This window comes from Dermacentor silvarum, chromosome 1 (assembly GCF_013339745.2).
Source record: "Dermacentor silvarum isolate Dsil-2018 chromosome 1, BIME_Dsil_1.4, whole genome shotgun sequence".
Classification (NCBI taxonomy): domain Eukaryota; kingdom Metazoa; phylum Arthropoda; class Arachnida; order Ixodida; family Ixodidae; genus Dermacentor; species Dermacentor silvarum.
The window spans coordinates 125,876,157-126,452,872 of record NC_051154.1 but is presented as its reverse complement, the minus strand read 5'-3'; the positions used below and the strand labels follow the sequence as shown (position 1 = coordinate 126,452,872).

Genomic DNA, 576,716 nt, shown 5'->3' with positions numbered 1-576,716 from the left:
CTTAACCCTTTATCTTTATTTCATACGTATGCCCACCACACTAACAAATACTCCCTACGCCTAGACACTTCATCGCACACGTCACACAGATTGCACAATCATCTCAGCTTCAAGCGCATTTACGGTAAAACTGAAGCATTCAACTCGTCTGCAATTCCACGCGCGATTCGTCTCGGGAACAGCCTCCCCGATAACATAGCTGCGGAAACCGACCGTGATAAACTCAGGCATTACCCGCCGCGGTGGCTCGGTCAGCTAAGTCGTTGCGCTGCTGAGCACGAGATCACGGGATCGCATTCCGGCCGCGGCAGCCGCATTTCGATGGAGGCGAAATGCAAAAACGCCCGTGTGCTTGCGTTGTAGTGCACGTTAACGAACCCCACGGGGTCAAAATTAATCCGGAGCCCTCCACTACGGCGTGCCTCATAATCACAACTGGTTTTGGCATGTCAAAGAAAGAAGAACTCAGGCGCTCACTCAACTCGCTTATCCCTTGTTAATCATACTCACTGTTTGGTTTTCTTTCCCTACTTTTTCCTAGCACTGTTGTACATTTGTTTACAAACTTATCTAGTTATCTTTAGCGTTCTAATACACAGCTGCATGTCATTAATATGTTTCTGTAATTTTTAAGCTGTGCACCTGACTGGTGTTGTTTTTTCGACCTTGATGTCGGGAATTCGCCACTTTTTATTTGTGTATTTCGTTCTATTCTCCCCTTACTCAATGCCCCTTGTAGGGGCCTTGTATTTAACAAATAAATAATAAATAAATAAATTTGTATGCGGAACGATGAAGGAGGAGAAAAGAAAGGGATTTTAACCATAAATGGGACTGGTTGGCTACCCTACGCTGGGGGACGGAAATGGAAGAATAGAAGGATGAGTGAGAAAGAGGAGAGGGAAAGAGACGGTGAAATCAGCCACGCGTGCGGACGGCACCACTAAGTTAACTCTTTCCCTACCATGGGGAAAATAGGTGTTTTTTGTATGTCCCGGCATATGTTTTTTTCTGAAGGAAATACTGCACTCAATATTTAATGTAATACATAAACAGAAAGCGAAATGAATGCAAATTTTACGAATAAAAGTTTTGTTAACGCGATATGTGTCATAAAAAAGATATAAATTGTTAAAATAAAGATTGTGCGGTAAAATTGAAGAAAGTTTACAAAGACACGCTTGGTATCTACTAAGAAAAAAATGTTCCGAACATTATGAGATATACAAAATGTATTGCCGTCTATTAGGCACTATCTCCGAAAAAATCGCAATTTGTTATTTAACAGGTATTCCGCTACAAAAAGTTAACTCCAAGCGCTACAGTTGACTGCGGCCGCCGATGTTTCGGGCTGGTTTGCGTCGTCGTCCCTTTCAGACACAAAGTCGGACGAAACGTCAGCGTCGTCAGCGTCCTCTGACTCGCTACTATCCGATGTAGCGATAAGACCAGCCGCAGAGGCAGCGCAATCGCGATGCCTGCGATCTCCCGAAGCGCGTGCGCCGTTTCCGGAGCCGGACATTTTTGCGTTCTGCTTTGACGATCGCGAAACTTCGGAGCGTGTTTAAAAAACCACCAGGCGGGAAAAAAGTGAACTGCTTACAAAACAAAAATATAGTTTCTCCTCTTTCACGTCCGATGGTGAAGTGTGTACTTGAGGGGCGCGGAAGGTCTCGAAAGCGGCGTTTCAAACCATCGATGCAGCGGTAACGATGCCCAATGGGCGCGGTACGAAAAGAGTTAAAGGGCCTGAAAAAGGAAAGACAGTAAAACAAAAGCGAGCAATTCGGTATATTGCACTGTCATTCATTGAATCATAATTTATGTTTGACGACGTGGCTCTATGTTTTATTCTGGCAAGACGCAGAAGCGAGTGCCGTCCATGTCGTTCAAATGAAATAGATGTCTTCAAAGTAGCTCCTTCGAAACCACGCAATGTGAGTACAATGTTGACCACTTTGGGCTGCTCATGCGTCTACTTTTCTAACAGCGTCCCCCCTCGCCACCTTTGAACATAAAACAAGTTCATCACTCCTGATTCGATTGACAAACTTCACAGATGGCAGAAGGTTGAGAGTAACTGATCTTTAGAACGAATCAAAAGGCTTGCTTGCAGTATTGGCTTCGCTCGTAGACTTCTTTGTTTGGCGACTGCTTCGCTTACTCAACTACGTCGAGTTTCGTTGGCGGAGCATACTGCTGTAACATCCATTGCCTTTTTGTTCATTTAGCTGTTATTTCAAACTACGAAATAGAATTATATTTGTCTGCTTATATTGAGTGAACTCAGTTGAAAAGGTAGGAGAAATAAAACACACACACACACACACACACGCACACACACACACACACCAGATAACGAAAGTACGGGCGAGTGCTGCAATTCGGGAACAAAAGCAAGAACAGAAGGTAGCCTTCGAGCTTGTATTCGCAGAATGTCTACAGAGGCTCAAAGGAAACAATCAAGCCCACGAACGACTAACTTGCATTAGAGCAGTTTGCGCAAGCAATTCTTTATTCTTTGTCTAATTAAGAAGATGCCATGCATAATGAAGAAAGAAACACTGAAGCTGATAGCCGGGCCGGCGCGGAACGTTTGCACATGTTTACGGTAAAGGGAAATGCATCGGCAAAACAAGGAACGAGATTACTGCCAGAGCCGAACGACAACCAGATTAAGGGAGGAATTAAGGTCGGCTAGAAGGGCCTGAGTTTCCACAAGCCGAACCAATGTCAGGATTGCCTGAAAAGGGGGCTTCTGGAAGGCTTTGTGCACGTTGCTTATTTGCGTGGTTTGCTTTCTGTGGTTGGTCGGGTCCGTCTGGATATTTTTTTTCTATTTGCTTGCAACCTGGGGGTAACAGGAAAGGGAGAAAGCGGCCGAAAGCCGTTTCGCGCAACCTATATGGTTAAAACCAGAAAGGAAATCTGCCGACGGCGCCGCCGTTATCGATGCGTATATCGTCAGTCGGTAAGCTTCCTCTTGGGGACATGAGCTCGATCCTCATCGGTGAACAAGTACTCGCGTATTTTCTTATTTGACAATAGAACAGATTTTCACGAAAACACAGAGCATGACACATTACATGCTAACATTAAATAGAACACGCAGGGAAATGTGATAGTGATAACATGTGCATGCTTTACCTTTCGATCTACTCAAGTAAACTCTTTAACAAATTTAGCAATCGGTAACATGTCATCAAAATAAACAATCCAAGAGAGATTGAGTATCTTGTCTGGCCCCAGCCACGCTTTGCTTGTGCATTACAGCGGTAAGATAGTGAACTCGTCGCGCTGGAACGCTCTCCACAGCATCGGGGTCCACTCTGGTCATAAAGCCCCATCTAAACTGAATAACAACCGGTAGGAATATGACATGGGACACGAAAACGGTTTTGTGAGCCGGGCCGCAAAAGCATATTCTGTGGTGCGTACTGCGTGCACCAGGTATCGCATATAGGTGAGGTTTCGTTTGCCGTGTTTTGTTTTTTGTCACTGATTTCGATGTAAGTGATGAGTCTAAGCTGAGGCCCTTTCGAGAACCAGTAGAAGCCAAGCACTTTCAGGCCAAGAGAAAAAAAAAAAGGGGGGGGGGGGTAGGGCATAAGAAAGGAAATGAGGTCAACCGCAACGGATCCCAGAATTAACTACGTTTAAGTGGGAGAGGAGAAAAAAAGGTATGTACACGGAGATAGAACGTGTCGCAGGTAATTTTTTAATGAAAAAAAAACACCGTTATTATTAAAGATCTGCTATATATGGCAGCAGTATTCCTTCTCAGCTTAAATTGCTCAAGAGGTGGACCTTACTTGCTCGACAAATCGCAATGTACTTTTGGCTAACCACACTATAATTACCTTTTTAATTATCACCTTAACGCCGATCTTCCAATTTCGAAATTGGAGGCGAATAGGAGTCAGATTATTTAGCAGAAATGCTGTGTTTAGCATGATTTCAAACATATGTCCCCAACATTTGTGGCAAAACTCATAGATATTTCAGTTAACACTTTTAAGAACGGCCATTTTACACAGCACTTACATAAGTGTTCACTGGAAGATCATTTCATTTCATCACAGAATTTGAGGTTATGTTTCTCGACACCTGTGCAGAAATACTGATGCACTACATAGAACATTAATTTCATAATTCCGTGCGCTTACACACAAGGGTGTAGCCTAGACCACTGCACGGGCTTGGGCTTACCCGAAAGCCCGGGCCCGGCCCGGCCCACGGGCCGGGCCGGGTAGAACAGTTTTTTCACGGGCTCTAGCCGGGCTCGGGCACGGCGTGTGCTTTTTGACCCGGGCCCGGACCGGGCTCGAGTTTTTTGACGCGGGCGCGGGCCAGGCTCGGGCTTTCTGGTGGTGTGCATGTAACGTGCAGCGAGTTATTCTCGGGCGTCTCAATTCTGAAAAACATTATTTTTCGGTCTCGGGCCGGGTTCGGGCCGGTTTCGAGTCGGGCTCGGGCCGGGCTCGGGCCTAAGGTAAAGGGGTGGTGGGCCGGGCCGGGCGGGTAACGTAGATTATTTCGGGTCTCGCCATAAACGTTTTGATCGGGCTCGGGCGGGCCGCCCAACGTAAAAACAGGCCCGGGCCGGGCCTGGGCTGAAAAAATCGGCGCGTGCAGTGCTCTAGTGTAGCCAACGAAAAAAAAAAAAGGGGGGGGGGGGGCGTATAGGACATAGTCTTCTCACCCCAAAAATTGCTATGGCTGAAATGGAACGATGTGCGACGCCGCCAACTTACCCCCCCCCCCCCCCCCCTCTACTTCCCGGTGGTCAAATGCGTGCCCCCTCGCGACAAAGAAAAAACGAAAAGATTGCTGGCTACGCCATCTGCTTAGACAATGCTAACACCTTAAACTGCTTCGAACTAAGAACATGAAAAGCAGAAGGGATAATTAACGACAGCTGCAACCAAAATCAGTTTCAAGAAGAAGTGCTTGCATAGTGGTGCTGGTTTATACGTCACAAATGGTGTTCATATTGTTCAGCGCGACCCTAAAGACATTAACCAGGATCACAACTTCGAGATGCAACTGATCATGTCTTTGCAATGGATGTAGGCGCATTAAACACCGAACGTTACGTATCATAGTTCTCAGTATACATACACCCGTACTTGAAATTCTACCTCCGTCGCCAGACTAACAGCGTCTCGGTATACAGTGTGTGACTGAAGCCACCGAGAAGCTTAGCATCCACTGATTCACACAGTGCGTGGGATTCACATGATTTTTGTGATCTATATTAACGACATTCCAGACACTGTAATGTCCCAAGTTAGTTTTTTGGTTAACGAGTGTATTATATATACAGAGAAATCACGGATCCGTCCGACTCTCATGCCTTATAATGCGATATTGGTAATATCGTGAGTTTTTTTTAACATGCTGTTAGCTCATGAAACTATACCTTATTTAATGTAAAGCAATGCGAATAACACGGCGAACTAATAACTCAAATGCGCACACTTACAATCCTGACTGTTTTCCTTTGGCATTTGTTAACTAGGAACACATGTAAAGTTTAGTATATTACTTAACCTGTCCTATATTGCAACAATATTGCAATTATAAAAGTGTTAAAGGCACATTTTTTTTTCTCCGTGTTAAGTGTCCCTCTCACACATCTTGTTAAGACTTCTTTTGCATAAAGCTCTTGTTTGCACCAAAATGAAATGTGCCTCTTCCGTGATTCTTTCTCGCCAACACTAGCATAGATGCAGAATCGTTCCATGCGATTTATACTTTGCAACTATTTACATTTAGCCATTGCATGACTAGTGAAAAATATGAATAAACGCCAACGCTTAATCCGCGAGCTCGTTCGATACGGTAATCCTCCCTTGTACATTTTCGTGACATACATTACACCAAGGACAGTTTATAAAAAGTTCGTTCGGCAACCCTGGCACACACGTCCTCACCCAAAGATCACCAACTAAAAATCAGAATTCCCTACTTAGGGAACCATTAGTGCTTCTCCTCATTTGTGACTATAACAAGCAGTGAATGACACCAGCTGTCAACTACCACCGTTTTCATTCCCAAACGCCTTTGAGCATTGAAGGCATTGAAATTAATAAAGAAAGAAATTAATAAAATAATTATTTAATTGTGCACTAATTATTCCTTTTGTGTAACATTTGCTTATGTAATCCAAACATGACAGAGGTTCACAGGACGATGAAGACTTGAAATGATCAACTGTGACCGAACAACAGACGTCTTGAGAGCCAACGTTTCATCAAAAGGGACTTACTTGCCTTCGTCAGGGGCAACAGTATACGCCAGATTGACAATGCCTGCTTACAAGTGAAGATTCTTTTCGCGTTGTGTCAGACCAACTTCTTGAAACAACCGAAAGAATCCCTCCGCTCTTTCCTGGCTATCGCGGATACCTTCCTCACAACCGCTTGAATAATTTTGCGATTTACTTCCACCACCATACTCCACGCTCACCCTTACTCCTCGCCAATCTGAGGGGGGGGGGGGGGGGGCGAGTTATGCAAAGGCTGCCAAGGAAATCAGTTGTTGGACTGACGAAGATAAGACCTCTGTCAAGACGCTGGCTACAGACACATCTCTTGTTCGATCACTGGTAATGATTTGCTTATGTATTCATTTCTTTTATTGCCGTAGCAATTAAACGGACGCTCGAGTTGTATTCGTGCCTCCGTTGTCATGCTGTCCTCCTGATGGTACATGCCGAGGGTTAGAGAGTCTCCAGAGACGCGGAGTGCGTATGGCTGCAAATACGATGACGCACAGTGAACGCACCGTCAATGCCATGTTCAGTCGCCTCGGCGGTGGAGCAAGGCCAGGGTTCTGCTTTCTGCTGCTGGAATGAGCATTGCGCGCACGCACACTGTAAGCACACTAGTGTTCCTCTCACACGCACACGCGCACGCACACGCACACGCCCACGCACGCGGACACACACACACACGGGCACAGACACACACACACGCGGACACACACACACGCGCGCGCGCGGACACACACACACAGGCGCGCGGACAACCACACACGCACGAAGACACACACACACGCGCGCGCGCGCGCAGACACACACACACACGCAGGCACGCGCGCGCGCGCGGACACACATACACACACACAAACGCGGACACGCGGACACACATACACACACACAAACGCGGACACGCGGACACACACACACGCACACACGCGGACCCACGGACACACTCACACATACATCGTACAGTCATCATCAATATGACAGGGAACACCTATTTTTTTCAAACGCCTGTGGGGGCTAAACACACATTCCCTACATAAAAGTGTTCAGTGATACTAAAAGTTCATCAGGAAAGCTTATTGTTAAGTATCAAGTTCCTAGATTTGAAGCCCTGCATAATGAGTAATCGTAGTTTAAAAAAAAAAAAATTCGCTGTGCCCTTTCAAATTGATGACGATGGTACGTACGCCCGTGCACACGAAAATAAAGACTTTTCTGAAGTGCTTCAGTTCGTATGATCTAAGTTATAGTCACGGTGCAGCTATTTAATCAGCCTTCTCATTTCATCATAACATGACATGATAACGGAAAAAATATACGCAAGCAAAGAACTCCTGCCCGAGATCTTGTTTTAGATATTCTGCATTTTTCAGCTAAGATACCTCAATGCCGCCTGGCTGAGTGTGTATCGATTGTCTCTTCTTTTTTCACTTTTTTTTCCTGCCTCTCTCTTGCTTTTTATAATCCATGTTCGTGCTTGCTAAGATGCAGACTCGATATCCAACGCGGCAAGCATCGTTTTCCTCTCTTCATACCAGGCTGCTTGGAACACCAGCCCCATTTTTTTTTCTCTCTCTCATTTTCGTTGCGTTTCATGTCCGTCTTTCTTGCGTTGTTTCTTTTGATACCACCAGGGCCCGTCAGCAGCGCCACTGTTGGCGATTAGAAACGCATTGTAGAACCATTTGCAATTTTCCGTAACGCCTTCGCTCGCTGTTACTCCCCGCGTTATTTTTTACTTGCATGTGGGTACACTTGCCGAAAGATGCAAATTTCTTTGCGACGTGTTTCGCGACCATCTTCCGGTAATCGGTGAAGCGGAGCTCAGCAGCGAGTGCGAGATAAAATAATGAGGCTCGACGCATCCGTTTTTTAAAGGAAATTGCGTTCCGCGTAGGTGCCTGCGCCGAGCGAAGAATGTACGGGGACAGTGGGATTCCGAGGAGCGCGACACGAACGATAGGTTGTTCTCTCGCTCTCTTTTTTATTGATTTTTTTTTTTATTTCCTGGCATTACACCCACTCCTTTCTGTTCAGACAGTGAGAAATACGCGGCCGAAGGGGCAAAGGAAAAGAGAAGCAGCTTACCCAGAGCTGGAGGGCCGTGGAGGGCACTTCCTCGCAGAGTGACGCTGTGCCGAGGTAGTTGATGGCCGTGCATTTGTTGCAGGAGCTATGAGTTGTTAATTGCGCCAGGTAGGGTTTTAATCGTGTGGACCTGAGCCCCGGCCAAGTGTGTACGCATATTGCGCAGCAACGACGTGTAGTTTCTCGTGAACACGCATTCGCTGCACTACAAACAGCAAAGTACATCCCCTCTTTATACAGGGTGAATAAACGGACAGTATTTTTTTTTAATTAGGCGCTGAGACGTACGTGAACACCACTTCTACAGTAGGGTTATGTGGCGAGGGCGACACAAAGTGAGATGATAATTATCGCTGTTAGCAGTACAATTAACAAAAATTGAATAATTAACTTTTGACTGGCTGCAGTAACCAGGCACGTTTGCATTGAAAAGTTAGAGGCAGCCGTGTTTCTACAGAGTTGCACTTGGTAGAATTTTTCAAGCGTATCCGTAATTTCAGATATCGAAATCCAAAGTTTAATTGCCGTTGGCATGATTACGTATCCAAGACAGTGACGACCGGCGCAAAGCTCCTCCTTTATCTCGGTATAACAGAAGCTGCCATCGTTACAGGCTGCGCGGTTCCGTGTTTTGATAGCGGTTCTGACTTCTGCGCTTTGCGATTACGAAAGCCGAGAGTGAAAGGGGTGCAGTTATCACTTTTGCCTGTCTCCTCCCCGTTGTCAGACTAAACGCTGTACGCAAAACGGGCGTCACATAAGGGAGGAGCTTTGCGCCGGTCGCCACTGTCTTGCATGCGTAATCATGCGAACGGAAATTAAACTTCGCAGTTCGATATCTCAAAGCATGGCTACCCTAGAAGAATTCTGCCGAGTGGAACTCTGTAGAAGCACGACTGCTTCTAACTTTTCAATACAAGCGTGCCTGCTTACTGCAATCAGTCAAAAGTTAATAATTATTTTTTATTAATTGCACTGCTAACAGCAATAATTACAATCTCACTTTGTGTTCCCCTCGCCTCATAATCCTACTGTAGATGTGGTCTTCACGTACGTCTCAGCGCCTAATTAAAAAAAACTATGAACCTAATTTTGATCACCCTGTTAGTGGGGGAACGCTCCACTGTGGCGTGCAATTGTGCTGTAGAGCTAAATAACAAAAAAAAAGAAGTCAGTGATTCGAAACAGATTGCGCCTGCTGCTTGTGAGCATACGCCACCATGCGGACAGGTCTCGTCTGCCTTTTCATCCCTTCGGGCTATACCGGTGTGTCAGTTTCCTACCCTGCACGCCAAGGGCACATTCGATATAGCCTGGCAGTCAAATGAAGCCGCGGTTATTTATCATCGCGCGTAATTAATCATTCACCGCTGCGACGGTCATCTTTGCCGGGTAAGAATAAGCGTCAGTGGCGGAGGCTTTCCCGTTCGGCAGCCCTTTTCCAACCAGCAGTACCTCCGGTGGAGTGCCCAAACGCACACCACGTAACACCGTTCATGCACTCTAGACAGCCTTGTTGCACTCTAAACAGCCTTGAGGAAATCTGCATTCTATTGTGTCCAGGATTCAAGGGCGGAATTCACTAAGCGAACTTACGAACAAATTTTGGCGTAAGAAAAATCTTACGAAAAAAGCGTATTCACAAAGCTAAACCTGTTCGAAGATCAGCAAGCTTGCGATGCCCGCCGCTGCAAAGACGAGCGCTGTAGTCGAAAAAATTGGATCTATGTAAGGGTAGCACAGGTGGGAACTTCAGTACTTCCGCCAATAGTAAGCGTAAGTCGATTCACAAAACTAAAACGGCCGTCGCAGATGACGACTTAAGAAGAAATTTCTACGATAGGGGTGTAGAAGTCTTACGAAAATCATTATGTCCATCTGCGCCGCTCGAACTGACGCAGGTAAGCGTTGGAACGCGCTCTAGCGGCTGATTGGCCAGAGGCCACAACTGATAGCCGATGATTGCGCGTGATTATATCTTTGTGGCGCGCTCTGATTTGTCATCTCAAAGTGCATTGAGCTGTTTCAGTACATAATTGACTTGAGCGTGCTCTGCTGCGCAAGGCAGTAACATTAATGCTGCGCGGCGAAGTTTTGCCTAATGTCTGATAGGCTGTGTTTCTGTATGCGCGCAGTAGCGTGAATTTTCATACTCGTCACTCTATTGGGTGTTAGCAAACATAAGTGCAGTGTCCGTCCCTTACAACCGTCAAATCTGTAATTGATGTGTTTGGGGCACAATTCTATCGTAATTTTTTTTTCTAGTTTCAGCTTTCTCTTGCTCATAGGGCTGCGGATGATTATTTTTTCGAACGCTTTGAGGCTATAAGTCTCCATGCGAGATGAAACAATAAAAAAAAACGCCTTAATTATCAAAAGTTGTTGCCGCTGCACAATTCGCTGGCTTCTGTGATGTTAGCCTCAGCCTTCTATTATATAGCTCACAGGTTTAATTCAGCTCAAAGTTGAAGCGACGTAGTGTCTGTGCCCACGGTGTGGCTCATTATGTGGTCTGTGGTGTGAACCAACGTATGCGTACGACGGATTGCGATCCTATGATGTGACGCGGGATATCAATACGATGGAAAAAAAAAGAAATGGCGTATAAAATCACGTACGACCATTGTGATGCGGTGAAATACATCTCACGAACGAAGCGAATTGTCGCATGCGTCATGCACGCACGCATGGGCTGGCGAGGGAGCTGATATTGAGCCTATGCGTGACATAAGAACCGCACCGGCAACCATGTGCCGCGCGATCACATACCGTCCCGGTGAACTTACGGGTGTATAGTGCCCCTTGCCTTGAGGCCATACGGACTATATATTATGGAGCTTGTTTAATTACCGTAATTCGTATCGAAATAAAGACATTTAGTAGCTTTGTAATAGGGCGGTGGTGGTAGTATACAGGCGGGGTGATCCTGGCATACCTGGCCGGCAATTGCTCCTACTGAGCGTTTCTTTCAACGCCAAATATGTTACCATGTGTCCATCAGTCCTGCCTCTCACAGAAATGTGAGCAGAATGCGTAACACTTTCACTGCAATTCTTTTGACGGTGGTGCGATGAATGGCCGAGTGCGGTTGAGCTTGCCAGCGCTGTAGCAGACGCCCAGAAAGGGAAACTGTCGAATAGGGGTGTGCAGTGATTTGTCCTAAGAATATAGCCTCGACTACAGATGCATGTTGTGCGATCATGCCATCAGCTGACCGCACTTATTTCATTTCTTGTCGTTTAGTCCGAGCTCTGTTTCCTCCTCGCTCTCATACGACATCGTAAGTTAAATGCGCTGCCACTTCGGTTGCACCCTTACCTCAGCGTAAGAACTTTTTCGCAAAGAAATTGCGTACGAACAGCGCAGCTTAGTGAATTCCGCCCCAGATTTTTTTTTGTTATTATTAGCGTGTTAGCATTCATTGGGTACTTCACGCCCTTTCCGGGGGCTATCGATTCATTTATCTATGTTTGTATGTTTGTATCTAACCGTCCCCCCCCCCCCCCCCTACCTAGGTCACCGTGTAATCGGTAGTGGAATGGGTAGCGCATGGGGCTGCTGTGCGGAAGTAACAGAGCTCGCAACCATCGATCAGACCAACTTGGGCCACTGCGTATGTGGCAATGTGTACATAGGTGCCGCTCTTTGACGAACCTCTTTCACGCCGACATAGATCACTGTAGAATGGGACAGGGTATGTACCGCTGTTCGAAGAAACTCTTTGACGCCGACTTGGAGTACTAGGTATGTGTCACTGGATCTGTGGAGGTCACCAATGAACCTCTTCGATGCCAACTTAATTGGGTCACTGGGTATGCGGCAGTAGTTGTGTGCTGCTCTTCAATGAATGCGTTCGATACCAACTAAGGTAACTAGGTATGTGCCACTGGGAATGTGCCACTCTACAATGCCAAATAAAAAGATCCCTTAAGCTTCTCCGATGCTGAGCATAATCGAACTCCCATCTCAAGTGTTCCTCAAAGACAGCAACGCGACGCATTAGCAGGCTGCGCCACTGGGTGTATGCCGCTCTTCAATGAACCTCTCGCCAAATTGGGTCACTGATTATGCGCCACTGCGTGGGCTGCAAGCGCGGGCACAACTTCCAGCGTTCGCAGGCACCGGCGCGCCACGCTTCTCGCCTCGGAGGCCACGGGCGGACTTCTCGTCAGTACCACTAGATGTCGCAGCTTGTCAAGGAAGAAGCGCGACAGAGGTGCCCGGTGGCCGCATGACGGGTTTCTCAGCGTCCGCACGCATCGGCGCGCCGTGCATTTCGAAGGTCACGCGCAGGTTTCGCGGCCACGGCGCTAGATGGCGCCGAGTGTTCCTGGGAATGCGTAAAGAGGAGTCCCTCTACAGTACACACCTCATACTTCTTTCGACGGTGGCAGTACATCATGTCGCTATATTAATTCAATGTTAACGCATTACCATCGACAGAGATCGTGAGGTGGGTTCTGCCGCAATTTGTAATATTTTCCTAGTTCAACTCGGTCAATAGGTGGTAAAGAAAAACTGGTGTGGCATTTTGATCTTCGGATTCGGCGTATCTTATGTTCAGTCGCCGGGTGTTACTCACTTTCGTTGCACCACTATAAAGGGTAATCACGGTAGACCTTAAGTTTCAAAGATGCGAGCCAGAGAGACTTGGAGAACGCGTTTATAATGCGTTCATCAATCTCTCTGCCTGATGTATCGGACCTATTTGCAACATGGCACCAGCGTGACGGCCAGCGGGCAGGTCGAATCAAATTCAAATATCCGCTTGTAGGCATTCCGGTGCCTGTGCTTTCCTCGCTAGTTCATTTCAATTAATTTCATTTATTTACTCTTATGGCCGAATCATTACAGAGGAGAGAGGGGGTTAGGAAGTACATAAATATAAAATACAGCAAAGTGTGCGTTACACAGGTCACTAACAAACGAAAAAACATTACATAATATAATTAAAACAGCAGTCTTGAAGGCATTAACATCGGTTATGGTTGCGATGGACGCTGGGTGGTGGCTAAAGTGTGTGCTTGTTTTTAGAATGAAGGAATTATATTGAATCGTGGTGCGACTCTGGAGGGAGCACATCAACTGATGGTCACCGCGAAATGACATGTACGTTGGAAGCAATAAAAGACAATCAGGTAGGCTTGGGCTAAAGTGATACAGTTTATGAAAAAGACACAGGCGTGTAGCGCGGTGAAAGGTTAGACAAGTTAAGATTTACTTTCATTTTGCAAACGATAGCAGTGCGAAAATAGTTACATAAGGTGAAGCAAGCCATGTGATTTCGAATGGCTTCCAGGTTAAGACTGCGCGTGTTCATATGCGGGTCCCAGATGGATGATGCTTGCATTAGTTTAGATCATACAGGGGCACTATAACGTAAAGCTATTCCCCAAAACTGTTTTTCTTCCAATCTCCTGACGTCAAATTTACATTACGACCAACGCAAGCATCGGGAGGTGACCCGCAGCGTTGCCTGAATTAAAAACCCAATCGAACACTCTCCTCGTTTATAGGAGGTCACCTTTGTTCGCTTTCAAAACGAATAACGTTGCTTGCACTGAGAGGTGTTTGTTATCTAATTGGCTGACAAGAGGCGAGGAGCACGCTCTAGTGGAGAGGGTTTCGATGGGGCCGAGCCAGCACAGTGAAAATAGATAACCGCATGAAGAGGATGGTGCCGGCTTCTCCGATTGGTCCGCTTCGCCTTACTTAGCTTACGGTGGCTGGTCGAAAATCGTGGTGGCGGGCAACGGAAGGATAAGAATGCCGCTAAAACGGATACTCAGCAAGGAAGAGTTGGCAAAGCGATGTCGTATACGTGCCGAAAGGCCTCGATTAAGTTTTACTGCCACGCAAAAAAGGTTTATCATGCGCAAATAAATACATGCTCACCGACAGGTGCGAGTAGCGAGGGCCTGAGCGATCGGCGGGCAGCCATCTTCTATTCCTTTCGGAACGAGGCAGTCTCTGGCTATTTAGAAAAATTTTCAGTTTTTCCGGTATATTAAGGCATTGTTTTCGCGTACACGTCACTCTGACGCGGTGAGTTTTCGCGATTTTGTGAGGTCGCGTGACAGACCGGCGAAGTGGGCGCAGCCCAAAAAACATTGGACCAATAGCAGAGGGCTAATGGTGAAAAGGCGTCGAATCAGGAATAATTATTTTTCTGATGTGCGGTTTAATCATGCATAATCAGTGTGCACACGTTATATCAGATGGGAAGCTATCGCGGTTTTATTGACGTCGCGTGACAGACAGGTGAAGTTGGGAGTGGCCAGAAAATGTTTTGACCAATCGTGGTGGGCTGATTGCAAAATTGCAATAGAAAAGTTTGGAATAGCTTTACGTTATAGCGCCCCAGTTTTGTTTAAGAGTGCTTTGTATAAGAGTAGCAGCAAAGTGATAATATTTCCGCAATGAGTGTATTGTTGCGGTTTTTGGTATTTGGTATTATCTCATTTACTGCAGTTGGTGTCAGTGTCAAAAGATTTTGGACACAATTGCCGCAGGCCCATACTTCCGGCACATGAGCTGTATTGCAGTTCGAGGCCAGATGAGCTACGGAAGCGAGACAAAACACAACCTCATCGGGGCAGCGGGACCACGCCCGTAAAACGGGACGTGTCCCGCCTAAATCGGGACGTCCGGTCACTGCGGCCGAAACCCTCGCCAGCTGCGCGTGCGAATGAACAGGGTCATCAGCTCACAGGGGAACACCTTATTAGTATTCAAGCGATCATACCTGCTTCAATTTGGAATGAGAGCCGGCGGAATAATCTTTCATTAATAGATACCCACGTTAGGCGTCATATCGGCCACTTTTTTCCTACAGAACCGAGGAGACGTTGAACTTACATTGTACTGAATACTAATGACGTACTACTCAAACTGTTGTTGGTCCTGTGTTATTTCGGAGAAACGAAACGCGAAGATAACTTCTAATGTAAAAAATGCGAGAAAAGTTCTGGTTAGATTTTATTAAAGCTACCACTTTGTTTCAGCTATGTGGTGCATCGAACGTCAAACTTGTAATCTTTCATGTCCCCCGCATCGAGCTAACAGCTTTAGTTTTTACCGGTCTTATTTGAGTTCTGCCATTCGGTTTTCATTTTTCCGCGAGAGCACTCCTGCTGTAAATTGTGCTAGCAGAAAGGTTTTTTTTTTTACTTTTTTGTTTCTCGCTCGTTCGCATTTAAATTTATGCCGCAGGGGCGCCCTCACTCACTTTACCCTCTTTCACTCTCTTTGGAGCTACGTAGATGCGATCTTCCACATAATATTGAAGCCGTGATCTCCGCGGCATAGAAACTGGGCCGAATACACAAAGCGTTTTGTTCGTAAGGGTTCTTTGCCATTGGTTGGCCGCCTTCGCTAATAATATGTCGAGCATCAGGATTGGCTCACATTTTCTCTTACGAAGAAGTCTAGCGTGAGAGCGTTTTGTGAATACGGGCCGCCCTATGGTGCTATGCAGGTTGCCTCGAGTTTCTCGCTCGCCTGAGTTTGTGCGACGGCAGTCAGTGAACAAAGATAGCGCGGAATGCGCGAAAGCAGCAGACAATAAAATGTCGAGATAAAGCCATGTATGCCAACAAGAGCGCAACCTGCGCATACCGCTTCCTCGTTGCAAACAGCGAAGACTGGGCAATGTTACGCGCCGGTGCCAGTAATTGTTATCAACTCAATATCGCAATACCACGGCTGTCACACTATCTATCTACACACTCGGCACAAGACGCTTGCCACGCCTTTTTGGTTCACGTCACGGGCATGTGTCCTCTTTCGGACTTACCTCTCTTCCCGCCGTTGAATGCGAATAGTGAATATGTGGCACATTCTCACGCCAACCCTTTCCTTTTTTCAAACACGTTGAAAGTTTTTCCCTATAACTTACTTGCACTGGTGATGCACTGGGTGTTCCGATAAACCAATTAAGGAAGGCACCGACGGCCACTCATGAGTTAACGCCCAAGTGATGATAACCCAAGAGTGAATCTAGATAAACCAATGAAATTGCAGGCCTGCCGAGGGTTGAATTTTATATGCGTTGATACGATTAGCTCATTCATCTGAGGGCGTCGCCTGAGCTCGCGGAAATCACGAACTTTACTTAACTTCGGCCTTCCTACATAGCACCCCTGGTGCAGATTCCGTGCCATAACAGTCTCAAAACGTTCAGAATGCAAGTGCTAGAGGCATTCTGAACCACCCCATGGGCATGGTGAATAAACTTATTCCGCAAATAGTGCACGGAGCTGGAAACATCTCAGCCAAATTCAGTACTCACACGCGACGCGTGGAGCTCACAGGCGGGACGTAAAGTATACTACGATTGTTTTCGAACTGAAGGGTTCGCCTCGCCGGTTGCGGATCTGCCAGCTTGCTGTCCCCTGCCGTCAGCTTGCAGCAACTAAGTTCGTATGCTATTGTAGTTTCCAAGAATATGCCACGGGTAATTGGTCCAGGGAATTTAATTTTAGCGAAGGTGTCTGGCCAGTAATAATCAGGGGCCAGATTCACAAAGCTTTTCTTTCCTAAGTTCGCTTTGCCATTGGCTAGGCGCCTTCGCTAATGATATGTCGGGCATCTGGATTGGCTAAAATTCTTTTTACGAAAAATCCTAGCGTAAGAAATTTTTTTGAATTCGGGCCCAGCTTGCATACAAATTAGGTGGACTGAAATCAGGCCCCAGAGGTGTAACAGTGTATAACGACCCAGTTCCAGTTTCAGACAGGCCTGGCTGTGTCTCCGCTTGAGGTCCAATGACGAGCTGCTGACAGGGATTTAAGCCGTAGTACACGGCAAAGCTGTTGCTAACATCGAAGCATACACACAGAGCTAACCCTCGTGTTCCTTGTCCCTCCAGGCCACTCATTCACTCTCCCCCACTTTTTCTTCCTATTTCTGTCGTCTTTCGAAAGCCGAGTCATTCTCCACAGACTGACAACGACCAGACATGATAATGTGTTTTTGACTGAATTTACAAAGCATTTGTAAGCTATAATACAAAAGACCCACATGAAGATGGTTGCTTGAATCGATCAGCAGTGGTCTAACAAGAGAAGCCTCAGCCGAGAGCGAACGCTGTGACAAGTGGACTAGTCTCCGTCAGGGCCACAGCTGCTTTCGTTGCAAGGGTTTATATATCTTCTGTTGTTCTAGCGCGTAGCGCTTAAACGTTTCTTGGTTTCGGCCTGAGTCTTCCTGTGTTCGCTCGTGGTAGATCGTGAGCTACAGCGGTTCGAAAGAACAATTCCCGGTCAATCATGGCAGCTAACTTAACATTAGCGAAATCGGGGGGTAAGTGGTGCTCAGCTCTTGCCAAATGAACATTTTCCAAATTTGGCCCCTCTTTTTATTACACTAGACTCAGCCTACTAACACACAGGTATCTGGAAGTAGAATAAAGTCCCCCAGAAGCAGTAGTATGGTGACGAGATATTTAGTATTATTTGTTTTATTTACTGAGCCGATATAGGCGACCTTCATGGGAGGATACTGGTGTGATTTGATTACATGAATTCCACTGACTCCCTTACAGCTGCACCATGTCCTGGGACTGAGCTGACTGCGGGATTGGCTCATGCACCTTACAAAAGAGATGTTGTTTCAGAACCGAATACACACAGAAAGAAACTGTAAACAGTTAAAACGCATTCTAAAGCATCATAAAAATTCAGGAGCCATTCCACTCTGTGAAGGTGGATAAGCAGCCAAGCTGTAACACATCACACAGGGTTATACAAGGGTACGTGTATTGATTTTTATCATTTGGTAATCGTAGTGATGATACTGATCGGATCGGTTACAACCTTCGACAGATTCTTGGCCAAAGCTAAATCTATACACGACCGTTGTTGAATAGTTGAGTGACTTGGATTGGTGTGACACTTCAAACCAAACTCTTCTAGCACAATATGAGTTAACCATTTCTTGTCTGGTTTTGAAATGCCCACATTGAAGTCTCCGACGATGGTCATAGGCGTAGTGTCATCACGGCTAACCCATGCAGAGTGCGTGGTCATGAACTTCTCGATATCACACTTGGGTGTGCCTGGAGATATACACACAGTGGATATCACAATACCGTTTTTCGTTTGTACGGCACAGACATCCCGACAGTCGGTGGCATTGTCCTCTTGCGAGTCAAGGGTGTTTGGTATGTACATATACATAGGAGTGCATTTTGTCCTTTGCGTATATAGCAACTCCTCCTGCTCGTGAGGCCATGTGCTGTTCACAAACGATTCCCGTATACCCATCGACTTGAAACAATGCACCTTAATTTATTTATTTGATGTATTATTATTATTATTATTATTATTATTATTATTATTATTATTATTATTATTATTATTATTATTATTATTATTATTATTATTATTATTATTATTATTATTATTATTATTATTGCTTGAAGCCTACTTCACCTCCTTCGTGGGTCGGCCCAGTATTTCACTATCCCTGGGATCGACCCATGCTCACCTTTTTTATTGTTGATGCACAAACACGAAAAATACATGCAAATCTCTAGTTTTCTACTTCTTTTATTAGTATTTATTATTATAATTATCAGAGGTGGAGTGCTTGAAGCCTGCTTCACCTCCGCTGTTGGTCGGCCCGGTATTGCACTATCTCGGGACATCGCGGCCTAGGGTGCAGATTTCGGCGGCGAGGAGGAGCAAACCCTTCGAGTTGCCTTTTCTGGGAATTTTCCGTAGCTCATCTGGCCTTGAAAGGGTGGGGTATGCAATTGCAAGGACAGGGCTTGCAGTAAACAGGGAAATTTGGACGCTAACCAATGCAATGAATTTTGCGGTCATTGACATCAACCGACAAGTGCACCGAGCAGGCGGCGAAGGCACTTTTGTGCGTGATGAGATACATTTTATCGATAATGTAGCAACACCGGTTGGACGACGATTCGCAGCCTGGGCAGTAGATTTTTTAGGCAGGCTCCAGGTAATCAGGGAAGAAGATTAAGTATTGAATGTAGTGACACATCAGCAAGCAGTAGAATTAGACCACAAGGAGCTAGTTAAGAAAAGACGCACAAAGGATGAGTATAGAGACGGTAAAATTTGTTACATAAACATGCAGGGTGGTCTCAAGGAGAAAAAAATGGCTGGAAATTGAAATGCAGCTGAATGACGAAGCTATTATCGCGTACGCCTTGAGTGAAACCAATACGGCTGCAGGAGCCGATGAAATCCCAATACAGCTAATCAAAAACCTCGGTCCAAAGGAGCAAGGCACTGCTGACTAATGCCATAGAGCAAATGATTAGAACGAAGTAAATTCCAGTTGGATGGCGTGAAAGCAAGATGAAGCTCATGTAGAAAGGTGCAAGTTATAAAGGTTAAGATGAGCTCGTACAGGCCAGTTACAGTAACGTCGGTGATATAGAGATTGGTAATGCAAGCCATAAAAGTACAACTATCGAAGTGGGTGGAAAAAAACGATGTACTTGGAGAGCTACAGAATGGTTTCAGACCAGGCATGGCATGGCATGGCAAGAACTTTATTTTGGTCCAGAGAAACTAGGGCCCGAGGGCAAAAGCCCCCAGGCTAAGTCGATGGCTCCGCCCACGAAGGCACCGGTAGGCCAAAGTATTTCCCGATGTCGTGAGCTCTCCGGACGGCCAGGAGTTGATCATGGAGGACTTCGCTGCGTCCTCCATGATCATATGCGTCGACTCCAGTCCTCCTCACTGTTGAGGTCCGAAGCCCTTTGGTTGGGGCACAGCCAGAACATATGATCAAATAGACACGGAGAGAGTGTGTCCACAATTTTTACATTCCGCGGGAAACTCCTGGTCAATTTTGTTAAGCATAAAAGGTGTAGGATAAGATTTAGTTTGAACCATTCTTAATGTGGCTGCCTGAGCTTGGTTCAGCTTCTGATGGGGGAGAGGAAAAAACCTCCTGCCGTCCCTATAGTGTGAGGTGATTTCGTGAAAAGTACTAAGTGGGTCTTTGTAGGAGCAGCAGTCATCCTGGAGCAGTTCCTGATCTGTACTTAGAGAAAAACATGTGTGCGCTAACTCAGGGCACACAGATTTCAGTTACTCAGAATAGATCTTTGATGGATAGCATTTCTAGATATTAAAATAGCCTACGATAACATAGACATGGAATTGTTATGCACGCTTAAACAAGCTTGCACCCTTTGAGGCTTATATATATATATATATATATATATATATATATATATATATAATTTGCCATAGAACGAAACACCAAAGAATGCCAAATACCATCTGCTGGCGCTTTTTGGCCATTATTGGCCTTTGCGCCATTAAACCCCATACATCATCATCTTGTCCCACAACAATAATCGTCATCTACCTTGCATGTGTTTGTTTTCTGTAAAACTCGGCGCTCGCTACTTTCCTCTCGATAATGTTATGTCACGCTGATAACGCCCATGCCATTCGTGACCTGGAAGTACCGGGCGCGCAGGAAATCCGGGCAAGATAGATGACAATTATCGTTGTGGGACAAGATAAACCCAAAGGATACAATTTTTTTAAGAGTGTGGGGTATTCTTAAGCACGAAGGCATAGAAGATGATTTCGTGGAGCTGCTGAGGGAGATATATAGAGACAACCCAGTACAAATTGTGTGAGAAGGCCGATAATGTACCGGAGTTGTGGAAATTCACCAAGGACTCAAGCAAGGATCTCCTCTGTCTCTATTGTTGTTCACGCTTTATGTGAAGAGCATAGAAAGACGACTGGAAAACAGTGAATTGGGGTTTGATTTATCTGCCCTGCGTACTGTACAAATGGTGCAACAAAAGGTCCCCGGACAGATGTATGCGGATGACATAGTGCTGACACTTGCGAATATGTGTGGCAACGCAGCGACAAATCTAGGCCTTAAGAGAAATCGGGAACTATGATGTTTAATGAGGAGACAAATAATTACACGGTGTCAATTCAACACCAAGTGATACCCGTAGTCAAGCAATATAAATACCTCGGCCTATACATAAACGAAGGAAAGACTTACTCAAGCACCCACCAAGATAAGCTGAAAATAAAGGGAAATTGGAATGGCCGCAATAATGAAACATAGAGCACTTTGGGGTCACAATAAATATGAGTTGGTGGACGGAATATGGAAGTGTTAAGGTGTCAGCGTGACGCTCGCAAATGCCATTCTGTGCTTGAAATCGGATATTTTGTCGGGGTTCGAAGTTAACCACTGATCGGCAGGCCGGTTGGCTTTGGGAGCCTACGGTAAACCCACAAATGAGGCAGTGCAGGGTGACATGGGTTGGGCCTCTTTTGGAGTCAGAGAGGCATAGAGCAAAATTAGTTTTGAAGAAAGGCTCAGGAATATGGATGCAAATAAAAGGGTGACTAAAGTGAACAAGTGTGGACATAGCGTGGACACAGAATGCTACCCTGAAAAGCGTGGACACAGAATAGAGAAAGAGGTCAAGAAAGTTGGCAACCATGTACAAGGTAATTAAATGTGTAAATTGACAACCAGGAGTCATCAGAAAGAAAGTCAGAGAAACAGAGACAGCTAATTGGATGCAAAGAATGGAAACAAAGAAGACCATGGAGATTTACAAGAAAGGAAAAAACGTTACATTTTCTACGATTAGACACAAGTCAACAAAGTGCCTACAATAGAGATTCAGGGGTCTGTAACAAATCAAACTTTATACGCTGAAAGAAATGAACTGAATAAAAGATGTACACCAAAGTATAACATTCAGCACAAAAGCGTCCCAAAAGCACCACAAACATCGCCAAGCATAGTTAAACGAGTTTTTAACGTGAAAACAGCATAAGCATTTCAGCCGTAATGAAGCTCTAAAGCTAAAAAAGTGTGTTACAAACTAAGACAGAAAACATACCAAGTGGCAACACATCGATACAATACCACTTTAGTTTAAGAAAATAATATTGAGGCTTTTAGAGCAATTTTCTGAAGAGATGCCTTATTGCATGGGCTTAACAATTTTCCGGTATGCGCTCTTCATCAAGCTCTCATAGAATAATGTCTTGCCATTCGGTAGCTTCAAAAAGTCTCTTGGTTTCTTGGCCATTGTCACACGAAAAATATTAAGAAGTTCGTGCTACGGAAAATAAAGAAGTGATCCGTCATTCGTCCTTTTGCCTTTAATTGCTAAAATCATGTACTGACTATGATCTCGAAAACTACTTTCGGGAACCTGCTTTTTGAATAACGGTGATTCACATTCAACGTAACTGGGTTTCTTTCAGTGTTTCCTTGGGAGTCTAGGTAATTTTTATTTGGTCCCGTTCATAGTTTGGTCCCGTTATTTGGTCTCGCTCAAGCCTTAGTTATCATTTGAAAGTAGAAGATGAAGCTTAAACCATAATCTTTATGAGCTGAGCCCAATGAAAGTGCCGTGAGAAATATTGCAAGTACGACAGAAAGCAGCGACGACTGACATCGCGATCGATGTCGCAATAAAAACTCGGCAACTACTGCAGTGAAAGACTATACGCTCGAGGCATATCTAAATGTGCTGATTGATTTTGTGCCTTTCACGTACTGAGAAACAATGTCAAGCTTACAGTACTGCGTAATTGTGTGTTAAAATTTCAAGAATGTGTACGAAAACGCAGTTTATTCACTTTTATTTAAAATGGTTGATTAACGAACTCTTCAAAATACATTTCCGCTCATTTCATCGCCTGTAAATAGTGTTCTTTTTTATTTATTTCATGCGGCGAGAGCGTTGTGGGAACGTAAACGCGCTCTCACGTATGTTTTAAACTATTATTTATTCTGTTCACTATAATTTGACACAATCTTGCTTTCACAGCCCACGCCGAACTAACTTCGTAATCTTAAAAGCAGGTAAAATACTTCACAGTTCTCCGGCAGAAAAATGTTCTGCGGTTCTTTTTGAGGCTTCTGCTTTCCAATGGTGAGCCTGAACCTAACTTTATACTTAAAATGTGGAAAATCCAAATAAAAGGAAAAAGGGTGCATCAAATAAATATTATATCTAGTGAGAGAGACACAATTTATTGGCTTTAAAGGCCCCACTCTGGCACGGCAGATAAGTTAGGGAAGGGCAGAAGTTAGGGCAGAGGCCTATAGTGGACATCCAGGCCGAGGAACTGAATGTGGGCCAGAAGGGTCTGCATGTTGTGGCATACAGTGCTGGCTTTCAAGAGTATATTAGACACTACTACGCGTCTTTAACATTTTGGTCTCTCCCCTATAAGTTTGTTGTATTTGACAAGGCTCTTGTTTACGTCGCTGCTTCCGGTGTTGCCTTTTTTGAATGCCAAGGCCAATGCGCGCAAAACGTTTCTTGCGTAAAAGCATTCAATTATGGACCACTGTTCAGGCACCTGTCACTCCCGACGACAATCGACTTGACAACGAAAAGGGGGCCACGACGATGGTCTACTGCTGGTGGCACATACGAACGAGGCGCCGAATCCGGGAGGCTTCAAGTGCGTAAGTTCTTTTTTGTCATAGGCCGGCCGCACTCGCTTACAATTTGTATACGAACAATTTTGGCGTAAGAATTTTTTTTACGCCCCGAGAAGCTTTGTGATTAACGGCCCAGGCACACACAAAAGTGTGCTTACACTAAAATTGTTCGTATAGACGGTTTCATCCAGCGCCACCGTGCTCTGGCAACGCTGCGCGCCGGCATCCGGTGCCCTTAGGAAACTTCCGGTAGCCGTTCCTTTTGCTCGTTTTTGCTGGTATTTGTTCGCTCGCGCGCTCGTCCTGCGCATATTTTGTGTTATTTTTCGGGTATATCGATATAAGTGCGACTTGTGGCATTTAGTGTGTTGCGTGACGGCGAGTAGCTCTTGGAGCATCGACTGTTTTCATTACGTTTACTGGTCAACGGTGTTTTTAAAGTTTGCTCTACTCACTTCATCCAAGGTACGTTACTACGTGGAGTAGCCGGACTGCTATAATTCTGAATAATAAAAGGGCCACTGCGCGATTGTTCTGGCCGTATGTCGTGTAACTCACGCGAAAGCAGCTCGACTCTCGTCCCGAGCTTGCCCGCTCGTCCAGTTTCTTGCCTCGGCGGGGATCGCCATGCTACGAATGTGAGTTTAAATTATTGTTTAGCGGGTGCCATGCTGCCGCTGTTTCATTTTAATGCTTTTCGTATCTGGGGCACAAGTGCACTTCTGCAGCTTTACTACCTAAGTACATGTGCGCATTGGTTTATCATGTTTAACGTTCCAAAGCGACTCCGGCTATGACGGACGCCGCAGTGGAGGGCTCCGGATAATTTCGACCACCTGTGGTTCTTTAACGTGCACTGACATCGCACAGTACGCGGACCTCTAGCATTTCGCCTCGATCTAAATGCGATAGCCGGGGCCCAAACGGCGTCTTTCGGGTCAGCAACCGGGCGCCGTAACCGCTGAGCCATCGTGGCGGCATGTGAGCATTCGTATCGGTATCGCAGAGCAAAATCGCAGAAAAGCTAGCGATTTCCGTGCATGCATGTAGGAACTTTCGGCCACATTCTAAAAGCATTTACGAATTAACGGAGGCCAATTATGTATTGCAATCTCGTGCCCAACACTACAGGTTTCATTTTGTTAGAAGTGTGGTAAGTTCGTGAGCATTTAAGTTAGTCCCATTTCAGTCGACCTAGGCTTCTTGCACTAAATGACTTTTGAGAATGCACAGTTATTTGTGAATGCATATTGAAAAGCAGAAACAAGCCATATGACGCAGAAAACATGTGCATGTACACATGCACAAGTTACCACTTCATCATCCATCTTGCAGCAATAAAAGTGCCATTGCGAAATGCAAAAACGCCCGTGAGCTTGTGTTGTAGGGCACGTTAAAGATCCCCAGGTGGACAAAATTTATCCGGAACCCTCCACTACGGCGAGCCTCATAATCAGAACTGGTTTTGGCACGTACGTAAAACCCCAGAAAGAAGAAAAAAGTGCCATTAAAGTTTTTCTAGTTTTCGGCCGTCCCATTACCTACCTTGAAGACAGCAGTCTGCGTTCATTGCATGTCCTCACTAAGCTGCTCCGCTTGTTGCTCCGTGGTCGTAACTGAGGGAAGGTGTTTGGAGCCCGGCGAAAACGAAAATCGCACGAAATCATCGTCCAGCGAATTTATTATTTATTTTATTTACATATACTGCCATCTTGCATAGCAAGATATTGCAGGAGTGAGTGCACATGTATGTTAATCAATTGAGGAATACATTTTGGTGGCAAAAAATAAAACAAACAATATAAAAAATCAAATATCAGGAAGAGCTAGTTAATTAATGAACATAATTAGGAAATAAGTCGGCAAGTTCATCACTCGATAACTCACGCAAGGACCCGTCAAGGCCATTCCAAATCGCAATTGTATGTGGAAAAAAGCAAAATTTAAAACAATCAATCGATGGATTCAAAGGAACAATGTTAAGACGATGGCTTCTTCTGGTGGGCCGAGAAGAAGGGTTTGTGAAAACAATAGGTGCATTGACGTAAGTTTTCCCATGAGCAATTTTATGTAGCAGAACAACACGGTCACAAGTACGTCTATGGGCCAGAGGGTTTAGTAGCAGCTTAGTAGCATGTGATGTCGGTGAGAAATGGCGGTCATAACGATTAAATATAAATCTTATGGCTTTTTTCTGAATAAACTCAAGCATGTCTATATCTTTGGAATGATGTGGTGACCACACTACCGACGCGTACTCAAATAGAGGCCTTATTAGTGATTTGTATGCCGTTAATTTACATTCTTTAGTTGCATCTCGTAAGTTTCTTTTAAGAAAACCTAATTTTTTCAGCGCCTTGTTGGTTATGCATTTTATGTGAGCATGCCATTTCAGATCAGGGGAGTGAGTAACACCAAGGTATTTCAACGTGTGGACGCTTGCAAGCTTGTGCGCTTCATTAAAATATGTAAATCGTAATGGTTGTTTTTTATTTGAAAAAGTCATTGAAACGGTTTTATTAAAATTAAGTGACATTTGCCATGTTCTGCTCCATTCGCAAAAACGGGCGAAGACTTCATTCAGCTCTAACTGATCATGATTACTGGTTATAGTAGAATAAAGGACGCAGTCATCAACATATAGTCTTATTTTGACAGAAGTACCCGTAATTACTTCAACGACATCATTTACATAGACAATAAACAGCAAAGAACCCAAGACAGACCCCTGTGGTACACCGGATGTAACATTGACACGAGATGAGTGAACATGGTTAAATGCAACAAACTGGGTTCTTGTACTTAGGTAGTCCTGTATCCAACCTAGTAGTTTATCATCATGAATTATTGCCTTGAGTTTATTGAGAAGTTTTTTATGACACACTGTATCAAAAGCTTTACTGTAATCAATGAAAATGGCATCAAGCTGTCCTCTGAGGTTGAGCGTGGTTGCAATATCATGGGAGAATTCTAGAAGTTGAGTTACCGTCGAGAATCTCGAACGGAAGCCATGTTGAGCATGCGAGATAACATTATGCTCGGATAAGTACTCAATGATATATTTATGAATAATGTGTTCCAATAGTTTGCAAGATGTTGATATTAAAGAAATAGGTCTGTAGTTCGACATTTACTGCTTATTACCGTCTTTGTGAATGGGAACAACCTTAGCACATTTCCAGAGTATTGGAACAGTAGATGATTCTACAGACTTTGAAAAAATTAGGGATAAATACCGCGAGCTCCATTCAGAATATCGCCGTAAAAACATATCTGGTATATTGTCTGGCCCAGTACTTTTCATAGTATCGATCTTGAGTATAAGGTTATGTACACCAGCTGAAGTGATTAGCATACTAGGAAAAGGTGATGCCGAAGGAATAGTGCAAAACGTGGGGGTGCGTCCATCATCACAGGTGATCACTGATTTCAAGTAATTATTAAAGGCTTCAGTGATGCTAAGATTATCTGAGCATGGTTGGTTGGCAATAATGAGTGAAGGGCAGCTCTCTGCCTCCAAACATCAGCTTTTGGCGATATCGATCTTTTGCTTCGGTGCAAAGCGCCTTAAAGTAGTCGCTCGTCATCTCGACAATATTCACAATGTAGAATCAGCTCATCACAGATTCCACCAAGCAGTGCAAACATCGACATGCCGGCCTCACGTCGCGCATGGCTTCAAACAACATAGCCGGAAGTGCGTCTAGCTCTCCTGCCGGAAGTTCCGATGGGGCAACCAATCAGCGGCAAGCGAGGTTTGTTTGTCAACACTGAAACCGTCTATACTTGCAGTTGTCAGTTAATCGCGATGTCGAACCTGCTATTAGGGAAAGCAGACGGCCAAGGGAAACTATTGAACGAACGAAAAGGTCTGTGATTTCAGCCCAAGAGCCAAAAGTCACCAATATTTTATTTGTAAGGGCTCATTGCTATCGACTAACTGTCTTCACTAATAATATATCAAGTACCAGAATTGACCGAAATTTTCCATTGCAAACAATGCTAGCCTAAGGCGTCTTTTGTCAATGTGGGCGCAGACTTTTTAGCAATTTCATCCCAGGCCTTGCATGTTGCTCGGGTAGGTTTCCAACTTGGCGGCGCGCTGCTGACCTCCCGAAGGCGGCGCAGCTACGTTTATGAAGTCTCTATACCGTTCAAAATGCTCGGAAACGATACTCGGTTGTTCGTGTACCTTTAGAGAATAAGAGTAAAGTGTTTTTATCCTGCCACCTCTTTCTACAAACAGCAGGTATGGCCATTGTTGGTGCCTGTGTGGCCGTCAAAAATCAGCAAGACCTGTGTGCATTCTATATGCATCGTAATGTGCATCTCAAGGCAAAAAGTATGAACTGGAAAGCGTTGTTATTAGGCCCGGCTAAAAATGTTGGATAGAAGTGTGCTACAGAAACTTTCTCTGTCAAAAATATAACAGTTGCCTGCGCGTATACTACTACACTTGCGCGCTTTCCGCTTTGTTAAGGACGCTCTGCAATACCTCTCTGCAAGACGTTCCGCGGCTATACCTTAGTCATTCCAGCCTAGCTGACTATATGATCAACATATCGAGACCCTCGAGCACCTTCTCTGTGCATGCCCAGCGCTGGCACAGGACCGCTCAAGGGTCATCACTGCCTACAGACAACAGTGTCTACCTGCTGCGACAACCAGCGACCTCCTGTTCCCGTCGCCTCCCCACCTCCGAGCTCTCCACAGCCTTTTGGAGTTTGTGGAACTGAACGGAATCTCCGCCCATCGCTAAGCGCTCGTCCCTAGCAGGCCATCGCCTCCATCACCAGCCTCCTCCATGATCGGATGAGACTCTTGCTGCTGCTTCTTCTCTTCCCTTCCTTTCAACATCTTTATCTGCTTTTTCCCCTTCCCCTGACGCTGCGCCGTGCTCCCTATTGGGCAGCAGAAATAAGCGTCACTTTCTTCTTCAATAAAATCACTACAACTACTACTACTATGATCAACATATCGAAGCATTGCACCTTCTATGGCAGTTTCTTGAGGGCACGATGATGCTTGACGTGTGTATCACATGAAGCGCACGAAAAGTGACAGATTTTGCCACGCAACGGTGACTACTTGCACACGCTTAATATTAGTTGGTGGTGGTTGCAGCTTCGCAGGCACTTTGAAAATCTTCTACAAGCGATCCACGCAGCTTTATAGATAAGTCATTTACCAGATTACTACGGAGTGAAAAACAAGGGGAAAATGACCTTGACAGGCGCATTACATTGACCTGAAATTTTCTTGTTTTATTTCTCTCCCTTTTTTTTCTCTCCTCTTCAAGGAGGCGTCTGTGATGCCCCAATCAGGAACAAACTGCTAGCCTACTTCTATTCCTCTCTTTGTGGTGTGTATATTTGCAGGATATCAAGGGAATTCAATTCCTCAACACCTTTCCCCAAATTGTGCACAAGTAGTCTTTCTCAACTTGAATGGGCGTCGGTGGTCTGGAATAGTATACTTCTAAATCCAACAGTGACACCCCTCCCATAGAACGGGGCCAAAAAAAGTTTCTAAGCATATACCATCACTGCTTGCTTAACAGCAGCACTGGTCCAAGAATTGTTGGATTATCATCACTGCCGTCACTTCGTTGCCGACGCAATCGCGCCGACTTTATTTCTCTATATTCAAACTCCTTCACGGTATTCTGACCGACCCCGAACTCCTCAGCTGTATCGTGTTTCGCCTCCCGCGTAAGATCACCAGGGAGAATAGACCTTTCAATGTTCCTGCCTGGCATAGCTAACCTACAACTGTCCACAGTATACAGTCTTTATAAAGCTTATTTCGTTGATCTCGATACTTTTCGCAAGTCACTGTCTCTTTTTCAAGCTTTCCATTGTTTTTTCATAGTTAGGTTTACACATTGTTCAAGTTCTTTTCTCCTCCTTTATTCATTGATATTACCTTGCATTTCGTTGCAGGCAAATTCTTCGTTTATAATTGTCCTGTCGTAATTAATGTGTTTATTTTCTCGTATTGTGCTGTTTCTCTCACTTTTTGTTCAAATGTTGCCTTCTTTTTTACTCTACGCGTGTGCAAGCACTCAGACCTCAGTGTTGTTTCTGGAAAAGTTAAATGATTGATTGATTGAATATTATTATCACTATATTATTATTATTATTATTATTATTATTATATTATTATTATTATTATTATTATTATTATTATTATTATTATTATTATTATTATTATTATTATTATTATTATTCTCAGGGGAGACATAATTATGGTATTGCGCGCCCACTAATACATAGCATAAGTTCCACAATTTCGAAAGTTCACCGCCTGCTCTGGTCCTACGCCGTTAAGTCTCGTATTTTTATACATATGTTTACCAAGGCATGCACACACGTGAGGTGTTCATACAGTACCATCAGAGCATGGCTATCATTGTTAATTCAATAGATTCCTTGCTGTTTAGATTTTTTTGCCCTGCAACACCACAACACACTTTCATATATACAAACACTGCTTCCATCTGCACAGCCATGGTTTAAATAGCATAATTTGCACTTTTCCTACATTACGTGGTTCCTAGGATAATCGAGCAATGTAACGTTATTTGATCTGTACTTATGTGCTGCCGCAGCATATGGGCACTTGAAAAACGCCCACCATGCAATCTAGTTTTTGAATTGCTAAGCACCAGCTTCTCTTTCCCTCCGTGCCGGTTTACCGAGCTAGCAGGTACGTCACGCCATTTCTCGTATTAGTGATGTGGAACGCCATAAACGGGCTGGCATTGTTACTCTCTGCCGCCTTAGTGGCGCGCTCTTTTGACCACCTGAAGAGGGCGCAGCTTACAAAACAGCGTTCCCTCGCGGTGCCTTCTTCCGTCGCTTAAGTGTGCTCTTGCTTTTTCGGACTGCCGACATTCCGGGATCCGTCTCGTTACGTTATACAACTAGCGAATAGCGAAGGGGGCCCTAATATGTGAGTTCCAGTAGTTGCGCGCGCACACAGCAGTAAAAGGTTAGGCAACTGCAATGTGCACGGGGTTACAACTTTCTTGCGGATTCGCCGGACCCAGCACGCCCTCTCTAAATGAAACTAGTCGTTGAAATTGTAGAAGCTGAAGGAGGCCTCAGCTGTTCATGCTGCTGAAAGGGTGTTAGCTGACCGCCATCCGTAGCAACTTTGGCACATCACAGTTACCGATCGCGCCATGGCTGCAGCTGCCGCACGCCAGCCAGTCAGAAGCTCCTATAGAGAAGTCGTAGCTGGCGTATTACATCAATTTTCCTGCTTACAATGCTGTCACTAGGCAGCCGCTTCAGTAGTTTCCTGAAGTCCGGTAAATTCAAGTTAGAAAGTCAAATTTCAGTACCTGATGTGGACAGACTCTTGAGTCAGTCGTGCAAATTCATTGACAACCATTGGAAAACGCCACACCATTTCAATATATTGCGAAAGAAAAAATATAGCTTCGCTTCTACACAAGAAAAACATACGCTGCACTACCCTAAACTTCACCCGATAGAGCGCATACATTTTTCGCTTGGTCCTATATATTGTTTGCTCAAAATTCCGCTGAGCATTAGAAGCTGAATATAATGGCATCCCTATTCAGCATCTCCAGAGGAACCGTAAACCCTTTTTAATGCGGAGGAGGCTAGTTGTTTGTGAGGGAGTAACCGCTGATGAGCCTTTCGTCCTCGTATGTTCTGTCCGTCTTACCCTTTCGACGTCCTACCGGCGCTTGCCCTCAAAGGACGATCTCTTCAATGTCGTACCGATATTGCGTACATCTGTTGAGGCATGATGCGAAAGCCTTTCCTCTGTGCAGCTGATTTCGAATGCTGGAAGGCCCTATGCTACCGTAAAAAGGTTCTTTTTATCAAGGCCCGTAATCGGAGCCGCCGGAGTGCTCATTTCGTCATGGTAATTCGTGCGTTTCCTGCGTTTTCGGCGCGCCTGCAGTCTCCATTTGTAAGCGGGACCAGCTTGGTTGAATGCGCCTTCAAATGATTGTCTACGTCCCATTTCTCGCGACATACTAAGCGTACGCTCCATAAGGACGCGGCCGGCGAGCGGCGCAGCGTCTTTCGTGCGCGCCCTGTTAAGATTGACGCATGAAAGCTGCTGGCACGTCGACAGTACGGATCGCCGCCATTTGGGGTTCCGCCCCGATGAAAAGCGCGGGCACCGATCGGAAATCTTCCTTTCCTCCACGAGCGGCACAGGCCCAACTGCGTCGCGCTGAGGATTATTTCGGGGGTATCCGGCCGATACAAATTTATAGAGGACGCCACTGCCGAGCGCCTCTTCGCTTCAGCCACCGTTCCCGGTTTCCGTTTTTTCTTCTTTTTTTTTCTCTCTCTCTACCGATTGTGCCTCAATCGCGCCAATATAAAGAAACTCACCCAGCGCCGTGACGCCGCCAGGACAGAGAAAAAGGTTTCTTATCAAGGCTGGCAGCCGCCGGCTCTTGTGCGCCGGAAGAGCCATGCGTCTCCATTTGGCGCTGGGCCGGCCCGGCGGAATTTTCTTTCCGCTCTGACCGCAGTGCCGAGGCCCCTGGGAAGCCCGGCAAGTCTTCAGATCTCCCAGCTTCGAGCGGCTGTGCTGCAAATTGATACGTTGGCCACCTCGCTCCAGTTCTGCTCCGGTTCTGTTTCAGCGAGGTTCTTTGCCCTCCGGTTCTTGGACCGTCACATGTAAAAAAGTGCGAAGTATTGGTTACATAACACTGCCTTCGGCCGCACTTACTCTCGGAGACAGGGCTTTAAGAAGCGACAGCGTGACCTTAAAACAATAGACAACATTGAAACGCTTCTCTACGTTTGTGTATGTGAGTGCGTAAAAAAATTCTCGATATGGCGACGTCCGGCTCTTTTGAGAATCTCGGAGAGGCTTGCCTGGCGCGCCGCCTAGCATGCTACTCTACTCCAGATGAGTATGATGAGAAATAAAAGTATATGTGCAGTGGAAGACAGGTGCACAACCTACACAACACCACAACACTCAACAGACTAAAGTGTCTCATTGAAACAAGTGTCTCTGATGAAGTTTAAATGTGCTTTCGGCGTTCGTTGCGTGAAATGCATAGGCAGCGTTAGTTCATGGGCCAAGGACGTTTCTTATCTCGAGGAATGACAGTCTTTGATGAATGTTTGGTGTCGACACTAAGGCTGTTCTTTTTAGTGTAAATAACCTGCAAGTGCAGATTAAGTCGGCTATGTCTTCTCACACGTTGCAGGTAGGGCACAGTAGCGACCTTATACGTTTGATTTTAAAAAGGAAGTATCTAGTACTTGCGGCGTTTAGCCCAATGCCCTCCATAACCCCCCCCCCCCCCCCTCTCACACCCTCCCATCATCCGGCGAGTTATCCTTACCAAGCTACTCACTAGCAGTTTGACATTTTTATATGTTCGGGCAGGAACAGCACTGATCGGGATACATAAATGTGCGGCTGTCTTGGCGCTAATTTAGCGAACCGCAGAGTTGGCCTACGTTGTTTTTATAAGCCTACGCCTATACAGTGGGCTCTCTGTCAGCAGCGAAGACTAATTCATTGCTGTCTTGCTCAGTGTTAATGCAGCGTCAGTTTTAGAAATCAAAGAGGAATGTGTATGAACTATCTTTTTCTTGATATGGCTGTGTCTATAGACGCTGTAGCTATTTAAAGGTGTCAGTGATGCGATGTTGCTCGTATACTCCGTCCTAGCTTTTCCGCTTCCACCCACAATGTCTCTTGTACACGTGTTTGACCTGCACGGCTTTTTCTTTCAAGTTCGGCTAGTTTTGCAACCAAAGTTGTTCGTTGCTTCGCTTGCTAGTGTCATTCTCTCGTTCGCATTGCTGTCTGATCCTGCTCTTTCACATCGGCAATCACAAACAAGAAACAACAGATTTCACATATTTGTTCGTTTAAGAGATCGTATTTTTTTTCAATGGAAAATAAATAAGAAATGTCACTTTAAGAATAAATAAACACAAAGACTATAACCCTATTACTAGCTCGCACTGGAAGGCGTGTTCGCTCGTAATTAGCGCAGAGAGGTATCAAGGGGAGCTGTAAAAAGACAGGGAGATTTCATGGCTTTGGAGGGAAGGCTTTAAAAGCAGGCATCTGCTCTTCCAAAACAATGAACGGCGCTGTTGCTTTTGGTGTGGATGTTGGCGATTGGTTGCGACACCATGGGAAGCTTGACCACTAATTAGTCAGCTATCCCGAAACCGTAGCTAACAAACAAGGCTTTAATTCAAACATATAAACAAGAAGGAACAGGCATTCCTACAGAAAAATGCGATAATAATGCAAAAAAAGATAGAATTAAGAAGGAAAGCGACAACGAAAAAAGATCCCACACGGATGCGTGTTAGCGATTGTGAACGTGTTGAGTCCTTCCGTTATTTCCTTCTTGTCTCTTTAATTTATCTAATAAGGCAAGCAGAAGAAGTCGAAAAGTTTAACGACGACACATGAAAGAACGGGATGGCTAGCTACTGCTTTAAACCGTAAATGCTTAAAACTCCTATGGTTCTCGCGGTTTGCATAGAAACCTATTACACAAGCAGCATCGATAGCCACTTGCTCCGAGCAGGGGGAGAAGGTTAATAAATCACTGTCCTATACAGCTGCAAAACACGGAAGCGTTTCTCGGCGTAAAATAAGGGTGCACTGTCTTGAGTAGTGCAATCAATATTTGCACTACTCAAATGCACATAATAATTGTTGTTAAAACGTAGTGAAATATGCAACTTGACATTTGAGATGTGCACGGCAAGAAAGGTTAAGCTGCTTTGTGATGCTGGTGTTAGATACGCAGAAGACATTATCTCATTTAAGACGTTGGCTGACATAGTAGGACGGGAATGTTTTCACCTCGGCTACAGTAGACTCTGTGTAACTCCCAAGGGCGCGTTTAATATGTGCTAGCATTTCGCCATACGCACTGTCTATACATATTACAGTAATTATTCGCATTGTGGATTGATACCTCAATGAACCGCAAGTAATTAATTTTATGATTTCTTGGACATGTTTTTGAGCAAACTTTGTCATTCGCGGTGCTGCGATTTAAATTAATTTCGGGTGTAACTTAGTACACTTATGGAACCATGTACTATATTTACTGAAAATCTCAACCAGGGCAATAATCAACGCTTCCCAGTATACGTGCCGTGAACTTTACAAATGCTGGCCGCCAGCAAGGCCATCAAGTCGCTGACCGCAGTGCCGGTCAGCGACGGTATGCCGTGGGCAAGTGGTCACTTCAATTGTAGTCGACGTCAACGAACCTTGTTGCGCAACCAGAACGCGAAATAAATAAATATATATATATATATATATATATATATATATATATATATATATATATAACGCATTCGATGCTGCGTCCTTGCAAAAATCTGGTTGGCCATATCACTGAGAAGAAAGAAGTCGCTTTTTTGCAAGCAATTAGAGAAGCAGCTACAATAACAATCGTTCAACTACCCCAACCTAGCCAGCTTTAGATGTCGATTCAGATTAACAGTCAAAGCCTGCGGAGCAAGCGTCCCACACAGAGTGACATCCTGAAAGCAGCCAACATGAACGGCAACTCGAGGCTATGTACATGTGCGTGTAATAATGATACGCGTGCATTAACGTACGTGTAGAATTACGTGGATGTACGTACGAGTGGATTAAAGTAAACGACCAATTCTGCATGATTTCGACATACGCAGTCAACAAATTTGATTGTATGGGGTGAAATAAAAGCAATGTCATTTTCAACTGCGGAATGTACTCTACCGACTCATGAAGCGGTATCGGCGTTTGCGATCCTATAGCGCGATAGTCGAAAGATAAGGCGCACTGCGGACTAGGAAGTTGCTGTCAATGAGAAGCATTGTTCACGTATATACAAGATACCGGAAATCTGAGAGAGAGGCAACGACGTTTAATGACAGTAAAGTTGTTCTGCATTTCATTGCATTACAGTAGCCCTGTGCTGTTTTTTTTTTTTCTGCAAACTGAGAGGAGGTGCCACACAAGTTGGCATTGCGCCATTTGCGGGAAGAGGCGACACGAATGCCGGAAGGCTTGACACGGTCTTAACCATCGGGGTAGAAAAGGCAGGGAAAGCGTATACGGATAGCCTCGGTAAGAAACTGGAAATATTACAGCTCAAATGTTCGGAGTTTTGCGGACTGGGACTCTCATTCAACCGCTTCCAGATCGGTTTCCGTAAGACCGCGGAAACGTCGGACGTGGTAGTATCAGCGGTCACAGGCAAGAGCTGAGGCTGTTGATCGGGTTGGTTAGGCGCAAACTCCTTCATGTTGTGTACGCAGATAGGGAGGTAGGCTGACTATAAGTTGCACTTGTCAAAGGCTACTGGCACCTTAGCATGTTTCCCGGACGGGGCTTCGCTGTACTCGGGTAAGTCAATTTTAAACCTCTTATCCGTGTTATTTTTCTATTTATGCCCGTCAATCACCGTCTTTCCGCTCCATACTGAGCACTGGCTGAATGTAGATTGAGGCACCGAGGGTTTGCACTTGGGACACCGAGGGTTTGCATTTTTGTAGCTGCTCGATAGCCACTGTCGTCCATGGACAATGGAGGGCAAGGCTTCAGGCGCCAGATATATGTGTCCGAAGCGGTAAAATATGATGCACATGGCATGTGGATTAAATGTAGTCATAGAGGCGATAGGGCATGTAAGCTCGTATAATATGCCTTAAGGCTTACTGGGGTCGAACAAGGAACGTCTCTGAAGCCAAAGTTTAGACAAGGGGACATGTATTTGTCAGGCGAAGACAACTCCTTTTGTAGGAACGTTGACTTCTGCGACATTCCTTGCTCTACCGCTGTTAATCACTTCGAGCCTTCATCTTTCTGCGAACCTATCTCATGTTTTGGATGCATTAGGGTAGTTTCCATGGCGAATATTACGCGTCCGCTTTGTGACTCCCCCAAATGGCTTACGGATTTAACTGACGCTCTCCTAAGTAGTGCAGGCAAATTTTATTGAGAAAGCTCCCAAGGACGCAGTTGGTGACCCCCACTCTGTTGTTACTATAGGGGGACGATCGTAAGCTTCAAATAGTACTATTAACCAAATGCTGGAGACTGTCGAGAGATGTTTCAAAGAGTCAGAGGTGCGTGTGTTCGCAACGAGAACATTCAGCCGGCAGTCTTATCGAGCAGAAAAAAAAAAAACAGAGAAGTTTACGGCTTCGTTGAATGAGCGCTTTGAAAGAAATTTTATCTGATATGCAACCAAGTTTTCCGTGTGCACAGCACGTTCAAAGGCAATGTGGCCTCCGTCAAGTTTGACTTCTTCGTTGGCTGTGTTGCTTTTCTCTGCCTGAGCCCGAATGACTGCGGCAACCAATGCCGGTGCCTTTCTTTTATTTTTTACATTTCTTTTAAATTGTTCAGCAAGTTTTCTTTGTAATATTTTCCGTCTGTAAGCGAAAAGTGAATAGAAAAAACGCAATGCACACTGTGAAGAACTCCAATTTTTGCACAGGGTCGATGCTGGCGACGGTCAAATTTATCTGGAAGAGCGCGAATAACTTCACCTCGTTTTGCGCAAGTCACCCTCCCTTGGATATTGAAGTATGCATTCGCAGTTTCGCACATGGCGCGCAAGGACTTATATAGAACGGAAACCTCTTGGGGCAAGAGCTTCTCGACTTTTGTCTATAAGAGACAGAACACAAAAATTCCGAAGTTGATTCCTTTTCACTTCTCAATTGTTTTTTTATTCCTTTTCTATCGTAAAAATACATGTCCAAATTTAGAGTTTAATGCTCTATGTTCTTTATTTTCCCCTTTATGTACTTCGCACGTGCCCCAACGCAGGCGCCTTGGTGCTCGCATGTATTCGAGCGCTTTTAGGGTAGCGGAAAATGATGGCTGGAGGTGTTTCGAGCTCACGCTTAGGATATTCTCGGAGTGTTACGCCTGACTTCGCAAAGAACAACTTCACGGTACACGGAAGTTCTGCAAGTGCAATTAAATATCCCGAGCGTGACAAAGACTATCGCTGCACGATTCTTCATTTTGTATGACCTGCCATAATATTGAAGAGACAGCGTTTTAAGACTTGCAAAATGAACACACGTATTTAAAGGCGACAGCAGCCTGCGCGAGCTTAGCAGTGTCAATAGTCAGGGCGCACTTTGCATCAATTATTGTGTGAGTCACTTCAATGCTTAATGTAGAGTTGCGGTACGCAACTATATAGTTCTATAGAAAAGCAGAAAAAGCGATATGTCACCGTGGTCTGAATAAATTATGTCAGTGCACTTAACAAGCGCACTTGTATCATTTACGATGTCGCTCAATATGACGATGGCCCGAGGAGAGCATCCTTTTCTTTCGCGCCCCGCCGAGAAATGTGCGTTGTTTTCTTCAAGTTCGGCGATTTCATATGCTAAAAAAGAATTATATTCTTTTGTACACTTTTCGTACACTTGCAGCCATCGAATATTCGCACTCGTTGTTTCTACAGATCCTTTCGTACTCCAACACAAGATTCCGTGTAGGGCAGGGTTCAGAATAAAGTCTGCTCTAAAGTGTAGCACCTACGTGGGGGCGTGCCGTACACCATAAAACAGGTTATAAAGGGATTATGCATGACGACGCCGACAGTATGGATGGTCTAAGAGCTGTGCCTTGCATTCAGGCCGGGTAGAGGTGAAGGAATCCAAGAACGAGGCTGTGACGGCGGAACCAGAATGTTACAACCGATGACGTCGCTGGATGCAGAATGCTTTGAATCTCCATTCAGCAATACGACATATCTTCTCTGATAAGTGCGATTGATTATCGCATCTGATCGTGATGCTCCCGATGGACATTTTCAGTCGTCTGACAGTTTAATTGAGGCAGCGAGATCAATAAGTTCAGTGCTGCGATACCAGCAAAAACAACATTGCGTATTCCCATCCATTTATTTTATTCGCACGCACCGTCTTCTGAGCACAAGCTTTGAGATGATGGTGAACCTGTGCCATCGAAGCATTGGTGACCGCTTTGTATTTTTAGAATATTTGCTGCTTTATGTATGTAGACGACATTTGCACTTGGATGTCTGGGCAAATGCTTCAAGTTATTAGAGCAGTCTTGCACATCTGTTTGAAATAAATAAATTATCTGTTACAAGAAAAGGTCACAAGCTTGTCTGCTATTTCTAAGACATATCTCTAGGACAAATTTCAATACATATTCGTGTAGATGGTCATCCACTCGATGTATAGTCAAAAACCGTCTCTCATTCGGCATTCCTATTATTGGGCGCGCAGTCTAAACTGAGGAATCAAGCGATTTAATTAATTTAAATAGCGAACTTGCGAACACCCTTGCACAAGCTACGTGCTGGCCTCACGCGGCGAACGAACCGTTCAAAAAGCCGCTGCATGAGCTCCAACTTGGAGAAAACAAACATGCGTGTCTGAATTGGCGTACAACATAGTCCTCTAAGTTACTGGCGTTTGCCTGCGCCACCTTTACCTTCTAAACTAGCAAAAATAATAACACTTCACTTGACGCCGACAAAACATAAGAAAGATGTGTGTTTGAGCAGCACCGTTTCGATGAATTTACGAGGCAATGTTTCCCACCACAATGGTGGGAGCGCGAGGTGTCATGAAACAGTCTTATTGGACGCATTAGAAAGAAAAGTGTATAGGGTTGACCGCGTCCTCCAATATTTGGCTTCAGTGCAATGCAAAGGTCTAGCCATAGCTTGCACTGGCTAACGTTCCTGTCTTTATCTTTCCTTTTTCTCCTTCTCTACGGATAACCCGTTGAAGCGTAAAGTCACTTTAGCGAGGTCATATCTCGAATATACACTGCCCATGGACTGTCACACTAGAGGAGGAGCTTCCTGATCGCATGCAATGTGTGTCCGTGCTTGCTAGCAAGTTTCTAATACAATGTTAGGCGTGCTAACTAGTGCGGGAATGCCGCGCGTTGCTCTGATGGGGAGAGGGAGATATTGGGACACTTTATCAGAATATATACTCAGCATAAACGGTATCGAGTTAGGGTGTGTTGACATTCACAAATAGCTGAAATATACATTAGCAACTGGTCGGATACAAATTTGTCGTTCCAGCCCACCAGCACTGGGACAAAACGCAGTTTTGACATACACATTCAGAAATACCAATTATTGTTAACATAGAGGGAATTAAGAAAAAGTGCGATGGTTCACGAGTGGTTTCCACAAAAATTATAATGTGTCGACTGTAGCTCAAGCTGAATGCAAGAAGCAAGTGTACACCTATGGCTTGCGCACACAACAGTTCAGATCGTGCTTTTGTTATTGAAGCACTGAGAGGTAGTGCTCGTTCGGGGTATGTTTTTCTACTGCCTCAACATAGTCTACCATATTTTGAAAGCAATTAGGCTTATTCCAACAACTCATAATGACTGGGTAGTTCCACCAGATACACAGGTTGCAGTTGCGCCGCTCTGTAACGTCTTGATGAAAAGTGCCCCCAATAAAATCATCCTGAAAATACCGAGCTTGCGCGCGCTGCTGGTTTTGCACGTGTCCACGGAATCGCATTTGGTTTAGTGTTCAGTGATGCTGGCCTCTTTGGAAATGATTGAGCAGAGGTACTAGCGTACACCCGCCGGGATGGCTCAGTCAGCTAAGGCGTTGCGCTGCTGAGCACGAGGTCGCGGGATCGAGTCCCGGCCGCGGCGGCCGCATTTCGATGGAGGCGAAATGCAAAAACACCTGTGTGCTTGCGTTGTAGTGCACGTTAAAGAACCCCAGGTGGTCAAAATTAACCCGGAGCCCTCCACTACGGCGTGCCTCATAATCAGAACTGGTTTTGGCACGTAAAACCCAAGAAAGAAGAAAGAAGGTACTAGCGTAACTTCATGCGAGCATGGGGAATAATACGCTACTCCGATAATCATCCACGGTGTTAAATAACACAACGATAAATATCTGCGAAAACTTGCTCAGCACGGCATGTTTCGTACGGTAAATGCGTACTTGCCAAGAACTGTAAAAACATTCTATCATTAGATGACCTTATTCTTTGTCTAGTTTGTGTTTGCTAAAAGCCATATTTACGGCTAGAGGGACAAACATAGAATCAACATCAGGTTTTCATTCATGTTTCTTGCTTCTGCATTCGTCTTTGAATGGGTAAGTATCTCCTTTGGCTTCTCTAAACTTTTTTTTTTGCTTTGGCGTACCGTACGCTCATTTTTTTTATTGATGCTGCAATCCCGGTATCAGGATTATAGCTGGGTGGGAAAAAGAATTCAGCAGTTTCACAAAACTGGCAAAATGTAAACAAAAGAAATAAGGGGGCAGTTTGAAGCTCTGCAGCCAGCATCAGGAATACAACATTCAGCATCAGGAATACAACATTTGAACAAGATATCAAGCAGTAAAAATAAAATACACAATAGAACAGTAAAGTGATGAAATGCAGTAACACACATGTAGGTAATATTAAGTTGAGCTAATAACGTCAATGATGGTTGCAACACTTCATTGTTAGTGAAATGTTGTGTCATGGACTTGTTTTCATAAAGTACCCTGCAAACCCTGCCATGATAGGAAATTGGGGGCATCAGAGTTCCATTCAACCACTCCATGTATCTCTCCTTGAGCTTTAAAATTTAAAGCACAGAAAGCGTCACTCTGCAGAGTGACGCTTTCCCTGACGTAAGCACCGTGTTAGCTGACTGAGCCATCCCGGCGGGTATAACCACCGTGTTCGATCAATCGATGAACCAATTGAGCTGAGCCGTGGCGACGAAGGAATGCGCCGCGCTCACCGCACTCACGTTTGCTTTGATCTCCGGCTTAACAACGTCCGTCGCCAACTTTTAGCCTCACGAGCAGGTATAAACCCTCAAATGTGCGTCTTGGCCGTATCGGCGCTATGTATGCCAATTTTGGAATGCCTCTTTGGTCGTTTAAATCAAGACGCGCCATTTGAACGAATTGAAAGCGAGGTCATTGAACCTAATAAAACCCCTCGGGCGTTCTAATTATTACCGTTTTTCCTTCGCAAACAGCTATTCACTTCGAAAATAATGTGTCAATAGTTGGAGACTTTACACAGACTGCATATTTAACCTTCAGACGCAATTTCGGACAAGCTTACGGATAAAAAAAAAAAAGAAGCGGTGTGTCTCCTACATCATATGCAGCTAGGCGTGTAATCTATTTCCTAAGAGCATTACTGGTTCTTTGTTATCGTGTTTATTTATTTGCGAAAGAAAGACGCTCTACTAAAGAAACAATGCTTGTTACTGCTCGCTACGGCGCTGGAACAAGGTGCTGCTTGTTGACGTCCCTGATGTCCGGCCTGTAACGCGCGTTTGAAGCGGTGGGCGAAGACGTAGTTTCTGTGTTATTGCATAGCGCTCTTTCTGCGCCGTACAGGCAGAAGGTATGCTGAAAATTTAGTTGGCTGAACAACTGTCTATTGTAACTTAGACCAATACTTGGTCATAGTCTTAAAAGAAGAGTCCTTATTGAAGTGAAAGACATTCTTTTTAATTGTGCTGACGTACATTTAAAAATAATTGGCAAGTGTATACAAGTAGTTACTTGGGTTTGATATTTTCCTTAATTGTGTAATTTGAATGCGACAGCAGTTAAGAGCTCGAAACTGAGTTTGCTATGTCGGTTTCATTACTCCGATCGTCTTCAGGCCACTTCCTCAGCCTGTGCAATGGGCCAAGTGAAATCAGGCTTCACTGCCATGGGTAACCGAACTTCAGCAATGAAGAATTCACAGGCGGATGCACGAACCACTGCACGATCGCCTAGCTTTTGCCTTCGCGATTCACGAGGGGCTTCGCGCCTCATGCACAAAGACTCTGACAGTTGTGGCGTCTGTGAATGTACTTCATCGGCCACAGCAAGGGGGGGCGGGGCAATATATAGCTGAAGAAGCAGACGTGTGTGCATCAAACAGAAGTTTTTCTTGAGGGAACTTAATGTCAATATCAACAAGGTGGTGGTGTTTGCTGGGACAGCCTGCTGCTGTCGCCGTGAATAAGTTTGAGGCTGGAGGAATGGCTTAAGTCCTCTGACTTTCTTTTTCTTTTTTCCTCAATGGTTTAGCTTTTCACCGTGCAATGCGTGTGTTTCGTCACTATTACAATATTTTGCTCACATACACATTTTCCCATAACTCAAGTAGAGTAATCGGAAGCATTCTGCCTAGAACCTCTACACCAGGACTCCCGTGATATGGCTAATATCAGGCAAGTGATACAGCTAACATTAGCCATATAACTTGAGTTGTGAGTAAATCCATACTTTTTTTTTATTGTGCGTCGGCGTTAGTTTTCCGAGTCATTCGCTCTTGAAGTACCATGGAAGACTGCGATGGCGTCACACTGCACTATTGTCAAAAGCAGTAACAACCACCTTAACTTCTATGCCCGTAGTCAGGCTGCAAAAAGCAGCTTTTTGCTCGGCGCCCCCTCTTTGTGTTCAAACTGTACCACAAAGCGAAATAAACTTGTATTGTATTGTATTGTATAGCTCCCTCAGGTTCTATTTCATATTTTACCTCCACATACTGCCGTATGGGGAAGTAAAATAAGTATGCGAAATGCTTGTTTATTGAAACACCATCAGCGTGCACGTTTATTTCGCATCATCCCCTGCATAATGTCTCCTATGCAACCACGCGTCAGAATTTTAGCGCAGTGTTATGTAGGAAGCCCTTTAAATAGCAGGTGTACGCTTCTTTCGGGATGGCTACAGCTCGCAGGAGGCTCGGCAAGTGATTCGACTACAGGTTGACGTCTCTTTATTTGATTGGTTATGAAGATAGAGGAACATGGCAGGCCTTGCTGGAGGCACTTGTAACCCCTAATTGTCACCCACTGTTTTTCTGCTTTGTTCGTGATGACGCCAACATTTTTGCCGTCGACGCAGCGATGTACATCATGGTGAAAGGCTCTTACGTTTGTGTTTGCTTAGTGGTCGAAGTAGTAGTAGTAGTAGTAGTAGTAGTAGTAGTAGTAGTAGTAGTAGTAGTAGTAATTGTTGTTGTTTTGTTTGTTCGTAATGTGCAAGGTCGCTCTGACGTCTCTCAAATACTGCGAACGCCTCCAGTTTAGTACGTAGCATATGCATCGTTGGCGCAGCTCTGGGAGGCGGCGTCACACACGCCTTTCGCAGCGACCTAAGTTGAACAACAACTGTTATGTTGTTGTTCTGGGTAGCTATCAAGTAGGATCGTTGTCTGCATCCATGCAGCGTGGCATGCGTTCAGCTGCCATTGCCATAGATGATTCCATGTTTTGTTTTATTCTGCCGTTTCGTGAACAGAAATTATGTTAAGGCACAATGTATTTAACTTTTGTTCCTTCGTATGAAAATTAACTTTGGAGGGATCGTAGTTTTCTTCTAAAATCGCCCGCAATGAGTTGAAGAATCGTGTCATCTTTAGTATGGGCTGAATTTTACGGTGCGATATAAAGCGTTTAAATAAGTTAAATAAATAAATACTACATTTACTTTTTATGGTACACTTAAGGTATTTCGCGTAGCAAGTGCACCTCTCACTGCACGATATCCGCTTTAGGGTAAACATAGTGAAATATACAGACATTTTTTGAAATCGAAATGGAAATGTATGTTTATGACTTGTAATCCTGTTTTAGCATATTACATATTTGCACCTCCAAATTTGTTTTCTTGATCATCCAATTAACATTAGGGTACTTTTTAAAGCCAGCCTTTCTATTACCATGCTTGTTAGATAAATTGGAGGTTCTTTAAAACTTATGCAATGTTATGCATTTTGCACAACGTATTTTAAGAGAGAGAGAGCTCCTGGAAACTTCTGCCTATAACTTGGCAGGTTGTGCTTCATATACATGGCCTTCAAAGTTATCTGTCACATTAATAAAAAGGCTATGCTAGCTGACACGTTCAGTCTTGCACCGGCGATTTATGTGCTTTAACGGACACAATTTTTTCGAGCGTATAGAGTCAGCAAGTACATAATTAACAGACAGTTATTAATTAACTTTGTAAATCTCACGATTATCGTATAGATTTCTATTATAAACTTAAGTGAACTTTTTAACGGTGCGAAAACAAACACCACAGAGAAAAAACACGCACCAAAGCACAAGCCCCTCAGTTTTTCTGTTTCGCGTCTGTTTTCACGTCATTAAAAGAATGTATAGTGAACCGCACCTACTTTCCCAGGAACAGCTCCTTTTGGAGACAACCGTATTCGAATACCATTTCATTTTGATAATTCTTGCAATACGCCTCGAAAGAGTGCTGGACACGCAGTATGTCTCGAAGGGGTAGAACGCACTAAGAAGTACCGGAATGCGCCGTTCTCACACTTTAGACAAGGGTGTTGAAGCTGTGTGTAATTCCTTAGATTATGGAGATACAATGAGAAGATGCGTGAAGCATATCAGCAGGGAGGCGATGGTGATCAACTTTCGTGGTTTATAGGAGACGAAGCCGGAAGCGCAGTGCCGTTCCGACCACTGCAGAAGCGCAAACTGGAAGAGAATCAGAAAAGAATCGTTGTATTATGAGAAAGTAATGTTACAATATAGTGCTTACGCCATAAAACTGTTCGCAAGAGCAGTTACTACCCAATCGAGATATTTCCGAATACAACCGGCCGATTTAAAGCAGCACTTACGTACGAAAGCAATGCAAGTCCGGCCCCTAATGTTCTTTTCAAATTGTTTTTTCGACAGAAAAAAATACAAATTTTGGTTGTTACAACCGTCTTTCGTAAGAGAAAGAGAGAGTACTTAGTAAATGCATTGGCGGTCAGAAGAAACCCCGAGCGTCTACCGAAGAGAATACAAAAAAGGAGAAAACGCAAGATTAGCGCCGGCGTATTCGTCATGACGAGCGCAAGAAAAGTCATGTTTTTAAGCGACGCTTTATAGGCTCACAAGTGGTGGGGGTGGTGGTGGCGGCGGCGGCGGTGTCACGCTGAAAAGTGGGCCGATCCTGACGATAGTGCAGAAAGGGTCCAAGCTCAATGGCACATACCAGGGACAAAAAAGAAAGAGAGAGCGAGAGAGAGAGAGAGAAAGACGAAGAGAAAGAGAGACTGAGAAAGAGAGAGAGAAATATAGAAAATCACCACGAAGGTCAGACAAAGAAAGAAAGAAAGAAAGAGAAAGGAAGAAATAGAGAGAGAAAGATAGCGAGAGAGAAAGATAAAGAGAAAAAGAAAGAGAGAAAAAGACAATACAAGTTCTTGGGTATTATTATAGACAGACGGCTATCATGCAAACTATTGGTCAAACTATTGTTCATACAAACTATTGGCAGCAAATTTGGTTGCGCAGTAACAGCCACCGACCTGGACGTTGTTCATCGGGTTCCTACCAAAACGGAACATAAAAACATCGTCGCCCGCTTCTGCTCGAGAACAAAGAAAGCTGAATTCGTGGCAAAAGCATGGAAAGCAAGACTTTGCCTCGGTGATATCGGCTTTGCAACAACAAAGCAGAAAGCTGTCTTTGTAAATGAACATCTAACACTTCAAAACAAGGCTCTGTTTTCCAAAGCTTTGTGTCTGAAGAAAACGAAAAACTGGAGATTTCTGTGGACAGACAACTGTCAAATCAAGGCTCGGAAAACAACTGAAAGTCGTGTCTTTCGCATCGCAACTGAATCCGATCTTTCAGTGATAACTTAACTCTAATCAACCCTTGCCCCGTGCCTGTCGTCTAGTCAAATCTCACAATTTCATCCTATTTCACAGCTAACCAGTTAAATAATCTTCTTTCAAATCATCGGCGATCTGTCCTGCATTTGAATGCGCGCAGTCTGCGCAAACACTTCGATGAATTTTCTGTTCTCCTATCTACATTCACCTTCCCATTTTCAGTCATCGGTACATCTGAAACATGGTTGAGCGACCACGATAAACACCTTTTTTGTTTTCGTAATTTTGTTGCTGAATACTCCAATTGTCCGTTCAGCAACCATGGCGGCGCAGCACTGTTTATCTATCATGATACTTCATACAAAAGAAGGAGCGATCTTGTGCTTAACGTAATCAATTGTGAAGATGTTTGGATTGAACTAAAAAATGACTTCCTTAACATAGACAACAAGAACCTAATAATTGGTTGCATATATCGTTCACCCTCTTCATCAGCAATAGATTTCTGTGCTGCTCTTGATAATGTTATGGGAATCCTAGCAAATGAAAACAAAAATGTAATTATTATAGGCGACATCAACATAAACCTCGCTGACAGCACGTCTAGTAACGCTTTACATTATTCTGATTGTTTTAACAGCTTTGGTTATGAATGTTTAATTAAGATATAGGCACGATGTGCGAACCACCCCATAGGTACATTAATTAACCATGCACTATCAAATTTGGCATATCCACCAGATGAAGGTATTCTAATGACCGACATAACTGATCACTATCCTATATTTTTAAATTTTCACTCTACTCATGGCTCCGAAAAAATTTCGTACTCAAAATTTATACTAGACAAACACTCATTCATTGAAGCCGTGTCGAATCTTGACTGGTCCCCCATCTTATCTACAAAGGATCCACAAAGACCATTTTCACTCTTTATCTCTATGCTTAAATCTTGTTTTGACCATCATTCCCATCAAGTTAAAGGCAAAAAGAAATTTGCGTCACCTCCGAATCCATGGATAACGGATAAGCTTCTAGCTTTAATGCGCAAAAAGGATAATCTTTACAAGAAAACCATTTAACAACAACTTCCATATTCGGTACAATAAGTTTTCTAACCAGCTTTCTGCCACATTGAAAAAAGCTAAAAAAACATGGTACGAAAGGAAAATTATGGAAGGCGGTGAAAACATAAGAAAGAAATGGGAAATAGTGAACACCTTTTTAAATAGGACAAAAAATCGCGAAACAATAACAGAAATTACTCATCAAGGCATGGTGTTCAAAACCGCCAAAGAAATAGCTGATGCGTTCGCTGATTTCTTTTTCAGCAGTGAACTACAGAAACCTGTGCATGTCAATCCCGTGCCCCGCCGCGTGCCCCAGTCTTTCTTTTTATTTCCAACCACATCCCAGGAAATTCAAAACGTTATAAACAACATGAAGATAACCGGTGCTGGCATGGACAAATTACACCCATATCATATAAAATTAATTGCACCCTTAATATCTTGCATCCTTGTGGACCTAATCAAGATCATGTTTAAATCAGGCAGCTTCCCCCAGGAACTTAAACAAGGCAGGATCACTCCAATTTTAAGAAAGGTGACAGATCTTTAATCTCCAATTATCGCCCTATCTGTGTACTACCTTTCTTCAGCAAAGTAATTGAAAAGCTTATCGAAAAACGCTTAACAAATTACCTTAACAAATTCAACATTCTCTCACCATTCCAATACGGCTTTCGCACGGGTTACTCGACTGATCTTGTTCTCGTTGCGTTAACCGATGCACTAAAGCTCGCTATCGATAAGGGTAACTACGCAGCTTCTGTATTTGTGGACTTGACGAAAGCATTCGAGAAAATAAATCATCGTATCTTATTTCATAAGCTTGAATCATTAGGAATTACCGGCCCAGCATTACTATTACTGCAAAATTACTTAACAGACAGAATGCAGGCAGTAACTATTTCAGGTGTTCATTCTAAAACCATGCTCACTAACACTGGCGTGCCCCAGGGTTTTATACTGGGTCCACTCTTATTTTTATTATATGCCAATGATCTGCCAAACTGTCTTTCCTCTTCGAAATGTACACTTTATGCAGACGATACTACTATCATCAACTCAAATAAATGTCTTTCAACTCTAATATCCAACCTTAATGACGATTTATACAGCCTGCTGGAGTGGTGCCATACTAACCAGCTACAGATAAACCCGTCAAAAACAAAATTTGTTTTATTCACTTCCCACCAACGAACACTTCATTTCATTCCTCCTATTTTTCTTGGTGCCAGTCTTATCCCTGGAAGTTGTTCCTGTAATTATCTTGGTGTAGAAATTGACAGAAATCTCAAGTTTATTGAACACATATCTAATATAAAACATAAGATTACCTACGGGATTAGGGTGCTTCTAAAACAGGACACATATTTAACTATCAAATATTACTATCCTTATACTTTTCATTTATTCATTCACATATTAACTACTGCGTTACTTCGTGGGGAAACACATACGTAACCAATTTAAGCTCATCGCAAATACTACAAAATCAGGCTATTAGGATGATCACATTTAGCCCCTTTGACCATAACGCCGCATATCTTTTGCGAACTAACCGCATTCTCTCAGTCGCAAAATTAGTTAAATATAACCTCGGCACCTTTTTGTTCCAACAGATCAATTACTCACGATGCGATAGTCTGATACCACAATCTTCTCTAATGAATACCAATATAACCAGGTTTGCAATAAACAGGAACTTCATTTTGCCCAAGATACATACTAATTAGGGCAAACAAAGCGTCCATTTTTCATCCGTCGCATTCTGGAACACACTACCATTAGATATAAAACACTTAAAATTCATGAATTCAAGAAACAACTAAAAAATACATTTCATCCAATACTGATGATTAGTTCATACTCATAGCCATTCTTTAAATGTGCCTTCATTTAATTTTCATAGTAGTGCAATTTGATTCATGTTTGATGTCCTTGTCATGCACATGTATTTGAGTTTGACAATAATATTATGTACGCCCAGTCATTTATAGTCTATACTCTTAGTGTTCGACAAATTATACTACAGTGCTTTTATATATATATGCCTCCTATCTTTGAACGTTTAATTCTTTAACTAACCTATTTATGCTAAAATCTGTAAGTAGTTCTTGTTCACGATGTGTTACAACTCCTGTAATCTGTACCTTATTATGTTCAAATTGCAAATAATATGTTTTAATTTTATTATGTTTAAATTATTCACGATGTGTCACAACTGCTGTAACCTGTACTTTTTTATGTTCAAATTGTAAAGGAGGTCCCATTGCAGTCTCTGACTTCAGGACCTCCTTCTGTATACTAACAGCCTGTAATCTTTTTACTCACTTTCAATAAAACCGATTCTGATTCTGATGGGCTCCCCAAATAAAAGCATTATAGGAGAAAGTCAACTCCCTAATCAACATTCTTCGTCGATTTGTTGGAGTGAGATGGGGTAGTTCAACCTCTTCTTTATTACGCATTCATTCGGCGATCATTGGACAAATATAGCATACTCTGCCCCTGTACTACATGGAATATCCCGTAATTTAGAGGAAACAATTCAAAGATTAATGGCCAGAAGCCTTCGCATATGTCTTGGCGTTCCCCGTGCATCTGCCAGTGCTTTTGTAATTGCTGAGTCCCGCCAACCAACTTTTCATGCACTAAGATTTACGGAAACTTGTCGTTACCTTTTTCGTTTGGCAACACAACACGCTAATCATCCACTATGCCAAGAACTTCAAGGTAGAACCGCTGCACGCATACGTGATGAAATACGGCGCTGCAAAAACTTACTACCTGCTTACGAATACGGGCCTGCATGCGCAATTCATCCCCCATGACGACTTGCAATTCCAGAAATAGTTACTTCAATTCCTGGAGTAGGTCGTAAATGTTCTATGCCCGTAGTTGCGATAAAGCAATTAACTTTATCACATCTTTACACTAACTACGTAGATCGCATTCACGTATATACCGATGGATCATGCCGGAAACAAAGCTCTACATCAGCGTTTTATATACCTGCATACCAAGAGAAAAGATCTTATCTGCTTTGCCAATTTACGACGTCCACAACAGCAGAACTTTACGCAATACGTTCTGCTTTACGTTACATATGTCAGCAATCAGGACCTCTTCCTTGGGTAGTTCTGATTGATTCGCAAGCCTCATTGCTGAGCTTAAATGAAATTAGCTTAAGAAACACAAACAGCACATTTACATACGAAATTCCGAAGACATACGCCATAGCGAAAGATCTACAACACGACATAGCTTTCTAGTGGATTCCAAGTCACTGAAATCATAGAAAATCTAACAGCTGGTCACATGGCGCGTGCAGCGCATCAAAAGAATGAATTATCGCTAGTTCCTCTAGCAACCAGTAATGCACGTTGTTTATTGAAAAAAATTATGTGGTAAATTGTCCAAGGAAACTTGGTTCATAAATGATGCGCAGAACTCTCAATTATATAATATTGATCCTGGAATAGAATTCAATATTCGGTTGAAAAATAACCGATCGGTTGAAACAACAGTACATAGGCTACGGCTAGGCACTGCCTATACTAAAAGCTTCCTGTAAAGGATAAGAAAAACTAATAGTGCTACTTTCTCATATGAAGAGGCTGAAGACGACATAGAACACCTTCTACACTGTAAAAAAACATGATGCTCCCCGTAAAAAGCTTTCAGAAAAACTACATGGCTCAGATAGACGACCGCTATCCAAAGAAAAAATTTTGGGTCCATGGCCGACAGTAAAACTACAAAACATCGCTGCGCGCGCCTTAGTACGATTTCTGGAGGAATCAAAAATATCACAAGAATACTAAGTCAGATATTAGTTATTGCTGGCATTGTTATTATTAACAGGCAATGTTGATTAGATGTTTATTGTGTCTTCGTGTTCATGTAGCATTTGTGTCTGCGTACAAGACTGTTGTATTTAGAACGCAGCATTCAAGAGGAACCTAATTCGCAAGTGCCCAACATCTTCTTTGTGAACATCTTGGTTTTGTGAACATTTATGCTTTGTGAACTCATGTGTTGTGTGTGAACACTTCCGTTTTGTGAGTTTTATGTTATGTGAACTCTACTGTTGCGCGAACATTTATTTATATTGCAGATAAGACTTAGCACGTGAATGTTCGTACATGTGGTTATTAGACCAGTTTTGTGATTTTTGACAATATTCCGAGGACAACGATCATGTAAGAGAAGGGGAGTAGCCGGCGCCACATATAGGCACCAACCTCTCCTTCCATACATTTAATAAAAAAAGAGAGAAAAAGAAAGAGAGAGAAAGAAAGAAAGGAAATCACCACGAAGGACAGATACACACACGACAAGCTTCGCTTACCCCCATTTTCTCGGCAGGGGAAGAGCTGGTGATTTTTATCGCTTTTTTTTAAGACACTCCTGGTGTTTTTTTAAGATGAGCACTGGTTTAAAGCCTGCCTACGTTGTGAATGCCCGTGAAGGCGAGAAGCCTATATCTTTTTTTCTTCACAGCGGACTGTTGTGCAACTTCTCGAATTAGGAAGAGAACATACATAAATAATAGACACCTACAGATGCCTGTAGAAATAAGAGACAGGTCACCAAAGAAGAATAATATACCGATATATATACGTCTGTGTCACGTACGGATTCTTTTTGTTTCCCCTGAACAGTTACACCATATGCACAACACGTCGGCTTCTGTGAACTGTAAGGCTTTTCTTTCATGTAGTCTCGTTAGAGCCATTTGACGTCAAGTGCACCGAGACAAGTTAGTTCGGGAGTTTCGATTGCGTAATATAGGTCTGTCATCAAGCACCCAGCACTCGAAAGGCGATTATGCCGGGGCGTGCTGCCAAAGGTAAAAATGTAAAGAAAGCAGGAATTGTCGCGGTCGGTCACAGGCTCACACGAAAGGGACGCGAAGACCGAACGAGGAAAGCCGCGGAGGGAAAAGTCAGCGAGCTGTAAAACAGTGCACGAAGTATTGCCGAGATTGCTCAAGCTGTCCCCGCCGCACAAAAGGCGGCTCGGAGCGTGCGGTGCCATGGCGTCGGCGAAGGAAAAGACAGATACATAGGAAGAGGGGAAAGAACATTTCCACGGATTCAACCTTTTTCCGCAATCGTGTCTCGGGACACTCGGGTCTAAACTGGAAAAGGCTTTCAACTCGACACCATCTCCAAAGGGAAAGCAGGACAGCGCGCTTCGAGAGTCTCGTGAGGCGCACGCCGCTCACCGCCGCGACCTTGTCGCCGAATGCTGCTCCGTGCGGTTCGATGCGCCCCTGGGTCCTCGTCCCGTGCTCGGTCACAACCAGGCGTCAATCCCCCAGTGTTCCCTCCGGCGGGCTTTCTGCTTGCGCCCCTTCGCTTTCCCCCTGCACCTCCTCTGTCCCTTTACACCGCGCAGCATCCCATAGCGCCTTTTCTTAGCCACCCGCACTTGTCTCTTCTAGCGCAATTTTTTCAAGCGTCGTTTGTTACAAAGTTTGCACCGCCCAGGCGGCGGCGGCAGGCCAGAAAAGAGAAAACGCCGGCGCGCTCTCGCGCCTTTGTGCGTCCCAGCCGCGTCGCTTGTCTCCTGCGACTCCTGCGAGACAAGCGCTTTCCGTTTCCTCTTGGCACGGAGCGCGGCTTCCTCGCCCTTCGCCAGAATGTTTGGCGTTCGTCTGGAAGAGACACTTGCCTTTTGTGAAGACACTTCCCTAAAAGACAAGCAGAGGACAGAAGAGCTGCGGCGCGCGGTCGTGATCAGGCTAAGCCTGCTGCCAGTGCCTCGGCTTGCAAGTCGCCGCGCTATTTCCTACCCGTTTCCCCCCTTAGACGCGGTGGATCTTGCAAAGAATGTGTGCTAGCGGCGAGAACAAATAAGGGAAGGAGTGAAATAATGAGGTGCGTTCGAGGAAGTGAAAGCAAGGTTATTTACCGGTGTGCTTCTCTTACTTTGTCTTTGAAGTACAGAATATTTTTTTTAATGAGCTGGCCCCTCCCTATCTCGTTCGTTTGGTCCCCTAATGTTGACGCTGTCATTACTCCGCGCAATCATTTCACATCGTTTGGAAGAGACTATCAAGAGTGCAGTACAAGATACTATGCGCACTCTGACATGCTCTTCGAAGCTAACGGAATTTGATATAGAATTAGAACGACTTCGAGCAATTCGTCGACGTGCTGAACGAAGGTACCGCCGCACGCATGCAATGGATGATTTACGGACCGCCAGACGCATCCAAAAGAAGATCCAGCGCCGGTTAGCTAAGCTGGAATCACAACGCTGGGCTGCGTTCTGTGAGTCTCTAGACCCTCACAAGCCTTTATCGCAATTGTGGAGGACGGTACGAGGTCTCCGGACACTGCCCGTGCAGCGGTTTCCATTCAAGGCCCTAGCCCTTTCACAACAGCGACCGGATATTGACGTGGCAGAAGAGTTCTGCGCCAGATTATCCGGCCAACTCACTTCTCCCAACAATTTTCCGCCTTTGAGTAGCTCTCCACCACCGCGAGATCAACGCATGGATCTACCTTTTTCAATCCATGAACTTAAGGCAGCACTAGCTTTGTGTGGACGCACATCGGCTCCAGGACCTGACGGCATTTCTTACAGAGCCCTACGTCATCTGGGTGAGCGCGCAAGCATTGTTCTCCTAGAGCTCTACAATGAATCTTGGCGAGATGGCACGCTCCCGATAAGCTGGAAAACCAGTCGCCTGGTTCCACTACTGAAGCCTGGCAAATCGCCTTTGGAGCTCTCATCGTATCGCCCGATCGCTTTGGCTAGTTGTGTGGGCAAAGTAATGGAGAGAATGATCCTAGGACGCCTGGAGTGGTACCTAGAGTACCACAACATTTACCCAGAGGCTATGACGGGCTTTCGCCGTGGTCGATCATCAATAGATAACGTCGTCGACCTAGTCACCTACGTTCAGCACGAAAAATGCCGAAAGCGTCTTTGCGCTTCCTTGTTTCTTGACGTGAAAGGGGCATATGACAACATTACACATGAAGCCATACTTACTGCTCTCGAAGAGGTAGGTGTGGGCGACCGGATGTTTCAATGGATACGCGACTACCTCTCCATGCGATCCTTTTTCGTGAACACTGAGGACGGCCACACCTCTCTACATTACAGCTACCGCGGCGTCCCCCAGGGCGGTGTCCTCAACCCTGTGCTGTTTAATCTGACTCTCCTGTCTCTCATTGAGCACCTGCCAAGCACAGTTCAGCTATCAATGTATGCGGATGACATCTGCGTTTGGACGTCTGCCGTAACACGCCTACAACTGCGTGCGAGGATCCAGAAAGCCGCATCTCAGACTGCTATTTACCTCCGGAATCGAGGTCTGGAAATATCGTCTGAGAAATGCGCACTTGTGGCATTTACACGGAAGCCCATGGCAGACTACAGCGTATTGATAAATGGCCAAAGAATACCCTACATTCGATCTTACAAGTTTCTAGGCGTTATAATTGACAGAGACATGTCATGGAGCCATCATGTTTCATACATGAAGAAGCGGTTAACAGGCATATGTCACCTGTTTAAGTTCTTCACTGGAAAGACATGGGGAATGTCCACAAGTGCTATGCTGCAACTATACAATGTGCTGTTTCTTGGCTTCCTGCGGTACAGCTTGCCAGCCTTAACTAACGTCAACAAAACGAGTCTGCGCACCATACAAAGTGTTCAAGCACAAGCGCTCCGCATTTGCCTAGGCCTGCCTCGGAGTGCATCCACAGTGGCGACTATAGCAATTGCTGGAGACCACCTCGCCAAGACTCACATTGAGGTTGAAGCATTAAGGACACATATACGACATCTTGCCCGGACTCCCCACCACCACCTGGCATCTCTGCCAGCGGACAGACAACGTACCTCTTTCTGCCAAACAATAGCCACGCATGGTGAATCATTACCAACTTGCTTCACTCCTGCCGCAAGACCTTCGATTCCTCCGTGGTGCCTTACACAGCCAAATATCAACCTGAGAATACCTGGCATCCACAAAAAAGCAGAGCTGTCATCACCAGCCCTTAAACAGCTCGCCTTATTTCTGTTGTACGAGAAGTACCAAGACTCTGCCCATATATACACCGATGGCTCCGTCCTGCCGAACAGCTCTACCGCGGCAGTGGTGATACCAACGATGGGCACAACTATTAAATTCAAGACGTCTCACGTCACAACATCGACGGCAGCAGAGCTCGCAGCACTTTGTGCCGCGCTGCAATTCATTAGTGATCAAGTGACACACAAATGGACAATTTTCTCCGACTCAAAGGCGGCTCTGCAATCTCTACTATCACCTTTACGCCGCGGTCCACACGAGCAGCTGGTCTTTGAGATTGCCGAGGCAATACACAATCTGACTGAGATAGGGCAAGAAATAACTTTTCAGTGGCTTCCAAGTCACTGTGGAATTATCGGCAATGAACGGGCCGATCAAGCTGCCCGCACAGCTCATAAAGAAGATCACAAACGACCCATTCCACTTTCTAGGACTGACGCTGCACGGAAACTCCGCGTGATCGCCCGCCAACGCACAAGGTCACAATGGAATGAATCGCACCTCATGCATGCTCGCTTATACTCTCTGGACCCAACCCTAAGCCTTCGAGTACCATCAAGGCTTCGCCGAGGAGACGCAACACTTTTGTGCAGATTATGGTTGGGCGTTGCGTTTACCAACGCCTATGCGTTCCGCATAGGAATGGCCGACAGCGAAGCCTGTGACCACTGCGGCAATGAAGAATCAATTGTACATATTTTGTGCGACTGCCCGCAGTACAGTGCGCAAAGACATTTTCTTACCAACACGTTCAACCAATTGGACGACCGGCCTCTGTCGGAAGAAAAAATTCTCCACCACAGACTGGACCCAACGTCACAGAAGAAGGTCGTGCAGGCGCTTCTGCGCTTCTTACGAGCCACCGGCCTATCTGACCGACTGTGATTAGAACGCTCTTCCGGTGCAACGAAAATATCGCACACCTTCTTTGTGAGTGCCCTCGTTTTAACCCGCAGAGAGCAGCTCTCTCAGCCACGATAGGTCAACTGGACAAACGCTTAATAACGCAAATCAACATCCTTGTAAACTGGCCTACACGAAAAACAGCGCGAGCCACCTTGAAGGCACTGCTGCGTTATTTAAAAGACATCGAACTCAGTGACAAATTGTGACTGTACACTGTGTGACGTAGGATGGGACGTTGACACTATTCAACACTAGAACACCTTCGCAGACTGACAATGCCCACAGAAACAGTTCAGTTGTGTGTGTGTGTGATTTTTTTCTTTCCTTTTTTTCCCCTTTTTTTGTACTTATTTTTTCTCTCTCTCTCCTGTCGAATCCCTTTACCCCTCCCCCGGTACAGGGTAGCCAACCGGAGATAATGTCTGGTTAACCTCCCTGTCTTTCCTTCACCTTTTTTTTTTTCTCTCTCTCTCTACTCCGCGCAATAATAAATGGCGACAGAGGGAAGATACCACCAGCTGAGCCCACAGCCCGTCAGAGCAGACGCACTTGCAAGAATACATTGCACCTTATGTTCTGCGCGACAAGTCGGTTACGCGCTATCCAGTGCTTTCTATACCCACTGTACTGTCTGTCTGATGATGTGTGCAGCTTGGCAACTGCAGGCTTCATTATTGCATTTTCTATTACGCAAGCCTATGTGCCGTAAGGTTATATACGTTGGTTCCTGTGGGAGTTTTATATGGCGATGGGGGCTGAAGGAATTACACTGGCGTATTCTTGCGTATATTTGTTTCTTCACTGCCCCACCATAAGTAACCATACGAAGCTATATAAGAGTAATCGCGGACAACAAAAAACGTGAGCGGACCACCGCTCTGGCCACTGACCAAGCACGCAAAGCGTGAAAAGGCATTAGCATCGGAAAGGCATAGTGGAAATAACTCGTTCTTTATTGAAATGTAAAATTGATTGTAACTAAGGGTTTACATTTCTATAAGCTTCATCTGTCTAATAAAGGCAAATGAAAATTGAAGAAAAGGCATTTTATCGCCTATGAGAGCCGGAGCCACATCCACATGACGCTTGCCATGCTCGACTAGTAGAACTATGGTGACGGTTCTCCTTCCGAGCACTTTCTAGGCTATTTGCGTACTTATCTTTTCTTCCACTTTCATTTCCTTATTCGTTTATTAATGATATAAAGTTTATCGCAAACATAACTACCAGCAATTGTCAATTCTACATATAAAGATACCAAAGATTTTACATATGCTGCCCTGTATGAAATATCTGTTACTTTCCTATTGTCATTACTACAAATGGAGCCCATCGGTTCCCCCCCCCTCCCCCTCAGTAATGTCACTCATCGCCATAAGCAACTTTCAGAAACCGCACGCGTCGTTGGCTATAAATGTATCAGAACTCACTATGCGGTGAACGAATTGACATATCAAGGCTGGTATTTTGTAGTGATGCGTTATGCTTTATTCTATACTAGTCTTGTCATCCACCGCTCACGGCCGGTTCATCCCGTTAATAACGTGAGCGGACCGCCGCTCTGGCCACTGACCAAGCACGCAAAGCGTGAAAAGGCATTAGCATCAGAAAGGCATCGCTACAAAATACCGGCCCATGTAGGCAGTGTAAAATGTTTTGCACTTTCGAAAGCTGAAGAGCTTTCTTGGCGAAATAATGCAATGATTCTCTTTTATTTTTATTCCTTTAGCGCTTCCTCGTTGGTCCGTGCCGCGCCCCTCCGTCAGAACATCCGAGGTTGGATCGGTGGATGATACGAATAGAATTGAGTCAACAAACGCGATTTTTACAATATAGCAGCCTTGACGCAAAAAAAACAACAACCTACTCATGAAATCCTATGGACAGCTTAAGTTAATTCTGTGCGTAAACTTCGTTTGAACTCTACCAATGTGACATGCGCTGAGACTTAATTCTGCGCGGTAGTAGTGTCATACCATCTTGTCGCTTATGCAGTACTGCGAAGCTGGCAGCATTTTTTAATAGGAAATTATTGGAAGGGCTAGAGAAAATAACACGAATAGAACGCTTAAATGTGTTCTACTTTGTAGCCCGGATCTTGTGTTCTTTTCGGTCGTGCCACAAATATTTCAGTGTTGATGGCAAGGTCTGCAGTTCATCGACTAAGAAACCATTGCACGGACTTTTAGTAAACCAGTAATTAACGAGGACACGCCTGTTTACGGTGCGGCATACGCCCGAAAGGCCTTTAACAACTGTCAAGCTGCATAGCTTTTGCCATCAAAAGCAGCATTCGGAAAGGAACCAAGTGCACCTAGACGGCCGGTATTAAAGCGAATAGCTTTCTTCGGCTCTTTCGTCCGTTTTCGCGGTGGGCGATGGTCGAACTTTGTCCGCAGAGAGCGCGTGCTCTTGCTCAACCGAATGCGTAACCGAGTTGCGTAACGCGTTCGTCGCCGAACGCCAACTAGCTTTTACAGCGTAAGCTGTTACGGGGTCATTCCAATAGCCATTTCGGTTCTCGACGGTGTCCGCCGCTGCCACCTCCGCCGACGGTGTCCAGTGACCGTAACCGCTAACGCCGGAAATGCGAAAAAAAGTACCCGGTTCCCGCCGGGATCGAAGACGGGCCCGCTGCGCGGGAGTAAGATACTCTACCACTCAGCCACGCAAGCGCTTGCTATCAGGTCGCGGAAAAATGCCCTATAAACGCGCCCTAGGCAGGCACGCCGGCGCAGACGACGAGATGCGATTCAGACGAGGCGCGGAATCAACGCGATCCCGAGCCTCCGCCAGTATGGTGGCGCCATCTAGTTAAAGCGCCTTCAAATGTAGAGCTACGTGCGCGGCTACAACCAGACATCATCGGGCTCAGCAGACTGCTGTGCAGAGAGCATTACAAGCCACAGCTCGCCGTCGACGCCGGGCAGACAGTTCAGACCGTTCTCGTCAAAACGAGGCGAAGAGACTTTACCGCGAAGACGCTGTTGTACGTGGTGCCGAAATTGGAGCTACTCTAGAGCTGCTCCACCAGCTTACGCTGTGACTGTGCTGCGTGTGCCACGCAGGCGTGTTACTTTTTTTGTTTTTTTTTTTTAGGCACGCGTGCTTTCGGGCGAGAGATTTGTGGCGTCTGAAGGTTTAGATGTTTCGGTTGGAGGTGGTGATCTGTGTAGCCTTTCTCCGCCACCTGAGCTGACGGTTGCGAGACTCGTTCGTTGCCAAAGTCCACTGCGCGTCTCTTGTCTAGATGCGCCGTTTTGTCTTGCCGGCTCACCACAGATTTACTTATAGACTGACTCCCAGAGAGCGTGGGATCTGCATTATGTTAAAGCGAGTGGTCGGAAGAGTATCTGGCCTCCATGGAGTAAAAGATCGGGGAAGGAAGCGCAGGCACGCAACTGGTTATCGCGCCATCGTCGTCACACCGTCGTGACTCCTTTGTCACCATGCCGGCTTGGTCGTGCTGTCATTGTCGTTGCGTCATCTCCGTCGTCGTCATTCCAACGTCGCGCCGTCTTCGTCATCACACCTGTCATGAAATTTATGCCAAAGCATGTCGACGATTATTTGTGTCGCCATCATCAAACACTTTATAGACGTAAGCAGTATACATCGGAAGTATTGCTAGTGTGTAGAGTTCATTTCTGTGGTCCGCGTAAGCTATTCGCTTACATTGACAAAAAGCTGCGTTGATTCCTGCAACAGTTTTTTGGATAATGTTTATGTATACATTTTGCAAAAAGAAAGAAAAGCAAGGGTTTCAGAGCACGTATTCATTAAGTGTTTGATTCGAAAGAAGGGAAAGAGGACCTACCTGTAAGAACAGGTTAGGGCCAGGTGAAATAGCAAAAATAATATGAACGAATGCAGTCAACTAGTCACGAACAGTTCTTACGAATGAAAAGCGAGTTTCCTTGTTATGCAGATGCATATTATATATGACCATTTTCTACAGTATGAGAGTGTCATTTACACGGTGGAGCGAAGTTCGTTAAACCAGTGTTGCACGCGACGCGACTGAGTGGCTTCGGCTTGTTGAAAACGAACAAAAGAACTCGACATCAAGCTTTTTTTTTTCTTTTATAGTCAATAATCCGTTTGGGTGCTGTCTCAAACCGGTTCCCGGTTCAGAGTTTATGCGTTAGTTCAATAGGTGAAAATTCTGCATATTCATTTGTATTTTTCAGAAATAAGTCGTTCTTTAAATAAAGAATGAAAAAGCGCACTTCCGCTGGCGCGAAAAAAAAATCTCCAACGACACTGCATTAGTTTTATTCTTCAAACTGTCGTAGTCTTTTCCCCTATGCTCGGACCTACCTGCGCTTGACGTCGTACGTGGAGTACACTCACATGTTTAAACAAGTGCCGGAAATTAAATTGCCAAAGAGCTATGAAAACGAAATAAAAGGAAGCCTTATGATAATCTCACGGCTACTGCGCCGCATAAGAAAAGAAGTTGTGCGATATACATCGGTATGGCAAGGTATAATGTCGGAAAAAGAAAATGGAGGAAAATTCTCAGATATCTTTGCCGAGTTATTATATCCATTTTCCAAAGGGAGTTCATCTCGGTCCACGCAATCAAGGAACCCGTGTGCCTCCTCCTACGTCTTCTTTCTTGGGCATTACGTGCCAAAACCAGTTCTGATTATGAAGCATGCCGTAGAGGAGGGCTCCGGATTAATTTTGACCACCTGGGGTTCTTGAACGTGCACTACAATACAAGCACACGGGTGTTTTTGCATTTCGCCTCCATCGAAATGCGGCCGCCGCGGCCGCGATTTCATCCTGCGATCTCGTGCTCAGCAGCGCAACGGCTCAAACTCGTTACTGAATAAACCGAAGCCCGAATAAAAAAAAAGCTCCTGCCTTGCAGTGACCTGAGAGCGAGTGAAACTCACAACCGTGTTGTCACTGAGGTATCATAAAGGGCAGAGGACGCAAACTGAACAAAACACAAGGTGTTCAAGGCGGCGACCAGAAAAGCTGCAAATGGAACATGGATACAAATTAGAATGAAGTACTGGCACATTATTTACGATTTCTTTTCTAATTAACTAGCCAGCTTTTCCTCCTCACTCACCCTCCTCTAATCAGTTTCATTGCCTAATGGCTGTGAGGGGTATTTTTTAACCAGTGGGCGCACGCTCACCTTGGCCGGGATAATGCTAAGCCTCTTTTTCCACACTTTCCCTTATCGGGTTTCGTAAACTGTCTATTCAGGAGCCAGATAAGAGGAGAACAACACTTGCTACAAGTACTGCACGTCTTGAGCAAGGAAAAGCATTGAACTGCCCTAAAGCGATTTTTATAAAACGTCAACATTTCTTTTTTTTTCATCGAGTCTTCAACGAACACATTATGAGCACCAAACAAAAGCAAGTCTGAGAGATCTAGCATGAAGAAGCTACATGAAGGAAAAGAACGCTGTTCTCTATCACCGAGAGGAAAGCCAACCACTGGAGGTCAACTCTGTAGTGTCATAAGGTATTACTGCTGCGTTTTTACCACCCTCGAAAGTGGTTTTGTGTGACTCCAGTGTAGCCCTTCAGAGTTTGCAGTCCGCTTTACGACGCAGGACTCATGAGCAATTGGTACGAGAGATAAGTTTTCCATCAAGCTCTCGCTAATGGACATGATCTCTGCGGGTCTCTACCGGGTCTCTGCGGTATTGTCGGCAACGACCTTGCTGATGATGCTGCCCGGTCAGCCCATCTTGGAAACCACATAATTTTCATACGTTATCCAGAACAGACCAGCCATTGATTTTCGAACCAAGACGCAAACTTCTTGGAACACTCCGAGTATTTCGAATGATTTCGTCCTTAGACTGGACCCTTCGTGGACATCATTGCACGTTTAATTCAAGCAATGATGGAGCTTTACTGTGCCGACTCTGTTTAGTGGTGGCTTTTACGAAAGCTTACTCATTTAATATTGCAATGGCAGACAAACCCAACTAAGACCCTTGCGACTCTTAAGAGACTAACGAAAACGTATTGTGTTTTGTCATATATAGTTATAACATCGAACGCGACCTTCTTTGGACTGCATTAAACAGCCTGGATTGTAGATAATTATCTGATACTTATATCCTTGGACCGTGGCTAGATAGTGTAGAAGTTCTAATGTCGTGAGGGGTGGCTCTCTCCGCGGACCATATGATATGCGTTCGGATGAGCCGGCTATAGATGGCCCTGCGATACATTGGTGCGCGAGCAAGTTCGTCGCGCGGACAAGTAAACCTAGTAAATATGTGTTGCGGTGTGTGTTTGCCACGTCTTTACGAGTTAATCCTGGTGGTTTATTGCGCGAAAAAAGATTCTGTGACATCTGCTGTGCCGCGCATCATATTTTAGCGATCACATGCACAAAAAAGGAAAAAAGTGCTGGACATGCTTTATGTCACTCTCTAAACGTCGACAGAAAAGCTGTCATTGTTCCTGCCACCATCCGATCATTGTCACTGCTAGTGCCTTCCTCCCTCCATACCCGCCGTGGTTGCTCTGTGGCTATGGTGTTGGGCTGCTGTACGTGCACGAGGTCGCGGCATCGGATCCCGGCCACGGCGGCCGCATTTCGATGGGGGCGAATTGTGAAAACACCCGTGTACTTAGATTTAGGTGCACTTTAAAGAACCCCAGGTAGTCGAAAGTATTCTGGAGTTCCCCATTACGGCGTTCCTCATACTCAGGTCATGGTTTTGGCACGTTGAAACCCACAATTTAATTCTACATTTTTTTCCTCCCTCCATCTCTTTTCTTTCGTTTCATCTCTTAACGCCCTTTGCCCTGCTTAGGGTAGCAAATCGGCCGCGAGTCTGGCTCACCTCCACAGCCTTCCCCTCTCCTTCCTTGTCCTCCTGCTCTTACGCTCCAACACTGAATTACACTACACACAACACCAAAAAGGTAACCTGGCAGTAGTTACACCGCTACGATATTTCCTATAACGCCTTCCTGTAAAAACCTTCCTATAGCGTTGATGCCTTCTCCAGGTTACATATACAGTACCTCGGAGCGAGCATAGGAACGCACAATAGCATGAATCTCCAGGGGAGGCATAGCAGAGATAACACTAAGTAATGGTAAGTTACGTTTTGGATTCCAAACCATGTCCGAACCAGCCAACAATTCTACATGAAAAGGCAAAGCACAGAGCACGAACAAAACAAATGACCCATACAGTGTACCCGCAGGTGCCTTTTGATGGTTAGCCACCTTGATTTGTATTCGTATAAATTATATAAACCCTTTTAATTACATGCACTTTCAAGCATATGTTGGCGCTAGCAGCTGAAGTTGGCTAATAACTTAGTGTTAAGAATTATCGCAAGTATACTGAAAAAACGATTCAAGTAAGTTTCGGAGCACAGAAAACATACCTCTAAGCATAAAGCAGTGCACAAAAGTGTGCCAGCCCAATTCATTGCTAAGCATTGCTTCTCAAAGCTAAATTCCGCCTTTGAATTGTATAACTGAGCAGTGCAAATATCTCCTACGAGACCACGAAAGAGGGAAATTAGCAACGCAATCAGCACTACCAGAGTGTCACATAGTTTTCTGAGATGCGTGTTTTTGGACGGCAATCGGTTATAATTTATATGTTGCAGATATCTTGTTTTTGGTATGTTGTAAATAGCACCCTTTGTACACACAGCACAGCAATGTTTATGGGCAACATATTCGCAGTTTAGGGTTTCTGCAGCAGCATCTTATGAACTTCTAGGTTGGTACACTTTAAAATACGATGGTTTCACAAAGGTGCACATTTCGGGATTTTTTTATGTAACCACGGCGGTCTTTACCTTAAATAATGGCAAAAGCGGTGTGGGCTTGGATATTTTGGATATATTTTCTTACGTTTGAACATAGCATCAACGTTAATAAAACCTCTAGAAGCAAAGTGCACTCAATTTTACCCCCAGGTGTCGTATCACATAGCAAACCAGTTCTGCAGAAATTCGCAAGGTGGAAGACGTTTCATGAAAGGAAAAATTCCCATCCACCCGACTAAAATATAACGTAACACTAGGCGGCGCCTATAATTTGCTGCGGAATATTTCACTGCGATCGATGTGAACTTCATGTCTCAGGAAAACATTTTAAGTACCAAAATTTGAAAGAATATAGTCATTACTTAAAATAAAGACCGCCGGTTACCTATAAACACTGAAATCAAAATTATATAAAAGTTACTATGTTCATGGTGTAGCTCTGGCATCTGGATTAGTAGAAATGCATCCACTTCATTACTAAAGTACAGGACTGCTCCTGTCAGCAGCTCGAATGTTGCTAGAATATTGCATGCAGTCATGACGTATCTGAAGATGCACGTTGTTCTTAAGTTGTAACTGCAATGTGGCTGTGTTTCGTAAGACAACAAAAAAATATTAACAGCGAGAGATACCATTAAATTGATGCTTTATTTTTATTCGATGTTTCATTAGACATCGTGGTGGGTTCCCAGTTGCGCCAACTTTATAAAAAAACCGGGATAGACCATAATTAAGGATGCTTTTGGCCTTCGGTAAAGTTTTGAGCACTTTCAGAACACGGTCTTTCCTGGCTCCTTTCCTGCGACATTAATTAAAAAGTTCCGGCAGGTAATTTAGGCCGCTCTTCTTGCTGTCAGCTCCTGGGAATATCTTATACGTTGTTTGCTACTACAATTTACTTTCCCAATGAAAACCAAGGTTTCATTTTATCCATCGTCGTTAGGTAGTTCTCTCTCTTCGACTTAGCTTTCCTCTTGCAGCAGAGCAATTTGCTGACTGTCTGACACATATTTTCAGTAAGGCCTGAGGTACACAGTACATTAATGCGTGGCGAAAATAGGCGAAGAATGGGGTCGCAAGTCGAACATGTCTTCCTAATTCGCGCGCTCTCTTACGTCGGCTTACCAATTGTACTGTGGCGTTCTGGACTGCTATTTACTTGAACAGTAAATAGGAATATATTGCACTGGAGAGCTATGACTTGGGCCCTCCCGATTATTAACTTTAATCTGATCCGACTGCCTCAGTGTGAGCAGGGAGAATTGATCACGGTCACGTGTATGTGCGGATTCAGTACAGATAGAACAATGCTGCGAGGGGTCTGAGTGTGTGCTCCTCCACTCTAAGGACATTCCTACTTATCATGTGCAGGATCGACTTTGATGCATTTTTGATTTTGCATAGCCGCCTGACCCTGTTGCAGATTGATTGTTTTGGCACGTTAAATCTCGTAATTTGACTTCATTTTTTGTTTAAAATAGGGGAATATCGAGACTACGGATCCGTACTCCTGCTTCAGGCGATAAGCACGTGAACTTGAAGATTAGTTTGAAAAAGGTGTTTTCCCATCTGCGTGTAACATGAATTGGTAGCAGAAATTTTTAGCCCAGCAACACGAGCTAAGTGCCGAGAACGCCCAATATTTTCTGCAGGCTGCATCGCTGTGTGATGAGATCTTTGTTTAGTAGAACATATCACCACATCATCAGTGTAAGCAAGAAAATTGATGTGTGGGAGGTCTTGCAGAGTCGATGCTTGAGGAATAAATGCCAGGTTTAAAAGTAACAAAAGCAAGAACCAACCCTAATGGGGGTGCCCAAATGCCGAAGGTAGATGACTTAAGAAAGACATGTACAGTGCGGGTGGCAGCCAGAAGGAAGCCAAGAAATTTTATGTTTGGGATGGTGGTTTTATGCTGGATGTCGTCGTAAGCTTTATCAACATCGTTTTCAATGACAGTGCCCACAAGGCCGCTGTATGAGAAACATGCAGAACTTAGCTAGCATAGACGGGCTGCCTGCTGTGCCCTGGAGACGTATTCTCGGACTATCACATTCCGCGATACTATCGTCCTCGCATGACGCAGTGCTCAACCAGCCAATCGGCGTGGGCCTGATGGCCGAGGCGATAGTAGCGCCGAAAGCGATCGTCCTAGAATACATCCCCTGATGTCTGCGCAGGATGATACTTTTCATGTCCTAGCCACCAGGAAATGCGAGTAGTTAGCATTCTCTAGAATATCTTGTATATATATTTATGGAGTCAAAGACATGGGGCACACATCGTGGAGTTCATTAGCAGGCTTGCCGGGTTTCAGAATAGCTACAACTCTGAAGGGTTCCCACTCAACTGGAAGAATACCCTCTGCCCAGATTTCATCGAAGGTGTCAGCGACCGAATCAATAGCGTCATCACTTAATCAAACAAGCTTTTGAGCATTTCATATCATGACCAGGCGTACAGTGCACCCTCTTCGTGGCCTCAAATGCTACCAGCGATTCCCAGATTTACATATGCCTAAAGGATCCAGATGATAATACGCGTATGTATGTGGGACAGGCAAAGAATGAGCATAATAGGGGAAAACGTTGGGGGCTGCTTTCCTATGGTGTCTGATCGAGAGCTAATGTTATGTATGCTTGCATCCTTTGTAGGTTGCAATCCCCTCGTTTCATGGCTTTAAACGCGCACAAGAAGGCCATATTACTAGATCTAACATAAGCACACCATCCCGCCCAAGAGATTTGAGACAACTGCTTTTTGTGTCTTCACACGCGGACTGGAATTCGGTTAAACATGCCCGAGCGTTTAACTCCTTTGGTTTGCAAAAGGCGCAATGTCGCTATGCGACACAGCAGCCTCAAAAATGAATAGCTGAATGTCCGGAGTGGACTGAAGTTCTTTAACCATTGCGGTTAAAGTACAGTTGTTTTTCGTTTGACCAACCTTTAATGTTGCTCAGCAGCTTACTTAACAGAATAGCTAGCGCTTTGAATGGCGGAAATCACTTCTCCGATATCAACACATTAATAAAAGTATTAACGATGGGCAGATGGCTTAAGCAACTATGAAAGTTTTTGAAATGACCTTCGTCAGTTTATTATGCATGCAGGCTGAACTATGTGCTGAAACACCAGTAACCAAGAATGTTTTATTCCTTAGCCCGTGGAGAGGGAGTGACGAAGCTTTATGGTGGGGATGGTGATGACGTTACTGCAGGTGTGGTTAGCCTGGCTGACCTGGCCAGCAACTGCTCCGCCTGAGCGTCTCCTTCCGCGTCAAATATGTTGCTATGAGTCAATCAGTCCATTATATCGCAGAAATGTGACAAGAATGTGCGACGCTTCCTTGTATCATTAAATCATGGAAAGCCTCTCTTATTCTGCAGCCAAGTGACAGCGACCTCAGCGCATGAACTAATCATGATATAGCTTCTACAGAACACGTGCGCAAAACGTGCTGGTGAACCATTCTCATTCTCTGGCCAGATCGATGGCATGTCAGGCACGGCAGCGCGCAATTTATGCAACCAGTAGTGTTTCAGCCCATCTTTATTCTCTAGCGCTACCTTTTACCTTTCCAATAGCGTCCTTAACAGCTACCAGTAGCATTTTGGATGCGAAAAGTTAGTACATGCTTCTTTGTCATTGCACTGAGATTCTGCAAGTAACTTGCCTTGATGCGCAACCGGAAACTACTGGGACCAGTAATGATAACAATAAACTGTAACGCTAGATGGTAGCGCTATCGGAACCGCAACGGTAGAGGATTCTAAAGGGTGTCAGCCTCGGGTGCGTTTGGGCGCGGCCCTCCTATAGTGAAACTGGCCAAGTATTCACAAAACTTATAAGCCTCACCTCACTGGCCACACGCTACTATAGCGATGAGCTTGATAACGACATGGTCACCTCCGAGATAGGCAATAACGGACGGCACACACGTAAGGGACGTATTATGAATACAAGCGCTCACGCAGCAAAGACAACGTCACGGCTAGTATAGCAGCACGATTCTTCTCGTTCAGTCGTGTTCTATTCTTATAGTCATCCGCGCCAACTGCCCTATTTTGGTGAGCATGTCAAGGCTATGCACCGCTGCCCCAAATAACGAGGGGCGACGAGTAGTTTGGAAAATAACTGGGGTAGAACAAGGCTCCTAATGGTCGTATTCGGTGTTCCGCCATTATACAAGCGTTTTGGAAGCGGACTTACTATAAGGCAAAAATAAAATTCAGGGGCATGATTTCTGGAGGGCAATTCCTCCTTTCTACAGTACCAACCACAGACAAAGGAGGCAGCATGGACTATAGTGGATGGAAACGAACAAATAAATGTAACAAATATTTTATCCCGTACTCTACTCGCATAATCAGAGGCCCGCGTGTTCTTGCTCAGAGATCAGCATACGTATACGTATTTTGCTCCTTTTGTACGTAGCTCCCTTCGAAACTAAATCAGGTTTCAAGAATACTACATAGGAAACAACTGAATATTCAGTTGTACTTACCTCAGCATTATTCGCTACATGTAGCAGCAATGCGTAATGTTGCACGTTGACAATAGTCCCCGAATGTACTCAGCCCTCCTAGCTATAGCAAAATGGTTACCTTTCCTCTCTTTAAACCACAAACAAGCATTTCAAACAGTACTCAACTTAGAGACTTAAGAGATGTGTGGTACTCTGACAAGGTTTCTGGAGGCTGTTCTTATGCGTTTTCCTTAACGCTTACTCGCGGACTTGAAAATTAAGGACATGTTATCATTGAGCAAGAGGCTAGTCCCAGAGACCAGTCTTCTGCTTAAGAAAACAAGAGTCTCAAGAAAAGCCGAAATGAAAAATGTGGCGTTCTTTGGAACTGTCAGCGTGAATGAGTGGCTATTCGCTCCTGCTCTGCTCATCGAGGCGGAACATTGCCATTCATGAGGAATGATTGGCCAATCACACAGCGGTTCTTTCACGGCGAAAGTCCTGTGCAGATTGCTTCCTTAACTGCACGAGATCAGTATAGTGACTTTTATTTGCTGTCTGTACTGAGAAACTTACTCCCAAAAGGACAGGACGATGACTCGAATTTAGTCTATCAAAGTGTCGGCGCATATTCAATAGTCTCGATCACGTGCTTTAATAAATGTGGCTCGAGGAAGATGCCATCCATCTCCATCAGCTTATCAGCCCTTAGTGTCAAGAAATTCTTAAACAGTTGTGTTCTAAGCCTCTTTGAAAAAAATACAGAAGAAATGCACTGCTAGGTTTATTTTTTTTTTTTTCTAGCCACAGATTTTGCCATATATTGCGGTTTCCCTACTGCCGGATACGTTTATTCTTCTTCGCTGCTGCCTTCGTTTGCTTTCTTGGACTTTTGCTTATCTTTTCCTCTACCTTTCCCACCCGTCTTGCTGCCGGATTTTTCGCCAGCAATTTTGCGACTCTTGACGTCTTGGTCGTCATCATCTCCGCGCTTCCTGGCCAAGTACCCGTGCTCTTCATGGTCGGCCCTTTCTGCAACAACAATAAATTCACGCTGTTGGAGCACAGTTACCAAGTTCTGGAACGCGCTAATGGCGTACTCATAGATAATTAACATGCTGTTTATTCCATTCACTGTCCCTAGCATTAGAAGTAGAAATGCGTTGAAAAAGAAAAGCAGTGCTGTATGAATAATCAAAAGTAAGCTAACGTACTCGTCACTGTGGTATTGCTAGTAAGCGACAATGGTTTTTACTGGCAATTTTCCTTTATGTATTGAAGAAACTTTTGCGTTGTATAAATACAATCTGTAGCTCCCAGGCAATGCGGGCTCCTCGCTTAACTTATATGCTATTGAAACGAATCAAAAGTGCCTCAGCGAAAAGCTGAATGTAATTTGATAGTATTAACGTGGCTTTTCAAGCCTGTTGAATTGAATAACGCATCGGTTAAATTTATGTGCTCATTTAATTGCCCAGGAAGCTCACGCTGCGCTTCTTTGTATGATAAATCCGATGCCACATTATTCTTTCTCCGTAATTTGCTATATAGAAATAGCTGATGCCTCAGATGACACCTATCTTCATTATATTAAAATTTTTGAGACATATTCAGAAGCAGGCGAGCTGAACAACAAAGCGAAACACAATGTCGAATCACTCAAACAAAAGTGACTTTGATGACGCGTTGCTTCTACACTGTTTTCTCGCCTTCTTTTACCAGTCTATGCGAGAAATATTTCAATTCAATTAAAGCGTGGAAAGTGTATGACCTATTCGAGTTTATTTCAACGTAGTCAAATAACTTGCAAGGGCTCACCACAAACGCAAGTCGAGAGAGCAACGAAATATGTCCAGACGTTTAACTCGATATGTGATGCCATCCTCGCGACACCCTCTGCCGACTGACTCACCTTCGGCGTGGCAGGAAGCCAGCGCTGCAAGAACCAAGAGACCGAGAAGGATGGTGGTTGCTGCCTTCATTGTTGATCGCGACGTTCCCGCTCGACCGGCGTCACCAGCTTATATCCGCGGCTCGGGGCTGACCGCGACATCCGCGTGTCGTCGTGAATCTTGTATTCATACCGCCTTCCGGCACAGCTGCACTTTCAAAGTGTGAACGCGTCACATGGCGCGACGTTCTGAAGGTGCCATACTTTTCTGACGCTGCACCGCACTCGGGGTGGTCAGCGGGAGTAAAGAGTTGTGGCTCTATACGACCGAGAAAACAGATGCCATCGTTTGCTTTCATTCGGCATTCGACGAAAACGAAAAAAAAAAACTTTTTGTTGCTTGTATTCTCGAGTAAAGCTTCATGCATCTTGGTGTTAAAGCCGGAAGACACGCCAGTGGAGTCGTGTGACGTTGACAGTCGCAGAACTACAAGCTTCTATATTTGATGCAGCCGAAGAAAAAAAAAGAAGTAAATATAGTTATTGTTACATTTATTGTGATACTTCACAAGCTTGCGGTCGCAAACACCCGCAGTTTAGGCTGTCTTTCAAGCGTTCTATGAATAAAACTATACGTATGATCTTGTTGCTTACGCAGTAAACTTAGTCCATCGTTTTTTAGTGCAAGATTTGTATTATTGAAAGTAGTACTTTATAAAGATCGTGCTCTGACAATCGATGTGTCTTTTCATCTCACAGGCGTATAAGGTGATGCCACTATTTTCATAATTATTCGTACAACATTTAATAAATAGGAACCACAGATACTCAGTTGAGATATTCTGTTCGTTCAACGCACTGTCAAAATTTCCAAAAAACGAAAACGCTTAAGTGAACCTTAAGAGAGGTCTTGTAATGTTGCCATTACTTACGCTGTGCATCCCTTGCCATTGGTAATAAAAAGGGGCGTTGTAACATAAAGCTATTCCAAACTGCTTGTATTCAATTTCTGTAATCAGCCCTACACGACTGGTGAAGTATTTCTCGGGCCACACCCACATCGCCTGTCTGTCATGCAACATCGCGAAAACCGTGAAAACTCCCCATCTGACATGACGTGTACACTCTCAATGTGCAATACTAGACCGAACAAAAGAAAAATAATTTAAGATTCTGCGTTTTTTTCTCCATTAGACCACCACTATAGGTCAATTTTATTCCGGCTTCGCCGCTTCTCCTGTCTGTCAGGCGTCGTAACAAAACCGCAAAACCTGACCCCGTCAACTTGACGTGTAAGCAATAAAGATGTGTTAATAAGCCACACAAAACTGATTTTCTTTCTGGACAGCCGGATACTGCCCCGTTTTGAAAGGAATAGAAGACAGCTGCCCCGCCGATCAATTTGGCACTGGCTACTCGGAGCTGCCGAGGAGAATGGATTTATTTGCGTATAATATCTTTTTCCGTAGGAGTATAACCTTGTCGAGTCCTTTGGGCCACATATACGGCATTGCTTTGTCGGCTTATCTTCGCTGAGGACCCGCTTTAGCGGCATTTTATCCTTCCGTTGCACGCCACCATTATTTTCGACTGGCCACCGAAAGCGAAGCAAGGAGAAGCGGACCAATCGCTGACGCCGGCACGACCCTCCCCATCCAGTTATCTACTTCCACTGCGCTAGCTCGGTCCCACCGAAATCCTCTCCACTTCTGTGTGCCCCGCGCCACTTGTCAGCCCATGCCGGCCGTGCCATAACAAAGCATCCAAATGATTAACCTCTGTGATGATGCGACTCCTACATCAAGGCCGGTACTAAATAAGCTCTTCGCACGATAGAGAGGATCATAAGAAGGCACGCGGTCCAATCGCGATTGTGAACCTTTTTTTTTAAATTTTCGCCAAAGCGACCGGCCAATTTCAATATAGGCCCGACAGTGACAGATCTTGTATTCACAAACCAATTTTTGTCTCGTGGAGTGGTTCGGAATAAGAGACGTGAGTCAATCATGATAGTGCATTAACAAGGGCAGCCCACCAATTACAAACGGTTTTTACAAACGAAGGCGCGTATTCACATAAGGCTCAAACGCTACAATTGTTAGAAAGATCAAATTCCAGCCAATCCTGATGCTGGGCACATACTTGGCGAACGCGGCCGGCCAATGGCAAAGAGCAATCACGAACGAAAAGCTTTCGAATTCGTCTTGAGAAGCCCCTGCCCTTTTACCTGAGGTTGCCTGTGGCAGATAGCACAATTCTAGTTCATGACCTGATCTACTCGAAGAGGCGGACATTACTTGCACATACTTGTTCAAAAAGTGGAAATGCATAATCCACTAATCAACAAAAAAATCACTAATTATTCCAGTTCCAGTTACTTAACAAAAAGTCGTTTTATAAATTGAAGCAAAAAAAGTAACTGGAGCGCCAATGCATTTCTCCACAAAGTTCGGGAATTAATATCTCGGAACTGGTGTCATCCTCAGAATTCGTTCCAAGTGCATCCGCATTGCAAACTCATGGCTAGAATTTCTAAATTGCAATATGGGCCATAAAGCAATTAGTTAGAAACTTAATTAGCAAACTCTTGTTAATTATCCCATTATGCGTTTCAATTATTTCTTTTTTTTTTGCAAGTAATGTCCGCCTCTTCGAGTAGACCAGCTCACGAACTAGAATTGAGCTATCTGCCGCCCGCAACCTTTAAACATTTTTTAAAGTGTTCGCTAAAACACCCGGTATGCTGAGCTGAGTTGATGTTTTTATACTAAATTTAGTTTTACTGTTTGTGGCCTATCTTTACTTTATTGTAGACGCTGTCGTGCCACCTAGTAAATACCTATACAAGTGTCGCAGCGTCGATGGGTAATTGGGTTAAATCGTGGTTACTACTCCATATTTCTTTTAGTATTCACGGACTTCCTGCAACTAACTGTATGGCAAACCATGCTAGAGCTCGCCAATTCACGCATCAGTTGACGCTCTTAGTGAGTATAACAAACGAATAAATCGGACAATATCGACAAACAAAAAACAAAACATCACTGAGCAAGCGCGGATCTAACGAAGAAGTCTTATGAACCAACGTAGAAAATAGTTTATTTCAGAAAGTTGAGCGCATGAACACTATGCTTGTGCTTTGAAAGTTTGCCGATGTTGAGAACGATGTTGAGAACAACACCTTCCTTTTGATGCCTAATGCTAGCCTCAATGCAGAAATAGTTATGAAAGAGAGCTCAGGATCGATTTCGCAGTGCTCCGAGTTTGACGCACACTTTCCGCCTCTGTGTAAGATAAGGTGGGCAGTTTAACACCCGATGAGATATGCGCTCATCACGTGCATATCGCGCGCCCTACAATTAAGGAAATAATAACTTCTTCGAAATAATACAGAGTTGGAGCCGGTGAAACACAGTTGATATGTCTTCCACAATGTTGACCTTTAAAAATAATTAAAAAATAAAAAGTACAGCCCAGAGCATGGTGCCTGAGCAAATGAAAGAACACGTGCGACACTTTGCACAGCATGATATAACGACCTTTGCAAAAGTGCGCGGACAGTCGACGTCGCGTTGTGTACGCACGAGACATCATTACCTAAAGAGCAGAGGACGCAAAGCAGACTTAACAAAACACAAGGTGTTCAGACGGTAATGTGAACTACAACCTTTCAAAAGTGGCTAAAAAAAGGACCATGCAGACAGAGGCTCTGTGCCATCGCATTTTGCTGGATGGATACGCAGAATCCTGTGAAATGCAAACGAGGTGGAAAAATAAGAATTAAATTTAATATCAGTAAAACGTGTCAGGTTAGAGAGTTACTCGAAAACGAATTCTGCGCGCGCAACCAAAAGTTTGAACAGCCGGCGCGGCGGCTAGCTGCGGACACAAAGCATCCCAGCGGCACGCCACGCGATGGCTCGATGCGCACGGTGGAAAACCACAGCGCGGGAAGAGCAGCGGCGCGCGGCCGGCTGGGCGACGCGACAAATATCCAATATCCCGCGAGACGAGGATGAATCGATGGTGGCGCCCTCTGAACAACGTTCCTCCTGGGTCGCTGCAGATCAACTGAGCCGGAATAGGCGACACCAGATAGACCAATAGATCAGCGCACGTAGCTGGCAGCCGTCACTCGCGCCTGCGACGCAGCGCGCGCTGCGGGATGAAATGGCCGAGCAAGCGCCGGGCGATGCTTAAGGCGTTCGTTCGGCTCTCTCCGAGAACGAGAGATTCTCTTTTCCAGGCCATCTTTCAGGAGGGTATGCCGTACATGTGCAAGCGTCAAAAGAAAAAAAAACGAAAGGAAACATAGCTGTACCATGTCTTATCGCCGCAAGGCCATTTGGGTACGGCATTTTTTTTCCAGGGCTTGCTTGTTACGGGACGAAATATGCGCTGCGCTCGTCTATTTTTGGGTTTGCTTTCAACGTGGGAAGATACGTGCAAGTCGTTTGATGACTTTTATTGGTGCCCCTCGCAAGCTGTGTCTAAGAAACATTCCTGCTCCGATTATGAACAGCAAGAAGTGGTCGAGGTTTCCCTCACAACCACGTCTGCATGATAGCGACAGTATATTATACGCATATAGCGCATCGCGCATTCATGTAAACGGAGATGATGAGCGAGGAGGACGCATCGCCTCAGTGCGGAAGCCAAAGGTAGCTTGAATGGATTTCAGTCGCCTTCAGAGAATTCACGTAAACGGCTGGCGCATCGCATCAAGAGGGAGAGAGGAAAAGCTTCATGCCTGGAGTTGGCTCTCCTCGAGTTACGGGCGAGGTGCGCTCGCTAAAAACTGTCACGGGCTCGTCGCGGACGCCGTCGTGCACAAGTTTATGCGCTACGTCTAAGCGCTCAAGCTACACATTATCATGATGCGTTAGGAAATGGGATGCACTAGCGACGCATTCATGTATTCGTGGTCGTAGACCTATTTGAGTAAAAGCAGGAGAAGCCTGCTCACATGCGCGGTACTTCAGTAAAGTTGGTATAACCTATCTTCTGCATGAGCATCGCGTACGCGCAGCAGACCACGTGAGAAAGAGCGAGCGAATTTTGACCGCAGCAGGCCCCATGCCACGCGTGTGGCGGTTTGCCGGAAAGCGTTTATGCGCCTACAAGATTCATAAGTAGGGAAGGTGCCAACGCGCGTGGCATAATAAGCCTGGGCAGCATGCTCCGGTTTAAAGGCACTAAAGACCAGGGCCCGAATTCACAAAACCTTCTTACGCTAAAATTGTTCGTAAGAAAAAGTTTCAGACAATCCTGATGCTGGACATATCATTACCGAAGGCGGTTGGCCAATGGCAGAGAGTAATTACGAAAAAAAAAAAGCCTTTGTGAATTCGGGCCTAGAATTTTCGTAAGAAATAATTTTAGCCAATCCGGATGCCAGACATATCATTAGCGAAGGCGGACAGCCAATGACACTGCGAACTTACGAAAGAAAAGCTTTGTGAATCTGGCCCCAGAGAACCAAATGGGGTTCTTTAGTTGTATGTAATAAAATTCAGAGGATCTTTTATGTTATCTTATGATCTCCCAAGTGCCGATGCATTAAAGACGGACACATGACGTACACACCCCCTTTAATTCGCTTAGTCATCCTTCTTAATTCGCTTACTCATCTTATTAATTTGCTTAGTCATCCTCCTTAATTAGCTTAGTGTATTTCGCTTAGTCATCCCTCTTACTTCGCTTACTCATCTTATTAATTTGCTTAGTCATCCCCCTTAATTAGCTTAGTGTATTTCGCTTAGTCATCCCTCTTAATTCCAAAGATCGATGGTTCGACTCCCACCGTGGGTTTGAGTGCCTTAATTAATTTTATTTTAATTAACTAATTAACCCACCAAATAATTAACCCACCAAAGGTCGAGGGATCGTAGCCTTCTTGTACTTTTCGAGTCGCCGACGCATTTTCACTCAAGGTCGACTGACCAATGAGACATGTAAGGCTTTCGCCTTAATAACTTCTGCACGTTTCCGTCCCAAACCGTGTAATATGCCAAGCTCTCGAATAATTTAGATCACCTGACGTTCTCTGAAGTGCTTGCGCAGAAACCTCAGTTCGCAGGTATTTTGCGTTGTGCGCCCAGCAGAACCAAGCTGCTGCAGGGATATCGAAACTGCTTTCGTTGTGTGCAAGTATATGTCAAGCCCAACCTAGAACACATCCCCAAAGGTATACGTAAGAATGATGGCGTCTTTATTGCTCTTACGTCAGGGTGACTCCCGCGGCAAAGTGACTAGGAGGGATTTCTTTTAGCCACTTAGTGTACGAAAACTTGTGTTACACCGGCACTTAAAGGCACTTTTTGGTGGATGTCCTCTGACAAAATGTTTACCGGGATAAAAGCGACAGAAGTGTTCGCAGTGATTGTGCGTTGAATGGTGTCCATTGTCGCAGCTTCCTACATCTCGTAATCTTACCCAACTTTGGCTACCAATGAAGTCGGTGAAAGAAAGGCCAGCCTTTGTCAGTGCACGGCGTGGCTTTTAGGGTTTCTTTTCTTTATTTTTTTTTCCTTCGTGCGCTAAACCATTACTTCAGATTCTGTCACAACAGGGTCACGCCATCGGTTTTATCCTTTCTTGTTTGAAACTATTCTGAAACGGAATATATGACCCCGCGAGTCACGACGTATTTAGTCCTGAAGTAATAAAACGACAACCAGAAAATATGCAGAGGCGCCTTCACGAACAAAGCGAAGGCGAGAGTAAACACTGCAAGTGTCGGTAAGTCACAGTGCTTGCTTCTCTTTTAAAAAGAAAGCTGTCGTATGCGCATCTGTTATAGCTGCTTGCAACAAAACAAAATACCAGCATGTAAACGAACAGTAAACTACTTCTGTTAATTCAGATTTGGGAAACTTTCATAAGTTAGTATAGAAGTGACAAATGAACACACTAGGTTGATATTTATTCAAATGCTAGACTTGGATGGTGTACGAATTCTTGCGCGTAATACGGACACATCACAGACATCCATATTCCTCCATCGAAAACGCAGCCCACTCAGCCTCATGCGCTGAAGCGCAATGTTACAGGCGTCAGAGGGAGCGCGCGCTCCTCATTTTGTGCGCTCACTGCAGCGCGTGTCACCGCTATATTAGGAAAGCATTACTGCCACCTGATGTACACTCTCCGCTTAATTGTTCACTAAAATGTTGAAACCTGTTTAGAACATGTCGGCACTGCATCGATGCAGACGTTTTGCATGTGAACGATGAAATACGCACTTATTTATCGAGAGGCCTAAGTCCAGGGTGTCTCTATATTGCATCGTCTTGGACGTCGTCCTTCGCGACTTAGCAGATGTAGCACCACCTTCAGTTCTGTTGCGCTGGAAGCGTGTCGTAAGACGCTGATCAAACATTGCACTCGAGTGTATTGGATTTACAATCCGGTGACACCACACACCATGACCACTAATGGGTGTTTCTGATCACGGCAAACGGTCTCACAGGATGTATGTGTTTTACTGCTGCTATAAAAGGGAAATGCCACAGCCTTTTCTCCTGGTCACAAAAGTGTTAGATCGCTCACGGCCACGCAGTACATCGCGTGAAAGTACGGTGTAGTCGACACGTCGTACACCCTACGACTGCTTTGTATTCGTTTCGCCAATAAGCCAGGAAACGTGCTTTGCTTTTCCTTTCAATAAAGTTTGATTACAATGGCTCTGGCCTCCGATGATGGACTGCTATCCCTCCAGTCGCACATGTGCCGGCGAAAGATTGCGAAGGTTTGAAATGCAGGAGAATTGGCGAACATATATGTTGCAATGCCCTTCAGTGGCGAAGGCAATATTGTCAGGAAAAAAAAACGCAGCGAACTATACATTGTGTCCAAGTGCACTTGAAGCCTATTTTAACGAAAGAACCAGAAGAAGCACGCTAAAAGGAAAAATTGCGCCTGTATAGACTAGAAATGTCAAAACACTCGTAAACCAGACCCTAGGCAGCAGAAGATGACCCCGAAGTATAAATATTGCTACGTAACAGAAAGAGAAAGAGGTATGTATAATGCATGGCAACTAAAAACTCATAAAGACAAAGCAGAAAAAAGAAAGAACAAAGCAAGATGGATGCAGAAGTAGTCTTATGTTGAAAGGCTGTAGTGTCTATTCTGATCACTGAAAACCACACTTAACATCTTGGATTTTGCAAGAAAATGGCCACCTTTCTCACAACAGTAACGTTTCCTGATTGTTTGATGAAACAATGTTTTCTTTTTATGAAATTGTAAAAACGTGCCCAATACAAGTTCCTACAATATTACCAATCTACTGGAAAAAATCTAAGCATGGAGAATCACAAGCTTAGATAGGTCATTACAACCGAGTTGGGCAGGCAAACCACTAGATGCCACCCTAGCAGCGACACGAGAGAACTCACCTGTAATTGGAAATCCTCCCTAGAGTAAATCATGTGGCCGCAGTGGTGTGCGAATATGAGACCAAATCAAATACGAATACAATAGTGTCGGAATCGAATCGAATTACGAGTACTTTTAGAATAATTTGTGAATAGTGTATAGACTTCTCACCATTAATATCAAACCATTTTATATCCTGGTATTCAAAACATTAGAACGTTTCTCGTATTGTACTGAACATTAAAATACATGCTGTAATAAGAGCACAAACGGAGCATTAGTAACAATTAACTAAGCAGTTCGCAAATTAAGCACTCTTCGGAGCATACGCAGCCTGACATTATCTTTTAAAGTTTAGAAAGGCCGCCTTGTTGGCCAATTAATACCTGTGTATACCTTCGCGACCAAACCAAAAATGTGTGCCGTTTGCGGTAATCGTATACTGAAAAGAGAAACGCCTTTAGTCTAGTTCGAATGTCCGCGGCAGATGGTGCCGCTATTATACCAGGTGTTAAAAATTAAGCTTTATGGTTTTCGTAAAATTAGGTACTGGGAGGCACGCGAAGACCACTCGTGCAAATAAGTTATGCGGCCAGGGGGACACAAAGTTACATGATAATTATCACTGTCAGCAGCCGAATTAACTAAAGTGGTACAATTAATTACCTTTTTATTGACTGCAGTAAGTGTGTATGTTTGTATTCAAAAGTAAGAGGCAGTCGTGTTTCTACACAGTTTTACTTGGACGAATTCTTCAAGCATGTCTGTGCTCCGAGAAATCCGACTCCAAATTTTAATTTCCGTTCACATGATGTGACGCGGCTGTTGCGTGCGGCGTTTAGTCTGACAACAGGGCGGCGACATAGGCAAAGAGAACTGTTCCCCTTCCCCTCTCGGGTGGCGAAGTCAAGATATGACAGAGCGGTGTGCCGTAAGCAGTACGCATGATCCTGTTAAACGCTATAAACAGGAGATAATTTTTCGGCACATTTTTGTATTACTTGAGGTCGCACCGGGACATCATCTTGTGAACGCCTGGAAGTGGAGTGCTTCTGGAATAGCGGCGCCTCCGTATGGAAGGATAACCAGGATATCCACGTGGAGTCCCTTCGTGCTAATATGGCTGCTTATGGCGGGACGAGGTATTCTACCGAATAAAAAATAGACGTGGTTCTTGCAATGACTGAGATGAATGGCAACGCTTCTTTGGAAATTCGGCTGTACGCGGCTCGCCACCCGCACCGTCCCCTTCCAACTAGGCCTACCTTGATAAACGTGTTTCGGCGTTTTCGCACAACAGGGTCAGTCCATCGTCCGAGACAGACCAGGAAGACAATCGTCGATGAAGACTGAAATTGACGTTGTCGCGTGCGTATCGTCGATGCTAGAACTCAGCATCTCACAGATTGCCGATCAGTGCAGTCGAAGCGTTGGAACAGTCGCAAATGTGCTAAGCATAAGTTCCATCCCTATCATGTTTACCTTCACCAGGACCTAAGTGAGGCGGACTTTGAAAGGCGGGTTGACTTCTGCAATTGGGGCCTGAACAAAATTGATTAAGAAAATGCCGTCTTACACAAAATAATTCGGACAGGTGAAGCTCGGTTTTGCAGCAATGACACTGAATATTCACAACGCGCATTATTGGTCACGAGAAAATCCACACTGGCTGCTGCAGCACAAGCATCAAGTTCGCTGGAGTGTGAATGTGTGGTGTGGCACACTCAAGGACAGGATCATTGGACGTTACTTTTTTTGAGGACTTGTCTCCAATTTTTCCCTGAATTACCTGCGCCAACTGTGGTTCCAGCAGGACGGAGCACCACCACATTTCTCCACCACGGCATAGACCTGGCTGGACACACGTTTTCCACGACAGTGGATCGGGCGTGCAGGAGCGATGTTTTGGCAGCCGAGATCCTCTGACCTTTCTCCGCTCGACTTTTCTTTCTTTGGGGCTACCTTAAAGACGGAGTTTATGCAACGGAGCCCAGGGACGTCAATGATATGAAGCATAAGATAATATCTGTCTGTGCGAGCATCCTTCCAGAAGTACTGCGCAGAGTTATCGAGTCGATGCGAGAGCAGTTTATGCTTTGCGTTGCTGAGGCATCTTGAACAATTTTTAGGGCATTGACATCTTGATGGGTGAAGTGTTTTCATGATATTTGTGCATGACCACACCAAACTTAAAGCAGCAGTACAAAATATTCGTTAGCATAGCTAAAACTGTTTCTGCTGTTGATGGTGCAGTTGTTGCTCTCGATTTCAATAAAACTTACGGTACTTGGAAATCAGCAGTCGCTTTATTTGCGTAGCCCAGGCAAGGACCGTGCCGGCTCGTCTAGTCACTATTACGCACGCGCACTGCCCTCCGGCTTCTCCGCTCGCGCCATTATCTCGGCATGGCAGCTGCCGGCATCGTTACAGGCTGCGCGGTCGCGTGTTACAAAAGCGGTTCCGGGTTCTTCGATTTTTTTATTTCGTCAGCCGAGAGGGGAAGGGGTACAGTTATCTTTGTCAACGCCTTCACCCCGTTGTCAGACTTAAAGCCACACGAAACAGCCGCGTTACATCAGGGAGGAGCTTTGCGTCGATCCTAACTCTCTTGCATGCGTAATCATCCAAACCACAATTAAAATTTGGAGCCGGATATCTCGGAGAACAGACACGCTAGAAGAATTCTTCCAACTGATACTGTGTAGAAACGCGACTGCCTGTAACTTTTCAATATAAACATACCCACTTACTGCAGTCAACAATAAGTTAATTGGGCTGATGACAGCGATAATTATCATCTCACTTTGGGCCCCCCTGGCCACATAACTTGTTTGCACAGGTGGTCTTCGCGTGCCTCCCACTGCCAATAATTTTAAGAAAACCATAAAGCTTAATTTTGAACACCCTGTATAAAAATGCTGAAATAAGCGTACTCATCATGGAGGAAGGAAAAAACTAGGAGGGAGCGTGACGTGAAAATCTTGAAGCCTAGTCATAAAAACTTTAGAAGAATGGGATGATGGGAAATAGGCGCTCGCGTGATAGGCAAGCGGTAGATTTGCTCGACTCGCTTTGGTCGCGTGTGCTGCGGGGGTTTCGGAATATGCGCACATAGTAGGCGTGGCAAACGCACGCCGAGGTTAGTGAAGGAATTGAAGTGTGTGAAGCAGTCGAGTCTGGGTTATGTCAGTCAGGTAACGCACCGAACCACCACGCGGCTCACCGCTTATAAGCAGCAGACAGGTGTCAAGGCTGTAGCAAACGAAGGCGTCGGGTAACAGGCAGTGGGCCCAACAACCCGGGAGGCCCACCTTTAGGACGACTGGTTGCGTTTCGGCGCGGTTTCAGGGAAAGGAGGAAACATTTCGCCCTGCAAATGTGTGAAGGCAACCAAGCCAGCCTTCCGATGGCGATTCATCGCGTTTGGAGGTATCATCTGGGAAACAATGATGTCCTTCGCCCCAGCAAACATGTTCAGGCGATCAAGCGAGCGTCCAGGGCCCGCAGTGACTTCTTTCCCGTGTGAAAAAAAAATTGTCCCATCTTGTTCCCAACAATGGACTGGCGAGCCGGGACCCCGACCATATTTAAGGACGCGTGCCGGCCCATTGTTAAGGCAGACCGTCCCAGTCGACGCCGTGTTTCTGCTCAATGCCTTCTACGTCTCAACACACCGGCAAGAACTCAATAGGCGCGTCTCAACACCGCAACGACGTCGCACTACACAATCTTAAAAAATTGTGCACGTAAATCTCAGGGAAAGGCGACGACCTCGTCGTTTAGAGTGCACGCTAATGCCATTTATTTCTTTCACAACAAAAGACGCACAGCAGAACCTTTTACTAAGCAAACACGCGACAAATAACTATCTCGCGAAATGTCTCGTCTCATTCTATATGGGTTCAAGATAGCGGACGAAAAATTAGCATTAAAATACGCACCACAGTTTAAGGTACACAACAGCTGATTTGACGAAACAATAGACCACATTCGGGCATACTCTGTACACGTTTTGAGTTGAGAGCGCTGACTAACTGCGGTGGTAAGCGCAAGTGATGCTTTGAAAATTATGTCGTCATGGGTCTGGCTCCCCAGCCTTCCTCCACATTTCAAGGCAAAGTACTTGAATCGAAGTACGCCCGCGGTAGCAGAAACCGACTCGTTTTACTTCCTACGTGCCTCCATACTTTGACGGCAGGCGCCACTAATCGATACCACGTACCAAACAATCACGAATGGTCCGGCAACCATGTGGGCTTATTCCTACCCAAACGGCACCGTGCACAAGGCCCCAGAGAGCGGGAGGAGCGGCTTTAGAGAAGATTGGCTTGCAGAGGCTAACGGAATCACGCGATGCTCCCTCCTAGCTTTTTTTCCCTTCCTCCAGGTTATTCACATTTAACCCAATAAGAGAACTCAGGTGCTCCCTCTCTAAATAGTACCCAACAATATCTATTGCCGAATAGCTCTCCAAACCACATTTTATTGCGAGTGATCGTGTTAGCCGGGAAAGCCTGGCTGTCTGAGCGCCGCAGCGGGCTGTCCATTGTTATGTCCACTGGGAATGGGTGATGCTTCAAGTTCACATTTGTTCGTTTGCGTTCGACGACGCAATTCATTGGAAAAAAATATTCGATAATGATCCGATTTTCGGATAGTACCTATTCGATTCGTTACTCGAAGATTGCGAATATTTCTACACCTTGGGTGCTTCCCAAGAAAGATTCAGAAGCGACGATACTCAGCAGCGGCTGACTTGCACGGCCTTCCCGTGTCTTCTCTGCGATTAACCCACAGCCTGCCAAAAGTTTCAACGCCACAGCAGGTGTGATCATACATGCCACCGGGTTTGGATCACTCCATAACCCCGCCAGACGAGAATGGTCAGAGTGCTGCACTCTCCTGAACTCGGAGCACCAAGAGGGCTAATACAATCACCCCTGTCAGCAGGCCACTGGCACATCTTTTTGATTAAGTGGCTTTCAGTGTTTCGAGATAGACGGTGCCTGAGCTACACCCAACAATGACCATCACTACATCAGAATGCCTTAAAAGCAGAAGTGATCTAAGGAGAAAGAATCAAAATTACTCCCTCGAATGAAACGACCAATTTACACTGATACAAATCACAACACCAAGAGCAAGACGAATAAGGCAAGAGTGTTATTTATTTATTTTATTTCATTTATTTAGGAAATACTGCGGTCATTAAAGACGAGGCAGGTGGGAAGGGGAACAGATAATTATGCACACATCAGAAGCAATAATTAACTATGCAAGAATATACAATGGGCGATCAATACAAAAAGATGAAAGGGAATGGACAGTAAATTAACGAAAGCCAATGTCTAGCACACACACACAAATATATATATAACTTCAATTAAACAGCCACATTCAATAATTACAATCTGACCAATTATGCCTTCAATTTGTACAAAAAGGAGTAAGATATTTTGAAAGCAGCACAATAAATAGTGTACGCAGTACACCAAAGCTTGGGCTCAGTCAATGTTCATAACGAGCAAAGCTTTCTCGAAGTCACTAGCACAAACGACACCTGATGGCAAATTGTTCCACTGAACAATTGTTCGAGGAAAAAAAGAATATTTGAATATCTTTGTCCGAGCAGTGTATGGGAGCAGGTTATGTACATGACGATGCCTGGATGCGCGTCGTAAGAACGGCGGTATGTAGGTCGATCTGCGCAGGTATATTTACCTTCTTATTATAAACGGAATGCAAAAATTTCAGGTGCGCGATTTTGCGGCGATATTCAAGCACAGGGATGTTATTTTCTTTCGTTAACTTGATAGGAGAATCTGTTGATCGAAACTTTGAATAAATAAAACGTACAGCGCGTCTTTGAACCAACTCAATTTTAAGTATATTTTTGTAGAAAGGGTCCCGAACCACTGATGCATATTCTAGCTTTGGTAAAATGTGCATTTTATATGCGAGCATTTTCAATTCGGGAAGCGCGTTTTTCAACTTGTGTCTCCGAAAACCAAGTTTTCGTGAAGCTGATGCGCAGGCGTTTGTTACATGCGTGGACCATAAAAGCGTGTTAGTAATGGTTACTCCCAGGTATTTATATTCATTTACTCCATGTACTGGTGTTCCCTGAACGCAGTAAGTAAACGTGAATGGTGTTTTTTTTTTTTCGTCACATGTTGAAGGGCCGTTTTATCACGCTTTAATACCATTGATGACCAGATGCACCATTCACTAACTTTTGTTACGGCGAAATCCAAGTCAACCTGGTCTTGTTGACAGGTTACTTTCTTATATAGAACGCAGTCATAAGCGAACAATCGGAAATTAATATGTGACTCAACCATATCTACCAAGTCGTTGATATATTACGAAAAGTATCGGCCCTAGTACACTTCCTTGCGGAACCCCCGAAGATACTGGTAATACGCGTACGTTAGAAGCGTGTCCCCTCACATCAATGAACTGAGCACGATTTGAAAGCATCTATCCAATTTATGATGAAAGATGGAAGATTAAGGTTTTGGAGCTTCAGGACAAGTTTTACATGAGGGACACGATCAAATGCCTTGCTAAAGTCCAAAAAAATAAATGTACCTGACTAGACGAATCAAGTGTCAGTGCGATGTCGTGGACTGTTGTTACTAGCTGCGTGCACGTTGATAACTGTTTTCGAAAGTCATGTTGAGCTGAAGACAACAGATTATTACTTCCAAGGAAATCGGCAATAAAATTAATTTTTCTAAATGAGAAGCTTTATTTCCCAGATAGCGCCAAAATTTTTCCGGATTACTCTAAGTAACTTGGCAAAGGTTGTTGAAAAATATTTATTTTGAGATGCAGATAATGCGCAAGAAAGTTGAACTTGAAGTTGTTCAATAAGGTCGGGGTTTCTGCTTAGTCTCTTTTTTTGGCTCTCTTTACCCTTCGTTTAAAGTGTAGAATGTCGCGGATAATCCAAGCGTTTGTTCGCCTCGTTTTAATACAGCTATCAGGAACGAAGGTATATAAACAGTGCTGTACAGTGCTCTTAAAAGAAATCCACAAAGAAACGGCATCAGTTTGGGGTAGCTGGTCGAATAGCAGCCGCAATACATCAAGAATGGATTCATCATCAGCGTTTGCCATGTCCTTCACCGTTTTCGAAACTCTTCTTGGCTGTTGCGTACTATCAACAAGTTTATAAGTCACTAGTATCAACTTTTGGGCTGATACACCCTCTTAAATAGCCACATCGCAAGGAGAAATATCTCTGCTGAGAAATACAAGATCTAATATCGAGCCATGATTTGCAATTACCCGCGTGTTCTCAAGTACAACTTGCTCCAATTTGCAGGAAAGCATAATGTGAAGCAGACTTTTTCGACCACTTAATGGAAGGTAGGTTAAAGTCACCAGCCATTATGATGTGACGACACTTTAATGACGACATGTAATCATAGAGTAGTGATAGGAACTAGGGAGGGGAAGACGGTGGCCGATAGACTGCGCATAAGACAAACATATGGCCCCGACCAGTTAAAAAAAAAGACTTTCATGGTCGCCTATCTGCGCGAGTACGCTGACGACAAAACTATCTTTGAGTACTATCGCACACCCCTTAACCTTGACTGGTGCGATCGCGTCGAAAGATTTGATATGGAGGGGGGATTACATTCGCATCACTGATGTCACCATGTAGCCACGTTTCAGAAACTACGGTTAGGTGGCAATCGTAGTGTTAAAAGAAACTGTTCAAGCTGTTCAGTCTTATTCACTAAGCTGCGGGCGTTAAAACATAGCAATCTGAGTCCTTTGGACTACTACGCACGTTCAGTCAGTGACTATGACGTGGTTTACGAGCTGCTCGGAAAAGGACGCGCTCATTACTAGTGTCATCCAATACGTAGAGGCTGCCATCAATGCTTAGTTTTTCGTTAACAAGGAAAACACGTTTTGCTTGAGATTTATCGGCCTGAGCAGATTCCCATAGAAGGTGCCTTTTACACAGGGTATACTGGCTGTAATCATTCTGCAAATATATGTTCGTGCCTTTGAGCTTTCTAGCACTGCGCCCGACCACTTCTTTTCTAGGAAATCTTGGAAGTAAACGATCACTGGCCTGTTGCCTGACTTTTGCCCAAAACGGCGAATTCTTGCTATGGTTTGGTTTGGGTTCTGTGAAAAAAGCTCATCCACGATTGCGCGCTGAAGCGATTTTTCATTTTCTCCTTGTTCCTCTTTAATGTCATAAATAATGACGTTGCATCGTCGGCTCGGGCTTACCCGAAAGCCCGGGCTCAGTCTCCGATGATTGTGTCCGCGTGTAGAAAAAAAAGTGGTCGCAGTTTCACCTGAAAGGCGAAGCATCAATTGCGATAGCAAATTTGTAGAGAGCTATACGGAGTAATAATAATAGCTTGATCAGCTGTATAAACGTGGACATGCAGCAGCACCGGCAACACGCAGAACTAATGTCGACGCTGTCGGCGTTTTGCCAGCGTTCAGACAAAATGCGTGCGGCGTTGCTGACTGTTGCCGGAGCCTCTGATATAAATAGGCACTGGGGTGCCGCAGCTAAACGTCACCCTCCCTTTCCTACCCCGGCCTTTCGCGCGTTGGAAGAAGGCGCGTTTGCTCTACATATATGGTGATTGTAAAGGAGGAAAGAAACGCCTACTTCTGCAGCCCTTAAGGAAGCACGGCGCAGAACGCGCGTTTGTTCTCCGCCGTGGGTTCACTCCCCGTGAAAGAGCGCGTCCCTCGCGCCCTTTCACTCGCACATATAGCGTTCGGCGGCGCGCGGCGACGATGATTTCATCTCCATTGACGTCATACGGAACCTCACGGCAACGGCGACGGCAGAAATCTGCTTTGGAGTGTCCATATAATTGAAAAAAACTCATTGGCCGTAAGCTGTATGTGCGAGTGAAAGCGCGTGAGGGACGCGCGCGAACTCACGGCGGAGAGCAAACACGACTTCGTCCATCGCGTGAAAGGCTGTGGGGGGACGGGAGGGAGGGAGGGGGTGCGACGTTTAGCTGGGACACCAAATGCGTATCTTGTAACCGGGCGCAAGGGAAACTGGCGACTCAATCACCCACGCGAAAGGAGGAAAGCGGGAAGGCAGAGCGGGAGGGAGGGAGTGCGGCTTTTGCTCTGCGAGCAATTAACTGCGTACTTGTACTTTGCGCGGCGAAGGGCGGTCGCGCGTACCATATCTTGAAAGCGATCTGTAACACGGCTCCTACCTTTGTATGCGCTGCGCTTTCGCCGCTCAGTTTCCGTTGAAGTGATAGACCGCATGAACCTTCTCTCGCTGCTACTGGCGCGCTTGCTAACGCCAGCGTTTTAACAGTGGTTGTGTGCGGTCACACAAACAACGCGCAGAACTGTTATTGACGGCGGCGGTGGCGTTTTGCCCGCGTTCGCACCGAACGCGCGCGGCGTTGGTGCCGTGTCTATGAAGAAAGTGCCAACCTTTGTCGTACACCCTATGGCGGTGTACCATAGCGACCATGGTCCCTGTGGTCACTAAATAAATGAAGACCACCGGATTATATATTTCTCATTTTGTAATAGTTCAAATAACCAATTACACCATCACATCTCAATAATAATAATTATAAATACATAATTACCACGATAGCACAGCTTCACTGGTCTTCCATCTCCACCCCTGTGGAAGGGCTGACAGTTTTTTTTCTCGGATTTCTACCAGCACTTGGTAAACTTCTATCCATTTGGCATTAAAGGATGACACAGTTCGCTCCGTAGATGAAAGACTTTTTCGAATGTCTGCTAGTTCTGTTAAGATTGTGGCTTGTCCAGATAGAAGTGATGCAAACATTTCCTCAACAGAAGGACCGGGGTTTAGTTCGATATCACCGCAAACAAGCAGTTTACAGATACAAAAACACTCTTACGCTATTAATAGACACGTCCGTGGGCACGGCACAACTAACAAAGTCTGGCCATCACTCTTAAATGATGAAAAACTAACCTGTGTTATGCACCGGAAACGTTTGATGAGCGACATGATGCCTCCGGCCTCGCCGTACCCACTGGTGAAGAAGCGTTGCCACAGGTCTTTTATAGCCGGAATCGATGACGTTGTGCCTTACTTCTGTTCACGGGATGACACCGCTTTCGCAGTGAGACTACAGCAAAGCTCCCAGTCGGATGCTGACAAGGTACAGGGTAAGAAGACTGGATCAGATTCGGTGTCACCCATGCAGTGATTTCGACACGTGCTCGCGGGACATGATCCAACGTTTGGGTGACAGCGCAAACAGACGACCACAAGAAGGGAGACACTGACACACAGGCGCTGACTAACAACTGGTTTTTATTGTGAAGGTTAGCACACCTTATATATGCCAGAGTGAAGCAAGGGAAAGGGGAAAACATAACAAGGGTGACATCGTGCCAACAACGCAAGCGCATTACAGCCAACCAAGCGCAACAAGACGCAAACAATTATTTTTCTTTCTAATCTGAACCCCCGATAGCCGCATCCAGAAGATAAAATTCCGCGCAAAAGAGAGCAAGGGAAAAGTTGCTGAAGCACTTGCTACCGAACTTCCTGATGTGGTAGGCTTCCAAACTGATGCGCGCTGTCTTGTCACTACTCTTTCCTAAAATCGTCGTCTCCTTTAACCGGGCCACACAATCAGTGCACTTACTAACGTGCGCAACTATATGAGGAAAGAGTAGTGACAAGACACCGCGCATCAGTTTGGAAGCCTACCACATCAGGAAGTTCGGTAGCAAGTGCTTCAGCAACCCTTCCCTTGCTCTCTTTGACGCGGAATTTTATCTTCTGGATGCGGCTATCGGGGGTTCAGATTAGAAAGAAAATAATTGTTTGCGTCTTGTTGCGCTTGGTTGGCTGTATTGCGCTTGCGTTGTTGGCACGATGTCACCCTTGTTATGTTTTCCCCTTTCCCTTGCTTCACTCTGGCATATATAAGGTGTGCTAACCTTCACAATAAAAACCAGTTGTTAGTCAGCGCCTGTGTGTCCGTGTCTCCCTTCTTGTGGTCGTCTGTTTGCGCTGTCACCCAAACTTTCAAGGTGTACCAACTCGCCCAAAAAGAAGTATTGATGCTCCAATGGCGGGGGCAGCCAGCAGCACCTGTGTTATGAACAGAAAACGTATGGTGAGCGACGTGATGCCGCCGGCATCGCCGTGCCACTATATTCACATCTATCAGTCCCAAGTACTTCGCTCAGATCTTTTACTGAAAAGAAAAAGCTAAGATGAGAACCTGAATCTAGCATTTACTTTTTGTCCAGACCTTTCTTTTTCTTCTACATGGTCCTTTAAAAGCAACGGCTTCTTAGCGAGCCCTCCCGGAATTTGCTCACCATGGCTGCTGGCACGCGCCTCGTGTCTCGAAGCACGTGTGCGCGAAATCACGTTGGCGCGAGAGCATGTGCACGTGCGACAGTTTCCATTAGGACAGGGACGCCGGAATGAAACGGGAAAAATAATAGTCAACCTTACCGTTGTCTTTCGCGTCACACTTGTCTTCACATACAACTGTCCTTATCATTTTTCACTCGACCAACGTCATCTTTGTCCTCGTGAAATCGCTGCGTCAACGTCCCGCAGTGCGTATTCGCATGAACAGCTGTTGTCAGTGAACGGTGTAGCGCATTAACGTAACATTTCACCACTTTAAGGTTGTGTTTGGTACGGTTCATAAACGTAAAAAGTTTATAGTATTGCAAGTTGTACAGATTACAATAAATACATTTGTACGAAAGCTTTGCTTCGCCCAGATTAAAACATGTGCGTGGGATCTGCATACTTTTTAAGGCGAAAGCGTTATAAAGACGAGGCAACCTAAAGTTTGCCCGCGCAGCACCACCGCCAATACTCCCCTGGCGGAAGGATGGAAGTGCCGAAGGTCGCCGCTGGGCCAGCGCGCGCCCGTGTTCTCTACGGCTCGAGCAATCGTGCACGTTCTTTTCGCAACGGCGAGCGCGACCTCATCAACCAGGAAAGGTGGCACGCGATACTGCTGTGTTGTTGATTGTCACAAGAGTCTCGAAAGGTCGAAAGCCGCCCGTGAAGTCCTACGGAATTCCGGGAAAGTGGTACGAGAAGGACAGACGACAAGCGTGGATAACTACGGTGCGCTGAGTCAAGTAAGTGACGTACTTTCGCATTCGCGTGCAATATCATGGCTGCTCGATAGAAACGCAATAGTATTGTGCCGTATTTAGCGCATGGCCGTTTGTTTAGACGTGTCGGGTAGTTGAACCGTACAGTGACATCCGCCGTGTTAGCTTAGCGGTAAATGCATATGTGTAGCGCCGCTAAGCTCGACGACGCAAGCTCGATTCCCGGCCACGGCGGCCGCATTTCGATGGGGGTGAAATGCAATAATACAGTTCTTGCCATGTACAGCGGTGAGCACTGTTAGGGTGAACACGCGAGCGCGTGGCCGACGGCACTATCAGCGCCTCGTAACAGCCATCGTTGGAAACATTGCACATGCGCAGCATGTGCTTTGCGAAACACTCTTTCCACCGCGCGCATCACGTCATCGATACGCTTGTTCGTCGTCTGCTAGCCGCATTTTTGTTCGCTGAGCTGATACCTTCTGCATTTCAAGGTCCATCTGGATTGAAGATTGGCGCGTGAAGGAAAAAAGTGAGTGTAAGAGGGATAATTATTAAACTTTTTATTCAAGAAAATTGCACTTTTGCAATTCAAGTTAAACAAGACCATGAGAACAAATATAAAAACATGAGCAAATCTAATAGCGAGTCATGTGACCACTTACAGCAACGACTGCAGCTATTCTGGACGGTAACGAGTCGTAAAGTGATCGAACATATTCCCGATCGGCTTTCAGCCTTTCCCACTCGTTGCTGACTTGCGCCCACAACTGGTCCGAAGTCGCGGAATAAAGGGGCTTCCTTGCCAAAGAAGCTTTCAGACGGCCCCACACGTTTTCTATCACATTCAGGTCCGCTCCTTTCGGAGGCCATTCCAGTAGCTGCATGTGCTGCTCCGCCTGGAACTCCTTGACAGCCCGCGCCGTGTGTATCGGTGACCGGTCCTGTTGGAACAGGTAATCACCGTCTGGGAATAAACTGCTCGCATATGGCAACAGCACATTGTTCAAATGTTGCAGTATTGTTCCAACGATAAGTGTCCACGTATACGTTGCAGGGGCCCTAAACCATATCTTGAAACAGCACCCCACACGTTCACACTCGATCTCCCACTGGCAGAAACACCTTGCACGTTGTCCGGGTCGTTCCCGCGTGGCATTGTGACGTTAACTAAAACAATTGCTTTTCAAAGCAGGAAGTTTGCCTCACCGTGTGCCTGGTAGTCTCCAAACACGCAATCTTTGGTCTTGTCGCGTCGAAAACGTCGACTCATCCGAAAAGATGACGCGACCCCACTCTTCTGATGTCCATGCTTCGTGCAGCTCAGCGAACTGCCGTCGTGCGTCCTTGTTTGCCGCCGTTAGTAGTGGCTTCTGCGCTGCGACGCGACTGCGAAGGTCCGCAGTACGCAGGCGACGTCGAACAGTGGTGTCCGAAACGTCCAAATCCAAGTCCTCGCGTATTGCTGGGGCTGGCAAGAAAGGGTTACGAACAGCAGCTGCAACTATGAGGGCGTCTTCATCGTCTGTGGTAGCTTTAGGGCGGGGCGCGCGGGGTGCATCCTGAATGCGACCTTCATACTTGTAGGCTTGAATTATCCTGTTCACAGTCTTCAGGGGCCTATTAACTAAAGCGCCAATATACCGCTGGGGAAAGATCGACAATTGAGCGCCGTTCATCATCGGGAACCCTAGCCATAATACGATCTGGCGACAGAATGAACGGCTGCGAAAGATGTTTGGTTGTTTTATATACGGCGTTGCATGCACAACAACTTTGAAGGGAACGAATAGACACGCCCCCATAGATATACAAGTTTCTTTGTCTTGTTCTATTCAAGCACAGATGTTTAAAGAAATCTTAAAATGCAGGATGCATGGGCTTAGAAAACAAAAATGCGGCTAGCAGACGACGAACAAGTGCATTCATGACGTCATGCGCGCGGTGGAACAATTATTTCGCGGAAGGCGTGATGCGCATGCGCAATGTTTCCAGTGATGACCGTAACGGGGCGCTGACAGTGCCGTCGGCCACGCGCTCGCGTGTTCACCCTAACAGTGCTCACCGCTGTACCTTGATTTTTGTGCACGTTAAAGAACCCCCGGTGATCAAATTTATTCCTGAGACCCTCCATTACAGTGTGCCTCATAAGGATTCGTGCTTTTGGCAATGTAAAACCCGCGAATTTAATTGATTGTGCTGTTCGTTCACTCGCGATCGGCAAAGAGGAGTTCAAGATAATTATATCCTTTTTCCAAACGCTGCAACTTAAATTCCTGGTTGTGCAGGCAACAAAAGGGGCTGCACGTTACTTGTCTTTTGTGTGGTGGCAATCCGTATTTAATGCAAGCTGCGGTCATCGCATGCGCCAGTAAGTGGCAGATCACAAAGCAGCTGCCCAAGACGCGCGAGTTATGTTTGTTGCTTAGCCATGTTTTCTAAGTTCACAATATCCAAGCATGTTTTAATGTAATGGCCACCTTGCACATTCTTGCTGCTTCAGTCTTCCTGCCAAGAATCTTCGTTTCGTGTAGTAGCCGGCCATCGGTGTGAGCTTACTTTAGCTGCGGCGGGGCCATTCGCCCGACGAGAAACTAGATTTGCTTTGATGAGGCATGTATCGCTAGTTCTTGCGCTCGTGCTGCTGGTCCCAAGGTAATCGCTGGTTACCGTGATCTGGGTTCATTTCGCGGAGCAGTTTGTACGAGTTATTTCTCGTGACCAGTGAAAAGATACCTTGCTCAATAATGCAATGAGTTGCCATGACTAACATCTTCAATAAATGAGGCATGATATACATTAAATATTTATACAGCATGATATAAGGCATTATGCACATATGTAGTAATTGCATTGTTAACTAATTTTATTGGCCCATTGGTGCCTAATGCATGTGTTCTCTCTGTTCCGACTGTGTTCTGTTCCGACGGTCTTGAAACCGCACTGCAGTCTTTGCATCGCTGTTCAGCAAGCAGGCGATCTGCCGCTGTTGAAAACGGAGCGCTGTGAGCACGAGCAGCGAAGGAAAGCGCTGGCGAAACAATGTAAACCAAGCGGAGACTGCACCACGGAGCGACCGCGCGCTTGAAATTTCCACATTGGGGGCGCTGTCAGGAGGCGCAGCAGCGCCTTCAGGCGATCGTTTTCTCGTCTGTATGTCTCATTAGTGCGTCGACCTTGAGCGAGAACGCGTCGGCGACACGAACGGTACAAAAAGGCTACGAAGCCTCGACCTTTGGTGTGAGTCAATCCACGACCATTTGTGCGAGTCAAAGCCATGACCTTCGGTGTTAATTAAGGCGAAGTTAATTCAGGCACAGTTAACTAAGATATAGTTAAAGCACTCCATCCCACGACCTTTGTTGGGACTAGAAACCACGACCTTTGGTAAGAGTTGAACCCTCGGCCTTCGGTTGGAGTCGAATCCACCACCTCTGGCGGTAATTAAGGCGAATTGAGGCACCGGTAATTAAGATAGAGTTAAGGCGCTTTAACCGACGACCTTTGGTCGGAGCCGAACCCTCGCCCTTTGGTGGAAGCCGAACCTAAGACTTTTGGTGGAAGTGGAACCCACCAGCTTTGGTGATAACTAAGGCGCGGTTAATTAAGGCGAGGGTAATTAAGACAGAGTTAATTAGGCACTCAAACCCACGACCATTGGTGGGCGCCGAACCCATGATCTTTGGTGTTAATGAAGGCGAAGGTAATTAAAGCGCCGTTAACTATAAAATAGTTAATTAAGACACTGATACCCACGAGCTTGGGTGGGAGTCGAACCCTCGACCTTTGGAATTACGCGGGATGACGAAGCGAAGTACACTAAGCGTATTAAGGGGGATGACTCAGTGAATTATGAGGATGAGTAAGCGAATTAAGAGGGATGACTAAGCGAATTAAGGGAGATGTGTACGTCATGCGTCCGTATTTAATGCATCAGCAGTTGGGCTTTCGCCTTCAAGTCGTCTTACGGATAACATAAGAGACACTGTGAATTTTTTTCTCCTTCTTTGTTAGTTTTCTAACCACTCGTTTCTTGATTTACTTGTTCTTCCTCAGTTTCACATTATTCCTCCTTTTCTTTTTTCTTGGTTCATTTTATTTAGCAATCTTTATATTCTACACCATTATTAAACCTCAGAATTCTTATGCTTCGCTAAATAAACGCCCCCGATCTCAGCTCGCTTTTTTGAGGCGGCCGGACTGGCTAGTAATTTACCTTTGCTTATACTTTTACACATGAATAGGCTTTTTTTTTCTGCTAAGGCATTTTTTATCAATGGAGGCCGTTTCATTTTCATTCCCCAATTTGGTGAAGCCTGTAATCTTTAGTAAAGCTTGCAGCGGTTGGTTGATTGTTTGTTTTTATCTTTTCGTTTTTCTAATAGCCCCACTTTGTCATATGTGGTGTAATTACAACTAACAGACAAAATGATATGCAAGATGAAGACCGGGGAGAGCTGGAGACAAGTACTGAATCAAAACTGAGCCAATGTGATTGCCGACATAGTTTCTATGCTGTGTAGATTTCGCCACGAGATAGTAATTGTTGATGTTGAGTTCTTTTCAACATAGCTCTGGAGCGTTTATCTACTTTGTTACGCACGCACGATCACTCAGAAAAGAAGGTGGTGCTAACGTGATAGGATTGGCTAGTTGGTTATTCATATTCAGGCGGGAACAGCACTAAGCACACGAACAAAGGTAAAGACACATAGAAAACGACACGTTGCGCTGACGGACGACTGTTGTTAGCGCAACGTGTTGTTTCTTTCTGCCTTTAGCTTTGTCCGTGTGCTTTGCGCTGTTCCCGCCTGAACAAGATACTGCTCGAGAGCTTGCATAGTCGCAGCTTTTCAACGAACGCAGCTTTTCGACGGACCATGTGCCCGGTGAGAGAGATAGAGAATACGAAGAGAAAAGGTTATGTAGGTTAACTGGAAGAGTACCTGATTGACTACTCTGCACATGGAAAGGAGAAAATAGAAAGAACAGAGAGAGAAACAGTTTCCTAGAATCACGCGTCCAAAAGAAAACGTCATGAGGTTAATAGTGATTACACAGGCAAATCGATCCTTAAAAACGCAATAGTGTTTTTACAGCCTTGTGCATCGATGAATGGCGAGGTATGAATTCCGGAATGTTATCTGCAGACAAAGGCAAGCCAACCAATTGTGGTAATGCGATCAATGACTCTATCTTGGTGCATCAAACTGAAGACAGCCACACAATTCGATGATAGACGGTCTTGACGGAACTGAAGACAACGTGCGCTGAACGGTCAGCTATCCTCATGATGACAGAGTAGGCCCTTGTAATTGCAATTTGTAATGCAAGGATAGTTGGCTTGCATCGCGCGAGTTTGGCTAGAAGACGGCGCTGCAGCGAGCAATTCAGTGTGTGCACTCTGGTGCGTGTTCAACTTGGTCGGTTCCATTCTTACCATAATAAAACGTGAGCAAGCGGACGTAGTCGTCTAGCAGTGTCCATCCTTGCAAGTGGGAGAGTAATATAGCGACTTTCTTCATGTTATGTTAGAGCAGCCTGATCTGCGCAATCATTGACAACTATGTCTCAGTGGGCAGTAAACCACCGAAATATAATTTGGTGAACTCTTTGTTTTGGCGCCTCGATCATGAGCTCAATTATTTCAGCTAACAACCGATCTTGTCACCCACTTCGAAGAATGGACTTTTGATATTGTATATGGCTGGCTGTTGAGTAACGAAATTGCCCATTGTCTCTAACGTTCTTCATCAAGAAACCAAAGGGCTCCACGGGGGGCTGCGAGTTCCGTAGTCGTAACGTGTGAATTTTATCTAGTTTTACAACTAATTTGTATAGAATTTTACAAATGCCTTTTGCCAAATTTTTGCTTGTCAGCGGTCATTTCGGTATAATCACAGCACCGGCTGACAGGGGGGAAGTACCAGACGGGTTGGTACGAACACTTTCAAGTTTTTTTAAAGGTTGCCGGTTTTAGTACAATTAGCACAATATTAGTTCATGTGCTGGTCTACTCGAAGAGGCGCACATTACTTGCATAAAAAATTTAAATGCATAATTTAATAATAAAAAACTCACTAATTACGTTTTAACTAATTACGTTATGGCCCATATGGTAATTTACAAATTCTAGCCATGGAGTTCGCAAGGCGAATCCACTTGAAACGTATTCTGAGGATGGCACCAGTTTCTAGATATTAATTACCGATCTTTGCTGAGAAATGCATTGGCGTTCCAGTTACTTTCTTAAGAAAACGTCGTTTTATGCATTGAAGCACAAAAGTAACTATTCCCTGGTTTGAGCGACCGCACTTTCATTAATTTTTTTTATAACGACCTCAGTCACACAGAGATTAAGTGCCCCTAAAACAACACAAGAGAGCAAAGAGAGGAAATGCAGGGAGGCCAACCAGATGAACGTCCGGTTTGCTAACCTACCCTAAAACAAAAATTACTAGAGTACTTCAAGGCGAAAGCCCTAGCGCCGCTAACGGAATGACACAACCCCTTTTTTGCCGAGTCATCTTCACTCCGAACCCATATTTGCCAATGTTAATTTTGCACGTCATCCTTATTTCACTGAATTTGGACCGTGATTCAGAACTTATATTTGCTGAGTCATCGTCACTCTGAACTCATATTATGCAGTAATTTTTGCAAGTCATCATGTTTTTTTTTTTTGCAAGTCACCCTTCCTATGATTAACCAAACTCGAACCGTGACTTTTTTTTTGCCGAGTCACTCTCACTTGGACCCTCAAATCTCGCATATACGTTTTGCAAGTCACTCTCCCACTCCATAATCCCTTGATTCACTCTTAATTCGCTCTGATTTACTCTTCATTGTCTTAGATCACTCTATCTCATCATTACCTTTCGTTTGACTCCTATCACCCAACTAAACCCTTTTAATTCACCATCAATTCACTCTTAATTCAACTCTCTGTATACCCATTTTTCTCATTATCATTACCATCATAACCATATTTACACCCATTACTATCATCAATTCTCGGTTCTTGGCCAATTTTTGGGTTTTTCGGATAATTTTTCCGCTTTGTCATGCAAATTATTATAATGATTTTAATAACTATCATGACCATTTGTCAATATTTATATTCATCGTGTAATTACCTATCGATTGATATATAATGTTATGGTGTTTGTAATGATCTTATTCAGTTATCAATTTTTTGTACATATTTTTTACCGATCCTTTGTCCGAGTTTTGGTTCCACTTTTTTAAGGTCTCCTCAAAAGGAGACAGATAGGGCTTTTTCCTTAATACGCGATTACACTAAAGCAGATTATACTTCCATTAATAGAAAACTTGAATTGATTTTAGAGGACTGTATGCCTGGTTTCTTTGATCGTACTGTTGAAGATAAATGGAAGGTTTTCAGAAACAAATTGGGTATCACTGATTTATAAACATTTACCTACACGTATAATTTCTGAAAAGAAGCGCTCGCCTTGGTTTACCACAACATTAAAAGGCTGCTAAACAAGAACAAAAGACAATTTCTCCTAGCAAAACATGCTAACAAGGCCGCACGTTGGCGCATCTATAGTGATAGCCTTAAAACTTATCGCGCCGCTATCAGAGAGGCCAGACCTTTCTTTATTGATACATTCCCGTCCTTCTTGACCACTAACCCATCAAAATTTTGGAATAACGTTAAGCCCAGAAAAAGAACGCAATATCATTTACGAATTTCGATGACGAAGCTGTACGCAGAGAAGATTGTTGCAATGTATTAAATGAAGTGTTCGCGAAGTCATTTTCAGAGTGCTCTACTGTAGTGCCACCACCACTTCACCATAGCGATGTTTTCCTATGGATCCTGTAATCATTGATTTTTCAGGCATTGCCAAGTTAATTCGCAGATTGAAATTGTCATCCAGCTGCGGTATTGATAACATCAACTCAAAGATTCTCAAAAATACTGAAGCGTACTCCTATATCTTTCTCTCTCTACAATCTCTACAGTGCTCTGAAATTTCAGATGATTGCAACGTGGGAAATGTGGCTCCTGTTTTTAAATCCGGTAACCCCCAGTCACCTCTCAATTACAGACCTATTTCTTTAACGAGCACTCCCTGTGAATTTCTGTAACACGTCATCTATTCTCATCTTGTGTCATTCTTATTATACAACTCTTCTTTCAGCGAATCTCAGCATGGCTTTCGTAAGTACTATTCCTGTGATACTCGGCTTTTATCGTTTACCATTTACATAGCATCAGTTTTAGACAACGGCTCAGTTATTGACTGTGTCTTTCTTGACTTTGCCAAAGCTATGGATAAGGTAAACCACCAGTAACTTCTTTACAGAATGAGCATTCTAAATATTGACCCTAATATCTTAAAATGGATTGAGGTGTTTTTGGACGAACCGCGCACAGTACGTAACCACCGACGACTGTGACTCGACTTCTTGCGAAGTAACATCTGGCGTGCCGTAGGGGTCCGTTTTGGGCCTTTTGCTTTTCCTAATATACAGGGTGTTTCAGCGAACACTTTCAAAATTTTTTAAGGTTGTCTGTGGCAGATAGTCCAATTCTAGTTAAGGAGCTGGTCTACTCGAAACGGCGGACATTATACTTGCGCAAAAAAATGAAATGCATAAAGGATTAATTCATAAGAATTCACTAATTAAGTTTTTAACTAATTACCTGATGGCCCATATTCTAATATACAAATTGTAGCAGTGGAGTTCACAAGGCAGATCCACTTGGAATGAATTCCCGGGATGACACCACTTTCGAGATATTAATTCCCGAACTTTGGAAAGAAATGCATTGGCGTTGCAGTTAGTTTCTAACAAAACGTCGCTTTATGCATTGAAGCACAAAATTACTGGAACGCCAATGCATTTCACTGAAAAGTGCGGGAATTAATGTCCCGAAACTGGTGTCATCCCGAGGAATTCGTTCCAAGTCGATCCGTCTTGCGAGCTCCACAGCTACAATTGGTAGATTACAATATGGGCCATCAAGTAATTAGTTCATAACTTAATAAGTGACTTTATTAGTCAATTATGCATTTCAAATGTTCGCGCAGGTAATGTCCGCCGCTTCGAGTAGACCGGCTCATTAACTAGAATTGGGCTATATGCCCCAGGTAAACTGAAACACCCTGTATATAAACGAACTTCCTGGCACAGTTACTTCTATATAAGGTTATTTGCTGACGACTGTGTTCTTCTTTCTGGGGTTTTACGTGCCAAAACCACTTCTGATTATGAGCCACGCCGTAGTGTAGGGCTCCGGATTAATTTTAACCACCTGGGGTTCTTTAACGTGCACTACAACGCAAACACACAGGCGTGTTTGCATTTCGCCTACATCGAAATGCGGCCGCCGCGGCCGGGATTCGATCCCGCGACCTTGTGCTCAGCAGCGCAACGCCTTAGCTGACTGAGCCACCCCGGCGGGTGCTGACGACTGTGTTGTTTACTGGGAAATAACAAACGAATATGACCACTCTGTCATCCAGTCTGACTTGGACCATAATTCTAACTGGTGTAGTAAATGCTTTATGACATCTCAATACTATAAATGTAACAGCATGACATTCTCTCGCCGTTCTAATCCAGCTGAATTCCTTGCTTATGAAATCGATGGCACATTACTAGAGCACGTAACCTCTTATATGTATCTTCGGGTGCACATGCTAACCGTGCACTAGGATATCTACGCCACAATTTTGCTGAAGCACCGAGCCATTTAGGATTATTACTATATCAAACGCTAATTAGATCTGAACCCAAGTATGCATCTGCTATCTGGGATCCAGGCTTGCGTAACCTTGCAGATGCAATATAGTGTATGTTCAGAATAGCTCAGCTCGCTTTATCTTATCAAACTTCTCCCGTACTACCAGGGAAAAACACGGGGAATGCGGAAGATGGAAATTCAAGAAAATGAGCAACACGAGAAGAGGGTAAGAGCAGGAGCAGCAGGCTCCTGCGCTCACCCGGTTCTCGTGTTGCTCCGTTACTGCCAGTGTTTCACTGATGAAATCTAATCTTGGCCGTCCGAAATTGCTCTTAAGAAGAAATATTTCACGTCTTTGTCTGCTTCATCATGGTCTTTTCTTGAACCAGTCACTGAAACGCACACTTTTATCACAACCATCGTATTTTACAGCCCGCACTGATCACCAGTATAAGGTCGCCATTCCTTTTTTGCCATACTAAGCTGTTTCATGACTCATTTAAACCAAAGACTAGCTCAGAATAGAACCACCTTCCTAGTGCCATTGCCAGCATTGAATATCTAGTCATTCAAGGCCGCAGTTGACCACTTCTCAGAATAACCTGCGCAGCTGTTTGTTAATTTAATAATTTTTGTATTTTACATGTACAATAATGTTACTTATGGCATTTTCATTCATGGCCTTTGGTTAGAATAACCTACTGTGTTAAATATTGTTTTTATTGCGATAGCAATTATATGGACACTTCAACCGGAATTCTGCCGTCGGCGTCGCCGTCGCCGCGCGCCGTATGCCTGAGCGGAAGCGTGCGGGGACGCGCGCTATCACGGAGAGCGAACGCACTCAATCTCCCACGCGCAAGCAAGGAAGCGGGAAGCCAGCGGTGGGGGGGGGGGGGGGGGGGGGGGCATTTCGACTCTGCCAACAACCGCGCTCGTCGCTCGCCCGCACCGTCTCTTATCTCCACTCGGCTCTGACCTTTGTATGCGCTGTGCATTCGCCGCTCAGTTTCCGTTGAGGCGATAGACCGCAAGTACCTTCGCCCGCTGCGCGTATGCGCTTCCTGCCAGCGTTTTGACAGTCGTTGTCTGCAGTCACTCAGTGTGATCTATTTATGTTTGTTTGTGCGCGCTCACACCACGCTTGTTCATTCAGTTAGTAATAGTCGGGCCACATTTTCCAACGCACGCTACACATGCAATGCTGCCCGGATCGGCAGTGCAGCGCTACAGGTGTGTCCCTTCGCACGCGCTGCCCACGGGAAGCGCTTCTCATCAAGGCCACCGTTTCACCCGCGCCTTCTCGTGGTCATCGAGTCTCTCTTCATGTCGGTCTACTTGCGCCGCAGCACGCCTGCTTACTTACTAAGCTCATGTTTACTACAATTCATATTGCTACCAAAGCCGCTCACCTTACTCGTATGACATTGCTGTGTTGCTATCGTATTCATTGCTTCACCCTTAGGGCGAAACTGTGACATTTTTTTCTCATGTATAACAACATCGTTGTTTACATTAATGCGACTGTATAAACAGAATATACCCACCCCCTATGTAATATACCTTCGGCCCTGAGGGTATGCAATAAATAAATACATAAATAACAACTCACTTCGGTGAACGTCGAGTCGTTTTTACTTTAATGTCTGTTAATTTAGTCATTGAACAAATACACTCAACAAAAGCCACCCGCATTTTAATAAAGCACCTCTTGAGCCGTGAGTTCGAAGGCGGCTCGGACATCGGTGCGATGAACAGCGCGAAGTTCACAGTACCGTTTCTGCAACTTCAAAACCCTGAGCATGCCTCTAGGTTTACCATTGGAGGATTCAGACAAGCATTTTTTTTTTTTGACCGAATGAAATCAGTTGTTCACGCCCTTTCTTGAAATCCGACCTATCATACAAGAATTACTATTTTTGGTCTGAGATCCCACTTTATCATCTAAATCTTCCTGCGTTTTGTGCCTTCTTCCTTGTCTGCACTATGATTCATAGTGTATTACGAACCATAAGAACTATGGCCACTGAGCGCAAATCGGCATAAAGATAAGGGGTGGAAGGGTAACGTTATGGTCCGTAATACAGTATGAACCGACTAGCCCAAACAAGTATTACTGATTGAAAGCAGCTGGTCAGAAATTGAGGCCTTTACATACATCTGTATCTTCCTTGGACGTAATCTCCCTTATGTATGTTTCGCGCTAGTGTAGGAAACGGTTTTACAGGTGCAATTTCGTTTACACTATGATATATCGTTCTAGGGGAGAATACAAAATTTCACTCGCGCAAAACTGATACCTTCCCGCATTTTACTTCCTTTTTTTGTAGGGCTTAATAACAAGAGCATATATAAATGCTGCGTGGCTATACTGGATGTACGCATTGCCACACGGAGAAATGCTCACAACAACACACCGAACTGAAATGTGTCCTGTCGTACGCGTGCTTACCCTCTGCCAAAAGGAGATCAGCAGCCACTGTGAGGAAGGGGAAAAAAACCGAATAGCAATTAGTGAGGCAAAAGCAGTGCTAACTGTGGCCGAGGATACTGAGGCTCCTGCAAAGAAGGAAATGAATTCGGGAGGCACGCACTGCAGCTTCCACTGAGTCGATCGCGCGCAAACAATAAAAACGCCTCCCGGAAGAGAGAAACAGGGTCGCTCTCGTGGATGAGAATTCAATAAGAGGTGTCCTGAGACTCCTTTTGGAAAATCCGCTCTCAATCGCGGGCCCCTTTCGCTCTCTCCCTATCTCGCTCTTGCTCCTATTTTCTTTTTTTTTCCTTTTCCGTGATCCTTCTTTCTCTAGCCGTATTCCAGACGGTGGCAGACGGTGCGTGATACCGTTATCGCTTGCGTAGGGAGGCAGCAGTCACGTTCTCCAGGTAATGCCGTCGCCATTGCGGCAGATAAGCCTTCCGGTCCGAAGGGGATTACGTTCGCAGAAGGTGGACAAAAGTAAAGCGCACCGTGGAAAGAGCTGCCTCGCACAAGAATAAATGGAGTTTTTATCGCTTCGGGCAGAGACGGCCTGGCCGCCTCGCTGGCACTCCGGCGGAGATTCAGGCCCTGGCATTTGCCGCCTCGGACTGGCAGAGCCTCTGCCGCCTCTCAAGGAGCAGAGACGCCCGCGTGGCGTCGGTGGCTATGCGCTGTTTGCTTTCTACACGCCGCACACAACAAAAGGCTGCCACCACCATGTTGACCGCGAGGACCCGAGAGAAAACATTGTTAGATTTCCGGCCCCGATCAATCGCAGAAAGGACATTGGCCTCCACTTTTTTTATGGGCGCATCGCTTGAAACAAGCTTCGCGTGGCCTTTAGAAGCAGTGTAAGACCTGGATGAAGACTCACATCTGCAGGCTTCCCCGGTTATACAGGGCGCGTCGCAGTGGAGCCTCTGAGAAATCGGTGCCCGGCCCGCGGATTCCTCTTTCACTGCTTGTGCTGTTTTTTTTTTTCTTCAAGAAATTGAGGAGCAATTTTGTCTTACGAATTCCATCTTCTTATACCTGCAGCCAACTCACTGTATGTTTCCCCGCTGCCCAAGGAGTTTCAGTGAATGGCAAGTAGGCTGATCCCATATGTGTTGTTGCACCGGATTCTTAGTCGGGAATGCTGCAAATTCTGTTCGTCGTAGCCCTTCGTATATTGAAAATCTATAATACCAGATAAATTATGTTTTTACACAGGCAAACACTTTATGGACATCGCCTGTTAAACATTCTTTTATCTATTGCTCTGAAGTTGCTAAACGAAGCCATTTCATGCCGTTTATTCCTCTCCGTAATTAGTTGCTGGGCATTTCAATTTAGTTACGCGTGCGTTGTTTTTTTCTGCCACCTGATCGCTTTGACAGAATTATCGCTGTAGTCACGATATTGTTCTCGAGCATTACGTAATTGCTGTGTTCGAAACTTTGTCATCGCTGTTGCCAATTGAGTAGCAATTGAGCCGTGTCTAATCAGATTGCACCCACGATGCCAATAGAGTTACATAATCTGGAATATATGTGAACATTGCTGATAGCTGTTATATCTACAATGATGCATGTACAAATACTGGACGGACTTGAGCACTGCGATTAGATTCAACAACCACTTAATGCGCGTGCCGCATCGTAGTCAATAAAGTGTTGCTATGCTTTCTGGCCACAATTGCACCTATTATAGTTTTGATTGTTCATTCAATCATGTTGTAGCATTTCTGCTCCTTCAGCTTCATTATGCAATGACATCTCTTCTCTAGGAATTATTCAGCACTACTCTATGAGGGCCACTGCAAAATCGACTAGTACTAAGTTAGCTAAGCAGAAAAACAGTTTCTGACGAAGCACGGACCCCAACCCGAAATAATACATTAACAGGAAGACTACAGCCAAGTCAACCGCCATTGTGAAAGCTCAAGCATTCCTTGCAACGATCGTGTTGCAGCGACTAGAGAGAAGCCACCAATCCTCCGGAGATCTTCGTCGTATGAGCCTGAAAGCAGTATGGAGCTATTCAAAAGAGTCACGTCTAATAGTCTGAAATGCGATGAACTGCACAATGTCTATTTCTTCATGGAAGGGCGATCTGACATGGTTCGGGAACCGAGAGTCAACACTTTACAAGGCGTCCCAGCTATCACGCAGCACGATTTAAAAAACTCGAGAAGTAAATGTGTTTTTCTGAGTGTGAAAGAAGCCCGCGATACACGCAGAACTGCCGCGTGACTGGGCGATCGAGGCACTTTGCGTGTATTCGCAGGCAGCTTTCACGCTCGGAAAACACTTTTATGTAGCACGTATTGAGCAACGGAAAACTGCATCGGGAGTGTTTCATTTTGCTCTACAATTTTCTAATTGGCACTTTCATATTTAGGACAGTACTTTTCGAGTTAGGTAATTAAATACAACTACCTAATTAAATCGCAGTAAGGAAAAAAAAAATACTGGCGGCTACTCCACTGTAACTGGAAACAATACACACTAGGTTTGCTTCGCGTAACGCCGTCCCTCTATTTTTAAATCGTGCTGCGTGATAGCAGGGACACCCTGTATAACGGTATGATACCTGGTTTGCAGCTGCGTCCTCGAGACCTCCACGAACCTCGTTTGAAGAAACATAGCCGAAGTGTTCCTGATACGAGAGTGCAGCAACAAATTATGTACATCGCCGTCTTTATGCGAAAAATGACCTGTCTTTTTCTGAACGCAGAGCCCACAATGACGGAAAATAAAGTTCATTTCTTTATGCGGGTGTATAAGGCAAGAAACTGTTCGCGGCGGATTGATGTGGAACCCACCTAAGACCATGGAAGGATTTCTACGAGAGGCTAAAGCAATAAAGAAGACGAAATGCTAACCGCCCAATATAAACTGCACCCTCTCGTGAGACAAGACGTTGAAAGCCCTGCAACCCGCACTGCCGCTGCCTCAGCCGGCGGTGATGACTTACGCCACTACTACCGTCGTCATCTCCTTCTCGTCACCAGCGCCTTGATCCCCTAACGCCAAAATACCGGCGCCAGCCGGTGCATTCTACCCGACCGTCACCCTGCGTAGTTTTTCCAAAAAAAAAACAAAAAAACGTGGATGTTTAGAGCACTTCTAACCATCGACCACTTTGCTATGAGAGCGAGGAAGCGGACCACGTCTACCGCTGGTGCCCATACCGTAAGATAGAATTCGCTGGCAACACGGCCCTGTAAGGCAAACGACTGCCTAGCAGGAACGACGAAGCCAGTCAGATACCCTTCGTTTCGACGGTGGCCCTACACCGGCCCTGCCCGTGGCTGGTCCGTTAGCCTTAACGGAAAACTAGACAACAACCGATGGAGATTGCTGCCTTGGTTGTTCTTCGCCATCACGATTATTATGTAAGGACAAGTCGGAAAGTCGCAGTACAGACTAAGACCCGACCAAGAACCAACGCAGCTTTACGACCACATTGCGTCGTGACGTTACGGCAGTGGAGGAGCGCGAGCTATCTCTTGTCTCCCGCCAATAACCAACTGCAACTCGCGATCAAGAGTCACCAACCCCCAAATCGTTCGTCGCCAGTCAGAAGGTTACCGCTTTTGTAGAGACAGGAGCTAACTACTGCGTCGTCAGCGGACTCTTAGTGGCCAAGCTGAAGAAATGAAAGGCTGGATGGCATAGCCCTCAAATCCGGACAGCTGGTGCATCAAAGTTGCGATTCATCATGATACTTACCCTCCGACCTTCCTAATCCTGCTAAGATTAGTAGCTTGGCTAGGTTAAAATCGGTTCCTCCTATCCCCTACAAATTTACCTTTTGTAACAAGATATCGTGTTTGATGGAATCAAACACCTTTCTGAAGTCTAGAAATATTCCTATTGTATACAGCTTGTATTCAATGTTACTTATTATTCTTTCTTTAATGTGTAGCAGCGGCCGTTTTGGTAGACTGGTGTTTTCGGAAACCAAACTGTTTTTCTGTTATAAGATTATTTCGTGCGCAGAAATTCTAAAATTCTGTCATAATAACCTGCTCTATAACTTTTGAAAAAATTGGCAGAACTGAAATCGGTTCTTTAATTGTTTCATGTCGTTCTGTCTCCCCCCTTTAAAAATTACGATACTCATTCAATTTTAATTCTTCGGGAAATGCCCAGTACACAATATAAATTGCATATGTGAGACATGTGTTACTAATATGCATCGCCGCAGGTTTTATTGGCTCTGCCTTATTCCATCCACATCACATCCTGTGCAATTCTTTAATTTCAGGAATAAGATACTTATTTCAGCTTCAACTGTAGATACAAGAAATAGTGACCTACTCATACTACCCGAAATATATGACCTCTAATTTGGGCTATCTGAACCGAAGGCATCTGACGCACCGCATTTAAGTAATGCTGATTAAACTTATTCGCCAGTGAAGTCCCTGGGAATGATACGCCTTTATCAATGACCTCAAAAACCGAACTTTGTTCATTGTGCGGAAGCAGATTATTTAATGCTTTCCATATTTTTTATCATTAAAAATATCAGTAAACTTATTCTTATTAGTACCCCGCAGGGGCGTCTGCGTCAGCAGGCGTTTGGTGAGTTGCGCCACCACGTACCCCAGCACACGAGGGTTGGACCCTCCGCGTCTAGCAGTGCGCGGCTGAGCCGTGTCCGGGGAAAAGGGGATCCTGGGGGTTGAGCCGATGCCGAGTGCTTGGACCTTTATGGCCCCTCGGCAGAGGCAACACACCTCTTTGGGCCTCTGCTTCACGTAGACGGCACCCCCGGACTGACCCACCCGGGGGAAATCGGTAGTTGCCTTTTCCTGTCTCTCTCTCCAATCTTCGTCTTTCCTCATTTCAATCTCTCCTGTCTTCTTCTCTCTTCCATTTTCTTCCAACATTCCTGGCAGCAAGGGTTAACCTTGTGTGTCATAACCACCCTTGTTATACGTATTTGGTTATAGCGGGAACGTACAGCTGGCGTTTGTGGGGCTTGTGTCTACAGCTCCTACAGCGTCCCCTCGTTGGGCTCCATGGTGGGTGGCTGGCGTTCCTGCCGAAAGATCATTATTTTTCATGGCTTTTTCTTTCCCCGCGTTACCCGATCGCCCCCCTTAAGCGTGGGCGCACCGAAGACTATTCAACTTTTTTGGCCGCCAAACTGAAAACTTCCCTCGGTTCCACGTTGTCCACTGTGAAAAACCCGAAAAGGACGGTGAGAATGATCTCACCTTTCCTAGTTACAAAATGTCTAACGGAAACATTTGGCGCAGGCTACAAAGCATCAAAGATGGCTAGCGGCGATCTCCTATTGGAACTCCGCGATAAGAACCAACATGACAAGCTCCATAACCTAGCCTCATTTGGGGACATCCCACTGACAATACCCCGCACCGCACGATGAACACCACCCGTAGAGTGGTCTCCGATGACGACCTGATGCATCTGGAAGAAACTGAACTATTAGAAGGCTGGAGCGAGCAAAACGTAATCAATGTGAAGAGAATCATGCTACGGCGCGATGGAAAAGAGATGAAAACAAAGCATCTAATACTTACATTTGGTTCAAGTGTGCTTCCTGAAACTATTGAGGCGGGGTACGTGAAACTCCGGGTAAGACCATATGTTCCGAACCCTCTGCGATGTTTTAAGTGCCAGCGATTCGGCCACAGTTCGCAGAACTGCCGAGGTCGACAAACGTGTGCGAAATGTAGTGCCAATGAACACCTCGCTGAATCATGTGAAAACGCCCTCCACTGTGTGAACTGTGACGGGGACCACGCCGCGTACTCGCGGTCGTGCCCATCATGGAAAAAAGAAAAGAAATTGTCGCAATCAAAGTAAAAGAAAACATCTCATTCAAGGAGGCACGAAGGCGGGTATTGTCCCTGCCCAAGAACACTTTTGCCGAAGTGGTGCGTCAGGGGGCAGCGCCACAACGGCTTCCGGCGGCTGTCCGGCCCCACACGCAGTGAGCCGCCAGCGACGCCATCCGCCCCCTCGGCGGCTGCAGCTAGCGCTGCTCCCGCCAACTCACAAGAAGGGGCCATCGACCTCTGGGCTGGTGGCCTCCAGGGTCCCATCTCTTGAGGCGAGACCCTCAAGGCGAACACACCGCTCGCAAGAGCGGATGCCCAGCGCCTCAGGAGAGGCGATGGACACAACGTCCAGCCAAGCGGCGCATCCAGCGCCTATGGAGCGGCGGGGGTCTCTCGACCGCTCCAAAAAAGAGAAACTGCGCATTACGGGGCCTGAGAAGGGCTCTGTAATCTAAGGTATTGCACACCTAAGCACACAGCACAAATCTTATTTCAATATGGGGACGCAAATAATTCAATGGAACGTCAGGGGTCTACTTCACAATCTTGATGACGTTAAAGAACTCATTCGTAAATACAGTCCCAGGGTGCTGTGTGTTCAGGAAACACACCTCAAACATACGCAAACAAATTTTCTTCCACAATATTCTATTTTCAGTAAAGATCGTGATGATGCAGTCGTGTCATCCGGCGGTACGGCTATTATAGTCGATAGAGGTGTTGCCTGTCGAGAGCTAAAACTTCGTACGCCTCTAGAGGCAGTTGCTGTGCAAGCGGTGTTGTTTAACAAGCTAATTACAATCAGCCTCTGTATACATTCCTCCTAACTGTCAACTTCACAAAACCGAATTTCAAAATTACATAGATGAACTTCCTGAGCCATACATTGTTGCCGGAGACCTAAATGCGCATAACACTCTATGGGGAGACTCCCGTTGCGATGGACGAGGGCGCTTAATAGAAAACTTCCTCTATTCATCTGGTGCATGCTTGCTCAACAAGAAGGAGCCGACGTACTATAGCGTTGCACACAAACACCTACTCCTCAATTGACTTAAGTATAGTATCCAGTACTCTCCTGCCGTACCTCGAATGGCGCGTTATTAGAATCCTTATGGAAGTGACCACTTTCCGATAGTTCTAAATTATACAACACAGGATGAATGCGCCCAATATCTTTCTCGATGGAAGGGTTGACTCTGCCAACTGGGAACTATTCAAACAACTTGCACGTTTAGGACAGGGACATTTCTGGTATCAATATCGACAATGATGTGGCTTACTTAACAAGTTTTATAATAAACGCTGCCACAAATGCATCCAACAAACAAATGGACTGTCTAGTAAACGCCGCATTCCGTGGTGGAATGCCAATTGTCAAAAGGCAAGGAAAAAAACTAAACAAAGCTTGGGGGCTGCTAGGTTACTGCCCAACAGCCTAAAATCTCATTAATTTTAAACAAGCAAAGTCGCAGGACAGAAGAACACGTCGACGAGCTAAGAGAGATAGTTGGGAGAAGTATATATCCAGCATTAATTCGTACACTGATGAGAGAAAGGTCTGGAACCGAGTAAATAAACTAAAAGGCCGACAATCTCACCCTCTACCCCTAGTAAATACCCAAGGTGACAGCCTGGAAAATCAGGCAGACTTTCTAGGTGAGCACTTTGAACAAATCTCGAGTGCCTCAAACTACACACGCACTTTCCTGCGATTCAAAGAGCACGCAGAGCGACAACACCTTGAACGCAAATGCGGAAGAAATGAAGCATACAATCGCCCATTCAGTTTAGCTGAACTTCACGCATCTTTGAATTGTTGCAACAACTCGGCGCCAGGCAGTGATCGCATTATCTATGAAATGATCAAACACTTACACTCAGAAACACTAAATACACTTCTATCTCTTTTCAATGCTATATGGGCAGCTGGATACATGCCATCTGCTTGGAAAGAAGCTATTGTTATCCCCATACTTAAACAAGGCAAGGATCCCTCTCTAGCCAGTAGTTACAGACCAATAGCTCTAACAAGCTGTCTGTGCAGGCTCTTTGAAAAAATGATAAACAGACGCCTAATCTGTTTCCTGGAAATCACAAAATTCTAGACCCCTTCCAGTGTGGTTTCCGAGAAGGTAGATCGACAACAGACCACCTCGTTCGCATCGAGGCCAACATCAGGGATGCCTTTATACATAAACAATTCCTTCTTTCAGTATTTCTTGACCTAGAGAAGGCATACGATACGACATGGCGTTTTGGTATCCTTCGGGACCTTTCTTCAATGGGTGTCCGTGGCAACATGTTGAACACAATCGAAAGCTATCTCTCTGACCGCACGTTTCGTGTAAGAGTGGGCAACAGTTTGTCGAGAACATTCACCCAAGAGACCGGTGTGCCACAGGGAGGCGTGCTTAGTTGCACGCTGTTTGTCGTAAAAATGAATTCACTTCACACAGTCATTCCACGCACCATGTTTACTCTGTATACGTCGACGATGTGCAGATAGGTTTTAAATCCTGCAATCTTGCTATCTGCGAACGCCAGGTCCAGCTTGGCTTAAACAAGTTATGTAGATGGGCGGATGAAAATGGGTTTAAAGTGAACCCGCAGAAAGTACTTGCATGCTTTCTCCAAGAAGAGAGGCGCAACGCCAACCCCTAGTATTTTTATTAATGGAGATGAACTCACTGTCAGCAGTGAACATAAATTCTTAGGAATCATCTTGGATTCGAAACTAACGTTTATACCCCACATCAAATACCTCAGGACGAAATGCATGAAAACAATGAACCTCCTTAAGCTTCTGTCCCACACCACATGGGGGTAGCGACAGGAAGTGCCTATTGGACCTGTACAAAAGTCTTGTACGTACACGTTTAGACTATGGTGCCGTTGTGTACCACTCTGCCGCACCGTGCGCGTTGAAGATGCTAGATCCGATCCATCATTTAGGTATCCGCCTGGCCACAGGTGCTTTCAGGACAAGTCCTATACAAAGCCTATACGCAGAATCAAACGAGTGGTCACTTACCTTGCAGAGGTCATACTCTAGCTTTGCATATTTTCTGAAGGTACACGCAAACCCTGAACATCCGTGTTACGCTACCATAAATGATATGACTTGCACCACACTGTTCCGTAACCGACCCACAGCAAAGGAGCCCTTCTCAGTGCGTGTGAGGAAGCTCAGTGATGAAATGGGTGTCCCACTTTTAGAACCTCGTCTAAAAGCCCCAGCAAAGCTCTTACCACCGTGGCAGTGGCAGCTCATTAAATGTGATACATCGTTTGTTCATGTTACAAAGCATGCTCCAGAGGCACACATCCGAATGCACTTCCTCGAACTGCAGCTAAAGTACTCATGCCCAGAATTTTATACTGACGCATCGAAGTCCCATGCTGGCGTGTCTTATGCAGCCGTTGGTCCGTCTTTCTCAGAATCTGACGTCTTGCACCCGGAAACAAGCATCTTTTCCGCGGAGGCTTACGCAGTACTGTCGGCTGTTAAATGCATCAGGAAAACCAATCTACCCAATGCCATCATATTCACTGACTCCTTGAGTGTAGTAAGTCCTTAATGTCACTCCGCAAACACAATAACCCTGTACTCAACGAGCTTTACTCACTTCTGTGCACTGCGTACTTATCTAACCAGCTTATTGTGATCTGCTGGGTGCCAGGCCACAGAGGCATCGAAGGGAACATGCTGGCAGACCAGATGGCCACATCTCTTACAGCGAAAGCTAGCAACACTTTCATATCTGTACCTGTGACAGACTTGAAGCCTTTTCTCCGCAAAAAAATTAGGACATACTGGCAGCAAATGTGGGACACTGAAACGTCGAATAAGCTGCATTTAATTAAACCTCAGTTGGGTAATTGGCGACCAACAACAAAAATACGGCGAACTGAAGTAATTCTTTGTCGACTTAGGATAGGCCATACCTACGGGACCCACTCTTACTTGCTGTCTGGTGCTGAACCTCCCATCTGCGCTAAATGTGGAGAGACGCTGACCGTCCTACATGTCCTGATAGAGTGCCGCGAATCAGAAGCTGAAAGAAAAAGCACTTTCCTCTAGCTTACAAAGCGAACGTTCCTCTTCATCCAGCAATGTTCCTTCATGTGGACTCATTTTTCAACAGCAAATCGCTTTTAAACTATTTACATGATGTTGATTCACTACAAGTTCTACGCCCGATAAATTCGTAGCATGACCTCTCAACAGAGGCTACTGCTGCGATACTACCATTTGTATGGCACGTGCCTCCAAAGCCTTGCACACAAGGTTCTTGATGAGGCAGCAGTGCCACTGGCACTTACAAATTTTAGAAAATCATCCTCTTAAAGCATGTTTTACGTCTCACAGGACACTTTAAAGCCATTGCCATAATTTTAATACATTTATGTTTTACGCACTGTACAGCGACTCTGCTTTTAGGCCCATATACAGCCGTGTTCAATCCTTTCCACTTCACTGTTCAATTAAATATTCATAATCATTTGCATGGCGCTCTTTGGCCAGACCTGGCCCTTGCGCCACTAAACATCACATATCATCATCATTATTCTTATAGTAGCTCTCACGTGCCAACTTGATATCGCGGCTTAGCTTATTCCTGACCTTTTTGAATTCTGTGAACTATTCTGGTGGCCTTGTCTTTATAAAAGTAGTTAAAGGCCTATCTCGTTCCTTAATTTGTTTTAGAAGCGCGGTATCAACCCACGCTTTTCTGCATTTCTTGCTGCTTTTGTTTGTTTCTCTATGAGGAAATGCCTTGTAATAAAAGGTCTTTGATCTTGCTAAAAAAACGTGTTATAGATCTGTGTTATAGCGGATGGCCGAAGCATGCGGCACGATCATGCGAGTTCTTATTGTGGTGTTAGCCAGTGCTTTTCTTTTTCCGATAGAAGAGGGTGAAACCATTTTTTTTTTTTTTTTTTGTCTTGTTCGTCCCGTCCTCTACGACGCACTCGCCCGTTTTACGGAAATTGTGTCCTTACAAGTAGCCGTCGTAGTTTTTTTATGGGGTATCCTTTGGATATCACTGCTTTTCAGGGCCAAAAGGCAATTCCGAAGCACGAAACATATAAGTGTAATGCTAGTTTACTAACCGCAGTGATCGCTGTGTTGAGCAACGGCATCGGCGTCACGCAGGAGGCTAACGTATACATAATATAGTGATTTCAGGTTTACTAGACTTGAAATGCGCTAGAACGATGACGGTGGCTGACGCAAATTTTTCATAACGATCGGTGCTTAGATGTTTCGGGGTTGCATTAGGTTGGGTGTAAGCGAGCACGCTTACATATGGGGCAGAAACTTGGAGGCTAATAAAGAAGCTCGAGAACAAGTTAAGGACCGTACAAAGAGCGATGGAAAGAAAAAATGTTCAGTCGAACGTTAAGAGACCGGAATAGAGCGGTGTGGATAAGAGAGCAAACGGGGATAGCCGATATTCTAATTGGCATGAAGAAAAAAGTTGGAGCTGGGCAGGCCATGTAATGCGTGGGATGGATAACCGGTGGACCATTAGAGTTACAGAATGGGTGGCAAGGGCGGTCGAGGACGGCAGAAAACTAGGGGAGGGCGGTGGGTGAAGTTAAAAAATTTGCAGGCACAAGTTGGAATCAGCTAGCGCAAGACAGGGGTAATTGGAGATCGCAGGGAGAGGCCTTCGTCCTGCAGTGAAAATTATAGGCTGAAGATGATGATGAAGCGATCACGTTTATGTTTTATTTCTTACGCCGAGTGATCAGACAGATTTTCCAATTGACGCTGGCAATTCAGAGACGCCGTTGTTCCATTGAATTAAAGCCGATACAGCCAAAATAGTTCACACCACGCACACACACCGCGGTTGATGACCCGATGTGGTTGCTTAATGGCTACGGTGTTGGGCTGCCAAGCACGAGGTCGCGGTATTGAATCCCGGCAACGGCGGCCACATTTTGATGGGGGTGAAATGCGAAAACAGATCGTGTACTTAGATTTAGGTGCATGTTAAAGAAGTCCAGGTGGTCTAAAATATTCCGGAGCCCCCCCCCCTACGGCGTGCCTCATAATCAGATCGTGGTTTTCGCACTAAAAACCCGATAATTTCTTGTAACCGTGGTTTATGATGCTCATCGCATGTTTGCGCAAACAAGAGAAATTTCCGCATACTTTAGTTACCCCTGAACCGAACGGCTACAGAGCGGTGCTTCGACGACGTCGTATGAACTGACATCACCTAAGTTTTACGGTGATGACATCACCGAAGCCAGAGAGGAGGAAAGGCTCTGCCGAGGCCTTTCTTCCTCGCTCGATGCAAAGGTTTATAGGGACGACCGAGTACAAATCGTATGGGAAGGCGGAAATGCAATGAATATTTAGAAATTCACCGAGGACTGAAGCAAGGGTGTCCGTTGTTTCCATTGTTGTTGAAGCTTTATGTTAAGGGCTTCTTATTATTTGTCTTGAAAACATATACAATAGAAAGGAAAGGAAAAGCGACGAGCAGGCTGGCAACTGAAGGGCTGAGAAGGCTCAAAAACCTAATTACCTGCAAATCAGTGAGTTACGTTTTGATCTATCTTACATACGTAATGGGGAAACGGTGCAACAGAAGGTCCCTGGACTGATGTATGCGGACAATATTGTGGTACTAGCGGGCAATGGAATGCACTTGCAGAGACTTGCGAATATTAGTGGCAATACAGCGGTGAATCTAATCCTTAAATTTAGGACAGACAATTCGGAAATTATTATCTTTAAAGAAGGGGCCAGCAATGAGGCGGTATCAATTCACCAGGCAGTCATCATCATCGTCAGCCTATTTTTATGTCCACTGCAGGGCGAAGGGCTCTCCCAGCGATCTACAGGTACCCCTGTCTAGTGCTAGCTGATTCCAGCTTGCCTCTCAAAATTTCCTAATGTGATCCCCCACATAATTTTCTGCGGTCATCGAATGCGCTTGCCTTTCCTTAGCACCCATTCTGCAACGCACGCCGCAATTACCGCAACTTAGCAGAAACTACGGTTCATTTCTGCACGAGATGTCCTGGTGCTGACGGACTCAAAGTCTGCGTTACAAAGATTACATCGTGGCCTACCTCGAGAGAGGTTACAAGGCAATCTTTGGCACTGATTAAGAACCTAAGGAGCAAGGACTTTAATGTAAAATTTCAATGGATGCCATCCCTCGTAGAAATTGAAGGAAATGAAAAAGCTGATGCTCTTGCGTGCCTATAGCGCTGATATGTGCCCCAAAAGTGAAAGCGCCAAACATTTTTCAGAACCCTAAGGATGCAATGCGCTTTCGCTTTAAAGCGATCCACACGACTTCACACGAAGCCTGTGTGATTCATGGACTTACTCGCGAAGCGACGCTGTTTTACCGCGTCAGAACCGACTCCACGTACACCCTGGCTTGGTTATCCAAGACAGGTCGTTCCGCTTCCCCGCTCTGTGCCTTCTGTGGTGACATTGACGACATCGAACATTTCATTTGTCTATGCCCGCAGTTTGACACAGAAAGAAAAGCAATGGTCGAGAGCCTGCAAACGAGTGGTATTATGCACAGGACCATTGAAAACGTCGTTTTCCCCGGAGGGCCCGCGGCAACCAGGAAGAGAGCGCAACCACTGCTGATTGCCTTCCTGCGAGACACGGGGCTCATCGACACCTGGTGACACACCTTTGATCTCAACTCATAGGAGGATCAGGCGGAACAATTGCCGACTATGTATGCCAGGCAAACCCCGCCTGCTTATTCCGTATAGCTCTCTACTAATTTGGGAGGAAGAGGAAGTCACCAGTGGGAGCGGACGCCTCTCGCATCGGCTCCATCGATTTATGAGTGTTTCCGCAGGTTTTTTTAATTCTACACCCGAAAGCGGCACATCATCGGAAAGAGCAAGTCACCGTGAACCCAGGGACACCAACTTTTTGGGTGAGCGTGAACTTTACGAGTTTTTGCGGCACGAAAATCACACGAGTCCCGTGTGAGCGCCGCCAGGCCTAACGATGGTTGGGCCTGGCGCATCCTTCGATGGACTCGGGAATTGAACGAATTATCACCGAGATGGAGACAGACGAGAAAGGAACTGGGGAAACCCGGACAACGGACCCGACGGCGCAAAACGCGTTTCCACGGGAGAAGACGCTGAAGGGGTTGCGGACGGTTGGATCGAATGTTACCCACAGAAGAAGGCATCGCATGAACGCCAATGAGATGGCGGGAAAGGAGGACAACCGCTCGCGAAGCCCGATGCGCCGAGGCGGCCGAAGCATAGTGAACAAAGTTCTACGAGGAAGTAGGATGCCCAGACTACCCAGGGTTCGACTGAAAGACGGGCTGAATATAAGGAACACGTGCGGAATGAGTCTCAACGAGGCGATACGCAAAGAAGCGGTAGTGGGCGACGACGAGATGATCACGATCTGTCCCAATCCCACGCAAAACATCCTGGTGATAAGCACACCGGACGAAACAACAGCGACGAAAATCACTAAGATCAAGGCTTTGACGATCAACGGAAAGAGGCACGAGACCAACGCGTACGTTTCGGCGCCCGAGTAAATGGTGAAAGGGATTATCCGCAACATTCCCCTGAAGTACACCCAAGACCAGCTCACGCATGCGTTGGTGAACTCGAGAAACCCCTCTTTAACGTACGCCAAGCGGCTCGGCAGTACGACCACCGTGATATTGTTGTACGAAGGAAACAGAGTCCCCACATGGGCTTACTTCAATAGCATCATGATAAGAGTATCCCTGTATCGGAAACAGATTGACTTTTGCAAGGAGTGCGGCAAGCTCGGCCATCGACCCGACGCGTGCCCAAGACCGGAGATCAAACTATGGCCGACCTGCGGATCGAAGAACCCAAGCAGCGAGCACGAGTGCACGCCCAAGTGCCGGTTCTGCGGCGAGGCGCACCCCACGGCCGACCGAATGTGCAAGGCAAAATACAAGTTGCCGCACATAGTGAAGCAGAGAAGCTGGCGGGCGAGAAGCAGAGCAGAAAGGGAACGCACATTGGAAGAAGGAAAGACGACCCCTCAGCGGACCATATATCACCATCGGGATACAGTATGGCGGAGGGAAAAGGCCAAAGTCGCTCGAGATCCAGATCCCTCTCGCCGATAAGAAGACGGAGCCGAAGTCATAACAGACGTAAGAGCAGAAGTCGAAGCCGGAGCCGGAGTGGAAGCGGCAACCGGAACCGCAACCGCCCCTGCCAGACGGCGTGCGGCCCGCACACGGCGAGACACAGACAGGGCCGCGCAAAGTCACCTGGTCCGACATAGTCGCGGGGAGAAATGGATACTGTGTAGAGAGCACCCCCGCCACTGGCAGTACGATGATGATGATGATGATGATGATTTATTGGCATCCCCTTTGAAACGGGGCGGCGACAAATAGTCACCTAGCCTGCTTGATTTAATCAGGTATACTATACATGTTCTTTATCTTGCATTTTTGTATACCTATCATTATTTTTCTTTTTCAAAAATTTACCTTGTACCGCTGCCTATGATTTTAAGAGATCAGGTCGCATCCATCTTTTCCCTACTTTTTTTCCACCAGTACTCTAATCGTCTCTTGCTGATCTCTACGGCTGATCTGTTTATGTTTCCTTCCACTTTAAACCCAAGCGCTTCTGGGAGTTGCACGTTACCTACGGTTCTCGCTGGGTGGATCCCGTCGCATTCCATTAGGATGTGCTGAGTGGTCTCTGGATCTTTACTGCAGCATACACATGTCTCATCTAATTCCGAATATTTGTTCCGGTATGTTTTCGTCCTTAGGCAACCGGCTCGAGCCTCAAATAGCAAGGCACTACCCTTTGTGTTATCGTACAGATTTTCCCTTCTAATTTCTTTCTTCTCATTCTTGTAAATCTCCATTGTCCTTTTCGTTTCCATTCTTTGCATCCAATTCACGGTCTCTATTTCTCTCACTTTCTTTCTGATGACCCCTGGTTGTCTATTTACAGTTTCGATTATCCTGTACTTGGTTGCCAACTTCCTTGACCTCTTCCTCCATTCTGTGTCCACGCTTTTCATGTAGAGATACTTGTGCACTTTAGCCACCCATTTATTTTCATCCATGTTCCTGAGCCTTTCTTCAAAACTAATTTTGCTTTGTGCTTCTCTGACTTCAAAAGAGGCCCAACCCATGTCTCCATGCACTGCCTCATTTGTCGTATTACCGTGTGCTCCCAAAGCCAACCGGCCTACTGATCTTTGGTTAACTTCCAAACCCGCCAATATATCCGATTTTTAAGCATATAATGGCATTTGCGAATGTTAGCGCTGGCACCATTACTCCTTTCCAGATTCCACGCACCACCTCATACTTATTGTGGCCCCACAGTGCTCTGTGTTTCATTAATGCTGCATTCCGCTTCCCCTTTATTTTCAGATTATCTTGGTGGTTGCTTGAGTAATTCTTTCCTTCGTTTATGTGTACGAGAGGAGCCCCCGACCGCCTCCTGGCGGCGAGGATGGAGAAAATGGAACGAGAGAACAAGGAACTTCGAGAAGAGCTGGGCAGGGCCAGAAAGCAGAACGAACAATCAGCGAGGCAAATCGACGAGCTACAGCAGACGCTGAACGAAATCTTGAAGAACATGAGAGGATCCTCTCATGAGTGGATCTCCTCCTCCACCTCCCGCGAGGCCGCCGAGCGAGGCAATGTGACCGCGACAGAAGGCGAAGTAGGGGAGATGGACACCTGTTGCGGCGAAGAAGCGCCGGCGACGGCGGGCTCCAAGCGCAAGGGCACGATCGATGCGCCACCTACGGAAGACACTGTACACTCTAAAAACAGTTGCACCCTTTGGGGTGCATTTTTGCCACACAACAATAATCGTCATCTGTCTTGCTTGCGTTTTCTATCTTGAAAACTCTGCACTTGCTACTTTCCTGTCGAGAACGCTGTGTCACGCTGATAACGCTCTTGTCGTTCGTGACCGAGAAGTGCCGGGCGCACAGCGTTAAAGAAAGGAAAGCCACGCAAGTCGGATGACGATTATTGTTCTGTGGCAAAAATACACCCCAAAGGGTGCAACTGTTTTTAGAGTGGTGGACAACGCACACGCACCGAAGAGACCCAGGTCAGGAGCCAGAAAGATAGACGCGATCGAAGAGATGGTGAACAAACTGACGGACAAGACGGAGCTAATGTGTGACATGCTCCTGACAAGGCTGAACGAATCTGACGCGGGACGGAACGCGCAGTACGCAGCGGTCAACACCCAACTCGCGGCCATGAATAAGCGAATCGAAGATCTGGAACGTGGGACGATGCAGCTGCAGCAACAGCAACATCACCACCACCTGCCCGGAAGGGCCGGGGTACCGTCACCACAAGCGGTAAATGTACCGGCCATCCTCACCAGCGACAACAACGCCAACACCACCCGCACCGGGGAAGGAGAGATGCACGGACAGTTGTGTCCCCCCAACACCTCTGCATAACAATCATGGCTGTGTCCCGCAAGTCCGACAACAGACGCATAGTCTGGCACTGGAACTGCAGGGGCTTCAAAAACAAAAAAGCAACAATGGTGCAATACATGAAAACGCTTTCGAATAAGAAACTTCATGTCGTGATTGCCTTGCAAGAACCTTTCGACCGGCCCCAGCTCCCGGGCTATGTTACGTGTTGTACCCCTACGAATGCATGGGGAGGGACGTTAGGGTATGCACCCTGGTTAAGCGTGGGACGGCCTTCATCGAACACGAACTCGTGCTCCACGAAGAGTCGGATATAGACCACGTCCTAATCGAAGTCGTGCCGAGTAGTGGAAGAAAGAAGACCGGCCTCTTCGTGCTCAACGTGTATATAGCTCCCCCTCGCAAAGAAACCGCACTCACACTTTTGACGCCCTCCTTCGCGAAGCGATGTCCAAGGCCGCCTCCAATCCCTTGCTGATATGTGGAGACTTCAACGCGCCGCACACGCAATGGGGATACGGAGCTGACTCGCCGAAAGGGAAGAGGCTAGCCGGACTGATGGACGAGCTCGGCCTGACTGTACTCAACGAACCGGCTTCGCACACCAGGATCGGACAGGGAGTGTGCCGCGACACATCCCCCGACCTCTCCGTCTGGTCGGGCGCGGACGTGGTCACTTGGTCGAACTTTTTGGAGGACCTGGGGAGTGACCACAGAATCCTGTGTGTGACCGTGGGAGAGAATGAAAGCGAGGAGGACGTCTGCCGAAAGGCAAGAATCGTGGACTGGGATAGATTCCGGAAAAATACAGAAGGAGACAAGGAGGGCCCGATTGAAGGCATCAGCGAATGGTGCAGAGAACTACTCGCGGACGTAGCGAAAGCCACCGATGAGATCGAATGGACGGACTGGCGACAAGAATCCCCAAAGAAGGAAGAGACAGATCCCGCGGAGCTGTGGACGACGACGCTCCCCAACCGTCCAGAGTGGACAACCGGCTAGCACATCTCCTTGCCGCCAAGAAATCCATGCAACGGAGAGCGAGTAAGCAAAAACTCAACAGGAAGATACGCAAGAAGATCACCGAAATCAACCGGGAGATCGAGACGCATTGCGGCCGCCTGTGCGAGCAAGAATGGCAGGAGCTGTGTGACACGATGAATGGCAACATGAGCGCGGGACGCACCTGGAAGATTCTCAGGCACCTGCTCGACCCGGGAAGCACCAGAACGGCGACCCGTACAGAGATGGCCAAGCTGCGACACAAGTACAAGGACGACCCGGAAGCCTTCGCGGAGGAGATCGTGCAGACGCACCTCGCTCGACCGGAAGGGAAGAGTCACCCCGAGTACCGCGGGGCTCCCAACGAGGAGCTGGACGCTGACTTGAAGACACCTTGAAGACACGGGACTCGTCTTCTCACCCGAAAAGTCAGAGATCCTACTCCACAGACCGCGCAAGAAAGTACGCCTGCCGCAGGGCGTGCTCGACGCCCGTCGTTTGGGCGTACACGTCACGACGAGGGAGGGGACCCGAATACCGACGGTGTCCAAGTTGCAAGTGCTCGGCCTGTGGCTGGAAGAGAACGGTGCCAACCGCGAGCTGGTTGCCCGACTGCAAAAGAAAGTAGCCGCTGCCACGCACCTCGTGCGGCGGGTCGCGAACAAGAGGAAAGGAATGAAGGAACACAACGTGACGAGGCTGATACAGGCGTACGCGCTGAGCCATATATCGCACGTCGCCGCGTATGCCGACTGGAACAGGAGCGAAACCGACAAGCTGAACGTGTCAATCCGCGGGGCGTTCAAGACCGCCCTGGAGGTACCCCAGTACACGCCGCCCAAGGCTCCTCGAGCTGGGCATACACAACACGCTCGAGGAGGTCACCGAGGCGCAGAGAATAGCGCAGCTGGAGAGGCTGTCGGGCACCAAAACGGGAAGACGAATCCTCGACCTGCTCGGGATTCGATATCATGAGGCGCGGGGACTGAAGGAAACACTGCTACCGGAAGTCAGGGACGCCATACAGACGAAAAACATGCCGAAGAACATGCACCCGGCGCATGACGTGCAAAGACGTAAACGAAGGGCGGTAGCAATCCTCGAGGAGCACGGAAGACGAGAAGGCGTCCTCTTCGTCGATGCAGCCAGGTACCCGCGGCCCGCCGGTAACGTTGATGGCGACGAGGGACGACGACCACTATCGGCACTACAACGAAATGTGCGAAACGAACCGGACATGCCAACACCACCATCACTACTACTACTACGACAAAAACGGCAGCAGCAACAGCAGCAACAGCAGCAACATCAACGACACGGTCGGCCGACGGCGGCGGAGCCCGCCTTCTCCATGGCGGTCGTAGATACAAAGGGAAGGATCCGAGTCACGGCATCAGCGAGGCTGCCGTCGGCCGAAGCATCGGAGGAGATGGTCATAGCCCTCGCGGTACTCCACGGAGGTACGGAGGATAGCCTGATCATAAGCGACTCCAAATCAGCGATCCGGAACTACACCAAAGGTTGGGTGTCCGCGGATGTGGCGCGCATGCTCAACGCCAGAGCCGGGGACTTCGTGTCCGGCACGATTACGAACAAGTCCCTCAAATGATTCCCCGCGCACGTCGGGGAGCTTGGTACTAAAGAAGAACAACAGCCGCGACAACAACAATACTAACGGCCGAAAACCACCGGCATCCCGCCCAGCCACAACGAGCGTGCCCATCTCGTCGCGAGGCAACTTACCCGCCTCGACGCGATCACCCAGAGGGCAGCCGGCGTTTGTTGTGCGGGATCCCAGCGGAGGAATTACCAACACAACCCAAATCGCGGCGGACGGAGCTGGGGGCCACGGGGACGCCGACCGCGATATCGAGGAGTTTCCGGCCTCGTACCGAGAGGTTCTTGAGCACTACAGGAAAGAACGCATGACATATCCACAAACCCACAGGCGGCTGGACAGGTCCCAGGCAGTCGACCTGAGGCGGTTGCAGACGGGCCCTTTCACCAACCCCTGCCACCTGCACCGCCTGTAGCCCGCGCTGCATCCGTCGCCCGGCTGCCCGTGGTACGAGGACGAACGGGCTGATATGGCCCATATACTTTGGGAATGTCAACGCCCTGATGAAGAAGGGCCAAGAGGAAGAGGGAAGATAAGAGCAGGACCCTCTGAAGCGGGGCGCCTTGCTGAGAGATGGCAAGCCGCCCTCCTTAGCGAGGCACCCGAGGACCAGGAGTGGGGCCGTCCAGCGGGCCAGGGCCATTGCCGAGGATCTCGAAAGATTTTTCTCCGGCGATGGACCCCTGGCAGCCTAGCCCCGGGCACCAACAGCCATAACCGCTGGACAAATAAAGTTTATTCCTATCCTATCTACTAATTTGCTATCGCAATTGATGCTTCGCCTTTCGGGTGAAACTGCGACAACTTTTTTTTTTTGTCGTGCCATCACCTTTATTCAAGCTTCTTCATCCGGTTGTCATCATACCGTCGTCGTCACGCCGTCGTCGTCTTACAGTCGTCATTGCATTGTCCTCATGTCGTTGTCGTCACGTTGCCGTCGTTATGCCGGCGTCATAATTTAAATAACTACATCTCACTCTCGTTATGCCATCGTCGTTATGTGCCTTTGCCGTTCTACCGAAATCATTCCTTCTTCGTCATTCCGTCGTCATTGGGTTGGCGTCATACAGTCCTCGTCATTCATTCTTGCTCATGGGCCAGCGAGTGCCATAGCAAAGTGGGACGATATCTGAGTATGTGGCATGTAGCCGAAGCAACGAAAGCCTCATAATTACCACTACACGTGTTAAATGTGCCTTCGGGAATATGATCTGTTGCTACATTGCTCGATTGGTGTTCGCTTCACCGTCGACAGTCATCGTGAGATGAGTTTTGCCGCAATTTTTGTTTCTCTTAATGTCGGCCAGAATATCGGCTATCCTCGATTGCTCTCTGATCCACACCACTCTTTTCCAGTCTGCCTAACAGATATGCCTAACATTTTTCGCTCCATCGCTGTTTGTGCGGACCTTGTTCTCGAGCTTCTTTGTTAACCTCCAAGTTTCTGCCCTATATTTTAGCGCCGGTAGAATGCAATGATTGTACACTTTTCTTTTAAATTACAGTGGCAAGCTCCCAAACGGCATTTTGGCAAAGCCTGACGTATGTTCTTCTACCTATTTTTATTCTTCAGTAAATTTCCTTCTCGTGATCAGGGTCCCCTGTGAGCAGTTGACCTAGATAAACTTACTCCTGAATAGACTCTAGAAGCTAACTGGCAATCTCGAATTCTTGTTCCCTTGAAACGCTAATGAACATTACCTTTGTCTTCCGCATATTAATCTCAAACCGTACTTTCACACCTTCTCGATTAAAGTCCTCAATGATTTGTGGCTATTTTTCAATTCTTTGACGTCTCCCTTCTTATGGTATGTTGGCATTCTTCCAGCTCTACGGTACACTTGAAGTCATGAGGCATTGCGTATAAACGGTAGCAAGTTTCTCAAGCCTAATATCTCCTTCATCTTTGATTAAATCGACTGTCATTCAATCTTCTCCTGCCGGGACATATTTTGCAAGGCCTTTCTAACTTTATCGCTAGTTATAGAACGAACTTTGTTGATTGTATTTGTTGATCACTACTTCCGATTAAGGTTGCGTGGCTGCTTTGAGTCTGTACAAGTTAGTATAGAATTTAGGTACTGTTTCTACTATATCATCGACAATTCCTGATGAGATACTGCATACATCTTTCAGGTCTTTCACTCCATACATCTTGGCCTGTCCCCATTTTTTAGTGCTTCCTCAATCTTTCCGACGTTATAATTTCGAATATCGCTTACTTTCTTCTTGTTTATCAGCTTTGACAGTTCAGCGAATTCTATCTGATCTCTTCAGTTAGATACTTTCATGCTTTGTCGTTTCTTTATAAGGTGCTTTTTTACTTGGGGGTCATACCCATTGTCAAGAAATATTAATACCTGGGTGTATACATAAGCGAAGTATACTCAAGCATTCACCAAGGTAAGCTGAATGTGAAAGGGAACTGTAATGCAGCAATAATGAAAAAGACAGCATCTTGGGGCTAAAATAGGATGTTTTAGATGGGGACGAAATGCAAAAATGCTCGTGTACCGTGCGTTGGGTACACGTTAAAGTGCACCAGGTTCTCAAAATTAATCCCCCACTACGACATGGGGGATAGTCGGGTCTTGGTATTTGCACGTAAAACCCCAGAATTTATGAATGCGATAGCAATTCTATGGACACTCCACGCGCATCGGCGTCAACGTGATGTTCCGTATAAAATATAAGGACGATAACATCGTCGCCGCGAGCCGTATGCGGTAGGTGCGAGTGAAGGTGTGCGAGGGTGAGCCGACGATGGTGGTTAAACCTCGCGCGCAAGCGAGGAAACAGGGAAGGAAGCGTGCCGTCTTACGCCGCGCGCAAGGCAACGGGGGAGCTGAGGGAGTGGTTTCTACTCGGGCGAAAGCTATTCATGGCGCGGCGGCGCGGGGCCGCCCGGGCCTTGAAGGCGATCTGCGATGAGTACAGAGTCTATGTGCACCGAGGGCTAATAGCTTCGTGCGTGCTCTGTTCTCGCCGCTTAGTTCGCGTTGAAGCGAGAGGCAGCACGAAGGTCAATTCGCTCGCTGCTGTGCCGCGCTTTTTCACTCGAGCGTTTTGACAACGAGTCTGCGCGGTCGTCGCTTGACATGTGTTAGTGTTAACTTGTGCGCGCGTGACACCATTCTTGTTAATTTAGTTCGTAAGCGAATGTTTACAAGATTATGCGGCCGATATAAAACTACTATCCTTACTGCTTATAGCTGTCTACTAATTTGCTATCGCAATCGATGCTTAGCCATTCGGGTGAAACCGCGACTTTTATTGCGATAGCAATTATATGGACGCTTCAACCGGATTTCTGCCGTCGCCGTGAGGTTCCCTATAGATAAAATCTTCGCCGCGCGCCGTATGCCCGAGCGGAAGCGTGCGGGGACGCGCGCTATCACGGAGAGCGAACGCACTCATCTCCCACGCGCAAGCAAGGAAGCAAGCAGGAAGCCAGCGCCGGAGGGAGGGGGGGGGGGCGCACTTCTACTCCGCCAACAACCGCGCTCGTCGCTCGTCCGCACCGTCTGTTATCTCCACACGGCTCTGACCTTTATGCGCCGTGCATTCGCCGCTCAGTTTCCGTTGAAGCGATAGACCGCACGTACCTTCGCCCGCTGCGGCTTATGCTTGCTGCCAGCGTTTTGACAGTCGTTGTCTGCAGTCATTCAGTGTGATCTATTCGTGTTTGTTTGTGCGCGCTCACACCACGCTTGTTTATTCAGTTAGTAATAGTCGGGCCACATTTTACAACGCACGCTACACATGCAATGCTGCCCGGATCGGCAGTGCAGCGCTACAGGTGTGTCCCTTCGCACGCGCTGCCCACGGGAAGCGCTTCTCATCAACACCACTGTTTCACACGCGCCTTCTCGTGGTCATCGAGTCTCTCTTCATGTCGGTCTACTTACGCCGCAGCACACCTGCTTACGTAATCAGCTCATGTTTACTACAATTCATATTGCTACCAAAGCCGCTCACCTTACTTCGTATGACATTGCTGCGTTGCTATCGCATTCATTGCTTCGCCCTTAGGGCGAAACTGTGACATTTTTTTTATCATCAAATTCGTCTTGGACAAAAAGGCTTCGGAAGGTACACGTCTTTGCCCCGCAAGCGGCAGTCTTCCAATTGGCGCCGCTTGCTCTTGGCGGCCTGTTCAGCGGCCGTTCGCTTGGTGTGCCGCTGTCCTTCGGTCGCACGTCGCTTCTCTGCTTGCTCGCGCTCCACGGCTGCACGTATCTCGTCCTCCCGTCTCTCCGCCTCCTTCCTCGCAACTTTAGTACGCATCGCATACCTCTGTAGTCTCTGCAGAGCGTTTGCATTCTTACGCCCTTCCTCCGCTTGATACTTTCTGGCTCATTGTTGTATCTGCAAGTAGAGGCCTATGCGCACCATAAACTGGCGCATCGCATCGCATCACATCAACTTTCAAGCGCATCGCATCCATGTAAACGGGGCGAATGCGCCAGGAAAGCGCGTCACATTAATGCGCCAGACAGGGGCGAATTGAGACGAGTAAGTCGACTTTCGGAGGGCACGTAAACGCGATCGCATCGCATTAGGAATTGTGGGAAGGGAATTTGCTGCGGATCTGCTGCACTCTTCGAGCTGCGGGACAGCAATATCAGTCAGAAAATGGCAGCCCCGATGGGGACGCCGGATCCCGCCGCGATGTGCTCGTCGCGAGTGCAGTTTTCTGCGGAGGAAACGATAGCGTTTCTAGCAATCATTAGTGAAATGAGAATAGGAGAGCTGCTGGACTCTCGGCATCAACGCAACCAAGTCCATTTTGTCCGTGTGGAAGAAGAAATGCGCCGCCTAGGCGCATTTCTGACAATAGCGTCGGACGCACTGGAAAATTTTGAAGGGGAAGTACAACAAAGTATTGTGTATCTGTTTATTCCTTCTTTACCCAGTTTGTTGAGCTCACAGACCACGTTGCCTGCTTAGTAGCCGTGCTTCAGATATCGTTTTTTTTTTGTGTATACTACAGGAAAGAGAGTTGCAGAAGCTGAGTGGTGTGGCGCTGTCAAAGTGGCGCTGGTACAGTGAAATGAATGCTATCCTTTCCCACCGTCCTATGGTTGAAGCCCAGGAATACGGCATCAATAGCGACGCAATCAGCGAAGCGCAGAACAGCCAAACACCAGGTAAGAAATTATTTCAAAAACTGCTAGGCTGTTACACATTCCACAACGACAGTGGCGGCAGTGGCTGCACTGACAGTGCACTGGCGCTCTCGTTTGGTTAGCGCTTGCGCCCGCACGACGGCCAAACGACTTCGAGTAATATTGTAGTATGCGAAGACACTGCAACATCTTGGCGCGACGCAGTATCTGCCGCAGTGGTGTTGCAGGCGTCGCACGTCGATGGTGAACGAGTCCAGAGTAACTGAAAAGCCTCCGGTGTGCAGAAAACGCGCCAATCGTGGTCCTATCTAAATACATGTAAAAGGAGAATTCGTTTTTCTCGCTAACCACTGCACCAAATTTCACGACGTTTGTTACATTTAAAAGAAAAACGTAAAATATAGTAACTGTTGGCTTCGAATTTTAAATTTAGGTCGTCAATTTTTTATTAAAATTGACGACCTAAAGAGTCCACCCTCCCTGTGTTTTCGCGGCTAATATCGCGTTGATGCGAGCGCCGGTACGAAGCTCCATTCGCTCGCTGCTGCTGCCGCACTGACTAACTCCAGCGTTTTGACAGCGAGTTTCCGCGGTCATCGAGTGAGATGCGTTCATGTTTGTTTGTGCAAGCGTGACACCATGGTTGGTAATTTAGTTAGCGTGCCTATGTTTACAAGTTTATACGGTCAATAAAGCTAATATCCCTATCCTTATTTTGTATAGCTGTCCACTAATTTGCTATCGCAATCGATGCTTCACCTTTCGGGTGAAATTGCGGCTTCCTTGAGGAGGTCGATGAGCGGGCGGGTGGTGTCGGCAAAGTTCTTGATGAAGCGACAGAAATAGGAGTATAGCCCAAGAAAGCTACTGGCATATGCAGTGGATGACGGTACGGGAAAAGTTGGACGGCGCGAATCTTGTCAGGGTAGGGTTGAACTCCTGTGGCACTCCTGTGGCCGAGAACAGTAATCTGGCCACGTCAAAACTGGCACTTGGACGAGTTGAGTCGCAGGCCGGCAACTCGGAAAACAGCAAGTGGCCGACAGACGCGTAAGGTGACTCGCAAATGTGAGCGGAAAAACTATCACATCGTTTTAACAACCTAGACAAGTGGACCATTTATAGCCGCGAATTAGAGAGTTCATCATACCCTCGAAGGTTGCCGGGGCATTACAAAGGCCCAATGGCATAACCTTGAATTTATAAATTCCATCTGGTGCTACGCAAGTGGTCTTCTCACGGTGCATGTCATCTACAGAGATCTGTCAATACCCAGAGCGAAGGTCATCTTCGTGGTTGTCCAACCAAACCCTCGCTGTGCCTTGCAAGTAGAACATTAGCTTGACCAACATCATGGTTTCATCCCATCTGTTGTGGGTACTCACACGCTAATACATGGCGATCCAATCTGCCACGTTGACGAAATCGGTGCCGAAGAACGTTCCTTGATCTTTCGAATAGGCCAGGGCAATGGTTGGGGTTGCCGCCGCTGGCGCAGGCCCCACCTCCTCCATCACGATGTTAATATGCCAAGGCGACGGCCGCTCTGGAGCTCCGTGGTCTCTTGAGGTTACCCAGCACCTCCACCAAAGTGCTACGGGACAGAATTAGTGAAGTGTAGGTGTACTTACAAGTATATACAAGTTGCAGCAACACTGCGTACACAAGATGGCTGCTTGAACCAGCCGCACGCTCTTCTCGCCAAATCGTAGTCTTTGTCCGTAACAATATGCTATATGAGCAGATACTAACAATCGCATTCTCCGCTCCGTAACAACATGTAGTAAAACCTAAGTAAATAAAGCAGGCTAGGTGACTTTGTCCCGGCGCCTTTCATAGGAAATGCTAATAAAGATAATCATCATCATAGATAAGGTGCCTCGTGGCGCGCACGGCAGGAGGGAGGCCACGTGCATATTTGGTGGTAAACATGCGTCTGAGTGTGCATGCGCGCTATCATCTCTCAGCGCGCGTGGAGGCAAAAGCGACACGCCGGCCTCACTGATCTCTAATCAGTGGCAGGCCTTAACGAATCTTTGACGGGGCGCGGTATCTTAGAATGTGTGAAGGGGTAATTTACACTCCAGCGTAGCGCGGACGTGTGCCACGCACGGCGCCGTTCCGCTACACCGGCGAAAAACCAGATGTAAAACACCTGTGTACTTAGATTTAAGTGCATGTTAAAGAACGCAAGGTGGTCCAAATTATTCCGGAGTCCCCCACTACGGCCTGCCTCATACTCAGATCTTGGTTTTGGCACGTTAAACCCCATATTTAAAATTATATAGTGCTCATACAGGCTAGCGTCTCGCACAGTCAACAACACTGGCGACGTTGGCGCACTTTGGCGAGGCCGGCCCAGCAATAGAGCATGTGGTATTTCACGCCGAAGTCGTTCGACCGCTAGACCCGAGTGCATCGCGCAATACCTTGGCTGGCCGGCAGCATGCTGACCTACAGTTAATGTAGAGAGCATACTGAATTCGTGCCTTCGCTAAACAAGAAAACTCGCAGTTTCACCTAAAAGGCGAAGCTCCGATTGCGATAGCAAATTAGTACACAGCACTACGAAGTAAGTACAGTAGTTTTATTGGCCGTATAAGCTTGTAAACATTAGCTTACTAATTAAATTAATAAGCGTGGTGTCACGCGCCCACAGGTAAACATGAATATATCTCACAAGATGTCAGAACGCTCAAACTCGGTGTCAGAACGCTGGAGTGAGGAAGAGCGGCAGCAGCAGCGAGCGAATTGACCTTCGTGCTGCCTCTCGGTTCAAAGCGAACTAAGCCTCAAAAGCACAGCGCATACAAACCTACCAGCACTCAGCGCACTTTGTCCACATCGCAGATTGCTTTGAAGATAAGGCCCGCGTGGCCTCGCACTTTGTCCATATCGCATAGCGGCCGGAGTAGAATGCCCCCTTTCTCCCACCCTCCCCTCCCCCCGATGCCTCACGCATGAAGAAGGACGGCGCGCTTCCTCCCCGCTTTCCTCCCTTTCGCGCGCGCGAGTTCGGCCGCGATCGTCGGCTGACCCAGTCTCGCAAGCTTTCACTCACACGTATACAGCATACGGCACGCGGCGACGATGTTATCGTGCTTGAACATCACAACGACGGCAGGAATTTGCCAGGAGTGTCTACATAATTGCTATGGCAAGAAAAAGCGCTTGTTCGCCGCGCAATCTCTGTGGCAGCCGCTGGTGGCCGTACTGCTTCGGACTACGTTCAACGCGCCGAACTATACAGGGGGCAAATTTTCGGTGATTCTATCGTCGCCGGCGTGACGTATCTGACTTCGCCGGTCGTTGCCTGGCACGCTGCAAACGGCAAACCATAAATTTTCCCTAAGGCATTCGTAACAACATGCCGCCGCGTCGCAAGACGACTGTCGACGCTGCAGAGAGGAAACGCAAGCAGCGAGGCTGAGCGCATGCGACGGGCCAGTGAGAGTGCCGACGCGCGTTAGGCACGCGCCAGCAGAGCACAGAAGACGGCCGAAACTTGTGAGGTGCGTCTCGCTCAAAATCGTTATTGGTATCGGGACCGCCAGGCGCCGCAGTACGTCGAGCAGCATTTGGGCGAGGTTGGTCCAAGCGGAAGAAAGTCGCCCAACACAGATGCGTGGCTACCACGATTTCTGATAAATACAACGAACGTCTCTTAAGTACGTTGCAGGATGGCGAAGGAGACCCGATGGGCATCATCGCAATTGCGCGTGACATACGATACGGTCAAGATAAGAATTAGGTGAATAATAAACATGAAAAAGAGACAGAATAGACAGAATAATCAACATGTAAGTGCTAACTTGGTTGGCACTTCCCTTTTTAAAATTCGTATGACCGATTTGCAGTATTTATTTATTTATTTATTTATTTATTTATTTATTTATTTATTATTTATTTATTTATTTATTTACATTGTATATCTTTGGTATACAATGTTAGCTAAGCAGTTCTTGAAAATTTCCTTGTCATCTATGGTGGCAATGTGCACAGTAAGGCGATTCCACTCTTCGGATGTTCGTGGTAAGAATTTCTGAAAGGAAGCATTATTTTTTCAGGATGGAATTCGACCCGTGTGACGATGGTCTAGCCGAGATGACGCATGGCGAGGGAAACGAATGATAATGAAAAATGTGATGAAAAAGACGCATACGGAGAACCTTACGGCAGTGTGTCAATAACGCTAGGTCAATGCTAGATTTCATGCTTCCTAATTTCCAGTTTTGTCATACTTAGATAAAATAAAACAAGTGGAATTGTTCTGAATTATTTCTAATGAATATTTTAAGGTATTATGGCACTGATCTCAAACAAATGCGGCGTATTGCAGTTTTGAACGGATTTAGTTTTACGGAAGAGTTTTAGTTTAAAGGGTGCGTGTGAAAAATTCCTTCGGTACCCCAGAGCTTTGTTAGCATTGTTAGTTACACAGTTACTGTGAACTGTTCAGGTGAAATCAGTAGTAATATGAACGCCTAGGTATTTATAAGAGTGAATTATTTCCAAGCGTGTGTCATTAAGATGATACGTTTGCAACTCACAAGCGGATCAAGTTGCGAACATAGACTTACATTTATTAATGTTTATTTCCATGTATAAAGTTTTGCACCAATTAGAAATAGCTTTAAAATCAGATTGAAGGCACGTTCTGTCGCTAGTGTGGCCTATTTCGCGAAGGATTACACAGTCGTCAGCAAATAAGTGCATATCAGATGACAAACAATTTGGTAAATTGTTACTATAGATTAAATAAAGTAAAGGGCCAAGTGCTGTACCTTGTGGCACGCCGGAATTGAGGGGAATTTTTGAGGAGTTGACATTGTTAGCGGGAACTAATCGGGAGTGATTTAGCAAGAGACATTCGAACCAGGCGAGAAGTTTGCGGTATATGTTAAATAAACGTAATTTATGCAGTAATCATTGATGACTCATCTTTTCGAAAGCTTTCAAAATATCTAGGAAGATAGAATCAGCTAAGGAACCACGATGAATGATTATGTTTAGTTCGTTCGTGAATAATATTAGCTGTGTTTCACAGGAATAGGTTTTGTAGAAGCCGTGCTGTGAATGTCTGAAAAATGAATTGTATTCGAGAAACCTGACCAGATTTAAAAACAAAATATGTGCAAGGAGTTTGCATGGAATCCTGGTGAATGAAATGGACCGGTAATTGACGGGTGAATGCTTTTGACCTGATTTATGTAGTGGAATCACCTTCCCTATCCTCCAATCGTCAGCTAGAGAGCTGTTTTCAGGGAACTGCTGGAAGATCTTCGTCAGTATTAATGAGGAATAACACCCGGTGCTTTTTTTTAAAACTTGGCAATGATTAAATTACAAACAGTATTAAATATACATCGTGCACCTGTATACACTATATCGTCGCTGTGTACATTGTGCCCTTGTGAAAATAAATTTAGTTTAAAGTTCAGCGCCCATGTGTATTGCCTGTTGTCTAACTTGCCGTTCTTCTTTTTCGCTCTGTAAGAAGTTCACCATACTCTCTTTGTTTTTCATTTTGACGCACAAGGAAAAAAATCTGAGGATGTCAAGTTTCTTGAAGCCCATACTCGTGACAATAATTGCTCTGTTTTCGCGCTATATTAGCTCACACGACTGAAGGGATCTTGGCAGCGTTCAAGCAACTCCTTAAGGTTATAGAGAATGTTCCCTTTTATAGAGAGAGATGACGATCGGGACAGCGGGCAAATTTTCACCGAGATGACTGCTGGATATTCTTATTGTGATCGCGATTACCTTTGTGCACACCCCTGTGATTGGTCAGCAATACATGCGCGGAGGTTCGCCACATTACGCGTGACGTAAACAGTAACTTGTTGGTGCCATAAACTTACTTGAACACTGCAGTCCTGACAACTTGTAGGCTTTTGGTAAGCTCTGAATCTGACATGTAAAGATTCGCCGCCATCAGTTGAGTGAAAAACTTCTTTCCGCAATGTTTCACGGTCACAAAGATGTTGTTTGACTCACCTTTCACTTCGTCGGCCACAATCTGCTCCCGAGCATGTCTGAGTGGCAAATCAAAGCATCGCTATCGATGCTTTGATCTATCGCGTAACCTATCGCGAATCTATCGCGTAAAGCCCTGTGCAGGTTTTATGTTCTACAAGCATGCAACGATACACAGATTTTTTTTTTTTTTACTTAAGCAGAAAAATATTTTTTTCGAAAAATCAGCAATGGCAACTACAGCGGTGTCAGCTGGGGCACTAGCTATCAGCGTTGCACTTGTTGCATAATGTCTTGATGAACTCAAACATAGGTGTCACAGATATTGGATGCACCGCCATCCACTGCTCGTCGGCTATACCCGAACGATGCTACGATGCCACCACAGCTTTCACTTTGGCTGCCAGCTAAATTCTGGGAATCATGTTCACTGCAATTACCAAGACAACCACAATGCAGTCGCTCGCAGGTAGATTTACCTTTGAGTGCAAGCACTATCGGTGGAACTAGTGCAACCGCTAACGCTCTATTGTCTTCGCATCCAAAATTAGATCTCCTGACACTGTTCTTCCTCGGCAAGAAGGCGCACAGATTCGTTCAGGGCCACTTATCGCGCTGCTTAGGATGTTTTTCCTTGTTTTTCATTTAAATCAAAGCTTTCTCCCGCTGTTCGCGTGCTGAGGACGCCGTGAAAACACGAGCAGAGGGTGCCGCGAATAGACAACTAGACATGATGTAATGCAGGTATCACTGCTAAGCAAGTTACCTAGTCGCTTTACGTCTACCTGTCAACAGTGTCATTCGTATTACACACCTTATACAGGTGCACCAGGGAGCATCAGTTGTCAGACGAGAACTTAGGCTTAATAAAGCTTATATATTCTGCTCGAACTATGCCTGCGAGTGTACGCCGCATTGTCCAATAAGAAATAATTACATGTTAGTAAAGAGCCATACGCGGTGCCGGCGTGTTAAGGCATTGATGGTTTCGTAACAAGTGCGTTTTAATGTCATTGCTGCCAAATTTTATAACAAGACATGTTACCATCACGCAGATTTCATTTACACCAGAGACAGAATTGTAAAACAGCAATAATTCCTACATAGAGTTAATCCACATTGAGCCACCAGTTTCACATAATTACACAAATCTGGCACAATATTCAGGAACCAGAGTGTTGACGCGGGCTTGCTAGTACATACCGGAGTCTAAGAAACGTGAAAGGGTGGGACAAGCAAGAACACATAAGAGAAAGCGCTGGCCCGCAACTAACGTTTATTGCGTGCTGCACACGGTATATAAATCCTCAGGATGAAGAGAAGGGGAAGAGAATCTGGACAACTTCATTACATCTGATTTCCTATTAAATGCCACAGCCCAGCCACGCAAGCAGACAACCATCTAAAAATTTTATTTCTTTGTCAAAAATAATAATTGAAGGCGTGCTTAAGCATGCTGCGCCTTCTTTCTTTTTGTATCTTGTATAAGTCATAGATTTCGCGTGTTCACTGATTTGCAAACTTTCATAGATTGGTTGTATCACTGAGATCTGTTGAGGCACCCACATTCTTTGTAGTGCAGAGCGGGGTTGCAGCCTGCTACACCCGAAAGACTTCGGGTGTTCCCGCAGCCTGTCGTGTCCAATTTGTAAGACCGGCTGCATGACAGAGGGATGTCATAGGAAACTTTGGTGGTACAGGCGGCGTACTTTGTGACGTGCTCCTTAAGGCACAGGGAGGGTTTTGACTCGTCCGAATTTACGGGTCTGCGCATTGCGCTCAACTTATTTGACGCGGAGAAAACCACGCGCTGACCGGCGCAGTCCGCCTTCCTCTTTAGCCTTTGGGACACGTTGTGCGCATATGTAAGAATGACCATGGGCTTCTTTTCCACTTTACTGATGCGCTTCCTCTTGCTATCTCTCAGAAATGCTTCCGTGACGCTGCCAAGGAGAGGCTCGGGAAATCTTTCTAGCAGTCTCTCGACTTCTGTGTCGAAGCTGTGTTGCATCTGATGCGGGCACGAAGGACCAAGGAATTTCGAAGGGCTACGATCGCCTTGCTTATCTTAACGACCTTCTAATGGGCCGACGAAAATGGCAGTAGACTTTTCTTTGACCGCGGGGTGTAATTCCAACAGGTGTGCCGCTGCTCAAACCTTAACACAAGGTCTAGGAAGCGGAGCTCCCCGTTGACAGGGACCTCTATTGTGAGCTGGTGTCCTGAAAGTGTTGAGCTGAAGACCTTATAAATGGTCTTCATTCTTTCTTCCACTGGTGTGTCACAGCAAGTGGAGAGTACCAGGAAATTGTCCACGTAACGGAAGACCTTTAGGCTTAATTCCAACGTCGTTCAAATTAGTGGCGAACTTCCTGTCGAGGCCCGCCGAGAATAAATCACTCAGCACAGGCGTGAGGCTTGACCCGATGCACACCCCTTTTTTCTGCGCGTACAGCCGGTCTCTGATGGCGACGAGAGTGGAATGGAGGTAGAACGGTACCATGTCCAGGAATGTGTCAACGTTTACCCTGCAGGCATTTTGGGACTTGACGTTGACGGGAATGTCAATGTTCTCCCTTACGGTCTTATTGAGCTCATTGTGGGGGAGCGAGTATAATATACTCCTTTATGTCTAGCAGAACTCTTTCAAGCTTTGCGGCTTCGCGTCTTCCAGAGAAAGAGATCATCTAACTCAAGGATCCCGAGAAGATGCAGGCTTGAATCACAGGAAGATGCAGGCTTGAAGTGATAAGCAGTAGTTGAAGAATCCCAAAAAACTCCTGCAGGTACTCCCCTAAGGAAAGTTGCTAGCTGCCATTCCCGGAAATAATTATAGGGAGGGGCAGTCTTCCTTGCACGTCTTAGCTATGAAGAACGGCTTCAACGCCACACCTTGTCTGTTCTTCACTTTGGAAGTTAGACCGGACAATTTTGCCTCTTCGAAAAACCTCCTAGCTTCCTTTTTGTTCCCGGCGCTCGACGCTTTCTGGGTGACGCGAAAGCTATCCTGCATAGCCTTTTTGATTTTCCAAGTAAGTCTCCGCTGAGGGGACCACAAATCCTGCCGCCTTGTCGACTTTACGAGCTTTGACCCATTGGCTCGAGTGCCTCAGCAGCTTTTATAGTCTTGATATGGCGGTTAGTGAAATTTTGCGTCAACCGCAAAGCGTCCACGTTTTCCAGGATGCACTTGTCGGATTCCTGTCCTCCGGCAATCGAAAGCTGCTTTCCTTGCTAGTCCGAACAATTCAGCATAGTGAATCTTCGTGTAGACGGCATACTTCGGTCCCTGCTTGAGGACGTCAAGTGCCTCTAACGGAACGACAGGATTTCCAATGGCGGTGATTTCGATGGAGGCGAAATGCAAAAACGTCTGTGTGCATGCGTTGTATTGCACGTTAAAGAACCTCTAGTGGTAAAAATTATTCCGGAGTCCTCCACTGCGGCATGCCTCATAATCAGAACTGGTTTCTGCACGTAAAACCCCAGAAAGAAGAATGGCGGTGATAGACTGTTGCGAATACTGGGGGCGCGCCTCCTTGAGTAGTTCCCGTAATACCTTCTGCCGAATAAACTCGGTGACCTGCTCAGCTGCCTTCTGCTCCAGCGCAAAGCGGCGGTAGGGGTGCTCCGGAAGACTCACACTTGCGCCAGGCGAAGAATTCCTCCAGCAGCCGGTTCAGTCTCTATGCTTCAGATTCGAGGATATACATTGGGCAAACCGGCCGCGAAATTAACGACAGGCTGCTTTAAGAATTGGAGCAGGCAGCAACCGTGAACTGCTCTGCAAAGTGTGAAAATGCTCTCCAGACCTGAGTGACACAACCTTTCTAAGAAAGTATGTAAACCAGAAAACACGCAAAATGATATAGCAAAACGGTGCATTGTTTTTGATAAAGAGGTAGAATTTTTAGATGGTTGTCCACGTGCATGGCTGGACTGCAGCATTTGATATGAAATCGCATGTGACGACGTTGTCCAGATTTCGTTCGCCATCTTTCCTCCGTGTGCACGTGTCTAAATTCCGTGCGGAGCACACAATAAGTGCTAGCTGTAGGTCAGCGTTTTGTCGTTTATCTTCTTGCTCGTCCTGTTTTTTCGCGCTGCTTCGATTCCGATATTCACAAATGTTCTGCGAAAGTGGCGCACCCGGCTCGCCATTGTCATGGCGATTGTCTCGTAATGATGAGGATTGCTAACATGAGTTGTGGGCTCCCGCACGCCGCCCAATGAAAAAAAAAATGGGCCCGGGACAGCTTGTCACCTGAACTATGATGTTCTGTTCGAGATTCCTGGTCGGTTTATATGTACTAGCAACGCTCAGCCAGCGGGGCCCGAGCATTGCTTATTCCACTTATTCTTCGCACCTTTGTGATCCCTCCATACGTTCCTCTCACGTATGCTGCAAGTGTTTCTGCAGATGAGCACTTTGTGGCGACTTCACGCTTGCCGTTTCCCCATTATTGTTCACAAAAATGCTTGCACCGTATAACCTCATGGTACTTTATGCCTCATAGACAGGCTTACCCTTATGCGAACCAAATATATAAACGTCATTACGTGCAAGAAATTAACTAAAAATAATTACGTCCGAAACATAAAGGTCGAATAATTTGGGACATATTCGACCTCAGGCACTCCAAAGCAACCTGAAAGTTAACTTTTTCTTATTCATAGCGATTTCCTCCTTCGGTCGACGACGGCATAAACGATGAATACGCTGTAGCGCATGAGCTGCGAATGTCGCCTGCGACCTCCTCGCCCCCTGTTGGTCGATTGATAGAAATTGCTCAGCCAAAACTGCCGAAATTTTTTCAGTTACTTTCCAGCGCTTTATGTGAGCATTCTCGTCTTGGTGGCTTGGGGCTTGTTTCGATCGCCTTTTTGCTGACGGTCATAGCGACGCGATCTGTCATTTCATGTCCAGCCGGGAATTATTGAAGTCTATTCTTTTACTATTCTTTTTATGGGTGCTACGCATGTGTCTCTACACGTTCTCTACATAGTAGAGACACGCGACAAAGAGGTGCGTCAAAGCTGATTAAGCGAAGAAAATGAGAACGAGAAGACCACTGAATATTTTTCAGAAGTATTTTTTTTCATTGTTTAGCCTCATTTGAATACGTAATTATCCCTGCATACCTCGATTCATCCAAGACGTCGCACTTTAGTTATAGGAAATTTAGGCGCATGATGAGCGCATTTTGTTTTTCTTCTTATTAGACATTTTTTTTTCTTTTCTTTCCTTTTTTTCAACTTCTGCTCGAGTTTGATTCATCGAGGTTCGACTGTGTAAACGTTTTATTTGCAGCTCTTCATTTGTGGTAATAAACACCATGAGCCTTTTTGTTTTCATAAAACCATTTATTAGGAAAATAAACAACCAACTCTTGCTGCTGCCACGCTGCCGCTGTAATAAGATAAGAACATGAGTGTTTGGGTAAACGATTTAGTTTCTAGTTTGTTTGTTCATATTTTACATAGGACATAGGAGATTTCATGCAAGGACGGAGTCGCAGTTTTTCTCACGTATATAAAAAAGAACAAGAAAAAGTGGCAGGAAGAACAGTATAACAGTCTCTTTCTTTTATGGCAAATTTAGCTGCACTCTTTCTTTACCGACCTAAAGCGATGAATATAATCAAGAAAACTGGTAACAAGCACATAATTCCGGCAACGCAGAGCAGCACACGTGCGGTTTCCCTAACAAGGGAATAAACAAATGCGGTGTTAAGCTGGTTCTGTTAAGACCCTGAACAACATAGACTGTGCTTGACAGTTTCCGTCTCCACACGCGTTTAACACACATTCCCTGCTCACAACAGTTAGCACAACAGCAAAGAGGCAAACATAAACGCGAGCCTCGAAGCATGCTCAAGAAATTTTCACTCAGCCGCAAAGCAAGAACAAAAAGGCGCTACGTGTTGGAAAGTGCCCTGTTGTTGTATGGTTGCCGCCTGGGAAAGATTGGTGACACACAAATAGAGCGACAGCGGTTGAATGGCGGGGAGGGAGATGGGCGACAGAAGTAGGCGGGGTGTGAAGTACCGCTGCAGTTAAACGTTCGTTCCGTGGGTGGTCACGGAACAATTACACAGTGAAGCCAAGTTGAGTAGGCTAATACTCAATTGTGGCGATTAACAAATAACACGTATGAGAGACCGTCGATACCTTTTTTTTTTTTTTTTCATGCTTTAAGCTCAATATTCGGTAAAAAAGATCAGTACAACCGGCGAACACTTCGAAGCGGCGCATTAACCGGCACCGATGCGCATTCGCGGCCCATTCCTAGTTTTAGTAACAATATGCGCTGCTCTCTCCCCTTACCCCTTCCCCACTGCAGGGTAGCAAACTGGATATCTATGTTCCGGTTAACCTCCCTGCCTTTCACGTATCATTTATCCTTCTCTCTCTCTCTCTCTCTTATGCGCTGCGTTCGCGCAAACGTCTGAGAGTCTTCGAGATGGGTAAGCATTGTGGAAAGGCCGTAGCAGCTCGACAAACAGACGAATTGAGGCAAGACTTAGCTAGGGCCAAGTCGCATTGGGCGCTCATTGCCGTAAGAAAAGCAAAGTGACAGGACGAAACAATAAGGACATGATCATGTTTTTTTTTTTATTCTGTATACTGTCTATCCGTGGCCCCGTTTTTAGCAGTGCTGCCATTCGTGCGAATATTCCGCTACGCGAGTACTTAACACCCGCTAGAATCTGTCAGGCAAATTTTGCGAATGCGCTGTTAATCCGCGTAGAAAATTTCCAGTGATAGCTAAAAAATATATATCTAAGCTTTTATTTGGAACGAGTATCCATTATTAAATTAGCGCCACCGAAGATGCCCTGCTGCATATACAGAAGTGCGCACCTTTACGCTCCAGTATTCGACGGCGTCGACGCCAAAGTGATCGCTAAATGCTTTACCCCAATTACACCAAATAATCCATGCTTCGCCAAAATAAACTTTCCTAAAAGAGCTGTATATGGCTGCGCTTCTCATCGGTTATTGTCGTATTACCAAAAGCAGGCATCGCACAAGCCAGTCTTTGTTTCTTGTGTTTTCTTTTTTTTTTCGTGAAAGCCTTCTGCTGAAACAGCATTAAGAATCCTCTTAGGCGCTAAGAATTAACCTCCAGGCAAACATTTGCTTAGAAACTAAAATATACGGCGAAAGCAAATTTTTGCCGCTAAACACACCTAAAATCCGTTAGGTTTCGCAGTTAACCCGGTATAATGGTGACACTCGAAATCCGTACGCCAGCTGGTCTAGACGACTCTCGAGTGCCGGTGCTTCTCCTCCAGAAGCGCTGTTGCTGATGAAGAAACGGTCATAGACGGTGGTGTGAAAACGCTACACCGCCACTGCACGCTCTCAAACAATGCCTTTCCGTCTGGATTATCGCCATTTAATAAAACAGCTCTGATCGCAAATAAGATACTGACATATTGAATGCCGACAATGAATGCCATAATGTGGATAGATCCCTTTCAGCGTCCACCCAATGGAAAAAAATGAGAACGCAGACACGGGCCCTAAAATCTCCTTAAGGAATCATAAATCAGTGATCAGGCAGAAATGTCGCAATTTCGCACGAAACGCGAAGCATTAATAGCGATAGCATCCTATTAGACAACACGAAGTAAGGTTCGTATTTTTGTTAGCCGTATAAATTGCACTAAACATTCCCGTACTAATTAAAGTACTAAGCATGCTGTCAAGCACGCACAGGCAAATATGAAGAGATCTCACTCGATGACCGGGAACATTCGGTGTCACAACGCTGCCGTAATGAAAAACGGCGGCAGCGGGGAGCAAAAGCTTTGCGTCGCCTATGCCTGCCCAAGCGCTCAGCCGCGGGGACATCAATGCGCAGCCATGGCAGGGCTAGAGGAAGAGACGCGTGCTCTCCTCCCCTAGTGCGCTTGATCACGTGACCTCCAACAATAGGCGCACGGGAATACGGTGTGCATCAAGCCACCATCCTTACGCAACATCAAGATGACGACGAGTGCTAAAATTTGTTTGAGGCGTGCACATTATTGCTATCACAATAAAACAAAAATGTCATGTCAGTTACTAGGAACGGGTAGGCTGCCTGCTGTGTTAGCTTGTGGTATGGGCAAGATTAGTCACACACAAATAGACCCTCGTCAGCATACTATCTGCACATAATCATTGCTTGATGAATAGATAATAAACCGAAACTGACAGTGCCCTATCCCTTTCAGTGCCCATTGATTGACTAACGCAGAAATGAATGCTGTGAAATAACGCAGCTGGTACTCGCGCTATTTTCACGTCGCATAGGCTCCGAGTGCATTGACAGAATGCCCACCGTTGCAGTGACATATGGTGGCATACTTTACGCCTCACAATACACAATCAGACTTGAGTGCAACTGTGGTGAGTGGTTCATTTTTTCCAGTCACCGTAACAACATTAAAATAACATGTTACTAAAAACGGAACGAGTCTACGAAAGCATGGCCTAAAAACATTCTTACTGCACCAAGGCCAGCAGCGTTCTTTCACTCACATGGAGAGAGGTTTGGACAGCGCAGCAACCAGATTATCACCCTGCAAGCACTTTCGGCCAAATGACGCTGGCTGAGCCATTAAAAACTGCTACGCCATGAGTTATAGTAACACCGACATGGTTATACGAACCTTCTACGATAGGATAACGATGAAAACCTGAGATAAAACAAATACAAAACAATATAGGCAAACTTTCCCTAATACGCGACTTCTCCCACCAGTGTTCAGTATTAACGGCTCACTCCGCGCACTGTCCGCATAAAAGTACAGACACGAAAAAATGAGGAACTCCCACACTTGCCGAAGACATTAACTTCAGTCCTCGCGCGCAAGTGAGTGCGCGCATGAGACGACAATGCACCATAGTCGTGAGCCCATCGAGGTAATCTTCCCGGTGGGCGCGCGTGGCCTCTTACGATGATGCATTGCGGTGATGATACGCCGAGAACACTTCGCTGTCCCCATGTAGGGTAGTTGCGAGTGTGTCACACACATTTGCGTCCACACCGCGATTTAAACGCCGGCACACTGCCTGCCCGCGATTGGCCATTGCACTCCTTTCTCAAATGTCTGGCGAAAGCGTTTTCTCCCGGCTCATTCGGCTCAAACGGAGCTCCAGCCTCTATCTGCCTGCTAACGTCCGTAGTTGGTCGGATCGTGCTCACGTTTTACTGCAACGATTAAACAGAATACGAGAGCTACAATGACGACATTCACGAATAATTGTTAGGAGGATGTGGGTAGAGAGGGATTGAGGACTATTTCTGATGGCCGCTTCGCGCCAGGCAGCTGACATAGTTGTAATGTCCGCACACTGTCCCGCACCTTAGTACGTCTTTCATCCTCCTTCACATCACTTCACTAATGAAGCGCTCGGGCGCTCCTCAAGTCGAGGCAGTGTGTGTTTTGATTCCGTGACACACATATTTACACTATTTACATAATGTCTGTATTGAACACAGGCAAACTTTTCAATGATGAATGGCCGTTGGAAGTAATTAGGGCAGCCGTAACTCACTCGGTACAATCACAAATGAGAACGTGTGTGTGTATGAAGTAAGTGGCTCGGGGCTGTTGGAGAAACAAGGTTGGTGTGCACAAACGTGAGCGCTTCGCACGCACGCAGAGGAGACCGCGTGTGTCACGCGGTGCGCGAGCTCGGAATGTCGTCGAGTCTTGTCTGGGACGGCGAGCTCCGCTCGCGAGAGCACGCTGCAACACCGCCCTGCCACGAGGACTTGGACCGCATTGGTGCAGCAGTGCTTTGTTGAGCAAGCGCGACTCATGGGTCGACTTCTTTGGCGGCCATGTCGACCCCTAGCACACGTCTAGCGTGGGGCACAAGGCACGGCCGTCCGCTCTAGGACTTAAGCTTTCCGTGGGGCCTCCCCTTTTAAAGGCTGCAAAGAAAAAGCGAGTGAAATAAAATCAGTGGAGCAGTGCACGGTCATGTTCCTTGGATTGGAGTGAAATTATTGCTTGGGCACAGGTTGGAATAGTGAAATTTCTTATTGGAATCGATTACGAATATTCGAGAAAAAGGAGCTGCGAATATGCAATCGTACATTGAATATTTTCTAAATGCTTAACAAAGTGAAAAGTAAAGAGTTTGTGTGGAGGTCTCTGGACACACACACACACACACACACACACACACACACACACACACACACACACACACACACACACACACACACACACACACACACACACACACACACACACACACACACACACACACACACACACACACACACCACACACACACACACACACACACACACACACACACACACACACACACACACACACACACACACACACACACACACACACACACACACACACACACACACACACACACCACACACACACACACACACACACACACACACACACACACACACACACACACACACACACACACACACACACACACACACACACACCACACACACACACACACACACACACACACACACACACACACACACACACACACACACACACACACACACACACACACACACACACACACACACACACACACACACACACACACACACACACACACACACACACACACACACACACACACACCACACACACACACACACACACACACACACACACACACAACACACACACACACACACACACACACACACACACACACACACACACACACACACACACACACACACACACACACACACACACACACACACACACACACACACACACACACACACACACACACCCACACACACACACACACACACACACACACACACACACACACACACACACACACACACACACACACACACACACACACACACACACACACACACACACACACACACACACACACACACACACACACACACACACACACACACACACACTACACACACACTACACACACACACACACACACACACACACACACACACACACACACACACTAAAGAAATAAAAAGAGGTTTATTCCATTATATGACGCCTGCATTCACTGCCTTTCGCATATGAATGTCCGTCAACTGAGCAGCTTTTAAATGAGAAACAGCTGCTTTCAGTTACATGGTGCACCACGACAATGATAGTAATGAGTCAAAGGAGCAGCGGGTCACCAGGTGCTCGCAGGATACTGCGTTTGTTGAAGGAGATAAAGTAATACTATAAGGCACCACACATTGTATTAAAAGCATGAAAACATGGTGAGAATGGACGCATAATAAATTGCTTTGCCTAAAACGAGGTTACAAATTCACAGATAGGCCGGCTAAAAGAGGAATTCTAAATGAACAACCGGAATTATTGAGCTTAAGTTATCTGCCCCGGCGGGTTCGCTCAGGAACTGACGCCTCTACGCAACAACCACGGCTCTCCTGCAGCGCAGTCGTTCGGGACAGTCCTCACTTCCATCGATCTCTTTCATTCGCGACTACAATAGGCGTTGTTACGCCTCATAATTGAACGGAAGCCAATACTGCACAATCACGAATGGCCAATTCAGCAACTAAATACAAATCTAACAGCCAAGACTATTCTATTCGTATTCGAAATGTTGAATGTTCGCACACTGCTACTTGGATACATTGCTCCATCATTGCGTGTATGCATGCGCGTGCGTGTATGTTTAGTTTCGGTGCGTTTTCCGCAATCTATCAATAAAAAGAAAGCTTGCGACCGAACAACAGAACCACAGGTGTGTTCAATTCTTAAAAAAGAAGGAAATATACAACTAAAACGTGTTCACTTTCCAACGAACATGCTAACGTTATATCTCGGGATTTTTATTAAACCATTATTCCTTTCACGGAACGCAAAACTCGATGTAATCTGCTTCTCTCAACGAAAATTTCCAGCTGTACTCACACGTCATCGCCGTTACAAAGGCTTCTTCGGGAAATATACCAGGCTCACTTCTAAGCTCCACTCCTTGTGAAAGCTGGATCCAGTGGCTAGAGTACAGGAAGGCAAAAAAAACAAGGAAGGCAAAGGTTTAGAAAAAAAAACGCGAAACTTTATCACGAGAAGTGACTGACAGTACCAAGCGTTTCCGCCGGATATTTTGAAATTGAAATCTGGCGCGACACGAAGAGTGTCTTCTAATTATTTGACCGAATCTTATACAGAGCCTTAAAAGTATGGCCATACATGCACGCACTGAGAGTGGTAAACTTTAAAGAGTATTGCAAAGGCAGCTGTGTAGACTATGTTGGTGATGCAATAATTATTGGGCTAGGTGGACACGATATGCATATGGGAATTCATCTCACGTTACAGTCAACCAATGGTCGATAACCAACGTTCGAGTTACGATTTTTATAACTTGTGTAACAGCGAAGCAAACCTATTTTGTGGAAATCCCCGAGCAAGAACTCCATTCTAAATACAATGTGGCCCTCGCTCACTTCATTACGCAGACCGAAGTGAACAACGGCACCACAAAATACGCCCGTCTGCTTTAATCGATGCGGGAGACCTGCGCTGTTTCTTCTAGGTGGCCTCATGGCAAGACAAGTTCTACATTAGCGCGACCGCTACAGCGTCATGATCTACTTACACAATGCATGCGCAGAAGCTCGCTATATGCTCTCGAGACATGAAAACCATACAGTTTCATACAATAACTACGAGATGGAACCGGTGGCTCTAGTGTCTACTGGACCTGCAAGGAAGGCCGTTCAGGCAGCATATGAATGATGGTGAGTACTCTGATTTGCCTGAACTTCGTCCTTCTTGCTTCCAACGGCTTCGTGACTGATAATTTTCAAAAAGTACTGCGTCATGAGTAATTAAATAAACAGTAATAAAAGTGCCCGACAACAGGATTCGAACACAGGACGTCTAGCACACAAGCCTGCTATTGAAACCATTACGTCATGTACGCATGAACCAGCGGAACTACTGCAATTAGCAGCGATTATGTGTGTTCACGGAGACATATTGGCTTCTGCATTTTGAATTGAATTGGAATTTTACGTGCCAAAACCACGATTTCATTATGGGGCACGCCGTAGTGGGGCACCCCGGATTAATTTTTGGGATCTTTCACGTGCCCCCAATGCGCGGGACACGGGCGTTCTTGCATTTCGCGCCCATCAAAATGCGGCCGCCGCGGCCGGGATTTGATCCCGCGACCTTGTGCTTAGCAGCGCACTGCCGTAGCCGCTAAGCCACCGCGGCGGTTGGCTTCTGCATCTTTAAAGTATAGATTGCGTTAAAATTTGGACCAATAAATGAAGATAAAGCGTAATAAAGGCAGCCACAAGCACGTCTGAAGACACAAGCATGAAGATGAGCGAAATCCATGAACTAACTATATTTCCCATGGTGGTTGAACGATCGCAGCAGCACAGTTGCCTTTAGTAATTATTTGAGGAAACTGTGTGCTAAAAACAGCACAGGCACATTTTTACTGACTGACAAATTCAAAAAGTGAAACTATTTTCCTTTCTAAAATGTAATTTTCAGATGCCGGAAGCAACATATACATGTACATGTAGACAAAGTAGTCATCTTCTGATGATTTGTATAAACTGCTCTCTTTTTTTTCATAAGCACGGAGATGAAGATGCACCATCGTTTGGAGAATTGCCATATTTGACGCTTCATCCGAACTCCTCTTGCCATTTCGGGATATTCGAAATGCCATTCCTGACTGATTTGCGTCATCTGTGACGACACAATGGCCTATGCCAAATAATGTCAATTTTCTCAAAACCTAGTGGCAAGAATATATTCAAATCATTTCCCCACATTTCCGCATGCATCTGTCATCATATCGGCGTTGAATATGCTACGTAATTTCTTCCCAGTTAACTTTAGAAAGATGCATTGCAATATGCCATATAATGTACAAGGCGCCTCAAAGGGGCATGAGCGTTTGTGCTCAACCAGTCGGCAGCGCGCAACTGTCAACGCGAAAAAAACATTAAGTAATTAAACGCAAAACTAAATAAACACTCACTGCTTCTCTTGCGTAACAGGTTTCTCCTCCGCTGCTGAAAAAAAGAAGCAATAATAAGCATACGTCAGAAGAAAAAAATCCAGCACTTGAAACAAAGTACACACAAAGCGAAGGAAAAGTCTCCACCCTTACATCTGGGCTCAGCCGGCTTCCTTCGGTATCTCAGTGCAATGACCACAATGAAAGGCAGTAGGACAAACACCAGACCAGTGGCCACTAGCAGGAGCAGCAGTAGGTTCGTGCTGATCGCCCATCGTTTTCCTGCGCAGAAACGCGTGATATGCGGTGATAGCATGCTACACACCACAGTGCAATATTGGTGATTCCACTTTGTGCTTCTTTACCGGCGAAAGTATAGTATGCCTACCCTCCCAGCTCAAAGCTGCGCTGAACAGAGCCGGTGTAAAGTAATAATTTGTTGACTTGACATGGCGAAAATGAGCGTAGCATTAAAATAAGTAATATAAATAGGCGATTAAAGGACAAAAAAAGGCACCTTAGTTGGTTCCAAATCTACAACTCATATAGAACTGAAAACTTTACAGAAATACTTTTAACGCATAAGTTGGGGATTAAAATTTTTAGGCAATACATATGCGATGTTTGTAGCTTGTTAATTACAAAAAAAAAGCACCGCCATTCTTGTCCAACATAGCTCGAAGGTAAACATTCCGTGAATAGGGCACCAGTCTTTGCACTGCTAAAAGAAATAGAAAAACTAAAACAGAGAGAGAGTTAAAGAACTAGTGCGTTAACTCGCGCGCAAAGTTTTTTAAACAAAAAAGAAGTTTCCTAATTTTAGTTGTCTTCTATGCGAAAGCGACCAGTGTTTTAAATCGAGCTACATCTGCCTACGTTCTTTTCACAGCGGAATGCTGAAAGGCCCTCAACTTTCTCCCTTGTCGTGGCGCCCACCATTCTGCGTGCAAGCGCTTCGCTAATCTTTTCCACCTTACAAACTCTCGAGACGAAGTAACACTGGAGCCGTTGTACAGAACAAACGCTTTCGTCTCTTCGACCTAAAGGGCACGGCAGCGCAAGTTATTCTTGCCTTTCCTCGGATTAAACAAGGCCACCACGAGAAATTTCACGATGCAGCGCTTCTGTGCAAGCATGTCCACCCGAATTAGCGCTGAGCACTTGCCCCGCAGCGCAGCTCGAGGATCTGTCGCAGCGTTGGGTCCGCTCTCCCCCTTTGCCGTGGCACGGTTCAGGACAAACGCGCTCAGCCTGCGACGGCTGCCCGAGTTCGCGCACGCAGCAAAGCACCCTTATGTCGAGCCGCGAACACGTGGTTCTCGGAAAAAGACGACTCGTGGCGGTTTGTGGTGGCCGCCGACTACTATAAAATGCAAATCACGTGCGCAATGAGCGCTGTTGTCTCAGCAATGCGTCAGCATGCTACAGCAAGGACAGGGGCATGGTGCGTTCTGCTTTGCAAATTTAGGGAACAAGATGGCTGTACCGGTAAAGAAAAAAAAATAGCAAATTAAACTTTCTCCCACACCAACTAGTACGTTCCGGAACTCAAAGCACGTTCCAAGTTTGTGTGTGTATTTCAGTACGCCAGATATCAAGTGGCTTGACGCAGAAATTGTGAGCAATTCCTTGTAATTTTCTTGCAGCACGCTTATTATATAACTATGAAAATGCTAATAGATTTATCATATAATCCGACAAGGAGACACTTTGTTCAGTCCTGGCGTGTGCAAGAAATAACTGGCAAAAGAAACAGATCACTGAGTGTTTAACCCAGCATTTTCTATGCAGCAGCTTCATGTACATTAACACACGATCTGTCATGGTTCAGGGAACGAAAACTATGATTCATCGCAGAGTGAAAAAATTTAAGCCAGATCCACGCTTGCGAAATCTGATGAAACAGCGTAGCTCTGCAAGCGTGGATGTATGGCGCAGTGGGTACGACGTTCGCCTTCAGACCGTCAGTACCTGGGTTCAAATCCCGCCTCTCTATCTGTGTTTCTTTCTCTTTCTTTCTCTCACTCTCTCACTGTCATTTTCTCTTGCTCTCGTCCATAGCAAGTTGTGTTGCAATCGTCGGTACACCGCAATCATATAGTTCCAATGAATGCATGTTCTGCAAGCGTGGGTGTATAGCCTAGTGGTTATGACACTCGCTTTTAGACCGTGGGTATCCGGGCTCGAATCCCACCTCGCAAAGATATTGTTTTCTTTATTTCTCTCGCTCTCTGTCTGTCTCTCTTTCTTTCTCTCTCTGCACCTCCTCTCCTCATTTCACACTCTCTCCACTTCGCTCGAAACTGCGGACGCCATCGCTCCGTAGGGATCAACCTCGACCTTAAACAGCTCCGCTGTTAAAATGCTCTGTTTGCGTTTCTCTCTGTCCTCATCCCCGAAAAAGGAACCATGTTCATTTCATAAACGTCTCAAATGATCTATGTGAAGGAATAAGTCAGATATTGCTGGGGCGGCTCGTGCTAAACGTTACAACCAAACTATCTCCAGATTTGGCACGGCTAAAAAGAGACGCAAGTTCCTTAAAGGAGTGCCTATCCGTCATCAGTGCCTTTTACACAACTTGACATGGTGGTAGTGCCTCATGCAGGTCCGCGGGTGCAGCACGGTTCCCGAGAAGTTTCTCAAGGGGTCAAATAGATTTGTTGAGTACAACACACCAAAAGTGTGCCCTAAAGTTTGCACGACCGGCTTTGTCCGCTATCACGACTAGCCGATGCCTCTTCTTACAAAGCACTGTAGCGTACAAAGTGCTTGTGAACACAGACCCTGGGGCCGTATTTTGTAACGATTATTATCATTCTCAATTCCATTCGCGTTTAGTCAATGACTAGCACGAAGCCATGCCCTGGCTACTTCCTCAGTCGGGTGCATCGCGGGATGAATAAACTATTAATAGAAGAAATAGAAAAAAAAACGTTTCTTAAGCCCCCCCCCCCCCCCCCCCCTTCCTCCATTTACCTCTCTCCGAGTATCCCTGGGCCGCGTTGGCTAGCACAGTGGCGCTGAGTTTTAGCGACGCCGAGCGCTCGTTGCCCCCGATGGCGTAAACGAGTAGCGTGCACTGGCTTCCCACGGGTAGGGCGTCCACCCAGAAGGATGGGGACATCGAGCTCAGGTTCGCCACCAGCCGACGTCCACGTTCGCGCACTTCCAGCTGGTAGAGCACGCCCGGCTGGTGTGGCGCCGGCGCGGCGCACTCGACGCGCAGCGAGCCCGCCACCTGGCGCACCACGCTGCAGTTCTGCGGAGCGCGGGGCGGACCTGCACGCCAGAGAGTCCTGTCGGCGAATGCTGCAGCTCTATTGCACGCAACAGCGCGAGATGAAGTTGGCGCTGTAACCAAACCTGCCGATTTAAAGCACTTTGCAATTACTGCTGCTTCTAATATTATGCTATATTCTTCACGGTGAAATTCGTGGTTAACGTTTATTTCTTTTTCAGTTTGGTTCGCTCTTTAAACTGTTTCTTCACTACGGTTTTTATTTCATACTGATAAGGACATTGCTGTTAGCCCCTAAGATCACTGAAAATTTTATCTGGCTTGTGAAAGCATTTATTATTATTATTTCTTGTTTTACTAATTTCGTATTCGGTGGAGAAAAAGTCCCACGCTTGCTGCTGTTTCGGCTACTAAACCGATTTAACTAGTCCGCTATGCGCGATGACTTCGGATTAGGCCAAGCAATGACCCTATACAGTCCTATGCAAACATTATCGCCTTTAATAAGCACTTTAACCATGGCAAGGTATTCACGCTTAATTCATTTCGAGGATGGCATTGCCTGAAATATTATCCAGCAGGACGTTTCAATGGAGCGACAGCCATAATGGACAATGCGCTCGAGAAATATGCGACGCACGTGCGATTGTAGCCTAATGGTTAGAGCATTAGGCTGCTATGCTCAGAACTATGCTACTTGAATATAACGCGTATCGGAAGTGCGCAATGGCTTCACACGCACCCGCTTCCACTCCCCCAGCTTGGTAATGCTCAGTCAGAGTGGTATTCCCTAAAATGTTCGATCGATGATTACGGCTGCGGAGAACTGCCGTAGCCAATAAATGCAGTCCCCAAGGAGCGTGCGCCTTACCAGATGGCAAGATCTCGGAGAGGCAAGGCTCTGCGGCAGGGCCCACAGCGTTGCGCGCCCAGCAGCTGATGATGCCGTAGTCTGATTCATTCTCGGGCGCGTACAGCAGCAGGCTGCTGGCCAGGCCATCGGCACCAGAGGAGGACGCCCAGGCCAGTTCGCGGCGCGGCCCCGATGACGCGTTCAGCGACCATTGGAACGTCACGTTGGTCGGCTCGGCACGTACCGAGCACTGGATGCGCACCTCGTCGTTCTTAGCCGCCCGATGCACACTGCGCTGCTTCGAAGCACATACGGGCGCATCTGCCGGAATGAAAGGAAGACAAAGCGCGCGTTAACAGAGGCTCCTCGTGGAATGACGTCACAAGTTACGGTATGCCTAAAATATAACGACGTACACGTGTTTATGTGCTTCATTTGGCCATCTTGTAGCTCGCTGTTACGAAACGTGCTTCTAAAAAAAGAACACGGCCTTTCTGGTGCTCTCGCGGCCACTCTAATGGAAAGGCAGTAGTACTTAGTACGCGGCATGAAACGTCAAACATGCGCAGTTTTCAGTGCTAGAACCTCTTGCGACACATCTCGAAGGCTCCTTTTGTTCGTGTCTATATACACATATTTACAGTTGTTCTTTACAATTAACATTGTAACATTAATTTAAAGTAACACAAACATATCAGTTGTGTACGGTACGTGCGAAAGGCATCGAAGTTGATCGACGTGGAGGGTTAGAGCAAACAGTCAATGGTGATTACACGCTAGCGTGCTGCGTGTGCGCTGACAGTGTTTTTACAGCTAATCTACTAAGAGTACTTGAACCATTCATAAGCGTGCAGAGAAAAGCGATCGCAGAAAGTATGTGCACAGGAAGCGTCCGCACCTTGTGTCATGAAGGCAGAAAGTCTGGTCTCAACGAAACTTCGCGCGAATTCGCAGGGCATTGTGTGCTATACGGACGTGAAATTTTCATAAATTGTAGGTTCATTCACGTCGTAAAATATTTCATTTTGTTTATATTGCCGTAATAACAATATGGAGGATTATATGGACGTCACACCACGGCCCTCGATTCTCCAGCAACTCGGCTTGTCGCGGTCGCCGCGCGGCCACCGCTCCTGACGTTGGTAAAGTCCCTTTAGCCGTTGGGCGTTCGCCGCGCCCTCTGTGTGACGTCACACCACGGGGCTCGATTCTCTGGCAACTCGCCTCGTCGCGGTCGCCGCGCGGCCACCGCTCAGGCCGTTGGGCACTACGCAGTGAGGAAGTAGTTTGAACCTGGTTCTTCATTGGAACTTTGATGAGTCTAACTATGCCATTGACGACGTCGCCACAACAGCCCAATACTTTACGGTTCATAGAAGCGTATTCATTGGTGTGAAAAAGTCACAGGCCTGCGCGGCACACGCAGCACAGTCACAGCGTAAGCTGGTTGAGCGGCGCAAGAGTAGCTCCAATTTCGGCACCACGCACAACAAGATCTTCGCGGCAAAGTGTCTTCGCCTCGATTTTGACGAGAACGATCTGAACTGTCCCCTCGGCATCGGCATCGACGGCGAGCTGCGGCTTGTAATGCTCTCTGCACAGCAGTCTGCTGAGCCCGATGATGCCTAGTTGTAGCCGCACACGTACCTCTACAATTCGCTTCTTTGTTTTCACGCATATAAATTAAGCTAAAAATTATGGGGTTTTACGTGCCAAAACCACGATCTGATTATGGGGCACGCCGTAGTGGGGGACTCCTGAAATTTGGACCACCTTGCGATGAGACGCCATAACGTGCACCGAAGAGGTACCCAGAAAACGTGGCGCACATCTAACATCGAGATAGCGTTGATTGCGCGCCTCGTCTTAATCGCATCTCGTCGCACGCGGCGTTGCAGGCACGTTAACTAGATGGCGCCACCATACTGGCAGAGGCTCGGGTCGTCTGCACCTGCGCGCCTGCCTAGGCAGGAGACCAGAAACGGCTATTGGAATGAGCCCATAACAGCTTAAGTTGTAAAAATACAGTTTTACCCGTTGGTTGACCCCAACGTCTCTCCTTTCCTATAGTCTAGTCAGAAACCACTAAAATTAATAACATGTCTAACTACAAGCGAAGCCTAAGCGCAGCCGGGGGTCTGTAGCTATCGCTACTCGACTAGGTTTAACCAGAGCTAAACCACAGCCAATTTTATGTAATGCATTGCTTAGGCCTGGTCTGAACACTTCACATGGACAGCGGCCTCTTCAGGCAAAAACTAGGCCTCTGACATTTCGCGGTTTGGGAAGTAACGAGAAGTGAAGGGAAGTTTGTGCTGAGTAATAGCATTGGATAGAACGCTCGGGGCAGTCGTTCTTCGCTGAACAATTTTGTTATCACGTATATAAAATAAGCTAAAAAATTGTGGGGTTTAACGTGGCAAAACCACGATCTGATTATAAGGCACGCCGTAGTGGGGGGACTCCGGAAATTTGGACCACCTGGGGTTCTTTAACGTGCACCTAAATCTAAGTACACGGGTGTTTTTCGCATTTCGCCGCCATCGAAATGCGGCCGCCGTGGGCGGGATTCGATCCCGAGACCTCGTGCTCAGCAGCCCAACATCATAGCCACTGAGCAACCACGGCGGGTGTATAAAATGAGCTTACAGGCTAAAATGTCAAGATAGCTTTCTTTCCAAACGCGGCGCTGGTGTACAAAAGTTACATGCCTTTCCTAATAAGCCGCCACTTTTCAGCGAATATTAGGGTGACGCACAGCTTGCTTTGTAGGTTTAGAGAAAACCGTGATGCTCATATAGGCTTTCCGAGCAAGAAGAATAAAGCAGCTTAATAGTAACAGGAAAAGATAAACAGAAAGAAAGGAGAGAAAATATTGGATGGAGACCTGAGCCTTGTTTTAATTCATTTGGACTCGTCGGTTACGCTCCATGGCCTTGGCATGATTTATGCAAACTAAAGACGAAGACATGGCGATTTTTTTTTTTTGCGGGCGTGTTCAGTAAACCACTTACCAACTTGCCGGTATTGTAAGTGCGGGGCGAGCACGCAAGCCGTCCTAATAAGACGGGGTTTGCAAATACATTGATAAATATTCGAATAAAATTGAACCAGAAAATAGACTTCGAATACCAAATGCAATACAGATTTTTATTTATTTGTATAAGCAGGAAAGATGCTGAAGCAAATGATAAAAGAGAGATAAATGAGATGCAAATGGCAGGATGGTTAACCGGAAGGTAGATATTCAGTTTGCTACCCTGCACTGGGGAAGGGGTAAGGGGAGACAGAAAGATAAGAAAAAATGCACACACGTAGAAAGAGAGGGAGATGAAACACACACACACGCACAGCAAAGGATAAAAATCTCTAATTCATGTCCTCGTATACACGAAGTGCTCTTTCGTCGTACACTTATCTGTATAAGAGAAACGAGTAAAAGGAAATCATATATTACATTAATGAAGCAAATGAAAATATCTTGACTTATTGCACGTGCTCTCGGCAGAATGCATGCTAAAAAGCAATCGAAAGTATACGTTTTTGTTATCGGCAAAAAGAAACAATGTTTATAACTACAACGATATCGTTCTGTTTAATGATGCAAACATGAGGTCGAACCAGGAACGAAATCATCGCGTGACTCGGGAAAGTAAATGTGGTCGCAGGCCTAGAATGCAGCACCATTAGCTATGCCATCGTCCAGAAAAATCTCTAAGAAGTGCTCATTGTGCTCCCTAACCGTTCAATCGAATAACAGACTGCTGGAATAGCGAAGCATTTGTGGCAACGTTGACTTAAACCGGGCAAGTACGCTCCAATCATTGCTGTACCACCTATACTACGATATGATCAAATATTCGAAGAGCTCGAGTGCTGAATTCTCGAATCGGACACTAGAATTTGAAGCAAATTTATTCAATTCGTGTTAGTTATCGAGCATGTTCCGTGCTCCCGTTGCTGCTGACAAATCGTTTGTCTGCTCTTCGATTATCTTAATAAGTACGCCAGAGCCATCAGCTTCATCACGACCTTCAATTCCAACGTGAGGTGGAACCGGCTGGAATTTCACGTTAAAACCTCCACTCCTGAGGTATTTCATCAGCGCCAGAGATTGTGTCGTAAACTTGTCACGAGGCAGGCCCCGATATAGTCGTTGTAGCACTGACTTTGAGCCCGGGAGCATCACGACATCTTGTACAGAATAAATCCTCAGTATTCGCAGAGCAGCGCCCGCACTTTGAAGAAGAAAAGTCACTTCCCGGTCTGCAGCAGAGGCGTCTTCGATACGCGGACTTTCAAGACGTAGTGTTCCCGAAAAAGCCTGGTGTAAGAAGGAAAAACAGTTCTGCGCCTGCTGATTGGCTTCCACCGAGACGCTGAGTTGATGAACATTTGGCGAAACGACCGTGCTAATAGTGTATTAAGTGCTCAGGTGGAGCAATTGCTGGCCAAGCACACCAGGCTAATCCTACATGTTTCAAGATCACCACCTATCTTAAAAGTACAAACGACACAAACGATGGTCGTTTTGAAAACTATAAGAGCTTAGCAAGCGCTTATTTTGCAAACATGATACATCTACTCGCAACCCATTTTTAATAAATATACAATGAGGGGCAGTGGTGCTGAAATATCAACACTGCTTTCATTTAGGTACCAAGCTGCACAAGTGGCTCTAACTAAACTTTTTCTCATCAATTCTGGAAAGGTGAATAAAAGTGCATACGAAGCATTCAATCCAGCAGCAGTTGTTATGGCTCCTCTGGGCTGTCGATGTGACCCCCCGTCCGTACGCCGAACCAAAAAGTATCACGATGTCATATAAGAGCTCGATTGTAGCAATATAATAAATATAAAATGTTTAGCAAAAGAAGACATGCTTCATTCAGGTAATCATTGCCGTCCTCAATCTAGCTAACACTGTTTGGGATGGTACTTAAGGTTTCTTTTTTTTTTCTCGCTTATTTTTTTTTTCAGCATCAAAAAGCAAACATGAGAACAAATAGGCAGAATAAATAACACGAAATCAGCAGGCCGGAGGCTCCATTTTCTTCCCGCTTCTCTCTCCCCTCCTGCGACACGATTCTCTGCTAATTCCGTCCAAACAATAATGACGCTTTTATATGCCGATTTCGAACTTTCGCGCTCACGTTTTCGGCCTAACGAAATAGTGTGTCTGCGTTACAAAAATGACACGTTTATACTATAGCCCGTAGTATCAAGACTAATACTTGGGCTAGTTGGTTTAAATGCATATTAGAACGGAAGCGCGAACCACATGCGCACACAAGGAAGGACCACGAGTGCCATGTTTCGGAGTCCTTCTCTGTGTGCGTGTGTACTTCGCCCTGCCGTTCTAATAAGCCTTTAGCATCAATTTCGGCATAACAGTACGTATTACAAGTCATCAGTATACGGGGTGATCATATTTAAGTTTACGCGAAATTTTAAAGATCACCTGTGGCAGATAGCGTAATTCTTGTCCTTGAGCTGAACCATTGAGAAAGGCGTACATTACCATCAGGAGAAATCAAAGCACGTATTCAACAAATTCACAACAATTAATTAATTAACTTCTTAATTAATTACTTTACAGCACATATTGCAATTTACGAATTGTAGCCGGTGAGCTTGCAAGACGTATCTACTTGTAATGAATCTCCAGGATGACACCAGTTTTGAGATGTCATTTCCCAAAGTGTGGGGCGAAATAGGTGGGCGTTCAGTTACTTTAGTGCTTGAATGCATAAAAAAGCGCTTTGTTAAAAAAGTAAGTGAACAACAGTGCATTTTTACGGCGAGATTGATGGCGCATATCTCGAAACTGGTGTCATTCTGAAAATTCTTCCAAGTGGATACGCCTTGCAAAATCACCGGTTATAATTCGTAAATTGCAATATGTACCGTAAACTGATTATTTAAGAAGTTAATTTGTATTTTTAAGCTGAATATTTGTTTCGGTATCTCGTAGAAGTAATTTCCGCCTCTGAATAATTCACCTCAAGGACTAGAATTATTTTATCTGTAACAGGCGTTTTCTTTTCTTTTTTTCTTCTTTTTCGAAATCTTGGAGGAGGAACAGGAGGAGGAGGAAAGAAAGAGAAGGCAGGGATGTTAACCAGAAATGCGTCTGGTTTTCGGAAAATCTAAAAATGATCACCCGTACATTGACGGCGCTCATGGCTGTCAGTGCAGTCTTTCTTACTTCGGCAGAATGGTCCCTTCATTTTGTCTAGCACAAACACTCGCCTATTTTCTGGTCATCATCCTCGCAGAAGTTTTCTCTACTCCACGTTTTCATCGGCAGATTACTCATCGCCTCCCACATCCTCATCATGGAGGAATCTTCACGCTTACCTGACAGTCGCCGTACATTTGTAAAAGCGGTATAGCTTGTCCGAACAAACATATAATGGCCTTCGGTAAGTTTGAGCGCGGCTCGCGGGGTGAAGGTTCTGGGCTCGGGGTACCGTCACCAAACTACGGTGCAATAATATCCACAGGAGTTACCAGCACCCTTTCAATAGAGCCCAAACAGGCTTACAACCTCCCCAACAGCAGCGTGGTGGCAGAGTAGATGAATATCACGAACTGAAAAAAAAAGTCGCACGCCAGCGCTGCACACGCAGCACAGTCAGCGTAAGCTCAAGAGTAGCTCTAATTTCGGCACCACGCACAACAAGGTCTTCGCGGCAAAATCTCTTCGCCTCGTTTTGACGAGAGCGATCTCAACTGTCCGCCCGGCGTCCATGACGAGCTGCGGTTTGTAATGCTCTCTGCACAGCAGTGCGCTGAGCCCGATCAAGCCTGGCTGTAGCCACGCACGTAGCTCTACAATTCGCTTCTTCATCTGCGATTTGTACCTTGCGAGGAGACGCCATAACGTGTACCGAAGAGGTATCCAGAATACATGGCACACATCTCACATCCCTTGACCTGTGGCATGGTACGTTGTTGTTGTTGTTGAAGATGATATTCATGATTGTTTATTGGAATCTTCAAAACGGGCTGCTGACAAATAGTCACCTAGCCTACTTGAGTGAACCAGGTCCAGTTACATACAGCATGCAATTTCTATACGCAACTTACATGTCGAGCACGCTGCGTTTGCCGGCACCTTAACTAGATGGCGCCACCATACTGGCGGAGCCTCGGGCAGCTCGGGATCGCGTTGATTGCACGCCTCGTTTGAATAGCATCTCGTCGTCTGCGCCGGCGCACGCTGCGTTTGCAGGAGCCTTACCTAGATGGCCACACCGTACTGGCGGAGGCTCGCGTCGTCTACGCCTGCGCGCCTGCCTAATGCGCGTTTATAGGGCATTTTTCCGCTGCCTGATAGCAAGTGCTTGCGTGGCTCACTGGTAAAGTATCCGACTCCCGCGCAGTGGGCTTTTCACATTTCGGGTGATAGCGGTTATGGTCACCAGCGGCGGCGGCGGAGGACACCATCGCGAACCGAAACGGCTTTGGAATGAGCCCATAACAGCTTACACTGTAAAATTGGTGGCGAATATCACGCACATGGCATCAGATATTCCAACGGATGCGCGCACCAAGACCCGTGATATTGTTCGGTTTATAGCCAGTTTTTGAATCGGACGCATATGGGTTCAATATTGGCTAATCTATTTCGGTTTATTATTTCCTTGCTTATTTTTTTACTGACTTACCTACTGCGATATTTATGTCGCCATGGTAGCCCTTTTGCTTATTGACCCTTTTCACGCAACAGTTTGCTCTATAGGAACAAGATGGCGCTTTCGGCGGCACGCCATACGTTGCCTCAGTGAATGCGCACGAATACGAAACCATTACTGCGTGTGCCCTGCTACTGTGCGATCAGCTGTCGGAAATACAACTGGGTGTACGCTAATGAACTGTGCCCAATTCATCCTGCAAAATGTGTAACGATAAAGGGAAGACGTGTGCGGTCATTAGCTGCAAAAATAGTGATTCGCATATAAAGAATTCGAATATAAGGGATATATAAGGAACGGAATCAACCTGTGTCGCCGCTGCTACATAAGGACTGCCTCTGTTGTCGGCCCTTCGCGATGCACGGCTTTCCTCGTGGATAAAAAAAGATAATTCGTGCGCTGTATAGCTAACCTCCAAAGAAAGGATTTCAACTCCGTCCGGAACGTGAGTACCGCTAGTTACAAAAGGAAGTAGTAATGCCATTTACTGGCATAGTGAGTTTCTCGCACGTTATCTACACACATCCACCTCTACTCGCACGCAAACTTACGCCCGACCTATCACCAACGTATCCATAATAAGTGAATGGGCGCTCACTTGAATCAACGTGCCGAAGCTTAAGTGACGGTGAACACACCGACAAGACACGAATGTTGGAAGCTGAATGTTTTGTGACGGTCCACAGAGTAAGCGAGGGATTAGCGATAATACGTCTTTGCTACAAGCTACCACAAAGTACAGAACATTTGCATTCCCAGCTTTGTGCGCAGCAAGAACAAATCTATCGCACCAGAGCACACCCGGGAGCGATTAGGGTGGAAATAAACAATCAGAAAGTGGCCGCACCGAGGAACCGATGAAGTTTACTGAGTCAGAAACACAAGTGGTTGCTTCAAAATGTTTGCCAAATAAAAAAAGAAAAGCACATTGATCCTGATTTACTTCATAAGCGGAAAGTTTGGACAGCTTGGAATACATTTCTAGGCCCGCTTTTAGTACAAGTACCGTATAGGCGGCTCGCGCCGTTTGCACAAGGCGTAATGAGCTCTGAAAGCACGTAAGTAGTACATGTCCTCTAAAGCTGCGGCCGAAGTTTTGTGTCGTTCACACAGTCACCGTCTGCAATATCCGTCGAAAAGGAGGTCTGCTGCGCCGCACCGACGTCACGCGCTTGCATTGCAAACATGGCGGCAACGGAGGCAGCTGAGTCAAGCAATGGACGCGTCACCGCGTGATCAAACATGGCAGCGCCAACAGGAGCGCCGGGAAAAGGATCAATAAGCAAATGTAAATATTTCCATTGCACGGCAGTGTTTCTCGAACAAAGGGGAGTGGGAGTTAATCAAGCGGGCTTCTCCTGATATAGCCTATTACTGAGGAGAGGCTAAATTCGACGAGAGATTTTTAACGTGTTACGCAGGCATGCAAGCATGAATGGGTAGCCTTTGAGGGGTTTTTAGGAGGTGGCGTGTACAAGTATGGTGTGAACACTGCTGCTTGCAGGGAAAATAATGAAAGCCTGAGTATGCCACCTGGGTGCACCGGCAGGCGCCGCGTTAAGTCACTTGCTTGGGAATGAAACAAAGTAATAAATATACAACCAAAGCTACTAGCTGAGCTGCTGTGGGTGTTTCATTTCAACAGAAGAGTAACACTGATGAAAGCGGGGATAAAGACCAAAGGGCATGAAAGCCGAAGACTGATTGCAGCGAAACAAGGAGCTGTGTGAGACGTTGGCAACACCGCTGTCAAATTTATTTGCGTCATTTTCAGGCTCAGCGTGCCTGGTGTATCGGTGAGATACAAATATTTGCTGATCTGCAAGCGAAATATACTGCTTTATCCAAGCCCAGTTTTGTTTAGCAACTCTTTTAACACGTTCCGAAATTCATAGCATTTGTAATACAGTTCAAACCGGTGTGTGACATATGCATGACGCAGATACATCTTTGTAGGCTAAAACACGCGCGACATTTCTAAATGCGACAAACATTAAACATTGTGAATATTTCGACCATATAGTTATTAAATATTACATATAGTAGATATAGTGCCCTTTTGCATTGGTATAGCTGAGCTATAAGGAGAGGGGAACATAAGCTTTGCGCCAAATTACAGTGACTGATTAGCTAATTTGCAAAGATTACGAGAGAGAGAAATAACTTTATTTTGTCCAAAATGTAGTTAGAGAAGGGGGTAATGACTAGAAGCCTCCCCCCTTTAGACGGCGGCCGGCAGCCTCTGGGCCGCGGTGGCGTCTTCAGCCATGTGGACTAGTCTTGCTTGAACATCCGGGTCCGAGCTGAGCAGCACGGTCTCCCACTGCTCCTCATCTCTTATTATTAATGTTGACGACTCGCAGGCAAACAGTAACCAAAGGCTTGCAATTGATAGGATAGTGCGGAAGCGCAAAGAGAAGAGAGGTTCAGAGACGGCCCTCATCAAGGAGCTGACTAATCGATATCTTCCGATGGGCCCATCGGGTCATCGGGACTATCGCAGCTACCGGGGGAAGAGGTGGGGGAGCTGGACGGCCCCTTCACAGAGGCTGAGATCAGGAAGGTATTAGTAACCTTAAGGGCCGCTCGGCCTCGGGGCCGGATGGTATTTGCAACCGCCTTCTTCGCAACCTGGATGATAAGTCCATCACGAAGTTGACGGAAGAAATGAACAGGATATGGGAATCGGGCGCGGTTCCTGAGTCCTGAAAGACTGCTTCGGTGGTCCTCATTCCTAAGCCAGGGAAACCTCTAGCCCCGGAAAACTTGCGCCCGATCTCGCTCACCTCTTGCGCGGGTAAGGTTGCAGAACACGCTATTCACAATAGGATTTCAAATTATATTGAGGGCCGGGAACTATTTTCCCACAATATGGTAGTCTTCAGACCCGCACTCGCCACACAAGATGTGATGCTTCTCATAAAACGCCAAATCATCGACCGCAGGACTAGGTACATTAGGGGAATACTACTAGTACAGAGAAGCTTATGCAGCTGGGCATGCATAATACCGCCTCGGAGGCGATAGAGGCCCAAAGAACACCACAAATTGTCAGGCTATCTACATCCAAAGCCAGCAGACGTTTACTAGAGGAAGTCAACTTAGCTCCAAGCTTAATTAACGACCATCAGGAATCACTCTCGGAAACAATACGGCCGTTATTCACTGTAAGTCCTTTTCCTAGGAATGTTCACCCACAATATAACACTGGGCGACGCAAGGCTTGCGCTCGGGCTATTCTAAAGACAGCCGCAGATAGCCCAAGCTTGGCAGCATTCGTAGATGCAGCCCAATATGGGCAGACCAGCGACTTTGTTTCGGCAGTAGTTGATACGAACGGTACACTTATCAACGCGGATTCTGTCCGTCAAATCTCCATCAATGTAGCAGAACAGATAGCCATAGCTTTGGCAATGAGGGACCCTGCACGTCCCGATATATGCACAGACTCTCGTGCGGCCATACGTGCCTTTGCATCGGATTGCCATAGCTTTGGCAATGAGGGACCCTGCGCGTCCCGATATATGCACAGACTCTCGTGCGGCCATACGTGCCTTTGCATCGGATTCGGTCTCTCGAGAGGCTGCGGCCATCCTCAGAAATAGGGTGGTTACTGGTTTTCACACCATTACGTGGTTTCCGGCCCACATGGGTCCGAATGTTCTTATAAATCTCCCAAACCCCAATGAGCCTGCTCATAACCATGCGCGAGATCTTACCCGCCGCGGTGGTATGGAAGGTTTTGGGGGGCCGGACGAAATTAAGCACAGCGGCCCATTACTTACTTTCCACGAAATAGTTTCTCACTACCAGTTAGAGCGGAGGAGTTTTCCACTACCGCATCCTAAGCTTCACAGGTCTCAATCGTCGACTTTTAGAATGCTCCAAACGGGGCCCTTTCCTTCGAGGGACTTTCTAAGTCGCATCGCCACAAATATAGAACCACACTGTACAGATTGTGGTGTGCATTTCGGTACATTGGCTCACATGCTCTGGCAATGCCCTGCGTTACGTAACGCACCGTTAAACAAAGAAGCGGACTGGGACGATGCCCTTAAAAGCCTCGTACTCTCAGTTCAACTCCAGGCTGTCCAGAGGGCCTGCGAAAGGGCGGATGATGATGATGATGATGATGATGATGATGATGATGATGATGATGATTTATTGGCATCCCCTTTGAAACGGGGCGGCGACAAATAGTCACCTGGCCTGCTTGATTTAATCAGGTATACTATACATGTTCTTTATCTCGCATTATTCATTATTCTCTATACTCTCATTATATATTCATCATTCTCATCATTATATTCATTATTCATTATACTCTCATTATTCTTTTTCTTTTTCACAAATTTACCTTGTACCGCTACCTATTATTTTAAGAGATCAGGTCGTATTCATCTTTTCCCTGCTGTTTTTCCACCAGTACTCTAATCGTCTCTTGCTTATCTCGACGGCTGATCTGTTGATGTTTCCTTCCACTTTAAACCCAAGCGCTTCTGGGAGGTGCACGTTACCTAAGGCTCTCGCTGGGTGGATCCCGTCGCATTCCATTAGGATGTGCTGAGTGGTCTCTGGATCTTTACTGCAGCATACACATGTCTCATCTAGTTCCAAATATTTGCTCCGGTATGTTTTGGTCCTTAGACAACCGGCTCGAGCCTCAAATAGCAAGGCACTGCCCTTTGTGTTGTCGTACAGATTTTCCCTTCTAATGTCTATCTTCTCATTCTTGTAAATCTCCATTGTCCTTTTGGTTTCCATTCTTTGCATCCAATTCAGGGTATCTATTTCTCTGTCTTTCTGTTGTCTATTTACAGTTTCGATTATCCTGTACTTGGTTGCCAACTTCCCTGACTTCTTCCCCCATTCTGTGTCCACGCTTTTCATGTAGAGATACTTGTGCACTTTAGCCGCCCATTTATTTTCATCCATGTTCCTGAGCCTTTCTTCAAAACTAATTTTGCTCTGTGCTTCTCTGACATCAAAAGAGGCCCAACCCATGTCACCCTGCAGTGCCTCATTTGTGGTATTACCATGGGCTCCCAAAGCCAACCGGCCTACTGATCTTTGGTTAACTTTCAAACCCGACAAGATATCCGATTTTAAGCATAGAATGGCATTTGCGAATGTTAGCGCTGGCACCATTACACCTTTCCAGATTCCACGCACTACCTCATACTTATTGTGGCCCCACAGTGCTCTGTGTTTTGTTATTGCGGCATTCCGCTTCCCCTTTATTTTCAGATTATCTTGGTGGTTGCTTGAGTAATTCTTTCCTTCGTTTATGTGTACGCCGAGGTACTTATATTGCTTCACTATGGTTATTACTTGCTGTTGAATTGACAGCACGAGGTTACTCGTCTCTTCATGTCTCTTCATTAAAGATCATAATTCCTGATTTCTCTGTGCTAAACTTAAGACCTAGATTTGTAGCTTCATTCCCACAGATATTCGCAAGTATCTGTAAATCTTTTATATTGTCCGCTAGTAGCACAATGTCGTCTGCGTACATCAGTCCACTGACCTTCTGTTGAACCATTTGTCCATTACGCATGTAGGATAAATCAAGTCGTATTTCTATACCCTTGACGTAAAGCGTGAACAACAATGGTGACAGAGGGCATCCTTGCTTCAATCCTTGGTGAATCCCCGCCATTTCATTTCCTTTTCGACCTTCCCATACCACTTGTACTTGGTTGTCTCTATATATCTCCCTCAGCAGCTCCATGAAATCGTCATCTATGCCTTCGTATTGAAGAATATCCCACAACAATTCCCTGTCTACGTTGTCATAAGCTCCTTTAATATCTAGAAATGCTATCCATAAAGGTCTTTTCTTAGCTACTGAAATATCTATGCACTGAGTTAGTACAAACATATTATCCTCTAAGCGTCTGCCTGGCCTGAACCCATTCTGTAGTTCCCCCAATACATCGTTTTTCTCCACCCACTTCGACAGTTCTAATATTATGGCTTGCATTGCCATTCTATATATCACCGACGTTACTGTAACTGGCCTGTACGAGCTCGTCTTATCCTTATCTCCTTTGTCTTTGTAGATGAGATTCATCTTGCTTTCGCACCATCCAACGGAAATTTTCTTTGTTCTAATCACTTGCTCTATGTCATTAGTCAGCAGTGCCTTGCTTTTTGGACCGAGGTTTTTGATTAGCTGTATTGGGATTTCATCGGGTCCTGCTGCCGTGTTGTTAGGGACATTTTCTGCTGCCTTTTTCCAATAAAAGCTTTCTATGCTAAATTTTGATCTATCTGGCCTCTCTGCTGTTGCTGGATCTGTTGTCTGAACTACGCTTTTTCTCGGGCCGAAGTTATCCTTAATAACGTCTGTGATGTACCACAGCGCATCGTCTCCTTCGTAGATGTTATCGTCTTCATCACTTATAGCCGTTTGCGAGTTTTTAGTTGGAGCTCCGAGTGCATTTATGTGGTTCCAGAATCTTTTTGGGGCGCCTTTGTCTCTTTTGTGAATGTTATGCACCCAACGTTCACTTTCACGGTCTTCAGGATCACGGTCTTCCTGCCCCTACGGGGACGCGGCCAGCGACTACTACGGACTTCCCACAGGGCGTCCCCACGTAGTTCCTCAGGACCAAATAAAGTTCATGTCTGTCTGTCTTGTCGTGTTTCTGACCTGTTATTGTTATTATATTGTTTCTTTGGGCATGCCCTGTCTGCTCTGTTGTTACAATGCTTACATATGTCTGTGTATACGCCTGGGTGATAGTGACTGAAAGCAGTGGGGTTGGGGAATGTGTTGGTTTGTATTAGCCGCCAAGCCACCAATTGCCACTTGTTTAACGAGCAATGTGGCTCGCCTGTAATGATCTATGATGTCCCTACAGGATTGAGAACGATCTTTTTTAAATACTGGGTACTAATACTTCTGTTTATATGGCACGCGTAAACCATGTAATTCTCTCTAATTTATTTGGCAAGATTATTCCAGTGGAATGACCCTGCAAGGTACGCAAGGTTTAACATTTCAATGACACTGCGGGGCGTGATTGGCGATTTGTCAGGCCACATAATAGAACTTTCATTGCTCCAGAAACCCATTGATTGAGAGGCACAGTGCTCCCCACTCTGGTCTGCCTCTGAGTTTCTGGCCTATAAAGGATTCCCGCCACAGGGTCTGTCGTCAATTATTGACACTCGTGGAGCTGGCTCCGGAAGGGTTGACAAAAACCAAGCCGGTAAAATGTTACACTTCCTTTCACTTGATTCCATTGCTGTCTTAGCATCCACCACTCAGCACCGGCCAATGCTGGTGGTAAAGTATGCGGAGCACAGCTCGTACCACTCACGAAGTGCGAAAAAAGGAAAAGAATTGAAATAGAAGCATTACTATATCCCGACCCTGTAAGCCGAAGTGCGACATTTTAATGGACACTGACTAATACGAATTACGAGAGCGATTGTTTTTTGAATCGAGGGCTTTTGGACCAAGTACATTTGACAAAAAAAGATTATATGTTTCAGCATAGCGGAGGAACAAAATCACAGCGCGGAAAAAAAAAGAGCTCTCACACAGAGAAGGGAGACGAACACAAGCGCTACTTACAATTTTTTTTCTGCCCCAATAAACTTTTTAAGCCGTGCCTTCGCATTTGCTGTGAAAGTAGACGAAGTTGCTGCACAAGGCATGAGAAGCCCTTCGTCAACTCTTCCATAGATGTGGTTTATGCCATACCTATATCTTGTTGTAGAATGTATATCGGCCAGACCAAACGTTGGTAGAACGACCACTTACGGGAGAACAAGCGCAAGAAGTAAGCAAAAAAATGTTGCATCATTGCGATAGCAAATTATTGGACAGCTATAAGATCTAAGGATAGTAATTTTATCGGCCGTATAGACTTGTAAACCTGATGTCATGCGTGTACAGGCAAACATGAACATATCCCATTCGATGACAGCGGACGCTCGCTTTCAAAACGCTGGCGCGAGGAAGAGCTGCAGTACTAGCGAGCGAAGTGGCCTTCGTGCTGCCTCTCGTTTCAAAGCACACTAAGCGGCGAGAACACAGCGCACTCGAAGCCATCAGCCCTCGGCGCGTCTAGACTCCGTAACCACCGCAGATTGTTTTCAACAAGTCCAGTGCAAGTAGTCCTTCTTAAGTTACAGCGTGTTTGGCATTTATAAACGCACAGTCGTTATCAAAAATTTACGGTGTGCGGGATCTCTGAAAAAGCTCAATCGGCTTGCAGTTTTGTGCCTGCAGCTAGTTAAACACCATTCTGGTTACATATACTACCGCAGGTTGCAAATGTTAATTTCATACTTTGTAGCGTAAGTTCCACGTCCCACAAAATTTTGGCATCGTTATCGCGTCCGCTTCAGCGCTTATACGGTGATCAAGTGTTTTTTGTAGCAACACGTGTCATAGGTACTTCGCAGCTCCATTTAAGGTGTCTGCGCTGTCATAAACCTGTTTTTCCAGACCCCCACTCACTGCATTCTCTGTTTTGCATACAACAAACAATGCAGATTCCACGCACAGTGGGAATCAACGCTATGCGGAGAATTTTGTGTGTAGCTGGTTATCTAGCCTCGTTTCCGGTTGCACAGTATTACTAGATGTCGCTATCTCTCCGTGTAAGTTTTGTGTCCATATCCAAATTCCCTCTAGTGAGTGCGGTTCAGTATATAACGCCCCAATGAAAGGCACCAAAGTGGATAATGTTTTTTTTAGGCACTCAGGCGGCCCCTAACATAGATAAGCAGCACAAGTATATGAAAACAATCAGCACTACCATAGGTCAGCAGGCTGCTTTCTCTCCCACTACCAGGACATGATCAGCGCTACCTTCAAAAATTCAAATCAAGCAACATAAATATGTAGAAGGACATGGCCGGACTATAATTTCAGGATCTATGATCTATTTCATACTGATGAGCTTATTGAGTGCAACATTCTACTTACTATAAATAAAAATATACAAAGCTTTATTCATCCATTAGATTATCTCTCGACACCGCAAAAACCATACACATTTTGCACAAAATGCGGGCCGCTAAATTTGCAGTGTGAATCTCGCCACGCGGATAAAAACGCATGTAATCCCCTCCTGGAATGCCCTCATCATAACACTACAGGCAAACCTGCACTCTGACAGCTTCGAAAAAATTATCTGAGGAACAGTGGCATTCCTCCGTTCTGGTAATTGCACGCGAGAGAGAGAGAGAGAGAGATGAGTGTGTGTGTGTGTGTGTGTGTGTGTGTGTGTGTGTGTGTGTGTGTGTGTGTGTGTGTGTGTGTGTGTGTGTGTGTGTGTGTGTGTGTGTGTGTGTGTGTGTGTGTGTGTGTGTGTGTGTGTGTGTGTGTGTGTGTGTGTGTTGTGTGTGTGTGTGTGTTGTGTGTTATGTGTGTTGTGTGTGTGTGTGTGTGTGTGTTATGTGTTTGCACACCATATGTCAATGCGTTTGTATTTATTACCAACTTTTCGTTTAAGCTCATGTTAAGGCGAGTTATCGCACAAAAACTAGGACAAAATAACGCACATATGACGCAACAAACGAGCGCACATCGCATTCCTGGTTGATTAAAGAGTTTGGTTGCAATGCTGTTGTGTTGCTTTCGCTCATAATTTATGTTGTGTGCGCTAACTGCCACACATACTTTTAATGCGTGAGCATTCTTAAGATACTTCACGCACTTTATATATATATATATATATATTTAGATATATATCTATATATCTATGTTTGTAAGTTTGTATCTAATCATGCATTTCCCACCTACCTGGGTCACTTAGTAGTTCGTAGTGGAGCACTGCACGGGCCGATTTTTTCAGCCCGAGCCCGGCCCGGGCCCGTTTTTACGTTGGGCGGCCCGCCCGAGCCCGATCAAAACTTTTATGGTGAGACCCGGGCCCGGCCCGGGCCCGGAAATAATCTACGTTACCCGCCCGGCCCGGCCCGCCGCCCTTTTACCTTAGGCCCGAGCCCGGCCCGAGCCCGGCTCGAAACTGGCCCGAACCCGGCCCGAGACCGAAAAATACATGTTTTTCAGAGTTTAGAGGCCCGAGAATAACTCGCTGCACGTTCCATGCACACCACCAGAAAGCCCGAGCCCGGCCCGGGCCCGCGTCAAAAAACCCGAGCCCGGCCCGGGCCCGGGTCAAAAAGCACACGCCGTGCCCGAGCCCGGCCCGAGCCCGTGAAAAAACTGCTCTACCCGGCCCGGCCCGGCCCACGGGCCGGGCCGGGCCCGGGCTTTCGGGTAAGCCCGAGCCCGTGCAGTGCTCTAGTTCGTAGTCAAATGGGTAGCACATCAGGCTGTTGTGCTGAGGTAGCAGGGTTCGAAACCAACAGTTAGACCAACTTGGGTCACTGAGTATGTGCCAATGTGTACGGACGTGCCGCTCTTCAACAAACCACTTTCACGTCGCTGTAGACGCGGGACTGGGTAGGTACCGCTGTTGGAAAAAACTCTTTGACGCCGAATTGGTGCACTGGGTATATGTGCCATTCATGCTGTGTTGGTCTTCAATTAACCTCTTTGATGCCAACTTGGGTCACTCAGTGTGTGCCAGTACATCTGTGGCGCTCTTCAATGAACGTATTTGACGCCAAGTTGGGTAACTAGGTATGTGCCACTCTACAATGACAAAAACATTCCTTACATTTCTCCGATGCTGAGCGGAATCGAAACCACGTAAGATGCAGGACTGTGTAGGTACCACTGTTCGAAGAAACACTCCGACACCGACTTAGAGCACTGGATATTTGCCATTCGGCCTGTGCTGGTCTTCGATTTGATGCAAACTTGGCTAACTAAGTATGGGCCAGTAGGTGTGTGCCACCGCTCTTCAATGAACGTTTTTTGACGCCAACTTGGGCAACTAGGTATCTGCTACTGGGAATGTGCCGCTATAGAATGACGAAACAGATACCTTACATTTCTCCGATGCTGAACGGAATTGAACTGACGTCACAAGGGTTCATCAAGGTCAGCAACTCGACCCGTTAGCAGGCTGCGCCACAAATACAGTGGGTGTGGGCCACTTTTCAATGAACGTCTTTTACGCCAACACTTTACCGGGCTGCGCCACGAATGTACTAGGTTTATTCCGCTCCTCAGTGAACCTCTCGCCAAATTGGGTCACTGAGTATGTGCCGCTGGGTGTGCGGCAAGACAGGGAAGAAGTCTCAGCGTTCGCACGCACCCGCACGTCATTCATTTCGGAGGCCACGCGCAGGCTTTGCGGCGGCGGCGCTAGAGGGCGCGGATAGTTCTGAGGGAAGAGCGAAAGAGAAGTCCCGCTGCAGTACATGCCTCATACATGTAACTCGTATCGACGGTGGCATTATTTTGTGTTGCTCTATTGATTCAGTACTGACGCATTACCGTCGACAGTCATCGTGAGATGGCTTCTGCCACAATTCTTTTTTTTCTTCTCAAGTTATGCGCATAAGCGTACGAAATTGTACAGCACTACATGATGACGAGATCAGGAGCACTTGGCGCCGTGTGCGTGCGTAAACGTCTTCGTTTTATCATGTCCATAAACAGAAAATACCATTCCAATAGCCGCATATTATGATATGACCAGAATAAACGTCGCGTGTTATTTACTAAAGACGTACTTTAACTGCCGCTTTAGAACTACGCCGACAGTTTAATCAACATAACGGCATGCCGTTAAGGCGAGCAATCTTGAGGCGTTTGAAGCAGCGATTGCGCCACATTAAATGGCATCATGGAAACACCCGCACGCTTAACGTATTACGGCACAAAAACGGTAACTCAAGCTCTTGCGTCAACCTCAAGCAAAGGTCCAACCTTATTTAAGCCTTCGTACGTATTATGTAGCTGTAATGTTTTCTTTAAAAACGCACATAACATTAGACTTGCAGAATTTACGCAAGGCAATTTACTGTCAGTTTGTTACGTTCTTCCATTCTTAGATAACCCACTACCATTACGTGTTATCAACCACCAACGTTTTACTTGAAGGAGCAGGCTGCATGCACATGTCCTCTTATTTTGTTGATAATAACCTCTGTCGCATGAAAAGCTTCCATTATAGTAACGCTGACTTATGACCATAGTAATACTTTCTGCGAAGCGTACATTTACTATAGCAAGAAGGTGACCCCCGGCGTTTAATTGCGAACGTTTCGGAACAAGACACATAAGATGCTGTTGTAATAGCGTCTTAAATAGCCGGAACGGGCCATAATTTTTTTCCGGAGTTGTCTCGAGGATGACAAATCAATTTTCTTTCGCAGATTACTAAGTATGCTAAAACAGCATAGGCAGGTTGAAGAAACGGGTAGGTATGTCTTTTGTTCCCGACTTGTTTTGTTTTGGAGAAAAAATGGCGTCCCATTTTGATCAAGCTTTCAGCTTACAGGAAAAAGCGATTTCAGTTTCACATTTTTCCCCCTTACTAAACTGCAGAGCACTCGAAAATGATCTTCAGTTCTTGTCTTGCATTATCATGTAACTGCGTGCGCTCGTGTATGCTGTTGCAAGCTTCATGCACATTCATTTTGCTGACCGCACTCGCCCGAGGAATATGCATGGCTTGTTCAGTTATTGTCCTAGGGAGTAGACTGCTGTGCCTTTTTTCCTGAATCCTTTATTCACGGCACCTCCTGTAGCTTCGTTCACACAAAGTTTTTTTTCAGAAGCGAAGTAAATCAGCCGCTTATAACAGACCAAATTTGTTCTGCCCTACGGTATTTGAAGTCTAACGAGTATCCCGCGGTAATTAATTATCGGGAGACAACTTGCCAATTCGCTTCCTTTATGAAGGACACTTTTGAAATGCTTATTATTTGGTAATTTTCTTTTTTTTCCTAACAGTTACGTGCTTCCAAGAATATCTTTTTCGAAACGAATTGGAGGTGATTCCGAAAAATGACAAGTGAACTGTAAAAGCAGTCTGCAGTCTAAGAATCAAGCCAGTGTTGGCAGCTCCTCCCACAAGAATTACTTCATTTTAATTCGTTCTCACATTTTCCGATAGTAGTAGAGCTATGCTTACTCTTCTTGGGCCACAAGCACAGAGTGAACGTATACTCTACCGCGAAACACGCCAGTTCGCGAAAATGGAGCTAAATATACAACAGGCGATTACTCCCAGAAAATAGGTGTCATTAGCACGCTCCCTCTTTCTGGTGAGTGGGACTGCAAAATTTGCTGTTTTTTTTTTGTCATTATTCTTTCTTTAACGTGTTATTGTGAAACACGGGCATCGTTTGCAGAAAAACGAGATCGACTTTCGCTTTTCAAAATGAAGATTAAAAGATTTCTTTTAAACAAGAAGCTTTATTAATCGCCAAATACTCGAATTTTGCCACCACGAATACAATCGCGAGTAAAATGCTGGCTCGTACGTAAGAAACTTAAGTATGCTAATTAGATATGTATATTCTGTCAGCGACCAGTTATGGTCAGGTTAAAGCAGAATAACCGTTTCTCACCCAATTTTTTCTGAAAAATATATAGAAATTTTCAACCTAAGTGCACTAAATGTTTAAACGATGAATCTTAACTTTAAAAATATATATATTACAGATATTGCTTATCTCCTATTAAACCGCAAAAGAAAGAACAAAAGTTGTGAGGAAACACAGCTTCACCACGACAGATATTTTAATTTGTTGTCTGAACACATAGTAATAACAAGAATTCAAAGCCATCAATAAAAACAACCGAGCGGCCGCACACTAAGAGGTGCAATTCGAAAGAATCGATGAGCGTAGGTCCCGCACGCAAAGCATGAAAAGACCCGAGGGCCTGTGACGCCAACGAGAAGGACTTGTATTTGCAACAGTGGTAGAAACAGCTTTGACATTCACCCGCTCCGGTTTCACGCGTAAAATCCTTGGGTAAAGGCGATCTTGTAACACGTCAGAATGCTAACTGAAGAGCATTAGGCTAGACTTTTTTTTTCCGAAAGGAAGGTGGTCGTCTGCAAGACTAATGACAGTTTTGTAACGGCGCAGCGTCAGCCATACAACGCTTGCGGTGTCTTATTTAAATGAACCTGCATAGCATTTAGACGCTTGTGTTCGAAAACTGACATATTGCACACATATCGCTCTTCTAATCCAATCCATAATGCTTCTTCGCCGCTTACCAGCGCTTCCTTACAAGAAACGCGTACGGTGTATAAGTGAAATGCACTCCTCCTCCTCGTCGCGGCTGCTCATGAGCTATAAAATACGTGCCTCAACCCCACCGCACTGCTTTCAAAGATTTACATTAAAGGAATGGCAGCGTTTGAGCAGAGAACGACGCAGCCTTCTTTGTAACCGAAAAATGCGCACGCCGTGAATGGCAGCACCCGGACTCACGCTGGACCCTGAGGAAGACCCTGTTGGACTCGGAGGCACCCTCGGAGTTGGCGGCCACGCACGAGTAGTGGCCCGTGTTCGAACTCTGGACGCCCCGCAGTGCCAGCGACTGGTTGCTCACGATGAAGTTTGAGATGCGCGAGGCGAGCTCGTGGCCCTCGAATCGCCACGAGACTTCGATGAGCCGCGGGTTGGCGTCCACCTCGCACTCGAAGTAGACGTCGGTGCCCTGCACGATGCTGGACCGGTTCACACGGTTGCCCCAGGCCAAGCTCACCCGGGGCTTGTCTGCGGGCACGCCATGAAAGAGAAAAGAGGCCGGAGAAAGAACAAATAATTGGCGATGGTATTTCGGCGGTACATGACACTGACCATCAGTGACAAAGATTAGGGAGAATGCAAAATGCTGGATGCTTCCGTAGGAGAGCTTGATGCTGGCGCTCACGTCAGACGCACACGCTTTATATTCCTGTATGCATACCTCCGTTTTTGCCTGTAGCCGCGCGTACTGTCGGCAGATCTCCCCACTTTTCACTAAGAACCTCCCTTTGTGTATTTGTTTGCCCGTTTCTTCCCGCCATTTCACCCCAGCGCCGAGTAGCAGGCCAGAGGCAAGCAAAACACTTCGTTTATCTGCTTCCAAAGTTTTATTTCATATTCCCTACACTATTTTCCGTGCATGATGCTAATATTTACGCTTTCTTTCTTACTTTTTTAAAGGAAGCGGCAGTTAAACAGAGCGCGGTTGAACGTCTCGCATTCCCGGTTATATGTTCATTAGTTAGTCGCAAACGAGGCATTGATATTTTTTTTTACAATAGTGATGGCCGGAGCCGCGAGATGCTTTCGGCTAGGTTAGATACGTTGTCTTAGCTATAGTTAGCAACGGTCAAAATGGAGGTGGAGGAGAAGGCACCTGCATGCATCGAACTCGACTCATAATTTTTTCTTTCAGCGAGGTCTATTCTATACGTGCGAGCACGAGACCCGCGCCGGAGAAGACTGTTATTTTCACCAGCCTCGCGAATTATTTCTTCTTATAGCGTGTACTAATGCAAGCTGCCGTGCACGTCCCTTTCCGGCGCGGTGCGTATCATGGTTGAGAAGTTTGCTATCTATGCGCGGATTTGTGTCGTCGCCTACGGCTCAGGTTTTACACCCCGTGAGCCCGCACTGATAGAAACGTGAAACCCTAACCGCGTTCGGCACGACACATGGGATTAGCGCGCTGCGAGAGTGGACTCGTGCAGCGACTAATTTATTCTTACATTTCTTGAAGCATCACTGATACAAATATGAGAAAAGTACGCTTTCAGATATAATGCCACCCTTGAATAGCAATTTTCTTCAAGAAATGGCATTTCTAATTACTTTTTTCAGTATAACCCCATGCACTTCTCTAACTATTACGCCTGTAACGCAGAAGTGCCGGTTAGCTCGTCGCATCTCCAGCGTATGCTATACACCGAAGAAGAAGTGCCGGTCAGTCAGGCGCATTACCAGCGCTTTACGCACGGGGCCGGTTCTGACTGTTCGCAGGGTTCTGGCTGACACACCGAGTTCGACCTCTCACTCCCTGCGTACCCTGTCAATAAACACCTCGACATTTGGTGGAGAGTGCTGAATACGACTCCATCAACGCTGGAACTTCGGAGCCGAACCCTTCAACCATCTCGGCCCATGCCAGACGATCCCGCCCAGCCTTCTCGAACCATGCCTGACACCGGAACTTCTTCGGTGTCTCGCATACGCTGGAGATGCGCCGGGCACACCTACAATTACCCTTCTACCCTGTGCCATTCGAAAGTTAGAGAATACACTGTCGGCCTTCGCTGTGCTGTGTGAAACCAAAAGTATGACGTTTTGGTTTTGCGTTTTTATAAATGTGATCGGTTTACATTTGTTATATGCCAATTCACTACTATTTTTTGCTTATATCAACAGTGTATTTTAAAGAGCACAATACGTACTTTGATATAGATTGGCTCTAAATTACAAGGGGCACCACGGCAAGCCGATGCGTTTGTTTACGTATATTCTGCCGGTTACCAACACTCGTTCAGCAACGCCATGCCTTTCTCTCTATGCTTTGTGTTTCAGCTCTTCGCAAGTAAAATCATGTTTCTGCGACCAACAGCCCCATGCCATTCTTTAGGACGGAAAAGTGGGCGAAATTCTGGTTTTCCGGCCACACACTTAAGGCAAGTGATGACATGAGCACGTGGACATGAAATTCTCCGCTAGTGTCACAATGCCTGAAAATATGAAGTACGACGAGACAACGAAAAATTTGAAGGACACTTTTTTTTTAAATTATGGGGTTTTACGTGCCAAAACCAGTTCTGATTATGAGGCACGTCGTAGTGAGGGACTCCGGAAATTTGGACCACCTGGGGTTCTTTAACGTGCACCTAAATCTAAGTACACGGGTGTTTTCGCATTTCGCCCCCATCGAAATGCGGCCGCCGTGGCCGGGATTCGATCCCGCGACCTCGTGCTCAGCAGCCCAACACCATAGCCACTGAGCAACCACGGCGGATCATTGAAGGACACTTTGTAAATTCCAAAGTGTGTACAGCGAAAGCCTGTAGCCATTCGAGTGGCTATGCCATGTCTTTGTTTTTTTTTTTTTTTTTTTTTGCAAGACACTACCAGTAGAATGGGCATAGGCTGTCGCCGAACAAACTTTGGAATTTACAAAGTGTCCTTCAAATTTTTTTGACAAGGATTGACAAAGTATGGTTTGAAGTAAACGATGGACTGTTTATTCATGAATTCTTTGTGTCTTTGCTTTGATGCCCCATGAATTCCTTATGCTTGGCTGGGTCGACGTCTACGATCCGACTAATTCCGATTAACTCGATCCGACTAACTCGACTGCTGCAACGAGACGTCTGACGAAGGAGCGTTGCCGAGCGCCGCTGTGCCATCACGTGATTGCTGAGAGTGTAAGGGGGAGAGGCCGCAGCTGTGGCGGCGCAACTGTTGCTATGCGCCACTGTGCCATCACGTGATTGCTGAGAGAGCGTGAGGGGGAGAGGCCACAGCTTGCACCGTTCCAGGGCACGGATGGACGGACGGTCGGATGCCGCGTGTATGAGCCATTAAAGGCTTTCGCCTTAAAAGTTCAAGGAGGGCCTTCTTGCTATAATGGAGCATTTTAACTCTCTAGCATTTTGCTTTCGTGTGTATATTGCAACTTATATTCTTCGTTTTCTTTCTCAAAATGTAAATTTGTTCTTTTTACTATTACTCCAGCATTGATAAAGTTCCACTCAACCAAATTTTCCTCTTGAAGATTTCCAGGCTGATTTCGTACATCATTCAATGAAGTAGAATTATTAAAATTCACTATTTTTTATATGACTTGTTATCTCAAAACGTAGCCTTGTAAAAAGCCAGCTTTTGTATGCGTGTTCTGTCTTTCAGGATAATTTCCTACACACTGATAAGTGTTTTGTAACAGACTGGTATACTTCATATTGCTTTGGCATCGCTTTATAGGTCTACCACTTTTCTGTGCAATGAACTGGAAGAAAAAGTGTTTTATTCGATACTTTTGCTTGTAGGTTATTTCTGTTGGCGGGCGAGGTAAACTTACATCAAGTTCTAAAAATTTTTTTTTAATTCACAGCTTTAGGCATCTGTATATCATTAAATTTGTCTTCCTAACAAGGTACACAAGTAACCAGCATTGTATTCCCTAAAATACCTTTTTTCTGAAAAGTAACATTATACTTTAAATAAAGAGGTAATGAACGACAATCGCAGTAAACTTCCTCGCGGTCAATAAGGTATAAAACTATCAACCAACTGCCTGAGTGTTATTGATCCCTGACTCGCAGCAGTTCACGCGAGAGCCAATGGAGTCGCGAACTGCCTCATCTCGGCGGTGTTTTATGAATAACGCAGAAGTCTGAACCCCGGAGAAATGGTGCGTTAGTAGCCTATACAACGTCGCGCACATTGACAAATTCACTTTAGTACCTCCTTAGATAATTTAGTGGGGGAGAGAACTAGGTGAAGGAGAGAAAAAGCGGGGACAGGAAAGGATGGGAGGTCAACCAGACGAGCTCCCGGTTCCCTACCTTAACGGGAGGTATGAAAAAAAAATAAACGGAATAAAAAGAAGAAAAGAGAGTTGAAGAGTGTAAACAATATAGGCGTATATGCCACTTGCATATACAAGGGGACGCACCGCAGGGCTACCAGAGTCACTCAGGCCGTTGCTCTTTAAAAAGTGCAGAAGCGCACGAATGGCATATTGCGCCAGCGACATACGTGGCTACGGCCCAAGAGTTTTCGTTTCAGGAAATGCGCCGGATACCAGCCGATTTAACGCACTCTGGAGACAGCGGCGCTGGACTCGGTGGTTTTCTCACATCCAAAAGAGTCGCGCGTTGATCACGGCTGGATAAGTCTTTGTGACTTGCAGTCGGGGCTGCACAGCGGTGTACTACGCTAAGCTTTTTATTTTGTGAAGTGCAGATTGTCCAGTACATGTTAGGGATGCGTTTTTACAGCTTAAGCTGTTATGGGCTCATGTGTGCGTGTCGCTCTCTCGTGTCCCTGTCTTTTTTTGCACTGTGTTTTTTCCAATGAATTACCAACACGCCCAAGCTTCCACGCTAAATCGGCTCATTCCAATAGCCGTTTCGGGTCTCGATGATGCCGCCGCCGCCGGCCGCGTAACCGTTATCGCCGGAAACGCGAAAAAAATACCCAATTCCAGCCGGGATCGAGCCCGCGCCCGCTGCGTGGGAGCCGGATACTCTACCACTGAGCCACGCAAGCGCTTGCTATCGGGGCGCGGAAAATACCCATATATAAGGCAAGCACGCAGGGGGAGACGACTCGAGCCTCCGCCAGTATGGTGGCGCCATCTAGGTAAGATGCCAGCAAACGCAGCGGCCGCAGGCGCAGACGACGATATGCGATTTAGACAAGGCGCGCAATCAACGCGCGCCCGAGCTGCCGAGCCTTCGCCAGTATGGTGGCGCCATCTAGTTAAGGTGCGTGCAAAGGCGGCGCGCCCGACATGTAAGTTGTAGTTCTAAGGCTTGTTCGGGCTCAGCAGACTGCTGTGCAGATAGCATTACAAGCCGCAGCTCGCTGTCGACGCCGGGCGGACAGTTCAGATCGTTCTCGTCAAAACGAGGCGAACAGACTGCCGCGAAGACCCTGTTGTGCGTGGTGCCCAAATTGGAGCTACTCTTGAGCCGCTCTACCAGCTTACGCTGTGACTGTGCTGCGTGTGCCGTGCAGGCGTGTGACTTTTTTGAGTTTCCATGTGTCCGCTTTAGTACGTATCACCTTCAAGTCTTCAAAAAGGATAACCGTGGGGCTTGTTTTAAATGCTAAGCATTTCTAGGCGAAAATTTGCCGCTTTGACAGTATCTATCTATCTATCTATCTATCTATCTATCTATCTATCTAGCTAGCTAGCTAGCTAGCTAGCTAGCTAGTTAAGTGCCTACGTCTTGGTGCTCTCATGGTTGTTTCGTTAACTTGGTTTGTACCATGGTATAGTGTGACAATAGTGTATGACGAGCATAAATGATAGGTCATGACATGAGTGTCATGACATGCGTGTCATGTAGGTCATGAAACAGCCGCCTACATCTTGATGCTCTCATGGTCGTTTCGTTAACCTGGTAGGTACCAAAATTGGCATAGTACGACAAGAGTGTATGACGAGCATAAATTATAGTTCATGACATGAATGTCATGACATGCGTGTCATGTAGGTCATGAAACAGCCGCCTAAAATGACAATGACCCAGCGAAAAAAGATTAACACTCAAAAACCACAGGACTAGGTTCGGACGTGGGCACTAAGTGAAAGAAATAACAATAAAGGATGATGGTCAAAGTCATGAGCAGGAGTCAACAAAAATGACAGTATCTCAGCGAAAAAAAGATTAACACTCAAGAATAAATGGAATTGGTTTGGATCTAATACTCTGGGAAGGAAACACTAAAGGGTGATGGTCGAAGTCATAGTCTAGAGCATGACTAAGGCTTTCGCCTTAAGGGGCGCTATAACGTAAACTGATTCCAAACTGTTTTGATTGCAATTTCTGCAATCAGCCTCCACGATTGGTCAAAACATTTTCGGGGCCACTCCCTGCTTCACCTGTCTGTCACGCGACCTCACGAAAACCGCGATAGCTCCCCATCGGATATAACGTGTACACGCTAATTATGCATGATTAAACCGCACAAAAGAAAAAAAATAATCATTCCTGATTCGACGCGATTTCACCATTAGCCATCTGCTATTGGTTCAATGTTTTCTGGCTACGCCTACTTCGCCTGTCTGTCACGCGACCTCACAAAACCGTGAAAGCTCACCACGTCAATGTGACGTGTACGCGAAAAAATGCATTAATATGCCGAACAAAACTGAAAATGTTTCTGCATAGCAACAGGCTGCCCCGTTCCGAAAGGAATAGAAGATGGCTGCCCGCCGATCGCTCAGGCCCTCGCTACTCGCACCTGCCGGTGAGCATGTATTTATTTGCGCATGATAAACCTTTTTTGCGTGGCAGTAAAACGTTATCGAGCCGTTTCAGCATACATACGACATCGCTCTACCAACTCTTCCTTGCTGAGGATCCGTTTTAGCGGCTTTCTTATCCTTCCGTTGCACGCCGCCGCGATTTTCGACCAGCCACGGCAAGCTAAGTAAGGCGAAGCGGACCAATCGGAGAAGCCGGCACCACCCTCTTCATGCGGTTATCTATTTTCACTGTGCTGGCTCGGCCCCATCGAAACCCTCTCCACTAGAGCGTGCTCCTCAACTCTTGTCAGCCAATTAGATAAGAAAAACCGCTGAGTTTAGACAATGTTATTAATATGCTTTGAAAGCGAACAAAGGTGACCTCCTCTAAACGAGGAGAGCGTTTGATTGGGTTGTTCAGACAACGCTGCGGGTCACCGCCAGATGCTTGCGTCGGTGGTTACGTAAATTTGGCGTCAGGAGTTTGGAATCAAAACCGTTTGGAATCATTTTCAGTTAGAGCGCCCAAGGTCTCCTACGCGTAGCTACAGAGACTTTTGAGGACTCATGACAGGAATGTCATGACATGGGTGTGATGTAGGTCATGAAACAGCCGCCTACGTCGTGGTGCTCTCATGGTCCTTTCGTTAACTTAGCACGCTCTCCGCACACAGCTTTGCATAAAATCGATTCCCACAGGAGGGGGGGGGGGGGGGGGGGGGGGGATCTGCCGGCTTTTTTGTTAGACACAACCAAATGAATAGTTTGCAAAGTTTTACAAAGAAGTGCATGCATAATTAGTACTACACTGGGAGTCCCAAAGTTAGAAACTGTTAGGGGGACTCCCATACATGAACAAAATGAAAAAAAAAAACGAGATATAGATCAAGCATTGGTTACGGTGATTTTACAAACAATTTGAAAATTTAAAGCGAAGGAAAGCTTAGGGGGAAGTAATTGTAGTTTTGATTGTACAAATAATACGTAGAATTAATAAGGAAAAGGGAAACAAAAGTGGAAGAAAAGGTTACTTGTCACCGATGGGAATCACACCCACATCTCCCGCCTTAAGTGTGCACTTGTGGATTTCTACGGGCTAGATACCATAAGGCGAATCCAGTACTTGTGAAATTGGTAGTTAGCGTTATCGGTACCTATAGTTATTTTCAATTAGACGACTGTTATTTGTAGTTTCCGTTTTTTAGTAAGCTTTTACTTTGGTTTAGAAAACAAAACAAAACAAACAAAAAATGTGTAGCCGACAGCTCAACAGCCAGAGAAAAATACAGATATAAATTAGGGCAAACATAAGCATCTAGCAACGGGAGCCACTCAGGAACGGATGGAAGGTGCTAAAAACGCTGCGGACTTCAACAGTCTCTTGCCTGTTGGCGAAGACTTCCCTGAGCCTACACAATTAAGTAGTTTTTTATTCACGATTGCGCCACTCAGTCCGCCGCTGTACAACCCACCTCGTTCACCAAGATGTCTCAGAGTACCTGTCGATCGCGAGGTTCTTCCACAAAGAAATGCAGCCCAGCAACATACACAAATCATGAAGCACACCATCCTCGCGCAACTTTAACCCTTGTCAAATTTAGCAGGGTTACATGCCTCACGCATTTTGATGGGGGCGAAATGCAAAAACGCTCCTGTACCGTGCACTAGGCGCACGATAGAGAAGCCCAGGTGGTCAAAATTATTCCGGAGTCCCCCACTCACTATTATCATATCGTAGTTCTAGCACGTAAAACCCCAGAATTCTTTTTCATGACATGAAAGCGGTAACAGTACCTCAGACGCGATTGCTTGTCCGATCTTCTTGTTTTCAGCTCTAAATTTCCGTGAAGTGATTTGTGTTGCTTTCTTTAATACACGTTCACGCAAAGCAGCAGTGCAAAGGAAATTAATGGGCTGAGAATGACTGTTTCACAATCTCTTGATAACAGCTTGTTCCGTGCACACATTAGGGCGCTAAGGTAGCACATGTGGCACAATTTTATGAAAGAGGTGGTAGAAAAAAGCACTTCAAGCATGTGTGCATGAAAGTAAACAGCATCACCAGAAATAAAGAAACTCAAATTTGGTGTTTTTTTTTAAAGTAAGATGAACGTATTGATGTCAGGTTATTTACAGCCGGCACAGACTTTATTCTATATCAGGTGGTGCGGAATAATGTGAGCCAACCAAGGTTATGTTGCGTGCGTTTTTCCAGCTTCATTCTATTTCAAATCTGAAAACAAGGAGCAAAAGCCCCTTCTGTAACGAGCAGAAAGTACCTGCAATTTCAAGGTGAAGAAAAAGCCACACAGCTCACTAGGTTGCTCAGTGTAGAAATAAAAGATTAAGATAAACAAGGTGTCAAAGAATAATGTTAAAGGCAGAAATCAAACGAGATGCACCGAATGTGGTGCTGCATTGAAAAATTAAAAAAGATCCTGCCCTCTTTTTTTCCCTTTTCTTTTTCGCTCTCCTGAGTATAGATAGGCGAGGTGAAAGGTATTCCAGGAGTTGATCCCCAGACGACAGCTAATGCAGAGCTAGAACAGCGGTATTATTTACGCATATTGTTGGTGTAGTTGCATAGGCGTAACCTTGTCGAATTCGTTTGTGCGTCTGTATGAGTGCATACCATAATTCTCACCCAGCTCCGGCAGTAGCATACCAGGCCATCAGCCAGGCAAACAACTCCAGAATTTCATTAAGGATAGCATTTTGCTTTCTCGTGTCGAACTTATGGAGTCGATGCATTGCGTGTAAATCAATGTAGTTCATTTCCGCTCTTAGTACCGTCGCTGAGGGTCTATCAGAAGGAGGCTGATGCACGCCCTCTAAGCACGCAGCTTGGTAGAGCACAATTCTGAACAACTGGTTTAGCGGGTGCGGCGAGGCGGCTGCGACTGAGGGTACACCTAACGCCTTCCTGGAGCACAAATCCCAGTACGTCAGGGTAGAGAGAATGCGTCTGTGCCCGCATGTGTCAGCGGTCTAACAGATAGAGCATCGTGCTCCTGCGCTGGGATCCCAGGTTCGGACGACGTAGTCTTTTATTATTATTGAGGCTGTGACTGAGGCTACCTGGGAGTCCTACGAAAAAAAAAAACAACAAAGTGACTCCACACTGGTTGACATCGAAGAAAGACAAGTTTTTCCGGGAAGCACTATATAGTGTACCATGTCGTTTGTTGTTTCATGTTTTTCCATGTTTGTAATTCGGGAGGGAAGAGAGGCTCCCTCAAAAGACCTTGTCTTTCTTCCTTCGATGCCAACCGCTGTTGAGTCTCCTTAACTTCCCCTAGGCCACCTTACTCTGCTTTAGTACCACGTTACTCTTGCATCAACCATTTAATTAACCGTTAGTTTTCCTTCCCTTTTTTTTTCTTTTTGGACACTGTCTTCTTTCGGGATCGGACCACATTTTTCTTTGAGTAACGCGTCACTTCCGGTTCCGGTTTTAGGCGCGCACAGTATGAACAAGCGCATCTGAATTTGATTTCGGTCATTGTTCGCTTATTACACGTTATTACTGCTCCGTGCATAGCTATACACTAACTTGGCAGATATTTTTTTCTAAGCTTTATTTTGACGAGGAAACCGCGCATATGACGAGGACTAAGAAAGATAGACAACATATGCGCTCTGTTCTCGATCTTTAGACCTCGTCTTACGCGCTGTTCCCCCTATCAAACGGGACGCCAACTAGCCCAACGTCGATCCCTTTTGCAGTTCATTTTGACGCCTTTCTTGTGGTCCTAAGGGCACTATAAGGCCTAAACTTGTCTAATTTACTAGGCGAAAGTGGTTAGATACTAAAATCCCACGAACCCCAAATCAATATGAACTCGCCAGAGAAGACCTTGTCTTCAAGAAACTCGGGGAGTGAGCCGTATTATGATTCACATTAAAAGGCTGGCTTACAGCCACCCCCCTTTATGACGTCAAACATCTTGATTTAATCAACACCACTCTGAACGACAGCCTTCCTTTCATGTTTTTGGCAAATGCAATGTCGCGTACGCATTCAACTGTTTTATTATATGCTACCTGCGAAATATACTACAAACAAATAAATAACAAACTGCGTTCTCATTTTACAACCCTACTGGTACCAATGGGTTCTGTAGTGCCTTGTGGTTTCTCGTGATCTTTTGACTACAGCAAGATGCCCAAATGCATAGTTCAAAATATTCGCGGGTTAGTGCCGCTGACTTTGTAGGTTCCAAGCAGCACCTTCCCAAAAGTCCCAGCAGTGCTCGTTTTCTTGTGATTTCAATTTTGTTCGTACTCTACGTGGTGTAAATGCGCTAGTAAAACTTCAAACACATTACAGCTCTAATTAATGCCACCCACCAGATTGTGAAGGCAGCTTTGACTTAATAATTTCTGCTGTCCTTCAACTGCGCACATTTAGCGTGTGACGAGACTCTGGTCTCTTTACGTGTCTGAAGACAAGTTAAACCACTTTTAACAGAGACTCCAGGCTATCAGAAAGTGAAAAATGACAGACTCAGACTCTTTAAAACATTGAGTAGTTTACTACGGTAATCAGTTAGCTTAACGAGTCATTCTCGCTAGCTCCGATTTTCCAATGCTCCAGCAGGGGCTTCACCTTCCCTGTAGCGATTGCGGAAAACGTTTTCTGTCGAGTGTCCACTCTCAGGTAGCTGCTGTACAAGCCCTTAGTATTCAGCCGGCTTTATATTACTCCATCTTTGACATTTAATTACGCCCATCAAGGTGGATCTATGTCCGAAGAAAATACAAATACAAATCTTAAGATCTTCTGAACCACCATTTATGACCACTAAAAGCTGGCGAAATGAGTGTGACGTTCACGGGGTGATGTTACATTGCGTACGTCTTGCAGAAAAATAACCTAGGCCCATATTCACACAAACCTCTTACGATAGAATTGCCGCTAAAAGAAATTCCAGCCAACCCTGGTGCTGGGCACAGTATCAGCGAAGGTAGCGGGCCAATAACAAAAAGCGCTTAATAACAAAAAGCTTTTTGAATTCGGACCCAGGGATACGCGTATACACAAAAAAAATGTTCTTACGCTTAAATTATTTGCAAAAGCCGATGCCACCCTCTCATGATGTTCGACATTACATTAATAAATGTGTGCGAATATATTCTAAACTTTCGTATAACCAATCGAATGTTGTCCTATTCGATTCGGTCTCGCAATCGAATAATCACTATTCACAAATACAAATAGTTTTCGAATAGTTTCGTAATAGTTCAGGATCGTCAGGAGTACTCAATCAAACATATTATTGGCACGAAAGCATGATAAATTTCATCCCCGCTGCCATAATAGGCATAAAACATGACAAGTTGCGCAGCGACGCAGGTCACGTCGCTCAGGGAGCCAGACTGCACCGGCTTAACCGCTATCGTTCCTACTTAGAGAGAAATCTTGGGTATGCGAGCAAACCACATGCTGTTCCTAATGCTCAATTTGAGTTTTAATAAGCAAGGCTTCATAACGTGCAATTTAATGACAGAAACCTGCTAAAGTCAGCAATACCAGCATTTGAACATTGGTTTACAATAATGGTGAAAACCACTGTTCATAATTCGAAAAACATTCGAAACGTATTCGATTTCATTCGATTCCCTTCTGGCGCATTTTAATTCGTATTTAATTAAATCTCAAAAATTCGCACAGCACTAAATATTAGCGAAGGCACCCGGGAATATTACGGACAGCATTTACGAACGAAAAGATTTGTTAATTCGTCTCCGGGTTTCCTAGAACTTATCGTTGGTCCTCGTACTTAGGGCAAGTGTTTTTGTACGAGAAATGGTTGCTTAATTGACGAAATCGGGTTTTCCTCAGTCTCGAATATTCTTCCACTGTAGTTCGCTATGCACACGAGGACATTTATGGCTCCTTGTTAACATCAAAAGTTTGGCGGGAAATGCTTCCACGGAAACGTGTTTCTTACACTGAACAAATAGACGATACGCGCATAACGGTCGTCTTTGCCGCTTTCCAGTACCAACGGAGTAAATATATGCGGACAAATTGAGGATCTCCCACTGCAAAATTTATTCACAGCGCTTACTTTTCTTCGTATTGATATAAGTCCTGGTGAGACAGCGATCGAATTGGTGGCAGCGCTTCAACTGTTGTATTTTTGCCAGTTTATATGTTAAACGGCTGTTTTTTTTTTTCTGAATACAATGTTCGCTTTGCATCGGGTAACTCAGACAATAACAACACAAGGGGGAAAATAAAACGCCACAATCTGAATAACCTTTGTATTGAAGCCAAAGTGGGCTTCAAGTCAAGGCGAAAATTATGCGCATGAGGCAAAGAAAACAATAGGCGGTTGGGTGCGAAAAGGAATAACTATTTGTTCAAGCGGATTCGCTGGAAATTCGGTTTCCTTCAGCAAACTTCTTCCTGCGTTATTGTGAAAATAAATGGTATCTATAACAGATGATCGCAACCAATATTATTATTGCCACTCCGTTTCAGACACGGCAAAGACGCATGGAAGCAGTTGAATAATGATATCAGTTTTTTTATGAGCTGTGGCCCATTTTTCTTTCTAAGCACTGTACAACGAAAATCGATATACCAATCATACAGTATAACCAGGGAAGGCTGTTTTTTTTAAATTATTTTTGAACATTTTGTAGATTTATTTACGAAGTCCCACGCTACTGCACGGAAAGTCCATCTATGAAGCGCACTGATGAAATATACATGAAGCAATAGCACAGCCGGCGTAGATACCTGCCGCCGGAAGATAGAATAAGGCATTTGGAGTAGCTCACGGTGAAATGCGCTTCGTGGGGCACTCAGTGGTGCGTATAAGAGGCGAGAAATTTCTCGCGAACTTTACCAGTTCATTATGACAAGCTTACCAGCACGGTTAGCAATGGTAGCTACCATTTCGTAGTGAGTCAGGAAAATCACAGAAAGTAAAGTGGTTTTGTGCGCCCGCAGGGTGTAGTAAGAATACGAAAATAATCGGATGGGAATGCAGCACAGCTGATCGTGGATACAAGAAACAATTAAGTGCTCGAGGAGGTATAGAATGGATATAAGAAGATTAAGTAGGTGCTTCCTTTCCGGCATTAAAATGCAACAGTTTTAGTAATATGAAACAGTCGCACTAGATGTCATGCCTCTGCGAGTACCGGAGGTTCCGAGACTACGGTGTGCTGTTCCTGAATACAAGCTTACACATTCATTTCGTGGCATCCGTGGCCACGTTCCTCGGAAAGCAAAAAACATGTGGGCCCGTATTCACAAAATCTTGCGTTACAACTGTTCACAAGAGAATTTTTCAGCCAATCATGATACTCGACATTATTTTAGTGAAGGCGAACAGCAAATTGAAAAGAGCACTTACAAACAAAAAAATTCACGCAGAAACGCCTCAGGGTGTTCTCTAAGTATGCGTAAGCATTGTGCCGCTTGCTCATCGCCACGCAGTCCGGTTTCACTATCAATAGAGAGTTTTAGAATAGGGGCCCCAAATGTTTGGGGCCCCAAAGAGCTTCGCGGGTGTTAGCGTTGGGGCATGCAAGAGTGAAGAGTTTTAGAATAGGTGTCAAAGAAAAACTATTATAAATATTAAAATAAACTATGCCATTTTATGATAGGAAGAGTAATTTTGACTTCCGTAGTTTTGTGTTTAATTACAATTGAGAGGTTATTCTATTAGCAGCAAGCGATTTGTTGCGCCTAATTTTGAGTAACCAACTTGACGTGCCTTCACCAGCCAAGCTAATCCATGTTAGGCCTACGAGCCATGAAATCGAGAATCGAATTCAGAATCAGCGGCGTCTAATGAATCAATCTTCATTACACGCGTTAGTTGAGAGAAAGCGATAACCGCAGTCACTTCTCCTACCTTACGAACTTCACGCGTTACCACGAATCAAGCCGAGTTTGGTACTCGGAGAGCCATCGCTTCGATGGGTGCCGCCATGTTTGTTGACGCAAAGCTTTTTGGGCTGCTTTTGGGGCTCCCGCTAAATCGGTGAAATAGCGTGCCCAGCGCAAAACCCAAACCCAGTTAGCGCCTCACGCATGCGCAGTGGTGTCGACGCTATTTCTTTGGGGCCCCAAAACGTTTGGGGCCCCTATTCTAAGACTCTGTAATGTTATAAAACTTGATCCGACCAGTATGAACCCTTTACACCCTTATCGGTCTAGATCCGAGCTTTATCAACCCTTACCAGTCGGTATCAACCTTATAGCAATCGATCCGATCGTTATCAACCTTTATCTGTCCTTAACAGCTTTACCTGACATATTTAAACTCTAATCTAATCTTATCGGTCCTTATCAACCTTCTCGGTCTTGATCCGACTCTTATACACTCTTATCGGCACTTATTAATCTTATCAAAATTGATCCGACCATTATAAAGCCTTATCGCTCTTTAGAACTTTATCCATACGCGTCGAATCATTATCAACCGTGATGAGACCCATACACCCCTTATCACTCCCTATCACCCTTATCAGCTCATTGACTGCTTATCTGTCTGTGTTGCGTGACTTGAAGCGCATAAGCCCTCAGAGGTCGGTGGCATTCTGCTCGGTGAAGGAAATCCCCAACGGAAGGCGCATTCCGCGACCAACGAAGCGCATCGGGGAGGGGAACGTTTTTGGAATTAAATTTTCGCAAAATCGGAATTTTCCTGATGTCTGCAATGCTCCAAGTCGGCTCTACATGTGGTCGTAGAGATGGCTTTTATTCCACCATCACGAAATCTTTAAACAATGCCTTCATAGAAACTGTTCCCCTTTAAAATTTGTTTTGTACCGCCGGTACAACACATTCAGATGGTTCAGATGTATTAACCTTCTGCAAGCGTGGTGCGAGCGTGGGCGTAACCCAGTAGGGCCGGTATTTTTGTAGCGATGCGTTATGCTTGATTCTATACAAGTCTTATCATCCACCGCTCATGGCCGGCTGATCCCGTTGATAACGTGAGCGGACCATCGCTCTGACCACTGACGAAGCTCTAAAAGCGCGAAAATACATTAGCATCGGAAAGGCATCGCTACAAAATACCGGCATAGTTAGACACTTGGCTTCTGAGCGTGGGATCGAAGGTTCGAAACTCACCACCGCCAACGTGTTTTCTTTCAAATTTATTTTAATTTAACAGCGGAGCTGTTTAAGCCGGCCGTTATTCGGTTAGTCGTCCACAAAAAATGTGGGCCGATCCTGGCGGTAGTGCAGAACGGGTCCAAGTGCAATGGCACATACGCCTGTGAATTAGCGAAGCTCACCCTGGCTAAGTCTAGCTAAGCATGGCTAGGACTACTTAAGCTTAGTCAGTCATCGATAGCGAATCGATAGCCAATCAACAGCTAATCGATAATCGATCAATAGTCAATAAATTTCGGAAAATGCTGGGGATGACTTGATAGTGCTTAGCCTAGCCCGAATACGTAGCCAATACCGTGTGATAGCCAATCGATAGCCAATCAATACCTAATCAATACTCGATCAATAATTAATAAATTCCCGAAAATGCTGGGGATGACTTGGTAGTGCTTAGCCTATAGCCCAAAAGCCCGGACTAGCTAGGTGCCCACCAGCTCCGCTGTCTCTTTAGCATTGCGCCTCCAGTGCAAGCTACGCTAGCTTTTTTTTTTCTTTAATAAATTAATTTCTCTATGGCTATTCGTCTTACGTGACAGACGGAAGGATGGATGGGTTTCCTCGTTGGGCAGGCATGAAATGCTTACACTATTAAGCTTTTCTGAATTCGGTCCCCGTTTGCTAAGACATCGCAGTGTGGCCGCTAGTTTGCGTTATTCGACATAGTTCCTAGACAGAACCTTAGGACGCGAATTATACAATAAAGAAGCTAACGAGACGCGTTCAGGCGTGCCACGCAAAGCAACATCGGACCAGACCAGTCGGTTAGAACACGCACCGAACTTATATGAATATACTGTTGACATCGTGAACGACGGTAAAAATACGGGCCTTTGATACGCACTTTAGCGTTATATATTCCTGCGGGAGTACTTTCTGTTGTTTGGGAACAGAACAAGGCGTTATCGTTTCATGTACAGGGTCAGCAGAGCAGGCATGCTTTGGCATAGGGCCAGCCTATCAGGGCATTGCATCCTAACCGTGAGCGCCGGCGGCAAATGCCACTCTCGGTTTCCACTTTTCGGCTTGCTTGTACTGTCTTCCATGCTGTGGCAAAATGAGCAGTACATATGCACATACGCGAATCTAGATGTGCGCACTCCCTTTGGCAGCCTCCCGACTGTAAAACAGCAAGACGAATTTTATTCCGGCTCACCACCTTCTTCTGCCTGGCCATTAAACTTCTTTAGTTTTTATGTCTCTTAGTCTACTTGTTGTTGTTTTTAAACATAACTTTGTAGGCTTTTCCTTTGTCTCGACATCTCAGCAAAGTACTCTCTGATTATCAGCGACTGTAAAGGAACGAGCACTCTCAAGGCTTGGAGCGCGAAACAAAACGGTGTGTCTCAGCTTCGGTGCCGCCTGTACTGCAGCGCTCGCTAGTTACCGTCTTTCGGAGCCCGTTTCGCTGGCGACGGCGAGCGATGCCGGGACTGGGCCCGCATCAGCCTTAACGACTGCCATAGCTGTCGTGTTTCCAGCACAGCAAGGTAGCGCAAAAAAAAAACAGAAATAGACATTCGTCCTCGGGGCGCTAGCTTCAATATTCATTCCGGGTTCGACAAAGAATGTGTTTCAATGAAGCAAAGGGGTTTCTAGCTCAAAGAAGCCACCGCAGCAGGATTGAGTGCTGAAATCGGAATGCAGGCGAAAGCGGTTAATTTGGCGCCGACTCCGGTCGATAGGGCCAAGTGTGCTGGGGGAGTGGCGAAGCCATTAGAATGGAATCTGCCCTGGGGTCTCTTCGGGTGCGGCTCGTTTGGTTGCCTTTATTTATTTCTACGCCGTGTTTTTTTCCCGTCCCTACCGTTTGTAGCACCATTCGTTGCCGTCGTTTATGGTGAAACCACACCAGGCAATAACAAAAAGAGAAAGCTCTCGCACCTCACAGATAGTGAGGGCTGAAGCTCTGCAACACGAAAAGCTCGAATGAACAACGTCGCGATGGAAACTGGCTGCTTTCTCTTGCGCATAGTCTGCCCGCATGTGCAATCCCTTAAGGTATGATCAGAATTTAGCGAAAAATAAGCAAGGATTTCTAACAATATAAAGGGTATCTCATTCCCCGGCGTCTGTACTGTACACTAGCTTGAAAGACTGCTTTATGCTCTAATAGCACAGCGGGAATCAGGGTTGGAGCGTAATTCTGACGACGTCGCAACACCCGGTACCGGCGCTTCTATTTTACGCTCCCCGATGACTGCAATTACGGCCAAAATATATTGGGCATTTCATGCCTTTACATGTTTGCCTTTATACTGACTTCCTGTCGTTTATAGCAATAAAAAATTGGCAGTCTGCGCCCTGTTCTATCTTTCTTTTCGCCCTTCTTCTTACATCTTGCACAGTACGTTACTTTTTCAATATCGTACATCACTACACATTAAGACGCCAACCTCTGGGTAACGCGTTTCAACCGTGACAACATCATATGTTACTTGTGTGCCGCTATACGGACACACCGAAGGCAGGCGATGCCATGCCAAGACTACGGAGTAAAATACGTTCAACCTGTTTACCATTTAATTTAATACGCCATAATATAGGCCATTCCACGGACAGCGAGGACGGCGACAACGCCCTTGCTTGCGTTCATGCAGAAAGATGCATAAGTACATTGAACTCCCGTGTATTCGATTGTACTGATAACGGCCAATCTCGAAGCGAGTACGAGAACAACCACTCTATCGCCGCCCTTCCGCAGCCTTCCGCAGCCCGAGCCGTCGTGAACGAGCGGCTCAGGCTGGATCGAGTTACGAAACCCAGACCCGCATTCCGACTATGCACGCTCTGGCGCCATACAATGGAATCTCGTGTGCTTCTCCGACCGCACTGTGCTGTCGTCATGTTGCTGTTGCCGTCACTGGGACATAATGGCGCAATGAATCCAATTTCTTCACTTCGATCATTTCGGGCGCTCTCGACGAGCGAATCTAACCGTCAATAGAAGTAGTCCTGAAACTAATGAAATCTAGTCTGGTCGGTAAGTATCGTTATAAAACAGCACGGCGCTGACAAAGATGAAAACAAGGAGAAAAAGTACCGATAACTTGAACTTGATAATTTTTCGCCTTTGTCGGTGTCTCTTCCCTTTCATCAAACCTTATAAACTTTCACAACTATTTTGGTGACACTAAGAGAAAATCAGCACACAATGTCGCCGCCTTTACCCTCTGCGTTCGACTGTTGTATGGCAGGCACCCACACACACGAGCTCACCCATACAGACGCACATACACATACAGAAACGTATCTTACTGCTTCATAGCCTTCATAGCCTTCATAGCACATGTGTATAAGAGACATATAACCAAGCCGATAGAACTGTATGTGTCTTATAGACTTTTGTGCGCCTTGCGTCACTTACTTGGGCAGTGTTGTAGTTGTCCTTACGTTATCACCAGAGTCGATTTATTGGTGCTGTGGACGATAATAACTAAATTTGATGTGATGCAAACAGAGAAATGTGCACTTTTTAGGCAATCGTATGGTGGCTTGCGTAGCATGCAACTCCCGATGAAAGTGATCAGACATGAAGTCTATGCAACAACCCTCTACGGCAACGCTACATATGAGAGCATCCACTATTTCATATGTAGCATACTTGGAAAGCACACATCCTGCCACTTAAAATATATGCTGGATGTAAAACATCGTGAACAAGAAGGAAAAAGTGAACTCGCTACATGATGACACACTGATACAAATACCCAGACAGTTGCCTCCCAACTCGTTCTGCTAAAACACAATTAACACATTAATCAAACTTGCAGCACACGTCCAATCAGAAGCGTTTCAATAATTTTGCGTCAAATTTTGAATATCATTATTTTCATCACCTTGTCATGTACTATATTGACGTGCACAATTGTGCACACAGAGCTCGAAGGCTTTATAATTCACGGGAATTACTCCAAGAATTTCCTACCGTTTTCCAGCAGTGGAACTTCAAGTGTAGTTGTCCTTGTGGAACTCATCATGCGGTATGTCGTTGCACACAGGGCTGCTGGTGCAGTGTGCAGTTAATTTTGAAACCCCTACACAGTTGCGAACGTGGGCTGCCAAAAAAAGTGTCATAAATGTTGCTATACTTTATCTTGTTCCCTCTAATTGTGGCCTACGTGATGGATTAGTTCTGATATCTTTTGTGCATGTGTGTCTGTGTGGAAGGGGGGGGGGGGGGCGTAAATTAAAGACGAACCTAAGTGCGCATTTAGACTCCTGTTGTGTAGACGGGACGTGTCATATAGCTCTTTTTTTCGCATTTCTTTTTTTTTCAGCAAACGGCCTCCCCCATGCACACCTTGCGTAATTCAGCAGCGAAACAGCCACTGGGCGGAGCGGACGTTACTTTAAGGCTTTTTAATTTTCTTTTGCAGTATGGCTGTTTTTATTATAGAAGTCTGCATGCATCGTTCGCTTGTCGAGGATGCACGCAAGGTGAGTGAGAACTGTGGTTTCTTGAGCACGGTTTCCTAACTTACATAGGCGCATTCAAAGAAGGTGTCAATTTTGTGGTTCACGAAAGAGAAATCATTTATACCGTCGCATTCATATGAATACACAGTTTTTGTTCCTTGTCGATATTGCTCAGCAGCATTTTTGGGTGTGCCATGCCAGCGCACCGTTCCGATGCAATCACAGAGAAAAATACTGTAACAATGACGCCTAAAGGTCACATATGCCGTTGTAATGTGCAATCGATACCCACTGCCAGTTCGGAATGAACGCCAATAACAGGGGTTTTGAAATATTTTTATTAATTCTATTCAATAACTTTAGCTCTGATAAAATTACAACCTTTATATAGTTTGCGATGCTTAGTTGCATTATCAAAAGATGCGATGCTAGCTCGAGGTCCTACCGCTCGGGGACGTAGCGCTGGCCAGATCTTGCTCACTAGTCAGACACAGCACCATAAAGTGAAGAATTATTCTCACGTGGCTCCGCGTCCCCAGCTTCCTCCTTACTCTGCCGTCTAATCTCGCATTACACATCTCTCGCAGATGTTTAGTCACTGGCATTCATCACTAAGTTCTGAGCCTCTATCAACAGCAATAAATTAAATAGCTTGTTTTTTTGTTGTATATATGACAAAAAAGGAGATATCGCAGCACGAATGCGGCGCCAGGTACTCCTTGTCTCGTGGATGTGTAGGGTCCTTGAGCATGTGCTCTTATCCACTGTTACACATATCTATGATGCTCTTGTACACGTAGCATGTATAGATATGACGTACTCTACGTACTGCTGCTTTTCGTTTCCTTTTTTTTTTTTAGTTCGAATGCTTTTTTTTTTTAAACACAGAAGGCGCGCGTTGCAATCGTGAAATTGAAGCCCAGCCCTAATGAAATCGTGTCTTAGCGGGATTATAAGGCTAGCACTACTTTCGAGATACCCGTCCTTAATATTTGCTATGAAATACGTTGAGATTCTAGTTAAATTTCCCAAAAGCACCCCGCAAGCAGTTCGTGATGACCATAGGTGGAGCGCATTTTTAAACAGATTTTGAGGAATAATATCTCGAAAGTAGTGGTAGCCTTGGGTCTTCTGCTAAACGGATATTATGTCACTACTGCTCGACTTCAATTTCGCAAAGGGAAACTTGCGCACTAAATCGAATAATAGTTATTCGTTGAATATTTATAGTTAGCTAACCGAACGTAGCTGTTTTCTTGTGCAAGTAATGTCCACCTCACCCGGTATAGTCCCCTCGAAAAGGCCAAGTTGCGGTATTTGCGGCATGCGCTTTTTATATCGGTTAATCCTAAAAATAATACCCTGTCCATTGCTGCATATACGCTGAAGTATATTAAAGTATATTGATCATACTGTCTAGATACGATACCGTATATAAATACGTAAGAATAAAATGACTTATGAAGCGATACAGAGCCACTAAGTGCTGTTTTAAGGTCTAGTATTGTTAATTTCGTCTTTCTTGGGAGCCCGGATTATCATTTACCTTTTACAGCAAATTAGTCGGTGCGACACATTCTTACTCCCAAAGAACCACGACTATTGTTAAGCTTTGATAAACGTTTCATGCAAATTTAACTCACATATATTATAATAAAATTAATGAGATCGTGAACAAACGGCCACCTATGTTTATGTCTTTTTTACGCATAAATATTAGTTTTACTAAAACTTGAAATAACGATTAGCGAGGTTATTGTGGTTGTCGAACATTTAATTTGTTCTTCTCTTTCTCTTGCAATAGTTTCCTTGGTGTGTCTATAGAAAGCCTTTATTTAACGGATGAATGTATATTGTAGTAAAAGAACTCTCTCCTTCGAACGTCGGCTGAGGGGAAGAAGTTAAAGGATCAATTTACTACAGTCGTTTGGGTAATTCAGTAAAACAAGGAGGCATTTTACTTTTTCCACTACTTGAGAGCTTCCGCGAAGATGCTCCAAACATACTAGCAAAGTACTCGTACTAGGCACGTCGGCCAGAAGGTTACATTACAACGCTATAAAGTTTCAGAATGTAACAAAAAATTGTTGTTTTAGCGTCAACTGTTCTGTTCATTCGGCCTCTTCAATTATTGCGTACTGAAAATACTGCATGGTATTATCTGTTCGACAACGTGTTTTCTGATTCCTCGTTTTACATTAGTTTTCAGGGCCGCACTTGAACTCGTCTTTAGTAGTTTGCTTGGACTCCCTGTCAGTGGCTCAATGCAGAGCAGTTTTTGCGAACAAAGGCACTGGCAGAATAACGTACGCAGACACGCGTTTACCACAAAAGCACTGTAAGAGCAAATGGTGAACATACTTGGAACTTCATAATCGCACCTTGCTCAGGCACCATTCTTGCTCACTGTTATCACAAATAGCTACGTCTTCCAGTTCTATTCGGTGGCACCATGTGCAAGGCACCAGGGCTAATGATCATGTAATTAAAGAAAAATCACTAAGCTGTTGGCAGGAAGACAGTAAGCAGTTGCTTACTGGCATTGCCGAACAGCTAGCAAAAATGTTTGCTCAATTAACCAATGGCTAGCCATGAATGCGTTATTTTCTTAAAAAGCCGACCTTGTTGGACGCCATTTTAGCATAGCTTAACCTGTAGCTTGGTGGAAGTTCTGAAGACCAAACGCGTCTTTAGAGGTAGCGCTAGCAAGTATACTCGCATTCGTTACCAAGGGACCATTGTATTCGTTATGTATGCTCATATTTTCTACTGGATATAACGATTCTCCCGTGCTGCCCCGTGGTAACAAAGAAATGCTACTCACAGTGCACCTGTAGCACCCAGCTGTCGGCCACTTGGTCGTGTCCGGGCATCCTGGGGTTGGTGGCGACGCACCTGAGCTGGCGGCCGTTGTCCCGGGCCCTGGGCACGAAGCCAAGCAGCGAGGTGGTCACGTTGCCGCCTGCCGACAGCCGTGTTTGAGCGAGCGACGCATTCAGGCGCACGCCATCCAGCCACCAGGAAACGAGCGCCGGTGGCAGGGAGCCTTCGGCCTCGCACTCCACCTCGGCACGGAACTCGGCTGACAAGAAATCTTGCTTGCCCCGGATGACCGCGCGCGCGGGCTTCACTGTACGTCGTAGAAAACATAGGGCGAGAGGAAGGGCAGGGGGGGGGGGGGGGGAGATAAAAAGGTCAATTGCGTCCTAGAAGAAAGCGCCACAGAACACAAGAAAATTGCATATTCTTGACAATTCGCCGCATGGTTGTGGTAGAATATCAGTCGAAACATTTATACGTTTTAATGGCCTTTACCCCAACTGTTCCGTGCGAACGGGGGCAGGCAGTGCTGGAAGGTATTTGTCAAGTGATAGAGTAAAAAAGCTAGTCCGGGCATCGCTCAAGCTCTGTAGCTCCTGAATATACGGCTGCTTAATTAATTCGTATATTCACCAAAACCAGGCAATGAAAGTAAAGTCCGACCGGCGGGAAAGTTGCTAAATCAGCTGAAATATACAAGAATAGCAGCTTTGAACGTATACCAAAAGATCACGCCCGTGATTCTTTAACGTACATCGGATCCGCGGCCACGAACGTTCGCTTGGCCGGACGGCAACGGAATTCCAAAGCACGGAATTGCTCTAGAACTGCCGCCTTGCCACAGAGGCCATTTCTGCGTCGGAGAGCACCCTTCACTTCAATGTGCACTTGCGAGATACAGAATTACCCGCCCCTCTTTGATTACGCAACAGATCGATATATCGATGGTGGACACAATGCGCGCTGGCATGACGGCGAATGAGAGAATACAAAACACGCACACAAAAGGAGAGATTTCGGCGAGGCTATTTTTCTTCCAGGTTATTTCTCGCCTGGCGAGTGACCATTGTTTTCTCTCCTCCTTCTCCGGCTCCTTCTGTCCCGCCAGCGACAGAGCTCTCAGCTCAGATCCCGCGCTAAAAGCAGCGAGAACAAAGTAAAGTTCGGCGCGCGCGAGAACTGCTTTCAAAGCAATATTCGTAGCCGGGCACTTAAGACGTCGGCCGAAGAGAGCTCAACACGACATCCATCCGGCTTCCTGAGCCATCAGCGACGGCCTCCAAGCAGGACGTGACGCGGAAGCCTGCCTGCTTTGCTAGCCGCCGCCGAATTGAGCGGCGCACAACGGTGTGCCCTGCAGGGCCTGCGACCGCACAGCCGCTAGCGCGCGCCCTGCAAACGGCCCGCACAACCGGGGGAAGCCGACTGCTTAGCGCACCGGGCGACTGCTAGGCAGCGCCAAAACGACGCGACAGGCGGCCAGCGGTGTCGCATTGCAGTGGGAAATATAGGTTTCGCTGATTACGGTTCCCACGTCCCGCCGTCAGCTTATTCCCGCCATGGTTCCTTTCTTATGCCTCCTAGCACCTTTCCTCTCGATGTTACTCGAGCATACTTTCTTTTTTCTCCGACACGACGTCTCTCTTGCTGCCTTCCTTAGCGCGTGCTGCCAGCAACAGCCGGGTTGCCTTCGTTTCACACCTTTCATCTTATCTTTATTTTTCTGGAGGGGAGGGGAGGGGGTTGAGAGGCCGCGAGGAAAGAGAGGATTTGAGCATGTTTGTCCCTGGCAGGCGGCGCACGTGGCAGGCAACATATTCGCGCCGACTGGGAGATGTAAATGAGAACCTACAGCTCGCTTTCGGGAGGGGGCACGTTCTTCGCTCTTTATCTCTCCTCCGCGCACTCTCGTGGCACCGTTCGCTGGAGGTCCCTTATTCTCGAACGTGGTGAACTCCCACGGCGTGGCTCAACTACAAAGTTGAAGAAACGACCTGGCAGAAACCAAGCCGCGTCGCGACTCCCCTCCTCGGCGGCAATCAGCGTCTGGAAAAGCTGTCGACGCGCGCTGGCACGGCGCGTTGGAAAAAAGTGAATATCCGTTATGCGCGGGAAAGGCTCGTTACCACGTCTGGATATACGACAGTGCGCGCTGCACGCCAGTGCTGCTCGTTTCTCAGCCTTGCGTACCAGCGCGCACGGCGATACGTGACGGGAAAGGCAAAGGCCACGCGTGGAGTCGCAATCATAAATTCGACTCCAGCAGCAGCGCACCAGTGCGGCATTGGGCAAGGGCCACGGTTTTAGCGCCAGCCGAGGAGGGGCTCGGGCGCGCCCTCGGCAGGGAAGGGCCGGCGCTGAGAACGACGCGCAAGCACCTCTCAAGCTGCGTCGCCGCGTGGTGCCGAGTGTGGGCGTGCGTGACCCGCGCGTTCGACAGGCTCGGCCAATTTCAGCTGCACGACTGCTTCCCCGCACATACGCCATGGCCGAACGTTCGAGCGCTCCTGCCAGAGTAAATTTCCCAGGGCGAAGGGATCGACTGACTCGGCGCTAACCGCCCGATACCCTGCACCCTTTACATATGAGATGGCTCATCGATGAAAATTATCGCGGCTACTTCCCACATTAATGCTCGCCGCTTGTTGTTGCTGAGGTTACCATTGACATTTTTCTGACCGCGTCTGAGACGTTTAGCGCCTCGACATGGCTGGTCCACGTAGCTAGCGCCTAACATTATTATACAACGTCCGCGTTACACGGAAAAAAGTACTCAATATTTTTTTTCTGCCTAAATTACGGTACAAGTGTTTTTACTAAGTATAAATTATTTATATAGAACGGGTATTATTAGTGAATAACAGTTAGAGAGAAGAAGAGTGAAATGGAAGAAAAGGCAGGGAGTAAAATTATACGGACGTCTGGTTTCCTACCCTACGCAGGAGATGGACATAGAGATTACGGTAGGCCATTAAGGTCTATCGATATTCTACAGATGCACGCATCGCTTTCTGAGCTTGCAACGCATGTAGCCACGGTCCAAGTAGCTTTGTCACCGAGAATGCCATTGAATCCAGGTGATCTAATTTCGTTCAAGGTAAAAGGCAGTGGTCGCCATAGCGAGGACAGATGCAGATGAAATATTCCATAGACTCCGCACAGCCACAACTGTAGCGTGAAGGTGTGCCAACCATTCGACTGAGTAACACGCAAGCCTTTGTGAACCCCGTGGATTCTAGACTAAGGTAACATTTATACCCAGTAAAGATAGCGCATTCTTCACCAGAATGATTAGCGATTTGTGAAAGTGATCATTGTTTTTTCATGTGTTTAAGCATTATTTAACCATTTGTGAAATCGCTTTTCATGTGTTCTCTTGTGAAATATCTCTATAGTTGAGCCCACTCCACAGCTGTACTGCCTCCACAATGAACGGTGTTCTGAAACTTAAAACAAATATATATATATATATATATATATATATATATATATATATATATAATGGTGGCTGTATTTTTTGATACCATAATAAAAGTAAGTGAGATCAAAACACAATACGGCGCGTTGTGCGCTGCAAATTGCGTAGAGAGAGACAGGAAGAAATCAACAATAGGAAAGGCAGGGAGCAAATCCAGACGAGCGTTCAGTTTGCCACTTTGAAATAGCGGGTAAGAGAAAGGGAGAATATACAGATGGCGATAGTGACACTGCGTGCACGCCAGAGCATCTCAGGACGAGCACTTCAAGAGCAAACCAGTGGGCGAATAGCTTTTTTCCCCAGCGACATATGTGACCACAGTCCCCGTATTTTAAACTCAGAAAATGTTACGGAGTCCAGCCAGTTTGGAGATAGATGCATTGGACGTCGTACCAAGGACAACTACAAAACAGGTGATCGATGTTTTAATGGCCTTTACAAAAATCACACGTGATTACCTGATACCTTTGAAAGGTTATCTGTCCGCAGAATGCTCGCCACTACACGTACAGTTCTCTGCGATTTAAGCGCGATACTTGGACCGCATGTTGGGTATCTGCTCATGAACCAAATGCAATCACCATGCATCACAAACGCTCTCGCTCTCATCGTACACCACAATGCATAAGCTCGGCGTTCCAGCGCCCACCAGCGATGCAACAAGCGCCGCCAGCGGCCTCCGTGTATCGCGTTTGATTCGTTCAACCTTTGATCTTTAGGGTGCTTCAGTCAGGTCACTAAATATTTCATGACAGCGTAACTTTCATGACGGATGTCTCAAATGTTTTTTTTTTCAGATTTTCTCTTTCTTTTCCCTTGCCATCTAGTATAAGTATAATTTTAAATGTACTGTTATTTCTCATTGTCTAGCATCTGTTTCATCTTCTTATGCGCTAGATTTCTGTGTTTATTGAAAATTTAAATTCAGTAGCAAGTGGCAGGTTTCCAGCGTCTCCATCTGATCTTCCAGTCAACTCTAACCTTCTTTTAAGCGAAGCTGTTCATAGCTAGGCTTTCGTGCATTTTTGCTGTGCGTGTGCAAAACACTGGGCCGATCCTGGTGATAGTGCAGAAAGGGCCCAAGCGCAATGGCACATACCCCTGTGGACTCCGGGTGGTGGGCTCCGGGAACTGTAACGCGCCCTTGAACTACCCTTGTCACACATGGGACCCAAAGAGGTCCCAGGAACAAAGGTAACAACAGGTCGTATACGATCGGTTCTTAGCCCAAAAGGCCGACCCACGTCTGCCACGTCTACGTTCGCACCGCCCTCTCCTTGTCGGCGTTCCAACCGCTTGCGTACCTAGTTTCCTGCCGCTCTCCCGGGGCGGCGGCACCATCGCGTATATATATATATATATATATATATATATATATATATATGACAAGGTGCCGTTCTCCATTTTGAATTTCACTTCTCTTCTCTCGTCGTAATGGGGAGGCTGCGTGTAGTGCGCACTCTTGGCGACGATTGCATTCTCGTCTCTGTGCCTACGAAGAGCGACGTCCCGCGTGCGCTTGGTGTTTTGTGCACGATCTTCATCGGTGGTGTTTGCCACCCGCCGGCCATCTCTGTTCCTGCCGTCGCTTTGCGTAGGCGCGTTGCTCTTCGGGAGTCCGGACTGTCCGTGCATATGATGGAATTAATATAATAATAACAGAGGTGATACGAGAATGTGTGTGCGTACCTTTGTTCATGATGACCACCGATCGAGACAATAAATGTGTTCATACCTTTGTTCAGAATTCTGTGTCACCTCTGTGTCGTGTGCTAAACAGCTTCGCTGGTCATCCACCTTCACAGTGTTGAATGGATCATGATTTTTTTCTGCCCTGCCACATTAAAATTAAACATTTCTGACTTGCCACATTAATCTGCATTCACCGACAGTAGTCTTGGCCAAATATACCGAGAACTGCACTGGCGTGACCTCGAAGACATGATTCGTGAAAATTTATTTCTCTCGCAACTTTTCCTAGTTGTTCGCGACCGCCCTTAATGACAGCTTCACAGCAAACTGTAGTGCGATTCATCTGTGCCAACAGCGAGCTCGTTGCAGCATTTTACTTCCCACGCGCGGCCCAATTGTGCGCCCATAACGGGACCCGCGGACGAGCTGTTGTTTGGCGGAGAGCATTAAATCAGTCAAAGACGTCGCAGTTATTGAGTCAGCCGTGCATACGGCGCGTCTGTCCACACGTGTCCGGCGCACGTTGGGTGCGTGATCGTTCTTGTCCTGGACAGCGCGGCGTGGCCAGTCGCCCCGCCCGACCGTAATCGCGTTACGAGGCAAACAGGAAGCGTCCCCTTGGAGCGCTGCCAGCAATTACCCTGTTGACGGGCAATGCGCGCGCGCGCGGCGCTCAATGCAACACGCCCACGGAGTACTTTGTCTCTTTCCTAGGGACGGCAGAAAACGAAAATGGCTCGCCCAGGGCGCGATTCTGCAAACGGAGGGCGCCACTATTTATGTCCTCGCAGACGCGAAGAAACTCGCTCGAAACTTTAGGCGCTCGTAAATCACACCGTGCGAGCAGCAAAGAAGATAATTTGACGCGTCGGAGAGAACAAGAAGAAGACGAGCCCGGCGCCTCTTCTCGCGCCTTGAGTATTTCCAGTCGTCGCCGTACAATGACTGCGCAACGACGCCGCCGCGATGCTTTCACCCTTCCACCCTGACAATGGGGCTGACACGGACGACGACGACGGGCGTCCCCGTGCCGCGGTTAGTGTTTGTTCGCTGACCTCATTGGAGGCTGCAGCTGACGATGCCTCCTTCCATCCCGTTTGCCCCTTCTCCTAATATTATTCAGAGGAGACCGTAAAGCATTCTTTGTGTTGCTGTCTTTTCCGCCTTATTCGTACCAAGTACCATGAAACTCTTTAAGATGAAGGGGTGTTTTTTCGACGGACGCGCGGCCGTAAAAGATGCTTGCACGCTTAACCTTGTTTGGTGACCGTGTCGAACCTTGATGTACCATTTTCGCTGTCCTGTACTTCAAGACGTGCCAATAACGAGCATAGCCAGCCCAAGTTGCAGCGTTTCGTGCTTTATTCGAGGGTGCCAGACAGTGGGAATAATAGTAAGCATGTATTTTCTGCCCGTGCTATCTCCTCCAACCACGTTTCCTAGTGTGCAATGTGATTTATATGGTGTAACACCAGCAAGCCGATTTTTTTTTATTTGTACAACGGCTAAAGAAGGAAATGAAGTGATCATTCTAACCACCTTATCTCTCGCTCTATATTTGCATAATGCAAGGAGATTTTCCTCACGCTCCAGTGCAGTGCCGCTAGCCTTTCATTTAATTTTCACCTAATGTTTCTTTATTTTCGGTATTGTTCGAGATTTTTTTTCTTTTAGTGTGGAACGCATTTATTTAAACTGTTATATCTAGGCCACTGTTGTTTTTGATGAGAGGCTGCGTGTCTAGGAGGCCATAATCACTAAGAAAATTTACAGCAAAAGTTTTGTTATCAATTAATAAGCTAAAAAACTTTTTAATTACTGACTTTAGTGCGAATGTTATAATTGTGGAATTGAAACTAAGGTGTATTGAGGTCATGTCTGCTTAGAAGAAATCCGAAGACTAGCACCAATATGTGCCCTAAAGTTAGTCATTAAAGTTAAGTATCATATCTTAGTGAACTAGCGAAGTTCTTGTTGAAAGTTTTGTTGCTAATGTCCACCAAAAAAGGCAGGGGCCTAGATATGACAGTTTTTCTTTTTTGTGTATGTTTTCCGCATAAAAAGAAACACCTGCTATATATAGATATATGTGTGTGTGTGTCAAGAAAAGCAGAACGACATCATAACAGCGTCTTTGCCTGCTGCACTGAATATATCTACAGGTTTCGGAAACATTAGTCTCTGCTTACGCTCGTCGAAAAAATAACCCAGTTGTTGGATCACTATTCTCTGCGTTGCTTTTTCTGACGTTCTTGTGACTAACATAAACCGACAGTCAGAACAAACCAAGAGGCGAATGAGCATCCAAGCTAACCAACGAATCAACATATATATATAAAGGTACCTGAATGAGGTACTTATTTAATAGACGTCACAGAACGGGTTATACCTCCGTCTAACGTATTAAGCAATTGTTGGCTTCAAGGTAGAGTGGTTGTATAAATCAGAATCAAAGCAATCTTCTGAGCACAAAATGCCTTTCGCGTTTAAAGTGCACTCTAGCTCCGTTACGTTTATGTTCCTCAAAACAGGTACTACAGTCTATGTAAAGCCTATTTGAACATAAAGACTAAAGCCTATTTAACTTCTAATGTTGGTTGCATATGAACGCTCAGACATAAATTTTATTTTATTTTATTTTAATTAAGGACTTAAAGGGACACTAAAGAGAAACAGGAAGTTCAGCTGGAATAAAAGAGGGACATTCAGGAATGCATGCAGTTTTTGTTGGGCGCAAAATTATGAGTTATTAGCGGAGAAATTCGTAAACAAAGACCAAATATCTCTTCCTCAATTTCTCTCACCCCATATTCGGCGCTGAAGCAGTGTCGTCACAGATTTCATTGCTGTCAGCGAATCAGAGGGCGACATGTTACGTCACCGCTTGCGTAAACGGCCGAGGCGCTCGCTCCATCATAGGCTGCATGGCCGCTGCGTTTGCGTTCGCTGCGACTTTTGCTAAGGTGTTCTGTGGCCGCGATGGATACCGTTGCTGACGCTGAACCTTGCAACGAAGAGCTCTCCAGGGAAGCACGGCTGCATTTGAGCGACTTCAGTGAAACAGAGTGCGAAATGATCCACCGTGCTCACGCGGTAGGTGTTTCCGCGTACGATGGCGGTGAGCCGCTGGCCGCGCCGACGGAAAGCGAAGCCTCGTTTTCGTCGACGCCAGGCGACAATGTTCCCGATAGAACAAGCGTAGAAAGTTCCGATAGAACAAGCCTACTCGGTATGGTTCTTTCCTATTTTTATTAATGACATTCAGCGCTCACCGAGCCGCCAGTTTGCTGCTGCAGGGGCATCAGTGGGGGATTTAATGAAGGCGACATTGATGGGACAGTTGCTCGAGAAAGGACTGGCCTCTGGGGCACGCCAAGATATTTTCCGAAAGCAGGATTATATACATATTCCGAGGGCGAGAAATGCAGAGAACGCACCATCGGTTTCTCTGGCTCTTTTGCCGTTTCATCATCGGCAGAGCACTGGGCCATTGCGAACGCCGGGGCTCATCGCGCGGCAGCACATGATAGGACACAGTCGGGTCAACACTGCCGCTGCCCCTGAACAAGCGCCTTGCGCCGTTGATACAGCCCTCAACACTACACACACGAGGTATTTTCTGGCTGTTTCCCGCGAAGTCAACGTTTTTCGAGCCACGCAACACGCAACCAAACACTGCAACACTACTGTAGAGCGGAACAGGCGCGCGCGGTGATGCATGGAGCAAAAACGAAACTACGGAACTATCACGACCGCATGTAAGGCCACACCATTTTTTCTTATTCCTTATTTAATTTTGCGCTAAACTTGTACGTCCTCGCTTGAAATGGCTTAAAAAGTTGGCAAATGCTGTTTATGTACGTTTAAGGTGTATTTCATTTTGCGTTTTATTAACAACGATAAATGGCTTTTGACCAATCGCGGCCAGGCTGCGTTTGCGATCTCCGACGTCACGAACGTGTAGTGCGGGAAATTCGAAGGGGCGTCAGCACCTATCCTTCAGTTTTTCTCCATTTTCTCGCTTATTAAACCTCTGTTCGCAGTAAGAATGGTATGTCTGTGATCGTGATAGGATAATCTACCATTAAAGCTGAACTTCCGGTTTCTCTTTAGTGTCCCTTTAAAGGTCCTTAAACGTAATAAAATGTTTATTTATTTATTAATTTTTATATAGCTTTTTTGTATGTGTGTGTGGCGTCGAAGTTACATGTCTGCAAAAATAGTTCAGCTATGCTTCAATAATCGGCTGGCGTACTGGCATTCTGTGCAACTGCGGGACGTGCACTGTGGGAAGAACCAGCGTATCAAACAACGAAACATCCGCGATTGCTGCGCCACAATGGGCGACCGCTTGCCATTGAAGCTCTAGAAATGTAGTCACACGCGGGCAATTTCTTACGCATCGGAAAGAAAGAAATAAAAGAACACTGCCTTCAACGCTGCTGCACGTTTATATGTTTCAAATGTTGTGGGTGCGCTCAGTCTCCTCTATGCACACAGAAATTAACTGAAAAAGAACTGGACACTCGCGTTAGCACCCGCTTGCTACCTTCATCTCAAGTAAGGGAACAGATGAGCCCTAGCGGTATATTGTGATTCCCTCATAAGCAAAGCAAGCTAACTGCTCGAAAAGCTTTCGCGGATTCCACCATATGCCTGCGGAATGATGTTTTATCTGGGAAGCAGAAAAATATATGGACATTTATTGTGCAAGCAGCGTTCTGAACGACGAATCATTGTGGCCACACTGTAAACTGTATTTCCAAAATGGTAGTGTATTTACAGTGAGGAACTTAAGTGGGCAGTGACTTTCTTATGTAAAAACATGATGTTTTCGTTTGGAGCTAATGTTTACTTTAGTGACTTGCTGCGTCATTGATATCCTAGCGTATTCTTTAATGTCGCTTTGGCTTTTCCTCACACAAATAATGTAAGCGGCAAAGCACCCTTTACAGGCATACACCATGAGCAGTTTTCCGCGTTACATTTTTGGCAGTTTTCCAATCGCTCGATTATTTTCAAAGCAAATAGCTTGCTTTGGCTCTTTCTGCCATTTTTGTGACTTGTCGGTAGTGATAGGACGAGGGTCAATGGTCGGACTCGGCAAGAAAAACTGCGTTCGTTCGTCTTCTATTGCTCTCTCGTTCGCTTACTATCTCGCTCACACTCTCTCTCTCGCCCTTCGTTCGTTCGTGCTATTCTGGCTATTCGCTTACATTGACAATAATCATCGATGGTTTCTGCGCAATTTTTTGGGCAGAAATGGTCACTGTAATTTTATTATTCTCTTGGAAACAAATTAACTATAACCAGGTGCATGTCCTTCGCCTCCCTGCCTGGACGGAATGGCAACAGGTCCTAAAACACTGTCACTTGGCTGTCATACCGCCTTTAGGAAGGTCAACGGTCTTCCCCCACTGGCCGACTTTCTGGCGGCATTCGGTCCTTGCTCGCGTGCGCTCTTGGTGCGCGCGCGCAAGACCAGGCCTTAGGAGACCACATCCAGGCGTCGGAATGTGCGTACGCGTTCCTCTCTGCCGGATTCGGCCCCTTTGTTCGCCGCTGGCCGATGGTTGCTTCGACTCGTCGGGGTACCGGCCTCGGCGAGCGCGCGCACTCTTCCGTCGTCTCGATGTCCTGAGGCAGCGCCTTCCAATCGTGCCCCCCGTCTATTCCTCTGTTCGTTTCTCTTTCTATTTTTCACTGCTGTGGGAGGTTCGCGATGGCAGGCGCTGGCCGTATGATAGGCGGCCGCTGTATTGACTGGGTTTTTTGTTTTTTGTGTTCTCTGTCATGGTGCGTCGTTAGGTAGCGGTCACTGGCAATCATGTGGCCATGCCGTATAGCAATTAGATCCCGATTCCATCGTATTGTTAAACTTGTGTTGTAATAAATGACAGCATGACAATAATAAATGTCACGCTATCCTCCCGGGAAAGCTTCACCAAGGGTCTTCTTTGCTGCGTGCGCGCGCTCTCCTTCCCCAAACTGGTCCCGGCTGGTCGCGCGCACGCAACGGTGCGTCGGCACACGAAGCGGCCGTTGCAAGCGCGGACGCGGCGCCCTGTATGCACTCAGGCTCGTAGTGCTCGAACCCACGGCGGTCGTTCGGCTGCGCGCGATCCTAGAGCGTGCGCACCGACAGCGGTGTATGAGTGACCACAAGTGCCACGCCGCAGCCTGGCGAATGCGCATGTTCAGACAGGCGGACCCGGGCACTCAGTATTTGGTTCCCTCCGCCAGATATTGCGGACGATTTAAACCGGCGCTGCTATAGCTCGATAGCGGACGCCACTTCGAATGTTAATGCCAGAAAATTTCATACGAATTATAGCTTGCCTTGGTTTGTGGTCCTACCTGGCCCTAGCGGGAGCGCCTTCTCCGCGAGGCCCAGCAATATATGAAGCGCTGCGCTTCATAGAGAACCCAAGCGCGAGCATCGCAGCATTGAGTAACCGTAATCGTGTGTGCCAGGTTTTCGTATGCAACAACACCATCCTTCCCCTCAGCGTGCACATCGAGCGAGTTTTCATTATCGCTGTCTGGTGTTTTCACAAAAAAAGAACTAGGAAAATTTTACCAACAAAAATTTTGAAAGGCTTTTTTTCCAGAATTCGTTCCAAATAACTTTTAAAAGTGGATTCGCCTTGCGAACTATCCTGCTACAATTCGTAAAATGAAATATGTGCCGTATAGTAGTCAATTAAAAAGTTAATTAGCGTAATTACGCTAATTATTCAATGAAACCTTTTGATTTCTTGAAGCAGTAACGGCCTCCTCACCGACTAATTTGACTCAAGGGTTAGAATTGTGCTATCTGCTACAGGAAACTTTTAAAGATGTCGTGCAGCTAGAAAAAAAAAAAAGCACCTGGTATAGTCACTGTGTTTGTGCAGTGTTAATAAAGGTTGGGAGGAAAATAACGCAAAAATATTCGATTACTTTTTAGCAATTGCTCAATAACTTTCATGTAATTCATTACAGTCGTGTAAAAATGTAACTAATTACAGTGAGCAATAAACTTGCTGACTGTAATCAGTAACATTTTTAATGAAGTGATTGTAATTGTAATCGGTTACATTTTTTTCTAAACGTGTGCAAGTCTGGTAGTTTCATAAATTTTGTGCCGAGTAGCCAGTGTTCATATCTGTAGGTCTAACCTGTCCCGTCTTTCATTGAAGAATTTAGTCTATCTCCAGCTACATAGAAACGGTAGAACAAAATGATTAGAGTAGTAAGAGAGAAATGCGCTACAGCAATTACCGTGGTAGTTAAAAAGCAGTAAAATCGTGTTCGGTAACATAAGCTCAAGTGACGGACCCCAGTGTACTCTATAAACTTCCGAAAACCAAGATATTTCCAAGTTGCGAAATGTCAATTACGTCCCATTGTGACTCGATCATCTTTAAATTTTCTTCTCTTGCCTGAAATCACTCATATGTGGTTATTAGGACTATAACCAAGTCGTTCATAAGGTACAGTGCTTAAACAAGTCGTAAAATTATAATGGCATATAAATTAAGGCTTCACTGCGGCCCCCAGAACCTAAGGTAAGCTGCCAGAAATTACTCCAAGTTGAAGTGATGAAAAAAATATCGTATCGCAACGCTGTAATTACGGAGCGAAATGACATGGAATGTCTAAAAGAACTGGCATAAAAGCTTTTCAAGCAGACGGAAGTAACGTTTTACCTTTCGCAAAACCATATCAGCTTGAACAACCACATTGCGTGGTCTATGAGGGGCGTCCTTTTTTTAAAGCAATAGCTTTCTTTGGCTCATCCCCCAACTTTGCGGTTTGCCAGTTTCTGGGCGTTCGTGCTCAATTTGGTGCATTAGATGTCACTAGTTGTTTCTATAAATAAATAGAACAAATAAATAAATAATAGTGTCCGCTGGTGGGTTTCGAACCCTGGACCCCCAGGGCCAGAAGTTTGATGCTCTAGCCATTAGACAACGCACACACGCTTGGTAAAGAGGGCAAAAAATTCACGAGGAAACTCTAGAGTTGTCTAAGTATGCGGGAGCACCGTGCCACTTGCTCATCTCTACGCAGTCCGGTGTCATTATTAATCTTTAAAACTTGATCCGACCAGTATAAACACTTATCAACTCTTATTGGTTGTTATTTACCTTATCGAACCGCTAGTGTCGCCACGCGCGGACGCGTAATCATGCGGATATTTTCATATTTGACGCATTTTCTTTATGACGCGGAAAAAATTATTACGCGAGCCATATGGCACACTGACAACAACTGAGTCGGGTGTTTTAAAACACTGTTACTTATATATCAAAATTGTCACCCGCAATTCAATAATTTAAAAATTCGTTAACTAATCTCATCCAATAATAGATAGTACAATTATGAAAAAAAAGATCCTCCCGGTGCGGTACGTCACTGCTGACAGAATACCATTAGTTGCGTCTTCCTACATTATATATTTTATTTTTAAGAGCTTGGCTAACGTTAGCTGGGGACACCTGTATATGATTCGTGATCCCGCTTATAGAGGCGTTTGCAGACAGCCCGAAAAAAGCGGCATTCTTCTCTCCACTTATTAGGCACAGGATTTTTATATTTTTGGTGCGCGCGATCTTTATAATTTAGGGCAGGTAAAGTTCAGATGAGAGCCAGTAGGGATACTTAGACCGTTTAGGTCTGTACTGGGCAATATATTTGCGCATACTGCTCAAAACAAGCTCCTAAACAGACCTACTTGGTCAGAAAATTGGTTTTGTGTGTGAGCAATGACCAATCTGTGGTTGACAAGAAATCATATAAACCAACCTAATCACCATGCTTGAAAGCAAAGTGAGATTATTCATTATTGTAAGTGGAGGAGCTGTGCCTCAGGGCTGACGCAGGGGCAGTTATCTTATGTGATGGGTGAAACTTGTCGGGACGCACAAGGGGAGGTGTCAGAACGGGAGACATCTACAACTTGAGCATTCGAGAGGCACAGGTCTACGACACTGGCACAGGAATTGGCGATCAAGTTACGTTGCTGAAGCGAACAAAAGGACCGAAGTCCAACAACGGGGTGCATTTGTTCTCTACATGTAATGATTGTAATGAGAATATCTAAGCGTGCACGTTCCAATTGATTCCAGGTGTATTAAAATCACCAAGAAGGATTACTCTGTGCATGCTATGGGAAGATAAGACACTTTCAATAGAAGGAATGACCTCATCAAACAAGATAGGGGAAATATTCGGCGGTACATAGAAATTTCCGATTAACAATTCTTCACGGCGCGCTAGGCTGACTTCAAGCCAAATCGTCTCCTGTACACATTCTATGTCGTTGCGCCGAACACTTCTTAGTGAACTGTGAACAGCAATCAGTACACCACCACCTTTTTGTTTAGATCCACTGAAGTCGCGGTCACTGCGGAAGACGCTCTAATGTGGTAGAAAAAATCAGAAGAGAAAATTTCATTGCAGAGCCAAGTTTCGGAAATAACAAAAATTGGAAAAGAAGTCGAACTGACATTGGAGAAAAATTCACGTGCTTTGATGCGAAGTCCACGAGAAGATGTCCAAATTACACACCACTTTGATCTTTGAGGGTTATCTCGGAAGCATGAAGCATGCCGTCCTGTAGCACCCACGGAACGACTTAAGCAGGCATCCTATTGGCCACATTGACGGGTCGTTCAGGCGTTTAAATGCTTCATCATCGACGGCTACATGAAAAGAAGAATACGACTGATATTTTGTTCTTTGTCGCCGGCAGGAGAGCGGATTCAAGGCCTTTAAGTGCTTCGTCAGGTCGGAAGAGTTTGTTTCTATGCTCAAGTTAGGTACAAAAATAGCCTTTGGTCGTTACTGCCGTTGAGCTGTCGATAATGCAGAAGCCTTCAGGGCTCCAACCGAGGCAGCACTCTTGCTTTTTTTTTTTTTTTTTTTAGTCTCGGGGGCTTTTCCAGTGGAGGAAGAGAAAGCAGATGGAGAAACTTCAGCCCGTTCTTCAACTGTGCGTTGGAGTGCATCAAATCTCGTTGAGGCAGAAGTAGAAGAAGTAGAAGACCTTCCGGGGTCGACAAGTGTCTTCCCAGGCATGGCAGTTGAACGTCGCGTCAGCTCGTCGCGCACGCAATGATCCGCTCGATGGGAGGCGACGACTTGGGTCTGTTGCTCCACGCCACGGGAAGGGTCCTTGCGAAGGCATTCGTTCTCCTCCCGCAGTTGGTGAAATTTATTCGCTCAGAAACGAGATAACCTCTAGAACGTCGAGGAGGAGGCGGCGGAGACCAGCCATGTCGCCGCCGAGTTCACCCAGTTGGGCACAAGAGGAGAAGGGAGAACTGATTTGGGAACTGGAAAGCTGCGGGTAACACGCCGCCGGGTCGTCATTAGGCTTAACACCCTGCAGCGTTAAGACACACAGAACGCAGCAGGGTCACAACGCACTTCGAATTCTCCAGTTCGTCGTCCGGACAGGTTACACTTCGCATGTACGTGTTTTTCACACTTTTCACAACGAAAGCACAGCCGTTTTCCGAAAAAAGGGCACGAGCAGAGCAAGCATGTGTGCTGCTTACTACTGGGTGCCTTGCTGCGTGATTAATAATAATAATAATAATAATAATAATAATAATAATAATAATAATAATAATAATAATAATAATAATAATAATAATAGGTAATAATAGTAATAGGTAATAATAGTAATAATATTAGGAATAAAACGGTTCTTTATTTGAGCATCATAAGAGAACACCCTTGAGCAAAAGTGTACGAATCACATGCTCGACGAAAAAACAGAATTTATGCTTAATTCAGACGTACAGAGTTTACGCGTGCATTCGAAAGTTCGCAATGCCAAGTTTAGACGTCCTCAGTTTAGACTGGAGTCCGCAGTCATAAGCGCAGATGAAAATGAGGATTTATCGTGGTATTCCTGGTCCGTATACTTTTCATCAGGGCAGTACATGTCTTATTCCGGTTCCTAGTACGACGTGGTCACTCTCAGGCGCGTGCGCCTCAAGGTATCTGTGTAACAGTGTAGTCCCACGGTAAACACCCAGGGCTGTGGCTATAAGGACCCACATGTGGCGTGCTCGGCGACTTACGCGATTCCGGCAAGTCATATATCATTTGAAGATTGTGTCAATAATTATTCCTCTTATGGAAAAGATAAGAGCATGTTTTCAGCATTTAAAACACGAGTAAGTGTTTAAAAAACTAGGAATTGTTTTACTGTCAAATAGAAGTTCATATGACCTGAAAACCATAACAAAAGTCCGCTGCCCACGAAGAAAGTTTTCCGGTAACCACCACAGAAGCCTCAAAACTTAGCCGAAAAACCCCGATATTGTTATCGTTGGCTTCTGGGAAGCGATGCCAATGCAAGGTAAGTACATCATCAAACTACATGGCATCGTTCTCGAGCCAAGTGAACATCCTTATCGAAGTAGGTAACACAGAACTTGTGAAAATCTCGATTTTAAAAGCATTTTATATGTAGCAATGCGTAGCTTAGCTCAATACTTGCTTAACCAGCACCAATTAAATTTTTGCGCCGTTATAAATTACTTGCTTAATTTCATTTTACGCTCCAACGTCACACTACGTTTACAGCGTATACTCACTGGAATTTGCCTTCTGGGAATTCGTGGTTGGCGGCTCCAGAGGCGTTAGTACGCGCTCTGCGTTTCACGGGAATTGTGCATTGCAGGTGGCATGCGTGTGACACGGAGCACCGCACATATGATCTCACCTCAATTTCGCCCCCGAGCGGCGCCTTCGAATATAAGAGCGCACAGGCTTTCTTTGAATTTTCAGCTGTTCTCGCGGCGTACGTCGGTGTAAAACTTTGCAAACACCATTGTGGTTGCGTGATCTACGCACCGTGATTTTTCTTTTACAGTGCCCTCACTTGGTGAAGATCCCTTTGGGCTATGTTCAAGAACATAAATTAACAACTTTCCCGATAATATGCTCAACGATGAGAATAAATTTACGGACCGCAAATTTCCTGCGCAAAACTAGCTGAAGACGCGCCGCGGTAGCTCAGTGGCTGATGGCGTTGCGCTGCTGAGCTCGAGGTCACGGGTTCGGTCCCGGCCGCGTTTCGGTGGAGGCGAAATGCGAAAACGCTTGTGTACTATATTATATTTAGGTGCACTTTAAATAACATGGCCAAAATTAATACGGAGTTCGCCACTAAGGCATGCCTCGTAATCAGATGGGGAACTTGGCGCGTAAAACCCCAGAATTTTATTTTCTTTAACTAGCTGAAATCCTCTCCTCCTCCTCCCCTTTAAGTATCCGTCGCACGGGCGAACGAGAATGTTCGGCAAGCTGGTATTGTTCGTTTAATGTAGCCAACACCTAGAGGATAAATGTAGTGAAGGAGCTCGCTATGCTATGGAACCCTTGCCTGCATTTCTGCTGAATCCGTTCTCTCGCCATATTCAAGCCAGTTCTACGCCTACTCCTTTCCTACGCGCAACAAGACCTCAGAAACTCTGCAGTATTCAAGCTCTAATTCGAGGTATTGTCGAGCTCGCGGCCTTTACCGCCAATTGTGTCCTCAATTTATTGCCGTGTCCGTACGCAAATATGGTTCACAATATCCTCCCGATCAACAAAACGACAGAAGGTGCGTAGTACGAGCGACCTGCCACAGCCCGTTTTCGTTCTGTCGTCACGGATGAGCTAGGCAACGCATCCGCCTTGAAAAACGAGTCTCGTGCCTTGAACCGACCAACTGGCAGTGTGGCGAATGAAAATAAAATCAAGCTTTAGGGCCAAGTGCATGCCCAGATTATTGCACATGCGCTCAGTCTCACTCCATTAACCCCGCTGGCACTTTCGGAGCAGCTGCTAAGCTCGTTTCTGCGGCTCATCAGGCTACGGTGGCTTTTAGATTTTGTTTTTTTTTTTCATTTCATTCAGACGCGAAAGGCGCGTGTTTACCCAGTTTCAATTAATCTGAATTAACTTTAACTGCCTCAGCCTCACGCGGAACTGAGTGCCCAAGTGTCCTCAAGGACTGTAACGCGGTTTTTTACGTGTAATCTCCTGCTAAAGTGTAATAACGTAGAAACATTCCTGATAAAATTTTGTAAGTTAAAACAATTTCTCCCATCTGGAAGGTTTCTTGTGTCTTGGTGGCAGCAGGAACCAATGGTTGTGAACTTTCCCCTCGAGCGAAACAAATACCTTCTTGGCCCTCTTAAAGAAAATGGGACAACAGGGTATACCTACCATTATCTTGAAAGTGGCCTGAATTAGTTCTAGTACTAAAGCCTGACAAAGATCGGTCACATCTCACCTCCCGTCGACATGTCTCCCTAACTTCTAGCAAAGGTAATACAAAAGTTCACCTGAGCGAGGATAACATAGTGGCTTGAACAGCGCACGGCTTTTCCATCGTTCATGGCTGGCTTCCTCCAGCGGCTCATTGCTAGCCAATATCAGCGCCCTAACCACATATAAAACCAGCATGCCTTTGTATTTACTACTTTGGTCTATCTTGACGCATCCAAGGCATACGAACGTGTGCTCCAGGGTTTCTTCATTCTTTGCCTACTGGACATTGGAGTGACAGGCCCCCTTCTGCGCTTTCTACACGCATTCCTAAGCGACATGACAAGGCAAGTGCAAATAGGGACGACATTCAATTGCACAAAAAGCGTTTCGCGTGGCGTGCCACAAGGAAGTGTCCTGCTCCCATTATTATTTAATGTCGCCATCAATGGTCTACCCGAAGCGGTGAATACAGTGTCTAAGTCTGTCTACGTGTCGATATACGCCGAAAATATTTGCATCTCGTTCCGCGGTAGCCGACAGAAACATCTAGCAATAATAACTCGAGGGCCGTCTTGGCAATACAGGCTTACCTTGAAACAGTTGGCTCGGAGTATCAGTGGACAAAGCGCGTATTACTTTTTTTTCTTGAACTGAGCTAAAGTACAGCGAATTTGACACTCATCCTTGAAAACTCACCAATCAAGCCGGCGAGACAAGTGCGTTTTCTTGGTATTACACTCGACTACACAAATTGCAATGAAGACGCGGCGCGGATGCCATCGTTTTGTCACATGTCACGTCGCAGTAAACACAGTAAACACCGCAATCACCCCATAGGGTTCTAACTTTTTGAAGCGCGGCAGAATGACCGGTCATAGAAGGCACATGAGACCATACACAGCGCCAGCTTTCAACAGATGTTAGAACCACTTATGCGTAGTCGGCATATGTGTTGATGAAGTGTGCGTATTCAGTGTATGCATGCATTAGGTGCTTATGTGCGGTCGGCGGCAGGTGGCGTCGATAATGCCACAACAGTAACGCTATGCTGAAATACTCTACCACATTCAAGTCTTCACCGATGGTTCTTAGAAGCGCAACGCCATAGCCACTTTGCCACCACGGCGGGTGTTAATTTTTTTTTCATTTCTGGAAACGGTTATGAGCTCCTCATAACCGAGAAACACCAGCTTTAAGTCTTCCATTGGCACCAATCGCATGGCTCTTTTGTTTAAAAGAGTTAATTACGCTACTTTGCATAATTATTTGTTTAATTACTACATCGTATCATTTTCAAATGTGTGCCTTAGTGGTAGAGGTAATCCGTAGAAAATAATTTAATTATTTCAGTTCCCCTAATGTACTCCGTATTCTGGGCCTCACTTTCCAGAAGGACGGTGCTGGTCTCGCCACCAAGCGACAGTTACCCAAGTCGCGCACTTGGTGCGAAGAGTAACTAACAAAAAGCACGGCCTGAAAAAGCAGGACACAATCAGATTAATACAAGCCCTGATAATCAGCAGAGTCACTTACGGCACCCCGTACCTGGGTCTCAAGAACAGCGAGAGAGACAAATTGAACACTCTAATACGAAAGACCTACAAGCTGGCACTGGGGCTTCCACCGACAACATCGACGGAGAAGCTACTCAGCCTGGGCATTCACAATACTTGGGAGGAACTAGCAGAGGCCCACAAGACGAGCCAGATAGAGCGACTCAAGCTCACCAGCACGGGCAGGGACACCCTAATAAGACTGGGCTACACAGTCGAATATGAGTCCAGAAAACACTGGGTTCCTCTACCCCTGAGGGAGAAGATCACGGTGGCCAGCATCTCGAGAAGCATGCACCCTGAATACAACAGAGAAAGGAGGCGAGCGAGAGTGGAAGCTCTACGTAAGGCCTACGAAGGACCAAAACAAGGAGAAGTCAGATACACCGACGCGGCAAAGTACAAGAACAGAGCGGCCCACGCTATCAGGGTGATCAACGGCCAAGGACAAGAGGTAGCAGCGGCCTCGGTAAGCAGTCTAGACATCGACTGTGCGGAAGAAACGGCGATAGCCCTGGCAGCCACTACGGGCAAGCGAGAGGAAGATCACATCACAGTCATCACGGACTCACAAACAGCATGCAGAAATTACCAAAAGGGCCGCATTTCCAAACACGCCCTGAGAATCCTCAAAAAACTAGACAATTTTCAAGAACTGTACATTGTCTGGGCCCCGGGACACGAGTCCCTGGCGGGTAATGTAGCGGCTAACGCTGCTGCACGAGATCACATTCTCCGGGCTATCCCACCGGGTTCACGAGCACCGGCAGACCAACATGATAGCGTCCCGAAAAGATACGCCGATATCCTGACTCATTACAGACTGGGCAGGAGGATCTGATCTACCCACCCCCGCACCCCAAGCTAACAAGAGAAGAGGCAGTGATCTTCCGCAAACTACAGACCGGCACATTCCCGCACGGCACCCTGCTACACGCCATGTATCCTACGAGCTATACTCACAAATGCGCCTTCTGCTCTACGCCCAATACCCTCTACCACATGGTATGGGAATGTCAACAAAACCCATCGACAACACCCATCACCGGACCAACCGTCGAGCAGTGGGAGGCCCAGCTGACAAGCCCGAGCCCTGAAGACCAGCATCGCCTGGTGAGCAGGGCCAAGCTATCGGCTCAGGCCCACGGCATCCTGGACTAGAGACGCCGCCCACCTCGGACGATTTTAGCGTCTGCTCATTTTTAAAATAAAGTTTATTCCTCCTCCTCCTCCTCCCCTAATGTAGGGAATTTAGAAGGCATTGGGTGAGCAACCGATATGAGTGCAGGCAGGCACTCCAGCGGGTGTAGCTTGGATTTTTGCAAGTCATCTGCTTGCAGCAGCCGTTGCGCCGCCTAAAGCAGCTACGCGGTTTAGGATTACACCTGGACTTCCAATGGCTTCTCCCGGACATCGGGGTTCCCAGAAAAGAAGCTACTGACAGTCTCCCAAGTCAACCATTGACGTACAGGCGAAATTACCAGCAGATACTCAGTATCTCTTGAAAACAGTTATCGATTGTTAGCCGCTTTCGCTCTTTGTTGTCTCTACCGTACCATCCGTGTCGGAACAACGTACTTAGCGGATCAGAAGCCTCCCCACTGCACCATATTCACACGCTGTCACCGCGCACTACAGTGTGCCGACACAAGATAGAAGTGCCTACACCACCACTGTGTTCGTTCTGTCACGTGAATAATGGTGACGAGAAGCATTAATTTTCAGACTGCCCAGAGTTTATTGAACAGCTAAATGCTCTCTTTGGTGATTTGAAACGTACAGTGGGCCATATAGGCCATAGCCTTGACACGGGGGCCCTAGATTTTCAGGATAGAGGTGTTTCGTCACCAATAGAAGTTTCTTAGTGACAGCTTTTCTGAGTGGCAACATTGTTCAGTGAGTGTTGACGTTTAGCTGTTCTTGATAATGTCACCAATTTATTGATGTAGTAAGATTTCTCAATGGGAGCTAGGTAGACTTGGTGGAGCAGAAGAATTCTTCCCTTGCTTCGTCTAAACGCCTTTTTTATCACTCTTTGCACCGTTAGCTCTACGTGACATGCTCAGTCCTCATTTAACTCGGTGGCTGTTTAAACTCACATATGTTGAACGGGGACACCCGGAAAGAGAAACACCAGCGTGTCATTGCAAGAGTAGATTCACATGTAAGTGACACGATCTTTCTCCGAAATATCTGCAAAATATCTCAATGTCTGCGTTGTGCACGCTACATAGCCCCCGCACAAACTGCAGCAAAGTGCGTAATATTCGCCATTGCTCAGTAGATAGCGCGTCTGGCTCACAACCGTAAAATTCTGCAGTGGCACGAATTTGTTACTTAAGGGAAGCAATGGACAAAGTTTTGTTCTTCACCGCATGTTGACGGTGACGCTGAGAGTGAGGAGACGGCGAGTATGAGGAAATCGCAAGAGACCACAGCGCATGCCGCGATGTAATAGTACGGATGGAAGGAAGGTTGAGCGGATAAAGCGAACAAGGTTTCTTGCTTTCAAATGTTCTTGTATTTAAAGGAGTAGCGTTTGTGTGCAACCATTAATCGAAACTGCATCAGGATTAAAATAAATGACCTTCAGACAAACTACTTCGCTATCATTCGCTCAAAATGGCAAACTTAAATTTCTTTAGTGCCTGCGCCTCGGCTGTTCCTTTACAGTAAGAGCGTGTTAAAGAATAATCAACCTAGAGACAATCTATAAGAACGTGCCTTTCAACCAAAACCACCGGGTACTTCTTTTTTCTATTATTACTTTTTTTCTTTATAGTTCTCTGAATCAAACGTATAGAAACGTGAATACCGCGAACACCTCTTGCTAACGTTTCGAGTATCATAAATAAATAATTCGTTCATTGAAAAAAGCAACACGAAAAAAAGGACAGGCGCTGCGTTGCCCTTACTTGCACCGTTCTGTGAGGCCCAAACAATTTTGGATTTCTTCTTAAAAATTATATTGTCGGGTTTAACGCACCGAAACTGTACATTGGATTATTAGGGACGCCGTAGCAGAGGACAACGAATTAATTTTGACCTCCTTGGGTCGCACGGTGCTTGCGTTTCGACCCCCTCGGATAGCAGCCACCGCTGCCGGGAACCGAACCCGTCACCCCGTTCTCAGCAATGCGAAGCCATAGCCACTGAACCACCGTGGCGAGCTTTGTTTTCCTTCATGAACAACGACGCTGTTGGTAGTGAACTATACTTCCGTTCTAATTGAATGAATGAATGATAACTTTATTTATAATCCGGCGAGTTATTCGGGGATTTGGCCGAATACCCCTGCCTAGGTGTCGGCCAGGAGCCCTTGAGCTCCTGAGTTCCGTTCTAGATTTTTTTTTTTTTTTTTTTTTTTTTTGCGCTGAGAGAGTGCTGTGCAGCAACATTCATGACTTAGTTTTCCCGCGGGTTGGAGGTCAAACTACCTAAGTTGTCTTCAGAAAAATGCTAGTTGTTGTGGGCTCGGTACGTGAGAAGGTAGGCTTGTCATTGACGCTAAGCTAGGAAGCCAGCCAGACTTTCAGAACCATGCTAAATCGCCGCCGCGGGTACAAGCCCGAGCCACTTACGGTTCATAGCAAGCGTCACCGAGGTAGAGACGGGTGCGGTGAGGTTCGAGTTCGCTGCCTCGCAGGTGAACACGGCGCCCAGGTGCTCGCGGCGGAGGGTGCGCACGTGCAGTGTCACCTTGCGGCCGTCCTGCTCCTTCTGGTGGTAGACGCGGTGTAGGTGCACCGAGCCCTGGTGCCACGTCACCCGGGGTTCCGGCTTGCCTGGTAGCAAGGTGAGAAAAAGAACGCCTTCACCATGGAAAAGATATAACAAATTTAAAATAAAACATCACGTATTCTGAGAAGGTGTACAGGCGCGTGCACCCTCACGAGGTGTTATTGCGCGTAACGAGATCTGTGGAACAGGCTCTTCGCACTGGTCACGTGCAGGACGCCGTGGAGAGCGTGGTGCCAGGTATTGGCACAACGCCATTTAAGCGACGGCAGTAGAGAAACGGAGAAAAAAAAAGAAAAGTAGGCAGCTTGAACAAACTAGCTTCTAAGTTCGCTATTCCACGTTGATTCAAAAAAAAAAAAAAAGAAACTGATGTACGAACGAAGAGAGAGAGAAGGGAGCGAGACTTGATAGACAAATATGTGCGCAATGATTGTACGGCGCACTCATATGCGCATGTACGGCCATTCGCAGCCAAGCTTCCTAGAAACACGGTAATCGGAACACAAGAAGCGAAGACAATCTGCATCGACGTGCGCCCTCGCAAGTGCATGTGCGACTTCTGCGACGTGCCACTCAATTCTACTCTGCTTACCGATATCAGCGAGTAATTCATTTTGTTCCTGGATCAAAGTGGTGATTTGGGCGAGTTGGTTGTGCATTGCGAAATGGTTTTTGCACTAGAATGAGCAAAGAAAGTTTTTCTTTTTTTTCTTCCAGCCATAAGCTTGAGTGACCTATTTCATTTTACATCATCTCGCCTTGCGTCATTGACTCGGATTGCTATATATGAGTCGCTGTGATTGCCGGGATGAGCCTCTCGGCTTGGCAGATGACAAGAACAGCAGAATGTAAAACCAAATGAACCGTTATAATACGGCCCCTGGGGCAGTATTAGTATGTAACACTTCTTTTCATTGTCCATTCTGCTTGCCCTTCGTCATTGTCTGGCAGAATACCACGCCTACGTAAACGCCGACATTGGCCGCTCATGCATGGCAATGAAGGACAAGAAAAGAATAGAATCGGTAGAAAAAGAATCCTTACATAATACGGCAGCTGCTTTTTGCTTTCCGATAACCTCTGTGAGCATCTGCATATCCTCTGTTGCTAAGCGCGTTCTTGACGGGTGTGCTCCGGAGTCCATTTGTGCCATCTGCCGGAGCCAGCTGGTCCCGCGATAGAGCACTTTGCTCCTTACCCGCTCGGGGAGTGTCGCAGCTCTGTACAGCGTCGATTTCGAGCACCAGCGACCTGAATATCTGAAAATGCGCGTTCCCAAGACGAGCAATTCAAGCGACGGCTTGGATCGAAGCTCACGGATGTCACGGATCCGTGAGATCCGTAGAAGCTCAGGGATCTCTGCACACGTGCGCGTGGGGAATCTGTAATTATGGCTGTCGTCACAATCTTTTCAAGGTGCCCTTCTAAAGACCTTGTTTGCCAGATGCAAATGTAAAGGTTTTCAAAACGTACAGCAAGCTCAGACGTGCCAAGTACCATTACTGTAAAAAATCTATCTCCGTCTGCAATAGACACTACAAGTATCTTAAATTGTGCATTCGAGACAAACCGAGTCAGTGCGGAACGCAAATATACAGCAAAAGTCCACTTCCACTAGACTAAAAGAAAGAAAATTGAAACATGCAAATCGCGCCTTCTATTTGCAATTAAACAGAAAGAGTGCCGCGATGATGAACAAGTGGAATTTCCCATCGCTCGTGAAAGAAAAACAGAAGTTCCAGGGCTACGCTTGAGTCGTTCGCACGAGGAAGCACCGCAAGACAACACCGCTTAGACCTGAAGTATAGCCGACTGTTGTAGTAGTTTTTTTTTTTTTTTTCGGGACAGCGACGAGACTTATTGCGGCGTGCTTTGGCGCGTGCGAACTGAGCAACGACACCCGCAGCGACGCGAGTTCGTGATTGTCGAGATGCACAAAGCGTAGAAGGCACGCCTTGCACGAATGCTCTGCGCGAAGAGAACGAGGGATGTCTCCACAGAAGCGTCGGCGCACTCGCTGCTAAAACACGGCGGCTCGAGAAACGCCCGACTGTGCGAGGTGTCTTTCGGATGCGCGGTTCAACTAGCCAAACAAGCCAAGACACGAGTATGCCCTTCGCGGAAAACTATACCTCAACGACAACGGTGCGCTTTCGTCGAGTGCCAAACAACCACTCTGCGTCAACAAGACGTTCTCCTTTCATTTCTTCTTTCTTTCTTTCCCTTCTAAAGCGTGGGTGTTTTGACTACGCGACAACTAGCAAAGCAACGCTTCCAGCTCCCGCGCGCTTGTGTATAGAGTTCCGCTCAGCTCGGCTATGCGCGTTACATAATTGTTGTTGTCGTCGTTGCGGCCTCAGCACATATTTAGAATTTTCTTCTGCTTTCGTCGCAAGAGCAGCGCAGCGGCCGTCAATCTATTCTGTTGCGCGAGGAGAATGTGCTATCTTGATCACACTTAGCGGGAATACGGAAACACGCGACCGCGTATTCATCAGAGCGCGGCCACGCGTTCCCATTGTGTCCGTCAACTGTGATCAAGGTAGTACGCCAGCGGTTCTCAGTGACGGTTAAAGCTATACCTGACTAGAAGGCCACTTTTTCATCGTGCTGGACGTCTTCAGATCACTTAGAAGCTAAACAAATTGCACGCTTCTCATAATGAAGGACGAATGACTTGTCCGCGTCACCTAAAAGTAACTGGGAAATTGAGACTTGTAAGACACAACCCCCCCCCCCCTCAAAAAAAAAAAAGGACATCAAAAACCTTGCTTTCTTTCTTTCTGTTTTTTCTTAATAATTCTTCGAGTGACGGCCGAGAAAACTTGGCCCGTGGATTTTCCTACCTATACTAACTACGAGGCAATATATTATAACGTGTAATTGGAGGTCTAACGTATAATGTGTCGTAACGCGCCTCTTAATCTGCTAGAACATATAATGGCCTGTAGAAGTATATTCCTTCCGCCATAGCCCTGGCTCAGAGGAGACTTACGCTCATGTTCTTGTTAGAGGTGTCGGGGATAGCGCGCTCCTCCTGCATCTAACTATACAGGGTGTTTCAGCGAACACTTTCAAAATTTATTTAAGGTTGCCTGTAGCAGATAGCCCAATTATAATTAATGTGGTCGTCTACTCGAAGAGGCGGACATTACTTGTACAAGAAATTGAAATGCGTAATCGACCAATTTTTTGACCACATGCGTTTCTTCACCATGCACCTAAATCGAAGTGCACGAGCCTTCTTGCATTTCAGCACCATCGAAATGTGGCCGTCGCGGCCGGGATCGAACCCGCGACGTCGAGCTTAGTAGCGCAATGCCATGGCGACTGAGCTACCGCGGCGGGTATGGTTAGTTTTACTCATGGGTGAAACCCTTCATTAATGTGGCCCCATCACAGGCACTGAATCCACAAATCAGATGACTCTTGAACAATGAATACTCCATGAACGCCTGGGCCGCTACTCACAAAAAGCACTCACACTAGAATTGCGTGTAAAGTTCAAGCCAATCATGATGCTTGACATATTGTTAGCGAACGTGCTCGGCCCATGGCAAGGAACAGTTACGAATGGAAAGCTTTATGAATACGGCCTCTGGACTGCATATGCAGCTAAAATGGACAGCTTACGCTCCTATTCCTTTTTTTTTCTCACTCTCTTCGATCCCGATCATTGTGGTTGTTCATAACACCGTGGTCGCCTTCTTAGACAGCAACGCGTCGGTGATGCGCTTAATTCATATTGTGTTCTGTTTTTCCAGAAACTAGATTTATAGATGCAATATACCTTTAATATTACTGCAATAGTACAGTGCATTCTGTATGGACAGTAAGCGGAAACTTAATAGGAAAAGAATATATATATATATATTTGCGAGAGGTATACAGTCAATTGCTAAAGCGCCCAGATTGCATTAAGCTGACTCGCTCCTCAAGACCACACACTCCAAAGGCAGCCGTGGCTATTGTTTCTAACAGTTTCGGAAGCCAGAGCGATAGCCCGCGCTTGCTCGTCGGTTTCCTCATCAGGGCTGCCAGGCGGGCCTTGCAAGTTCTGCGCCCTCCGCTCGTCCGGTGCGACAGCCGTAAGCGTAGCCTTCCGCAGTGGGCGCCAGAGGGAAGGGTCCCGCCGCGGAGCGCGTCGCGGCCGCGGCTGGAGCGAAGCGCGGGGCGGCCGCCCAGCCGAGCGTGAAGCGCGCGTTTCCGAGTGAAGGGGCCCAGACCCGAAAAACGGCGCGCATCCGATGCGGCGCGCGCTAAATCGGTGATGGCGGCAAAGAGTGATCTAGCGGAAATGCTCTTCCGGGACAGCGTGTGCGAGCCGCTGACTCCTCAGAACATTTTTGGCGGGCCAATCAGAACGTCCGATATGAGACGACGAACGCGACGCGATAGTTTTGCTACCATTTTTATCGGTCATCTATCGGGAGCCACGGTTAACTTGCTCGCTTTAATCTCCCGTGACACGGCGGGTAAAGACAACGAGAACTGGAATGGAAACGGACGAAGAGGAAACGGACGCTATGGGATCTAGGCACCATGCAGTATATCGCTGCGCCCCCATGTACAAGTCACGCGCAGCTGAACGTGACAAGAAGGGGCATGTTATGACCATGAAACACTGTAATCACTGCCCCAGCGCGTGCTCATTTATAGCTTCTCGTTTTACCTTTCCAGTTAGGCACACGTGCACGTCAGTGGAAGCGGAAGTCAACAGAGGTGCAAGAGTTTACTGTTATAGCGAAAGTCTGTTTCCCCAAGTTCAAAAGTACGCTTACTACAAGGTTTGCCAAAGGAAAATAAAAGATCTGATTATAGTTATTGTAACCAACATCACCAAAGGGTTCTCTCATGACCACACTTTTAACCTCTTGTGTGTGTGCTTCTTTTTTCTTTAGCTTTTTTTTTTTCAAAACTCTATTCGTCGTCTTTTGGATCATATACATGTTAAGATTTGTTTTTCTTCACAAAATGCGAAGTAACCTGTTTAGCGAGGTGCACTGGTACAGTTTCAGTAACATAACTGTGTTGATCACGTCCGAGGAAAGGAACTGCTACCAGAGTTACAGTTGCTCAGGCAAGTTCTCAAAGCACCGAAGTCAACAAAGATGTCACCTGCATGTCAAACTTGGCGTGCGGCCCATAATTGAGAGGTGCACTTCCTATTAGAGCACCGCACGGGCCGATTTTTGCGGCCCGGGCCCGGCCCGGGCCCGTTTTCACATTGGGCGGCCCGCCCGAGCCGGGCGGGCCGTCTTTTATGGTGAGACCCGGGCCCGGCCCGGGCCCGGAAATAATCTACGTTACCCGCCTGGCCCGGCCCGCCACCCCTTTACCTTAAGCCCGAGCCCGGCCCGAGCCCAACTCAAAACCGGCCCGAACCCGGCCCGAGACCGAAAAATACATGTTTTTCAGAGTTGAGAAGCGCGAGAATAACTCGCAGAAAGCCCGAGCCCGGCCCGGGCCCGCGTCAAAAAACCCGAGCCTGGCCTGGGCCCGGGTCAAAAAGCACACGCCGTGCCCGAGCCCGGCCCGAGCCCGTGAAAAAACGCCTCTACCCGGCCCGGCCCGGGCTTTCGGGTAAGCCCGAGCCCGTGCAGTGCTCTACTTCCTATAAGCAGGCAGCGCACCTCTCAATATTAGGCCGCGCGTCCATCTTGCATGGCAGCTTAAGCTGACTGCCAGGAAGTTCGACTTTTTCGTGGCTGCGTTTTTCTTTTTTTCTTTTTTTTTAACTTTTACCCGTCCAATGCAAAACATAAAGTGGGTGACACGTATGGAGCTCCCTTATGAAGGCGTAAACCTATCGGCTTGTAGTTTATGCAGTTGTTACAACTATAACATCATGCCCATTTAATGTCTTCAGTCTTGCAGCAATGTACAAGGCACTCATCTCGGAAAGCAACTGCCCAGGCATCAGTGATATGCGCTTTAACCTTCGTCATACAGATTGTAGCCTACGTAATTCAGGCGACCGGAAGTTCCCTGCATTGCAGTATTATTGTGCGTTTGAACGTGTTTACCGTATACTGAAATGCTATAGCGTTAAAATGCCGCAAATAGACCAGCTGAGACACATCTGCCAGCTTTATGACATAGTAGTACGCGCCGCGGAGCCGGAGGTAACAGGTTCGATACCGGCCGCTGGGACCTCACTTCGATGAAGCCTAATGGCAAAAACGTTTCTGTACTTGGGTTTAGGTTCACGTTAACCCCCCCCCCCCCCCACCCCACACACACACACAATACAAGGGGCCTCGTAATCTCACCGTGGTTTTGACACGTAATACCACAGAATTTTTTTTTATTATTATTACATTGCGGTTGTTAAGTGTTGGTTGTTAGGTGTTAGAGGGTGTTATGACAACAAGTTGTTAAGTGCGCTGATGGCGTAATTCTACTTGCAACTCTACGCGTCGTTAAAAGATAGCGACCGCATCTGAAACTAACGTGTTGAAGGCGTCTCACCTCCGTTGACGAGACAGTTGAGGATCAGCAGAGTTCCTTCGTTGTAAGGACCCACGGTGCCGTTCAGCGCGTTCATTTTTTCGTCCAAAATTATGGGCTGGCTAGGTGGCACTGCATGGCATAATAAAAAAGTAAAGGAACAGGGGATCAAATAGAACTTAACAGCACGCGGAGGCAACATACTACTAGACACAATAAGTAAAATTGGAGGTCCTCATTTCAATGAAGGCAAATAGACATGAAAGACTTCGAAAACACCAAGACAGAGTAACGAAATTGTTAAGTTGCTACTATCTTGCTGGTAATAGCTGATACGGTAAATGTATAACGTAATTCGGCGCATCAGCTGTAGGGCGCAAAGGAGCCTAGAAAGTGGGTCAATGTTATGAGGATGACCAGCGAACACGTGAGCGCCGCTTCCATATCACTCTCACCTGAGCAAGTGCAGATTCTAGGCTCAAATGCAACGGCAACTGCGCAGTAAATGTGCAAAAAAAAAAAAAACGTGAGCAGTTCCGCAAAGGCTGGACGTCTCGCTTTACGTTAAAGGGGCCCTGAACCACCCTTCGGGCTTGGTGAAATAACGTAGTCAGTGGGTAGCATACGCTGTTGTGAACATCTCCGCCAAGTTCTGCTGTCGTACGCGGTCCGTAGAACTCGCCAGCGGAACGCGAAGTCACCTTTCTCTCAAATGCTCTCGTTTCAAAAGACCCTATGATCCTCGCTCTTTTCTGTGTGCTTTATTTCGTAATGTGCTTTATTTCGTAATAAAGCACACTCCAATACACGGCTGCTATTAGTCGCTGCGGTCGGCTACACCGTGGCCGCCGCGAGGTGCCGCCACGAGTCCAGTGGCTAAGCGCACTGCGGTTCGCTGACGACAACCGCGTTTGGCTTACGTTTAGCGCTTCGTAGGCATCAAAAACGGAATTCCAAAACGAAATTTGAACTGCGCGCCACGGTGGCGTTTCCGAGGCGGAGTGTTGTGGCCCCGCCCCACTCCGCCGTAGCCTTCGCAGTGCATGGCATTGAAGGAGGAAGGGGAGCACAACAGAGGCCATGTTTTAATGCCAATAACTCCGCTTCTGCTGAACGCATTGAAGTACTGTTTCCGGCAAAGTGATTCAGAAATAGCCTATTTTCACTTCAAATGTATTTATCCACTTCGATAAAAAGTGGTTCAGGGTCAGGTTTAAGCGAATCAGCTGGACGTGGCGACGTGATTGCCCTGATCCTTTTCTTTTGTAGGCTAGTTGTTGCGTACCGATCTCGTTTCATTTCTCTTGCCCCTTCCGTACACAAACGATCTTCCCATGGGCGTTGTTTTACGCGCTGTTCTACTTGCCCAACATTACAGATTTCCTGGTACTCTTTATAGCACAGACCACAGGCTCCCAAGCAACGACATCACTCTGCGCGTTCACTTTACACAGTTTTTATCAGTCAAAGCCATTCGGCCATTTTGGGAGAGGTACTAACACCATTAATAACCGTTTCTGTCACGACAACGCTTTCGCCATACGCGAACTACCCACCAACGCCTCGAGGCCGCGTCACTCGCTGCGCCGATGCAAGGCCAGCAATAAAACGATAGGCGTAGCGTGGGAAGCATAGCGCACGCGATCGATAAGTTTGTAGTCCCGCACCCCTACGTCCTCCCGGACCCTCAACATCGGAACAGAGCGATGTTTGGCTCGCGAAGGGACAACATGGTCTCACACCTCTCGATAGATTGCTGCATTAACTACGAGTTCTGTGCGAGGCAACGACACCTCCTCGGACGCGACTGCATCGCTGTGATCATCGTTCGAAGTGTTTAGCTGCGCCACCACTGTCTATGCTATAGAGCATGTTTAGTCAGCATGGGTGTAAACGTTTCATTTGCTATTGCTTGCCACCTTCTTGTCACTTAAGCTGAGAACTGTGTTGTCTGCCACCGAGGTCCATGTCTCCACACAGAATAGATAGGTAGAAAGTAAGGTAATGCAGCTGAAAGAAGGTAGAAAGGCTGAGCGCAGCGCAGACGATTCAGAAGCTGGCGGGACCTATACAGTGTGTCTCAGCGAACACTTTCAAAATTGCCTGTGGCAGATAGCACAATTCCAGTTCTTGAGCTTGTCTACTCAAAGAGGCGAACATCACTTGCACAATAAACTGAAATGCGTAATCGACCAATTACCAAAACTTCTGTAATTAAGTTTTTAAGTAATTACCTTATGGCACATATTGCAATTTACAACTTCTAGCGGGTTACGCCGATGATAATATATCTACGAGATATGCGCCGTCAAACTTGCGGTAAAAATGTACCGTCGTTCCGCTTACTTTCTTAACAAAACGTTGTTTTAGGCATCGAAGCAAAAAAAAATAACTGGAACGCCAACGCATTTCTCCTCAAAGTTCGGCAATTAATAGCTCGAAACTGGTGCCATGCTGAGAATTAGTTGCAAGCGAATCCACCTTGCGGACTCCACGGCTAGAATTTGTAATTGCAATATGTGCCATAAGGCAATTTGCTTAAAAGTAAATTAGTGAGATTTTGTTGATTAGTAGATTATGCATATCAATTTTTTTTCTGCAAGTAATGCCCGCCTCTTTAAGTAGGATAATCGAAATCCGGGCCAGTTGGTACAACTCATGGACTAGAATTGTGCTATCTGCTACAGGCAATTTTTTTTTTTACATTCTTGAAAGTGCTCGCTGTAGCAACCGGTATGTTCGGTAACCGCAGAGCGAGCCGTTCTTATTGTGCTGAAATGCAGCAGTGCAACCACAGAGGTAACTATTTGCATACTCTCGCTCATTCGACAATGACCTTTCATGTTCACCTCCTAAGTTGCACTATTTTGCGAAAGGAATCGAGAATCTGGGCGTAGGGAGTAAATGACCTGCAATAACGTAATGACTTGCAAGAGACTTCCATAAATGTTTTTTTTTTCTTCTGTTGTGTTTTATCGTAATGTATGTGCCACTGGAAAGATGGGGTTAGTATTTCACTATTTTATTGTTAATTCATAACATGCGGGTTCAAATAAGCAATCAGGTTTCGCATATATTTCAAGCTGAGTACCATAACTACAATCCACTTGACAAAATTATCAACAGTGTGAATGATATAAGGAGCCTACGACGGCGCCATAAAAACGTGTTTGATAAGTTTTTTTTCCATGATGTAGCCTGCTTTTTTGGACATAGCAGCTGGGAAAGAAATTGCGGCAGAGCCCATCTCAAGATGATTGTCGATGGTAATGCGATTAGCATTGCAGCAATGTAGCGACACACCGTCTTTGTGAACTTACGTTTATTTAACATCTGTAGTGCTCATCGTAAGAGTCCTGTTGCTGCGGCTACAATATGAGACACACTCCGGTATCGTCCACTTTGTTGACAAGGTCGCTCATGAGCATTGCGGCATGACGGCGACTGTATGGCGCCTCCCGACGCAGTCACGACGACGGAATGACGAACAAGGAATGACTTCAAAAGAACTACAAAGGTGTGGCGACGGCATGGCAACAATGAGATGATGATTCTTAAATGATGACGATGGTATATATCGACGACGGCGTGACGACAATGGCATCACGACAATATGTTATAACGACGGTTATTTGACGATGACGGCTTGGTGAGTTGGAAGACGAAGTTAGAATGACGAGAATGGATAGATAGGCTCCCTATCGCATTAAAGGCAGATTACTCACGACATCATCATACAGAATTCAAATGCCGTCTGCCGCTTGATTTAGGGTAAAATTAGATAACCGTGCAAGCTTCCCACTGCACAAAAGCCGCAAAATCCGCGCCATTGCTACAACTCGCGAGAGAGGCGCCCTTCCAATATACCGAACATCGTTTCTGTCCTGTCGAGGACGCACGCAGGGCTGAGCACCGAATTTCGCCTGAATGAAGTTGCGGTACTGCCACACAATTAAAAGTGAACAACGAAGGACTAACAGCGTTGAGTTGTGCGTGTTACAGTGGTTTGTGAAATCCAGTTCCTCGACTCTGCAGATTGCGTTGAACGAGCACTCGCTCCGACCACTTGAGCGTGAAAAGCGCGCGCATGCCCCACTGCAGAAAGAAGAGCACTTACGTACTGGCCCTTCGTAGCTAGCGTGCAGTACAATGAATCTGCGGCAGCGCCATCGTTTGTGCCCTGGGAACACTCACCTGCTGCGCGAACGCTATTGTAACTCATATGTGGTTAGCCTGGACTTTATCATAAGAGGCTGTCATAAGAGTTGTAGTTTCATAGCATCACGTGTGAAGGAAAACAGAGAGAGATATATATATTTTGGGGGCAATGAGGGGACGTCGCTCTTTCGTTCAAAGACAAGTTCCCCACTTTCGAGTCGCGCACGGAAGCACTCACGTCGGAGCGTCAGACAAAGAAAGAAAGGGCACACCGACCGATGATTTCGAGTTCCACCTCGTAGCTCTTGCGGGCCCCGTACTTGAACTCGACGTTGCACACGTAGAGGCCGTGGTCCTCGTAGCGCAGCGCTGATATGGACAGCAGCGCGGGCCTGCGCACGGCCGAGAAGTGGGCGCGACCCCGCAGCGAGTCGGCGACCGAATGGCGCGCCTGCACCAGTCCTCCCGTACCGCGGTGGCCCGGTAGCGCGTCCAGCGTGTACAGCGGCGCTTGCGGGCTGCTGGCTCGATGCCACCAGGCGCGCACCGCGGGCTCCGACCGGGGTCCCAGGTCGCACGGAAGCTCGGCACTCGCAGTCGGCGACAGCAGCACGTTCACTGCGCGAGAAACACACCATGAGGCGTCAGTCGTGTGGCGCTTTTAAAATTGGGACTATCACGAAACACAGCACGGTATAAAGTGGGGCCCGATATTACAGGCAACACATGCAGTTTTCAGCAGTATATAACTGATATTGCTTGTGCATTAGATTCAACTATGTACGCACCAACGTTTACAGCAGATGTGATTCGTCATAAAGGAAAAGTACTTAAGTACTTAGTGTGTGTAGCGGCAAGTTAATTACAAACATAAGGTGCTAAGTAATACGCATGTTCCTGTGCTAGGCAACCATTGCCTGTACCGTACCACACGTACACGGATACAGAACTGAGATGCGAAAGGCGGGGTGTTTAACTGGGAGATTCTGCCCGCATTTCGCAGACAGAAGTGATAAGGGAAAGGCAGGGGAGTGTGAACCAGGCTTAGACCGGTTGACTACCCGGAGCTGGGGAAGGGGGAAACAGAAGGACAGAAGTTCACAGTATACACGGACACACGCAATGAAGCATTCATCGTTCAGATACTGACAAGCAATATATATATATATATATATATATATATATATATATAGGGTGTCTGACGTAACGTTACTTATAGAGGGTGTCACGATCATGCTAGGTGTCCCAACTATCATGCACCAAGATTTAACCAGGTGGAAAATGCCACGTCGCGAGACCGAACCATGCAAGGTGATGTAGTTTGCCATTGCTTGGAGATACTCGGACTATTTTTTTGCATTCTGCAATTACATAATTAGTCTTAATTATTTAATTACCTTCTCGAAAGTTATAATTAGGTGAAGAGGGTCAATGAGAAAATTGTAGAGCAACATGAAAAACTCCCGATAAAGCTTTCTGATGTTCAATACGTGCTTCATAGACGTGTTTTTCCAAGCATGAAAGAGGCCCGCGAAGACACGCGAAATTGCCGAGCGACTGGCCGCTCGATGCACTTAGCGTGTATTCGCGGGCTTCTTTCACGCTCCGAAAAGCCCTTTGACGACGCACGGAGCTACAGAAAGCTGTATCGAGAGTTTTTTCATGTTGACCTACAATTCTCTCATTAACATTTGTCATCTAATTTCAATGTTTGAGAAGTTAATTAACTAATTAGGACTAATTGTGTAATTAGACGGAATGCAAAAAATATTCTGAGCGAAAGCAAACAGCATTACCTTTGTTCGCTCTTGCTACGGGGCATTTGCATATTTTTAAAGTTGCAGGTGCAGAGCGTTTGCACCACCACCACGCATCCGGCATTTACAGGCCGCCAGCATGCTCCTGCCGGGAGAAATTTCCCTTTGCAGTTTCCGCGTTCCGAAAACGTTTGTTGGAAGGTGTTGCCATTGTCCAACAAAGGGCAGTGTAATTTTGAAGAAATGCGTCGTAACGGTTACAAGCACGTTCCGCGGCCAAAAAACGGCTTTCCAACAAATGCCGCAATGGCACCCGGAAATCCCTCAAGTAACGCGACAAGCCATGCGCATCGAATGGCACAAAGTCGCCGTGTGACGAGACGATTTGTCTGAGCAGTTATTGAAATATTGCGGAACCTCCTGCACAAAAGGAAAATGTTCTCTCTGTCTGGGCGCTCCCAAAGTGAAAGAAATGGGCGTTGCAAACGGGGAACGAACGCCTTCTCTATTTTTCCGATGGTGCCAAATTGAACTTCCTACCGCACCCGCTTCCTGAAACCAAAAAAAAAGCAAGAAAGAAAGGAAGAAACCCAATAGAACGAAAGTATGCTCGTGCGTGCCGGTGAGATAAACGCAGCTATTGAAGGCAGATCGAGCTCCAAGCCTAGAAAAATGGCTCAATTCTAGCGGGTAAGATGAGTTTTACCGCTTCGAGCGTTGGCTACCGCTTGGCTGCGCGGAGAGTGAGAGGGGCTCAGCCCTGCCGTTATATCGGCACCACAGCTCGCCGTGCATGCACAGGACTTCACACGCTTTGCACTGGAAGGCTGGACCACGAAGAACGGCGATGTTTCGTAACCTCCGAAAGTTCTGACGCTATTGCTGGCGAGTATTGCGTCTTCCACGAGTTATGCGCGGCATACATGCATGCGTGCATACCGACGTGCAAGTACGTTATGCCATCTGCATGTACGGCGTCTTTCTTTCGAAGTTCTCCGGAATTCTTAAAAATCGCCTGTCCCCGATAACATAGTTCTAGACCTTGAGCTGGATCATTCAGGGAGGCGGACGCTATTTGCCCTAGACATCGAAACGTATATTCAAAAATCTTTTTTTAATCGACAGTTGACTTCTTAATTAATTACTTTACGGAACATCTTGCAATTTACGAATTGTAGCCGGTGAGTTTGCAAGGCGTATCCATTTGGGATCTGTTTCCAAAGTGATAACAGCTTGAAGATCATCATCATCAGTCTTTATGTCCACTGCAGGACGAAAGAATCTCCCTGCGATCTGCAATTACCCCTGTTTTGAGCTAGCTGATTCCAACTTGCACCTGCAACTTCACCACCCCACCTAGTTTTCTGCCGTCCTCGACTGCGCTTCCCTTCTCTTGGTATCCATTCTGTAACTCTAATGCCACCGGTTATCCATCCTACGCATTACATGCATGGCCTGCCCAGCTCCATTTTAACAGCGGAGCTGTTTAAGCTCTTGGTTAGGCCGCGTAGTGCGAACAAAAAACTGCGCCTGGCGATGACGTCACCGCGCCTTGCCTAGAAACCACATCGCGGAGCGGCGTGTGCTTCGCCTACTCTCCTTCCAGCCATGCCCCGGAAAGTGTGGAGGCGCAGCTTGGCCGTGACGTCACCGGGGAGGTAAATCTCGGAGCCGCCGCGACAGCGGCAGAACTCTCGTCGACTCTGTGCCGTGCACATGTTGCCTTGCCATGGGACGTTAAGGAGAGGGAAGGGGTGCGTGCGCGCGGGGCGCGCTTTGCTCTGGAGAGAGAACGAGAAAATGAGAGCGAAAGAGATAGAGGGAAAGAAATTGTAGCAGCACCAACAAGGCAACGTGCAGAGCTGCTGCCGACACCGTCTGCGTTTCCCCGCGTTCGCGCCGAACGCGCGCGGTGTCCGCGGCTTCTGCAGCCGCTGCCTCTGGCAGCGGCTGCAGAAGCCGCCAACTTAGCAGAGCCTAGCACAACCTAGTAATAAGCTGGGCAATCATAGTAACATCTTAGCAAAACTGAGCAAAACCGAGCAACAACTTAGTCAACCCTAGCAACAACTTTTACAGATATGTAAAAGCTGGAAGAAGCTAGGTGAACACTAGCTCCACTGTTGACTCCAGCCTTGCACTACTATAGTGCAAGCTGTTTAAATTTTTTTTCTCTTAATGTCAATTAGAATATCAGCTATTCCCCTTTGCTCTCTGATCCACGCCGCTCTCTTCCTGTCTCTTAAAGGGACAAATAACCCCTCAGAACATGGTCCGTTGCATCGCTCTTTGTGCGGTCCTGAACTTGTTCTCGAGCTTCTTGGTTAACCTCCAAGTTTCTGCCCTATTTGCTAGCACCGGTAGAATGCGATGATTGTACACTTTTCTTTTCACGACAGTGGTAAGCTCCCAGTCAGGATTTGGCGATGCCTGCCATGTGCACTCCAACCCAATTTTATTCGTCTGTAAATATCCTTCTCATGATCAGGGTCCCCTGTGAGTAATTGACCTAGATAAATGTACTCCTTTACAGATTCTAGAGGCTGACTGGCGATCTTGAAGTCTTGTTCCCTCGCCAGGCTATTGAACATTATCTTTGTCTTCTGCATATTCATCTCCAACCCCACTCTTACACTTTCTCGGTTAAGGTTCTCAATCATTTGTTGTAATTGGTCCCCATTGCTGCTACATATATAGGACAATGTCCTTTGCAAACCGGAGTTTGATGAGATATTTGCCGTTGATCCTATGCGCCATCAAACTTGCCGTAAACATGCACTGTTGTTCCACTTACTTTTCTTAACAAAAAGCTCTTTTATGCACGGAAGCACAAAAGTAACTGGAACGCCAATGTATTTTGTCCCAGTATTTGGAAAATCATATCTCGAAACTGGTGTCATCCTGGAGATTCATTTCAAGTGGATACGTCAATTCACATATTGCAATATGTGCCCGTAAAGTAATTAATTAGGAAGTAAATTAGTGAATTGTTGTTAATTAGGTGAACCTGTGCTTCGATTTCTCCTGCTAGTGATTTCCGTCTGTTCAAAAAATCGTGCCTGTTATATACCTGCTTCTGCCTCGCACTGTGAATGCCATATTCAGCGTCGCTTGCTTTAAATGTCAACTTCCCATTTTTCATTCGTCAAACAAGCCTCCATGCCTTTTGTTACTATGGTTACCAATGTCCTAATACAAAGTATAATGCCTTATTTATTTATTTATTTATTTATTTATTTATTGCGCGAATAAGTTATCATTAGCTGATAAAATATGATTTTGGGGGGAAGCAGACAAACGGTTAATCGCTAAACGCTACACCGTGCGCACCGCGGATACCTGTTATGTGGCAAACGATTTCAAAAGGTAAAAGGATAAGACCGATTGATTCACGAGGTTCTACGTCCCAAAGCTACACAAAGTCGCCAATTAGAGACGCCAGTGATTTCCGAACTTGGGTGACCATATAGAAACGGCATGCACTCCAACACTAAAATGGTGGCATTAGCATGCATACAAGATGCGTGATCTTCTCGTAGAGGCCACTGGTTCCGCAGGAAACGCGGTGAGAAATTTTTGTGAGAAAAAAAAAAGATAGAACGTGAAATATCGTGGCGGTTTGGTCGGGAGTGAAGCTGAGCACGAGATGGAAAACCAGGGATTCACGCGAGAGATCGCGAAGTCAAACCCACCTATGACTCTGCCATTGAGGTTTCGCCGCGCATAGAACGCTGCAGCGCGGTCAACTGCCGGAACGTCTGCCTTCACGCAGCAAGCAGCGGCCGGTTTAGGGGTTTTTCAGGAAGGAGCGCGCGTGAAGGCGCCAGTCTTTAAATGTGGCAGCTGCGCAGCGCGATCCCAGAGAAATGCGCTTACAGCTTGATATTGTAATTCGCTTGTCTCCCCGCACCACAATCCACTTCTGAATAACTCTGGGAGAGGGTAAGTCTTCGGAAGGACTCTTCCCTGAATCTGGAAGGTGACGAAAAGTGTCAAGTCAACCTCTGGTTAGTGTCCTGTTTCTCACTCGTTTATTTGCATCTCTGCGTGCTTTCCTCATTGCTGTCCTATTCGCGGCGCAGAACATGAAAGTGAATTCTCAGATTCAGTCTATTAATTTGTTTTACTTTCCTCTCTTGAATAAAGCCGCAGAAAGAGGCAGTAGACTGGTTTCCACCTTCAGGGCGAAATGAAATAGCGAGCCTGATATAGAACTTTTTTTTTGGTAACGCAAGGATAAGCAGTATATGGTAAAGCACCGAACTAGTGCAACCAATGTTGCAAGTATTTGTCCCCTTGAAACATTTGCTGGGAAACTGTGCGCCTCGGGTTCCACATAGATGCTGTCCGTGTGCTCTAACGTGCGGTGCGAAAAGCTCCGAAGAGAGGAATCACCTCGGGTGACGCAGAGTACTTTCCCTCCGCAGACAGCAATTATCCGACCGCTGGCTACAACCATTCACGGGGGTTAAGAATGCAATAGGCGCACGATACTGGGGCATTACCAGCGTGGAGACAAAAGCGTAGTGCCAAATATGGCATCGCAAGCGCTGCAGAATAAGTGTGATTGCACAACCAGAAAAAAAAAAGAATGAATACTTGTTTCCCCTCCTGCGCCCTAATAGCGTCCTAGAAATCGTTTCATAATAATGAATCTGGCTGCAGGGAACAGCGTGATAGGAAAAGAGTCCGACTCCATTGGGGATTTAATGTCCATACAATATGTATGCATTCAGAGTCTGGAAGAGTTAGCATTTGCATTGTGCCACGCTGGTGATTTCGGCGAAATTTATGTTCTCTGTGTACTTGTCACAAAAGAGGTCTCTTAAAGCCACTTAATTCTAAGATCAAAAGCGGAACACAGTCAAAAACCTCTACATAGCAACAAGGAATATTTTCATTATTCAAGAAGGCATAAAAATAAAACAAAGTAGTCTTTTTCTTTATTTCTCTTCTCTCTATCTGTGTGTGTGCGTGTGGGCGTGCTCGTGCGTGTGTGCGTGCGCGCGTGTCTCAGTTTCAACAATTCCTTAATTTTCAGGATATAACAATGCACTTTTTTTGGCCAAGCACCACGAACCGAAGTTTTAACTCTCTATTGACAATGAGTCATGACCGCACCTCAGGGGAAAATGAACGCACTGCGCGCCCACACCACACCAAACTAATCGATCGTGTGACACCTATAAACAACATCACCAAACAACAGCAGCGACAGTCTGCGCTGTAGAGCTATGCGTATGGTGTACTGGGGCGGATAATCAGCTCAAAAAAAAAAACTATTACAGCGCCCATGCACCCCGTACAGATGGTAAACCAGCGAAGCTGAAATGTGAGGCCCTGTTGTTTATCACTAGGATAATCCCGACCGTTCATTTAAGTCTATCTCAATTATTGCTTACTTCTTTGTCTGGCTCGGCCGCACAAGCCACTGCATCGGCCCGACATTGCTGCTTGCGCTCCGCATCGCGGGCCCGATCTTCTGCCGAGGCGTTGGCGCGACGCCGACGAGATCTATCCCGCTCCTGCTCTCGGCGGCTCATACCCATATATGCAACGCGTCTATGAGCCGCACGTGATTCCTTTCTTTCTTTCTTTCTTTCTTTCTTTCCTTCCTGTCCCTGGCTCATACCCACATATCCAATGCGGGTATACGTCACACATGCTTTTATTATCGTTAATCGTGACGTAACTGACGAGCATGTGATGTTATTGATGTCATGATTTATCAGTAATGTTAGTCATACATCCGTACCCTTCCATGCCAATTTTGGTATATACCAAGTGAACGAGACGCGAGTTTTTGTTAGGTCTATTTCCGCCGGAGGGTTTCTGTGGTCCGACCACGAGTGTTTTCGATTAGCATATACAGCTTCGCTGTAAAAACCATGCGCGTTTTTGTTTTGTTTTTGTGCTAGTGTTCACGTGTGCTGAATTGTTCTGTGTTTTTTTTTTCTAAATATGTGTGTGTCTTTAAGCAAATCTATATTTTATCCTTATAAGTCAACTGGTGTAGCCGGGAACGTATAGTGCTTGCGACCTCTCCATTTCGACACCACTCACCTTACTAACGTGAAACAGTGCCTCGCATGACCACCCCATCTGCGTCTAGTCGAAAGAGTCATGGGGTGTTTTTTTTTTTTTTTTTTTTTTGCGCGGTATAAACGCTTGCAACAGCCTGGCCATGTCTCGGTACAACCTTGAGGCACCTCAAGCTACCCGCAGCGAGCAAAGAACAAGCAAAGCTCGCTCAGCGACCGCCTCATGCATGAAGCAATAGCCCATGAGGGAGGGATCGACACAATCTCTGTTGTGGTCATTTTCTGTCATTATAATTTTACTTAGAATCTATTTTTGTCCCTACATCCGTCGTGCCAAGTGGCGTATGCTTGCGATAACGGCTGCGTGGAGACGTGCGAGCAAGTTCAAATGTTAAACGTGATGAATAAAAAATGAAGCAGAACCCACGTACTGTAAGAAAAGACGTTATGCGAAACGTTTTGCTGGTAGCTGGCTATACCCAATATCGTTTGGGATTACGCAAGGCGCTACCAGGTGGATCAACGTGTTTGTGTAAGACGAGCAGCTACACGTATGTGTCTGACGCGAGCGTGTGCCTGATGACAGCAGTATGATGACAGTGACGACGATTGTGTGACGGCGACCACATGATTTCTACTCCGGCAGTTCAACGTGAGCTTACGGCATGATGAGCGAGAGAAACACAGATTATGATGTCATCAGCGACTACGTTTATGCAATCGTACGTACCTATGGCTATGTCATGTGGTCTATGTGAAAACGACGATGGCATTTGAACTCCACCGATGAAGCGTTAAAACCGGTTCGACCTGCGCTGATCATCAAGGCGGTACAATGTCGCACAGTTTCTACGTAACGTTAGCGTTAGCTGCAACCAACAAAACACTGGGAAGTGTGGGTCGATCCCGAGGACGGTGCGGTCTAGCATAGTGTCTCTAACGTGAGCTGTCACGAGAAAAGAACACGAGAAATAGGCACGTGGCGCAAGCGCCATACACCTCGAAGAGTCGACTTTAGCACGAGAGGAATATGAGTGCGATTATGGCCTAGGAATTAGATTATTAGGCAGCTGTGCTTGAAGTCAGATGTTCGATTGCACTGTCGGTCCCGAATTTCTTTTTATTCAGAGGTCGCCCGACACGAGGCGAAACAGGAGATACCTACCTACGTATGCCGGAAATTGTCTGGAATGAGGCAAAGAGTGCTTCGAATTGTTAAACAAAGGCACGGTTAATAAATGTATGTCTTGGGCACCCTGCCTTCCGCCATATCTATAGGGAGTCGCCCGCAATGGCGTCTCACTAGCCTACTGCTGCTTAGCATGAAGTAATGAGTTTGATTCCGGGACGCAGCGGCGCCATAGACAGAGAACAGACAGAGACATAGAATAAAGGGAAAGGCAGGGAGGGTTAATGAGATGGCAATATCCGGTGTGCTACCCTGCACTGGAGGAGAAAGCGGCCCCATACGCGCACTTGCAGAGGTATCAGGGTAGACTTGAAAGTCACCACTACACGCTGAATTTGAACAGCTTCGCGAGCAGCAGTTCTCTTATGTCGAGGAAGTTTGTGGATGAGAACCAGCGTGCGTCCCAGGCTCAGGCAACGTAACATCGCGCAGCAAACTACATACATACATACATACATACATACATACATACATACATACATACATACATACATACATACATACATACATACATACATACATACATACATACATACATACATACATACATACATACATACATCATCATAATCATCCCAATAATTATAATAATAATCATAACAAAATACAAAACATATCCCATCACCCAACATAAGAAATATTGATAATCGCATTAACGTTGCCAATCATCTCCAAAGGATAGATGTGCCGCCCGTTTTGTATTACTCTCGCACCTGCATTTGGAGCAAGCGTATTTGGACGGACGGACGGACGGACGGATGGATGGATGGATGGATGGATGGATGGATGGATGGATGGATGGATGGATGGATGGATGGATGGATGGATGGATGGATGGATGGATGGATGGATGGATGGACGGATGGATGGATGGACGGACGGATGGAAGGACGGACGGACGGATGGATGGATGGACGGAAGGACGGACGGACGGACGGACGGACGGATGGATGGATGGATGGATGGATGGATGGATGGATGGATGGATGGATGGATGGATGGATGGATGGATGGATGGATGGATGGATGGATGGATGGATGGATGGATGGATGGATGGATGGATGGATGGATGGATGGATGGATGGATGGATGGATGGATGGACAGACGGGCGGACGGACGGGCGGACGGACGGATGGATGGATGGATATTTGCTATGAGAGTCTCCTTTGAAACGGTGTGGTGGGTTGCGCCACCAAGCTCTTGTTCTTATGTTGCCTAATGTACTAACTATATTTTTGACGTAATAGTTCAGCGGAAATCCGCTAGGTGGAGATAAGTAATTAAAGGGAAACTGAGACATCCACCCAAATTCGAGTCACGGACCAGGACGAATTTTTCTTCAACTGCGAGGCTTTCTTTCGAGGAACCCGGTTGGGTTTCCATTGTAGCAAATTGCTACATTTGGGTGGATGTCTCAGTTTCCCTTTAATTACTTATCTCCACCTAGCGGATTTCCGCTGAACTATTACGTCATACACTTGTCTTTTCTTCGAGTTGTCGACAAATTCGACTTCGCCCTGCCATCTGCTAGCCGCCTGGTTAGCTCAGATGGTAGAGCGGCTGCCCCGGAAAGGCGGTGGTCCCGGGTTCGAGTTACGGACCAGGACGAATTTTTCTTCAACTGCGAGGCTTTCTTTCGAGGAACCCGATTGGGTTTCCATTGTAGCAAATTGCTACATTTGGGTGGATGTCTCAGTTTCCCTTTAATTACCTATATTTTTGTAGAAACACGCAAACACAAAGAATTCCCAGCATCAAACTTTTTGAACCATTACTGGGAACTCTGTTTTGTACGCCTCCGTTGTTTGTGGTCTCCATACTGTTCTCGACCCGTATCGCCATCTATCGGCGCGGCTTGTGAACGGATGTACTACGGGTTTATGACAAGGCAGTTGACGACAAAGCGTGGACCTTCGTGTGCACTGACTTTTATTTTGCTGTGCAATGAGCTTTTGGAAATTGCTCCAAACTTCTAGATTTTCCTGAAATAGGCTTTTTTGTGCACCTTTACAATCTTTGAAAATTTTACATCTCTATGCCGTAGGCACCCTGGGAGCTGACTGGGACACGAACAAATCTAGTTCCCGTCTGCATAATTTTACATGCACTTCAAGTGCCTTGCCTAAGCTACAAAAGATGCAAGACGCTGCGCGTTGTTGTTTCACATTTTATAGTCAAGTTGCTGCTACAGTAGGTACTTCGTTCATGCAAGAACTTCGAAAAGATAACGCTGGTCTTTCTCATAGTTCGAATGTGCGCAATGGCGAGCTAAAAGTAAAGCTACTGCTGAATATGTAGTATGCATATATACTGTCCATGGAACCGGAAGGCATCATTTATCCGATTGTATGTGCATACGCTCTCGGCTGCACGCAGGTGCTTGAGGGCTAGCTGCCCCATATGATGCGGAACGTGCATTGTGTAGCTGTCAGACCAGCTCAGCTATATTGGCGGCTTGACTTGCGCCAACTGACAGATCTCGGCCCACACCACGGTCAACATCGAGGTGCGCATGTTTATCTACTACGGTCCGCAAAAGGTTTTGGAATATGCAGCTATGCAAAAGCCAAATTTCATCGCAGCATCGGTGAACAGCGCCAAATTGAGGCAGACATTGTGAATGTCGCCAAAACACCTACATATCACAAGCCTCTATATCTGGCTGGTTGAATCGTTACAAAAGAAAACAAATAAAGTTTCTTTCTTTTTTTTAGCAGTAAAGAAGTTCCGGGAACACCTGTACATTTTACACCGCATGGTCGCATCAAGGTATGCCTCCATGCTTCGTTCAACACCGTACCAGTTGTCCCGGTTCTCGCTAAACTGAGTTGTTTTATCAAAGTGGGCCGCAATATTTTCACTTTTCCTTTAATCTGTATATACAATATAGATTGCTGCAGCTAGTGGCAAATACCTGCACTGATTCAACTGTTTGGATTTCATTGAGTTTCTGAAAGTTGTAAGCGGCTTTCAAAGCATGACAGACCCCTCTCAATGGAACTTCGCAAGTAGCGTGGCATCACGCGGACCATGTGCAAAGCAAAGTGTGAGACATGCGGAAAGAGGTCGGGTGCCAAACTGTTCCCTCGCGCCATGGCTGCCACGTTATCTGCCGCGGCGAATTTTCCCGAGTACGTCATGTCTCAGCAAGAAGCTTCAAGCTCGATTCATATCGGTCGGGAAACTTGGAACGAAAAACGGTCGCAAAACCTATTGCGATAGACATCAGGAGTGGAGCACGGTTGAAGCGCGACTGGGTGCAGTGAGGGGGGGGTTGCAATCCATGAAACAGAAAAATCAAACGCGGAAAGAAAGTTCGAAAGTGGTAAATTGAGATATTTCCATACAATAATTCATTTTTTAAGTACATTTAGCGTTCTAAAAACGGAAACGTACGCTCTTTTATTACACCGCTTGTTCTTGGTGACCTCTTCAGACTAGTGCTTTTTCGACAATAAATAGCGGACCTGTGCAAGCCTATGTGCAGCGAGGGGCGCAAAATTATAACGGTTCGGTTTACTTCGCCGCTTGCGTCACTAAATGGGCCGCTCCCAAGCCGGAGCTGGAAGAAGGGGAAGACGCAGCCAGTAGACGAGAGGGTGCCGCCTCTGAAGCGTGCGTCATCATTTTACGCGCCAGTCGAAGAACAGGCTTGCTCAATAAATACAAAATATAAGTGCAATCTTCTCTTGTAAGTTAAATTTTAAGGTATAAACGTGCTGTGCCAAGCGTTTACGCAATGCTTGAAGTAATTATTATTGTCATCCCTTTTCATTCTCAGCCTGCAGGTAGAGTAGCAAGCGTAAATGAGTTGGCGGAGCGCATCGCCATGTCGTCTGCTACCAGAAGCTTGCACGATGCACGTACCAGGAATGCACTACCAGCACTTCTAAAGTAGCGAGTGCAAGAGAACCGGGAACTGGCTCCTAGGACCACCTGTACTAACGTTCCGTATCAATTTATTGTTTTTTTTTTCGTTTTTTTTTACGCCCTTCATCATCAGCTTAGACATGACTCGCACGCCGCCGCGCTGCCGTTACCACTGCGATCTGCCTCTCTGCACGTCGTGTGATAAAGACAATGCAACATGACATTTACTATCCCAATATACGGATCCTGCATTGCCTGCGCGAAGTGAAATCGAAGAGCGCGGTGCTCACGGCGCGCTCTGTACTCGGAAATTAAGAACGAAAGTGCGGCACTACCAAACAAGAGCAAAAAGGGGAGTCAAATGAAATATCTCTACACTCTTCGTCTTCTATGTACAGGGCTACAAAGGCGCTGCTGCGCTTTTTGAAGTGCACAAGCCTGCATGACCGCCTGTGACGAAACTTAGCGATGAACGCTTGACTGTAAATGTGCAAGGTGTGAACTGTGAACTTCTCTCTTCCTTCTCCTCTTTCAATCCCTTCTCCCCCTTCCCCAGTGCAGGGTAGCCTACCGGGCTCAGCCTGCTTAACCTCCCTGCCTTTCCTATATGACTTTTCTCTCTCTCTCTCTCTACACTCTTCCCGTCCTGACTCTGCAGTCTTATCAGCCGAACAAAGGAAGCGCTGGAGATGCCCAGGTTGAACCATTATGGCTGCTGAATGGTGAACTGCGTGCTATGGACGCTGGCCATAGCACGGGGAATTCGATCTCGTCATGCAAATGTCTCGTTGACATTGGCTTTGGCGGCCGGGGTCTCAGGAAAGCTGACCCACCCGGCCCTTCTACCGGCCAACGCAGTAATTGCGAGTGCAACTTCGTGGACAGTGTCAGCAACAAAGGTCTAGGCCATTCCAATGAATGGTTCGCTTCCGACAGACCTCTGGAAGCTGCAGGCCGGTGGCGAGGAACCACAGCGCGCAATTATTTCCTCTCCGTGCAATGGCCACTGGCACGCTTGCACCCGAGTCTCCTCCAGTTCGTAGCGTAGCCAGCAAGATGTCTGCTAATAAAGCCGACAGTGACGGTGCAAATAGTTTTTCATCATGTCTTCAAACGGGCATCGCACCTCCCGCCGTCGTCGACAGCGAAAGAGCAACGCCAAGCAGACGACAAGAGCAAGTCACAGCCTCCGAAGCATCATCGCATGCGACGCTCGCAGGTCTCCGGGACAGCGCGGCGGGCGCGCGCGGCCAGGGTAGCAAGCCAACAGCCAAGCCACAGCAACCGAACCCAAAGCCATAGAGTTTTTCACTATATTACCTAGAGGGAAATCTGGCTCCAACGTCTATGGGAGTTTTCTAACGAGCGCTTTGCCGTCATGGGAATTAAGGTATGTGGGTGTGCGAGGCTCGTGTTGGTTGGTGTTGTACGAGGCTTCGTCTAAAACGTGCATATGGCTACGCAGATAATGCATTATTAAAATAAACTTAAGAGGAAGCTTTAGCACGGGTTCAACTCCAACGCGGCCTATTCAAATACATGTAAAACACAGAAACGTTTTTCTAAGATAACCCCTGGACCACTTTTAATTAAATGTGTTGAATTTGAGAGAGAAAGTTTAATTCTACTGACCGCTGGAAGCGGAATTTTCACTTATGGCCTAAAGTTTGTTAAAACGTTTATAAAAAATTCGAAAGTTCGAAAAACAAATTGACGCACGAAGTTTACAAATTTATAGCTCTGCATCAGGAACAGATATCGCGGTTCTGTAAACAGCAACCATTAGGTCATTCAAAACGGACAAATTCGATATGTCAATGTATATCTTATGCGAATTTATTACGTTGTGTACAAGGGTTCTGCAAAAGCTGTATTTCCATATTAATTTTTTTTTTACACTCATGTGCTACATACCATTTCTGTCCGCTTTAGATGTACTATTAGATGCAATGCACAGAATTGTACTATCATTTTTCATTGCTGAGTTAGAGTTGTCAACTTGATAGTTTCGTTTTCTGAAAATTTCCGATTTTGCCAATTTCTAATAAAAAAATTGCCAACCTAAACCAAAATTTCGAAAACAACAGTCACTAGAATTCAAGTTTTTTTCTTTTAAATGCAACAAACCTCGTCAAATTCCGCGCAGTATTTGCAGAGAAAAACGAACTCTCCTTTTAGATTTATTTAAATAGAAGCACCCGAGCTAAAGCTTCTTCTTAAGCAAGGTGTGATACCGGGCTAGTTCCTACGAAATATTGAAATGACCAGGGCAAAAACAGACACGGAACACAACAAGTGGCGACGAGGACTAGCTCTGACTTTCAGCTAGCGTTTATTAAAACGAAGCATGAATATATAACCTCGCGCACTTGATCACAACTACATATACTATCACAAGATGCAACTGTATAAGTAAACATTCTATAGCGTTGACGGATTAAGAATTTCCTTACTTATAGTCATCTGCACGTGGGGAGCCGGCTGAGGCTTTGTGGATTTTTCTTGAAGATTTGTAGTAGTCTTGATATAACTTGCACAAATTTATATATTATATAACTAACTATGTATTATATATATATAACTATATCGCTACAATATATATATATATATATATATATATATATATATATTGTAAGGAAGATGAACGATGACGCAGAGTCAGCAGCATCGGCAGCATCAAGCGCGCAGCAGAAGCTCGAGCGAGAGGACTGTGCTCGGTGCATCCTACGACCCGCTGTCGCTACGAACCCCAATAAATCCCCTTTATAAGTGGTGGAGGTGCTGGGTAACGTTCCACTCTACCATCCTGGAACTTCGTTCGCGGACGCTACCCTCTGCCATGCCGGACGCCGACCAGCAGACTCTTCCATCGCCACCCGTCCCTTGCGCTGGCACCGTTCGCCAGCGGGAACCTCCCATCTTCAGCGGAACCGACGACAACGACGTTGAAGAGTGGCTGTCATCTTATGAACGGGTGAGCGTTCACAACAAATGGAATGACTCGGACAAGCTGGCTTACGTATCCTTCTATCTTGCGGGCGTCGCCAGTCTCTGGTTCAGGAATCATGAGAGGGATATCCGAACGTGGTCGGCGTTCAAGACGTCGATTACCGCAGTATTTGACCGACCCGCCGTCAGGATACTCCGAGCCGAGCAGCGTTTGCGTACACGCGCACAGGACACGGGTGAGACGTTCACCAGCTATATAGAAGACGTCCTCGATTTGTGCAGGCGCGTGAACGCTGCCATGACGGAAGCGGAAAAGATTAAGCACGTCATGAAGGGCATCGATGATGACGCGTTCCAGATGCTTCTGGCCAAGGACCCGCGCACTGTTGGCGACGTTATCAGCTTGTGCCAGAGCTATGATGAATTGCGAAAGCAGCGAGCTCTGACAAGGCGACATCCCACACCTAATGCGGCGTCACTCTGCAGCCTGACCACCGGCCCCGAACAAGCCTCCTTGATAGCCCAAATCAAAGATTTCGTCCGCGAAGAAGTCGCACGACATCTGTCTCTGGTGTCCATCACTCCGGAGTCTGCCAGCACTTTGCCGTCTCCTCTCCGTAATGTGATCCATGAAGAGGTCACGAAAGCGCTGCCAGCTGTTCACCAGCAGGATGCCGTGGCTACACCGTTAACTTATGCTGCGGTTGCTGCAATGGCCCCTCGCAGTGCGCCCGTACCACGTTTCCAGCAGCCTGTGCACCGCCCTCCTCCTCCCGCTCCCTGGGCCAGCACTGCCGTCGCTAACCCGTGGCGTACGCCGGACAATCGCCCTATATGCTTTGCATGTAGGTATCCCGGTCACGTCGCAAGGTTCTGCCGCCGCCGATCGCAGGCGTTCGATGACGATCGACGAGCGTCCTATGTGCCGCCCGATCCAAATGTGCCTTACGGACCCTTCGATCCATCACCACCTCGCTCCCAGACTGATCGCCGTCCTCGCTTCGAACGCTTCCGGTCACCCTCCCCACGTCGCTGATCGCTTTCCCCTATGCGTCAGCGACCCCTCTCTAACGAAGAGGGAAACTAGACGACGCAGTTCCTGAGGCAAGAACTGCGCAAGTGTCGACATGCCGAAGTCCTCTTCCTTTACCTGCCAATGTCACTGATGTGTTTGTCGAAGATGTCGCTACAGTCGCCCTCGTCGATACCGGTGCCGCTATTTCAGTTATGGATGCCAGGTTTTGCCGCTTGCTTGGTAAAGTGACGACGTCTCTGTCTGGATTGTCGCTTCGAACGGCAAGTGCTCAACCCATTCGCCCTACCGCTGCTTGTACAGCCCGTGTAACCATACAGGACGTTTTATACACGATTGAGTTCATAGTTCTTTCATCGTGCTCCCACGCCGTTATTCTAGGATGGGATTTTCTCTCATGCCACAATGCCATCATAAATTGCACTCGGGCTGAGATTGAACTTTCCCACCTTGGTGACCTGGCCTCGGTCGATGCTCATCCTGCCGCTAAACTTCTCGTGCAAGAATACACCTGTATTCCCCCGTGCTCTTCAGCATTCGTACCGGTCTCGTGTAGTGCTATATCCGACGGGACGGTCTTATTCATGCCCTCTCATCACTTTGTTACCCGAAAAGCGCTTCCTTTGCCCTTTGCAGCTCTTGACCTCACCGCCGGTGTCAGCACGATGCCCATTTACAATCATCTTTCGTCGCCGCTATCACTGCTCCGCCGCGAATGCCTTGGTTACGTCGAGTCGGTTGATTCAACCCGAATTGTCTCCGTCCTCGACGAAATGCCTTCTACTGCCGTTCATGCACTGAGTGCCCTCTCCGTAGCCGACTCAGCATGGACAGATGTGTTCAGCCCATTCATCGCCGACGATCTGACACATTCGCAACGATCTCAACTTCTCGCACTCCTTCAGCACTTCCACCGTTCTTTCGACGTTGCGCAAACATCTCTTGGCCGTGCATCGACAGTCGAGCATCACATCGACACTGGCTCTCACTCACCGCTGCGACAAAGACCATATCGCGTGTCTGCTACGGAACGTCGCGTCATTGCAGAACAGGTCGATGACATGCTTCGTCGGGGCGTCATTCAACCTTCACAGAGCCCATGGGCCTCTCCCGTGGTACTCGTCACGAAGAAAGACGGTTCCATCCGCTTCTGTGTTGATTTTCGACGGTTGAACAAGATGACACTGAAGGACGTCTACCCATTACCACGCATCGATGATGCTATGGACTGTTTGCAGGGAGCCGAGTTCTTTTCTTCGCTGGATTTGCGGTCAGTCGCTACGAACCCCAATAAATCCCCTTTATAATATATATATATATATATATATATATATATTATCCGAGAGCCAGTGGGGCTATAGTAGTCCAGGTGCAACCATATTAGAAAGGCCCTCACCAGAACCCTTAGTGAGGTTAGAAGAACTGGTGAGGCTTATACAGTGCTGACTAACGGTCACGTCCTCTTCTACAGAGGTCGTGGCCTCTGTAGATTATAGATTATTTCTAATCTATAAGGACATAGCGGACAACATTGACGAATTCTACAGCCATAATGAGCGGGTAGTAGTCGTCGTAACAAAGCTGAATAGGAGGTATAGAATAAAGGTAGTACAAGATTACGCCCCAACCTCCAGTCACGATGATGAAGACATAGAAAATTTAATTAGGATGAGAAAGGTGCAAATCAGTATACTGTATTCATTGGCGACTTCAATGCAAAAGTGGTGAACAAGCAAGCTGGTGAACAAGCAATTGGCAACTACAGCATTGATTCTAGGAACACTAGAGGAGAGAAGTTGCTACAATTCGCGAAACGGTATAGGGTCCTAATGATGAATACCTTCTTCAGGAAGCGTAGCAGCAGAAAGTGGACCACGAAAAACTATAATGGAGAAACAAGAAATTAAATAGATTTCATACTCTCTGCTGATCCCAGCATAGTGCAGGATGTAGAAGTGTTAGGTAAGATAAAGTCCGGTGACCATAGGTTAGTGAGGTCTAGGATTTCTCTCGATTTGAAGAGAGCAAGAGTAAAATTAGTCAAGAAGAAACAGGCCAACCTAGACGCAGTAAGGGCAAAAGCAAACCAATTCAGGCTGATGCTCGCAAACAAAGATGCAGTTTTACAACAGGAAGATGAAGATAACTTCGAGGTAATGAATGAAACCGTAACTAGGCTGATCTCAGAAGCAGCAATTGAAGTGGGAGGTAAGGCACAAAGGCAACCAATAGGTAAGCTCTCCCAAGTAATAAAGGACCTAATAAAGAAACCACAAAGCATAAAAGTGTCAAACTCAAGAGATCAGATAGACTTCGCTGAATTGTCAAAATTGATCAACAACAAGAAAGTAAGGGATATTCGAAATTATGACGTGGGAAAGATTTAGGAAGCCGTAAAATATGGACGCAGCATTAAATCAGTGAGAAAAAAAACTTGGCATAGGACAAGGCAAGATGTATGCACTGAAAGATAAGCAGGGTAATATCATCAGCAATTTCGATGGCATAGTAAGCCAAAAGCAGCGGAAGAATTCTATACTGACCTGTACGGTTACCAGAGCAGCCAAGCTACTTTCATTCGAAATCGTGATGAACAGGATACAGAGGCTCCTTCTATAACTAGCGATGAAGATAGAAGGGCCTTGCAAGGCATGATCCGTGGAGAAGCGGCTGGAGAAGATGGAATAACGGTCGATTTAATCAAAGTTGGGGGAGATAACATGCTTGAAATGCTTGCGGACCTTTATACGCAATGCCTCACGACTTCAAGTGTACCAGAAAGCTGGAAGAACGCCAACATTATACTCATCCATAAGAAGGGAGACGTTAAAGAATTGAAGAATTATAGACCCATAATCTTGCTTTCAGTATTGTATGAAATATTCACCGAGATAATTTCCAACAGAGTCAGGGCAACACTTGACTTCAGCCAACCAAGAGAACAGGCTCGCTTCAGGAAGGGATATTCTACAATAGATCACATCCCTGTCATCAATCAGGTAATCGAGAAATCTGCGGAGTAGAATAAACCCCTCTATATGGCTTTCATATAATATGAAAAGGCATTTGACTCAGTAGAGAAAGCAGCAATCATAGAGGCATTGCGTAATGAAGGAGTACAGGAGGCATACGTGATCATCTTGACAAATATCTACAAAGATTCCACAGCTACATCGATTCTTCACAAGAAAAGTAGAAAGTTATGCCTATCAAGAAAAGAGTCAGGCAAGGAGACACCACCACTCCCATGCTATTCACTGCATGCTTAGAAGTGGTATTCAAGCTCTTAAACTGGGAAGGCTTAGGAGTGAGGATCAACGGCGAATATCTCAGCAACCTTCGGTTTGCAGATGACATTCTCCTGTTTAGCAACAATAGGGACGAATTACAACAAAGATTGAGGACTTTAACCGAGAAAGTTTAAGAGTGGCGTTGAAGATTAATATGATTAATATGCAGAAGAAAAATATAATGTTCAATAGCCTGGCAAGGGAACAAGAATTCAGGATCACCAGTGAGCCTCTAGAGTCTGTAAAGGAGTACATTTATCTAGGTCAATTACTCACAGGGGACCCTGATCATGAGAAGGAAATTTAAAGAAAAATAAAATTGGGTAGGAGTGCATACGGCAGACATAGCCAAATCCTGACTGGGACCTTACCACTGTCGTTGAAAAGAAAAATGTACAATCATTGCATTCTACCGGTGCTAATATATGGGGTAGACACTTGGAGGTTACCAAAGAAGCTCGAAACAAGTCAAGGACCGCATAAAGAGCGATGGAACGAAAAATGTTCGGCCTAACGTTAAGAGACAGGAATAGAGCGGTGTGGATCAGAGAGCAAACGGGCATAGCCGGTATTCTAATTAACATTAAGAGACAAAATGCAGCTGGGCATGCCATGTAGTGCGTAGGATAGATAACCGGGGGGCCATTAGAGGTACATAATGTGTACCAAGAGAAGGGAAGCGCAGTTGAGGACGGCAGAAAACTAGGCCTGGTGATGAAGTTAAGAAATTTGCAGGCGCAAGTTGGAATCAGCTAGCTCAAGACAGGGGTAATTGAAGATCACAGGGAGAAGCATTCGTCCTGCAGTGGACATAAATATAGGCTGATGATGATATATGTGGTTGTGACCACGTGCACGAGGTTATATATTCATGCTTCTTTGCAATAAACCCCAGTTGGAAGTCAGCACTAGTCCTTGTCGCCTCGTTTTGTGTTCCATGTCTGATCATATCAGGCAACTTAAAATCGTCATCAAAGGTTTTCATTCACCCATATTACATCTTTCAATGAAATTTACTCACCTACAATGTAGAACCAAGCGAAGAAAAGCAAGAACAGACAATAAACTGTTCCAAAGTGAGAACGGACCTTGTCGCCTGTCCTCCAACTTTATAGGCCTGCAGATACTTTTACTTAACTCGCCACTCAAGCGGGCATGTCACGTGTTTTTCATCCTGTTTCGCGGGCTTTCTTTAAGATGCATAAAATTATTACGTAACAAGCATGAATTTAGAAGCTGCTAATTTAGATGTTTCCTAGAACGTTCTACAACTTTCTCATTCGAAGCTTAGCGCTAAAGATAATACCTGCGAAGTTGGCTAATCAATCTGGACTAATTATGCGATTAAGCAGAATACAAAAAATACCGGGATTAGCTCCATACAACAGCCAACAAAATGCGTTTCGTCGCCTCTTCCTAGAGTGCTTCGGCATATCTTTAACCTTGGCTAAAGATAGCTGGGACACCCTGTATATTTACGTTTTTTTTTTGTTAATGTTTTTTTATTAACATAGTCTGACAGATGGCGTAATTGTCACCCTTGATCTGTATTACTCGTAGCACCGGACATTACTCGCATGCGAAATTGAAATGCTAATAAAATGATTAACGAAAAGTCACTAACGTACTTTTGAAATAATTGCTTTACGGCGCATATTGCAATTTACCAATGGTATACACCTGAGTTTGCAAGGCTTATCTATATTTGGTATTTGGAATGAATTCCAAGGATTCCGCGGGTGTCGAGATATGCGCCGCGAAACTTGTAGTAAAAATGCACTATACTGTTCGGCTTACTTTTTTTTTAAAATAAACCACCGTTTTATTCATGGAAGCTCAAAAGTGAGCGGAACGCCCGTATTTCGTCGCAGACTTTGGTAATGAGTATCTCCAAACTGCTGTCATCCTGCAAACTCGTTCCAAGTGGGTACGCCTAGCGCATTCACCGGCTGCAATTCGTAAATAGCACATACACTGTTGAGTAATTAGTTAAAAAATTTATTACATTTTTGTTGATTTGTTGATTATGCATTTCGGTTTCTCGTACAAGTAATGTCCGCCTCTGAATAATTCAGCCCAGTGACTAGAATTTCGCTTTCTGCCACAGGCGATTTTTAAAATTCTGTATGGTCTAGAAGAAAACGAAAAAGAAAACACCAAGCATGTGTATTCTTTAAGCTGCCGTAGGATGTTTTCTTTTCTTTTTTTTAATTTTTCAGGTTCACACGCAAGCGCATTTATTCGTAACAACTTAATAAATGCATGCCATGTGGGCAGTTTTTCCGCTTTAATACATTTCTCCCCTATAGTGCGCCCGGCAAAACTCAGAGACGCCCCGAAGACGCAAAAGCATTTCCTTATTTCCTCGGCACAACCTCATGCACCAACTGCGCCGCTGCGGCAGGCGCAGCTCCGCTCTCGCTACTGCATTCAGTCCGAGGAGTTTGCAAGAAATCACGTTGATGCAAAATGTTGCACCGGCGCTTGCGCATGAGCGCCGTAATTTTAAAGGTAAGCACGCCGCCAGTGATGCTCGCGCGCGCGCTTCTGACGGCGGCAATCCACGTGGCCTGCACGCCATTCCTGCGGGCGCACTTCAAGAGGGGCTCCCACGCCGATGCACAGACGTACATACATGCAAAGCTCGCGCTGGCTGGCACTTGGAGAGGAACGAAAAGAAAAACAACCTTCCCCACGTCGAGGTGGAGCAGTCGAGGCCAGGATGTCAGCAGAAGCGAATAAAATATGTATTAGCAACGCGGCATAGCTGGAACCACAGCGAGAAAACCGAGAGCCGGAGACCGCATGCGGCCTTAAACCGCCCTTTCCCAGCCCACCTCTTCGCCCTTTCCTTCGGAGCTGCAGCCACCCCCTCTGGCGTGCCTTTAAACGTGCAGCCAATTTTCTGGATAGAGGAGCGCTGCTCCTGGCTGCACCCGCCGCGAACTGACGCTGTTGTAGAAGCCCATTGACGCGATAGTGCAGTAGATGAAATGAAAAACAAGGACGAGAAAGGACAAGCGGCCAGCGAGGGAGGAGGTCGCGCAGTCTAGGTGGCAGCCACGGAACCGAGAGCGATAACCGGCGGCCGTTCTCTCATTCTCTGCAAGCGCGCGTGGCTGCCACGCTCTTTTGCAACGGAGGCGTGCGCCCGTGGAGCAGAGTAGAACTGTGGCGGCTCTAAATAAACAACTTTCGCGGGTATTCCCGTAAAAGAGCGGCCGCCTCGTAAAAATGGCGCGCCATATCGCGCGGCGCTCTTGTTGTTCATTTTTCTCGCGGCCAAGGCGGCGCTTCCAGAGCCGTCGCTCTCTTGCGTTCCTCTCCTTCCTGCTCGCACCGGAGCGACGCGTTGTTTTGGGGGCACCAAAGAAGAGCTTCGTTTTGTGGACCGTGTACGTAAACGTGGAGGGCGAGCGGTGAGAGTTCTCTCCTTACCGAGGTGAACTAGCTTTCCACTGATACCCTCGCCACCCGCATCACTTCCTTTTCTTCCCGCTTCTTTTTCTTTTGTGCTTTGCTCGCTTTACACCCCCCACCCCCCACCCCTCAAGCATACCCCCTTCCACTTCCCCTGTCTGTACCTCTTCCCTGCAGCGCTACCATGTTTCTGAATGAAACGGAAGTGCAGGTCTACGCGCTGCGCGCGCACCGAGCGAAAGAGAAATGAGAAAATGATGGCAAAAGGAAAACGAGCGAACATTGTTTGAGCGATTATTCGTCGGGCTGTGCAAGTTTTTGATGCGAGCCTGGCGGCGCGTGCGCGGCTTTATGCGAGCGAAAGCGCGCGGTTTTGATGTGAATAGCCTCCATGCCCCGGATGCAAATCCTGTTAAGAGTGCGCGCATACCGATAGTGCGGTGCCGACGCTCCCGCCGCACTATCAGAAGCATCGCGCCCAGCGGGAAGCGAAGCTATTACCGAGTTCATTCTTGTATACGTACGCGAACCTGCAACCTGCCCTCCGCTCTTTGCCCGTGATTCTCTCTCCGCTAGCGCGTGCGCGCTATTCCTGCTGCTGGCAGACAGGAGAGGTTTGCGTTCCCCGTTGCTTCTTCCTCTTACCATAGCCTGTGTCTCTTTTTTTTTTCGTTGTTTTCTTGCGGTACAAACTTTCACTGTGGAAAACGATGAATTACTTTTCTTTCGTGACCCAAAAGAAAAAGAAGTAAAAAACACCCTTCAACATGCACGTGTACGTACAAAATAAGCTTTCAATGCTGTTCTTCGTTGAGGACTGCCAGAAATGCAACAAGCGAAATTTCTTTGTATATAGTTACGGTTTCGAGAAGCATGCCACGCTTGTGATTTTAGCTGTAAATACTCTCCTGAGACTGCGGCTGATACCGGAGAGGGTTTTTTTTTTTTTGTGACGACTGCCGGATTGTTCTTAGATGGTATTGTTGTGCTGTATGCATTAGATGCGTCTAAATACATTCATTGTATTCAGCACTACCATAATCGTGTTTGCAAGGAAAGAAGTAATTTGTGAAATACATATAACCTGTTACTGTTTTTTTTTTTTTTGTCTCCCTAAAAATGAAAACCTGTCCTTGAAGCATCTAAGCAGTAAGCTACCCTATCCGGTACCTGGTCTCGATCAGACGTTCTCAAACATCGTACAGGCGGTTGCAGCAAACGTCCAGCTATTCCAAGTGCTGCGATTTGCTCAGTTGAAGTTGCTTCCCTGCTACGCAGAATTGAAAAATAAAACATTTCATACTAGTAAAGAAGCTGCACCTTACTGCACCTGTCCTACACGTCACATTATAGTGAGATAGCAATGAACTCTGCCTCACGTACAGTGTTGGAGGTACTACGAGGATGACAGCAAGCACGTGGTTCGCAACAGCCTTCGACGTATAGCCCAGGGCCGTCTTGCAAACCAATACGCGAATTATCAGAATTGCTATGGTAACTAAAAGCAAGATGCTTACAAAACTGAACAATGCGAGACCCACTGTGTCCGTCGCCTGTCACTGGCTCTCGTTCCGCGGTCAAGCTTTTCACTAAATATAAAAAACCCCGAATAAACAAATTATTTTGGTTCGGTATTAATAATACAATCTCCGAGTACTGTGATCTCTAAAGCATAAGTTGTTAACCTGAGCGTATCAACAGGGAATGGTTTCTTCTTATTCCTCAATCTCCATCGAGAAACGGTCGACAGCGATAAGTCATAGCGCATTGGTCGTTTCGCCCTGCATATGCTGACGAATAAAATGAAACAAGGCACGTATTATGTAACGTTCAATTTTATTTTCAGTTATATCACTGGTCGCGCCGAATGGTTGATCCGGGCGATAACAGCGGCGTGGTGGCATCCAAGCCAGTGACGAAGGGTAAAATCAGCGGGAAATGAAGGGGATCGTTAAACAGAGGAAAATGACCGCGTAATGCTAAGTAGACTTGCGATGGTCGTTTGTATCACACTGGTCTAACCTCGCAAGTAAATTCCAAAGTTATTACAACAAGGTTTTGCGAGATATGACATGTTGGCAGCTCACAAAAGAGCTTCCTCGACAACTCGGTTGAGCGCTCGGCTGGGAAACGATAAGTGCCAGGGTTCGGCTTCGGGCTCCACCCATTTGTGCAATTTTTTTTTTTTTTTTTACATTGCTACCTGGCGGACGATGCCGGTCAGTGTCACGTGCGACTGCACGAGATCGGCGAGAGCGTACATAAACCCTGACAGTCCCGCCTTCATGGAATGTCGTGCTTAATTGACGCAGATAGGCAGCGAACACGGCGTACACTTGCGAGCAAGGCTAGGAGCGCCACATTACTGAGATTTCCCGCATAGTTTCCCGACCTGCGAATCAAATGTAGTGAATTGGAAAGACTATGATGACGTGCATGGCTGCGCTCAGCTCTTAGATAATAAATGGTAGTGCATGTTCAACATAAGCTAATACAAAATACTGCATTCGAAAAAGTACCGTTTGCTTTAACAAACGAGGCAATGTTAGCTCTTTGCGAGAAGACGCCGTAAGTTATTCATGGTTCCAGATGCACCGCTTAAAAATAATCAAACGATGACACGTCTCTAAAGCCTCCGGTGTCGTCGCACGTGTATTCGATGCTCGCACTGCGGTAGCCGCAAAATTTTAATGTGCAAATGTTGTTAATTTATAAAATGCTAATGCCGTCTTAACTACAATAATCTTGCATGCAAGAAGAGCTACGAGACATTCAAAGACCTTCGTCCCCACCCCTGGGCAAACTCCCCTTGTAGTGATCATGCACTGAAGTGCATTCTGGCCTGTTGGAAGGCAGAATCGTTGGCGCACACCCACGCGCACACCCACACAATTGCTTTTTCAAGAAACATGCTTGCTTAACAGAGAACCTGAGTTTGCGAGCCTCTCGTGGAAAAATTATTCATTTAAACTAAAGCGTTTTCGGTGTCTATCGTACGAAAATCACCCAGCGCACTTAGGCTTCTAGCAGATAAACGTACCAACAGCTACTGTAAATAGCCGAGGAAGCATTTGCTAACGATTCGATGGCAAAGTGACTTATTACGTAGTTTCGTGAGGTGCGTCTGTGTGTGGTGTCGAACTGCGCTTCCCGAGACAGACGTTGAACTCGAAAAATATGCAGCCGTAAAGCCAGATAACCACGTTATTCCACGGGAAAAAACTAAATTGCGTAGACGATGCGACAAGCTCTGCTTTTGACGTCTGCCTGAAAAGCACATGAATTTCCTTTTACAACGTTGGTGCATTAGCGGGAGCTAGTATAACAGGCATGCCACTTGCTACGCAATGTTTTTGATGCTTTTCTCTCTTTTGTCACTCAAAGGCATTTAAAAGTTGAATATAGTATGCCGCTGCAACACAAACAAGTTCGCGGCAGCCCTAAACACAAACGCGGGCACATGCACTCGCACAGGCGTGGACGAATACACAGGCACGTCCCACACACACACACACTCAAACACGCACGCACGCGCGCGTCCGCGCGCACGGAAATCATATGCGCGGTCGCAAACGTTTGTCAAGGACAAAAACCAAGGTGAGAGAAAATCGCTATTCGGGAAAAACTTTAAGGTGCTCTCGTAATCTGCTATGCATGCCAATGAGAGAAAAAAAAACGGCAAAATGGTCTCCAGTAACACCTCAATAGCTGGCCCAGTCAAAAGAGCAAAAGGCTAGCGTGTAAAAAATACAGACATGTTGCATGATTGACAGTTCCTTCCTCCAGAATAGCTTCAGGCGCTGTCAAGACATTATCATGTATTAGCATTGCAGCAGCAAAAGGAAGCATAAGAAAGGGGGGGGGGGGGGGGGGGGGGGGAGCGGAACAGGAAGAAGCAGTGTAAAAAGAAGGACGGTGTTTGGCCCCCTCTTTGTTTATTCCAATTATATAAACGCTTTTGGGAGTTAACCAGATTCGTTTAGTGTACCATAGCGTCTCTAAATAGAAATAAACTTCGGCCGTGCAGAAAGAGCTGAGCAGTGCCGTATTGTGTTGCACAAACCCTAAAGCATGGCTCTCCTTTAGCCTGACAAAACGAATGCAGCCCCGAAAGTACCGCGGATCATCATTGAATTAGAAGAGCAAGAAAAAAATTGTACACCACTGCATTTCTTCTGAACACACACACACAAAGAAAAAAAACGAGCAAGTTTACACTCGGTCGTGCAAAGCTTAGGCACAGCGAAACTGTCGAAATGGGGTGCCGTGAGTTCAACGGTGGACATTTATGAAATATACGTGCGTGGAGCGCAGTCACAAAGTCCATGTCAACAACAACAGCATATGTCAGAAAATAATATATTTTAGGTCTAAATAGCACTAGGCCAACAAGAATTTTTGAGAGCTCCTCATACACAAGTTCAAAGCGGATAATTCAAAATGAAATACAATATAAACAAAAGACGGTTCATTCTGTGCGACGCGATTTGTTCACAATAAAAGTGCGCGTTAAAGTCGAGTTCGAGATGAGGCACATACGGAACGTCGCATTGTTGCTACTACCGATCAGGCCCGCTGCCGCGTAGTAGCAACATGTCATTCACTATACTAAATACACGTGTCTCCTAAAGACACAATGAAGCGTGACAAAATGTCCCCGTACGTAGAATTTGCCGAAAGGACCTTTTGTGTAGCCGTGAAGACGCCCCTTACGTCCTAATAAAAATGAACGAATAAAAAAGCAAAACACATAACAATGTGCACGTTTTGCTTACACTGCAAACGACCGCTTCTTTTGAGCACGCGATTACATTTAAGGCTCTTTTGTTTTTACTCAGCTATACATTTTTGTTTCTTCGCGTTGTGCACAAAAGCGTCACTGCATAATTTAGCTCTCGGTCTCTTCGTCAGGGGCAAATGCGAACAGCGTGAATTAAGTTCCAGTTTTGCTCTGCGCCGCCTAGTTCCGCCATAAAACCCCAAACTCATAATTGGCCTCGAGCACAATAGGCGAACTCGTGTGCTTAATTTGCAAGGTGAGTATAGGAACTAACGCACGGCGGCAAAAGCAAAAACTGCGAAACCAGCACAGAAAAGGAATTTATTCATTAGGCCTGTCGCTAATGGCTGGGGACAGGTAGTGCGCTTAGCTGCCGCTTTTTATTCTTTGAATCATTCCTTCCCTTTCCCCGTGCGCAGTACACATTTCTTGAGCTTTACTACCCTGCACCTTGCCTTTCAGAGCGCAAAACGCCAGTCAGCCAGTCAATACTTTTGCGCCCCTAATTACTGTTCTTGCCGTTATCCCTTCTTTTCCATTTCGTTCTTTTTTTTTCCCTCTCTCTCTCTCTCTGTCCTTGTCACCATTGTATTGCGCAGAACAAAGCGAATAAAAGCCAGCATACCATTTACTTACCTTTTATTTCTCGTCGACTAATACGAACTACTGCTGCATGGTCTGCATGCAAACATGAAGCTACTCCGGCAAAGCTTGGACGTACGGAGTTCCGTGAATGTTGCGCCGCATTTCGTTCTCTATCATCATCTTCCCTTTAGCGTGAGGCGCTACATCTTGCCACCCCCAGCCCCACCCGTTGCTATTTTTGTAGTTCCTGTTGTTTTCTTTCTCTCTTTTTTTTTAGTTTTCCCTCTACCTCGGTTTTTTTTTTTTTTTCTCTTCGGTATAAGTGGCCTTCGCATACCAGCACCACAGCCCATTTGAGGTAATAAAGCTTCATTTAGTAAAGGAAAAGTGATAACTGATACACTAAAGCAATTTCCTCGAGGGAAAAAGAAGGGGAAAAAACGAAGAGAGAGAGCCCGAAACGAAATAAATCTCCGGAAAACGAAGAAGAATGGCCGCCTAGAAACACGGGGGAAAAGCGTTCTCCCGCGCAAAGACTCGCCTCGTCATTTGCATAATTCGCGACCTATCCAAAGTGGAAGAATAAACCACCCACGGGCATCGATCGGACTGGCAGCGCTGTCTTGGTGACTCGGTTGCTTTTCCCGGCTTCTCCCGACCACGCTGAGTGGCCCATCAATATCTCAGCATCACGGGCGCCGGGCCGGTTTCGGGATGCGGCCGCGGAAGGGGGTCATGGGGGAGGGGGGGGGGGGGGTCGGGCATTGGTTGGACGGTGTGTTCCAGGGGAGCAAGAGAGAGAGGCGTTGTTGCCGCCCAAAATGGCAGCGCCGCCACAGACGTTGAACCCGCAACCGGTAGTGTCCGATGCTCTCATTGCGAGTGGGAACGCATCCGAAAACAAGCTTTCTCTGAGTCCATGTCCGGATAGCGGAAGGAAGCGCGTTTCGCGATCCTGGGACGTTGGTTCGTGTGCTGTCCCTTTTTATTTGTTTCCCCTGGGTCATTCTACGCCAACTGTCCCAACCGTGGCGCTCCAGTAATATCCATTTGTCTCAAAAAATGACAAGAAAGTTTGACGTATATAAGCATTAGTTGCGCAGCATTTTGCCAATTTATTATGAGCGGCAAAAAAAAAGCTTTTGGGGCACGTGAGGACCGTTTGAATTTCACGAAACGGTGGAAAACCAGGTGCGAAACAAAATCTGCCCCAAAATTCGACTACGTCGAGCTTTATTTCAAAATTTGCATTTTTGCGTTTCTGAATATTGTGTTTTTATTATAAGACAGTTTCACAAATTCCTTTTATGTTGTTGTTTTTTTCACCACTTAGCATCGAGGTAAACAAAATCTACAAATTATAGCATTTCTGCGAAATTTTTCGCAAATAACGATCACGGGAGGAAACCTGGCAATATTATCATTGAACTGTCCCTAAAACGTACTACTTTCTCAAATTTTATTTTCGTCGACGTGCTGCGCACAGGCTCTACAATAAAAGCCTGACTTTGGCAAAAATGCTACTTAGGCCTATGTTTAGACATAGGCTAAGTAGCATTAGCTTAGGCCAATGTCGATCTACCTCAAGTAAGCATAACTTCATCGTGGAAATTATTACGAACTTCTGGTGATCAAGGCTTTTATTCCTCTCCGCAGACAGCACCATCTGCCCCCCCCCCCCCCCCCCCCGGTTTGCATTTCCCGCCAATGTGCCATGAGGTGAAGTCGAAGCGCGAACCAAAATATTGCAATGGTGAGACTCCCAGACTCAAAAACAATTTTTACGCGGTGGTTACGCAACTTATTTTGATTAGAATTTCCGTGGAGAAAGTAGTTATGCTTCTGAAATTATATCCCCTTTTCTGCGTATTTTTTCAAGGACCACCTTAGTGTGTTACCGGCATAGGTCGGCAGTGTGGGAGAATACTCACTCACCATAAGTTTTTCCAGGCTCCGCACTCACTCACGTTCACACTCACCTCCACTCACACACACAGCATTCACTCGCACTCGCACTCATCTCCACTCACACTCACTGGCACTCACTCGCACTCACTCGCACTCACATGCACTCACACTCACTGGCACTCACTCGCACTCGCTTGCACTCTCACTCACTGACACTCACTCGCACTCGCACTCACATGCACTCACACTCACTGGCACTCACTCGCACTCGCTTGCACTCTCACTCACTGACACTCACTCGCACTCGCACTCACATGCATTCACACTCACTGGCACTCACTCGCACTCGCTTGCACTCTCACTCACTGACACTCACTCGCACTCGCACTCACCTGCACTCACACTCACTGGCACTCACTCGCACTCGCTTGCACTCTCACTCACTCACACTCACTCGCACTCGCACTCACCTGCACTCACACTCACTGGCACTCACTCGCACTCGCTTGCACTCTCACTCACTCACACTCACTCGCACTCGCACTCACCTGCACTCACACTCACTGGCACTCACTCGCACTCGCTTGCACTCTCACTCACTGACACTCACTCGCACTCGCACTCACCTGCACTCACACTCACTGGCACTCACTCGCACTCGCTTGCACTCTCACTCACTGACACTCACTCGCACTCGCACTCACATGCACTCACACTCACTGGCACTCACTCGCACTCGCTTGCACTCTCACTCACTGACACTCACTCGCACTCGCACTCACCTGCACTCACACTCACTGGCACTCACTCGCACTCGCTTGCACTCTCACTCACTGACACTCACTCGCACTCGCACTCACCTGCACTCACACTCACTGGCACTCACTCGCACTCGCTTGCACTCTCACTCACTGACACTCACTCGCACTCGCACTCACCTGCACTCACACTCACTGGCACTCACTCGCACTCGCTTGCACTCACCTCCACTCACACTCACTGGCACTCACTCGCACTCACCTGCACTCACACTCAGTGGCACTCACTCGCACTCACCTGCACTCACACTCACTGGCACTCACTCACACTCGCTAGCACTCGAACTCACTGGCACTCGCTCGCACTCGCACTCACCTGCACTCACACTCACTGGCACTCACTCGCACTCGCTTGCACTCTCACTCACTGACACTCACTCGCACTCGCACTCACCTCTACTCACACTCACTGGCACTCACTCGCACTCACCTCCACTCACACTCACAGCATTTACTCGCACTCGCCCTCACCTTCACTCACAATCACTGGCACTCACTCGCACTCGCACTCACCTGCACTCACAATCACTGGCACTCACTCTCACTCGCTTGCACTCTCACTCACTGACACTCACTCGCACTCGCACTCACCTGCACTCACACTCACTGGCACTCACTCGCACTCGCTTGCACTCTCACTCACTGACACTCACTCGCACTCGCACTCACCTCTACTCACACTCACTGGCACTCACTCGCACTCACCTCCACTCACACTCACAGCATTTACTCGCACTCGCCCTCACCTTCACTCACAATCACTGGCACTCACTCGCACTCGCACTCACCTGCACTCACAATCACTGGCACTCACTCGCACTCGCACTCACCTGCACTCACACTCACTGGCACTCACTCGCACTCGCTTGCACTCTCACTCACTGGCACTCACTCGCACTCGCACTCACCTGCACTCACACTCACTGGCACTCACTCGCACTCGCTTGCACTCTCACTCACTGACACTCACTCGCACTCGCACTCACCTGCACTCACAATCACTGGCACTCACTCGCACTCGCACTCACCTGCACTCACACTCACTGGCGCTCACTCGCACTCGCTTGCACTCTCACTCACTGACACTCACTCGCACTCGCACTCACCTGCACTCACAATCACTGGCACTCACTCACCCGCACTCGCACTCACCTCCACTCACACTCAGTGGCACTCACTCGCACTCACCTGCACTCACACTCACTGGCACTCACTCACACTCGCTAGCACTCGAACTCACTGGCACTCGCTCGCACTCGCACTCACCTCTACTCACACTCACTGGCACTCACTCGCACTCACCTCCACTCACACTCACAGCATTTACTCGCACTCGCCCTCACCTTCACTCACAATCACTGGCACTCACTCGCACTCGCACTCACCTGCACTCACAATCACTGGCACTCACTTGCACTCGCACTCACATGCACTCATGTGCACACTCACTGGCACTCACTCGCACTCGCACTCACCTCCACTCACACTCACTGGCACTCACCCGCACTCGCACTCACCTCCACTCACACTCACTCGCACTCACTCGCACTCGCACTCACCTGCACTCACACTCACTCGCACTCACTTCCACTCATATTCACTGGCACTCACTCGCACTCACCCCTTTGAAATGAGTGCGAGTGTGAGTGAGGGCACTCATGAGTCGCTGTGCCGATCTATACCGCTCACAATTCGTGTATATGCATAACGAAGCTTCCAATTTAGCACCTGGTGCATCGGGAGTGCGCCAAGGCAGTGTTTTGGACCCAGTTTTATTTTTATATACATAAAAGATTTGCCTTCCCGATTACATGGTAACATCCGTCTATTCGCTGACTGTTGTATTTCGTACCGCGAAATTAATCACAGTGATAGTCACCATATACAAAGTTCTGCCTTTTCTTGGTGTGAGGAGTGCAGATGACTCTAAATGCCCAAAAATCTGTAACGCTAACAGTAAGAAAGAAACATAGATCTGAGTTTACTTACATTATTAATGACACACCTCTCACTTGTGCATTTCAGCGTAAATATTTAGGTGTCACTTTAATATACCCTCTCCGATGGGAAAGCCATGTTCACAAAATAACCTCAAGTGGAAATCAATGTACATGCTGAGCACTAAAGCGACTCTTCTTTCTGAGAAGACACCTTCGTCTGGTGCCCCCAGATAAAATTTGCTGGCCTACAAAATGCTTGTTCGAACAGTGCTGGAGCACACCAATATTGTTTGGTTTCCGTACACAAAAGAACTCATTGCAAGAATGGAAGGGGTGCAGAGGAAGGCAATAAGGTTCTGTTTTAATAAATACAAGTTAGCGGATTCATTGGCTGATTTATTAAAGAGAGTTGGTTTATTAACACTGCAAAGTAGAGCAAAACTAGCACGACTAAAGTTTTCGTTTCAATTTATTCATGGTGACATAAACATTGACGTCAGCCCCAACCCTTCTCTGTCCATCTCTCTGTCATTGACATTAGACGTGTGCATGCTTGCCGCCCATGCTCGCTAAGCTCCCCTTCGGTCGGATTGAGCCAAGGGAGCGGGAAATAGAGGGAGAGATTGACTGTCCGTATACTTAGTCAACCACTTAACGCCGAAACAAACACAAAAGAGAGAACAAAGCGGTATCTATCATTGCATCTTCGCTTTTTCTCCATGTATGCGAGCGTGCGTGTCTGTTACTCTGTGCTAACTTGGCTAGTCCCTCTTCCGCTCTGCCTGTTTATATAACGAGCATGTACGTATACCTTTAAGAGGGAAGCAGGAAGAAAATGAGAAGCCATTCCACCCTCTGAAAGCGGATGAACAGCGAAGGTGTAGCAAATCACACGGTATTAAGCGTCTTCACTCAGTGGAAGTCATGGCAAAATTTGCCGGTCGTGATTTGGATATGTCTGCCATCAGCGCTCCAGCCCATACATATTCCCTGGCGTATTAAAGAAAATGTCGCAGTTTCGCCCGAAAGGCGAAGCTTCAATTGCGATAGCAAATTAGTAAAGAGCTATACGAAGCAAGGATAGTAGTTTAATGGGGCTGTATTAACTTGTAAACATTCGCCTACTAACTAAATATAAAAGCATGGTGTCACGCGTGCACAGGTAAACATGAACGCATCTCGCTCAATGACCGCGGAAACTCGCTGTCAGAACGCTGGAGTAAGGAGGCGCAGCTATAGCCGCGAGCGAATTGACCTTCATGCCGCCTCTCGCTTCAAAGCGAACTAAACGTCGAAAACACAGCGCATACGAAGTTACCGGCTCTAGTTGAACATTGTTCACGTCGCAAATCGCTTTGAAGAGGAGGGCCGCGTGGGCGCGCACTTTTTCCACGTCGCAGATCGCTTTCGAGATACGACACCCACGCGGCCGCCGCCGGAGCAAGACGACACCCCCGTGCCTGACGCGCGACCGAAGCAGCGCGCTTCCTCCCCGCCTTTTCCCTCGCGCGCGCGAGATTGAGCAGCAAGTGTGAGCTGACCCTCGCAAGCTTTCACTCGCACACGCAGCGTACCGCCGGCACGCGGCGACGATTTTACCGTATTCGGACTTAATACGAAACCTCATAACGACGTCCACGATCACGGCAGAAGTTCGCTTGTCGCAATATAATATATCCGCTCATTTCATTATACATTGTCTCACTCATGCCTGAACCTTGGATTATTACGATCTTAGTTAGTGGTTTCTATTTTGGCGTGCACAATCTGCTAGCGCGATAAGTCATCACCGCGAGTGAGCTTGTACACACAACGTGCCTCCATTTTTCCGCAAGCAAGGTGAACCAATATCACCTCTGCTTATCGTTCAAGCACTCAACCTCGTTCACACTCACTTCCACTCACAAGCACTCACTCATGTTCACACTCACCTGCGCTCACACTCACGTTCACACTCACCTCTATACACCCAGAAGCACTCACCACGTTCACACTCACAGCACTCAGTCACGTTCACACTGAGCTCCACTCACACAGCGCTCAGTCTAGTTCACACTCATCTCCACTCACACTCACAGGCACTCACCACGTTCACACTCACAGCACTCAGTCACGTTCACACTGAGCTCCACTCACACAGCGCTCAGTCTAGTTCACACTCATCTCCACTCACACTCACAGGCACTCACCACGTTCACACTCACTTCCACTCACACTCATTGGCTCTCACCTCCACTCACACTCACTGGCGCTCACCACCACTCACGCTCACTGGCACTCACTCACACTCACTGGCACTCATCTCCACTCACTCACACTCACTGGCAGTCACCTCCACTCACTCACACTCACTGGCACTCACCTCCACTCACTCACACTCACTGGCACTCACCTCCACACATTCACACTCACCTGCACTCACGCTCACTGGCACTCACTCACACTCACTGGCACTCATCTCCACTCACTCACACTCACTGGCACTCACCTCCACTCACTCACACTCACTGGCACTCACCTCCACTCACTCACACTCACTGGCACTCACCTCCACTCACTCACACTCACCTGCACTCACGCTCACTGGCACTCACTCACACTCACTGGCACTCATCTCCACTCACTCACACTCACTGGCACTCACCTCCACTCACTCACACTCACTGGCACTCACCTCCACTCACTCACACTCACTGGCACTCACCTCCACTCACTCACACTCACACTCACCTGCACTCACGCTCACTGGCACTCACTCACACTCACTGGCACTCATCTCCACTCACTCACACTCACTGGCACTCACCTCCACTCACTCACACTCACTGGCACTCACCTCCACTCACTCACACTCACTCGCACTCGCACTCACTTCCACTCGCACTCACTGGCACTCATCTCCACTCACTCACACTCACTGGCACTCACCTCCACTCACTCACACTCACCTGCACTCACCTGCACTCACGCTCACTGGCACTCACTCACACTCACTGGCACTCATCTCCACTCACTCACACTCACTGGCACTCATCTCCACTCACTCACACTCACTGGCACTCATCTCCACTCACTCACACTCACTGGCACTCACCTCCACTCACTCACACTCACTGTCACTCACCTCCACTCACACTCACCTGCACTCACGCTCACTGGCACTCACTCACACTCACTGGCACTCATCTCCACTCACTCACACTCACTGGCACTCACCTCCACTCACTCACACTCACTGGCACTCACCTCCACTCACTCACACTCACTGGCACTCACCTCCACTCACTCACACTCACCTGCACTCACGCTCACTGGCACTCACTCACACTCACTGGCACTCATCTCCACTCACTCACACTCACTGGCACTCACCTCCACTCACTCACACTCACTGGCACTCACCTCCACTCACTCACACTCACTCGCACTCGCACTCACTTCCACTCGCACTCACTGGCACTCACTCGCACTCGCACTGACCTCCACTAACACTCACACTCACAGGCACTCACTCACTCTCGCACTCACCTGCACTCACAATCACTTGCACTCACTCACACTTGCACTCATCTGCACTCACACTCACTGGCACTCACTCACACTCGCACTCACGCCTTTGAAATGAGTGCGAGTGAGTGTGAGTGAGTGCACTCATGAGTGAGTGCGCCGACCTATGGTTACCGAGGTCTAAACGTAGGTCAAAATAGTATTTATGCCAAATTGGGGCTTTTATTTTAGATCCTGTGCCCAGCACAGAGGGGGAAATGAAGTTTAAAAAGATAGCACGTTATAGGGACGATTCTATGAAAATAACTCCAGGTATTCTTCTGTAACCATTTTTTGTGTGAAATTTCCCAAAATGGCTATGGTTTGCGCATTTCTACTTCGGTGTTAAGGGCTAAACATAGAAGTACTGGGTTAAACTGTTTTCTAATGAAATAAAAATGCTTAGACAACGCAAGAACGCAAATTTAGAAAGAATGCTCAAGATTCTCGATTTTTGGCAGATTTTTGCTTCGTACCTGGTTTTCCACCATTTCGTGAAATTCAAACGGTCCTCATGTGCCCCAAAAGTTTTTTTTTTCGCTCATAATATATTGGCAAAATACTGTGCAATTAATGTTCATATACGTGGAACATTTTTGTGATTTTTGTGGAGAAACGGATATTCTAGAGCCAATCTGGAACATACGCTATGGGAATGTCGAGGCATAAAAAGCAATAATGGGGATGCAGCCTCTCGCGATCGCCTCCGCGTGCGCTGGGAGACTTGTGTTGCTCAGCTCTGCCGTTGAAGATCAACTTTGGGCTATCCAGCGGGCCGAGGAAGCCGCCAGGGCTCTAGAGCTCCTGGCCGTCACCTAGGCGGGACCATTTGCCCGTCTCACAAACTGGCAGGGCCTTTATATAAAGTTCATTGACTGACTGAAACGAATATTGGTCGAGCGCCACGGTTAGGACAGTTGGCGTGGAATGACCCTCCTACCTTTCTTTCACTCTCTAAAAATATGATAAATAATTTATCCCCTCAAAAGCAATGGCAGCTTTATGAATAAACAATATTGGGGGTTCCTTCGGCTTCCTGCGATGGTTATCGGCTTGAACCCTTAACGAGGAGTCCTTTTTTTTTTCTCTCTTATCTTTCTTTTCTTCTGTTTTTTTTTTCTTTTTTTGCGCGCCACTATTCCCTGCGCGTTCATTTTGCATGGGTCTCCAGCTATTGTGTTTCCAGAAAATGCCTCGCGCAGTCTTTCTTAATCGATTAGGTGCTTAAACGCACAAGAAGAAGTCGAGGTGAAAAAACTAACAGACACGATGATGACGTAGTGGCGAGTAAACAACTTTAATTTTGTGCGGTAATAATAACAGCAAGACGTTTAAAACATATACTATAAATACTTTATATACAACTTTATATAATAATAAACCCAGTAATACGTTTTCGCGTTATTTTTCCAGATATAATCGCACTTTACGTTATCCCACAGGTGATAGGAATACATAGGATATCTAACTAGCATTTTGGAGACTGCGTTTGAGAAGTAGTACATGGAAAGCAGATACCTAAATGAAGTGAACAACGAAGCTTTTTCGAGTTTTTTATTAAATTTTCTCCGTATTTTTTTTTTCATTCTCGTACGGATACTTTTTATGTAGGTGAACACAAGCAGAGAAGGCGACACGAAGTGCCTCTTTCTAGCCTTCATTTCGTGAAGGTTCTGGTAGATGATGCTGAACGCAATCTCTAAAAAAGAAAAAATAACAATAGAAATCTGAACAATAAAATAAGAGAACAAATAAATGTGCTGCCCATAAGATCAATTAAGAAATGAGCACACACCTGCTCGCTGCACAGCCACGCGTTAAAGATGCAGCAATGTGTTTTGCCAGGAACTTGTTTCCGGCATTGTGAGGTCACTAAATCGTTCCGCACACCGGTGGGTTAGCGAGGGTGTGAGAAGACGAAGGTGGACGAGAAGGAAGCAGTCGCCTGCCTGGTTTTCTCACTTCTCACGACAATGAATATTTTGCGAGCGTACTAAAAAATCGGGGACATTATACTTGACTTCCGACACAGCTTTCTGTTGTTCAATACGTGCTACATAAAAGTGTTTCTATAAGCACGAAAGAAGCTCGCAAATACACGCGAAGTGCCTCGAGCGGCCAGTCGCGCGGCGATATATCGTGTTTTCGCGAAAGTGGAGGCACACCAATTGGGATGCATTCGGACAGAAACGCGACGCGCGAACCGAAACACCTGCCTCGCTCGAATAATGGGCGCGGGAGCTGAAGGAGGATGTGCAAAGCGCCTCGAAGGACTTCGAAACGGACCAACCTACGGAAGCCATGGACGATAGATTGGCACACCTTATCGAAGCGAAAGCGGCCCTGCTGCGGAGGTGGAAAACGGAGAGACTCAACAGATGCCTCAGGAAGAAAATCTCCGACCTTAGCAAAAGCATAGAATAACACTGTGCTGTTATATCCAACCAACAATGGGACGAAGGCTGCGCTAAGGCGGACGGCACCATGACCTCGAGAAAGACGTGGAACCTCTTCAAGAGCATCCTCAATAAAGCTCAAACCAGGAACGCTAAGTCCAAAGAATCGGACAAGATCATCAAGAAAGAACTCGAGAGTACCACGGAGAAGGAAATCATGGACAAATTGGCACGCAAATACATGCCTCAGCCGTGTCGCACTCGGGGGTGGGCGGCCGCAACCCTGTGCATGGGCGCGGAAACTCACCACCTGGACGAACCCATCACCGTCGAAGAGGTGAGATCCGTTCTTTACAACCTGAACGGAAGGTCACCCCTGGGCCAGATCACATCACGAACAAGTCGCTCCGCAACCTGGACGACAGCTCGATACGCTTTCTGACGGACCTCTTCAACAAAGTCTGGGACACGGGCGTAGTGCCGCAGGATTGGAAAGCGGCCACCACGGTCCTAATCCCCAAGCCTAACAAGCCGGCCAGAATTGAGAACCTGCGGCCTATCTCGCTCATGTCCTGCCTCGGCAAAGCGATGGAACACGTCGTGCAAAACAGGATCTCCCGATATCTGGAAGACGGCGGAGCCCTGCCGCACACTCTGATTGGGTTCAGACCGGGACTCTCCACGCAGGATTCCATGGCACTCATTAAGCACCAAATAATCGATGACCAGATCGGGAACGCCAAGGCCATCCTGGGACTGGACCTAGAAAAGGCCTTCGACAACTTGTCCCACAAAATCATCGCCGACACGATATCCCGACACGACCTCGGATGCAAGTTCCACGCCTACGTAAAATCGTTTCCTCACGACAGGACAGCCACCTTACGCCTGTCCGACCTGGCTTCGGACGAGCTCAAACTTGGCGACAGAGGCACCCCGCAGGGTTCGGTCATCTCTCCCATGGTATTCAACTTGGCCATGGCGGGGTTGGCCGACAGACTCAATCAGATTCACGGCATCGAACACACCATTTATGCCGACGATATAACCCTGTGGGCCACCCAAGGCACGCTTGGCATAATTCAGGACAGATTACAGGAAGCAGTCTACGCGGTGGAGGAGTAGCTGATCCTCACTGGCCTCAGCTGCTCGCCGGCCAAGTCGGAGCTCCTTATCCGACGCCCTGCTCATAAGCGTAGGAGACCTTACTCCACTAACGTCGACTTCAATCAGGACATCACGGTTCGAGCCAGCACGGGCACCGCCATTCCAAACGTCAGCCACATCCGAATCCTGGGACTAACGATCGAAGACAAACCTAGCAATGCCATCACCGTACAAAAACTGGTCGGCAAAACGAACAATGCCATGGGTTCGATCCGACGAATAGCCAACAGACACAAGGCCTTAAGGGAACACAATCTAACCAAACTCGTCCAAGCTTTCGTCACCTGTCCCTTTGCGTACGTGGCAGCCATGCTCAGTTGGACTAGAACAGAAAAAGAGAAGCTGAACGTACAACTGCGTAAAGTCACTAAACAGTCCCTTGGTATCCCGAACAGCATCAGCAACGACAAGCTCGCTGCGCTCGGCATGCACAACACCATCGAAAAAAATTGCAGAGGCACAGCGCAACACACAGCTCGTCAGTCTATCGGGCACACCAGCCCGCCGGGCTATCCTGGCCAACTTGAGCCACGAGCCGACCCTTGTCAAGCAGGACCACGTGGACATCCCTAGGGACGTTCGCAACAAGATCACGATCAGACTCATCCCCAGAAACGCACGTTCAGAGAACAACAAGGAAAGACGACTAGCCACGGGAAAGTTCCTTCTCTCGCAAGCCCATAGGTCTCCGGACTGCTCCGCCTTCGTAGATGCGGCAGCGTACACCGGGAACAAAGCCTTTGTTACGACGGTGGTAAGCGGCTACGGCAACACCGTCAATTCGGCTTCCACCACCACCCGAAGATCGGAAGCGGCAGAACAGGTCGCGAACGCACTGGCCCTCGCGGACAACAACCTCACCCACGTCTACAGTGACTGGATTACAGCGGTCAGGGCCTTTCAAAGGGGTACGGTCTGCACCCAAGGTCACAAGGTCCTCACAAGCATGCCTATTAACCATCACGTCGTCTACTGGTTTCCAGCCCATCCAGGACAGGAGGTGGAAATACTGCTAAATCTCAATGAGGTTGCGCACGGGGCAGCGCGAGCCCTTACACACCACGCGCCCCTGAGCGACCCACGCGAGAATCGCAACGCCCCCTCCACATACCACGAAATCACTAAACACTACCGACTTCTGCGGCGCTCAAACAGCACACCACACCGCAGCCTCAATCGGGCCCAAGCGGTTACTCTGCGCATGTTACAGATACATACCCAACACAAAACAGACTTCACCACTATCTACCTGAGCTTTACGATAAGTCTTACTGCGATAGCTGTTATTCACCTTTAAACGTCTTCCACCTTCTCTGGCCGTGCTCGTGAGCTCACCCCGACATTGAGGAAGAAAAGAATAACTTCGATCAAGCCATCAGGAGCGACCAACTCGCTCCTCAACTCTGGGCAGTCCAGCGAGTCCACGATGCTGCCGCCGAGCTTCGGCTCCCAGTCCCGTCGTGGGAGAAGCCCACTTCGTAGGGGTCGACGATCCCCTACGACTCGCAGGACCTTTCAATAAAGTTGATTTCAGTCATTCTCATGGTTGGAAAATGTGCCATGAGCAACAGAAAGCTGTATCGGGAGCTGCATCGAGAATTGGGAATGAGGAACTTAATTAGTGAATTGTTGTTAATGTGTCCAATATGCGTTTAGATTTCTTGTGCTAATAATGTCCGCCTCTTCGAATAATACAGCTCAAGGACAAAAATTGTGCTATCTGCCACTAGCAATTTTCATAAATTCCGCAAAACTTAAAATCGATCAACCCAGTATAAGCGTACCGTTTATACTGGGCCTAGAATTACCTGCAGCGCAAAGAGTGCAGTGGTAAGCAACATCTTCCTTTTTCTCCCCTGGATGGCGAGTGTAAAGAAGAGGGTGAGGAGGTGACCTGACGACCACGATGGTTTGACGATGGCGACTATGGCGGCCGTGGGGATCGGTGAAACAAAGAGGACAGATCCAGCAAACCCGCTTTCGAGCTTTCAACTGCTGTCGCAGTTAAAGCCTTATGCCATAGCTCAGGATCGAAGCCGCCAACTCACGTTCTCCTTATCGGCGAGTTTCATCTCCGGTCGTCGAAATAGCTCAGCCGGCCCGAACAAGCGCATCAACTCACGAGCAGACATAATTCCGCGTCTGATGTCGGAAATGTGTTTTAAAAAAAGAGTGATTGGAAAGAACGAGAATGAGCGCTGTTGCGACGGGTTGTAAGATGAGTCTGAACTATGTAAAACCTCTGGAACATTCGGATCGCCCACCGTAGTTTATTCGCAAATTGCTTTCCTCTGCGCAAAAACGCATAGAAATTCAGACGGTTTCCACAGGCTCCCCCGCTTGTAACTCGGCCTGCAATTCGGAACAGGTTTTCGTCCGCAGAAAGAAAAAAATGGTGCCGTTCATGCATCGTGCACAGCTAGGCGCGTAAAACCTATTTCGTTGGGACATTTCTGTTCGTTCGCTTTGTCTCCAGGTATTTGCGGAAAGAGACGCGCTCTTAAGCAACTGCGACTGCTAGAGCAGCTAGTTTTCTGATGCCCATAAAATTGAACCTTCAATCATTGGCAGACGAGAATAAGACATTGAGAGAACTACAGAATGGTGGCAAAATAGGCAGGCGCATAGATGGGCCGATCTCCAATATAATTACACATTCCAGATAAATAACTAGATAAGAGAATAGATCAAAAATTGGAGGACGCTTAAGCTCCGCCTTTAAGAGTGGAACGCGGTAGCGTTATCGGGCCCCGTTCGCATCGCATTTTTCTTTCAGGGGAAGCGCTTCACTGCAACACAACACGTGGGAAAGCCAGCTTACGAAGACCAAGGTTACACCAATTCCCTTAATGTCGGCTTCACCTTTAAACAGAAATGCATTGCTGGGAAGACGTTTTGCAGGGGCAATATAAGTGGTCTAGCTTATATTAAAATGTTAAGGCCCTAGCATCTTTCTTGATTATTTTATTATTTATTTGCTATTGCCCCAACGAGCGCGCTTGTCTTGGCAAAACCCATTAGGCAGGCGAAGTCCCAATTTGACCTGCCGAGGATGCGAGCGCCATCTGGATATCATTTTCGCAAGTAAACTACCCGAGCGTGCCGCTGTAGGTCTGGTAGAAATGCAGGAAAAGGGGTTTGTGTTTTAGTTTCCTCGTAACATAATTATGTTTTCTCGTACATTCAAATTACAATTCGATGCCGAATGCTAAACAATCCGACGCCGAATCCGACGCCGAATGATAAAGTCGTACTTTACCATTTTTCTGACGGATTTCACTGCGAGAATTTTAATTTTTGTTTACCAAAAACCTTGCACCACCTGGAGGGCCTGCGCGGTCCGGGTGGTTGGGGATCATTTTCTCCGCCACGGACGCCGACATCCACGCCGACGCCGACGCCAGATTTTCTGCGACACGGGGCCCTTAGAGCTATCGCGTTAATATATTTCGCCTTTCTGGATACTAGTGGGGCAGGCAAGTGGCCAACCAACAGGCCACTTGCCACTATGTTTTCAGGTAGCATACGGTTTCTTGAACAGTTTCCTGCTCCTCAGATTACGAACTACGTCAAGTTTTTGGTTTAAATGATTTTTGACATCCGCGACGATTGCTGCGAGTGGCGCTTGCTAAGACCCCCAGGGGAAGCTTTAATATACGTATACGAACACTTAAGAAAGTTGACAGAGGGACATTGGCCGCAGTAACTAAATTGCGTCGGGATCGCCGAGGTGCCGTCAATTGGCGATTGAAATGGTGGACCGGCAGCCTGATCCACATGATGACGTTGTATCGATAATCATAGCTCATGAGTCACGTGATATGCGCATCCGGGAACAACCATAGCAAAGCCTTCAAGAGGCAGCGAAAGAAAACATTAACGGGGAGGCGGCTCCGGGTCATTGCGGCAAGCGCACGTGCGGGAGGCAAGGTTAATGAGAAGGTTAATCCAACAGCGCTCCGTGACGATTGGGCAACTTTTTTATGTGGAGTTGTCTTTGGTTTTTAATATCGCGCAGGTTTGTGGCAGATTGTAAAGTTAATTTATTAAGCAGCACTTTGTTCAGGCCAACGGCTTCCACTGCTGCTTCTTCCTGGTAAAGGCTACCTCAGACCCAGCAAAGAAGCCAAATCTCTTCGATTGGCAGAATGACGCACGCGTCATGTGGATGTAGTGGGTTCAGCTCCCATTGGCTGCACGTTGCATTTCATTCCATTTTCATTTCACGTTTAATTTATTAAAAATTTCAAGATTATCGCAAACGTAATGGTCATTCATAATAATTTGACACGTTAGTATTGCTACACGCGTGTGGTATTTGGTTGTTTGAACGAGGCGCGCGGGCGCCTAGACGAAGAAGACGAACTGCTCTGGGCTCTCAAGCTATCGGCTGATCTGGCCAGCGCTGCAGCTATCATTTGTAAATATACTTGTAAATAGTCTCCTGTACTTAGTCCTTCGTTCGCGTAACATTTTGGTGGAGCGTGCCGTTCCCCGTCCTCGCCACGGAGCTCCGCAGCGGCCGCACCGTCCAGCTTTCCGCCATGGCTCCCGGTGACACCTCGTCTGCTGCTGCTACTGCAACTCCAACCACAACGTACGTCACGGTAGCCACTCCCCGCGATCCTGGCATATTCTCCGGCCAAGATAATGTCGACGTTGATGACTGGCTACGCATGTATGAGCTTGTTAGCCGCAACAACCACTGGGACCCTACCATAATGCTAGCTAATGTCCTCTTCTATTTGGGCGGAACACCTCGTGTCTGGTTCCGGACACACGAGGAGGAGATCTCTAGCTGGGACGCTTTCAAGGAGAAGCTCCGCGACCTCTTTGGAAATCCGACCGGTCGGCAGCAGGCTGCAAGGAAAGAGCTTGCTACTCGAGTTCAGTCTTCCACTGAATCGTATGTCTCGTACATACAAGACGTGCTAGCTCTTTGCCGGAAAGTCGACGAGAACATGGTCGAAGTTGACAAGGTTGGCCACATTCTCAAAGGGATCGCGGTCGATGCGTTCAACTTGTTGATCTTCAACAATGTGTCTACCATCGACGTCATTGTCAAGGAATGCCGCCGCTTTGAGCTCGCCAAAAGCCGCCGCGTCATTCCACAATTCTCCCTCCTCCCTAACACAGCTGCGACGTCGTCCTGCGTCGCCCTTACCGCTTCGTCCCCCTCCAATGAGACCGTCACGCGTATTGTTCGCCGTGAGATCGAGGCTGCCAGTCCTGCCACGTTCCATCCGCGCCCACTAGACCCCAGCATTGACCAACCAGCCCCAGCGATCTCCCTCATTCAGGAGGTTGTGCGGCAAGAGTTTGCCAACCTCGGTTTTCCTGCTGCCTGCTCCATCTCCCGACCTGACGCCCGACTGGTGCCGACAGCTGCGCCTCGCAGCGATCTGTATTCCAGATACCGCAACCCTACAGAATGGAGAACTCCGGACGACAAGCCCATTTGCTTTCCTTGCCACCGCATTGGCCACGTCGCTCGCCACTGCCGCACCTCCTGGTCATCGCCATATTCGAGCTACTTGTCGCCGTCTCCTCGCCCATATGCCGACCCTCGCCGCTACTCGCCTCGCCGTATGCCTTCGAGCTCTCACGTATCCGTCGATGACAGTCGTCCCACTCGCTCGCCGTCACCTCAGCGCCGTCGGTCCCCGTCGCCCCAGCCGCGCCGCTATTCGTCGCCGACCCATTATGGACCCTCCCGGACGGAAAACTAGGCCATGCAGCTCTTGGAGGTAGTGCTGCATCACGTTCGTCCTGTCCAAATCCTCCGTTGACGCTCCTCACGAACACGAACCTAATTGAAGTAGATGTAGATGGTGTCCCGTTGACGGCATTGATTGATACTGGAGCCCAAGTGTCTATAATGAGCGCTAACCTATGCCGTCGCCTCAAAAAAGTTCTTACGCCCGCCGTCACTCAAGCCGTACGCGTCGCCAATGGCGCCACTGTTGCCGTCTGTGGTATGTGCACTGCTCGCGTAGGAATTGCTGGCCGCCAAGTTCCCGTCCTGTTCTCCGTGCTGACCAGTTGCCCTCATGACCTAAACTTCGGGCTCGACTTTCTGACGACGCATTCTGCCCTCATCGACTGTTCCACCGGTACGCTGTGCCTCGAGCTTCCTCTTGTTTCCGACGTTCGCCCCGAACAACCGCACACCCTATGCACTACAGCGTTTGTTCGGTTACCTCCAAAAGCCCTAACCTTCGTCGAATTGGCCTCAATGGCAACCGTGCCTGATGGCGACTATGTCGTCGCCCCTATTCGTGATGTCCTCCTGGCGCGCGACATCTCTGTGCCACACTGCGTCGTTACCCTTGCCGCTAATCGAATGTGTCTCCCCGTTGTCAATTTTGGCTTGACGAAGCAAGTGTTACCTGAAGGCATGGCGGTGGCCACGCTCCGGTCAGTGACAGACGACCACGTCACTGCTTTTGCAGCCGACGCGTCTCCAGATCCTCCTGATTACCCGGAGGATGCCTTGAACCTCGACGGCCCATTACGTCCCATGGTCGCTCCGGACCTCGCGCCTAGCCAAGCAGCCGCCCTGTATCGCCTTTTGCTCTCCTATCGCGACATATTTGACACTGACAATCACCCACTTGGTCAGACGTCCCTTGTTAAGCATCGCATAAACACTGGTGATGCTGTTCCCATTCATCGCCGACCGTATCGCGTGTCCACGGCAGACCGGCAAGTTATTCAGCAGGAAGTCAACAAGATGCTCGCCAAAGGCATTGTTGAGCCCTCGTCGAGCCCTTGGGCGTCGCCGGTGGTGCTCGTCAAAAAGAAAGATGGCACGTGGCGTTTCTGTGTTGATTACCGCCACCTAAACCGAATCACTAAGAAGGACGTTTACCCGTTACCACGAATTGACGACGCTCTTGATTGTCTTCACGGTGCCAAATACTTTTCGTCCATTGACCTTCGATCTGGTTATTGGCAGATTTCCGTCGATGAGCAAGACCAAGAAAAGACCGCTTTCGTCACTCCAGATGGCCTCTACCAATTTAAGGTTATGCCGTTTGGTTTATGCAATGCACCGCCACGTTCGAACGGATGATGTACTCTCTGCTTGAAGGTTTCAAATGGTCAACTTGCCTTTGTTACCTCGACGACGTCCTTGTGTTTTCTCCTACGTTTGAGACGCACCTTGAGCGCGTCGCAGCTATACTTGACGTCTTCCGCAAGGCTGGGCTCCAATTAAAGTCATGGAAGTGCCACTTCGGGCGCCGACAGATTACAGTGCTCGGCCATCTCGTCGATGCTTCCGGAGTACAACCCGACCCGGAGAAGGTTCGAGCAGTAACAGCTTTTCCTGTACCTCAGTCTGTCAAAGACGTCCGGAGTTTTGTGGGGCTCTGCTCTTATTTCAGACGGTTTGTGAAAGATTTCGCAGCAATCGCTCGACCACTCACTGAACTTCTGAAGAAAGACGTGCCTTTTACGTGGGGTTCCCCTCAGGCTGCCGCATTTTCACGCCTTATCACGATTCTGACCAATCCACCGATCTTGGCCCACTTTGCACCCGTCCGCACCTACAGAGGTCCGAACCGATGCCAGTGGTTATGGGATCGGCGCAGTCTTAGCGCAACGACAACACGGACACGACCGCGTTATAGCCTACGCTAGCCGGCTCCTGACAACTGCAGAGCGCAACTATTCGAATACCGAGCGCAAATGTCTTGCTCTCGTCTGGGCTGTTTCAAAGTTCCGCCCATATTTATATGGCAAGCCCTTCTCAGTAATCACAGACCATCATGCGCTGTGTTGGCTTTCGTCGCTCAAGGATCCTACTGGCCGGCTCGGTCGTTGGGCTCTCCGCCTACAAGAATATCCCTACACAGTGACGTACAAGTCGGGACGCCAACACCAGGACGCAGATTGCCTCTCTCGCTACCCAGTCCAAGACCCGACCTCTACGTCTGATACTGACACCGACGCCTGCGTTCTCTCTGTTTTTCCACTGGTCCATGTCGCCGACGAGCAGCGCCGTGACCCGTCCTTGCGTGTCATCATTGACCGCCTGGAATCGTCACTTGCCGACAGCTCCCTTCGCTTATTCACACTTCAAGATGGCGTACTCTACCGCCACAACGTTCACCCCGACGGCCCAGCATTACTCCTTGTGATCCCTATACACCTTCGCTCGGCTGTTCTCCACGAGCTTCACGACCTCCCCACTGCCGGTCACCTCGGTGTGTCACGTACCTACGACCGGATCCGCCGACGCTTCTTTTGGCCAGGGCTTGCTCGCTCCGTTCGAAGATACGTAGCTGCGTGTGAGAAATGCCAGCGACGCAAGACACCTTCGACGCTCCCTGCTGGGTACCTTCAACCAATTGACGTTCCCGCGGAACCATTCTTTCGGGTTGGTTTAGATTTACTTGGTCCTTTTCCTCTTTCTACCTCTGGGAACAGGTGGATCGCTGTGGCCACAGATTACGCCACGCGCTACGCCATCACCCGAGCGCTCCCTACAAGCTGTGCCACAGATGTTGCCGATTTTCTTCTACGCGACGTGATTTTATTACATGGAGCTCCGCGACAACTTCTCACAGACCGTGGCCGGACATTCCTGTCGAAAGTTATCGCGGACATCCTGCAGTCCTGTGCCACGAGGCACAAGCTATCCACGTCATACCATCCGCAAACGAATGGCCTCACGGAGCGTCTTAATCGCACTCTCACAGACATGCTCGCGAAGTATGTGTCTTCCGACCACACTGACTGGGACCTCGCTCTACCGTTTGTCACCTTTGCGTATAATTCCTCGCGCCACGACACAGCCGGTTATTCGCCATTTTTCCTTCTGTTCGGCCGAGAACCAGCACTGCCCCTCGACACAAGCCTCCCCGTTCACGCAGCACCCACCAGTGAATATGCACTTGACGCCGTCGCCCGCGCTGCCCACGCAAGGGAAATTGCCCGTGGCCGCCTTCTGCACTCCCAAGAGAGTCAACGGCGTTTGTACGACCAGCGACACCGCGACGTGCACTTCCCGCCTGGTTCTTTGGTGCTCCTATGGTCTCCGTCGCGTCAGGTCGGCCTGTCAGAAAAACTTCTGTCTCGTTACACAGGCCCCTACCGAGTGATTCGTGCCGTGACTCCCGTCACCTACGAGATCGCCCCTGACGCCCCATCTGCTTCCCAGTCCAGTGATATCGTGCACGTTACACGACTGAAGCAGTATCACCCTCCCAGTGATGACATTTAGACGCTCCGGGACGTCGCTTCTGCCGCCGGGGGATTATGCTACACGCGTGTGGTATTTGGTTGTTTGAACGAGGCGCGCGGGCGCCTAGATGAAGAAGACGAACTGCTCTGGGCTCTCAAGCTATCGGCTGATCTGGCCAGCGTTGCAGCTATCATTTGTAAATATACTTGTAAATAGTCTCCTGTACTTAGTCCTTCGTTCGCATAACAGTATTATTAAAGAACAGCAAATTCCCCCGTGCTTTCCTCAGCTACATTGTCTGTTGGCTTCGTCTATTATGGCGCCACAATCAGTATACGAGGTAGTGCGAAGCGCCTCAAAAGGGGCATTGTTTAAAAAGTTATACTTGTTGGAAACTCGGTTGGTTTGTTAGTCGGAACTACAACGAAACTAGAGATTTATCAAAGGGCTGTGAGAATATTACCTTTAGGTGAACATGGAGAAACAGGAAATAAAGCAGCAGAGGTTGACATGGAGACATGGGCTGAGCGCCTTTTGAAGATCCAAAGCAAAAACCTGCTCCCACAAACAAGTGGCGTACATAAAGAACGCAGACGAAAGGGGAAGTGGCGTACTTGTGCGTAAATCGAAAAAAAAAATACAGGAAACGTTGACTCACAGTGGAGAAAACGGAGATATAAAAATGAGTAACATCTTGGTGAGGGCTGGCTAGTTGGTTCATGTTTAGAACTAAGCTGAAACAGCGCGACTACACAAGAACACACACAGTCCTTGTTTAGTATATAGCGCTGTTTCAGCTTAGTTCTCAAAACAGAGACAAAGGATGCATAGAAAGGCCAATGGGACAATCGTCCACTAGTCTATCAGAACAAAAGGTTCTAGGCCAGTGCTTCAAAACTCCGGCACAGGGCTTTATTCGCGCTCGCCCAGGTTCTTGCGGTCAACAAACCTTCATGATAAGAGCGCCGCACGCTACCGGTCTATAGTGTACGCGCTTAGTTCTAAAGGAAAATGAGATGCGAATGGTAGGGCGGCTAGCTGGTAGGCAAAAATAACCAGGAAGGTAACCTTTCTTACACTAGCGCCATATACGGCGACTGCGGAAAACGCATTAAACGTAAATTCACAAATGCAGAAACCACTGTACTAGATTTGCGCGCGAGAGAAAAAGCCAACTACGGAACTATATTACACTGAACAGCATAGATTGAAATAAAAAAGCAAGAGTGTTATGATAACTCTACGCTGCTCTACACTATCTGAAGCCAGATCAGGGTGCTTGAGAGGGCATATTGATAGGAGGAAGTTTGCCGACTATTAGGGCAGAAACCATTGAGTATATCTTGTTGGAATGTCGCAGCATCCTCCGAAAAGTACGTAAGGACGAAGTTACTCTGGCGAAGGCCTTGGGCTTTGAAGGTGTAGTATGTAAAGGGTGCATGAACCTATGGTGGAGTGGATGGCTTACGAAAAAAAAATATAAGCGAAGCATAGGATAAAAAAGATCAAGAAAAAAAAACGTTACCTTTTAGAGTAGTAAAGAACTTTAGTGTTCGGTCATTACTTAGCACGGGCCTTAAGGGCCGAGCAGCAGGAAGCTAAGTATAGCCAGCTTTGTGGTAGCAGCCGCCATCAGATTCGAAAGGGGGGCCTCCAAAAATACGTCCGCCTGTCATCACTCTAGACTTGATTTCATTTCATAATACAGAAGCTAAACATCGTATTTCATAGAAGTTTCTATGACCTACTGGATAGCTAAGAACTTGTGAAATCAAACCTTTGTGCGTGCGCTATCGCGCACTATAAAATGAAATGAACGAGAGATAGAGGAAGACGAACTGCCATTATACGAGACGACAGTTTTATCAAGCGCAAGATCAATATCTGCCCAGCTACGCCCAGCATGTGTAGCGAAGAAAGCGGCAGCAATTTTGCGAAATGTCCCACACGAACGGCCTGGTTGTCGCAGTCTATTTTGTGCTTATTTGTTGATAAATATTTAGAAGTCCAAAGAACATTCTAGATTCCCTCTGGCAAGTCAGTATTGAGTATTCTGACGAAACAACTCACGCAATCAAAGTAGTTTTCCGCCGCTCATGATGGTTGCAACAGGAAAGTATATACGTATCTGAGGTAGCACTATAGAGCACGCGTGTTCTCGCACATATCTTCAAATTAAAATCTTGTGGAACCAAACCATAAACAATCATTATTTTTTGCTCATTTTAGGCGTCTGCGGCTGTCCCAATTCAATCTTCACATAACCTTTGTTTTAATGCGTGCTTCAAGTCGGAAAAGCAAATTTTTGGCTTCCTTTGCGAGTTGTCAGTCCCCCCTCTCTCTCTCTCTCTCTCTCTCTCTTGAAAAAATTTGTTTCATTATTTTGTATTACATTAGTGGGCATCTGGCATGATTGAACATCTGTAGGCTTCAAACAAAGACCGCATGGCAGTCGTACTTTTTTTATCTTCAATAAATGAAAATAAATAAATATATATATGCGAGAATTTTCATTCAGTGTGGCGCGAAAATTCCTCTGGCTCATATGATCGCCACGTAGAGGATACAGTTCGTGCACAAACATGGCACGTTCCTGCATAGTGTATTGAAAGGTTCCAATGCAGCATTCACGGCGTCCTGCAATGAACACATCCAAGATTACTGAAAGCCTGATGGCCTGCGCCGTGCATGGTTGCAGACTGGTGGGCCACTTGTCCCATTAGAAATCAAGCAAACTAAGGAGTACAATAAGCGTCGCCTCTGTCATTCATTCGCTCACATTTGAATCGTACGCTTCGTTTCATTCAATGTTTCCAAGTGCTGGTAATGGACACAAATACTCAAGTGCAAAGGAAAGAGGTGGTAGACTTAAGCTTCCAGAATGTCTCCTGTTAGGTCCCGCATTGACAGTGAACAGTGATGACCAGAAGGTGGAGTTGCAAAATGCGTAATATACGTGCACAGTATACAGCTACAAATATAAAACAAAAATCCGAGCACGTCAAAGAAAAGTTTCGGAAGTTTGGGCTTTACAATCGTCCAACTATCCAGAAGGCAACTACTGCATCATCTGATATTTGTTGCTGGTTTATTGAAAGGATAGACGTGAGTAACGGCGCAGCCCATGTGCTGCTCTCGTTGCGCTATGAAAAATAGCGTCTCGAGCAATCCAGTTGCCAACGCACGAAATTGTGAACGCCAGGTCCGCTCAGTTCACAGTCGTGTTCGCTGCGGGCATTGCGAACGTTTCCAACAAAGACTGCCAAAATACTAAAGTGGTTAAGACCTGGAATTACGCATGCAGTTACATATGCGTATGTTAAATATTTTGTTTGTTTCATGTATTATGCAAAAAAACACAGTGCTTGTCTCTGTGACACAAAGAATGTTTGAGTCATGTTCATGCAGTGTAAATATACAATTTCCTATCACATAGTCGTAACCGCCAAGTGCGTATCAGCACTCGGGCGTTATTTGCGTGTCGATGTAACAACTGTACTCCTTCCTTATTCAGGAACGCCTCCCACCGAGTGTGCGAAGTTGCAGTCATTGATTTGAACCTTCCTTTCGCATTTCTCCTTCTTTTTTTTCTTTCTTATTTTTTCCACTTAAGGCAGAGATATGGCCCCGAAATCAATGCACGCATCATTGATTCGTACTATGCCCTATACTGTCTCGACAGCGTACACCGCATACGTCGGCAGTCCAACATTTTCCAAGTTGTACGCAACAGCGCTACCTATATGCCAGCGCCACCACTGCGCCTTCAGGTTGAATGCATCGCATAAGTCCCATAGTCGCCGCCCCTCTACTCCAACATCTTTCGATGAAATCCTAGAGCCGTCGGCTCTCATCACCGGCTACTCCCAGTTTGGTGTATATACTGTAATTACTGTACTTTGTAGCGCAGTCATTTTATTGCGAGAGCAATTATATGAACACTTCAACCGGATTTCTGCAGTCGCCGTCGCCGTGAGGTTCCGTATAGATAAAATGTTCGCCGCGCGCCGTATGCCCGAGCGGAAGCGTGCGAGGAGGCGCGCTATCACGGAGAGCGAACGCACCCAATCTCCCACGCGCAAGCAAGGAAGCGGGAAGCCAGCGCCGGAGGGAGCGGTGGGGGGGGGGGGGGGGGGGGCGCACTTCTACTCGGCCAACAACCGCGCTCGTCGCTCGCCCGCACCGTCTCTTATCTCCACACGGCTCTGACCTTTATGCGCCGTGCATTCGCCGCTCAGTTTCCGTCGACGCGATAGACCGCACGTACCTTCGCCGCTGCGGCGTATGCGCTTGCTGCCAGCGTTTTGACAGTCGTCTGCAGTCATTCAGTGTGATCTATTCATGTTTGTTTGTGCGTGCTCACACCACGCTTGTTCATTCAGTTAGTAATAGTCGGGCCACATTTTCCAACGCACGCTACACATGCAATGCTGCCCGGATCGGCAGTGCAGCGCTACAGGTGTGTCCCTTCGCACGCGCTGCCCACGGGAAGCGCTTCTCATCAGCACCACCGTTTCACACGCGCCTTCTCGTGGTCATCGAGTCTCTCTTCATGTCGGTCTACTTACGCCGCAGCACACCTGCTTACTTAATCAGCTCATGTTTACTACAATTCATATTGCTACCAAAGCCGCTCACCTTACTTCGTATGACATTGCTGTGTTGCTATCGCATTCATTGCTTCGCCCTTAGGGCGAAACAGTGACATTTTTTACTGCTCCTGTTACTGTGTCGACGGCTGGGAATGTCTACATGTGCGCAGTCTCTATCTCTCTCTTTATTTGCTTCTTATCACTCTACCTCCCCTGTCCCCCAGTGTAGGGTAGCGAACAAAATTTTCGGTTCTGCTTGGCATCCCCGCCTTTCACGTTTCTTTCGTCTATCTCTATCACCCCTGTAAAACACTTCTACAGTACTCAATCTGTCTCATTTTCCCGCTCCTTGCAGCCAGTGTATCTCCTGCTGGCCACTGTAGGCTTTAGGTATCAGCCTTCATGCTAGAGAGTTACGCTGCGGCCAACAGACGCCCTCGAATTCCTTCTTTTCCAGTTCCTCCGTCAATCAATACTGATAATAACAGTAGAGTGAGGATTGCTTTGCATCGCCTCTGTAAGAAAATTCTATTTGCATCTGTAGTGACCTAAACGAGGACCATGACTTCAACAACAGTACCTAGGAGAAAACAAGCTGCGAAATTTTCAGAGACAGGGACAGCACTTTCAGAGAGAGGGACGGACGCAGCGACAGGCCGTTTCGCTGCGATTGATTTTGTGGCTCTTAATTCGCGTACTTACAATCTCCTGGCCCAATAACTGAGTTATCGAAAAACACGCATATACATTACAGAGATCATCTTTGAGATATTTAAATAATGATTCTGACTTGATGCGATCAGCGTTATCTTTTATTTATTTGTTTGTTCGTTTGTGTTTGTTTGCTTGTTTGCTTGCTTGTTTGTTTGTTTCTTCCTTTCTTTTTTACTTTGGAGTCAGGTTGGGCACAAAAGCCAAGAATACTTATGCAAACACGCACGTTGGTGGACGACTGAATTTTTAATGCATCGCAGCTTTTATAAACTGGCCGATGTCCTCTGCCGTTTTGTGTGCAGCGTCTGCCCTTTTGTGTGCATGATATTACAGGACAGCGTATCAATTATCGCCTCGTGCTAACAACGCGTATTAGTGATTCGCGAAAGCGACATCTCAAGTCTGATGAGGGGAGAGGACGCAAGACTGTTTCACAAAAGCTTCTCAGCTGCAGCTTTCAATCACCGGCAAAAGGGGGACTTGATAAACGAAGCGGCGGGCCTTCTCTCACGCCAAACTTGACCTAGAATACTATAGAGGTACGCGAGTGGTAACGCTATTTTCATAACGATATGACCAACTGACAAAGGTTATGCGCACCGGCAGAAAGGCAAAGGTCTGCTGTAACTCACGCGCTCCCGTGTCAGTACTGACGCCCCTGACAAAGAGCAGCTGGCAACTGTGGGCGCCGCGACGCATGCATTGACCCGGCCCTGCGCTCTACTTGTATTGATCTCAGCATGGCGAAAATTCGACGAAAACTGACGAAAGGCCCGCTAGTTCCAATCGTTTCGCCTTTCACAGTAAGCGTGGTGGGCGTTTGAGCAATGTGACGCAACGCGTGTGCGCCGCCGTACGAACAACGTAGGAATTTCATCCGATACGCATTCAGTACGGGAAAGGTGACCTGGCCCTTTGTTCGGCATAATCCTCTCCTCGTCGTCTTTATACTGAACGTTTGCTGCGCAGACCGGCTGGCTGTAAAAAGCGCGCCAGCAAGCTCATAAGGAATTTATCGGGGGGTATTGTTTCCTCACACGTCCTTTCTGTTCTCATTTTGTTTTTTTGTTTGTTTTTTTTTGTTTTTTTTGCCTTCGTATTTCTATTGTTAACAGCCGCGTTTATAAATAGAACTCTGGAAGCACATGTGCTATACACCAACACATTTTGCGAGGAATACACTGCTGCATTTTCTTTTTCTTAATATTCCGAAGTAGTATTTTCGCGCTTTGTCCCCAGCATACATGCGCTTGTCCTTGTTTCTCCCTTTCTTGTGTCTGTCTTTTTTATTGCGCTGAGTTACTTGTTCAGTTATGCAGAACCAACTAGCCCAACAATCAACTATTCTAGAATACAAGTGGTGTGCTTGATAACTTGTCAGCTATTATAAAAACATAACAATGAACCAATTTGTTCCCACACATCACAATAAACTAGCATCTAGAAGTTGGGCGAATAGCTGCATTTAAGTAGGCGGGAGAATTTCGTATAAGGCATGCACGCCACAGGGCGGGAGCCTATGGCCCCGAGAACACGTCAGCCAGGCACGTATGTTTAAAGACTCGCCGCGGTAGCCCAGTGTATGCCGCAGCGCTGCTGAACTCGAGGTCGCGGCTTCGATCCCGGCCGCAGCGGCCGCAATTCAATGAGGGCGAAATGAAAAAACCCTCGTGTACCGTGCATTGCGTGCACGTTAAAGAACCTCAGGTGGCCAAAATTAATCCGGAGCCGCCTACTACGGCGTGCCTCATAATCATATCGTAATTTTGGCTCGGAAAATCACAGAATCTAATTAACATTTCATTTTTGTGTTTAAAAGGTCCTCGCATGGTCTCCGCTAAAGCAAACGTAGCATGTTGCTTTCTCATTTTTCTTATTTATTTATTTATTTTCCAACGGTGAAGCTATACTTTTTTTAGGCAAACTTCCCCTATGTTGACGTAGCACATCAAGCACCGCACCTGCCAGCTCGAGTGTTGGCCCGCAGATATTTTTCTTTGAACAGCGTTTACAGCAAATTTGACGAAGGCGATAGAACGACTGAAACGTAAGAAGACATAAAAAGATAAAGTTTGAATCCGTCTACTGGCACGACACTAAGACGAAAGAAGCAGCGTTGAATGTGAATAATAATACAGCTGGCGAAGAAACGCACTATGAGGGTTGCAAATTTTCAATATTGTCATACTGGGAGCAATCGTAACGTAAGCACATTGGAAAGATGGAAACAATAAGGATGGGGACAACCTTATGTAGCGCTCAACAAACGTAGGCACAAACACAAACGAAAACCTGGCAACAGTAATGCACGAGTGTTCACTGCACTACGTGACCCTTTTCTTTATTTGCCCCTTCCCCTCTGTATTTCTTTTTTTTTTTGCGCTTTTGCCACATGCTTTTGAAAAGAAATGGAGCAACGAATAAAGAACTGCAGCACCTGGGGAAAACATGTGCCTCGTTCATGCGCCTGTTTTCTGCGTTGCTGTTCCAAACTTTTGATCCGTGCACAACGAACCCATCTACAAGAAGCTCGTTCGGATAATTATACTGCTTTCCAAGTTACAACCCCATCCCGACATAATCTCCAAGCAATCGGTGTTGAAAATGCTTAGTTGCATGGAAGAAGTTCGCTTTACTAACGACCATTGGAAATAAAAAGAATAAAAAATAAAACTGAAATACGTCTAGCAGTTATTACAGAGCCATTGTGGCTTACGACCTTCCTCATATATGAAGTGCTATACGGTCTGTTTGCTTTTTTTTTTAATCTTCATTTCACAGAGCCTATATTGCACGAAGAACAACTGCTTACTACCGTCTAATCAAAAAGGGCTTAGCACACTGCTGAGAGGCGCGCAAACAACAAGTCTCCCAATTCTACAGCGCACTCCTTTGGAATGAAGAGACATGAGGGTGTTTCTTTCGCCACCTGCGCACCCTGGGAGAATCTATAAAAGCGGGGCCTGCACTCACTGCGTTTTTAAACTAGCATAATTCAGAAGCAGTCTTCAGCCCCACGCTTCTCTCTTTTCTTTTTTTTTTTGGAAGCACGTGTATCTAAGACCGAGCGAAAACTTAACTTTGGCATTCGGGACTCTTTCCTAAAGGTTATGTTTTCCTCAAGTATTGCACTCGTCAATACGGTGCCACCATCACTTTTCTACTTCCATAGGCCCTTCGTATAGTCATCTGGAGCGAGAAAACTGTCAAAGTCATATTTGTTCTCTGCAAATGAAGGGTTACCAATCAGCAGAGAAGTCATCGCTCGTTCTCTTAAAGGGAATTAAGCGAAGATCGGCAACCTTGAAGCTGAGTTTCACTGGATACCCGGTTCAAAAGGAGTATCGCGAATGTACAGTTTCTCTGGATTACTCCTCATCATGACATCATGCTGAAGACCACGTTACGGCGTCATGATTCCGGAAACTCCACGTACACCAGCGGGCCGCGGCGCACACTGAGGCAACCTGCCCATATCCATGCTACGGTCGCATTTGGCGTTTGTTACGAGCCGAAAATTGTATTAGCTGTCACTGGTATACCACCGTCATGCAGCCAGTATGAGCTCTTAGAAGTAGTACGCAGGACATACTTTCGGCGGTGCTTGGTGGTTCCACAGCGACCTCAAATGAGGACGTGTTGGTTGAAGCTAAGTCATTGCCCCTCCGACCTCAAGCGACCCAGACTCTCTTTGACAGAGCTGTTTATACTAAGCGAATCTAAGCCCAGCAATGTCCTTCTTCGGCTATCAGGAGCAGACCGCGTCTTCATTTTACCGTAAAGCTGTTAAGGGGAGTTCCGCAACGGTTTTCGTGCGACGGCGATGGTGAAGGTCGACGGCGGCGTATAGGCTGATTCACACTAGGCCGACAAGGCACCGATTTTGGTCTGCCGATTAATGGCGACAGCGTTTTCCTTCCTTTACACCGTTGGCCACAGCGTTTTCCGTCCTGTAAACTTCTCGCGTCATCAGTCGGACGACCAAAATCGTCCTTGTGTGGTCGTTGTGTGAATCCGCCTTGACGACGTGGTCACAATCAAATGTCAATCATATACTATAAATCATAGACTCTTCATTCGAAATTGCTTTTGAAACTTTACAACATTCGAAATAATTCACAGTTAACGTCCTGGATCACCAGCTTCATCTCTATTCGACCGCAGTTCATATGTAGATTCTGTTGCATCACCGATAGTTAACGTAGCCTCAGGTGTACCGCACGGTTCGGTATTTGACTCACTGTTACGAGATGACGCCAAGTCTAAGTGTGGAGAAACGTTAAAGCCGAAGCATTACGGCGAACTGTTCATCCGCATGACAACTTAAGGTACTATCGCGCTCAATATATGAGCTGCAACACGCGAGCCGTGACTGCAGCGGCGCTTCGAGAAAGAAACGGAGAGGGTGTCGCCATTTCAGCAATGCGCATACCCACCTGCTTTCCCTTACCCCTAGTGCAGGGTAGCAAACCGGACGCTCTTCTGGTTGACCTCCCTGCCTTTCCTCTCCTTGCTCTCTCTCTCTCTCTCTCTTTAGAAGAGCGTTTGTCGCCTTATGTACGATAGACGCAAGCACCTTGGGGGGACGTTACGGTGCGCGTCCCTTCAAGACTTTTAGTGTACCGTACGGGAACGCAAACGGTAAGGAAGGCGTTGTTTGGTGCCTCGTGCCAAACGTATCCAAGCCAAAACAATCCATTAGCAGCCATCCTGTTGTTGCTATATGGACGCGTCTCCGGAAACCACCACTAGTGCGTCTACAAGCGCGGACAACGAGATCACTAAAGCTGCCAAATGGACCACATCTAGGACGGAGTGGTGCAGGAGAGCCTGAATCTAACAGCAAGAAACCTACAACACCTCTGCGTCGATGGCAAGTACGTCCAACGGTACACCCCACTGCATTGACTGCTTGCAAATTACAAGCCCATGCTGAAAAAGTTAGACATTAGACAAGCAGTCGGGTAAGCCGACGGCGCCCATGTCATACCGTGAAGAGCCCAATAACGTGACCGTTCCTACCTGCCTTACTGCCTGCCTCCCTGCCTGCCTCCCTGCCTGCCCAGCCCTGCCCTGCCCTGCCCTGCCCTGCCCTGCCTAAGGGCGTCAGAGGTCACGTGACAAAGAGCGGGAGCCGATGAACAGAAGACTAAGCTAAGTTTAAATTTTCATACAAATTATTGTGACTTATACATCTCCGTTAAAGGAAGCAATATGCACCTCAACTGTGCGGTGCATTTTGCTGCGTGGCGCGTGGCGTTTCATGTCTATGCTCATTTACTATTGTGGATAGAATTCGGTATATTAAACCACTCTTTAAATCCACGTACGACGGAATGACTGCAGTCAATGTGTTGTTGCCTTAATGGTCGACTGATGATATGGTACAGAACTACCCTACATAGTATACATATCTCATAAAACTGATATGAAGAACAACAGACAGAGTAGTAAGAAAGAGATAACCCGCCCTGGTTGCTCATTGGCTATAGTGTTGGGCTGCTGAGCTCGAGGTTGCGGGTTCGAATCCTGGCCACAGCGGCCGCATTTCGATGAGGGCGAACTGCGAAAACACCCGTGCATTTAAGTGCACGTTAAAGAACCCCAGGTGGTCCAAATTTCTGGAGTCCCCCACTACGGCGTACCTCATAATCAGATCGTTGTTTTGGCACGTAAAACTCCATAATTAATTTAAGAAAGAGATATATAGGCAAAAGATAAAAAGAAATACAGGTACAAATAATGAGAAAGGTATTCAAAAGATATAGGAGACGGAGAGATATAGGCAGTTGACGGGTAACCATCAATAGAAGAGTAGTTTATGCGGATTTCGGCGCATAATCATCGAATGATTGGGAGACGCAATGCTCGCGCATTGCAATCGATCAGGCTTACCATGAGGACCTGTTGCTTCTTTTTATGTACAACAGCATACAAGCTAGTTAGGCCTCATAACAAGCTGCGTCAGCTGGAACGTACAAATAGTTTGCCCACCCAACGTGTCATTAAAGGTGCCTCGGCTCCTCTGAGAAGCTGGGTCACCTTCTTACGAATTAGAAAACCTTAAACTCCTCATAATCGGAGTTGATAGAGTTAACGTTGCCTCTGAGGCCACGCTCTATTATTAAACTGCAAAACAAAGAAGTTGATAAATTCAGAACTTTTTCCCTAATTATTGCTCATCCAAATAAAAAGATAGAATGCTCTGGCGGCAACGGTGTGTCGGAAGCTTATCATAAAGTGCCGCCTGAATAACGCTTGTTTCGAGTTTTACCTGACTGATATAATTAGGTATGTCTAGGCGCTTGCTTGAGTCAGCAAAACTCAAAGCAACTGTGAAATAAATTCCACCTTAAGAAGAATCATTTGTTATGTTCAAGCCCTACGAGTTTTACAGCACCAACTAAAGCATGTTCGTAAAGCAAACATAATAACAGCATCTAAGCAAGAACTGCTGTCCTATGGTGCCAACCGAACCAAAATCGCATAGTGAGCTTGCGTATAGGCTGATATAATAAAACGAAATTATACGAACGTGAAGCGAAATCCATGATAAACGACTGCACTGTAGATAAATGTGGCTTATATAGACAGCAGCAGAGGGGAAGTCATTGCGTTAACAGTCACGAGTTTGGCGTAGAGCAACGAGCGGCGTTGCGCAGCTGCCCATTACGAATTGAAGAGCCGCCAAACAAACGGTAAAAAAAAATATTCCACGATTGCATCATCTTCCTGCGAACTGTGCGGTCACGTAGTCATCGTTAGAGTTGCCTGGCGTTTCCTTTACATAATTGCACTGCCAGTTTCACGGGCGCGTATCATTTGAAAGGAACGTATAGCGCTAATCCATGGAAAAATCTACTCCATACCCCGTAGGCCGTTCACATTTCTCACTCTCTCTCTCTTTTAATCCAACACTTTGTTTCCGCGGCGCTCTCGCAGTGCCGGGTCCCGAGTGCGACGAATATTGTGGCAGCAGGCGGCACGAAACGACGCTGCGACGCAATCTATAAAGTGACGGGGCGCGGATGGGCGGCGGCCAGTACCGGGAACGTGACGACGAGTACGCTCTGCCGACTGGCTCGAACGAACAAGCGCAATTTAGTTGTTCCGCCCTGTCGTTACAGCGGAAACAAGAAAGGCGAGTGAAGGGGATACCAGGAAGCGAGCCGGCCCTGCTCGCTCAAAACAAACATCCGTCCTAATTGGAGCCTCGTCGAGACTCTCGCTGCAGCCGCCGAAAAGTTTTCATTAAGCACGGAGCCTCTCAAATATGGGAGAGCCGCGTAACCGAACGCAAGTTTTCACCCGCACTTACAGAACGCCGGGTGCCAAATAGGGCAAGAGCCTTTAACAAATACGGCGGAATCAAGCGACGATGGTGCGAAGGGTGAGCTACGCTCTTCGAAACGATTGTCGAGTTTATACGTCCGGGTGCAACGGTTTATTTATAGGTCGCCGCGTGGAACGACGGAAAGCGCGCAAACGAGGCACTAGCATACGGTGGACAGAAATTGCGGCTTAATCTCACCAGCGTCGGTTGACGAAGCGAGGTCATTAGGACGGTTGAGTAAAAGAGTGTGCAGTGGAGAAGCTGCCTACCAGGGTTAATGTACACAGCTTACAGTCAACTTTGCTCAAGAGGAAACCAGTGAGAGGGAGAACGACGACGTATACTTGACACGAAATGAGCGCTTACGTAGCGTTTTAACGGCTCCTCTAGAGATTATTCACACGAAGCCATCTTTCTTCTGTTGGGATTCGCTACTGTGCTCGCTGTTCTGACTTTTATTACTTTCTTTATTTCAGTCTTCCCTTAAGCACGTGTCATACTTTTCTTTTCTCTGTCCAGCCCTGAGAACAGCTGAACTTGCATCTCGAGACCCACTAAATCGCGTACCGAGTTCAAATGATTCGCGCTGACTTGATTGTCGCATGAGCGCGATAAAGACGCACTGTTCTGTCAGCACTTTAAGGGCGCTGCACAGAAACGCAAAGGATAAGACACGAAGGGCCCATTCACACTTGCGACTATGCCAGGTCACGCGACCAAGCGACCAGTCGCAAGTAGTCGGAGATGGTCGCTTTTCTCGAAATGCGACCATTTCGGGCCAGTCGCTCACTGCTCGATTTTCAGTCGCGCGACCGCAGTCGCAGAACAGCTGAACGAATCAGATGCGAAGGAACAGGACGTCCGTATATGCTGACGCTTATTTTACGCGGCGATGACATTTTAAGCAGACGTGAACGGCATATCGTGAAACATTTCGGTTTAGCGATTCGTCGGTCGCATTTGTAAGTGTGAACATTGTTCGTCTGGAGTAGTTTTCTGGTCGCCAGTCGCAATCGGTCACGTGACCTCGCCTAGTCGCAAGTGTGAATGGGCCCGAAGTCTAGACGCGTGAATAATGGACAAGGGGAGACAGCGCGGGACAGTTTCTTCTATTGGTTGCGTGTTTTCTTTTCTTTTTTTTATTGCGATAGCAAATATATGGACACTCCAAAGCGGATTTCTGCCTTCGGCGTCGCCGTCGCCGGGAGGTTCCGTATGACGTCAATGACAATGAAATCGTCGCCGCGCGCCGGACGCTGTATGTGCGAGTGAAATGGCGCGAGGGACGTGCGGTTTCACGGGGAGTGAACGCACGGCGGAGAACAAACGCGCGTTCTGCGCCGTGATCCCTGAAGGGCTGAAGAAATAAGCATCTCTTTCCTCCTTTACAATCACCATATATGTAAAGCAAACGCGACTTCTTCCGACGCGCGAAAGGCAGAGAGGGGGGGGGGGGGGGGGGAGGCGACGTTTAGCTGCGGCACCAAATGTCTATCTATAAAAAAACGTTGTGAGGAGAGAAGGTGGTAAAGACTTCCGACGCTGCTCGACGAGTGTCCCGTTCTGATCTCGTCGAAAACCTCCGAGCCACCCCCAGAGGCACCGGCAACAGTCACCAACGCCGCGCGCGTTTGATGCGAACGCGGGCAAAACGCCGACGGCGTCGACAACAGTTCTGCGTGTTGCCGGTGCTGCTGCATGTCCAAGTTTATACAGCTGATAAAACTACTATCCTTACTCGATATAGTTCTCTACTAATTTGCTATCGCAATTGATGCTTCGCCTTTCGGGTGAAACTGCGACAACTTTTTTTTCGTGCTAATGAAATAAGCATTTACGTTTTCAGAATTAAGTGAAGAGGTTTTAAGTATTTTTGGAACACATTCAAGTCTTTTTAAGAATTCTTTTTCTATGCTATATCTGAAGAAATCACATAAAACGCATACAATCTCAAAAACCATAAATCGTTTTCCGGATTCTTTTTTTTTTTTTCTGAACACGAAACATGGTCACTGATATGCTGGCAGTAGTTCCATGTTTTAAAGCTATAAAAAAGCTCTCGTCAAGCAATGTAAACCAAGTCTACCATTTGCATAATCTCCGACGTTTACCCAGTTTGTTTATACTGAGTCATTATATTGTTCGTGTCATCAATTTACAGACCACTAAGTCGCTGTGCGGCTTTCTGCAGAAGCCAAGCAGACCAACAGGCTGGACTGTTACAGTGTTTAATTGGCGCTTGTCTTCCTTGTTTTGGGCATTCTATTGCGATAGCGATTATATGGACACTCCAAGCGCAATTCTGCCGTCGCCGTCGACGTGAGGTTCCGTAAGAAGTCCAACGGCGATAATATCGTCGCCGCGCGCTGTATGCTGCGTGTGCGAGTGAACGCGTATGACGGTGAGCCGGCTATCACGGCTCAATGTAGCGCACGTGAGGGAGGAAGGCCGGCCGGAAGCGCGCGGTCTTCTTTCGCGCGCGAGGCATGGGGGCGAGGCGACGGAGAGGGAGACGGAGGGGGACGGGGGGTGCGTTCTGCTCTATCGGCTGCTGCTCACTGTGCGGCCGCGCGCCCGCCGTATCTTGAAAGCGATCTGCGATGTGGGTGAAGTGCGCTCCCGCGTGGGCCTCATCTTCAAAGTGATCTGCGATGGGGACAAAGTGCATGCGCCGAGTGCCGGTAGCTTCGTATGCGCTGTGCTTTCGATTTTTAGTTCGCCTTGAAGCGAGACGATCGAAAGACAGCCCGAAGGTCAATTTCCCCGCGGCTGCTGGTGCGCTTTCTCACTCCGGCGTTTTCACAGCGAGTTTCCGCTGTGACAACGCCGGGTTCATGTTTACCAGTGCGCGCGTGACACCGTGCTTGTCTATTTAGTTAGTAAGCGAATGTTTACAAATTTATACGGCCCATTAAACTACTGTCATTGCTTCGCATTGCTCTTTACTAATTTGCTATCACAATCGATGCTTCACTTTCGGGCGAAACTGCGACTTTTTCTCGCTGCACCACTCACTGTTATGAGAATATATGTTATCTTAATCCCAAATCCATAATTTATAGAAGCGCTTACTACACGTGTCCAAGAGCCTGAAATCAATATTATGATGTCGTCCAGTTGGCATTCGTAGCGTCTTTCCCCGCAGTTATATGCCGGGCCACTCGCCCCGTTATTCCGTCATTCGTCGACCAACTTATTCATTGAGCAGTGCTCGAAATTACCGTAGTTATTTAAATCGCTAGTGTAGAATATGATTCATTCATTCAAATAACTTTATTGAGTGCCCTGCGATTTGGTGGGGTGGGCCTAGACCCCGCCTAGGCTTCGGCCAAGGGTTGTTGGCCCTTGGCGGCTTCCTCGGCTCGATGGACGGCTCAGAGTTGGTGGTGCAGGTCCGAGCTGAGCAACGCAGACTCCCAGCGCGCTCGGAGGCTGTCGCTGTTGAAGGCTGCATCACTGTTATCGTGTTTTATACCCGCACATTCCCGTGGGATATGCTCTAGGGTGGCTCTAGGGTCGCAATGTCTGCATTTGTGAGTCGTGTATAAATCTGGGTGTCTTATGTGCATGATAGCTGGACTCGGATAGGATCTGGTTTGTAACTGCCGCCATTCGACTGAGTGTTTTTTTTTTTTTTTAATTTTGGGTGAGGCGGCGGGAATGTGCGCCTCTGCAATTTATGGTGTTGTGTAATTTCATGAAATTTGGTCATTCGATCTTCCCACTCCCACTCGTCGGTAGTCGCTGAGGCGGGACTAACCGAGGCTCGGTCCGTAAGCTCTCGAGCTATGCGGTGCGCCACCGCATTGCTACCGTCTGGTAGTGTGTGAGCGGGTGTCCAGATGAGATGTACACTTCTGTCGTGGTTGTAACCTAATTTTAGGAGTCGTAGTGCCTCTGGGGAGATTCAACCATTGGCGAAGTTTCGTGTTGCCATCTGGAAATCACTGATGAGTATATGGTGTTTAAAAATAAATAAAGGAATGAAAAAACATTGTCAAGTGTTATCTAATTAATCAGTAACATGACAATATTATCCGGTAGTACATTCCGTAGCTAAAACTCAAATTACTGACAATGTCAATGATTTCCCATGCAAATGCGCGATATCTCCACTTGCACATTACTTCCAGAAAGGCCTCTCATCAAGTGCTGAGCCCTATGAACACTTTCCCTTTATTTGCTCTTTTCATGAAAGAAATTGTAACAGTTACAAGGACTAAGCCGTGATGTGAAATTGGCATCAAGTTTTCCACGCACATAATTTGAACTAATGATGAAATATGGTGATATCGAATTGCAAACATAAATCTTCCCAGGCGTAGACACCACTGTTATGACAATTGCCTCTCTGTGAATATGGACCCGGACTAGGCAGTTGCTGTAGTCAGCCATATCTCTCAATCGCCATAGCTATGCCGTAATTATACATTGTTCATATTATTACGTGCACCCGAGAGTCGCTGCATCAAGCTGTCGTTGTCGTTATCACGAAAGAGGGGCAAAAAAAAAGTACCAGGTCATGACAGAACAAGGCGTCGTCTCGGACAGTAAAATCGATTCGTATGTGCTGAGACTCACGTTATCCCAAAAGTGGCTCCTTCGTTGCTATGCAAAATATCTATAGCCCTGTCGACAATGGAGACACGACATCTTTGTGTTTCGATCCCCTTGGCATTATCATAAACCAGCATCTGCAAGGCATAAACTCCACGGAACGCATGGTTTCATTTATAATTGGCAGAACGCGGGGGCCGCTGTTTAGTCAGTGTAGTGCGCGGTTTTTTTTTTTTTTTTTTTTTTTTGACGGAGCCGTTTGTGCCTAGCCCAAGTTGTAAATGTAGATGTAGAGCCTAGCTGTTAGTGGCAAATACCCACTCTGGGGGATTGGCCAAGAACTGGGTAGTTCGATATAACAATACGAAAGAGAAGTATCCAATAATGCACCTAAACAAAATTTGGGAATAGGTACGTATATGCGAATTAATACATAGATTATATCTTATAATTTTAATAGAATGAAGGAGTAAATTAACACTAAAAACTGCTAATCTAATCGATTTTGTATAAATTTAACGGGACCTTACGCTCTGGTTTTATAGTCGAAATCTTTCTGACCCTGCAATAAAATCCTGGATGGCATCGCCAACCTTCCTGTCGCTGTGCCCAAGGGTCGGGGCACCCAAAGATAGTAAATTTTGAGCAAGTAACTCTAATCTAAGAAGGCGGAACAGTGTTTCTAAGGTTCTTTTTCGCAATTCAGAATGTCTTTGACACTCAATGAGAAAATTATCTACTGTTTCATGTTCCCCACAAGAGGGACACTTCGGTGAGGGAACCAGACCAGCTCTCTGTAGATCAAAAATTGGAAAAGGAATTCTGCAGCGTAGTCTAGTGATTGCGACTTCAAGTGCTCGCGTTTGACAGAGTTGGCTATTCCAATAATGCGACAAGTGCTTAAAATCTGAGGAGTTTGTTAATACAAGGGCGCGAAATACACGCAGTATCATTTGCCTCCGAAATCTAGCCCCTATGATGAAAGCTGATGCCGGTAAGATTTGAGTGACCGGACCATTCAGGGACGCTTTTTCCAACGAATGTATACCTATTCGTTTAGAAATAGTCCCGTATGCCGTGGTACCCAAGCCAATCTAATCAAAACCTAATGAGGTGGCACTAATGGTTTGAAAGCTCGCAAAACCTGGGAGTAACCAGGTTGGGAGTAACCAGGAGCACAGGGACAGAGAATCCGCCACGACCAATGTGTAACATGTTGATGTATTTAGTTTACGGAGGGCTATAATTACAGCTAAAAGTTCTGCTAGAAAGATGGATCGGTACGAAGTCTGGGAGGCCATGAGAAAACTACCAATCGAGAATAGTATAAAATATTCCAATTCCATACTTTTTCTTGATTTTAGGAGCGTCAGTGGCAATGACTGTCTTGATCGGTATGCGCAAAAAGTAATCATTTAAGATATAACTTAGCAAGCGGCAAGATAATGCATTTCCATATTTACGAAAAATATAATTGAACTGAACTATAATGGAATTGGTATTGCAACAAACAGTTGTGAGTAAGGAAAAGTAAAAGTGGACGCAAAAGTTTTTGTCTGTCTTCGTTGTCCCCCCGTCCTGGCGCGCATACACTCCAAACTTCGCTCACGCCCGCAGAGGCAGATTGGCAACAAAAGCGTACTCTTCTTTTAAACAAGACAAGCGGTGTTCTCTTACGTCAGTTTTGTCTTTTCGCGCCTTTGTTTATAAAGGGTCTCCCAACTATCATGCACCAAGATTTAAAATTATGCAAATGCCACGTAGCTGGGCCGAACCAAAGTAAAGTTGTTTGCTTCGCTTGGAGATTCTCAGATTATTTTTTTTTGCATTCGGCCTGATTATATAATTAGTCTTAATTATTCCGCATATCAAATATTATAATTAGATAAGAAGTATCATGGAGAAATTTGTAGAGCAGCATAAGAAACTCCCGATACAGCTTTGCGTCACTCAATACATGCTACATAAAAGTATTTTTCCAAGCGTGAAAGAAGCCCGCAAATACACGCAATATTTCCGCGCGTCTGGCCGCTCGAGGCACTTCGCGTGTATTCGCGGGCTTCTTTCATGCTCGGAAACGCACTTTTATGTAGCATGTATTGAGCAACAGAAAGCTGTATCTGGAGTTTTTTATGTTGCCCTACCATTTTCTCATTGACACTTTTCATCTAATTATAATATTTGAAAAGGTGATCAAATAATTACGACAAAGTATGTCATTAGGCCGAATGCAAGAAAATAATCTGAGTAGCTCCCAGCGACGGCAAACAACATTACATTGGTTCTGTCCATCTACGTGGCATTTGCATATTTTTTAATCTTGGTGCACGATAGTTGGGACACCCTGTACATAGGGTATTTTTTTAGAGCTAACAGAATTTGATTTAATGTCACCTGTGGCAGATGGCAAAATTCTACTCCTCGAGCGGATTACTTTAAAAGACGGTCATTTCAAGCAGAAGTCGAAATGAATAATAAATTATTCACCAAGATATCGCGTATTATCTTCGAATGAATTGATTTACGGACCTCTTGCAATTTACGAATTTTAGGCTGCGAGTTCGCGAGGCATATTCACTTGGAAAAAATTCTGAGGAAGACACCAGCTTCCAGATATGCATTCCAAAAGTGTGTGACAAACTACATGGGCGTCCCAGTTATTTTCGTGCTGCAATGTATAAGATGGCGTTGTGGTAAAAAAGTGGAACAAAGGTGCACTTTTACCGCAAGCTTGACGGTGCTTATCTCAAAACTCGTGCGTGATATTTCAAAATTCTTTCCAAGCGAATGTGCTTTGAGAACACACGAGATTAAATTCGTGAATTGCAGTAGGTGTCCTAATGTAGTTGGTTAAAAGTGTTAAAAGTGCATTATTATCCTTATTATAATTTAATTTTATTTCAATTATATATTTTATTTCTTATGCAAGCAATGTCCGCAAGTTCGAGGAATCCAGCTCAACAAGTACATTTGTGCTATATGCGACAGGCAATATTTAAGAGCTCTCTCAGCTAAAACAATTTTTTTTTTAAATAGACACCTGGACTATTTTTCACAACTTTCGCTGCACGCGCAGAAGAGGCGTTTTCTTTTTCTTTTTCTTTTCTCATTATGTACCTTCATACCGGACTTCCAGATTGCGCTGTTTCAGTCAGCAAGCGGTGGTCGCGAACGGCGCAGTGTTCGTGGTCCAGTCGATTAAGTCTGTCAACGGCGACAGAATTTTAAGTGAAAGCTGAGCAGACCCTTTAACCTGGCTCATATGTACGAAACGAGACTTGGCTAAAGCAAAACAGCTTAAATGAGCGCGTCTCTAACTCCAAATACGATTCTGAGTAGTAGTGAACACACACAAAAAAAAACCCACCGTTTTTCATTTTTGCGTTGTTCCACATCTTGTTCCCTCAAGCTCTAACCGCTTAGCTAGTGCTTACATATGACAGCTTAACTACAACTCATCAAATGGCTTACAAGGACTGGTGGCTGCAAGGACATCAACCAATCACATTTTCGTTGTTCGTTTCGAGCATAAAATCTCGAAGCTTCCGTGTCATTTCAACCACACGAACAAAAGCTCATATAACTTTCACCATTTCACAATGCAGGAGCAATCCAATTATACACGTGTCATTTCTTCTGCAACTATTGTACGATAACCTAGGCTTAGCATTGCCTGATACAATATTTTCACGGGCGTAATACGGTCCCGTTTTCTGAGTTCACCAGTTCTGGTAAAAGAGTGACGATGCGTCAAATTACACGCGAGCCAGCGTGCATACGTAGTTTGTCTTTTTCTTCTTTTTCGAATGAAAAGAGGAGTACTAGGTTTCTTTATTAAGAGCGACTGTGGTACGTGCATAGACTATATCACTAGCACACTCTTTAAACCTAATACCACCGCTAACTCCGAACGTATATATGCACGCATAAGTATCAGGTGAAACGCTGTTTCCTGCAGAGCAGTAGTCACCTGAGACGTCCGAAAGACGTTTCTTTTTTTTTTTTTACGACAACAATGTTTCGTCAGGCAGCTAATGCGTTTCAGAGTTGTGCTTCTTGCTTCCTTGATGCTACACATTTATAGTGCTTTTAAAGAAATGGACGATCCGGTGCCAACGCACGTTTTCCTTCTGTTTATTTTTTTTTATTTTATATTATTTTTGTACTCAACACCGATTACAGCAGTACACTATACCGTTAAATACGATTATATAAATTCATATGGTTTACGTGTGAGGACTAGTCACAAATATTTCTTACAATGACAAAATGGAAAATTACACACCATCCCAGCTAGTCGCAAGCACAACATCATCATTATATCATTGTAAAGCCCCAGTGAAGCCTCCTGGATGAAGCCTCAGTACTCAAATGCATTACAAAAGAAAAGAAGTATAAATGCAGACAAATGCACCAAAACTGGTCGAACATCCATTCTTTTCAAGTGGCATTGCGCCTATTGCCTAGGTGACCTCTGATGTATTGCACTGTTACAATTATTCGTCAGAATAGTTGGTTTACTTGGGAAGTTCTCGGCAAAGAATTGGATGTTACTATAACTAAACGCCTACACTTCACTGTCACTGAGCCGTTAGGACATCTCAGACAGTGGGTGCCAGGGCCGTTGGAGGACGTGCGCAAGGCTATTTGAGCGCCTGGCCTAACGTGGAATATTACTTCTGACTGAAGTTCCATATCCAGCAAGCAACGGGGATAAAACCCAAAGCGCGTTCAATGTGATTATCGTATTGTTTTCACGCTCGTTTTAGAAAAAGCTTTCAGAAGTCAAAAAATTATAGTCGCGAGGACGACCAACGTAGTTGGCGCGTCTGTGGCTCATACCACAGCGTATTTTTTTTCCACCGATGAGATAATGAGGTGTACAAAATAGGCAAGTGAAGTGAAGGAAACTCAAATTTATCTGCAAAAGCGCGAGTATTTTACTAGAATGGTTAATATCGTGATAGAGCGAAAAGTACAGGCCGAGTGGTTAACCATATTGCGCCCGGTTTGCTACCCTGAACTGGGAGAGGAGAAAGTGAAAAGAAAAAGAGATTAGAAGTAATGCACGCGCACTCGTTCACCTCACATTCAAAGACGGTCGCTGAGCCCAGTCATCTTTAACAAGTGCAGTAATGGCCCCTGGTGGCTTTCCGTGCATGATATGGTCGAGTCCATGGTCGAAATTTTTGAATGCGTCAGCATTAGGAGTGTCAATGTGAAAAAAGTATATGAAAAAAACGCTGCTGCTACGATAGTTGTGACCTGTATGGCACATGCCTCCAGGTCCTTGTGCTTAAGGGCCCTGGTGAGGCCTCTTTTAGTATATCACCTCTTTTTAATTCACCGTTTTTTCATAACATGTCATGTACCATCATCAACTATTAATGCATATATAATTGCGGACATTTCAACGAATCTTTTAGGCCTCTATACAGCCATGTTTTATCCATGTCTTAATATTAATTATTCAACCACCCATAGCAGCCTATTATCATAGCATTGGCGCTCTTTGGCCACATCTGGCCCTTGCGCCAATAAACCCGAATAATCATCAGTATGTGTGTGTGTGTGTGAAGAGGAGGAAGCCGGTCACGTGGTACAGATAGATAAAAGATGGCAGAGCCTGGAAGAGCGCGCGCACCTGTGCGTATATATATATATATATATATATATATATATATATATATATATATATAAGGCGTTTTATTTTATAGTGAACAAAATTTGAAAACATCACCCGTGAAATGTGCACAATTCTACTTCTTGTGCTAGATAACTCTCGGAAGCAGACGTTACTAACACCAAAAATTTAAATGAACATTTGACTAATCAACAAATGTTTGCTAATTAACTTTTAAACTAATTACTTTACGCCACACGTTGCTATTCACGAATTGTAGCCGGTGACATTTTAAAGTTATATCCACTTCGAAAGAATTCGGAGGATGACACCAGTTTGGCGATATGCGTTACAAAATTTTGGGACGATATTGGATTGCTGTTCCAGTAACTTTTGAGTTTCAATGCGCAAAAAAAAACGATTTGTTAAAAAAGTAAGTAGGACAACAGTGCATTTTCACGGCAAGTTTCACTGCGTCTCTCAAAACTGATGCTAGTTTCAAAATTTGTTCCAAGTGGATGTTTCTTGTGAAATCGCAGGCTTCAATTCTTGCATTGCATTATATACGCTAAAAAATTAGTTCAAAAGTTAATTAGAGATATTTTGTTCATCAGTCAATTATGCGCATTTGTTTCTAGTGTAGGTAATATATACATCTCCCATTATTCCACTTCAATAAGTAGATTGGGCTAAATGCCTCAGGTGGTTTTCAAACATTATGTTAGCGTTAAAATAAAATACCCAGTATATCTGACTCGTACACGCTACAGGAAAACAAAGTAACCGATTACAATTACAATGACTTCTTTCCAAAATGTAATTCACTACAGTTACCAATTAGTGCTACACGAAAGTAATTGAGCAATTTCTAAAAAGTAATTCATTACTTTAACGTTACTTTCCTCCTGACATTTATTAAAATTTCACACATGCAGTAAATAGAACGAGCTGGCCCGACTCTTTCAATGCGTCCTCTGCAGACCTTCGCACGTTCTTTATCTTCACAAAGAATTTCTTTTCAAAATTTTCTTCGGTAATCTTCCCTTGTTTTCTTGCGAATACATCTGGGTCAGCGACGCTGAAAACTATCTCGATGTGCAGGCTGGAGACAAGGGCTATGTTGTAACGTACGAACACATTGGGCACAATACTGGGGCGCTATAACTTCAAACGATTCCAAACTGTTTTGATTTCAAACTCCTGACGTCAAATTTACGTAACCACCGACGCAAGCATCGGGCGTTGTCTGAACAACCCAATCAAATACTCTCCTCGTTTATAGGAGGTCACCTTTGTTCGCTTTCAAAACCAATAACATTGTCTACACTCAGCGGATTTTCTTATCTAATTGGCTGACGAGAGGCGAGGAGCACGTTCTAGTGGAGATGGGTTTCGATGGGGCCGAGCCAGCACAGTAAAATAGATAACCGCATGAAGAGGGTGGTGCCGGCTTCTCCGATTGGTCCGCTTCGCCTTACTTAGCTTGCGGTGGCTGGTCGAAAATCGCGGCGGCGTGCAACGGAAGGATAAGAATGCCGCTAAAACGGATCCTCAGCAAGGAAGAGTTGGCAGAACGATGTCGTATATATGCATGCCGAAAGGGCTCGATAACGTTTTACTGCCACGCAAAAAGATTTATTATGCGCAAATAAATACATGCTCACCGGCAGGTGCGAGTAGCGAGGGCCTGACCAATCGGCGGGCAGCCATTCTTCGATTCCTTTCGGAACGGGGCAGTCTCTGGCTATTCAGAAAATTTTTCAATTTTATTCGGCATATTAATGTCGCGTACACGTCACTTTGACGCGGTGAGTTTTCGCGATTTTGTGAGGTCGCGTGAGAGACCGGCGAAGTGGGCGCAGCCCGAAAACATTGGACCAATAGCAGAGGGCTAATGGTGAAAAGGCATCGAATCAGGAATGATTATTTTTCTTTTTTGTGGTTTAATCATGCATAATCAGTGTATACACGTTATATTGGATTGGGAGCTATCGCGGTTTTTGTGACGTTGCGTGACAGACAGGCGAAGTTGGGAGTGGCCCGAAAATGTTTTCACCAATCGTGGAGGCTGATTGCAGAAATTGGAATCAAAACAGTTTGGAATCATTTTACGTTATAGCGTCCCTGATGAACGAAACTTTTTAGCTCGTCTCCTGAGGTTCATGCTTAACAACGCTCCACGTGTAAGAGAAAAGCTCAGAGGTTGGACTTCCAGGAGAGGTGTGCAAATCTGCAAGCCTACCATGTCCAGGTGATCGAGGCGTAGGCTGCAGAACGCTCATTGTGGGAAGGACGTAACCCATGTATGTACAGGGTCGACCACATCTAAGGTGAACACCTCATTAGTATTCAAGACACCATAGAAGCTGATGTTCAGTACATAATTCCAAGAATCAGTATTGTGTTTATCGACACCATGATTACACATCGTTTAAAGAACATTTCACTCGTGAAGTAGAATAAATGCCGTAGTTTTACCGGCTTGAATACTAATGAGGTGTTCACCTTAGATGTGGTTGCCCCTGCACATGCTTTTATACCTTGCACTGTGTATTGCCCGCAAAATTTAAGTGCTCAATGCTGCGCCGCCTGTTATAGCTTGTTTCGTCAAAAATGTAACTGGTTACGTGTAATAGGATGCTGAAAAAAAAATAGTTAAATTACAGTGACCGTTATCGAGTAAAGAAACTAATCGTTACACTACAAGATTACCAAAAACGCCATTCATTACAAGTAATGACATGTAATTCGTTACGTACAAGTCTGATATATATATATATATATATATATATATATATATATATATACAGGGTATTGAAAATTAAGCTTTATGGAATTTTAAAAAATCGCCTCTGGCAGGTAGCGTAATTCGTATCGTTCAGGTGGGTTATTCGAAGAGGCCGACATTAGTAGCACGAGCAATCGAAACACATATTCAACCAATTAACAAAAATTAACTAATGAACTTCGTAATTAATTGCTTTACGACACGTATTGCAATTCACGAATTGTAGCCGGCAAGTTTGCAAGACGCACCCACTTGAAAATAATTTCCAGGATGACACCAGTTTCGAGATATTTCCCAAAGTGTGGGGCGAAATACATGGGCGTTCCAGTTACTTTTGTGGTTCAATGTATAAAACAGCATTTTGGTAAAAAAGTAAGTGGAACAACAGTGCATTTTTACGGTGAGTTTGTTGGCGCATATCTCCAAGCTGCTGCCATTTCGGAAATTCATTCCAAGTGAATACACTGACTAGCTCATCGGCTACAATTCGTAAATTGTAATGTGTCATAAAGTATTTAACTAAGAAGTAAATTAGGGAATTTTTGTTAATTAGTGGAAAATGTGTTTCGGTTTCTCGTGCTACTAATGTCCGCCTCGCCGAATAACCCCTCTCAGCGATAAGAATTATGCAGCCTGCCACAGGCCATTTTTAAAAATATCGTAAAGCTTAATTTTGAACACCCGGGGGGCGCGCTCTACTCCGGGCGGCCGCGAAAACACAGCGCGCGGTGGACTGTGTCCTCGACGCAGATGGCTTTCAAAATACAGAGGCCCGCGCGGGAGCACGCAGCCGCCGTGGCCGCCCGCAGTAGAACCCCCCCCCCCTCCCTCTCCTTCCTATCCTCACCCCGGCGCCTCGCAGCCTGGGTGAGGCGGGCCCGAAGATCAATTCGCTCGCAGCCACGCTTCCTCACTCCAGCGTTTTGACAGCGAGCTTTCGCGGTCATCGAGTGAGACGTGTTCATGTTTGCTTGTACGCGCGTAACACATGCTTGTCATTGAGTTAGTATGCCTATGTTTACAAGTTTACACGGCTGATAAAACTACTATCCTTACATCATATAGCTGTCCACTAATTTGCTATCGCAATCGATGCTTCGCCTTTCGCGCGAAGCTGCAACGTTTTTTTCTTTCTCTCTCTTATTTCTCATCGTTTTCTTTCTTTCCTTTTGTGCTTTTCTTTCTCTACCTAAATATATAAAGAGACTGTCGCGATAATTTACTGTATCCCTTGAAGAAGGTCGGTCCACCGACTAAAACTGTTGGATAATTAAACCAAAGAAAACCGCGAAGTTAAAAAATTCTTTGTGGGGTTCCACGTGCCAAAACTAGTTCTGATTATGAGGCATGCCGTAGTGGAGAGCTCCGGATAAATTTTGACCACCTGTGGTTCTTTTAACTTGCACTACACAACGCAAGCACACGGGCGTTTTTGCTTTTCGCCTCCATCTAAATGCAGCTGCCGCAGCTGGGATTCGATCCCACGACTTCGTGCTCAGCAGCGCAACGCCTTAGCTAACTGAGCCATCGCGGCGGGTCATTGAAAAATTCAGTCAGTACATAAATACTGCAACGGACGGTGGTCCGCTCCGGACTACCGACAGTTACACTTTGGTCCCTCGAAGAGGCAGGACTTGTGTCGAGTGAGCTCCTGAACCCTTTGCAATGTGGTGAACATGGTTTAACTTATGGATCCGGGACCTCAAAGAGATGCGACGTAATGCTCCCACATTTCTCTCGCATTTACGGCTAAATTGCCAATAATTTGTTTTCCTTTCGTGAATTCTCTGTCGTCCAATCGGCTTAAAGCGGTACACAAACTCTGCCTCTCATTACTCAAAAGAAGGGCAGTAGGTAAGAATACGTACAGCTCTACAAAGACTAATAATTTCACGGTGTCGACCGACACGACGTTCAGCGCCGTGTCTCGGACCGCAGCGACAAAAGCAGTGATGGCAGGTGCAAGCGCATGGAGCACTTGTCCGAGCATCGTGTGCTAGGCTATTTCGGTAAGCTCCACGTAAGCCCTGCTGCTCATCAGCTTCCCACGCGAACAGAAATGCGCGCACGTGCACCTGTAGGCATACTAGTTATAATCATCATAATAATCATCATCATCATCACCGCCATCACTATAAGCCTTTTTTATGTCCAGTGCAGGATGAATGCGTCTCCCAGAGATCTCCAATTACCCTTCTCTTGTGCTAGCTGATTCCATGTTATGCCTGCAATTTTACTAATTTGATCACAAAGCCTAATTCTCTGCCGTCCTCGACTGCGCTTCCCTTCCCTTGGCACCCATTCTGTAACTCTAATTGACCACCGGTTATCTGCCCTGCGCATTACATGGCCTGCCCAGCTCCATTAGTTCCTATTAATGTGAACTAGACTAACGGCTACCCCCGTTTGATCTCTAATCCACATCGTTGTCTTTCTGTCTATTAACGTTACGCCTAACATTCTTCCTTCCATCGCTCATTGTGCGGTCTTTAAAGGGCAACTGCGGCAATTTTTCGAGGTCCACTGACCTTAATAAAAGTTTCAATATCCGTCCTCTTTTGCACTCTGATTATGACTGGAAGCAATGTAGTCTTAGTGAAAATCAATTTTAAGAATTGGTTGCATGTTCCCGACTTATCCCCACGAATTTATGACTTTTTACTGGTCACCCTGTGCTTGTGACGTCAGGGACTACGCCGCTGCTTCACCCAGAAACGACAAAGCTGGCTCTTTTTTCTACGAGACAACGACCGACAATCGTCGTTTTGACGGACGTGATAACTGGTGCTTTTCTTCGTCTCGCCGTATCACAATGCGTTCTGCTTTAGACACGTTATTTGCCTCGCGCTGCGGCGGCGTGTCAAAACCAAACGGCGATCCTTCAGCGCTCATGCCGTCGCTTAAGTAGCCGCTGTCTTGTTCGGAAGAGCTGGAAAAGCTCCCCGTGTCGCCAGAAGACATCGTCTGCTTCGCTTTTTTGGCATTGGCGCCACGTGTATTGCGTGTCTAGCACGCATTCTGCGTGTTTACATTACAGTAGCGTAGAATCTAACGTCATCGACTCATCATGACGTCACACGAAGCAGCTACGCGTTTATTGGTTATTTAAATTTATTTATGGGTTTCTAAGCAAATTGAATCACCCTTACGGTGATAGGACTATCAATGCCATTTTAAAATGACAATATCCTAATATAATTGAAAAAAAAAATTGGAGGACGCTTAAGCTTCACCTTTTTAAAAGTGGAACGCGATAGCATTCAAAGATCCCTGACTGTTTGTCAGGCTTCCCGACAACTGCAGCTTTCTTTTTTTTTCTGCACCTTCGCCTCTGCGTGCCCCTGCCGTAAGGTCCTTAGATAAAACAAGTTTTATCTAGGGACTAGATAAAGGAGTTTTACCTAGGAAACTTACGCTGCCGAGGAGGCGAGCCCTATCTGAACAGTGTTTTCGCAAGGAACACCCACCAGGGCGCTGCATGAATGATAGAAATGCTGGAAAAGGTGTTTGTGCTTGAGTTTCCGCGTAACAGAATTATGTTTTCTCGTATATTCAAATTACAATCCGACGCTATCATACATGTGGGTTGTGGTTGAGTCGTACTTTAGAACTTTTCTGACGAATATTACTTTGAGAAATTCAATTACTTTGCCAGCGCCTCTACGCCACGCGGAGGGTCTGCGTTGTCGGGGTGGTTCAGGATGGTTTTCTCAGCCGCGGACGCCGACGCCCAGACCGACGCCAACGACGGATTTTCTGCGACACGGGGCCCTTAACTCTATAGCGTTAAAACTCCAGCGTTGCCCTTTAACTTCTTTTCAAGCTTCTTTGATAGCCTCCAAAATTTTCCCCATATGTTAGTATCGGTAGAATGCAATGATTGTATATGTTTCCTTTCAAGGTTACAATAAGTGGCTGCAAACGATAGATGTGCTGATAACATCAGCAGGGCCTCAGCCTCATTCATCTCAACAGACGATGCTCGGACACCTGAACAGTCTGTGCGCATGCACCTACCCTCGCTACATTGGCAAATTACGCACTCCGTGACGCGGCGCTGACCGACGTGCTGGTCGACGCTCCCGTGAGATAATTAAAATATTGGACAGCTGTACTATTGTCTCGTCATCATCACAAAAGTGGCACCCGGCACTGTACATCATGCCGATGCGATAACAGTAGGCGTTTGTAAAAGCGACGCCCAACCACAAGCGACACTGTAAAGCTGGTCAATATAGTGGTAAATACGTAATAAGAAACACCTTCTTAGACGACATGTTTGCAATTACCGTGTCCCAACAAGCCCAAGTATTCACTATCATAACTACTTGAATTTCGATGTTGGAGCCCTATCATACCTACGTACATTTCACGACAAAACATCTTTTTATTTATACGAAGACCTCTAATATTACAATTTTCGAAGCGGTATTTATTACTCGGAAGACTTCCGCCAAAAACGTTATTGCCTTAAACAGCCACTACTGAAGGGACATTATAAATGTAGGGCCGAAGATTCACTCCTGGGAGATCGACAAAAAAAATTTATACTACATAATGAGAGAAGTTTAGGTGCTCTCTGTAGTCGCTGTATATATTCTTTTGGGAATGAAAAAGCGTCACGAATAAAAGAGAAGGCTAGACACAGTTGTGGCGACTAGTGAACTTTTCCACCTTTGCAGCAATTGCATGCATAGTAAAATTATTAGGAAGCTGTTGTTTCTCTTAATTTGTCTAGAGAACAAAATATTTTGTAAGTTTACAAGCAACGGCACACTAGAGCAGAAGAATTTCGATTGTTCTTACATTGCAAATGAAAACTCCGAAAACCTCATTTTTTTCTTTGTTTTTCTTTGTTTTGTTGGCAGAAATATTCCCCGTGAATTGCCTTGGAGTGTCGTCCCAACATATAAACGTAAAAAAGCAGAAACCTAATTACGCGAAATATAAGATCTAACGAGTATAAACTGTAACAAAAGAAGTCTCCACGGTACTCAGCGGTACGCGCAGACGACGTGGCCGGATCGCTTTCCTTTAGGCGCTCGGCGCGTTATCAATCTAATGACCCATAAACTCCTTCACGCATCCTTGGAGAAACACAAGTCGTTCCGAAATTTAAAAAGAAACTAAGAAGCAAACAACTCTTGTTCGTGGCGTTCGTTCAGACTCCTAAGTTTTATGACTTCACGGTCGCGGGAGCCTTCCATAGCGAAAAACACCAGAAACACAGAAGAACAGATTTAAATATTCAAGGCTTACCGTTCGAGTTTCGTACTTGGCGCTGCTTTAATAAAAGTAAAAGCGCCTGCGATGTGGGGATGGGCTACATGCTATATGGAATAATAAAATTTGTCATGGTGCAATGCAGCAGTCATGCGTCGCACGCTTTAAAGCTGGAGCGCACGGCACTGCTTGCACAATCGATAGAGTGCCCTCCTAAAATGCGGTGAACCAGCAAACAGCTGAGGCATTTGCCAGTGCACATATTAAAGCGAACAGCTTTCTTCGGCTAGTCAAACCAGTTTTCTTTCCTTGAGTGTAAGCGTTCTCGTGGGCCGATCCCGAAGACAGCGCAGTCTCGTCAGCATCTCAAAGCGATAGCTGTCACGAGAGAAGAATGCCAGAAACTGGCATGTGACGCATGAGTCAGCATCTATTGCAAGCTATTTTAAATAACATTCCAGGAGGGATGAAAACAAGGGCGGGGGGAGTGAAGCGTGCACAGGCATTAACGACGAAGAAGAATCCACAGTAAGGGGGCTGGAGAACGAAAGAAAATAAGCAAGGAGTCAAAAATGACGTCATCCTGAGCAAGTACTCTGTTTATTGTGTGCGGGCTTGTTACAAGAAGCATGCGTGTGATCGAGGCCTATTGATTAGAGCATTGGACTATTGTGCTGGAAGATAGAAGCTTGATTCCGCCATCGTTCGCAGTTTTCTTTATAGCGCGCTATAGGCGGACTTCATCCACTTCGGAAGTATCGAACAGAAAACTGTAACGCGAGTGCGTCACAGTGTACGCAAAATCGTAAGTTTGTAAGAGATACGAGGTATAGAAAAGTCACATTAGTAAAGGGAATAGCTTTTTTTTTATTTGAGGATACCATACACGGGCATTACCATTGGCGTATTACAATAAATCAGTTATAAATACAGTACAGAATAAAACAAGAACTCAAGCAAAAAAAATTAAAAGCAGCAGTACATCGAACTCGTTGTTAACGAGCATCTGCCCTTCCCCTGTCGAGAAAATCGGGCTAAGCGAAGCCTGTCGTGTGTGTACCTGACCTACTACTTGTCCTTCCCTTTCCCTCTACTTTTCCTTCCATTTCTTACAACTTTCGACCCTCGGCTACGGAAGCCCTCACGGTGGGGTCGGCACGTCTACGGGTATGTCGAGTCCGCCGTTGTCGCTTGCTTTCGATGTCTCGAGTTTGCTCGGTGGCGTGGTTAGCAGCATTCGCCCGCCATTGCCACTTGCGATTCTTGGAAATTCAATTGCTTCAAAATGAAATCTGTCCGTCACGTGAAACAATGAATGGCTCATAGCCCCTTAAGCAATGGCTTATACCCCCGTAAACTCAGCCTCCCCATTACGACGACAGAAGAGAAGTGAAATTCTACGCTGGAATGATTAGCGGCAACGCAGCCAGCTGTGGAAGCAGATGACGATGAACCTGGGAGCAGTGGCACGAGCACGCGCCGAGCACGAGCGCAAACTGAGGGGCGCCGACGGGTCAGCTGTCGAAGAAGACGACGACGCTCGAGCCAATGCTGATGATGATAGTTTTCCGCGTACACCGACCCTGACACAAGTGAGCCAAAACAAGCTTCGCTTGAAAATAAGTAGAGTACAAGAACACATCCAAACCCTCGAAGACCCATGTGGCCATTACGCCCCTGTCCTAGTGGGTGTTACAATAAATAAAGGATATATAATACAAACAGATAATGCTTGTTAAAATACTAACACAAACAGATACTGTATACTGAATTAAAGGATGAACACAACTAGAAAAAATTAACGCAGTACAGGGAACTCGCTGCTAACCTAAAACAAAGCCATATGCACAAGGAACACGAAAATATGGTGAAATAAAGAAGAGTACAGCGCGATATGGAGCACTGACGTCTTGAACGAATGAGCAACTATGAGTGTACGTTAAAAATGTGTTTGAGTTTTGCAAAATATTCATCGTGACTTAGAGCGGACACGATATCATTTCTTGTTATTCTGGGAGCGTTCGGCTATTCGATTACATTGACAATCATCGTTAATGGTTTCTGCACATTTTTTTTTTTTTTTGTCAAGGATCATTTTGCCAGAGAGCTTGCTCTCTACCTTTATTACGTGGGGAAAATAAAAACCTGTTACGGATCTGTCAAGAATCGGTGACAGAGAGCTTCTGCTCTCTGCAGCAAAAACCCATCAAGCGAAATTTATGTGGCAATTTCCGCAGCCACTAATATGAAAATTGAACGTAATCCAGTCTAGTCAATATTTCACTATTCTTGGCTCAGCACTAATAATAAGAATTTTTAGCTTAGAGCTCAGTATCAAGATGTACAAATCGTGCATTATAACGAGAAAGACGTAAAGAATCGGGTACGGATTCTTGCAATTACAATGTATATAGTAGTTTCAAACGGGCGGCTGAAGCAGTTTCAGCAAAAGTTTTTTTCTTTCAAAATTTCATTTATCTTTATCTCTATTGTGGTGTAGATGATCACAGAAATTACTTTCTTGATTTCTGTTTTTGATTTGAATCATAACGAAGCTTTCTTTAGATTTTTTTATTTCTGTGTAGGCTTTCCATATGTCATTATGTGTTATGTGTGATACGTGTTCTGTAAGGTCCGTGTTGTGTATGAATTCAAGTAATACTTTGTGGTGTTTGTTGTCGGTCACGCAACGGTCATAGCTAGACCTGGCACGGTAGCGGAGGCCGGCTAGTTGAACGAGATGGGTTCCTGTTGTAAAAGTCGCTCAAGTTTAGATCAGGTGGCAGGCATCTGCTTCTGTCACTGGAACGGAACAGTTTGGGCATGTTTCATCCAGTGGAAAATCCACTATACAGTGCAGTTAAAGTAGCGAGCTAGTTAAAGTAGTGAGTTAGTTCATCCAGTACAATGAAAGTAACGAGCAAATTTGCGGCTTTGTTAAAAGACTAAGAAGCTCCACTCTGGAAGCCTTACTAATGTGTCTTAATCGAGCGTTTTCCTGCCCCAGAGCATGCAGCTGTGTGCTTGTATAACGGCAGCTGCGTGTGGCAGGAATGCTGTTTCACTTTGATGCAAGACAAAAGCTTTCCATTAAAGCGCAAATGTCAATGTAAATGCAACTGTCACCCAGCTACGACATACACACGCATGTGCGCCCACATATGCAAACGCGCATACACCACAACACACGCGCACGAACGCAGAGTATTTTAGAGCATTGCTTTGCTTTGTTTACATTATCTCACATCTGGCTTAGCGCGGGGATAATATTCATTGAGATTTATGAACAGCTGTGCACCAAAATTTTGTAGCAATGCTGTTATTCTTTCTGATGCGTTCGTCAAGGTCTCGTAACTTTCGTTTACGAAATATATCCCAAGCTGACGCTATTGTAAGTCTATTTCATCTGCTTGCGACTAAGCTAAACATTGTTTCCGCTTTTATTCGAAACAGAGATGACTCAGCCCAACTTGCCGCCTCTCAGCCTTTCTAGTGATATGTCCTTTACCGTGGAAACCAACCTTCCGACGCATTAAATCGTATTGCTAATGGCTTCTGACATGCGCAGAAATGTTGAATATCTTCTTCACTTTCTTCGCACCTTTTTTGCGCATATGTTCTTGCACTATACATCTTGCAGGATCCCTTATCTTTTGTGCTATAGCCCCGACGCCTATCTACCTCTCACACATTTACTTTTTTATGGACCACCAGTTGAAAAATTTAAGCTATTTTGACGCTATTTGTGCGATTTTTATTCTGCTCACGGCTTCTGCAGCCTTCCGCTCCAAGTCTCTCTGTCCGCACTCGATGCCCCTCGGCGCTCTTCGATTGCTTCTCTAATTTCCTTGCTCAACTAGTTGGCTGTTCTTTCTTCTTACAAAGACCGTATCCTCTGCGTCGTCTATTTCTCTTTTCAACGAGAAACCCGCCACGTTGGTTCTAGCCTCAGCCTCTTATTGATCATCGATTTAACACTTTGTAAAAAAAGAAATACTCGCTGAGACCCTCTTGAGCTCTTTCTTTTTAACTTTAGCGTAAAAATACCACTGATATTAGCGCATCTGGGGCCACTGAACAAACTTTAATGTAAGAATTAAGTCATTAACTCGCTCCTTGTGTATTTGAAATATATCCACCTTAGCTTAAGCTGCGTTCGCAAGTAATCTGTTGTTCACATTCCCATTCTCTATTCCAAATGAAAAGGTTTCGATACTCTGCCAGGACCTAACATTAGTGGGCCAATCGCCCTAAAACAGCTCATTCAGATCTTCATCATGTCATTCGTTTCAAGGTTTGTTGACAATTAAGGTTAGTCGAAGTTAGATAGACGATTGGTTTTCCTGGTCCGCCTAACCATGTGGGCGCGCGTTATCATAGTGCGTCATCGTTTTATTCGCAGCGCTGTGTAATAGAGTCATAAAATGTCACTCAGAGCATTTAGACCGTTTTCACCGCTGTAAAATCGATTACTCCCGCTGTTTGCATATGCACCTCGAGACCATCGTGTGTCGTATAAAAATAAAGAAGAATAAACTAGATGCTTGCACGCACGCGCTATGTTTCGACGAATTTTGCCTAATTTGGCGCGTGAAACATAAACTGATCAGGGAAATATCATAACTTAAGTGTTCAGAGGCGACGCTTTTTGATTATCTCTGTGACCATAGCACGCATCAGCGAGAATCAGGCGCTGTCTGCAGCGATAAGCTTTCGCATGATCCCGCCACCGAAGCAATCACGAAGAATGAGCAGTCCACTGAACGTCTGAGCTGCTCAGATGACGTTACACTTCAGCGTGTGGAGATCAGGACTCGGGAAACGCAGCCACGGAAGTATCAGGATTACGGCGAGATGATTTATTGAATAAACATTTCTTGACCATAAATATAACAACGCGCCTATTGGGGAAGATGGAGTCATCAATGCGATAAACTGAAACTGGGTGGTGTTAACAGTCTTGTTTGTATAGGCTGGCGGTAAGTTTAGACCTTCTTTATCCCGAACGAAGAAACGTGGTTCAGTTGAGCCGATTAAATGTCGTGGCGCCACACCAGTTTTAGATTTTTTCACAAGCGCGTTGCTACTGGGCGCTCAGGTTTGATGACATATGGCTAAATCGAAACATTAAAATGGCATAGAAAAGCCGAAGAGCGCGAGCTGTACGGCCTACGGTCAGGCTCCTCGTTGGCGAAAAAAAAGGGGGTAGCGTAAATGAAATTAAGTATACATCAGAATTCCGTCACTCAATAACAACCGTTTAACCCAAGCGCACTAAGTCTCGACCGCAGTCGTCAGCTGTCGGCGCAGCTCGCCCTGGGTTGCCAATATGATAACGCAGCAGCATACTAAGAAGCCAATGCGAGCGAACACTAGCAGCGAGCATGCCATAAGAACAGGTGGAGCGTCGTTCCGGTTGTACTTTGGTTCTTGTCGCCGGTCCCCGCAGTCACCTGCAAAAGATGGCCGCCCCCTAAAAGCGTTGCACTCTGGTGTATAGATAGTTTCACGTGACGTCATGGTCGCAGCTTTTTTACCGTACCAGTAACCGAACATAGCGGCCACTATGACGTCAGTGTATGATACTATCGCGCGTAAATTGTTTTACTTTTTGACGGTGATGGTTTTTCACCGGATTATCACTGTTGCAAATATGTCGCTCGGCCCAAGACACGCCCTGTCATGTTGTCGTGCTGTCACGTTTCTTGTTTACGCAACTTCTCGATGTGCTTGCCGCAAGATGGTGACCCGATTACGTTAGTGCAAACCATCTATGTATGGCTGAAAATGCGGAGGACAAAACGAGCGTGACCGATATCTAGTTCAAGTTAAGAGGAGGAAGCGGAGTTGGATAGGTCATGTAATGAGTAAAGCATATCGACGATCGTCTATTAGAGAAACGGAACGGGTACCAGATTGGTTAACAGATCAAGGGTACAAACGAATTCGAAAGTGGAAGACGGTTACACGGGTTGATAAGATTAAGTTCGGAGGCCTAGGATGTAGTCAGCTTCGGGTCATTTAAATATCGCGTGGAGGGCCCCTCGTTTTGCAGTGGATTGCAAAGAACGCTAGCTAGGTGCCAGCTCCGAATTCCCTAATCAAACACATGCCAAACCCAGAAATGCTCTCACTAAACGGTCACCCAACCGATCTCAACGAAATTAGTAGCATTTAAAAAGAAAAATATAAACTCGCCGATTGCAAGAAGTAATATATAGATTTTTTACCCCTACAAACCCGCAGGAACACTACTTTGTGTTATCGCCTGCGCTTCGCGCTTTTCAAGAATGAGCTCATCAAGTGTGTTCAGTTGAGCTTCTTCCTGAAGTTTCGTAATAGATGTGAGCCTCAGAAGGCCTGTAATCACACGCATGGCTTCGCGGTTAAGGTTTTCCAGTCGAGCCCATTCAGCTTTGGTAAGCCACTGAAAGTGTGCTTGATAGATCAAGCGAGGCTGGAATACGCAGCAAACCAGCTGCCGAGCAATACAAGTCCGAGCCCCACCCGATCTCTGTGCAATGCGACGAAAGAGTTGAAGCATGCTAGAAGCGGACCTGTGGGCAGAGCGTAGCCAGGACGATGCCGATCCGGATGCAGAAAAGTCCACACCAATACTCGAACTGTGGTGATCTCGGCCAACATGCGACCATCGAGCGTAACTCTAAAAGAGGCTTGGTTGAGATTTCGACAGCCCCAGCTGTTACCAATGCTTATGTAGGAGGTCTTTTCAGTTCAGAGCGTGAGCCCCACTGACGTGCACAAAGCAAGTGTAGTATCAAGTGCTGCCTGCAGTGCCCACTCTTGATGCTGCAAAGAGTGATGGGTGGTCCATACCGTCCCATCATCAGCGTACATTAAAAAACGTACGTCCGGAATATTCGACAGCTCCCACGCCATCGGCAGTAGCACAATATCAAAAAATATCGGCGCAAGAACGGATCCCTGCGGCGTTCCACACTCGTCGTAAACTGTCCATAGTTCTTTCCGAGAAGACGGACGGAAAAGAAGCGCTCAAAAAGAAATGATTGTTTGAATGCGCGAGCACGACAAGGCAAGTGAATCCACAGCAGGATCACATGTATAGCCTCATGGCTCACATTGTCATAAGCTCGATTTATGTTCATTGCAAGCAGCGTCCGCACGTGGTGGGAGTGACCACCAATGAGTACCGCAGTGGAAAGGTATTCTAAGCAGTCTTCCGTGCCTATTTGAGGTCTAAATTCAATCTGGGCTGGGTGATACCACCCGAAACACTCAAGCCACCAGCTGTGGCGCGTTGCCACCATACGCTCCAGCAGCTTACATCATCATCATCAGCAGCAGCAGCATATATTTATGTCCACTGCAGGCCGAAGGCCTCTCCCTGCGATCTCCAATTACCCCTGTGTTGCGCTAGCTGATTCCAACTTGCACCTGAGAATTTCCTAACTTCATCACTCCACCTAGTTTCCTGACGTCCTCGACTGCGCTTCCCTTCTCTTGGCATCCATTCTGTAACTCTAATGGTCCGCCGGTTATCCATCCTACGCATTACATGGATTGCCCAGCTCCACTTTTTCCCCTTAATGTCAACTAGAATATCGGCTATCCCCATTTGTTATCTGATCAACACCATTCTCTTCCTGTCTCTTAACGTTAGGCCTAACATTTTTCATTTCATCACTCTTTGTGCGGTCCTTAACTTATTCTCGAGCTTCTTTGGTAACCTCCAAGTTTCTGCCCCACATGTTAGCACCGGTAGAATGCAATGATTGTACACTTTTTTTTACAACGGCAGTGGTAATCTCCCAGTCAGGATTTGGTAATGCCTGCCGTATGCACTCCAGCCGAATTTTATTCTTCTATAAATTTCTTTCTCATGATCAGGGTCCCCTGTGAGTAATTGACCTAGACAAACGTACTCCTTTATAGACTCTAGAGGCTGACTGGCGATCCTGAATTCTTGTTCTCTTGCCAGGCTGTTGAACATTATCTTTGTATTCTGCATATTAATCGCCAAGCCACCACTTACACTTTCTCGATTAAGGTCCTCAATCATTTGTTGTAAATTGTCCTGAGCAGGACAGTGTCATCTGCAAACCAAAGGTTGCTGAGATATTCGCCGTTGATCCTCACTCCTAAGCCTTCCCAGTCTAAGAGCTTGAATACTTCTTCTAAGCATGCAGTGAATAGCATTGGAGATATTGTGTCTCCTTGCCTGACCCCTTTCTTGATAGGTAACTTTCCACTTTTCTTGTGGAGAACCAAGGTATAGCTGTGCAATCCTTGTAGATATTTGCCAATATATTCACGCATGCATCCTGTACTCCTTGGTTACGTAATGCCTCTATGACTACTGGTATCTCTACGGAATCAAATGCTTTTTCATAATCTATGAAAGTCATATACAGAGGTTGATTGTACACTGCAGATTTCTCTATTACCTGGTTGATGACATGGATATGATCCATCGTAGAATATCCCTTCCTGTTCTCTTGGTTGGCTGAAGTCAAGTGTTGCCCTGATTCTATTTGAAATTACCTTGGTGAATATTTTATATAATACTGAGAGCAAGCTAACGGGTCTATAATTTTTCCATTCTTTAACGTCTCCCTCCTTATGAATGAGTATAATGTTGGCGTTCTTCCAGCTTTCTAGTACACTTGAAGTCGTGAGGCATTGCGTATAAAGGGCCGCAAGCTTTTCAAGTATGATATCTCCTCAATGCTTGATTAAATCGACTGTTATTCCATCTTCTCCAGCAACTTTTCCCCTGGTGGTGTCTTTCAAAGTCCTTCTAACTTCATCGCTAGTTATAGAAGGGGCCTCTGTATCCTCTTCATCACTACTTCGAATGAAAGTAGCTTGGCTGCTCTGGTAACTGTACAGGTCCGTATAGAATTCTTCCGCTGCTTTTACTATGTCATCGAAATTGCTGATGCTTATCTTTGCCTTGCTTATGTTTCAGTGCATACATTTTGCCTTATCCTATGCCTAGTTTTCTTGTCACTGATTTCATGCTGCGTCCATATTTTACTGCTTCCTCAAACTTTTCCATGTTATAATTTCGGATATCCCTTACTTCCTTCTTGTTGATCAGTTTCGACAGTTAATCAAACTTTATCTGACCTCTCGAGTCTGAGACTTTCATGTTTTGGCGTTTTTTTATTAGGTCCTCTGTTCCTTGGGAGAGCTTACCAACTGGTTGCCTTGGTGCCTTACCTCCCACTTCAATTGCTGCTTCTGACATCAACCTAGTTACGGTTTCATTCTTTACCTCTATGTTGTCTTTATCTTCCTGTTCTAAAGCTCCATATTTGTTTGCGAGCACCGGCCTAAATTGGTCTGCTTTTACCCTTACTGTGTCTAGGCTAGCCTGTTTCTTCATGACTAACTTTATTCTTTCTCTCTTCTTCAAATTGAGACAAATCCTAGACCTCACTAACGTATTGTCACTGCACTTTACCCTACCTAACACTTCTACATCCTGCGCTATGCTTGGATCGGCAGAGAGTATGAAATCTATTTCATTCCTTGTTTTTTTATTAGGGCTTTTCCAGGTCCACTTCCTGTTGCTGCGCTTCCTGAAGAAGGTATTCATTATTCGGAACCTATTCCTTTCCGCGAATTCTACCAACATCTCTCCTCTAGTGTTCCTAGAATCGATGCCGTAGTTGCCAATTGCTTGCTTGCCAGCCTGCTTTTTCCCCACTTTTGCATTGAAGTCGTCCATGACTACAGTATATTGAGTTTGCACCTTTCTTATTGCTAATTCAACATCTTCATAAAACTGTTATATTTGTTCATCATCGTGACTGGAGGTTGGGGCGTAGGCTTGTACTACCTTCGTTCTATACCTCGTATTCAGCTTTATTACGATGACTGCTACCCTCTCATTAATGCTGTAGAATTCATCAATGTTGCCCGCTATGTCCTTATGGACTAGAAATCCTACTCCGAATCCTCTTCTATCTGGAATACCTCTGTAGCAGAGGACGTGGCCGTTAGTCAGCACTGTATAAGCCTCACCAGTTCTCACCTCACTAAGGCCAATAATATCCCAGACAATACCTGAAAATTCTTCAAATAGCCCTGCTAAGCTAGCCTCACTCGATATATATGGTGCACGTGTTGAACGTTGCCAGGTTCAGTTTCCATTGGCGGCCTGTCCGGACCCAGAGATTCTTAGCACCCTCTGCCGCGTAGCGGGTCTGACCGCCGCCTTGGTCAGGGGCTCCGCAGCTGCTGGGGACTGAGGGCCATGGGTAAATTGTCGGAGTCATTTGGGAGGTATCGGCCGAATACTGCACCGGGGAGGCCAATTTCTGTTCCGGTGACGGAGTGACTTTGTTGAAGCTTAGTGGGCCTTCCTAATTTGGTTGCACTTTGACTAGTATAGCTCCACTAGCTATCAGCAATTTTTTTTGCCGGCGTCAGGCGTCACTCCGTGCCTGAAAAATGTAATAGACTGGAGGAGGATAGGGACTTACGACCTTCAGCTTACTATACTAAAAAAAAAAACCGGACAGAGCATTACACGTCTAGGTATACAGCACCAAAATCATCCAACTTAACTGCATGATGACGCTGAATAAATGGTCATTGAAATATCATATGCGGCACAAACCCCATGAACTGTCTGTTCGTACTCTACATCTGTTATTAACGCACGTAATAGTGCCATACTCTCAGCGGCAGCTTACATAGCGTCGCGGTATACCGGCGATTGGTCGCGCATGTTCGCGAGAATGCCAGGTGGCTTTCCCTGCTTTGGAATGGCCACAACAGCCGCGTGTTTCCACGACCTCGCAACTTCTCCGGAGTTCCACAAAGTATTTATACTGTCAAGAAGCCAATAAAGAGCAGGTCCCTCCATGTTTCTGTACAATTGCGTAACTGTGCAACACGAACGCATCCCGATTCGGTAAATACTATCCGTTAGATCGTCTAAAGCATTCAAATGCGATGAATCAGCATGCTGCTTACGTGAAACTGTCCACATAAATTTTTCAAACATTCTATTCAAGAATTATCGGCACAATTCAAAGCGAAGTGTAATATATCAATTTTGTCCGCTTTAGATTCAGCAATAGATGCAGCGGACATAATCGTGGTATCATTCTTATTACTTAATTACAGCACTGTAAACGTTATGTCTGTTTGTTTGCCTTTTTAGCAATTTATTTAAAATAAACTTACGGTATCAATAAGAATTTGCTGCCTACAATTGGTAGATTTTATCTTTTTTTATATAAATACAATAATATTCATCGAATTTGGAGCACTGCATGCCGAGTGAAACGATTTCTCCGTTTCCATGTATTTAGATAGGAACTCTCGAGACAGAGCTGCTGATTGGGAAGGGGAATTGCGCAATAATTTGGGCAACCTGAGACTCCTAACGAGCCATGCAAATCTGTTTTTTTTTTTCTATTACGTTAGTATCGAAATGCAGCCGGCGCAGCCGAGAATCAGTGGCGTGACCTATAGCTGTTAGCAACAGAGTAGCATAACCACTTATTTATCGCGGTGGTTAAATCGTGAATGTGGTTAGTTGTTCGCCACAGCACTCACGGGCGCAAGAACGTGGAACTTTTTTTTTTTTGTTTCTTCGGTCCTGTTTTCCTTAAACTTAAATCTCACGCACCCGCCGTGGTTGCTTAGTGGCTTTGGCGTTGATCTACTAAGTACGAGGTCGCGGTATCAAATGCCGGCCGCGGCGGCCGCATTTCGGTGGGGGCGAAATGCAAGAACGGCCGTGTACCTTGCATACGGTGCACGTTAAAGAACGCCAGGTGGTCAAAATTAATCCGTAGCCTCCCACCACGGCGTGCCTCATAATCAGATCGTGGTTTTGGTACGTAAAATGCCAGAATTTTTTTTTTAATTTGTCACGCGCACACAATTCCAGTGAAGTCCCGCACCCTCCCAGTCCTTACACGACGGAAACATGCTTTACGTGAGCCTTAGGCATGCAGGGCGCTGTTGGTCATTACATGCATACAGAAACCAGTAACTCCACTAACTAATTCCAAGACGAAATACCTAACTATACCACGCGATACGTAAACTGTTGAACGATCCCCTTGGGCTGCGCGTACCATGTTTCCCATTTTGTGACGCCGGTACCTGTACCTCTACGATGGTTTGCGAACGCTGTGCGGCCATACTGAGAGCTACACTAAATTTCGTGTTCCTAAGGGATCGTTATAGTTTAGATAGCTCCTATATACAGGGTGTCCCAGCTATCACGCAGTATGATTTAAAAAAAGAAGAACGGCGTTACGTGAACCAAACCTAGTGCGTATTGACAACAGAATCTGTCACTTTGTTCTAGGATATATTCAAAAGGCATTGCTTCAAAAGAAACTTAGGGGGGGGTGTGGACGAGACAATGGGCATTTTTATATCGAACTCTACCGAAACCCGCTTGCTTCCACTCCAGGAATTTATCTCGATGCTGAAAATTAACTAGAAAGTGGTTCTGACACTTCGGTTAAAGGCGCCGAGGAAGAAATAAATGATACAGACGCAAAGTTGACCTGACTGCTGATTATCAGCGCTTTTGTCACCCGAGAATGCAAACACCCACAAACGTGTAAACGTGAAAGGTATTGTGTGCTCCAGAGGAGCCTTGCGAAACCCGCTGCGAACCGAGGAGTCTCTTTTGTTACGCAGATACCGGTGCGCAGAGGTGAGAAAACCAGGAAGAACTAAGGTTACGCGCGCAGAAAGACAAAAAAAAAAAGAGCATGAAAGAAGTAAACGAAACTCACTGGTGAAAAAAATGGTTCTTTAAATGCTTAACTCTATTTCACTCAAAATTACCCACCGCACATATAAGCGTAACAAAACAGCTCATGCACCTTGCCTTAACGCGAGTCACGCACGAGTTGTTGAAGTTTACTAACGATGTGCACGTTGCCAATGTTTTCTTCCCTCGGAGCTTATGCTTACGGCGTTTCCATCAGATTCATCAAGTACTTTGCTGTGATGCATTCTGTAACAATATTTGTCTCTTCCTGCGAGACAGGTTCCTTGCGCCTAGATGTATATACGCGATAATATAGGCCGCAATGAATACTGAATATTCCGGGTCATCTGGTTCAATGGAAACATACTTTTAACGGCCTCCTGTTATAAATATAGCTCTCTCACATCAGCAGGATTACTTGAGGAAGCGGACGTTAATTGTGTTTATAGTGTATTCTTAATCGCTTCAAAGCACATTTCTCATATGCGGAAATAATTAGGCTTAGCAGTAATGAACCACTCTTCATTTAGTAGACATCTTGTGCTTAGAACCAGTTCCGAGAATTACCATACGTCTTCAAAATCTATGGCGTAATGAAATGTTCCAGCAGTGTGAATATATATATATATATATATATATATATATATATATATATATATAAACTACGACTACCTTTTCGAAACACTTCGTTTGTGGCGTTCAGCCTGGCGGACCAGTCTTAGTCAAAGTAATAGATCAGTAACGCATGCGCGTCTTAAACACACCCTGCAACACTTTCTAACAAATTCTAGAAATGTGTTTAACATTTAAGAGCTCTATTTTAGTAATATATTGCAACAAAAAAGTATTTCAATGGCTTCCCATAGAGGCAGAATTATCTTCAATCAAATATCAACGTTCATCCCCTCCTTGGTGCTTCCGCTCCTCCTTCAACGGCTTCCACTGCCGAAGGTATACGGCAGAGCGGAGCGGTGCCCGCAATGCTCCCCTCTGCCTTTGATCGGGTGTTTATGAATTCTCCTCAGCTAACCTCAGGTGATGTCCCTCAGTTACAGTTGAGTTACTATAGGCTTCATTTGCTCCTACGTTAAACACTATCGTTCTATTTGTGGCGTTCAACCGTGTTAAAAGAAATTGTTTAGGCTTTTCTCTGTGGCCGACTTGCGTAGTGCGCGGCGCCAGTGACTGAACGCGTTAGGCTGCATTGCTTATGCGATGATGGACTTCGCTTTGCAACGACGGCTAAAGCGCTTCATGGCTGATATGGGATTCGACCCATACGTCGACGCACCGCTTGTGGTGGTTCGTGGGCCCAGCGACTCAGATACAGGTAGCAAAGTCATAGACATGACCAACATTTATCAACGACAGATCGCGACAATTACACTTACGATGAGGTAACAAGACACTGAACTATTTCTATAATGGTCAACGCAGTCCACGGCTCACGCGAGTTTTTATAGTGCGTGTCCTCACTGACGATACGATGAGTCTTTATGAGTGTATTCGTAAGATGGTCACTCACAGTACTTCACGATGTCGGAGGCGTCGGCGCTTGTAGACTTGCAGCGCCGTTTGTACGACGAAATCGTACAGGCGGCCAGCGCACGAGCAGATGAACTGCTCGCGCGACAGCACGGCTGGCCCCACGCGGTTAGCAACGCGGCACCGTGGCCACGACCCCAGCAGGCGGTTGTGCCGGACCCTTTCACGTGGCTCGCCCGAACATCGCACTCCCGATCAAAGTCATCTGGTACCACTGGGCTCGAACGCTTGTTCATCGCAGGAACAGCACCGACCCGTTCAGTCTGGTCTGCATCTCAGCTCGGGTCGGAACACAGGTTCACCGCAGGACATGCCAGTCTTGTACCGGCTGGTCTAGTAGCACCGGCTCGGTCCTTGTTGTGCCGCAGGTTGAACCGTACACGCCCTGGCTAGCCTGCCAGCGCTAGCTCAGCCGTTTGCGTTCCGAAGGCCCCAGCTTCCATGCACGTTCGTCTCGAGCCCACGCATTCACTTCTTCGTGGCTTCCGTTGGCTTCTTCCAGCTTGCCATACTAGTTTCCTACTACACCGCTACGCAAACTATCGAGGAAAGGCGATGTTTCCCAGCCTTTCGCTGCTGGAACGCTGGCAGTCCCACGTACACTAACCAGGCTTGCCGAAGCTATGCGTCTTGGGGTAAATGATCCAATGCATCCGTATTGCTATTGTTATGTCTTCCGACATTAACTGTTGTTTAGTAAACTGTTTATTACTTACTTATAAGTAATAAACAGTGTTAAGTAACGTATAAGTAATAAACGCGAGCGGCCGTGCTTCACGTTAACTGGTCATGTAACGTTACATGGCCAGTTAACGTGAAGCGCGGCCGCTCGAGCGCCGAGGAGGAATCACACACAGGGAGCATGGTAGTCACGCGTAGCCAGCTCCGACCCAAATGCGAGTGGCGCTATAGCAGCCGTCCATACATAACAGCTATCGCCGGCTCTACATCCAATAAGTGCACGGCGGCGTCGCAGTTTCCTGTTCATTTTGAGCAACGCGGCTTGTGAACCGCGTTGTAACAAGAGGTCGTTCCTCCGAATCGATGGCTTAGACTGCCTCATCGTCTTCCCTTCCACCGAGCGCCGTTATAGCGCCCGAGCCTTAGTGCACGTCTTCCTCCTCGTGCCACTCGGTCACGCTGCGACTGGTGCATATCTAAAATGAAAGTACATCACTACGTTTCAGTTTTGCCGACGGACCCTTTTCTAGCACAGCAAAATTGTTTCCTTTTCTCTTGTCTGTGCGCGCTTCAAAAGTCAAGGACCTCATACACCAAGTGTTCTCGCCCAGGCGTTTCGGGATGATAAAGGGTCCCTTATAATTTGCGCATAGTTACTTTGACAATGGCTGTGTGCCTCGCTACCTCCGGACCTCGTCTCCGATGTGGTACTGCGGCGCAAAAAAAGGTGGTGGCGGTCGTATAGTACCCCTTTTGCGCCTGTTGCGCGTCAGCAGTTCTCTTGCGTGCCTTGGCGCGGATGTTGCTACAGACTGTATGTCTTGCTGTGGAAGGTCCACAGGAGTGTCCAACATGAGTGTAGCGCCCAGTTTGGGCAATTGACCGTAGACGATTTCATACGGTGACGTCTAAGTCGAGCTTTGCAATGCCGTCATAGTCCGCTTCTCCAGCATTTTCTTTTTGCACTACTGGGTCAATCGAGCTTCTATAGTCTTATTACACCTTTCCATCAGACCATTCGCTTACGGATGGTACATGGACGCGAAGTGTTGTTCAACTCCAGCCTGGCGGAGGTAACTGCGGAGCTCGCGGCTTCGATCGGTGGTCGACCTATCAGGAATTTGTTTCTTCGGGAGGCATGGCCTCCCGATGAAACAAATTCCTGATTCTGCAGAAATTTTACGGTTCTGCAGAAATTTTACGACGTAGCTGGTGCCGACGGATGGCACAAAAGCGACCATTAAGAACTTTAATAACTAATCAATCGCAACCACGATATAATGGTTACCAGCTGTCATAGTTGGCAAAACCCCAATGACGACTACTCCAACAGTAGGAAAAAGTTTTGCAAGAGCTGAAATAGTTGTAAGGAGTCCAGATGTCCACACTGGAATTCGTTTTTGTTGTTGGCGCACCTCTCAGCTTGCGACGCACGAATGAATGCAGCCGTCCATTATCGATCACCATAAGCGCTCTTAACCCTTGCGTAACGTGGCTAGTTGTCCGTTGTGTCCTCCTCCGGATGTGTCGTGGATGACACGTAGAATATTGAAATGCCAGAAGCTGGGAATGCCTAGAAGGTGGTGTTCGCGCTTCTTATCGTTCCAATTATGACGATATACAACGTCCCTTCGCGTAAGACAAATTTAGAATTGCTCCCCGTACTCTTCAGCGAAGGTATCATCGGCGTCAAATGATTGTCGACACGCTGGGCATTCAAAAGTTCTTGCGGTGCAAACCATATCCAGCCTTCTTGGTTCTGCGGCGAGTCTTCATCCCTTGGGTTTCGCGACAGCGCATCAGTGACTTGGTTTATCGCGCCTGCTTGATGCCGAACATCATACAACTAATCTTGCAGACTAATTATGCAGCGAGCGAACTTATGCTTTAAGTATTATGTTGTGAATGAACCACTATATAGCGACATTATATGTCATCGCCGTGTACTTGTGGCTAATTAGTGTCTGAACTTCTCGTCGACACTCCAGACTACGCCCCGACACTCCAGCTCGTTATAATGTTACTGCCGCTCCGCGTCCGAAAGTTTGCGGCTGGTGCCGGCAACTATGTGCTCTCTACCCGTCTGGGTCGCGCTGTACCAAAACTGTCTCAAGACCAGTCTGGCTTGCATCATTGTGAACCTCCGTCGCCTACTCTTCATTGAAGTGACTCAGCAGAAGGCTGTTGGTCAGTTGATGCTGAGGGCCTGGAAAGCTCTATCATGCATTGGTCCCCATACGAAATCCCGTCCTTTCTATCTGTCTGTGAGAGGAGCTACTGTTGACGCGAAGTTCAGGAAAAACTTTGAGCAAGTACAATGCGATTCTCAGAAATGGCTGCAGCGGCATAACAGACCTTGGAGTGGTATATATATAGTTGGCTGTTGCTGCTATTCTTTCTGGAAAGATCTGCACACCGTCCTGCGAAATGGTATAACCCAAATGCAAGATACTGGTCTGACCAAACTGGCATTTTTCGCGATTCAGTCAAAACCCGGGTTCTCTAGTACTGTGTCTAAGCTACTCAGATGTTTTTCTTATTGTGTGCCGAGAACTAGTATGTCGTCGAGGTACACAACACAGATGTGGTCTTTCTGCCTTCCCAGTGCCGTGTCCCTGGCACGTTGAAATGTACTAGGAGCGGTTGGCAACCTAGAATGCATACGGTTGAACTCGTACAAACCAGAAGGTGTAAGAAATGCTGTCTTGTGTTTATCTTGTTGAGCGACGCGGATTTGCCAATAGCCTGCTCGCAAATCTAGACACGGGAAGAATCTTTCATTCCGCATTGTGTCTATGACGATATCGTCAATTCGTAGGAATGCGCATTAGTCAGGTAGAGTGTGCTTGTTCAGGTACTCAGTGTGTGTGCGTGTGCGTGCGTGCGTGCGTGCGTGCGTGCGTGCGTGCGTGCGTGCGTGCGTGCGTATTTTAATACCACGTGTTGAGGAGATCTTGGCGCTTTTTTCATAGCATAAGTATATACTCAATATGGCATACCAAGTCGGCACTTGGAAAAAGAAAGGTAACAACAAAACAGTCAGAGTCGGGTGACGTAAATGCAGTGAAAGAGTTCCGGACACTAATTGGATGAAAATAACATTTTAAGATAAAGACATGTCACATAAATGTAAAAGACACAACTCACAACACACTAGAACAGAACGTCTGCTTACATACAATAAATACAAATCACAGTAGATGTCATATAAGACACCCCATAACGTGAAGTGAGCTGTCATACACTAAATACAGACGCACAGTCAGGTCACAGCAATTTGAATGTTAATGGGTTACCATATAGTTACGAATGGTTACCAGAAATCAGCGTATTCTTGTGCTCTTTTTCTAATGAGGACGAAGCAAATCAACCATTATTTCATTAACATCACTGTTTCACTGCTTTAAGAAAGAGTTGTGGAACTTCCCCTTCACAGACATGGCCTGTAATGGACACTTCCTGTTCTTCATTCTTTTGCAGCCTTGACTCCGACAATCAGCCAAAGGTATATGCCTGCTCATGCGTCAAGGATTTCCTTATTAAGGCCAACCGACTTCCCTATTAAAATTGTTTGTTTTGTTATCTTTTTGTTCTTCTTTATTAACGATTCCCGATTTTATTTCTTGTTATCGCTGTTCATTTCATCTGAACCAACGCATAATTCTGCTTTGTCACATCTCTTACTTTTATGACAGTCGTAGAAATTTGCTTGCTGTTGGTCATTCTAAACAAATCATCTGATACTTGACCAACCTCTTTCAGCGGGTATGAGCTTATAGGATTCTTGACTAACAACAGCCACTTGTCTCGATGGCAGACATGGTGAAAGGAAGGAAATAAAAGGGGAATGTTACGTCAGGTACCCGGCCTTCTCAAGCCAACACACCCGTTAATTCACCCCCTTCGGTTTCTTTTTTTTTTTCTATCAGAAATAGAGTGGCCGCTCTAAAAAAACGGATCGGCCCTGACAACGATAGGACACCCGTTTGCAACGAGGGGCCGTCCGATGACGATCTTCGAGCTTGTCATATGTGCCGCAATGTTAAGAGACGGAACACCAGGACCTCTTGCACTCGAGCACGTTGAATGAAAGCAACCAATGAAATACTGTGACCAACGCCATCATTTTTTATACGTGCGGTCACAGACGGCAATATGAAGAGCCTCAACAGGCAATAAATAGGTTTCAGTACCGCTGGGGAATTGGTGCCAAATGAGATCACCTACATTGAAGTGAATGCCCGTAACAATATCCTGACGTTTGATGTTGAGAACAGAGTTCTTCTCAAATGCTTGTTAACTTGCATTCCAATCGACCAGATGTTCTGGGTGTATTTCTTCTGCCGGCAGACCTGTGCTTGGTTTCTGCGGGTTTGAAATAGCGTTTGAAATAGTTGAATTGTCTGGTCTGAAATAGTGTTGCTCTGTTTCGCGTGCTCTTCTAAGATGTATGAGAACATTTTTTTACAGAGCGCCCACTCCATAACTGCACAATGTAATTCGAAACTTCTTCATCCTTTGCATTTCTGTGGGATGGCGGAAAGGCGGTCACCGTATAGTCGAGCATCACTACAGTCAGCAGCGCCACCGCACACTGCCTATTTCATGCACCGTAGAAACTCTATACGAGCCGTTCTTATACGCCTAGCTGTGTCCTATTTATGTTCTGGACTCATTTTCTAGCTACAATCCCCGGCAGGCGCTTGGAATTCCATCTTGTAAGCGAGATTCACTCCTCGTGTATGTACGGTACACAAAGCCCGCGAAGCCCTTCTCTAGATCGTTAAAACTGCAGCGTCTTTAACGCGTTATGAAAGCCCTGTCTCTGCGTTGTCAAGTCGCGCTCCCTAACGAGATGCTCGCTCGCAGTTAGCCTTCGAGCCGTCATGAGCTGTTGCGTGAGCCAAGAGTAATCGTGGTGACCAAATTACGCGCTAAGTGGACTCTTTGCGCGCGCGACACAATCTCTCCATAAAAGTGCGGCGTCTGCTACGCCGTGTGTACAGGGTACGGACGACACATGCGCGTTCGAAAATGAATGACCCTTCTGAGCTCCCGACGTAACGCGGAAAATGGCCTGTCGTTCAAGCGTGCGTAAAATTTTACATTTCGTCTTCTTCTATTTCAGCTTAGCTATCCGTCACGGGTAAAAACTTGTCACGAAAAAGTGTAGAATGTCGTCCATCTTCCATGCTGCGACTTTGCTAGCCTTTTATGTTTGCTTTTACGTTATTATTTTCTCTACTTGGCTTCCAAGCTGTAAGGAAACATAATTTCCGTCATCGCACACCGCACCAACCGAGCGTCGTAAGCTATCGCCATGGGCAGCTTTGTCGACGGTAGCGAATCACTCACCGCGGTGTGTCATATACTATAGCGTTCGGCTGATAAGCACGAGATGACTGACTCGACGAGACCTGGGGCGGTATTCTGTAAGAGTCTACCTAGTGGACTGTCCATTTCTGCTGTCGCTGATTCGCTGCTGCTTGATGTGCAGGAAGGTGCCAGCCAGTCTCCTTCATGCACGTCAAGCAGCAGCCAATCAGCGACAGCCGAAATGGACAGTTCACTAGGTAGACTCTTACAGAATACCGGCCCTGGTCTCACCTCCATAATTAAACCGTAGAGAAGCGCAAAAGCACATATCTGCTAACATTTAGGAGCATGTCGAAGGAACGCAGGTAGCCTAAATTAATCCGGGCCCTCCGGTATATGCAGTGCGTTCCGTCGTAACCTTTCCGGTCATTTTGCAATGTAAATGCGTTAATAAGGACGGCACCGAAGCCTACTTAATATGCGCTATTAATTCTGGCACTTCCTCATTTCTTTTTGTCGCTTCCTTTAGATGCAAGACAAGTGAAGACACCTTCACACCTCTGCTGAGTGCAAGATAACGTTACACCACCATTAAGCGAAATAGGAGCGCTCACCGCAGGAGGAGTAAAGGGGGGATGGTGCGCAACGTTTCACGATAGCTGACTCTTCAGTGCGCAGCACGGACCGCTGAAGCAGAAAGTTTGCGATTCATCCCCCAAGCCCCTCCCCCACGCCGCAGCTAACAAAATATCCTTTACAAGTATTCCCCTCGCCTCAGGGCCAACACCATGGTCCCAGTCACGCCTCGGGTCTCGAAAGCCTGACGCGCCGCTCGGTTGGCTTAGATATAATGGGCCGCGTGCGGCGCCCTTAAAGGCGAGTCAACGTTGCGTGCTCGGGTTCCCCAATCGATGGCGGGGCCTGTTCGGTGCGCCAAGCGTGCCTCCGATGTGGTCACGTACGGGCATTAGCAGTGATTAAGCGATTACGCCACTATTCACGCCAGGGCGGTGCGAGAACTCCAGTTCCGTGCCACGAGGGGGAGGGGGGGGGGGGAAGTGCCGACTCATCTCGGAGGTGCCTGAGGCCGGGCCGTTTAATCCGCCGCTTACTTACGCGGCCGCTGCTTGCGTACACCCCACGCACCGGACGCGGTCACGTCCGCCGAGTAAAAACTCGGCCATTCTTGTTTCCGCCATCACGATGGGGAAGTGAGCTGTGCAGGGCTCAGAACTATCAACAACAACGGGGCGTCTTTTTTTGTCACAGTAGAAGGTTCTTGCAATGTCTCAACGCGCTATTTGCTACCACAATGCGTGACCCAAAGTGGCATCGTGTCCAAGCGTCTGGTCAGCTCCACGTTAGCAGATAGAAATACCGGCATGGGCCTGCATGCTTAAGCATTTCAGTTTTTATCTCTTTGTACTACTTTTCTCACATCTGAAGCTGCCGGATTCTCTCCTGGCGTTGCGTTATTCACCGTCCTACACAGTACAGCATGGAAAGCAGCGTTTCACAAGTGTTAACAGCAAGCGTTTGTTTGGAAGGTGGACCACTGATCTGTACTAGGCCCCCTAAAGTAGAGATCAGTAAGGCGGACCACATCCGCGACATTTGCGATCTGTACTGATTGCTTCAACCACAGGCGTTCGTTGCAAGTCAGTCATTTCGTTTACAGCAGCTAGCGGAGATCATCTACGACAACTTCAGCCCAATACACTAGGGCAGGCCGCGGACGTCGCGCTAAAATTCACGCAGCTTTAGAGGCATTATACATTTCACAGGCCGTAGTCTGGCATGCGGTGCTTGCCATGGGTACCTGTGCGAGTGCAGGTGTCGTTAAATACGTGAATTCGTCAAGCCGGTTGTTCGATAATTAGAGGTAATCTGATTGATTGATTGATTGATTGATTGATTGATTGATTGATTGATTGATTGATTGATTGATTGATTGATTGATTGATTGGGGGCGACGAGTGACAGTACGGGCCCGCAGGTCTCGACAGACCTTCCAAGAGCACAGGCAAAACAGGTCAGTGATGTTTCTGACTTTATTTTAATCTGCCGAACGCTAGCCGGTGCTCGCGCGTGCCGAGCGCAGCACTCGCGCTCGTGAGGATGCGAGCGCCTGCTATTGTATTCATACGACGCCAATGCTGCTGGCACTACACATTGATTATTTTTAACGTCCCACAGCATCGCAGGAACTAAAAGAGGCGCAGTTGTGGAGGGCTCCAGGTTAAGTTTGACCACCTGAACTTCTTTACGTGGCCCAGAAGCACACTACACGAGTGCATTTGCACTCCACCCCCTTCTATATGTGGGCACTGCAACCGGCAATGGAACCCGCAATTCATTCTCGGCCGCAGAACCCTATAGGCAATGAGGCACCGCCAGAGTGAGAGGCCTTATCGATAACAAGGCTGCTCCAATGATTGCGTTCATTTTAGAAGCGATAGTTAATATAAAACTTCCAACAATATTCGTTTTTGGAAGCTACTAATTTACCGGGAATAGTAGCAAATGAATTCAAAGAAGAGTGTGTCAACCAACCTTTTTATGTCTTATTGAAGCACATACATTTCACGAAAACTCACCAGAAGAGTAAGACCTTCAAGAAATCTTTGCAGGTAGTATTCGTTTTGAGCACAGATTTACAATGTGAACATCCAATAGTATGTTTTCAGTCACGTATAAAGTGAAATTTGTGGCGATAAGTAAATAATAAGTGAATTGTTTTCAGCCAGGCAACCTTCAAACAATTTCACGTAGGGAATTTGCTAATGATATTTTTTAAGGAGTAGAAATGGACTGCCTCTACTTAGCAAATTACATTCTTTGACGAGCTCTGACGTATTTAGTAGTTCAAAACGAGCCCAAATTAACGGGGATGACAGAAGACACGGGACAGGCGCTCTCGTTCTGTTCATATTTATGTAATTGTATGACATGTTTTTGCTCCACAATTGTTATCTGTATAGCGCCCCCCTCACGCCATACTCCTTCAGGAGCCCGAGAGCTATATGAAATAAATAAATTAATTAATTAATAAACCAAACCTTTATTGGAAAACATACGTCAATATACATAACGAATGACCCAGCTAACTTAGCCAAGCTTTTGCACTATAGAAGGACGCAGGTAAAAGCCTATCGTTTCACCCTTTATGGAGCAAATGACAGAATTTCTTATATTTTTTTCAAAGTGCATTATTAGTCAAGCATAGTGAACCAACTTCCCAAGTTTTTAGGGCAATGAGTTTGATGATTGTGTTGTATAAAGCGTTCTAGGAAGCGCCTGACTCAGCACTTTTCAACATCCTAACCCGTGTTACGAAGTAATGTTTCCCCGTGCACTAAAGAAAGCCCGCAAGACATGAAGAAAAAAAAAGTGCTCACCCTTGTGCCATGCCGCGCATGACTCGACACTGCGTTTAACCTGATGGACTGCCATGCATGTTTGTGTGCTCGCGAGCTTAACAAGATATATAGCTGCAATACGAAAACTTTTCTTGTGTCGCTTATAATTCCGGCCGCGGCGGCCGCATTTTGATGGGCGCGAAGTGCAAAAACGCAGTGTCCCGTGAATTGGGGTCACGTTAAAGATCCCCTGAGAGCCCACTATAGGAGATCCCCTGAGAGCCCACGATCCGGAGAGCCCCACTATACGGCGTGCCTCATAATCAAATCGTGGTTTTTAGACGTAAAACCTCAGAATTCATTCATTTATTCGTGTCGTTTATAGTCTCCTTCAATTTAAATTAGTTTTCAAATTCTGAGTTGCCAGTGTAGTAATCTTTTTCAACATTGCTTGTCTTGCGACACCCAAGCCGTAAACTTTTATGCCCCAAGCCAAACTGCAGTTCAGGTGTCACAGCCGGCAAGCGCTGGCCACAGTGGAAAGCTTTAGGTACACCAGATTGTCGACAACCTTTTGCTCGAACCGAGGAATCGTTCAACCAGCCTGATTGAAACTGCGCGCACATTACACGCCACTCGCCATGATTGTGTTGTCACTCATCAGCCGCTGGTCGATAAAAAATTAGGCTGATGTCTTGCGCCGACTTTGTGTCGGATATATATGCTTGGCACGCGGTAGCCTTACTTTTTTAAAAATATATTGACGCTTTCTTTAGTTTACGTCATGCAAAAATTATTGCAAATTCAATTATATGGTGTTGATTCAATTTTGTTTGATGTCGGCATATGTAGGCACCATGAAATATGTCGGCACCAATGTCGGCACCAATGAAATACTACAACCCACCACCAACCTAACATTGTCAGCCTTAAAACAATCGAAACCCGCCATCATATTTCATTTTATTGGGTATCTCGAGCACTTACTTTTAAGGAAGTGTAAGGGTCAGAGAAAAAAGAAACGCTGATCATTAACTGATTTTAGTTCGAAAAGTTAGACTATGTGACCACAGGTAAAAGTGTCATCAAAGCACATGCCTGTCACTAGTCATCCCGTATGCGTAGCACTTGTCTTCTAACAGGGGCAGTCGAACTCTGTACATTATAGTGCGAAACATGGGGTGTTCACATAAGCTACTAGCCTACTTAATGCAATTTACCTCGTGTAACAGTCTACGTTAAATATGACACTGGGTTTTCTTGCGGGATTTTTTTTTATTCCTCTTTGAAAGTCCTGACTAAAGAAGTATGTCCACTTTCCCAAGCCAAATTGGCCATATTAACGAAAGCGACCCAAAGCCGACAGTGTTTGCTCCGTGGCTGCATACGCGATATTGTGCATTCGGCCAGACGGCCATCGATCTCTATCACTTACTTACACATGACCGATTCCTATCTTTCACGACCATGCAAAAATTCTGCCCCACCCGTGTTCATACGCATTGCATGCTGCATGACGAATGCAAAGCAGAATTGTCCATTTATTTTTAGAATGCTTTTACTGACTCGCCCAACAAGATCCTACGACATACAGCGGCGACTAAAGCCCCTCCAGTCGGTGTACCTCCTGAAAGCCCAAAAGCGTCATGCATTCAAGCCCTGGTGAGTCCATGCACATGCGATTACGGAGGACAAGAAGCGGATATTGTTTTTTTTAACACGAAAGTGTTTTATGCCGGGGTCCACCAAGACTTCACTGACGTATTTCCGTCACGGAAATACGTTATAGAACATAATACAAAGAAAGAAACCAGAAGAAAAAGTTCCACAAACATGCAAAATTTGGAAATCGAACCCACGCCCTTTCGGTCCGCGACGATAGATCACCGAGCGTTTAACCCATTGCGCCACAAACGCATTTGCAGAGAGCTACACAGACGCGCCTTATATATCTAACACTCCTCCGTGTACCCGCGCTCTTGCTCGGGGCGGTGCCGCCGCCTACGAGCAGAAAAGAGAAGTACTGCATTATGACACTAACGCGCACCGACAGTGAACGCTTCGGTGGTCTCAGCACTACGACGCCTCGATGCCAGCATTCGAAGGGACGCTGGCATCAAGAAGCACTACCAACGCCACCTAGGTGGCGTTCACCGTACTCAGCACAGCGGAGCGTGGCCTCCGCAATTAGCTCTGAAAATGTTTCTGAAGTTGATCGCGGAGGCTGCAATTACGACGCGCTGTACGCGCTGATTTGACTCGGTGACGATTCAGTTACGTGCTTTGTCTTGCGCGTTGTATTAGTGTGTCAGTTACGTGCTTCGTCTTTCGCGTTGTGCTAGCGTGTGCAGCGTAGTGCAGCTTCCATATGCACGACGGTTGCTCATGGTCATCGACGTTGGTAGTCGTGATGGAGGAGACGTGCCACCAGGCGTCAGCGTGGGTGCATCAACGCCTAAGGGCGCTTTAGCCACAAAACACCAATAGACATTATATATCAATGTGCAATAAACATTACACTACTTCTGTGAAGACACGTTTCACTTTCGTGTTCTATACCGATTCCTATATAAGAGGGATCAACCACATTTTTTCTTTTTTTCTTCTTTTTATTTTTTTATTTTTGTATCTTTTTTTCACGCCCGCATGAAACTTTATGCCCCAGTCCGATGAGGACGCAGGCGTAATATAACCATGTAACATGTTTTTTTTTTTTCGCCAAAATTTTACTTCACATGACATTTTTCCGTGACATTTTTACGAATGGGTACTTTCGCGGGTAGCTTCTGTCGAATGCCAAAATAAAATAAATATTCAAGCCATGTCAGCATGTGCGCAGCTAAGGATAAAGTAACAAATGGGGTGACGTGGGCGCGTGTGTTTGAGAGCGAGACAGCGACGGTGTGAAGAATAGAAAACAGACGAGCGTGATTGTGTGGCTCAACTCCCAATGGCGTCTACTGTAGACTCTGTACAGCCGGTGCTTACTAAGGCGAAATCAGTTGAAGAGGAAGGGGGAGGGAATCTCCAGTGTAAGTGTAGGGAGAGCGTAAGAGGAGGATGGGCAAACGCAGCTCGATCGCGGCGTTCTTGACTGACCCTTTTTGCTCACCCGAAAAAGGAGCACAGGAATTCAAACGGCGGCGGGCGGAGGTGGAAAGCACAGCTATGGGAGTCTCTAAGCGAAGCGTGGTGGGTTGGAATTGAAAAACGAATTGCGGGAGCCGGCCGACGACGACAGGAAAAAAAATTGTAAAGTCCGAGGGCAAAAGCGAAAGAAGGCGTGAGTAGAGATGAACCCAGAGCGTCATCGGTACAACAAAGCGAGGTATAATCGTTAAGTTTAGCATGCTCATGCTCAGGCTGTCGCGCACAGTTCAGCCACTCTATTTTACAATGCAGACGCCCACGTTTTCTCCCCATTCTGACGCATCTGACCGTGACATCAACGACAACAGAAAACCGCTGAGATGCTGACCGAAAGAGTGCAATTGAAGATGGCAAACAAGGAACCCTATCGATTCCACAAAGTTTGCACGGCGAGAGCCCGCACAATGACCATCTAGCCTTTTGATGCAATAACGAAAAGTAATGCAAAAGTTCTGCTCTTGAGAGTCCCCTACTGTAGTTGTGCACGCGTGCGCTCGGGTTGGCTATAAGACTGCACCCGGCCCGGTCCGGGGACCAGGCAGCCCGACTTCATATTGACTCGGTCCCGGGCCGCTGTATGTTTCCTTCGAGCAGAGCCCACGTGCAGAGCCCTACTTTAGCCCGGGGCACGGACGCTGTGCCACGATTGTCAGAAAGGCGAGTTTTGTGGATATATGTCAGCGAAATGACCGACCCTGCGCTGCGTTTAATTTGTTATGAGTGTAAGCAACGAACGAAACTTCAGGTCTGCGAAATTTACAACGTAGCAGCTTCGTACTTTTTCGAAGCCAGAATAATTGGTAAGTAAAATGTGAATTAGTACGAAAAGAGTTTTAATGCGAAAGCATTATGCAGGAAGGCCGCGGGACCTCAGCGATATATGAACCTGAAATCGCCCCTTCCGGAGGAGTGCAAAAAAGGTAAAGCGGAGAGACGAGGGGTGCGGAGGAATTGCGAGAGGACGTGGGAGCCGGTTGGATTGGTGTGCTTAAGAAAGGGTGAGGAAAAGCATTGAGAGGGAGCAAGGGCCAGCTTGAGGAAGGAGGAGAGGCAGTAGAAACCAACCAGGCGCACGGGAACGCCCAAATTGCTTGGTGCGAGCCTCTCGCTCAACTGCGCGTTTGCAGGCGCTGAAAGCCGAAGTGTCGGCCTTTAGAAAACGAGAACACTGTTGAGCGCGGGTTCCTGCATCTTAGTGGGTAAGCACAGTACACTTCACAGCGAGTTTTAAGAAAACGGGATGGCATTGGGATGTAGTCAGGATGTATGGGCTTTAACATTGTCGTAATGAGTAGAGGAAATGAGGCAGAAGAAATAAGAAAGATAGTCAGTACATCGCAGCCCACAAGCTTGGTGGCGTCTGAGGAAGAAGTCGATAGACACCGTTGCAATGCTGGAGCCGCACGAAGGGGTCGCCCTGCTGACACACCCGAGCGAAGTGCTGCGCGTTCTCAAGCGGTAACAGTTTCGAAGCATAGGCACCTGAAGAACGAGAGTGCTGACGAACGCGCGTCAAGTCTTAGCAGGCGTACAGCACAGTGAATGAAACATTGCGTATACTTCACAAAATGTATCTGCGTGTGTACCGGAGCTTGTCTGATGTGGAATTTTAGCGGGTGGCATGCATACGCTCTATCGGTGGTCACTCATTATGGCACTTAGGAATGAGCTATAATGTGTAGACATACATAGCATAGATAATTACCAGCCCAGACAAGATTTTACAGTCAAACGTCTTTATAACAACGTGCTCAGGGCAACCAAAGTTGTTCGTTATACAGGTCACTTAGTTGTAAAGGTGGTGGACCGTACCGCTCACACTAGAGCCAATACCACCTAGATAGCACAAGGCCTGTTCACTCTGATCCATGACGTCATGCTACCTGGCCCGAAATTTCCATTGTCAAGGCTTGCGTGACGAAAGCGGTGACGTCAGAATCGCTCTTGCTTACTCGGGAGCATACCCATTAGATTCTATGACAGTCGGGCCTGGTAGTTTGACGTCATGGATCGGAGTGAACAGGCCTTGTGCTATCTAGGTGGTGTTGCTAGAGCAGGCTAAGCACGTTAAACAAAATAAAACCTTTATTTAACATGAATTCAAGCGAGACTTAATGAAATAGGTCGCTAAATTTGGTGCACAGTTTTTCTTACAGAATGTGCGACAGCAGCGAAGTTTATTGCACCGAGGTTCCCAGCATGCTCCGCAGAAAAACACAGGAGCTACTCTAAATAGAGCTGCAGATAGTCCAATGCCGCTATCGTCTCTCTTGCCATTGAAATACTTGGTTCGTTTACAGGATCTTCATTACTGTTGCCTTCGTTGATATTCGCGTAGTTTCCTCCCTATCTGGCTTTGAAGAGTTCGTCGGTTGTCAGTTGCGATGACATCATCACGTCGTCATCAACTGCGACGTAATCGCCAGTCGTCACACCCGCTGATGCGCTACAACAATCATCGTACGAGTTGATCGACTGTTAGAGCAGTGCAGCAGGACATTGGCACACATAACTGTGTCGGTAGTGTTGTCATTATCGGTAGTGCAGAGCGCACTTTGGTGACGTCTGCGAAAGGCAGTGGCCGCACCGCCACGTGGCGTTCGTTGTAAAGCAACACATCAGTGGTCGGAGGCGCCTGAATTTATTCGTTGTACACGCAAATTAGTTGTAGAGATCTTCGCTTTAGAGGCCTTCACAACACATATGAATACATATGAATTCAGCCCGAACATAATGCAGGTCTTTTCCCTGTAGAGGTGTTCGTTGCGAAGGCGTTCGTAGCAAAGGCGTTCGACGGTAAAACATAAATGAATAACATATAGATATACACCAAGAGGGACGCCACTTATGTTTGCTCAAGTGCATAGCATGAGGAGCCCCGTAATTTTTTCGTCAACGCAGCAAAGACTTATCGTTGGGCCGGGCCGGGCTCGGGCCATAGGCTATTTGTATGCCGGGCTCAATCGGATGGCCCCATTGTGCAACGTCGAGCTTGGCCATGTCTTTTCTCGTAAGGGGTGGGCTCGGGCCAGGCTTGGACTAGGAAGTACGGTCAGTGCACAGCTCCACAGTTCCTGCTGGCCTCGCTCAGCCTCTCTCCTTTGCTTCGCTTTCTCAAGCAGCATGCTGCTGTTACTAGCATGCCGCCTTCTCAAGCCTAGAAGAAGAACATCGAAAATATTGAAAGACATCAATAGCCGGCGGACGGTCTGCCGACGGCTCTACCGGGAGTGCCGTCATCGCAAAACAGCCACATGATTTTGTTGTTCCGCTGCTACGACACGATGGCCTTATCGAAGCTCCTAGCTAAAATACGTCCCATCTTTTCCGTTACTCCGACCTCGCACGCACCGCCCTTGTGAAAATCATTCATGACATTCAATTTCACTTCAACAGAAAGTCTATAAAATGCCAGGCAATTTCAAAAGAAACGCAACAGAACTTCTACGACGCGGCTGCCATATGGAACTTAATGCAGCTGGTATCGATATGTGCTGCTCGGCTTTATTATGTTGTATTACTGTGCAGAAGAATGTTTCGCATATTCGGTACAGAAAATCTACACGAAATACTTTTTCCCCCAAGTTTTCTAAATATCTCAGAAACTTGTGCGCTCTATAAACACTAGCACCAGCTCCAGAATGACACGTTTCTTTGCATCTATACATCCACACGTATAACCAGCGCTCGTTGTTCTCGTGTCAAATGGTGGAAAGAGTGCCGCTTCGACGTGAAATACTGTCTAGACGTAGCACAACGCATAGCTTTATACAAAACGTCGCATCACACTGAGATGCGCCGGTATGAGCGGCTGCAGGCCCCTTCGACAATGGCGACCAGGAGTTTGTTGTACGGGCGATACAGCTACCAATTTTGGCGCCGTAGTTCTCCTTGATCGTACTTTTCTTCCTTTATATACTGTATGCTTTTCTATAAAGTATTGTTACATGAATAATCTGCATGTATGAGCGTTCATTTAGAGGGACGTTAATGAACCACAGGTGAGGTGGTCAAAATTAACCATGAGTCGCCCACTATACGGCGTGCCTCGTAATCTGGTCGTGGTTCTGGCACGTTAAATTCGAGCATTTAATTATTTAAATTTATGTACCTTGCCGAGTGTATTACTGGCGTCGCACGTGCCACACTTGTACCCAATAAAACGCTCCATTCACGACAGGAATGCAATAGCAGGGAAAAGCGAAGATGTCTGCGATAGGAGTTGCAGGGCTCCTTGAGTTGGCGACTGAAGCAAAACGAAATCCCAGTGCGCACGTGGCTCGCAATTCAATAACCCCCTCTGGTGTCGTGACGCACGTTATCGTTGTTTTCTTTTACTTTATTTCGTCGCGTCCATCTTTCTCTTTTTCTTTTCCTCGAGAAAACAAGATCTACATTGCCAAAATCCGCAATTGAGTTTTTTTTTCTGTTTATTATTTTTTTTACAGATTACAAAATTAGGAAAGCTAATGAAAAAGTAACATACGGTCGGCCATAATTCACGACAGCCACCGTCAGCGCTTCCACGTGTGGGCAGAGAGCAGCGAAAGAAGTGTGCTCGGCGCGCGCAACTCGTAATCGCCGGCATGCGTGAGGCAAGCGAAAGCCTGTCGCGGAGCGTTCAATATAGCGTCGCGAAGACAGGGCTCCGCCACGCGATCATTTGTCATGCAGAAATCCGGGCTTAAAATGTCTGCCTTTCAAAGCAGGAAGAAAAGGGGGCGGGCGGAAGAGCAAACGTACATAGAAATCGAGCTCGGAGCGCTGCGCGTCCATCTGTCATATTTGCGCGCCGTGTGAACAAGGAACCCGTTACTGTCGCGCTAGCTGGTGCGAAGCAACACGCCCGACGCCAACAGAAGGAGCAACTCCGTGTGACAAGCACAGACATTTTTGCCGACTCTATGAAGGAACAGAGTCTGGTTCACCAAGTCGGACTCTTGAGCGTGCGCGAGCTGTTGCCCGTCGCCTTTTTACCGTCATTCACGAATGTGAAGCGGCGGATGACGTCCGGAGACGTCAAGGGGCGAATGCACTAAAAACTGCTCGCGATGCTAAGCTGGGGAACTTTAGCGGTCTTGTCTGGCGCGACAGTAAAAGGTGTTTCACGTGGCACTCCTGCTTACAGACTAAATTTGGAGTAGTGAACCACAGAAACCGCGGAAAGCCGGCAGCCTTACAGTTTGTGAAGACTAAAACTGCCTCCGAAAACTCCGGCAAACCTACAACTCATCTCCTGCCAACGGCTGTCACCGCAAGGCTGACACATCAAAACTCTGCCTCAAATGACATGTCACCACACTAGGCTTTGTCTTCGCTTTGGCTTCCCACTGATACCGAAAGGCGCAGATCCTGCTCTGCGACGCATCGACACATCACGCCTTTTGCCACATTCGTAGGGCGTGCTTGTGCACCTATAGGGGGTCCCACCGAATATGCAGCTTTGGACAGCCTAGTTGAGCCTGCAGTGTTCAGGGCCGGTATTTTGTAGCGATGCGTTATGCCTTATTCTATACGAGTCTTACCATCCACCGCTCACGGTCTGCTGATCCCGTTGATAACGTGTGCGGACCGTCGCTCTGACCACTGAGCAAGCGCGATAATCGCGATAAGCGCGAAAGGGCATTAGCATCAGAAAGGCATCGCTACAAAATACCGGCCCAGGGCCGGTATTTTGTAGCGATGCCTTTAAAGTAATAATGCCTTTTCGCTCTTATCGCGCTTTGTCAGTGGTCAGAGCGACGGTCCGCTCGCGTTATCAACGGGATCAGCCGGCCGTGAGCGGTGGATGATAAGACTATTCCAAAATAAGTCATAAGGCATCGCTACAAAATCGCGGCCCTGTTCACGCTTTACTGTGGTCGGGCGCGTTGACCTTTGTATATGCATTGTCAGCCGGACGCCGAACAAATTTCGAACAGCAGTATCTCGCAGGCACACAGACTGTGGTGCGCCATTCCCACTCACATATGACGTTCACATCGGCTGTCCCCACTTGTTGAGCTGCCGTCCACGGCACCATTCTCAAATAACATCCAGGTTTCATAAACGTGGTTCCGTGTGTATACTGTCTCAGTACCGAAAACAAAGTGTGTTATCGCTCTCCCACTTACCCATCCTCGTTTATTAATGAATTACACGACGCCGTTAATCTCATTCGTATATATATGCGTTTCCCATCATCGCCTCTTTTTTTGATGGGAGACTTTAATTTTCCGAATATTATATGGGCCTCTGGGCCACCGCACCTGTCACCGCCCTCTGTCCAGGCTCAGAAATTTTTGGACATGTGTTCTTTATTCTCACTAACCCAGCTTATAACAGATGCAATGAGAGTATCCCTGAACGGTGCAAATACCCTTGATTTATTATTCACAACTAATCCAGAATTTGTATCCGACACTGTTCATTTACCAGGAATCAGTGATCACGTTCTTATTGATTCCCACTTAAAGACACCACATCCTAAAACTGAGAAGGTAAGCAAAATGATACTAGACTACAACAGAGATAACTTTCAGGCTATTAATAGTGATCTAGCCACGTTTCTCGACTTCTTCTTGGAAGGTTTCGATAACCGATCTGTTGAAGCTAACTGGGATCTTTTTAAAAACAAAGTGCACCAACTTACAGGTAAATACATCCCAAAGCGGAGCATCGCCACTAACCCACGTGCCCCTTGGTATAATCCTAACCTTAAGCGTTTATCGAACAGGAAGAAACGTTTTTATCGCTTAGCTAAACACTCAAACATTAACTCCAGGTGGGCAGCCTATCAGTTAGCCTCAGAGGCTTATGTACAAGCGCTCAAATCCGCTAAGATTACCTTCATGACAACAACTCTGCCATCTCTGCTGAAGGACAACGTTGGAAAGTTTTGGAGTCTCATAAATCCAGCACACGACTCATTCATAGCGCTTGAAAACCTTAACGGTGATAGCATACCTAACAACATATGTGCTACAACATTAAATGACGTGTTTGTTCAAAACTTTTGCCCTGTTTCAAACGTGCAGCTGCCAAATATGTATCACGTTGATTTTTCATTTGTGTATCCCGTTTTTGTTGATGTATCAGGTGTAGCTAAACTAATTGATTCACTCAAAAAAAGTGCATCTCCTGGTTATGATTGTATATGTGCTAAATTTTTGAAAAGTACTTCAGCCTATAGTTCTATTATACTAACCAAGATTTTCCAGCAATCTCTTGACACATCTAGCCTTCCTACAGATTGGAAGATTGGGAAGGTGGTTCCGCTCCACAAGTCCGGCAGTAAAACTTCACCACTTAATTACCGCCCCATTTCACTTACTAGCACATGCTGCAAACTACTTGAGCATGTAATATTTAAGTCATTAGTTAGTTTTCTCGAAGATAATGCATTCTTCTCGTCTTCACAACATGGTTTTCGTAAATCATACTCATGTGAAACTCAGCTCTTGTCTTTCACTCATAAATTGCACCATATTCTTGATGAATCATCCTTCACTGACTGCATATTCTTGTACTTCTCGAAGGCATTCGACAAAGTGTGTCATCAGCTACTACTTCACAAGCTAAGTTTTCTTAACCTTGATCCTAACCTTTTTAAGTGGATTGAATCATTTCTTCTTAACCGATTACAATTTGTTAGTGCTAATGGTCATAACTCATCGTTTACTGACGTACATTCTGGCGTTCCTCAGGGGTCCGTCCTTGGACCCCTTCTGTTCTTAATTTACATTAATGATCTGCCTTCCGTTGTTTCCTCTGACATCTTTCTTTTCACTTACGATTGTGTAATCTTTCGCGAAATTAATACTGATAGGGATGTTAAAACTCTTCAATCAGTCATCGTGGCTATATCCAATTGGTGTAAAACATGGCGAATGGAACTAAATGTCAAAAATGCAAGGTTATGCGTGTCGCCCGAAACACTAACACTCCTCCTATTTATCTTTTGAACAGTATTCCATTAGAATCCGTTTCATCTTACAAATACCTAGGTGTTCATATATCATGTAATTTAAATTAGACAGTGCACACAGAATACATTATTAACAACGCTAACCATATGCTAGGATACTTACGTCGCAACTTTTCCACCGTTCCCTTCTTCAGTTTAACTAATACTTTACAAAACTTTAATACGACCTAAGCTTGAATATGCTGCTTCTGTATGGGATCCAATGCATGTAAAATTAATCACTGCCTGAAACTTGTTCAGAATAACTCGACTCGTTTCATTCTCTCCAACTACAATCGCACTGCTAGCATGACAGCCATGAAAGCCAGCCTCTCGCTTCCGTCTCTAGCAGCCCGTCGTAGAGTTAGCCGCTTGAATTTATTCCATAACATATACTACCACACCTTTCTTCACGACATACTTATTCTATCACCGCAATATATGTCCCATCGCATTGATCATCGCTACAAGGTCATTGATCATTTTCTGAGTCCTTCCTTCCGCGCACAGCAATCGAGTGGAACCACCTTCCTGCTGACATTGTATCAATCATTGATAACGAACGTTTTCGCGAAGCACTAATAACCATTACTTAAGTACATGCCTGTTCGAAATTGTTATTATTACTCACTGTATCTTGCTGTTGTATTTGTTTGACTTTCCCCACTCCCCTCTGTAATGCCTTTGGCCTTGAGGGTAAATATATAAATAAATAAAAAATTTCTTTCTTGGCGAGCTTCCATTCAGAGGCTTCACCACCAGTTATGCAGAAAAACAATTTCATGGCCAGGCAAAGCTATCCATTTATTAAAACAGGTGCGTCAGGGCACGACCAAGATCTCACGTTGAAAGCATGGGGCCTTTTCTAGCTTAGATTCAACTTTTGCATTGTCTTACTGCATAGGAACTCGTGGACTCGTTTCGAGCTTCCACAGTGTAGAATAAATGTATCCGAGCGATCAGAGCTTCTTTCAAGACATTTCCCAACGTGCACGCCATCTTGAGAATGTCCTCATTTTGCGCTTCCCTCAACCCTCCTTCTTCACTCTGAGTTATCATTTATTTATGGCCTTCTAGCTCTTTATATTTTTCTTCGCGTACGTTCATTGTGTGAAGCCTCCCATCTGTTCCTCTTTACTTTTAATCTTCCCCCTTAATTCTACCTGTTTAATGTACCGTCCAACCCGTGCGAGCACTTGGATATGTACTCATATTTTGTTGCCATCTTCCACGACTCTCTTCATTTTTTTTTTCTTAGAACGTCTTTAACTTTTCGAAAGCGGGCAGCTGTAATTATGAGGTTCAAAATGCCGGTACCAAATCAGAAAGTATAAAACATACATCCCACTGGAGCCCCGCATAAGCCCCCACAGACAAATACAAAGAGAGAAGATATAGAGGGACAGCGACGAGGGACAGCAAAGGACAGCCCAACCTGTGGAAAAAGAAAAAAAAAGGACGATGTACGATCACATTTGGTTGTCATGCTGCCCAAACAGTGAAACTGCTCCTTTACGCGGCGACGACGACCTCTCGGCTGCGACATGGTCGCGGCGACACCATGATGTTATATCGTGTGCACTTGAGGTTTGAAGCTCTTCTACGATCGCACGTGATACGGGAGAAGGAACGCCGTCTGAGGGCCTGAGGACATTATTAGGGGCTGTCGTATCACTTCGCCTCCCGTACTCAACCGAGTCCTCCGCAGTAGTTTCTGCTGTCCACCGTTTCCACCCTTGACAACCATAATGCAGTCAAAAACTGGCGACAGATCATAAAGAAAACTTTCAGCGAAGCCGCACACGATGACCCCATTGTTTTCTTCCTATAGCGCTTCGACGTTGCTGCAGCCAAAACATTCACCCCAAGCACGCGTTTCTATGTATACTCTCGCTTTATAATTGAACTTCTTGGTGCACAGTAGCACTTAAAAGTTAACTTTTTGTTTCAATAAGCTAATATATGTCTTACCGTATAACATTTCAATGTGACGGGGCCCTCAGCAAGGATCAGTACCCTCTGCACTATACATATACTAAGGCTGTGTTTTCAATTTACGATGACGTGCTTCCCCGATTATGTATGTAGTCTTTGGTTTTATTGCGATAGAAATTATATGGACACCCCAAGCGCATTTCTGCCGTCGGCGTCGCCGTCGTCACCGCCGTGATGTTCAGTATAAAGTCCAAACACGATAACAACGTCACCGCACGCCGTACGCTGTATGTGCGAGAGAAAGCTTGCGAGGGTCAGTCGACGATCGAGGCCCAATCTCGCCCGCGCGAGGGAGGAAGGCGGGTGGAAGCGCTCCGTCTTCTGTCGCGCGCGATGCGCGGGGGGAGGCGAGGGAGGGGGGGGGGGTGCTTCTACACCCGCGGCTGCTGCTTACGGCGCGGCCACGTGGGCGCCGTATCTTGAAAGCGATCTGCGATGTGGAGAAAGTGCGCGCCCGCGCGAGTCTCATCTTCAAAGTAGTCTGCGACGTGGAAAAAGTACGCCGATTGCCGGTAGCTTCGTATGCGCTGTGCCTTCGACGTTTAGTTCGCATTGAAGCGAGAGGCAGCACGAAGGTCAATTAGCTCGCTGCTGCTGTCGCGCTTCCTCACTTCAGCGTTTGGACAGCGAGTTTCCGCGGTCATCGAGCGAGATGTGTTTATACGGTCGATAAAACTACTATCCCTACTTCGTATAGCTGTCTACTAATGATAATCTATACTTCGCCTTTCAGGCGAAACTGCGACTTTTTTCACTCTTACGGCAGAAAGGTATTTTTCAGGCGTACTACTGGGCTTTCTATTCAGGAAAATACAGTATACCATAGACTTGCTTGTGTTCAGTCCCTTAGATTGCGTGTGGATATGTTGTCATAAGGTCAGATGGAAGCAGAGAGTAGTACTTCATCAGGACTGTTTTTCTCTAAGTGAGCTGCAGATGCTACAACTCCTGACCTTATTGCAGCCAGAAACTTCAGGCTACTCTCAGTGTCGGTGTGTACAAGTGAAACGAAGATGTCACGAGCTCAGCAAGCACGAAAACAAGGATAAAAGTGTGTTCCGGAGCAAAAATACCATGCACATGTCAGCCTGGACTGTATCTGGGGAAATCATTCGGCACAGCGGCAAAAAGTGCGCCCAGGGCCGCATCCGTAGGAATCTCGTGCAGCTCAGCTGCAGCAATCATTTGTAGCAGGAGAGTCTTCCCGTCGAATGTAATAAAATTTAACGCTGTGGAAAGAAGATGGTGCGATCGATAAGTGCGTGAGCGATGCTCGTAAAATAGGATGGAGAAGTGCAACAAGAAAATGAAATGACCCAGGGACGGCAATCCTGCTTTGTTTGGAAACAACAGATAAGGATAACCGAGTTACCACACGTAGTGCACTCCTCTCCATCCAGCCTCCCTGTTTTCTTCAGTACCGCGAAGCAGCGTTTTCACCCGCGTCCGTTCTTGGAGACTTTCCGCAAACTTTCGTGATTTCCCGCCCTCTCTGATGTATATGTACTCCGCGCCGGCGCTGCTTAATTCCGTCCTAGCCCCGCTGCTGCCCTCCTTTTTTTTTTCTCTCTCCCGGCGTGGGCTGTTCGGGGGACGTACTGGGCCTTCCAAGCCGGCCTCATCGGTTCCTTCGAATCTTGGCTGCATTAGTTTTGTGCCCGCGTGGCGTCTTATCGTTGTCGGCCGAGTTTCCTCATGAGGCCCGGCAGGCGCTGCTGGGATCCAATTAAGAGAACGAAATGACTGCGTCGGCGGTCCCCTCTCGCAAAGGTTTTCGGCGTGTCCTCAAGGGCGAGGGCGAAAGGGCGCCAAACAGGCCGGCGAAACGAGGTAAGCTGGGATTCACTGAACCACGGCCACTCTCCGACAGGGCGCTCCCCCCCCCCCCTCCCCCCTTCCCGATAATGCTTTCGATTTATCCAAAAGGCTTCCGGAGGGCGCTCGACGCTGCTCAGCGTTGCTTTCAACCCGTTTCTTGTTTGCTCTTGGCTCGTCGACGCCGGAGAAGTGGCTCAGATAGTGTAAAGTTGACGGCAGCTTAAAGACTTCCTCGGTCTTTCCTGCCCTGCTTCGTTTATTTATTATTTCATTTAGCTCGAAACGAGTTGCGACGTCTCAGACTCATGTTAGCTTGTGCCGTTGTACACAGACGCACATAGACGTACTGTACCAAGGTTGGGAAGGGTCCTTCTTCTGGCTCGATTCGCCTGATTCCCGTATCGTCTTTTATCTGAATTTGCACATCGTGTACCAACAATCAAGTTCTAAAATTTTTAAATAATTAACGCTCACGCGCGATCAACGAGCACAGCGGTCTTGAACGTCGACTTCTTTGTTCCACTTATCCGCGGAAGTGGACGTTTCGGATTGATAAGACAGGTGAACAAGCTCTTCTCGCGTAGCTTCTTATGCCGCGCAAGTCTCTGTTGATACTATGACAGCGCGCCATGATATTTGTCTCCTAGCGGCTACTGAGAGGAGATTTCAATTATGAACGCAACTTGCAGCAGTGGAAAACAGTTCGTCCAAGGTAGCCACTCTGATTTGATATCCTGAAAAAAAAAAAGAACCGTATTCTCGAAGCTACTCGTTCGCGAGAATTGTTTTCCGTCGCCTCCATTATATTATGATCTGTGCGCACTGGTTATTGCGAATCGTTCTTGCGGACTAAATAATGAAAACTTTGAACCCAGATGCGCTTAATCACAAAGTATTCCTCTATCGCGTACTCGAAATGAATGCCCATTGCTCGTTTGCGCGAACGGATAGCACAGTGTGCACAACATATTCACATACAGCGCGGTGGGCACACGACAGCATGCACACCTGATAGTGACTGGAAACACGACCTCCAAGACCAACGCGTTGGCGTCAGGAAACCAACAATTTTGAACAGGACGGACATGGGACTTGAGGGCAAAGTAACATAATTGTTAAGTGCCGCTATTGCGTTATTTCCGAGACATAATTTTTAATCTCTCGGGGCACTGGACGAATAAACTCCTCATGGAGCGAATAACCGGCTTCGAAGCACCAAATTTAGCCTGGTGGCGGCCGGCCGACGCGCGGCCTTATCAACAATTCTGCCGTGTACCGCTTATCTCGCTGGTGAGATATTAAAGCGATAGCTTTACTACTCCAGGTACAAACCCAGAAAACGCCTGGTTCCGTAAATCTGACCTTCAAGCTCAACCAAGGTCAAATTGGGACTTAGCCTGCCTAATGCGTTTTGGGCATGCGCGCGCCTCAGTGCTACAGTAAAGAATTAATAAAATAATAAAAAAAGTTCCTAGTGCCTTCATATTTTGGTATAAGACGGCTTATATTACCCCTGAAAAAATGTGTTCCCAGCAATGCATTTGTAGTTATAAGTGAAGCCGACTTAAGGGGATCGGTGTAAGCTTGGTCTTTGTAACCTGGCTTTCCCTCACTATGCGCGGCAGTGAAGCCTACTAATAAAGAAAAATGCGATGCGAACTGGGCCCGATAACGCAATCGCGTTCCACTCTTAAAGGGGAAGCTTAAGCGTCCACTTTTTTTTTCGCCTTAGGAACATGGCCACCCGAAGTGGCCAACGCGCGACGGTGAACGCTAGCCAATCGGAAGGCAGTGACAAGCGGGGTGAATCTCCGCTTGTCACTGCCTACCTGCCTGATAATAGTTTCGTTCAAATGGGTCGCGTAATAACTTCTCGGCACTACGTCACTAGATGACGCCGCGTGTCCAGAAAGACGCGCGAGAGAGGAGCCCGGTTGCCGCATGACGTGTTTCTCAGCGTTCATACGCTCCGGCGCACCATGCATTTCGGAGGCCACGCGCAGGCTTCACATTGGCAGTGCTAGATGGCGCCGAGTGTTGTTAAGGAAGCGCGAAAGAGGAATCCCGCTGCAGTACACGCCTCATACATAACTCGTTTCGATGGTGGCGTTATGTTGTGTCGCTACATTGATTCAATGCTAAGCCATTGGCGTCGACAGACATCGGGAGATGTGTTCTGCCGCAATTTTATTATTGATTAAGTGCTTATTGACTAATCATTCACAGTTCACTGTTATCGATAACCTGGAGTTTAAGCGACGTAATGTCAGATTTCCTCAAGGTTCAATCCTGAGTCCCCTTTTGTTTTTAGTATTTATTAGGAGTGGGCGAATGTCCTAAATTTTGAATATGAATCGAATACTGCATACTAACTGTTCATATTTATATTCAAGAGAAACTGTTCGGTATTTTCAAATACTGGAAACTACCCAAATATTTCGCTACAACCTGTTGTTGGTTTCTTGTTTGCTGTTCCCCGTCTGCAAAATAGAGTATCGCGAGTTATCAGAAATGAAACAACGACAAACACTCTCGAAGCAATGCAGATACAAAAGAGGTAATGCAAGCTTTGTTCTTGGCTTCGCGGCAGAAATCTACAGGACAACCGTTTTTTTTTAAATTTGTAGTCAGTCATTTATGCTCTTGGAAGTCTATTCATGTAGCAGTTTTATCTTTTACAACAAAGCCGCTGATGTTTTTTGTTGCAACGAGCCCATTTACTTGTGTTTACGACGCGCAAGTCTTTAAGCAACTTTTCTTTTTTTTTCACAACGTCTGATCTTTCTTCGGCAAGCATTTATTTAACTTTTTTTTTTTTGAAAACTAGTCGTGCACCAGCCATTCATTCATGGAAAGCTCGTTTGCAAATAGACTCCAAATAAGTTTAGAGGCTATTCGTGCACTTTTTAATGACGATTAGGAATCTTGTGTATATAACGGACCCTTTTTCTCGGATAGTTAGCTGCCTTTTTTGTACTAGTCAGTACACACGTGATGCCTAACCGTACAGAAATAAATAGTCCTGCTGTAAATATAGGCGTCTACGTTTGACTATTCCATATGCGATTTGACGTTCGTTACTTACTACTCGTGTTCTATTTGTATTCGAAACATTTGGTATTCGCCCACCGCTAATATTTATTAATGATCTTCTGACTGATATTTCCTCGTATATAGGTCTTTTCGCAGATGAATGCGTTCTTTATCGAAGAATTACTACTCGCAGTGATCAGACTAAAGTTCCCAAAGATTTGCATAAAATAGAGAATTAGTGCACACATTGGCAAATGTCAGTAAACGTCTCTAAATTTACATTTATGCAGGTTTCCCGCAAAACACTTAACCCTACCTACTCTTATTCCCTAACCTCAAATAGTATCGAGGAAGTTTACTCATACAATTATCGTGAAGGTAACAATCTCGGGGAACCTTATCCTACTCAGATCACATACGCAAGCTCGCTGTCGACACTTCCAAATTCCTTGGCTTCAACAGAAGACCCCTCACTTTCGCTACTCCCCTCTGTTTGTCAACTCTATAGCCTATGAAAGATTCATTCACACGAGACTTGAGTATGCATCCGCCATCTGGAGCGCCCACCAAGCCTATCTAACCAACGCGTTAGAAGCAATTGAGAATTGAGCTTCAAGGTTTATCACTTCCAAATATAATAAGAATATTTGTTATAGCAACATCAAATCATCCATCCTTGTCTGTTATGCCGCAGGATCAATCTATTTCTATTTCCTTTCTATTTCTTTCTATTTTCCACAAACTATACAATTTCCCAGATATTCAGGGGCACTTTTCCTTCCTCCAAATCTTACTTCACGTCTTCTTTTTCAATTCTCGTAGTTTACAGCGACTTCACCGATCAACTAAATCCTTCGATCAAACCTTCTTACTAAACACTATAGAAGAAGGGAATCGACCGCCTCAGTCTATTGTTAATGAGCAAAGCCCCACAAAAGTCAAGGAATGGCTATAGCATCTTTCATTCCATAACTATTACGTACAAACATGCCCCTTGCTTTGTGTTTCGTTTGTTATGCACTGATACTTTATGCATTGCGATATATTACTTTTTTAATATTATGTTTAATATTGAAGTATGCTATTGATCCACCGCAGTCGTGTCCTAGTTGTAGAGCGCCCGCCGCGGCTGAGGGAGGTGGTGGGTTCGATTCCCACCGCTGCCGTGCACCCACTAGTTCGAATGGGCAAAAGTGTATCCCGGCCTGGAGTTCGGCTTCCTTCAAGGGTGATACGCTTGGGAAAGAAGCCTGCGCCCTAAATTCCCGTCGAAACCCTCGTGAGCACACAAAAAAGTGATGTTTGGATGGAGCAGTTTGCTCTCTAAAAAGGAGATGGCGCTTTCGGCGGCGTTCCGCACGTTGCCTCGGCGAAAGCGCACAAATACGAAACCATTACCGCTTCTGCCCTGTTTTCTGTTCCATCAGCTGTCGGAAATGCAACATGCTTTTCACTCATGCACTGTGATCCACTCATGCTGCAAAATGTGGAGTGGTGGATTGAAGACGTGTGCAGTAGTTGACTGCAAAAATAGTGACTGCCATATTAAGGAATGAAATGAATCCGTGTGCCCAAGTTGACGGACTGTTGCTGCTTACGGACAGCCTGTGTTTCAGGGCCTTCTCGATGCACGACTTTCCTTGTGGATAAAAAAATTTAACTCATCCGCCAGCGTTGTATCGCCAACCTCCAAAGAAACGACCTCCACCCCAGAACGTCGGCAAGAGTGAGTAACGATCGTTAAACAATGACGAACGGAGTAGTGCCGCTTCCTGGCATGGTAAATTTCGCGCACGTTATGTACACACATCTGCCCCAACTCGCACGCAAACTTACGCACACTCTATCGCCAACGTATTAAGAATATTTGAATGGACGAACTTCACCGAATCAGAAACGTGACAAGCAGCTGCTTTAAAGCATTTGCCAAATAAAGAACGAAGAGTAACACACATTGATCTTGATTCAATTCATAAGCGGAATGTTTGGATAGCTTGGAATACATTTTCATACTCGCTTGTAGAACAAGCACCATAAACGCTGCTCGCGCCGTTTGGAAAAAACTTAATGAGTTCCGAAAGCGCTTTTACATGTCCTCTGAAGCTGTGATCAGAGCTTCGTGTCGTCCACCCAGTCAGCGTCTACGATATCTCCCGAAACAGAGGTTTCCTGAGTCGCACCGGGCGTCATGTGCATCCATTCTAAACATGGAGGAAACGGAGGCAGCTGAGGCACGCAATGGACGCGTCACCACGTGATCAAGCATGGCCGCGCCCACGGGATCACCACGGAAAGGGTCAAAATTGTGACATAGTATTGTAACGCGTTATGGTATATTATACTGCCGTATTACATTGCGCTATATTATGTTTCTGTGCAATATCGTGTGCAATATTATTACCGCGCAGCGCGGTAATACTTTGCAGACACGATCGTCAACGCATCATGTATGCGCTAGGTGTTTTTTTTTTTGTTTTTTTTTTGTTGTTTTTTTTTACATGGCCAAACGTGGTGAAGGGCCCTTCAAGGGTAAATAAGTTATGATGATGAAGCTATTGTGTGCGTGCGTGCGTTTATCCTATCCATCTCCCGCGAAATGGCCAGCATGACTTGCTGCCTACAGGCGTCGTTCATATTTTTATAGCCATCGTTGAAGCATGAGTTATCTCTTAAGCATTAGTTATGCTTGCTCACGCTCGCGCTACCTTTGCGCAACATTGATGACAGGGTCTGTGGCTCTTCGCCCGTGCATTTTGTGTGCGGTTGGCTCAATACCTGCTTAAGCACTTCAATAGATGAGGCGTTGCGAAGCGCAAAATTAAAAGTTGGAAGCTGCAGGTCCTTTTATTTTCCATGGCGCGTTTGCAGATCCCTAAACTGCGCAACTTGTTGCTTCTTTAACTTCCCTAAACATTATGCTCTAATCTGTGACGGCAGCGCGCATAGCTGCCGTGCATAAAAGCAAAAGAACACTTTTCGCGTAAATACAAGTTTGTTTAGGCCCTTCCTTGTGCACCCGGCGCTTATGTAACATGAGCGTCCCTTTTTTCACGAGAGATTCACTGAGCGGCCTAGGGGGGTGCGCTTAAGCAATTCCAAAATGTTCGGACAACAGTGTGATGGTTTTGCCTCCGAGGACAAAGCAGTGACTCTCGCGTGAAAAACGCGCTGTAAATTCGCGCCACCCTCCCGTCTCGTCTCCGATGGCACTCACAGCGGTGACTGAGCAAATATAGGGCACTCTGCTGCTGAGCACGCGATCGCCGGATCGATTACCGGTCGTGCCGACCACATTCGGATGGAGACAGGATGCAAACAATTGTTGAGTATGCATAGGTTTTGGTGCAAAATTAGAGCCCCCCCCCCCCCCCCCCTTCCCGGTTGCAAGACACGGTCGCAAGAAACCCGTAGAAGTGTACTGCAGCGTCAAACAGAGCCCCTGTGATGCTTTAGGACGTTAACCACAGCCAGTCGCACGAATCATTCTCGAGACTACGAACGAAGGAAGGGAAAGAGGAGAGCGAGAAACATTTATTGTGCGTCAGGCCCATAGTATGCGTAGCGGTGGACTCATCCAGATTGACCGTCTGTCTAATGTGTTCCACAGAGAGCATCCACCGTGTTACATGTACGAGTTCAAGGGCAATGATCGATTCGTTTCGGGACTCGGATCGAATTGGGTCCCGTCTTCGTATTGAACTGCGCTCCGAGGCTTTTGATCAGGTCACGTTATGGACCCGAATCTGCGACACCGACATTATACAAACTGTTTTAATTAAAAGGAAGGGATCGAGACACCGACCAAAAATGGTTGAAATATATTTAAAAATACATTAACGTTTCGTACATTACCGTATCGTACATTAACGTACATCGCTGTATACGAGCGTACCGATAGACATGGCCGTGGATGTTTGCGTTGCCGCCCTTGACAAGGACCCGACGTTGCCTGACAGATCCCCCATCGAGGTTCATGATCTAGCTAGGTTACTAAAGTTTTGTCTTTCAAACACATACTTCACGTTCCAAAAAAACATTTTATCGGCAAGTCCATGGAGCGGCAATGGGGGCATCGATTTCGTTCACAGTCGCCAACTTAACAATGGAGGCTATCGAAGCTAGGGCGCTGTCCTCGTTTACACCGACACCGAAGCTCTTCTTCAGGTACGTCGACGACTGTTTCAGTGTTTTGCACCGACAGCACCTTGACCTTTTCACGGCTCACCTGAACAGCATGAACACAGCAATTAAGTTCACCGTAGAAGTGGAATCTGAAGGCCAGCTGCCATTCTTGGACACCCTTGTGCAACGTGAAGGACAAAATTTATTGTTCAAAGTGTTCAGGAAGCAGACTCACCTTGATCACTACCTCAACTACACATCAGTGCATCCTGCTTCGCAAAAGAGGTCTGTTGTCGGCTCTCTTCTTCGTCGGGCGAAAAATGTGTGCACCACAGCGGACGACTGCATGGCGGACAATGCACTTGTGCGGCGTGAATTGACGGCTTGTGGTTATCCTGAGCACTTCATTGACTCAGTAGGGCGCCAGCTGGCTCGTGCAGTACCCAGCCACCCTGGACCCCCCCCAAAAACGGGCTGCGATACCTTACGTCCCAGGCGTAAGCGAGACCCTTGCACGAGTTCTGCGCTCATATGACGTGCAGGCTGCGCACGTTCCCTCCCGGAAACTCAGGCACGAGATCGTGCGCGTAAAAGACCCTTTGAAAAAGGACAAGTTCCCAGGTGGGGTGTACGTCATTCCGTGTGCGGACTGTCCCTATGTCTACGTCGGAGAAAACCGGAAACTTCAAAAAAAAGACTTCAACAGCACAGAAATGACGTCCAAAAACGACACGTTGCGTCGAATGCCCTAGCCGAACACTGCGCAACTACGTCACACACGATTAACTGGGACAAAGCTCGTGTGGTCGCCAGGGAAAGAAATCATTCTGCGCGTCTGTATCTTGAATCCTTAATCATCCAAACCATGGCGCACACTCTTAATCGCAACGAAGGAAATCTGCCGTCCATGTATGCCAAATGCCTTGGTCATGTCTTGAGCCGCACATAAAAAAGGGCGCAAGCTCTGCGGCATATTTCATTGTGAACAAGGCTCCCGTGGGGGAGCCGAAACGTTAATGTATTTTTAAATATATTTCAACCCTTTTTGGTCGGTGTCTCGATCCCTTCCTTTTAACTATGCATCATCCCGACCAGACGGGCTTCCGTCATACTCTCGACTTAAAACTGTTTTCAGCGATCGGGTGAAAAAAAAAATGAAAAAGAACCTATTCTTTATTTTTACTTTTTAACTTGGCGTTCGAAGATCGCACGTCGAACGATCTCTAGCCATACGAACGTCCACATCTGAATGTTTTAAACGGTGCACAACAAACGTACATATACATTGTTTCATTTGTACCTTAACGTAGAACACAGCAGATGTGTTTAAAAGCTCTTAGCTTCCATAATTAGGAAGATACGAACGTGCAAGGCAAGAAGAAAGTCCTCCAGTTGGACACGTTTGAAATTTTTATTTTAACATTGTAGCAGAGAAACGTAATATCTACATAGACCTTCTCAGAAAAGTGACAAATGTCTCGTCAAAAAACCCTTAAAGTTACGCTTTGCCGAACATTGGAGATGTGTGTCGGTTGGGAACACTGTGTGTGCTGCCTGGCTGTCGGATAGAATTATCATATTGTGCATGAAAGGGTTTGCTAGGTAATAGTAGCCTAATTTAACTCTATTTCCGAAATATGGTTGAAAACCCTGGTACAGTTGGGTATTGTAGCAGTGATGGTGCATCCTCACCAGCTTTCCGGGAGTGTTTCTGCGCAACACGGTGAACGCAGTGTCTGAAATATTCTGTAGACTTGCAATGCTGGGACCTACAGGAACATTTAGAACAGTATTAAGTTCCTATTGGCAGTTCTACAAAAATATTTTTTTACATAAAATCTGAGGTAACGTTTCAAATTATTACAAATGTACAATAGTCACTGAGTTTCTACACACCATGTATATTGTTTTATGGTCACTGCCTAGATTCTCAAGGGTGCGAAGAGACAGGTGATATTGCTTTGATCAAGGCGATAGCCTGGCTTGTATCTTGTTGGGCACTATATACTACCTCTGTGTGTAGGGTCGGAAGTATCGTTAATTAGAGTAAAATGGCAATTCAGCATAGATTGTTACAGGAGGGGACTTATATTGGTCATGTAATGGTAGCGCCAAAAAATAGTGGGGTCGTTGAAGTCTCCTGCATAAACATAGGTAGTTTTGTGTGCGATTTCAAATATTCGGAGAGCCACTTCAAAATGTCGACCATTAAGTTGGATGTCCAATACAAATGATTATGATTATCGTTCCTATATTGTCCAGCGGTGGCGCAACTATTGATAGCGTGCTGTATGCTGAAGGAATAAAGAGGGTATATGTCAACATAGATTAGGGCTGCAACATGGTTCGGAACTTGTTATTCCATGCACTTCACGATCCACGATCTATGGGGCTCCACGGTCGTTACTGATTATGCTGCGGTTGATGTAAACCGTGTAGTCCAGGACAAATGTTTGCCTCAAGTTCCTGCATGATTATGATGTCTGGTTTGGTGTCTGTGTTACCTGTAGCTTTGTGAGGCACATCTTTTACGCTTGAGTATTTGGTAGTTCTACTGCCATAGTAGGAGTGAGTGTTGTACACCGCGCGCCTTTTTCCGACGTGTTTGAAAGGTGTTGTCTGAATCAGCCATGGTTAAGGGCAGCGTCGTTAGTTGATGGTAGATTAGGTGCGAATAAGCTAGGTGGGGGTAGGCTGCTTGTCGGTTAAGTGCGGTGGGTTTGACGAGTGGTACCGAAAGGTGAGTGAGTGTGAGTCATCCTAGTTCTCTTGCTAAGTTGGCTATTTCTTCCGAGAGCATTGCGTGGGAAGTCGCTATTATTTCACGTGTGCGAGTACGTGCTCGTTCATTCGCTTAGCTGGCATTATCATCTGTTCTATTAGACTGTATAGTCTTACTTGGTGCAGCTCATGAGGGTTGGCCTTCAGAATCACTCGCTGGTGTGTCTGGTTCGTAAATGTAGAAAGGTTAGATTGCGAAGAGTGTGAGTTTGGTCCTTCTACAGTAAATATTATTGGTTATTAACACCGCAGATACACGCGACTAGAGGTGCCAAGTGGAAAACTGTCATTTTTGTGCAGGAAGGATATAGTGGTGCTGTGGTTCCGACTGTGGCTGGTGCACTCACTGCGAGACCGACGGCAGCTGCGACTCAGACAACGAATTCGGCTGCGACTGCTGCCCCGGAGGGGTGCATGATAGTTGGCGAGCTTTGACCATGTAAGATCTTCGGTGGGATTTGGAAGGTACTCATATGTTCCCGTTGTAAGAGTCATCGCTTTCGCTTACTAGTTTCTTCTAGCTTGTTAGGCTTTTACGCGAGCAGAATATTACATACATACGTATAGATGCTAGTGCTTTCCTCCACAAATGTTGCTCCGAGCTTAACAGTGGTGTGGAGTGTCGAGGCCTGTTAGTTGGTGGGTGCTGCAGGTCGGTTAAGCAACGTATTGTTGGCAGTCGGAGCACAGGCTTGCACGATGCCCAATAATGTGGCAGTGTATTACAGAGGACGACGCTGTATGGCTTCTGGAGCGCAATTCTACCACCCGGCGATTGTGCAGAGCATGACAGGGAAGCCACCTGCCTTTAATGGTGATCTGAATTATACTTGACTTGTTTATGTTTGAACTAGTTTCTGTGCTTGTGTACCTTAGCTTCAAAGACTAGTCGAGCCGGATTTCTTCATTTCTCACTGACGCTTGAACTTTTTGCACAACCACTTGACCATTTGTCGGGCTTGCCATCAAACACGTCGAGATCTGTAGCGGCATACCTGGAAGGATGCGATTGTTACTGCGTCGTAGTTTCTCCATGGTGGTAGCGTGGTATACGTTTCTACTGCTATGCCGTTTTACTGTGGTCGAGGCTTTTAATGTGTCTGTCTTCTTTCTTTCGGTGCACATTAGGCCCTTGACGTACGCTATAGCGGCTATCGCATATTGCGAATGTCTGACGAGTGAAACCACTGAGTAGCTTTCCGATACTTGGTGATCACGTGAGCGATCGAGAGAATACTTGCTTCTCGATAATAAAATTTTAGTCAGTAGTCAGTGCTTGTGTTTGTTTCTCACGTCAGTATTTCGTCCACTGGTGTGCCATATACCGCATTTACTCGTGTAAGGCACAGCCTCGTGTAACGCTTGCACCCTCACTTTAGAGTGCGAAAATTCGGGAAAAAAGTTTCACTAAGCGCTAGCGCATACCCGCTTGCTGGTTAATTTTCGCGATCCGCTATTAGATGACAATAGTTGTGCTGCCGACGGTGGCACTATCATCACCGTATCACGCACTCGGAACCAAACCGCAACTTCGGTCGCCGACTCCAACGAAGCGGCACTGGTTATAGGCTTAGCCAGCGGGCATGACGGGTGGCAAGCCGGTGCGGGAAGTTTGCCCTTAATGTTTTTGTACCATACAGTAAACCACATTGGCAATCTGACGCAAGATTATATGCACGGACTTGACTGACGACGACGTCCGTGAAGTGGAATTTCAATCCACGGCGATCAGCCGGCAACTTCCGCGAGCACCACCGCAAAGGCCTACCAAGTTCGTGTGTGCGCTTACAGGACGGGAAAGCTCGCGTGTGGGCCTAAAGTAAATGAAGTTCCGAACGGCATTTGTGGAACACAGCCTAAACTGACAACGTCGCGGAGTCAAGGCCGCGTCCGCGGTATATGTATGACGACCCGCGACGCACGTCGCGCTGCGCGAGGTGAACACGATTCTCATCCGCGCCCTCGGCCATCACAATATTTCAAGTAAATTTAGTTTTCATCAAGCACAACACCGAGCAACAGTCTTTCAATAAATTCCCCGCTGTGTAACGCCTCGTTACTGAAGTGGAATTCGCGTTGAACCATCTTACTTTAAGAAAGACCCGCCGCGGTGGCCCAGTCAGCTAAGGTGTTGCGCTGCTGAGCACGAGATCGCGGGATCGAATCCCGGCCGCGGCGGCCGCATTTCGATGGAGGCGAAATGCAAAAACGCCCGTGTGCTTGCGTTGTAGTGCACGTTAAAGAACCCCAGGTGGTCAAAATTAATCCGGAGCCCTCCACTACGGCGTGCCTCATAATCAGAACTGGTTTTGGCACGTAAAACCCCAGAAAGAAGAAGAACTTTAAGAAAGGGGCTTTGATTAATTTATAGCCTCGTAAAACGACGTGAAAAACGACGTGAAAAACGACGAAGGCAATTTTACCATCACAATTTGTTTTTTTCGGTCTGCCCGAATATTTCGACAGATTCACGGGTATAGTCCGTGTCCGAAAAATTGGTCTGCTCCAAAAGTACTGAAAACGGGGAGGCTCGTGCCGCCGGAGTGGGACCGCCACCTTAAACGGCTCTGTCATGCTTTTATCGCAGACCCGCCGCGCAGGAAAGCAAGACGCACACTATCCCGTAATTCCCGACAACAAAGCGAATACCCACCCGAGCAAGCTTGCTGAGCACGAAGGCTTTTCTATTTAAAACAACTATCCTACAGTGTCGTGTCTCAGACGCCGTACGAACCTTGCACGCACAGCGAATGCGCTCCGCACAAACACAAACTGATTGTGTCTCCGTGAACGTCGATCACAATTCCCTTGCATGAGCAGGGCTGGTATTTTGTAGCGATGCGTTATGCTTTGTTCTACACTAGTCTTATCATCCACCGCTCACGGCCGGCTGACCCCGTTAATAACGTGAGCGGACCGTCGCTGCGACCACTGACCAAGCGCGACAAGCGCGAAAAGGCATTAGCAACAGAAAGGCATCGCTACAAAATACCGGCCCAGCTTCCTCTTTCGCTGGTTGTTGGCGCAGCCAACGAAGGCACAGTGCCGCTCGCGGCGCAGCTGACACTCGTGCTACGAGGCTATAAATTAATCAAAGCCCCTTTCTTAAAGTAAGATGGTTCAACGCGAAGCTTTCTCCCATGCACACTGAATCAAAGTGCAAAGTCAACGACCACGCAACGAACCCAAGAAATCCTGAGCGACCCGATGCGATGCATATGTGATTTGATTGCTTGTTTAGGATTGTATTTTTCGAACGTTGAAGTTGAATGAAGACGTATTTCGTTAAGTTGCATAGCCTTTATTTTAAATTATGTAGCCGTTGATTACACGCACACACTCACACTTTCACGGGCGACTCTACACTTGCACAGTATTGCCTCGTGATCGCTGTGGTAGACGGTCAGAGGCTCTGCCGTTGTCGATACACGGGATTGGCCTTACGTGCACGATCGCGCTTGCGCTTACGTTCGCGTACGGCAGCCTCTTCTGCCTTTCGCTGCACCCGCGGCCTATACCCATGGTGACGGCCGGGAATGCATTGCGTGACGCGCGTAGTGCAATGCAGATATATACAGTTCGTCTGGCTAGCGAGGAGTTGCAGTTCCCATTGTTCTTAACGGTACAACCATAGAGAAACATACTACGTAAAGAGTGGCCACAAGGGCCGTTTCGCGGCCGAGCAATTGAGGGTCTGACCACCTGCCAGATGGCGTAGCGACAAGCGCTTCCACTTCGCTTCAAAGATAGACAGGTTATCATGCCTCCAGCGGGCTGCATCGACGCGTCATATATTTCTCTATGACGTCCCCTCTGTGGTGTCCCGTCTCCATAGAAACGTTGATGCTGCGCCGGCTGCTCCGGTCATGTGCCGCTGGATACGCCCACCTCGCCGCGCTTTCAACACGCCGGTTCGCTGCTGCGGTAAGTTGCATCCTTTTGTCTGCACTAAGAATTTGCAGTTGTTTGCGTTCAACATTGTTAAAGAGATGTTTATTGATGCTGATGGAGTGTATTTTTGCGTGCGTAGCATACGATATATGCTTCGGCGCCCACCGAGGCTGGTTCGTAAGCGTGGGCTGTACATAACGCGTTGCTGTCATTGCTAAACCATTCTTGTTGTTCTGCCTGCTCTTTACCTGCAATTTTAAGGATATGTACTGAAATTAGTTGTGTCCAATAGGATCTTGGTAGTACGCTTGTAAACAAGGAAAAAATAAAGCATTTTGTATTGTGCCACTACTGCTACCTGTTGTGTGTAATTCAGAAGAACGGCAAAAAAGTGAGAACAAAAACAACAACAAAATCTCTGACCGCATGATTTTATGCTGTTCGCATGAGCAAATTCCGTTTTGCATGGAACATCGACAACCTTGGTTGTTTTTGTTTAGTAAAAAGATTGCGATCTGCTAGTTTATACGTATGCTTATGCCAAAAACACAACACCGGAGCTTCACTAAGGACAACGTAGTTGAACACTTAAACAGCTAAGTAAATCATATTGAAAAGCGCTGCTGTCAAAACCGAAACCAAAACAGAGCCAAACCAGGCGTCCCGAATTTCGGAAGACAAAATTGACGGTCTGACCAGCCGCTGGTCGCGCTGGTAGCAGTGCAGTAGCTGGGCCGCAAGGCCCTACGGGAGTGTCCGCTCTTTACGTAGTATGTTTCTCTATGGTACAACTGCGAATGTAAAGTGTAGTGTTCTACGATACGTGCGCCGTTGTTTATGATTGCCTGCGCAGATGCGCAGCCGTTGTTCTATTGTGTGCGCAGATGCTTAGATAGCTCCATTGTGTAAGTTGGCTTTCCAGCAGTGCGTTTTCGGCGCTCACGGACGAATCAGTGAGACATAGGAAATAAAATCAAGCGAGCGCCTCATACATGGCGCGTGTTGGTCCCATAGCCCGTTTACTCATAGCTACGTTGGGCGAGGTGTGCTAGCCGCTCTAAGATTTCGGGGAAAAATTCCCTCAACATTATATTCTAGCCGCATAATTCAGAACTCAGCAGGACTCTGGCGCCTTTGGGGTTAAAGCTACATTTGGTGGCAGCGCGTAAACATCCGAAGGAAATCGACGAAATTACGGATCACGACATGATGCCATCTACACAATGTCGTGCCACTTCGCGGATCTCGAATGAGGGGAAATGAAGGAAACAGTGACCCACACATGTATTTGCGCTAAAGTTCTCCCTAGCATGCGCTTGAAATGCGCAAGACGCCTTATTACCGTGAATCAGCTTTGGCACTTCACTTGCATTTTTAGGCACCTAGCGGAATGATATTATAAGGCGTACATAACTTATAACTGCCTGCTACAAAGCGTGCAGCGAGCATTTGACCAATTTGTCCATAAAACTATTTGTAAATGGGGCCTTACATTACGCCTGAATATTAAAGTGTCGGCGTAAAGCATGTGACGTGTATTGATTCTTTTGAACATATCATGCGCTAATGTTGAAAGGAGTGAAACATTTGAATTGCATCGCTTGTAACTACATTTACGTGGGAGATCCAATTTATAGAGTACCCGCCGCGGTGGCTCAGTCAGCTAAGGCTTTCCGCTGCTGAGCACGAGATCGCGGGATCGAATCCCAGCCGCGGCGGCCGCATTTCGATGGAGGCGAAATGCAGAAACGCCCGCCTGCTTGCGTTGTAGTGCACGTTAAAGAACCCCAGGCGGTCAAAATTAATCCGGAGCCCTCCACTACGGCGTGCCTCATAATCAGAACTGGCTTTGGCACGAAAAAACCCCAGAAAGAAGAAGAAGAACTTAGTCATGCCATGGGTTGTGCGTGCGTGCGTGCGTGCGCGATCACCCGCTCGCTCGCACTACGGTGTTTATATTGAGACAGGAATTAATCCGACTTGTCTGGCGCATTTGAATTGCTAAACTTGCGGGCTTCCACCCGAGCTCGTTCACGTACTCGATTTGCAGGAACTGCGTATCACAATGTATTCTCCGCAACCCAAGTCGCATTGGTATTGTAATGAAAAAGGCACTCGCATTCTGTCACAGTTTGTATACTCCGTTGCCAGCGACAGAGCATGCGTAAGAGAGAAAAATGTCTCAGGCACACATGTGGACACGACACGGAGGTTTTAGCCCTGCCCGCCAATTATCGCGTATTGCCAGTATATGAGTGTGTTGACTGAGGTTCGTGAATTCTAAATAGTAAGATCTTGTGCATGCGCCACGTGGAAGCTCTGTGGCTAATATTAGTACCAAAAAAGAACGAATAAATAAAACTTAACACAAAACGCGATAACACAATTAATGAGGGCTGAAGATGCTTCTACGGTTCTTTAGCCTGGTTTAGATTTGGTCAAATTTGCCTACGCTGACGCACTAGGTCGAAATGTCTCAGGCCTCCACTGAGTGGAGGTACGAATAAAGCCTCTAGCGCTATGCGACGCTGAATGGTCGTCACGGCACAAACCCGCGCCAGCCATGAACAATTAAGTTCAAAAGAGGCCTTTACTCATAAACAAATGCCCCTCATCCCTCGCCCACGTGACCTGTGGGCTACAATAATGCATTTTATAACTGGCAGATCTCCATTCGTACAAGTATATATATATACTCTAGCCATATATATATATATATATATATATATATATATATATATATATATATGAATAAAGCCATAGGTGGGTTTGGTGGGTTTTTACAGCTGAGACTGTTTTTGTCGAGGTCTCCGTAGCCTTCCGGATGCAACGAAAATTATGTTCTCCTCTAACGTTGTGGCACATGGCCTGCCTAGACCTACCAGCTTCAGGCCGATCGGGTAGCCATTTCTAACCTATTTTTCACCTTCACGGGAAGTGAAAGGTGGTGTATACTTTTGCAACGCAATATCTAACCTCGCCAGGAAAGTTTGGGTTTGTGTCGGTGATCTTCTTGAGATTGGTTCTCCATGTTAAGGAATCAAGGCATATATGGTTACACACAAGCAGCTCACGATGCCACTTCAACGAAAAAGTTACGCCATCTGTCCCCGCTACGATAAAACATGGTGAAACATACCACGCTTTGACCGATGGCGCCACTGTGTTGTTGCAGATAAATCGGCATCTTTTGCGTCGTGTCGCCTGTATTTGCCATCGCCCTGGACTGGCGTTGTTTCAGGCAGCGTACGCCCGCATACCGGGTGTTTCGGCGAACACTTTCAAAAGTTTTTAAAGGTTGCCTGTGGCAGATCGCACAGTTCTAGTTCACGAACTGGCCTACTCGAAGAGGCAGACAATACTTGCAAAAAATTAACTAATTAAGTTTTTTAACTTATATCGTATGGCCCATATTGTAATTCACGAATTCTAGCCGTGGAGTTAGCAAGGCGGATTTACTTGGAACGAATTCTCAGGATGACACCAGTTTCGAGATGTCAATTCCCGAACTTTGTGAAGAAATGCGTTCGCGTTACAGTTCCAGTTACTTTTGTGTTCAATGCACAAAACGACGGTTTGTTAAGAAAGTAACTGGAACGCTGATGCATTTCTGCGCAAAGTTCGGGAATTAATATCTCGAAACTGGTGTCATCCGGAGAATTCGTTCCTAGTGGATCCGCCTTGCGAATTCCACAGCTAGAATTTGTAAATTGCAATATGGACCACAAGGTAATTCAGTTAAAAATATACTTAGTTAATTTTTGTTAATTTGTTTACTATGCATCTAATTTTTTTTTTTTTTTTTGCAAATAATGTCCGCCTCTTCAAGTAGACCAGCTCATGAACTAGAATTGTGCTGTCAGCCACAGGCAACCTTTAAACATTTTTGAAAGTGTTCGCTGAAGCACCCGGTATAAAATAGGGATGGAGATATACCCCTGTTACACGGGCACTTTAACGGCCGTGAAGGAAAACGGCATTTGGCTTTAACAGCCGTTAGGCGAAGTTACACAGCAGCGCGAGCGCCGTTGGAAATCCAACGGCGCTCGCTGGTCTCCGTTCCGCCCATAGAGAAATAAATTCAACAAGAGGGGACACTCGGCAAAAACTGGCAACAGGAAACACGTCACCATACGTCACGCTATACTTTTGACACCGAACGTTAGCTGCCGCGAGCATCGAAAAAAAAAGAAAGTGAACTTAAGTTAACAGGCATTTATTTTTTTTTTAATTCTTTGCCGCGAAAACTAAAACGTTGTGCGTATAAATGAACTTAAGCTTTGCGACTTATTTTCCTTGCCTTACCTAGCCACAGGTCAATGACGCGCCAGATACATGCGTCATCCGCCAGACACTCCCCCGAAGCCAGCGAGGATGGCTGCGCGCGCGTTTGAGCGCTCGCGCGCGGCGACCCGTCTGTCTCCTTCTTTTTTTTTTTTTTTTTTTTTTTAAATGTAACCTGGTTTATTGGGCTCTCGGCGTATTCTTGCGTTCCTTCTGCACTGGGACAAGACACCACTGCACTATTGGACTACGGCAAGGTGAGAAATCTTGTTTCACAGTATACGACGCAATTAGGCTTACGGCACGGGACCGAGACTTAAGACGCAGTTAGAAAAAACAGCTCGGCCATCCTAGCGCAGTTAATTTGAGTTAATGAATCGTGCTGAGACATGTTTCTGACGCTTCCTATGGGACTATTGTAACTTATTTCGGTTTTTGAGCCACACTGGCCGCACAGGGCACCGTGTCGCAGTTAGCGAGAACTCAGCCGTGGTGTGTAGTCTAGTGCATCTTGCTAGAAGTTTTTGCCGCTTTCCCTGACGCCAGACATTACTGAAAAGTAATTTCGTTACTTTCTGGGGTACTTTTGAGGCACGCTGGCCGCACAGCGCGCTGTGACGCAGTTAGCGATAAGCAGCTCGGCCGTGGTGATAAAGTTAGTTTGGCGTGTAATGAATCTTAAAGGGACAAGTCTGTGACGTTTTTTGTGGTTCCGCAACAACATATACATTCTTTCGGTACTCACGCCTGTTGAAAACGCGATGGGCGATTGCCAAAAGTGATAACATGGGGTGTGCTGCTGGCGCCGGCAGAACGCGCGAACGACGAACATATCAGAAACTTGTAATTCGAAAATTACGTCTTCTAAAGGACTGAAAAAAGGCATTGCACCCATGCATTTGTCTTGAGTGCCTTTTGCGTCCGTCTCTGTGTATGTAGCCTACCGTCGCGTCGGCCGAGGCCAAGTTTTGGAAACGCGAAGTCGCTCGTGTATTTGTGCTGCCAAAGTGCAGGAAATAATGCCCGGAAATGGGGGAACGCTTGGAAATCAGATGTTTTCATATATGTTTGGGATGAGTCGGGTATTTTCTACGCCATGTATGTAAAAGCGAATTAATTTTGTTTGTAATGCCGCCCATTCACCGCTTTCGCACGTTTCGCCTCTACACGCAGTATTCCTATGTCTAAATACCAAAATGACTCATGCTTGTAACATGCTGTTACGTGCTTGCAAATGTAACATGCTTGTAATTTACTTTTCAGGTGGTGCCGTCCGGTGGGGCTTCATACAGGAACTGCTGCCTTACCTGCTGGTGTCACAACGTTGGATGAACGCACAAAAACCGCGGAACGAGCTTTTATATATAGAGCAAAATAAATATTTCCTCATTGTACAAAAGGTCTTGCGTCTACTTTGTGAAATTGCACGTGGCACAGATTCGATGGGACTTTACGAGATCGTTGGCAATCATTTTTACTAAATAATAAACCGATTCTGCACGAAGAGCGAAAAAAAAAGGGGGGGAGGGGGGGAGGGGCGGCGCAGCCGGCGTGCTAGCTTGCGTTCAAAATACGCGCGCCCAAAACCGAAACCGGAAGTGATGTAAGTGATTGACACCGACCGCTTGGCACGCTGCAGTCAATTCTGCCGCTGGGCCCTATGGGAGTGTCCCCTCTTGTTGAATTCGTTTCTCTATGGTTCCGCCGCCGTTTCCGTTCGTTTCGTCGTGAAATAGACAAGGTGGCAGCCCCCAGCAGCAACGTGTCCCCGCTGCAGGCGAGCGCGCCGGCGCAAAAACGCTTTGCCTGGACAGCGTCGCTGATGCATTTACTCATTAACTTGTGGCAGGACCACCTTGCCCAACTGCGGGCTCAGAAACACAATGCGTCCGTGTACGCAAGGATTACGGCGCATTGTACAGCATGTAGCGCAGAAAATAATTAGAGAAACAAAATTTTTTCGAGTTGGCGAGGTAAAAATTTTAAGAGTCACGTGATAAATCGTCCAAACGGAAGTGCAGCGACTGAACACGCAAAGTGCCGTGTGAGCGCAGCCACCACCGTCCCGTTCCCACGGCCATTACGGCGTTCAAGTGCCGTGTGCGTTAACGGCCGTTGCAAGTGCCCGTGTAACAGGGGCAGGGGCGTAGCCAGAAATTTTTTTCGGGGGGGGGGGGGGGGGTTCATCGGCCCGACCGGGGGGGGGGGGGGGGGCAAGCGTCTGCTTTCCACTACGTGACGTGATCGATAATAAGTATCGGTAGTTTAAGCACACTCTATGCATGTATATATCAAAGACATGGGACCTCCCCCCCCCCCCCTCGCGTGTGTGTGTGGCACTGTGTGCTTGTGAAGAAATTAAGTAAAAAGTAATGTAAGCTCAGTAAAATACAGTAAGTACGACAGGTACAGTGGGCGTTTGGAGCACCGTCTCTCATCGCGCCACTGAATGGACCAGTCTTCGAAAACGCATCATTGAGACGACCCGCCCGATCGGAGAAGACATCATTAATTGTTAATCTCCGTTAAGCGTAGATGGCGTCGTCCTCATCGGGGCGAAGTGCGTTTCACAGGTCAAGGACGGCTATACATGTGAAAATGCACGTGTTACCAGGCTATACCTACTCCCATAGCAATAGCTTTTTCGCTGCGTCTTTGCGCTAGAAAACTTAAATACGCGCAAAAACGAGTAATGCTTTTTTTACGAAGCTTTCGTCGCCTTGCATTTCCTGCGGCAAGTGCATGGACCGCTGTGTCTTCCGCTGTGTGCGAGCGTGCAGCCGTCATTTGCCTTTACGTCAACAGATTCAGAATTGTACAGAATATTTCCCCGCACTGCATAGTTATGGCATGTGTACGCATTTTAAGTAGTGCGTGCGAGTCATTTCTGCTTCACTTAGGCCGGTACAAACAGGAAGTGGCCTTGTACCTCACAGAATCTCGACTGATTGGTGTACTAGTGATGCAGGAATGAACTCCGGTCTTGTTCAGTGCATAGTGCACATAATCAATTTCTCAGGACGCGTGAACTCCGACGAGAACTGTCAGCGCCTGCAACAACAGTTTACTTACGCTGTACTGCGCACAGCAGTAATCCATGCTTGTCGGCTGTCTGTTTCGTGCATTCTGTTGCGAGTTGGTGGACTTTCACTGCTGGCATCAACCCTTTCGTGTGTACATTGCTGGTTTGGGATTCCACAACACAACAGCAACTACCAGCCTTTCATAATTGCTGGTTTGGGATTCAGCAACACAACAGTAACTACCAGCCTTCCGTAGGGGCGCAATCGCAAACGAGAGACGTTTTGCGCTGCAGACTATGGCTACGTTCACATTTGGGAAGCGGCAAGCGGGTGGAGAGGCCAAAGCGGCCGGGAAATCTTTTCCGCGCATGTCCAAGTTCACATTTGTTTTGCTACCACCGCGGCCGCGCTCCCGCTTTCGTCCACATCCATCTAGTCTGCGTACGTTTGTCGGCGTGGTGGCGCTCATTATCGCATTATTTCGAGCGGTATGTTCATTCACTGACCCACCCGTCATCAAAGGTGATCATCTTGTGCAAGTTCGCGTGTCATCTGCGACCTTCGGTTCCTCGTTGGCGTTCTGTAATTCTCACACGGGCGCGGTAGCGCTGTGTCACAGGTTGCTGCCTATAGGCGTGATTATATTTCTTTAATAGCTTTTATTTACAAGTTGTAATAACATTTCATCATTTCGTATTTTCGGCGCCTCCAGGACACGAAAGCGGCAACGGGAACACCAAAGCTAAAACCCGGGCTGGCCCTTGTGTTGAGGCTCGCCGAAGCCTGCGCGTCCTACGTGAGACCTACGCTCCCAATCTATCGTCGCGACGAGAAAAGCACCCTGCGACTTCTGCAACATACCGTGCACGTGCGAGGAGAATTATGGAGCGCCAACGAGGAATCTGCCTAACTATTGTCTTCCATGGAAGTGGAAGAAGAAATGGCTTTTATACTTCTACCTACTTGTTTTCTAGATAGAAATCGACAATGAATAAACGGAAGACAAGAAAACCTCGGAAACGGCAGTGGTGGGTTTGCCTGGCTTTGCAAAAGTGTAAGAAGTTGGGTCACGCCAAGGCTTCGTTGCCGCACCTCCTGTCGCGCGACGTTGAATACTATCGCGAGTATTGCTGACAGTACGTTTGAGTGCCACTCTTGTCGTAGAGCAAGGGGTGGTTCTTGATCGCGTCGATCAGCATTACAGCCTACACTTTTGGTGCCATGTTCAATGTTACGACCGGAAGTTTACATGCTAGTGCAGCTTCCGGTCGAGCAGAACGACTTTCCGCCGCGTTTCCGCTTCGCCATGGCGAAAAAACGGTCCGAGACCAATTTGGCTCGCCGCCTGTTTTTCTGCCTGTTTTGCCGCTTAGGCGGGCGGATTTTTGCAACATTTTGCCGCTTCCGACAGCTTCGAGACCAAGTTCCTACGCGAACGCGGCCTAACCGGCACCTGAAGGGAAGCGGCGGAAATGTATACCGGAAATTTCGACCACCTGGGTACTGTAACGTGCACCTAAATCTAAGTAAACGGGCCTCGAGCATTTTCGCCTTCATCTAAAATGCGGCTGCCGCATTTGTTGCTTCATTTGTTGCGCATTTGTTGCGCATTTGTTGTTTCAGAATGCGGACGCCACATTCGCGCCCAAAACCTCACAGAGTGTCAAGGCCTTGACAAACACCGTGACAGTTTTTTTCCATATGCAGACATGATTCGCTGTAAATTACCAACCCAAACGGAAGCGCCCAGGAATGAAAGTGTGAAAGTAGCACCGGTTTCTTGAAATATGTCAGTGCGAAGCGACGAGAGAAAAGGGTGGGTTAGTGGGGGGGGGGGGGGGGGGTGCAAAAAATTTCGGGGGGGGTTTGAACCCCCTGAACCCCCCCCCCCCCCTTGGCTACGCCACTGAACAGGGGTATTAGACTGGAGGAACTGGGGGCATGTGCGCAGGTTGATCGACATTCCTTTGCTAAAGGGAGGTCACCCCTAAAAGCTTCACTCTGTTGTCCGAGGTTGCTCGTCTCGAGCTGGAAGGTAAGTAATCAATAGTGCCTGTTGTTGAGCCATCTTTTGTAACTAACGCCACGGGTTACTCAGGTCACCCGCGGCTTTTCGCGGCCCAGTCAGGGCCCACTCCTGTATAATCAGTCATATAGGACATCGGCTGGCGCGTACTTGGAAAACAATTCGTTTTATTAGCAATGTTTTCGACAATGATCGCACCTTTTTTGAGTCAAGCAAACCGGAACAGAAAGTAAAGAAAGCATGCAAGCTATCCGGTTGCATGGAAGACATCAACTGCGTGAAGTTACGTTTTCAGTCCCTCTAATCCTGCATCACGTATTATTGAAAACTGCTTTACCTGAATTGTCCCCAACTTTATGATGCCTTCTCTTTAGTATAGTGGCAGGGGCCTACCTCTGGAGACCTAGTATATCATGCGATCCGTGCGCAAAGTTTAGCGCAGATAAAAGCTATGCCAGCGCTCGTGTACCCAATTAACTAAACGTCGTGATTGGCGCGGTGTCAGCACGTCTCGCATGAAAAAGAGCAAGAACGCCGCAATTGTACGGTTGATTAACGACTGCTAATTAACGATCCCGATTCTTTCATCGCCGCTTTTCACCGCTTCAAGCACGTGTAGCAACAAAGAGGAACGAAAACGAAGAAAAAAAAGAAGGGGGGTGAACTACCTTCTTTGTCGCCGTCGCTGATTATACCCTCAAGCGCGGCTTGCAAGACCGGCGAGCCGGGACGTAGTCGTATCTTCTCAAAAGCAGCGCCAAGTACCGACGATCCTTCTACCTCTTGAACGACTCGGCATGTATAGCAGCCCACTTGAAAGGACGAATCGTGATTGTGCGCTTTAATCTGTACCCTTAATAATAAATATGTTTTTATCCTCATCAACCTTATTCTTCGCTTGCGTCAGTAGGCTCTCAGTGGACCAAAAGCGCCACGGTACTCCTTGAGAGCTCTCGTCTCGCGCGTGCACCACGACTCCGCTCGGACGTCGCCGGGGACTCGACAGAGGAGCCGTGCCAGAAAACAGGGCACAAAAACCCTATATACAAAGGGCCGCACAAGGATGAGCCTTTTGTTTCTTTTTATTTCCCCCTTTTTTTTCTCTCTCTCTCTTTTATGTTTGTTTGGTTATTACGTAGCTCTAAATAAAATGTGAAAGACAAAGAGAAATGACCGAAAATGCGCTCCTCCATTCCATTCCTTGTTTTTACATGCCCATCAAATGTAGAATGACAGCGCACAAATACGAGAATGCTGGCGTTAATGTGCAACCCCAGCAATGGCGGACATCGACTCTAGTTACCCGCCATAGTTGCTTAGTGGCTTTGGCGCGGCGCTGCTAAACACGAGGTCATGCGATCAAATCCCAGCCACGGCGGCCGCATTTCAATGGGGGCGAAATCCAAAAACGCTCTTGTACCATGCATTGGGTGTAGCTTAAAGAACCCCCAGGTGGTCGAAAGTAATCCGAAACTCTCGACTTCGCCATGCCTCATAATCAGATCGTGGTTTTGGCACGTAAAACTCCACAATTTAATTTTTCAGTTAATCGAAGCACCTTCAAGATTAAAAATTCGTGGATAACGCACGCAGTGCACTGAACGAAAACAGAATACCCATAAGAAAAAAACAGGACCACGCCAACAGCTTTCACTGCTTTCACCGCCGAGCGTGAATTCGGAATCGTTGATCTGATAACCGCAGCGCGTATAAGACGAGAGGCCGGCTGGTCGACTGTGAATCAGCAGTTCTGCTGCAATTGATTAGTGTACAAGAGGTTCGGTCGCGCTTAGAGAAGGCGGGTGCAGAATATTAAGAAAAGGACCTGGGCCGGTACATTGTAGCGATGCCTTTCCGGTAATAATGCCCTTTCGCGCTTATCGCACTTTGTCAGTGGCCGGAGCGACGGTCCGCTCGCGTTATCAACACGATCAGCCGGCCGTGAGGGTGGATGATAAGACTAGTATAGAATAAGTCATAAGGCATCGCTACAAAATCGGAGCCCTGCCCCCCGCACCCCCTCCCCTCCATCCCATGCCTCATGCAACTTTTTTGACCGATCGGACTGTCGTGCGGCTTCACCAGTTGTCTTATAAAAAATCAAAAACCCTTTTTTTTTTGCGCAGTAGTGCTCGTAATCTCAAAAGCTGACTTTCAAAGAATATTGCAAGTTTGCTAAATGGTGGGGATGGGCGCATGTTTCAGGATATGCAGACGCAGGCTTGACGTCCTTAATCTCATTTGGCCTCGGTTTACGAGTCAATTCACGCATTTGCGTGCAGGCGCCTCGAGCCACCCGCACCGCCGTTGGCCGAGCGTCATCAGGCCGTCCACAAGAATTACCAATCGTTCTACTCGATACAGAGATTTAGGTGCACGTTAAAGAACCCCAGGTGGTCCAAATTTCCGGAGTCCCCCACTACGGCGTGCCTCATAATCAGATCGTGGTTTTGGCACGTAAAACCCCATAATTTAATTTTAATTTCGATACAGAGAAGTCAACCTGGCGGAAACAACGCCGGCATATCGTGTGCTTCGGCTCTTGTGACATCGGTATCGGCAAAGGCGCGGTACCACCATAGAGAAAGGAATTCAACAAGAGCGGACACTCCGGACACTCCCATAGAGCCCAGCGGCCGAATTGACGGCAGCGCGCCAAGCGGTCGGCATCAATCACTTCTGTTTTCGGTTTAAAAAAAATTAAATTATGGGGTTTTACGTGCCAAATCCACGATCTGATTATGAGGCACGCCGTAGGGGGGGACTCCGGAAATTTGAACCACCTGGGATTCTTTAACGTGCACCTAAATCTAAGTACACGGGCGTTTTCGCATTTCGCCCCCATCGAAATGCGGCCGCCGTGGCCGGGATTCGTTTTCGGTTTTGGACGCGCGCATTTTCAACGCTAGCTAGCACGCCGGCTGCGCTTTTTTTTATTGCGATAGCACTTATATGGACACTTCAACCGGATTTCTGCCGTCGGCGTCGCCGTCGTCGTCGCCGTCGCCGTGAGGTTCCGTATAGAAAAAATCTTCGCCGCGCGCCGTATGCCCGAGCGGAAGCGTGCGGGGACGCGCGCTATCACGGAGAGCGAACGCACTCAATCTTCCACACGCAAGCAAGGAAGCGGGAAGCCAGCGCCGGAGGGAGCAGGGGGGCACTTCTACTCTGCCAACAACCGCGCTCGTCGCTCGCCTGCACCGTCTCTTATCTCCACACGGCTCTGACCTTTCTATGCGATGTGCATTCGCCGCTCAGTTTCCGTTGAAGCGATAGACCGCACGTACCTTCGCCTGCTGCGGCGTATGCGTTTTGACAGTCGTTGTCTGCAGTCATTCAGTGTGATCTATTCATGTTTGTTTGTGCGCGCTCACACCACGCTTGTTCATTCAGTTCGTAATAGTCGGGCGACATTTTCCAACGCACGCTACACATGCAATGCTGCCCGGATCGGCAGTGCAGCGCTACAGGTGTGTCCCTTCGCACGCGCTGCCCACGGGAAGCGCTTCTCATCAACACCACCGTTTCACACGCGCCTTCTCGTGGTCATCGAGTCTCTCTTCATGTCGGTCTACTTACGCCGCAGCACACCTGCTTACTTAACCAGCTCATGTTTACTACAGTTCATATTGCTACCAAAGTCGCTCACGTTACTTCGTATGGCATTGCTCTGTTGCTATCGCATTCATTGTTCGCCCTTAGGGCGAAACTGACATTTTTTTTGCCTTACCGCGCACGGTATTCGCGCGGAATCTGTTTATTATTTGGTAAAAATGATTGCGAACGATCTTGTCGAGTCCCATCGAATCTGTGCCACGTGCAATTTCACAAAGTAGACGCAGACTCCTTGTGAAATGAGGAAATATTTCTTTTGATCCATATAAAAGCTCGTTCCGCACTTTTTGTGCGTTCATTCAACGTTGTGACACCAGGTAAGCAGTTGCTTCCATATGAAGCTCCATCGGACGGCATCAGCTGAAAAAAAGTAAATTACAAGCATGTTACATTTACAAGCATGTAACAGCATGTTACAAGCATGTGTCATTTGCTATTTAGATATAGGAATACTGCGTGTAGAGGCGAAACGTGCGAAAGCGGTGAATGAGCGGCATTACAAACAAAAGCAATTCGCTTTTACATACATGGCGTAGGAAAAACCCGACTCATCCCAAACAATAGCGTAAAATATGAAAACATCTGATTTCTAATCATTCCAGCATTTCCGGAAATTATTTCCTGCACTTTAGCAGCACAAATACACGGGCGACTTCGCGTTTCCAAAACTTGGCCTCGGGCGACGCGACGGTACATTACATACAGAGAGACGGACGCACCAGAGGCTCCCAGCCGGACCATGCTAGACGTTCGCAGAATGCCTTCTACTCGCACTCAAGACAAATGCGTGGGTGCAAAGCCTGTTTTCAGTCCTTTAGAAGACGGAATTTTCAAATTACAAGTTTGGTATGTTCCTCAGCGTTTTTTTTTTATTTTTTTTTTCCTCGCTTTCTGCCGGCACCAGCAACACACTCTCATGTTATCACTCTTGGCAATCGCCCATCGCGTTTTCGACAGGCGTGAGTACCGAAAAAGGTATATGTTGTTGCGGGGCCACAAAAAACGTCACAAACTTGTCCCTCTAAGATTCATTACACGCCAAACAAACTTTGTCACCACGGCCGTGCTGCTTATCGCTAACTGCGTCACAGCGCGCTGTGCGGCCAGTGTGCCTCAACAGAACCGAAATAAGTTACAATAGTCCCCTAGAAAGCGTCGGAAACATGCCCCAGCACAATTCATTAACTCAAATTAACTGCGCCAGGATGGCCGAGCTGTTTTTCGCTAACTGCGTCTTAAGTCTCAGTCCCATGCCGTAAGCCTAATTTCGTCGTAGAATGTGAAACAAGATTTCTCACCTTGCCGTAGTCCAATAGTGCAATGGTGTCTTGTCCCAGTGCAGAAGGAACGCAAGAATACGCCCGGAGCCCAAGAAACCAGGATACATTTAAAAAAAAATGGAGACGGACGGGTCGCCGCGGGCGAGCGCTAAAACGCACGCGCAGCCGCCCTCACTCGCTTCGGGGGAGTGTCGATCTGGCGGATGACGCATGCATCTGGCGCGTCATTTACCTGTCGCTAGGTAAGGCAAGAAAAATAAGTCGCAAAGTTTAAGTTCATTTATACGCACAACGTTTTAGTTTTCCCGGCGGAGAACTTAAAAAATAAATCAATGTCCGTTAACCTAATTTCACTTTCTTTTTTTTCGATACTCGCGGCAGCTAACGTTCGGCATCAATGCTATAGCGTGACCTATGGTGACGTGTTTCCTGTTGCCAGTTTTTACCGAGTGTCCCCTCTTGTTGAATTTCTTTCTCTATGATACCCCCCTGGCAGCAGGACATGCTTACTAAGCACTTTTGACCGGTATACGGTCGGAGCAGCGGTCTTTATCGTGTGCACTGGAGCTGTATATACGATCACCCTCATCGCCGCGCAATAACTTATCTGCAGCACCTGTGAGCACGGCGGGGTGCGTCGCGAATCGCACTGAAGGCGGGAAAGGTAAAGTCCCTTTAGGGAAAGGTGCGGACGGGGCCGTTGTCGTCTTTACAGCAGTTATTGCATATGGACCGCGACCGGGCTATCGCTACTGAACCAACCGCGCCTCTACCCGCCATATGAATTTTTGAAGTAAGCTTTTGCCGTAATAGTACGGTGTACCTACTAGAAGGGGGTAGTGTGTTTAGGGGCGGCACGCGCCATGCATTGCTGCTGGGCGAAAAGTGCGAAAAGGTCCGGCACTTGGATGCCAGCCCATGCAACAACAGCGCCGCCGCCAACATCCGTCGCATGGGGTTTCCCGTCGCTCATTCCTGCTGTTGTCAGCTGTGCTGCTTGTACGCCGCTAGCGTGTGCGTCGAACTTTGTTAAGGCAGGTGATGTTGAGTTTAATGAAGTTGGGCTATTTGATAACGAGCATAATAAGACATGATTACTAGCGTAATTACTAGAGGCCGGATCTTTAAGCATTAAAAAAGAGCGTTTTAGGCGCCAAAATAGGCAGGCAAAACAACGTTTTAGGCCTCTAACGTCGTTAATATAGGCACAATAAATTTTTACATAAATGCAAATAACTTCAAACTAAGACGTGCGCGGCCTATATCTACGATAGGGAAACAAGATAGGTTATTGTCTCCGATGCTACAAAGGCGCGAACAGTTGAACATAGCCGTGCAATTGTCCCATAAAACTACTGGACTAATGACGATCAATTGGCTTCATTCAATAAGCACACTGCTCATATTCATGTTCAATGGCCACTGTACTGGAGCGTCGCATATAGTGAAACAGGTATGAAAATAGATACTTGAAAGCTGGAAATACTGATTTAAAAAACTGATACTTTATGTATGACTGACGCAAATAAATTAAGACACAACAAAAACAGGCAAATAACAAATGCAAGAGAGACTACTATTTATTAAGAAATTAGCATGTTCTTACATGAGGACTGTTAGGTACAACTCTTCGCTATTTTCTCATATACAATGGCATTATCAGAATTGTACAGGCCAGACGTCCCAACACTGCCTAATGCAGTACCGCCCATTTGAAGTGCACATGTTTGGAGAGCACGCAGAACGTAGTCGAAGAGTCACTGTGATGATTGTGGAAACAATAGCAAACTACCACAATCTCCAGATTTTTGGATTCAAAATTGTGCCTCTTGTCACTGAGAATGATCTCGTACGCTGAGAAGGAACGCCCGACGGTGGTGAACACCTTAAAAAGTAAATTACAAGCAAAACAAAAGCCGCGTGCACATCACATTTTTCTTTCTTCTTTTGCTCTTTACTCTCCTTTCCCCTGACGGCTCTCCGCGGTTTCGCATTCGCCAACCGCTCGCGCAATGTCAGCGCGGCGGCGTATGCTGGCCGGCGCGTCTGATTTCAATGCTGCTAGCAGTTGTTTTCCGAGAGTTGGTTAAATTAAAGGACTAGGTTGAACCCCATAGAGTACCGAACAGTCAATGTTGCCCGGTAACATGAATAACGGTCTCTAACTGCATTCGAAAGCGAAACTTGAGGCTAAGTAGTGTTCATATAGGCGCCGATATTGAAAATAGGCATTTATAGGCATTTAGGCACAAACGCCAAAATAGGCATTTATAGGCACTATAAAAACCCTATAAAATCCCTCCTTAACCTCTGATTCATGCTCATATATCAAAGTGGGGCGATAGGAGCGCAAGGAACAAAACGGCATTTGCCTAAAATCCGGTCTCTAGTAAGTACTAGGTCCCGTGTTCTTTCATTCTCTCTCTTGTTGCGCTAGTAATCATGTCTTATTATGCCCGAACTTTGTGTTGTTAGTGATTTTTTTTTAGTTTATGTAGTTCAAACGACAAACTCGTTTAAAATAAAGGCTTGCTTTTCCCTGATGTGTTCCAGTTATACACAGCGGTTGTCGACGCAGTATAATGATTTTAATGATAAAGTATTGAATTACTTTTAATTATCCAACTTCTAAATAACTCATGCAAGTGAAACGTAATTACTACTTTTAATAATTAATTATTTATTAAATGTTTCATCGATTGTTTGAATACTTATTAAATCAAAGTGTGCTGTTAGTTTGCATTACTCATATTACCTACAAAATTGAGTAATTAGGCAGTTATTGTTATTAATTTGTTATTGCTATTAATTACTTTTGTTATTAATTACTCTTGCTATCTCCAGTACATTGTTCATCTTGCGACTTTTAGAAATTAAGTAGCCCGTCTCTTTACAGAATGTCCATGTATTGTTTAAGTGATATCTGCATACGAAGGAGTATGTTTTCATTCATAATTTTTTTCATTTGTGACACGTAATTGTAAGAAGTGCATGTGCATTTCCACAGTTGTTGATTTTCTGCAGCGTAACGATGTACAAGCAACAATTGTGACTTCTACGGCTAACTATTGTATAACACTTGATTTCATAGGGCCAAATTTTATGTAACAAGTTTGGCTCGCTCTGCTTTTCAATATGTTTAGCCCATGCTGAAGTGGCGCCACCTAGTGACCTCGACAAAAGGAGCCTCAGCCACGGGCCCTCCCTGAACACACTCCCCCCTTCCAGTACACTGTAGTAATAGCGTTAACAATCCAACGTTAAAATCCACTGTGTTTGGCGACGTCATAGTGCACAGCTATCGCTTTAACCGCCCTTTAAATGTTCGGTGCCAACCTCCGTCGCATCCAATGCCCCTCGTATTGAAGCGACAGCACCCACTGGGTTTCGCTACCTTTCACAGAAGCAACAGCATAATCATACGCTCATAGGATACACAAGGCGACAGCTGTCGCTTTGATATTTCATAAAATTGCCGGGACAGATTTACAAATAACCAATTTTTAGCTTAGACCATAATCGCACCCCATGCCACGTCACATCGGCTCATTAACTTCCCCTATGTCTTCACAAAATGTGATAAAGCTATAAGAGTGAGATACACCACCAACCACCGAAAAACCGCGGGTAAGAGGCCTAATAGTGTTACGAGAACTGCAGCGCAATTAAACACCCGGCCGACAAAAAGAAACGAGCCGGACGAGCGCTGAACTTACAACAGGTTTTATTGGAACGAATTTTACAGGTATATGCACTATCCATATACAGGGTGTCCCAGCTATCACGCAGCACGATTTAAAAAAGGGGGAACGGCGTTACGCCAAGCAAACCTAGTGCGTATTGTTTCCAGTACAGTGGAGTAGCCGCCAGTATTTTTTCGTTACTGAAATTTGATTAGGTAATTGAAATTAATTATCTAACTCGAGAAGTGCTCTCCTAATTATCAAAGTGTCAATGACAAGATGGTAGAGCAACATGAAAAACTACCGATACAGCTTTCTGTTGCTCAATACGTGCTACATAAAAGTGTTTTTCCGAGCGGGAAAGAAGCCCGCAAATGCACGCAAAGTGCCTCGAGCGGCCAGTCGCACGGCAGTAGTAGCAGTAGTAGTAGTAGTAGTAGTAGTAGTAGTAGTAGTAGTAGTAGTAGTAGCAGCAGAGGAGGAGGAGGAGGAAGAGTGCCTTCACCGCAACGCTTGAAACAAAATAGCAGACCTTTGCGCAACTCTGCGAAGCGTATACAGATGCACCATTGTGCCTAATAGACTTTGCAGCGGCACTTGGCTTCAATTTTGCAAACTACAGGTTTTGCCGCTCAAATGAATCCCAACGCCAGCCGATTTATTCCCAGCGTCAGTGAATTTAATCTGTGCAGAACGTCCTTAAAGAATGTTCGAATCCCGAGGCAAGCAAAATCTTGTGAAAATGTTTGGAGTTGAAACCCTTTGTTCAAAAAAATAAATAAATAAAGAGCATGATGGAAGACCACTAGATTTTCCCCTATGTGACCAACGACAACGTTTGGAGTTTCTTGTTGTTGTTTTTTTCTCTCTCTTTTCCTTTTTGTTGTTTTCTTTTTCGTTTTTTTCTTCTTTTTTTGTGAGAGCGGCAGACATGTCGATTCGAGTAAACAATTACGAGAAAATGTTAGCATGAGATTGTTAAGAGAGGTAATGACGCACGCCCGATGTCATCATGGCTCTCAACCGAAACACCTTAGAGTAATTCAGGGATGACTAGACATTAGCACGTTTTAGTCACTAGTGAATAGAAATAACTTTTTCTGCTATGGGCTACCTGTAGCCTCCAAACGAGCACGTCATCATAAAAAACAATCAGTAATCGCACTGTAAATTAATGAGCAATTAACTAAGCAACTACACCTTACAGCTAACCTGTAGGACTATACTCGACCTGCGTGCTGGCGTAGTGGCTATGGCGTTGCGCTACTAAGCCCGAGGGCGCATGATCGAATCCCGGCCGCGGCAGCCGCATTTCGATGGGGGTGAAATGCAAAAACGCCCGTGTCCCGTGCAGTGGGTGCATGTTAAAGGGCCCCTCACCAGGCTACATAGTAAATTTTGGTTACACGCTGGAAGTTGTTACGTGCCTTCTAGGAAGTGTTCTACCGCACGAGTTTTTCAAATTAGTTAATTAATAGCAGAGATGGAAATATTTGAAGTGCCGCGAACCTGTTATTTCAGGAGACGAGCATCACCACCAACATAGACGCTCTCTCCCCTTGTTTCGTCTAGCCTCCGGAAGCGACGTTCCTTCCCTGCATTATCCCATAACGGAGTCGGAGGATCTAGCTTAATTAACTGTGCCTTAATTAACTTCACCATATATCGTGGGTTCGACTCCCACCAATGGTGATTGGTTGGACTCCCATAAATTTCGGTGCAATTTAATTTTGGTGCCATAACGCCGGACGGTCAATTTTTCGATAACGCCGGACATTAGATTTTTCGACCCATGAGCCAATTAAGGCTTTCGCCTTAAAAACACCCAGACGTTCTGTTTGTATGCTTTATTGTTAATGTGAAGGCATTATATGGCTCACAAAGCGGAAATCCGGCGGCGTGGCCAGATATATGCTACAAAACATCACGTGGTCACAAAGACAGACCACGCGCCATTTGATGCTTCCATTGGTGCAAGTGCATGCGACGCCACGTGCGCTTCCGCCAATGATAGAGGAGTGGCTCCGATGGACGAGCAAGTCACGTGGTCACAGACAGATCGCGCCGGTGGCTAGTCTATATTGACCCTTTTCGCGGAGCAGTTTGTTCTAGAAAAAAGTTGTCGCAGTTTCACCAGAAACGCGAAGCATCAATTGCGATAGCAAATTTGTAGAGAGCTATTCGGAGTAATAATAGCTTTATCAGCTGTATAAACTTGGACATGCAGTAGCACCGGCAACACGCAGAACTGTTGTCGACGCCGTCGGCGTTTTGCCCGCGTTCGCACAAAATGCGTGCGGCGTTGGTGACTGTTGCCGAAGCCTCTGATATAAATAGGCACTTGGTGCCGCAGCTAAACGTCGCCTCCCTTCCCTCCCCCTCCCTCCCCCACGGCCTCTCGCGCGTCGGAAGAAGGGGCGTTTGCTCTACATATATGGTGATTGTAAACGAGGAAAGAGACGCCTACTTCTGCAACCCTTAAGGGAGCACGGCGCAGAACGCGCGTTTATTCTCCGCCGTGGGTTCACTCCCCGTGAAAGCGCGCGTCCCTCGCACCCTTTCACTCGCACATACAGCGTGAGAACTGGTGAGGATGAATGACGAATATCTCAACAACGTTTAGTTTCCAGATGACATTGTCCTGTTCAGGAATGCTGCGGACGAATTGCAGCAACTGATTGGGGACAGAGACAGTGTAGGAGTACGAGGAGGAGGAGGAGGAGAGAAATAGAAGGCAGGGATGACCGTGTAGGAGTAGGGTTGAACATTAATATATGGAAGACAAAGGGAATGTTCAATAGCCTGGTAAAACAACAAAAATTCATGGTCGACAGTGAGCCTCTAGAATCTGGCAGGAGTACGTTTATCTCGGTGAATTACTCACAAGGGACGCTGATCATGAGAAGGACCCGCCGCGGTGGCTTAGCGGCTATGGCGTTGCACTGCTAAGCACGACGTCGCGAGATCAAATCTAGGCCGCTGCTGCGGCATTTCGATGGGGGCGAAATTCAAGAACACCAGTGTCGCGTGCATTGGGGGCACGTTAAAGATCCCTTGTTGGTCAACAATAATCCGGAGTCCCCCAATACGGCGTGCCTCATAATCAAATCGTGGTTATGGCACGTAAAACCCAAGACTTCTTCATGAGAAAGAAATTCACAGAAGAATAATATCTGTTGGAGCGCATACGACAGGCATTACCAAATCATAACCAGGAGCTTACACCTATCGTTGAGCAGAAAAATTTACATACATTGCATTGTACCGTTAATAACATATTGGGCCGAAACTGGAAAAGATGCAACCGTGCGCTGCGCGGTCACATACCGTGCTGACGGACGTGCGGCCGGGTGCTGTTGGCCTTGCAATGAGGCCTTATGAAACATTTATTATGCAACTGTCTCGTTTTACAGCGGAGCTGTTTGAACCTCCCTATAATGATCATTCCGTCGTCCTCAAGTTCGCCGAGCTGGGGTAGAGAGAGCTGAGAGAGAGCGAAAGCAGAGTATAAAAATAGCATCGCGCAGCATAGCGGATGCGAGGTGGAGAGGAGGAGTGAGGACGCGTAGAGCTGCTGTCGACGCCGACCGTGTTTCCCCGCGTTCGCGCCGAACGCGCCCGGTGTCCGTGACTGCAGCCGATGCCTCTGGCGGCGGCACGGCAGGTTTCGACCAGAGAACTGGACACTCATCGCTTCCGAAAGGCTGAAGCGAGAGCTAGAGAAGCTGAAACCAAGTGTCGCAGAAGAGAACATCCCAAGTTTAGCCCTGCGTGCATGTTCTGTTCCTATTTGCTCACTCTATTCTTTGTCGTTGCGTAATTTTAGTCTTTGTGGCCTGTCATCTTGTTGTTTCTCTCCTTTTTACTTCCCTTGTTCCTATCTATGACTTCTTTTTCTATACCCTCCTTCCTAAAGAGTACGCAGGCTTTGTGCACCTCTCGGTGGCAGTTGCAAGCCTGCTTCTTCGCTATTTCCCTCTATGTCCATTGCATGTGTGTTTTGATATTGAATAATAATAATAATAATAATAATAATAATAATAATAATAATAATAATAATAATAATAATAATAATAATAATGTCACGTGGTAGTGACGGTGAAGAATGACACGGTGTCAAAACTGTGAGTTACAAATTTAACTCTTTATAGGGCGAACTAGTGCCCAAGCGCAAACATCCAAGCGCAACGACAGCGGCGAGCAGAGTCGGCGGTCGTCGAAAATCTGAACCCCTATTCTGGACATTCCACCATTTTCTTCGAGGCGTGACGTAGGCGCGACGCTTACAAAATGGCGCCGATGGCCCCGTTTTGTTTACGTAATGTGACGCAAATTTGACGTTTCTCCTAAGAAGCTGTAATGTAGGCATTGAATCAAGCGTTCTTGATAAAGCAAAACAGTTTTCCTCCCCAGTAAAAATAAAGCAGCTAGCTCAAAGCGTACGATTATTCCATCAAAATGGTTTCTCGCTTCCGTCGTCTGCATGCGCGCAGGCTGTCGTCTGCTTCATTAGCTAGGATGCGTATCCTCGGGAAACGGAATGAGTCATCGTATATAGGTGCCCACGCGCTTGCTTTCTACCTTGAGACAACATACGCGACCTGCCAGTGATGATCAGCGCACGCTCTATGCCGCGTTATCGCTATCTCGTGAAACGCAAGTGACTAAGCGGCCGAATATCATCGATAGCGTTGCGCGGGCCTAAGGTATCCGCTTGCGCGACGCAAGCGCCGGCACTGCCATCTCTTGTTCACTTCGCTGCTTACTCGCACCGCGAGAGGAGGACCTTACGAGAGGAAACTACAAGGCGCCGCCTTGCGCACATTTCTTTTTATAAATTAAAAAGTCACCTTTGTCATAGCCTTTGATGACGCTAAAAGTGATTCATATTGATTACCATACAAACGCAGTAGTGAAACGTGCAAAAAGTCGCAGAAAGTTTGCTAGTTTCAACAAATATTATTTCAAATAAACATGTTTTTAATAAAATTGATGGTTCAAAACACAAATGCCAACATAACCGAGAGCGACACAAATGCTATGAGCCCGCGTTGTGAACAAAAGATTTCCATGGCCCTAAATGGCAGGGAAAATGCGGTGATACGCATTCCTCTCGACTGCTATTGCATATGGCTGCTCATTACCATAATTCGCGCGGCTCGTCGCACCACAAATTATGGCGGAAAATCTCTGCAATGGCGGCCCAGCGCAACGTCACGCAACGTCAAATTGACGTTTACGAAACGGCCCTTCCTGTGACGCTCTTCAGGGCATATTCTTTCAGCCAATCAACAACTGACATGCCGGCTATCTTGGAACGCCACCACATATTCACGAAATTGCAGATGCACTGTACGAGCTTCTGCACGCTACAGACAGACAGACAATGAACTTTTATTGAGGTCCTGAGGGACTAGCCGGTGGAGACCCGCTGGGGCCCCCGGCTCGCCGCTGGCTGCTCCCATGTCGGAATCGGGAGGCCAAGCCTCTCCGCTCTTTCACGGGCCCTCTGGACGGCCATGGACTGGAACTTGAGTTCCGTACTTGAGATGGCCTCGTCCCAGTCCTGTTCTGCACGCTACCTTCCACTTTTTTTTTAAAGCGCTAAAGTCGCAATGTAGGTGCCAAGGACCACAAAAAAGTATTAGTCGATAAAATTTGCAGCTCCATGTCACGTTTCGTCATTCTGACGAAAACGCAAAATTGCATTTTGCAAAACTTCCGTTTCCCGGCACAAATTTCAAAACACGTGACCCCTGGACAGCTAATGAGACAACCAAGATGGCGGATAATGGCAGCGGTGCAGCCGCCATGCGTGTCCAGAATAGAGCCTCTGATCAGCGGGTTAAGCGCGTCGGCTTTTATACATGAGTCGTCGAATGTTCCAGCATGTTCCAGCGTAATCGCTGGTGCCCACGTGTCTTCCAGAAAGTACTACACGATTCACGCCCCGCATGCAATCAGATTACACAAGGTCTGGTGACAACATACAACGGAGAGAACCATCGATAACATTCGAGAAACTTCCGATACATGCAGGGGCGTCCTGCGCTGAGCGATAACGTTGAACGTATGTTAGCCGGTGAAAAGCGGTCACACGAGAAAGATAAACAAGTACGTACACGTGTCAATAATAATAATAATAATAATAATAATAATAATAATAATAATAATAATAATAATAATAATAATAATAATAATAATAATGTTCTACTCCAGCATGGATGCTCATATTTGACTTTCTGTTACAGAGTTTGAGGACATATCACACCGTTAGATAGTGCAACGACTATTTTGCGCCTGAAGCCTGAGTGGCGATCAGAATTTGGGCTTAGTAATGTCATGCGGAATGAGAAGCTTCCCATTTTGCTCGGCGCTGCACGTTACGCTATGGAAAGTTGATCAATTCCTGTATCAGCCACATACTATCTTAGTGATTCTCGCCAAGATCGGTGGCAAGCGCACATTTCCTTTGCGCCATTTGCAACGGCAAACGCACATATTTTCGTGAGACAACTAACCTGCATACAGGCTGCATGAAAATATTGTAATCTAATTAATTCCGTTTTTATTTACAAAATGTCACAGGAAGCGTGTTAATTAAGACGAGGTCCGTTCATGTGCTCTGTTTTTATTTCACGTGCGTTAAAGATTTATCTGCTGTCGCTGCCAGCCTCGTGCTTACGTCCAGTGAGCACGTATCTGTTGCTCGCCGGCACCGTGACAGCGGCTTCTGTCGATCCTAAATCCTTTCGAAGTCAACGATGCAAGCGCGCTGTACGTAATCCTCCAGCCAGCAATATCACACACATCACATTTCTCTCGAAATCCGTGGTCCTGAAAAGGTACATGCTGCAGCTTCAGTCGGCGCCGCTTTTGTTGTACCCGCCTCGAAGCGGTGTGCTTTACGGAATCAAAATTGTGCCCCGGCCGATCCACTTAGGTTGGCTCGCGTCCCGTTTTCAAGCCAACTCCGAATAGAAACGGTACCGCTGCGTGGATATAAGACCTTTAGCGGATGATGCTGCTGACAATAGCACATGTACACTTGAAATAACCGTTGAAGCAATATCAGCCATCGCCATTGATCCAAGTCCGTAATGTCAGAGAAGACAGCACTAAAATGCCGTAAACTTCACGGGAATGTTATAAGGAGTAAGGATACAGTAAAGGCCACGGAAGATGTTGACAAAATGTCGGTAACTCGTTCCTTAGCATTATAATACACAGACGCGGGGTAGCTGCGAATAATCAATGATACCGATACAGGTATGTTTCCGCCTTCAAACAAGCAGGTATTCATAATGCCGGTTCATTTCGCAACATTGCTCGTAGCGTATGACATTTAATGTACCACTTTCCTTATCTTTTCAACTGATATTAAAAAGTCGTATGTGGCAATTACCGCTGTTCCGCGTTTTAATGTGGATGACTGGATGCGGCGGACATGACTTGCCTAATAAATCGCAATGTTCAAGCAGCTAATCAACACGAGTTTCATTAAACAGCCTTTTAATCAGTCACTTTACATAGCAAATGTTTCAACTGCAAAGATGAAGTCGAAAAATAATGCAGTCGTGTGTAAATTCAGACACTAGCAGCAGTTTCAAGATATTTGTCCCCAAATTTTCTTTAAAAAATGCATTCGTGTTCCAGTTTGTTGCATTCCAGAATGTGCGACGGAAGCTTTTTGAAAACTATTAACTGCAACGGAAACTTATTCCTTGGCACATCTTGGGGATGGATTCCTCAGAACTTGTGCTAGCCACAGGATTAAGCACCTAATCAGATACGACTTCACCCAGCATTTCACAACTGCAACATGTGCCCGGAGAAAAAAAAATGTAAAATCGTTAATTAGTGACAGAGTGACCAATTAGGCATCTTAAGATTGAGATATGTCGCGCAAATAATGTCCACCTTTTCGGGTAATCCAAAGTGGCCAAATTATGTTATACACCACAAACGACTTTTAAAAAGATACACCAGGTGCTGGTGTCGTCTCTTTTTTTTTTTTGATAACATAGCTAACTTTTACAAATTTAATGTGGCAGATAGCCCAATTCTAATCCTTCAACTAGATTATTCGAAATTCATAATTGAATAATTAACAAAACATAACTAATTAAGTGTTTTACTAATTACTTTACGGCACATATTGCAATTTACGAATTGTAGACAGTAAGCTTATACGGCATGTCCATTTCGAACAAATTCTAAGGATCTGACTGGTTTCGAGATATGCGCTGTCAATTTTACAGTACAAATGCAATGTTGTACGTTCCACTTACTTTTTTAACAAAGTGCAGTTTTCCGCATTCAAGCACAAAAAACTGGAACGCCGATGAATTTCGTTGCACACTTTAGGGTTGAATATATCATAGCTGGTGTCATCCTCAGCACGTACATGTCGGCTGCAATTTACAAATTGCAATATGTACTGTAAAGTAATTACTTAAAAACGTATTTCTAAATTTTTTTCAATTAGTCGATTATTCATTTTAATTTCTCGTGCATGTGATGTCCATACCTTATATAATCCAACTCAAAGGAGCCCGTTAAAGAACCCCAGGTGGTCATAAATTAACCCGGAGTCCCCCTCTATATGTATATATGTATACGTTTGGCCCCATAATCAGATCGTTGTTCTGGCGCGTAAAACCCCCAAATTTAATTTTTAATTGCTTTTCAAAACAAAAAAAACTTACACCACCTCCCCCACTGACCACAACAAGTGTGGCCTGTGGTAAGCTGCATTCCATGTATTCATTGATTTAGTTTTTATATTATTCGCTAACTGTACGCTATAGCCTTTTGCGGACGCTAAACTGAAGCTGTCGGAGTGTGGCTAACGGGGACACGCTCTGATTGGATTTACCGAGCATGAGACGCTCTTAAACGAGCAATGAGTGAGAGAATGCCAGCAAAAGTAGGGGGCCGAATTCAGTAAGCTTTTTGTTGGAAAGTACTGTTTCCCATTGATCAGCCATTCGCTAATGAAAATGTCCGACATAACGATTGGCTGGCATCTGGTCTCAAAAACAGTTTGAACGTAAGAACCTTTTTTTTTTGTGTGAATGCGGGCCAAGAAGTGCAGTGTGGCCGCGGGACGTCGAACAAGTGCCGTGAGGCGTTGGCCTGTGGAACCCCGCCAGCAGCACATAGTGGTTGTAGTCCAGGGGCCATATTTTCAGAGGATTCCTTTTATCCGACTCTGTTCGTATCTTTTCATCCACCCCGCCGAGCAGATAATCCCGGCGATAATGGCGGTGCGGCTTTGTACAAGCCAATGATGAAGGTCAAAAAATGTTTTTCTAATTAACAGGGCAGTTGCAAAATGAACCCCACGCCCATCACTTTCTCCCTCGCCCAGAAAGCTCTCATGTCAATGTAGTCGCCAATGAGAGAGACAGAGAAAAACATCTTTAAATGTATGCTAGATATGTCTGACTGGCCATACGCTTAGCATGCTACTCCAGTGATGGGGGTGACATATGAAAGGAAGTATTCATGCTTCATTTCGATGATACGTACGATCTCGACCGGCTGAGTTCGGTCTTCACAGCAAGAATCAGGAGACGGCGACGAAGGAAGGCATCATGATGAGGAAAAAAAATAGAAGGAATGTATTCACTTCATTGGTACATGGTTGTGACTCTATCCGAGTCTCGAGCGGTTCTGCCTAACACGGGGACCAGGACAGCCTTAAATAACCCTTCGCGTACAGCCGATACAATCGGTGGAGAGCTCCCAACCGAAAGGGTCATTCACTTTTCGTGGACTTGTGGTAGTCAAAGTCGGCTTGGGGTTGCGCCCAGGGAGGTATCAGTGCCTGCGTGTTCAGCGCAGTCCCCATGTCAGGTTGTGAAGTCGACGACCTCCTCCCCTCAATGCTTGCTCAGGGCGTGGCAGGGGCCATAGGGGTGACGCTTTCTCGGGGATGAGGGCAATTGCCTCGACACGGGAAAGCGAGCTGGAATGCTTCCCACACGTGAGAGGTCGAATTCCAGGCCGATCATAGCAGTACACACAGTAACATGGAATTAGATCGTCTGGTCGAGGCCAATGTCTCTGAGAAAAGTTAGGAGCACCTTTGTTGTGCGCAAAGCGCTACCAGCGCTGCACCAAGGTTCAAGTATGTATAGCATGCTCTAAAGAGCTGCCACGTAAACTTGAGGCAGATTTTAAAGTAGCCGCTGAGGCAGTAAAGCGTGTGCCGACGCATAAAACATCAGGTAATTCGTCACACGCATGGCACGTATTGCATTGTGGCGAACGCATCGATTGCAGTTTGGGCAAGAAGTATTTCGTTACCGCGACGCTTAACCTAATGCGATATAGACGTGTACGGACACGTCTTGTAAAACCACTCGGCATGTGCATGTCACACTTGGGATCAATATCAGTGTTTTTTTTTGTTTTTTTTATTATTATTATTATTGTCCGGTCCTCATCCCACCACATGACTAAAGTCCCTATATAAGAAAAGTACCGCCATCTACTCTTTCCTCCGCCACCTCCTCTCCTATAGCGCTTGCTTTTTTTCTTTAGTTTTTGCTTGCGAAACCCAAGTCGACGGTGGCGCACCTAGAAAGTCCACGTTGAAGCTTTCAGGCCGGGCGCGCGCCGCCGCTGCCGCCGGTGACTGCGGCTGCGCAGAGGACTTTCAACGTGGCTCTGAGGCGGAAAAAAAGAAAATATAAAGAAGTGAAAAGCGCGTGCTATCATCGTCCCATCGGAGATACAGGAGAGAGAGAAGCGGCGTTTATCAAAGGATGGCGGTACTTTTCTTATATAGGGACTTTACACATGACACGCTTAGAGCGCCCTGCGACGGCATTCATGACTATTGATCCCTTCCTGTTAAAGAATGGCATGGAGACCTGGTCCGGTATTTTGTAGCGATGACTTTAAAGTAATAATGCCTTTTCGCGCTTATCGCGCTTTGTCAGTGGTCAGAGCGACGGTCCGCTCGCGTTATCAACGGGATCAGCCGGCCGTGAGCGGTGGATGATAAGACTATTCTAAAATAAGTCACAAGGCATCGCTACAAAATCGCGGCCCTGGGCCGGTACTTTGTAGCGATGACTTTCCGGTAATAATGCCTTTTCGCGCTCATCGCGCGTTGTCAGTGGTCAGAGCGACGGTCCGCTCGCATTATCAACGGGATGAGCCAGCCGTGAGCGGTGGATGATAAGACTAGTATAGAATAAGTCATAAGGCATCGCTACAAGATCGCGGCCCAGCTGCAATGGCTCGCCGAGCACAGCTCCGGCTGCAATTCAGCTTGAACGTTTCCCACTATGACGCAGTGGTCAGGCGAATGCTATAAAGCGCAATAGTGTAGTGCCGACTACATGACTCGTTATGTAGATCTTGAACGCGCTGATTTCTTGCTCGTGGCGACTTCAAGGAGAATATGGCTGCCCAAGAGTCGGTTAAGAGAACCCATCGACTTGCTGGGTGGTCCAGTATGGCGGCGAAAGCTTCATGAATCGCATCCAGCTCCGTGGTGGTATAGTAGGCGTCCCATGATGACTAAGCCTAGATGGAATCACTGTTCTATTAGATGGCACCCAGACGCCTATCGAAGAGGAATCATGTTACCGAACCATTGGTATGGATGTGGCAGGGACTCTCGTAACAGAAAATATTTGTTAGAGCGCAAAATATTTTAGAGCTGGCAAGGGGGCATTAGCTTTGTCCTTTATATCTAGTATTGTCGCATTTAATCTTCCCGAGAGCGCGCTTCCAGTTTGGCAGAATCGGCGATGTAGCACTTTCATGGGGAGCAGGTCGTGCAGCGCTGAATTATACAAGTGTCCACAAACGGGTGGCTATCTTGCAATTAGTTCTCCCGGGACACTGGGAAAAGAGGGTCGGGATTGGCCGGGATAATGTAACGATTCAATCCCTGTGCTATTCTTGTAGCAGACGCCAGGCCATTGTGACGTTGGACATTTTAATTAGAGAAGACGGCTGGCGAGTGGCAAGTAATGCTTTCCAACGAAAAACTTTGTGAATACTGCTCTCAAGCGAATCTGACAGAAATAATACCCAAATCATGCAGCAGTCGTTCTCGTCGCCTTCTTTTATTGTGTGCACGTGTGTCTGTTTTCGCAATCACAGCCCGTATTTACAAAACTTCTCTTTCAAAGAGCCGCTCTGTCATTGGACAGCGTTTGAGCGCCAGCCAGCCATGATGCCGATCGCCATGGTAACGACGCGACCGCCTCTGCGGCGACCAGTTGCGCACGGCACTTACGTAAGGGACGCTTTGCGAATATGAGCCGAGATCCCTTGCATAATAACCTTTAATCAAATAGCAACAACCGTATATACCAGCTCACTAACAGCTGTTCGCTGTCTGTGATATGTAGCTGGTGAATGTTGCGAAGATCTGCCCGGTTATTTATCTTAGATTTTTTTCTTTGTTTATTACCGCTTTCTTTTTCTCTCATTTCTCGTTTGAGTGTGTATCGCTTTTCAGGCAAGTATACTCACAGCACCGACGGCAACAGCGTGGAATTTCCAACAGCATGGTCGAGCTAGCACTTGCGTTGTAACGAGGCATGCATGCCCTCATGCGAAATACTGAGCGCTGCTGCTCAGCCCGTAAAATTTGTTTCTTCAAGTACGACGTAAACAGGCCGCAGCTCCTCGGACCGCTGCTACGCGGTTTCATGTGAGGGCTGGATGAGCTAACTGAAATGATTGCGTCATTCTAAAAGCTTATCAGTACTTTGGCATAGCTGTGAAGTGATGGAGGACGCTGGTTCCTCGTTTTGCTGGGCGGACGTTGCTCAGTGTGCGCCTTGCCAAACAGAGTACAATTAGAGATGGGGCTGCTCACCGAATGTTCGGCACCTGCCCAGCAGAAAACGCTAGCAGCAGTCACCGTTAAGATGGTTCTTCATCGTTGTCGTGTGATACAAAGACCTCCCGATTTCTCCGTGCAAGGCTATACCTGTAGGAATGTCTACGTGCCTTAGACCTATAGTGCAAAAACGCGTGGCAAAAATGTTTTGTTCATAATAGCGTTCTTTATATTGTACTGCCGCTGTGTATAACACGTGGGCTATAGGAACGTCTGCGTGCCTTGGACCTGTACTGCAAGGAGTGGCAAAAAGTTTTGTTTATAAGAGTATTCTTTATTAAGGCCAAAGCCTTAGATGGCCTCATGGGTCGAAAATTTTATTGTCCGGAAAATTCAATGGCACCAAAACTCAATGGCACAAAAATTGGAGGTCGAACCCTCGATCTTTGGTGGGAGTCGAACGCACGACCTTTAGTGCTACTTAACCCTTTAACTGGCAGCTGAAGAATATTCTTGACCTAACGAAAGCATCTGCATGAACTATACAAATCCAAATATTAGTCTGTGCCTTACAATTTACCTTTATTTATGCACCTGCTCAACAGTGGCATTCAATAAAAACTTGGCGTACGCTGAAAAGCTCAGTAAAGCATAGCAATAAATCAACTTAGACTGATGAAGTATTCTTCGAAACTCTGCTGTCATTAATTACACTGCAATAGGGCAATTATGAGAAAGAAAGTGAAGCTCAAAGTTATTTTTTTTTTAATTGCGCGCGGAAGCCCCAACGTCAGCACTTCAGTGTGACGTCACGACTTCTGAAGTAATTTTTTGTATTTGGGCCACGTTCGCTCAGTAAAAGTTCGGGAACCTTGCCATATTCAGTCTTGGGCTTCTTTAGAACACAATGTAGTCAATCTTTACCGCTAAAAAATTAACTGGGACCTAGAAGACGCTGTCAAAATCCATGATGTCACGGTGAGCTGGTTCGGGAACTTCAAGGTTGTGTCGCCACTCGCCTTCTGTGTTTTTTGTTTCCGGCTTGCCAATCGTCTTCTCGGGGTAAGAGTGGTGTTTTCGGTATCGTGGAAGGGTAACACCGCCTACAAGGCCAGCCGGACTTCTACAGCCGATCGAACCGCCTCGCCGACCGTTCCAGTAGATCGGGATGGTCTTACTGGGGCCTTTCCCGACACTACAATCTTCGACGGCGCTACGTCGAGTACCAGCCCAGTGACCATGTTTGGGTCTGGACTCCGATACGCCGACGAGGACTTAGCGAGAAACTGTTACGATGCTATTTCGGACCATATAAGATCATCCGACGTATTGGCGCGCTGGGCTATGAGGTCGTTCCTGACGGCATTTCGCAATCACAGCGGCGCCGCGCACGACCTGAAGTCATCTACGTGGTGCGTCTTAAGCCTTTCTACGCCCGCTGACGAACTTAGGGACTTTGTTGATTTGTTGTTGTTTTTTTCTTTATTACGTGTGGTTTTGTTTTCGCTGTCATGTTTGTAGCATCGGGACGATGTTCTTAAAGGGGAGGGTATTGACACGTGTACTTGTTTATATTTCACCGGTGACCGCTTTTCACCGGCTAACAAATGTTAAACGTTATCGCTCGGCGCAGGACGCGCCTGCATGTATCGGAAGTTTCTCGAACGTTATAGATGCTTCTATCTGTTGTCTGCTGTGACCGACGATTATCTAATCTGATTGTATGAGCTACGCGAATTGTCTAGTACTTTCTTGAAAACACGCGGGTACCAGGGATTACTCTGGAACCTTCGATTACTCAAAGGCTCTATGCTCGACAGGCATGGCGGCTGTACGGCCGCCATTATCCGCCATGTTGACTCTCTCATTCGCTGTCGAGAGGTCACGTGTTTTGAAATTTGTGCCGGGAAACGGAAGTTTTGCAAAATGCAATTTTGCGTTTTCATCAGAATGACGAAACGTGACGTGGAGCTGCAAATTTTATCGACTAATATTTTTGTTGTGGTCCTTGGCACCTATATTGCGACTTTAGCGCTTTAAAAAGAAAGTGGACGGTAGCGTGCAGAAGCCCGTGCAATGCATCTGCAGTTTCGCGAATATGTAGTGGCGTTCCAAGATAGCCGGCATGTCAGCTTGTTGATTGGCTGAAGGAATATCCCGTGAAGAGCGTCACAGGAAGGGCCGTTTCGTAAACGTCAATTTGACGTTGCCTGACGTTGCGCTGGGCCGCCATTGCAGAGATTTTTCGCCATAATTTGTGGTGCGACGAGCCGCGCGAATTATTGTAATGAGCAGCCATATGCAATGGCAGTCGAGAGGCATGCGTATCGCCGCATTTTCCGTCATTTGGGGCCATGAAAATATTTTGTTCACAACGCGTGCTCATGGCATTTGCATCGCTCTCGGGTGGTGTTGGCATTTGTGTTTTGAACCATCAATTTTATTAAAAACATGTTTATTTGAAATAATATTGGTTGAAAGTAGCAAACTTTCTGCGACTTTCTGCACTTTTCACTACTGCGTTTGTATCGTAATCAATATTAATGACATTTCGTATCATTAAAGGCTATGACAACGGCGACTTTTTAATTTATAAGCAGAAATGTACGCAAGGCGGCGCCTTGAAGTTTCCTCTCGCGGTGCGAGTAAGCAGCGATGTGGACAAGAGATGGCAGTGCCAGCGCTTGCGTCGCGCAAGCGGATACCTGTGGCGCGCGCAACGCTATCGATGTATATAGGAACTTTCTATCGATGATATTCGAACGGTTCTCAGCCAAACGAGTTGGGCTGAGTCACTTGCGTTCACGAGATAGCGATAACGCGGCCTAGAGCGTGCGCTCATCATCCCTGGTATACTTCGTGTATGTTATCTCAAGGTAGAAAACACGCCCGTGGGCGCCGATATACGATGACTTATACCCCTGACACACGGGCACTCTAAAGTCCTTTAGGTAAGGGGACATCTACCGGAAAGGCGTTCAAGCGCAGTGACACACGACAGAGGATTATCTACCTCCCGGCAACGTTCCTTTGCGGGAAAGAAGATCGGACATCTACTTTTCGAGCGGAAAGGTGTACTCTCGCATACAGCGTGCACAACTCATCAATATAAGAACACCTGTTACATAACTAAGGTGCCCCGTAAGTATTTGTTTTACCTTGGAAAATGTTTTAAATTTTAGCGGTAATGCGATTTGCCGAATAGGGAAGATTTACTCTAGCTATACTCTCAAACGCCCGCACCACGTCGTTAGCACCGCCATGTTGAATTCCAAATATGCGTATTATAAGCCATGAAAAATGGGAAAAATATTTTTAGGTTCTACAATCACTAAATGTAATCTACATGCGCAGCTTCTTGTAAATGTATTCTTTCTGGCTGCTTTAACAAGCAACGCTTTTTTTTTTCGGCGTTCATTTGAGGAACCGCCTAAAGAAGTTAGTGCGCTGCCGTGTGTCATCGGCGCAACTCCTTTCTGTAAAGGCTCCTTCGAAGCAACAAAAGGTGTTTCCTGCAAATGACGTTACTTTTGCCCGTATGTCAGGGGTATTATTCCGTTTCCCGAGGACACGCATCCTAGCTAATGAAGCAGACGACAGCTTGTGCGCATGCAGACGACGGAAGCGAGAAACGATTTTGATGGAATAATCGCGCGCTTTGAGATAGCTACTTTATTTATACTAGGGAGGAAAACTGTTTTGCTTTATCAAGAACGCTAGGTTCAATGCCTACATTACAGTTTCTTGGGCGAAACGTCAAATTTGCGTCACGTTACGAAAGCAAATCGGGGCCATCAGCGCCATTTTGTAAGCGTCGCGCCTACGTGACGCCTCGAAGAAAATGGCGGAATGTCCAGAATAGCGGCTTAAGAGCCGACGCGTTTCACCGCTGATCAGATTTTCCGCAATCAGCGACTGTGTTCGCCGCTATCGTTGTGCTTGGAGTGCAACTTGCTTTTGTGGGCACAGGTTCAGCCAATAAAAAGTCCGTTTCGTCATTCGCAGTTTTGCGACTGTGTTCTTCACTGTCGCTACTACGTGACAATATACACATTTCGCATACTCAAGTCATTTACTGCGCACACCAGTTCACGGCACGACACTATAACCACGGCGACAGCGATGGCACGACGACTACTAATACGATCACATTGCCGCTGACTGCCAGCGGCAGTCAGCGGCAAATACGTTCTTGGAGCTAATCATACCATGCCTTTCAGCAGGTGCTGCATGCGGTCATCGGACGCTTCATTGAGACACGGGCAGTGCAGCCGCTAACATCGGTGAGCCTGGATCTGCGCAGGGTCTGCGCATACAGCGGGTCACCGTCTGCAATTTTCGTCCGCAAGCTGTCACCATAGAGAAAGATATTCGATAAGAGTGGACACTCCCATAGAGCCCAGCGGCCGAATTGACAGCCGCGTGCCAAGCGGTCGGCATCAATCACTTCCGTTTTCGGTTTAAAAAAAATTAAATTATGGGGTTTTACGTGCCAAAACCACGATCTGATTATGAGGCACGCCGTAGTGGCGGACTCCGGAAATTTGGACCACCTGGGGTTCTTTAACGTGCACCTAAACCTAATACACGGGTGTTTTCGTATTCGCCCCGAATCGAAATGCGGCCGCCGTGGCCGGGACTCGTTTTCGGTTTTGGTCGCGCGCATTTTCAACGCTAGCTAGTACGCCGGCGGCGGTTTTCTTTTTTTTTTTTTTTTTTCCTGACCGCGCACGATCTTCGTGCGGAATCGGTTTATTATTTGGTAAAAGTGATTGGGAACGATCTTCTCGAGCCCCATCAAATCTGTGCCACGTGCAATATGTGCAAAACTCCTTGTGAAATGCGGAAATATTTATTTTTCTCTACATAAAAGGTCGTTCCGCGCTTTTTGTGCGTTCATCCAACGTTGTGACCCAAGGTAAGCAGTACCCGTATGAAGCTCCATCGTACGGCATCAGCTGAAAAAAAAAGTCAATTACAAGCATGTAGCAGCATGTTACAAGCATGTGTCATTTGGTATTTATATATAGGAATACTGCGTCTAGAGGCGAAACGTGCGAAAGCGGTGAATGGGCGGCATTACAAACAAAAGCAATTCGCTTTTACATATACATGGCGTAGAAAATACCCTACTCATCCCAAACAATACCGTAAAATATGAGAAGATCTGATTTATAATCATTACCCCATTTCCGGGCATTATTTCCTGCACTTTAGCAGCACAAATACACGGGCGACTTCGCGTTTCCAAAACTTGGCCTCGGGCGACGCGACGGTACGGCCGTATACATACAGAGACGGACGCAACAGAGGCTCCCAGCCGGACCATGCTAGACGTTCGCAGAATGCCTTCTACTCGCACTCAAGACAAATGCGTGGGTGCAAAGCCTGTTTTCAGTCCTTTAGAAGACGGAATTTTCAAATTACAAGTTTGATATGTTCCTCAGCGTTTTTTTTTCCTCGCATTCTGCCGGCACCAGCAACACACTCATGTTATCACTCTTGGCAATCGCCCATCGCGTTTTCGACAGGCGTGAGTACCGAAAAAAGGTATATGTTGTTGCGGGGCCACAAGAAACGTCACAAACTTGTCCCTCTAAGATTCATTCCACGCCAAACTACGTCACCACGGCCGAGCTGCGTATCGGTAACTGCGTCTCAGCGCGCTGTGCGGCCAGTGTGCCTCAACAGAACCGAAATAAGTTACAATAGTCCCCTAGAAAGCGTCGGAAACATGCCCCAGCACAATTCATTAACTCAAATTAACTGCGCCAGGATGGCCAAGCTGTTTTTTGCTAACTGCGTCTTAAGTCTCGGTCCCGTGCCGTAAGCCTAATTGCGCCGTAGACTGTGAAACAAAATTTCTCACCTTGCCGTAGTCCAATAGTGCAGTGGTGTCTTGTCCCGGTGCAGAAGGAACGCAAGAATACGCCGGGAGCCAAAGAAACCAGGCTACATTAAAAAAAAAAAGCAGACGGACGGATCACCGCGGGCGAGCGCTCAAACGCGCGCGCAGCCGCCCTCGCTCGCTTCGGCGGAGTGTCTGGCGGATGACGCATGCATCTGGCGCGTCATTGGCCTGTCGCTAGGTAAGGCAAGAAAAATAAGTCGCAAAGTTTAAGTTCATTTATACGCAAAACGTTTTAGTTTTCGCGGCAAAGAAATTAAAAAATAAATCAATGTCTGTTAACCTAATTTCACTTTCTTTTTTTTTTTCGATGCTCGCGGCAGCTAACGTTCGGCATCAATGCTATAGCGTGACGTATGGTGACGTGTTTCCTGTTGCCAGTTTTTGCCGAGTGTCCCCTCTTGTTGAAGTTCATTCTCTATGCTGTCACCCTCACGTCAGCACATCACTTAGCCTGAACCCCAGACGCTTGGGAATGCCTACTTAAGGAACAGCATCGCTCGGCTTCTTTGCAGTCAGCGGCAAATATATATATATATATATATATATATATATATATATATATATATATACGTTCCCAGAGCTATTCATTCCATGCCATTCGGCAGGTGAGCCTTTTTGCTTTTACTTATTTTGTCATTGTAATTTTTTGCCGCTGACTGCAGGGAAATGCCTTCTGATTGTGCTACTTGTTCTAAGCCGTTACCTTTCGATGCGAAATTTTTAACATGTTCGGTTTCCCAAGAAGGTTTCCATCTAGGAAAACGATGCTCTACAGTAGCTGAAAACAGCTGCACAAAAATGAGTATCGTTAAACGTGAAACCTGGTTGTGCCAAACATGTCGACCGGAAAAAATCACACAGGAGACTTGACACAGACAGCAAAAGAAGAATCGTTTGCACAGCAATTTATTGCTGTAAATGAAAAGTTGAAAGTTAGACCTATTTGCATGTGACGTAGAAATGCTCGCTACGAAAGTAGAGGAACTCCTTACATTTAAGGACTTGGTTGGAAAGATTGAGAACGCGATACAGGAAGTGCAGACTTCAATGGAATTTCTTTCCACAAAGTATGACTCGGTACTGGAGACAGTCAGCAACAGTCAGGCTGAGGTGGCGGAATTACGTTCCAAGGTTGACTCGCTGTCTTTTACCGTCGAATTCCAGTCCGACCTGATTGACAAAATAAGTGAGTAAATGAATGAAATGGGCCACTATAGTAGGAGAAAGAATTTCGAGATCCACGGGTTTCCCAGCAAGCCAAAGGAGAACTTGCAATCCTTCCTCAGTGATCTTGCGCAAAAACTTGAGATACCTAACTTTGCAGCAACCCAAGTCTCCGCTATCCACCGTCTTCCCAGTAGGGACAATACTGCACCAGCTATTCTTCTCACCTTGCCATGGTCCAATAGTGCAGTGGTGTCTTGTCCCCAGTGCAGAAGAAACGCAAGAATACGCCGGGAGCCAAAGAAACCAGGCTACATTAAAAAAAAAAAAGCATACGGACGGATCACCGCGGGTGAGCGCTCAAACGCGCGCGGTGAGAAATTTCTGATTTTCGCCAATTTGTATATGTAAATCGATTTCCGGTGCTAGTCATCGGTGAACCAAACGTGAAAAATATCCTCAGTTTATCAGGATACGAAGCTTTTACCTCCGCCACGTGTGACAAAATCAGCAAGGTCCTCGTTTACGTTCGCAAAGAGCTCACCTACGTGGCCCAGGCCGTGCCTCCTCATGACGACAACCAGTATGTGTGCTTTAGCATAAAGAAGAAGAGTCTCTCCTTCACACTCATCGCAGGCTACATTTCCCCATCAAGCCGTTTAGACTACACAAGGCTTGGAAATGTTTTGACGTCAACCTCCAGTCCTTGGATCATCACAGGAGATTTTAATGTCCATCCCCCACTTTGGGGAAGTACAAGAACCAATTCAAGAGGTCAGACTCTTGTATCTTTTGCTTCGGACCATGACCTCTGCCTTTTGAACGACGGCAGTCAACATTCTTGAAAGGGTCGTCATAACTGCAGCTGCGTAGACCTTACTTTGGTGTCGCGATGCCTTACTTCGAGCGTGTACTCGTTTACTGACTTGGAAACGCGCGGAAGTGACCATATTCCTACTTACATTGCCATCAAAGGTCTAAGCGATATGTTTTCCCCTATGGTCTCTCGAACAATTGATTGGCCCGCATTTCAAGCCTCGGTGAACGCCAAATGCCAGAGAGGCCTTGCACGTAGCATGGAGCTTGTGATTGCGGACGTGATGCATGCTGCAACGCGCTGTTTCTCATGGTCACCTGCTCGCACTGACTTCGACATTGAATTAGAAAGGCTTCGTGCAGTATGTCGGCGTGGCGAGAAGAGATACAGACGCACAAAGTCGATTCTAGACCTTAAGGAGGCCAGGCGCACGCAGAAGAAAATACGTCGTCGCATGGACAAATTGGACAACTAACGATGGCATTCATTCTGTAACTCGTTGGACCCCCACAAAGCACTCTCTCGCGTATGGCGAACTCTCCAGGGCCTTCGCTCTTCTCCTCAGCAACGCCACCCCTTTAAGGCACTGGCGCTCCACCAAGGCTGTCGAGAAGTGGATGTTGGAGAAAACTTTTGTGCGGAAATTGCAAGCGGCAGAATGCTACAAAGGGATCTTGAATTGTACGAAGTTCCCCTCATGCAAGTTTCGGCAATGAACGAAATTTTCTCCATGAAAGAAATGGAGGCTGCTTTAGCCATTTGCAGGCGTTCCTCTTCGCCCGGACCCGACAACGTAATATATGCTGCTCTCCGCCACCTTGATCATGAAGCACGAGAGATCCTGCTGCAACACCGTCATGGAGTGACGGTGTTGTCTCCCCCTGAGTGGAAGCGTAGCCGTCTCGTACCAATCTTAAAGCAAGGAAAGTCTGCCCTTGAACTGAAATCCTATCGGCCTATTGCTCTCGCCAGCTGCGTTGGCAAGTTGATGGAAAGGATGATCCTCACGCGCCTCGAGTGGTTTCCTGAACATTACAATGTTTATCCAGACGCGATGGCAGGTTTTCGACGTGGTCGTTCGTCGGTTGACAACGTCATTGATCTCGTGTCGTCGATTCAACAACAAAAATCATCCAAACGCATCTCGGTAGCGCTATTTTTAGACGTGAGGGGTGCTTATGATAATGTCTCCCATGATTCAATTCTTGGCGCGCTCGTGGCTGCTGAAATCGGAGGCCGCACTTTTCGGTGGATTCGTAGCTACCTGACCCAAAGGAGCTTCTTTGTAGTCACTGAAGATGGTCAAACTACCGACCTCTATACCAACCGTGGGGTTCCACAAGGTGGCGTTTTGAGCCCAGTTTTGTTCAACCTGGCTCTGATTGGGCTGGCGGAATCCTTGCCACAGCCTGTCAGTCTATCAATTTACGCAGATTACATCTGCATCTGGGCTTCCAGAGTAACTCGCCCGCAAGTTCGCGCAAGGTTACAAAAGGTTGCAACGATGACGTCTACTTATCTTCAGAGACAAGGTATCGGCGTTTCAACAGAAAAATGCGCGTTAGTCGCCTTCACGCGAAAATCGATGGCCGAATATCCTGTGTCTATTAGCCTATTTTGTACAAAAAGAACCATCGGTTTTTAGGGATCACTGTTGACCGCGACCTCTCCTGGAGCCCCCATGTATCCTACCTAAGGAAAAGGCTCCTCTCGATCAGTCACCTCTTCAAAGCCATCGCCGGAAAAGCATGGGGACCGTCGGTGCGTTCTATGCTGCAACTATACAAAGCGCTTTTTATGGGTTTCTTGCGCTACAGCACTCCGGTGTTGTCAAGCGCCCGGAGGACTAACCTCAGAGTGCTTGAGAGCATGCAAGCTCAAGCACTTAGAACTTGTCTTGGCCTACCGCGATGCGCTTCAACAGCTGCAACAATTGCCATCGCCAGCGAACATCCCATCAGAACGTATGTCGCCACAGACACCCTTCGAAATCACCTTCGACACCTTTCCCGACTACAGTCTCAATGCCTTGCTTCTCTCTCGGAAAGTAGACCAGATGCAACTTTTTCGGGCATCGTAACCTCCTATCGATCTTCTCTTCCATCGGACTTCACGCCTGCTGCAATACCACCTTGCCCTTTGTGGTGTCTCCGGCAGCCACAAGTGCGGCTCTCCATTCAAGGAGTTACAAAGAAGTCCGACTTGCCAACTTGTGCCCAGAATCAAGCTGCTCTACATATGCTGCATGATTCCTACTCTGATCAAATTCACATTTATACAGATGGCTCTTGACTCTGACCAGCTTTACTGGTGTGGTAGTTATTCCGTCGGCATCATTCTGCAAGAAGCTCAAGATCAGCCACGTCACAACATCGACAGGGTCTGAACTTGCCGCCCTCCATAGCGCAGTGCTTTATGTGCACGAACAATCACCAAATAATTGGGCTATATTCTGTGACTCCAAGGCAGCCCTACAGTCACTTTTATCAGCTCTGCGCCGCAGCCCACATGAACGATTGGTAGCAGAGATACGAGTACGCTACCATCAAGTGGTGGTCAGAGGCCACGACATTGTATTTCAGTGGCTACCTGGGCACTGCAACATCACTGGCAATGAAAGTGCCCACAAAGCTGCCCGTGAAGCACATGACGAATATGAAAGAATCCCAATACCATTGTCAAGAACGGATGCAGCGCGGCACCTCAGCAGTCTTGCACATACTATAACTCTAAGAAAATGGCATACACCCGAGTTTACCAACCGGCGCCTATATGCCATGGACCCACAGATGCAATTACGACTTTTACCTGGTTTTAAACGACATGAAGAAACCTTACTGTGCCGCCTGCGATTAGGAGTTTATTTTACGAACTCCTATTCATTCCTAATTGGAATGGCGGACAGTGCCAACTGCAGCACATGTGGTGTTGAGGAAACCACCAGACATCTCTTATGTGACTGCCCTAGATACGAAGAAGAGAGGATTGCCCTTCGGACTGCTTTGGGGCACTTAGACGACAGGCCTTTTACGGAGGAGGAGATCTTGGGCCCGTGGCCTCTTGCGTCTTCTATGTACAGGGCTACAAAGGCGCTGCTGTGCTTTTTGAAGTGCACAAGCCTGCATGACCACCTGTGACGAAACTTAGCGATTAACGCTTGACTGTAAACGTGCAAGGTGTGAACTGTGAACTTCTCTCTTTCTTCTCCTCTTTCAATCCCTTCTCCCCCTTTCCCCAGTGCAGGGTAGCCTACCAGGCTCAGCTTGGTTAACCTCCCTGCCTTTCCCTTATGACCTTTCTCTCTCTCTTGTCCAGATGTGCTCCGTTGAAGCGAAGGAACAATGGTTTCGCTCACGTAAAAACCTGCCAGGATTAGTTCAGAATGATTTCAGAAGAACATCAGAAGCATTCGTAAGCACTGGGACCATTTAGTAGCCATTCTATCTTCTGTTCCATTGTATTTTGATGTCATCGTACTCACCGAGATAAATATTTCTCCAGGTTTATTTTCTGGTTTCGCGCTACCGGGCTAATAGTCCTTCTCCTTTTTTCGTTCAATCCTGAAGGGTGGAGGTGTGGCTGCCTTCGTAAATTTAAAAAAACACTTGGTCAGTCTCCGAACTAAAGTTGCCTTTCGACCATGCCGAAACTGTTATTCTCCGCTTATCTAATCCTCGATTTTCATTGGCCTTGCTTTCTGCATATCGTCCTCAATGTGGTAACAGGCGTCTTTTTTTGGCTGAGCTCGACTCTGCGTTATCTCGTCTTGGAACCGATTAATGTATTTGCCTCTCAGGTGACATCAATATAGATACGTTACGTCCAAAAGTAGGAATAGTTGCATATTATCTAGATACACTATCTAAATGGGGAATCGAAACGACATTCCATGCAGCAACTCTCGAGGAATTCCTATCTCAACGCCTTGTTTCATACTGCATTGATCATGTAAATGTTCGAGCCCATAATCTGGAAGTCAAATCGACCATTGCACAGGTTAAGCTTTCTGACCACTACTTCGTCTGCTGTTCACTGAAACAGACTGTGAATCCCTTGTTATAAGAGGCTATTAACTCTGTCAAACAAATTTGTATAATTGATCCGAGGCTTTCCGATAAACTATATATAGTCCAGAAAAATGATTGGGATAGTTTTTTATGTACTGTGTCACCGGAAAACATGTACCGCGAATTTGTAGCTGCGTTTGATTCTTTTAGGCAGGCGGCAACACGCGTTGTCCAAATCAGGCAACATAACCTGAGCCATAAATGGATGACCAGCGAAATCGTATCTCCTATAAAGGAAAAAGACTTGTTGTAGATGACGGCCAAGCGGTCGTCAAACTGCAATGACACGTGCTTAAGATATAAATGTGCCAGAAACAAGATGAATGCAATGATCAGACTTGCAAAGCGCGCGTATTTTAGAAAGAAATTTCAAGAAGCTCGATCTGGGGGACATAAAGAAAACGTGGTCCCTAATCAATAATCTTAGAGGCGGCAACATTTCAACGCCTAAACAGCGCCTTTCATCTTATTTTTCTACAGATGACAAACTGTGGCACAGTTATTTATTCAGTTTTTTCAAGTGTCTCGGGATTGAGGACCCGGCGACCATCGGTGTGTACGGCGAACATCGGTGTGACCATCGTTGTGTAATAGATATCTTGCTAAATACAGCATAACTTCCTTTACTATCGCTTGATGAATTGAGGTCGATTGTCTTTAACCTTAAGACGAATAAATCACCTGGCTTTGCCAAAATCTGTCAGTGATCTCCAGAGAAATTTTGACGCAATTAAACATCTATTGCTATCTATCTTAAACTCTATTTTGGATGATGGTGTGATTCCAGTTGAAATGAAAACCGCAATTGTAATTCCGCTTCATAAGCAAGGTGCACGCAATACTATTGCAAATTACAGACCTATTTCGATAATTCCCTGTATAGCTCAAATATTAGAAAAACATGTGGCTCCTACGGTAACACAGTTTCTAGATAAGCATAGTGTATTTATCATCAAATCAGTATGGATTTGTACAGGGGAAGGGTACAGAAACACTGTTAGCAGCTTTCTCTGATCTTTTATACTTGACACTAGATCGTAACCGGGTAGCATGTGCTCTTTAAAGATGCCTCTAAGGCATTTGACAGTGTTTGTCATGGCATTTTGTTACAGAAACTGTCTCTGCTAGGCCTTCGTGGATCATTCTTGAATTTATTAACTAACTTTCTGCAGGATACACGACAGTGTGTGAAGGTGGGAAATAGTTGAAGTGTTTTTACCTGTATTCATTCACATAAATGTTAAAAAGCAGAGGGCTTAATATTGAGCCCTTAGGGACTTCAGAATGGTGTGTCCAATGTATTGGTAATTATATACAGGGTGTTTCAGCGAACACTTTCAAAAATTCTTAAAGGTTGCCTGTGACAGATAGCAGAATTCTAGTTTATGAGCTGGTCTACTCGAAGAGGCGGACATCACGTGCACAAGAAATTGAAATGCATAATAGAATAATTAACGAAACTTCACTAATTAGGTTTTTAACTAATTACCTGATGGCGGATATTGCAATTTACAAATTGTAGCCTTGGAGTTCGCAAGGCGGATCAACTTGAAACGAATTCTCGGAGTGACACCAGTTTCGACATATTAATTCCCGAACCTTGCGGAGAAATGCATTGGCGTTCCAGTTAGTTTCTTAACAAAACGTTGCTTTATGCATTGAAGCACAAAATTAACTGGACTTATCTGTACTTTGTTTTCCGTTATGTACAATAAAGGTTGTATTGTATTGCATTGTATAACGATACTTTGTTAACTGACATTTGAGAAAGTGATGAACTGTCATCATGCGATAGAGACGCTGATAATTACTGCTGCACTGAAAGTCGCGCTGCGAATGACCGCGATTCACTTGGCCAAAAGTACACATGAATAGATACAAAGATAAGGTTTGGAACATAGAGGGGCGATACACTGAAGATAACGTGCAAATTTTCAATGCTGTGGGCTACATTGCTCAATCATAATTAATTGCTAAACATGACGCAGGCACATTTGGCCAATTGAATTACGGTAGCTCGCCGCGGGGGATCCTAACGCTCCTCTCACACACAACTTTTCATTTTCGTAGATGTTTGTTAATTAAGCGTTGTCATCATGCACTCGTCGTAGTCATCTCATTGACGCTGTTGTAATCGTGCCCGCGCGTCGACGCCGTAGCTCTGTTCTTGCCGTCGTTGTATTCACACGACCCTTGCCGTTTCTGCGCTTCCATCTGCATGCTTCGCGCAGTAACAAAGGTGCCAGCACCTATAGCGCGGTTTGGTTCAACGTTTCATGTTACCGCTGGGAGATGCCCCACTCTCAATATTTGCAACGGGCGACACTGAAAGGAGTCGCAATAGTCTACTCACACAGCCCGGTATATGGAACTTGATGTGCGAGTAAAAAAGATCTTAAATTTCCAACTGAGGCGACGACCAGTTCTGTTTCTCAGGGCATTATCATTGAAATGGACAACGAATTCGGTAATCTTGTCTTTTATTCTGTTCGTTTTATCTTATCCGAGCGACCCGAATACGTCGGTGGCGTCGGCAGAAAAACGCCTCGAAAAAGCTAGTTTTTCGATACAAAAATAAACAAGATTCCAGTGCGAAAAAAAGAAAGAAAAGTGAAATAAAGAAAAGAAAAGAAAAGAAAGAAAGAAGAGCAGCACTACGAATTTTTGTTTGAGCGCCATCGATTCCGCGATAGAGCGGATTTTTGATCAGCAATTCGTTAGGCCTCCATTTGGAACGCTCTTGGAAAAGAGGCGTTGACTTATTGGCAACCGAAACCGCATTAATCTGCGGTTTTCACCTCTACCCCCTACTCCCTCCGCCCCCCCCCCCCCCCCACACACACACACACTCACACACACACACACTTCTTCGTTTTCTCCAAGCGCGAAGTTCTGGCGCGAGTGCTGGGGCTTACAAAGCGTCTTTCTCGAAGCTAAAGAAGACAAACACAGGAAGCAGAGCAAGAAAATGTACCAGCACAAATAAAGTACGGCCGTGCGGCAGTTGGGCTTTTCGTGGTAGGTTTGGCGCCGGCTTTCAATGAGTACATTTGTGCTGACTGCAGCTGTGACGAAAGGGGATTGCGCGTGGGTGCCTGGGTTTCTAGGTGCTTTGATGTCGTGGAACGTTATAGAAAACCAAATGCGTTGTCCTGCATACACAAGCTCAATTTGAAAATGCCAGACTGAATGCTTATTTTTATTTTATTTTTTCCAATGATGGCAAGAAAACACAGTCATAGAGATAAGTTTCGCTATACAGCGCGACAACAACAAAAATGAATAAATAGTGGAACCTTAGAGAGTTTGCCATCTGAATGTAGACTGTATAGGTTTGTGTGAGCAATAGAGCGTGTTGATTTGCGCATTACGACGATCTATTTGTTTATTTTATAGAAGCCATCTCTTTTTCTTTCTTTTTTTTGCATTTTTTTTTTCTTTTTTAGGTTCTTCGCGGCTCAACTGAGAACCACAGAAGTGACGCACTGCTACAATTGAAAACGCAGATGACTTTGGGCGTTCGTGTGCGTGCGTGCCTGCCTGTCGCAAAGGTCTGTGTAACAGCCTTACCAACGCCGATGGCGTATACTCGACGCCACAAGCGAACGAAGGCCGCGGCATGACGACATAGCATAAAATGGCGAAATTATAATTTGGCAGGATACCGCAGCCATTTCATCAGAACAGAATTCTGGCGACGCAGCAAGTGGGAAGGCACAATGAAAGGGCACGCGGATTACAAGCTTAATGCCCTTGCTTAGCGTTACTAGCAGAAGGTGCGATAACGCGTAATGGGAGCGGCCCATGGGTTTTATGAGAGCTACAGCCGTCGCAATCAGACCATAAATCACCAGCCCACGTGCTGGCCTGGTAATAAGGCTGGAGAAACAGGTCATGCTCTGCTGATGTTCGAAGTCACGCAAGGTGTGTGGGCCGTAAATGCTCGAAAGCGTCGAAATGTCGCAACATGGTCACGGCGCGAAACGCGCACCTGTTGCTTTTGATCTCTGCTGGCATCTCTAAGCAATTCCGAATTTGAGAGTCTTTAGGGAAAGGAAACACACAAAAATTAAAAGAATGGCATTTAAAGCGTAGTTGTGAGTTCCTTATAACGTAGCACGATAGATTGAAAGCGTTTCCTTCCTTCAGGTTTTTATTTAATCCCCTCCCCTCTGATAGATTTTATAAAGCAGCCTACAGGTCTCATCAATAAAACCGAACTAATTGTTGCTTCATGCACTGATCCTCACACCAATGCAGCTTACAATGTCTGTTTTAGCGATCATATTATTTTCACGCCATCGAAAAAAGTCTTTCTCAAATCATTAGCCAAATTTTCTGTGAGCTAACCGTCGCAATTCACTTAAGTCTGTCTTCCTTAGTAGTCGTATTACGCTGATTTCTGTGACGCCATATTCCATTCATTTGTATGTTATCTTATTTTCTGTTTTACCTGATTAAATGTGCAGTGTAGTGCGCAAGCGAATTTTGTGAAGTTATGCGTTGTGAAACTCCGAAAATATTTTATGGAGACGTATTGGGTGCGTAAAACATAATTTGGGGATTTGTCCTTAAGGGAAACTGAAACATGACGAAAATGTTTTGCAGAAGGCACTTAAAGATGACCTCTGTTCTGGCAGAAGTTGAAAATCGCTCATCACTTCTGAAAGTCTAACTCACCATGAATACCTTGCCGAACTAAAGTCAACAAGGAATGCTATCTGGAGCTGTTGCAACTTCGAGGCGCGTTTAGAAAGGAATGACCGATTGCTTGGATGGGCCATTCCTCGCCGGACGCTTCGTCAAGCCACACAGACGCGTGTGCCGGTAAGACAGCTTCTCAGTCAAACCAATATTTCCACTGGCTCCTTCGCCCTCATACTCACACTAAGTTAGGTCCATCAGAATTCCCGGAATTTAATTTCACTATAAGAATAATTGGTGTGAACTCATTGACATGATTCCAAATGAACTGTCTCCAGAGCCAGTTCTTTCGCAGCAGAATTGATGAATTAAGTGCGTAAATTCTTGCAAAACTATGTCAAAGGCGATTAGCTTCATAGTTTTTAGGTAGTTACGTATTAGAGTGCAGGGACTTTCGTGACCCACATCATGCGTAGCAAAGCCCATAATGCGTTACTGTCTCCCAAGTATTATGTACTGTAGCGTCAAGTTAATTCAACCTGGTTAGATTTATAGCTCTTCATTTTCTGAGTCAAAACATTAGTCTCTAGAGTTTGTTTCTACAGCTTCTAAGCGCATTTTTCATAAAAGTGAAAACATGTCTTCCATCCGACAGTAGCCTGAATCAAGTACATGCTTGCGTGCGCGCGGGCGCGCGCACACACACACACACACGCACACACTAAACGTTAATAATTATTTGTCTGTTTTCAACTTTGGTCCCGTTAGTTTTGAAGTTATGGGACTTGCCGTCTCAAAACAACACATGGGCTATTAGAGACGTCGCAGTGGTTATTCTTGATCCCCTGCGGTTCTTTAGTGTGCACGCGCACGCTAAATATGCACGTGCACTTGAGATGCCGCTATCTCATTTGATCATCATCATCATCAGTCTATATTTATGTCCACTGCAGGACGAAGGCCTCTCCCTGCGATCTCCAAGTACCCCTGTCTTGCGCTAGGTGATTCCAACTTGCGCCTGCGAATTTCCTAACTTCATCACTCCACCTAGTTTTCTGCCGTCCTCGATTGCACTTCCCTTCTCCCTATCTCATTTATCCGCAGCTATTTTATTATTCACGTTGAAGCAGCTCTTGTCCGGCGTAAGTCTTGTGCAGAAAAGGAAGCGTGTTTACCTTGATTTAAGAGAAAACATGGTTCTGTATTGAACAATATCAAAATACAATAAAAACCCAAAACTATATTTTTTCGAGTTTTTTTCACAGTCATCCGGAAACAAACATCGTCAGATCACGACCTATTGCAAATTGCAGCGACGGAAAGTTGCGTTTCTTGCGTGAGCATCCGCCTCGGTTGCTCAGTGGCTATGGAGTTCTGCTGCTATCGCGCATTCTGCCCCAACGCGTCAAAGTTGACCCGGAGCGTCTCTCATAGCCTGTGAGTTGTACTTTGCGACGTCAAACCCCCCGTAATGTAACTTTATTTTACTTTACGATCAATGCATTCTTTTTTTTTCTCTGCTTCCTCCTGTTCTGCAGATGGCGACTGCATGGCATTTGCAAAAGTTTTTCCGCGCCACTGTAACTGGCACACGCTGTTCGAAAAGGTCACTGTTCCACAGAAGAAATGTTAGGCAACTTGCCTTAAAACGCTTGTCGCATTTACAAAAGCTTACTCATTCCTCGTAGGAATGGCCAATGGCGCCGCAAGCTAAGCCGATCTCACGAAGCTATAGAGCATAATTTGTGCTACTGTCCATCTTTGCGTACTAGCCGAAGCCGCTCTGACGACAGACCGTTCTCAAAAGTAAAGTAAGTTGCGACTTGACATATACTGGATGGCAGAGTGCGCAATCGTTAACGTGTGGCGCGAGACATCGCGCTTAGCAAGAGCTAAATGCGATGCTTAGCAATGAGATGACATCACTAGACCTCGTGCCAGTAGAAATGCGTCACGATTTAATAGCCTTCTGTAATCTTGCACGTACGACACGTCAATTGGGATCAAGAGCACCATATGCAGATGTCATCGGCATACAAGGCGATTTTAATCGACGAGGGAATACACTTCTCGCAGCAAATGAGACAGGTGTTAAATAGACATTTAGTAGTAGTTCTACTTCTGTGGGAGCAAATATGTAAATCAATAAGCAGATTGGTGTCATTCACTGTTTTCTTTTCTTATCGCTCGCACGTCTTTCTGTAAAGAACGTGTGACACGCGTTTGGCCGGCACCGCAAGGGTCATAGAAACCAAGCTATCTGTCCCGCCTCCTGATCTTTGACCTCGACGCGCTTTTGAACGAGAGCAATGTATGTCTTCAAGCTACCAACTAGGCACAGCGGATACTGTGTCTACGAGCACAGCGCTTATCTCCACCAGCTTTCAAATAAAAAACAAATGTGACTGATTTATCGGTGCGGATATACCAGACATTTACTAAATATACATAAGGGGGACATATACGTTTGATTGTATGCATCAAAGAAGTGGCACACTTAGTTTGCATCTTATATATGATCTCCGTCGCCGGTTTCCGGGCAAGATGACAGCGTCCCCCTATGGAGCCCGTGCTGGTCTGTCGATTGATGAAGAGGCTACTGAAGCTCAAACTGTATCGCGCAACTTGAGGCATCATTCTTGGATAATTCCGATTGAATGCGAGTGATTCACGTCATTTGCGGCGCGTGCACAGAGCTGTTGCCCACCGCTTCTGTGACTATCGTGTACAACGACTCGGGACCCGCACAGCCGTGCCTGTACATCAAAGGAACCCAGGCCCGCATTTTGTAACGAACCAATTAATTTTTCATCATATCCTTCATAATCGGCTCGGACGTGGCCATGTCGCTGTTATCGCCGAGATCGACCACTTGGCGCGACATATGATAACAAAAGAGTGGAAAATGAAATGGACCGCTAGAAAATAATGCCCGACGTCCGCGTACGGCAGTCCATTTTTCTCACCAGACCTATAAGCAAAAAAAATCCGCCACCATTGCACCCTGTGAAAGTCGATGTACATCGAAGCTGTTGCCGACGTTAGACAAGCACCACCACCGCAAGCAACGCACGGCAGGCGCGCGCCGCACGTGTGCGGAAGTGAAGCAAACATCCTCATTCTCCCACGCCTTCCACCAATCCCGAGTGCATTATTGAACTTATGGAATTTCTCAAAATAAATTGCCTCAGAAAATTCGTAAAGTACGACTTAACACAAGCTGAAGACATGATATCTTCGGATTGTAATTCGAATATAGGAGAATAACGGGCATCGTTGCGTGACGATATCGCCTGATGACGTAATCTGATGACGTCTTCACGTCAAATGTAACGTCTCGCGATGACGTCTTCGTCAAGTGATGATGTCACCTGATGACTTCATGTGATGCCTTTTGGAGAAGCAACACATTGTGCGCTTCCCGCTTCTTTGCACTGTCTCCGGGATCGGCCCATATATTTGTGTGAGCACCGCGCACGCGGACTCTAAAATTGCCGACCGACTAGAGGCTAACACCTTCGCTGTCAAACGCAGAATTTCAGCTCAGAACGAGGGCCGGTATCCACGAAACTTCTGTAACGTAACGTCTGTAAAACCGTTCCTCCATTTGCTGGCGTTCGGGCGCCTGCCAATCACGATAGCGATGAGCGATCAGCGCGATAACGATACTGTCGATGCGCTATGGCGGATGGAGGACAACACTTCCATCAAATTTTTCTGCGTACGGGCCTAGATCTTAATCCGGAGCCAAGTTTCTCTCCATTGTTAATCAACGAAACAGTCAGTATTATTTAACGCTTTCACTACATCAGCAGCTTAAAATATGCGTGTACTATAAGCATGAAATAACGTGGTTAAATAAATAAATAAATAAATAAATAGAAGCACTCAGTTCCATACACAATCCTTTCAGCAGGCCATAAGTTCATCAGACAAATTGCAATGTACTTCAGAACCCTAAAAACACTAATAATGAGTGAAGCTGAATTGCTTCTGGTTTAATGTTTTATTTTGAACTTATATATTCTTGTGACCACTGATTCCCAAAGAAGCTTAAGGGGCAGGCTACCGTTCGTAAGTGCATTCAAACTAATTTTTAATAAACCAAATTTTATGCAAAATAATTCCCTTGATCAAAAGCACGAAAACAATGCCTTCACAGTGTCAATGTTTCATTGCAGTCCGTTACAATACTACTTCAATGCGTGAGGAATCATCAAATACATTGTTATCGCAAAACAAAAACATCATATGATAAGGCGGCTTCATGCACAGACGGCTCTAGCACGGGTCTGGGCTCTAAGCCTTGTGTAGTCTTGCCCGTTATGTGCTTTGCTTGTTCCTTCCTCATCGTGCCCAAACTTGTGCCTCTTTCTTACCCTCTTCCGCTTCCCCCACTGCACAGTAGCGGGCTAGAGGCATTCGCCTCAGATCGAAGCGCCGGCCCTTCTTAACATAAAATTGTTTTAAACTCTTGCTCGCCTCTTTCAGGTGGCTCTATGCGGGTGAATGCATGCAAACCGCAGTGCGAAACTGTCAGGTTCGCTTGTTCAACTCTTCAAGCTTAGTACACTAAAAAACTAAACAGCGGGAAAGGGGGAGGGTAAAAGGAAGAAGTAACATAAAAGCCGAATGCGATCACTATACATCTCATAAAAGTTGATTACGAACGTTTTGAGATCAGTTGCGTATCTTACAGAACAGATTGGTCATCGCCACGTTACGCTGGCGTGCACCTAATCCTTCAACGCAGATGTCTTCGCAAAAATTGTGTGAGAACCAGAGAAAGGTCTAGGAAGACGAAAGGTAGAAAAATGAAATGCGGGAAACCAATCTAAAAAGAAATCAGGTTACGTTGCAACAATACCGTACATAGCACGGCACAGTATGGTATTCTTGCAAGCGACGCAGAACAGAAACTTTGCGACCGCGCAACCGCGAAGCTAAAGTTCGGGAAAAAGCGCGCCGACGTCCGTCACAAAATTCAGAAGCGCGTACCGACCTTTCACCGGCGACTGGTCGCGTGGTCGCGCTGACGGTGGTAATCCGAGCACCACCAGAGCCACGAGAAGGGACGAAGGCAAACAGGTGGCCCTGCCACCGGTTGTCCAGTATGCATGACGTGCCATGCGGCGCGGAACGCAGCTCGGAGCGTTGTCCGCCGGCCGCGCTTCTGCTGGCATGAGCACGCACGGGGGGCCTTTCCCCCGGCGGTACGAACACTTTAGCTAAGGGCCCGGCTCTGAGAAACACACGGAGCTGATCACGTGCGATCGATGTCCTCGCGACCCGGGCCACCGCGCTCGTTCTGAGCCCGAGACGGGAGCTCCGGCTCGGCTGCCTGTTGAAGTCCGACAGGGCGCCGCGGGCTGCCAGGTTCTGTGGCTCCATCTCTCGGCGCTTTAGCCAAAAGCGCTCGGACACAGTGCTCGCCAGAAAGGTTTCTTTTAGTTCGCGCTCGAAGTGTACATGTTTCAAAAGTTTTGTTACGTAGTTCTTTCTTCCCACAAGTCTAACCGCCATGCATGCGGATTGCCTTCTTTCGCTATGGCCGTTTTGAACCACTGGGGCTCTGAATTATCACCATCCAAAGAAGGCACAATGCTCGAGGTTTGATATCCTCTACTGGCCCTGATGGCCTCCGGGCTTGGGTTCATGATCCCCATTCTAATTCACTCATCGCCTATATCATGGTCTCTGGCTTGGCTTCCCTGATGTACGATGTGTGAGACAAGACTAGGCCCGGAAACTAGCATTGGAATTTTAAGTAAACATGTTTTTACCACCACAAAACCGTAATGGTCACTTGGGGGTATTACGGTTGGCGACGTAGTGTATTGAAATATCCACAGAAGAAAGAAGACCATAATATGTGGCTTCTTTAGACATTACTGGAGCGGATGACAACGTGAACCACAACACTTTGCGGGTTATTTTGGAAGAGAAAGGTCTAGGCAGCGACTGTATACAGCTTTTGAGGTAGATTTACCTAGAAAATAACGTTTGCGTTGAAAGGGAAGGAATGAGGAGCGAGGAGAAATTTCATACCAAGGGAGTGACAGGGGTGCCCTTTATCCCCACTGCTGTTTATGATGTACATGGTAAGGATGAATATGGCGCTAGAAGAAATCAATATCGGGTTTAATCTCTCATATAAACAGGCGGGCACAATAGTAGAGTAGCAGCTTGAAGGTTTGTTTTATGCGGACGTCATTACGTTGCTTGCTAACAGGGAAAGTGATATGCAACGTCTGGCTAATATCTGTGGACAGGACGGCGAGAATTAAGGATTGAAATTTAGCATTACAATATCAGGTGTATGGTATTCAATGAAAACAGTGAACGGACGGTGTCAATACCGGGCCAGGAAATACCTGAGGTAAAAGAATACAAATGCCTTGGTGTATGGATAAAAGAAGGCAATAGATGTATGTAAATACAGGAAAGAACAATAATAGCAAGGGGGAAGAAAAACGCGGCCATAATGGAAGACAGAGCGCTATAGTGATACAATAGGTACAAGGTGTGGAAATGTTCAATGTGTGGAAAGGTGCAATGGTTCCAGGACCTACATTTGGAAATGCGGTTGTTTGATTGAAGTCAGGGGTACAATCAGGACCCGGTGACAACCAAAGCTCACCGGGACGTCTTGCATTGGGCTCTCACGGGATGACTACAAATGACGCTGCACGGGATGATATGGGCTGGACAAGTTTTGAAGTGAGGGATGCTCAGAGTAAAATGGATTTCGAAGAACGACTGAGGAATACGAAATAAATAAATGGGCTGCGAGAGTGTTCAGGTATTTGTACAAAAAAAAACATTGAGTTACAGTGGAGGAAAATAACTAGGGAGGTTAGCAGAAAGTATGCGACCAGTATAGTAAGCACCGTGGCAACAAAGAACGCCAAACGCAAAGTCAGAGAGGCTGAGACAGTCTCATGGGTGGTGGCATTGGAAAAGAAACCGGCTATGAGTAACTACTTTCTTAAGAGGTAAAAAGGAAATCAGGAAAGAAGCAATTTATGATAACTCAAAGGGAAGTTCTTTACTTTTCGAAGCGAGATCAGGATGCCTTAAAACGCATAGTTATAAAGCGAGGAAAAAGAAGCATGTGCTTGCTGCGGCAAAGCTAGGGAAACGATGGAACGTGATTCATTAGAATGTGACGATATCTACCAAGCTGTTGGTTTAGGCTGTGTGTGTGTGTGTGTGTGTGTGTGTGTGTGTGTGTGTGTGTGTGTGTGTGTGTGTGTGTGTGTGTGTGTGTGTGTGTGTGTGTGTGTGTGTGTGTGTGTGTGTGTGTGTGTGTGTGTGTGTGTGTGTGTGTGTGTGTGTGTGTGTGTGTGTGTGTGTGTGTGTGTGTGTGTGTGTGTGTGTGTGTGTGTGTGTGTGTGTGTGTGTGTGTGTGTGTGTGTGTGTGTGTGTGTGTGTGTGTGTGTGTGTGTGTGTGTGTGTGTGTGTGTGTGTGTGTGTGTGTGTGTGTGTGTGTGTGTGTGTGTGTGTGTGTGTGTGTGTGTGTGTGTGTGTGTGTGTGTGTGTGTGTGTGTGTGTGTGTGTGTGTGTGTGTGTGTGTGTGTGTGTGTGTGTGTGTGTGTGTGTGTGTGTGTGTGTGTGTGTGTGTGTGTGTGTGTGTGTGTGTGTGTGTGTGTGTGTGTGTGTGTGTGTGTGTGTGTGTGTGTGTGTGTGTGTGTGTGTGTGTGTGTGTGTGTGTGTGTGTGTGTGTGTGTGTGTGTGTGTGTGTGTGTGTGTGTGTGTGTGTGTGTGTGTGTGTGTGTGTGTGTGTGTGTGTGTGTGTGTGTGTGTGTGTGTGTGTGTGTGTGTGTGTGTGTGTGTGTGTGTGTGTGTGTGTGTGTGTGTGTGTGTGTGTGTGTGTGTGTGTGTGTGTGTGTGTGTGTGTGTGTGTGTGTGTGTGTGTGTGTGTGTGTGTGTGTGTGTGTGTGTGTGTGTGTGTGTGTGTGTGTGTGTGTGTGTGTGTGTGTGTGTGTGTGTGTGTGTGTGTGTGTGTGTGTGTGTGTGTGTGTGTGTGTGTGTGTGTGTGTGTGTGTGTGTGTGTGTGTGTGTGTGTGTGTGTGTGTGTGTGTGTGTGTGTGTGTGTGTGTGTGTGTGTGTGGTGTGTGTGTGCGTGCGTGTGTGCACGTGTGCGTGTGTCATTCCAAAGGGGACGCTCATAGCATCCCATGTACATACATGTACATGACATGTCAAGTACATGTATGCTAAGGCCATGCCAGTGTTCGGGCCAGAAGCGTGTTGTTGTTGTTGTTGTTGTTGTTGTCGTCGTTGTTGTTGTTCCATTATCATACCGCATTATGAACTATTTTAAAGCCAACGACAGAGTTGCACAATATTGTAACAAGTAAAGCGAGAGGTAAAATATGTATTTACGCCTATATACGCGTGGTAACCGGCAATATGGCGAAATCCACACACGAGCCGAGGCGCGCCTTCATAGTCTTCCTTTCGCTGCATCCTCGTGCGCGCGCTTGGGTAACGGTCCTGTGACACAATTCCCCGGCGGCAGGAGCACCGACTCGGTGCTGTTCAAGGAGGACACGAGAGGCAAGTAACAAGAGGACGACGGCTAAGGTTCGCGGACATAGTACGGCTTGAGCCGTACAACGTGCACATTTTCACATTGTGGGTGGCGAGTCGACGATGTCGGGGTTTGAAGGGGTGCAGTTTCATAGGTGAGGTTGGTGACTTGCCGAAGAACACGGTAAGGGCCTGTGTAAGGCGACAAACGTTTTTTTGAGAGTCCGACTCGGTGTGTTGGAGTCCAGAGGAGAACGAGGGAACCTGGCAGTAAATGGTTGAGCCGGCGATGCCTGTCGTATAAAGCTTTCTGTCTTGCTTGCGATATGGCTAATCCGTGACGAGTAAGCTGACGGGCGTGATCGGCTCGAGCAATGGCGTCGTGGGCATACTCAGTGGTGGTAGACGTATCAGAAGGCAGCAGGGTATCCATGGGTAAAACTGGATCACGGCCGAACAGCAAATAAAAAGGAGAGAAACCGGTGACATCGTGGCGTGATGATCCACACGATTTCCCCATCGTAGGCGAACATCACGAATATAATGTTAGCTTCCCAATCGCGGTGATCCGCGGACACGTACATCGCCAACGTGTCCGTGAGCGTGCGATTTAAGCGTTCTATTAAGCCATTAGTCTGGCGGTGGTGAGCTTGTGTCGGATTGCGCACGATGTAAGAATGTCGGCGATTACTGTTGAGAGGAACTGCGGGCCTCTGTCGGTAAGAAGTTGTTTAGGGGCGCCGTGATGAAGTGTAACATCGCGCAACAAAAAGTCGGCGACGTCATTTGCACAGCTTTTAGAGAGGGCGCACGTGATTTTTTACCGTGTGGCGTAATCTGTTGCGATGCCGATCCATTTGTTCCCAGAATAAGACACTGGGAAAGGGCCCAGCATGTCAACACCGACGCGGAAGAAAGGCGCATACGGGATGTCCAGGAGTTGAAGGGGACCACTAAGGGAGACGGTGGGCTTCTTTCGGCGTTGGCAAAGCTCGCACGAAGCGACGTACTGGTGCACCGACCGATACATACCGGGCCAGTAAAATCGGCGGCGCCAGTTGTCGTATGCACGAGCAACGTCGAGGTGGCCCGCCATGGGTACCCCATGAAGTTGTGCAATGACGGTCGGCCGCAGCTGTTCCGGAATAACAAGCAGGAGCTCGGGGCTGTCAGGGAACATACTGCGACGGTACAGTATTCCGTCCCGGACTAAAAGCATGCCGAGGTCGGCATCTGAAGGCGAAGACTCGAGCCGTGCAATAAGTTGTTGCAGTGCGACATCACGTCTTTGTTCACCTCCAATATGGGTGAGGTTCGAGGTCCGCATGACACAGGCTTTTGTAGTGTCGCTGGAGTCGCAGTCGGGTGGGTCGACCGGGTAACGGGATAGACAGTCCGCATCCTGGTGTAATCGACCAGATTTGTAGATGACGGAATAGGAGTACTCCTGTAGCAGCAAAGCCCAGCGACCGAGGTGGCTAGTTTGACCTTTCAGGGATGAAAGCCAACAGAGTGCATGGTGGCCAGTGACCACAGAGAACTGTCGGCGGTAGAGGTAGGGTCAAAATTTTGCGATGGCCCAGACAAGAGCGAGACATACCCTCTCGGTGACGGAGTAGTTCTGCTCGGATCTCGAAAGAAGTCGGCTGGCGTAAGCTATCACTCGGTCGTGTCCATGCTGCTGTGTCCAAACAACGCCTATGTCCAAACATAATCCAAACATATGTCCAAACTGTGTCCAAACTGCGCCTATGTCATGACCGCTTGCATCGGTGCGGAGCTCCGTAGGGGCGAAGTCATTAAAGTGAGCCAGAATAGGGGGCGTCGTAAGCAGGGTTATCAGCGTGGTAAAAGCTGAAGCTTGTGAAGAACCCTAGGAGAAATGCACGTCTTTCTTAAGAAGTTCGGTAAGTGGCTGGGCGATAGTTCGAAAATCTCTCACGAAACAACAAAAATACGAGCAGAGGCCAACAAAGCTGCGAACGTCATGGGTGGAACGTGGTACGGGGAAATCGACCACTGCACGAACCTTGTCGGGATGTGGCCTGATACCTGCAGCGTCAACAAGGTGCCCAAGGATTGGAATTTCACGGTGACCGAAATTGAATTTGGAGGAATTCAACTGCAGGCCAGCTCTCCGGAACGCATCGAGAACCACTGACAGACACTGCAAGTGACTTGAAAAAGTAGATGAAAACACAACATCGTCGAGGTAGCATAGGCAAGTGGACCATTTCAAGCCCCGAAAAAGCGAGTCCATCATGCGTTTGAATGTCGCTGGGGCATTGCACAGACCAAACGGCATGACCTTGAATTGATAAAGACCGCCTGGTGTCATTAACGTGGTCTTTTCCCGATCATTGTCGTCTACTGCAATTTGCCAACAGCCCGAACGGAGGTCGATCGAGGAAAAATACGTAGCGCCTTGGAGACAGTTAAGCAGGTCGTCAATTCGCGGCAGTGGATAAACAGCCTTTTTAGTGACCTTGTTTAGGTGACGATAGTCGACGCATAAACGCCAACTGTTATCCTTCTTTTTTACGAGGACAACAGGGGAAGCTCAAGGGCTGCAAGAAGGCTCAATCATCTCCTTTTCGAGCATCTTGTCGACTTCTTCCTGAATGACGTGACGTTCAGTCGCGGACACTTGATAAGAACGCCGATAAATTGCCCGAGCATCACCAGTGTTGATCCGGTGTGCTACTATAGAGGTTTGGCCCAACCGCCCACAGTCAAAATCAAATATGTCCCGGTATGACGTTAGCAAGCGGCGCAGATCCTGAAAGTTGGACTTAGAAAGGTCAGGTCAATTTTATGGATGTTGTCGGATATCTTGGACTGTGTCTTGGGGCAAGGAGACAGCAAGGCGGTATCAGGATCAATAGCAAACTGGGCGTGTTCTTTAAGGGCAGATACACTCGCCAGTCTGATGCCTTGGGGTAAGATTTGGGGAATGGTGCCGAAGTTCAAAAGAGGTACGTACGTGCGGTTGCCAGCAACCGTAATAACTGCATGCCGCAGGGCTACGTTTCGCGTAAGGATCACGTCTAGCGTCGGTGATAGCACGTAGTCGCCGTCAGGTACCCGTGGTGTCGGTGACAAAGTAACGTACGTGGAGGCTTTCGGCATCAGCCGAGAAAATTCGACAGAGCACAAGTGCGCAAGTGGTTTATCGGCGGAATCTTGGGGCAGAGGAAGTTCCAACTGTAGGAGACCGGCAGCACATTCGATGAGGACTGAGTGGGACGACAGGAAATCATTGCCAAGGATCAGTGCGTAAGGGCACTGGTCCAGGACGGCTGACAGAACTGTGGCATTGTGTTCAGCGATGCTCACGCGGGTGGTGCACATTCCAACGACGGGACGTGTACTGCCGTCGGCGACTCGTACGGCGATCGAAGTAGCAGGCGTGAGCACTTTGCGGAGACAATGACGAAGGTGTGAACTCATTCATCGCTGATATATGTGCGTCTGTGCTAATTAACACCGACAGTTTCACACCATCTACTTCAACGTCCAAGAAGTTTCCAGTTGTGGGCACAGTCAAAAGAGGATTTTAATGTCGGGCAGGCGATGCAGCGGCACCCTCCGGGCGCTGCATCTTTTAGTTTTCCGAGAAGCGTCCAGCGGAATTGGGCGATGGGGACCGACGAAGTAGTGGGGAGCGTGACCGACGATTACGTGGTGACGGGGAACGGCTCGAACTCCGTGTGGCCAAGGTTGCGTCATTATGATTCACTTGAGAGCCCTCCCCAAATGTTGGGTGTCTGGAATCCTGGCGGCTGTTGGTCAGGAAGGACCGATACGGTCGATACGTCCGATTGCGGCAGTGGCGAGCAATGTGGCCAATCCCTCTGCAGTTGAAGCAGATCGGCCTGTCATCATGTGCACGCCACTCTGCTGGGTCGCGATATCGGCGATAAGTGGTCTCCCGGGGTCGAATGGGCAACGGGTCCACGGCCGCACGACTCAATGCACAAACAGGCCTAACACCAGCGTCCTCAAACTGCGGGCGCACAACCGTTTGAATTAGCGCAATGCTTGGTCGAGATTCGTGGTTGCGGCTATGAAAAGCAGTAGGTGAAGCGACCTCTATCTCGAGTCGAATGATGCGCACTAAGTCTTCTGTTGGAGGAGCTTGGCGAGGGAACGGCAGGTCCTCGCAAGAAGTTGCGCCGGTGTTAGGCAACCGGACGAACCTCGACTGGATGCGGCGACTCTTCGCTTGCTCAAACCGCCGACACTCTGCAGTAACCTCAGCCACTGTGGTGCAGTTCCTCAAGACGAATAAATTAAAAGCATCGTCAGCGATTCCTTTCAATATGTGGCCAACCTTGTCCGATTCCGACATCTTGTCATCGACCTTCCGACAAAGGGTCAAAATATCCTGAATGTACAGGTGATGTAGGATTCGGTAGTGGTCTTCACTCGAGAGGCGAGTTCTTGTTTCGCGGCGCGTTGACGATCATCTGGCTGACCGAAAAGATCCCGAAGCTTCTGCTCGCAAAGCTCCCAGCTTGTGAGTTCCGCTTCGTGCGTGTCGTACCACACACGAGCTGTGCCTTGCAGGTAGAATACAAGGTTTGCCAGCATCAACGTCGGGTCCCAGCGGTTGGAGGCACTGACGCGTTCGTACCAGTTCAACCAGTCGTCTACGTCGACATTGGCAGTTCCGGTAAACATACCGGGGTCAAGATCTTGCTCTAAGATAACCGATGGTGTTGCAGACGGCGAGGCAACTGCAGTTGGCTCACGTTGACTATCTACTAGTCCAGTCTGCGTCCCCATTGCCTTCGGTCACACGAGGAGTCCACTGCGGAGTTCCGTGTGGTGGTGGCGTTACCCAGCACCTCCACCGAAATGTAACAAGTGAGAGGTAAAATATGTATTTACAGATGCCTATATACGCGTACAACAGGCATTATGGCGAAATCCACACACGAGCCGAGGCGCGCCTTCATCGTCTGCCTTTCGATACGTCCTCGTGCGCGCGCTTGGGTAACGATCCCGTGACAATATTTTCCATTTAGATCAGAAGTGCAGACGTCAACACACTTCTCTAGAACGCGCGAACCACGCTCTCAGGACTGCGCAGGTGATATCTGAGATGACGTGGCACAAAATGGGCTGTATGTGAGATTGCGTGTCTACATTCACAGGTTACATTATTTCTTCTCGACCTGGTGGTTGGCTTTAGCTTTTGTAGCTGCTTTGGCCCTCAAGAGTGTGTTCTAGATGAGTGTGTGGACCTCTGTACACCTTGAACCTAACTGCTAACTGCAAGCACAAATATTCGTTCGCCATAACTCGATGAGGAGAAGCGACAACGTATGCGCGAAGGCCGTGCGAATCCTCCACCGTGGGGATGTACGAAAGGTTTTGAAAGAAACAGCAGCAACGGAAGAGGAAGTTCTGCAAAGAAATAATGGTTGGCAAAGTCTGCCACCACTAAAACGTCATCGCGTTAGGCGTTGGAATTGAGCAGCGCTGACAGGCTTAGTTGAAGGAATTATAAACGCTCGATCAGCGTGAGAGATGGCAACGGAAATTTCGACGCATTTGCCCACTATACTGGCCACTCAGTTTCACAATGCCCCTCCCGAACGGGAACCTGACTGCATCACCATACTCCAGGCCCGACGCAGCGCAGAGCCTCTGTAGTAAGTGGGACACACAGCTCGAAGTTCAACGTATAAGAGGCCGACGGGCTTGTAACGAATCTTATTCAACGGTATGTCACGAGGAAAGCCCTGAAACCAGTATGCCGCTGAACCTTCAGCCATGTGGAACATTCGCCGAAAGTTCGCTCCACGCCAAGGAATTTTAGCTAATCATTATTTTAACTGAAGAAATTTACATGGGTCGACATCTGCCTGAAAGTTGGCTTTCCAGTTGATGCAGGAGTTTAACATATGAGGCCTCCATTTTGCGGTGACAGACCGAAAAGTTGGTCAATCAAGACAAAAATCACTAAAACAGCAACACCTCCTAGGCCGTAACCACTAAGTTAAAATAAAATGAATTGTGGGTTATTACGTGCTATAAGCACGATCTGATTATGAGGCACCCACACACACACACACACACACACACACACACACACACACACACACACACACACACACACACACACACACACACACACACACACACACACACACACACACACACACACACACACACACACACACACACACACACACACACACACACACACACACACACACACACACAGACACACACACACACGCACGCACGCACGCACGCACGCACACACACACACACACACACACAAATAGTTCAATGGTCATCATCATCATCAGCCTATCTTTTATGTCCACTGCAGCACGAAGGCCTCTCCCTGCGATCTCCAATTACCCCTGTCTTGTGCTAGCTGATTCCAACTTGCGCCTGCAAATTTCCTAACTTCATCACCTCACTTACTTTTCTGCCGTCCTCGACTGCGCTTCCCTTCTCTTGGTATCCATTCTTTAACTGTAACGGTCCACCGGTTATCCATCCTACACATTACATGGCCTGCCCAGCTTCATTTTTTTCTCTTAATGTCAGCTAGAATATCGGCTATTCCCGTTTGCTACTCTGGATTAATTTTGACTACCTGTGGATCTTTAACGGGCTAGTAAATCTAAGTACACGATCGTTTGTGCATTTCGCCCCCATCAAAATGCGGCCGCCGCGGCCGGGATCGAACCTGCGACCTCAGAAGTGCAACGTCATAGCCACTAAGCTACCGCGACCGGTAGGGCCTAGCCAGAGCATGCGATAAAGTTCAGCTGCAAATGCTGGAGCGGAACACTTCATATAGCCCAAAAGGTATTCATGTGTTGGACACTTGGTCCAGGCAATGGAAGGCGTAAAGGCCACTCCATCGTAATGTCTCCGGAGAGAGAGACTCTCCACTTCAGGACGATTACGGGAACGGAGGAGACACGCGGATGGATTAAGGAGCGTCTTTCTGCACTCAGAGGACATTGATGATGAATGGGGAAAACTGTGTGGACCACACTAATCAGGATGTTAGCGGTTTTAATTGCGTCATGCGTGGGCTGCAGCCCACTTAGTAAGGAGACTCGCTTGTAATTTCTAGCAACTTTAATTTGTGGAAGCGTCGGACTCACGACGGCGTCTTGGCCTTCGCGTGAGTCAGCAGCCGTGCTTGTGTAGACGACGCAGTATCGTATAGGGACAGACTACCCTTTTGTTGCAGAGGGTTGATCCCGTCACTGAAGCTTCGTTGCTTTATTAGTGATAATAGAAGTGCAGCATCCTGGAGGGAGATAATCTAACGTGGTAACCTGAAGAAGCTTTCCGTAGAACCCGGAACAATGAGCTGCCACTGACGAACTGTGCTATCTTTTCAGTTGGCTTAGTTGATCACGCTGGTTCACGTAATATGGTAGTTACTAAATATAACGTCCGTCAGTTTCCCTAATTCTTCACTTTCTTACGGGGCCGGCTTGCCTTATAATTCCTGGGTGTTTCCTTCCTCGCAGCTTTACCCTTTCAATAACGTGCAACGTAATAAACTAGCACACGGAGACAGAGTAGGCTGTTTTCCCTGCATGGAATGCTTTCGCGATGACTTACCAACGAACCCAAATCGCCTCCTTGATCATTACCATCTCGACGCTTCAGCTTGAGGACCAACACATTACCAACCAGGAACGCATCTAAAGTGCTGAAGAGGCTCAGAAAACTACAACTGAAGCCTCATGAGCCCGGAATTCTATAAGATGTTCAATTTTCTGCATGATGCAACGCTGCACGTTTTTCTTTGATATTATTACTATCCTTTTTCTCAGTGTACCTTGCGGTCAAATCCTAGAAGAAAAAAAGGGACGAGCAGGAATATGTGTCGTATTTCTGCGTGCTCAATGCAAAAGGTCGGTAAGCCCCACGTGCATTAGACACGTTTGCAGGCGAGTGTGTGAGAAAGCAATAATTTATCAACACATTGGCTTGATCAATGTCATAACACTGACATGTTTAATTCGGCAACTGAAGAGGCATTCATGGGGTTGCTATTCCAGGCTTCCGACGTCAAATTCAGTAACGATGCACTCATCACTGAAGAAGCATTATGGACTGCTTCGAGTAGGATGTTCTTGGTGCCACAGAAGCCCAGGAAGTCGTCGGCACTGACATCCCACACAAGGATGCCGGCGAGTCCTTTCTCCATGAATTTTACTGTTTGCATTGCCAAGGACTGCGCGTCTTCGTAAATGAACCAAGAACGACCGCGATGCAAGAGAGTGATGTCCCCGTCGCTGTGCCGTTTCCAGCCTCGCTTGACGCACAGCTCGTGATACGCGAACGTGTGCTCGTTGCCTGGCACGGAGCCAGTGTAACTCTCCCTGTGGTTGAGCGTGTACGGGATGCCTTCGAAGCGGATGGCCCCAATCAGCTTAGAAGGAGGAAAGCCGCTTGAAAGGACATTTTCCAGCGCTCGGCTGCGCCCAAGCCACTGCGGTGGCAGCACGACCATGTCCACTAGCTGTGCAAGCCTCTTGCCTGCGTTAGGCCTGCGTAACAGAGAAGACTCGGGCGGCAACACGAGCAGGAACTCCCTGTGGCGGAAGAGAGTGGCCAGTTTCTTGAGCAAGCGCACGGCAGAATTGCGTAGGTGGCCGTCTGATACTGGAAAAAGGCCGGTCACCATCAGTCCGTCCAGGCGGTTCACGAGAGTCCAGCGAAGTAAGTTCCGTGAAAACGCCGTACTTCTCTCTTGGCTCAGAGCAACCCGATGCAGGAGGCCGCTGGCGTCTTGAAAACTCCCCAACCCTGCCAGAAGCCGTAGGTGCGGCTTGGACTTGACGAGGGGGGTCAGGTCGGCAAGGTGAAATGGTGGGTTGGCCAAAGTCAGGCTGTCGTAGTTCTGCATGTCACTGAAGAAATCTGGTAGGCCTACAAGCGGAAGCACAATGTGCGAGCACAGGTGAACAGGGATATATCTTTGGGCGTAGGTCCATGGCGGCGGCCTAGAAAAGCTGTGCGGGTCCATCTGGCAAATCAGGAGCGGTTCGGGGCCTCTGTTGTCCAGCTGGATGTCTTCCTTCTTGGGCACATCCCTGATGAACCGAACCCGTGTCAAATAGGGCATCAGGGCTCCGGGAAGCGCCACGAAGAATACCAGGATCAGGATCATGCACGAGCTGATGGAGTAGACGCAGGTGCTCTTGAGGAAGGGGTCCTCTTCGACCCCGGCGCCTCCCTTGGGGTCCGAGGCCTCCTTCTCGGGCATGGCTGCTGCTGCCTCGTCTTTCTCCTCTTCGGTAGCCGCAAGCAACCGGCTTTCACGAAGGTTGGTTGGCTGATTTGTTCCAAATGAAATGCAGAACCCACTACGGGCAAGAGGCACAGGAACGTACGAGAGTATGGGACATAAATGAAAAATAATATTGGGAAAAGATAAAGAGTGAGGGAATATTAATGATAAATCAATAAAATTATAAAATGAACGAACATGATGCCTTGAATTATTTTATGGTGATTTTGAAAAATGTACTAAAGATGAGATGATACTAATACGGTTACTTAGTAATGATGAGAATAAAATACAAACAATACTAAAGTTAGCATGGCAGTCCTTCTGGTCTCAGAATACGGAGTTAGATGGTCAGGAGCGCCGACTCCGCCGCCGCGCAACTCATTCCCTCGGGACAAATCGTGAAACGGGGATACTGGGCGTCTAGTTCACTTCTTTGCTCTCTGCCTCCGATCTACTTCTTAGCGTTCGCACATGCTTTTTTCTCTCTTTACGAGCCAGGCAGCGTCTGCCGAAAATATTCCACAGCTTGCTTCCCTGTGCGCATGAAGCGGAGCGGCGCGCGTTGAGGTTGTCCTCTGCTAGAAACTCAGGCCCTCGGCGTCTCGATTCGACAGCGATCAAAGACAAAATTATATGTGCAGAAAAAAAATGAAAACATGCCCCCGCTTTTTCTGCACGTATGCAGATCATTTGTACATTTCCCTAGAGAAAGCAGACTCCACGCTGTTGACGTGGCGTCGCGGTAATGCTCTCTCCCCTCACGCAACACTTGGTGCGCTAACGTGCAGAGGGCGGTTTGATTCGCCCGCTCTGCTCCGTCGAGGCGCGCTCGTGACGTGGCGTCGCAACCAATGAAAATTTAGGTGCCGTTTCGCTGCTACAGACGCCGGATTTTTCGCTCAATGAGCCATTTGATGCTTTCGCATCACTAAAGTTGTACGACAAGGCACACCAGAAGTGCGAGCTTTTGACGTCCGAACAGAAGTGAAGGTTATGTGCTACGTACTTTTTGTGTTCGGCGCTTTGTTTACTATGCGTGCAGTATGTTTAATCATGCCCGATGAAAAAAATGTGTTGATAATCGTGCCTAAAAAGGTGGAACAACATAACAGTAATTGGAGTGTTTTGTGCCCCTCTATAAATCCGGGTATGGCTAAGGACGGGAGAAGTTTTCTTTCTTCGAAGCACCATCTCATCCGCAGCAACTGCAGCAGTAGCGACAGAAAAATTCCTGGAAGTGAGCGACCACTCAACGCAAAAAAACAAAATGTGTGCGCGACATTTCAAGTGGCACCTGATTTTTTATAAGTACTGCAGCAAAGGTAAAAGGAACGTCCTGCAAGGCGAGAATAAAGTCTTTTGACCGACTACGAAACGGAGCCATTTCTACAATTTTCAGGGAAGCCTGGCGCAACTCACTGATGCTGAATGCCAGTTGCAACCACAAGACGCGGATGCGGAAAGGTAGAAGGACAACAATTTGTCGGCAACTGCACACACTGTAGGCGCGTTCCCTTATTCAGGCACGTGCCGTAATGGGAATTCTCAATCTTCAAGAAAATAATGATTCCCACGATTTGCAGCCTGGACGCTACAGGCAGGATCTGTTCAGCGAAGAGAATGGTTAGAATTTGCCTTGCAACGATTATTTTGCTGAATAAAGCGGCGCAAGCAGCTCCACGGCACGAAATGACGACAGCACGGACTCTATGAGTGCAAGTCAAAGTTAACTTCTGCCGGAGCAATTTCTGCACCCAGAAAAAGCCAAGCTTCCGCCTTCATGGGACCGCCACGAGATACGGAGAGAACCGGGCGACACGGAAAGCGTCGCGAGAAAAGAAGCAAGAGAAGCAAGCATCTGTCTACTTGAAAGATGCACGGATAAAAACGTTAATAAAAGGCACTCTTGCCCTAAAGGCTCGTTTTCTCTGTTTTCTGACATAACCCGAGACCCCACAGGTGCAGTTGCACCCTCCCCTTCCCCCATTTTTTCTAGTTTTCTTTTCTTGCATAATTTTCGTGGTTCGTTAATTTTTAGTGTTGTTTTTGTTTGTGTGCCTAGCACAATTTCATGTAACATCCCTGAATAAAGGACCCGCATGGGGCCGGTAAAGTATAATACCAGTAAATGAATTAAAATGTAACGATAATATGTTTCATCTGCTAACGCCTCTCCGCGAACAGGAATACTTATGCGCGCTACTGGTGTCAGGGCATGCGCCGTGGAGACGACGCAACGATTGTGCAAGGAGGTGTAGGAGCATGGCCAAACACGGTCATGCGCCGTTGTTATAGCAACGGCAGAGAGACCCGAGCTTGGCTCAGCCGCATGCCCACTCCAAAATCGACGCAACAAATAAAACAATAGCACGTGATGAAATAGGTAATCATTTTTATGAAATATTAGCCCCCAAGTGGCAGTGGCACAGCAAAGAAATTGTCGGTGCTCAATTGAAAAAGCTGCGAAAGCGAGAGGCTCCACGGAGATAAGAACTTTAGCATGGGGATACGACAGCAACAATATGTAAAAACAACTTCTATGCTACGAATAAGTCAAAGATGTATTGAATGCTACCTCTTACATTGTTCAACCACATCTATCTGCGGTAACTCACCACTATTGCACGTGCCAGTGGTAGAACGTCTGTCACTAGTTCTGTTAGCGCCTAGGTTCCTATAGGGCGTCAATATCTGCATTTATCAACATCCTAGTGTGTATGAAACGATAAATGAGCACCAAAGAATAAATTGTAGTGTCCAACTTAGAGTAGATGGAAGGAGGTGTCACCATCATCACGGGCAAATAAAGAAAGGATCAATTATAATTAAAACCTTCGCAAATTATGATTAAAACATCGCCATTGGCGCAGATTTCTAACCACCAGTAAGAGTGCCCGGGACTCAGCTTCTAATACTGGTCCATAATCAGGTAGACAATGGCACCCTTTGGCCAATACTGGCACTTGCGACACAAAGTTTCTACACATCATCACCAATCGGGTAGGCGAAAAATTCCGGCTTAAGCTGGGAGAGCATGTCCGCGACCCCGCCTTTCTCCTCTTGCGCCCAGGCCAGTGGCAATGATAACGTGATGTGGAAACACAGTTTTGCTGATAGCCTTCAAACATATGGCTCAAACCCATTATGGTAGATTGACCAAAAACCAAGGGCTCAACTCACATTTTTTTTCCGTTCTCAAGTGCTGTTTTCCATTGGCCGGCCGCCTTCGACAATGATATGTCCAACATCACAGTTGACTGGCACATGCTCTTAAGAACATTTCCAGTGTGAGAATATTTTTTTTGTGTGTGTGTGTGAATACGGGGGTTCAGGTAAGTAATGAAAAACGATAGAAACGATTAATTTATAGAGCTGGTGAAAGCTAAACGCTACCAGCAATGGCTAAATTGCGTGTTAACATGTGAAGCCCAACGGTAGAAGGCAAATAAATCGTGGAGAGCTAATTGAAAAGTAATACTTTAAACTGTACAACTAAAATCATGCTGCTGCAATAGCGAAATGGCCACTCTTACTTAAGAGGAGACGTGGCAAACCAGAAAAGACGCAAAAGCGAAATACAAAATCAGACGCCGCCCTATGTTCCCGGGCCTGTGTGTCATGACGTCATGAATTTTGGCAGCGTGGGCTCGGTTGTGTTTGACTGCTTATCGGTAATGACGGACTACATAGCATTTCAGAGAAACCAAAACACTCAACCTAGCAAGCTGTCGAGAACTTATTCTGGCGCGAAGCCACCGAAATACGAGAAAATACTTTGAAATCCGTGACGTCACACTGTCGTACCTGTGTTGAGGTTTCGGCGCCAAGTTTGGACTTCAGTCGGCAATGATCAACCTTATTCCGCCAAATTAATGAAAGTAAGGTTGTCGAAAGAATAGTCCGCCCGTTTAATATTGTTTATTATTGGTCTTCAGCGTCTCTTTCAACAAAAGAAGAAAATAATAAAGTTCCAGCATAATAAAAAAGGCAGAAGTAGCAGAGAGAGAAAAAGACAGGCGCTCATGCCGTCTATTCTTGACCAGTCTTTGCGCGATCTTCCCAAGGATTCTCTTAATCTAACAACACGCTCAATTTTCAACCCTTCGTTGGAGAGAAAGACCTTAATTTGTAATAAAACAAAGGAATGATGCGGTTAACTTACCAGCAATTAGTAGGATTTATCTATCTTAGACGAACAGAAATGATTAAGAAAACAAGAAGCATGACCTAGCAAAAACAGAGAGAAAGTATGTATAGAAACGCAAAAAGGTTAACTAGAGGTGGTGCTGCTATTCTACCCTGCATGGGAAGGGAAAGGGGCGTGCCTAACTCAAGTTGGATAAGGGAATAATGAGGCAATTAGTGGGAACTGGTAAGGAAATTTATACACAACGACTTGGTCGTCTGAAGTCTAACACTGACTATTTAAGCCCTCGCGGAAATGCTTACCTAATAACCTTAGAAAGCTACAGAATAGTCTAGTTCAATCTGCTGATTAGTTGTGCGTGCTCTGGGTCGTAAAATATGCATCGAAATCTGAAATTATTTTGTAGTGCAAGATATTCTCACACTATAAATTACTCACGTACATGGAATGCGGTAATATCTAGCTCCTCAGAAAGTGAGCGCTGTGTTTTCATCAAGCAAGCAGTATACGGTTATTTTATTTGGAGACCATTAAATGAAACTGGTCATCTTCGTTACTTCTTATTGCATGCAACAAAGACTGTGAAATATTTATGAAAAAAGGAGAACTTCGGTTACCTTAGCAGCACTTATGTATGAGTGTTTATATCAGAAATATAGAGAGGAGTGAGAAGAGAACGGGAAGATAACAGAGCACAATAAGACCAGTAGCATATTCACACAGAAAAATTCACACTACATTCAAACCAAGTGTTAGGAAACTATATTTTCTTTGATAATTCGTAAGATCGCTTCCGTCGATTTCTTTATTTTTTTAGCAAACAGAATGGTAGGTCTGATAGATGCTTTTTCTTGAAGAAAATAGTGTGTTAGGAGGGAGCAAATAATTTTTCCGACTCCCTTGGTAAACACTTGAAGAAGGGTCAATGGCCTGTAGTCCATTACAAAATTCCTATCACTGTATGGGCTCCTTCAGGAAATGTGTTTGGATGCCACGGAGAAATAAACCAATGGTTCCGCGCTGGAATAGCATATTCTAGAATGTATGTTACCGGCTTTATCTTCGCGTTCTTGGTATCTGAGGTCTTAGTCTTGCAAAGCTTTCTAAAAAAAGAGATGGTCGAAGTAAGCGAAGCTTCTCGTCGTTCGACTGTCTTGGCTGCCTCTCTTTGCCGTCGAGCTTTTCGTCTTTTGCCTGGCTGAGGCAGCTTCCCGTGCTGCGTCACTCTTCGCAGATAGACCAGCCGGCCGCTCCTTTTGAAACCATCTTTGTAGTGTTGCACAACGTGCCACCCCGGAGGGCCCCGGTTTAACACATGCCTCTGAGGCGCGTCCCTTCTGCCACAGCCAAGCGCATGTGTGCATCTGCCTCGGCCGGGATCACATCATCACTGACACCCCCAATGTTTTCGGCACTGCGCACTTGACATGTCTTTGTCCTCTCCACCTCATTCCTCTCACAACCCATTCTCTACATTCCCTCCTCTTCACAGTCCAACCACCGCAGCATCGAAACCCGACTAGTTCCACAAAGAAAGTCTCGTTTTAAAATTTCTGCGTCATCCGTTGGCTGCAAGAACGAAGTGTATCTGTTCTGACAATTGTGAACGTATGTGCCATTGGCCACTGCATCAACAAAGTACACATTTAAATAGTCAACCAGTCACGTTCTCGCAGTCGTTTATCGTAATCTTTTTATGGCTGAAAAAGGCTTCTTATCTCGATACAAAATGCTTTGCAACACGTCCCAAGTGGCATTCAGGCGTTTCTTTGCGGTATCAAAGCCACAGAATGAAAAAAAAATCATGGAATAAAACAACTGTGGTCATTGTCCGTCCAATCTCGCTATCTAATTTGTTGCGCAGTTTTAACTTCTGTCACTGATGATGAACACCGTGCATGCGAAAATGCATATTGAAGCTTTTCCTTCCCGGCCGCGGCGGCCGCATTTCGATGGAGGCGAAATGCAAAAACGCCCGTGTCCTTGCGTTGTAGTGCACGTTAAAGAACCCCAGGTGGTCAAAATTAATCCGCAGCCCTCCACTACGGCGTGCCTCATAATCAGAACTGGTTTTGGCACGTAAAACCCCAGAAAGAAGAAGAAGCTTTTCCTTTTAACATGATTCAAGTAATCAGTGCCGTTCTATCCTCTTACGCGCAGACCCAGTGGCCCAAGGTGTCTACTATGGCTTGGGCTGCTGTCAGTCGTCATGCTTTTCATGTAATACGTCGTCATGCATTCGTTGTCTTGCCTTGATCGTGATGCCGTCATGGTCGTAACTTCATCAACCGATCATCGGCATGCCGTCGTCGTCATACCACATTGGTCGTTCGGTCAACGTCATTCAATCATTACCATGATATTATAATTCAATCGTGATTACCAGTCGTCATGTCGTCGTGATCGTTCCGCCGTTGTCATTTCTGTTTCATCATGCGGTTGCCGTCATACCATCATCGTGGCGCCACAGTCGCCATAGAGTATTCGTGATACAGTCGTCGTCTTCCCATCGTCGCCATACACTCATCATCATCCATGTGGTCGTCGTAACGTTGTCGCCGTCACACCATCGTCATCGTTTCAGAATTATAGTGTCATTGTCGTCATACCGTCATCGCGAAGCCGCCTTCGTTATTCCATCGGCTTAATTCGTCGCCATGCCGTCGCGCTCATGGCCGATTTTGGCAAGCGAGTGTCATAACAAAGTGGGCCGATACCTGAGATAGTCTGTGTCGCATATAGGTGGGGCATATAAGTGTCAGAATGTCCGCTAGAGATTTTAAATACGCGTGTCTTCAGCAATATAGGGTGTGTCGCTGCAATGCTTGAATGCTAATCGCATTACCGTGGACAGCCATCGTGAGATAGGCTCTGCCGGAATTTTTTGACTGAATAGGCTTTTCTAACGTACTGCACAAGATGTAATAAGCAGAAAATGTTATTGAAAATTGAAGGAAAATAATCGTACGTTTGCTACGCGTCACAAGGGCGAATCAGCCCTTGTGCTCGTGTTTGCGGTTGATAGCCATGTCTGTCATCGGTATGCCTTGACATGCAACGTTTAAACACATTTATTGCGTCGTGGGATGCACAGGCAGCTATCTAAGCACGTAAAGAGGGGCGATACCACATATTAATGTCACGGCCTTGTGAACTCGAAAGACGAAATCTTTGTAATGCCAACGCACACTTGCAGAGGAACGTTCCTGTATTTTTGATAGCTGTGCCGTGGCCCTGTATACTCAGAAGAGAAGAAAAAGTCCTCGGCATCTTTATATGAAAGCTCTTCTGTTAAGTGAGCTTTTGAAATCAGCAAAGTGAAACCACTGATATCGTCGATGTATACGCATATACCGGGTGTTTCAGCGAACACTTTCAAAATATTTCAAAAGTTTCCTGTCTACTCGAGGAGGCGGAAATTACTTGCACAAAAAAATTGAAATGCATAATTGACTAATTAGCAAGAATTCACTAATTAAGTTTTTAACTAGTTACATTATCGCCGATATGGCAATTTACAAATTCTAGCAATGGAGTTCGCAAGGCGGATCCACTTGGAACGAATTCTCGGGCTGGCACCAGTTTCTAAATATTAATTCCCCAACTTTGCGAAGACATGCATTGGCGTTCCAGTTACTTTTGTACTCCAATGCATAAAACGACATTTTGCTAAGAAAGTAACTGGCCATGTAACTTCTAACGTGCGCTGGGATGAAAACTGTCCGTGAAAATGCGCTCATGGACGTTAGGAACTAATCGACCTAACCTCTGTGCAATGGCTCATACATGACAGTGCATTTTACAAATCACCGTTGCAGTATCTGCATGAACCGAGCCTGGTTGATTATTTACAATTTCAGTTCCACATTCTGGGGCGTGGCAACCAAAGGAAAAGAAAGGAGCTAGAGAACGCGTCATGATGATCTCAAAGTCGCGAGATGCTGTTGTTTGAAGTCAGTCGCCCAGGTGGTCCTTAAGCCTCTATTAAATTATGTTCTAGGAAACTTTGCCCACTAATACGCGGCTCAGAGATAGCTATGTATACTCAGTATTTAACAACTTACACATCTCAAGTTCGAATTTTGTATTAGTACTGTATTAACGCAAAATAAACAAAAAAATTGGAGGACGCTTAAGCTTCGCCTTTAAGAGTGGAACGCTATAGCGTTATCGGGCTTCGTTCGCATCACATTTTTCTTTGTGTAGGCTTCACTGCAATACAGAACGTGGAGAAGCCAGCTTACAAAGACCAAGTGTACACTGATCCCCTAAAATTAGGCTTCACTTTTAAACCCAAATGCATTGCTGGGAAGACATTTTTTAAAGTAGCAATTTAAGCCGTCATATATCAAAATGTGAAGGCCCTAGGACTTTTTTTAATTATTTTATTAATTGTTTGCTGTTTCCCCTAGGCGCACACGTGTCCAAAATTTAGAAAGGGTCGGTTTTCAACATTCCCCTCAATGTTTCCTAGAACCAAAGTACAACGAAACACCATCAGAATTGGAGGAAGCTTAAGCTTCGCATTAAAAAGTGGAACGCGACAGCATTCAAAGATCCCCGGCTGCTTAACAGGCTTTTTCCTCGTATATTCAAATTACAATCCGACGCTATCACGCGTGTAGGTTGTGTTTAAGTTGTACTTTACGATTTTTCTGACGGATTTTACTTTGAGAAATTCCATTTTTTTGCATTAACGCCTTGCCCCACGCGGAGGCCCTGTGTGGTCGCGGTGGTTCGGGATTATGCGGTTCGGCATGATTATTTCCGCCAGACGCCGATGCTTAACGCCGAAGCCGACGCCGGATTTTCTTAACGCTATCGCATTAATACAGAACATGTCACGCTCGGCGAGGTCATACCCAGAACTGGCAACTGATATGGTTGCTTGCATTCTGTTTCATTGGCGCTAGATACCGTGTTTCAATACTGCATCTCGGTCTCGGAAACATGCAATTGGTTAACTTTGCGGGCAGCCGCCTCCATGGTGCTTAAACTTCAATAATGAACTTGAAGGATGTACCTGTAAATGCTTTAAAATGGTAGCAAAACACACTGATCGCGCCATGGGTCATGTCTAATTTCTACTTCATAATGTGGTCTGCTTCTCATGCCACGAATGAAGTACCTGACGCTGGTGTCTGTGTTCTCGAAAGCGCTGGAGGCGCCCTCCGTAGTAGAGATGGGTTGCTCAGGAGCGAGCCGGATCTTGTGAGCGGCTCTTTTTAAAGAGCGAGTGAGCGGTGGTTCAGTAAAAATGAGCGGCGGTTCTTTCGGAGAAAGGGAGCCGGTTCTCTCGCGTTCAGAGAGCCGTGCCGATGCGTTCCGCCAGAGCCGTGTCTTCTGCTGGGAGCGACTTCCACGCCATTTATTAGCGGTACGAGAAAGCAACTGCCCTCCCACCCTTCCTCGCAAGAGTCGCCTTCACCCCCTCGCCTTCGGCTGAAGAACGAAAGAACCGCCGCTCACTTACTGAACGACGGCTCCCTCGCTCTTTAACAGAGCGGCTCAAAAGATCCGGCGCTCAGAAGCGAGCCGCTCTTTTCGCCACGGCTCCATCGGTCTTCACAAGATCCGGCTCGCTCCTGAGCGCGCCGCTCTTTACGCCACGGCTCCCTCGCTCTTCAGGAGATACGGCTCGCTCCTAAGCGCTCAGGAGCGCGACGCTCTTTTGAAGAGCGAGGGAGCTGTGGTTCAGTAAGTGAGCGGCGGTTCTTTCGGAGAGAGGAAGCCGGCTCGGCTCTCTCTCGTTCAGTGACCGTGAGGAACCGTTCCTAGAAAGCGCTCAGGAACGAGCCGGATCTTTTGAGCCGCTCTTTTGAAGAGTGATTGAGCCGTGGTTCAGTAAGTGAGCGGCGTTTCTTTCGGATTGAGGAAGCCGGTTCGCTCTCCTTGAATGAGCCGTGCCGAACCGTTCCGTCAGGGCTGGGTCTTCTGCTGGGTTTCGATTTCTGACCGACGAACGGTGGCCGGTGTGGGCAAACACGCGCTACTGGTACTCGCTCGCAGTGTGTGGTGTGCGCAGCAGTGCCCTTGGTTTTTTGTGCGTCTTATGGTGTGGAACCCGATGCCACCGAGGGGAGAAGTAAAGAAGTCTTAATTGGCAAAGGATGGTACCATTCGTTGCATGCTGCTGTTCGAACGACGTCTCAAGACTCTCACCGATTGCACATCGTGCGCTGGTCCAATAACACTTCGCAGATGGTCTTCCGTGTCTTTAAAGACAACAGGTGAACGAACAGTTAACGTCCTGGTCTTCATTTGTGCTAATTAGTGTAGTCATGAAAATGTCGCCTATGACATCCACTTCAGTGCATTTTCTGAGTGTGTATCATTAGCACGTCATTAAAACGTGGCCAATGATCTGTTGTGTTGTAATAGAACTTCATTTCTTTTTTTTTCTTTTTTTTGTGTACTGCCGTATGATGGCATGATCGCCAGTACCGCGCGTGCACTCAAGAGAAAAAACGAAATAAACGAAAGGTACGTGCGGCAGTTTTGTGGATCTTTCGTATGATTTTTGTATATTACTTCAAGAAATGATTTCTACATTCATTTTGCATGGCGTTACAGCTTCCTCATATTATAGTGAACGTACGTATGTGAATAAATAAATAAAGTTGAAACATAATGCACAATCATTTTGTGTTTTTATTTTGACAAAAGTTGATTTTAAAGTACCACAAAAATAGACAAGTTTCTGTAATGAGGATGAAGTTACATATTTTTTTTCTGAAAAAGTACGTCGCATTCTGCCTGTCACAGTATCATAAGCATTTTATCCCCAATATCAGAAAAGAAAGTTTCATTACAACTAAACATAGCGAAACATAGCGAAAATACCAATAACACGGTTATTCAATTATGCATATATCGTTTTTGTTTTACAAGCCAGATAACTATAGAATATGCATAACACAGGTTACACGTTTAAGTGAACCGGTGAGCCGTTCAAATGAACCGGTTCATTTCAGTGAGCTGAGCTGTTCCGAGCCGCTCACTGAAGTGAGCCGTTTTGCCCATCTCTACTGCGTAGAGCGCACGGTATCTATGTGTCCGTGGAAAACTGTTCATGTATCTCTTATGATTTTATCATAAATGATGCTATAGAGCAAGAACTAAAAATCCGTCAGCCAGTCTTGCGTCCTATCGAACTTCTATAGGGCATCGCGAAGTTCAGAAATGGGTGCTCCTGATGCCATTCGTAGAATGGCGCAGATCGACCCACTACATTGTCCAAGCCAATAATCAGGCGTTAAGCGGGAAGAGGGAAAAAAACGAGAGAAAAAAGGCACTTCAAAAAACATAGTTAAATGAAATGAAGAGGACGTGAAATTAGTAATTCAGTGCTCAGAATCACAAGAACACAAAGTGGGTCCGGAAAGCGTGATAACAGTCACAATAATAATAAATGGGTGCGAGCTTAAGTCAGGAAGAGGAAGAACATCGCGCGCTCTCGCACCTGATCGGCGCTCCTGCCACGGTCGCACGTGAAGAGGACGAAGGTACCAGTCATCGCCCTAGCTGGCCGCACCAGACGTGACCTCTCGAACGCCTCAAGATGCGGTTCTCGGAGCAAAACCTGCTGAGTAGGCGAGACCTGAGGGCTGGCGACACGGAGGACCCTTTCATTAAGACTTCCTACGTGTACACCGTCAGCTCTTGCATGCTTCTTGTGGTGGTATTCTTTGTCGTTCTACCCGGAGCACTGGTACCATACTTCCGCAAGGTGAGCGCTCATAAATGCCCGTTTCCCCGCCGCTAGATATCTTTATCACTCTTCGAAAGAAAATAATTTTAGCTGAGCTTTGTTGACACAAGCAGGAGACCTTTTTCATTATTGCGATAGAAATTATAAGGGCAGTCGAGGTACGTTCGTGCCGTCGGCGCCGCCGCCGTGCTGTTACGGCATCGACGGCGCACGTCCGGCTTACGCGTTGGGGGAAGGTCTCTAGAGACGCGAGAGACACGCAGTGCGTTTGGCGGCGAAGTCAACGAAGCCAAGTGGCTGCACCCTCACGCTACCCTGGATCGGCTCCGCAGCTGAGCCAGGGCAGCTTTGCTGGCATAGCATTGTTCGTACTAACATTAGCGTTCCTGCTGTGCAGCTGTTGGCATACCGCACCGCGGCGCATACCACGGTGTGCACGTCCTGTTACAAACGCTGACGGTTTTCCATCTGTCTCATCTCTTTGCACCATTGAGGTGCGACGCCTGCAACGCCGGTGACCGGCGATCCTCATTACGCCAGTGCCCTGGCGGCTAGTATACATTGTAAAATAATTTACACCCTTAAAAGTGAATAACGGTCTCAATAGGTCTATAAGTCGCACCTTTCACCCAAAGCGGTTGTAAGGGTGTGAGTTATAGACAGCTCAACACGCTTATTCACTTTCAAGCGTGTAAAATTTTTTACAGTGTAACAGCCACCAGGGTTTTGTTGCGCAGCAGCAGTGGCCTCGCGTGCTTTGTCGCGCCGACATGTCGCCCCAGAGTATTTTTAGAATACTGTCTGGGGAGCTTCAGCTCAACGCTAAATATTGCTATCGCTTTCATTGCTTCACCCTTCGGCCAAAATTGACCATTTTTTCTACTTTTTTTTAAATTTTGCTTCGGGTTCTATTTTGTGCTCTACCGCGTTGCTGTTCAATCGGCCTGTTGAAAGCTTGTTGAGGACAGGTACAGCTGCAACGGAAAAAGATTAGCACAAGTGGCCGATGACCGGTGCAGGGAAATTGCGGTACGCGGCGCTCTTGTTCCCGTGCACACTGGTATCTAACGTGCCACATGGTTCACGTTTCAAAGAGGGGCTGCCTAGCACTCTCGTTTTCGGCGTGCTTGGGAACAACAGCGTCGCGTGCCGCGATTTATCTGATCGGGAGATCAGTCACTTGTGCTATTCTTTTACCGCTACAGCTGTACGTTCCCTGCATTCACAAGTGCCTTAAGTCACTGGAGAAGTGCATTATCACGTTGTAAAACGTGATAACGCCGGAATATCACGCAAGTATCGCTGACTAGCCAGAACACTTGAGTGAAGCAACGCCGCACCAACCTGGAGCAACCAACTTAGGACTATCCGTCACTGTTAAGATGTTTGCATCTCTTTTCCCTGCTACCTTTCTGAAGTCAAAAGTTGAACCCTTAAACATCTTTGCTAGGTCCCGAAAGTTGCGTTTTTCTATTAATGTTGCTATGTATCTCTTTATGTTGCTACTTTCAAGACTTGTATGAGGACGCGTATTTACTTAAAATTTTGACGATAAATCTTTCTGTGGGAGAAAAAGTGCACCAAATTGTTTGTCGTACATATTATTAGCCAAAGCGGCCGGACAATGGCAACCTGCACTTTCGAACGATAAGCTTTGTGAATACGGCCCTAGAGCTCAGTGTAAACAATATCGTAAATCTTTTTACCAATAACTTACCAACGAAGATCGTTCTTCGTTAGCTCTTGCTGACTATATTAGAAAATAATGAACATTACACTTACATATGAAGATACCATTACAGAAACAATACAGCTCAGTGACAAAACAATAGCCAATATGACGGCACCAGCGCATCAGCAAATCCGCTTGCTACAGATCCATATATAGGTATTTCACCGTTGCTATAAAGGGGTACTGAGGCACTTCCTGAACGCAGTGATTTTGATTATGATTAACCCCGCAAAAGACATTTTTAATTATGAATGAAGTAGTGTCTTTGCAAGGTTAAGCATAAGACGCAATGCGTCAACCGCGTGAGTGAGGGCATGTACAGGATCCCCCTTCCTTGCGGGGAGTGCTATATGTGCATTAGATCACGCAGGTGTCTAAACAAACGCCTTCGGTGGAGACAGCAATCTATGTGCGAAACGGCAAGTTCTTGCAACGCAACGGCTACACACCATGGACCATTCAAGCGTATTAAAGAGACTGGATGACTATAGTTCACGCGCATAATCACAGAAACTGCACAAATGCCTCGAACAATCGTGTACGTATGGGTAAGCAAACCATCCATCACACTGGCAAAGAAATGTCTTTGCAAAGAGCAGGGATACGTGCTGGGCCAGAGCAATAGTGTTGTTGTTATTCATGCGATAACATTATAGGCGGATTTGACCCACTTTCGAGGCATCCTAACAGAAAACATGTGCCGATCTCAATGGTAGGGCAGTCTAACATAGCGTCTTAAAGCGCTAGTTGTCACGAGGGAAGAATAAGAGAAACTGGCACGTGACGCACGCGCCAAAAGTTTCAGAGAGTGACTTTGCCACGCGAGAAGCATGCGTACAATCGCGGCCTAATGGTTAGAGCACTGGGCTGTTGGGCTGGAAAACAGTGGCTCGATCCCATAACATCGGTCACCCATTTTTAATAGCATTATAGGCGGATTGCACCCACTTTGGAGGTATCTAACTGAAAACTCGATGTGTGTTAAGCATACGTGATCGCGTCACAGTGTCCACGAAATAGCAAGTTTGTAAGGGATACAAGGTGTAAAAAGGCCACTTTGATGAATGAGAGTGTGTAAGGACGCACGCGCGCGCAGCTGTTGATTCAGCATAATATAAGTATGATATCGCGAACTTAGAGAGTTAGCGGTGGTAAGTTCCGGCCTATTGTTTAGATTAGTTCATTGTTTTAGTATTTGTGTTGTTAATGTATGCTCCTATATATCTGGGATTTAGTAATATACCACGGGCAGTTGGAAGTCATTGCTTCTCCTTGTTTGCCTCTTCAGTGTAGTTTTGCAACGTTACACGAAAGCCGGGGGTGTCGCTGTCTTCAAAGTTGCACGACTCGTAAGTCGAGAGTGTCCGCAGTGACCGCGCCGTTGCATCTTGGGCGAACGCAGGTTCGATACTTGTCCGACCTCCCGAAACTCGAGGACCAAGGACGGCTGCGACAACAGGGCTTGCAGGGACCATTAGTGCTGTGCCAGCTGAACGCGGAAAGCTTCTCGCGACCCGAGCCGTGGGCGTACCGGGCGGAACACATACCTACCGAACACTGCACCCACGTGGTGTTCTCCATGCCGGGCCTCAAGGACTGGTTTAACGACCTCATCAACTACGACGTGTACCACGTGGCCACGCGGCCTTTCTTCTGGCGCGCCGTCGACCTGCTGCTTGAGCGCAAGGGCGCGCACCTACTGGTCAGCGTAGGTGCGTTCGGCGACGTGACCAATCTGATGGCCGACGTGGCCGGCAACAGTGACACCATGGCCCGCTTCTCACGAAACATGGTGCGATGGGTGCTAGGCAACAAGCTGGATGGCGCGCTTCTTGCCGGTGTGTTTCCGGCTCCTGCCAACATGCGCAACGCCATGGTTAAGCTCGTTAAAAAACTTGGCACCTTGTTTCGTGTCCACCACATAAACTTTGGCTTGGTCGTTCCACCACAGGCGCAGTTATTTCACACCCACGGCGCAGGGGTGAAGCTGGCTCACTTCGTGGACCTCGTCGTTGTCACAGTGAGTCTTCGACTCTTGCAGAGACGTGCCTGTTCGTGCCTCTTTGGGCGGAAGCGCCGCGCATAGCATTACCAGACGCACTTGTATAGCGGATCATGATGCCTCGTGAAGCGGCTGTCAAAGCTAAGCAAGGCAGACGCCACATAAAACATGTGCTTTAAGCGTAAAACATGGCTGTTACTGATGACACTTTGAACCGGCCCTTATTGCGAGTTAACCTTACTGCTTCTCTCAAGTTTTTTTGGGTGATGTTTCCGTGAGGTGGTCGTTAAGCTAACTTAATTTCTGGGCTATTTTTCTCGCACTGTATAGATACCCTGTAGTCTCCTTTAAGTGCTCTAAAATAGTCTTGTGGGCTCAAACGTGGAATTTTTCGCGTGCTTTAAAAACTTAGCACTGCGTATGCACTTCACATTCCTCATCTGTGCATACTGGCGATCACCGCTCTATGTGGTCGCCGTTGTCGGCGAGGCGCTCGTTCAGAATAAGCCGGCATCTGGACCATTGCCTCGCAAAACAAATAACTTAGAAAACAAGGTCTCCCGCATCGATTTCTTTCCGTCTCTAGAATGAGATGCCCTAATGAATTTCTCGTGCTATCAAACCTTTCCCTCTATTCGCATTACTTGTTATAAGTAGCATCGTCCCAGTGCTTAGAAAACTGTCTGGGTCAGGAACGTAGTCCAGTGCCTTCGCGGATACGAGAAATGCGCACTGAAATCGAAGGGACATGAGTTTAATCTCTTGATGACAGCCGACTAGAGCCCCCGGGGCATTTTCGACGCAGGTAAACAAGGAACCATCGGTGCGGAGTGCTGCAGAAAGCGCGCTGAACATCGGCAGCGCGATCGAGCTCTTGCGCGAGAGCGGCGTGCCGACTTCCAAGTTGGTGCCCACCTTCAGCATGGAGGTTACCGTGTACAAGTTCCTTGACGCACTTGACTCCCTCAACAACACATCCCCTGTGGCGCTGCCATACTACACCGTGTGCGAGAGGATCCAGCAGGGAGGCTGGGAGCTGATGTTCGACTCCAGTACCCATTCCAACTTCCTTCACAGGTCAGTGCTTCCCGCAGGTGGCGCTGCAGAACCCACCGCGCTGCGAACACTGCGAACAAAAAAAAAAAAAAGCTATCGGAAGAACTACAGAATGGTTTTGTATTAGGCAGGCGCATGGACGATCATCTATTTGTAATCACGCAGTCTATAGTCTAAATTGCCCATCAAGAAAACCGACCTTTATAGTTGGCATTCCTGGATATCAGTGGTATGTGCGACAGTGCAAGCATAAACTTTGTGGAATTTTCCTAGAGAAGAAGGTCTGAATTAAATCAACAGATTGTTACTGAATGAAGTATATCAGAATAATAAATTCCAGATATCGTGTGAAATGCTACCTAGCGGCGAGATAATTGACATAGAATGCTACACACTGACTATTCGTATTCGAAAATGAATTATTCGGTATTTTCGAATACACAACCTACCCAAATATTTCGTGGCAACCTACTGTTGAAGCCTTGGTACTGTTCTCCGTGTGCTGAACAAAGTATCGAAAATTATCCGAAGTGAAACAACGACAAAAGTTTTCGAAGCAATGCAGAAACAAAATGGTTAATGCAAGCTTTTTTTTTTTTTGGTTTCGCGGTGGAAACCTACATGACTAAGTATGCCCGTGATTTTTGCTTGTAGTCTGCTATATAATGTTTTGACAGTCTGTTTATGCAGCAGTTTTACAGTCAATATTTTTCCTTTCAACTAACCATTTTATATGTTGTTGCTGCACACGTCATTCAGCAGCTTTTTCTTTTCGTTTTCCACTTGTGATTTTTTTTTCGGGAGCTAATTTAGCAGTTTCGGAAAACTGGTCATACAGCAGTCATGTGTTGTTCGAAATTTTGTCTGCAACCATTTTCTAAAGATGTTGAGAGGCTAGTGGTACAATTTCTTAATGACAATTAGTGATCTTGTGTTTTAAACTGATACTAATTGTCCTTGATAGTTTTCTTTTTCACTGGTCAGTGCAAGCGTGGTGCCTAATTGTAACAAAATAAATATGCCTGCTACAAATGTATGCGTCTGCATTTTACTATTCTATATTCGATTCGTATGCGAAAAATGATATTCACCCACCTCTAATAAAAAGACTGTGAGCGTAGCGAAAGTGGCGTTTTTGCACATAAGTTCCTGGGCGAGGCCAAAATACTTTGCCGCTAATGACGTGCGTTTCAGGAGACTAATTAACACATAATTGCTGATTACATTCTTTATTAGCACTTTGGGGGCAGTTGTTTAAACGACACATCAGGAGGCAGTCAAATTTTAATGCACCTTATTTTTTAATCTTGAAAATGACACCTAGTTTGAGAAATTCATCGTCGAATGTCAACTCTTAACCTACGCAATATTGAAACCGAGAGCACCGGGAGTGCAGAAAAGGCGGCCCCGATATCGTATCAGACGGAAACGCCCCCTGTCGAAAAGTGCGACGAAGTTTGAAACTGAAGGTTGCGGTCAGTCGCGGCAGATACTGATACGGCACGTTTTGACTGGCAAGCATCTGCCACGACGGGCCATAGCAGTATTTGCCGCGACATGCCATCATTCGAACTTGGTCACACACTTCGTCACGGGGTGTTTCCGTCTGGCGTAGCAGCGGGGCGCGCTTGATTTCAATATTGCCTAGTTTGAACGCCGAAATTCGGGGATGAATATCTCGGATTAATTGCAATTTTCAAGATAAACAAAAAATGGGGGTGCACTAAAGCGTGACTGCCTACAAATTTTCTATTTAAACAACTACCCTCAAGGTACTGATGGAAACAATTTTTTATTAATTAGCCATCTCAAACTCACGTCACTAACAGCAAAGTATGTCCGCCTAGCCTAAGAACTCCTCAGCAAAAACGACCCGTCAGTAAGTAATGATGTGATTGCCTTGCTCGAAAAGAAGTACGAGTGGATCTGCAATGAAGAATATACTAGTAAACGACGGCTGCATTAATGGTGGTGTAAGCGTAGAAAACACAGGGATTTAGGGCTTTAAATTTATTTCAATGGTTTCGATGCTTCTATACTAAAGTTCGACGACCTAGAATAAACGCAACAGAAAGGCAAAAACAACGAGCTTGGTGGCATCAGGCAGCAACTATTTCAATAGAGATGTACCTAAAATCCATCTGTCACCTATACCCAAGATCACATCGAAATGCTAGTCTTGAAATGTCGATAGACTAGGTTTAGAAGCGCATATGACATTAGTATTTGGATTTAAAAGCAGCCACAGGGGGACTATGCAAAAGGTGGAGATCAGAAGATACGCGAGGGCTGGTGGAGAGAACGATGATGGCACAGACTTTTCTGGGCATAAAGAAAATCTAGGTCAAAAATCTTTAACCTTAACCAACAAGACGTCGGCTTAACCAACAACCAATAAACAAACCAACATCGGCGGCCGTTGTCTCGATCACGGTGTTAGAAGTATATTACCGTTGTCTCAATTGCGTGGCATTACGGTTCAGAGCTCCTAAATCGGAAAGAGCCGCTTAGAGATAGAAAGGCTGGTTCTGACGTCGTGCGTAGTTTTCAGTCACAAACATGTAGTCGTGTCACCACCTCTGTCTTAAAATACACGGCTTTCCATGGGAATTTTCAACAGAGCTTGACACTTCCAAGAAGCTGGCACGGCCACATCCATTCAGGTGTACAAATTGCAGTCGTAATCTCTGGATTATTAACTGTTTCAGAGGTTTCTGCAAGGCGTGACGGGGTTCGCCTTCTTAGCCAGACGTACAGTGAGAAAACCTGCTGACATGAAGGCAATCTTTCGCACTGGGCGTAATAAGCCTTAGGTTGTAAATGGTATGAAACTAATATTGGATGTTTTAACCTCACATACAAGTACATTAACGTGCATCTCAAATGTCTTTCTGCACGTACAAAAAGGGACAACGCAAAGCTCAGGCTCTGTTATAGTCCGACGTCATGTGTGCGTGTGCGCAGTATCGTCATGGTGATGTTTCGTCGATAATGATGAGATACTCATGCATGTGTATAGACATAAAGACGCAGTGTAAATTCTGTGTCGCGTGAGAGCAGCTGGCCACGGAGCGCGTCTGGAATAGAAAAGAGTAAAGAAGAGAGGATGAAGAGCGTCTGCATGCGAAGAGCGGGCGTTACGGAACGCCGGCTACGCTCGTTATGGACCTCGCTAAATGTGGTCAGAGCGCGTGGGATGAGATTAGAAGAGCTCAGGAGCAGGGGCGGGGGGGGGGGGGGGGGGGGGGGGTCATTCTCGACGTCCTCCTGCCGCAGTCTCGTTGATTCACTATAGCAGGCAGTGCATGCAGCCGATGAACATAACTCGCTCACAAAGATAGCGTGTCCCAGAGAAGACCGCCATATATGAAAGGCGAAGCGTGAGCCCTTCGCAAGCAACATATCAGATATACAAACGTGGATCATCAGCGCCATGCGGTAGTTCACGCGATGCGCCGTTATAGAAAGCTGCACGCCTGGCCGGTACTTTAGACCAACGTTTAGTGATTAGGTGCCAAGCGCGAAACGCAGCGCACTCTCAACGTAACTCATGTTGTCGCATGCAATTCATTCGCCACAACGGCTCAAGAAAGCTTCTGAACTATTAGAAGACAGGCGCAAGTCAACGCAGATACACAGATGAAGTATAGATAGGACGACTGTAGAAGACGAGGTTTTCAACGTGGTTTCATCCACGTGCCGTGCAAGGTGCATCGCTGTCTGCCTGAGACATAGACAAGGTTCCATATGAAAGCCTCAGAAGTTGTCTTTTTCTAGCGCAAGCATGGACAGCCAGCTTCTGTCGAAGGTGGTTTTTGCTCTTACCTAGTACATTTCAAGATCAACACCAGATGCTGGCCAAACGTTTACGGATACTATATAATTTATGCTTATGCTGGACACTTTAAACGCAACGAATTATCTTTTCCTTTTGGTTCTTTTTTAATTTTTTTATCAGCACGATATTGCTGCGCGCTCTAAAAAGTTAATCTTCTTTCGGCCAGTTTACCAGCCGATGACCTGTTGAGCACCAATTCTTGTAGATACCTTTTATGGAGCCCTGGTTGACTGTGTTCTAAAGTGGTGAACTCCATACATGGTGCTGCTAGAAGCCGCTAAATTTGATGGGCTGCGATTTCCGTCCTTTCGTATTCGCTTTCTAGTGACACAGCCCAACTCGGTGGCGCTTCCAAACGATTCGTACTTCAGTGTTGCCGTAAGATACACAATAAGTTATGCACGGTCATAAGACATTTGAGTGCTGTTTTTTTTTTTTTTTCAAAAATAGAATTGCACTTATTAACTCGGCGGTAAACTCGGCAGTAATGCAGCTCCACTTAACGTGAAAGCTGGGGAAGGGCGAAGCTGTGATTCGCCGGTATTTCCCTTGTGTTTTCCTTGTGTTTATCTTGTTTTATCCTGTGTTTATCTTGTTTTATCCTGTGTTCGCCGGTATTTTCCTTGTGTTTTCCTTGTGTTTGTCTTGTTTTATCCTGTGTTTGTCTTGTTTTATCCTGCGTTTATCTTGTTTTATCCTGTGTTTATCTTGTTTTATCCTGTGTTCATCTTGTTTTATCCTGTGTTTATCTTGTTTTATCCTGTGTTTATCCTGTTTTATCCTGTGTTTATCCTGTTTTATCCTGTGTTTATCTTGTTTTATTCTGTTTTATCCTGTTTTATCTTGTTTTTATCCCATGTTTATCCTGTGTTTAGCAATCCATCATCCATTTTGACATTGACACCTGTGCTAAGGCACAACTGGTGGGAAATCGCCACGCACATGAAGCCAAACTACCACGCACATGGAGCCAAAGTCTTTTCTGATTATAGAAGTGATTTTAACGAATTTGTGTTAATTATTTCGATTAGTTTATGGGTATTCCTACCTTTTAAATTGTTCTGAATCATGTTAGTTTATCTTGAACTCCGTTTTGATCAATTCTGAACTTGTCTTGACCCTGTTTTGAGAACTTGCTTTTGCGTGTGACCCCGACGACATGAGATCACAAGATTTTAACGATTTTCACGAGTTTCTGCCAATTAATGCGCCTAATGCTTGATAATTCCCATCTTTTACATTATTCTGAATTATGTTAGTTTATTTTAACCGGTTTTGATCAACTCTGCACTTGTTTTGACCCTGTTTTTGCGCGTGACCACAACATTACACGCCGACTGCCCGGGCCCCTAAAGTGCTTCGCACTTAAGAGAGCTGCAGTGGCCGGGAAGCCTGACAAGCATTCAGGGATCTTTGAATGCTAAAGCGTCCTCCAAATTTTGAAAACGCGCGCGCCTCGGGGCAACAGCAGACAATTAATGAAATCATAAAAGAAGGCCCTAGGGCCTTCACATTTTGATATCAGACGGCTTATATTGCCCCTGTAAAACTTTTTCCCAGCAATGAATTTGTGTGTAAAAGTGAAGCCGACTTATGGAGATTGGTGTAAGTTCGGGCTTTGTAAGCTAACTTTCCCACATTCTGTGTTGCAGTGAAGCCTACTGATAAAGAAAAATACTATGCGAACGGGGCACGATAACGCTATCGCGTTTCACTCTTACAGGCAAAGCTTAACCGTCCTCCAATTTTTTTACAGCCCACTATGTTTATCGGACGGGTGAAATCATCAGGAACACGGTGTTAGAGGACCCTTACATAGTAGTTGAATTGTGCTACGGCTGAGCTAAAATCTGCGCAGTTTCCAGGCTCATGCATGTGTGCACACTATTAGACAGAAAACATACATTTCAATGGCGCTTTTATGTTTTTGCGAATGGGTAAAAATAGCATTCGCGTCCTCCGTAGAATATACGCAGCTTTCATTCCCTTTGGTCGTTGCAAATGTCCTTGCTCTTTTTTTTTTTTTTTACGAGTGGAATATACTTCATTCTGACAGAAAGCACGAGTGGATCAACTTCGACGACGCGCGAAGCATTGCTGAGAAGATGGAAGTGATTCGCAATGAATCGGTGGCTGGAATCATGCTGTGGGACATCAGCATCGACGACTTCAAAGGCGCGTGCGGACCCGTTCACCCACTTGTGGCAGCTGTGTACGCCAGCCTCATGACACCGGGAAAACTGACCGAGCAGCCACTGCTCACTGTCACGCCGCAAGCTGAAAACACCACCGCTGACCACTCTTGACTTTCTCTCGTCCAACGTGCCGCTGCACCTGTGGCAGCAAAAAGCAGCAACAAAAAATGAGAGAAGAGTGGGAATCGCGCAGCTCTGAGTGAAACGCGAGCGACTCTTTTTTTTTTTTTTTTGTAGTCGCAGCGGTTCTGTGATTTTGATCCAATAAAGTGTCCATTTCTGTGTTTGCTGTCAAATCTGGCGCGCAAACTGAGGCGTTCTGCTTGCCTACCATGAGTTACCAATTGCTGGACCTAAAGGTGGTTGCATGTCTCCCCGATGAGATGAAAATTTAAAGCCAGTCGTGCGTACCAAGTTATTTCTGCGCCCAATAACCTACTGCGCTCTAAATTGATCTGGAGCCTTGCAATATACCGTTCCCCATATCGCGTCGTATTGATTCAGAGTGCAGACCCCCGCTAGATTAGTCTCACTCATCCTGCAATGCAATGCGGAAAGTATAGTCTTTGTTGGGGAATTTACAGAGTAGGCCTGTATTTCTTAACGTGTCAGCAGCGTCGAGGAGCTGAACGTATTTTTCCTGGCGGTATTCGATATAGGCGCGTGTGCGTTTGCGTGTGCGCGCGCGCGCGTGTAAAGGAGTGCTGTGTGTTGAGAAACACTGCGTAAACAATTTCCATAAGGATACAGCGCCGAATTGTGAAAAGCGTAATGAAGGAATGCAAACAAAACAAATAAAATAAAATAAAACGCACCCCTCTGTGACTCAGTCGTATAGTCACGGCGATAACTGCAGCACCTTGCCGAAATATTGCGTATCCTTATGAATTTCGCAGTGAAGTTAAGAAGACTTTGTAGAGTGACTTCAGGGTTGCGTTGCCATTAATGTTTGTGAACTTTGTAACAACACTGCGCCTCTGTACAATCCTAGGAGGCTCATACCATCTATACAGGGTGTTTCAGCAAACACTTTCAAAATTTATTTAAGGTTGCCTATGGCAGATAGCGCAATTCTAGTTAATGAGCGGGTCTACTCGATGAGGTGTACATTACTTAAACAAAAAATGAAATTCATAATCAACTAATCAACAAAATTCACTAATTAAGTTTCTAACTTACTACCTGATGGCCCATATTGCGATTTACAAATTGTAGCCGTGGAGTTCCACTTGGAATTAATCCACTGTGACTCGAATTCTTGCGAAGTAACATCTGGCGTTCCACAAGGGTCCGTTTTGGGCCCGCTGCTTTTCCTAATATATATAAACGACCTTTCTGGCACAGTTACTTCTAATATAAGGTTATTTACTGACGACGGTGTTGTTTACCGTGAAATAACTAACGAATCTGACCACTCTGCCCTCCAGTCTGACCTAAATAGTATTTCTAACTAGTGTAGCGAATGGTTTATGACTCTCAATACTAATAAATGGAAGAGCATGACAATGTCCCGTCGTTCTAACCCATCTGAATTCTTTGCTTATGAAATCGAAGGCACATTATTAGAGCACATAACCTCCTATAAGTATCTTGGTGTGCACATAACGAATGACCTCTCATGGCATACTCACGTTAATTATATCATTAACAATGCTAACCGTGCACTAGGATACCTACGCCACAATTTTGCTGAAGCACCAAGCCTTTTAAAATTATTACTATATCAAACGCTAATTAGACATAAACTCGAGTATGCGTCTGCTATCTGGGATCCAGGCTTACGTAACCTTGCAGATGCAATAGAGTCAGTTCCGAATCACGCAGCTCGCTTTATCGTATCAAACTACTCCCGTACTGCCAGTGTTTCGCTGATGAAATCTAATCTTCGCCTTCCGAACTTGCTCTTAAGGATAAAAATTTCACGTCTTTGTCTCTTTCATAAAAATTTTTTCTTGAACCAGTCACTGAAACTCGAACTTTTATCACAGCCATCGTATTTGTCAGCGCGTGTTGATCACCAGCATAAGGTCGCCATTTCTTTTTGCCATACTAACATGTTTCATGATTCATTTATACCAAAGACTAGCTCAGAATGAAACCACCTTCCCAGTGCCATCGCCAGCATTGAAGATGTACAGTCATTCAAGGCCGCAGTTGTTGACCACTTCTCAGAATAACCTGCGCAGCTATTTGTTAGTTCAATAAGTTTTGTATTTTACATGTATAATAACGTTGTTAACGCTATTGTCATTCAAGGCCTTTGGTATTGTTAAACTTGTTAAACTGCTCTGTTAATCATTGTTCTTTTTCTTGTTTTGTTGTGGTTTTTTTTCATACATAGCTTTGTTGTTTACATTATTGCGCTTGTCTAATCAGAATGTACCCACCCCCTCGGTAATGCCACTTAGGCCTTGAGGGTATTGCAATAAATAAATAAATAAATAAATAAATAAATAAATAAATAAATAAATAAATAAATAAATTCTCAGGATGACACCAGTTTCGAGATATTAATTCCCGAACTTTGTGGAGAAATGCATTGGCGTTCCAGTTAATTTTGTGGTTCAATGCATAAAGCGACGTTTTGTTAAGAAACTAACTGGAATGCGAATGTATTTCTCCGCAAGGTTCGTGAATTAATATCTCGAAACTGGTGTCATCCCAAGAATTAGTTCCAAGTGGATCCGCCTTGGGAACTCCACGGCTACAATTTGTAAATTGCAATATGGGCCATCAGGTAGTTAGTTAAAAACTTAATTAGTGATTTTCTGTTAATGATTCGATTATGCATTTCAATTCCTTGCGCAAGTAATGTCCGCCTCTTCGAGTATACGAGCTCATCAACTAGAATTGTGCTATCTGCCACGTACAGGCAACCTTGAAGGATTTTTGAAAGTGTTCGCTGAAACACCCTTTATACGTATACATTCAACACCGCGTGCACCGTTTCGAGCCAGTGTGCCCCACCCTGGGCGGCGCATTTCGGCAACGACCACCTCTTTGCGTTGCCTTACGTCATTTTTAGCCGAGGAGGAGCCTGTTGCTACAGCTAGCGCTTTAAAGTTACATGATTAATAAACCATTATGAGCCCCATCATTTCAACAAATACGATCTCTGTCTATTTCCTGTTATTCTGCGCACTTATTAGTGGCACAAGCATCGAGTGACACTCTTTCTTGCGCAGCACTTCCGGTTCACCTCCTGAGACGAGCGGGGACGAAATGAAAAATATATCAGAAAAAAATTTTTTATATAGTACAGTGCAAAATTCATGGGTTTAATTAAAGATATGATATCAGAGCATAAGTTTACTTACAAGTGGGGTTACTGAAGTATCTGTAATAATTGAAATTAATTAGAAATTACTGATTAGCGGGGATGAGGAATAAGGATTATAAACAGGGATAAGGTGCCTCAGAAAGGCTGGCCAACGTTTCGATAGGAGGATCCCTGTTTATAATCCTTATTCCTCGTGTGCTACTCCATTAGTCAGCCACATTTTTTTGATTTTGGATTAGCGGGGATGAAATTCAAAATAAATCAGAAAAAAATAGAAAAAAATAGTACAGCACAAAATTCATGGGTTTCAGTATACAGATGTGACATCGACCCGCCGTGGTTGCTCGTGGCTATGGTGCCAGAGTGCTAAGCGCGGGATCGAATCCCGGCCACGACAGCCGCATTTAGATGAGAGCTGAATGCGAAAACACCCGTGTACCTAGATTTAGGTGCACGTAAATGAACACCAGGTGGTCCGAATTATTCCGGAATCCCCCACTACGGCGTGCCTCATAATCAGATCGTGGTTTTGGCACGTAAAACCCCATAATTAAATTTTTTGTAAAGATGTGATATCAGAGCATAAGTTTAGTTACAAGTTGAGTTACTGAGGTGTCTGGAATAATTAGAATTAATTAGAAATCACTGATTACAGCACACCAAAGCACAGAATCGTAGACTTAATTTTTAGAGACCCGCCATGCACGTGAGCACGACTTTGGCGAAATTCCTGGAAACCCGGAAGTAGAAAGCGGAATGACGTCACTATGACGTCACACACAAGAATGTGGCATCATATTTAACGGGCTAATAAATGGGAAATAGGGGCGGAATTCACTAAACTGCGCAGTTGGTACGCAATTTCTTCGCCAAAAAGTTCTTACGCTAAGATAAGCGTGCAACTGAAGCGGCGGCGCATTTAACTTACGGCATCGTATGAGAGCAAGGAGGAAAGAAAGCTCGAATTAACGACAAGAAATGGGAGAAGTGCGGTCAGCTGATAGCATGATCGCACAACATGCATATGTTGTCGATGCTATATTCTTACGGCAAATCACTGCACACCCCTATTCGACAGCTTCCCTTTCGGGGCGTATGCTACAGCGCCGACAAGCGAAACCGCGCTCGCCCGTTCACCGCACCGCCCTCAAAAGAAAGGTGACCCGTAAAAGAGCGAGGGATTCTGGGATGCGCCCTCTGCTAGCTGTTTCCGGTTCGAGTCAGCGCAGCCGCCGCCACCGCTTCGCGGTTGAAGCCCATAGATGCGCTTGCAGTCCGGCTTTGTCACGCATGATTACACGGTTGCAGGCGCCTAGCAAAACCATTGTCGGCTGTTCAAGTTCAAGCGTTAAAAGTAAACGCATGTAACTACTGCCTTGCAGCATCCCTTGCTGACCCAGCTGTGCACAAGCATCAGAGGCATGACTGTCACTTCTATACTGTAACAAGACAGATACCATCAGTGAACAAAAAGAAAATTAACGAATACAGTGCCACCTATCAGGCGGCGATGAGCTGTGTAAGGGCCGACACGGAATGATTCCCCAAGATATTTCTTTGTCTAAGATTTACTCAAAAAACCAGAACCATTTCAGTACTCGCACGCACACATAGCGGTATTATGAAACATGGTTTTAAGGCTCAAATTCAAACGGGACACAGCGAGATAAACCGCCGTGGTTGCTTAGTGGCTATGGTGTTGGGCTCTTACGCCCGAGGTCGTGGAATCGAATCCCAGCCACGGCGACCGCATTTCGGTGGGGGCGAAATGCGAAAACACCCGTGTACTTAGATTTATGTGCACGTTAAAGAACCCCAGATGGTCGAAATTATTCCGGAGCCCCCCACTACGGGTGCCTTATAATCAAATCGTAGTTTTAGCACGTAAAACCCCCATAACTTAATTTATGTAAAAGCGAGATACTTAATACCCGATCGTAACCAACTAACCTACTTTGTTTCCTTGAAAGCAGATAGAGGAAATGCGCAGCCGTAATATGTCGGCGATACGGCCATTCCCCCATCTAGTTGACAAGAAAGCGAAAACTTCTAACTTGAAATGAACCTCGAGTTTCGACCGAGAAATGCCGTTGACAGCGCGCAAAGTATTGAAACATTTTCAGCACTTCATTTTCTAATTACGCTAGCTGCGCGGTTCCCGACGATATCGGTTGCAGCGACGATCACAGAGCAGCATTAACCAGACCGCTGTAGCCATCGCCTCAGCACCCGATTTTCTAAAGTAATGCTTCTATACGCTTGATAAATTATTGAATAAAGATACCTTTTTCATCTGTCTGACTGACCCACAGGCAGAGCAGTCAGTGACGATGCGTCCAAGCAGCGTCAAATGTCGTAGAGCTAAACCTGTCAAAGAAAAAAGGCTGCCGCAACGAAAACCAAAGTTCATTTATGAATATAAGCATATCCTTACCGTTCTTGGCTTGTCCTCGTCGCGCCCAGAGTGAACTGAAACCTAGAAATCATCTGCATGAATGGTACGGCATTGCTGGTCGACAAAGCGGACGGAAAGCATCGCGCGACTGACAGTTGAAACCGCGCAGAGAAACACGTGCGCCGGGCATGCCGCCGCGTCGTCCGTCGAACCGGAAGCTGCCAACAGACGGCGCGCCTCACAATTATTTGCGATTGCTCGTTTTACCGGTCACCTATTGCGGTAAAAGCGTTACGCATTCTGCTCATTTCTGCGAGAGACAGGACTGCTGGACACATGGCGACATATGTGGCGCAGAAAGAGATGCTCAGTCGAAGCAATTGGCGGCCAGGTCTGCCACGCTCACCCCGCTTGTGTACATCACCGCCGCCGCCACGACCACGCTATTACAAAGCTAATAAATGTCTTTATTTCGAAATTAAGGAATTAAAAACAAAAGTTCCATAATATATTGTTACAACGCTGGGAACAAGGTGGAAGAAGGAGGGCACGAGCTGGTGTCGGAAGACAACGACGTCAGGGACTTGCCTGATCTTTATTAGACTCCAATAATTGTTTTCCTTCAATCACCCGAGTCTTGGGCAATTCTCCATAGTGGGTACGAGCCACTCTCGAAGGCAAGCAAGCCTGAGCTGCCTGTCGTTTGTATGTCAGCTGTAAATAGATGTCACTGTTACTTTAATCCTTGTGTCACAATTTAGTGGAGCTGCGGGTTATATCTAATGCGAGACGGAGCTCCGAAGCGGACGTAGCCTGGCCGTTACCACCATGCCGACTGACGAAGAGGCTGCAACAACGGCGACCACAACGGTGTCCAGCATGGCAACCGTCATCTTGGCACAGCCCCGCAACCCTCGAACGTTTACGGATACCGACAACCTGGACGTCGAAGATTGGCTCCGGCTGCATGAGCGTGTCAGCGAAAGTAACAGGTGGGATCAGACCGTTATATTAGCCAATCTGATCTTCTACTTGAAAGGCACTGCAAGGGTCTGGTTTCAGACACACGAAGAGGAGCTAACGAGTTGGGAGCAATGAAAGAAAAAGCTCTGCGACCTTTTTGGGAGAACAGCTGGGCGACAACGAGCCACAAAGAAGGAACTTGGAACTCGCACCCAGACGTCAACCGAGTCATACGTGACGTATATTCAGGACGTTCTTGCCCTTTGCCACAAGGTGGACGAGCGAATGCCGGAAGATGAAAAGGTGAATCATGTGCTGAAGGGCATAGCTGACAACGCCTTTAACCTGCTCGTGTACAAGAACTGCACCAGCATCGACGACATCATAAGTGAATGCAGACGTTTCGAAGAAGCTAAAGCCCCTCTAATTGTCCATCAGTATACCCGCCTTCCAAATACAGCCGCTACATCATCGTGCGAAGGCCATTCCCCGCCTCAGCCGACCACGTCCAAGAGCATTGTGCGCATCGTTCGCCGAGAGATAGAGGCCGCATCGCCGGTTAACTCCCAGACGTATGCCCCAAACGATTTTCGACCAACAGTTTCCCTCATCCAGTCTGTCGTTCGTGAAGAGCTGGCGAACCTTGGTGTTTCCTCCGTTTGCCCCATCAACAGATCTGACGCCTTTACTACTGCCCCGGCTCCGCGGCACCAGTAGCCCTCACTGCCCTATCGTAACCCGATGGAATGGCGAACACCAGATGACAGGCCTATTTGCTTCAACTGCCCACATGTTGGCCATATTTCTCGTCACTGCCGCAATACCTGGACACCCTCATTTCGATCTGCGTTCCAACCATACCATCGCTCACCAGGTAGTCGTCCGCCACCAGAAGAACCTACAGAGCCTTGCCACCATGCTGAGGCCTCGCCACCTACACGGCAGAGTCGTTCGCCTTCACCTCGACGCCCCCTGCCTTGCCCACCTACTCTTCGCCGTTTTCCGTCGCCCATGTACCGGCGCTCGTCGGAAAACTGACGGATGCAGCCCCGAGTGGTGACGCTGCTACATCGACCCGGACTGAAATTCCTCTGCTGACCCTGCCGACGGGTAGAAATTTACTTCAGGTGTATGTGGATGGTGTCTTTGTAACGGCTTTGATTGATACCGGCGCGCACATCTCTGTCATGAGTGACCATCTTCGCCGACGCCTGCCTACGCTGCGTCCTGTGTTGTGCGTGTCACCGACGGCAGAACGCCGGTCGTCATAGGAATGTGCGCTGCTCGTGTCAGTGTCGCCGGCCATCAGACCTCTGTTCTTTTCACTATTCTTGAAGAATGTCCCCACGACGTTATTTTGGGTCACGATTTTCTGTCAGCGCATTCGGCATCGATTTATTGCTCCGCGGGACTTGTTCAGCTCGATTTGCCCTGCTCTTCTGAGCCTCCTGAGGAAGTTTCCAGCAGATTGTGTTCAACCGAGCACATTCGTCTTGCCCCCCCAAGCTATGACGTGCGTCGTTCTTTCGCCCTCCCCACCTGTGCCTGCCGGCGATTACATCGTCTCTCCTATTTCGCACGTCCCTCTGGCCCATAACATTGCGCTTCCTCACACTGTCGTTAATGTTACGAACAATTCTACGTGCCTTCCTATGTTAAACTTTGAACCCTACGGCCACGTTCTACCGCAAGACATAGCCTTAGGCATGCTGTCATCTTGGGAAGGCTACCACCTCTCGGCCTTGACGACTGAAACGTCGTCTCACGGTGCTTCATCGCCTTCTTCACCAGCTATATACTACCTTACCCGACGTCCCCAACCTGATTTCTCCTGATCTCGCGCCTCAGCACGCCGACCAGTTACGTCGTTTGTTCGCCATCATTCAGCGACATTTTTTACTTGAATGGTCGCCCTTTAGGTCAGACTTCCATTGCGAAACACATCAATGACACCGGCGACGCCCATCCGATTCACCTTAGACCATATCGGGTGTCCTTGCATGAGCGACAAGATATTCAAACGGAAGTCGAAAAGATGCTTTCTCGGGGAGTAATTGAGCCGTCTTCAAGCCCGTGGGCGTCCCCTGTAGTCCTAGTTAAAAAAAAATGACAGCACCTGGCGTTTCTATGTGGAATACCGGCACTTGACCAATATAACTAAAAAAGATGTTTATCTTCTCCCACGCATCGATGACGCGCTGGACTGCCTTCACGGTGCGAAATATTTTTCTTCCATCGACCTTCGGTCCGGCTACAGGCAGATTGCTGTAGACGACATGGACCGCGAGAAGACAGCCTTTGTAACACCGGATGGCCTATGCCAGTTCAAAGTCATGCCTTTCGGCTTGTGTAATGCCCCAGCCACGTTCGAACGTATGATGGACGCACTTCTGCATGGACTCAAGTGGTCCATTTGTCTTTGTTACCTAGATGACGCCATCGTTTTCTCTCCTACGTTTGCCACACACCTTGAGCGCCTTTCATTTGTTCTTTCTGTATTTCGAAATGCCGGTGACCGAAGTGTCACTTCAGTCACCGAGTCAACACGATGGCCAAGGATAGTGATTTGGCCATCTTGTTGACTCATACGGCGGGCGCCCAGACCCAGATAAAGTGCGGGCTGTGCAGAATTGTCCCATACCGACCAGCGCCAAGGATGTATGGAGCTTTGTGGGCCTGTGTCCTTATTTCTGCCGCTTTGTTCACAACTTTGCGGAAATAATAAACGCTTTGTTCACAACTTTGCGGAATATAAAACGAATCATCGCGCTCACATTATCGTCACAGTAACTGCTACAAACTACCGCAAGCTGCCCACTTCAGTGGCGAATTCGAACCAGCGCAAATTCATGCACTCACGAGGTCATCGATAACGCCGCCCGTGCCATCGCAGTCACAATGGTAAAGTTTATAGCACAAAATGCGAATCGGAAATGAAATACAGATGGCAAGAACTTATTTAGATTTACGCTATGCAGTGAAATAACCCGCATAGCGTAGGCGCCAGACTGCAAAACTTTTCAGGTGAGAATGTTTGTAGCGCCATCTCTCAGAGGCGACATCAAGGGCCTCAAGCGGAGCCGTCATCTGAGCCCACTACCCCTATTCTAGTTCACTATAATATTAAATAGCCAACTTGAGAATGGGGTCTACGCGAGCAAACAGGGCTGCATAGCAGGCGACAAACGGACGACAAGAAAAAAAAAAGTTGTCGCAGTTTCACCTGAAAGGCGAAGCATCCATTGCGATAGCAAATTTGTAGAGAGCTATACGTAATAATGATATTAGCTTTATCAGCTGTATAAACTTGGACATGCAGCAGCACCGGCAACACGCAGAACTGTTGTCGACGCCGTCGGCGTTTTGCCCGCGTTCGCTCAAAATGCGTGCGGCGTTGGTGACTGTTGTCGGAGCCTCTGATATAAATAGGCACTTGGTGCCGCAGCTAAACGTCGCCTGCCTTCCCTCCCCCTCCCCCCCTCCCCCACGGCCTCTCGCGCGTCGGAAGAAGGCGCGTTTGCTCTACATATATGGTGATTGTAAAGGAGGAAAGAGACGCCTACTTCTGCAGCCCTTAAGCGAGCACGGCGCAGAACGCGCGTTTGTTCTCCGCCGTGCGTTCACTCCCCGTGAAAGCGCGCGCCCCTCGCGCCCTTCCATTCGCACATACAGCGTTCGGCGCTCGGCGACGATTTCATCTCCAGTGACCTCATACGGAACCTCACGGTGACGGCGACGGCGACGGCAGAAATCTGCTTTTGAGTGTCCATATAATTGCTATCGCAATAAAAAAGGTGGAAGCTTGCACAAGGCCGCAAGGTAGATATACCTGGCAGCGAAGCTTCCATAGAAGCCCATACGTTCAAAACATGGCGGCTCATCGCCGGTTCATGGGGCTTAGCGCCATCTGTGTGAGGAGGGCACACTTGCGGCGGAAGAAAAAATAATGTGACGTTATATCCGCTAAAAACAGATGTGACGTCACCCGTGTATTCTGAAGGAAGCTCCTCATAGCTAATGCTTCCTCTTAAACTAATTTGGCTCGCACATGGTTTCCGGTTGTGGATAAATTCTTCAATATCTACTGAACTCGCGGTTCCCTCAAATGGCAGAGAAGCTGTTGCCCTTGGATAGCAAGTGTGGGCCAAACCAGTTTTTTTTATTATTATTATTGTTATTATTATTATGGAAATGAAGAGCCCAGTTTCATGAAACTGAGCTGCATTTCCCTGTTGCCATCTGGTGGTGTTCACTTCGGAGGGAAATTTATTCTCGCGTATCAAGTTCTTCTGGAGTGAAATGAGGCGCAAAGCAAAATGTAAGGGAAAATACGACCATTTTCCAACGCTGTGGCGCTCACTCACATATATTTTCTTCCTATTTCCTTTTTCCATTATATCCCACTGCACCAATATCTTGTGTCAATAGGACGGTGCTAAATAAATACTCCGAAACCAGACGGCACCATAATATTGATACATTCCTTGCCGGTAATTACCACTGAGAGCCCTTCTCGGAGCTCCGGAAAGAAGGGAATCAAATAATCAGAAATAATCCCTGCTATTCGGCGCAACGTGCGGCGCGGTAAGGAACTCCAGCGAATGAACAAACACTTGCCGAGCAATATTCGCAGAACTTCTCAGAAAATTACGTGCCATCAACCATATAGGCGCGCTGGAGAATGCGTGTGGGTTTCGTACTGTCTCATTTGTGCACGTGCAACTTTATATTCGTACGCAACAGACGAAAATTGCTGGGCTTGCTAGTTTCCTGTTTGAACTTATACGTAAATAATTTATTTTTATTTCATCTGTATGGACTCAAAAGTGTTTGTCCAGGGAAACTATAGAGGGTGTCAGTGCGCTGAACAATGCTGGAAGAATATAGAGGGCAATATGATGCACGGGAAGCACCAGGCCGTACGTCTAGGTGCACAAACAGAAGGTCCTAAATAAATAAATATATCGCTGTGCGTTGAGCGTAAATCTTCAGAAGAATACGATGATCGAGGTGTCAATATAATGATGATGATGATCCTTCAAGATGAGTCTGTCTTTTAATCTTCTTTCTGCGCTCTCTATTGCGTCGGAGTAGACCTGCACCCATTAACTCCCGACAATAAAAACGAGTGCACACCGAATAATGCTTCAAAACAATAACATTGTATATCTAGGCGGCGTTGTGAATCTATTATTGAAGTAGAAACTGTCCATGTACCGTTTGGACTTGCAATGGATTTTGTGTGCTGAACTGGCATGCACCAAATTCCGTGCGTCAGAAAAGCTCCATGGAGTGGCTCAGCTGCAGTTGGATGAGTATTTTGAGTGTGTGGGCCACGATTTCGTTTTCGCGCTCTCAGTGCCATCCCAAGTTTATATTTACCCCTACCTTTCCGGGCCCCCTAATAGAAGTGGACGAAGTGAAGACACGCGATTACCCTGTTCGATGGGCAAAAAGCGAGCGAGGACCGTAGACTTCTGCCATCCAGTGGCACGACCCACCGCGGCCGATTTCGCCTCGCACTCTGCCCCCGCAGAGGTCCCCAAGGTGGCCATCCTGGCGAGCACGGTGTTGATTGGTGTCACGTTGGGCATCACGTTGCTCGCCGAGGAATTTCACGTCATGGACGAGGCGGACACCGAGCAGAGCGAGCTGGCTGACATCCCTTCAAAGCCGCCGCCACACCCGTTACGTTTGGCTCCGGAGCCCAATATTGTGCTTGACGCTGCCGCTCTGATCAACGCCTCCAGAAGGTTCCACGGAGCGCAAAGGCGAGTGCCTCCCTTGCGGCAACATCTCCTCGTCTGACACCGTTTTATTCAAAAATCGTCACAAAGCTACTAAAGTAGTCGGAAATCATGGCAACGCGGCATCGCGTTCATTATCTTTATTAACAAAGTTTAGTTGTTTGGCGAATTAGCACATGTTCATGAACACACGCACGGAACAAAAAGAAGAAAAAAATGAGCAAGAAGTACGAAAAAAAAAGGAAGACGACAGGGCGACTACTCATCCTGTCGTCTTTCTTGTTTTTGTACTCCTTCATGAATTCACAAATTATTTTGATTACTGCGACAACAGTTAAGTGCTCGAAACTGGATTTGCTTTGTCCGTCCGTTCATTCCATCACAATGGCGACAACCATTGGCATCCTTGGCGTTATTCTGTCGCCGTCAAGCCGCCGCCTCATTTTCCGTTTCACCACCGCACTAGGACTAATAAAAAGTAAACTTTGCCCACCACCGCACTACGTTGCTCATGCTGCAGACAATCAAAACCACAGCAAACCGTTCTATATAAAACGATACTTTGACCCAGACAATAGTGCCAGTCAGCGGACGTCTGTTCCTCGTAATTAAAACTCATAAGTCTCTTTGCAGCACGCAATCCTGCTAATAAAACAGCGCATGATATGCAATACTGTAAACCGATTTGCACCCTTATTGACCCTTTAAGAGTGTAAATCGATTTACTGTGAATGGTTTCGTAATAGATGTGGAAAACGTAAGTGGCTGTAACACAGCGCAAATCATGTGTTACACACGAACGTGGGCAAAACGAATGGACAGTACCTAAGCAAGGTCCTAGAATACACGTTTCTTTACCACTGCCACCGGAATTCGTCCTCATGTAACTGTGCACAGCAATACGAACTTTGAACCACTACGCGTTAACCGCAGCTCTATCGCGTAACAATAGAGCTTGATAATTTGTGCAAGGTTTTGCTCGGCACACAGACTCAGAGTGGCGGCAAATTTGCACCAACCGCTTGTGTTCTGCACCGCGTTCTTTAGCATGGCAAATATGTGCCTGCCCGGCAGGATGGAAAGTCGTGAATAGCCTACCATGCCACCCATGTAACTGCCGATTACACTATCTTCGAGATAGTGTATTCGTTGAGGAACCAACCGAGCAGACGCGCCGAACCCCAGGGAAGAAAGTAAACTTCGCTTTAATAATTAAATTATGTGCTTGCAGGCATATATTTGTTGAAGTATTGTTATTTGAGTACCATTTCTTGTTCCATTTCGTAATTCTATACAGAGAAGAGCAGGTCACAGGCGCCACTCTGAGTAGTAAAGCCTTATTTATTTGTGCTGTCCAGTGTTGAGCTATTCGGCAAGACAGCCACAGAGGGTGCGAAAAGAAAGCTTCGCTGTAGAAGTTTTAAAGCGGTAACTTAACTTAGCTCTCTTGCAGGATTTCGTTGTTGGTGTCTTCTAATCGCAACACCAGCCTCACATTGAATGAGAGATGTGGAGAGGGCAACGGATTGGGAATAGGGTGTCACGGAGCGGAGAGGAGAGGTGGGTGCGCGCCGTAGAGCTGAGAGGGCGTTTGCACGTGACGTCGCAAGAACAGGCAGGGCGCGGAGGCACCAGTGGCAGTTGTTGGAGTTGCGATAGCGCATGCATCACTCGCTATCACGCCATCAGCTTCCTGGATGTGTTGAAAGCTTGTCCTTCCTTTCCCCTGCTGGCGCTCCGTTTCGTTACGAAGCAAGAAGCACTGAACAAGTGTCCCGACGGATCACATTCTTCTTCAGCGAAGAGGAAGCCGAGACGCCAGACTGCCGAGGACTAAACATGCGAGACCTCGACGCTTCGATTTGTCGCCCCTCTCCAAGTCGACTTCGAGCGACACTTGCTACGGAAAACCGGCCAGCAGCTGCAGAGATGCTGGTTGCCGGCTCCAAGATGTCGAGCCCTTGGCCTTTCGGCTTCTCTTCTTGCTACTCGTCCACACGGAGTGACGCAACGCCAGCTGACGCCGGTAGAAACGATGGATGTGTCTGAGCCTTTAGTGTGTCGACTGATGTTCCCGTAGCGTTCGCAAAGGAACCCGCAATGTCATTGAGAAAGGCAGGGATGTCACACAAGAAAGCTATCGCTGACTTTGACAATCACTTACGGTTGTTTCTGCCACAATTTTTATTCGTCGAGTGCATGTTTTTATTCGACGAGTTAGTGTTTTTATTTGAATGCTGGTATGACAACAAAGGAAGAAGGCTATCCGAAAAGTTAGATCGTACAATTCCAGTGTGTGTTTCGTCGTTATCTTTCACATGTGCGTTTTTCTGATAGCAGCTTATATAGTCTCAAGCATGACTGCCTAGACCAGCTTGTTTTGGGGATGACTTGCCGTCATGGGCTTTAGATATGTACTCAGAGGCTTTATACCAGCTCCGTGTTCGAGATGAACTAGCTCCTTTCTTTGCAGGACTCGGTCCCCGTTCCTGTGCCAGCGGCGGTCTTGCAAGCAGCTGGGCCTCGCTGTGGCCGCTCTTATTGACAGCGCAGGGCCCAAGCCGTGCGACGACTTCGCTGCGTTCGCCTGCGGTCGCTGGAATGTCACCGACGAGCACCTTTTGGAGATGTTCGAGAGCCATGCCGCTTCGGCGGTGCTGCGCGAGCGGGGATCCCTGGCGGCAAGCATTCTCAGGTCATGCCTCGACCCAAGCTTGGATATGTTCCGCTCTTTGGCTTCAGTCTACCTCAAGTAGGTCGTATGAGTCCATCTACACTTCACACTCAAAATGCAGCGTTTTTCGCAAGCTAGCAGTAAATTCTACATATACAGAATCACCCTATCTACTGTTAGAATGAATTATACTGAGACTGCTGCTGTTGCCGTGCATTCTCCAGCCCCCAATGTAACGGAATAATTAGCGTTCTTCTTTGAAATGTTGCGTGCTGTATATTTCAGGTATGTTGCCTTGATGCTGATGAACATTCATCCTCACTTATGACTATGAATGGCGTCCTTGCAGTCGGTTTTGACGAACCGCAGCTTCGAAATATGAAAATATAACTGCTGTAGAGTATTTATTATGGGTGCCATTGCTGTGAAAAGTGTCCAATGCATAGATATAACCTTTTCTGGTGCGACTATGTGTGCCATAAAACTATCAAAAGAGATGGTTGGTAACGCAATCTTCAAATTCCCGGAGATCTCTACAACGCCATGAAGTGCGGGCAGTGATTGGTCGAGCTCGTAATTTTTAATTTAAATAAATTAAAATATGGGGTTTTACATGCGAAAAACATGATCTGATTATGAGGCACGCCGTAGTGGGGGGGGGCTCCGAAATAATTTTGACCACCTGGGATTCTGTAACGGGCACCTAAATCTAAGTACACGGGTGCTTTCGCATTTCGCCCCCATCGAAATGCGGCGACCTCGTGCTTAGCAACACCATAGCCATTAATCAACCACGGCGGGTCGCAATTTCTCAATACTTATTAATAACTGAGTTGTACTTGAAACATCAAAGCTCGGGCTTTATATTGTAATCATAAATTTTATTAGTCATTCTTCATTTCATATCCGTCGTGCCAAGTACCCGACCCCCGAAATAACTTCATTTTTTTTTGTTGTTTTTGCCTTTTGACACTTGATTGGCTGCCGCCAGGCCACCGTTATTGCAGTTTTTGTTTTTAATTCAGCAATAGCCGTGGCATGGTCGCAGACAATCAAGTGTCAAAGGGCAAAAACAACAAAAAATGAAACGCACTCTTAAGAATATGGCCTGTATTGCCGCAGTCATCTCTCCCAGAAAAAAAGACTTCTGGCAGCTCTGAAAGAATAGACAGCAGACAGTTTTAGAATAGCATACACAAGGCAAATGTAACGGCCTTACGCGCGTAAAATCCGCCGCGGTAGCCGAGAGGCTATAGCGTTGCGCTGCTGAGCTCGAGGTCGCGGGTTCGATCCCTGCCGCGGCGGCCGCATTCCGATGGGGACAGAATGTAAAAGTTATCGTGCACCATGCATTCTGTGTACGTTAAAGAACCTCAGGTGGTTAAAATTAATCCTCAGCCCCTACTACTGCTGCGTTCCTCATAGTCAGATGTTGGTGTTGGCTTGGTTTTTGCATGTAAAAGCCAGGAAAATTTTTTACACACCTAAAAAAATGGCGATGTCTCCATACTTTATCCAGTGTTTGAAGCTTATGTACGCTATCCTAAAATACTACGTTGTCTTGTGAGTATAACGCACGTAGCATTTAAGTGCGCTGCGAAATAACACTGATAAACATAGCAGCTCGCAAGGCTCTCGGCACAGTGTGAATTCTGAATTATCGCGGTTTTCGCTATCGTTGAATCGCCAATGAATGGAAACTAAAGCTTTTGTTTCCCTTCAGCTCACCTGAATCGCAACCCATGATTTTATGAACGACTAGCTACCCGGTTTCTGGCATCCTTGGGCGATTCTGGGGCCTCTCAAGCCAGACGAGACGCGTGGGCATATAGAAACGAAACGCTGCGGGCTACCGGATTGTCTTAACGCGGACATGTTTGACAACACACACCAGCGGACGCCATGTCCCCTTCCCATCCATTATCATACCAAAATTGTTCAGTTCACGTTCGTCCTAACGGTCCAGCGGATATTTGGGTACCCACACAAAACATATATCTAGGAGCTACCTCGGGAGCTATACAACAAAAACCGGATCCTTTGGCTGTCATCCCCTTTCCTTGCCATTCTTCTGGCTATGGTTTCAACTGTGATAGTGTGATAAGTAGTCACATGACAAGTATGGCGAACACTTCAGCTTTTCAATTTCATATAGAAAGTTTGTCACACACACACATGCACGCACTCACAAACGCGCGTGCGCACGTACAAACACATACACTACACGCGAGGCCGATGATCTTTTATCTGTGGGCTGGTCACCCTGTGGCGCCTCAGTTGCTGATTAACTCGCTGCCTGCGTTCGTCCTCGTCATCTCGTCATCCTCCTGAACCGTGTCGCGAGTTCTTTCGCGGTGCCGCACACACGTCTGCCGACACCTTCTCCACACAGCACGTGCGTTCTCGTTCATCACGCACGCTTTTCTGGGGGGTTCTTCTGGGCGCTGTATAGACTTCGCACGTGTTATTGAATCTGGCCTGATTTGATTGGCACCCGCCGCGGTGGCTCAGCCAGCTAAGGCGTTGCGCTGCTGAGCACGAGATCGCGGGATCGAAACCGGCCGCGGCGGCCGCATTTCGATGGAGGCGAAATGCAAAAACGCCCGTGTGCTTGCGTTGTAGGGCACGTTAAAGAACCCTAAGTGGTCAAAATTAATCCGGAGCCCTTCACTACGGCGTGCCTCATAATCATAACTGGTTTTGGCACGTAAAACCCCAGAAAGAAGAAGAAAGACTTAATTGGCTTACGGGGGGCGGCTACGTCCCCTCTAATTGGCTGAACATGTAAACACGGTAAAATCCGACATTAAGGCATAATTTGACAGGGCCCAGATTAGCCTCATTTCTCACACTGTAAGAATGAGTTGGCGAAGTGTCTGTGCAAATTTATCCGCGCGCAACAACGTCCTTGAGCTCGCGGTATAAATACTCATCAGTGACAATCATTGCTGTTATTTTTGCTAGGCTCACGGACACTTTGGGCTGGCCTTACCCGGATCCTCCATGGGAGAGCCCAAATCAGTTGTCCTCATCGTTGGGCGCCATCTACCGGGAGCTAAGGACAGAGAATATTTTCCGCCTGCGCACTGTGGGCGCGGACGTGCTGTCCGTGGACTGGTCTCGCTTGCCGACCATGCTTCCAAGAAGCCACTTCGAAGAACTGGAAAGGTGCTTCGCAGAGCTGGCCGTCTACCTCAGGGGACACGTCCAGGGAGAGGGCTCGGTGTCACACGTTGGCCTCTGGTTGGCCTCTGAATACTCGCCCAAGTGCAGCGACCTGAGCGAGGCTCAACGGGTAGGACCCTGTTAAGGATCATCACCACTAGAGTAGAAAGCTGGCAACTATGCACACAATTAGACATGTTTCCTTTCAGTAGGTCAACATATTTGTAATTTAGATTTCAAGTAATTACAAGGTATTCAAGGGCACACACGAGTGGTATTTCTCAATAAGAACTTGCATGCCCATAAGTATATCAAGTAGCGAATACTTCTCTAAACTGAGATACCCCGAGTCATATATTAAAAATTGCATCAAAACAGCTATACTGATGTGATCTAAAAAATCATACTTGTCCAGCAAAGTTTCTTTTGCGGTTACAAAATAAAACTCTCGATACCAAAACTTGGTCAAACTCCAGATTTCCAAACGACTTATCACTTCAAAGGCTGTAAACCTTAAAGCGCCGTAAACGTTCTTTTGTTGCTTATGTAAAAGTAATAGTTTTTTTAGTAATAGTTTTCGTGAGTGGAACGCAATGTCACTTTTAGACTGCTGAATGCAGCGAAAAGCGAGGCACAATCAATTATAAAAATACTAGCGGGCATGCATGCACTGAAGAAAAATATACAAATTTATGTACAATGAAGAATCTGCGCCAACACAAAAGCAAATCTCTTCGGACATGGAAGTAGTGACAATATCAGTGATAATATTAGCAATCTACCATCTCAAAAGATTAGGGCATTATATAGGACATGTCGAAGGTCAGCCCAACAAGTGTGCCTTTATTGGTTTTTTGAAGGAAGATCCAGATGAATATCAGCTACCTCATCAAGTATTGAGAGTCCCAACTTATCAACAAGAAATTGCAAATGCTAAATTCCTAGTACGTGGCAAATGCAATCAAATCAATGACGATGCTCTTTTGTTTTTTAAATAGCTTTCGCAGCAAGCTTTTATTATAACAACAATTCTATACAAAGTATACTGATGTTTATAAGGTGCTGTGGGGTGTGTTGAAGAAAATATATATATATTCATAATCTCGATGACGCAAGGTTATTTTCCGCATTTCGATGGGAGCGAAATGCGAAAACACCCGTGTTCTTAAATTTAGGTGCACGTTAAAGAACCCCAGGTGGTCCAAATTTCCGGAGTCCCCCACTACGGCGTGCATCATAATCAGATCGGGGTTTTGGCACGTAAAACCCCATAATTTAATTTTTAAAGGTTATTTTTGAGTGGTTCCCCACAAATACCAGCAGTAGTGTAAGCAAGAGTGTTCGAAATGATAGTTGATGACAATTGTTTGTTTTACATTCCGTACACGAAGCCAACAAATTTCCACATCTACGGAAAAAAAAAACCGTATTAAAAATTTTGTAAGTCAACTGATCATGTCTCTTCGCATGTGAATGTCCCGGGGTACAGCCCCCTGTACACTTTTTCAGAGAGTTGAAACTACGTGTTTGTGTCATCGGATGGATTTCCCTGGGTCGACACCATTTTCTTCTCTCTATGCGTTGGCTTAATGGCAGGCCACCGAGAGTTACGCTGCCTTCTTTGTCGCGTAAACGGCCATTGTAAGTGAGTGGTATGTCACGCGAGGTTATACGGCTCGTCACTGTTCTGTGTCTTGGTGACTGTTGACAGTCTCAGGGCGTATAAGGTGGTATCGTTGATTAGGCATGACTAGAAGCACGAGTAGCGGAGACCCGCCCATCTGGCGGCACATGGTCGATAAAAGTTCTCTACAACTAATAGTCCGCGGTAGACGGCACGAACTCGCATTTTAGCGCACCATTCCCACCCTTAGCAAAGTGTGCTGGGGCTTTAACACTTTTTTTTGCATCCCTAAAATAATAAAAGATGACCTTATGTTTGCTATGTCACGTGGCTCTCAAGAATACTTAATAATTGTCAGTTTTGTGTTTACAGCAAACGTGCATGCTGTAGCAAACGTGTTCATTAGAGAACACAAGAATGCCATGCGGATTTTTTGTGTTCTCTAAAGAACGAGGTAAGATAATGCAGCCGCAAGTACATCCTTTCTACTCTTGCAGTACGGTTTTTATCTAGGTACTAGAATATGCGTGATTTAATTTGGTTGTTTATTCGGAAACTAATATTTAATGTTGAAGTATTGGCTGTGCTGCTAAGGCCATACGCATTATACCAGTGCCGTTCCGTTCAGCCGAAAGCTTGTGCGGTGAATATGCGAGGGAAAACCTACTCACCATTTGATATTCGCTAAATGAACTTGCCGTTCCTTTTGGCGCATGTCCTCTCCAAGAACCCTTGCTTTAGTAAAGGTTTAGTGCCGGGTGGGGCTACTTTCAGTCTATAAAGTTTACCTACGCTTTTGCGTTTCGACTCTTAGACGGGCTTCATTCGCTGGAGGGAGCTACTTCAGTCCGCTCTCTTGGACAGAGACATGTCCAAGATGTCTGTCTGCTATCCGGCGCCCCGCAGCAACGTTCCTCCCGCGGGAGCCGTCATGAACTACGTGGTCTTCCACATGCTCATGGCGCTAACCCCGTTTCTCGGTCAAACACGGAGACGCTACAACTGGAGCAGCATCGCTTACGGTCGCACAATAGGCCACTACCAGAAGGTGACGCCCGAGGCTGCTTGCGTGAGGATGATGGACCGCTTCCAGCCTCGCCTTCTAGCCAGGCAAGATTCGTTTGATCTAGACATACGCCGCTGTGGTTGCATATTTGCAGGGGCTTATTTATCTACTTACAAGTCTTAGCACTGAGGTTGTTCTTGACAAGTTACTAACTAGCGCTTAAGATATTCTTGTATGTGATACTTTCTGTGCTGCTGATATAACGTATACGAACTGCTGCCGGTTCGCTCAGTTTCACCTACAGAACCAAACATATCGTACGCATTTTAATCTTTGGAGACATTCATACCACATATCCAAGCTGTCTTTGAAAGGTCGAAACTTGTTCAAGAACTCACGAAGTACGCGAGAAAGAACGCCTGACTTGAGTACCAATGTTTCGACGGGAGAAGCTGTCTTCAAGCAATATCCACGATGTTATGTGAGTCAGATCAACGATGATAGCGTTAAATTAACCAGAGATAAGCATTGATCAGGAAGCAACAGAAAGAAAAATGCAGCAGATCTAACGACTTGGAATCTACATACAGCTAAGCTTTGTGTGAGTGCACAAAGAGTCGAAACAAGAGTTTGCTTGCTCCCATTGTTTAGAGAGGCAAGCATGTTCACATCTCTCTTGGCAATCAGCGCCCCCACCGACAAAGCAGACGGCGCGGGTAAACAGTACATTGAGCAGGCTGTCAAACACGAGACGCGCGCTTCATACCGATAGCGGGGCGCCCTTGCGTTGTTCTGGTTCTTTTTTTTTTCTCGCACTATGCACTACCGCGAAGGTAGACAAAAATACCCCCCTCCGCATAAATCACTGAATAAACTGGAACAGGTGACCTGGAGACAGTTGCAGACTGGCTCATTTGCCAACCCTCACAAGTATTCCCTAATATATCCGGGCTGCTTCTCACCTAAATGCAAGAACTGCGACGCCTATAAAGCGGACCTGACACATATATTGAGCGACGGCCCCGGGCTCAAACCTAGGGCGGAACTCGAACTTAATAACACTTCAGACTGGGAGGTAGCGGTGTCCAACTCGGATCCCGCGGTCTAGCTGCGGACCGTCAACTGGGCTTTGGAGGTCGTCGAAAGTCAAGGGCTTACGGCCACCTCACGCCGCCTAGCAGAAGAAACCCCGTAATTTAAATAACTCTGCATCTTACGAAAATAAAGTTTTCCCTCCTCCTCCTCCTCCGCACGTCCGCCACCGCCGCTACCGCCGATGGATGGATGGATGGATGGATGCTATGAGCGTCCTCATTGAAATAGGGTGGTGGGATGCGCCACCAAGCTCTTATTATGTTGCCCAATGCCCTGCCTATGTTTTTAAAAAAATGCAAAGTATTCCTATAACTAAACGTTCTGAACTTCTATTTGGGAACTTCGTTTTTGCACGTCTCCGTTGTTTGTCGTCTCCCTACTTTTCTGCCACCAAACTTCCAATCGCCTCTTACTAATCTCTATTGCGGACATGTTTACTTTCTCCCTGCTACCGCTAAAGCCAAGGCCTTCTAGGAGGCCAGAGCCATGGTGATGATGATGGTGATTTATTGGCCTCCCCTTTGAAACGGTGCGGTGACAAATAGTCACCTAGCCTGCGTGATTAGGGCGATTAGGGTACGGAGGGGCGGAGGCGAGCGTCATCTGGTGGTGGTGCAAGCATGCCAGCGGCGGTGAGGTCGGGCTCGTGTCCTCCACTGTGATTGGTTGGCCTATTTGGGTAGAGAACAGTCACGCCTCAGCACACATGGTCACGAAAAGAAAACCTGCGTTTTTAAAATACGAATGATTCCTTTCCCTCACACGCAAACCTTGCAACGCCCTCCTGAACGTAACAATTCCGATCCTACGAAAGTACAGCAAGCTTCCCTTACACTTCCTCTAACGTTATTACACTGTCAAATTTACCCTCTGCAAGCCGCGCATTGGTGAAATGGAACAGAAAAGTCACTGTCAGATTAAACAGACGACGTCATGGTTACTGGCCAAAAGGTTTCCTAAAGAAGTTCGCGAGCATGTTAACAAGACAGCCCACTACTTTCCTTCAATACCCAGTGAAATTATACGAGGACTGTGAAAGAGGCACACATGGAAAGCGAATCACAAGTAAATGTTATCGGTGAATGCGCATAAAGATACATACAGAACAAATTGGTAAATAACAAGCGGCACATGTACAGCTGATCCTCTGGGTACATCGATAACGAACTAAAACCTTGGTACTTGACCGCAAAAAAAAAAAAAACGAAGCGTGGTACCAAAATCAAGAAACCTAGACAGGTACCTGGACATTAACGTGTACTAAGGAAAGATATGCTCTAACTGAAACCACAATTCTTTGCCGCCAAGAGTGAATTAAGGTTGCTGATAGACTGGTGCCTTTCCCTTTCAATATACAAAGCTTTCATTCTCGGTCTAATGTTCTGGTCTTTATGAGAAAACAAAATCGTAGTTTCCTTGATTATTGTGTGGCATCCATACTTTCTACAATACGCAGGCAACTGTAAACGTCTCGAAGCACCCCAAGAAAACACGTGCTCTTTTATCCGCGCATTTACACAATGACATGGTTCGCCTACATACACATACACATAGGACAGTGGGAGCCTGTAAACAACGTCTGTTCTGCAACGAACATAAGCATTCGCAAACTTGTCGGGACACTAGTGCACCCTGGAAGGTTTTTTCGATATCAACGCCCACCAACTAGTGAAAGATTATCCTCAACTACCAGGGAAATAAAATATAGATAATCCTACCTCACTCATGAGTTTCATACATTTCTTATGGGGAATACAGAACTCTTTATATGTTGGCAACAAACATAAAAAGAAAAATATTTGAAGTTCTGTAGGTTGATATCTGGCGAAGACACTATCCCTCAAATCAGCAGTTGCTAAAAACCACTTCTCGCTCTTTTTTGTAATATTTTAAGTTATTTTGCTGTGATCCCCCGTTGTTTTTTACTGACTAACTTTTTTTTCAATTCCGCAACATTCTTTTTTCCTTTCACTACAAATGTCGCCTCTTTCTTGCACTTCATACTTTTCCTAATTCTCCTTTCCTAGCTCCCATAACTTTTTACTTTTCTTTTTTCCTGCCTCCTCCCCCTGTTCCCCGTCTCTGGCCCTTCTGTGCCTTTTCTCAGCTTCCCTTCTAAATCAGGTTTTGCTACCTGAGCTCACATCTTATCTTGCCACCATAATACTGCAAGTCTTTACCTCAACTACCATTTCTGCGTTCGGTCAGTTTAGTGGTTTCTTTGCTCGGAGACGCATAAGGAGCTAGAACTCCCTTTTTCAGAAGAATGTTCTGTTATAACCACTCTAAAACAGCAAGCATTCCTAACTTAGTCCAGACGTAACTTGACTGACTGCGTGCAACACAGGGATGCTGTCTGCTCCGCCGTGCAGGAGCACTGTGGAGCAGATCGTATTACAACGCACCGAAATTTAACTAATTTAAGAGAAGCAAGCTCTCGATGGCCCGCTATGGGAAAACAAAACTTCTATCAGCTTTCTTTTCCCTCGGAGCTGTATTCGCATACGTCATTTCGTGGTACTTTCTATGTGAACACTGTTTATGCAAATTATTTCACCTTTTCAATTAATTTCTGTCTAGGTCACTGTTCAACAAGTCTTACTTTGGCCACCAATCACACAAGCTGAGGGAGCTGCTTGTGAGCCTCAAGGCCGTGTTCCTCGACGCAGTCAAGATGGACGTGTCGTCGTCACAGCTCATGTCACACTTGCAGAACCTCTCACTCGACTTGATACCCGCGTCACTTCAAACCAACACTCCGCTCAACAACACCGAGAAGATGCCTTTGATCTACGCGTGGCTGCACGATGCACCGCGTCACCAGGACACGCAGGTCTAGGCCATTTACCTTTTAATCCTTTGTACCTCCGTAGCTATACACAGGCGTGCAATACAATAGGTTGGCGAACTCACTCATGAGTCGACTCAGTCCTATTTAATCAGCGATAGGTTCACATAAGTGTAAGTCTTAGTGGCATCTAGTGAGCTTTACAGTTCAAGTATGTATTAATCATATTTGACTCCAATATTTCTTTGAAAGCATGATGCTACATACGAAGATGAATTAATAGGATCCCGGATTCATGTATCCACATGCGGAGTCTGTCAATACCAGTAGGCGTGAGTGAGGACATGTGAACAAAAATTTATTAAATCAAGTTTTACAAATGTAAAGTGCCAGGTTTTGCTAGGTTACTGAGGCGGGCTTGTTAGTGTTTACCATATTGTAACACTAGTGTAGCGCAAACAAGACAAAGATACGAGAACACGTGAACAGTGCGTCTGTATTAGGGCCATGTCTGTTCGTCCATGTGTTCACCTCGTATCTTCGTCTTGTTTGCGCAACACTAATACACTGATAGAAGCGGCACTTGGTCTTTTGGAGCAGCTTTCGGAGCAGGAAAAATCGCAGTTAGGAGCAGAAAGATACGCTTTTGGAGAGGAAAAATTGCTGTTTAGAGCAAGAAAAAAATGCTTAGGAGCAGTAACCTATTGCTCTGGTGCAAAGAGGAAGCTCTGTATAAGTTTGTACTTCCTGAAACATTGCATTCAATATATTATACTAAGATGCAAGTATTATTGCGATAGCAATTATATAGACATTATAGGCGCATTACCGACGTCGGCGTCGCCGTGATGTTCCGTATAAAGTCCAAGTGCGATAACACCGTGACCGTGCGCTGCATGCTGTAGGTGCGAGTAAAAGCGTGCAAGGGAGAGCGGCTAGTGCGAGGGAGAGCCGCAAGCTGCTAGTGGCTTGATCTCGCACGCGCAAGGAAGGAAGGCGGGGAGGAAACGCGCCATCTTCCACCGCGCGCAAGCGGGCAATAATCTAGGTGGCAGTGGCGCAAGTCACCGGTGGTGTAGGGGGAGGGGCGTTCTACTCCTGCGGCGGCTGTGTATGGTGTGGCTGAGCGCGGCCGCGCGGGCCCTATCTTGAAAGAGATCTGCAATGAGTAGAGGCTAGGTTCGCCGAAGGCTCACAGCTTCGTGTGCACTGTGTTTTCGCCGCTTAGTTCGCGTTGAAGCGAGAGGCAGCACGAAGGTCAATTCGCTGTCTGCTGCTGCCGCTCTTCCGCGAGTCAGCGTTTTGACAGCGAATGTGCGCGTGAGACCATGCCTGTTCATTTAGTTAGTAGGCGAATGTTTACAAGTTTACACGGCCGATAAAACTGCTATCCCTAATTCGTATAGCTGTCTACTAATTTGCTATCACAAGCGATGGTTCGCCTTTCGGACAAAACTGCGACATTTTTTTTTTCAACTTGCTGTTCCATTTTATTGTCTTGATATAAGATGAAGATAAGCGCAAACCTAATCCTAATTCACAGTTGATTCTGCATTTGAATAAAGAGTCAACATAATTAACATAACATAATTATTGCAATAGCAATTATATGGACACTCCAGGCGAATTTCTTACACTTACACTTAATAGAGCAAATGCCCTTAATTTGAGCCAGCGATTCACAGCCCGGGCGAGTTATGAGCCTGCCAATATAAGTCAAGGTATAAATTGGTGAGCGTGAGTGTGAACCTCCACTTAAGCTAATATTATTGAGTCTGTGATTCTGTAAGTCACGCTGAGTCTGACTCGATTATTTCGATGTTCTCTCCGTACCCGCCGCGGTGACTTAGTCAGCTAAGGCGTTGCAATGCTGTGCACGAGATCGCGGGATCGAATCCCGGCCGCGGCGGCTGCATTTCGATGGAGGCGAAATGCAAAAACGCCCGTGTGCTGGCGTTGTAGTGCACGCTAAAGAACCCGAAGTGGTCGAAATTAATCCGGAGCCCTCCAATACGGCGTGCCTCATAATCAGAACTGGTTTTGGCACGTAAAACCCCAGAAAGAAGAATCCGGAGCCCTCCACTACGGCGTGCCTCATAATTAGAACTGGTTTTGGCACGTAAAACCCCAGAAAGAAGAAGTATTTCAGTATTCTGAGTTACCCCGAAATACTCACTCTGTGAGCCTGAGTGAGTCTTCCTAAATCTTATTTTGTCTGGTCTTACTCCGAATGAATTCTCCTAGATTTGATTTTGGTGCCTCTGACACTGAGTGAACATGATTGGGTCTGATTTCTGGTGAGTGGAAATTTGAGGAGACCTAAGCTAAGATATAGGTATATACTGTGAGTAAGTCTTGGTAAGGTCTGTTTATTTTATGATAATTTTTTCGGGTTAAATATATGTGCGATACACGATGAAAAATAAAACCCGCAATAAGGCGGCAACACACAAATAACACAGAAGGCTGACCCACCACAAACTATAATCTATATGAAAGATCTCGCATTTGGAGAAGCTAGCCAGAGCGCTGGTTAACTCGGAGCAAGAAGAAAGGCTGCACGTGAGCACGCATCAATGGATTGGTACCGCCTGGAACACTGACACGGGTATATTAGTGGAGCATATCTGTCGTGTAACGAAACCCACTTGCTTACTTTCGCGTATCGTGTATTTCATAAAGCGAGTCCCCAATTCTGCTACACTAATTACTTCCTCAAAAGAGACCAATCCCAAACACTTTCATTGATCCTACCGTGTCTGTGACGGAAACGAAACAATTCTGAACGGAAATAGCACTGAGGAAGCAGATAAAGAAACTTAATACTAGTAATATAATGGTGTTCTCGGCTTCTCTTTTCACTCGCGTATGCGTTCAATCAAAGGGTCAAGTACAACCTACTACGGCGATATTAAGCAACCTTAACATATAGCGTTTTTTTATGACTCATTACTTCCACACTACAGCCGTGCAGACTCAGTTCAGATAATGCTCTGGCACACGTTCGGGTATCACTCCTTTGTTTCTGACTTATACAGCACAACTATTCACTAGAAAATGTCTATCTTTTTAGAAGGAAGACAGAGATCTTTTAAAGTTCCATAATGATTAGGAAAATGAAAAATTAATATTAGATTAAAACGTTTTATAATAAATTAATGGGGCCAAATTCACGAAGCATTTTGTTCGCAATAATTTTGTCATTGGCCGGTTTCTTTAGGTCATGGGTTCCCTAAACAATTGGCCAGTTCTTGTTCTGGTGTGTAAATCCTTTGCGAAGGTCAGCTATGCTACCTGGTCTGTTTACCATGGTCTGAATTCGCGAAGCATTTCTTTGTTAAGAAGTGTTTGTCATTAGCCAGCCTCTCTTAATAGTATTTTGTTCGTTATCACGGAGAACTCTGAAGTAAAGCCTTAATTTCTTGCTCTTTCACGACCAAAACTCTCTTTACGTTAACTTTCTTCTCTCTTTCCGTCGACCACTTTCTGTACCTGTTGTGAGGGCACCTGCCTAATACTAATCCGTCGGTCCTGCGCCGACCGGCGTCAACTGGGACTGCAGGGCCTGGGCTTACTGGCAACACGGCCTAGGCTGGGAAGAGGCGGCCAGCGGCTGTGGGTGCCTCCCCTGACTTTCTTCAACCTACCGCTGCACCCGGCTGACGATTCGCTTAGGGCGTTCCTGCTACCGCGGCTTGGGCCCCGACTGCTTAGCCATCTGCACACTCAGGTATGCATGGGTCGCCAAAACGCAGACTACCTACAGAGTGCTTTCACACGCGCCGAGCAAGCGCCGAGCAAGCGCCGTGCTGCCCGACGACACGTGGCTTAGCGTCTCATAGTCCTGCGTCGCGTTTGCTGTCGCATAAGTCACTCGATGATACGTGGAACCGAGCCAAAAACAATCGTTGTATATGCTCGCTAAATGATGATAACATGCGTAAATATTCCTTACCGAAATTTGGAATCTTCAGCCGTGTGGTGACACCAAGGGACACGATGCTTTTTGACACGTACCCGCCTTGGTGACGTAGTGGCTTTGGCGTTGCGCTGTTAAGCCCGATAGCGCGGGATCAAACCCGGGCCATAGCGGCCCCATTTTGATGGAGGCGGAGTGCAAAAATACCCGTGTACCGTGCATTGGGTCCGCGGTGAAGAACCCCAGGTGGTCAAAATAAATCCGGAGTCCCCCACTACGGCGTGCACCATAATCATATCGTGGTTTTGGCACATAAAACTCTAAAATGTAATTTAACACTTTTGACAAGTGAGAAGACGCGCCCCATATGGTTAGATCGTATATAGAAATGCGGCCGCACGGCAGAACAGTGCATATAGGCTGAGCGCTGCTATTTTTTTTTTTTTTTTTAGTATGTGGTACAAAATATTAGCGTTCTATGAGCTACATGTTGCTGTAAAAGACGTTTAATGCAAATCATCTAATTATAATCAGCAGAGAAAGGGCCGAAAGTACGTGCTGATATTTAATGTGTTGGGTAGATATGGTGTCGCAGATCGAAGGACATGTAGCTTCAGCCTTTGTGAGCCAGACGGCAATATTCCACGACCAGGCGCTCTTTGGCTATACCTCGCCCTTGCCCCATTAAACACCATACATCATAAAAAAAAAGAAATCAGTTTCCGTATCTGGTGCCTGGTTGATGATCATTGGGGTCAAGGCGCTGGGGCTGGTAGTGACGACTACATCGCGTATGCCGCATCGCTGTTCGATAGCACTCACATGGAAGTGGCGTCGATTTCCAAGGGATCACATCTGCGTCACCACGCTCTAGGGACCGGCTACGTCCTATGGCTATGGCGAGTATCTTAGGCTTACAGACGCGTAGGCGACAGGTCAGGCCAGCAACAAGAATACCATAATATAGTTACTATCAAGGGACCTCAGCAGAGCGTTGAAGCGCGCTAAAATGAAGCTGAAAGACGAGGGCGCTACCAGAGGCATGCTCTGAATGCCGGCAACCTATCGGCGCTTCATGGACCGTGTTTGAGTGATGGACGGTGGCACTATGCTTACCTGGACGACGCCGTGGAATAGTCCCCAACAATGCGCACGAAGGTGACGGAAGCTTTACGCGAAACGTGAGTAATGCTCGCGCCATGCAGAAAGCGCAGCAAGACTGCTTGCACAAGAAAGTTCAGTTCAAGATGGACAGGTGGGCGTGGTGTTGAGGCACAGTAGTCACATTGTAAGCAATCTCAGTAAAAATTCTGAGCTTCTCTAGGGCCGAATTGGAGGGTTCCATACTGGGTCCGAGAAATGGATTGATTGATTGATCCTTAACTTCCCGAGAAACACATGAACTATGAGAGACGCCATGTTTAGGGCTTCGAATTAATTTTGACCACGTGGCGATCTCTGACCTGCAGTTAAATCTAAGTACGCAAGAGTACCTGCATTTTGTCCTGATCAAAATGCAGCCATAGAGGCTTAAAATTGAAACCGCGACTTTATCCTCGCCGTGGAATGCATGCCGAGCGATTTGAGATGCCATGCGAATTACAAGGCCATGCGAATTTCTCGTATTAAAGTACTAACGACGGTACTCCAGCAGTATCGCATAAATAATCAACCACTAGGATCAGTTGCATCGTACAAGTACCTCGGCGTCTACTTAAGAAATGACTTGTCGTGGAAAACACGCATCGAACACATTAAATCCAAGACCAACCACACTCTAGGTAGCCTGCTCTTTCTCACACGCCCATCATCCGCGAAACTGCCGTTTTGCCGTGTCACAGTACGTGCTTACGTCCGCCCGCAGCTTGTTATGCCTCATCGTTTTGGGACCCCCGCCAACCTACATTTACCTAGGCAGAACAAAGCCATGTCGACACCGTGCCGTCACTCTATAATCCGGACTGACCCACGACAACAGCCCGGAGACACCGGCAGCTGATGTATCCGGCTGCTTCATCAATAATGAATGCACTCTACTCATAGATGAGTAGCCGGCCCTTTTCGGAAAAGCCCTAATAACAGCAGTCTTCTCACGGCCATAGGGAAAGATTAAGGAAGGGGGGTGGGGGCATGCACATGCATTCCAATCTCTCAGGAGCGGCCGCACGCTGTTTCACCCTATGAGATCGCCACACACACCACGACGCCACACACCATTCGCTTGATCAGATAATGCCTTCGCGTACGCTACTCGAGTTGACGACGGGATGTTCGGTATAATGCGCAGGCTGTCGAGTTTGCGCGAGTCACTCCTGGCTCAGCTGACATGCTCGTCACGAGCTTCGATACACTGTCGGCTTGCCTGAGGCGAAAGGACGCAGCCTCCGGGATATCGGCCGCTGATCTTCGTGGCCTGCGCGGGACTCTCAAAGCGTTCCAGAAAGAAGCACTAACGTGAGTAGAACACTGCTCTTCGGTCGCACATTATCCGCGTTCCGAAGCAGAATTATTTTTAAATGCGTAAGCATTTCTATGCCTACCCAACGAGGAAACCCGGCCATCCGTCTGTCACGTAAGACGATCGCTTTCAAGATAGGGCCCGCAGCAGTGAGCGAATTGACCTTTGTGTTGCCTCTCACTTCAACCCAAACTAAGCGGCGAGAACACAGCGCTCGGCGCACTATGTCCCCATCGTAGATCGCTTTCAAGATAGGGCCAGCGCGCCTCGCTTCAATGCGAACTAAGCGGCGTGAAAACAGCGCGCACGACGCTGTCAGCACACGGCGCACTCTGCCCCATCACAAATCACAGATACGCAGCCGCCGCCAGAGTACGGTTGATCACTGTTTTCGACGCGGATGGATAAGGCGTTACACAGCAATAATGGGTTATAATGATCGGAACGTCATCATCGCACCTCGCGCCGCCATCTACACTAGTTTTCTTGCGTCATGAATTCACCTTGCGCCGCTGTCCGCATAAGTTCTGTCGCCGCAGCGCTGTCGTCAATACCGGTCGGATCAAGTTTCATACCATTGATAATGACACCAAGCTGCGAGATGAGCAAGGGGCACAATGCGTATACGCATACTTAGACAACTCCCCGAGGAGTTCATGCGTGAATTTTTCTTTAATTTATTTATTGCAAGGCATGCAATTTATTAAGAGACCCTCAATTCATCAACCCCTTCCAGACCTACTCTTCTCGCAGGCCTTCAACGCACTACTAAACTTTAAACAGGTCCTCTCGAAACATCTTTTTGTCACATCATGCTAGGCACAGTAACTCTTGCATTTTGTCGTAAACGGTAACGCTTCTTTTACGCATTTTACGTATTCGAGTTTAACATGACGAACTCCAATTGCAGATGCTATAGGGCTCGTTACTAATCTCCCTATTCCAGGCTTTCCTTCGTCTTCTGAAATCGAGTGCTACGCGTAGGGGCAAAACCTATGCAGTTATGAATTCTAATTTAATCTATAGTCTCTATAGTACCGAATTACGTTATACTACTCGCGGTGGATACTTATTATCGTGCACTCATTTTAATTTTTGTTGCCATTTTAACTGGCTAATGAAGATCGAGCCTCTAGAACTCTCTATGCGACTGAATTGCGCTCTCGTCGCTGAAGCAAACAAAAAGCGCGCGCTATAGATGCAGCCGCGGGTTTTCGCAGGCTGGTCAGCGACCACCGGCTTGACGGCGCAGAACACCTGAGCGCCATGCAGCTATTCTTCGTGCTGTATGCTGCCAACGCGTGCGGAGAGCTGCGCTTCGGCGCGCGCCACCGCGTCAACGCGCTCCTCCGCAATCTGCCTCAGTTCGCCGAGGCCTTTAGGTGCGACCCGGGCACGCCCATGAATCCGGAAGAAAAGTGCCGCTGACTGACAGCGGCCTCAGCAAGTGCGCTGTCTCACCTTTCAGCGCTATGTATACGTACACTCGCCAGTTCGGATGTGTTCATGCTCGCAACCAATGCGGTCGACTTCGTGTTTTCGAGGTGAAAACCACGCCCTGTCACTTTCTTATGCCCCTGTTATACAGGATCAAGTTTTCTTCATATTACTTAAACGGCGACTCATTATACAATTATCCGTGCATGAGTGTGCTTGGTTTGTTCCGTACATCGGCAACGCATAAATAGTAAGGCTGTTCGAATTGTGAAACTCGCGATCAGAAGAATGCGAATATTCGAGAAAAGCGAGCTTCGAATAACGAATACTTTCTGATTTCGAAACGAAGTGAAAGGCGTAAAATGTTTGTATAGAGTTCGTCCGGTAAAAAGATGAGGCTTATGTACATCGTTACATGCATGCAATGCCGCGTGCAGCCGGATGTCCGATCGACTGAGGCGCTTGTAAATGAGAAACAGCTGCCTTCAGATATATGGTGCCCCATGACGATGACAGTAACAAAACACCTCGCAGATGTAGAGTGTTGTGTTCGTTAAAGGAGAGAAGTTTGATACTACAGCACCGCACCTTGTTTTAAATCGATGCAAACAAGATAAGACTGGTCAAATAATAAATTGCTTTGACCAACTCAAGCCGATGAATTTGTAAATAGGCTGCGTAAAAAGCAAGGCATTTTTATCGAAGGACTTGAAATTATTCAGAGTTATCTGCCGCGTGCATTCACTCAGGAACTGGCGCATCTGCTCAACAACCACGGCTGTCTTGCAGCAGAATCATTCAGAACAGCCTTCACTTGCATTAACCTTACTCCGTCGAGACTCCAATAAGTATTATCCCTTAATTCTGTTCTAACTGAAACAAAACTTCGATGATTTAGAACTGCATGCTCAAATCAAATACAAATCGAATAGCAAAAACTTTTCGTTTCTTATTCAAAACTTTGAATATTCACAAACCCTTAATAAACCTGTAGAAGCGATCATGACACTTGTTTTTTTTTCTGGGGTTTTACGTGCCAAATCCAGTTCTTATTATAAGGCACTCCGTAGTGGAGGGCTCTGGATTAATTTTGTCCACCTGGGGTTCTTTAACGTGCACTACAATGCAAGCACACGGGTGTTTTTGCATTTCGCCTCCATCGAAATGCGGCCGCCGCGGCTGGCATTCGATCCCGCGATCTCGTGCTCAGCAGCGCAACGCCTTAGCTGAAGCGTACTCAGCAACCGCGGCGAATGCACTTGTGTTTTTTTTTTTTTTTTTGTAGAAGCGTATTGTTTCATGACTAAGGGAAAGGAAAAGGCCGCAAGCATAATTACTGTCTTCCCTTTCATTTGACCCCTGGGCCAAATTCACAAATATTTCTGTCCGTAAGTACTGCTTGCGATTTGCCGGCTGTCTCCGCTAATATGTCAATCATCATTATTGGTTAGCGTCTTCTCTTACGAACAATTCTAGCGTAACTAGGCAAAGTGTGCGCGTGCGTGTGCGCGTGTGTGCGCGTGTGTGCGCGTGTGTGCCCGTGTGCGTGTGTGTGTGCGTGTGTGTGAGAGATAGAGAGAGAATAATTAACTGTCAGTCCAGTAATGTTTCTGCCTATATTTGTTGTCATTGTGTATGTGTTTTTTACTAAGCTTAATTACTAGACCCTACATCTCTAGACCTACGACCTACAACCTAGACCTACTCTAGACCTAATTGCTAGACCCTACAACATTATACTAATCCATAAGAAGGGAGACGTTAAAGAACTGAAGAATTATAGACCCATTAGCTTGATTTCAGTATTGTATAAAATATTCACCAAGATAATTTCCAATAGAATCAGGGCAACACTTGACTTCAGCCAACCAATTGAGAGAACAGGCTGGCTTCAGGAAGAGATATTCTACGATACATCATATCCATGTCATAAATCAGGTAATCTAGAAATCTGCGGAGTACAATCAACTTCTCTACATGGCTTTCATAGATTATGAAAAGGCATTTGATTCAGTAGAGATATCAGCAGTCATAGAGGCATTGCGTAATCAAGGAGTACAGGAGGCATACGTGAATATCTTAGCAAACATCTACAAGGATTCCACAGCTACCTTGGTTCTCCACAAGAAAAGTAGAAAGTTACCTATCAAGAAAGGGGTCAGGCAAGGAGACACAATCTCTCCAATGCTATTCACTGCATGCTTAGAAGAAGTATTCAAGCTCTTAGACTGGGAAGGCTTAGGAGTGAGGATCAACGGCGAATATCTCAGCAACCTTCGGTTTGCAGATGACATTGTCCTATTCAGCAACAATGGAGACGAATTACAACAAATGATTGAGGACCTTAATCGAGAAAGTGTAAGAATTGGGTTGAAGATGAATATGCAGAAGACAAAGATAATGTTCAATAGCTTGGCAAGGGAACAAGAATTCAGGATCGCCAGTCAGCCTCTAGAGTCTGTAAAGGAGTACGTTTATCTAGGTCAATTACTCACAGGTGACCCTGATCATGAGAAAGAAATTTACAGAAGAATAAAATTGGGTTGGAGTGCATACGGCCGGCATTACCAAATCCTGACTGGGAGCTTACCACTGTCGTTGAAAATAAAAGTGTACAATCATTGCATTCTACCGGTGCTAACATATGGGGCAGAAACTTGGAGGTTAACAAAGAATCTCGAGAACAAGTTAAGGACCGCACAAAGAGCGATGGAACGAAAAATCTTAGGACTAACGTTAAGAGACAGGAAGAGAGCGGTGTGGATCAGAGAACAAACGGGGATAGCCGATATTCTACTTGACATTAAGCGGAAGAAATGGAGCTGGGCAGGCCATGTAATGCGTAGGATGAATAACCGGTGGACCAATGGGGTTACAGAATGGATACCAAGAGAAGGGAAGTGCAGTCGAGGTCGGCAGAAAACCAGATGGGATGATGAAGTTAGGAAATTTGCAGGCGCAAGTTGGAACACGCTAGCGCAAGACAGGGGTAATTGGAGATCGCAGGGAGAGGCCTTCGTCCTGCAGTGGACATAAAATATAGGCTGATGATGATGATGATGATGATGATGATGATGATGATGATGATAATGATGATGATGATGATGATGACATCTCGCACTGCTTCCAAGAGGCAAGCGCATAATAAACGCAACTATGCCGACTGGATACCATCAACGTCATCCAACGAAAACAGGGACCTAACTGGGAAACCTTTTTTTAATGAATTTATTGACCGGCCACTATCGCTAGTATTATGTCCGCTATCCAAATTTGCCGGCGTCTGTACCTGCGAACCTCTCTTGAGAAGTCGGTGCGCTCGTGTGTGTGCAAAAATGGGAGAACGAGGTGCGACCTTAGCTGAAAACCAGCGAAAAGTGTCATTTAGCTGCCGCTCCCGGCTGTCCCTGGCTTCAGTGGTCAATCAGCACAACTCATCGAGCGAGTACTTGAAGCAAGGCAGCTCCCAACCAAACAACCCTGTTTTTCGCTTAGAAGCTACTCCGCGCAAAAGCTTCCACGCACACAAGGTCTACATGGCCCTGCAGAAACGCATAAAATCATGAAAGTTAAAGAAGCACTCGCCATGGCCGCACAGCTGGTAGAACCACGACCAAGCTTTGACACGTTTTGCTAGCTCCTGTGTGGACAGCAATTCCCTGCGTTTATCGCCATGCGCAAACGCCGTGAAAGTGGCTGCAATTACCCCGTACACAAGCTTCACTGACCTCGTTCAAGGTAGGTCTACCGTGCCAGAGCTCTTGCACGTGAGTGAAGCGCGTAGTCGCAATTTGCGCCGAGCTTCCCAAGCGTAGCCGCGTTTGGAGTGCCGGCAAGTGTAAATTTGGCGCACCAATTCGGTGGATGCGTGCGTACGTGCTTTTTTAGCGCAGTTTGTGACGTTTTTGGGAACAGAAAACAGAGGGGAAAGGTGGCTGCATGGTTTATTTTGCACAGTTTTTTTAACGCACTTTGTGGACCCAAAAGAATCACTTTATTAGGCGTGTAGATTATACTAATATTTCATTCCCCCAAACTTAGTAAATTCTGCATCACTAGCTACAAAATATTGTTGATGATGGTTGGATTGCAAAGTGCACGTAGATAAGTGACAAAATGCTCTGAAACATTTACCATTACCATGCATGGTGTATATGTGGTTTCAATTATGAAATACAACTTTCCATCCGCTAGTGCGTAATGCGTTTTCATAATTTATTCTTTCCTGGTGTTAGCTCTCGCAGAAAGCAAACAACTGACAATAACGGGCTGCCTGTCACATTTTAATAACTTTCTCAAAAGCTTCAACTATTTTTCTCCATCGACTCTGCTATTTAGCCAAATCGTACATTTTTGCCTTTTTGCTTTGTTTCCAAACAATGGCTCTTACCCGCTGACACATTCTGTCATGCAGATCAGTGAGTGTCTAGAACGCCGCACTTCAGACGGTCACACCGTGTTTATATACAGGGTGTCCCAACTATCATTCACCAAGATTTAAAAATATGCAAATGCCACGTAATGTCTTCAGCGTCCCACAAACGTTGCTCTTATCCTCTTCCGTCTACAAAATAATGAACAAACCACGCTTCTTACATAAATCAATGAATCACTCTAGAACGTCCATTCTTGTCCACGTGAGCGATTGGGTTCATTCAATAAGCTCACTTCCAAAATAATGCGAAAAATGTTTCGAATCACTCGTACTAACTGCAAAAACGAACGGAAGGCTTTTAGTGGTGTTGTCGGTTTCCCGTGTTATGCATTAATACGTATTCACGAAAACAGAAAAAGAAACGATGCGATTGCCTACGGGCGCTCGCACTTCTTCACAGGCTAACTTAGTATTTATTGCGGACCGACTAAGAGTGGTGGGACAGCGTAAGCGAGGCCGGCGCCTCTGACCTGCCCCACCGGCGTGAGCACCGCACTATAGGCGGTCAGCGCGCTTCGGCGAATCCCAAGCGGTCGTTCCCGCGATCGAACACGGTGTAGTAGCGACCGAGGAACACGTCTCCTAGAATCCAGAGCGACGTCTTCGTGTCGTGGCCCATGAATCCACTCAGGCACGTCTTTTCGCCATCCAGCTCCCACTGTATAAAGTGCCCAAAAGAGGCCCCTGTGTTTACAATGTCTGCCACGACAGCTGAAAGCAGCTTTGTCAAGCACCGCTGCTTCTGCAGCACTTGCAATAATTTGTTCTAAGCGTGAGTGCTTTGTGAACGCGTGTTTCAGCTATAGAACCGGAAATGTATTTAAAGGTTAGGAAAGGAAGCAGGCGCTCTTCACTGTTAAATATGGTGACACCTCTGCAGACAGCAGGATTCGCAATCATGTGCTTTCAGCGAAAGCACAATAAAATGCGCATCACGTATTTCTCCGATAAATGTCGGAGTGCACGGCGCAGCCAGCAAGACTCGTTCGCGTTTTTAATTTACCGCCTGAAATGTATTTAAAGGTCAGGAAAAGAAGCAGGCGCACTTCACTGTTAAATATGGTGACATCTCTGGAAAAAGAGGGATTCGCAATCACGTGTTGCGCTTTCAGCGAAAGCACATTAAAATGCGCACTATGCATTTCTCTGATAAATTTCGGGAGTGTGCGGCGCAGCCAGCAACACTCGTTCGCGTTTTTAATTTACCGCCTTTTCTTCCAAGTAGTTTCGATTGAATTGTTATTACAACTTAAACTTGAAATCAACTTTTTTACTAGCTGGACGCATATTTATTCCGAATAGCGATAAATGCTGTATAAATTGTAATTTTTTTATTACTCCCGTCAGCGAGGTTTACCGCTTGCGATTCAAGCCAATTGGTTTACAAGTGGTGGCACAAGTAAATGCTAGTGAAGTTTCTTCTGGCGTGCGTGGCTAGTATAGTCACTTTTTGTATGCCAAGCTCAGAGCAAATGACGTCGAAAGCAACGTGGAATGTAAATTACCTGGAGGATGTAGTCCTTTGGTCTCAGCACGTACCGCTTCCCTCCAATTATGAACGCAATCTTCGGCAAACTACGGAGGCTTTCGCAGTTTACGACGAGCTTCAAGAGAAAAAAGATAAAAGACAAAGAAAAGAGATTCCTTCAGCGTGGATTACTGTGAGCGTTATAGCATTTGATAAGCTCCTGTGTTTTCTCAGGATGACACCAGCTTCGCGATATTAATTCCCGAACTTTGCGGAGAGATGCATTGGCATTTGAGTTACTTCTGTGCTTCAATGTATAAAACGATTTTTGTTAAGAAAGTAGCTGGAACGCCAATGCATTTCTCCGCAATGTTTGGGAATGAATATCTCGAAACCGGTTGCCATCCTGAGAATTCGTTCCAAGTGGATCCGCCTTGCGAACTCCACGGCTACAATCTGTAATTGCATTATGGGCCATAAGGTAATTAGTTGAAACCATAATTAGTGAATTTTGCTAATAAGTAGATTATGCATTTCAATTTTTCGAACAAGTAATGTCCGCCTCTTCGAGTAGACCAGCTCATGGACTAGAATTGTGCTATCTGCCGCAGGCAACCTTTAAAAATTTTTGAAAGTGTTCGCTGAAACACCCTGTACATTACCTCCGTGTTCTGCAATGTTTTGCATTTTGGCGATAATATTTAAAATACACAACGACAAGGTTAGTCTTGGGGTGGAAACAAACAAACATTCGATTTCGCAAATATTTGCCCCTGTTTATCGCGGGTGCTCAATGATCCAATTTTTTTATATATTTTTTTTTTGCAAGGCCATGGTTGCATCAATCTGTTGTGAATACAAGATAAAACAATGAAGACTGAGGTACAAGCTTCAATGTTAAGAGCCCCGCGGAATCTCTTTTCCGCATCGCTCCGAGCAAGTGTCCTGTTTCATGGTGGCCTTGTTGCCTTAATAAAGCAGTACCTTGCAATGTTACAGAAGAAATACAGCAGGTTTTTTTTTTTCTTTCTTTTCTTTTTTTTAAGATGACCAGTTCCAATTACTGTGCCTAAGTGAATGTGTTGTATCCTATATACTACTGAGCACGTGTGTGCGAGTTCAGTAGCCGACCGCGGCAGCCGCATTCCGACTTTGGCGACTGCAAAGGCGTTCCTATACTTAAACTTAGGTGCTCCCTAAAGAATTGCAAATAGCCCACATTTATTCATAATCTTACGCTTCGCCCTCTGTCCTGACCTTGTGTCGTTTTGGGGTGTTGTACACGTTCACTGGCGCAATCAGTCAATCATAAATCAACCAATGAACCAAATTTATATGTACAGTCAAGCCTTTGCAGCAGAAATGGAGGCAGGGAGGCTATGAAAAGGCATGGAAAGCAGCGGCGGAGGCATTGCACATGCCAGTGAGTCACATTACCACAAAACATTCGCGAACGGAATTGGTTCCAAATTGCGCGAAAAGCTTGTTCGCATCCGCAGGCAGTACACACAGGGAATTCATTTGATATGTGGACAACTGAATTTCGGGCACCACCTCCATCGTGCAGATGACGCTACTCGTATACAGCCCATGCTGAAGACCACCATCTACCAAACCCGCTTTCTATGACGGACGCTGCAAGAAAGCTCCACATATTTTCGTGTCGATGTATTATATCTGAGAGGAATGGGCCACACTTCAAATATGCCCGACTATATTCCCTGGATCCTAGCTTAAGCCTCCGGTTTTCATCAAGATCCGCGAGGAGACACGGCCTTTCTCTGTAGGTTATGGTTGGGCTCACCTTGTCTACGCTTTCCGCATGCACGAAAGGCCAACACCTCAGCCTCGGATCATTGTTATGACGAGAAAACTATGGAATATTCTACGCGGAGACGATCACTCCGTTTTCATGCTCAACCAGCTCGCGACCGGTGACTGTCGGAAGAAGACTAGAACATCGACGGGACTCAATATCACATCAGAAGGCCGCGTAAGCAGTACTGCGCTTTTAGCGATTCACAGGCCCCTGTGTGAATCCCAATAATAAAAACGCCCATTCCTCGTATATATATATATATATATATATATATATATATATATATATATATATGTATGTATGTATGTGTGTGTGTGTGTGTGTGTGTGTGTGTGTGTGTGTGTGTGTGTGTGTGTGTGTGTGTGTGTGTGTGTGCGCGTGCGTGTGTGTGTGTGTGTGTGTGTGTGTGTGTGTGTGTGTGTGTGTGTGTGTGTGTGTGTGTGTGTGTGTGTGTGTGTGTGTGTGTGTGTGTGTGTGTGTGTGTGCGCGCGTGTGTGTGTGTTTCTGCCGTCTTTCCAACCCATTTTTCCTTACCCCAGTGCAGGGTAGCAAATAGGAAACTGACTCTGCTTTCCCTCTCTCTCTTTCCGGCACCTCCTTAACACGTTGCTGCTCTTTATTTTGTATTTCTCAAATCGCTGTGACTTCATCAGAGACAATAAGCAGCGCACACACATCTTTGAGTCTGCCAGAACAGTTTCTGCCAACCCACCTGCATTTTCAATGGCTGTGGTAGCCTGCGATTGCAATTCACTCATTACTGCTTACCGTAGATGCCGTTTTGCTATGACCAGTAGTACAGAAAATACTTTGTTGCCGGATCAGTACACTGAAACTAGCACTCGTGAAGTTGAAATCATGTAGGCGGCCGTAGTGTTACTTATGAACGTTAGCTTCGTGTAAATCGATCGGCTCCTGACTTTTATATATGTTTTGTTACTTCGGGTGTGGTGAGGGGAAGTGGTGAGACGCGTAATGGAGAGCGGTGCAACTTCGTGTTGACTTCCTGCCCAACGCAGCAATAGTTGGGAAGTTTAGCATTGCACACAGACAGAGCCGAGAGGCACATAGCGCTGTTCACGCAAACTTTGTTTCTTGCCGTTGTATTTTCAGAGAAACACTGCAGTAGTGACAAAATGAAAAAAAAACTTTGATATCAATTTGTTTTTCACTCGCATCCTGTCAAGTCGTGTGATAATCTGTAACGGTTGCACGCGTCCCCTTAGACGTTTGAGGTGAAGTTTTGCAAGCTCTCTTACCTAGACCTTTATCTTTAAAAATCCTTTAAAGCTTTTTTTTTTTTTTCTGTGGTGCTGCAGGTTGTATTTTCGTCCGTACAAATAGCGACCATCATGAAATCAGAACCTTGTAAAAATAAATTATGGGGTTTTACGTGCCAAAACCACGATCTGATTATGAGGCGCGCTGTAATGGGGGACTCCGTAAATTTGGACCACCTGGGATTCCTTAACGCGCACCTAAACCTAAGTACACGGGTGTTTTCGCATTTCGCCCCCATCGAAATGCGGCCGCCGTGGCCGGGATTCGATCCTGCGACTTCGTGCTCAGCAGCCCAACACCATATACCACTGAGCAACCACGGCGGGTATCAGACCGTTGTGATCCGCGAAACCCTGCAATAGTGACCTGCAGCTCCTTTTCTTCCATTTCATGATCCTTCATGCTGTAAGGCTTCATTTCGGAAGTGTAACTAATCGATCGATTGATTGATTCATTCATTCATTCATTGTGATTTACGTCCCAAAAAACAAAGCGGCTATGGGATACGCCGCACTATAGGGTTCCAAATGTATTTTTATCACCTTTGGTTCTTCACGCGCACGTAAATTTGCGTAAAGGAGCGTCTTTACCTTCGCATGCGTCGCAACGCGGCCGACAGGGGCAGGAATTGAATACCCGAGCTCTTTCAGTAGCATAACCCCATATCTAATGAGCTACCACAATTGGAAGGGTTGCTGTTGAAGTGTTGGAGGCAGCTGCTTAATTCATCTAACAACCGGGCGCCCTCCTAAAATGAGACGCTTGCAAGGTGAGACTCGCTCATGGGATCCGAACATAGCAGCTATAGCTCCTTACTCTTCATTCCCTTCTTTTGTACAAAGAAAGATTCCACAACCTTTTTTTTTTTGCAAAAGATCACCGAAAACAGGAGGTGAACCTGGGGAAACTTCAGAAAATTCAAGGGTGTTAGTTTTTTTTTCGCTCAGATCCTGGCCCAAAGCATTCCCGCCAAAATCTTGCCACCAAAAATGTAGAACAGTCGGGCGAATGAAAGAATAGACCTATCTTTCTGCGTGTCCACGAAGCAGCAAAGCGTGCCCAGAAAAATTCAAAATAGATAATGAGCTTCATGAGAGCCAGGTGTTAAACAATTGCCAGAAATACCCATTGTGGGGGGCTTTCCGTTGAAAAACTAAAGTTGTTAAACTTTTTTGTGTTCTCGTTTTGAGCAATAAAGTAAAATTTATTTTTATATATAATCCTAAAACAATGTTGGGGTTTTACGCGACAAAACCACGATCTGATTATGAGACACGTCGGAAATTTGGACCACCTGGGGTTCTTTAACGTGCACCTAAATCTAAGTACACCGGTATTTTCGCATTTCGCCTCCATCGAAATGCGGCCGCCATGGCCGGGATTCGATCCCGCGACCTCGTGCTCAGCTGCCCAACACCATAGCCACTGAGCAACCACGGCGGGTTTATATATAATCCTATCCATATACGATGTATATTTTAACTTTTTTACATTCCTTCAAAGTGGGAACGTCACAAAATAAATTTTGGCATACTATCGAAATAACAATAGGTTGCGTTTTCACCTTGTCTGTAGTTAACGTTTTTTCGTGCTGAAACAAAGGCATGCATGCAAAACGAATATCGGTACCGATTTATGTGGTGATCTTGCAACGTCATACAAACATATTGCCGGAAACAAAACAAGAAACCCGCGGGACACGCTTATAACTGCCCGCGTTGCAACAGACCACTATGGTTGATATATTGTCATTAACGACTCCTAATTAGCGTTAATTCACTGTCGCTTACACAAGACATATATGCGCCGCAGAAGGTGGGAGTCCATGGACGCAATTTGCAAGAAGTATTGCTTTATGATTTGCTTCGGAATGCGATCCAATCTAAGAGGGACGCGCCGGCACAGTGGATGTAGCCTCAGTTCTCTTTAACTTAAACCTTTAATGTAATTATGCGCGTCATCTTAAAGACGACGAAACAAAAGATAACGAATCATCGAAGCAGGAACCGTATATGTCATTTCCAATGCCTCAACAGGCGAAGAAGCCGATTAATCTAGTGTGTTACTTAAGCAATAGTGCGCCAACTCAGAAAAATCAACCACCATCACTCTATGCAGACGCAGTAAAAAAACTCGCGCATATGCCGTCCCTGGGGTCGGTGAGCTGTCTCTTTCCGTTATTAGCCGGTACTTAGCTGCTGTAGCAGGTCAGGGCCACCCGTTTGAGAGCCGCCATTAATTAACCGTGACATTCATTCACCTTAAAAGCTCCCTCATTAGAGCAGTGAAGGTTTGGGCGAGCTAATACGGATCCACGCTCAAGCGTATCTTTCTCTCTGTTGTGCTCTTTTGGACATCGACTCATTAGGGTATGCACTGCCTCGTTTCTCTACGGTTTTCATTCAGTTAGATAGTTTAGTAGGAATGGATTGGAGTGCGTGTTAACTTCTTGCACAATTTCAGAACGTCTGGTGTTTATTGGGGTATCCCCAGCAAGACCCCACACACTAGGAGAGGTTGAGTGACCTACCATTAGCCAATGTGGCAGTGTTAGCGCTGCTTATAATGGTCACTGAGCTGACACACCAGAGGATCCGGACCAACCCCAATCAAGAGATGACGCCATCAACATCGCACCACCCCACCTCGATCCTTTCACCCCTTACCACCACCTCAGCACCCAGTAGTCCAGAGCAGGGAGCCGGAAGCCAATGAATGCTTCTCTTTCTGATCAATTTTATCAGTCAGGTAAGCCTAGGCATACACTTAGCTGCAGAGCACAGTGGCGTTTTAGCACTAGTGCCAGAGTTGTACACGCTACAGGAAAAAGGTTACTGATTACAATTACAATTACTTCGACCATAAATGTAATTGATTATACAGTTACCAATTACTGCCCGACAAAAATAGTTGAGGAATTACTCGGTAGTAATTAATTACGTCTGTGTTACTTTCCCGTGAACGTTTATTAACATTATATTGATACAGTAAACAGAACGAGATGGCCTGGCACTTTCAGTGTGTCCTTCATATATACAGCTTATCTTCATACAGCCCTTCATACAGCTTATCTGCGTTAACAATTGCATTAAAAAGCTTGCTTGGTCCTCTTCTCTCGTTTTTGCTGTGAAGACATCAGCAGTGACACTGAAAACTTACTTGAGGAGGAAAAAGTGATTGGAAGACATAGAGGTTGTCCAGTTCGCTCGATGTACGCGCTGGGAGGTATGACGTGGTGTAACGTGTACCAATAGTGCGCGCACAATTGTGGTTACTCAGCATCAGGGTCCTCTATGAAGCGCGGTGCTTGATTGTTGCTGGGATTTAGAAAAAAACGGTCCTGGTTGTGTCAATGAAAAGCAGAAAAATTTGCCCGTATTTGATTTCCTGGCATTAACGCCCCTAAGTGGCCTTCCCTATTTAGAAATGCCAGCGCCAGTTCAGTCCGTCAGCCAACATCTGGTGGAGCGTTAAGATGAGGAAACAAATCCTGAGCGCCGGGTTTGCCTGCCTGGACATGCGCATTTGTAAGGCTGCTGCATCGCACGATCTCGGGCGTTCTACTGCATTTTTCGTCAAATTAAGGTGTTGTCAAAGCTGCGTCGCTTGTTACAGCTTGTCTCGCCAATAAAGTGACAGGTTACATGTAATTGGTTACTGAAAAAAATTAACTGAATTACAGTTACCGTTGCCTAGTAAACAAAGTAATCATTAAATTACAAAATTACCAAAAATGTCATTGATTACAAACAATTTATTAATTGAGCACGAATTCCTAGCTTGACGATAAGTAAGGTTTGACAAAAAGCCGAGTAGCGCTCGCATCTCAGCCACCTTGTCAGGAGCAAGATGGCTGGCAAGCGATTCGCTAAAAATTTATTTTTAACTACTCGAAGCAACAAGAACAAAACGAGCTTAAAGGACAAAAAAAACACACTAGCATTTACTATCAACTAAGAACTTAACAGAAAATAACAAGCATATAAAAGAAAACCCAGAGAAACAAAACACAAACAAGGCCGGGCTCGAGCATGCGCAGGGTAGATGGCATGGTTCTGAGAATGAATGTCATAACTGAAGCAAGAAATCTATTTTTTACATAAAAATGTCACCGATTCCACCATAAGGTGAAGCATTGATTGTGATAGAAAATTATTAGACAGCTGTACGAATGATTAAGGATACTAATTTTATCAGCCTTATAAACGTCTGTTAACATTCGCTTACTAACTAAATTATTAAGCATGGCCTGACGCGTTGCACTGGCAAACATGAACACATCTCACTCGGTGACCGCGGACACTGGCTGTCAGGATGCTGACATGAGGAAGAGCGGCAGCAGCGGCGAGCAAATTGCCATTCGCGCTGCCTGCCGCTTCAACGCGAACTAAGCGCGCGAGAATACGGCGCACACAAAGCCATCAGCTATCTCGGGATGCCTAGACTTTGCACCTGCCACAGATTACCTCCAATATATAGGGCGCGCGCGGCATCGCTCAGCCGCGCCATGCGCAGCCGCGGCCGGATTAGAAGAGAAGCGCGCTAACTTGCTGGGGAACCAAACTGGCATTCGTAGGGCCATGTTATGCGGCGAACGCGCTGTGTGCACATGTCTGTAACACGCTACAAGCTTTCTACACACGTCCTGCGCTAGCTCGCATGTCTATCTTCCACGATGGCGGCGGGAACCAAGATTGCGTAAAGGGTTGTCTGCATTATGCAAAATGTTTATAAGATGCGTACTAGAAAGGTGAAGATGAATAATGGCTTTTCATGGCGCAAGCTCAAGTTCTAGCCAAAGAGAAAGCTATTTTCGAAGTAACTTTCCTAACTTCGAAGTCGCTAAAATGTCGCCAGCTGTTCTGTCGTGTCGCTAAAAAATGTCGCCGGTGACTAGAATTGAAAAATTTGTCGCTAAACAGACAAGAAAGTCGCTTAATCTAACGACAGCGTCACTAAAACGTCAACACTGCTAGTATATTCGTTAACTAAATTTCAACTAAATCAAAACTACATTTCGCTGTTTTACGTGCCAAAAGTACAATCTGGTAGTGCCGTAGTGGGGGCCTCCGGATTAATTTTGACCAGTTATTTAACGTGCACTTATTTCTAGGGACAGGAGCTTTTCTGCATTTCGCCCCCATTGATATACGGCCGCCGTGGCCGGAATCGAACCCGTGACCTCGAGCTAAGAGCGCAATGCAATAGCCACCAAGCTACCACGGCGCCCGGTTAGTGCATTTGTTGACTCACTTAGGGTGCCACGCTCAAAATTGACTATAAAATCGAAGGACCTTTGGTGATTTAAATGGGTTCTAATCATAACGAATGAGGTCGTATTTCGACAATCCATCAGCTATCCTGTCCACATTACTCTACAACACGGTTTGACCGCAGTGTTCATGCAGGCAGGGCCACAGTTTCAGTATCCAATGAGAAAAGCATCACAAAGAAACCCCCAAAACAACAAACAAAAAACGGTCACTTCGCGAGGCACATGTCTTCGCCCGATGGAAAAAAAGTCATTGGCGGGATGTGACAGCTCGGTGGTGACGGAGGACACAACACCACAGAACACAGGAATTAGTGCTTCTGTCTGACGAGAGAAATATCATAGACTATTTCCTAAGACTTTTTCCTCTGAGCCTAAGAGCTCCTGAGCCTTTCCTCTGAGCCTTTTTCTTAAGACTATTTCCTCTGAGCGCGCCCAAGACGCTTGGGTGCGCTCAGAAGTTATCCAGTACTTCATCCAGTACGTCAGAGGTCGTCAGATGGCACGCTGTTAGCATAACAATGAAAAGCACGTAATGTTTCAGTTTCTCAAAATTACCTATAGGAAGCTTCCTATGCTGCGCTCAGTCCACGATCGCTGACGATAGGTGATGTTGCATACTTGCAACGATGGTTTTCACTTCAGTGCTACTAATGTAGTCAAATTCGCAAGTCCTATGTATAGTTTGATCTGAATAAAAGTAAAGAACCCGGCCATGAACACCTTTCAAGATTATCCGCATGCTCTTTTAACAGATGTTAAAGGCGAATATTTTTTATCTCTCGTATTTAGCTTAGTTTTTATGTCACCGTGAAACGTAATTCACGAGAGCACATATACCAGTTGGTACCCCTTATGCATCTTTCTTCTCCCTTTCGGGCGGGTATCAACAGTGCATAAAGGATCGCATACCAAATCGTACGAAGACTTAGTGGCACCAATCATATGGTTCAGCCGTCTGATCTCGTTGACGGGGCCAGTTATGGCGCTGGTGCCTGTGTCTGCAATAGCCTGGCAACCCCCACGGCAGAAGCTGCTGTCATATCCAACTTGAATTCTGAGAAGCAAGAAAATGCACAAATATAGCAATTTTTATGGAGATAAGCAAAAATGATTTTTCTCTCTGAGCTCACTCACGATTTACGCGAGCCTATTGGGAAAACAAATAATTTCAGACCAGCCCATTGAGCTGTTTAACACTACAATAAGTGATGAGGTGCACGTTTTGGTTCTTCAGCTTCTAATACATGGTAAGGGAGGCTCTGCCGTTCAGTGTACCGACGTTGATATGATTTGTTACATTTAAAAAGAGAGAGCTAATATTTACCGAGTGTTGCAAACAAATTTTTTCAGGAGCCGATATTTCCGGAATTTAGAAAATTTCTAAAGAATGAAGTACCAAGTTTAAAAATTCGTAAACTTCATTGAAAACAGGGCCACAGTACTGTGAATTGGACCAAATCAAACGCCCAATCCGTACAACGTTGATACATCTTATACAGTTCCATGACATTTGAAAGCTCACGCAAGAGTGCAATGCTGCCGTGGAAATCGCAAACTAACCTATCGTATTGGTCCACTGCAGCTGCTGTAATACATATAATTTAGAGCATTCCGGTATTCTGTTCTTGATGTATAACTGTATACAGTTCTGTAAATTTGGTGCTTCAATTCCTTGCCTAATTTGTCAATTTTCGTTAAAAAATACGAGGAACTAAATTTAAAATTATCTTTCCAGTAGCACAATATTGCAAAAATGCAACAAATTGCATTCAAGTTCGTTGAGCGGCTGCCTAAGAGAGTATTTCTGTTTCACATATTCGAATGTGTAAATGGAATTTGGAGCTGACCTAGTGATTACTCTTAATTAAATTTAGCAAAGTGCTCAAGTGCGATTAGCATTAAAAGTGTGCGAACACACGAGAGCAGACGAACGTCAGTGTTTTAGGATGGTCATGGTTTTTAGCGCTAATTACATCTGAATAAATTTACAGCACCAACTAGCACTAACAGTTCGCTCTTTTTCAATCTATTGTAACAAAATCTGCATGCAGGTGCCTCGTCGCACCCGTTTTGTACAGATTCACCTAATAAATAGACGCGGTCATAACACAGCTTTCGGTACATCGCTGGGATAATACAGCAGGTGCGCTATAACCTAAAGCTATTGCAAAGTGTTTTTATTCTAATCTCCTGACGTCAAATTTACGTAACCACCGACGCAAGCATCGGGCGGTGACCCGCAGCGTTGTCTGAACAACCCAATCAAACACTCTTCTCGTTTATAGGAGGTCACCTTTGTTCGCTTTCAAAACGAATAACATTGCCTGCACTAAAAGGTGTTTGTTATCTAATTGGCTGAAAAGAGGCGAGGGGCACGCTCTAGCGGACAGGGTTTCGATGGGGCCGAGCCAGCACAGTGAAAATAGATAACCGCATGAAGAGGGTGGTGCCGGCTTCTCCGATTGGTCCGCTTCGCCTTACTAGCTTGCGGTGACTGGTCGAAAATCGCGGCGGCGTGCAACGAAAGGATAAGAATGCTGCTAAAACGGATCCTCAGCAAGGAATAGTTGGCATAGCGATGTCGTATGCATGCCGAAAGGGCTCGATAGCGTTTTACTGCTACGCAAAAAGGTTTATCATGCGCAAATAAATACATGCTCACCGGCAGGTGCGAGTACCGAGGGCCTGACCGATCGGCGGGCAGCCATTCTTCGATTCCTTTCGGAACGGCGCAGTCTGTGGCTATTCAGAAATTTTTTCAGTTTTGTTCAGCATATTAATGCATTTTTTTTTCGCGTACACGTCACTTTGACGCGGTGAGTTTTCGCGGTTTTGTGAGGTCGCGTGACAAACAGACGAAGTGGCGCAGCCCGAAAACATTGGACCAGTAGCAGAGGGCTAATGGTGAAAAGGCGTCGAATCAGGAATAATTATTTTTCTTTTGTGCGGTTTAATCACGCATAATCAGTGTGTACACGTTATATCAGATGGGGAGCTATCGCGGTTTTTGTGACGTCGCGTGACAGACAGGCGGAGTTGGGAGTGGCCCGAAAATGTTTTGACCAATCGTGGTGGGCTGATTGCAGAATTGGAATAGAAAGGTTTGGAATAGCTTTACGTTATAGCGCCCCAGTTTCCGAGTGATGAAAGAAAACAGCGGCCATAACATGATACACTGACTGAAATAATCACAGGTGTTGCTAAGAAAAAGCAAGTTAGCCCTTGTTAAAGTAATTGCTCAAAAGGCAGGTTTTCATGCGCATGAAATGATCGGCGAACATAGACGTGAAGTTTTAAATCGACATATTAGCTCAAAAAAGAGAGAATTTAAAGGAACATTTAGAAATAAAGATTCAGAAAACAACGCTGAATATTTAATGGTAAAGATTGATTAAGAGTGTAGTAGACGTCATTCCGTCGTCTACAACACTCGCGTGCAAACTCATCTGCGTGTAAAAAGGAATTATAGCTTTGCACAGCAAATATAGTTCGATTTCTCGGTGCGCCTCCTTTGGTATCATGTTAACAAAACATATTTCGGCCACTAATTTATGTTGCACCTTTCAGCTTTCACCGAAGTGGCCACTTTTCGTCGTATTTATTTCTTATCACCTGAAAGTAACCTGACGCAAGATGGGCTGCACTGCAAAGATTGAAGCCCGCGGCACTTACCTATAGATTTACCACTCACGCGAAAGTGTACTGCAGAAGTTCGTAACACAATAAAGCACACGATGTTGTATTCACCACACATTGCAGCGCAGCCTTTGCTGCATCTGTCAATCATGGCAGCTTGTAATGAGAAACCAACTGGTAGTACCTCTGTGGGAGCAGAGTGGCAGGGCACACCTTGAATCATTCACACTTTCCTTCATTTCGATCGTATACGAACGACGGTCAAAGTAGTAGGTTTCGACGGCAATCGTGAGGGTTGTTTGGTCCGCTGAGCCAGACTGCCTTACAGTGGTGGTAATCTTGTTGCCAACAATGAAAGCACTTACAGCGTGGTAGTGGCCACCACTGAGCTCATCGTCTGCCGCTGCGCGTTCAGAGATATATACATAAGCCAACTCAAACCGAGCTGACCAGGCATACATCGGCGTTACTGGTGCCTCCGACAAATGGAGAAAATATCATACGTTCTCTGCCCTGCTCGACTGCCTTAAACCAACCATTAGTTGACCAAGAGTAGCGCTGGCTAAGCACTATTCGGGTTATTGCGCACATGCATCAATACCCAAGAAAGTGTACGTGGGAACAGGCGTCACCGTAGCACAATTGGTACTGCAACGCACGCGTAATGCGGAGGTTGCGGGTCCAGCTTCCACCGGTGGCAAGTTGCTATTTCGTTCACTTTCCCTTCCCTTTAGCTTATCATCTCTACACTTCAATTAAAACAACAAATAATGTCCCCTATGCTTTCCTTGGAATAATATAGGTTGCATCTATAATGGTTGTTACTGGCAAAAATTGGGCGCCTCCGTTCCCCTTCTTCTTGTTCATACATAGCTGTGAATTTCCTCAGTGATGCGCCCTGCAATCTCATCTGACCAGCAGATATGAATCTATTCTTACTGAATAACTGCAGCACCTATTGATATGACAACTGTAGTACCGTACTTACTTTTGACTGAACATCCCGCACTAGGAAAAATTCAAACAAGCATTTGAATCTAGGTGCTTATTGGTTTACCGCCCCTGCCCGCCTAGCACCTTTTAAAAGCGTAAATAGGAGACGAACGGAAGCCGACACCTCAAGACTAATTACTTTAGTGACTGCTCGTTTCAGAGCGCACCGCTGAGCTAAAAGTGTCACGTAATGCGGCATCCAAACTGTATTGCGGGAACAAATAGGCTCTAATGGCAATAGTCAGGCTTGATTGCTGCTGTTGCAGCCCGCTGGTGCTCTCAATGCAGCTTATAGTTTCACTTTTGCATGATTTTCGTAGCCCTGCCGGAGAGCACTGAAACGAGCAGATAAAAGTATCATAAAATGAAAAGAAAATGCAACATAAGCGGTTGGTGACAAGAGGGGAAGTGCCAGGAAGTGAGCAAGCGGCGACCAACCCGTCCACGTCGAACTGCCAGTATCCCTTCTCGCTGACGGGCACGTAGCTGAGGTTCCCATCGTAGCGGTCGTCGTCGATGGCACCAAAGAGGATCTCACCGCCGTCACTACTGCTGGCGTCCCTCTTGATGTAGACCGAGAAGAGGGGCCGTGCCACGACCCCCTGCGCCATCATGTTGTCAAAAAGAGGCAGGCCAGGCATCAGTGCTATTTGCGGGTAGCCCAGGCCGAGTACGCCGTCGAACTTGGAGGAGATGAACAGGTCGCCGATCATTGTCCAGGCCTCGCCAAAGTACTGGCCTCGCACTCGGTACTCTTCAAGAGCCACAATGTCCCGGCTGACTTTGCCCACGATGCTGCCGCTGCCGTAGCTGATGAGGAATGGTCCGCCGTGCTCTATGTACGTCTCCGAGCCGAAGCAGTCATAGCGGTCGTGGGCCCCTGCTCCGCGCGCACAAATTTGCCGGCGCTGCTCATTGCGTCAAGCAATACATTACGCATAGTAATAAGGCAGACAGAGGAAATAACGTGAATTTAACGCGAGCAGAGCAATTCGTTATCCTGGGAGGCGACATACGGATTAGCGTATGGCTTCTTCCATGCCATCTTCATCAGTAAGTACTTATTCTAAGGCATTTTACGCATAGATCAAGACACGATATTCCTACACGCGCGAGAGAGTTACGACACGTGGCTATATAAACATATTGGCAGTTAGTCGCCAGTATGCAGAAACAAAATACTTACAACTTTGTAAATCAGTTACTGCTTGCGACGCGGTGCAATAAAGAGTACAAACAACACGGGAAATGTATTATTGCTCCCTCACGAATAAAACAAACCTAAAACAAACAAAATACTTGCTGAAGTGTGCATTCTTCTCTGCCATTCCCCCTTTTTCTTACCCCTAGTGTGGGCTAGCAAACCGCGCACTCGTCGATATGCCTGCCTTTTCTATCCATGCATTCGCTCTCTCTTCGCACACTAATTAACAAACGTGGTACGAGTGCCCGGTTTGCTACTAACACTGGAGGTAAGAAAAAGGGGGAATGGCAAAGAGGAATGCACACTTCAGCAAGGCACAGATACGACGGTTTATTAAATGTCCGTACTTGCTGATGCTGACGACACATGACGAATTTCTGACACAGAATACAAAAGGGAAAGCCTATAGTGCCGCTCTCATTTACATGTTTCAAGCAGGAATTGAGAGGTATCACGCAATCTTGAACATTCATTAAGTGGCCAACCTCCAACTTGGCGCCACAGCGGATAACAGCGCCGTAAATGTCAACTTTGACTACTCCAGTATAGAAATACCAGCAATTATTGAAGCCTGACGGCCGAATTCTGTATACCTTCGGTACGATGCACGGTACGATGCACGGTACGATGCACGGTACGATGCACGATGCAACGTCGTATAGCAAACAAACACCTTGAATGAAATCTGCCACAGCAAGGGAAGGTATTAATCGAAATACCAAAGACCTTAAGCCGAGTTCACAAAGATTTTTTCGTTCGTAAGGGCTGTTTGCCATTGGCTAGCTGCTATCACAAATAGCAACCTGCCGCAGTAGCCCAGTGGCTATGGCGTTACGCTGCTGAGCTCGAGGTCGCGGGTGCAATCCCGGCCGCGGCGTGGCCGCATTCCGATGGGGGCGGAATGTAAAAACGCTTGTGTACCATGAATTGGGTGCACATTAAAGAACCCCCAGGTAGTCAAAATAAATCGCAGTGCCCTCCCCCCCCCCCCTCACTACGGTCTGCATCATAATCAGATCATAGATTTGGTACTTCAAACCTTCAAATTTATTTATTAATTATAACTAATAACAATTGGTTGGCGCAAGTCCTCACAAACAGTTCTAGAGTAATAACTTTCTCGTGAGTGGAGGCCCTAGAGTTTGCCCTCGTGCACTGCAGCATGGCCAGTAATATTCATTGCATGCGTAATAATACACCTCTTTACCGCCGACATGCCTCGAATCTGTCATGCTTTTTGAGTGAAATACTCAGAAAAAAAAAGGCACAGGCAACTCACTACAAGCCACACTTTCCGGGGGACACCTGGCCGAAGGTACCCATAGATCTGAAGAGCCGGTGTCGAACACTACTCGGAAGGTCTGCGGCGGCGTTCCAATGCTTATGTTGCCGTAATACTGAGCCTGAAAAAAAAAACGAAAATGAAAATGTAACGCCTTCTTTAAGACGATACATCTCATTGCCAATATAACAGCATTAGAAGGATCCATCTGGTTTCCTGGTTTAATTAAGTACATTTTCCACTTGGTAATCATCACACAAAAAAGCAAGTACGGATAAAGAAAGGTAGACAAAATACATGCGTTCACCGTGTTCCAATGCATCTGTTTCTCATGCTTTAGCAAGCGTTGAGTATTTGGCCATCGTTTTCTGGCGCTGTTTATTAGATAGAATGTGGTCATATTTTGTTGCAACTAGAAAACATATTTTCTGTCTGTGCAAGTAGTATTGCGCAACCGTTTCAAAAAAGTACTATACGTGCCCTTGAACTTCGGCCGTATCACAGAAGAGTTTCCTTTCCTTCCTTCTTAAACATACCTCCCACGGCAGCTATTCTTCTGCGGCGCCTTATCTTAAAGAAACCGGACTCATTTTGAAGGACGCTTGACGGCCCGAGCGTATGCGCGTATCGCGCACTTCACATGATATTATTTGAAGACGCGGGCAAAAAAAAAATCATTCGCTTTTCTCTCCCTCCAGAGGGCAATACTTATGCAACACCTCTTGTGCAAAAAGCGTCAGGGAGCATTAACCTTGCGACGTGTGTTTCGCATATGACGCTATACTTTCCACGCCGCTTATCTTCACGCCGCCATTCTCACACAGTATGCACGGTATGCAAGAAACGAAGGCGTAACGCTCCATATATCTGTCCCAAAGGGAACGGTAAAATTTCTAAAGTACGGTATAGCGAAAATAATTATTTCCAAGACTCCTTCTCGAATAATCGCGATGGCGTAGCTACTGCCAAGACTAGCTAGTCATACTTTCTGATGTGACCATCATCATCATAATCCTTCGTGTCCACTGTATGAACATGGCCTCAACCAACACTCTCCCATTATCCTCGTCTTGCGTCAGAGAGCTCCCTCTAATGCCTGAAAATTCCATACTATTACATTACCTGGTCCTCTGCCGGCCTCAATAATATCTATCTCCCTTTAGCGTCCTTGCACTAATACAGGACTGGTTCTCTGTTTTACGTACCACATTACCTACCTAACTCCACTTCTTGCTTTCAATCTGAAATGAAATATCACTAGAATGAGTGCTCTTTAATACCTACCACCATTTTTCTGTCCCTTATCTTTACTTTAATCATATCCCGTCGCATCGCTCGTTGCGCAGTGCTTCGCTTCTTTTCAAGTTTATTGGTTAAGCTTGTTGCTTTAGCCCGTTGGTGAGTATAGGGGCAGAATGCACTAATCATATACTTTTTTTTCTTATTTGGAAATATTGGTGAGCTGGCATTCATGGCTCGGTAGTGCGTGCCATATGCGCTCCAAACCTATATTTTATTCGTCGGCAGATTTTCTTTCGATAATCCCATTCCCGTATTATTTTTGGGGTATTTAAAATGCTCTTGACCAGCATCAAGAGGCTTTTTTTAAGTAACGAACACTTGCTTCGCTGTGAGGCTGTTGAACAGTGTTTTTACGAACCTTGCAACGCACCTCTAGTTACTTTCAGATATAGCGCAAATAAGTGCACACACACGCGAAGAAGGCACGACAGACGCGAATGAGCGCTTTCCTCTTCTAGGTGGTCCTTCTGAACGTACCTCTAGACGTCGCCATTTCAAATCGTCAATCATTTCTTGCAAGTCATTTCCAGCGTTGGTGCGGTTCCAGCGTTAGTCCCTCACAGGTAATCATTTCCAATCATGAAGTCTCGAATACTTCTTGCAAGCATGAACATATTAGTAATTGGGTTATTGCGTCTCATTTCCAGAGCCTTTTCTTCAACACTTTTTTGTTCACCTTTCATGCAGACAATTTTGATAGCTGTTGAATCTGGATATTCACGAAGGCACCCCCTACTCGGTTACTACCCCATGCCTTCATATAACTCCTGGTGTCTCTACTGAATAGAACGCCCTCTCACATTCTAGTCATACAGAAAGGTTGGCTATATTCCTCCGGTATTTCAATTACCAGATTATTTACTCGGATGCCATCTGTTCTTGAATGTCCCTTTCTAAATTCGCCTGTTCATTTGTTGGCATGAAGTCAAGTGCTGCCCTACTCCATTCGAAGTACTTTAATGTATTGTATACAACAGAGAAGGCAAGGTAATATGTAAATAAATTTTCAATTCTTTAACGTGTCCTTTCTTGTGCATGAACATTAGGCTGGCATTCACCCACGCCTCTGGCATATTTGACATCATGAGGAAAGCATACTAATAATCACAAGCTTGTTGAGTACAATATTCACGCCGCCTTTTATGAGAGCCACTGTTATTCCATCATCTCCTGCCGTTTTTTCGCTTTACATATCCTGTAAAGGTCTTCAAGCTTTGTTACTAATAATTACACATGAGACGTCCGTCTCTTCTCTGCAACTACTTCTAATCGGGTTACGCGGATTTTTTGCGTAATATAAAGTTCAGTACAGACTCCCTCTGGTAACCTTGTTGTCATTGAAATGCTAATGAAATTTGCCTGTTTATTACTGCATTTATTATTTTACGTACGACCAATGTCAAGCCACCATCTTGGTAATTTCAATGTTTCACCATTTCTGGCTGCCTCTTCAATCTTTTCAACGTAATATGTCCAATGTCTATTATTTTCTGCTTATTGATCCAGTTACGACAGTTACACCAATTCGACCTGGTCAAAAAGCTTTCATACTTTCATGCTCTGCCGTCTTTTTATAGGGACCTTTGTTCCTTTGGACAACCTACTTGTTTGCGTTCTTGGTGCCTTACCCCAAACTTCAATTGCCGCCTCTGAAATTGCTTGTACTTAGGCCTCGTTCAAGGCTTCCATACTATCATCATCCTCCTCTTCTAGGCGTCGTATTTGTTCACGAACGACACCTGAACTCTACTGGTTTTCTCTTGACCGCTACCAGCTTGGCCTTGTTTCTTGCAATTTTTCTCCTTTCTACCTTTCTCTCTTCGATTTGAGCATAACCCTAAACCTATCTTTACATCTTCATTACCCTTATTATTACACCTTACGCTACCTAACACCTCTCCATCCGTCGCAATGCTGGGATTGATACAGATGATGAGTCATATTTCATTTTGTTTCCCCGTTCGACCTCGTCCATGCCCACTTGGGATTACTGCGTTCCCCCAAAATTTTATCGCCATCCGCGTTACCTTTGAGCGAACAATACCAGCATATCTGATGTACTATTTCTAGAGTCGATGCCATAGTTCCCAGTTGCCTGTTCTACAGTCTGTTTTTCTCCTGCTTTCGCATTTAAGTCGCTCATTACGGTAAGTCGCTCATTACTGTAAGTTTCGGCCTTTCTAGCTGTTAATTTGACGTCCTCATAGCACCTTTCTCCTTTATAAGAATCGCAGGTTCGTGCATAGTAGCGTAGTGCTATATCCAAAGGCATAAGACAGTAAAATAACAGAACTTACTCTGTCACTCACAAAATATATGTTTAGCCGACGGTTCATTCTTAGTTATGTCATTCTTGTTATCTCTTCTTCATTACAGTTATAATACTGAACATCACCTTCAGCCGGGCTCACCTGGCCTCAGACTCACCAAGTTCGGACCCAAGCAAGCTCACTCGGACTGAGACTAAGCCAAAATCAGATCCCACTGAATTCATTCGAACCCAGACTTAGACTTATGCAGGCTCACTCACACTCACAGGCTTAGGAACTCATACTCACTCGACTCTTGAAATCACCGACGGACTAATGAGTCAATTTGTTAGCAATTCACCAACTAACCAAGTAGCTAGCATCTTCCTAATGTGTGTAAACGAAAACATGGAAGTGGCACGCCTGAAAACTGCGTCAAAGAGAAACGTGCAGACGCTAGCCGTAAATAGCGCAATAAGTGCCAACCGGGGTAGTAGTTGCATGTAGACCTTTGCTAAAATCTACAGTTTACAAAAACATGCCTAAACGTAGTACCCTACATATGTAATATTTTATTTATATAACAAGTTCCTCATTCGCATATCTTCTCTCAAGCTTACTAGTTTCAATGGACACCGCTCTTGGACCCACAGAGTCAAGTTCACTCTTCTTGTGGATTCACCCTAGCACATAGCTCCGTGAGCTTGGTAAAACAAGTGGAATCACATGTGGTGCAGACTTTGAACTCGCTCAAACTCACAGAAGTTCCAATTCACCTAGGACTCTCGTGAATCAGACACATCCCCTTCGACTGATCTCGATTCACTCACGCCGACACCTAAGAGAACTTCCTCAGACTCAATGAAACTCAGGCTGTAACCTGTGCGGATTCACCTCGATTCGCTCAAACACGCGGACGGCTCTCAGTCGGACTGAGTTCCCCAAATTATGAGTATATGAGACTTATAAGATTATTCGGCCACCTCACTCATGAGCCGACTCAATAAGGTTTATTAAAGCTCTCAGCCAGCCATTTGTCTGAAGCTGCACAAGCCCCAGTGAAACAGCCTGCTGTGTGTGGGTCTCAGTATGAGTGAGTCAAGTGAATCTTATCGAGTAAAAGTCTGGCTTTGAATCAAAGTTTCTTTTTCCGCTGCGAAGTTATAAACGTCACGCTGATATACGAGTACCGTTGAGTGCACTCGTTTTTCTTGGCTAACAAAAACACTTGAAAATTACAGCTTACGGCAAACAATCACTGTCATTTAATATCGCATATCCCTTGAACAACTATCAGAAGAATGCGACTGATTTTAACAATCTTTCTAAAATCACTTGCGCGAATACTTTATTTAAAAACCATACTGAGTGTATCACTTATTTCTAGCCCTACACATTCATTTCAAAGTACCTAAATGCCATGTTTTTTTTTACTTTGTCATTATTAGTGTCATGTGTGCTTTTCCTTAATTTCTTTTTTCATCGTCGCATAACTATTCCTATTTTGTGACCATGTGATGTCATTACTAAGTTTGTTATTTCTAGTATGAAGGTTGTTCTACCTTTTTTTACATGCAAACGAATTGAGAAAACCATTGTAATACCAACGCCTGTTAAATGTATTGATCTATTATGCTTATTAGTAGAACTGGACGAATATCAACTTTCCCAGCAACCCGCCGTGGTGGCGTAGCGGCTATGGAGTTGCGCTGCTAAGCCCGAGGGCAGGGGATCAAATCCCGGCCGCGGCATCCGCAATTCGATAAGGGCCAAATGAAAAAACGCTTTTGTACTTAGGTGCACGTTAAAGAACCCCAGGTGGACAAAATTGTTCCGCAGTCCCCCACTGCGTGCCTCATAATCAGATCATGGTTTTGGCACGTAAAACCCCAGAATATTTTGTTTAGCTTTCTTGAAAACGAACCGAATACAAATAATAAGAATCTAATAGTCAAATGCAGATGCATATGTTCAAAGCAGAAATATTTATTTTGAAATTGCTAGGCACCACGCTTGCACCCATACTAGTGCAAAAAAGACAGCTAACTTTCAGGGACAAAAGATCAGTATTAAATACTCACTAATCATCATTAAAAAATGCGCGAATAGCCTATCAACAACTTCAGGGCCTGGTTGCAAACAAGCTTTCCAAAAAGGAATGGATGCTGCATAACTAGCTTTCCAAAAAGCTAAATAAATAGCCGAAAAAAAAACATAAGTTACGAAAAAAAAAAAAGAAAAGAAGTGGCTGAAGGACTTGTGCGCCGTATGGATAGTTGTGCGCCGTAGGGATAGTTGCAAGAAAACACCACTGGTTGTAGCGCAAAATATGAAACTACTACTTGACTATACACTTCCAGAAACACTAAATGATCGACCCCACGCACAAACCACAGGTTGCCATGTAGGTTTCCAACGCAATATCGAAAGCTAGCATTACCCATTTTGTTTCTGCATTGCTTCAAAAACTCTTGTCGTTGCATTCCTCCTGATGATTTGCGATACTTAGTTTAGCAGACGGAGAACAGTAACCACACTGTAATATTCGGTTGTTGCGAAATGTTTGTTTAGATTCAAATCGAAAATACTGAATAGTTCTTTCTTGAATAAAAGTACGAATAAATAGTGTGTAGTAGTACATTAGTATTGGAAACTTCAAACATTCGCCCACCCCTACTTATTAGTATTTTATTCATTCCTTTTCTTACACGGTGCTTTGAACTCTTTTGTATGCTATGTATTCTGTTTTTTGTGTGTATTCTGTGTGTTTGTGTACGTCTTGCAGTTGCTGCACTTCAGCACCTGATATTTCAGTGCGCAGAGCGTGTCACTAGTGAGGGACTATCATATCCTTGGCCTGCGCTGTAAGACACTCGACGAATGTTTGTACCGCAGTGGTTGTGCGCCTCGACGCAATCCGGCTCATCGCGCTCTCCTTACTTTTCTAGAAGTAACGAACTAGAGTCACGTTTGTAACCCAGGGACTATTTCTTCTATGTAACATTCTTTAGTAGCGCGACCTGCATTGATGGGACCTACTGTGTGCGGCCTGTAGTGTGTGTTCTACTTTATTCTTTGAGATTTGTCATCTCGATCTTTCTTTCCCCTTTCCTCCCGTCCTTCTTATCTTCCATTTCTATGTTTGTCTCCTCCTCTCTGAAGAGTAGGCAGGCGTTGGGCCCCTTCCGGTGACAGTTGCCAGCCTTGCTCCTCGCTTTCCCTTTCCTGTCAAATGTATATATGTGTTGACATCAAATAATAATAATAATAATAATAATAATAATAATAATAATAATAATAATAATAATAATAATAATAATAATAATAATAATAATAACAATTCCTGCGTATGCTGTCTTGCATACGGGCTCCTATAGGCACCCTCAAGCGGCATTTCACCTCTTTTCGCTCTGGAGCGTCCCCAACTACTACGTTGGAAATAAAATTGATCGATCGATTGATGGATTTATTTATTTATTTATTTATTTATTTATTTATTTATTTATTTATTTATTTATTTATTTATTTATTTATTTATTTATTTATTTATTTATTTATTTAAAGTACCAAAACGGGAGAGCGCGGGAGGCTTGGGGTCGAACGAGAACTAACCGTTTTGACAACCTGCGTTGTTATGAAGGGTAACGTCAATTAGTTCATTTTTGTAAGAATCGAATAAAAATGAGCAATTGGCATTTTTCCAGTCTTGAAATGCAATGCAATAATCTTTTCATTATCAGTGGTTGAGTACTAGTGACGCAATTAGAATTAAGTGTTACGACGTCATTCGACTAGTAGTAGAATGTACGGTATAACTCCTCAAATCGTGCCCTATGCTTACCTCTATTTCTCGCTTGCCACAGCTTTGTTCTCGATAACGTTGACGCCTTAGACATTTTCAAGCATTGATCGTTCACTATAGCTTGACTTAATTGTTGCTTTTTGTGTCCATTTAACCTATATGAGAAGACATGGAAAAATGAACAAGAATGTCTTACGTCCAGAAAGTTTTTCAAGTTTTCTGTTATGATGCCCTCTCCGTGAGGCCTTCCGAGCGCCGGAGGCCACAAGCGTCCAAGTGGAAGTTTGTTTCCAACCATGTTTTCTCGAGCCGACTGCATTCGGCCAAGGCGTATCCTGAAAGAACGTTTGATCGAAAGTAAATGCATACAAATTAAAGAACGCTCAATTGCGAAATATACGTATATGCTTAGACACGAGTACTGCAGCAGTGCCAGAAAAAAAAAGACATTTTATAAGCAACCACGTAGCTTATTTATTCAGCAAAACTATTGTGAGTGCTGCAGTCACTCTTCCTACTAAGCGCGATTTTGTGCGAACATTCAATTTTTAATGCGATAGTATTATAGGCGAGAGAAAGGTAAAAGCAAAGAAAGCGACAGGCAAGTTAACCGGACGATATCTCTTGTTTGCTATTCTGTACTGGGGAAGGGTTAAAGATGCGTCAAAGAAGGAATGAAAAGAGAAAAGAAAAGAAAGCAAGCGAAGCAGAGAACGAACAATCTAGAACTGTCTGAGTGGGCGCTGTAACACAATCTGTGAAGGCGCCACATAGTCATAAACAATTACAATGCCCACTGAAATGTGAAGGGCCCTGCCGTGCAGTCAAAATATCTCGCATGAACCAGTGCCTTTCAGCAAACACAGAAGCGCTTGCCGTGGTGGTGATTCGAATGAGATCTGTCAAAATACAACTCAAAACGTCTCGTGCAACATCAACGACAGCTGCTGAACTCATAGCCCTCCATGCAGCTCTTCATTTCATTATTGACGAGCCACCCCATCCATGGTCAATCTTCTGTGATTCCAAGATTTTACTCTCCGCTCTACGACACGGCTCACATGGGGAGCTCGTCGCAGAGGTCAGAGAAGTCCACCATCGAGCAATTGACAAAGTAAACAAGATAATATTTCACTGGTTGCCTAGTCACTGCGGCATCCATGGAAATGATCAAGTGGACGCAGCTGCCCCATCTGCCCACGTGTTGCATCCCTCTTTTGACATCCGACCGAGCAAAATAACTTCGCGCGCTAGCGCGTCGCCTAAAATTGCATCGGTGGGATTCATCCGAATTTGCAAGCGCACGCTTTTATATCTTGGACCCTAATTTACAACTCCGTATTCCATCCGACCTCTCATTATAGGCGAACTTCACACACTTCATAAGTATCCAACAGAAAAAAGTGGGCCGATCCCGAAGGTAGCGCAGTCTAACAGCGTCTCAAAGCACTAGCTGTCCCGAGGGAAGAATGAGAGAAACTGGCACGTGACGCACGCGTCAGATGTCTCAAAAAGCGACCTTGGCCCGAGAGAAGCATGTGTGCGATCATGGCCTCATTCATGGTTAGAGAGCATTGGGTTGCTGTACTGGTAGACAGAGGTTCCATCCTGGCATCGGTCACGCATTTCTTTATAGCATATTAGGCGGACTCCATCAACTTTCGAGGTATCTAACAGAAAACTCGATCTGTGTTGGGCGTGCGCGAGTGCGCCACAGTGTGCTCGAAATCAAGTTTCGAATACATACGAGGTACAGAAACGTCACTTTGATAAACGAGAGAGTGCCGCACGCGCACGCAGCCATCGAGACGTCACAATCATCATCATATAAGTATACTGTCACATACTTACAGAGTTGGGTTGTTTTGGCCTAGTTCTTTGTAATAATAACGCTTGATATCAGTATATTTAGGAGAAGCTGCCATGCATATATTGCGACAGCATTACCGCGACAACATTGCCAATTATTGTTGGTCCCACTAAGGAGAACGATTGGTCTTTCCCCTATCCTTCCAGAAAATTTTCTTCTTTTCTATCAAATTCAAGAATGATTCTTGTGATGTAGTGTTCTGAATCAACACTGGAGGCTATGAGATACGCCACAATGGAAGGCTTTGGAAAAATTCCGATCACCTAGGGTTCGTTAACGTGTACCTAAATCTACATGCACGAGCTTTCTTGTTCTTCGCCCCCATTGGTGAGCGGGCTCCGCAACCGGAAATCAACCTCGCGACCTCGAGCTCAGCGACTAAACGCCATAGCCACTGAGCCACTGCGGCGAGATATTTCTAGGCACAGATGACGTAAAACTCCCTAGACCAGTGCTCTGTAAAAGTCTTCTCTGAACATTTCGTCAGCATTTGCTCGGAGGTTCACCACCAAAGTGTTCACCCCGCCGCTTTCTTGCAGACATGGACAATGTGTTTGGCTATATAGGCAAAAATGTGGGCCCCTATTGTATTGTCATGTACATTTTTATTCTAACAAGTTTTAAAGAATGTTTAACGCGTACTACAGCTTTCCTTTCCCCAACGTTCACGGGAATGTTGCATTTTTTGTTCGCATTGTTCAATAAAGCAATTGGCATCTTTCCCAGTTCACACTGAAGAAAGGGAAAACAGCTGCTTTAATCAGTGCACTGTGATGAATCGGTGTTTCTTTATGTTTTCTGTGCAGATTGCCTTTCCTATGTACTGCAGTTGATATGAAATAAATATTGGTTGTTAGTGAGCGCTGTATCTATCATCTACACTGTACGCCCCCTTTATTGCTTTGTACGATTCCCTTCAACATGCATCAACCAGCGCAGTTCCGCACATTCCTGCACTGCTTTTAGCGCACCTCACCATCACAGAAGCGAACTTGTGCTGACACGTGCATGGAGTGGTTTTGCTGTATGTCGGAAGCTAAAGTCTGAACGAACAAGGCAAACAACGATGCTGTCCAGTTTGTATTAAACGACGCGGACCAAGAAATGTAGTTCTGTAGCAACGTTTTAGCGAAAACACAGCATCTGTGAGCACTAAATCTCATTTTAATGATGTGAGAATAAAAAAGCAGGTCTCTGTATATTAAAGCAGCCCTTTTGCTACATTTGAGATGAAAGCAGCGCACCGTACGCACGAGGTTCACTCACTTTACTTGTGCAAGGGCCGTCCCAACGACAAAAACAAGAAAAGCTGGAGCAAGTGGTGCAGCCCGCATCTTAGCCGTTCCTGAGGCAGCGTCGCGAGCACCATAAAGACTCACAAGCGAAGACAAGGCCTACCGCTACGTTGGAGCATCCTCCACGTTGCCACGCTATCAGACATACGGAAACGTCGCGTCAGCGATGGTAAAACACGGGGGTCGTCTCCGTTCGCTCCTTGTCAGCCGAGTTTGCGTGGCTGGTACTTTCATAGTCACGCGTCCCGTGCAAACAACGTTATCGTTTCAGCTTCACACGGCAGGCGGTAAGGAGCACGAGCGCTGACCAGACGATATGATATTTCACACACTACATCAGTGCCATAATTTCACTCGGTTATGGATAGCCGGCCAGGAAAACGCCTTAGCAGTTGCGTTTCATTTCAGCGCAAGTCATGCGTGTCACTGGCACGGCCCGCTATTTGTCGCACTGATTACCATCTCTCCGCTCCCGTCGAATTTTGTAGACTTTCGTTTATTGTTCCTTTCTTTTTTTTTCTTTTTTTTTCTAAGAGGAGACATTCTTGTGGCTCCGTCTACCAAATCACGAAGCTCTCAAACCAAGCCACTACTACTAATACCTGGAATTTATAACTCCAGAAAAATTTTAGCCCATATTCACCATAGTTGTCGGCTGATATTTATAAAAACATTCTTACGATAGAAACCAAAGAGCAGACGCCAGCTGATCGTGATATTGGGCATATTGTTAGCAAAGGCGGCCAGCCAATGGCAAACAGCACTTTCGAAGGAACAGCTGTGCGGCCCACAAAGCTTTGTCAACATGAGACGAAAGGCGTCGCCGACCAATAATGATAGAGAACATATATTGCCTGCCATTACAATCAGTTACGAACGAAATGCTTTGTGAATATAAGCAAACGTGTTTTCAAGGACCTTGCTTAATCATCTCACTTTTGTTCATCCTCTGCGTACTACATCCGTCTTGTGGAGAAGACGTCGGGATGGCCATTCAGGGCCCGTATTCACAAAACGCTCTTACGCTAGAATTGTTCGTAAGAGAAAATTCCAGCCAGTCCTGATGCTCGACATATTATTAGCGAAGACCATCAGCCAATGGTGGCGAGCACTTCCGAACGAAAAGCTTTGTGAACTCCAGTCCCAGTTTCTCTCAAAGTTCTCTACGGTGTCTGAATAGCTGGTTTTGAAATAATTATTGCTGGAGCCACATTCACAGTTTCCTGTTCTGAAGAACTGTCTTTAATTGGCGAGCCGCCTTTGCAAATTTATCTGTTAAATAAGATTGACAAGCGTCTGTTCTTATACGAACCACTGTAGCATATGAACTGTTTTGACAATGCTGGCCCAAAAACCGAATCCAGAAAGCCTTCTTTTTTTTTTTCGACGTAACAACATTTTTTCATTCACCGGCCGCCTTCGTTAATGACACGTTCGCTATGACGATTAGCCGGGACTTGTTCATATGAACAACTTCAGCGTACGTACTTTGTGAATACGGAACCTGGGGCCGGATTTACTAATCTGCGGTCTTCGTACGCAATTTCCTTGCTGAAAAGTTCTTCCGCTAAGATATGAGTGCAACCACACCGGCGCTGCATTTAGCTCGCAGCGTCGTATGAGAGCGAAAATGAAACGAAAGGTCCGAGTAAACAAAAAGCAAATGGAGAAGCGCAGTTGCGCAGTCACCTTACATCAGCAATAGTGCATTGGGCGCCTGGGGCCGCATTCGCACAGGTTTTCTTTCCTACGTCCAGTTTGCCATTGGCCAGAGCCGCCTTCGCTCATATTATGTCCAACGTCACGATTCGTTGGCAGATGCTCTTAAGAACAAATCTAACGTAAGAATAATTTTTTTATGAATTGGGTCAAATTCCCCAGGGTCGAACTCACAGAGCTTTTCGTTCGCAAGTGTTATTTGCAATAATATGTCCAGCATCATGATTGGCAGGAATTTGCTCTTACGTACAATTTTAGCTTAAGACCTTTTCGTGTCAGGGGTGGTGCTTAATGGCATCATGGTTTCACCTACAACGTAGCTCTTTCCCTGTCCGTCATGAGTGACAACGGCACTCTCTTCATCATGCGCGAGCTTCCGTGCTCGAGAGACTGTTGCGGTTGATGTAGTGTATGTTTGAGAAGCTAAGGCATACTCGCAGTGGCTACGTGTATTTGCTTGCGTAAAATGTTGACATGTGCAACTGCAGCACAGCATTGTGGTAGAGGATGGTAGGGCGTGAAAATTCACCAAAAAAGAGTGGATGTCAGTGGAGAAGCAGCGAATCCCAAACACAAACCAACACAAAACAGATTTGAATTTTCTGCACGTTTATTTGTGTGTGATTGCTGCAATGAGTTTTTACAGCTGTTTTAATTGTGTACCGTTCCAATTTGCGAACGTCCGCAGCTTCTCGTATCCTTCAAAACGACCTCTGACAAATGTGAGGTCAGCTAGTCTAACAAATCCCTATTTCTATCTCTCTATCTTCTTTAGTAACTTTAGTGTTCGTTAGCACGAGCAAAAGACCCGCGAAATTTCGTAGACTGAATTTCGATCGATCGCTCTCTGCGGGCCGCTGGCGTTTTATGGCCACTAGGCAGTCAGCGTGCCTCGGCAAATCCCAGCCGGTCGTTTTCACGGTCGAACACAGTGAAGTATCGGCCAAGGAACGGATCGCCCAGGTTCCAGAGCGGTCCGCGGCTGGCACCGAAGTCGTAACCCTTTATGTAGACCACGCACGAGATCTTGTCAGCGCGTTTCACCTGCGAGTGGGTGAGGCAAAACATTTCTCGGTTCCCTGCCATATGAGTTTGAGAGCGTCACTTTGTGACGCCGTTCACAGATGCAGTGCAGCCTTTTATCGCTAGCAGCTTGCCTTCCTGTCACACTCCGTTACAATCTGTGCTCCAACCATTTATTCCTTAATGTGAATGTTGCAGAATTCTTGAGGCCTCCTCTCACATTTTCATTCTGTCTTTGCTTGCTGTCTACACCAACGTGAAGAAACACTGCGAGTCAATATTGCTTAGTCCTCTGAAGCAATACATCGCAATTCTTTCTTGCTTGTGCAGTGCTGCCGTGCTTACAGTGAATAAGTCAATTATATGGTCTTTCATTTACGTCTAATCAGCTTACTGCTTATCACTATAAAAACTCTGTGAATAGTCGCAAGGAAGTTCCCCTTCGTACTGCGTATTAATACAGAGTGTTAGCCCTTCAAATACTTTTTTATCTCAACTGTATTGCTGTGTGTGCAAAAGAAGCGCTTACCTTGACTATGTAGTCCTGTGCCTTCAGGACCAATGCCTTGTCTCCAATATTTATTGTAAAATCGGGCAGATCGCTTGCGTTTCTGCAGTCAACCTGGTTCTAAACAAGTAAAAATAAAGGTATTTTTTGCAAAAGCAAAGCAAATATTATTTAGCACCAGATTACCATCTTAGCCATAACGTTCATTTTTCAGGGTCTACATTCTACAAGGATTCGGTTGTACAAGGACGTCAGAGCGGAGCAAAGTGTTATGTTCGTCGAGCTGCTCGCAGAGTGATACGAATGAAGGCCGAAGGCAGTATTTTTATCGTGTAAGGTACTGCTACTTTCAGCATTATAGAACACTTCATTGATATCATGTAGCTCTTTCGGAAGAACGCACAGAAAGTACACTGCAACTATTCAATTACATTAGGGAGGTTGACAAGGTTGTGCCTGGTTAACCTCCGTATATTTGCTTTATCACTTCTCTCTTTCTCTCTCTTTAGCTAAGTAGCAACTTGTCCAAACAATATTGGTTACTGAGCAAAGCGTACCATATCACTCGTGTAGGGTGTCGCACCTAGGATCTTCATGAGTCTCCTGACGTCATCCGAGGGCCCAGTAATGGTCGAGCAGCCCGTATCAACCATGACTTGACAGCCTCCATGACATAAATGATTGTCACCGATAGCTAGGCTGGTCAAAGAAGACAAAACCAAACATGCGTTTTGATGCTAATATACCTTTACAATGCAGTACGTTATAAGTTAGACTATCACTTACCACTTACAAGCATTGTAAGTGTCTATTCTCTGTTAAAAAATTGACAGTTCAGCCCTCACTACTTCTTTCGCATGAAGCATGACAGTGAAATTAATCACGCACAAGCATATCACACGTGCAAGAACATTTTAGGAACCACTTTGGAATGTTACCCTTGCTACCAGGATTATATCAATCTACTTTCTCTGGTTTTAAGTGACATTATTTGTGAACATTTGGCAATAAGGTGTAATTGAAATTATAAGAGCGAAACAAAGGCTGACAGCTGAAGTGTGATATGGTATAAGATGTCACAGCAAGAAAAAAAGCATGAACGGGACAGGGGTGGAGAAAAAAGAAGCGTGCGAAAGCACGCTTCCCGGGTGCTTTTTTTTTCTGGGACAGTTACCTTCTGCCGCGATAAAAGTATAGAAAGGCGAAAATATAAGTGATATAAGTGATTCACAAAACGCTACATTCACGAGAGCCTCTGTCATGTCATCTAACGACTGCGTAGGCGGGAAACTTTGAAGTGACATACAAATATTTGGGAGTAGCAACAGCGTAATTCGCTGGAAACAGAAAAAAGAACCTCAGAAGAAAAGTGTTTTTCCCCGGAATTTGGTGAACGATCAAGTCTTACTACAATCACCCCCCCCCCCCCCCCCAAAAAAAAAAAAACACAGGAACTACGTGGGCAAGGCAAGGCGCCGCGGGTATTCAAATTTCATATCGGTTGTCGGCCTTTGGCTCTGTACCTGCCTGCCGAAAGCTGCCAGTAGCCCTTTTTGGAAACGGGAACGTAGAATAGTTCTCCTGAGTAATGATCAGCGTCAATGCCTCCGAAGTAGACTTCTCCTCCATCACCACCGGTGGCGCCTCGGTTCAGGTACACAGAAAACAGGGGTCGGCGCACGACGCCCTGGGCCACCATATTGTCGAAGACCGGCACGGCGCCAAACACAGAGTAGGCCGGGTAGGCAAGCCCCAGGATGCCATCGAACTGGGCGGCAGCAAAGGCCCGGTCTTGGCTATTCTGCACCTGCACAAAGCTCTGGTTTCGCACTAGACACTCTCCGATGGCCACGACGTCGACACCTATGTTGCCCTCTACTGGCCCGCTGCCGTAGCCAAGTCGCACTCGAGTTCCGTTGAGCGCGTAGGTGCTTGACCTGGACGCGTCGTACCGGTGGTGCAGTGCTGGAAAGAAAGGCAGTCTGACTAAGGACTTTGTATGCTTTTTTTTCTGTGTTTAGACGGGGGCAAGGGGCATTCGAAGCATGAATGCGTCAAGAGAAATGTAAATTAAACTTTTTCCTACCAGAAAAGAGCGTTCAATTCACCTCGCCATTATACTTGAAACACTATCCGCAATTTTAGTTTGCGATTTCAGCTTAAGTCGCATTTGTCAATTTTTGGCATCTTGGGCGGGTTTATAATATAAGGCATAAAAAAAGGGATCGCGAAAGTTTCCGACCAGTGCACGTGATAATTTCCAAGTCAAATAGTGCAAAACCTGCACTTTGGACGATTTAGCTGCACGGTTTAAAAGTTACAGCAGCACTGAAGACATTGCTGAGGCTGCGCTGGGTTGCAATCTCACTGGTTCGCTGCTTCACTGTAAACACGAACCTAGGCTCGTGTTCTTGAGTGAGAGTTGATATAATTGTTATATTCTGTTGATATCAAGTGCAGTTTCATTTGTCTACCTTCAGTATAAATTGCAGCGCGGAGACAGACAGCAAAGTGCAATGCGGTTTTGTAGGAGCCTGTCCAGAATTATTACATTTTCAACGTTGGTGTCATTTACCGTTACAGATCGACTGCTTCCAAGTGCTGCACGAGCATCAGCTAGGCTAACATCAGTCGCAACAAAGTCCACAATACTTTTATCATTGTTTAGTTTCTAGAAGTAGAAAGACTAAGGCAAGGCACAAAATTTATACATTTCAGACATCTGATACTGTTCATAATTTTCAGTAAAATTCGGTACTATTATTCTTTTTTGTTTAATACTTTTTCTGTCTGCTTATCTCAAGTTTCACAAAAACTGCCTTTTAAAAATGCAAACAATTCAGGCGTAAGCCAGTGTGGGCAATGTATTATTGCTGCGCTTTTTGAACAGGTAGTAAGTTTCAATGTTACTATCATTTGGGCAATTGGAGCGCTATATGGGGCTAACTGTCATCTCCACTACTTCTCTACTTTAGACAACCAATAATTTAGGCCACCTTTTACGAGAGTCTACTTCAGTCAGGTCTAGTTCATGCCTCCCATATACAAGAATCATTTCTAGGCATGGCTCCCTGTGATTTCATTTCGTCTCGATGACTGATCTAAATTATCTGAAATGCGTTCAACCAATTCCGCGGCTTGTCTACAGTAGACACGCCAGTTACTTTCTCCGATGTTTCTGCGGATCCTTGCGGATCATTTTGCAAAGGGATCCAATACAGCTTTAAAAAATTTAGGCTCTCGCTTTCTTGAGTTACAAATAATGCTCCCCGTTTAAGTAATTTCGTTCATTTTCATTCGGTACGTATACCCATGAAAACTTTGCTCCCGCATATATATTCAGTAAACTATGCCAATTTTCACTATTTGTCACCTATTATTCCTTTCTGTTTCATTCTGCATACTTCTTGGCAGCATACCAGTTCCGGCAGCACGAATTAGGGACTGCCTGTAAAGATGAAATTGTAGTTGAGATAAATGGGAAGAAGTAGAGCTGGCAATGCCAGCTAAAGCTTATAATAGATGACTGCTGGCCTTTTTAGAGTAACAAAATTTACTCCGATGGAAGGGCCACACTGCCAAGGGAGATGTAAGATAAGATAAAGTGGTGTTATTAGGAAATTTACCTACGTAGAATGGGTGGTCAGTTGCTGCATGAAAGGGTTAACTGGAGATATTTCGGCAAGGTCATTATCCTGCAATATATTTGAAATTGCGTGATGACTATGGCGACGATGGCAACTCCGCTATAGCTGTGGTTTTCTGCTCCAAGCGTCTGACCATTCAAAATTTGCGCTTCTTGATGCCCACTACCAAGAACTAATACGGAGCTCGACAAGCGCAAACTCCACGAAGCCCTTTACAATGGAAGTACCGCGTGCATTTCAATAAGAACAACAGTCGTCATGCTTACGACAGGGTGCTCGGAAAGCTATAGGGTGTATCATATCTCATTTTAGCACATTCAAACATTGTTTTCGCCTTGATAGAATCAGTCAGAATACCATCGAAGAGAAAAGACAGCCCCGTCGTGCCTCTCTGCGAATATATCTACATTGTGAATATATCCTTCACTGAGACACTATTCATTTGGAACTCCTCTTCAGTAGCACCATGGATTTTAACAACTGCTTCTTCAGCACTGCGTGCATTCCTCAATAGTCTCCAAATTTTGTTTCGACAGCCCCACTCAAGTTTATGCCACTGGAACCTGGTTATTTGGCACCTTGCGCTTCGTATTGAGCAACCTACATCAATCTAATTTGCGTCGTCTGCGTTCCGCGAAGCGCAAAGTTCATGCGCTCCGAGTAAGCTTATGACGCGGACTCTGTATAAAGAGGTGAAATGAGAAGCATAAAAACGGCATTGAAGAACTTGCAATGCATAACATGAGGACTACAGAAAGAAATATGAGACGAAATAAGAATGTTAATTTTACGCTCGTGTGCCGCCTCTACTCTATATCCTTAGTTCCGGAATTATTTTCTGTACAATCGACGATAACAAAGAAGCTAGAATCCATCGACGTCAAGCCCTTCGGGGCACACACCGCGCGCTTCATGTCACATATATTTGTTCTTCCAAAAAAATTCTTCCGCGCCATCAACCATCACGCATGTACTTACGAGCTGCTCAGGAAGCAGTGGCAGTGACACATTAACGCTGGGCCGCACCTTCTCGCTGCGAAAGTGAGAAAAACAGAAGCAAAGCATCTTACTGCAGTAGTGGTCCCCCTCGGTGCAGTTACTGGCCGGAACCCAGAGATCCGAAGAGCCGGTGTCGAAGAGAATGCGGAAACGTTGAGGCGGGGTGCCAATCGTGATGTCACCGTAGTATTGCGCCTGCGTCATAATAATTCCAATTGCATCCAAACCGCTGACGATCGAAACCCATTTAGGCCACATGCCGACCACCGCCAGCGGATTTCCGTTGTGGCACAGTCACCCTAGACCGAGAGGCCTAGGTAAGGTACAGCCGTTTTGTGAACCACCAGATTAATTCTTCAATTTCCTTGGGAAATTCTCTTAACGACGATAAACACGGTAAAAAGTGGTGTCACAAAAAGAAAGAAAAAGAGAAAAATAAAATAGCACTCGGCGACAGGTTTCTAGCTGGAAATAACCATGATATAAACATATTTTCGCAATCACTCGGAAGTATAGTATGGGCGGAAGGAGAAATCTCTGAATTGAACTGCGTGCGAGTACGTCAGAAGAAATTCAATTTCGAATACTGAATCAAATGCGAATATTTTGTTGCTTCTAAGAATGGAAAGGGAGAACACAGAACTAATGGAAAGGGTGAAAGGCCAAGCAAGGGTGAATTGTTTTCTTTTAGACACCTAATACAGTGTAATAGGTAAAGAAATGAAATTGCGTTTAACTCAGCAGCGTATAATTAAAAAACAAAGTGAAAGGGTCACCATACTTCGTGTGTACATGACAATGATAATGATGGAATAAATTAACTGAAGGCTGCCGGATGGTCATCGAAAGTAAGGTTTGTTATTTAATACACCAACTTCCAGTCAACCACTAAAATCACTGAAAACAAAATTCAGTGACATTGTGTAACATCACAACGCGCACATCATGCAAGCGATGTTAGCATAAGGCGCTGTACCATGGGAACGAGAGTGGATTCCAATTATTTCGGGATACGAAATATGGAAGATGCACGAAGTAGAAAAAAAAGGCATATACTTAGCTAAGGCAGCAGAGCAGGAAAGACAAGGACCGAAGAAACTACGTAATAGGGAATAAGGGAGGTAATAACATCAAAAATGTAATCGGGTTAATTAGGCCTGAGGCTGCACAAAGGCCCGAGGAGCTAATAGACAGTTTTAGCAGAGCGCCGCTTACGATCCGCTCCGCTCAGATTTCAGGCTCTGAGATACTGCAGGGAACTGCGTAGATTTCGCATTTGATAAGCGCGTCTTGGCCGAGACGCGAGCGACGCCCTACCAATTCGGCTGCAAAACGACGAAGAGGCCAAGTAGACACGCTGTCACGCTCCGCTCAGTCTGCTTTGTAGCGGAGCGAGGGATGCGGTCTTCGTTCCGCTACCGGTATGAGCGTTGTGCGCAAGCGCAATAGCGTTCCCGCTAAGTGGTTGTGTGGCATTTGCTAGCATATGCCGGTCTGAGCAAAGCGGACAGCAAGCGCTCAGCTAAAACACTCTAATAAAGCCCGAGGCTGCTCTAAGAGACACCGTGAGATGTTTGTCAGCTACTGTGAAGAAGTAGTGTACTACAATTCGCTGTCCTGCAAATAAAGTGTACGTATAAGACAAACAGGTCATTGTCTCAACGAGTGGATCAGGGAGCATAACTACAACGTAGAACGTACTGTTTCAAGGCATTTAGCTTTCCACTGTAGGGACTATAGCAGCGTGGCACAGTTAAAAAGAACAATGATTGTGAGCAGAAGCCGGGATAGAACTACGTGCGAAGTTTCAAAAGCTAAAGGAATCTTAAGGCTACAAGACACTTGTATTAGCTCCCCTTCACTTGCGCTTTTGAATAAAGAACTTCATTTCCTGCGCAGTTACAGTTAATAAAATCTGGGCTCGTGCTGTAATAGACAGTGGCAGTCCAGAGAAGCCATAACATATATTTATGTGGGTTTCAGATTATGTTCTTTTTCTTCCTCACCAGACCAGTATTCTGCACCTACATTTGTAGGTTCGTCAGCAATAAACCTCGGTTGTTAGTTCAGCGCTCGTGGCGTCAGTTGTACGTTTTTGTGTGCTTGTGTTTCCTGAGCTGCTGCCTTATTATGTCTAACCCAATCAACTCGCACTCCACATAGCTCACTGAGGGTATCGCGAAAAATTTACTGTTTCTTACGCTCGGTCGGTAACAGCTATCTTCGATCTGCAACGACGCTTCCTGTAGTAAAATTAACTTTATAGCAGTTGGGCGACAGGCTGCAGCAGTAACCGAGGTTTCTGATGTGACCGCTTGTGATGAACTGAACGATGAAAGCTTCATTGTGTGCGTACCAGTGCAAAGTGGGAACGTTTCTCCTCCTTCTCATCTTTCAGTCTCCTATCTCTCCTGCCCCAGTGAAGGGTAACCAACCGAGTTTAGCCTGGTTAACCTCCCTGCCTTTCCCTTATGACCTCTCTCTTTCGCTCTCTGTCTCTCTCTCTCCCTCTATAGTGGTTACTTCAAGAGACCAATTGGTGATAACCACATACATGGGGCTTTGAATCAGACATGTCCTGCAAATGCTTGTGCTATTGGAGATGTTCGATAATACATGCCCTATTATTCTATTTTTATTATATATATTTAAAGCTCAAGTCAAATAAAAATCGATTAACAAACTATTTCAGTCGTATTGAAGGTCTTGAATATCCATGAAGCCATAAACAAAATCCCGAATATACGAAAAAGATAATGCATGTATCTCATAAGCAGAGATCATTCTGAACACGACACGTGATTTCCTTATACTTCATATTGTTATAATGTCTGCAACAAGTACCACCAAAATAATCCATTTTCCATGTGTGCCTTGCACCTTTGCACGTGACAGTGGTCGGCCGAATGCGACTGCTCTCTCAGGTGTGAGTTGATCCAACAATCACTTTTTCCGAGCTGGTCTCAATACAGGTCAACGAATCTTTGGTAAACAGTGTCTGCTAAAAATATACGGCGTCCATTTTGATGTCATTCCAAATAATATAAGTGCGACTAGCGTGCCAATGCGAAACAACTCTAAATACGCTGCTCGTAAAGCACTTCAGTTGTACGTGCTAAATTCAAAGCTGTTTTTTAATAGCACACAGTCAGCCGGTGGCGTAAATTGTCATTGTAGCTTATCGCGTACTAGGTGTACCCTGGTACACGAAACTTTGAATGTCAATTTAATTATTCTGTTTCAAATTCAATTAATAGGTTACAAATTTTGGTATCGGATACGGCAGAATATGCTGCCGGAATCTGAAGTGTCAAATTTTTTTACGTTGATGATTTCCGTACAACTTATTTCTACAATGACAAATATACCATGTTGCCTCGTTACAGTATATCAGATGTAATGATGTCGTGTGAATGAACACGACCGCGTTCTTAAACGACACCGTACCTATAGACTGTGTAAATTACTGTAATATCAGGACTGTAAGAGCTTTAAAGCTCGCCAACACTACATGTTTGGAAACGCAAAGCTAAGGGAGAAAAATGCCATGATGCAATAATCCGAAACAAAATGCACATAAACTGCCCTATAATTAATCGTTCTATACCGCGCCATAACTTAGCTTTATTTATTATGGCTGTAGTATTATGTATTGTGCTGATTAGGCTTGTTATGATGCTTCTAAATAGTAGCTTTTTCTATTCATATGAATGTTTACTTTTGGCACGAAGCTTTATTGTGACATTTTTTGCTTGAAATGGCTGGTTTAAACAGAAGAAACTATTTTCATAAAACAAATAATAGGCGTAATATTAGATAAAACACTGGAATAGAGGTCTTGAGTAATACATCAAACGCAACGTTAACGCGAATGATTAATTTGAAGTGCGAATGAATTGATCTGTTTTTACTTGATAAAACGTTTTATCCCACTACTGCTGTAGTGTACGCACACATTACAAGTAAGCAGAGAGAAAAGCGCCATCCAAAACATTAACGCATTTGACCCGTTTTTGAAAAACAACGAGCCCTATTTAAAAAATAGGAATAAGTCATCTGTCATATATGAATTACTGCGTTTTTTCAACAGGTTTCACGACAGGTTGAATTAGTTAATAGGTTAAAAGCTCAACTACAATTGCGATAGGGATGGCACTTACATCAAAATAGTTTGTCAACTGTTCTACGATGACATCGCTCTCTAGTGATCTTCCAAGGTGGCTGTGACTTTCCATAAAAGTCATGGGAGCGCCAACCTCATCATAAGTTTCTCGGATAGACCTCATTCGTCGCAACGGCACCCTATGGGAGAGAAAAACAGAAGCATACTCACCGCTTAATCATGACACAACGACCGCACACCTCGGGGCACGATAAGTGCCTGTATACATATGCAAAGACTATCACGATGGTAATGCTTGTCCGAAGAATATGACCAGAACACTTGGCACAGATATCACCTTTGCTTACACTCTGCAGCCTGAATGTGGTTCGAACTCATGTTCGAAACAACAGACACGTTGTTCAGTGACCCGATCTCATACGTTATGGTTAGCTCCATCTATTTCACTGTAAAGAAGATAAGGGAGAAATAATGCTTTATATTAAAACCAAATGTGATGAGAACGACTTTAACGGCTGCTAGGAAGGAAAACGATGGACAAATTATTTCATTATCTTCACCTTTAATTACTACGAGTCATGTACCACTTTCATTCGCAAAAATTAAAGTAATTTCATTTTTGAAGCAATAGTCAAGAGAAAATACAGCCTACTCAAAGGTAACAATGGACGCTGAAAGCTAACAAACAAGAAAAAACAAGGCGTTTCGGCCCCCATACGCGAGCGCTGTTCACAAGCTTTTTTTTTTTTTTTTGTTCACAATCCTGTTTGTGAACAAGATTGTGAACAACAATATTTGGTAACTGGCTCCCATAACCTCATGTGTTGTTATAGTGGTTGTTGTTGATGATGGTGATGATATTGATGACGAAGAAGATGATGATGATGCTTGCGATTGGCGTCTTTTACTTTTGACAATGATTAATCCCGATCACACGAGCTTTCATCAAACCCTTGCCTTCAGAAAAAAACTTCAGTCACAAAACCACAGTCTCCAAAACAGGTTGCGCAAAATAGCGCCAAGAACAATTTGTCACGTGCACAACGGCTGATGTTCATTAGATATTCCTGTATTGCAGCAGCCTTTGTAGGACAAAAGCATCGCCACTTCATCGACGGCCTCAGCGAGCATTATTACTATAGATTGTTTATAAAGGTGTCGATGGTCACCTCACTGTTCATTGTCCATCATTGTCCATTGTCATTGTCCGTGAATCCGGCTGTGAACCAGACTTTGCAGGCTCCAACGTTATTTCGTAAAAGTGTACATCAGCTCATAAGGAAAATAATCGAGCAGCAGCGATTAACATGTTCATAAAAACTATGGTGAGTGCGCCGTCTTTTTCTTTAGGCGAAATATCGTCGCTTGAGGCATTTGACACATGGTAGCCGTCAACGATTTGTCGGTGTGTAATCCTTGTGAGTTTCTTTGTTATTCTGCTCGTGCATATGCAATGACCAATCAGGGTCATAAAAACGTGTTGTAATCAGCGCTGTAGTGTAGCTCTGGCTCTTCCATGCCTCTTTTGCACGGTTGTCCAGTCAGTTATGATGTGCAGCACCAAGATTGGCTGAAATTTTTCCTATGAACAATTCTGTGAATACGGGCCAAGCTTACTAGTGTCACGACTGTCTTCATTTTTATGTCCCTGATGCAACAAAATGCCTCTGAGCAGAAATAAAAAAAGAGAGACCTCGTCTCCCGGCATTATGGCCACACATTCAAGAATTTACTGGCAACGTCTGTGCGTTCAAAATTTTTTTAATATCTTAACTGTGACAGCTAGTAATCATCATTTCACTCTTTTAAGCACGTATCTACGATGGCTTGCAACAATTCCAATAAAGTGCTGGAGCATCACCACCAAGTGATGCAGCTTGACGCCACTTTGCGAGGAGGACCAGAACCTCCTGCAGCAACTACTGTAACTCCATGTATGACAGTGAAAAGGCAGATTTCTTTATGCGCGCAGCTAGATCCCTTGTATGATATTTAGCAAACCCGACACACTCGTCAGATGGAATGTCTGTGAATTAGCAGTCTCTACGCGTCGTAATCCATTGTAAATCACATAAATACATTGCGAAATTTTTTGTAAAGAAAACGTTGGCTACCCTACATTATAGTCATTACGCCTTATTTGCTCCCAAAGGCGCTGTTGTTTCTCGTAATTTTCTTCTCTTTTTTTCTTCTTTTTACTGCGGAAGCGGTTTTGCTCGAAGGTTTCCCACAGACTTCCGCGTCGAAGGGACTACTTAGGTTTTTAAAAGAAACGGGCTTGGACAAGCGGCTGTGACAGTGATGTCACGTACCGCGCAAGGGTGACGGATTGTGACTGACGATGAGTGTGCTGTGTTATGTTCTCTCTCTCTCCTCCCCATCTTTCATACCCCCTCATCCCGCTCCCATGTGTAGGGTAGGAAACCGGTTGTGCTGAACTGGTTAACCTCCCTGCCTTTCCTTCTCCACTCTTTCGTTCCTTCCTTCCGTGTCACGGAAACTACGTCACCGCCCGACCAGCGTAGCGAGCTGCGCCATGCATGCATTGGGGATGTTCCACACTTCAATGAACCTCTCGCCAACTGGGGTCACTTAGTATATGCTACCGAGTGTACGGCAAGCGACGAAACAAGTCTCAGCGTTCTTACGCACCGGCGCGCCATGCATTTCGGAGGCCACGCGCAGCTTTCGCGGCCGTGGCGCTAGATGGCGCCGAGGGTTCTTAGCGAAGCGCGAAAGAGGAGTCCCGCTGCAGTACACGCCTCATACATAAACCGTTTCGAAGGAGGGCAATACGTCAATACGTTGTGCCGCAAAATTGATTCATTGCTAAACGCATTACTGTCGAGAGTCATTGTGAGATTGGTTCTGCCGCAATTAACAAGTTTCGATGTACTCTCGTGATCTGTCGCTTGCACATCTGGTCCTCTGTCAATATAAATCATTCCACAAGGCGGGGAATTCACGTTTACTACTGCTTTTGCTCATGCAACATTTTCAGCAGCCTCTTGAAAGCGAGTCAGTGTCACCTGATCAATCATTAAAAGTGAGCTTTCCTCAGGCCACAAAACAATGCTAAGTGCAGATGAAGTTGTATTTAAACGTTATCTATTCACCCTCAGTTAAGGTGTGTTATAACAAAATATTTTATGAGAGCAGAGTTAGCTTATATTAACGAAAATTTGCAGGGATGACAAGAAATTCATCCTGTTGCACAAAAGATGAGCTTTGCATTGCTATTGCCACATATTAGCCTTACAAAGATAAGGTCCTATTTCGTTATAAGAACACGCCATATTACAAAATAGCCGCCACCACCACCACGTGAAGCTGCATTGCCTCTACTGTACAAATTGGTTCGCTCAAACGAGAGTATGGCATTCCTGTTGCTCAGAATTTCCTTAGTTCATTCGCAATGTTAACCAAACTGGTCAAACAAATGCAGAGAAGCTCCAGCGGAGGCGCACGCTGCTAGTGGCACCTCAGGGACAGCACCCCCGACATCCTCGTAACAGCAGCTTGCGAGGGCATCTCAAGAATTACTTTAGTTATAGCTCTCTCTTAGTTTCCGTTTTAATCTTATCGCTTCCTTTGCCGCGGGTACTAAAAGCTATGACGCATTCCAACCACATCCGCTTCGCGCATACGCTGCACGAAACCTCCGAGACAAGCGGCCCCTAGCTGTCGGGAGCTGACCATTTGGCATTTAAGCTAAACGGAACCATTCACTAACGCAGCTCGCATTATGTATTTATTTTCTTCTTCGTTGCACCTTAGTGGAAATTAAACAAATGACTCTTGTAATATGTGCATGTTCAGCTAAATTGAGTTAGGCCTAAATGAAGCCTGCTATAACAACTTTACTCATCTCGGTCTGCTCGCCAACCGACAGTTTAAGTTAGCCGCACAGATGTCGTTCCACACCCCGAGCTCCTACTAAACGGTAGCAATAATATTTTTGTGTTATTTGAAATAAAAAGAACCATTCACTTCAATCATGTCGGTGCAGCATAGCCAGGTGCATCAGAAACAAGGGCGTCTTGTTTTTATGCTCTACAGCCTTAAACATCACTTAGGAGATGAAGGAAAATTCACGTATTTCTTGTATGTCTTAATATACAACTTCTGTCGTTCGAACAAAGCTACGCTTGACTTACCGCCTTGACTCAGCGGATATGACGTTCGCGTTTAACATAAAGCCACTTTTCAGCTCCTGACTGTAGAAAACGGAGAATTGCTGCTGTATGCAAAACGCCTATGTACTAATATTTGAGTCAACTTAAGAACCCGGTGTGTGTGTGTGTGTGTGTGTGTGTGTGTGTGTGTGTGTGTGTGTGTGTGTGTGTGTGTGTGCGTGCGTGTGCGTGTGCGTGTGCGTGTGTGTGTGTGTGTGTGTGTGTGTGTGTGTGTGTGTGTGTGTGTGTGTGTGTGTGTGTGTGTGTGTGTGTGTGTGTGTGTGTGTGTGTGTGTACATTTCGGCTGGGGTTCGGCCTTCATCATGTGTGCGATTGCAAACCCCCAGAGCTCAATTGATACATTTTCTCTGTAAGAGTAAAAAAAATGTCGCAGTTTCGCCTGAAAGGCGAAGCATCAATTGTGAACGCAAATTTACTAGTACAGAGATATACGGAGTAAGTGTATTAGTATTATCGGCTGCTTAAACTTTGACAAATTCGCTTAGTAATTGAATTAACGAGCATGGTGTCAGCGCGCACAAGCAAACATGAGTAGATCACACTCGATGACCGCAGACAACCACTGTCAAGACTCTGACGTGAGCAAGCGCGGTGCAAGCGACCGAAGGTTCGTGCGGCCTATCGCTTCAACGGAAACTGAGAGGCGAAAGCACAGCACGTACAAAGGTAAGAGCCGTGTGTAGATCGCTTTCAAGATACGGTGCGCACGACAGCCCTCAGCCGCGCAAAGTACAAGTACGCAGTTGCTGGCAGAGTAGAAGCCACGCCCCCTCCCTCGGGCGCTGCCTTCCCGCTTTCCTCCTTTCGCGTGGGAGATTGAGTCGCCAGTTACCCTTGCGCCCGGTCGTAAGATACTCATTTGGTGCCGCAGCTAAACGCCGCCTCTCCTCCCTTCCTTCCATCCCCCACAGCCTTTCGCACGACAGAAGACTTCGCGTTTGCTCTCCACCATGCGTTCGCTCTCGGTGAACGCGCGTTTTCACTCGCACATACAGTATACGGCGCGCGGCGACGGTTTTATCGCCGTTGGAACTTTATAAGGAACCTCACGGCGACGACGACGGCGACGGCAGAAATGCGCTTCAAGAGACAGAAAGCGTAGGTCGCCTATGACTACAAACACGATACATTCCCTCAAGAAGAAAAAAACAAATTCACCGACGATTACGACACTCCCTAATGCGAAATTTGAGCCCAGCTGTATACGTGTTTTCATTTCGCGATATATTGGCTGGCGCGGACAATCTGTCTCGTGCGGAACGTTGCAAACGGAGCGAAGTGGGCGCGACTGCCTCGAATCGGGAAATCGCGAGAGGCAGCGCGTGGGTCACGCGTGGGCGAGATTCACAGTAGCCGCTCATGCAGCGCTTTGTTTCCATATATGGTATCGGTGAACAGACGACGGGGCGCTACTCTGACGTGATATCGTAGCGGTCGTCTCCGCAGAGCCCGTCTTGCGCGGCACCACGCTTATCTTCTCACGCTTTCGCCATTCGATCATCCTCCGTTTTTCGCCTCATGGTTCCGCTGCACCATCCTCCTCTGCTTTCCTCCTTGCGCGCTCTTCGCTATCGCCGTCTTTCATCCTTCGCTGAGCTCGTTCGCTCGGTTACGAGGGACGCCGATGCTTGCCGGAGGAACGGGCGCCTAAGAGCTGAGCTCTTAGTACAAGAAATTTCCCCTATGTTGCTCTTGGTGTTATTGTTTGTTGGCTTCTTATGATATGCTTATATATGTATATATATATATATATATATATATATATATATATATATATATTACGGCGCTCTTAAACCTCAAATGTAGCCCCCTAGCACAAGACGGCATGAATCAATCGTGAACGCTGCGTTCAGCTTATACAGCGCTGGTAACTGCATCAAACCGAGAACAACATAAGGTGCACCAGGAGGATGCTGGATCATAGGACTTATTCATTTTCCTGTCGTAAGCAATGTTTTCCCTAGAGGTGTTACTAGAATTAAGACAAAAACCCGCATGCTGGGGTGCACTTTTTTTCAACTCTTTGCTGCGCATGTCGAACTATGTGCGACGATTATGCACACGCAACGGACACACAGACCCGAACAAGTGCCAGGAGCTGTTCAGTCGTTTCTAGCTGTGTGTCCGTGGTGCATGCATAACTTTCGCAGAGGATTTACCATGACATCAAAGCACCAGCTCGTCCAACAATGCGTTTTGCTATCTACTACATAAGTCACATGGAAAGCAACACCGAAGGGCTATAATCGTCTTTTTCAACAATAGCGAAATGTCTTGCCTGCGACAAAACTGCAAGTTACGCCAGACAGCGTGCCTAGGCAGGATGATATGGAGTGTTTACAGCCGCAACACTGTGTGAAGCAACAGACAAACGCTCTTACCTGATTTGCGCCAGCGCTGACGCCGACAGGAGGAAAAGCACAACCCCGTATCTGCACTCTTTCATGCCGAACGAAAGAGAGCACGGCGAAGAAATGCTGAGCCTGGTTATTGGACGAAGCGTTATGACGCTCTTCCCAGTTCGTCCAAGCACGGGTGGGTGCTGCCGAGCAAGTGGTTCGGACACGCCAGTCCACACTGCCTCAGCGCCGGCAGCCCAAAAGGTGCAGCACGCAGCGCCCCTCACCACCTCGTCCGGTGCAGTAGACCGTATGGTCCTTACACGCTACTCAGCTGCTCGACGGCGATAGTGTTCGTGCGAAGCTCAGCACTCACACGTAAGGTCAGACGTAATCGCAATTTAAGGCGCGAACAAGCATACCTTCATTGTATTCGTTACACGAGACGCTTGCTGCGAGCGCCATGAACGCAATGGTACATTCCGAAACGTGCCTCGTTTGTGATGGAGAATGCTGGGAAGAGTTTACTGGTGGGGTCGACGAAATGGATATACCACTAGATTACTTTTTTACCTGTTTACATGCACATTAGTGCATTATCAAGGTCTACATTTACCCTCAAATGAGCAGAAACCACTAACTGTGCATCTAGTTGCGCAATTAAACACAATTTATTCCAAATTAAACCACAAAGACATTCTTAATACATCGTCCACTACAAGTGACTTACTTTCTGTTTTCTTCCAAGTAGCCGGTCGGCAAATATCAAACAGGAAAGATAAGCTATGTAAACACGGCCCAACTTTTTTTGTTGTTGTTGTTCTTCTGAGCATAAAAAGCGCCAGTAAAGAAATGCCCATGCTTTTGTACAATAAGGAGATGCAGCAGATCCAACGAGTTGGAATCTATATACAGCGAAGCTTTGTGGGAGTGCATAAGGAGTCGAAACACGATACACGCACGCACGCACGCGCACGCACAAAAACACACACCATACACAGAAGCGCGGGCGCACACAAATTATACCGAGCATTTTGTTGAGCGGAATTGCTGACTGCTAGCGAGTACAACGGACACCTTGAACAAATCATGGTTTCAGGGGCAGCTTGCGCATACGTACGTGTCGCAATTCGAATACATTATATCCGCAAGAAGCGTTTAATTCCTTGCCGAGCAGCCGCGGGTGCGCGAAGCCAGCTTTCGGGTGCTTTTTTTTTCCTTCCCCCGCACGGCCGACGCCGCTGCTGCCGCGTATGCGTAAAGTCCCTGTATAAGAAAAGTACCGCCATCTACTCTTTCCTCCGCCGCCTCTTCTCCTAAAGCGCTTGCTTTTTTCTTTACTTTTTGCTTGCAAAAGCCAAGTCGACGGTGGCGCACGTAGAAAGTCCAGGTTGAAGCTTTCAGGCCGGGCGCGCGCCGCCGCCGCCGCCGGCGGCTGCGGCTGCGCTGAGGACTTTCAACATGGCTCTAAGGCGGAAAAAAAAGAAAATATAAAGAAGTGAAAAGCGCGCGCTATCATCGTCCAATCGGAGATACAGGAGAGAGAGAAGCGGCGTTTATCAAAGGATGGCGGTACTTTTCTTATATAGGGACTTTACGTATGCGTGGAGGCGAGCGCCATCTGGTGGCGATACAAGGAACCCAGCCGCTCACGCGGCGCGCGTACTCGGCTGTGATTGGTTGGCCTATTCTGCAAGAGAACATCCAGGCCGCAGCCACGGTTAGGAAACCCAAACAGGTTCGCAAAGAAAAGCTTCGCTTTTAAAAAAACAAATTGAAGTAAATTACGTGATACCGAGGTTAGTGGTGTCACTTTGGGAGCTTAAACCTCCCTGTCGCACATAATTTCATCCAGTTTGTCACATACTGCTGCATATCCAATGTTTCTTCCTTTGAGAGAAAACTCTACGTATGTCATTTGTCGCGGGACATCGCATACCACCTTTAACGGAATGAAAACGATGGAGCATTTGTCGCGGGACATCGCATACCACCTTTAATGGAATGAAAACGATGGAGATGATAGTCCTGATAATATGCTCCTCCACAAAAGCTGGGCCGTAATTATGAAAATCTCTTACACTAGAATTGTTCATAAGACAATTTCCAGCCAAACCTTATGCGGGACATATTATTAGCGATGGCGGCAGCCAATGGCAGAGGGCACTTACGAACGAAAAGCTTTGTGACATTGGCCCAAATTCGAAAGGGCTGACTTGGCCGTGTTGCCAATTTTCTGCATGGACAATTCGGCCGGCGCGCCGACCAGAATTAATCTCTGACTTCGCCGAGTACAAAACCAGACGTTAACTCAGAGTTTAGCAATCTGTGAGGCATTCTTCAGTACAGCGGGCACTAAAATAGCTTTTAAAATTCGATTGTCATTGTTCCTTGTAAATGGTGGGGCTAGCTGTAAGCGTGTAGAAAGAGCGCCATTGTCTCTTCCCCAGCAGCAAAAGATGCTTTGTAGATGGGAATTTCAAAAACCACCAATAATCTTTGCGCGAATAAGATAATTACTACGTAATGTTAACATTTGACGCACTTTGTGAAAACATCTATTGGCATGGGCTCTCATCAGCGGTGATTTTTTTTAACTTCATATGGGCAAAAATGTATTTCCAATACTTCTAAAGTTACCGGGGGAAAAAACTAGTTTTTTCGTGTGTTTTTTCTTCACGCTTTAAACATTTTCCGAAAATTTTAGATTTCTATTTTCAGCGAAAACCGCCTCTCTGATACTCCAAGCAAACCCGCCTCGGTTGCGGTGTCGATTCGGTCCAATGTCCTCCATCTTGGCTGCTTCTTCTTGAGGTACAGTGGTGAGCACTGTTAGGGTGAACACCTCATTAGTATTCAAGTTGTTTAACTTCAACATACCTCCTACTTCAGGGGAAAATATGCTGAATACGACGTCTAAGGATGATGCCTATAAAATAAATACTAGTTTTCTTTATTTTGTGCCAAACATCAACTGCTATAGGCTCGTGAATACTAATGAGGTGTTCACCCTAACAGTGCTCACCAATGTACATTGAAAGCTGGTAAAATTATGGAACAACATTTCGGTATAATTCGCGGCAGCAGAAGGCTGACAATCAATTATGGTTGGAATAATTAGCAGAATTTACTTATAAATTTCTCACTATAGATTTAGTGGGCCTCTTCTAATTGCATTTTGAAGCAAGCCAGTACATATATAAGAAAGTTTCTGCAAAGCCAGCGCATAGGACCAATTTTGAAAGAAACAAAGCAAACACGCCCATCCGCCGACACGCATGCACCGTTACGCACGTTGACGCACAAAAGGTGGTGGCTCAGCACCCGCCATAGAATGGAACGATTTGTTGTTCGATTCTAGGCTCGACCGAGACTCTGGCACCTGCAGACCGATGATGAATGGTCCTTAGGGAGATTCTCCAGGACCATCGAAGTTTAGCGACAGTATGACGAAAACTTGTCATGCGTCCGCACCCATACACATTTCTTACTTAAAAGAGGAAGCTTTAGCTTGGGGGCTCCTATCTAAATGCACGGTAACGGAGAAATCGCTTTTCTCGGCAGCCACTGCACGAAATTTGATGAGGCTTGAGGAATTTAAAAGAAAAATTTTAAATCTAGTGACTGTAGGAAGCAAATGTTTCATTTATGCCGTCTATTCTTTTAGGTTTTTTTTTATGTGAAGAGGAGGAGGAGGAAAGAGAGAGAGAAGGCAGTCATGTTAACTAACCTGAGCCAATTTGTATGAAACTGTCTCAAATAAAAGAGAAAGAAAGAAAGAAAGAAAGAAAGAAAAGAAAGAAAGAAAGAAAGAAAGAAAGAAAGAAAGAAAGAAAGAAAGAAAGAAAGAAAGAAAGAAAGAAAGAAAGAAAGAAAGAAATGTGTCTGGTTGGCTACCCTACGCTGGGGAACGGGAACGAGGGAATAGAAAAATGAGATAGGAGAGAGGAGCGGGGCAAGACGCGGTGAGCTCGCGCACGCACGCGGAAGACCTGAGCAATTCAAAGGCGTTCACATAGGCCAGTCGCCCTCAAGAAAGACAAAAGTGCCTTCACAGCTTTGTGGGCGGACGAGCGATGGGGACGGTCTTCCAGTAGCACCTGCACGGACAACGGCCGATCGTACAGTCGTCGCAATGCGATAGATAATGTTTGTCTTTCCGACTGAAATCGATGACAGTGGCCCAACAAATGTTCGTTAATTTGTAAAATTTCAAAAAACTCATCTATAAAGTTTACAACTCTCTAACTCACCAATGAAAAATTATATAACATTTATGTAAACTCCACCTAATATTACATATGAAGCGGAGAAAATTGATTTAGTATACACCACTTTGAAATATACCACTAATTTGTGAGTGGTACTTTTGCAAAATCCTCGTGAACAATGTAACAATTTTATGTAAACTACAAATATTTATGCATATTTTTTTTGCCCTAGTTGTTCTAACAGATGTATTTTACAGAACTGCGATAGCTGTTTTTGATGCAGAGTTACGGTTTTGTAAAATTCGTGCTTCAATTTTTTAAGCTTACCAATTTCTGGAAAGTTTTCTAAAAGTTCCCGGCGATAAATTGAAATTATGCTTCCTACAGTCACCACAATTTAACTTTGTTTCCCCTCAACTGCATTCAAATCGTTCCAGCGGTTTACTAATAAAGGAATTTCGGCCTTTTACATGTCTTCGAATAAGCGGCATCGGAGTTAACCTCGAGTTATAGCTCCCTGCTAAAGAGACAAATAATTAAAAAAAGAAAGTCATCTCTCGGGTGCACGCTTATTTTGTTCATATTCACAATCATGACTGCGAACAATTTCTCAAAATAGTGGCAATCACCGTAGGCCATTTACCCGGATATTTAAAACTTCAACTAAAATCTCAAGCCCACCAAGACCAGAGACGAAGAATGATCGAAGCGGAGACGCGCACAAAGATTTTTGTATATCGGGCTGCTTCGGTACTGCAATAACCTTGACTAATCAACCTTACTAATCGAGCATTTGCCTATTTTTTTATTACATGAGGGTTATAACTTTATGGCCCCTATAAGCGACACCGGCTAGACCTTTTGGCATAAGCGAAAGAGAGAAATAGAAGAGAGGAAAGGCAGGGAGGTTAACCAGACGCACGTCCGGTTCGCTACTCAGCACTGGGTGATAGGGGATATAGGGATGAAAAGAGACAGAGAGGAGATAGAGAGAGTACAGTTTCGCGGACATTTGAAGCTTCGCACCGATTCTACAGACGGTCGTCAAGACCTGTCGACTTGAGGTACTGCAACAACGCTTTCGTTGCTTTCTGTGCCATCGACGCGTACGGCAATGGTCCAAGGATCTTCATTTCCAAAAATTGTCTAGAGTCTGTCCGGGGAGCTTCACGCTCGACGTCGTACAGGGGACAGAGACATAAGACGTGTTCATTCGTTTCCATAATTGCACAAGAACCGCACATGGGCATATCCCCCATTCCAATGCCGAACGAGTAAGCCTTTATAAATACCACCCCGAGCCAGAGGCGGCACAATACTGTCGCCTCAGAGCGGGAAACTTTTGATGGCACTTGTAGCTTTAGGGATGGATCGAGTCTATGAAGATGACACTTCGGGAAGTTGGGAGAAGACCAATATTTTTGTGTCATAGCTTTAGCCACGACATGAAGCGTTCTTGCAGCGTAGGTCCTGGATAAGCGGATTGGAACTGATCGGGATTCCAGATGGGCAGACCGAGCGGCTTCGTCGGCGAGGTCATTACCAGGTAGCCATTGGTAATGAGTCCAGGTAGCCGATGAGTCCACGAGTCCAGGTAGGCACTGAAATTAAATTTCATGCCCTTTAGCGATAGCTTCAAGGTGGTCTTCTATCTCATATGCTAGCTGCTCACGAGTCCTGTGATAAAGGGCAAAATGCAGACTCTGAACGACTGCCTTAGAATCGCAAAAAAATGACACATTTCTGAGGTGTCTCTTGCGGGAGGTATTTTAGAGCAGCACCCAGGGTAGCAGGCTCTGCCCCCGTTGATGTTGTCTTGCGTGACAGTTTCAATTTGATAGTAGCTTTCGTAGCTGGAATGACAATGGCAGCTGAAGAGCTGGTCGACGAGACCGAACCATCGGTATAGATATGCATTCGGTCCAAGTATGTCTCATTCATTAATAGCAGCGTCATCTGTTTCGGAGCCATTTTTGGGTGACTGGCCTTCTTCTTTACACCCGGAATACTTAAGTGCACCGGAGGCTGTTGGAGACACCACAAGTGGAATGAAGGCCTTGCTGCTGGTATATATCCTGATGGAAGACAATCTGGATTGCTGTTGATAACTTCAGAAAACGTGGCACGAGATCTGTGCGAGGATAAGAACGCGAAGTGACGATCGGCGACATGGGATGGATGATAGATATGCGCCTTGAGACAATCTACAGCAATGTATGTTTCGATGGGATGATCTTTGGCGAGGACGATTGTTGCAGGTGTTGACGCAGAGCGAGGAAGTCCTAAACACGTGCGCAATTCTTGGCCCTGTAAGCTCTCCAATGAGCGAACATTTCACTTGCACGTATTGCGCAACACTGTTAGGGTGTAGCGTAGATATATAGAAATAGAGCTCTGTACAACTGAAACATGGAGCGTACGGATGTGCCTCATGTTCTCCCGCTCGTGAACATCAGTACTTGGGCAATCAACGACAGTTTTTTTTTTTTTTTTTCAGGTACGTGCAATGAGTGCTCCAGGAAAGATTTCGGTCGATTATTACACCCAAAAAGCTATGGGTCTTTCCATACGTGATAGTGGGTCCATTAATGGAGACTGTGTATGGCGTCATTGGTTTACGTATGAATGCAATAAATGCACATTTCTCGGTCGATAGAGTCAAGCCTTCTGTTTAAAGATATGTTGATGTCAAGGTTGCTGCCTGCTGCAATCACGCACGCACCTGAAGGCGAGTAACCACAGAAGTCCAAAGGCAAATACAATCTGCGTATATCGAGATGAATATTCTTTTCAGTAAAACTTCAGGTAGTCCAATGAGTGTCACATTGAACAACGAGGGACTCAGTACTCCTCCCTGAGGCACGTCGCAGTACGTGTGATTTTCAGCTGTGGGCCATCTTCTGTCTGCAGAAAAAACGACCGGCGAGTTATGTTTAGTCGGATAACCAACAAAACATGCAGCCGCCGATTTCAATAGTCTCCAGGGGGTTGATGGTGGCATCATGTGCAACGTTGTCATACACCCCTTTCACGTCGAGAAAGAGCGCAACTGATATGTCCTTACGGCCTTTCTCCTGTTGCAGAAACGTTGTGAAGTCAATGACGCTATCAATTGAGGAACGACCCTGACAAAAGCCTGCCATGAAAGCGGGATAGATATTGTAACGCTCGAGATATCATTCTAAACGTGCAAGGACCATCCTTTCCCTCACCTTTCCGATGCAGCTGTCCAGAGGGATAGGGCGACATGATGAATAATAGTAATAATAATAATAATAATAATAATAATAATAATAATAATAATAATAATAATAATAATAATAATAATAATAATAATAATAATAATAATAATAATAATAATAATAATAATAATAATAATAATAATAACGAAGAAGTAAAAAAGATACAGGGGATGCCTAAGTTCAAGGGGGCGACAATGAAAGGAATAGGGCCATAAACCTATAGCTACAAAAATAGGCGCATAAACACAAGTAAAATCAGTTCACATATATGCGCACGATGTCAAGTCGAATAAAAATACCTAAACTCTAGTCAGAAAAATGTACACAAAGTTAAGTCTCATAAGAACAACGCCAGCTTACAACAGATGATGTATACATTTTACTTAGTACTTCCCAAGAATGCTGCTTGTTTCGAGGAATCTCCAATTCCTGAAGTCGCAAACACATACGATGTGAGGTCACAGAAAGGCTCATGAAGTCAGGCATAATAAAACGCATAGCTCACAGCGGATAATGTATACTGTCATTAAAAATTACGGCGGAACTCATCTCGCGATAACTGTCGACGCTAATGCGAATAGCAATCGAGCGATGTATAGCCACACATCATATCCCTGAAACCACGTTTATTTACCCCATGTAGTGGTAATTGTTAGATTTTCGTTGCTTCGGGCAACATATTTCCATATCGTCTCACTTCGCTATGGCAGTCGCTTTCCAAGGTCGCCGATACGCATGGAGGCATTACGACGACTGTATGACGCCGACGTATACTAGTGACGATGGAATGACGAAGAAGGAAAGATAGCGATCGAACGACAAAGGGGTATAACGACGACGTCATGTCGTGGTTATACGAAGAGATGAGGACACTTAGATGACGACGGTTTGACGACGGGGGTGTGACGACCGGAAGAAGAAGCGATTACTGTATCACGAAACCTGTATGACGACGATGCCGTGACAACGATGGCATGACGAAAGTCGGATTACGAAGCTGGAGTGACGATGATGGCAAAGCCACGATGGCATTACGACGACGGTCTGGCAATGGAGGCACGATGGCTACTGTCCGACGATGACGGCATGACAAGAGCGGCATATTCACGACTGAATGACGACAGTATGATTACAATACAACGGCGAAGAAATATTGATGTCGATGGAAGGACGAAGGCGGTATGACGACGACGTGATGACAATCTGATGACGTTACTTGAAGTGATGCAATGATAAAACGACAGCGTAACAACTACGGCATGACGACAACTGTGTGACGACGATGGCGAGATGGCGACGGCATGAGAAGAGTCGGATGACAAACGTAGGACGACGAGGATGCGACGACCACGACAGCATCACGACCCCGAACACATAACTAGTCACCCAAGCTATTTGAAAACTTGCACCACTGGGTCGGAGGCGTGAAGATGACGCATGTACGCATGACGAGAGTCAGATCACGAAGCTGAAATGACGACGACTGAATGATGCCCACGACAGCATCACGACCAGGAGCACATACCTAGTGACACAAGCAGATGGACAACTTGGCCAATCGGCCGGCGTAAGAGTTACAAAGGCGTATAACGATGAAAAAGATGGGCGGATGTAATGGATGTTATAAACGGACGGACGTCCATCCTAATGATTGATTAGTACATTACCGGACGGACGGACGTCCGTACTAATGATTGATTAGTACATTACCGTAGAATCGGTACCCGCCTACACAGGAATCTTAGTAAATGAACGCGCCCATGTGCTTGTACTGCGCAGTCAAGAGAAGGAACGACACTGCTCCAGGACGGCAAGACGGCGAGTGACCACACGCTGTCGCTTTAAGTGGCGCGGGGCGAGAACGCTGAGAAGCACGCGTACCAATACTACCGTGCTTCGTCGCCCTTTCACCTAGTCCGAAGAAAAAAGCAGGAAGTGATCCTGCGGAGAGTTCGACTTGGGGTCGCACTCACACCTAACACCATGTAATAATGGAGACAACGCCCTCAAGGCCCCGAGGTACAAAAAGATAAGCCCCCCTTACCAAAGCGCGAGAGTAAACAGGAAGCAGCCGAAGCAGCACAGCTGCTTTGGAAATGTGATGCCACAAAAGAAAAGAAATCCGAAGGCACCTTTCTCTAGTAAGCTCATCGTACGCACTATCCAAGGTGGCTGGGCATGGGTTCATGGTCCCCTTTTCAATTCATTCTTGTTTTGTATCATAGACGCTGGCTTACATTCCCTGATTTACGAGACGAAGACCAATCCAGGGCCGGAGAACAATATTTTTGTCGAAGAAGAAACTCCCCACCTCCCCCCCCCCCCCGCAAAAAAAAAAAAAACTGCCACCAAAAATATTGCTCGCTTCAATAAATCTTTTAGATTTATTTATTTACCTCACCTTTGAAGTGTGCACGTTGGCCATAGGTCTTAGATATCTTGAGGCTTAAGGGCATGTGGTCTAATGCCAGTTTCATTTTGATTCAAGATATAACAGCGCGACTTTCAGAATGAGAACAAAAAAAGCAGGCAAAGAATAGCGCTTGTCCTTGTATGTCTTCTTTGTATATTTGTCCTCGTTCAAGAAGTCACGCTGTTGTACCTTGAATCATGCAGAGCCAACTATCCCAATCTTTGACGTTAGTAAGTTTCATTTTGAATCGTGAAATACATCGGCACCGTGTCTTGTTTTAACAAAGCCTCTCTGACATAGGATACACTCGATTTGTAAAGCTTATATATAAAAAATAAGAACTGCCCCAATTGCCTTAATCATTAGAGGCGTATGCGTGAACATCTTACCTTTGGCTGATTGTGCATTCATTGGCGGTAGCCTTGGAAACGATTGTCTTGTAAGTCAAGTGTTGCCCTGATTCTGTTGGAAATTATCTTGGTGAATATTATATACAATATTGAAAGCAAGCTAATGGGTCTATAGTTCTTAAGTTCTTTAACGTCTCCCTTCTTATGTATTAGTATAATGTTGGCGTTCTTCCAGCTAGCTGGTACACTTGAAGTGGTGAATCTTCGCGTATAAAGTGCCGCAAGCTTTTCAAGCATGATATATCCTCTATCTTTGATTAAATCGACTGTTATTCCAACTTCTCCAGCAGCCTTTCCCCTGGGCATGTCTTCCAAGGCCCTTCTAACTTCATCGCTAGTTATAGAAGGAGGCTCTGTATCCTGTTCCCTATTACTTCGAATGAAAGTAGCTTGGCTGCTCTGGGCACTGTACAGGTCAGTATATAGAATTTTTCCGCTGCTTTTACTATGTCATCAAAATTGCTGATTATATTACCCTGCTTATCTTTCAGTGTATACATCTTGCCTTGCCCTACGCCAAGTTTTCTTCTCCCTGATTTCACGCTCCATCCATAATTAACGGCTTCCTCAGTCTTTCCCAAATTATAATTTCGAATATCCCTTACTTCCTTCTTGTTGATCAGTTTCGACAATTTCGCGAATTCTATCTGATCTCTCGAGTTTGACACTTTCATGTTTTGCCGTTTCTTTGTTAGGTCCTTTGTTACTTGGGAGAGCTTACCAACTGGTTGCCTTGGTGCCTTACCACCCACTTCAATTGCTGCTTCTGAGATCAGCCTAGTTACGGCTTCATTCATTACCTCTTTGTTGTCTTCATCTTTCTGTTCTAAAGCTGCATATTTATTTGCGAGCACCAACCTGATTTGGACTGCTTTTACCCTTACTGCGTCTAGGTTGGCCTCTTTCTTCATGACTTTATTCTTTATTCTTTCTCTCTTCAAATTGAGAGAACTCCTAGACCTCACTAACCTATGGTCACAGCACTTTTCCTTACCTAACACTCCTACATCCTGCACTATGCTGGGATCGGCAGAGAGAGTATGAAATCTATTTCATTCCATTAGGGCTTTTCCAGGTCCACTTGCTGTTGCTACGCTTCCTGAAGAAGCTATTCATTATTCGGAGCCTATTCCTTTCCGCGAATTCTACCAACATCTCTCCTCTAGTGTTCTTAGAATCGATGCCGTAGTTGCCAATTGCTTGCTCGCCAGCCTGCTTTTCCCCCACTTTTGCATTGAAGTCGCCCATAACTAGAGTATACTGAGTTTGCACCATTCTCATTGCTAATTCAACATCTTCATCGTCTGGACCCAGAGATTCTTAGCACCCTCTGCCGCGTAGCAGGTCTCACCGCCGCCTTGGTCAGGTGCTCCGCAGCCGCTGGGGACTGAGGGCCATGGGTAAATTGTAGGAGTCATTTGGGAGGTAGCGGCCGAATACTGCATCAGGGAGGCCAATTCCTGTTCGGTGAGGGAGTGACTTTTTTGAAGCTTAGTGGGCCTTCCTAATTTGGTTGCACCTTGACTAGTATAGCCCCACGCGCTCTGGGCGATTTTTTTTTTTTTTTTGACGGTGTCAGGCGCCACTTCATGCCTGAAGATGTACTGGACTGGAGGAGGATTCGGACTCACGACCTTCAGCTTACTATACTAAAAAAAACAGAACATTACACGTCTAGGTATACAACACTATAATCCTCCAACTTAGCTGCAGGATGAACCTAAATAATTGGTCATTGCACTATCATATGCGGCACAAACGCCATTAACTGTCTGTGCGTACTCTACATCCGTTATTAACGCACGCAATAGTGCCATTGAGAGCCTCGTTGACTTCACAGATGTACTATCAGACTCGCTCTCACTTTGCGGTCAAAACTCTTGCGTGCGACTCACACATTAAAATGACAATTAATCGAACAGAACACTACACGTCTATGCATACAACACCAAAATCCTCCAACTTAACTGCAGAATGACTCTAAATAATTCATACTTGAAATGTCATATGTTCGTACTGTGCATCCGTTATTAACACACGTAATAGTGCCACTGAGAGCCTCTTTGACTTCACGAATGTACTATTAGACTCATTCTCACTTTTCGGTCAAAACTCTTGCGTGCGACTCAAGCATTAAAGAAACAAAAACGAAAAAAAAAAAAACTTGCGCAAATTACGGGTTCAAGACTACAAGAAGATTCGCGCTTATTTATAAGTTTATATATTTATACATTTTGCCTTTTCCTATGTCTAGTTTTCTTCTCACTGATTTCAAGCTGCGTCCATATTTTCTGCTGCCTCAATCTTTTCCACGTTATAATTTCGGATATCCCTTATTTCTTCTTGTTGATCAGTTTCGACAGTTCAGCGAATTCTTTCTGAGCTCTCAAGTTTGACACTTCCATGTTTTTCCGTTTCTTTATTAGGTCCTTTGTTCCTTGGGAGAGCTTACCTACTGGCTGCCTTGGTGCCTTACCTACCACTTCAATTGCTGCTTCTGAGATCAACCTAGTTACGGTTTCATTAATTACCTCTATGTTGTCTTTATCTTCCTGTTCTAAAGCTGCATATTTGTTTGTGAGCATCAGCCTGAATTGGTCTGCTTTTACCCTGACTGCGTCTAGAATTGCCTGTTTCTTCTTGACTAATTTTACTCTTGCTCTCTTCAAATCGAGAGAAATCCTAGACCTCACTAACCTATGGTCACTGCACTTTACCCTACCTAACATTTCTACATCCTTCACTGTGCTGGGAGTGGCAGAGAGTATGAAATCTATTTCGTTTCTTGTTTCTCCATTAGGGCTTTTCCAGGTCTACTTCCTGTTACTACGCTTCCTGAAGAAGGTATTAATTATTCGGAGCCTATTCCTCTCCGCGAACTCTACCAACATCTCTCCTCTAGTGTTCCTAGAATCGATGCCGTAGTTGCCAATTGCTTGTTCACCAGCCGGCATTTCTAGGTAGCTGCACGTAATTCACAAAAAAAGTTGTCAATAAGGGATACCTACATGGCGACTGGAATCTAACCTACGTAGTAACAGTTTTTAAAGAAGGTTCTACAGCTTATGTGCTCAACTATACGCCTATATAGCTCCTCCTCCAGTGCAGCAAGGTGTTTAGCATATTCTGTTGTCGGCTTAAATGAACACGTCACCTAATCAACGAGAGAACCGAGGGGCTCAATTTTTGGTAGACACAATTACTTGATGCCAACAGCCTGGTGGCTTTGTGTGGTTGTGTTTACGTTACCTTTATAGGATTTAAAAAAATAATAAACATGGTTTTGGTAAAGGATTCTCGTGCACGACCCAACTATACTACATTTTTGTTTTACGATATAGCTTCCGCTCTCGATAACAGAACAAAATCCGCACTTCTTTTAAGAGGGGGGGAAGGGGGGAGGGGATGTTCAATAGGCTCTTGACACCAAGTCTCAAGGGTTATAGTGGGCATCGCCGTGACGAGCGTCATATATGCGTCGTTGCTTTTCCTGGGAGGTGGTCAGACGCATCCGTGCAATCTCACGTGCCTCTGCAGCTCTAGATATGGCATCACGGGCATAGTCTGACGTTATATCGAGAACAGCTGGGAGGATCGTGTCAAATGGTAGTTGAGGGTCTCGTCCGTACAAGAGAAAAAAATGGGGAGAAACCAGCAGAATCATGGCGGGACTTATTGTAGACGAGTGTGACGAACGGCAAATCGGTCACGGTGGGCGGTAGAGACGTACATAGCGAGCACTTCTGTGATAGTTCTATTGAGCCACTCTGTGAGGCCGTTGGTCTGAGGATGATACGCCGTTGTAAACTTGTGCTTTGTAGCGCAGGTATGCAAGATGTCCTGGACAACCTGTGAGAGAAAGTATCGGACCCGGTCGGTAAGGAGTTGTCGAGGAGCGCCATGGTAAAGTATCACACCTTCGAGAAGGAAGTCAGCGACGTCGGTTGCACAACTGGTAGGGAGAGCCCGCGTGATCGCGTACCGGGTGCTGTAGGCCGTAGTATCTGCTATTCATTTGTTCCCACTAAGCGATAGAGGAAAGGGGCTAAGTAGATCAAGACCAACCCGAAAGAATGGCTCAAATGGTATTGCAATGGGCTGAAGACGGCCAGCTGGCAGGGCTGCTGGTTTTTTGCGGTGCTGACAAGATTTACAGGAGGCGACCTAACGGCAAACGAAACGGTAAATACCGGGCCAAAAGAAACGACGCCGAACACGGTCACATGTCTTTGGGACTACCAAATGACCAGCGGTAGGAACATCATGCAACTGTGTGAGTACGGTCTCACGCATATGCTTGGGAACGACCAGCAGCAGTTCAGAGCAAACAGGGTGCATGCTGTTACGGTACAATATGCCATCTTTCAGCACAAACATACGCAAAGAGGGGCAACTTGTCAGGTCCGTCAGGCTGAGAATGATGTCTCTCAGGTAAGGGTCACGTCGTTTCTCATCGGCGATGTCGCCAACCGCGGTAAGCGCGAGGGCGCAAGTTGACTCGCCGGCCTCAGGAAGATCTGGTGGGTCTACTGGATGACGTGACAGGCAATCAGCGTCCTCATGGAGTCGGCCTGTCTTATACACCACTGTGTAAGAGTACTCTTGGAGCCATAGCGCCCACCGACCGAGACGTCCAGCTGCATCTATTAAGGACGAAAGCCAGCATAGGGCGTGGTGATCAGTGATAACCGTGAAAGGCCGTCCGTAGAGGTAGGGGCGAAATTTACCAACTGCCCAAACGAGAGTGAGGCATTCACGTTCGGTGATCGAGTAATGGCGTTCGGCTGGTGACAGAAGATGGCTAGCGTACGCAATGACATGGTCGCAACCGTATTGTGCCAAAACATCGCCGATACCGTGGCCGCTGGCGTCGGTGCGAACTTCCGTTGGAGCGGACGCGTCAAAGTGGCTGAGAATCAGTGGCGACGTGAGTCGCGTCGTCAGCTCAGCGAATGCACTAGCTTGTGCGGGACCCCAGACAAAGGCCGCGTCTTTCTTAAGAAGTTCCGTTAGAGGGCGTGCGATGTCAGCAAAATTTCGCACGAATCTGCGGAGTGGGAGCAGATGACCACAAAGCTTCGAACGTCGTTTGCTCAGGTCGGCATAGGGAAATCCTTGACTGCGCGAAGTTTCTCCGGATCGGGACTAACACCGGAAAAATCTACGAGTTGTCCGAGCGCAGTGAGTTGCCGGCGGTCGAAGTGACATTTCGTCGAATTGAGCTGAAGCCTCGCCTTGCGGAACACTGAAAGAACTGTCGAGAGGCGCTCGAGGTGTATGTCAAAAGTCGGCGAAAAGACAATGACATCATCGAGGTAACACAAGCAGATTGGCCACTTTAAACCGTGAAGGAGAGCGTCCATCATTCGTTCGAATGTAGCGGGAGCATTGCAAAGCCCGAATGGCATAACCTTAACCTGATAGAGCCCATCAGGTGTAATAAACGCCGTCCTTTCACGATCCATGTCGTCAACTGCAATCTGCCAATACCCGGAACGAAGGTTTATGGAAGAAAAATACTTGGAACCACTGAGACAGTTAAGGGTGTCATCTATCCGAGGTAAGGGGTACACGTCCTTTTTTTGTTACTTGGTTAAGATTCCGGTAGTCGATACAGAAGCACCAGCTGTCGTCCTTCTTTCTAACGAGCACGACAGGAGATGTCCATGGGCTCGAAGAAGGTTCGATATCACGGGCAAGCATTTTGTCAACTTCCTTCTTTATAACTTGGCGCTCAGCGGAGGAGACACGATAGGGACGTCGGTGTATGGTTTTGTATGGGTTTGGTGTGAATCCGATGCTTGACAACTGTTGTTTGGCCCATTGGTCAGTCATTGAGATCAAAAATGTCCTGGTACGACATGAGCAGGCAACGAAGCGCGTCCACGTCTTCGGCCGGAAGGTCAGCGGCGATCATCCTCGTTATGTTATCTAACATCGTGGGGTCCGAATCAATAGCGGCAGGAGGCGGTGCAGAATCAGTTAAGACGGAAACATGATAGTTGCAGGCTGGAGCTAGGGTTGCAAGAGAGATACCCTGGGGTATCAATTGAGGGCATAGTACAAAATTCACAATAGGGAGAGATGCGGCATTGCCCTTTATACTGATGACCGAGTGTGGAAAATGACATTCTGCGAACAGAGGACGGTAGCGTTGGGCGACACTGTGTAATCGCCGTCCTTCACAGGGGGATCGGGAGAGACGTCGATGTACGTCACGGCTAGATGTGGTAGGCGAATGTAATCGGCGGAACACACCCGACTCGGCGCAGGATCAGAAGGCTCAACGGCATGAGGTAAGGTGAGCTGAGCAACACCTGCAGAACAGTCAATAAGAGCCGAATGTGCCGAGAGAAAATCAAGTCCTAAGATGACTGCATGTGGGCACTGATCCAAGACGTAAAACAAAACTGAAGCGTGGCGTCCGGCAACAGTGACACGGACGGTACACAACCCAAAAACAGCCGGCGCAGCACCATCGGCTACGCGGACTACAGCGATCGGAGCAAGGATAAGAACTTTCTTCAGACGCGTACGTAGGTTTGAGTTCATGACCGATATGTGGGCGCCGGTGTCAATGAGTGCGATGACAGGTGTATCGTCCACGTCCACGTTGGTGAGGTTGTGATGTCCAGGTAGTGTGAGCAGAGGAATTTCTGGTGGGGTCGTCGTGGCAGGCTCACCTCTCGGAGCTGCGCCCGTCAGTTTTCCGATGAGCGGCGGGAGTATGAGGAAGAAGGAGAGCGACGACGCAGTGGTGAGCAGGGCAGGTGGCGGGATGGCGAAGGGGAGTGGTTGGATCGTGCTGGCCATGATGACGGAGCGCTGTCGTCTTCATTGTGTACCGGCACTCGGGAACTACCACCTGTACGTCGGATGTTTCGATAGCTCGGCCAAGGCGGCGAGTTCCAAGCACTGCGACAACGGCGGGAAATGTGTCCAACGCGTCCACAACAGAAGCAGATGGGCCTGTCATCGGAAGTGCGCCATTCTGCTGATCAGGAGGGCGAATGTATGGGCTTCTCGACAGCTCAAGTGCGAGCTAAGATCGGGTCCGTGGACAGGGCAAAGCGTCTGTAATCCTTAGTTTGATAGTTCTTGACACACAACAGTCTGGATAAACTGTTGGGGGTATGCACCTGAAGGGGAACTGGGGAGGCAGCTTCAATCTAGCGGCGGATGATGCGCACAGTATTGTCGGATGCAGCAGGAACGAATGGAACGGGCGGGAGACGAAGGTCCTTGCAGGTAGACGTCGCAGCCATGTTCAGAAGACGGGTAAAGTTCGGAGTAATGCGGCGACTTTTTCCTTCTTCAAAGCGTCGGCATTCATTGATGACCTTTGACCTTAGAGGATATGCGCAACCCTTCCGGCTTCTACCATCTGGTCATCGACTTTGCGACAAAGCGCGAGCACGTCCTGAATGTACGTCACATAGGACTCAGTGCAAGTCTGAGCTCGGCATGCAAGTTCTTTCTGCGCAGCACGGCGGCGTCCGATGGGCTTGCCGAACAGATCGATGAGCTTTTGCGTACAGACCTCCCAGCTCGTAATTTCCTGTTCGTGGTTCAGAAACCACACTTGTGTCGTGCCCATCAGGTAAAATATGATGTTCGCTAGCATCAGAGTCGGGTCCCAGTTGTTGCTAGTGCTCACCCGTTCGTACAGGTGAAGCCAATTTTAGACGTCGGCGTGGTCAGAGCCAGAAAGGTACCTGGGTCACGCAGTTGTGCGAACACGACGGGGCGGTTGGCGGCGGTTGGTTGAGGCGCGGTTGGCGACCTGCCCGAAGCATTCTCGTCCCCGCCTTGAGCTGTCGTTGTAGATGCAGCCAAGGAGCGTCCACTGCGTAAATCCGCCTTGATACATGAAAAACCCGCACTCTTCACGAAAATGTTACGGAGAGAAAAGACGCTTGACAACATATTTACACGATATATACAGCGGGCAGAAGACAGCTATATGGGATGAAGCCCGTGCGAGCGACTATCGGCGATCGTCGTCTTCGTGAATCTTGTCATGATCGTTCGCTACTGCAGTGCCTCGTAGCAATATTGCGGTATTTTTTGGTGAGGATTAATTGTGGCCTAAACATATTGGCAGTGCTGTTCGTAAAGCCGATGTTCCAGTTTGTTTTCTTCGTAGGAACTTCAAGCACGTTGGAAGGCATATGTTAGGGTGGTTTCTTATACAAAGCTTGCATAAGGCCAATAAATGGGTACACCTGCCTAGTATATGGGACCCGTTGCGTTCTGTGTGCATTAATTCATTATAGGCAATACAAGTCAACGCCACAAGGTGATATCTGGGGTGGTATACAACCGATTCGATGGAGAAACAAATAGGAAAAAACATAGAGTGGACTTTTCTTCACGACCATTGTAAAAATATTCGGTTAAAGGTTTGTATACAATTTATAATAACCAAACTGGAATATTGGCCTCGTCTTACTTACGCCCACTTCATTAAATATCTGCCTGCAGAGGCCTAGCTCTCAAAATTCAAGAATGCTTCCCCAGGACATATAACTTTCAGTTTTGTTTCTTTACGAGGACTATTACCGAATGGAATTTGTTACCGTCTGAAATCGAGAGCCGAAGATAAAATATTTTATTCCGCTTCATGCCCCCCGCAATATTACCCGGTGGTGCTGTGGAATTTGATTGAAGAAAGCATTAAGAATATTAATACCGCCACGCGCCGGAATACACTTAATCCGCAGCTTTATGTGCGCATGTTTTAAATTATTTGTGGGTAATTTGTTGAACTTCTTTAAGAATTAGCGTGTGCTTTCTACATGGGTCAGAGCAGGCATAGTATGCTGCTTGTGATTCAATATGAACCTAAGTGTTTTTTTCTTGTTTTTTTTTATTGAGTTGCGGATCTCGTACGTCCTTAAGCCCAGCTTAAGAGCACGGCTGCCAATTTCACAGTGGTAGATTCCTTGGTCAACTCTCCTTGTATTCTATCCGTGTGGGCTTTTAAATCTTGAAATTCCAACCACGACACCGCTGCTTGATCTTCTTGAGAGTGAGAGGAATGCTTAGCTGCGTCTGTATAAACAACGGCGAACTTTTAGGGATTTCTTGATAGTGTGGGCTCAAGCGCTTTCGCCTGTCGGTGTCTTCACTCGTTCTTTTCTATTCCAACATTTCACGGTGCAACTTTGTCGTCAGTGATAAGTATTCCTATCATCCAACTAGAAGCGCTCGCAGTTTGACGTGTAGCCATGAGCTGTCACCTGATTGCCAAGCTTGGCGCGTGCCTCTCATCGTGGTGGAGTAGTCCGCAAGCAATTAACCTGTGGTTGCTTGACTTCATCGTCGGGATCTCTCACTGTGTTTGCGTTGCTGTGCGTGTACAGGGGCGCTATCACGTAAAATGATTCCAAATTCTGCAATCAGCCTCCACGATTGGTCAAAACATTTTCGGGCCACTCCCAACTTCGCCTGTCTGTCACGCGACGTCACGAAAACCGCGATAGCTCCCCATCTGATATAACGTGTACACACTGATTATGCATGATTAAACCGCACAAAAGAAAAATAATCATTCCTGATTCGACGCCTTTTGACCATTAGCCCTCTGCTATTGGCCCAATGTTTTCTGGCTACGCCCACTTCGCCTGTCTGTCACGCGACTTCACAAAACCGCGAAAACTCACCAAGTCAAAGTGACGTGTACGCGAAAAAAGTGCATTAATATGCCGACAAAACTGAAAATTTTGCTTAATAGCCACAGACTGCCCCGCTTCGAAAGGAATAGATGATGGCAGCCCACCGATCGCTCAGGCTCTCGCTACTCGCACCTGCTGGTGAGCATGTATTTATTTGCGCATGATAAACCTTTTTACGTGGCAGTAAAACGTTATCGAGCCCTTTCGGCATGCATACGACATCGCTCTGCCAACTCTTCCTTGCTGAGGATCCGTTTTAGCGGCATTCTTATCCTTCCGTTGCACGCCGCCGCGATTTTCGACCAGCCACCACTAAAGTCCCTATATAAGAAAAGTACCGATATCCTTTGATCAACGCCGCTTTTCTCTCTCCTGTATCTCCGATTGGACGGTGATAGCGCGCGCTTTTCACTTCTTTATATTTTTTTTCGCCTCAGAGCCATGTTGAGTCCTCTGCGCAGCCGCAGTCGCCGGCGGCGGCGGCGGCGCGCGCCCGGCCTGAAAGCTTCAACGTAGACTTTCTAGGTGCGCCACCGTCGACTTGGCTTTCGCAAGCAAAAAGTAAAGAAATATGTTAGGAGAGGAGGCGGCGGAGGAAAGAGTAGATGGCGGTACTTTTATTATGTATGGATTTTAGCCACCGCAAGCTAAGTAAGGCGAAGCTGACCAATCGGAGAAGCCGACACACCCTCTTCATGCGGTTATCTATTTTGATTGCGCTGGCTCGGCCCCATCGAAACCCTTTCCACTACAGCGTACTCCTCGCCCCTTGTCAGCCAATTAGATAAGAAAAACCGCTAAGTGTATACAATGTTATTGGTTTTGAAAGCGAACAAAGGTGACCTCCTATAAACGAAAAGAGTGTTTGATTTGGTTGTTCAGACAACGCTGCGGGTCACCGCCCGATGCTTGCGTCGGTGGTTACGTAAATTTGACGTCAGGAGTTTGGAATCAAAACAGTTTGGAATCATTTTACGTTATAGCGCCCCAGGTATTCCAGTTTCGTGTGCATGGATATACCTGCAATGAGCCTAATTCCTTCGTGATTTATTGCTTTCCAAATATTCTGTTTCGCTTGATAGCAGGTTCTTGTAGTTGTATTCATAAAATACGCGCCAAAGTATGAGTATTTGGATGGTTTGCTTGGTTTCCAGTTTCTCCGTGCCCAATCGAAACATTGAAGATAAAGGAGGTGATTGCGTTCTTGGGTCATTTTGGAGATTCATGTCATTCCTTTTCCGTCTTGATCGATGTACGCTCCTAGATCCCTGATGGAGGGGCACCGTGCGAACTTCTTCTTTCCTAATTTTAAGTGAAAATCTGCCAAATTTCTCTGAGCTGTTTTTCTGCGGTCCGTCCGTTTAGGACTACGACACATTCTGTCGTTTCAGCAGATGCTTCCATGTTCACATCCTAAAGAAAACCGGCGATGGCATCGAGTCCCAGGAAAGTTTCATCGTTGGCTCGCATGCTGCCACTTGCCACTCGCTATTCCGATCACCGTTATTAACGCGATAGCGTTAAGGGCCCCGTGTCGCACAAAATCCGGTGTCGGTGTTGGCCCCGGCGTCGGCCGAGTTCCTTGAGCGAAAATTTCGGAATATATTTAGGTATATGTATATATCATGGCTTGCTTATGACATGCGGTATATGCGGGTTATATTGCCACACCATTCAATCACTAAAGTTTTTTATACCTTGTCTTACATTCTTGACAAAGTTATTCCTCGGAATTTGGAGAATGACAGCCCACAAACAAATGTTATGAAACAAAACACCGACAGCGCATGCATTTCCTGTTAAATATCCTCAGAAGTGCGAAACAATAACAGAAACCTGAAAATGATGTAATTTTTTGGCGCGGCTGTGTGCGACCTCCGGGATCGGCCGCGCTTCTACCAGAAAGCTCACCTTCGTGCATAGCGTTCGCGGCCAGCGTTTCACGGTAAACATTACGGTTACATAAGCTTCAGTTGCCGCGAAGCGTAAGTAGCAGTCCGTGATTTTTTAACACTATCGCGTTCCGCTCCTAGAGGCGAAGCTTAAGCGTCTGCCAAATTTATTTATTTATTTATTTATTTATTTATTTATTTATTTATTTATTTATTTATTTATTTATTTATTTATTTATCTATCTATTTATTTATTTATTTATTTATTTATTTATTTATTTATTTATTTATACTTCAAATTCGGTTACATGACGCGGGCAATATTAGATGATAATGACATCATCGCGGTGGCGATGGCCAACAGTGGACGGCGCTTACGCAGAACTTTTGTGAAGACTGGCCCTTCTAAGCGGCCAATAAGGAGAAAATTTTATTCAGGCTGGAACGGAAAGGTACTGCTTCGGAAATCTCTCAGCATTTATTTTGCAGAAAGATAAGGTCCCTTCTAAATGGGCAAAGTCGCACTTCAGTCCCAAGCTTCAACTTCCGTGCGAAAATCACGTAATCCGTGAAGTCGTACGCGAAGTCCTGGAACTCTGCGAAATTAAGCAAGAGCATTACTAAAACCTGGAAACGCTGCTCATATGCATTTCATGAAGAAAAAAAAAAAAAGTAGCATTCATTTGGTTATTCCAGAGAGCTACGAAACGCGACAGTATTCACGCGCATGTGCAGTCAGTCGTAGTCGAATGACACACAAACGGGAAATTTCTGCTCAGAACTACAAAATGAGTTACTGACGCAAGTCACATGACCATTGTCACTGATTTTCACTTGATCACGCTCTTCGCAGAGAAAAACAATGACACTAATAAACGGAAATCTTCAAAAATATTTACATTCACCTGCCTCGTTCGTGAGTCTATTGTAAAGGATTGTAAGCTAACAGTGGCTTTGCTCGTCAAATCTACTTGGACACCGACTTCGATGTTATAATCAACTCCGCTTATAACTTCGTGACTAATAAAAATCTGCATGACGTCGACCCTCCGTTAGGCAGCTTTCCATGAGGAGTACTTTGTCAAGCTAGAGCTTCTATGCTCACATAAACTAAGCTTTGGTATATGTTAGCGGTAATGTCAAACCAACCCGTTTGCAGAATGCGCGTTAATGTACCCTGCGCAGGTGGTCAAAATTACTCCTAAGCCCTTCATTAAAAAACCTCAACGCACAAGAATTCTTGCTCATAAGGTTGCGCGCATCTTATTGCACCGTTCTCGCGGCCCATGAAATTGTTTTTTTTTAATAATGGTAATAATTTGTGCCGCATCTTAACAGATAAGGCAAGACTCTATCTGGGCTCTATCTACGGTACATAAATGAAATCAAATTATTTTTATATTGTTATGGTGAATGATATGATGAAAGTTATTCATCGAACTACGTTAGGTTCTCTCGTCAAACTAATAAATCAACCGAGTGGCCGTTATTCCCGCCGTAATCGCTGGGAAAAGGAAGTTGACTTTTTCCAGTCTGCGCGATTTTTTTCCTTCTTTCCTTCTAAAGAGGGAGCCTTTACTTAACTACTCTGCCACGTGTTCGCATCTCTTGTGGGTGGGAGTAGATTCCTCCACTTTATCTTCACTTTATTTGTTAACTTAGCCCTGTATGTTTGTGCAAGTGTTGCCCTTCCAGAAAGATACCAGACAGTGAAATCGCGAGCTTCAAATACATGCGTATGGCATCCAATTAAAGAAACGTTACTCTCGTCTTCCGTCCTGGCGTGCTACGTACAAAAAAAAACACAGTGGCAGTTTATACGTCGAATTACATCTCCTCGTTCACTTTTTTAAAGCAGAACTATTAAGCTCTCCGGGCTCGTAAAAGCAGCGAAGCCGAGCTGCGCGAGCAAGCGCTTGCTGCATGAAAATTATTCCCGTGAAAGGAGGCCTCTGGGTGTTCTCAGGAATAGGGTGCTCTAGCTATGCATTAGCGCTTTCTTTATTGCGCTCAGTCATTCAGCCGCACTATAATGAACGCTTGAATAGGTGTAAAGTGGTTAAACAGAAAAAAAAATATTTACTGGTTTCCATAGCCGAAACTAGATGCTAACGCGTTTTTTCAGCGGTGTTCGCGCGTAATTTATACAGTATGCTCCCGTGTAGCCGCAATTCTGAGCCTGAGTTAATTATCGAAAAATGTTTCTTGGAAAATGTAAGGTGGTATATGAACATTGAAGGCTTTCTGGCGGCATGCGGCATTTAATTAGTTTCGTTTTGTTAGTAACATACCTCTAGAAGGCGTCGGCGATGGTATAGCCAATGTCCCATCATCCCTAAATTCCTCGTGCATTAAATATGAAAGTGGTACTTTTCACACCACATTCCTCTTTTGTCCCTGTAAGTTCTGTTGAAAAAAGGGCTAGTGAAGCTGTTTTGACGCAGCGTTTACTCCGTCTTCCTCATCGCCCCATGCGAATGTACGTTCGCTTTTTTTTTATTAAATGATTAATCTAATTCTTGCCCCTCAGCGTGACACTTGTCTTCTTTAACTCCATGCTTATTTGGCTTGTTCTAAGTTTTGTTTTAAGGCTATTCGTAAGAACATAAATCTATGACATAAAAGCACCAGTAGAATAAATTGATCATTTGTACTAAACAAGATGACTTCGTTCTCATTATATTAGAATGCTTTGCCAATGCCCAGCACTCGATTGGAGCAATTAGCGGCCATGATTGAGTGAGGCTGACGTCAAACGGCAGCGTTTTGAGTTTGTATGGCCTTTTCTCCTCCGACGGGGTGTGAGAGGGCTGTCGATGATCATGATGATGACCTTTGGAAGTTCCACCGTAATACACAATCAATTTTTTCGATTGAAGCGGGGAATGCATGGTAGAGCTTAAACAAACTTTTTTTCCTCAGACATGAATCATTCGCCACATGAACTGCCTGCGGTCATTTTTAAGAAATACTTATTCCATTTCACGTAAGCACATCGAGCTCGAGCATGGCAATGTCGGTGAAGATAGGATAGATAGGATCGAGCAGTATAAGCAAGCAAACACCGACACGGCTTGGCAGGGTTGCCCTGATGCTTGGCCACATCATGATGCATTCGCAGTCGAGAGGAAAATATGACAATGCGAAGAAGCGGCTCCTTTACAGAAATTGCGGAACACGATGATAAGCGATAGCCATCACTATAAACACTCAGTGCTGCTATTACTGCAGTGAGCTGCGGCTGTGGTCACACATGCCCAAGCAACGTAGTATCGATCTTCAAGGCGTTTTGTTGAGAGTGCTCATTCTGAAAGCCAGCGATACGCCGCTCTCTAAAGAGCTGCCACTAGGTCATTGCCACGGATGTAGTACATTACAGAGGTATAAATGGAAATTCTTCGTTAAAGCAGCTTTGCCCGAGTGACGTTATTTATTAAAACAGCTCTGTTCGAACACTGATGAACTTTTATGTGACTGGAGTTGCGGTGTCTTCCCTCCTAAAATAGCTCGCAGAATTGGTGTAGTCCTGCAATACCATCATAGATAAAGAAGGCGAACATGCGAAGGACGAACATTTTCTTCGCATTTATGTCGTCCGCTGGTCCGATGCTTGTGTCGCCCAAGTGCATTCCAAACCAGGTAGCAACCGAAAGTTTTGAGCACTAATTGCATTTCCGACTCTTCAATAGTTTTCCGAAGTGTAAAATCAATGCGAACCACACCCTCAACCCCGCTCCGTATGTCCTAATATAGTTTGTTCTCATCAATGCGTGTGTTTTGTTATTGTCTTTCATGCTGCAGAAATGCTGCAGAAAATAGACTAATGACATAAAGGTAGAAAGGTGTCGAGGACACAAAGGTACACCATACCTTTGTGTCCTCGACACCTTACAACCCTACAAGCGGCCCGCTGGCTGGGCATGGAGCGAAGAAAAGTAGGGGATGGAACGAAGAAAAGTAAAGGAAATCTACGAATCTGAGTGATGGCTGATATATACATGCTGTGTCTTCTATACTGCACGTGTCAAAAGTGATTTGAGTTATTACTGAGGCGTCGCCATTAGTCTTGTCGGTTACGAGTGAACCAACCAACCCACCAACGGCGTTGAGGGATGTTCTATATGCACAGTATCGCAGATCACTCTAGCTAACGTTTTAAAAATACACCCACGCGCTATAGCAACACGTGACTGAAAGCACGTTGTTGGAACCATGCAGTAGAACAAGTCGTATTACTTTTGTAATTTTTCTCATCGTACTGTTAGCCAAGATTCATTAACCAACTTAAATTTGGGGCTTAACTTCCAATCAGAAAGATGTTGGTCATTTTATGGAACGCCCGATTCAGAATATTTTTTTTTTATTCCACAATATTTATCTCCGTTTTAAAGAAAGCCCGTGAGATATTTAAAATGCTTAATTGAATACCCACTGGCGCGACCCGAACACAGTGTTTAAAACGCGCTTTGTGCATGCGAACAAACAGCGCTTTTAACCCAGGGCGCTTCCGCTAAGAGTGCGATAAGGTAGAGACGATTGTTGGTTATTTATGCTGAATTCCAATGGCAGATTTGGAGCACTCCCATATCAAAAGGTTCTGCTCTTTCTGCTGTAAGTCTGTTCCAATGACTGATTGAGAGCTCATATCGATCAGGGATCACCCCGCGGAGCAGTATATAGACCACTCCACCGAAATCGGTGTATTGGACCAGAAGTCTGCGTGGCGTGGTTCCTCCAACAGTTGTTTACTGGATCGTCTGTGTATTATACGATATAAAGAAGACATTGCAGACGATACCAGAGAGCACGCGATCGATTTCTTGTTTTTCCGTAGCAACGAATGGAAAGGCAATTAAGCTGCTCGGGAAAAAGAAAAAGTTCCCGCGGCACTATTGACGTACTTTTCCTACTTGGGAAAATTGCGGCTCAAAAAGCAGCTTGCAAGTAAACACTTTAGACGACCTGCTCCGTTCGTCAAACCAAGTCCAAACGAGTGAGCCTTAAAGCGGGGGCCACCTCTTAGATGAAAAGGTAATTGAGAGACATATCGCAAACGTTCTCAGAGTTCGCATTTGAGTTTTTATGCATCAAAGTAAGTTCTGCATGCAAACCTGCCTCGAGAGTGCGGCAGACACCTTTGTCGTTCGCAAGAACCGAAAAGTGTCACTTCTGCTCGAGCTAAGTCAGTACTTTAGAATGGTCCCTGTTTGCTCTGGTTGGAAGGCGAGTGTTCCAAAAAAACATTATGGGGTTTTACGCGCCAAAGCCACGATCTGAATATGAGGCATGCCGTATAGGGGGACTCTGGAATAATTTGGACCATCTGGGGTTGTTTAACGTGCACCTAAATCTCAGTACACGGGTGTTTTCGCATTTCGTCCCGATCGAAATGCGGCCGCCGTGGCCGTGAATCAATTACGCGACCTCGTGCTTAGCAGCCCAACACCATAGTCATTATGCAACCACGGCGGGTAAGTGTTCCAGAAGCGAATTGCTCCAAAAGCGGGTTGCCGCTCTGTGGCAGAGCTTGTGGACCACTTTGGATACCTTTATACTTGATACCTTTATCATGAACAGCCTTGCCTCTTGTTTCAGCAGCGCAAGCGAGACCAGCAATGTACACAGGAGCGCCGATTGGCATATCTCTAAATACATTTGGCGCGCCCAACTAATGCCCTGGCTAACGCGTCAAGCGCGTGACAGTGAAGTGTGTCAGCTTGTTATCTGCAGCTGGGAAAGGTGCTATAGGCTAGCCCATTGCTGCAATGAGAGTGTACATGTGTGTACATTAACATATTAGATAATTAGCTAACGTAAGTAATTAGCAAAAACTTTTTTAATTCCTCGATTATTGTATACATTTATATTAAAACTAGAAAACAATTGCATTGGAAAAAAAAACATTTTCCTTGATTCTAAGGCACTTTCTGTTTCAAAATATTCATCATAAATTTTACCCTCAGTACGCTAGTTTTAAACGCAGAGGTGCGATATCTCGACACACGCCCTGTATAACCTTTTCAAATATATTGTTAAGCTGCCATTAGTGACGGACCTGGGAGTGACTTGCAGCTGCTCTTCAACCCGCTTTTATTCTTGTGCCGACTTCTATCGCATAGCTAGCATAGGTGCTCACGTTACTACATCGCTTCTAGCTAAATTCCGTTGCCTTCAGGCTTTGCCTTGAACATTTATTTGTATTATTATTGTTCATGCGATTTCTGAATGGTAATACATTGAATTCCTAACAACTCAATGTATCTGGCCAGCGCCTTCGTTACGACCTCATTCGCTGCCTTTATTTACCGTAGCCCTGTCCTACCAAACTTTCTTTTTTCTTCTTAGATTTTTTTATTTGTAGGGACGCTTTGAGAATGCAGCCCTAGGGCCCCGGGTGTTTGTAAAACTTGGTTTAAAGCTAAAAAAACCACACTGCAGACATACACGCACAAGGTACGGGAAGTTGTGATCTATCTAAAAACAAGAGTGACGCTCACCGCTAAAAAGTGCGCGTAGAATTAGCAAAAAAAAAAAAAAACACTGTAGAAATGAGCGTGGTAAGAAAAGAAATTGAATAAAAAAAACTGTGAAAGCGGCCGCAAGACAAACAGTAGAAAATAAAGCAGCAACGAAACGACAACGTATATTTAAGCTATCGCCAGTCACGGCCTCCCTGTTCCGAAGAAACGCCATCACTTTTTTGTTTTCTCGTTTTGCTTTCAATTTAACCTAGCCGCTTTCTTCTCGACTCCTTAGGTGCGGTCATGCGCCCCTCGACAGTGCAGCCTGCTAGTATCCACGTCACATAAATCCCCAAAAGCTGGCGGTCGCTCTGAGTATTCTGGATAAATGCAAAGCACCAGCAAATAGCTTTTATGTTCAATGATTTGAATTTTTTACAGTTCTGTTGAAATAAATGTTAGAAAATTATGCAAGCGTTGAGTTTCGGCCTTGTTCGTACGACATCATATTTTCTAGTTCATAGCGCAAAACGTTAAACTCGTCTTCTGTCTGTTCTTTCTCGAATTTCTGCGCTAATCACTAGAAAAGATAGCTAAGAAACTACTCAATATTGTACAAAGTATCTTATATTTGTACTTCTTTGCAGGTCGTGGATTATGGCGAATGTAACAAATGTTTTAAGCAATGCAAATGTCCACGACGAGCATTTTTGTGTGCATACACCAGGGGACGCATTGGGGACACTTATTTATGGTCTTTGAAAAAACATTATTTTCAATTTTAATCTTGCTAATTCCTTTTTATGCGTCTCCATCGCTACGATGAGTGCTTGTGTGCAAAGATGCCATCCAAAAAGCGCTGGACCACCCTGCCAACCCGTCACTGACCACCGGGGCAGAATAGAAAACACTCAATGCATGCAACGTTGTAGGCTAGAAGAAATGCCTCTTTAGAGTTAGTCTTGTTGATGATGCTGTGCTTGTGCATATATTGAGCTACTTTAGACCCAAGCATTCAAAATCCGCAATCTAGCATTCGCCTCATGTAGCAAATGGTGTTTTTATGTTAAGAAAGTGTAGCTGGGTTATGAGCTGCAACGTTATAGAACAAGAATAACGCACTTGAAGAGATTCTGTCCTATAGCAAGCCAAGAGTTTGCCTGACTCTGCTGCCTCAGTGACTCCCAAACGCTGCTGTTGTCAGCGCTGCTGTGGTATATGCAGATAAGCTGAGCACGTCAGCGAAGATAGCCGTCACCATCTAGGACTCGTAGTGGCTCCTGTTGGCAGGTTACCGCAGGAATCTCCACCATGGCGCACCAGACTTTGCTGCTTCTTCTAGCTCTCATTGTGATTGGTGGTTCGCTTGGACAGTTTAGGTGAGTGAACTCGAAATTATTTTAAATAGTCGACGTTCGGGAAAAGATACTGGCACTCGCCGAAGTGTCTCTCGCATCGATTCATTTGTATCTATTTTTTGAGGACATAAAGATGCCACACGACGCCATGCTCTCACTCAGTCAAGGAAGGGATCTAACGTACAAGAGAATATTTTTGCATACGCTCCGCAAATATCAGTAGGTTTCATCGTGACTATCATGGGAAGCTGAAGCATCAAGCAACACAAGTATGCAAGGGCAGTTAGATGTTTCACGAAGCCATAATGGTGCCTTCATTCACTTAATTTCCTTCATAGCACAAACTATTACAAAAGCGCTCATGCACTGTTTAATGTACGAAAGTGAAAGCGAGACCCAGATTGTGCTAAATACGTGCGTCACCTTAGCGCCATGGTCAACAAGACGCGTGTCAAGAAGCGTGTGTGCAAGGATCACGACATCACCACACCGATTGCTCGGAACAAACAAGAGACAGTAGGTCCCAGTAGGTGCGCTCTAGCCTGGTACTCTGCCCTGATAAAAGGAAACAAGAAAAGAAACAGGTGAATGAGGACCAGGAATGGAGGCGATGCGTATGCACGTTGCACTGCCTCCCTATTAAGTTAAGGACGTGGGTCTCGCTTCATGATATTTCCGAAAATTCCAAGAAGGCATTGTGGTCTGCAATAAAGTTGCAGCGTCCGGGCATGGGCCCAGAACAGCACCCTCTGACAGTGAAAAATACAATATTTACAACGTTGGCGCGGATATGGCCCTATGGCACTATCACACCTCCTAATCATATTCGTATCATTGCCTTGAGTTTCGACAGGTGTTCAAGAAATGGTGTTTCTTTTGCCCAAGTTTTAACACGGTGAGCTTGTTGACTGCCAGAATCACTAATATGCGTGGTCATCCTGTTGCACTCATTAACAGCAGAAGGCATGCGGGAAAATACGATACGCCTGTCCAAGTACGTCGCAAGCACAACGTATCGATCAACGATCCGCACGGCCGAATGCTGCTGCAGTTCGGTGCACAAGATGAACATGGTGGCAAACTATCGGCGTTTGTCAGTGCCTAGTACAGATATAATCAGTTCGTTTGCGCAAAATGGCAGTGGAATATTGGCCACAATGCTGGTTAGTAATTAGTGGTGCACCTAAACCAAAGCATGATGAACATAGGAACAAACATGATAGGTCTATTGCTGTTACATATATACATAATGTCGGCTCATAATTATCTTTAAAGCACACAGGACCACAGAATGTCGTATGATATTCAATGACTTCCTTGATTTTCCCTAAATTGTTTATCTTTAGGCTACCCTATCCTTGGGAAACTGGGCATGTGCCACCGGATGCTCTGCCCTAAACTTCATGGAGTCTGACCCACCATTTAGTGCCACTGAGCACACCTTTGTACTACGTAATAAAAGAAATAATCACCACCTAAACATGTACATAGAATGTCGACTCATATGTATATTGCGTTCTGGGGTTTTGCGTGCCAAAACCACAATTTTATTATGAGGCACGCTGTAGTGGGGGACCCCGGATTAGTTTTGACCACCAGGGGATCTTTAAAGCACATTGACCTCCTAGTGAAATAGCGCATGATATTTATTCATTTATTTAGGCAAAGTGTACATTTCTAAATGTTCTATAAAGGAAGAGGGGGAAACAAGAGCTGAAAAGCAGAGAGCTTAACCAGATTAAGTGTCTGGTTGGCTACTCTTCACAGGGAGATGGGGTAAGGGAAGATAAGAAAACAAGAGAATATTTTTATTAAAGAAGCTTAAGTTAACCCATTCTATAGTTTTTCGATGAGTCCCGTTTCTTTTAAAAAAGCACACTAGCTTTTTAAAGCCGTTCGGTTGTCAATCTTGTCGAGCGTGGTGCTGAGGACTTTTCCTTGTGCATTGAAACGACGACAGTCACACAGAAGGTGGGCTATCGTCTCTTTGCGCCCACAAACTTCACATTCTGTACTTGTGGCCATTCTGATGAAGTACGAGCACGCATTAGTAAAAGCTACTCCAAGTCATGGACGACAAATCAGAGTTACCTCCCGTCGCCGTAAGCCATGTGGGAGGCGGAGCTTCAGACAAGGATTCAGGGAAAAAAAGTGCTGGTTTTCAAAGTCTGCCGAATTCCAATGGGCCAACGTAAGCTCGCGAGCAAGCAAACGGAGCTTTCCCGCTGCGTCTGTTCTTGAGATCGGGATAGCGACGCAATAATAGCCACTGTCATGTGACGATCGAGCGGCTGCGTCTGCTTGCTCGTTTCCAAGGATACCACAATGACTTGGCAACCATTGAAATACGATGTCATGTTCTTTCTGAATTTCCTGATGGCAAATTTCTCGTGCGTCCGCGACAAGTCGTTCGTGGGGTACCCGGCGTAATGCAGAGAGCAAACACTAAAGGGCGACCTTGGAATCGCAGAAAATGGACCAATTCTGGGGCGTTTCTTGATTGATCAATTGAATTGCTGCCCGTAGAGCTGCAAGTTCGACAGCAGTCGTTGATGTCAAGTGTGATGTCCTGAATTTTATCTCTGTAGATTTTGCTGGGACAGATACTGCAGCTGCTGAAGTAGAGTGCAAGACCAACCCATCGGCGTAAACATGTAAGCAAGCGGTCACTGTGGACGTCATGTAGTAGCAATAATGATGCTTCCTTCAATGCTGCTGACCGCATTTGTGCCTTCTTCTTGATGCCTGGAATGTTAAGACATATTCGAGGTGAATGCTGAGACCACCGTGGCAAAGGTCATGCTGCTGGGACGTAAAATTCGATAGTAGCGATGTTCCGTAAGTAGTCAGGAGACGGCTGAAACTCGTCTGCTACCTACATTGTTGGCAGGTAAGCAATATGGCGAAAAGGTATCCTTGCGACATGTCCAATGTGCACTCTTAGAGCATCGACTGCAATGTACGTTGCTATAGGGTAGTCACGCGCTATGGTGATTGTGGCTGCTGTGGATGCACACTTAGGCAGGCCGAAGACAAGTCTGTAGAACTTCAGCTTGTATACTCTGGAGTGTGCGAAGGTTCGTTTTACTGGTGCTCCCCAGCCTTGGCAGGCTGTATCTTAGGAAGCCCATAAATATTGCATGGTATAGCTGTAGGATCGATTGCACAGATGCACCCCAAGACTTGTCAACGACAAATTTGATTACATGGGCCATTACAGTCAACATCGTCATCACCATCATCAGCTTATATTTATGTCCACTGCAGGACGAAGGCCTCTCTCTGCGATCTTCAATTACCCCTGTCTTGCGCTAGCTAATGCCAGCTTGCGCGTGCAAATTTCCTAACTTCATTACCCACCTAGTTTTCTGCCGGCCTCGACTGCGCTTCCCATCTCTTGCTATCCATTCTGTAACGCTAACTGTCCACCGGTTATCCATCCTACGCATTACATGGCCTGTCCAGCTCCATTTTTTTTTCTCTTAATGTCAACTAGAATATCGGCTATCCCCGTTTGCTCTCTGATCCACATCGCTCTCTTCCTGTCCTTTACCGTTAAGCCTAACTTTTCTCGTTCCATCGCTCTTTGTGTGGTCATTCACTTCTCGAGATTCTTTGTTAACCTCCAAGTTTCTGCCCCATATGTTAGCACCGGTAGAATGCAATGATTGTACACTTTTCTTATCAACGCCAGTGGTAATTGCTCCCAGTCAGAACTTGGTAGTGCCTGCCGCATGCACTCCAACCCAATTTTATTCTTCTGTAAATTTCCTTCTCATGATCAGGGTCTCCTGTGAGTAATTGACCTAGATGAACGTACACCTTTACAGACTCTAGAGGCTAACTGGCGATCCTGAATTCTTGTTCCCTTGCCAGGCTATTGAACATTATCTTTCTTTTCTGCATATTAATCTTCAACCCCACTCTTACACTTTCTCGGTTAAGGTCCTCAATCATTTGTTGTAATTCGTCCCCATGGTTGCGTAATAGGACAATGTCATCTGCAAACCAAAGATTGCTGAGATATTCGCCGTTGATACTCACTCCTAAGCCTTCGCAGTCTAAGAGCTTGAATACTTCTTTTAAGCATGCCGTGAATAGCATTGGAGAGATTGTGTCTCCTTGCCTGACCCCTTTGTTGATAGGTCTCTTTCTACTTTTCTTGTGGAGAACCACGTTAGCTGTGGAATCTTTGTAGATATTTGCCAAGATATTCATGTAGGCCTCCTGTACTCCTTGATTACGCAATAACACTATGACTGCTAGTATGTCTACTGAGTCAAATGCATTTTCATATCAATGAAAGCCATATATAGAGAGGTTGATTGCACTCCGCATATTGATCGATTACATGATTGATGACATGGATATGATTCATCGTAGAATATCCCTTCCTGAAGCCAGGAATCTCGTATCTGCGGACGTGTCACGCCGGACGCCCAGATGCAGATATCATCTGCAAAGATGGATATCTGGACCGTCCTTGGCAATGATCCAACTAGGCCTAACAGTGCTACGTTGAAGAGCGTGGCGCTTAACACTCCGCCTGACGGCAAAGCTTTGCTGGTTAGATGGTGGGATGTCATTCCATCCTCGCTAAGCACGAAGAATAATCTATCCTCCAAATAGCTATGTCCAAACTATAAAATTTGTAGACAAGAATAATTATGCAGTACACAGCAAGGCAATTCTCTACTGGGGAATACTGTCACGTAGTCGTGACGGTGATTAAAACAGTGCTAAAACTGTGAATGACGAAACTGATTCTTTATTGGGCGCTCCCGTGCCCAGCAAAGAAAGTAACTCACTTTACAACGTCTGGAACCTTCGATGACTCATGCATAAAAGCCTACGTGTCTCACCGCTGATCAGTTTTTTATCGACGACCTACGATTGTGCTCGCCGCTCTTGTTGTAAAGTGAGTTACTTTCTTTGCTGGGCACAGGAATAGCGGCGCCGTAGGATCCTGGCGCTGGCGCGGAGGGGCAATAGCCTGGCTTGCAGCAGCGGCGTAGCTCATTGATTCCGGCTGAAGCTGCGGTGGTTCGGGAAGTCCGAGTGATTGCTGGATTTCCTCCCGCACGATATCGGCGATGGAAGCAACTTGAGGCTGCGACGATGGTAGCGACTTTTGCAGCTCTTCGCGCACGATCGCCCTGGTGGTCTCTCGCAGGTCGTCGGAGGAGAGTCCTTGGACGTCGGCGTAGTGTGGCGTCGAACGGCGATTGTATTGCCGGTTGCGCATGTCCAATGTTTTATCGATTGTCGTAGCCTCCGAGAGAAAGTCTTGGACTGTCGTTGATGGATTCCGTATCAGTCCGGCGATTAGCTCCTGCTTAACTCCCCGCATGAGCAAGCGAACTTTCTTGTCTTCGGGCATAGCGGGGTCGGCGTGCCGGAACAATCGAGTCATTTCTTCGGTGTAAATACCGATGCTCTCATTCGAGAGCTGTACATGGTTCTGCAACAAGGCTTCAGCTCTTTCTTTATGGACGACGCTCGTGAAGGTGTCCAGAAATGCAGCTCGAAAGAGGTCCCAGGTTGTTAGTGTACGCTCTCTATTCTCGAACCAGGTTCTGGCACCGTCTTCAAGAGAGAAGTAGACATGACGCAGCTTTTCGTCGCAGTCCCACTTGTTGAATGTAACCACCCGGTCGTATGCCTCCAGCCAGCTTTCGGGGTCTTCACATGGCGAACCACGGAAAGTCGGCGGCTCTCTGGTTTGTTACATCACGATCGCAGATGTTGGCATAGGGCCTCTCATGGGAGCTGCTGCCGAGGTCATGACTTTTGTCCTCTTGGTCTTGTCGGGTAGGGGTTCACACTTCAGCGGCAGGTTTAACAGCCTGCGGCTAGCTTACTGGTCGGGGTAGGCGTCGACGTCTTCTGCATGGTGTGGGCTTGGCTCACAGCTGGACGGGGGGTCCGGTACAAGGACATAAAAGCACCTCCACCAGATGTCACGTAGTAGTGACGGTGACCAAAACAGTGCTAAAACTGTGAATGACGAAACTATAAGCGTCTGTGACCACAGACGACGAATAGAAGCATCGATAACGTTCGAGAAACTTCCGATACATGCAGGCGCGTCCGGCGCCGTGCGATAACGTTTAACATTTCTTAGCCGGTGAAAAGCGTTCACCGGTGAAAGATAAACAAGTACACGTGCCAATACGAAGCAAAACGCGTCCCTATGACGCCTCACTATATGTCTCTCAACCAAATAGAACGGCTTCATATATTCCACGCCTGCACTGATTTTCTTAAATTTCTTAGCTTTGGGCTACCCCATTCTTGGGCCATCGTATATTTTCCCATTCTTGACCGATCCTCCAGAATGGGTATGTGCTACTGTGGCACAAAGAGCATAGAATTCTTAAATGTATTTAAATATGTGTCGTACTTCTCTAGGCATACACCTCTCATCATCATTCGTTTCCTCTATAAGCATATTACACCGCCTTTGTTCTATTAGCATGGCTGTGTTGAAGTCTCACACTTTTCCTTCGCCTGATTTAGTGTTTTGCGATTTCGCATAGCTTGTGAATAGTGTAGCGTATAAACATGGACAGTGCATGAAATTAAGGTTGTGGCCTATGCAGTGCGTAATTAACATAAACATTGAATTATATTGCACGTTGCATAGAACAAAAGTAAACACAAGTTGACGCACCGTATTTAGTTGTATCGCATTCAACATCTTCACTAAGGTTCGTTTCACTGCACATGCATTCCAACATGTGCGTTGGATCTGCATAACTTCTGGTTTTTCTTTTTCTTTTCTTTTTTTTTTTTTTTTTTTTTTTTTTTTTGCTGTCAGACGAACAGTGATGCGCACAGTCAACCTTCCACTTTTCTAAAAATGTTATTCGGTTTAATCTTTGTGTTTTCAGTGTCCAGTTGCATTGGAAAGACCCAAATGTAACCTAAGTTCTAGGACGTGCACCTGGCGACCCTATTCCTATAATCTTGGAGAACTACCAAAACGTAAGACTAACGACACGTTATGCTTTTTTAAACATGTTAATTACAGGATCAAGGCATGAGTAACTATCGTGCCCCGCCTGTCCGGGAAGCTAATTTTCACAAAATCCTCAACGACTATCCGCAATGCACCGCAGCAAGCAGCATATTATTACATTGCACACGCGGGGACGCTCCAGGAAACGAGCGTTTCATTGCCCTCGCACTTGACAACTTCAATGTTAGCGCAGCTGTAATACCATCCGAGCGTAGTAGGGGTGAATTTTTGCCTGCTTAAGATTCTGAATTCTCAATTTACAGCTCATGAAGCAAACTATTAAAGTCATTTCTTGTCATGAGGTAGCAGTGACATGCTGCGAAATTAATAAAGCCGTCGCTATCCCCATTCTAACAATGCGCCACAGAGCTCGTGTTAATATTCCTCACGTTTTAGCACTTGTATTCTCAAACAGATGCAATACTTTGGCATGCTCACCATTGGAACCCCGCCCCAGTCTTTCAAGCTGTCATGGACACAGGCTCCAGTAACTTCTGGGTGCCGTCGATACACTGCGATGACAGCATGCTCTGCCGTGGGTAATCACGTGCGAACGTATCGCATCACAAACATTTGTTTGAAAGTAAATTTAAAAGTTCTCTTAAATAGAGAGGAGGCAGAAACAAAGGGCGTTTTTGGCCTAAGACTCCTGCCCCCTATAACAGCTTGGCAGAGGAAACAGACAAAATGCGCTCCTTAGACAACTACATAATCGGAAGATTACAAGATGATTGGAACGCTAATGTGCTAATCGAAAGTTTAATTCACATGAATATCCATATCAACCAAGGAATATGCGTATACTCGATGATAAATACACTCCCCCCCCCCCCCCGCCCCAAAATATACACACCTTTCTACACTTCCAACATAGCTATTGCAAACAGTTGGCTAAACAGGAAAGTGCGGTAACAATATCGCGGTATACCTTAATATCCATTACCAGTAAAATAAAGAATAAAGATATACGAGTACGTGGTTTACTGGTCACAATACAACAAACCCATCTCTCATAGTGACCCATGGAAAGAAATACCTTCTCTACCTAACTCTTACCAGAAAGTAACTGGGCTTCAAGTTTCTTAACAAAACGTCGTTTTATTATTTGAAGCACAAAAGTAACTGGAACGCCAGTGCATTTCTTCGGAAATTTCGGGAATTAATATCTCGAAACTGGTGTCATCCTGAGAATTAGATCCAAGTGGATCCTCCTTGCGAACTCCACGGCGAGAATTTGTAATAAAAACTTAATGGGTGATTTTTTGTTAATAAGACAATGATGCATTTCAATTTCTTGTGCAAGTATTGTCCGCCTCTTCGAGTAGACCAGCTTATGAACTAGAATTGCGCTATCTGCCACAGGCAACCTTTAAATTTTTTTGAAAGTGTTTGCTGAAACACCCAGTACTGCCTCAATAGTACTGCCTCAATCTGCGCACAGGTGATGTGTGTGCATGGTATAGGTGAACCATTCATGAAACCATACGCCTTGAAACTTTTGTTGATTTACACGGTTTGTCTGCGCAGTATCAAAAGTATGATATTTAACAAATATTATTTTTGGTTCATGGTCACAAAGTAATACACTTCGTCTTTCCCACGTTTAATTGGAGCTTATTGGCGTTCAACCATGGGAACAGTGGTTTAAGATGATCATATATGTTAGTGAACATCGATCAAATTATTTGACAAAATGGGACCCTCGTATCATCTTCATACATTATAAATTCTGGGTATTCTAGTCTATTAAGAATCGGAATCAGAATTTATTATTAAAGGTTGGGACAAATAACAAGTATTTAGTATACAATATCCTTCACATATATTAAAAACAATAAGGGGCCAAACATTGAGCCTTGCGGGACACAGCGTTGCATCACTCATTTTGTTAATTTCCTAGTTTCCAGTTCAAAATGTTCTCGGTTTGATAGATATCATCGCAGCAGTTCACTTGCCACGCCACATATACTGCATTTTTCTAGCTTACATAATAAAATATTGTGGTCTGTAGAGTCGAATGCTTTCGCTGGGTCTGGAAATAAACCTAACGTACATTTTCTTTGTTCCATGCTGGTAATTATTCTGTCTTTGATATATAACAAGCCCTGCTCGGTCGATTTAGGATGTTTCTTTATTGCTTTGAACACTTCTTTTTTTTAAAAAAAAAAAGGCCGACAACATTTACTCGAATTACGTCACTACAGATGAATTATCTGCCTAGGCAGGCATCGTTTGCAGGAATAACCAAAGGAATTCATTCACTAATTGAACTAATTATATCACTTAACTTATTAGTTACAAACCTCGCGGCAAGTGTTTATGCAAGAAAGCTGGAGGGAATCGTCATAAAAGTCTAATTTCATGTTTCTACATTTTAAAATCGTCATGTAGACCGAAATAACTGGCGCGAAATTATTCGTTCAAGAGAGACAGAGGGATATAAGGAAGGCAGGGATGTTAACCAGTCAAGAGTCCGATTGGCTACCCTACGCTGGGGGAAGGGAGAAGGGGAATAGAAAGAAGGGAGAGAGAGGGGGGTATAGAGACGCGCACGGACGTTACTACAGAGTGAAAGGCGTTAAATTTTACCTGATTGCGCACGCGGCACCAGAAAGCGTAGCTCTCTGTCCAAACACCCTGTGGCGTAGAAGTCTGGCGTAAAAGGAAGCTGCCGTCGGACTTCCATCTTCCCACGAGCTGATTCCGGTTGGTGCTTACTCCCGCTTGAAGATATAGCCATTACAGCAGCAAGCGCAACACAGACTGCTTTATCGCGCGATACGACGAAGCTTCATTTTACGCCTTCTTACTACGTCGCAGGGGCATTGCACCACGAGCCGCGCTTCGCGATGCTGCGTGCGTATTCAGGTAAACTGAAGGAATAATCAGACGCCAGTTATATTTGTCTACATGGCCATATTTAAATACGGACACACGTAACTAGACTTTTATGACGATGCCCTTTTTCAACTTTACAATATAAACTTAGTGCCGTAAAGTTGATATTCATCGCTTCCCCTTATTCTTCTTGCTTAGCGCATAAACCCGTATTTCAAGTTCAGTTTATTTCATCACCAGTCATGTTGAGTACCGCACTCAAACAGCCAGCAAGGTTTTGGTAAGGTACTTGGTATGTGACTTGGTCTTAAAGATATTATTTGTAGCTATGAAGCTAAATAATGTAATCAGTTTAATTTGATAATAAATTTCTTTCATTTTTCGTGCAATTGATGCCTGCCTGAGCAGACAATGCATATGTAGTGGCATGATTCGCGCAAATTTTGTACGCTTTTTTAAGTGTTTGAAGTAAAAAAAAACTAATTGAACCCATATTGACACTCACAAAATATGTTGAGTCCCGCAAACAAACTAAAAATTAAGATGCTTTCGCAGCTTCCGCCCTAGAACACTTTAGAGAACACCGCTAAAACCAAAATCAGCCAATAATTAGAAAGATCCCATGCTCCACGAGCTTTGTAAATTGATATACGCGAGCAAGTTATCGTTCTCCTTGAAATGTTGTGCTAGTAAGTACTCAATTATAATATGTGACAAAGCACTTCTATTTTTTTCTGCGACGTACTTTATTACATTAGAGGCAATGCCGTCAACCGCCGGTACAGATTTTACGTAAGCTTCCTGACAAGGCCGTTCGCCTCTGCGAAAGCTAGTCACATGAAAAGAGCTCAGGTTGCTCGTTATTCCGCCCATATTTTAACCGAGTTCCGCGCTTTCCTGATAAGCATGTGCGCCAGCTTGAATAAAATGATGAAAGCAATAGCCAGTTATTGAGTAACTATTGTCTCGCCGTTCAAATCAGTTTTCTGTCTTATACGTGGTTTTTTCTGCCTGGAATCTTCCATGCCTTTCTTGGTACACCATGGGCGCGAGAAGAAAGATATTCATAGTATCAGCGCTCCATTTGTCTGAGATCAGTTGTTAATTTATGTCTGTACTTTCTGAATTTATTGGCAAAGTTGGATCTCAAATTTATACGAACGCATGAGAAAATGAAAGAGGCCCTTAATGAAAACTGGAGAGGTTGGCATAGCCATATACGCCTAGCATACTGCTTCTCAATATGAATGTGATGATAAATGAAGTGATACATGCAGGTGACAGGCTACCACATACACATAGCACACACGAAACATACAAAATACAGATTGCAGTGTCTGGCAGAAAAGTTAAGAGCGCATTCGTAGCGCGGGATGCCCAAGAGGCACTAGACAATGATACATGACATCACTTATGCGTTTGTAGTTTTCTCTCTATCCAAGGCTTTCGCATTTCATCTTTGTGAGTGCGGGTTGCAGCGATAATTGCAGAGTATATCAGCTAAGCAACACCTGTAGAAATATTATACCGTGTACATTGTTCGCACTTTCCTTCTTTTTTTTCCTAATGTACAGGGGTGTGATTTCGTAGCGATATCTTCCACGCATTTCTATGCCACTCTTATCATCCCCCGCTCACGGCCGACTAATCCC

At 46.1% G+C, this 576,716-nt stretch overlaps 6 protein-coding genes and 2 pseudogenes across 6 annotated transcripts; 3 read left to right on the top strand and 5 right to left on the bottom strand.

The window, feature by feature from the left end:
- Nucleotides 1-12,761, bottom strand: part of LOC119457544 (uncharacterized) — a 20,324-nt pseudogene extending 7,563 nt beyond the window's left edge.
- A 108,223-nt stretch (nucleotides 12,762-120,984) lies between these two features.
- LOC119457475 (uncharacterized) lies at nucleotides 120,985-121,539 on the top strand. Its single transcript, XM_037719075.1, has one exon. It carries the CDS (start codon nucleotides 120,985-120,987, stop codon nucleotides 121,537-121,539), a length of 555 nt encoding a protein of 184 aa, XP_037575003.1.
- Nucleotides 121,540-148,342: 26,803 nt separating this feature from the next.
- Nucleotides 148,343-417,295, bottom strand: LOC119457370 (hemicentin-1-like). The gene is made up of 9 exons (XM_049668104.1): nucleotides 417,023-417,295; nucleotides 231,883-232,224; nucleotides 227,470-227,580; nucleotides 220,839-221,042; nucleotides 197,276-197,581; nucleotides 174,386-174,673; nucleotides 152,370-152,672; nucleotides 151,237-151,539; nucleotides 148,343-148,539 (listed from the first exon to the last, which is right to left on the bottom strand). Exons 1-9 carry the CDS (start codon nucleotides 417,201-417,203, stop codon nucleotides 148,343-148,345), a joined length of 2,235 nt encoding a protein of 744 aa, XP_049524061.1. The 5' UTR covers nucleotides 417,204-417,295.
- Nucleotides 417,296-428,542: 11,247 nt separating this feature from the next.
- LOC119457218 (endochitinase) lies at nucleotides 428,543-429,817 on the bottom strand. The gene has a single exon (XM_037718952.2). It carries the CDS (start codon nucleotides 429,815-429,817, stop codon nucleotides 428,546-428,548), a length of 1,272 nt encoding a protein of 423 aa, XP_037574880.1. The 3' UTR covers nucleotides 428,543-428,545.
- Nucleotides 429,818-441,498: 11,681 nt separating this feature from the next.
- LOC119450297 (probable chitinase 10) lies at nucleotides 441,499-452,776 on the top strand. The gene is made up of 4 exons (XM_037713722.2): nucleotides 441,499-441,720; nucleotides 444,837-445,454; nucleotides 446,242-446,513; nucleotides 452,387-452,776. The coding sequence occupies exons 1-4, from the start codon at nucleotides 441,553-441,555 to the stop codon at nucleotides 452,634-452,636; spliced, it is 1,308 nt and encodes a 435-aa protein (XP_037569650.2). The 5' UTR covers nucleotides 441,499-441,552; the 3' UTR covers nucleotides 452,637-452,776.
- Nucleotides 452,777-489,881: 37,105 nt separating this feature from the next.
- LOC119450286 (lysosomal aspartic protease-like) lies at nucleotides 489,882-517,112 on the bottom strand. The gene is made up of 7 exons (XM_037713711.2): nucleotides 516,959-517,112; nucleotides 514,019-514,157; nucleotides 506,467-506,590; nucleotides 504,422-504,863; nucleotides 500,264-500,408; nucleotides 491,017-491,115; nucleotides 489,882-490,169 (listed from the first exon to the last, which is right to left on the bottom strand). Exons 1-7 carry the CDS (start codon nucleotides 517,024-517,026, stop codon nucleotides 490,017-490,019), a joined length of 1,170 nt encoding a protein of 389 aa, XP_037569639.1. The 5' UTR covers nucleotides 517,027-517,112; the 3' UTR covers nucleotides 489,882-490,016.
- Nucleotides 517,113-519,298: 2,186 nt separating this feature from the next.
- On the bottom strand, nucleotides 519,299-535,850 carry LOC119457085 (cathepsin D). Its single transcript, XM_037718938.2, has 7 exons — nucleotides 535,584-535,850; nucleotides 529,044-529,185; nucleotides 524,955-525,078; nucleotides 521,761-522,202; nucleotides 520,795-520,936; nucleotides 520,259-520,357; nucleotides 519,299-519,750 (listed from the first exon to the last, which is right to left on the bottom strand). The coding sequence occupies exons 1-7, from the start codon at nucleotides 535,646-535,648 to the stop codon at nucleotides 519,589-519,591; spliced, it is 1,176 nt and encodes a 391-aa protein (XP_037574866.2). The 5' UTR covers nucleotides 535,649-535,850; the 3' UTR covers nucleotides 519,299-519,588.
- A 29,308-nt stretch (nucleotides 535,851-565,158) lies between these two features.
- Nucleotides 565,159-576,716, top strand: part of LOC119456986 (cathepsin D-like) — a 19,499-nt pseudogene continuing 7,941 nt past the window's right edge.

What these genes read in the sequence shown, in the direction of transcription:
- LOC119457475 (XM_037719075.1), top strand. Translation starts at nt 120,985, where the DNA reads ATGTCCAAGGCCGCCTCCAATCCCTTGCTGATATGTGGAGACTTCAAC.
- LOC119457370 (XM_049668104.1), bottom strand. Translation starts at nt 417,203, where the DNA reads ATGCCAGCAGAAGCGCGGCCGGCGGACAACGCTCCGAGCTGCGTTCCG. An exon ending in CTCCGAGATCTTGCCATCTG is followed by an intron (nt 151,540 to 152,369) that starts GTAAGGCGCACG and finishes TCTGGCGTGCAG; the next exon opens with GTCCGCCCCGCGCTCCGCAG. An exon ending in CCAGGGATACTCGGAGAGAG is followed by an intron (nt 148,540 to 151,236) that starts GTAAATGGAGGA and finishes GTTTCTGCGCAG; the next exon opens with GAAAACGATGGGCGATCAGC.
- LOC119457218 (XM_037718952.2), bottom strand. Translation starts at nt 429,817, where the DNA reads ATGCCCGAGAAGGAGGCCTCGGACCCCAAGGGAGGCGCCGGGGTCGAA.
- LOC119450297 (XM_037713722.2), top strand. Translation starts at nt 441,553, where the DNA reads ATGCGGTTCTCGGAGCAAAACCTGCTGAGTAGGCGAGACCTGAGGGCT. An exon ending in TGGTACCATACTTCCGCAAG is followed by an intron (nt 441,721 to 444,836) that starts GTGAGCGCTCAT and finishes GGGCGAACGCAG; the next exon opens with GTTCGATACTTGTCCGACCT. An exon ending in CATTCCAACTTCCTTCACAG is followed by an intron (nt 446,514 to 452,386) that starts GTCAGTGCTTCC and finishes TCATTCTGACAG; the next exon opens with AAAGCACGAGTGGATCAACT.
- LOC119450286 (XM_037713711.2), bottom strand. Translation starts at nt 517,026, where the DNA reads ATGCGGGCTGCACCACTTGCTCCAGCTTTTCTTGTTTTTGTCGTTGGG. An exon ending in ACTTGAAAAACTTTCTGGAC is followed by an intron (nt 506,591 to 514,018) that starts GTAAGACATTCT and finishes TTTTTTTTTCAG; the next exon opens with GCTCAGTATTACGGCAACAT. An exon ending in CCCGGAAAGTGTGGCTTGTA is followed by an intron (nt 504,864 to 506,466) that starts GTGAGTTGCCTG and finishes CGCGCGGAGCAG; the next exon opens with GGGCCCACGACCGCTATGAC.
- LOC119457085 (XM_037718938.2), bottom strand. Translation starts at nt 535,648, where the DNA reads ATGAAAGAGTGCAGATACGGGGTTGTGCTTTTCCTCCTGTCGGCGTCA. An exon ending in AGTTGACAAACTATTTTGAT is followed by an intron (nt 525,079 to 529,043) that starts GTAAGTGCCATC and finishes ATTATGACGCAG; the next exon opens with GCGCAATACTACGGTGACAT. An exon ending in CACAGGACTACATAGTCAAG is followed by an intron (nt 519,751 to 520,258) that starts GTAAGCGCTTCT and finishes ACCCACTCGCAG; the next exon opens with GTGAAACGCGCTGACAAGAT.